This window comes from Falco peregrinus, chromosome 4 (genome assembly GCF_023634155.1).
Source record: "Falco peregrinus isolate bFalPer1 chromosome 4, bFalPer1.pri, whole genome shotgun sequence".
Taxonomy (NCBI): Eukaryota; Metazoa; Chordata; class Aves; order Falconiformes; family Falconidae; genus Falco; species Falco peregrinus.
In genome coordinates, this window is record NC_073724.1 from 81360870 (window position 1) to 81937585 (window position 576716).

At 36.8% G+C, this 576716-nt stretch overlaps 1 protein-coding gene across 2 annotated transcripts; it reads left to right on the forward strand.

The window, feature by feature from the left end:
• Positions 1–8985: 8985 nt before the first annotated feature.
• Positions 8986–479083, forward strand: LOC129784325 (protocadherin-9-like). Of its 2 annotated transcripts, none has more exons than XR_008746911.1 (3): positions 8986–9181; positions 226005–226080; positions 472683–479083. XR_008746911.1 is itself a non-coding variant. In XM_055802524.1 (3 exons), exons 1-3 carry the CDS (start codon positions 82166–82168, stop codon positions 473054–473056), a joined length of 498 nt encoding a protein of 165 aa, XP_055658499.1. In that variant the 5' UTR covers positions 82152–82165; the 3' UTR covers positions 473057–479083. The 2 variants fall into 2 exon arrangements, 1 of the variants encoding a protein (XP_055658499.1); XM_055802524.1 differs by lacking the exon at positions 8986–9181 and adding an exon at positions 82152–82213.
• The last annotated feature ends 97633 nt before the right edge of the window (positions 479084–576716 follow it).

Here is a 576716-nt window from a genome sequence, read left to right on the forward strand (position 1 = left end):
ATTGAGGAAAGAAAAATGGTTGTCTGATAAAGTCTTTTAGAAGAGGAAATTCTAAGATGAATTCCTGTGGGACATAAAGAAAATGCTTAAACCTGCTTTAGTCTCCATTTACTGCTACAACACTAGAATTACGTTTTTAGAATCACTTGTAAGCATGTACATGATGTTCCTAAAGAGGACTTTTATGATTACCTTATATAGCTGATGATATGAATAGCTAGTGCCACACTTAGGGCTAATAATTAATGTGGTTTAAAAAGAAGTATCTGCTGGGAAGGCACCTACTGGTGGGGTAATTATGCATTAGTAGGTTATCAATTCACACGCAGCTGAATAAAAGCATGTCTGAAAGATGAGCCTGACCTTTTCGCTGAAAAGGATTGGAGATTTCAGCTGGTGTCTTTGATGAAAACATGGTCTGATTGGCCCCTGTATCATATAAATGGCACCATCTCATAAAAGGTACTAGGAAAAATTTCTTCACTGAACGGGCGGTCAAGCATTGATACAGGCTGCTCAGGGAGGTGGTGGAATGAGCATCCCTGGAAGTGTTTAAAAAATGTGTAGATGTGGTGCTTAGTGACATGGTTTAGTGATAGAATTTGCAGTTCTGGGTAAACAGTTGGTCTTGATGATCTCAAAGGTCTTTTCCAACCTAAATGATTCTGTGATTCTATGGTAAGAAGTGCTGCTGCTATGCTTACTGGTATTTGTATTTTCTATGGAATTTAGTTACCCTAAGAATTCCTTGAGTGGCAACCGTATTTCACAAGTGCGTGACTCACGTCAGCATTTGAAGAAGGGAAGAAGTACATAGTAGTTGGCCAAAGAAAGCAATTAAAGGCAACATTTTGTTTTAATGCAGTGTTTTGAAAACAGGGGATGACCTTTGAAAGTTGTAGTGTCTTTTTGTTAGCTTATGACAGAATCTATACAAGCCTGATTTGTCACAGTGCAGCATCATCTGTTGAGGAGAATTGTGGAACTGCTTGATGTTGCTTATCTTGCTCGTTTTCATCTTCCTTATTTCTTTCTGCATTTGTGTTAACCCTTTTGTTCAAAGTGAAGACACCTTAAACTTTACTCACTGGGAAGAAGAGCTGCAAAGCCACATCTATATGACCATCAGCGTGTCAGAAAAACAGACATTTGTATCAGAGGAGGATTAATGTCTCTTTCCTAGGGCCTGGGGAAAAGGAAAAGGAATCATGGAGCAACTGCAATACATAGAAAATGAAATGAGGGACTTTACTGAAAATGCTATTGCAAAGTGCGGGTGTGGCTTAAGGGTTAGGGCAGGGGATTGCAAATTACGTATCCTGGAGACATAGGAGTTTCTTCTATTCACTTGTCCTTTGGTAACTTTTTTGTGGCTTCATTTGCTTGACTGTATAATAATAGGAGGTTTGTTTTTTTTTGTTGGGTGCAGATATGTAGGGAATTGATTGCAAAATACCTTTGAAATTCTCAGATGGAGCCAAGTGGCACTGGAGGTGGTTGGCAACATTTTAATACTTGATTTCTGCTGAAAGTGGCAAAGGACAGGTAAAAAGTTATGCCTTTCAAACCTGAATTTCACCACCTTGCAATGTGTGTAATCATTTACTGTGGTGCAAAGTGGGTGTAAAAAATGCTACTGCACTGGAAGAAAACAGCATTTTATTCTCATTTTATCCAGGTACAGTGATAAAGGTGGTAGCAAATGAGGCTTTCTTGGTAAATACAGGATATCCATATTGGACAGGGTATGCTGCTGTGCCTGCAAATTCCTGAGAAGCCCTCTTTCTCCTTGAAAAAGACATTTCTTGTGTGTGGGTAGTTTCTAAGCAATCAGACAACTTTCCTCTTTCTGTACAGTCTGCCTCAGTGATGGCTTAAGACCTCATCCTGAAGGTGGAGCAGAAGAATATGGCATACTTTCTGAGCTAATGTGCCTGTATTAGCATTGGTTGTGAATGTAATTTATTGCCTCTTCCTAGGTGTTTGCTGCACCTGGTAGAGATAAGAGCTAGATTAGGGTTTATGTGGTGTCTTGCATTGAACAGTAAACTCGTGCTTTACATTGCTTGCAGAACTCAAGACCTTCATTTCTAGGTGAAATGTCTCTAAAAATGTGCCCTGACAGAATAGGCAGTGTTTTCATGGATGCCCTTCATGCATACCGCATTGCACAATGATGTGGGAGTAAACTGATTGCATTCTTTTATCAGCTAGAATCCTTAAGTCAGGTGGGACTCCATGTAGCATGGCTAGAAACAGGTCCAGAGAAGTAGAAGGCTACAGAGTTAGCAGAGTCTAGAAAATAAACTAGTTTTCTCAGCTATTAGTCCCACATTTTATTATTTTTTTTGGGGGGATGGGTTGCTTGGTTGTTTTCTGAGGTTGTTTTTTTTTGGTTTTGTTTGGTTTGTTTTGTGGGCTTTTCCCCCCCCCGATTATAACAAGTTGTCTATATGTAGTGACCTTTTTCAATAAGTGGTGGAGATGGTCCAGATATGTGCAAAATAACCTATGACATGAAGTTTTAACTCTTTAGTAACATTATCAATAGCATCTGTGATTTTAAAAATGAATATGGGCTACTTGCCATGAAGCTCCTACAGTATAAAAGGTTGTTAAAGATAAACTATGTGTGTTTTTTTTTTTTAACAACCTGAAGCCATACTGCATTCTTTAGGGAATGCTAATTTCAAAAGCTTGCCAGGTGTATTTCAACCCGATAGTCAATATGTAGAGCAGATGCCTGTTCTATTATTGATTGTGTATTTTTGTTTAATGACAAATCGTAGAACTGTGTTGAGAGAAAGACAGATGATAGACAATGTTGATCAAAGCACTTACATTTACATATTTTTTTTTCTGTAAAGGACCCTTTGAAGTTAGTCTGGTTGCTTATTCATTCACCCCTTTCCTTAGAAGGCAGCTTTGAGAATGGCAGTGCTTAATTTGTGAGTGAACAATATTTTGTTTGATTATGGCTGGGTCTCAAACATGATAGGATTCCAGTCCTGGAGGTCAGATTTCTTTGGCCAGTAACTGGCTCTGGTTGACTGCTTTCTGCTGTGATTCTGTGAACCGTATCAATATTGATCAAAATAAAACTGGATTCATGTCTGTGATCTCTGACTCCACTGCAGAATAACTTCCATTTTAGCCAAATTTTGCTTGGGTGGTCTGCCGAAAAAGCTTTTATTTTTTTTTTTGTTTCTGTTTTTTTTTAATCTTGATTTTGTATATCTGGCGATATAGCCTATCAGGTATTTGCAGAAATGGGCAGACTTAGTTTTATCATACTCACTTAGGTAGCATAGTAAGACGTTCACCTTTTTCACAAGAGTAATTTCATTGGTTCTGGCTGAGATGGAGTTAATTTTCCCCATAGCAGCCCTCATAGTGCTGTGCATCAGGGCTGTCTCTCCAGCCTTCCCCCCACATACACCAGCAGGCTGGGGCTGGGCAAGATCTAGGGAGGGGACACAGCCAGGACAGCTGACTGAAACTGACTAAAGGAATATTCCATACCATATGATGTCTGCTCAGCAATAAAAGCTAAGAGAAAGGAGGAGGGGGGGGACACATTCCTTATTACGACCTTTGTCTTTCAGAGCAAGTGCTATGTGTACTGAGGGCCATCTTCCTGGGAAGTGGCTGGAAGTCACCTGCTGATGGGAAGAAGAGAATAAATCTTTTGTTTTCCTTTGCTTCTGCAAGTGGCCTTTGTTTTTGCTTTATTAAACTGCCTTTATCTTGACCCACAAGGTTTTTTCCATCTTATTTTCTTCCCCCTGTCCTCTTGAGGACAGGAGTAACTGGATGGCTCGGTGGGCATCGGGTGTCCAGTCAAGGTCAAACCACTAGAGTCGTCAGTGCCCAATTATCCGTAATCTGTAAGGGTATTTTGGAGAAGTCTGTTGAAAGAAAAAGTTTCCACTTGCAGGCATGTTTTTCTGTGTCTTTGGAAAGCTACATGTGCCAAATGACCTGTTGTGAATGTTGGCATGGAAAGAAGGGAAGAAACCGGTTTGTTAGGGAGCACAAATCCCTTCAGTGCAATCCTTACAGGGGTACAATGCAATATTTAAGGAGATGTTTCATGGATCACCTTACTCTCCAGGATAGCAGGTTAGCCAGTGAAAGTCAGATTCATATTTAGGGGTGATCAGTGAAGCTTTCTACCTGCGTATGAGAGGAGCGTGTGGCTTCATATTCTCACTTACCTGGGGCCCCGGTATTACACCCTGGTTTGGAATTGCACCGTTTTTTAATGGCAGACAGTGAGATAGCAAATTTAAAAATTGAGAGGGCAGATTATGAAAATGTGCTCTTGAGGAAATTGAAAATTTGGATAGCGAGAAGCCCTCAGATAGAAAATGGTTGTCAGTAGCTACCAAGGATGTTTTAGAAAACACCCATGCCATGTTTAATGAATCTCTCTTGAGCTCTCTGGCTGGGCAAATCAGACCTAAAAGAAAAGAACAACTCAAAATACAAAGCAGAAGAGACAGAGTTATTCAGATAAAGCTTTGTTACTAATTTATTTTATTTCTTCAACAGCTATAAAGGAACAGTTTGGGAATCCACTAGATCCATTAAGATGCATGTGTGTACACATTCAATCTGTATTTTGATGGTGTATGCTTAGCTGTGTTATATTGATATATGAGCAAATTATTTTTCTTTAATTTTTTAAGAAAGTCTAACATATGAATTAATGAATTTTACTTGTTTATTTAAAAAAATAATTTGAAAATATATGTATTTAAAAGAAGCAGCATGTCTATATAAAAATACAACCAACTTAAAAGAAATGGGGTCAGTTAAAGGTGAGACAATCTATAAACAGATATGGGACTTGCTATTAAAATAGCAAAGCTAAACAAAATACTGTCCTTACTCAAACATCAGCAATCTCTAAACAAATCATCAGTTTCTCTTGATTCCCTATCAAAATATGTAGTTCTGTTGTAAGCAGTGTGTTACGTGGTTTACAGTTCACAGGTAATAGCAGTATCCTTCTTACTGTAGAGCAGGTCTTTCTTACAGCCCTAAGTAAAGCAAATGGCAACTATAGGAATCAGTAGCAGGCAAGGGTGGTCATTTTTTCCAACAAGAATGACTTTTAAACTTTATACTGATAAAAAAATACACTTTCATATAATACTAATGCTGGAAGGTTTTTTTGGCCAGTAGATGGAAGAGGTTTATAAGTAAATATCAGTGAAACTATTACAGGCCATTATTAACATCTCCATTACAAAGTATGTATTAGTGTAACTGTGCTGTATATACATTGTGTTTTTTCTTTGGCTTTGTAGAGGTGTAATGGTCTGTGCATGTTGCTACTGGAGAATCTTATCTATACTATGCAGTTCATTTAACAGGAAGTGAAGAAGTTAGTTATGTATGTGGATACGACATAAGTACATATATTTATATATATATATGGGCTTCTTTAATGACACACAACAAATTTCACAGTTCTTTTCTGCTTTAAAAGTGATTGTGAGGAGGTCTTGCCTCCACATGTTTTTTCACTATTTATTTTATTGTTTTCTTCCACGGGTAGTAAGCTAGGAGATGCATACTGCATATCATGCTGTGTTTTCAGTTGTCATTTTGAGATGATCTCCAGACAGCAAGGTCAGACAAAAAGTGTATGCCAAATAGGCCAGACAGAAAGAAGCTGGTCAAATGAATTAAAAATCAAGTAAATAGATCTCAACCTTCTTTATAACTTTTCTTCTTCTCGCATACAAAGTTTCTTTTGAAGTAGCACGTATACTGCACAGGGTCAGAGCTTCTCATTAAGGATTCAGTTAAGATTAATTTATAAATCTTAAAAATATGAGCATATTCATAACTTTACCATCTTACACATTAAAGGTGATTTTTCATCAGATTTTGTCCATCAAATATATCTGCATTGTTTTGTATTTAATAACTATTCAAAATCTTTTTTTAATTTTAGCAAAAAACAGTATTTCACTTGTGCTTTGCATTTCTTGAATAAAAGATGTGCTCAAAGATTATTTAATTAGTTTATCTGAAAGCCTCACACTTTTTCAGGAATAGGTGTTCCTATCTGAACATTTCAGCTGCCTCATACTATGAAAAATGTGTTGTGCATAAATGAAAAAAAATATTGATTTTTTTTCTTACTCTGCATATCTAGGAAGCATTCATAGAAAGCTGTTTAGATGAAACAAATTTGAAATATGGCTATGCACCTATCTGTCTTTTCCCTTTTTTTTTTTTTTTTTTTTTCCCCTCTGTGGCTACGGTACCAAAGCAGCTTCAACTATTACTGAATTTGCAAAATTACAGAATCTGGTATCTGTCACCAAGGCCTTACTGTGAGTGCCACCTTACTTGTTAGTGTGAGAATTTTCCTGCACAAAGAGCATCCCTGGCCATTCTCTCATCTTGTGTGTTTGAGCATGTTGACAGAACTTCTGCCTGACAACTTGTATTAAGTATCTGGATTCTGAAAGTATACAGTGATCAGCATCCCATCAGAGAACATATCCTAATTATGACATTTTCCCATGGTCTGCATAAATAAAACACCTGCAACAGTGTAACTCCATCTGCAGTAGCTAAGGGTTAAATACATGTCCAGAGGAGAAGGTGGTTCTCCTGGAATATTCTTTTTGCAGGTAGTCTCCTGTCTCTGATCCTCCATAGTCTGCTCCCTCTACTGCAGTGACCCCTTTTGCCGTGATTGATTTTTATTTTAGTAAGCAGGTTTCTGAAGTGCTGGTTGTAAGGAAAATTATGTATTTTTAAGATAAGACATTCATAAACTGGAAAATACTGCATAGTTCAACCAGGTTTTTGTTTTTGTTTTTTCTTTAAATATACATGAACTTGTTTCTCAGAGGATAAATTAAATTATCTACTATGGCAGTACAGAAGAAAACATAAGATATATGTTGTTTACAACCTTTACAAGTGTGGTGCCTCTGTCATGACAAAGAGACACTTTCTTCAAAAAAACCCAGGATACTGTTCCTCCTCCTTTCCTTACTAAATTCTGGTTTGACACGTTTATTCTTCCTTCTGGATCAGAGTTAGATTTTACATAAAATGAAACAGATTTATATTTATAGGTTAAATGAAGATAGCTCTATCTGGAGTTTCAACTTTTAAGACTAGTCAGGATGAATATCCAGCAGCACCTGCTTCTCTTTTATTCTAGCACTGCTACAAAAGAAAGTAACAATTCATTTTGAAACTGGAGCACTAAAGTATCTTTAAAGTTCTCATTTTATTTGATTTGACAAAGGTAGAAGACTGCTTTGCTTGCAAGCTTATGTCAGCTTCTGTTTTCTCTTAGAGTGGAAACCTAAGCGGTTAAACATCACCAGTTGCCACAGTTAGTTTTTATGAACAGTGAGATCTATAGCACTGAACACTGCAATGAAACTCTCTCTCCTGCCTTAAATGTAGGACACTAAGACTCTATGCTGTAAATCTTAGACAAACAGCATTCAAACGTACTGTTATAAGCTGACTCCTATCATCATTAGATGATAAGTCTAGCATAAGATTTATGAAGACACAGAAGTATGGCAAAAGTCCTAAACTGCTCAGTTTCCTTAGGTGAGAGGAGGATGCATTTCAAACAGGCTCCATTTCTCCACCAAATAATCTAAATGGTGGTTTAGATTTCACCAATAGAATAATTCATTCATTTGTCATTATACTGTAGTCAGTTTTAAAGATAGTAATTTTGTCTGAAGGGTTTAGCATTCAGGAAACTTTCCTAATTTATTACATTTTTAGAGGCAGATGTTCCACTATGGAATCAAATGTGAAGAAAATGTAGAGGTGTGTGTTTGCTTGTTTTTACTGGAATACACCACTTCATACAAAATCCGCCCATTGCTCTATCCCACAGTCGTGTAAGCATGAGTGCCCAGCATGTGGTCTGGGCAGTTCCTGGAGTGCAGTAAAAACTATTTTCTCTCTGCTCATGCTTGCCTCAGTTTGACCCTTGATGTTTCAGCAATTTTTTTAAATCTTAGAAACCTATTCTGAGGAAGAAGGAGAACGTAGAGGAGCAAAAATTTGGGTAAGATAGGAGAGAAACCCCAAGAAATAGAACTGATAGAACATTAAATATTTCATAGGTATGTCTTAATTGTCATACACTCACTTTTTACAGGCTTTCCTGCAAACAGTTCTTGATGTATAAAGACCCGGGAGTGTGTTTTTATTAACTTGCCTGTGTTCGTAGTGCCACAGAGATGTGGTTTGTCAAAGACAGAAGCTTGTGATGGCCCCAGTACTTCCCTGCGGTTGCTGGTAGCAGGCTGCAGTGCGGTGGCAAACGGGAGCGGTGGCCATTGCTGCCCGGCGCCCACAAACACACCAGGGTGACGAGGGGCTTCCACTCGTCTTTCCTCTTAACCAATTCACCTCTTCTTTAGAGCGCAATCGCTTTTTAAACTTCTCACTTATTAACTTGATAAATTAACTACTTTAGCTACATTTCAAAACACAGCTTTGAAGACAGAGGAGTTTTACTTGTCCGTGCAAGTCAGAATTCAGAAGTACTGAGTAGCAAATATTTGAATGTCACCTTCTGGCATACTGGAGCTAGAAATCGCACTCGTCTTCCTGATGTGCTCGGGACGGCCCCGCCGGGGGCCGGTGTGACACCCGGAGCGGGGGGAGACGCACACGCGGTCAGACGGCGCCGATCGGGAAGTTTCTGGGAGCGGAGCGTCCGCAAGCGAACAGCGGTAGGAGGGGGCGGGGCGTCGAGCACCAGCCACCACCCTGTACCCGTGTCCCACCCCTCACCGGGCGATCGCGCGGGCTCCGACAGGGCGCGCGGGAGCCGTTTCCCGGACAACGTCACGTGCCGCACGTCCGCGCATGTGCCCCACCTGGGCACGCGGGTCCGCGGGGCGCACGCGGCGGCCGCGTGTCCCTTCGCCGCGGGCGGCGGCGGGACGTGTCCCCCGGGACAGCGGGGCCGCTGCCGGGCCCCGGGCGGCGGTTGGCTCCGCATCGGGTCCGCGGCCGCCGAGTTGGGCTGCACCGTCCCGGGCCGGGCCCCGAGGGTGGCGGGGGAGCGAGCGCTGAGGCGGCTGGCTCGCACGAGAGGTGAGTGATCCGCAATTAGTACCTGAACCGCCAACCAGGTTTTTGTCACCTCCTCCCGTTAAATAAGGTCAGAACTGGTCTGTGAGGGGATATCATTCCTTTAGTGGAAGGTTCCATGTATCAGTAATGTGAACCTTAGAAGTTTAAATGCCACGGTTTAAAACCAGAAATGTATATTAATCTAACAGCCCAGTCTGGTGAGCAGAATGTTTGTGTATGTTGGGGCTGATGCTCTCAGATGAATCGTTAATTTATTGTTTTTTACTTGCAATTACCCATTCAGGATTGTGGCTAAACTTTCTAAAATGCATCTTGCACTGCCCAAGTTCCTTTGTAAGTGACAGTATTTCATTTACCATGATTTAAAAACAAAATTAATAAAATTACACACTCTCTCAGCTTTTTCCCCTGTCTGGAATCCTGTTCCTGAGGTAAGAATCCAAACACAGTAAGAGTGATAGTCAATATTCATGTAAATTGTTTCACAGGAGAAAGACTAGTATGAATACTTGGGAAAAGAGGAGGAGTCTGAGCAACACTGGATAGCAAAGCCATAAATTCTATGAAGGAAAAATGAGGAAAGCTTTTATATTGCTGTGCTACCTCATCTGTTACTCTCCACCTTTCTTAGGGCAGGATGTCAGAACAATTCATTTCTAGAAATACATGGTTAGTAGATAGAGATACTTCAAGATAAAGGCATATTGTTTTTGTAACAGATGTACTTAAATCTTAAACCATAGTCTTGTAATCAAATTCACATAGATGGGAGCTGGACAAAATATGTCTAGAAGAGGGGTGTTTTTGGGTTTTTTTTGGTGGTGGTTTTTTTTTGGTTTTTTTTTTTTTTTCCAGATAGTGGAATGGGGTCACTGTTTATACCAAAAAGGGGGGGGGGGGGGGGGGGGCGGGAAGCCACCCTTAAACAATCAGAACTGTTAACCTGTTCCATAATAAAATTTCATGCTTTGGTTCAGGAGCTGCAAATAGGCACCTCAGTTCTTTGCAGAGGACAATGTTACGTATGTGACTGAGCTGTTGCTGGGGTAGAGTCTTAGCTCCGGCTGCTTCTGGAGATGAACTGCATGTTCTTATGAATTTTTATCTAAAATACCTTCTTTCCACTTTAGCTGTTGGCAGCTTTCTAAGAAATTCATCTGCTTCTTTATCAGACTGAAAGCCTGTTAGGCCTCTTTTGGTGTTAAGCAGTAGTATCTCTTACACAAATAAACAATTCTTTACTGCAGAAAATTCTATGAAAATCAGTATTTTATTTCTGGAAGGGGAAACAGCATCTTCTGTATCATCTCTGTGTGTTAGTTGCAAAGAAGAAACTGTTACACATTAGAAATTCATGACTCCAAGAATTTTCCACTTTTCTTCTGCTGAAGATAATTAGAATTCATGTAACCAGACCTACTGTGAAAACAGCATAAAGTCTGAGTAACACAAATCTGCTTTTACAATAACAACAACATTGTTGCATGTATAAAAACTGAGGTCTTCATTTTAGCATTAAAAATTAGAAAATAACCACAAGGTATTAATGTTCCCAAAGGACTGGCAGTAATGGTTTCTAATAAAGCAAATAAACCCATACTTTCCCTTTGCACATTAGGCAGTGAATGGGAAGTGTTAGCTTGGAAGGATTTATTGCTCAGCAGTTCACATGGTAAACACAGGTAAGGATTTGATTAAACAGCTTAAGACAATGTTTCCTAAAGCCAGTAACTCCCTTAGATCTTCTGCATGGTTTTCTGAAAGGCTGTGCATTATAGTTGCAAAAGGATTGCTTCTGACAGCAATGTTCTTCACATTAGAGCATTGTCAAAACAGGTATATACGTAAGGACAAGAAACAGCTGAAATGTATTGCTTGCTGAACATGTTGCTGGGCATGCTCAATCTGGCTATTTTACTCATAGCAAAGCTCAAGGTAGTTGCATAAACGGTGTAGTGACTTTGATCAGTGAATCTATACTGTTGGAATTATTTTTTTTATTTTTTTTTTTATTTTTTTAACTTCTAGTGAAGCTTGAAATATATTGTCCATATTTTGGGTAAGAAGGAGAAATTAATCTTCTTATTCACATGAATTCACATTCAACTTATTTTAACCAGCATCATTGCTCTGTACATGCTAAATGATGGTGGAAGGTATGTATATGTGTATATATATATATAAAAAAAAGTAGCCTTTTTTACATTCGATTTCTGATTTGCTTTCATAACTTGTCCTTGCAGTCATTGAGTCACATACTTACAGCATGGCTGCCTGAGGAGTTGCATACATTATCATGCTGATTAGACAACAGAGACAGGATTGAGTTTGCATAATTGTCATATACCATCCAGGTATTTATTCTTCCTTACTGAAGTAAGGATAGAAATCTTTTTTTTGTCAGTAACAGAGGAGGACCTTGTTTTAGATCTCTCTCTGAACCACTTCTGAGTGTTCATAGTCAACTGGGAATCTGGACCTTGCATATGTTCATTCTCTTCATCTCACAAAACTTGACCTTGTCACTTGAGTGTGTTGTCTTTAACTTCTACTCCAGGAAAAAAACATCTTAACATTTTTATAGTCAGGTTTAATAGCCATCAGAGATAAAATTTTAAGACTAACTCATCTTGACAGAAACTTCTGAAAATCTGCTAGATGTATTTGGATTAGGAGGCCATTTCTTTTCTTTCTAGGAGGGTAATAATAATTAACAATATATTTAGAGATTTAAGTAGACTTTGACACTGTAGGCTTTTACAGTGTCTCCTCCAATTTAAAATAGGTCTACTTTGGAAATGCTTTATTTTGCACCCGAGAATGCCTAAGAAGTCTGGGTCCTTATCTCAGGCCTCTAGAGGTACATGTGTGAACAGTAGGTGTTTAAATTTCTGAATGCCCCAAACATTCTTCTAATTGTGCATTGATCTGTTTGTGCCTCAGTTTACAGGGCAGTAGTATCAGTAGCGGTAACAACTTTGGGCTGTTTTGAAGCATAGCTAAGCAACATATTCTCTGAGGGAGGCACAGAAAGTAGAGATTACTCATTACTAGACAGGATCTGTGTGCCCTACTTAACATGTAAAGAAACAACCTGTATTATTCCTTGGTTCTGAATAACTTGGGAACTGCAACAGGAGAAGTAGACACCCTGCCTTAAGTGATGCCGTTCCTACCTCTCCAGTGCAGACCCTTCTCTGTTGTAGACCCCCATTTCCATTTCCCTTCCCACCTCCATCTTACCCAGGCAAAAACAGTTGAGCCAGGAATCTGCAGGAATGAGTTTTCATTTCCTGCCAGCATGTGAGCACCCAGTTGGAAGGTGAGTCAGTGGAAGCTGGCTGCTCCTCTGTTAAAAGCAGTGCATGAATTACAAAGTATTACTGCTGTGTGGTGGAGTGGGGGAAGGGGCTGTGTGTCATATAGGTGTAAAAATGTGTGGTTTGCAAGCAGTGCTACTGTAGTTAGCAAAAAGTCACACCAGAGCACAAAGGAGGGATTTGTGTCACTGACTTTCCAGCCTGTGAGTTGCATTGTGCTTTACTGTGTAAGAAAGGAGAGTATGGTACAGCCACCTGTCAGCAGTCTGCTACTCAACACAAGAGTAGCTGGTAGAGTCAGTATTCATCTGTGAAAACAGCTGTGTAATTAAGCTGAATGCTGAAGAGCATGAGAGTTCAGATGATAGGACAAAGCTGCAAATATACCCTTGGATAGAGAGATTTGATTATTACATGGTTTTTCCAGACTTGGTTCTGTAACTCAATAGGCATTGATCAATTGATAGGTGTGTACATCAAATGCATTAAGAACTGTTATACTGAAGTTAGGATAGAAAGAGAAGTAATCTCTTTACAGATACGTTCTTGTAAATACACATAATCCTCACCTTCTGTTCAAATGGAAATTATCTGGCTTTCTACTTCCTGTTCCCAGTTGCAATTTATAAAAAAAAATATATGATCTATGATATAAAATAAGGATTTAGTTAAAATAATCCTATTTCTTCTTACAAATAAAAGCATTCTCAAGTAAAAAAATATATTCTAATTGCATTAATAACTTATAGGTGGTGCATACTTTCATATCAGTATTAGATGAAATATTGGTATGGTGTGCAGAAGATGAGAATACCAATGTGTATGATGTGTGATTGCAATATGTTGGTTTTTATAGAATGTAATTTCATATAAAATGCCTACAGATGTTTTAAAACCAAACATGGTTCTCATAATACATGCTTTCCTGAAGATTAAAAGTGCATACAGCTGCTGGGGCTTGTGTTTTGTTGTTTTGTTTTAATCTCTCCCCCCCCCCCCCCCCCCCCCCTTTAAATCACAGTTTTATTTTTAAGGGATTGTGAAAGTTTTACATTGAGGATGAAATTGAGCTTAATATTAACAGAGAGTTGCTTTCTTTAAGAACCAAAACAAAACCAGATTTTATCTAAAATCATGAATTCTAACTTTCTCTTATAGTGTGTCAGATTCAGCTGGGAAGCTAGTGAATATGAACAGATGTGAGATAAGTTTTGTGCTACTCTGAAGTTTTGTTGGAAACTTTCAATAGGAGCCTATTTAGGGGAAAGGCTACATGATTATTCATTTACTGCCTTTTTTTCTATCATACTGCAAGGATAGTATTCATGTCACAATTATTTCTACTATTTACATTTTAACCTCCGAATATAGTCAATTTTACTATTGAAAAAAGAACTGCATAGTGTTCCAGTAACTCATCGCTAACACAGTTGCTTGCTTTTGATGAATGAACACCATCTAAAGGATTCTCTACTATGATGTGTGATACCTCAAAAAATTGTAAATGTGTCTTTCATCAACACATTGGAAGAAGTCATTTATATTGTCACATATGAATGACTTGCTCTGAGTGTTTTGTTCCCTCTGTCATACTGAGCTGCTCATTTAAAGTGCGCAGGGACAACTTACTGGATAAATGCTGTTGTTCAGTTAAATAATGATATCCCCAAATATTTAAAGCAAATCAATCCAGTGTGACTTTGTGGTTTGTTTCATAGTTTTTTAAATTTATTTTTAGAAATGTCAGTTCTGTTTTTGCTAGCATTCTGAACAGTGTTGAGAACTAAGAATAGTGGCCAGTCTTTTAACATTAAATCAGTATTAAAACTTAGATACCTAGACATGCACAACAGGCAAAACCCCATGGTTTCTAGCTTAAATATCTGAACATCACAAGGAAATGTTTATTAATTAGCAGTGTTGAGAATCAGGGTTTTTTTTATAAAGACTTAACTTGACATAAGAAGTACATTTGCAATGTAAAAATGTTTGTGTCTGTATTTCTGTTGTCAGTGGAAGAAAAGCATAATGTATGCACACAATATTTCTTGTGTAATTATTTAATTTCCTATTTTTTGTGTATGGTAGAAATTCTTAAAAACACACACACGCTCGTCTGATTTATGTCTCATTTTAATATTTGCATAAATATTCTCTAGGCTTTCTGATCTTCTCTTTTACATATTTCATTTTCCTCAGATTCTGAGAAGGCATTGTATTGAGGGAGTCAACTGGCACAATGCCCGCAATTAATGATAAGCCTTTCCTTGTCATTCTTTCTCTGCATCATTGTAGGCATTTACGAGTAAAGTAAAAGAACACAGTGTATCTGTGCTTCTGAATGCAAAATCCGTCACTTCACGTTTTCTTCCAGCGAGAAGACGTGTAGTTGAAGAGACAGACCAGGACAACTGATGTCATTAAGAAATACATAGGAAGCTTACTACTTTCTTTTTCTCGTGTGTGTGCGTGTGTGTGTGTGCGCATGCACGCGCGTGTGTGCGCATGTGTGTGTGCGTGTGTGTGTGTGTGTGTAAATCAGAAAAAACCTTTTTAATATTGTAGTTTTAGTCCACTTATGGAATATTTCTGAATGGGACTCTGTTAATTAGCTAGCCTTCACAGGGTTGTAGATGCTACAAACTGATGTCAATAGGTATTGCAGTAGATTTGGCTTAGTAATGCTAAATGCAGGATCATAATGTTTGGGGAGGCTGTTAAATGTTCTCCTGAAGGTCCTGTACAGCAAAGTGGTATATTTCTTCAATTTCTCCTCATACAAACATGAAGAAAATTCTGGAGGGTTGAGCTGATTGATCTTAGTGTGGTGTGTACCTGTTCTGTGCTTCACAGAAAAGCACTGAATGACTTTGTGCAGAGAAAGGTTTTGAATAGTCCTGTGTTTAGGGCTTTAAGTAATGCCGCTTCCATTGCTTGTGTTGTCTTGTACCAGTCTTCAAGGTACACATTCAAAATCCAGTGAAATCAGTAAAATAGTTTATTCTTGGTTCATGAGATTTTTTTAATTGGTATATTCTGATTTTAATGCTGCTTCTAGGGTTAATATTTAAGCCTCTACATGCAGACTTCAGAAATATCTAGAGAGCCTTTAAGGTGACAAGAGATTTCTTCTATTCTAGCAGCTATCATACCTTACAGTTAATTAGCACTGGCTTTCAGATTTTCAGTGAAGACAAAAAAAGCACAGAATTAATGTTCTGATTCAGGGTAAAGAAAAGAGTACATGAACACAGTCTATGCTAACTCTGATTCTCCTGCTGTAAATTATAGCGATGGCCAGTGGAAGGACCTTTCCCAACTGTAGAGTATGGTTTTGGTACAACATGATTTTATTTAGAATTGAGTCAATAGCATATAGTCCTTTACTAGGGAAGATTTTTCTAACCCTTCAAAGAAGAATGACTATGTCTTAATGATTTTGCAATTGTGTGATGGTGCTAAAAGACCTGTTGCAACAAAAAATAGAACTGTTACTAGGAGTATAGCATGAATTTTCAAAAGATTAATTTTCAGTAATTTTAATAGATTTCTTGACTGAAATCTTGATGGATGCTGTGTCTATCAGATTATTAAAATAACCTAGTTGGTACCTGGGTGTGTTATACAGGCTGTGAGGCAAAAAGAATGCAACAAAACAAATGACTATAAGAAAACAACTACTATATCTGTTCTTTGCTGGAAAAAAAAATACATTGTTTTGCAAAGCACACAATGTGATATACACAGTGGGTAGCTTTTGCAGATAACCATCACATGTTCAATATAAACAGAGGACAAGGTGATAGTAGTTGATGCTTCAGTCTTCTCCACATTGTGACAGTTCAGGATGGTCTTCCAAAATAAAACTCCATGGAGTTACTAGGATGTAACATGTTTAGAAACTAATTATTTAAATATTTTATAAAATCTAGAATATTAGGAACCACATTCAGATTGCCTACTATACACATGTAGATTTTATATTTGTTGAATACATATGTAAGGACAATCATGGATAATAGTTTCAGTGACTTGCTCTGTTGAACAGAGTATCTGCTAGTGGAAATAATACCCGAGTACCATACCTAGCACTTTCAGTGTATTATCTTGCCATATAATCCTGTTAGAAAATTAAGTAGGTAGATTTAAAAAGATGCCCATACACCATGGTTGTTTTGTGCATTTTTAGAAAAAACTTCTGTAGAACTCTGTATTAAATTCTGTTGTATTTTTCCACTGAAGCATTGTTTGCCAGTTGGTTACTACCACAGATTTCATAGAGCTATCAATCAGAAACATTGTAAAGAGGGAAAATAAAAATCAAACAAAACAAAACAGCAGAACTGGCTGTGGACAAAACCTACAGCCTTCTTTGTGCTGTGGAAAGGACACCTATCAGAATGCCCTCATTTGTTTTGATGCAACTGAGCTTCAAAAGGGCAAGACAGGTGTGTTGTTTTCAGGAATCTTAATTTGTTATGTGACACAGTTCATAAACCAGCAGCTAAATGTGAGAACAGAATGCATTTTGGGGCCAACTCAATAGATCTTTACTTGCTCTAGAAATGAAAATATGTCATAATTTTTTCAAACTATTAACCGTCTGCACTTGAGATGCTGTGGTATCACAGCAGAGTGGAAAACCTATGAGAGATGTGCCAGCACACTGACTGCTTGGCTGGGATAGCTCGGCACTTCAAAAATGTGGACAGATGGGGTGCCACCTCATGAGAGGTAGCATTCTGCTGGGCTGCAGAGGAGCTAAGAGTTGAAGATGGGGCACTGTATCAAGTTGACATAGCAGTTATGCTGCTAGCTTGTGTTATGGCAAATGAGAAGATAGATGGTGGCACAAAAGAAAAAAAAAAGGCTAGGGAGCACAAAAAAAAGAAAAAAAAATACCCAGCAGAGCCTGGTTAAAAAAAAATAACACCAGTATGCCTGTTGTGTTCTGTCTCTCAAATCTTTATAGTGACAGGTTTTTAGAGGTAGAAAACAGTCCTTGAATAGACCTTTACTTCTTCCATTGTCCTACTCTCTCTGTCTGGCCCTACACTTTCTGCTTGTAAATGTCCAAACCAGTACAGAAAGGACTTTCTGTATTCTCTGAATATCTGTGAATCTCTTCCATTTTTATGTTTTTATTACTATTCCTATAAAAATCCTAAGGTATTTCCCTGTTTCTGTGGCCTTTATTGAAACATAAGCTGTACTTCCCACACTTGGTTCGTTCTTTCTGTACTGTTCACCAGCATAGCTCTTTTCCCGCTTTTTAGAGCATTTGTATAGAAATAAATCAGCTGCATACAAATGGATCTTCAGTGACATACCTTTTGCTTGCAAACAGCATAAAGCAGCCAAATTTCTACAAAAGATCAAAGAAGTTACGTGGGTGAAGGTGTGCATTGGAGACAGAGCAGCTGCTCCAGAGTCTTTTGAACTTTCATTTACCGGCTCCCCCTTCACAAGCAGGGTATCGTGGCAGCAGTTTTTCACAGCTGTCAGAGGCTTCATTCTTTCCTAAACTGTTACCAGATCTCTGGTTTAAGACCCCTGGCATATGCTTGTGCTGTATAATTGCAGTTGCAGAAGCTGAAGTACTGCATGTTGAGAACTGAGTTTATAGCACTTACCAAGTGAAGTCACAGAAAGTGGGTACTGTTCCATATGAGGAAAGGCTACCGTTTGCCTGCTATACATTTGCTTAGCTGAAAAGCCATCACTTCTTCCATTTGTACCATGGTGTAATAGTTCTAAGTTGTCCAAAGGAAGTGATATTAAAAATTACCACTTTGTATTTTAAAAAAAAAGATAATTAATAATGTTCTTGCCCTGGTTGTAATTTGGAAAAAAAAAAACCCCTGAAAAGCTGTTTGCTTCTCCCTGAGCGACTTGCACTTACAGCACAGTCCAGTGGCCCTATGCTGACATGGGGCTGTGCACACAGCTGATTGTGACTGGAAATGAAGATGACTCTTTGTCTCTTCTGTCATGTTGAATTCTAGGACTGGCATTTAAGAAGCCCTTTTGAATGAGTAGCTTCAAATTGATCCAGTTTGTTGAAAAGCTTGAGGCCCACTGAATTGAAAAATAGCTTTTGGATTGGAAAAAAAAAAAAGATTTCAAGTCACTCTGCAAGCTTTGTGAGACTGGATTTTGCATTTTGGCAGTCAGTTAGAGTGTGTAACTGCTTGTTTCAGCATTCTTTTAATTTAGTGACTTTTCCCCCCACTAAACTTAGAATAGAAAAGGATGTGTCTATGTAAATGTGTGTCCCTGTGTGTGCATGTCCATATTAGTAATGGTGATATGTAAGAAATAATTGAAATATCTCCTAATGTTTAAAAAGGGTTATAAGCTATTTCAATATGTTTTATGAGCATGTTGCAGTTGTAAATACTATGTCTTACGTATGGCTTTATGCAGGTCTGTAGAATTTGCAATATGTGGTTGAAACCCATGGTTACAAACCTAAGTGCTGATTATAAGATTTGTGGGGAATCAGTTACTGTGGATTACAAATTTATTAAGACATTATTAATTTATCAGCTATTAATAAATACATGAATTGTTAATGGTGTCATGTGAACACACAATATGCTAATTTCATTTCTAAGCTTTATTAATTTTCCTGTCAGGAGATCTTATGACTAGAAACTTGGAGATTTTTTTCTAATAGTAACATCATGAATCAACAACTAGTCTTCTGTTTGCAGAAAAATTTCAAGCTGTGTTCTTCAAAATTTGATGTGGAAGTCTTAGTAAGGTTGTACAGTGCATTTAATATCTTTTTTGAAAACAGTCTAGGTATGATGAGGACAGTTAAGGCTTACTGCTTAAATGTTGACTTACAGTGCGTATTTCCACATGTTGTCCATTTCTCTAGAATTTGTTGGTTTTGATTAGAGGTTAATAAAAGGATTGGAAAATTGCATTCTTCAAATGTCACAGCACTGATCACAGTCATACAACTAAACATTTACTGTCCACCTGTCTGTCTGTTCTTCATCCCCCCAGAAGGCTGCCTGCTGGGGGAATAGGCTCGGGCCATACTGGCAGCTTGAACCACGTTAAGGGATTTTAAGAAGTTTTAACAGTCCAAAGAGTAGGCAGTTTGCAGGATAGTAAACAGTTTGACCATGTGGATACATGTGTGCCAGAGTTCAAGGCTGTGACACACTGCTGGTCAGATTGCTAGGATAAATGTAGCCATTGGGATGGGGAATAGCAATTTAATTAGAACACCATGTAAAATTCATATACCATGTCATTTGCTAAAGAGGACCTGTGTCATTATACATCTATTATATCACAGCTAAAGGGAAAGTCAAGTAGTACTTATGTAGACAATATCATTAGAATTGTATAGTTTTTGAGGTGTCACATCATAATCTTCAGGTTTTATAATTTGCATGGCTGCTTATGTTTAATCACAGTAACATGCTCCAGGGTGAAATGCTGTCATGGAAAACAGTAACGATTTGGCACTGTCATGTATTACAGTTTGACATCATAAAAACCAGAGTCCTGCAAAGTTTGTAGACATTTAAGTGAAAAGCAAGGATACCAATCATTGCGATAAGTAATGCTAGCAAGAATAATATTGGGAATAAAATTCCCCATGTCAAGATTTAAACTAATTCCTCACTATTAAAAATTAGGATGAAAGTATGATAGGGATAAGATGACCTCAGAGGTACTTGGTACAGTGTGTTTATTCTGCATGACACTGGTAACTGGTGGAAGCAAGGTGCTGAATTTAAATGCAATACTTGTTTGCCTGAAATTTTATTATCAATTGCTAAATTCCAGAATGGAGCTATATTCTGCTTTTCAAGGTAGGCCAGTAAGCGTTATAGCCTACAGACTGGCATCCTAGGTAACTGTGTTCAATACCAAGGCCATTCAGACTTTCAGCTGCTAGTAGATGGTGAAGCTTTCGTCTGTGCTCAAACAGTACAGTAATACTTGGTCCAGAGTGATGCTTATACAAGAAGGGAGACACGTAGTAGAACCATGGGGAAGAAGACAGAATAGTTGCATCAAAGTCATAGTTTACTATGGCTGCAGAAGCTGTTTTCTTACAAAGACTATAACTACAGTGGCTTAACTTTTTGCATTTGTAGATGCAGTATGCCTGAGAAGCTGATCAAGGCAGTGACTTGCAGTCTTGTGCTTAGTTTATGGGAAAACTCAGAACTGACATTTGGTGACTACATGTAAATAGAATAATTTGCTCCTAAGAAGAAGTGTAATTCTTGAAATCTGATATTTTTCTTTCCAAAATGAAAGAAGCCTTTGGCATAAAATTTATTCAGGGTCACATTTCATCCATAACCTGTTTTTTTTCTCTCTCAAACCTGTACCTAGTTACACTTTAATATTTGCAGTCTCTCTAGATTGTCAACATCATTGTATAATAACCAACTTATTATAGAAAGCAGCAAATGCCATGCTGCCAATCACTTGTCCATCACACTAACAGGTGCACTGCCATTGTCAGTGTCAGGCTGAATACTGGGAATCACTTAGACAGGTGGAGTAATTTACTCATCTTGTAGTGGCAGAAGGGGACACCTTATCAAGTAAAAAAGAGAAGTGGCTTCTCTTGGTGTATTTGGTATGTGGCTATATAACTTGGATTTATAGTGTCTGTGTAGAAACTGATGCACAGACTATATTTTACTATAATGGGGGGAAAAAAAGTTTTTTCAGGTACTACACAATAATATTTGTTTTTTCCTTTCTCTTCACCTTATTCACTGACATTCTCTCCCCCCACCCTGCATACTGAGCCTTTTATTATTGTCAGTTTAACAGACTGCTAGATACTAAACCCTTGAAAGATCTGTCCGTGTGCTGGAGTAAAAAAAAAAAAAAAAAGGCAACTTGCCTTAAATTTTGTTATATAAAGCAAAACTTTCAATGAGACCTAGAAATTCTGTGCGTTAAGATATTTCCCATTGCCACTGTTTTGTGGAAGAGAGGTGGCCAGAGCATACTTTACCATTTCATCTGAAGGATCATAAACGTAGGAGTTACTATAGCAGTGTCAATGCCAGTGTTCACCTGTCCTAATCTCTGTAGCCATGGCAGCTGCTGGGCAGTTTCTGGGGGCAACAGAGAAAGAAGTTGCTTTATTTACCTGTCTGTCTTTGTTATTATCAGTGTGCTGGACAAATTTTCCAGTATCATCTGTGACCTCCTGACTGGAGCTTTAAACAGGAGAGCTAAGCCTGGTGTGTTTGTACTTGTAGCTTCTGACTAAAACCATCTGTGGTCTGGTACAACCAGTAATTGCCTGGGCCAGTAAGTAGAGCTATTACTTATAACAGGGATCTATGAGTCTTCAAAGTCAGAACGGTAGAGGCAGCCTCAGACTAAACAGTGGGAAGGAAGAATTCATGGCAGTGGTTTTGAAACCTCACTTTTATTGCAGCACAGAGAGCAGTGGCTGGGTGGTAGGTAAGATACACTGGAGGTTAATTCTAATTTATTCTCAGAAGCATTGCTAGGAGTGCATGTACCCTCACACTGGAAAATTTGGCATTTAAACAAACTTTAGCTTGATAAAGTGTCAATTTTCTGTAGGATGCTGCTAATAATAGGCTTGACCTGTGAGTTCATGGGGGGATTTGTGGTGCTTTGACTGTCTTGTTTAGCAAATGGCTCCTATATTCTCCAATTCCACCATCTAGATGGGTAGTTCAGCAGTTCTTGTAAACAGCAGAGCTTTCCCTTCTCTCCTCTCTCTACCAAAATGTAATGGGCAGTGCTAAAACTTCAGACGGCCTTGGGCATAGTATCAAATTATACCTAATCTGATGTAATTATGGGCTGCTGCCAACAAGGATGCTCCCAGCCCTTATGGCTTTGTGCTTCCTGTTGCTTATCTTGTATCCCCTAACTGGAAAAAATATACGTTCTTTTCCACTAATCAAGAAAGAACCAACTATCTCCTAGCTGCAGGAGTGCTGGGAGATGAAGAGGACTAGGATTATCTTTTCCAGTGGCAAACAGCAATTAGGTGGAGGGTGAAACTGCACCTGTGAAGTCCTTTCCTGTTCTTCATGTGACCCTTGTGAATAGGCACCTAAACCTTCCCTCTGTTTAATATGCTATTATTCCACATAAAGTGATACAAGCCTTTTATGATCGAGTGTTAGTTTCTGTAATGAGATTTTTTTGATAGCGCTGTCATGTTACCTGTTTAACTGGTATGATGTTTACTGGTGTTAAAAAAGCATTATCCCACCTGAACGTTCTCTTTACCAGAACAGAACACTGTGCGACCTCAAAGCCCGTGATTGTACAAGATTATTTTTTTTCTTTTCCCTTTTTCTTTTTGACATTGTTTGTGAAGTTAAGAGCCATTGACAAATTTGAAGGATATGGTCCTGAGCATTTTCTTTTAGGTCACTATTTTGAACTTTAAGTTATGAAACAGGAAAAACAGGAGAGCATTTTGCATAGATAAAAAATGAAAGAAAAGGCAAACAATGCTGAAAATAGCTCTTTATACTGGATACTTAAAGAAAACATGTTGTTTAATTTAAAGGCATTTTATATTTTAAGTTGACGTTCTTGCACTGTGTTAGAAAACTGGGCTCATAAATGATAGATGAAGGTGAGGTCCTGGAAATGAGCCTGAGGCTTTAGCTACACGAAGCCCCAGGGCTGGACATGCGTATGGTACGGGCTGGTCACATTCTGACTCTGCAACTAACAAAACCTTCATATTCCAGGCTTTATCCCTTTCTAACCCATTGCTTCCTGAAGAAAGGAGTGTGGGTGCACACCCTGACTGGATGTTAATTTGTACGAGAATTTGGTAAGTCAGGCCTCTAATGCATGCTTAAATGCATGCACCCACAAAATTTCCATCAGCACAGGGACTTCTGTCTCTGCATTAAGAAAATGAGAAGCAAGGTGATCTACAGCTCCAGGTGGCTTGCATGACAGGGCTGCCAGTGTGGAACTGAACTTCAGTAAAGCACAAGCCTTAGAAACAGGAGAAACTATTTTTTGTTAAATGCCATTTTGGTAAAATACATGTTTTAGCAAATGCCACTGCCAGTTCTGTTTGAGAAAATATTTGGCTCCTGAGAACTGAAAGACTAAGAACACCCTCTAAAGTTACAGATCAGGAAATACATTTATTGCTATTTATTCATAATAAAATGTTCAACAACAAAATTACCACAGATATTTAAATTAGATAAAAAAAATCCTCTGCAATGACATAGACTGAAGATTTAGATTTGCAGTCCTCTATACATATTTTTCTCTTTCACTTGAATGAAGATTTCAAAGATTAGTTCAGTTATCACAGTTATATTGACTTTCTTTTCATTTTCAGAGGTACTTTTAAAGGTAAATTACGCTATTCACTGACAATAAGCATGGTAGCGTTCTTTGCTTATTGCAGTTCTCTCTATAAATGAAAACTGTCTCTAATGCTGGCAGTCCAGGTCTTTGCATGACAGCTAAATTCCCTTCTTTCTCACAGTTCAGTTTCTCAAAAAACCCACACCACACTGCCTCTCTTTCAGTGCCTTTTAAATATTTCTTCTATTTCTGATATGTAGTACAATCTAAAAGGAACATGGTCTTTTACGAGTTCTGATATTATGGTTTCCCACCCAGTGATACAGTTCTGTCTGAACTATAACCAGTGCTTTCAGATCTGGTGTGTAAAGCTAAATGTCTGCACCCATAGTGGACTGAATAAAAATTATAGTTAAATATACCCCACGTGGATTTAGGAGCTGAGCTGTTAAGTGTCAGGTCTGAAAATGTTGGTTTGTGTGTTCTGTAGCAGTGGAGGGATGAAGGAAAGGATAACATTAAAGAAAAAATAGTGAGGACCTCCCCCCCCCCCCCCCCTTTTTTTTTATCAGAATACATTTATGATTCTGTCATCAAAATGTGCATGTGGAAGCATCTCTTTAGAAAAACTGAATTCTTTAACTACATGCTTCTCCTTCAGTAGCAAAACTGCACTGTAAATTGCTAGGAAGATCTTCCTTCATTGCTGGATTGCTTTTATGTGTTCATAAAAGCTCTAATAATGCCACTTTTTGAGCTCTGTACACATTGTGGGATTCAGGTAGTGCTTACCACAGTTCAGAGGAGCTGTGTGCAGTGTGACATGTTCAGGCACTGGTTTTTCTGTGTTTTTTATTTTCTTCTTTTGATAGAGCAGTGAAGAGAAACACCAAATTTCAAAGGGTTTCTGATTTACAGAGTGAATACCTTTTCCTGCCTGCAAATTTATATTCATAAATCTTGGTGTGATAGGGAAAGTATAAAACTTAAAATATGTAACTGTCCTGATGAAGATATACAGACTTCCTAAAAACTTAATCTGGTGTTTAGAATACAGAAGGCTGGAATTTTGCTTGTATAGCTAAAATTGTTACAAGATTGAAGCCCCAGAGGCCAACTCCAGAGAGGAACTGTGTGCTCAGCTCATATGTGTGTGGTGGTTCATTTTTCAATTTTTTTTTTTTTCAAAAAAATTGCCATTTAAGTGTTGTCACAGGAGGACACAGGGGATTTCTCCTCTTGTGATGTTAACTTGAGGTGCCGTACTGGCAACGGCATGTAGAAAAATATTTTGTTATGTTTTTAAGAGCTCAGTTTCCTGTTCTTAGAGTATATTTTAAAAGAGATGTCTCAGTTGCAGTTTTTTGGGGGAATGCTTGTATTGCTGCCAGCTTACATCTCCCACTGGGAGCCACTATGGAGCAGGGATTACTTCAAATAGGTTTTAGCAGATTAAACAAGCCACCAAAAAAAGCTTGTCTTTATTTTGTCTTCCTCTCTCTACAAATAGCACGGTAGACAGAAGGGGATGAATTACAATTTAGTATGTCAACCATAACCAGCCTGTATCTCGGGAGGTTTTTTTGAACTGTACTAACATATGAGTGAAGTATCATCTGAAAACTCCTAAACACAACAGCAAATATGTATATGATCTCAAACTTGTAGGAACAGTTATCTATTGCTATGGTTCTGCACTGTTGCTACATTGTAATTTCATGTTCCAGTTCTCAGTCAAATGTTCTCTTTTGTTTTGCCTCTGCTTTCTGGGACTGAAAGGCCGGGTAGACTGGCACAAACCAGTTACGCTAAAGATTTTTGGTAAAACAACAAATTTTTTTGCTTGCTTTTTTACACTGAAGAAAAGATGTTTTATTTTTGCTTTGTTGGGAAGAAAAGAGTAAAGCTTATATCTGCACGCATGGGACAAGTTCTGTAGATGCAACTACAATTCTTGATCGTCTCTGAGGGCTGTTGATGTTCTGCGCTTAAGTTGATCATTGAGTTTCAGGACTGAGAAAAATATGCATATGTACTGAGCCCACATTTCACCCGGTGTAAAAAAAATGCAATCCATATATTCTCTCATGGTGTATGGCTGCAGATCACTGCATAGTTTCTGTCCATAAATGTCAGTCTGTGTGAATAAAGCAGAAGTGGCAGAGCATCTTTGAGATTCTACTTAGACAGGAAAAGCAAAATTCTGTTTGAAAGATAGGCCACATGAAAAAGATTTCACCTTGTTAAATTGTTACCTCATGCCCTACCTGTATGAAAGTGGAGGCATTTTGTCCACATCATAATGCTACTTTTTGTCACTTTCCATTCCTTATTTGTTCTCCATGAATATCTCAACACTCTTTCACCTGTTCCCCCTAAAGAAACCAAAGCCTCCAGGTCTAAGCATGACCAGAATTATGGAACTGTGTAATCTTAATGAGCTAGTACTGTTTTCATCGTGTTTGTAGGCTCGTTCTCTCCCTGTCACCTATCTGCTTTTTCATGTAGCGTAATTGGGCCAGTATTTGATATAGTAAAACATAAAGATTTTAAACAAAACTTTCAGTCACACTTTTGCTAAATATTTTGCTTGGCAGAAGCTTCATTACACAATAAATGAGTCTTGGAAACAGCTAACTGCTTCATATAAAACAGGCTCCTGTTCATTTATTGCTTTTGGGGGAGAACAATGAAAATTCACTGTTACTGGCCACATCAAACTGAATGAAAGCCAAATAGGATAATTGAAAATGATTGTCAAGTTCATCATATCTAATACAATAGAGGCAAATTAGAGTTATCTGCAGCAGCAGAAGTAGCAGCAGATTGCATTATAAATCATCATATCATTGACAGTCAATTACATTCAAAACTTCTCAAGCATGAGGCAGCGGCAGTGTTTATCTACTAACAAACTTATCCAAGCCAGAAAACACAGTGTGGGTGTATGAAGAGAATTTCTTGGGGGTCTGAAGGGCTTGCATTAAAAAACAGAATTTCAGCAAAAACATATTCCATGAAGGGTAGAAAGGATGAATCCTGGTTTGTTGCAAAATTATATCTTTAAACCTATTCTGCCTTTCTTTTCTTCCACTGCAGTAAACTCACATTTGTCTGTTGTCTCGGAGAGCCCTCCAGTAATGTCAACTTCACTCCAGTCTTCTCTGCTTCATTACCGCTTCTGCTTTCACAATACTTCTAGCTCCCTTACGAGTTTCCAGCATTTGCCTCTTTCCCTTGTTCATTTGTTTGTTTGTTTGTTTTCAATTTGAGGTATATTTTTAGTTTTTCTCCTTCAGGAATGAAGAGCTTTCTGTAAGTTACTCTAAGTAACATTGCATTTTGGGGAATCAGTGACTCACATAATGGATAATGTAATTTTAATTAAATAAATTATAATCAAATAGATTGTATTAAAAAATAGTATCAGTTGAGACAAAAGTCTTGACAATATTTTACCAGTCAGTTTGTTGTACGGACCCTGAGAATTGGTCTGAACCTTCAGAATTAAATGCAGTTTTTTCTTTTCTGGAAGTTACGATGATTTTACTTTCTGGCTGTTCCCGTGGGCACCAGGAAAAGCTCAGAGTAGAAGCAAGAACTTCAGACTGTGAGAGGAAGGTTTGTGATTTTGCTGTAGTGCAAAAGATGGCAGAGTGCTCTATATGATGATCCATCTACTTTTTTGATAAGCGTAGAAAGCCCTGAAGCAGTAACAGAGCATTATGCAGGGTTAGTATTGATCTTATATCCACATGCTTGAGTAAGGTGGGAAAGGTTGTTGGATTTTGGGGAGAAGGTCTTAAGTTCATTTTTATTTTTTCCTAGTCAAATCTCCAGAGGCTCTCTTTTAGGTTGAGGTCTCTTTGTATTTTCATAACAACTTGAGAAAACTAACATGCAATAGAGCAAAGACTTGCTGTAACATTAAATCAAGTAAAGAGTAGGTTGAGAGCTGTGCTGCTGTTTTGCAGAATAAATACTCTATTTTTAATAAGAATTAAGAGACTTCAGATCTGAGGTCTTCCTCCTGCAAGAGCAGTCTGAATGCCACTTTCTTCATCCCATCCCAGTCAGCTGACTCCAGTTACACTACGTGGAGACATGCCTGTGATTCATTCTCAGTTCCAGTCCTAAACCACCAAGTAATTTTTTTTGTCATTAGCGACCCAGCCCTTGATGTATCTCAGATGAGAGGAGCATGAAGGTGAAAAGCCAGCTTGTCGGAGTTGCCGCACACACCTCTGCTGAATTCTAGTTTTTCTGCACCCGAGAACTGGTCTGTGAGTCCCTATAAAATTAAGTAGCCAGCTGAAGTGCTAAATTTTGCACTTCTCAGACAGTTAAAAGGAAAATAGAGGTAACTGAAGAAGGTGGTTGAGATATTGGGTGGGTTAAATCATGCTGAGAATCTAGAAACAAAAACTGAGTTAATGTGGGTACCATAGTTGCCTGAAGATGGACAGGATGAACCTATTGAGGCTAAAATCAGAGTGAACATGAACAGAAATTGTTACACTGACACTATTTTAAAGGACTAATAAATTAGCTGAACAGGTAGAAAAGAAATGTGTTTGCATAATGGTGAAATCAAAACTTGTGTGTGCAATTTTACATGTCTGCAGACAATAAGAAAGTCTCAGTATCAGGGAAGAAGGGAATAAAACCGTGGGTACTTCGGTTGAAATCAGATGCCTGAACATAGTTGTCCCATGCAGTTTGGAATGCTCTGGAATACGTACTCCTCTAGAACGGTGTAGTTGACCTAATAGTCCTATGTTCTATCTACCCTATGTGACAGCAGGTATGTCATAGTCTGTCATGCCAAGGAGTCCCTGGGGCATTTTAAATAGCATTAGACATCTCTGTCTAAGTAACTGAATCTCATCCAGTCTGTGGACTGTTATTACACTATGAAATGCCAATTACAAAATTGGAAAGAATTATGCAGTTGTTTGCTTTTGTTTTAGTAGATGTTTCATTGAGTCTGGGCAGAAACCTAAATTTCTGTGGTTAGCCAAGCTTTAACACAGTTTGAAAGATTTTCAGTTTTACTAAGTCCTTCATAGAATTCTGACTGTAAATCATACCTTTATTTATCCATCTCCTCTGCCTTTTTTAGCTTTTTATGAAACAATGTTGCACCAACTTTTGAAATACTGAATACTAAATTCACTAACTAGTTTTGTAAAGGATTATATTCCATATCCTTACCATATTAAGAAACTGGCTTTTGGCTTGCTTGTTCACTTTTAACGCTCCTTGACAGCTGGGGTATGACAAAAATGCTTTTCTGTATGCTTGTTCTGAAATGTTTTGGACTTACATTATCCAGTAGCCATAAAAAAAGTGCTGTTGACTAGGTTATTTTACATTTGCTTTCACACATTTAACATACTGAGTTCTGTTGTATGCTTAATTCCAAAGGAATAGGTCAGGGTTAGTAACTCTGTGGGTGATATTCTGAGAATGAGTTAAGCCAGAAGGATTTGATAATGTTAACAAACATATTTTGGTAACCATAATGAATAAAGTTATTTCTAATTATGGTTTTGATTACTTGAAATTGAAAGTTATTACCATTATGTTATAAATACAGAAGAAAACTTGTGATAGCAACATTAGTTAAGATTAAGAGCAGTGATTTGATCTCAATAGTGTAAAAGACTATTCAAATCACGGTTTGGGTTTTTTCCTTTTAAATCCAGTATTCAACTTCATTAGGCTTTTGGGATGTTTTTTCAGTGGTTTTCTTTTTAGCTATGCTCATAAAAAATAACATCTTCATTTTTTCACCTGTATTGAGCTACATTATCGTACTGGTATTGACTGAAATTAGTAGGATACCTATCTTGCTTAATGCTGTGTATGATCTTTCATTTTAAATACTGGATTTAATTTTGGAAACCTAATTTTCTGCTTATTAGCTTTAAATGTTTGGTTTGATTTAATGTTCTGAGCAGACATAGAGAGGGCTTTCACAAAGCAATTCTGATGTATTGTTAAGTAGTATTTAGATTGTAGGAACTCATTTGATACATTGTTCTTGCGCTCTTATTGAAGTGTATGTATTGTAAACTAATATTTGGGATTATATTCAAACTCTTGAACATATCAAACCCTCAAAACCATCCCATTTCATATTAATGCATCCTAAATTTCAGTCTTAAGGTAAAACTTCGTATTATAACAGTAACTTTCCTACAGTTGCTGGCCCATCTTTACTAAATGCAACATGACCCAGTTCCTGTACTTTGAAGGAAAAGTTTAAAAATCCTCTTTGTTCTATAAAATGATGCTGTCTTTGTGGCTTTATTTTGGAGTTCTTGTTGGATTGGGGTCGTAGTGGGGTGGGGACAACTGTCTGTCTTTATTTTTACCTGCTTCCCAGTGGGAAACATCTTATCTGTAAAAAGCCCAATTAGAAGTTGTGGAAATTAGTATGTTCTCAGAATTCTGTAGTGTATAGACAACATGCATAATTTATGTATCACATTTGGGATTTGCACCTTCTTTCAGTGATGTGTAGGAAGGAAAATGATGGCATGTCAAATCATGCTACATGTTTTAATTTTTGATAGAAAGAGTGAGTATGTTTATACAAGGTCACTCAACTCCTCTGAGAAAGGTTACTAATGTGAGAAATTGTTTGCTGAGGTAAAACACCTCTGTTAGACAGCAAAATTCATTACTCCAGTCTTGTTTAGGCATGTACAAAATACACTGTAAGTGTTAAAAATTCAGGGGAATTAGTGTTTTAGCCAAGATATTTCAGGCTATCCTAACAGTAATGCTGGGGATTGATGAGAACTGGTTTTGATGATGTTGACACAAATGGTTTATCTGATGTGATCCAAGGTTCAGCTTGCCAAATGTCAGCTACAGCATGCTGAGAGGGTTGGGGTATGCAGTGACCCCACAGAACATGATTGCCCCCTTCCTGTTTGCAAAGAAGTGACTGGGCTTGCAGGTAGTTGTGAAGTAGCTAACAAGATGTCAATTGTGGCAAAGTGAAACTGTAATTTATCAGACAATTTATATGCCTTCTAATAATGCAAGGTTTCTTTTACACTTAAGTTTTTTTGTTGTTGTTTTCCTTTAAATAAGTTTGCCTTTCATATTGTGGCTGCTTTTTGAAACACTTCGTAGTTTGCCTGGCACCCAAGTCAGTCTTCTGGAGTCCCATTATATGAATATACAGCTTGTTCCATGTATGTGTTCTCTGTAGTTTTAAGGAAGACAGTGTTGATTTTTTCCCCAGTTGCTTGCAAGTATTAAAAACTGTGTTTCCCAGGACTCCTGAATTCAAATTGCAAGTGAGGTTTCTTCAACATGGTGATCACAGAACAGAATGCTAACTGTGTTGAGTTATCAAATGTTTTTATTTTTAGATGCTACAGTACTAGTATTTATGCTAGTCATGTTTTGGAATGGTCAACCATTAGTACTGAAAGGGGAGACTATTCTGAGACACATGAGATTTCCTGAAAAAGTGTAAAAGTTTTTCGAAGAAAAAAAGAGAGTTGTGGGATAAAGTGTGGGGTATCGTTTTGACAATCTGAAGACCTGAGTTTATTAATCTGAGCATGACAGTTGTTTGTGACTCTGTCCAACTGTCGGAGACTCAAATTTTGAACATGTTTGAATAACAAGTTTGAATAAACACTCGGAAGCTACATTTCATTCTCCTTCCTCGCAGAGAGGAAGATGTACAATAGTAGAATGAGGATAATGGACTTTGACAAATTTAGGGAATAGGTAAGTAAGCTCCTTGAGGAAGATCATTGAAGGTATATTGAGAACTGGAGACACAGACTTCGGTAGAAGTACAGCTGCAAACCATTTTGAGAAGTGCATAAAAGACAGGCAACACCATAAAATACCATTACGAGTGCATCAGAAGCTCTTTGATAACTTGAACCAGAAAGTAATCATATAACAATGGAAGGAAGGTATACATAACTAGGCATAAGAAGAGAAAAATAAGCTGAAGAGAAAGATGAAATAAAATAGTGCAAAGTGAAAACTGTATGTTAGTTAGGATGTGGTAGAAAAAAAATCATGAGAAGGCTAGGTTGATCTCATAGACATATAAAAATAAGAAAATAGTATCTTTCCCTTACAAAATGTAAAGAGGAGAGCAAATACGGCATGATGCTGAGAAAGCTGAAGAATTCAGTGCTTTTCTGTGCACCATCATGCAGAATTACTTGATTTGGTTACCCAATGGAAGTATTTTAATGAATATGTAGGGTACATGAGAAACATGAGGACAGAAGGTAGGAAGTATGGCTGTCTAAAACAAAGACTTTAAAAGATAAAATTCATGAATACAGTAAAATGTCACAAATGAGAGTTTTCTCTGAATCTTTTACATTTTGAGAACTGGTGTAGACTGAGGGAGTTGTTGGGGGTTAGAGGAATGTAAATGTATTACTGGGCTTGAAAATAAGGAGGGGAAAAAAAAAAAAAAGACAACCATGTGTCATAGCCAGTCTGACCTGAATCCTTGGTAGTAGACTAGAGCAAGCTATTAATATCTATAAGAGGTGAATTTAACTCTAGAATTCTTTTGACAGGGTTACATCTATAGAAATCTGTAGATGTAACACCTTGAGTTTAGTACACTCTTTCATCCTGTTCCACATGACATTTCTGTAGGCAAACTTCGATTCCGTTTAATCAATATTGTGTGATGTATAAGAATCAATCAGTTAGTCTCTGTTCAAATTATGAAGGCATGCCAACAGAGTCCTGCATTTTTCTGTCCTGGATGGAATATTCTTTTCAATGTTTTCATTGATTTTGATGATAGACTAATGTGTTGTTATAAAACCTGCAGTTAAAAGGTTTTAACAAAGTTCATATGTGTAGGGAGCTTATTGGGGACCTGCATTCAAGATTTTGGATAACACCTTTAAAGTGACAAGTTAATACTCTTTAAAGTTTTGTGGGAAATGTTACACTCAGAAAGGGGAAATTAAATGCACCAAGTTGAAAATATCTAGCTAATCTGGTGATAGTCAGAAAGGAAACATGAATTAACAATGTAACCCTGTAAAATACATTAACATGATTACTGTGTGCAAGATGTGGAAAATAATATTCAAGTCAGTGCTTCTGAGACCATCTTTAGTATGTTGTTTAGTTTTGGTTTTAATGGTTTAAGAAAGTTAAGCAAGCCAGAGAAAGTCCAAAAGAGAAGAGTAAGAATGATGAGGGTTTTTGAAGACATGACCTATAAAGAAACACTGATAGAATTTGTTTTATTTAATCTAGAGTAAAGAAGACTCAGAGAAAATATGAGGTCTCTGTTATGCAAAGATCTGTTGCAAACAGAACAATGATCAATTGCTTTTCTTGGCCACCAAATGAAATAGAAGAATAAATTGGTTAAACTACAGGTCAAGGTTAGGGTAAAAGATGTAAAAGTTTATCAAGCAGTAAACTACTGTTATAAATTCCCCACAGATATTTTATTTTCTGAGGTTTTCCTCACATTTGCCAAATGTCTGACAAAAGAGTCAAGCATAATTGCTTTTCTTCATTTATGTAGTTGAAGTAGACGTTCCGAGAGATCTCATTTCCCATTCATTAATATGAACCCATAAAATTTATGTTTATTGTACTTAGGTTTATTTTGCATTTTCGTGACTCGGTTTCTTCGCCTTAAAACACAGTAATACTTTCCCTACACTTAGTAGTCATGAGTAGGAGAATATTTATGTGAAGTATTGAGATTACTTGGATACAGTGACAATGGAATCCATATACGTTTACACTGTAGAATGATGGACAGCTACACTATGAAGTCATTGTGAAAATGACATCTACTTTGTCTTTAATTCTTGCTTTCTATTTCTGGGAGATCGGAAGATACAGTGGCTTCACAGAGTTGTAAAGGAAGTATCAAACCTCAGTTGTGCCTCTTGGGACCTCTTGGACAATTTTTGGAGAAGTGTTATTTGCATATCTCCAATCAACTCTTTGGCAACTATGGGAAAAGTTCCCAGCTGCCAGTTTTGACAGCCACAGTTCTGGCAGCTGTTAGTCTTGAAGGGGAAAGAGGAAAAAAAGAGAAAGTAATAGCATTGGTATTTTTGTAGAGCTTGGGTGACATTTAATATTACCTGCTGAAAATAATAAAAATAAAAAGGCAGAAATGAGAAGGAGAGAAAAGGTTTCCAACTTGTGGAGCAGATAATAGTAATTTAGTATTTTAAAGCAACTCCTTGACTATTTCATTTCTGAACAGTTCCACTTTCAGGTTGTTAAATTGAAAGTGGAAATAAGAAATTACAGGCTGAAGGAACAGGGTTAAAAATAAAACCTCAAGTGGGCTGGCAAACTGCAGCTACTTGGGGAAGTGTAGTTTAGCTAATGTCATTTTTCTGTTATAAAAGTTCTGGTACTGCTAATGATTGGTTAAAAGGGAGGTTACTTTGATGTAATGGTAAAAATATCTAATAATGATTAGATAGAATAAATAATTTTTTAGGTGTTTGAAGAATTTAGCGACAAAACTTTATGAAGGGGAGAGATGCTGTTCCATATATTTTATTTGTACTTGGAATATTTTGATTGTACTTCTAAAAATTACGACAGACTAACTTCTCAATTAACTGTGGTAATTTTAAGGAGAGGTCATGATGTGGTCTGGCACTGGTTGCTGGCTATTTTAATGGGATTTGTATTTTCATTCACCAGGAGACTACAGTCTTCTGAATGCAAAACTGATGTTATAAGAAATTTTGCTTGAGTAGGAAGAACATAATTTGACCTGGAGGTCACATTAGATTTTTGCTTGTACTGAAGTATCGTGGGTAGTATTAATCTGTTTGTCCTTTGTTTTCTGCTATATGCTACCATGATGCGTTCCTATTATAATAACAAATAGCTTGTCAAAACATTTACTGGACCACAACCCTCTTGGGATAATCACTGAATTTTCATCAAGACTGCAATGATTAGTGTTTCTAATTATGATAATCATACAACTAATTAACTATAATGTTTCAGAAAAGACATAAAATCAAAAATGTTTTCAGAATAAGTTAAGACTGAAGTTTTTAGCTTCTTTCCCCCTTTTCTTTTTCAGACAGCTTAGAGCACGTAGGAAGAAATGGAAGTTGCTGATTTTTATTGAAAAGAAGCTGAATTGTTTCTTACTCTGCCCTGCTTTGTAAATGTCTGTACTTACGTTCCTTCCCTGTATTTTTGAGCAGAGCTGATTAAAAAATGTGCTGAAATTACTACTGGACTGTGTAACATGATAACAAGTTTTGTTTCTGGGGTTTGTATGTTTCTTTTCCCTTTTCTTTATATTTGATGCCTTTTTTTGATGGATTTTCAGAAGTGTTAAAGTCTGATTAGACATTAATGTAGAGGCAGAGAGAGATCTCATCTTCACAGATTGCTTCACAGTGGTGCTGCATTGTGGTGTTGAGATGGTGTTCTCACCTTTACGTGTGTTTTATCTTTTTGTATTTGTACATGATGAAGGCTTGTGGTTGTTACATTCAGGCTTCCTGCCTTCAGAAGTGAATGTCTGACTGGAATTTCTGGTTGTGTGGGTGGTTTGTTTTTTTTTTGTTGGGTTTTTTTTTTTTTATCTTCCCATTTTGTTTTGTTTAATGGTATGACAGAGAAAGAAGGCAATAAAAGGAACACTGGAGTTTGTTAAAGGATTCATTACATGCAGTTCCAGTTCCTTGCTCATTCCCAGAAATATTGTTGGATCCAGATACTTGTAACTGCATTGTTTTCCACACTGTCCTTCATCTGTGCTTATTTTAAATGTCACAGAGAGAGAGGTGGTGACATTATGCTAATTTGTAATGGATTCCAGTGTTACATTGCCCTATTTCTTTGACCTCAGCAAAGAGCACTTGCTGAGAAGAACAGAGGATGATTACCTCCCCTCTGAGCATGAACTAGCTGCTATGGCTACATGACCTTGGATTTAAAGAATAAACTCTAAAATTGCTGTGCAGAGGTTGTACAGGTTTTGTGCCTAAAACAAAGAAAGGATTTCAAAGAGAATTTTTTTTTCCCCCTCTGTGGCAGAGTTTATAGATTCTTCCTCATGCAACGTATCTCTCCTTCAGAAATACCCTTGCCTAAGCTTGTGAGATCAGTTTTCAGTGAATGTGAAAAGAAATGTGGCTCACGTATTTAGGATATGGTCTTTAAGAGATATCAAGCTTTTATAGAAGAATTAGATGAAAGGCTAACTATTGCAGTTTATTATGAATTCGTGTCTGGAGTTAGACTGTACCTGTATCAAGATAAGGATCTTGCCTGAGAGATTGCTGTGGTTTGATCCTCCTGCAGCCTAAATGCAGGAATTACTGAGCTCCTGACTACAAAAAGGTTCTCAAAGCAGCCCCTGAAACTATATAAATTCTGTACTGCTAGAATATAAAAAAAATGGTGGCAGGATCAAAGGCATAGTTCAGCCATTACTGCTCCTTTTAAAAGAGAATTGAACAGGGTCATGTGAGAGGACCCTATAAATGGTGGAACTGAAGGAAGATTTCAATCTCCCTTTGAAAATACACTGGCATTAATATGATTTTGAAGAGCGTGAATAAGAAGCTCTACAGTCAAAGCACTGCTGCAGGAGCAGGTTTTTGGCCTTTTTTTATGTCAGTTACTATTACACTGGAGCTCCAAATAAGAGGTGAGTAAAGCCTGAGGACATGACTCTGCATTCATTCCTCACCCAAAACTCCCCCTCATGCTCGGTGGGAGCGTAAGGGGGAATTGTGTGTTATGTGACACTGCTTCACTTCTTGATTCTGGTTCACAGTGAAAGATAAGTCTGTTGTGCAAGTTACTTATTTCTCCTGAATCAAACGAGTCAAAACCAAAGAGAAAACCCCAGTAAGCAGACTATAAATACTTTTGGGAAAATAATCTGATTTTCTCCAGATGTGTTCTGGTACTTTGATTTTAAAAGATAGGCGCTTTGCACTTGGTGGAAGTCAGAGGCTGTTGAGCTATGTCCAAGGAATAACCGGTATTTTAACACAATAACTTTGATTTTGGGTCTTGACACTAATTATTTTATTTTCTCTTGATGGTTACTAGATTGTTAATATTGCTGAACTGAAATCTCTTAAGACTATCAACAACTTGATGGATTTGATTTTTTTCTGTCAGCAGAATTGGAAAATGTAAAATTGTGTCCTGAACAGATGCGGACTGAATGTCAATTGTAGGTTACTGTAGCATTTTCCCTCCATCTTGAAGACAGATTTTATTTGTTCTTTAGGGAACAGACCTTACCTTTGGTACCCCTTTGGGCTTCATAGATTTCAGAGCAGTCTAGACTGTATTGTGGATTGAAATGAGTTGAGGAAAAAGCGATCTTAGTAAAAATACCCAAGTTTTTCAGTCATACTGAACGTCTTCCTGTTTTCATATTTAGTATCTTTCCCTGTCCCAGCCCCGCCCCCCCCCCCCCCCCCCCCCCCTTGAAGCTTGCTTGTAGTTGTTTGTTCTGCAAAGCTGGCAGAGAGGAAAGCTTAAGACTGTACAGAAAGCTGATTTTGAGTTTATATTGTTATGTTGTATTACAGCCTAGCATATTTGGTTTGTGTGGCAAGGTTTTGATAGTGGTGGGACTACAGGGGTGGTTTCTGTGAGAAGCTGCTAGAAGCTCTCCCCATGTCTGACAGAGCCAGTGCCAGCCGGCTCCAGGATGGACCTGCCGCTGGGCAAGGCTGAGCCCATCAGTGACAGTGGTAGCGCCTCTGGGATAATGCATTTAAGAAGGGAGCGAAAAAAACTGTGCAACAAGTTGCATCCAGAGAGAGGAGTGAGAATATGTGAGAGGCACAGCCCTGCAGGTACCCAGGCCAGTGCAGGAGGGGCAGGAGGAGCTCCAGGCACTGGAGCAGAGATTCCCCTGCAGCCTGTGGTGAAGCCATGGTGAAGCAGGCTGTGCCCTGCAGCCCATGGAGGTCCACAGTGGAGCAAATATCCACCTCCAGCCCTTTGGAGGACCCCATGCCACAGGTGAATGCTCAAAGGAGGCTGTGACCCCATGGGAAGCCTGTGCTGGAGCAAGCTCCTGGAAGGACCTGTGGAGAGAGAGGTCCATGCTGGAGCATGTTTGTGTGATGAACTGACCACAGCCCCCATTCCCTGTCCCCCTGTGCTGCTCAGCAGGGGGAGGAGGTAGAGAAATCAGGAGTAAAGTTAATCCCCGGAAGAAGGGAGGGGCAGGGGGAAGGTGTTTTTAAGATGTAGGGTTTTTTTCTCATTACCCTACTGTGATTTGAATGGTAATAAATTAAACTGATTTCCCCAAGTCGAGTCTGTTTTACCCATGGTGGTAATGACTGGGTGATCTCCCTGTCCTTCATCTTGACCCATGAGCTTTTCCTGCTATTTTCTGTCCCCTGTCCAGTTCAGGAGGGGAGTGATAGAGTGGCTTTGGTGGGCACCTGGCATCCAGCCCACTTCAGTCAGGTTCATGAGTCAACTTGCTTTAAACTGTCATCTGTATCTTGATCTTGTCACATTCACTGTTTGTCCTAAGGTCCAAATAAAGAGTATGTTCTCCATCTGAAATATAAAATGGAACACTTGTGTGGGTGTGCACATGTATTTGTGCAGGTAATAAGGAAGGGTTTTCCTGTGTGCTCAGAATATCCCTAATTTTAAGACTCCAACACATTATTAAAAACTACTAAAATAAATCGTAATTCTGTTAGATTTCTTTTCTGACAAATTTCTAAACATATATGAAGAAAAATTTTAGTTTGAACTGTTTGCTTACATGTCCAATCACATCTATAACAGCTGCTGAAATGGATCTGCTTTTGGGTGGATTGTGACAGGTGCTTAGAAAGGTATCTTCCATTAAAATGGTATTACGGTTTTTGTAACGAGAGGTAAATTTGAGCTCTGAGCTAAAACACAGCTAGTTTCCCTATTTAGACAGGCAATCACTTATTTTAATCAGATACTAGTATTACAGTGTTGTACTTCACTTGTTTCAGAAATAAATTTCTGTTGCAATATACTGCACAGGAGGTTGGGTTTTTTTAGCAGTGCAATAAGGTCATATTTCATATTAAATATTGAAAAGGAGTTAATTCTGCAGGGTAAAGATAAGTTCATGATTTTTTACTATACAAATAGTATGTTCATGATACTTAAAATGCTTCAGTTCTTTAGTAGAGTCAGTCTACTTAGCAGCAGATGCAATGAATTCCTTTAGCTATTAATGAAAATACCTGATATCTTCTTCCTAAGACAGTCTTTGGACCAAAATGGCATTTGTATTCTTCTGTTGTAAAGTTCCAGATGCCTACATTTCTTGTATCTATTTATTTAAAGCATAATTTTGAATTTATTTAAAGCATAATTTTGAGGAAATCACAGTGGCCTGTAATGCAGATATGTAGAGCTAGTCTGGCATGTTATCCTTTTGTAATTTGAAACTTTTTGTTGCATTTTCCTTCTATGAAATAATTTTTCAGAAAGACAGTAACTTTATGTGAGGAAGTTGCAAGATATATCCCACTGTTGTTCAAAGTATATTTTGATGAGAATTTTTTTAAAATGCCTACCCATGGCAACTTGGTCAGAACAGTGCTATAAAATAAAAATATAATGGGTATGAACCCTTTAGTCCTGAGAAACAGGCACAGGACATCTGAAGAGTTTGATCCATAACAAAGCATTTCTACATTCCTTCTTCCTTGGTGAGTAATGACTTGAAATTGTATCTGGTGTGGATATAGTAAGATGGAGAGATGGACAGTAGTTGAATGGAATAATCTTTGCAGTTGGGCTTTGAAATACAAGATAGGCTTTCCTAAGTGCAAGGTTTTGCTTACCATTCTCCAGTCACCTGATTCTCTGCATTTTTTTCCTTGGCACACTTAATGCTTTGCTGGATTTTAGCTGAACTAGTCTGGCTTGTGTATTAGAGATCATTTACAAGGAACCTGCTGAGTTACTTTCAAAAAGGGTGCTGTTCTTCAGTTCTTAATTAAATCACCAACAATTCCATTGTAATTGTACATGTAATATATTATTTGCAAACAATTACTGTACTATTTTCAATGGGTAAGTGAAATAGTGGTTTATTTTATATTTATACAGTATGATGGCTGTTACGTGTGCAACAAATACACCGTTAAACTTGAGCCAGTTCTATTTTAAGCATTATGAAGGAACATTATTTTTTCTCTTTTCTTATACACTTTAAACAAAGACATTTGAAAATAGGTCTGGTTTAAAAGTAATTTTTTTTTATATCTTTAGGTGTGTTTAATTATGAACATATGCCATGAAGCTGAGTGTTCTAAACATATTCTAATTGAAATAAAAAACACAATGGAAAAAATGTTATATTTGATACCTTTATGTCTTAATTCTGTTCTAGTATCACAGTTTCAGAGTTAAAGGAATGTAATTATTCTTATCGTGACATATTTCCCTGACTTGATCCTCATCCATTGCTGATTGTTGCTTTCCACTGTGAATACTGTCCCTCTTCCCAGAGGACTGGAGCATGTTGATGAAGACTCAGGCAAAGAAAGCATCAAGTGCCTCAGCTATACTTGTGCCTGCTGTCACTAAAACACTTGCAGTATTCAGTAACAGTTCCACATTCTTGTCATTCACCCTTTTGCTGTCAGCATCATGGTAAAAATTCATCTTGTTGCCCTTGATGTCCATTGCAAGTCTGTGCTTTAGGTGGTCTTTTGCTCTCCTGACATCAGCCCTTTGTGCCCTCAAAGTGTTTCTAAATTGCCCCTTTTGTAACTTGTCTCTGCTTCCACCTCTTGTAAATTACCTTTTTTAAATTGGAACAATAAAGTATTGTACAACTATATGAAGTTGTGCAATATTTCATTATGTAGGTTTACGATAATAAATTATTTGGGATGGGATTTTGCTAGTAAAATTCCAAGACTGTTTAACATGAACCGAACTTAGGACTGAGGGTGCATCAGGCATAGTGCATGTCTGCATCCTTTTTCAGATAAACATATAATTTGAGAACTTTGTCAGAATTGTTACTGACACAAGATATTGAGTAAGCAAAATGGAAATTACAGTCTTCCATTTTAAGGTTTCAGCCCTACAAAAATTTAAAAATCAGTTGTGCGCTTTTCAGGAGTAACGTGGCTATTAATGGTAGTAAGATCCTTTTCAGATGTAAACCTATATAAATATATGCTTATGGGGGGGGTGTGTGTATGTATATATTTAGATATAAACACATATAAATGGTTGTTTGATTCCCTTCCTCCACCCACAAAAGAAAGACCTATTTGTAGCTCTACTTACTTTTAAGAGATTTCCCACTTTGTTTTATAAGGAACTTGGAGTATAGTCTTTACCTGTTCCCTGTACTCTGTGTTCTTTAAACTCTGCTTCCTTACCAAAGTATGTGGAGAAATAAATTTCCTGCAGGGTTGTTTTTTTTTTTTTTTTTTTTTTTAAAGTTTAGAGTATGGGGTTCTTAATCAGCAAGTAGAAATTGGTGGTACCTGAAGCAAAAAAAAAAAAAAACCCAGACCACAGCGTGATTTAGTGAGTAATAACTGGTGTAGCTGGGAGAGTGCTAACTCAGTCCTGATGTCTGTGGTATTTTAATGGATCCTGCAGAATAAATATAAAACTCTAGTCTCCTTAATTATAGTGAACGCATTCTGTAATGGTTCTATTGATCTTTTTGAACAATGTTGATATTGTAGGAAGGGTAGGTGGAGCAACAAAGTAACAGCATCCACTGCTATTGCTTTCTAGCAGGGTAGTGGCGCTGAAGTGCTGCTTAAACAAAAATATTCAATTATTTGTGTAATTGATGTAGCATATATTTTCAATATTCTAAAAAGTGAATATCGTTCTCAATTTCATTACTTGGACTGTTATCAGCTTCTGTCATTCACAGGAAATTACATCCTAAAATCTCAATAGATAACACGTAGCTGCTGTAAAAGCTAGTGAGATGAGGTAATGCTATGTAGGCAGTACAGATTGTCTCTGATTGAATACAGATTGAATATAGCATTTTGAAGAACTTTTGCCAGTCGCTGAAATAGTCATTACATAATTAAAATGAAAGAAATGCCTTCTTGGACTGAATTACTTTTTTTATAAGGAACCTAATTAGTGAACTTAAAATAACAATGATATTTCAAAGTTGGATAAACCCTTACAGGAAGGTGGTAGCAAGGATCATATAGTACAACCAAAATCAAGCTATTCTGCTTTTCTTTCATTCACCATCAGCACCTTTATTCCCCAGAAGTGCTCAGATCCTTACTGGATAAGGAAATCTCTGAACTTGGTTAGAGAAATTGTTCTTTGTATTAAGCTATTTTTAATTACTGGTTAGATATAATAGGTAATTCTGAGATATAAAACATAGAGCTTTATAATTTTTTCCCAGTTTTGCACTGTTTTTGAATCTAATATTTTCTTGTGTAAGTAGAGTTTGGAAACACAAACTAACTGCTTAAACTGTCAATTATCTCATTCCAAGAGATGGACAAAATCCTTCTGACTACTCACAAGGGATAGGGATAATTTTGCATAATTCAATGAAATTGGAAAGTGATGTTTGATAAAAAGAATAAAGGTCAGAAGCATGGGAGGGAAAAATGTCTTCCTTTTGCAAACAAAAAGCATAAGTACATTATGTGCCAAATATACGTTATTGAATAGGAGAATGAATTGTGTGGGATCTGACAAGTTTCCAGCACTGTCTAATGGTATTTTAAAACCCCATATTTTATCATGCCTTTTCAGAAATACTGTTTGTTACAGTTTAGCAGATTCTTCAGAGAAATTACATGCTCTTTGGGAAAATAAGTATCTCTAACAGGCAAGTGTACTTGGTTGTACGATTGAAGCCTCTGAATTCATTCTGTCTCTCTCACAAGACAGAAGAGCAGCAGCATTTCAAAAGAAGATATTTGGAGTTTTACAATACTGTATAAGTATGCTGTTTGCTGGCATGAAAGTAAAACCTAAGGGTCCTATTCAGGGACCTTTAATGGAAAGCAATACCCTGCTGAAGCTGGTAAATAATTTTCAAGTGTATTTATTGTTACGGAGCTTTCTTAGATTATGTATCCATTGTTAAAGTTCCCCTATCGCAAGAAAAAATGCTGCAAACCCCATAAGGTAGGGTAGACTGGGGATCAAGATACCATTTTAGGAGAAGTTCAGTCTGAGTCTGGCAAGAAACTCATTCGTTCTGAATGAGCAAGGATTTTAATGCTGTCGTTTCTTTTGGTCTCTGAAGTCCTTGTTGCAAGTGTTAGCTGAGACAAGGAATTGTTTATAAATTTGCCACAAACTGATACAGAAGTTCTAAGTCCTAACTGTTCTCTTCAGTGCTGAGTCACACTTCTGTTGATGTGCGCTGAGGTCTGGTTTGCCAATAATTTGGACCATTGTAGGGTCAAAACTGCAGGTCTCATCTTGGCCTCGTCCTGCCTGTTGTGACAGCACGTGACCCAACTACATAGTATCTCTCATCTTTTTGAAATTTGTATTATTTGGGGGTTTAAATACTGCTACCATCTGAATAGGAGTCATTAACTGATACAAATAGGTCATGATACGTTGGTAGCCTTTGGATGGAGAACAAAACTGCCTTTCCAGCAATACAGAAATAGGAAGGAAAACAGTATGTGAGATGCTTGAGTTTATGTATGCGCTTACTCTCTTGGGAATTGTGCAGTCACGTTTTGCATTAGCTTAAGAGTTGTAATATATGGCAGTGTATATGGTAAATAAGAGTAATCTAGTTGTACTGTTTTAAAGGCACATCATGTCCTAGATAGCTGGCAGTGAAAACTCTGTATATAGTCAGTGTATAGTAATGTAGGACTAGGCAGAACTCTTACTGGAGCTGAGTTTTTATGAACAACTCGGGTTTTTCATATAAAATTGTAGGACTTTCTGACTTGCAGCTATTTTAAGTGATTTCCATGCCTTGCTTTGTCTGGAGCAGTTGATAGGTTTTTTACTGCATTGAAGCTTGTTACTGGTAATCACCCTGAGCTGTGAGTAGCTGACTAGTTTTTTCACAATCATTTGGCAGTCAAATTCAGTGCAACTCAGCCTAACAAAGTTGACAGTATTCTTCTCACAACTGTACGTGAAATCCCTGTGTGATAATTTCTCATTTGCAGAAGACTGGAAGAAGACATTATGAGGTATGTTTCTAGGGAGTCTTCATGTTTGTGTCATTGATTTTCTCCTTGATCACTTGGAGGGTTCTCTTTTATGTTGCTGTTTCCTCATTAAGTTTGTTGCCATTTTCAAAAAACAGATGGTTGTAGGGGTTTTGTGTTGGGTTTTTTTTTTTTTAATGATGTCTTCTATACACTATTTATTTATTAATACTGGTTATATAAAACTAAACAAGGGAAAAATATTTTACATTAAGGCCATGAGGTAAAATGGACCTAAAAATAAGCTGCAGAGATACTCCTCTTCAGTCAAGCAGTTCAAAGTACTGATTAAACTTGGCAACCCTTATTAGATTCTGTATTTGAAAGTTTCTTGCAGAGGTAGCTTAGTGCTTTTCTATTTTATTTCTATTTTATTCAGGTTTTGGGTGGGGTTTATTTTGGTTTTTGGTTTTCTGTTTAGCTCAGTTGTCTGATTTGCAGAATTCTCTGACAAATGACCACTGAACATGCCCAGGTCAGCTCCACGTTACATGATCAACAATGCGTGGCAGGCACGTTAGGCTCGTGGTACCTGCCATTGGAGGGTTGGGGTAGTCTTTTTTTACACAACAATCTGAAACATTTGCTTGGAGTGTACAGTTTACTGGCATGTGCAACATAGGTCTTTCCTTAAGACCTACCAACATTAGCAAAATTGCTAGTAGTATTAAACTCGGTCATCTCATAAAATATTGTGATTACCTTTTCTTTGGTGTTCTTATCTCATTTGATTAAAGACTTATCCTTGAATTCTAAGTGCTTCCCAACTCTCAGTCAGAGCTTACTTAACACAAGATGAAGGAATACCTACTTTTTTCATACCAGAGAAACTACTTATGGAATGGGTTATCTGTAAAGGTGGCAAATACAGGCCATTCTTATCTATTATTTCCTCAACTTCAAAATTGTTGAAAAAAATCTCACTAAGTTTCAAATTTAGTATGGCAGTAAGTATCAGTGTAAAACACTACTGTCCAGCTGTGAAGATGATCTGTTTTGGTAGGTGTGGAATTTCAGAAGATAATCTAAATATGGATGAATTTAGCTTCTGATTTTTTTCACTTCCTTTAGTTTGAGTAGTTGAGCCTTAGTTTATCATTAGGCATTTTCAGGTTTTTATGCTCATAACCATGTCTTACCACAAAAGATATTTTGTTTGTTTATTTTATGCCACTCATTTACTCCACAAAAGACATTCAAACATGAAAGGCTGGAAACAGGGAGATGTAAAATACCGGCACAAACCTGAGAGTTGGGATATGTCTTCAGACTGCCCTAGACAAACTTGAGGTGCTCATCATGTCCAGAAATAATTTATCTCTGGGACTAAGATTCTCTAGGAATGCTGAACTGGGCACTTTACAGACCATGCAGATCTTCATGGTGACCTCAGCAATGGCAGCACAGGATTCGGATGAGAAATGCATTGCTTTGGATTGGTCTGAGTGGAGAAGCTCCTAGGGTATACATTAATTTGGGGTTTTGGTTTATCTGTTTTTATTGCAGTTATGGGAGCGTGAGGGGCACAAATTGAAGATAGACTAGCCTTTTTTTTCTCCACCTCCACACCCCCCACACCCCCCCCCATCTGGAGAATGAATAAAAAACCAGTCCAAACACAGTGGTACCTCAGGTTGATCTTATGATGCAGTCCAACTATATGGTGGCAGCATATGTATATGTGCCTGATCAAGTAGATACTAGTTTAGCTGTGGCAATATTGTGTTTGGTGTGCGCTGAAATATTCTCACTCATCTTCTTGGAGCTTAGGTAGGCTGGTCTAACTGCTGGAGTGTCATCAGCTCATTCTGCAGCCATCATTCCCCAAGCTGCTTGGGTTATATTGGGAGTCCAATTGCAGTCGCACCTGGGACTGCGGTTTAGGAATACACTCAGAAACAGTGGGAATACAAACTTAAATTTTTAAGAGAAATGTGTTTACACTTCTGGTAAGTAAAGTATAGATTTCGGTTTCAATGTTGGATTTGATTTAGTTTTTGGTTTTGTTGGTTTTTTGTGTTGTGTGGTTTTTTGTGTTGTTTTTTTTGTTTGTTTGTTTGTTTGTTTGTTTTTTCTCCCTAGAGCAAACAAAGCAGCAAGGATGTCATTAAATATTTTTCTTTGGCTCACACAGTTCTGTTTATAAGAATATGATCTTTATTTCTTCTATCCCTTCAGACCTCTTTGTGTATCTGACGGTATATTTGTCTAAGACAGGAAGGGAGAAATTTAGGAAGTTAAAATAAAATATTGGTAATTGATAAGAAACACAAAAGTGTTTCTTTTTGTGTGTGCTTTGTGTTTGATTAGTATAAGTGACTGTGTTAAATGCTCAGTGGTTTACAGTTTCAAGAAAAATTAAAATCCCTGTTTCTGTACACTCACAAACCTGAAGTGCAGGCTGTGAAATACAGGTTATGAGGCATATGTGCCCATGCAATCAGTTGCTCTGAAAATTTGAGGAAATTCCTCTGCCCCTCAAAAGTTAGTTTTCCCTTGCATTTTCTCACCTTTGTATGGTGAGACATTAACGCATTTCGCTTACCCACCTTTTTTATTACATTATTAAATGTTCTTCTTAGGAAGCCCTGTTTGGAAACAGCTTTTACTGCATGCCTAAATAAAAGCCAGTACAGAACAGCATACAAACACAGTGTAGTATCTTGGAGCGTGAATTAGGAACCTTCAAACAGAGTTTGCTGCCTTGCCATTCATGGAAGTGTACACAGAGATTTTATTTAATTGATGGCAGTGTTTTTTCTTCTCTTACATACTTGTTTTTACAGTGAATAAAGGATGAAAAGGGGATCTGTCCTACCTGTAATAGAATGTAAGGTTTTGTAATAATGAGCGGTAAAAATCTGTATTTCCTTTTTCATTTTCTTTCCAACACAAAGTTATACAGGTCATCTATTTAATATACTTTTTGATTTTTTCTTGACAAATAGAAGTGTTACAGGATATTTGCCTTTTGCTGGTATGTATCAAGGCAATAATAACTACAGATTAAACATTTCATTTTTTTTAATACTGAGTTTCTCATTACTTTGCAGTTGGGTATGTATCATTAAACACCATACCTCAGAATAAGGTGTGAATGGTTATTATTGTTGTTTTTATTGTAAAATAATTACTTCCATGAAGGGTTTTCTTTTTCATTTCTTAAAGAAAGCATTACATTGATCTTCTGTTTTGTAAAAACTTTTAACAAAATGAATTTTGTAATAAACCCAAAGTTTGTTATTTATCTCAACAAGATAAACAAGGAGTCTGCTGATCATGATTAATTATCACCAGTCTGAGTTAAGAATTCTTTTTGAGTTCCACTTCCTTGCATTGCTATTCAGAAATATGACTTAATGGTTTTCTCTGGAAAAAAACCCACAAAACCCAAAATCCCCACAAACAAAAAAATCACCCTTTCAGTACTGCCAGTGAAGTAAACGACTGTGTCTAAATTGATGTATGTGGAATACTTCCAGCTTGGGGTGAACATTTTGCCATATCTCATTTCTCTCAAAAGGACAGGACCTCAGTAGCTGCACATGTAATTTTCCATGAGACCAGCACAAATTTTATTCAGTCTCAACACAGCCAGTGAATGGTTCTGTGAGTGCGGATTTCTTCTGTAGTTGAAGGTGGCTAAATAAATTCCTTACAATTGGAAAGAATAGGATGTGCAATTCAGAGGAAGTGAAACCAGATCATTATAAACAGAGAGGGAGCTCTATGTAAGGTTAAGCACTTATGTAAATGTTTGTCGTAATGGGGCATAATCAGGTGAGTCAAACAAAGCGTGGAGATGATGAAATTGAAAATCCAACATCAAAAGGGTTCAGAATTCATCCTGTGAACCCCAGGAATGCTTTAAATCTTTTTGTCATGTCAGGTGGTCTGCTCTTTATCTAAGAATGTACTTTTAATTAGGGATGACATCACTGTAGAAAATCACAAGTATTCAAAAATAGAAATCCTTGCAGATTTATAGAATAATGTTTATTTTCAGGAAACTTCATGGTATGTGAAAGCAGGTGGAGAATTAGTGTAGTTCACTTTACATCTGGGAACAAATGGAATTTTAGTGCAGTTTAGAACTGGTTGTAAAATGGGAAAAAAAATACTGTTCCATTCTCATCACACATTCAAAGTGGGATTTTTTTTTCTTTAATGGATATTTCTAAAGCTTCACCTTCTTCCCCTGTTCCCTTCAAAAAGAACATTATATATTAATTCTTACTCACTCTTCTTTTTGTCAGAACAATTGCATTTTTTTGTTTTCCAGTGTCTCTTGGTTCAGCCTGTGTCCTCTGGCATTTGCCACAACAATCTGCATTTTCAGATATTTCTATTGCACGGTAGTGGTGCTCATTCCATAGCTGCTACCTCATTCTTATGAATTTAAAAAGGGAACTTTAGAAATACCATAGGTGAATTATTTACTTCCTCCCATCACAACAGGTTGGTTTTTTTTTTTTTTACTGAAAGTATCAATGAATCAATGAAAATCTATGTTAACTAAAATATCTTAATTAATACCATTATCCATCCCTTTTGATTAATCAATTAGCATACATAAGAATGGTCCTACTACACCCTGGCCAGGAGTTGTCCTAGCCTTTTAAGTGGCCTTCAATAGAAAGAAGAAAAACCCCTAGACCAGGCTAAGCATATTGTGTGTCTATCACCTGTTTTTGTTTGTGTGGGATTTTTTTTGTGTTTCTCTGTTTTGTTTTTAACCTTCGTCATCTGTGCTTTAAATGATTGCTGGATCAGGGGCTGTATTTTATCTTTGTGTTCTGTGAATCTTGGTGGACTTCCATTCTGCAGTTATGTATGGAAAAGACTTCTTTTTGTTTGGTTTTTTTTTTTTTTCTGTGCATTTAGACATACAAAATCTTATTTTACATTTCACTGAATTCAGCTGACAGCTGAAGTAAAATAGTTGTTGTTCCTTTGCTATTTCTGTGGTTCTGAATTGTTAATTTTCATCTGGAAGGTAAAATGCATGCACTTGATTTGTTTTCTGAGGTACTTTTATGAAGTCACAGCTGAGCAGTGTATGTAAATGATCATTTAGTAAGGTTTCTGACAAAGCTTTAAATTAAGCTATTTGATAACTGTTTTGAAATAGAAGACAAAATATAATTTTACACTGTCCATTTTAGGCAAACATTTACCTAAAGTACTCCATTTTTCCCAAATGCTGTGATCTTAATTAGAATCCCACTGGAAGTCACATTAGGCTGTTTCAATGCAAGTAGCTGGTTCCTGTCACTGTCTTTGATACTTCAGCTGAAGGAGTTTTACTGAGTCATCCATTGTGCAGTGCATGAGCGTCTGATACAACTTCTTCCGTCTAGGGATGTAATCAAAAAAATCAATGTCAAATGGAAATCAAAGTTCTCAAAGTTTGAAAGATTGATGGAAAGGATTTTAATGAGTGCAGATTTCAAGCTTTACCTTCATAAATTTGGCAGGAAGGCCAAGCATGAAATTCCTGGGTGCAGATGGCTGGGAAAGATGTTTGAAAATAAGGAGGGAAAAAGTTTAAATGAAAATGAGGAGTAATGTTTTGATGGGAAGAGACAAATCTTTTTCTCCATATTTTGCCTGGAAATGTAACTCAGATTTTGAGGAAATTAAGTATATGCCTGTACCTTTATGAAACTGGATGATAACCATATTCCAATTACCTTTCAGTATAAAGAATAAAACTTAATTGCTTCTATTTAAGTAACTGTTCCTTCTAATTGAAAACAAATAAATAATCCCACTGCTCAGAAACAGACTTACTGAAGACACCACGAAGTTGACTGATTAAGGTAGAAGACCCAAACAAGGGAAATTATTTCTGGGAGACAAACCTACTTTTTTCTTTTTTCTTCTTCTTTTTTTTTTTTCTTTTTTCTTTTCTTTTTTCTTGTTTTCTTTTTTCTTTTGTCTTTTTTTTTTTTTCTTTTTTTTAATTTCAGCATGACATGACATAATATGCTGTAAGCTAAGGTTAATTCAGTGATCAGTTATAATCATATGGAAATAAAATTTTAATTTGTAGTACTGTTGCATCCATATTTTTTAATATAAAACCATTTTTTCTAAGAATTCTGATTTTTTCCTGTTCAGCCCAGTCCAGTTTTTATTTGCTTAAAGTTGTGTGCTTGTGCTGTACATTGAATATTGGCACTTAAGGAGCTAATTTTAAACTATGATAGGCAAATAATTCAAGTGGAAATAAAGGTAGTTTCTCTTTCTTCATGTAAGAGTATCAAATGAAAAAGGAGTGATAAAAAAAGGAGAGAAATAAATTGGAAGCTTATTAATCACAACAATGGGATTCCATAGCTACTAATTATAAACCTGCCTCTTTCAAGTATTTACACTGAAATAAAAACACAATTAAAAAAAAAGGGGAGAAAGTTTTTTGTTAAAAAAAGACTGCAATGGGGAAACCTTTTTGGAGCAGGTTGTATGCTCTACTGAATTAGGAGGCTGGTTCTTTTGATATTCTGAATTACTAATTTTTTTGCAATAGAGATTTCATTGAAAATACGTATCTTTATGATATTTTTCAGAAGAGTCTGATGAAGATGGCCCTTTCTTACATGAACTTGGGCAACAGCCATGCCTCTGCTTTGTGACGAACAGACTCACAGGTTGTGAGCGTTTGAAAGAACTCCGCATGCCATAGGCATAGTCTTTTCCCAGGTGTGATTTGAGAGAAGAGCCATTTTGTACACAGCTGCATGAAGCTAAAACTGGCAACGGAGAATCTTCATCCTTGGAGATTCCTAAAACTTGACTAGACAAAGCCCTGGGCAACCTGGTCATGCTCTGAAGTTAGCCTCTTCTTTGAGCCATCAAGACTAGATGAATTCCCAAGTTTGTTTCCAATTTAAATTATTTTACAGTTCTAAACTGCATTATATTTTAAGATTTAACATAATGGCTGTGCTCAGGTTGCATCTTCCTGATGCGACGGCACCGTGCCCACACTAATGGCCATAGCTAAATATTGTGCTTTAGCTCTGACAACTCAGATGTATAAAAGCCATTGAAATCAAAAATGGCAGCTCCTCACAGGCATCCCAGAATCTGTTTCTCTCTATAGTGATGTAATCAGAGATTTAACTTTCCTTTCTTATTCCCGTCTACATTTTTGTATTCATGATTAAATGCTCCTGCAGTCCAAGGGTTGTAATTTTGATTGGAGTTTGGCTTCAGCTGATTACACATACTTGTAGTGCTTGGTGTATACGTAGTAAGCTTTGCTGTAGAAATTTTTAAAAATATCGAAAGAAAATCTATGCTCTTGGTTGTTATCTGTTAGTAAAATGTTGGTTGTTTTTTTTTTGCAGATGAACACTTTTAGAGGATAGTTTCCAAAAACTGTGATCACAAATGCAATGCCAGTTACAGGCGTGTTAACCTCTATTTTTACAAAAAAAATTTAGTCTGTCCTGCTGCTGCGTTTTGTCTGGTTTTGTTGCCATAGTTGTGAGCTGTTAGTAGAGGAGCTAACTAGAAGAGACAAAGTATATGCAAAGAAAGGGCTTTAGTAGGTATGAAACACTTCTTTACTGAACACTGATGGAGTCTGACCCTCCACTTTCTGTCTGCTACCCATACCCCACCATCTTTCCTTAGCCATAAAAAGGAGGCTTTGCCAGTTGCCTAAATGAGGAGCCAAATATGACAGCTCAGCTGATGGTGTTGACATCGGCAGCAGACTTGACGGACGGCACCAAACCTTGCTGTGGCCTGTCTCCTGCTAATTAGCTGTTCGAAGGAACTCTGTGCGCCACAGGCACAGTCTTATCGGAAAAGGACATCTTTGCCGTTCACCCTGACAGCTGTGATGCAGCTGTTCGTGGAGCGAATTGAGCACAGAGTGGGAGGGTGGAAGGCGGCAGCGGATTTAGAACAAGTGACAGCTCTAGTGTCTTGCATTGAAGCCGTCCTGTGCTATAATAAAAAACTGGAATGGAGGAGAGAGAACATGGGAATCAAAATTTATAAAATGGGATCGCGGGTTAGGCAGGAAACAGGAGGAGTAAGAGGAAGGGAACAGGACTGCCTCATGAGGGCTCTGTAAGGCAACTGGAGCTGTGTGCTCTGGTGATTAATGCAGGCATACACACATTCATGATGTTCTGTAGGTCGTGTGCATGTCGGTGGCTATTCATGGGGATGTGTGACAGGAAGTCCCACAACTGAGCAAGATGAGGAGCAGCGTGGGCCTGAATAATTTATCGAGATGCCATACATCTGATGGCTGTGGAGACAAGCTGAGGGAAGGAGCTTAAAAAAAAAAAAAACAAAACAGAACAAAAAACAAAACCAAAAAGTGCTTGCTACTTACCCTGAGTGATTGTGGGTGGGAACGAGAAAGTTTTGAGAAAGTACTCCTGCTGCTTTTCAAAGCAAATACCCTTGCTGATGCAGAAACTGTTAAGTGGCAAAATACAGTTATACCTTTCTTATTCAAGCTTGTAACACGTACTCTATTGACACATTTGAAGACAAATGTCTAACTTAGTTGAATGTTAACTAGATGGTACGGAAGGAAAGATGTCAAGTTGAGGGTGTAGAAAATTCTGTTGAAACAGTGACATTTTAACCAGTGTAGTTCTGTTAGTTCCTATCAGTTTTTATTTTCTAGTGGTTTAGTTTTTAAAGGGGAGAGACCATACTTTGGACATTTTGTGATGATAAACTATCAGTTTTAAACTTACCAGTCATTTTACAGTAAAATCTGAGAGGGGCAATAGAATGCAAAATTCCACAAATAATTTTTAAGATTAAAGTGGGTTTGCATTTTTTCAAAAAGTTGATCTCATTTGGAAGGTAAAAGACCAGTTGAGATTAAATGAGTGAAATAAGGATGACAACCACATTCCCTTCCCCAGATCTCAGGCTAAGCACTTTTTAATGCTGAGTGTTAAAAAAAGCCCAACACGTTATTACAATATTAATTGATTTTCCTCTGTGTTTTCTAGAAGCCGAGAGATTAAGACAAATATTTTACTTGCAATATATCTGTCCTAGGCAGAGGTAAAAAGTGTTAGATTGCCTGGGAAAGCTTGCTTGTAAAAAGCTTCCAGTATAATTTTACAACTGAGTGGATTAGTTTGTGATAGCATTGAGATTTGGGATGTTCCTGCAAACTAATTCTTTTTAAGCTTTTCTCTTTTTATTGCTGATTACCTATGGGTTTTACTACATGCAACTTCTCTTTTCTCTACTGACATACAGACAAAATAACTAACAGTATGCTGCAGTCAGTAGTCAAAAATGTCCCAAAGCAGATGTTTCTATTGTTATAACAAAGAAACCACACATATGCTTAAATGTATCACCAGTGCTTTGTTTTTACATTTACTACCGCACTTGCTATTACCTCTTATCCTGCACTGAAGTCAACTGTTTTGCGCCCCCCCCCCCAAAAAAAAACCCAACCAAACCAGACTTAGAATATATATATGTCAATTTTTTTTCTTATTTATATGTATATAACAAAACTAAAACAAAACACTCAGAAGATACAAACTTACGCTTCAGGGACTTTCTCAATCAAAAAAATACAGATCCTTGCTCTACTTTGTAGTGGGACTGCTCCTATAGTTTTATTTCTGTGTCTATAATGTATCCTGACTTGTGAAGTAATTCCAATTATCATACTGAAAACTTTAGGTGTTCCTCATAAATATTTGACGTGTCCACGTAATCTGAGGTTTATCTTTCAGAGTTTACACAAGTCTTAATGAAAAATGTGGAATAATTTTTCAGTGAAAGTGATTTTGTCCAGTTAAACCAAAAAGTTTTAATTGTTCACTCTAAATGGTTTGACCATTATTTCTGACTTTTTTGGTTTTTTTTCAGTTTTTAAAGAATTCAGCATACCATTTACAATTGAGTTTCAGTTCTCCTGCCAGTATTTTCAAAATTGTACAAGATTAGCAGTTTTTAGCATTTAGGTTTTGACATCTGTTCTGTGTAATCAATCACTCAGCTTAATAATTTTAATAGTAAATCTTATATCAATATCTGTTCATAACAGATTTAAGACTTCATTATGCAACTCAAGATTGGGAAAATGCTTACTTTTATGTATTTTCTGGCTTTACTAATAAGAAAGTTTCAGATGTTTGCACATACTATCATACCATTACTATTCCTGTGTTCTCAGTTGTGTGAGTTTGCTATTGCACAGAAAATAGGTATTTTCATACAGGGTATTTTTTTGAAACTGTATTACTGGTCTAGTTCACTAAAAGTGGAACTACTTTTGCATCTAATTATTTTTGCTATGGCTATGTTTTTGTCAGTGGGAAAATTATTCTATATTCATCTGTTTTTCAATTGGTGATATCATGCAGTTTTGTGTGGCTTGTGCATGGATGGCCACAGCTTAACATTTACACATTATGCCGTATTAACAACAGAAAAACTGCACTTACTGTTCTTAATGGGTGATTCTTGTACAGAAGATAATATCTTTCACTTTTATTTAGGTTATGCAGAAGCCAAAACAATATTAGTAGGTACTTATGAGGTATACCTTCATGGACCTTGTGAACTGCCAACGTTTTTGATATTGGACAACTTTAGAAGCTGAGAATATTAACTAACTTAAAAAAGCCAAAACCACCACCAACAAAATTCCCCAAGCAAGCTAGCCTTAAGGGTTAGGCAGAGTTGTGCCCAGAAGCTGGACAGAACCTGTCAGTCATGAAGAGATAACTTAGAAGGACCTTTAAGGGTTAATGTGCTTAATAGTCTTGCTGCATAACAGTATGAGCTGGGTGGCAGAAAGAGGAGGGTGGGAATTTTTAACTTCATTACACTGTGTAAGTAGCAAATCAGTGAAGTGAAGGAAGAAGGAGAGTGAGTTTCATTCTGTTTCCACCACCAATATCTGTTGTTTCTTTACTGCTGATGTGACTGAAGGGCCGTGGAAGAACACCCCTGTAGATTCTGACTACTATACATACTTATGAAGAACAAATACATAGTAAGAAATCAGATTTTTTTATTTAGCATTTTTATGGTAGCAAGTTCTGTTTTAATCTGGGTTCTTTTTATGGGAGGCATTATGATAATCCACGCGCCATTGATGCCTACTGCAGTCACAGTCTTTCAGATTTATTCTCTTTGAAATTAAAATGGTGCCTCTAGATGCTGCTGATACAATCTGTCTGATGGCATGTCTATGTGTTTATGAGTTGCTAAGAAGTGAACAGGAAGGAGTTGTTCAGAGAAGCACACCTTTTCATCTAATATATCAGATGTAGTCAGTGTCTGTTTCAATATCATAAGTATGTGTTTTCAATGCAGTTAATAGATATATATTAGGAATGTAGTTACCAGAAGCATTAAAATACTTTTTTTTTTCCCTAGATAATGCAAGTAGTAATAAGCCACAGAGGGAAGTTTCTGTCTTTTTTTTCATGAAGAGGGTTTCCATGTTTGGTTTCTCCTCGTTTATTTTTGTCTTGCTCTCACTCTTCCTGGCTCCCTGTTTCCCATGTTCCTTTGTACTATTCCTGTCACACCTCTCGCAGCCAGTGTGGCACTCTGTCTTTCTCACATGCATGTGCTCTCTCTCTCACTTTCTCAAGTGCGCTCTGCCTCTTTCACATGCTCTCTTGCATGTGCTGTCACTCAGTGTCTTGCTTGCTCATTCTTGCACACTCACTGTCTTGCTCCCTTGCTTCCTCTCGCAGTCTCTAGTGCCGTCTCTCTTGCATGCACTCTTTCTCTTACACTTACTCCTTTTCTTATTCATGCTCTTACACTTTCATTCTCTTTACTTACTCCTGTGCACTGTGCCTCTCTCTCTTTTGTTCTATCATTTCTCTCAAACTTACTGTATCATATTTTTTCTAGGGAAAATATGACCTTTTTGTTGCCCAGCAAGTGGTCAGGGATTAGGAATACAAGACAGTTTGGTCACCAGGGATAATACTGCTTTATAAACCTTCCTAACTGGACTCACAGGCAATTTTTTTTTCTTTCCCTGTAAGGTGTCCTCCCCTCTTCCTTCCACCCCCTCCCTCCCTTCAATCACAGCATTGCTTGGAGGCAAGAGAAGTACGGGGAGAGGGGAGAGAAGCTCATTTAGTAGCCCTGGTAGACACAGGCATCACAGTACCAATCAATCAACACACATGCTTTCCCACTGAGACTCCCCTGTGACCTTGAGGATTGTGACAAATGACTTAAAGGACGGAACAGACAGAAGGTTTGTGATAAACCAAAAAAATATGTTCTTCTGGATGATGAGGAAAAATAAAAATGAAGAGTGAGGGAAGATATATATCTGGGTTGAACAAGGCTCAATAAGTTCTGTAACTACCTTTTTCTGTACTGGCTGTGGTTAGACGAGTTTACTGTCATGGTAATTAAGACTTCTTCAGTAAACCTCACTGCACTGTTTACAGTACTTTTTTGTGCAAGTCTGCAGTACTTTATGGCTCTAAGCTCTCAGCTGTGGCTGGAGGTTGTAGCATTTATTGATAATAGATTCTAGAGGCAACATATCTCATCAAATTCATGTTGAGGGAAAATAATCAGCAGAGTGAATCACTTAACCTGGATTGACTTGATTCATTCTGAAATCTGCAGCACATTAACTCAGTTGTGAGAAGTTTATTATTAATCATAAATATTTGATACATTAATAAGTGCAGCAACTTACATTCTGGCTGTAGATACACTTTCAGTAGATGTTTAAAAACTATTTTTACGTACCTTATATATTTTTACTTCTTTTGGCATCAGCCATCCTTGTGTATCTAGTGCACTATGGGAGAAGGTGTGCATTTTCTTGCACCTACCAATGTGTCTCTAATCTTAGCAGAAAGTGACATCTGTTAGGAGAAAGATACCTTTTGCCACATTATTAATTCTTTGTGTCTCCTTCAGAATGCAGATTGGCATTTTCTTTACTGGTTTCTGCCCATTCCATTTTTCTGTGGTTCCTATGACCCTTATCAACATGACTATCTGTATTTGTCCCATGTTAGGCTCCCAGTAACAGCAATCACTATTAAGTATTTCAGCCAGCCAAACCGCTGATACTCCTGGTTCTATACTTAGATTCCTCTTCTTTGCAGCTCAGAAAAATATTAGCGACCTTCTTGCTGAAATAGGGATTGTCAAACATACATCAGAGGTCAGTAATGGTTGCTCTCCTTAATTGCTATTACATTCAAATCCATACAGGCCGTAAAACTGAATTTTAATCATTGCTTGAGTTTAGAAAACTATTTGCATTCCAACTTTTTTGTTCTGGGAAAAAGAGGTCTATTATAAACTAATTTGGAGACTTTTTTTCTAATGACAGACTGCACTTTCCAATGCAGGAAAAGGTATTTTGGTCCATTAAGCTCAGTAGCAGTGCTAGAAAACCGAAGGCTAAATGAAAGGAGGTGCCATGTGTTTGGGGAAGCAGGCAGTAGTGTCATTGTCCTTCTGATGATATTGAAGCTGGTCAGATTTACTGGTAAAATGCCCAGATCTCCCTTGTAGCAGACATAATCCAGTATACGTCTGATGTTTTAGAGATCCAGAGTTGCAAATCAGAAAAAAAAAAAAGGAAAAAAAAAAAAAAAAAAAGCATTACCTTGTAGAGAGTGGAAATAATTTAGAGAAATATAATCCAGATTAAGGAGGAGTGAGTGACCATCACTGAAGGCTCTAGCAAATGACAGGAGAAAGCAGTCTCAACTGTTTCAAGACTTGTGTTACATTTACCAACAAGGGATGTGCTACCAGAGGGCAGCAAATACATACCAGGAAAAAGTTCAGAAAATTTTGTTCCTGGGGCTTTTGACAAGGTCAGTAACCCAGTCCTTTAGAACAATTAATTTCTTTAGCACCTTGCTGAGTGTGATTCTGTTTTGAAAGTATTAGGCTCTTTTCCCTCAAAAGGATTTAGCTGCACTTTTCATTCCGGTAAAGGCAAATTGGTACTGTGTAACTTTGCTGCCCACTCATCCCCTCATTTGCTCTAATGAGGGCCTTCAGCGTGGGTCTGGCAATTGCAAATGGCAGACAGGTGGAATTACAGATTAATCTGAGGTTAAAAAGAAAAAGAAAAAAGTAGAAAACAGTTCAGGCTGTAAGCCATTAAATATGAATTGTGTTTACTAGATGCTGTGCTCTATTAATGTAAGTAACTTCAGAAGTCTAGAAAGCAAGACTCTCTAGCTCTCTGTCCTGTAGATGTTTCAGATTGAAGATATTTTACCTGACAATACCAAAAAGCCATTAAATATTTTTCAAGAGCTTTTGCTTTTCCAAGGAAGCTGGTTTTTTTACATTGGATATCATGTTGAAATGTCCGCTTGGAATTCATTTATTTTAGTTGGATCAAGTCTCTGTCTACCAAAAGTAGTTAAAAAAAAAAAAACAACTTTTAAAAGTGTCTTCAAGGACAAGGAAACATAAGCATCTGGAGCATCTGGGTATTTTTATTAGTTTGGGAACACAAGTCATGTAGCTTTGTGTCTCAAAGAGATAAGGAAAATAGAACAGAGACTTGAACCCAGGTCATTAAAGCCCTAAGATAACACTTTAATCACTGTACCTATCCATCCTTTGGAAGAAGATTATTGATGCAAGTATTTTCATCTTCTACTTTTAAAAGTCAGTTTTCTCATAAAAGAGAAATACAAGTCAGTGGAGAGTTTCTGCAGCTCCTGCCTGGATTTAATACAAGTTAAATAATAGGTTCTTTGTTATCAATGCCAAAAGCTTTCAGACTGACTTCTGTTTTGGTTTATCCTGAAAAAGAAAGTTTAGCACATTTGAGAACAGAATACATATCTCTTTATAAAATTTGTCTTTTATATGGCAGAAATACAGGTACATTTGGCTCATTCAGTTTACTGTTGAAGGCATGAAATAGTAGAGGGCAAATTCTGAGACACCTATGTAGTCCATTTAATGGAAGCACACAGTTTTTTAGGGTGAATACAAGGTCTGAATTTGGCTTTAAAAATAACAGTAACTCTGGGAAGCGTTAAGTATGCTTCTAATGTGAAAGTAAACACAATTTTGTTTGTGGGGGAATAAAATAGAAGTTTTGAGGGGAAGGCACAGTAAAACTGGAGCTTAACAGACTAATCCTGTTCTTAGTGCTGTTGAACAAAACTGTATGCACATCAGTTTACATAGATAAACTTTCCTGTAGCTAGATTTAGTTCATAGGAAGATTATGAATCATAGTGATGCAATGTTTGTTAGAATGTGATATTTTTGGTATAGTCAAATTTTGTGGGTCAGTTACGCTTCTCCATAAATTTGTTACTGTGGAAAACCTGCTATATGTGACAAAATAAAACCAAAGCAAGCAAACATTCTTGTTTTGTGGTTTCAGAAATCAGATTTTGGTTTTTTCTTCCCCCCCCCCCCCCCCGAGAAAATATCAAGTGACAATGGATCCTCGTTGGTGTTTTGTAACCTTTAAATGATTATTAAGGTAGAATCACCATGGCTGGGTAAGGGTAAATGAGTAAATAAGGAGGAACCGAGGAAGAAGCAGCCAATATATTACTCAGTGAATGGTGACATTGATTCTGAATAGAATTTCTTAAAGTAGGTGCTCATAAGTCATGAGACCAAATCTGGGTTTAAGGGAAGGACGTACCGGAGTCATTGCCAGTAAATTTACATTTGAGATATTGGTTATCCTTTAAATAACAGATAAAAAACATAGTGTTTAAAAAAAAAAAAAAAAAAGATATAAAAAAAAGAATCCCATAAAGGTTTATGATCTGTATATTCCTGAGCCCAGCATTTAAGAAAGAAAAGAAAAAGAAAGCCTCTTGAACAGTAATGAAATGAATTTTATTTTGCAGGCACTGGACCCGTGCCATTTCATTTCATTACCAGGATACGCTGAGAGGGCTGGAATCAGCCAGAACTACAGGCAATGCAAGCTGATGATAAGTGTTTCATCATGGCCCTAAACATATTAAATTTTTAGCTATAAATTTTATCAACAGCATCTACATGGCTGGATAACATTCCCCCCCCCCCCCCCCCTTTTTTTTTTCTTCACACCCCACTCCCCCTACCCCCTGTTTTCTTCCGCTCTGCAAGTACTACTTTTACTTGACTGTTCTGAAAACAAGTTTTAAAGAAAATCAGTAACTAAAACTACATCTAGAATTTAGCTACTCCAGTAATAACCATTCAGGCTATCTTCTGTACTGACTGAAAATGGGAAAACAAAGTTACAGCAAGAGCAAAGGTAACAATAGATGAACCTTATTTTGTGACAGTTTTCAGAAGATTTCCTCTTAAAACTAATAGCATATCCCAGGGGAATGTTTTTCAGTTGAAGACCTCATTCCCAGACATTTGGTCTTTGTAGAATACCGATAAGTAAAAGGTGTGAATCAGAAAAGGCTGTAGATTTTATATTTCTAATAATATAGTCAATAAAATTTCAGCCATTTTAGAAGGTTGTAATGGTTAAATGGCCAAACCCAGAAGTATACTGGAGTCTGCAATAATGTTTTTAATTGACTATCCCTGAGGATCAGGAGCAGGAGAGAAGTTAATCCTTTGCGTTACCAGGTGATAGCCCAGTAATCAATGACAGGCAAAAGGGGAACACAGAACTGAAACAGAGGGAGCAGATGGTAATTTTGGTTTAGTCTGGAAAATTGCTGGTCTTTTTGAGCAGTGCTCTGGGTAACTGTATTAGCATCTTTAATGATAAGAGAAAGGAAGGTGCATATTTTGAGAACTCTGAAGGCATAACAACCCTGGGGCTGGTTAGAGGCTAATTAATTTCAGAAGTGAAGACTCTAGAGTAGCTGAGGGAAAATCTAATTGTATTAATAATGAATTCTGTTCTTACATAGTGCTATAGTATGGTTCATTATTGGAAGTGTGGAGTTAAACAATTATGTTCTTTAAATTTTGCCTGATACCTAATGCTAACTGAGTGGTCTGCTGGGGAACAAGACCATGCTCACTCTTGACTGCTAAAGCCAGCAAGTCCAATATCCTGATATGACAGAGGAAAACCTGAAAACTTGATACATTGCTGCTCTGTAAGCTCATTTTGAAACACTGTGCAAGAGTCTAGGGGGCAAGACAGGGACAGTGATGGTAATTACAGAAGCAACTCATTGGTTATGTAGCTGTACAGGGAGTAAGCAGGGAGAATGCTTCAAGAGAGAAAGAGGTTTGTAGCAAGTGTGTACAGCTTCTTTTCTCCTTCTTGTCCTTTACAAGAAAATTATTCCTCGTCCTCTATTTGATATTTCTGGCTCCTATTCTTACTGTTTATAGTAAAATCTGTTTTAAAGGTTTTATTTATTTATTAAAACAAATAAAACCTGTTTGCCCACCTGTGAGGGCGTAAGGACTGATAGGCAGTGATAACTGGAAAATTAGTAGACATACTTGGATTTTGTTTGAAAAAATACCCTGTAGTTTGAGAAAAAACTGTTACATTAAGCCTGGAAATATGGGTAGAACAGGCTTTTCTGATGGTACCTGCACTGTAATCATTGCTTAATCGTGAAGAAGATACATTGTTAAAGGAAAAATTACCAGACAGCATTTATGTGTCAGTAGTTACCTAGAGTGTTAATCTTTTTCTTTAAATGACATTTTTATTATTAATTTTGCTTTGGTTTTTGTTATACACTATAGCTTTTTTGACTAGATTTTATTGGTACAGCTCATACTGTGCATATTGTAAAACCTGGTGTAGGTTACTCTTCTACAGGTTGCTTTTGGGAAGACTTTAGGAAATAGCAGCTGCCATGGCAGTTCTTGGAAGTAGCAAGTTACTTTTGAAAGAAGTAGAGAACCTGTCTAACTTCTAATATGTTTTTCATCGCTGTGGCATCTGAGTGTGTCATACAAGTAAAAACAACACTAAAAGTTTTTCTCCTTCTCCTGCTGGGAAAAATACAACCATGGCTCTGTGGGACATCTGGCACATAAATGATCAGAGCAGTGCCTGTGCGCTGAGTTTATCAGACATGGGATCAGGCCCTGTGTGGCTGTATCACATTTGTCTCCATGCACGAAGTTTACCATGTAAAAGGCTACTGTAAATAGGGAAGGAACAATCTGTTTTCTGTGTTATGTCCATGGTGGATACAACAAGAACTAGCTTAAATTGCAGCATTGAAAACTCAGGTTAAAACTTTCTTCCTATAATAGTATTAAAGCATTATCATGTGAAAATAAATTACCTGGAGAGACAGAAGACTTGTCATCACTGGAGGTTTATTAAGGGCAGAGTCGATAAATATCAGTTTAGAAAAACATTGACAATGTTTGTCGTGTCCTGAAGCAGGAAACAAGAGGATGACATCCTGCAATTCATTCTAGCCTTTTAATTTCAGGACTAAAAGCAAACACTAACTGTGTTTCTTTCCTTAGATATGCAGTTAAATTGTCAGTTACACGTGTGTGAATACTTCTGCATATGGCAATCTCACTGACTTCTAACTCCCTCCCAAGTGTATTGCAAATTCAGAGCTCCCCCCGCCCCCCCCCCCCCCCTTCCTGCTAGCTATTCAATCAATAAACTCAAGAGCAGTAACTGTCAGGTTGCTCCGAAATACTACCTCTCAGTGTCCTAGCTCACTAACAGATTTCAGCTTCATGGTGAAACGACCTCAAAAGAAGAGGCAACAAAATTTAAAAGACTGTTTTTTTCACAGAAATATTTTGCTTTTTCCTTTCACCTATAGCATATTAAATACTTGAGCTGTGTCTTTTTCCTACTCTTTCATGCATCAACAAGGAAAAAGTCCTTTCAGTAGAACCCAAGACAAGAAAACTTTACGAGAAAGTAGGTGAAAGTTTCAGGCAAGTAGAGGATGACTATATTTAGAGAGTGGCAAGAGCAAAACAAAAAATCATGTAATCCTATCTAATAATTCATTTGCTAGTCTTGTTTTAGAGCCAGATATGATCTTTGTTCCCTATGTCCTTTTATGTTACTGGAGTTCTTTTCAATTAAGATACAGACGAAGATTTGTGTGTTCATCATCTTGTGTTGAACTTTTGATATATATAAAGCTGCTATTAGAAATATAGAAAACAACAAATTAAAAAGTACAATTTTTTTTTAAATGAGAAAAATCATAAGAAACTAAAAACAATTATTTGGTTCAAGAATATTTAGAAAACCCAAACTGCATGAGAAAATAGTTTCACATTCTAAGATGTGGAAATGCTGAGTTTGTCTTAGGCTAGCATGGTCTTCATTATTGTTTCAACCTCTTCTTAAACTCTCATGTCCTTATTTCTTTCTTTTTGTTTAATATACTGGCCTAGCATTCATTTCTCCTTTCTGTTATTTCTGTAATTTTCACAAAGGCAAATTAAATCTGTTGCATGACAGCATTATGTGGCAGTTCAGTAGTTTCACAGTTCCTACAAATACTCGAAGTCTATCGCTGTCATAAGTGATGCTCTTCTGAGTGACTTTCAGAGAGCAAAAGCTTTTTATAGGAAGCTGTGCTAGTTGTCCCATTCTCAGTTCTTCAAGTGAGCACAGTGGAAGAATTCTGTTCTGCTATGCCAAAACACCCTGAGAAATCATCTCATGCCCATCACGGATTGTACACCTCCTGATGTTGTGCAATCCAAAGCATCTTTTCAATTTCCACATGCCTCTGCTGTGCCTTTTGTCTCAGAACATGTTTGTTTTTATTTGCACTGAGTGGGCTTCAAACCAAGGCATCTAAATGTATCTGCAATTCAGTTAATTTCTCATTATTATCTTACACTTCCTTCTGGTTTTTTAGCAATCTTTTTGTTCTGCATTACTGATGTTACCATTCTAATAAGTATACATTGTTAATTAAACAGCTAGAATTAGATTTTTCAGGACCATTCAAGATTCCCTGGTTTATATTGCTTTGTAGTGATATAATTTTCCATATGCTGTTTTTAAATATTTAAGCTACCTGGCAAGTATCATTGCTAATTTGTCCTGCTCATTGCTGCTCTCATCAATGTAATTTGATTAGATATAAGGAAGTTTTATTTCATGGAACGATACAGCAATAGATAAATGAAACTGTTTTGCCACTCTAAAAACGCTGTTCTTGCTCACTCCCAATGAAAGCACTTTGAGTTTTAGAAAAGAAATATGAAGTTACGGAAACAAAGTGTAACGGATGGTGGCAAAACAAATCATCATCTTTCAGGCTGTCAGCCATCCATATTTTTTCTGAAAATCTGGAAAATGCTGGCCTCTCTTCCTGTCTGTATCTATGTAAAACTAATTTCTTGATTAAAATAATATTTTTTGTGTCATAAGTCTTAAACCAGTTGTTGTCAGCCTTTATTGATATATTGATAATTCTGCTCCTTTTCTGCACTTTGTTTTTAGTATCTCCCTACCCCAGAAATCCCGTGGGGGTGCAGATATGGTATTTGAATTACAAGCCTCATTTCAGTATGGTTATGTAGCATTTTCAGTTACCATGTATCTATACTTACGGATTCATGTCCCGAAGTTTCTAAAATAGTAGTGCAAAATAATGGTAGTGTTGTTAGGTGTTGAAAGATGCCGTACAGACACAACAAGCATTTTTCTTGGCCTCAGAACATAACTTAAAATATGGTTACCATCTATCTTCATACAGCAGTGACTGAAGATCACTTACTTATTTTTACCCTTTCTGAATTATCACTTTTTTAAAAAGTGTAGTGATAATATGAATATATACATTTAATAATAGTCGTATAGTAATAATAATAAATGAGTGTTGACATTACCTGCTGCAGTCTCCTGATTTTTTTCAACATCCCTGCTTGTGCAACCTCAACAATCTGTGTGAAGGGGGGTAGTAACTCTTAGCTACAGTGCTCTTAATGTATATAGCTTACCTCGTTTGTCATGAGATGCACATTCCATCTGACATCAGACATGAACTTCAGACCCTTTTAACAGGCCTCTTATTCAGCCAACCACTTTCCAGTCTGCATGGGATTATTTTTTAGATTTTTTTTTTTTTAATTGAGTCTCATAAATTTTCTGTTGTTCCAGTCCTCAAGTTTATCTAGGTTCTCCTGGATTGAGTCTCTCCCATTTTTTGTGTCAAGTACTCACCCATCATTACTGATATCTTCAGACTTCGTGAGGGTGTGGTCTGTGTCATAGTCCAGTCTGTAAATTAAGTTATTGAACAGTATGGGACCACATATCAACCACTGGGATAGTCTATTTGTTACCAGCTGTTAGACAGATGTCCAACCTTTGGTTTCATGGCAATGCAACCAACTTTCATCCCACCTAACAATCCTTATTTCTAGCCCATGCCTCTTCAGCTTTCATATGAAGAAAGTGTGGGATGTAATACCCACAGGCTCACTAAAGTCAAGATAGGTTACATCCATTGCTCTTTGCAGCCAGACATTTTATCGGAGGTATCAGGTTGGTCAATCTTGACTTACTGTTGGTAAATCCATGTTGTACATTCCTGATTACTTTATCATCCTCGTGTGCTTGACAAAGCATTCCTGGGAGACATTTCCCATGGTATTTCTATAGTCAGGAACCTAGCTGAGGCTCATATAATTATTCTCTGGGTCATTTTTCTTTCTTTTTTAGGAATGAATGTAATGATTGCATTTTTACAGCCATCAGGGACTTCATCTAATTTCCATGCAAGTTATAGGCAGTGGACTACAGTCACATCAGCCAGCCCTTACAGCACTCGGGAGAATCCTGTCAGGTCTTTTGAATTTGAATACATGCAGCTTGTCAATATTGTCTATAAGCTTTTGTAAGTTTTTCATTTGGTGTGAATAATACATCATTTCTTGCCTGTTAATTGTGTCACAACTTCTCCTTCTTTTGAATTTGATGCAACTGGGTTTTTTTCTTGTATTGAGGTAAATTGATAGAAGCAATTCTTTTTCACAATAGAACTGTTACCTTGATAAACTCAATTTTTATACTCTCCTTTTCTTGTTATTTTCTAAGTCAGTCAAATGACAGGCAGAGTTGGTTAGTCTGAAGTAGTCTACAGTGTACTCTTTCCCCTACCCCATTACAATTAATAATTTGGTAGGACATATGCTACAAATCACATCGTTTGCCTCACAGATAGGCAAACATATGTCAGTACATTTAAAAATACACATTACTTCTGAAAATTTCTCCGAAAAATCTCATTTAAGACACTTTCATATCTGAACTTTGAGCCCTTTCAATGATGTTGCCCAAAGTTCAGATTACCAAGCATTGCATTATCATATGTAAAATTTGATTACCACAATTGATATTTTCTGTTTAGTTGTCTTTTTTCCATGGGTTTGCAGAGTTTGTTATGGTTTGCAATGAGGAATTTTGTAAACACTCTCAAACACTTTTTTCTTTTCTTTTTTTTTTTTTTTTGTCTCATGTTTCTGTTGAAGTACAAACATCTGCATTTATAGTTAGAGGGAAAAAAAAACCCCAAAACCTTTTACCATCAGGACTTTTACTATCTCATCTATGGTAGGTGCTTACTTCTCTTTAACTGACAATATAAACAGACCATGGTTGCAAATGACCCACAATATAGGTATGGCCAGAAACCAGATGAATGCCTTCCATACAAATGTAATTAAATGATCACTGATGTTACCATCTTCTTAAAGCCTCTTATTCAAGTGTTAGAGTTCAGTAACCCAGTGCCCACAGGTCACCCTCAGGGTGCCAGATAACCCTCAGGGTGCTGATTTTGGATTAGGTGTTACTCTGAGTTCCTGTTCTTATTGCTAGCAAAATATAACTGATTGATTTGCAAGGCAAGGCAGTAAGATCTCATGTGTCTGGTGTAAGCAGTTTTCCGAAATGTCTGAAGAGACAGAACATAATATGAAAAGAAACTGAAAACTGGAAACTAGGTTAATTTCAGTGGGACAAGAAGGGAATTGATACACTGGGGGCATGGGAAAGGTTACAAGCAAAATTGAAAAATTTAGTGCATATTGTCATGAACAAAAAATCACCCTGAAAATCTTGTCATTTCTTCTGTTCTTCAACCCACACCTCACCCTCAATATCCTTTACAGGAACCTTGAGGGTTAGAGCAAAACTTTCATTCTGGCCAACATTTTCAGTGTATTTCAGTATTGCTGGCATCTTTCCTAAAAGTGAAAACTGTGACATTTTTATAACAAGACCAAAATAAAAGAGGGGAAAAGTGTCCTATTCACCCATTTCTCTGTGTGAAGGTTTCACATTCGTGGTTTTAACGCAATTAATCAAAGACCAAATGCATTTGTATTCTCTGAACAGTTTGGGAATACTTTCATATTTTCTCAGTGTAGCAGTGTGAAATGGTGCAGGATGCCAATGGTAATAGTTCTGGGAAAGATATCTTTCATGCTAGGACAGTTCTTACGGGTTTTGTTTTAGATGATGGATTGCAAGTTCTCCGTCATTTGCAAGTCACGGGCTTTACATGTGCTGTCTACATTATCAAATTTCTCACGCAGTTTGAATACCTCAGCATTTTAATTGAAAGGAATGCTAGACCTTCCTGCCGTATCAATGTGGAAAGGTTGTTAGACTCTGAGAAATAAGCTTCCCATTTCAGAAAAATGAACAAATACCGAACAGATTTTTCTTTACTTTAGTAACCAATGGTGCTGAAAGGTGAGTTGGCACATATTCAAGTGCAAAATATCAAACAGTGAACCTTGTGCTACAAGGAACTCTTTTTAAATTCACTAACTTGGAAGAGATTGAATATCTGAGGGCTTAGTAATGTCTAGCAGTGGTGTCAAGTCTCCCTAGAGCTGCCATAGAAAATACTTTCTCCTTTGAGGCTAGTTTCAGTGTACAACAGAGATTACTGGATCAGTTTCAGTAAGAGAAGGGATCAGAGCAAGGGAATTGGGCATTTATACAGCAGAAGCTCTAAGATTAGATTGGTGCAGCTCATCAAACGGTTGAGTTTAATTTCGCTCGGATCTCACACAGTAAAACAAACCACAGTAAGACGTGGATACTTCAGGACCTTGACACTGTGAAATGTCCTAAGATACCGGATTTAAAAATAAAATAAGGATTCTATTTACATCCATACTGCCTTTTCCAGTGGTTGGAAAGTTACTTCTAGAATGGCAACATACACATAGTTTACACAATGTTAAAGCATAACTGCTGTTGTATGGGTTTTGTAGGTAATGAATTTAATGTTAGTGGCTGCTGCAGATATTCTGGCTCCCCTCTTCTAATGTGTAATCCAACTTCTAATGTTCTGAGGACCTACCTTTGACATGTTATTATGACAGCCACTTCTGGAAAAGCCAAAAGCTTATTTTAGTTGAGAGGGAAGAAGATCTGTGTGGATTTCTGGAAATGCAAACCCATTCTTTAAAGGGGTTGTTTTTCAGATATATTTATTATTGGAGTATACATTAACATTTCTAGAGTATATTCAGTGTTTGTCATGATTGGTGAAGACATCAGTAAGATTATAAACTGACACTGAATTAGGGAGAATGACTAACAATGAGATTGAAATACATCTGGAAAAATATCAAATTTTAGATCTTCACCTAACTAATCCCTAATATTGTACAATCTGAGTATTCAATTAAAAAAGAAAAGAAGATTTAAAAGAAAGGGTGTAAATCAGAAGTTCTGACTGCTGTTTTCAGGTGCAATCTGAAATTTTGTGAGACTTACAGAAATGTACTTGCCCTGAAAGTTCAGTCGTAAGATTGGTTTTTTTGTAAATTGCTCTTTCTGGAAAGAAAAACTACAGTATATCTCCAAGTCCAGGCACTTCCTTGAAGAAGTTGTTACTGATACAGTTCAATAAATATTCAAGGTAAACAGTTTAAATCTTCAGTGTTTCAGTTAAGTAAATGTTCTAGAAGTACACTTCCAATAATTGTCAAGTGTGGACCACTGATAGGAAATATCACTGTCTTTTATTCCTGAAGGTTCTTTGCCATGCTTTGTTTGAATCAGGATTAATGTTGAATGGCTTACCCTTTTATTCATAGAGACAGATTTTAGATTTATATTTTGTGATTTTTCCCCCATGTATGTGAAATTAGAAGTCATCTGGTAGACTTAAAAAGCAAGCAGTTGTAGTTTACTGTGTGCACTTTGTTTTGACTCTTTCCTTCTTTAAATGCAATATAGGTATCTCTTATGGGCTTTACTGCAGTAGATGTCTGATAAACCTTTTTCTCTAATAGCTCCCAAGGGAGCAGCAAAGTGACTACTTTGGCATGTGCTCTTGACCAAATGCTGTGGTTCTGTGGTTACTTCTTCTTTTAAAGAAACTTGTTTTCCTAAGTTTAAAAAGTCAAGATCCTGCTGTTTGTGTGCCCCTTGTGAAATTATAGCCTGGCTTCCAATACCATAAATCATCAGATCATTGTTCCAGATAGTGAAAAAGTACTGGTGTTAGCTGCCTGTATAATAAAGCTAGTTCTAATGGGAATTCATGTTCATCTCATGCTCTTCCAGTTCAGGAGAAGAATACAGAATGAGTTACAGCTCCTGTCATATAATATTTTGGCTTTCTCTTTGATCTCTCAGCATCAGTTTTGACCACACTACTGCCAAAAAGGCAAGTCGTGCTCTTTTCCCTGCCTCCAGCTGTCTGTTCCTGCCACCTCTCTTGTGTCAGCACCAGTGATTGTTCAGCTGTGCTGGGAAAAATAATAATTTGGGGAGGCAGGTCTAGTTTTCAGTCAGTTCAAGGAACTGACATAACTGGTGAGCTACGTGGTTTAAGTACTGACCTAGCAAAGGATGTGCCCAGCAAAAGATAAGAAAGTAAGGGCTGTCTTTCTGGTGGCAGTGCAGTCTGAGATCACATAAACCTCAATGGAAGTTTGCAGAATGAAAAAAAAAAAAAAAAAAGAAATCCTCAAAAAAGCTTTGGCTGGGGTTTGTGAATGTTTGCTAAACTCTGGAGTTCAGCAAACGGCAACTGTATAATTCTTTTGGTGTCTGCCCTTGTAGCCTGCTGTGTTACTTGTGTTTTCAATTTTAGTGGTAGTTGAAGATTTCTATTAGAACAAGTGAATTAGGTAGTCAGGGTTCTTTTTCTTCATATTTATTAGTGTATACTGATGCAGTTCTTGATTCATTTCTATGTAGGAATTTGCAAGAGAACACTTAAGATTTTCCTATTAGTTTGGAATGTGCTGAAGCTCAATTTTTCTGGGTAAGTCAACACAAGGAAGAATGGAAATTCTTTCTACTACTTTTGAAGCCTTCTGGTGGTAAGTTTGTTTTCAGAGGAGCCTGATTGTCATGGAAGACACTGGGAAATTTAGTCTTTGGAGCTAAAGACATTCTGTAGCATCTTTCTGACGAACTCTGTAATAGTTAGGATATTACTGTATGGACAGAATACTAAATTAATGCATTGCTATTAATTGTATCAACTAAGCTTCTTAAACTTGTGGTTTGTTTGGGTTTTTTTCTGTTTCTAGATGCTTAAAGATTAATACTGAAGAGTCCAAAATATTTCAGTTTGAGTCTCTAAATAGTAGCTATTATTAAAGATAGAATTAGAAGTAGATGCATAAATAAAACCACTGTAAAGCCTCACAGCTGCCCATATAGGCAAGGTCACCTTCAGCTGATTTCTTTCTACTCATATGGTCACTTTTATCAGTTATTGAAGAAATGATCCTGAATAGGTATGAAATACTGAGAAAAGTTTTGGGCTTCTAAGTAGCTATCAGACTGATTTTCGAATAATCAGAAGCTGGAGAAGGCTTGAGAGATGCTTGCTTATCTCTTAGTTTTCCTAGAGCCAGCATGAATTGTTTGTTGTAAATTTTGGTTTGATGTCTGTTTTCTGAAATAAAGAACTGCCTGTTCTTTTTTTCTCCAGAAAAATGATGAATCCTGCATAATGTATGCACACAAGAAATTACCCATTTATTTTAGACCTGTGAATGAATAAATCCATTGTAGATCCAGATAGCTTTGTGTTCTTGAGTTTATACTGCAGTCATTTCACAAAAGCTGTCAAGATGGTTGGAGACAGGATACTGAGCCAGGCAGGTCCTTGAACTGAACCTGTATGTCTGTACCTCTAGAGGTCATCTGATCCAACAACTCACCACCTGTCACGTGGCACATTCAATACTTATAGCTGGTTGGGTTTTGATTGGGTGGGTTGGTATGAGGGTTTTTTTGGTTGTTGGTTAGTTTGGTTTTTGTTTGTTTTTCTGTGTTGTTTTTGTTTTCCCTTTTAGTTGGGGTTACTGTCTGTGAGGCAGAAATGTGATGAGGTGGTGGTGTCTTCAACATGGCACCCAGTTATGTTGTACATGCTTGGACCTGGAAGCTAGACAGTTTTAATTTCTGCAATTCTGAAAAAGTCTCACTGTCTGTTGTAATTAGGATCATAGTATTTACTATAAATTATGTAATTTAATGCTGAAGTAGTAAATAAGTGATGTTGGCTTGAAAACCACACTAGAAAATTTTAAAACTAAGAAGGTCTTCCTCTTTAGTACCTAATCTTCACAGAAGATTTTAAAGTCTCAGGCAGCTAAATGTGAATCTTTAGTTCAAATTTTAAAGCCTTTTGCTTTCAACTGTTGATGTTTTCTTCCAATCTCAAATCAAGTGGAGGCCAGGAATTTGATTTCTTCCTTCTGCTTATCCAAATGCAAATAAGTAACAAATACATGTATATAAAAAGGAGAGAACATAGGGTGACCTGGTTTATATAACACTTCAAATAAAAGCTATGTGGCAAAAAAGGATTTATGATACATTTGGTGACGAGAATTTGTTTGGCAGTAAAAACAATTAGTTGAATGATCCATATAATTAATTTGAAGAACTTCATGCAATACCACTGCAGGAAATTCTTTTTATTAAAACATACTAGGCAAAATTTATGCAATTAAAAAACTTAACACATACATTTCCCTTTCCTGTCTTTAACTTCTAACATGTTTTCACAGTTTCTTTCAGACTTCATAGAATTATTTTCTTTTGGCACTAAACTGATCATTTGTGTTTTAAGTTGAGGATTTTTAAAAATTGCTTTATTTTCTTAAATTCAGAGTTTTGAAAATTCTGTGTAATTAAACATAGGAGCTTTATCATAGCACTAACTGCAGTCTACTCTTGCAAAATCTGACAAAAGTAATTATCATGGTAAAATTCATCAGTGTGCTAGTACTTTCTTAAGAGAATATTGACTTTTATAAAAATAAAGAAAAAAGTATGTTGGATTTAAGAATTAATAAAAGCTTCAAATATGTTGCTGTGTTATCAGCTGTTCTATTACATCAGAGGGTTCTCTGTCACATCAGGGAATATTGGATTTGCAATAGGGCACTAAATGTCCATGTAATATAAAACCTTCACAATGGATATCCTTTAAAGTTGCTAATATAATATACTAATCGCGTGAATTATTTTTTTATATTTTGTCAGTAGAGGCTCATCTTGGCTGCTTAAACTGAAACTGATCCACAGAACAGTATTATCCTGATCAATCCTAGTTCTATATGATGGTCTTCAGCAAAGGGAAGGAAGGAAAGAGCCATACCTTCTTTCTCTGTATTTTTCTGCCAGCTGCCATGGAAATGAGAGATGTAACAGATTCCCAAGTTTCACTGTCTAAGCAATCCTTACATGGTGGGGATCTTGAAGGATCTTTTCCTCTTCTCTAAGTGGTTTACCTCACTACAGGAGGGATGACTTCATCATGACCCTGAATTCAAGGATTAAAGATGTGGTGGTGTTTTGTTTGTTTGGTTTTTTTGGTTTGGTTTTTTTTTTTTTTTAATTTTAGCATAGTATTACTGATTTTTTAATGTCAGCCACTTAAGATGTAAAAATGTTAAATGAAATCAAAACAGGGTAAGCAGCAGGAAAAATTCAACTCAGCCCCAGAAGTGGAAATAGAGGATTGATCCATCTGTGTAAGGCCAAGATAGCTTTATTTGAGGGTCAAGAGAAGGATTTTTTTATATGATGATTCACCTGTCTTTTCAAATTTCTTGGTTTCCCAAGCAAGAGGTAAAATTTAAGTTAAAATGATGAGTTTTGTTTCAGTAAAATGATTGTGAAGGTATTGATAAGTAGAACCATAGAAAATATTTCATACAGTCACAACATGAAATTTTGATCAGAGAAACTGTGTGGGTATACCTGTGAATGTAAATTTCCATCACTAACAGCCAGACTTAAGACCTTGTGTGCTTTCAAAGAAAATCCCAGAAACCATTACAACTACTCCCCCTCAAAAGAACCCCAGAAAAAAACTCCACGCTGCCATTATATCTTTGCTTGCAGTAACCAAACTGTAAAAATTTGGACTGAAATATTCTACGAATGATACTGACTATAGAGATTAAAATTTTTGAAGAACACAGAGTTTAAAATGTTTCCACTGTTTCTAAAAAAATAAGGTTAGAGGAAAATCTCTTTTCGATCTTTGTATAAATTAACCCGACAAAAGCCTTTTCTCTAACGTCATATGCATCATATCAGTGTTAAAGATACCTGTTGGCATTCTGAATGTCTTATGAAGCTAACAGTTCTGTACAAAATGGAAAGTAAACTAAATCAGCCAACTCTCCGATAGTATAGAAAATATCTTTGAACGATGATTATAAGATTCCTCATGGTGAACTTTTTGACAGCAAAATGATAGACATTGAAGTTCAAACTCCTGTGCAGGGCTCCATCTGTAGTAAAGGGAGTGGCACTTCCAGAGGGCAGACCAGCATAACACAAGTTGGAAAACTGAGTTCCATACTGTGTTTCTGCCTTTGCCAATAAAGTAGCATTTGACTGTAAGGAGTTTGGCACCCTCAAATTATGGTAAGATAGGCAGCAAAAATACGTGAAATTAATTTTGGGTTTGGTGGTTTTGGGTTGTGTTGGTTTTTTTGTGGTGTTTTTTTGGGGTGGTGAGGTGGGGTGGTGGTTGTTCTTTTTTAACTGTTTCAGGAAAGCTACTAGTTTAGGACACCATTCAAATCTGTTTGGACTTCAGAGGCTTCAGATCAGACCTAAGATGTCTTGCCCTACATATCTGTTAATCTATTCTGTTTTGATTCCAACAGTCTCTGTTGAAATACCATCAAAATGAGGTTTTGTGCCGTTCAAAGGGTTCCCCCTTTGAAAGTGAAATGCATTCACTGCACTGCTAGACATCTTTTAAAGAAAAAATTCTTTTGATGCTGTGGTACCTAAAACCCTATCCCAACCAGCAGTAAATACAAGCTATTGAACATATGCTTTCCTGGCTAGCAGTCAGCCTTCTTTAGAAGAGATTCTTTTATGCATACACTCTGTTCTGAGCTAATGGAATAGTGACAACATGTTTTCTAAAGAAAACCTGTGTATGAGAAAATTGCTTAGACATGCATAATCTTTCTTCAGGAAGCTGTCAAGGATTTGTATTGATGCTTGATGGTATGTTATTAACATGCTTACAGAAATAATTTAAAGGCAGTAGAGCAGGGCTGTTTATACTACTTGTGGTAATATTACCATTACTAATTACATTACAGTGTAATACTCACTGATACAATCAACCGCTGGCAATGTCAGAATTAGTGTGGGATGGTATGAGAAGCCAAGATTTTAGACTTCTGACTTCAATTTGCCATTGTCTTGTTGAAAAATACTTTCTTTTTCTTCCACGAGTGGAATATGTTTGATATCCAAATCACTGCAAAGAAAGCATTTTTAATTGACTTTTTTTTTCACTTTAAGCGTAGTTTTTGAATAATCAGAAAAAATGTAAAGAGATTGAAGACCATATTGTTTATTTAAAAAGTTAAGCAAGTTTATGTAGAGGTACGATAGGCAAGGTGTCTTTTTTTCTTTCTTAGCATGGAGATGGTAATGGATTACAGTGGGATCAATACAGATAAGATACCTTAGGGTATGAATCAACCTTTGACTGATTAAGCAGGCAGTTGTGTTAATTATGTTACTAAGTATGTAATGGGTTAAACTTCAAGACAACCCCTTCCTCCTTCTAGTATTAACATCAGTGTAAGAACTGGGATAAAATTTATGGCATTCAAACAGAAGAGAAAAATAAGATTAGACTTACTAGAAACAAGGTGTATGAATAATTGAATAGGTAAGTCTATAACAATGTAGGTTCTTTATGTAAATCTTGACAAAATATTTTTTCAGTTTGTGAAGGGGAAAGTTACTAACAGTGGGCTCAGTCAATCATATCATAGGCATTGTAGTGAGTAACTTCTGAAGTTTCTTTCAAACATCGCTTAGTTTCTTTGATATCCTCATGGTCTTCATTAGGATTACTTTATTACTATTCTTTATAGTGAGAAAAATAATCTGATCACAATAAACTCCTTATGATTTTCTTCTGACTACTGTCAGAAGTTTACACTTGTTTTCTTTGAACGGCAGCAATAATTAACTGTACTCCTTCTCCTCAACCATAAGGCTGCTGCTCCCTTCATAATTTGTTTGCTTCATAATAGAGAACTGCCATGCTACCTGTGCAAATCATCACCAGACAGTCTCAGTGTATATGTTTATTCTGAGCATAGACTTGAGGTTATGGAATTCACAGGAATGGAGTCAAAGCACTAAAATGGTAAACAAGTTAGTACGTTGAATCATAGTGCAAATTTCAAAGCTGAGCCACATATGCCTTTGGGATTTCAGTAAAATGTAGCTTTGCATAACTAAGAGTCTTCACACCAGAGCAGAATCTTTTTCCGAGGTGTAAAGCGTTGTCATTTGCCACACAATATGCTGCTTCTGAGAGAAAGAGAAAATAAGGTGTTTTATTGCTTTTAAAGAGGCATTCTGTTTAATTTATATCTTTCTTTTATTTCTTTTTTTTTAAATTTTTTTAGGATAGTTTTAGCATTCAGAAATATCTGGAGAGTACAAAACTATGCTCTTTAATTTTTCCTATTGCATATAGTTTGCTAACTTAATGCTGCAGCTGCTGAAACAGTTTGCCCCCTGGATGTTGCTGTGCTTTCATATAATTGAGCCTTCTGTAGTTTCACTTAAAGGGAGTTTCACAGTCATGAGAGGTGACATATAGGCATATATCATCTACTTTTGTCACAGTCCATCCACAGAACAGATGCAGTGTAATGAACAGCAGTGCACAGAGTCAGTCGCTGTTGGGCAGGTAGTGGTTTGTATCTTTGATCTTTTTGACCTTAGAGTTACCAGTAAGTAGTCTATTTGTGTTTTTTTCATACATAGATCACATTTACTTTGAACTAAATTGAAACTATCGATTTATTTCGTGTAGGATTAATCCGCGCAAGGCCAAATATTGGTCATCTGTTTCTCAAGAACTACTCATTATTCTTTGTCTTATATGACTATGTCTTTCTTTTGCCCTTGGGATGAGGATGGAAGACTTCACAGATCACAATTCTAGGCAATGCTGAAGAAGCAAAAAACCACAATAATTTGAGATTTGCAGCATAATAATATAATCTTTTATGGCTGAAACCAGTTATAAACTGTCATAATTAACAGTAAATTGAGATCCATTTTAGCCCTAAAGAATTACACTGTAATAGAAATACCAAGAGATTTTTAGTTAATAATTGTATTATATTGTCCTTATGTATGGATTGCATCTATATGTGCTCAAAATAAGCAAAGTCTTCTGGTGAAATTATATATTCAGTACCTTACATGTGATAAAGTTTTTTATCTGTCAAAGGGTCTCACTTCAGGAGATGAGCGTTAATTAGACATTGCATAGACAATAAATAGAGCAATGGATTCACTGTAGAATATGAAAGGTGAACTTGCTGTTATGTTTGCACTGTCTTTGCAGTATTAGTTCCTCTTTACATCTCATTTTAACAGCTACTAGTCAAGTACCAGCGACTTCCTTAACAAAGGAGTCTGGGACAAAGGCAGGGAATCTGAAGTCTGTGAGGCAACCATGACTAAAAGACTCTTAACAGTAAAATTTTCATAGGGTAGAGTATTGTGGTGCAAGTACAAAGATTGCATGGGGGAGTGCATGTGCTTTGAGAATCAAAATTGATTCATGAAGTCTCTTTTTGCTTTTTTCTGATGGGGTAGAGTTTCTCCATGATCTCCAAGGCATTCCTCTTGCTAGATTTTCCGTGTTCTGTATTCACTGCTAACACCAGTATAGGTGATTCTAGACTAGGTCGTGGTGGGTTTGTTGTGTTCTTTTTTTTTTTTTTTTTTTTTTTTTTTTTCAAAGGAGTGAAAAATGTACTTGGTTTCTTTAATCAACAAAAAGTTTATTTGTCTTTACAAAAACATACTTAACTACTCACACAGGAAAATAATTGCATGTCTTGTGAACCTTTCAGTTTTAACATTGACATTATATTCTTATTTTCATTCTTTTTAATAAATTACAATTTGCCTTTTAGGGTTTTACTTCATCCTTTTGAAAGTGACTGTTTTTGAAAGAGGGTTTTTATTGGTTTTGTTTTTGAAAGCAAGCAAAATTGCTTATCTCTGGGACTGATGCTGCTGATTTTCTGGTGTTTTTTTCCTCTTCCGTGATGAGCAACCATCACCAGTAGGTATTATTTATTAAACATTTTTCTGTGTGTTTTGAAGTCCTGTAAATTAACAGCATTTTAAAATAAAGGCAAGCTATAGGCAAAAGAATGCTGAAGTCAATTTAAAACGTGCCAGCTGGCAAAAAAGAGAGCCATTTAGTTGGCAAGAAAGTCTTTGGTGCTGCTTATTCAACTGAATGTTTACTGTGGAGGTATTGTGTGTGTGTGTATTAATGTGTAAAAGTTTAAATCAGTCTGTCATCCTTAGTCCTCCTTCGTTCCTTCATCTCCTGGATCTTTTATTTCTTAACTGTAATTAAAAGATCAGTAGTTCATTATGTTTGATTTCTCCATAAATGAAGGCAGTGTTACAGAATCTTCACAGATAGTACAGCATCTTCGTGGGAAGGTATAGTCCTATGTAAGAATCAATGCAGAATGGTATAATTCCTAGACTGCATGTTGGTGCGGTACAGCATCTCACTGGCTAAATGAGCAACTAAATGCTGTACCGTCCTGTCAGTTCTCTCATATATACACACACTACTGTACTGTTGAAGTGTAAAAATGAACAAAGGAAATTACCCTTGCGAAGGTCTGTAACAAGGCCATAAAACAGGCCATAAACAAGTCTCGTAGTTTTTCTTAGAACACTGTTGTTAGTACTACCTGATTTGACAGGTTACAGTGTATTTTATTTTTATTTCTGTGTAAAAGCCTCCTATACTATTTCAGTGGGAGAAAATTGAGAATTATGGTGGGGTAATGATGTTACTGTATTACAGCCAAAAAGACGGTAATTTATTTTGAATACAGAAATTTCTTGCTAGGTTTTGTTGTGCTGGTTTTTGTGTGTGTGTGGTGGATTTTTTATTGTTGTTGTTGTTGTTTTTTTTTTAAACTGTGTAGGATTTGTCATTTTCCTGAAATGAGTGACCAGCAGTCTGCAAACTGAAACGATTTATTGAGGCATACAAATAAGGATTTAATTTATTCCTTTTAGGCACTGAAATGTCAGACATATGTTGCAAGTTGTCTGAGGCTAGGTGGAAGAAATGTGCATTGAACTTCAGTCCCTTAACTCCTTGTTTACTGGGAGTGAGAGATGTTTAGAGTCCCGTATGTTTTGGTCTATTAGTTTGAGAGGTTTGCCTGATTAGGAAGTTTGTGTACACGCATTTCAGTGGTGTAATTCAGGCAGCTTAACTTCCACAGGCACTATGCAACAACATCTGTATAAACTGTTTGAAGACGCCAAAATTAAGTTTGTGGTGTCCAGGTAACCAAGGTTCTTCATAATCAGTGTTTCACTTGTGGAATTGAGCTAAACTTTTGAGGATAGCAAAGTACAGCAGGCTTTCTTCCTCAGGCAAGGTTATAGTTTCTGGTGTCTGTATTTTTTAATATATGATCCTAGCAGAAAAGGAGAGGAGAAAAGTAAGAAGTTTGATTAATGGAAGAAGCTTAGAAAGAGCTAAGTTTGAGGACTGATCTCAGAGCTCTTAGGCTGGGAAAAAAAGGTCCCATTAATTTTAGTGGGAGTTTTGACTGCACAAGGACTTTCAAGATCAAGTGCTTTCTTGTTCATTAAAGGATAGAAGGTAATTAGAAATAAAGCACAGAAAAGATTTTATATAGTATTGCTTTTGTCAGCTGAAAAAATCCATATTATTGTAGGAGTTTTAGGCTAATTTCTTTCTCCCTTTCTTGCATAAAATGATGACACAGTAGGTTGTTTTCATTACTCTTAGAGGTCTGTGGTTCTATCTGTTCATTTTATTGGGAAAAAAGCAATTGGCAAGTTTTTTCTGTGTTAGCTTCCTTGCTCTTGGGTTCCAATCTCATCTATGGTGCTGACTTTGTCATTTCCCTCCTCCGTCCAAACTGTTTTGCTCAAGATATTCCCACAACATTTTTGTTTGTAGATGTTGGATGATAAATGAAATAAAAAGCCAGTGTGCATTTTGTTTGAAGGATTTTGCTGATGTCAGCTCATGAAATAGTGGAACTATTGGAAAGAAAATGATAAAACGGTACTAAGTTTTGCAGAAAGAAATCTTGCATGTTTTATAGTACCTTATTTATGTTGACTTTTGAACACCTTTTGGGGAAGAATCTATATGTACTTAAGACCTCTTGAATCCAACTCTGAATTTTGAATGTTTGGCAGTCATGACCCATTTCAGGAATTGTATATTTTTGTCATCAACTGATGGGAGTACTTTCTACACTGACCTCAGTGACAAGGGACTCATCTCCTCTTAGAACTTCAAACCATTCTTTGTAATACTTAAAAATACATTTCATGTTAGTTGTCCCTTACAGGTACTTTCCCCACCCTCTCCTCCCCCCCCCCCCCCCCCCCCCCCCCTATCAAAACCTTTTTTCCCTCAGCCTCTAGCTGTAATTTATTTCGGTGAAGATTGTGGTCCGAGTTTAATTGCAGATGGAATTGCCACTGGTAAGACTGAGAGCAGGAGCCACTTTTTTTACAGCTTTCTATCGTGTGCTGGTGGGCACAGGGAAGCTGTAAAAGGATGTGGAGCCAGAGAAGCTGTTGCAAAGCTGTTGCTTGCCTGGTTCTCTTTGCTGGCCTGGCAATACATAATGATCTTAAGTATTCCAAACAGCAAGGGAAAGTGAGAAAGATTTATTTCACTTCTGACATAGCAGTAGTCTGCCTTCTTATGAAGTAGCTATGTAGAATTTTAGTGATGCCATGCGTCTGTCTTTCCAATCTGCGATTGTTACATGAATAAGATTTTGTTCCTGCTCATTCCTGTTTTATTTTGATGGTCTCCCTATTCTTTGAACTAGCAAAGGGGATGGGGGAAATATTCACTATTTGTGGTTATTGAAATTACTTTTGTGATTCCTTTCCAATTATTTTCAGGAAACAATAATTATTTCTGCAAATGTGACTTATTTCTATAAAGGTGACTTTCTGCCAAGTAAGAAGGTATTTGGTAATATGCAGTCTGCCTTCAAAAACTCATCACTTTATCAAAATGGATAAAACTGTTCAATATAGATTCTCAAAAGAGAACTTGATCCTTAGAGACTCCTTTGCTTTTTTACTACTTTAATTCTGTTGCCTTTGGGTGAATTGCTCTTCATTTGTACTCATGTAAATGAGGAAAACAATCATATGTAAAATATCAGAGGAGATACAGGCAGATTTTAAAATGAGTCATTTTCAGTGGCATTTACCTTTCTGTTAAGCTATACTGTTAATCTCCATGGATTGTGTAAGTGCCTTTTCACTCAGAGTGTAAGACCAAATAATATTTCTGCTTATGTAAAGCGTTTTGGTTTTTTTAAAATGAAATTTTAGATGACAAAGAAGGGACTTCCTGAAGTTAGTTGGAAAAACTTCAGATATCAGAGGAGAATATTTTTGTGAGATAAAAGAGTTAAGATGACTTTCTGCTTTCAAGGGGATTTCTTGAAAAAGCTTTCAGAACTGTGGTACAATTCTCTAAGAACAAACTTGTGTGAGGTATCTGAGGTACCTGTTGGGAGTGCTTTGCAAGAGACATGTGTTTTCCATTGCAAGTAAAAACTACAATTTAATGTAAAGTTTTCTGATGATTTTGCTCACTACGCGGTGGTAAATGAGCAGATAAACTGTTCTGTATAGGATACTAATGTCCTTTCTGAATATGGTGCACAGAGTGCTTGTTGCAATTTGGGCATATTACTCTCTACAGAGAACGGATTTGAAATTGTCCCACTTTCCAGAGGCATTACCCTTGATGTAATGTTCTCTCGCTGAGAAGCCTTATTTTCTCAAATACAATAGAACAGTACAAATGCCTGGTGCTGGGTTGATACCTGAGTTTCTGACTGTCCTTCAAATGCATATGTCGGTCTGGCTTATATTGTTCTGAGTTATTATGGTACTGTGCTGCTGTCAGGTTGGATAACCAGTTTCTCAAGGAATAGGCAGTTTTGAAGATTCTGCAGTCTTAGTAACTTACTGAAGTTTCCCTCCACAGTTCTCTTGTAGTCACATACACACAGGGTCCTTGTGACTTGTGTCCTTGGAGACATGGTATATTGGGGTGTCTGAGTATTATACACAGGAGGGAACCTGAAGTGCATTGTGCTATTTATATTCAGCAGTTAGTAACAGAGCATGAACATCCATTAATGCTCCCACATTAAACACAGCTTTAATTGCAGTTTTAAAGATCTGCTGGTTTTGCTTTTTAGAGTCTCAGGGTTGATTAATAATATCTTAATAAAAAGCTTAATAGTGCATTAAACTTTAAAAAAGTGTCTTATTATGAGACAGCAATTTCACTTGGTAGTTCACTAAACAGAATAAAATCCCATCTTAAAATCTGTTGCCTGGCTGCAGCAAAATGTTACACAATCAGCCTTCAGAAACCACACTGACATTTGATGTAGCATTTTAAATGTTAGCACACACGTTTGGTACCAGTTACCAGGTACCAGCACACACGTACTAGGCTACAGCCTCTGGAGTTTGTTGAACCCTCATAAAAAGTCCTTTATCTATTTTGAGTAGAAATTTGCTAACATTTTACTTTCTATATTACCAATATTGGGCCACTGGGGAGGCGGGTTATCTGAAGATCTGTAGTAAGAATGACACATCTTTTTTATTTAAATATTATTGCTTTTTAGGCACTGAATTTTGGAGATATGCTGAAGTACTTGTGGGAGATTTGGGTGCCTGAAAAACCATGGGTGGTAAGATATCAGATCCACTGAAGTCAATAAAATACACATTTAATTTTAAGATAGGTATTTTGGGCCCTGTTGTCACTGAATTCAATGGGCAAAACTCTTGCAGGGCTCGTAAGAAGTGCATTACTGGAAATTTATGCAAGTGTATTTCCATTCTTTTCAGTATTGTCAGACTGGTGTGAAGTTGAAGTAATGCCTGTGGTGAACTAGAACTGTGTGGTAGCATCTGTCAGGGGGAAGAGCAAATTGATCAGCTGAAGGTTACAAGACATTTTCTCTTATCTTTGCTGAGAAAGTGGCTAGCTATTGCCCATCAGAGCAATTCATGGTTCACAGCTGGGCCTACTGAATAGTACCTTTCTCCAGGCATCCTCTTGTTACACTTGTTTTACACCTGCTCTGGACTCCAACCCAGTAAGCCAAGAAAAATAACCCATCTCCTGTTGAGGACCATGTGGACTTCTCAGAAAAAAAGTCTGGCAGATGCTGTTTGTCTTCCACTTTCAGAGGCAGTAATCAGAGAAGAACCAGGGTTCAGTGCTTTGATCTCTTAAGACTCTGCAGTAAGGAGGAACTGTCGTCTACTTAGACACATAGTTTCTTCTCTGTGCAGAATTGCAGTCTAGTCTGTTGGTTTCTGTGCTGGGTTTTCTGTGTGGAATCAAGGACTGTGGTTTCTGTCCACTATCTGTGCTTTCTAAAGACAGTCTCTCCAAAATAAGTAACAGAAAACTCCATGTAGAAGGTCAGAACTTGCATTTGTGTTAAAGTTTAAAAGTAATAAATGCAATTGCAATTTAGTTACATCTTATGTTAATTTCATTACATTTGTTCAACTAGTTAAACTACAAGATTGCAGTAAAAAGTTGTTTTCTTGATAATGTAGACCTCTTTCCCCAATACTATGCACTCCGTGTCACTCACTTTAAGCTACATTGGAAGAAGAAAATTTCCTGGAAATGGGAGTTTCCAGTATCAGACATTAAATTTTAAACTATGTTTTCTAGCAACCTATTGGATATTTGGTGGTTTATCCTTTATAGTAGACTATTTTAGCCTCAATCTAGGGATTTCAGAGACAGGGGAATTGTATTAAGTTTTTAGTGTAAAATAGTATGAATAAACTTTGTTGAATCTCTTAGTATACTATAAACCTGATAAATTCTCATTAAGGCAATGTAGAATGGTTAGACCACACTGAAGTGGATTCAGGCAGTGGAGTACCACATGAAAGTAAACGTGCACTTAAGCTCTTAGCTCAGTTTTGGGATATCTAGTATCAGTATTAGAGTGTAGTACTTCAGCAGAAGCTGTCACTTCCAGTATTTTATTTCATTAGACAATAATTACAAAATAAGGTGTCTTTATGTACTGTTTTATTTAAAGCTCTAAGAACAACATATACATAATACTTCATAGTCTAGTCAATTTTTTTGTGGGAAAGTATATTATTCTACACATTACATTGTAAAAGCTGGTCTTTTAACAGTTACAGTTGTTAAGAGAAATCTTTGCCATGGTAGTTGGAAGTTAATTGCTAGAATATAAGTTGTAAAGTAACTAAACAGGAAGAAAGGACTAAGCTTTTAAGCTAATTTCTGGAAGATTTTATGGAACTTTCTCATTCTTTCCATAAGAGTTGTTGCTCTTTGTCAGACAAATCTTTTCAGCTAGGTTTGGTGCTTCAAGAGAGTTAAACAGATAGGCTATTATTTCCCATGCCTGTTCTAGGTTTTAAAACATGTGGAGATTTATTCCCTTTTCTCTACCAGTTGATATTGGGCATGGAAAGCTTTGTTGTTGTTGTTTTTTTTTCTAGCTGACAACGGCAGCCTGACTAATCACTTTAATTAAAGCTTCTTTTCCATCCATGTGAGTGATATGCTTTGAAAAAATCCTCCAACCCTTTAATTATGGAAAGCATTTTAAGTATTTGAATGTATTTTTATCATTTTAATATTGATCTTCACAGTCTGAAGAATAACTAAGTAATGTTGATGGTCTGTAGTGTGAATGAGGACTGCTCATTTTGCAATGCATTACTGAGTATGAATAAGGAAATACTGTATTCTTGCTTTTTAAAAAAACATTTGAATTACCTGTGAGTACTTTGCTCATCTAAATAGCAATTACACCATCTCTTTCTAAAAGATTCTTGGTAAAGCAAAGCTCCATTAACATTGCATGTAATAAAATCGAAAAAACCCTCTTAAAACAAGTTTCAGACTTAATGGATTTTCTGTTTCTCTAAGTTAAATTTTAGTCATTGTCTTTAATGGTGGTGGTAGCTAGACCTAAAGATTAGATGCAGAAATTCTTAGATAAGTGTCTGGTGTATCTGATTAAGCAGCAGTTCAGACAGCACAATTTTGTGGGGGAACTTGGGCTGGAGTGGGCTGGATGCAAGAATGGAAACACAAAACTCAGTGATCAGCAATCTAGAATGTATTTAGCATGTAGGTAGTGCCTCGATAGCAATTTGTCTTTTAAGAAACCTATTCTACAGCACACACACATGCATATACACATGCATGCACATGCACGCACATAGGCACACACCAGTCAAAGCTGCATTTCCTCCAGCCCAGTTCAGGCAAGCATGCAGGGGGTACAGCACACTTACTCTATAGCTGGGTCCTGATTGTCAGCCGGACTCCTGTGTGCACGGTTCAGGCTCAGCCTTCTACGTGGTGCTGGATGCCCAGGGATGTGTACACTCTTGAGGAGTCATTGTCTTAACTGTTTATTACTTTATAAATCATGTTGTTGGTATAAGTCATTATAAGCCAAGCTAGTGAGCCATGTGGCCTCACTAGTCATACAGCCTCAGGCCAGTCTCCTTGATATCACCCATATGTAAGGCCAACTAGCAGTTGTCACTGAGGTTTCTATCACTCTGGTCTCCCTACCCAAATGTGTTACAGAAGTGTGAAGTCAGCAAGAAATACATGATGGAGTTCAGCTAGTGCAGCTGTGTTTTTCATGTCATACAAGGTTCATTTTGTTATTTGCAGATGGGCAGATGTAGTCATTGTCCCATTTATCTGAGCAATGCTTTTGGGTAGACTCTATCCGTGACATGATCAAAATGATCCCTTCTAGAAATATAATGGTACTTTGGCATTGATAACATCAATATCTGTTCCTTTGGGGTGGAAACACCCCCTCCCACCCTAACATTTAACAGAACCCTAAAGTAACAGAACCTTTCTTTGAGGGAAGAGAGAGATGCAGAGCTGTAGGAAATGGTCTGAGGTTAAAGGAAGGAATCTGAGACTATTCAAATACCTCATTTGAGTATGTTCCGTATAAATGACTTGGTTTCCAAACAGTAGATTATGCAAGCGTATTTTTTCCCATAAAAAGAAAAAAAAATATAATTTTCTCTGCTGTTCAAGATAGATGGTAATAATCATTTGAGGCAGGATTCTGAGAAGAGGAATTCTCTGTACATTTTTTTTTTTTGAGTTTGCATATAAATATATGGTTATTTACCCTGGCAGAGGTTTTCATAATTTTATTTTGTTCTGATCATAACTTCCTGTGCCTATTAACTGGTAAAAGAAGTTTCTTAACTTGAATTCAGTGATGTTGGACAAACACCTATCTTCTTTGTAATTAGATTTTATTATGACTTTGTTTTCAAAATAAGCTGCTTTTTAGTTTAAAGCTGTCATTAAAATTACTTCTGAAGCAGCTCTTTCAAATGAATCAAAATAGATGGTGGTCAATGAGGTACTACTGTTTTGTCTCAAATGTGGTTAAAGTGAAACGGAGCAACCTCAGGTTTATATAAAAATACATGTTTACATATGTATCTTGACTTCATTTTTCTCCCTAATTAGTAGCACGCTATGTACCATTCTTGACTTTTGATTCACCCCCCTCGGTGCCTGCACCTCCCCTTAGGGATCCCAGCTGTTTTCTCCTCCTGCTGTAATTGAAATCAAACTTGTTCCAGCCTGTAATTGATAGTGAATCTAACCATCTAATGCTTTCTATGAGACAGATGCACAGCAGAAGCACATGAAACAGCATATGGAAAACCAAGTACCCTACTGGGGTGAATATAGATCCATTCTTGTTATGTTATACAATATTCCAATACTTTCATCAACTAGTTCACCTATGTTTTAAATTGAGAGTGTGATATGTATAGAAAATTTTGAGTATGTGCAATGTATTAATTGAAATGGTTAGGTCAGATCTCTCTGTCCTCATGAAGAGCTGCGCCTCCAGACTGCTGTTACGCATTATCTTCTTCACCTGCTCTTTTCTCGTGACATGTCAAGAAAAGGTATTCTAATGTCTGTCTGAGTGTTGTTATGACAGGTCTAACGGCTTATATGGGAATGTAAGTCTAGGTGTTCTCTCTCACCCTTGTTTTGACATCTAGTGCAAATCACAATCTGGTATAAAGAGTGCATCTTTTATTCTCCAGAAGGTGGCATTTGCTAGGAATCTACCATTTGAAGCAGGATGGTGCTGTCAGTACTTTAGTATATTGCTGGTTTTCTTTCTCTCTCAAACCATATAATACTTCCATTAGTAATGATGTAATGAATAAAATAGTAAGATGTTCTTTTATCCTATATCTCTCCATTTCTTTCTATGTATAGTATATAAGAGAAAAGAGCGCCAGTCATGAATTGTTATATATGTCATATTTTAATATTTTCAAGAATGTGGGGTTTTGCTTCTTCGCCGCGTGCGTGCACGCGCACACACACACGCACGCACGCATGCCCCCGGAATCTACTCTAGTTTCCACGCTCGAAGGGTTATATAGTTTTTATAGCTTTCTTCTACCTCTAGCTTCTCCTCATGATACAATATACAGTAATTAAATATAGAACTAAGGAGAAGTCATAGATTAATCGTTGGCTACTGGATTTTTTGAGATATTTTTGAGGTATGTTTTCTTAGCAGAAATAATGTAATAGTCCCCTGTGTGGATTTCCTCATACTTGGTTTTGGAAGGAGCCTCATGTGTTCCTTGCAGTGCTACCAATAACAAGGTGTTATCAGTACATCTGAGTCAGGCAGACCAAGGCTTTGAGCGATTGCATCTGTAACTAAGACTGAAGACCCAGCTTAAGTATAAAAATCAAATTCGTACTGTTCCTGACTCTAGATATGGCTGCCCTGTGTAAAGTTCAGCAGGATTTCTCCTGGGGTAGCGAAGTTCCTTTAGGTATATCTAAATAAATGTTAGCATTCTGGTGAATACTTACAAAGAGATTTGGAGGAAAGCTAGTTATTTTGTAACTCCTCAAATTATACCTGGTTTCTCAGGGACCTAAGAAAAAACAGAGTAGAAATTAACTTCTTCATGCTGTTCACAATCACAGTGGAGATTCTTCCTGTTAAATATTTATCCATCGTGGAAGAAGAAAAGAGTTGAACAATCAAACGGTGTTAATTTAAATGTCATAACCACAATTAGAACAAAACTGTGTCTTTTTTCTAATTTTTCTTTAAAAATATATATTTCTGTGTATTACACAGAAAATATGATTTATTGTTCATTAAAATACTATATAAAAATGAAAAGTAGTAAATGTATTAAGGCTAGGCATGTGATTATTTTTAAGTCTTGCTATATGCACGGATGATGGTTCCATTATTGTGGAGTAATCTAAGTTGGAAGGGACCTTCAGAGGTCATCTGATACAGTGTCCTACCCCAAAAGGGCTAATTTAGATCAGGTTGTTCAGGGCCTTGCTCAGTCAAGTTTCGAGTATCTCCAAGGCTGTCTCCAAGGCTTGCCATGGCCTTGCTGGGCACCCTGTTCCAGTTTTTGATCATCTTTGTGAATTTTTTTCGCTTCATATCAAATTAGAATTTTCCATGTTGCAACTTGTCTCCAGTGCTTCTCATCCTATCAGTCTTCAAAAAGAGTTTGGATCCATATTGTCCAGGGCCTCCCATTAAGCAGCTAAAATTGCAACAACTTTTGCATCTTAAGGGTGAGCACATGTAGCACTCAGGGGCTACCTTTATGCTCTATAGCCTCCTGACCAACTCCTGACCAACCTTCTGACTCTTTGCTGGGCTTACTCCAGTGTTTTCCTGTACCAGAGAGCTCCAAGCTGGGCGCATCATTCCACATGCAGTCTCAGACATGGAATCATGGAATCCTTTAGGTTAGAAAAGACCTTTGAGACCATCAAGTCCAACTGTAAACCTAACTGCCAGGTCAGCAGTGTGCCTAAATGCAACATCTACAAGTCTTTTAAATACCAGCAGGGATGGAAGGACTCAAGCAGTTCCCTGGGCAGCCGGTTCCAGTGCTTGATAACTCTGTTGGTGAAGAAATAGAATGCCAATCTAAACCCCTCCTGCACAACTTGAGGCCAGTTCCTCTCATTTTACCACCTTACTTTGGAAAAGACACTGGCATACTGAATAGAAAGGAAGAATTGCCTCCTAGAGCTTTCTCGCTACATTGTTACTGATGCAGTTTGACCTTTGTTTAAGGACACTCTGCTGATTCATTCTGGAATGGTTGTTTACCAGGACCAACAGATCTTTTTTGCTGGGCTGTTTTCTATCCGGTCGGGCCCCAGCCTGCATTGTTGCACGGGGTTATTCCCTCCTGGGGCAGGACTCCATGCTTGCCGTTGCTGCGCTTTGTGAGGTACCTGTTGCCCATTGTCCCAGCCTGTCAGGCTTCCATGGAATCGAAGCCCGGCCTTGCAGCATGCGGAGCGCTTTCCCCCTCGCATGGAGTCATCTGCGCGCTTGCAGAGGGTGTACTCTGCCTCACGGTCTGGCTTATTAATAAAGACATCAGGTGCTAAATCAGCGTTGGCCCCATTATCCACCCCTACCAGCCATCTGCCCGTTGGACTGAGCACCTGTGATCGCAACCCTTTGAACCTCAGAGTCCGAGCAGTTTTTCCAGGCACTTGATAGTCTGCCTACCCAAACCATGTTTTCATCAAGTTGTTACTATGGATTAAAAAAAAAAAAAAAAGAAAAAAGCCTTGCTGACATCAGGGAACCTCTTCTTCACCAGTGCAGCCATCTCACCACAGAAGCTAATCAGGTTGGTCAAGCACATTTTGCCATCGGTAAATGCATGTAGGCATTCTCTTGGTTTTGCTGATAGTATAACTTCCTTTTTAGGTTTCACAGTCCTCACTAGTATCAACTCCAAGAGAGAAGTGGGTTTCATAATTACAGCTGGGGTCAGTTAGAATTTCCCCATTATGCATGCTGACTTATACGGTGCTTGTTTGACTTGATGGGCATAACACTCAACTTTTCCCATGCTTTGAGGAAGTTGTCATTGATGATCAATCAGTTCTGCTGAGCTCCTTTACCCTCCAGGGCTGTTTCCCATTAGCCCTCACCAACCAGATCCCTGAACAAATTTAAATCTGCTTTTTGAAGTCTAGGTTTGTAATTTTTTTTTTTTTTAATTATTATTATTATTATTATTTTAGTAATAGATCCAACTGAGTGTCTCCTCTGGTACGTTTGTCAGCCACCTGTACACCTGTATCTAAAAAACATTTATTGATGCTTCCTGGAAATCTCTTGAAAATTTGTGATCCACCATTTTGCCCTCTCAGAATCATAGAATCATGGAATCATTTAGGTTGGAAAATACTTTTAAGATCATAAAGTCCATCTGCTAACCCACTGGACTGCCATATCCATCACTAAACCATGTTCCTAAGCGCCACATCTATGCATTTTTTAAACACTTCCAGGGATGCTTGTTCTACCACCTCCCTGGGAAGCCTATTCTAATGGTTGACTACACTTTCAGTGAAGAAGTTTCTCCTAATATTCAATCTAAACCTCACCTGACATAACTTGAGGCTGTTTCGCCTTGTCCTGTGGCTAGTTATCTGGGAGAAGAGACCTATGCCCACCTGCCTATAACTTCCTTTCAGGTAGTTGTGGGGAGCAATAAGGTCTCCCCTGAACCTCTTTTTCTCCAGGCTAAACAACCCCAGTTCCCTCAGCCGCTCCTCATAAGACTTGTGGTCTAGACCCTTCACCAGCTTCACTGCCCTTCTCTGGACATGCTCTGGCACCTCAGCATCCCTGTTGAAGTGAGGGGCCTATATAATGAGAACAGTATTTAAGTTGTGACTTCACCAGTGCAAATTACAGGGGGAAGATCACTTCTGTAGTCCTCCTGGTCACACTGTTTGTGACAGCAGCCAGGAAGCTACTGGCCTTCTTGGCCACCTGGGCACACTGCTGGCTCATGCTCAGCTGGCCATCAGCCAGCACCCCCAGGTCCTGTTCTGCCAGGCAGCTTTCCAGCCACTCTCCCCCAAGTCTGTAGTGTTGTGTGGGGCTGTTGTGATTCAGGTGCAGGACCTGGCACTGCTCCTCATTGAACCTCATACAACTGGCCTTGGCCCACTGGTCCAGGCTGTCCAGATCCCTCTGCAGAGCCTTCCTGCCCTCAAGCAGTTCAACAATCCCACCCAGCTTGGTGTCATCTGCAAACTCAGAGAGGGTGAACTCAGTCCCCTCGTCCAGATTGTCAGTAAGGTTATTAATCAGGACTGGCCCCATTACTGAGCCCTGGGGAATACTACTGGTGACCAGCTGCCAGTTGGATGTAACTTTATTCATTATGACTCTTTGGGCTCAGCTGTCCAGCCAGTTTTTTACCCACCATTAAAGTACACCCATCCAAGCCATGAGCAGCCAGTTCCTCCATGAGGATGCTGTGGTAGATGGTGTCAAAGGCTTTACTAAGGTCCAGGGTAGACAACATCTGCAGCCTTTCCCTCATCCACTAGGTGGGTCATTTTGTGTTAGAAGGAGAGCAGGTTTGTCAAGCAGGACCTGCCTTTCACAAACCCCTGCTGGCTGGGCCTCATCTCCTGGGTGTCCTGTACATGGCACGTGATGGCACTCAGGATGATCTGCTTCATGGCCTTCCCTGACACTGTGGTCAGGCTGACAGGCCTGTAGTTTGCTGGATCTTCCTTCTGGCCCTTCTTGTTGATGGGCATCACACTGGCTAACCCCCAGTCTTCTGGGACCTCTCCAGTTTGCCAGGACTGTTGATGAATGATGGAGAGTGGCTTGGTGAGCTCTTCTGCCATCTTCCCCAGTACCCTCAGGTGAGCGGATGCCATCTGGCCCCATAGACTTGTGTGTGCCTAAGTGGTTTAGCAGGTCACTAACTGTTTCCTCCTGGACTGTGGGGACTTCATTGTGCTCCCTGTCCCAGTCTTCCAGCTCAGAGGGCTGAGTACAAGCTGAGGGAAGCTGGTCTTGCTGTTAAAGACTGTGGCAAAGAAATCACGAAGTACCTCAGCCTTTTCCTCATCCTTTGTGGCAGTGTTCCCTGCTGCATCCAGTTAAAGGATGGAGATTATCCCTCGCCCTCCCTTTGTTTTTAATGTATTTGTAAAAACACATTAAAAAGTCTTTATTGTCTTTTATGTCAGTGGCCAGCCTGAGTTGTAGCTGGGCTTTTGCCTCTCTAATCTGGGCCTTGCATAACCTCGTGACATCCTTATAGTCCTCTGGAGTTGCCTGCCCCTTCTCCCAAAGGTGGCAAACTCTTTTTCCCCTGAGTGCCAGCCAAAGCTCTCTGTTCAGCCCAGGCCAGTCTTCCCTGCTGGCTTGTCTTTCAGCACATGGGACAGCCCGCTCCTTCACCTTTAAAACATCCTTCTTGAGGGATCTCCAGCCTTCCTGGATGCCTTGGCCCTTTAGGACTGTCTCCCAAGTGACTGTGTCAACCAGTCTCCTAAACAGGCCAAAGTCTGCCCTTCTGAAGTCCAAGGTAGCGGTTCTGCTGACCCTTCTCTTTATTTCTCCAAGCACTGAAAACTCTTTAGCACCTCGTGATTGCTATGCCCAGGATGTCCTCTGACCACCACATCACCTACCTGTCCTTCCCTGTTTGCAAACAGCAGGTCTGGTGGGGCATCTCCCCCTGGCTGGTTCACTCACCAGCTGTGTCAGGAAGTTACATTCCACACACTCCTGGAACCTCCTAGACTGTTTCCTCTCTGATGTTTTGTATTTTCAGCAGATAACTGATAAGCTGGATTCCACCACTAGAACAAGGGCTGTGATCATGAGACTTCTCGCATCTGCTTGCAGAATATTTTACCTGCCTCTTTATCTTGGTCGGGCGGTGTATAATAGTCTTTCACCAGGATATCTGCCTTGTTGTCCCTCCCCTATTCTTACCCATAAACATTGTTACCATCATTAAGGTCCAGATGATCAAAGCACTCCCTGACATATAGAGCTACCCCACCGCCTCTCCTTCCTTGCCTATCCCTCCTGAAGGCTTTATAGCCATCCATTGCAGCGCTCCAGTCATGTGAGTTATCCCACCGTGTTTCCATTGTAGTGACTGTGTAATACATTTCCTGCCGCATGATGGTTTCCAGCTCCTCCTGTTTTTTGCCCATGCTTGTGGCATTTGCGTAGATGCACGTCAGTTGTGCTATCAAACTCATCTCCAACACTGGCATGCTGCCTCCAGGCTCATCTCTAGTGAGCCTGGTTTTATTCCCCTCCCCCTTCAAAGGTGTTGGGGTTGTTTGTATACCCCCTGAGAATTACCCTTGTGATTCTGAGGCTTCCCCCAGGTTTTTAAAGGCTTTGCTTCCTTTTCTCTTGATCCATCAATCACTCTGTCATCACTGATCTTGATCCGTCAGCACTGGACTGGTAGGTCGCCTGCTCCTGTGCAAAGCTCCATGAATTCAAACTGCCCTTTTCTACAGAATGCAGCTTCTCCTCCTCACTTGTCCTGAGGAGGCTGGATGGGTTCCCTGCAATTTGTTTTCCACTCTGCACATGGGTATGTACCGGCACTTGAGGTGAATGCCCCCCCCCCCCAGCTGCATTGTGTTTACAGGGGATGTACCTCATGTGCTTACTCCTGAGCACTTGCTTTCTCCTGTCCCTCCTCAGATAGCCTCAGTTCTTTTGTCCACCATCTCCAGATGTTTATAGCCCTTCTGGCTAGATTAACAACCTTCTCTGCAAGTCTGGGTCTAGTTCCAATTCATTAAATATACTATGACATAGAAATGTTTTGATACAGGTGTTCATTGTGTACATACAAAATATCTATGCATAATTTTAGTGTCTACCTGTGTTTAAATAGTGTATGCAAGTTCACGAAGAGAACACTTTGTATATATTGTTATGCATATGTGCACAGCAAGAGAAAAAGGAGTGTAAAAACTTGAAGTACTGAATAATTATCTTTTTGTTTGGGAGTATTTTCTTAAGCTTTTTATTTCCTGCATCTCTACTGGCAGACATCTTTCAGTCTGATTTTTCAAATGGTACAACGGGGTTTTGTTTTTGTTACTTTTTTTTTTTTAACATCACTGAAGTGTGAAGCAGAAAGCAGCCATGCATATGCCTGGCCAGTTTGTTGTTGGTGTTGGTTTATTCTTCTTTGTAAAAAAGGTGTTGAAATGTTTTGGAAAGGCTGATCTTATATAGGGGATCAAAACACAGGAGTTGAAGAGGTACAGCAGTTTTCATGTTCTTTTCTTCCAGTACTATAATCATGCATAAAGTAAATTTAAAACAATAAATAATCAACATATACTATTATAAACACATTTGAACTGCTGCACTGAATTGTACTATCAAAAAAGATATTTGACATTTTTATGTACTTCCACAGTTTTATTTTGTTTAAAACCTGTTTTTCTTGGGGGAGGAGGAAGATAACTTTAGTGTATTCAAATATTTTAAGGAAGATATATCTGTTATTTAATGTTACTAAGATGCCAGTCTTTTATGATAAGGTGTATGCCACAGAGGTTATCCAGGTGGGTTTGCTTGATAGTATATTTGTATGAGAAGTATCTTGGACATTCCTGTTTGTATACCTTTGTTTGCTATTTTGTTTTCTTAAACCAGTAATTATCATTGTAAGTGGGAGAGGCAGGGAAGTATGCATAACAGTTCTTCACAAGTTTTGTTCATCTGTCCTATACCTATTAAAATAAATTAACTTTCCATACTGAAGGAAATTTGGCTTTCAGTTGCATTTTGCCTTGGAGGAGGAGAGAATGAAAAAGAACATTATGTTCCATAATACGAAGATTTTATGATCTAGTGTTAAATTCAAAGGTGGAGTAGGAGTAAAAAGGGTACAAGTGTGATTCACAATAACAGCACTTTCACTCTTCTTTTTTGCGGTGTGCATTTCCTTTGATTGAAGATGATAGTATCACAAAAAAGATTACTTCCTTTTTGTTGTTGTTGGTTACCTGAAATGTTGTTTCTTAGGTCTCCTGTCTTCTATGCTTCTAAATAGGTAGTTGTATTAGGAAGCCTGAAGCATACATAGCTTTATGGTTTCTGAAATGTTTGTAGACCCAGTGTTTAGACAATGGAATGAAGTCCTAGTACTTCACTGCTTGTAACTGGTGCTTGAACACCTGTAATGTGGATCTCTAACTTTGGGTGTCTGAGCCTAGAGTTGAAATGCAGCCTTCACATCATCCTGGGGGTTTGGTTTCGTTTGGTTGGGGTTTTTGTGTGTGTGTGTGTGTTTTTGTTGTTGTTGTATTTTCCAAATCATAGCCAGTGAATTTGATAAAGAAATGGGAAAACTGCTTACAGAGATTGAGGTGGTTTATGGACACCTAACATTTTTGTCCATCTTTTTTGTGCCATATGACATCAGATTATGCCGTCAGCAACACCTGTAAGAATCACAGGTCACATGGTTGTCACTGAGGAATTGATAAGCTTTCTAATGCAGAAATTGAATAAGGACATGAAATGTCAGTATAGGCTAGCAAGAGTGTCTTGTGGGGATAAACAGAAGTGATACATAAAATGTAATTCAGCATCATCTTTGTCAATGACTGAAGAAGCATAGATAAGGATACCTTTATCCTGATTGAAGTCAGTGGACATTTGCCATTGACCTTCATAATGCTCCTGGATATTACCCATTGTATTTGACTGAATTGGATGTTGGCCAAGTATGTGCCAATGATTCCTCTCATCTGTAGAAATCTAGTCTTTTCTGGGCAAAAGCTTTGTCACTATTCCCTTCATCAGGGTGAGATACGTAGACATTACTTAATAGCTTTAAAAAGTTTTCCTCATTTGTGATGATTCACCTGATTTTGGCGGAGTAGGATCCAACATTTGTAGTGAATTTAGTAGTCTCTGAGGATCCAAAATATGAGTAAAAAGAGGTTTCAATTTTTTGCATGCATGATGTATCAGATTAATTGTTTCTTGTTTGGGACTAATGAGGCTTCATGGATAGGGATAGAGTGGATAAGCAGTTAGTGATCTTTGTGGGAAAGGAATGGAAAGTATTTTATTCTGAAATGTTTCAACAGTGCTGTTCCTTTTAAACCCAGAAAATTCATTTAGTATAGTGCTGTTTTGAGCTGTCATATTTCTTATATATTGCAGCACTGTAAACCCTCACAGCCTGGACCTTCCTTTAGAAGACTGGGTGTATTCACTTGGGTACATGAATGTAGCACTCAGGAAATAGCACAAAGCGAAATGGTTGTTACTGCATGTTCTTCAGCGTGACAATGTACTGCAGATCACAGGGATTTATTACAAGGGGTTTTTTTCTTGATTGGTCTTTTGTTTTGGTTTGTTTTTTCCTTCTTCAGGTGATCTTCACTGTGCTTTTTATTTATTTATTTATATTTTTTATTCATTATACCATTCCATTATCAGAAACAGTAAATTTCTTAGTAACTAGCTTTTGTTCACTGACTACTTCCTTAACATAGAGCAAAATACATCATTACATTTTGCTTCATGTTCTGTTTCCTCTCCTCCCCAAAACCAGCCTGACCTCTACCAACTTTTGTTAGGTTCAGAATCAGAGACTTTATAAAGATGAAACTGCCAAGTATATTTGTTAGCAATTCCTTTGTACACTTTTCAGTTTACGGAACCAAACCTCAGTTTTTAATTTGGTGCTTTAGAAGAAATCCTATTTGGGGAGATCCATGAGAGGTTAACTAAAGCCTAGGCAGCTGCAGTGGTAAGAAGTCGACAGCTTTGATTGCATGCCAAACTGACGTCTGGGTTCAGGTTTTCTGTTTTACTTGTCGTCAGTCTCCAGCCTTTTGCCATATCACATGAATTTATCATATCAAGCCTTGAATTTGGGATGGGAGAATTAGTATGTTTAACAGAGCATTGCTTGTTACTTTATACTGTAATTTTACAAAGTCAGAAATATCAAAAGAAAAAAAAATACAGCAACAATAGATATTTAATGTAGAATTTCTGACAAGGTTCCAGCTGCTAAGCTTGTTGCTCTGACACCCTTCACTGCTGCTGATTTAAATCAGGCTGGTGATTAAATCATATCATTGGTGGAAGGTAAAAGGCCAAAGATGAATTTATACAACACAAAATGATACATACAAAAATACATTATTCATACTCACTGCATACAAAATTACTGTGGGCCAGTTCATGTTTTCCAAAACATTTCTTTATCTTTTTTGTGTTAAAAAGTTTAGAATGTTCTTGATGAATTAATACGGCAGTTAAACTGAATGTTAGCGATGAAATTAAGACAGTTAATGTAATGTGATACAACTTTCCCTCTCTGATCTTTCCAACGTATTTAAGTAGGGGGAAAGAAAAAACCTAAAATACAGTTCTCAACTATGTTATCTACATATAGGCATGTGTATAGGTTATTATTTTATGTGTAAAAGGTAGTATGCAGAGATCAGTTAAGAAAGTGAGTAAAGTGTCCCAGGCTGTCACTGACAGGCCTGATAACAGGACCCAGATTTTCTGTGGGCCTTACAGTACCCATATCCATTTTGCCACGTAAATCCAGCCTCCAGATGTCCATGGTGCCAAAAACCAGGCACTGTAAACAATGTGTAATAGAACAGCTTTTGACAGCATTACAGTGGCAGAAAGCAAAAACTTGAAGGAGAAGAATTGGAGACCATGATGCTGGGAGTAGGTGGAACTGATGGGTGGCTGCTTGTAGCAGATCCTTTACTACTTGCATGAAGGGCCCTGACAGATGCACTACACAATATTCGTTGCAGCCATGGGTTATTAAATGTATGTTGTGTCAAAGGCAAAGACCTTTTGATAATCTTGTTCCACTACAGGTATGACTAACATTGAAGGCTCTTTTGAGGAACCTCTTATGTCATGCTTTTATTTGATTCCAGTTGGCTGAATCTTTCCTGCTGGAAGTATTTCTGAAGGAAGAGTAGATGTTTGATCTTCCTCTGATTAAAGTCAATGCAGAACTGGGTTTGAGTTTTAACGGCACAAGTTCAATCGGTAGAGAGAAACCATTTAAGCCTTTCCAGCACATTTAGAGTATTTCCAGTGTGGAACGGGAACTCAGAAAGTGAAAGCTTACTGTTTTTTACCTAAACTTCCTTTTTGCTAGGCATTTGTTTAGCAGCCGGAGATTGCTCTGACATGCTGTTATTCACTCTAAGTTTGGAGTTCAATGGAATGAAAAGCCAAGACTAGTAAATTAGATCATCTTTCTGTATTTCTTACTGTACTGTAAATACTACCTCAGTATTAATCCCAGAACATAAAGCCATCGTGTGGTTTTGAAATGGTGGCCTATAAATTGCTACTGGACTCACTGTTGCAAAAAAAAAAAAAAAAAAAAAAAAAGCAAATGATAGCTAAGACAATCCTAAGAGGCTAAGTTAATTACAAATATTGAAATTGCTCTTCATTGTCTATGATTACAGCTGGCTGTATCTTTTCCATATTGTTGTCAAAGGAAGTAACAACTGAAGTGAAGTACAGCAAGAAGTGTTTCTCTGGTTTTGTACATTGGGGTTTGGGTGGTTTTTTTTCATGAACATAACAAATCTCAAGTTGACCTATGGGATTTCTTCTAAATTTCCTTTGGGGTGTCTTCTTCAGCTAGCTGGTGTAATTTCTGTTTATAAATCATCTAGTAATTTTAAGTTGTCTTCCACTTTTTTTTAAATGGCAACAGTATGTACATTCATGTAAGCAGAGATCTGTTTACTTTTATCGAAGTATATAAATGCTTGGCATGAGAATTTGGCTTTTATCTAGGGTTGGAAGTACAACTGAAAATTAGGCTATAGAAACAGTAAGCGAGTAAATTCCCAGACACAGATTGGTGTTTAAAGAGGTTTGCATCTAAGCTGTACAAGACAATTCAAAGGAAACCCATAATAGATTAATGTATAGCTTTGATGCTGGAGAGTCTGTAAGTACCTAAGGTTTTTCAGGTGAAGTTTTATCTATCTAAAAATCTGCCAACAGGGATAAGCAGAGGCAACACCCAAATTGGCTGAGCTAAATACTTTGTTGTCAAACCTGTAAATTCCAAACAAGCCTAGGCACAAAGTGGTTTCCCCTGTGAGCAATCCCTGTGAGAAGATAGATCATCCAGTAAGTGGATTTTTGGCATGTGTAGCATGTGCTGACCGTGCTGAGTACAGTATGAAGCACTCGCCATTACTAGTTTTGCTTGGAGATGGACAAAGGCAGAACCAACCTGCAACACAAGACTCCAGTACAGTGGTGTGCAGCATTCTGTTGGGACAGAGCAGAACACTGTCCAAGGAGGAGCATGTGTCATGACCTGTAACATAATGGTCATAGTGCACATCCTTTTACTTTGCATGGGCAGAATTAAAGTTTTGAACCTATTGAATATATACTATACATATATTCATTATATATTCTCTCTCTCTCTATATATATATATTAAGTATATCTATTTGGTGAAATTGTATTGGGCAATGAATCTGGCATCACAGACGCATAGTGCATATAGAGGTTGTTAACCTCTAATCCACCTCCCATATAAAAAAAAATGTATTTTTAGTGAACAAATGCGTAGAAATTAGAGAAGAAGGGAAGTGAGTTTTACAGTGTAGTCTCACAGAGATGTTTAACTCCAGATTGCAGTTATGACCAAGTCCAGCAGAGAAAGGTGCATCTATTGGGTATTTCCTATGGATCAGCATCGCTCTTCTCCATGACTAGCGCTATCTGCCTGTCCCAGCACACGATTGTAAATTCCATTCCAAGAAGCTGCATATAGTACAGAAATTAGGTGTGCAGCTTCGGCATGTAGTCTGCCTTGAGAGTAGGTATCTAAGACACCTAATGCCCTTTACAGATCTATGGCATATTTAGAAACAGATTTCTTATTTGTAATTTCTTTTGTAATGCTACTTAGAGATGTTGACATGTGGCATTAGGAAGCTTTTGAATAAAACAAAACAAAATGAAAAGATGAGAGATGAACAGAACACATGTATAGTTTTTTATATTATTAAAAAGCCTAAGATGTCTGCAGTGAACGTACTCCCCTCCAAGCAATCAGTTCTTATGTAAAAATTAATACTGATTTTGAAATAAATCTGACAAGTTGAAATAAAGAACTAATCATTCTAAAGATTGTTTTACACTTCTATTGGAATGACTAGATTGAGACTTAGAACTGACTGAAAATTATGAAGTACACGATCCTGCCTCAAATCTTTAGCCTAATACTGCAGCATTCAGAGTGCTTGAAATCCCTGTCTGCAGATTACATGCAACTTCCATTAGGTCAATGGCAATTTTTCACATCTTGTGTAATGAGACTTGGGGTGCGCAGCTTCATTTCTGCATACATTTTGTAATATTGTGTTATCATGTGATACTTCATGATTCTTTCCCATGGAACCAGCCGCTTCCTTATTCTATTTCTACAGGTCATGCTGTGAAATCCACAAAGATTTTCTTGTCTTTGCTTCCGTGAGGAAAATATGAATTAGTTTATTGTGAGACAAAAATACAGCACAGCACCCCACATAAGATGCATTCTGAATTGCAAGCATTAATGGTGTTAGGTTTACAAACACTGGCAGGGTATGTTGAAAGATGGACTACTACCTGGGCTCTTCGAAATAAATTATTGAACCTCAGAATGCTAGCATGAAATCCATGGAAGCTTTACCATGATTTCTGTAAAATGTCAAATCATGCCTGAAGAAAGATGGACAGCTGTAACTCATAAGCACAGTAGGAACATATTAATTGCAAGGTCAAATTTTGTTCTAGAGTACAGCACTAAGATTAATTTTTATTTCACTTTTAACTCCACCTGAAGATTAAAAAATAATGAAATTAGGTTTTCAGCCTTATGCATGAGCGTCCATAGAGTGGAAGAGCCTTCTTGGAAGTCTGTTGTTTTTCTCATGATTAGTAAGTATAGATCTTTTGTGGTTATGTCAGTGAAGATTTATTTAAGAGAGTAAAACTTCTGGGAGCATTGAACATCTGTAATTTTTGAAGGAAAGGAATTCATGACCAATTTTCATGGAAGTTTTCCTGTGTTTCAGTTGTACAGAATAAATTTACAACAGCTCTATCAACCTCCTCTCTCTTGAAAAACAAAATCTGTAAAAAATATGTGAGCTGCGTAGGGGGTGTCACAGCGAAAAAACACATTATATTTAACCCTTCAATATAAGGGTAGGTAACGAACTAAGTAATCAGCAACTGATACTTCTGGAAGCTTAGATTAAATGAGCTGACATCCATTTTAAGTTGCAGAAAATAAGATACTCTTACTGCCCTTTCGTTTGGTTTTGGCAGCTCTGCCAGGCCAAGTAAATGAGTTCAGGGACTCAACTATTCCTTCATTCTTCAGATACCATTTCAGGAATGATGAATCTAATGATTGATTAGATTAATAATGAATCAAATGTTTGGGGCTTTGCACAGAATCTGGATAAGGAGAAAGATTCAAGGACAGCCTTTCAATTCACTTGATCTATCAGCTGATCTTGAAACAATCAGCAAATGTCTTCCGTATGTCTGGTGTGAATCTACCCATCTGCCCTCCTTTAGTTTAAAACCATTATCTCTTGTCCCATTGCTACAGGCCCTACTGAAAAGTCTCTCCCCATCTCTGTAAGCCCCTGTAAGTAAGTATTAAAAGGCTGGCTACAATAAGGTCTCCCTGGAGTCTTCTCTTCTCCAGGCTGAACAGCCCGAACTCTTTCAGCCTTTCCTTATAGTACAGGAGTTCCAACCCTCTGATCATTTTTTTGGCTCTCCTCTGGGCCCACTCTTAACAGGTTGATGTCTTTCTTGTGCTGAGAACGCAAGAGCTGGATGTAGTACTCCAGGTGGGGTCTCATGGGAGTGGAGCAGAGGGGGAAAACTACCTCCTTTGCCCTGCTGGCCATGCTTCTTTTGATGCAGCCCAGGATTCAATTTGCTTTCTGGGCTGTGAGTGCGCATCGCTGGCTCATGCCTAATTTTTCATCCACCAGTACCCTCAAGGGCTGCTCTCAATCCCCTCATCCCCCAGGCTGTATTGATACCAGGGGTTGCCCTGACCCAGGTGCAGGACCTTGCAGGTGGCCTTGTTGAACCTCCTGAGGGCTCACTTCTCAAGCTTGTCCAGGTCCCTCTGGATGGCGTCCCATCCCTCAGGTGTGTGAACTGCACCACTCAGCTTGGTGTCATATGCAAACTTGCTGAGGGTGCACTCAATCCCACTGTCTGTCATTGATAGTATTAATTAGTACTGGTCCCAGTACGGACTCCTGAGGGACACCACTGTCATTGCTCTCCATCCAGACGTTGAGCCATTGACCACCACTCTCTGGATGTGACCATCCAGTTCCTCATCCACCAAACAATCCATGCATCAAATCCGTCTCTCTCCAGTTTGGAGAGAAGCCTGTTGAAGGAGACCATCTCAGAGGGCTTACAGAAGACCAGATAGCTGACATCTGTAGCTCTTCCCTTGTCCACTGATGTAGTCACTCCATCATAGAAGGCCATTAGGTTGGTCAGGCAAGACTTGCCCTTGGTGAAGCTGGTCTCAAATCGCTTCCCTGTCTTCCATGCGCTCTACCATAGATTCTAGGGGGATCTGTTGTGTGATCTTGCCAGGCACAGAGGTGAGGCTGGCAGGTTGATAGTTCCCAGGGTCCTCCTTTCTACCCTTTTTTAAAAATGAGTGCAGTTTTCCCCTTTTTCCGGTCGCTGGGGACTCCACCTGACTGCCATGGCTTTTCAGGTATCACGGAGAGTGGCTTGCCAACCAGATCAGCCAATTCCTTCAGGACTATGGGATGCATCTCCTCAGGTCCCATAGACTTATTATATGTGTTTAGGTTCCTCAGGTGGTCACAAACCAGACCTTCTCTTACAGTGGGAGGGACTTTGCTCCCCCAGCCCCTGTCCTACAGTCCATCCATTCAAGAGGTGTATGTAGGAAGAGAGGTTTCCAGTGAAGATGGAGGCAATGAAGTAGTTGAGTACCTCAGCCTTCTCCTTGTCCATTGTTACCAGTTTGCCAGTCACATTCATCAGCGGGGTATGCTTTCCTTAAATTTCTTTTTCTGGTAGCTATACCTATAGACACCCTTATTATTATTCTTTCTGCCCCTTGCCAAGTTCTGCTCCAGCTGTGCCTTGGCCTTCCTGACCCATCCCTATACAACTGGGAAACACCCCTATAGTCTTCCCAGGATACACATTCCTGCTTCCACTGCCTGTGCATTTCTTTCTTGCCTTTTAGTTGGACCATCAGGTCTTAACTCAGCCATGTTGGTCTCTTGCCTTCCTTTCTTGATTTGTTACACTTGGTGATCGAGCGCTCATGTGCTTATGACTTCGGGCTTCTAAAATACATTCTTTCATCCATAGGATTTGTGTAGTCTTCTCCCAGTCTAGATTCTTCAATATCAGAAACATATTGACGTATTTGATAAACTGAAGAAAGTGGAAAACAAACGGCCTGGCATTAAACAGAAGTGCAATATAAATAAGTATATGTAGCTTGCACTAGATGGATATGCAAAATATAGCCCCTAAAAAGGCTTTTTTTGACATCTTTGGAAGGTAGAATTATTTCACTTTTTTACAAAGAATTTACTCAGTAATTTATACATAGAAAGGTTTTAAATGCATTTCACTGAAAGTATCAGTGCAATGGGTGTTGATATTTTTAAATTGGCTTATGTAAATCTTGCAGAAAAAACCAATGAAAGTATCCATTCCTCAGGCATCTGAAACTAGATTAGACAAAGTACTCAAGAATGTCTTGTGGGAAATAATTTCCTCTAGAAGAAGAAGAGCTATATGGCTCTATTTATTTGTTTATTATTCTGTGGTGTTTAAAATCCAAAATCTTATAGTTGAATCTCATCTAAGAAGTGAAACTGCTGTGAGAACCAAAAACCTGCATCACTTCATTGCAGGTCAGAATATTAACTGTCTCTTAAATAGCAATTAAGGATCTTTATTCAGTAATTTTTGATTGTTTTTTTAATATGTCGCTTGCCGAAGCATGGTGTATTGCATTCTCTAGACATTAAATATCTGCATTAAAAAAAAAAACAAACACAAAAACCCCAAACCCAAACACAACAGCATTTCTGTAATTCATTGAGTGGCAATTTGTTGACTGTCTCTTGTTCTTTCACATTGGTAAATATCATCATGTATGTCCTTTTCTTTCAGGTCTTTTGTTATGCTAAATGTTGTGTACACTCACATGTCTGTAAGGCAAATCCATGTCTTACATTGTCTCAATATTTTTTTCTCACTGACTGTGATTTTTGGAGTATGTTTGGACTGTAAAGACAGGCTTAGAGAGCTGGGGTTGTTCAGCCTGGAGAGGGGAGAAGGCTCTGAGGAGAACTTAGCGCAGCCTTCCAGTACGTCAAGGGGGCCTGCAAGAAAGCTGGAGAGGGACTTTTTACAAGGGCATATAGTGGTAGGACAATGGGTAATGTTTTTAAGGTGAAAGAGGGTAGACGCAGATTAGATATTGGGAAGAAATTTTCATGATGAGGGTGGTGAGGCACTGGTACAGGTTGCCCAGAGAAGTGTAGATGCCCCATCCCTGGAAGTGTTCAAGGCCAGGTTGGACGGGGCTTGGAGCAACCTGGTCTAGTGGAAGGTGTCCCTGCCCATGGCAGGTGGGTTGGAACTAGATGGTCTTTAGGGTCCCTTCCAATCAAACCAGTCTGTGATTCCAAGATTCTATGATTTTATGGTTCTATGATTCTATAACTTAAGATTCAGACAAGTAGTAGTAGCTATACTTTTGAAACTGTTGTCATGGTGTGAATAAAACAAGCTTTCTGAAGTTCTGAATAGTTACCTCCGTAGAGCCTGTATATATTCTGGCTTTTCCAGCTGTGAATCAGGACCCCATAAACAAGATTTCTTCTATCTCTATTGCTACATCTGACACAGATAAAGAGGTACCTTCCAAGGACGATCTAAGCTATAAAGGCCCTCAAAGATTAGAATCAACAGCTTCAACTACTCTTTGTGCTAGTGTAGAGTTAAGTGTTGTTTAATCCTTGCAACCACCTCCCCTTAACAAGTCACACATTTTGTATCACAGGAGAGCTATGAGAATGCTTAAGTATAGCCTGAGACTGAAGCCATCGTATAAATTTAGTCTGGCTGGACAACAGTGTGCCCAATTTTTTCTTTGAATTAATGCACAACAATTTAGCATGATTTCAAGGGGTGGGGGGTGAGGGTGGGGGAGTGGAGTTTGTTTAGTAAAAATAGAAGTAAGGTATTTGGTTTGGTTTTCTTTTCGTTTAGAAGTATTTTTTAAGCATACTGGCCATGCCTGCAGCATTATTTGAAAGAGTATACCATGGTCAGCTGTTTGGCTCTGACACCGAGTGGTTCATGTCAACAGCACTTACGCCTAAAGCCTTCTGTGGCAGATTTGCTTGTAAGGAGATTGTTGAAAGTGTGTAGAACAGACCCAAAAGGTAATACACCTAGGTGAATGATTGGGGGTTTAGTATTGGAGGCTGGTTTTATTTAGCAAAATGGTGATATACAAATGCATTGTTATGCAACATGACTAAATGGTTATAAATTCTTGAATCATAATTATATTGAACTACAGTTCAATATTAATAAATAGTTGCAAAATTAAACATAGGTTAAGCCTTTGATGATTTGCATTTGGCAATTGTTTTTTGGTGGTGTGGTTTTTTTGGTTTTTTACCTTGTTTTGTCAGGTATGAATATACTACACAGCCCATGTGAATTCATTTAATTTCATTTACAAGTCCAGCCTTCCAGAGGTACTTATGCCTGGCCATTGGCTGAAGAGGAGAGTTAGACAACTAGTGTTCAACCTTAAGTAAGAAAGACTGAATATAGGTGTTAGTACTTTTGTTATATTCTGTTTCTGAGTGTTCTTTCATAATCCAGACCATTCTGTTATACAGGGAGCTGTAACTCACTTCCTTGACAATACAGAGAGAGTGTTTTTTTGCAGAAGTTAGAAGTGGGATGACTCCCATGCAGAAATTAGTTCAGCACCTTATAAGGAAACCTCATTCCAGGCACATTAATTAAAAACTAGATCATGTAAGTATATTTGTCTGATTCCCTCACTATAGCTGAAAACTGTAGCCCCCTATTTAAGCAGTTAGTGTTGGCCTAATATGCAGATGGCATGCTGGTCCTTTTCCAGTACAGTCTGCCAGCTTACATGGCTACCACCCACTCCCTTCCTCTTTACCCCACCTTGCACCTCCTGTATTATTTTAGTACCCTTGCATCTCCCCAGAGCTCTTGGAAGGTGGTATATTTAGAGAAAGGACAATTTCATGTTCCAGGAGATTTAAAAAATGTAGCCAGCTATGGCTTAGCTGGCATGCTGAAGTTTGCTAGAGCATCTGTCTATAAAGTATTCTGACTCTACTTCTTACTAATCTCTGTAGGAGGCTTTGAGGGGAAGCTTGCAGTTCTTGTTCTACAAACTAAAAAAAAAAAAAAGAAAACTCACCAAAAAAACTCCTTTAAAAAAGAAATCTTTAAAGTATTTGAAACTTGGTAGAAAATACAGTTTTCTGGTACTGAAAAAGACAGCTGCAAACCTACTCTTCAGTCTTCTCTCTCCTCGCCATGATTTATCCTAAGAACTTGTGACCTCAACAGAAAATTTGGAATAGACTCCTTTCAGGATGAAGGTGTTGTGAAGAAAGACTGTTCGATATCTGAAGTAAAAGTAACACTGCTAATATTCAAAAGTGAATTATAAAATCTGAAAGTTAAAATAATGAACATCACTTTAAAAAAAAAATCAGCTGTGTTGGTGATTATCTTCTTAATTAGTGCTCTTACATAACACTATGGAAAAGTCTATACCATTTACAAAGAAAATGTGGGCAAATAATGGATGTCAGGAAGTTTTGTTATTCTCAGTTTAAAACCATAAAATGATTTTAAATGTAGTCTTTATTTTTAAGAGTATTTACCAGGTATTAAAAAATCTTTTGGCATCTTTATCAAATGTAATGACACATTTTTTATAGGCAGAATAGGTTTGATGCTTTTACATTGTGGTTTATGGTGCACCTAAACTTCATCCACAATTTGCATGAAAAACGTATCATTACGTGAAGGTAATTAGGTATCTGTCATTGCCAAATGCTGTTCCCCTTTAAAGATGGTGACATTTCAGCATTGAATTATGACTGGATTTGAATAAGCATTACAACAAACCTTCTCTACACTACTGCCCTATCATGAAGCATACTGTACCTAAGTAATTGTAGTTTTCTTCATGCCACTTGCAAGGAGTGCTGCTTAGGGTGGAAAACAGGACTCAGAATTTGTGAGGAAAGCTGGTGCTTTAAAGCTGGCACAAATTAAAGCTGCAGTTATGACTGAAAGTTGGCAGAGATAGACTACAGAGTAGTTTGCTCCAGCATGTCTATTCCTGCAGAACTGGCTTCATTATCAGCCAGCAAGCAAAGGAATGAAAGCAAAGAAGTAGTAATCAGAGCAATAATCTTATCTTTCTTTACTTGGAAGTTTCCAGTGAATAAACCCAAGAAATTATATGAAAAATGCGATGATTGCTGCTTTGGTGAGTTCCTGTATTCAAATGCAGATTGCCTGACCAGGTGGGGTTTTTCCTTTAAGAGCTTCTGACTTTTTTGCACTTCAGTGAAACCCAAGATCTTGTAAGATTGTTGTATTTTCTGTGTCTATGGAAGCAGAGATCAAAGAAATCTTCTTCATCACCTCTATGCTCCATTTGGAAAGTTGATGAGCTATAAAATGTATTTTTGCTTTGGTTGGTCTCCACAGCAGTTCCTTAGCTGGGTATTTGCTTCATATGGCATTAACAATTCCATAGGCAATGTTTTAAATCCCAGAGACTTTGAAATAAGATACCAAAAATGCAGGGATCCTGTTTTTTGTTTTAATATAGTGGGAGTTTTTGCTGTGTTTGGTTGTGGTTTTTTTGTTTTGGTTTGGTTTTTTGTTTGTTTGTTTGTTTGTTTTTTACCATATGTAGAATAAAATGTGGCAAACAGAAAACTAGAATGAGTCAGTAATGCATCTATTGACATAGTATTTCCAGTTTTCATATATTGAAGCCAAAAGACACTTGCTTGGTTCTGCTTATGTCAAATTATTATGATACGTCTCAGTCATTTTTTTATGGTTTCCACTGTTATAAAACTGTTAGCCGTATGTGGGGTTGATATAGTAGTATTTTCAATAATAATTAATTGCTTCGATTTTAGTTGATTTTTGCCTTTCAAGCCTGTTACTTTTTTTGAGTGACTGTGGTGTAGCACTATATTTTCACAGGTGAATAGACAGTAAAGGTAATACTTGAAGCAAAAAGCCCTTTAAACTGTAAGCAGTTGCCTGCACAATGTACCCTCTCATCTTGAGGTCACTGCTACATCTTAGGGTTTCTAGCTACTTTCTAATTGAAGCTTCCTTCCTCAACAGCTCTGTCTCTTCATGATGTAGGTGAAATTCAGGCCGCCATCGTGACTCCAAACTTTTTAGGGCTAGGTGGGAGAGATTTCCTGCTTATCACTGCAGATCTAACAGAATTATAGTACCCCAATAATAGGATTTTTAGGTATTGCTAAAAAGGAAGTTAATACATGTTTTTGGTTTGGTTTTAGTGCTTTATCTAAAACAACTGTAGGAAAGTGTAGTGAGTGCAGTAATACACACTTAGAACACACAGCTTCACCAGATCTGTCACAAGATGTTAAGCAAGTTTATTGTTTGACATATCTTTATTAAAATGCAAATTCTGGCATTTCCCCAAGCTGGCAAATCCTTTTCACTCAACAGTGTGAAGCAATAAAATCCACACAACTGTATTCAGAAAGAATATAACATTGCCAGGGCAATTTGCTAAGAACAGTAAAGATTTCAAACTTGGATAAAGAAAAACTATCAGAAGATTCTAAAAGCGAAGAAATAAAATCATAATCTGGCTTTCAGTATTGTCATTTTCCTTCCTACGTACATTTCTTACTCATCAACCAGTATTTTCTCAGTATTTTTACTGTTCAGTACTGACCTGCATACTTCAGAACATAATTACTCAGTGTCCTAAACATTTTTGACAACAGCTTATCAGTGTAAGTATTCTAGCTCATATATATTTGAGTATGATTTACATAAATTGAAAGAAATTGTACAGTTACACGGTGAATTAACTGAAGACAAAAGGGAAAACTTTTAACTAAAAAGGAACTGTGTTTGACTAATGGAGTGGACACTGAAGTACCCAGCATGCTATATATGGAAGGAAGTAAAGTATAGGGTATTGAATTACATTTACATTGATCAATTAATATCTCTGTTAGCAAAACCTTTTTTTTTTAATCCATCTGACAGAATTGGCTTAATCACATGTAAGAAGCAGTTAATATTCAAGGAAGTTGAGTACCATTACATAACTGCACAAATCAGACTGTGACACTAGTGAAAAGTTATACAAGTTGTAGAATATCTAGCAAGTCTCAAAGAAATGAGATTGAATTTAGCATAAGTAGAGATAGAGGAATAGTTACTGGTCAGAAGTTCTCTATTTTATAAAGGAGTAAAAAAGATCTAGAGGGAAGTTCTTAATGCTTCTTAACTTGTGCGTGTGGGGGTACAGTGTTACAAATGAAAACGAAATTAGTCCTCAGTCCTGGGATTATGTGCTATGATAAGATTTAAAGTAACAGTAATTAATTTTAGGTAAGACAGGGCTAAATTTGTTGGTATGCACTGCTGTGATTTATATAGAGAAGTTAAAATACTAGTATAATGCTAGAATCAACCAAAGCTATTTAGATCCTAATGACTGAACAGAACCATTAGAGCTCTTTTGTAGGATACAATGATTACAAGGCATGCTTGATCATTTGAAAAAGATTATAGATCTGCCCTGGCTTTGTTTCTCATTTATTTTAGAACCAGATAGTTGTGGGATTTACAGTTGCGAACACGGGAACTGTTGGACTGTCAGCAAACCATTCTGAAAACGGAGGCTGAATGGAAGGACTACTTTTTTCTTACTAAGGCCAAAAGGATGAAATGAGTAGAGTCTTGGTGGTGTGTTTTGGCAAAGAGCCAAACTGGGTTCTGAAAGAGTTTGGATCATGCATGATAAAAAAGGAATAATATTTTAACTAAAGGTGTAATACGCAAAAAAAGATAACCCTATAGTTCCAGTGACTACTGTTACATTTTCACAACCAGAGAAGACAGACAGAAAGAGGCTGATGTAAGGATTTAGATCTTTATTGCATCCAGAACAAATGGGACTTTCACTTTAGTGGAAGGTCTGAACTTTCATAGGAAACAGCTTAATATGGAGGATGAAATAAATCGCTGCAATTTTAATAATTGGAAATTGGCAGATCGAAAGAACTGTTTAGGGCTTCACCTACTAAAGAATTCCCTAATCATATCCCCATAGATCCCAAAATATTTAACAGACATTAGAAGTCTCAACTCATTAGATTCTAGTAAATTGGGTTGTATGAGTACTGGAGACTGTATTTCATGCTCATTCCCACCTTCAGGACAACTTAACACATAACCTTGAATAAATGTGCTGTTAAAATCTTAGAAAATTGAATAATTCAGTGTTAGGCTGGTTTGATAAAGCAGTCTGATGGTTTGATAAGGGAATTTAATTTCCATTTTCAAGACAGTGGTCGTCAATATAGTCCACAAATATGTACATTTTAAGTATAAAGTGATCTTTCATGAGGTAGGCTCAGTATTTGAAGATCTCTCAAATACAAATGGAATACAGAGATGTAAGGCATTTGTTCTGTGAGACGAAGCCAAGTGGTATTAGTGGCAGGTTAATCTTCCTTGCCATGGAAGATTACACTTGGCTTATATAAAGACTGGATTTCTATAAACAGAACAGAAAAATACCTGAAAACCCACTTGTGTAAAATGTGAAGTTTAATCATTGCTTTATAAGTCCGCAAAACCAGTGACTAATCAGGTATACAAATTATTTTGTTAGGAAAAGATATAAGCTGTTGCCTAGGGACTGGTTAACAGAACCAAAGGAAAATGAAATCAAGACATTTAATCTCTAATTGTCATTACGGACATCGGATCCTAAAAATTTTTGAAGGTATTTAAAGTAGAAATATAAACCCTCTAACTACAATTCCAAGTCTTTCTTTACCGGAAGGTAAAACTGAGCAGTCATTCTCTCTCGCTTTTATCAAGACTCCAGACTTCTCGTCCCAAGCTGCATGTTCCTAAAATACATGCATCTTTCAAAAGCTGACAGTGCAACAGAATTCATCAAGACTGATATGCCCTTATTTCAGCTAGTTCCTTGTAATTCATGAAAAATATTTCTGTAAAGATTGAAGTAGTCTAGAGAGTGTACTAAAAGGTTCCCATTGATAATGACTGTGTACCTGAAGTCCCAGAGTTTAAATAATTATGTGTATATATGTGCCCAAGTGCATGGACTTTTTGGTTTTTTTCCCTTTTTAAAAAATTCACTCTTTGGAGACATCATCATACAGTAATTTTATTAAATCTATTATAATTTTATTAATCTGTAATAGTTCTTTGAAGTTATTACAAAGTAGTGGTCCTTCGTATTTATTGTTTTATGACATGGAACAAAAACAAACTTCAGTTTTGAGTGCTGTAGGTTTTGGGTTTTTTAAGTCCACAGCCATGTTCCTTACTTTGTACCTTACTCAGTTCCAGTTTTCTTTTTACCAGTCTCTCAGATTTCAATATAAAAAAAAGTTGCTCCTTCATATTATATAGTATATATAATTATATACTATTTATGCTATTTTATATATATATACACACACTATATATATGTATATAAATGTATATATGTATATATTATATATACTAGACATAAACAAAATGAGATGTGTGTTCTTGAAGAACTTTGTCTTTTTCCTAGAATTTAAATATTGGTTAGTTTGTGAAAAGGTATTAATCATGCTTCTTCTTAAGAGCCATATATGCAGTAATCTTGTTTCGTTTATATCTATTTTTCAGGTACAGTATACAGAATGATAGCAGTTAGAGAATTCACTATCAGTTTCTGTCATCATTTATGTTTGGAACTCAGGTTTTTTTTAATTCTCCTCCTCTGTAGTCACCCAAATAGGTACTGCCTGTTGCTATGACTTTTTTTTTCTTTCTTTCTTTTTGTCTTACAGTTTTTCATTCTTAGTTAAATTCTAGTTCTGTTTTACTTTAAAATATTCTTATTATTTTTAATTCCCACTTCCTTTTTTTTTTTTTTTTTTTTGTTCATCACATCATACTAGACTTGTGTCATGAATATATCTTCCACAACAACAGAAAAAGTTTTACAGTTTTCCATTTTGGCTTGCTGCTTTGAATTTTGGCTTGCTGCTTTGAATTTATAAGGATATTTGCAGGTACTTTTTATACCTTCCTTTCTATAACTCAGCAGAAAGTTTGTGGATTGTTATCATAAAGTATATATTTATTTCAAGAAACTGATAAAAGTCAGTAGGAAGTATGGAACATTTTAACATTTTACTTTGGAACATTCTAGCTGTACAGGAAGGCAATGAACATTATTATGAAAGTTAAACAGAAAAAGCCTTAAGAAGAAACATTCCCTTAATCAGTATTTTTTCCAGATAATAAAAAGAAAGCCAAAGAGATGAAATTGACAAATGTAGCATATAATGGTCCTTCTCGGAGCAGTGCTACAGGGGCCTCATTAGTAGACATTTTAGTACAATCAGTTTTACCCCTGTGGCTGTCACTTCAGACTACTCAGAAAAGGTGGCTGTAGGAGCTAATCACAGCAATGCCTTTCTCAAATTTATTTTCCTTGTAAAAAATGAGGCACAAGAGAGCTAGTAAGTTCTAATTGAAATCAGAATTATCATTGCCTTGGATGCATGCTGTGTTTTTAGGGTATGTTTGTGCCAGTGGAAAATTTCCTTTTTCCCCATAATAAGTTTGGGGGCTTTAGACTTAAATGTAAAGTTACGTTGAAGTCAGTAGTAGCACACATTTCAGTCTGCTGTTTTCAATGGTATTTTCATCTTGCTGAACAAGATGAAATGGACATATAATGTTAAATATAAATGGATAACAAGTAGGTTTGCCCATTTATGTTTAACATTACTAAGGGGAGTGGCATACTTCAAGAAGATGTGCCATTTACCTTGCACTTTAAACAGGCTCTCTCTTGCATTTAATTCCTTTTCCTTCAATATTCCTCCATTTCTTTTTTTAAAAAAAATAATTATAAGTACCATTTGGTGCTAGCATTTTAATTGCCACCTTGAGAGGCACTGCAAGATCTCCATCACTCAAAAAGTTGTGTAAGATGACAGCAAAGTATTTTAAAGTGGGGGGAAATCTCAACTTTAAACAGCTTCAGAGAAGTATCCTGTAATGGTCCATCAACAGATATTTAAAGATAAAAGAGAGAGAGATATACTCCTGATACTCCATTCCTCCCATCATTGAGTTTATGTGATAGTGATGGAGTAATAATCACTTGCTGTAGCAAGCATTCAAAAATATCTCTTCAAAAATAGGAATTTGTTAGAAAGCAAAACAGAGAAAGAAAAAATGTTTTAAAAAGGTTTGAGCTCCACTGTAGATGTCTTTTAATCTCTGTTCATGTCCTAGAGACTTATAGTTTTGGAGGACTTTCTAGTTCTGAAGGACTGACACTTCTACATCATAAAATGAATGTAAAAGGAAGATCCCTATATTACTGTATGAGTTAACTGATGAAATTTAAAAAAACAACCCCTTGAATAGTTTCTCTCTGAAAGAGGTATCACAGTATAAAAGAGTTGAGTCTCTGTGAAAAGATAGGTTAGATAAATTGAACCTTGCTTTGGTTTTAATATAGCCTTTTTGATAACTGAGAAACCAGAGGCTAGATCTCAAATACCTTTCCACCCAACATTTGTGTGTGTGCGTGTTTAATCCAGTTTTACCTGACTTCTAATGTCTGAAAATGCGATTTAGCAGTTACAGAGCTTTTATAGCATGTTGTTATTCCTTTTGGAATGAATTTAAATGTTGCTGTAACTAAGCATCTGAAAGTAAACAGAAATCTTGTGGTTGTTCTTTAAGTCTCAGAAGCCAGAAAACCTTTCAGAAGTTAATGGACTGTGGTTTTCTGATATAAGGGTAAAGAACTCGCTGTGGCACAGCAGTTGAGTGTCATTGCTATCAAGCCAAAGGCATGCTTAAAAAATGAGAAAACTTTACAGAAATTCTGATAGTGTGCCATCAGCAAAACGGATATTCACTGCATATGGTTCTTGATAAGGCTGGCAACTGAAGAAGGGTGAAGGGTGTTCATTGATGAAACTTGCTATCAGAATTATAACTAAAAGTAGACCTTTTAGACACTGTCTGTAATGTGGCTACTTTACCCATGATCTCCCCATCTTTGACCTAGGAAACAAAATTGTGTTATAGAGTAATAACTGGGATAGAGCAGGGGTTTTTTGAGTGCTTCTAGTTTTCCAGAGTGCTATTGAGGCAACAATAAGCAGGGAGTTTGAAAATGTAGTGATAATGGAAACCATTTTTCAACTTTAACTGAAGCAGGTGCTATCACATACTTTTTGTGATACTGACTTCTGTGGAGGTGAACATCAGGAGTTATTAACCCAAGAGGTTATACTGGTTGAGGTGAAATTAAGGTCAGTAGAGGTACAATAAATCTTTGTTTCATGAACGTCCAAGTGCAGATATTCTGAATGGTTTTATTTGTGACCAGCAGAACTATCTTTTTTTATTTTATTTTTTTTTAATTATTTTATTTTTTTTTAAATAGTGTTGTGGTAATGATTTCCTAATGTTTTAAAGGTTTTGGGGAGCTGAGAGAAGTAATTTTAAAGCTGATGTCTATAGGGATAAACACAGCATCCAGAACAACTGTTGTAATTGAGATATAATTGTGTGCCTAATCTATCTGGACAAAACAGCTTAGCTAACTGAAAGGAAATCACATACATAACATTTATTTATGAATTTTGGACTTCCTAACCAATCTGTTGGATAATTTTGTAACTACTATATATTTATAAGTAGACTCATACTGTCACAAAAACCCTTACATAAGTGTCTAAAACACCTCTCAAAAACTATAAAAGCAAAACTGATTACTTAAAAAATGGTATAAAGGCCTATGCATGGTGTCATCTGTATATCAACAGCATTTTATTCACAAAGCATTAAGAATGCAAAATTCAGTTTTAAGGCATGAGAACAAGAGGGAGTGCTTTTGCTACTATCAAATGTTGATTATTTTAATCATTTTAAGGAATATTTAAATCAGACATAGAAATATGAAAAGATACTGCAAGCAAGAGATAATATTTCAGGAGTTAGAAATGAGAGACAGAAAGAATTCTTGATTTTCTCACATCAGTATGAGTTAAGTATCAGAAAATGATACAAAAGATGTAGGCATAGTCTACAGGGTGAGGAAGCTTTGGAGGTCATAGAAGGAACTGTAGTGAAGAAATCAACGCAGAAGCCTGCTAATACTGTTTCACTTTTATTGATAGTATGGATGATAAATGTCAGTGCTGAACTGACTTTCTAGCTAGTTGTCTGGGTTTTGTGTCTGAAAAACTAAAAAGCATTCAGACTAATTTGGTTCATTCATCTGATTTATCAAGTGTCTGGTTCGTTCACTCAGTGCAGGGAAAGTAGCTTTTGTATTTTTTTTCATTTGAGATCTAAGCCTTGTGTCATGGAACACATTTACTATCCTTTCATCCTCTCTTGTATGAAGATGGACACAGTGAGAGAGGTATTTGAAGCAGTTCTGTTATGGGTAATAAATTACCTTTCCCACTGCTTCCTTCCTCCAAATCCTGTTGTCCATTTGCTATCCTGAAATTATGAATAATTAAGAAAGCTGTTCTAAGGTACTGGTAAGAAATGATTTCAAAATTATTTTAGCTGAAGAAACTACATCATTTACAGATGTAAATCTTCAAAACCCAAATGTTTTTCTCTTGACATTCTTTTTAGTTTTTGCATTAAATTTTTCCCCTTTACACAATAACAGAAGATCCTGAAATGTCATCAGCACTGTATTTCTGTGTTGAACTTTTTAGGGAAAAAATTCATGTTGCCATAGAAAGTTACATATACATATAACGGTGTCACATTAAAGATGGAGCACAGACACCATGCACATTGCACTGGAGGAGCCACAGATTCTTGCCACATTCTTGTTCCCAAGTTGCATTCAGTTTCTTTTTGTGTGCTTGATTCTTGCATGCTTAAACACTTTTGTAAGTAGGATAGACCTCTAATGATTTTTTTCCTCTCTTGTAGTAATGGAACAATATTCACTGAACAATTTGGGAATATTCTTTATCTAAGTAGGTATTTCCTTCCTTTCTTTTTTTTTAGTTTTAAGGGAAATATTGTTAATAAATTATAGGTATCATACACCCATTGATATCAAGAAGGGCTCTGTAGTTCATAGCAATTCCAATTTGTTTCAGAGACTAAGGAAGTTTCAAAAGTCATTCCCCAAGCTTTGGATAAACAACCATCTATTATAAACCACAGTGTGTAATGTATATTATTAATGGTAGTCTGGTAGGGCTGTGTGTCTCTCTCAAAAAAAAAAGTCTCGATTGTCAGAATCACATTCAGAGTGAAGGAGGGGATGGCAGCAAAGGACAAAGAGCCAGACTCCACACTACAACTCTATATTCCCTTAATGCAGATGTTGTAATTAATCTTTCAATCAGTTACCCTGCTGGTGGCTTATGGGGAGAGCACAGACATTAATATTTCCAATAAACCTGATTGTAGTCAGATGTAATTTCGAACAGTTTTCAAGCGGGAAAAGAAATTAGGTCAGGAGAAATAGCCACTACAAATTAACAAGCCCACTGATAGCCTCACTATTTTCATAAACTATTCCGATGATGCAGAACTAAATATCAGACACTATTTCACTGAATAAGGAGAAAACATAGTTAATTATTTCTGATTTTTCCCCTTAATTTCTTTTAATACACTTTTAATACAGTTTGCTGCTGGACCAAGTTGATTATAGTTTAAAATAATTAAATATGGGAGGGTTGGTGTAGTTCCTTTGTTGTTCTGTGCTTTTCTGTATGCTAAAGCATCTATTCTGTAAAGGATTAATTGCAAGTCTGTCTCATAAAGTGCTACTGTATGGTATCAGAGGTATCCAGAAAGAGGAGACAACACATGGGGTGTGGGGGCAGGCACGGGGAGGAGCTTTAACTGTGTATATATAAATCAATTTATCCTGTGAAACTATCATCTAATAATGATCTCATTTTAGAATGTGAGAGATGGGACAACCATATTCCTTCTCTCAAATCACCCCCGCAGCCCCCTCACCCCCCTACACTGAGAAGTCATCTCAGGCCTAGATAAAGAAAGGAATCCTAATACTGCCGGTGTCTGATGTATATATGTATGTGTGTGTATACACATAAGTAGTATACTCATATAGGTCAGAACAATAGTCACTATTACCTTTGCTTTTCATGTCTTTCCAAGATGATTACTTTACAGTCATCATGTATAGAATGGAGATGAAAACCGCTACAAAACTATGGAATTTCCTAAAGACTACATTACCTTGTAAGAAAGTAAGACAGGTGGAAAAAATGTACATTTCATGTTGTGTCTTGCTCTAGTGTGATGAATCTTGAAGCATTTAGAAAATTTTGTAGAAGTCCTATGAAAATGTAGAATGTAAACATAACACTGCAACTGAATATAGGTAGATCTCTATATACCAGGGAGTTACCAGAACAGTGTGATGGGAGTGTGATGGGAGAAGACTCCAGAACCAGCCAAGCTAGTTCAAGCTTCAGAATGACTCCGCTGGATTGACTGGATTTGTTAATAATGCACATTGCCAGTAGTTAGCTCTTAATCACTATCAATTATCCTTAACAAGCTTATCTTAAATTACTTGCAAGTTTACAATGCCACTGCAGTGATGCCATTTTAGTTTATAGTCATAGATGTAATCCATCAGTCCAGAGAACAGTTTGAGAGGGGAAGCAAGAACACAGTCTGCCACCTTCTTTCTTCCCCGTCCTTCCCCATAAAACACAATTGATGTTCTCTGCTCCTCTGCCTCCCCCCTAAAAGAAAATTGGGTGATCTCAGCTTCTCTTGACATTTATTTTTGGGATGAAGGCTTGTTCTCGTTTTGCACATTCTGCAGGATTATTCTGGTTCCATCAGACACCCTGCCTGCCTGCTCTGCAGGATTATTTTGGTTTTACCAGACATCATTCTTGCCTACTCTGCATCCTCCGTTCTTATAAAGCAGAGTTTAGTACTTGCACATCTTTTATGCACCCTGTTTGTGCCACTGTATCACAACTCCATCTGCTCCCTTGCAATTAAGGCTATTATTAATGTATTAAGCTGAGATGCATTGCAAGGTGTTATTAATGTTTTTTCAATGTTAAAACATGCTTATATACTGTAGCTGGTTATGCTGTTTTAGCGTACTTCTGTCTGTGTTCCAGGCAAGTAAATACTAACTTTCTTGCTTAGTAGTCATCTGAAGTACTGCATCCAGCAGGCCTTCTTTTTGGCTACAGTAAAACCAAATCATAGTTTGAGGGCAAGAATATTATTACATAGGTTGAAACTCAGTCCTAAACATCCATCAAATAAAGGTTAAATTTCTAGTAAAATTCTAATTAAGCTCAATTTTTATTAAAAAGGAGTGTCTCATTAAACTCACTCAAGTTTAAATAGGAGCTAGATTTAGCAGACACAAATGGAACTGCTCCTTGAGATGCTAATGTTCTGAAAACTTAGGAAAGTATGATCAGTATGAGCTTTCTTCACCGTGTTAGAGCATGAAATGTAGATGGCAATCGCTGACTTTAAAAAAGGACCCCCTATCCCTAAGCAGAAATTCAAAATCATGAGGGTCTGCCTTAATCACAATTAGTAGGAATTTTGACAATCACAAAGCTGTTCTGAGTATGGCTATGAAAGCTGTGGTAACTTATTTTTTCTATAATTTTTCTTTATATCTATTACTCTAAAGAATTAAATTTTCATTTTCCATAGAAAATTTACTTGAAAAATTGAGGGAGAGACTTGGAAAAATGTTGTCATTGGAAGAAATGCAGAGACTTGTTAACAGGAAGCACCTTGTGGTATTGAACATGCTGAATATCCTGTAGCGTTTTGGAAAACCTTACAGAAATCTTACAGAAATTGTGTGCATAAGTAAGTTAACTGTGTGTGCCTAGGAGACATCTTCACTTAAAATCACTTGAGGCAGCTAAGCAGCAGATCGCCCTTGGCTGTTGCTGTGTTGGCTGTATTAACATGTCATATCTACACACAGATATTCAAGCTGATTTTTTATTTTTATTTTTTTTACAATTTAGCATGGGGCACATGCAGGCTTTCTTTCTCATTTCCCTTCCCCTTCCCTCCCTCCCTTCCTCTCTCTTTTCCTTTGTTTTTAATATAGCAGATACGTAGAACCTCCCTTTTTCATTTTTTTTTTTTTTTTTTTAATTAGGATAGTGTGGATAACTTGTAGGCAGTCTCAGAGGAGCTCAGGTCAAAGTGATCATCTAACAGTGCTGTACGTCCTGATAGAGAACAGAAAATTAAACTGATGTTTTCAAATTATGCAAACTGAAGTTTGGAAGTCAGCTGCAAATCATGTTAGAAAAGCTAGAGGTGTTGTAGAAAAGTGTTCAAGGTTTCTCTGCATGTTTTTTGTCCAACATGGAGCCGGTCTGATACCCGATGAATGTTTGAATTACCAGCCACCTCCTGATTTGTGATATTCCGCTGTTCACTGTAAGAGAACATCCTTAACTTAATGACATTACTTGTTAGGAGCAGCCCAATTCAAGCTACTCATACCCTTAGAGGTGTTTTTTACACACAACTATGTATGTGACAGAAACTCCTGGAGGATTTTTCTGCTGTTCTTTTTCAGTATTTCAGGTTACAAATACTTTAGCATCTTTGAACCTAACTTGCAGTTATGTAAAATAAAAACTTAGAATGATAAATAATTTCAATGTATCACTAATACAGAAGAGTACTGGAAAATTTTGGAAAATAAGAGGGTCACTAAGGGCTTGGAATCATGTGTTTTTTCATAGTATTCCCAAGGCCAACTGGGAAAGAAAGGGATACTGATCTTCCCAGTGTGCAAAGTAGCATGGGGAACATGGAAGAACTATATGGTTTGTCAGCAAACTACGTGAGACTTACAGCTTCATCGCCAAGTAAACTAAAATTATTTATAATTACTAGTCTTATAGCACATCTATACCGTAGGACAATACAAATATTCTTGTATTATTAAAGGTCAAAAATTTATCAACTTCAGTGGAACCAAGGATTTGTAAAAGATTATCAGCTCCATAAGTGAAATTTCAAGGAAAAAGAAATTCTTGCTATCACCAGATGCTTTCTCCTTTTCTTAAACCAGCATATTGGGATTATACATGCTTTGGGGGCAAACCTCCATGCTCTGCAAGGTATAAAATGAAAAATAGAAAGACACAAGAAGAAATAAAAACAGAATAAGAAAAATTTAACTTGTAGCATTTTTCTAGCTTAGTGACATAGAACTTCAGAAAAGACATTTTTCTCCAGAAGTGATTTCAGTTTTAGGGAGAAAAAAGTTGATTATTTTTACTGTGCCATGAGTCTATCCAGAAAATGTATTTTGTCTTGTTACCTAGGAAGTGTTTTCATGGGTAAAATGTACATAGAGGTGAAGACAATGATGTTTTGAACATTTGTGTTAGGAGATGTTTTCCAGCTTCATTTCACATCGTTACATGTGTGAAGTGTGACTTTTTGTGGTAGGTGTTCCTGGAAAAATAGGGTCACACCGCGTAGGAAGGACAGGTGGAATCACTGGAAAATCTTTCCAGTTCAGATTTAAGAGCTCACTTTTGAAGAATCATACTTTGTAAACTCTTTTACTAAAACAATTTGATACTTGCCTTGAAATGCATTTTCAGTTAGTCTTTGTCTGGAGGCCAGTGGAGTGCTGTTAACTGTTGAATGTCCTTTGGCTAGAACACTGAGCACACACCACAGCCGTTCCTGCTGTGTTGAAGACCAGCTGGGAAAAAGATATGTACTCTGAAGTTAAAATAGTCAGAACAGGTCCCCTGCTTGATAACAGCTGAGTGCTGTAGTCGAATACAGCTATTGCAGCGGGATTCTATTGATTTATACTGGACAAAACTGGTGCTTTTATCAAATAGTTTTGTGGCTGCTCAGCAGTCTGTGTCAAGCCATAGGCAAAGATTTTCAGGAAGTTCCTGACATCCAGTGAGACAGGGAAAACTGGTTATTATACCAGGCAAATCGTTCAAATCACTTAACAGCATGCCTGCCTCAGTCAGATGGAAAGCACATTCACATTATTCGGATTATACTGCAAGCGAGCACAGCAGAAAGATTAGGGCTCACAATTTTCCAGGTAGTGTTTAAAGTCTTTTCCCCAGCTAAAGGATATAGCTGACAGTTCACACTCCAGAGTCAAGTTAATCTGTAACATTATCCGCCCATTTTGCACTGAGCAGTCCCCAAAGCAGTTTGTAATATGCATATGAACTGAACCATTGTTGTGATCAAATTTTAAATACCCTTGTGAATTGGGGAAAAAAGGAAAGATAAAATAAAACCCTGCTGCTCTGGTACTGAAGATTGACAGCAAAAGGAAAAGCATTGCTTCATTAAGTGTAGCTCTGGCTACAGTGGCTGCATTAAGTTGCTGGTGGGACTTACAGTCCCTCCTCTAATGCATGTCTAATAGCTCAGCATTAACTCTGTAGAGTTGGGAGACGAAGCTTTCCTATTCCAGAATATTATGAAGTTGCAGTGGTGTGAAATTAGAGTGATAGTTATCATAAATTTGTTTTGGACAAGGATACTTGGTTCATACAGCTCATGAATGTAGTTTTGTGTGGTAGGTGTTTCACAATAGCTTGCCACAGCAGCAGCAACAGTGCAAAGCGATAGCAATATATATTACAGTTTCTGAATGTCATGACTTTTAAAATTATTTTGTGTGCTGCGGATCACACATCTGTTTGAAAGTGAGAGGAGAAACAGGGCATGAGGAAACAATTGTCATTATGGCAGAAGGTAGAAACACATCCTTGTTCAGTCTTCTGGTGGCATGATGCCCTCTCCTAGAGTGGTTGACACCATAATTAATTACATCCATTTGTTCATAGTAGTGAAATTCACTCCTGACTTTACTGTGTACTCAGAATTGATCCCATTTATAAAACGATATAATTCACTTTAATAACCTCAACACCATCAGTATGCCATGAGATTAGTAAAAACTTCTATACTTTATAACTCTCTTGTTAAGTTAAAGAGCTCTCTGTTAGTGTAGTCTCCACAGTATGGGGTGAATTTAAAAAAATTATGGAATTTGTATTATAGCTGCTAATGTTTAATTCCTTCTCTGACTTCTTTAGCTATTTACTTTTTCTTATCATTGCCTCTGTGGTTTATTCTTAGGGGGGATGGGGGGAGGAAGAAGAAAATTATTTTTCTTTGTTTACTGCACATGGGCTTGGTAAAACACAAGTATTTAATCCAGGTTTCCTCGCAGAGCAACAGAGAAACCTGAGACTTAATTCCCCCCGCCTTTCATAAATGATGTATTGAAGAATTATTATGAAACATTATGTCTCTGTTATTTGACAGACTGTGGTTTAGGAGCATGTTGAAATAATCTTGCCATTCCAAGCAAAGTGAACTGATACTTGAGAGGACTTTTGTAGAACCAATACTATTTTTCAGTATTGAGATGATTTTATAGCAGTGTTGTTTCTCCCAAGGCTGCATTGGTAGTACAAAGACATTCAGCTGTTGGTCCTGCAAGCTACTTCTTGTAAACAATGACAAAAAGCTCATCATTGCAGGAAAAAGGATGCAAGCGATGCGGTAGCTTCCACTTACTATTATAGGAACTTAGGCTTGGTGATAAAAAATGTATGATGAAGTTAACAAAAATATTCAGTATCAGTTTGCTTTTAACTGATAAATTAGAATGATGCATGATGTAACTAATATGAATTGTATTTCATTCCAGACCAAATCCAAATGCAATTTGTAGAGGTAGAATGCTAGGATACTACTGAGCTTTCATAATCATTAGAAATTAGTATGGAAAAATAGCATTACCTAGTTGTGCAAAATCAGCAACAAAACCGTAAGTTTAATAATACCATGGCTTGTGTCTTAATTGATTTACTCACTTTATTGTGGAATTCTTTTTCAATGTTAATATTAATATGTTTTATCTTGAAATAAATGTAATTATAAATTCTGACACAAGTATTATTTGCATAGCAATTGGTCACAAAGAGTAATCCATTAATATTTAATGAAGTGTTAATTTTGTGCAGAGCCTAGAGCGATTGTAAACTTCATTTTGACTTTAGATGGAAATTTGTTGCGGTGGAAATATAACTGTGTGTAATTGTATTAATCAGTCCCAAAGAGTATTTGAGGTTGAAACATATATTGTTCTTTTATTTTTGACCTGCAGTGGCACAATACGAAATGATTATCATGACAGAGAATGGGTTTTCTGATATTCTTAATATCCTGCTCTACAAATACTGTTAGAAGCCACTGGATAATTTTATGAAGACTTTCTTATCTTATATATGTTACCTGAGTTATGAATTTAGAAGGATTTTCCCTTCTGTTTTCTGTTAGAAATCTGAGAAAAGAGAGAGGGAGAAGGACATAAAGACATTACTTTTGAGAGAGATATTTTCAGAGCAACATTTGCTTGCATTGATATTTTGAGTCTTTTTTGGACTGTGAATATAAAACATTTTTTTTTTTTTAACTGATATGGTAAATTTTTTTGTATGCATCTATACAGCTGAAAATTGATGGAGTTGCACATCAGCAGCTGAGGACATCTACTTATATTAGTCTTAAATCAACACGCTTTCCCAGTAGAAGTAGGCAAGGGAATCCCTGAACCTTGTGCTAATACAGCTTTTTTGACTTTTCATAGGTGGGAGTTCAGCGAGAAATATACAATGTGAAGGAACAGTAAGCTAATATAAATCAAATATGATACTCAGAAGAGTTCTTCCAACAAGCTATTAATGACCTGTATTGTCTGTTTATAAAATAGTGCTGAACACGCTGCATATTGAAGGTGCATAGAACTTTGCCACTGCAGCTAGTATTGACCTTTCTCTCAGACCTTATAATACTATAATCATAGAATCATTTAGGTTAGGAAAAAACCCTTTAAGATCATTGAGTCCAATGATAACCTAACACTGCCAAGTCCACCACTTGTGTCCCTAAGTGCCACATGTTTACGTCTTTTAAATACCTCCAGGGATGAGGACGGCACCACTTCCCTGGGCAGCCTGTTCCAATGCTTGCCAACCCATTTGATGAAGAAATTTTTCTTAAAATCCAATCTAACCCTCCCCTGACACAACTTGAGGCCATCTCCTCTTGTGCTATGTTGTTTGTGGATTGCCAGGAGAAAATGGAAAATTAAGAGAGAGCAAAAGGTAGATACACTGCAGAAATGCCTGTATCACCAAAAACAGTTTGGGAGATCAGCAAGTAGGGATACCTGCAGTTCTCAGCAGTTCTTCCTGGAAGATTACTACTTGCTGAGAAGAAGGAAAGCTTTTATCACTGTAGGAAGACATAATGGATGTAGGTCAGATGCCCACAGGTGACTGACCAATATGGATATGTTAATAACATGGATCTTGTTCATACATTTTCTTTGTTTGTTAGGGGCTTGGGGTTTTTTTCTTTTTTGGGGAGGATTATTTTTTTTTTTTGTTAGAAGTGTCTTAGTAGTGGACTCCTTACAGCTTGCCAGCCATCTGTCATTTAGCAGTTTTTGGTAGCAGACTACATGCAGTATGTTGATCCCTGCTTGTGATTTAATCCAAGTGCTCTATCACCTGACCTTTAGTAGTGAAAGCTGCATACAGTATTTTCATATGAAAAATAACCTAAAGAAATCTTGTTTGAAAATGGTATTTCGTGTTAGAGCAGTTAATTGGATTGCCAGACTTGGCAAACTAGGATTGCTGTCTCTGAAGCTGTAAAGAAATGTAATTATAAGTTCAGAATTTATTTTTATTATGTAAAGATATCTTGGGAAGGTAATTTCATTCACTGAAGTGGGAGAAAATGTAGTTCCTCAATAGGTTTGAATACATTTCAGTACTCCAGTTACAATTAAGAGGAATAGCTCGTTTAGGGAGAACTGATCAAGAGAATGTAGGGGGTTTTGATAGAATGAACAATGGAAGCAATGGTGGAGTTTATGTACACTGAGGTGTTTAACAGCCGTGAGCTTTTGGTTTCATGTGGAAAAACAAACCAGCAAAATAATTACAGCACAAATACAGATAAAGATCATGTTTTGAGAGCCAAGGTATACAGATTACATTAAGCTTTCACTGTTACCTGGCTTCAAGCTTTTTGATTCTGTATTCAGGATGGTAGGAATGCAGTTCTGAGCCATTATTTTGAACACTCCACAGTTTATAGTGTTTTTTAAATCTAAAATCTCATGTTAACACATAGAAAAACTTTGATCTTGTCTGATTGTATCTCATCACTGGCTGTTTAGGGGATGTCTTGTATGGATATAGGACCCAAATATCTTTTTCTATCAATAAATGACATTGCATTTAACACCAATTAGGCTATTAGCAGACTCTTTGCCCCACAAGATTTATCAGAGGAACTTCAGTTTTGCAATTTCTTTATCACTCGAGCTAGAGAATCCTCTTTTCTGCCTATTTTAATTGGATTTCACCTACAGAAGACAGCACTGCTTTTTACAGCTGACCTTTCAAATCTCTTCTGTTATGTCCAGTAGGAAAAAAAAAGTAGCTCCAGAAGAATATTTCTTAATTCAAACCTGTCACATGGTGTATAACTCCTCCTACACCCCTGAAAACAAACCAACCAAAAATGTAATAAGATGAAACAAGGACTCCTCTGTGAAGTGACACTCCAAAAGTTGTATCATATTAACAGTGTCATCTGTGTATCATGAAGATCGTCTCCTTAAAATTTTCCAGTGCCATTTGCTTACCTGTACATTAATTGCATAATATTTTCAAACAAACCTATGCCCTTGTCCTGTTTTCCTTTTCACAGCCAAAGAGTGTGGCTGGTGAGCAGTAGGTTTCCCCAGTTTACTTTCCAAATGGGAGACAAGTTTGACTTGGCAATGCTGCCAACAGCTAAAGCAGGCTGGGGGCACAGCTTAACTGACTGTCACTAATTGAAGGGAGAAGACTAATGGCTACATGTAATATTTCCACAGTAATGAGAGCACTGTGCTGACACTGCTGTGTTGCTCTGTGAGACACTAAAATGTTTTACAGGGATGGCAAGGCAGTACCACTCTCAACCCCCTCCACCCACACAGCCTAAATGTCATGATGTAGTGAACAAGCTGATTTGGCTGAGGAATTTCAGGCTGCTTCTTTTCCAATTCAAAATGGGAAGAAAATTGGGCCTAGTGGAAAAACATTGGCCAGCTACAACTCAATGCCAGGGCCACTGCTTAACCAATATCTAATGGCAACCAAAAAAATGTCCCCATGTCCACAGTAATTAGCATCCTAGAGATGCCACATTAACATGATTGCTTAAATTATTTCTGAAAGTATGCTCCATAGGTGACAGAGATACTGTTTCACCAATAAATAACTAATGCAGGAAATCGAGTGTGAAGATGAGGAGAGGAAGAACCTGCCCCAGTGGGTTCCCAGCCAGGGAAAGGCTGGCAAGCATTCACTGTCTCCCCGTCAGAGAAATGAACAGGTTTCATTCAGGAGGTTGAAACAAATCACTGCAAAATAGTGGGAGGAGAGAGCAGAATTATCTTTATACTCTTCAAAAGGTGCTGTTTTAATAGCTTCAGTCTACACCCAGATTTAGTATAAAATGTTTTTTTTCTCAATTGTACAGTATACTCTGGCTTAGAAATTCATTTTGTCAACATGAACATATTTACCGTTGCTTTCAAACTCTCTAACTGGCTTGGCAGACAGGCAGCTCAGTTGTGGAGAAATGTGGGACGACAGCAGCTGCATCTGTCTGCCTCCTTTATAAAAGGAAAGGAGGAGACTTCATCTGAAACTTTATAGCCGCTCAGGGCAGTCTCACTGATCATCGTCCACCCTTACACATGTCCTATTCTAAGTAATGAAAAGGATAATAAGGTGTGAACGGTATGTTATGATGCATGAGTTAGAAAAAAAAAGAGGAGGTTGTGTTATTCCAGGTGATTTGGACAGTGTTGTACATTTAGATATCTATCAGGAAGACAGTCAGGTAGCAGAAAATTTTATCTGTTTCATTGTGTTCCTTTACACCTGAGAACATTAAGCTTTTAACAACTGAAACATTACCGTTAGAAAGTCCTTGCTGGGATTTTAACATAGAAATGTATTGGTAGCATTCATTTGGCCCTGCCTGGTTATAGAACTGGAAAAGTGCTACTTCTAGGCAAGGGATAAGTTATAGGTGATATAAATGCTGAATTAATACCTTAACATCAGAGAAAGTTGAAAACAATGTTTATGTGCCAAAGAATTGTCAAAGTCGTATCATTTCTGGAAGAATACATGTATGGGATCACACAAGGGTACTTGTTTGATATTATCCCTTCCATTTGGTTGTACTGCAAGACTTGAACCAGTCTCATATTTTAGGACTACACAGGTCCCCAGTTGAGGCAAACATTTTAACATGCTTTAAAAGTTTCTGAAGGATTTCTTTTTTCTCTCTGAAAGTCCAGCTTCAAGGCCAATAGCTTATACATTTCCTTGTAGAGGAATGAAGGCAGTGGGTTGCTTAGCATTGATAACATGCAGCTGTGGCCTTGCCTCAAAGGCAGTGGGTTGATTGACATGGATGATGTGCAGCTGTAGCTTGTTTCTGCTAAGTGGGTAAATAGCCCTGAGGAGTGTGGGAGAGGGGGTTGGATGGAGGAGGAGCAGGGTGGTCTGACTGCTGGAGGAAGGAGATACAGCACAGACAGTAGAACGTGGCCAATGGGTAAAGCCTTGTTGCAGCCTATTAGTTTGATTGTGCTGCAACATTTTCTCACAGCAGCCTTGAGATATCGTTCCTGTATCAAAATCTGTGTCTCTTTTGGCTTTGGTTCTGTATATCCATAAAAAATTCTTAGCTGTAGTGGTACATAAAAAGCATGTAATGTGGTCTGTGATATTATTTATTTATATATTTATTGATTTTAATGGGAAGTAAGGATTAATAAATTGTACTTCCTGTGGAAAAAAAACCCAAAAACCTTTTTAAAGTAACCCCCTTTCTGTTCACTAATAGACAAATTAAGCTTGAGTTCTCATACTATATGTATTTATTATTAATAGATTTGCTAAATGATCTGATTAGCAGCTTTATCAATGAAACAGAATTTAGGTGTTCATATGCATGCAGTTTTCTCTGTGTACATCATGCAGACATTTGTTTGCCAATTACTTGCTGTAACATTTTAACAAGTGGTAGGATGCTACTGACAAAAAATTTTGCATGAGGGATAGTTACTGAATTCATGTAGGATGAGGTATTCACAGAGTTAAGGTTAAAGGACATGTAGAATGAGCTGGTGGGAAGTGATAGAATACCCCTAGTTGCTCTTTAGTGTGGATCTCAACCTTAATCCATAAAGATTGTTAAAGCCTCTGGAGGGGCTGGGTGATAGTGGTGACTGTTATCCTAAAAAACAGATGGCAAAGTGAGTGACACCTATAAGTGTGCAGGCTGTGTTACTTCACTGACAAGATGCTAAGCCCTTCTGGCACTGAAGTAAAAAGACAGGTGTTTTTGACACAAAAAAGTAGTATTGAAACTATGCCTCAAGCCATGTGGAGAGTCGGAGCCAATTTTTCAAGTAAAAGTAACTAAAAATCTAAATTGGGGTGTACATGTAAAAGCACGACAGCTTCAGACCTTTCCCATCGATAAATTTTTGACGAGTTGTAGTGCCTGTCTCATGCCTGTAGAGTTATCCGATTGCCTTTCAAATAAAACTTTTATTTTTAAGGCTTGAATAGATGGTAGCTTTGCTGTGGAAATCTTGTGCAGCTCATTTCCAAGTGAATTAAATGGCAAGTAGTATTTTTGGGCTTCTGTGACAACACCATTTCAGTTTGGTGGTAGAATTCTTCAATTACTTTTATGTCTGCCTTAAACATGGTATGAAGTTAATCAAGTGTTCACATACTACGTATTATACTTGTAATTAACAGTGTCAGGTTTAGAGATTCATGTGGCCAACAGGGAAACCACAATGGTGTAAAACTGATGTAATGAGTATACTTACTTTAAAATCCATTATCACTTCAACAGATTACTTTGTTTAAAAGGTATTAAAGTTAATAGCATTTAATCTACTTGTTTGAATGCAGTATTATTTTTCAAAAGCTAATGAAAATAGAGCTTCAATAATCGAGCACTACCATATGGTAAAATTATCAGTGTGGTTTTTTTCTCCGAGAAATTAGGTTTCTATTTTTTTTTTCCTGCTTTCAAATTTAAAACACCTATTTAGGTTTATGGATGAAAGGAATCTGTTAAGCAATAAAAACTGGCTCAGGTATTCAAGAAAATAAAATCCAGTGGATCTCACTTTAAAAAAAAAAAAAAAAGAAAGAAAAAATGCATAAAAATAAAGGGAAATGTTCCTTCTGTTTGTTGCCATGAGGTGAAATTAATTACCTTCACTAGTTAAAAACTTTCTTTGCATTTTTATGACAAGGTTTTTATGTATCCAGTAGTCTGCTTCTCATTTTCAACAAGTACGAAGTCCACTAGAGTATACTAAAATAGTGCCAGAGTATCCTGTTCTACTTCCCTCTTGTCTGTTTCCTTCATTTAGTCAGCGTAGTTGTCGTCTTGGCAAATACTCTCCTTGAACATTTAGATTTGTTTCAGCTGGATAATTTATTTTCACAGTTCTAGTGAAAACCATGTGTGCAGCCACTATGTGTTGCTGACAGGAGGGACACATTATCAATGTATTGTATTATGCAAACAAAATTGTGATTCAAGGGTATAGCTATTTCTGTGGCAGGTGCAGAACTACACATGCCGTGAATGATATGCTGGTGACCAGTTGCACACTAAAATAAATCATAAAACATATTTTTTGTTATTGTTTCTCATGTTCTCATCCAATGTCAATAGGATAGGAAAGTGATATTTAACACAGAAACCATATGTGTCTCCAAAAGAAGACAGCACAAGAGAACACATGGCTCTGTTGTCTTCTGTTGGGATTACTAAGGTAGGAGGGGGAAATCCATTCAAGACCTTTTTTTTTATTTTTTTCTTTTTCCATTTGAATGCCATTAGATGAAATCTGTGGGAGTAGAGACTGAGGCCAGGGACTTCCCTCTTCTCAGTCTGTCCTTGTACTGTTTAGGCTGCCTCATTTGCTTTATTTTCATGACTAAAAATTCAACGTTCTTGTTTTTATAAGAGATTTCTATAGGACGAGTTGAGAATACTTACATTCTAGCCTGGTGATCAGGATATCTTCCAGGGCTTCGCTATAAACTGGAAGGACCAGTTTTCCTGTTTCTTGAATAACTGTCATAACTACATAGTTACTGTGCTAAAGCTAGGCATCACCACTACTTCAATTTTTCGATAGCCTTTAGAAAAAAAAAAAAAAAAAGGAATTTTGCTAGGGATGACTGTAATTTACTGCATCTTATCTCATGAAATTCAAGTGAATGTGTATTCCAAGAAACAGTTTTATTTTCACAGCCAGTTCAGATATGGTGAAACTAATCTGCTTTTACTGCCATTAGTAATACCAGTAAGTCTCTTTCCTAATTGTTTTTTCCATCTTTTCTTTACTGTGTATGCACTTCTTTTACACACAGTAATGTTTCTGTTGTGCATTTGAAGCACTATACATTACCCAAGCTTATCACAGAATAGATCTTTTACTTTGGACTATTTTTTTGTTTTGTTTGCTTCTCTAAGGAGTGCATCATATATTGATATGTTTGATTGATAGATGAGTATCCTTTTTCTAACTCTCAGTTAATTTTATTTCCTAGTAGTTCCCTAGCCAATAAGTGTAAAAAAATGTAATACTGCTCATGAAAAAGTAATTTCCATTTCATGTCTTATAACTTGTGTGAACAACAACATGGAACAAGAGACTTGTTTCTCAGTCATCATCTCATGTGAGACTGAGATGTGCATATGGATGTTTTGTGGATTAATGTCAAATTTGAAGTGTTCTGTGATGCTAGTTCTTTTTCAAGTAGTTGCAGACTTTCATCCATATTATCATTCATGGTATTCTGAGACTAACTAGAGGAAAATTCAGCTTTTAAAAATTTGTGGGTTTAATTTGACCTGAAAGAACACTGGAATGCTTCTTCATCTGTCTTCTGTACTTTATCTAGTTTGCCTTGGTAGACCCATCTCTCAGTGAATGTACTTTGTTATCTGTATATCAAGGCTTCAGTTGAAATCAAGTCCTTCACTGTGTGAAAAGTCACATTGCCTGTAAGACTACAAGTTGCTAAGACTTCAACCAAGTGTGTAAGCTTTAAAGTTCTTTCTGAATTGTATCCTTATTAGATATGGCAGAGATGTGTATAAGTAGCAGTCTTCATAAAGTACTTTAGGTTGGAAGGGAATTGTGGAGGTCCAAAGCCCAGCTCAATACAGAGAGCCCCAAACTTGATACATTATTCCAGATATGGCCTCACAAGTGCTGAAAAGAGGGAAAGAATCACTACCCTCATCAGGCTGATTACATTTTTGCTAATACAACCCAGTATGCAGTTGGCCTTCTGTATTGCAGGGTCACGCTGCTGAGTTATATTCAACATGTTTTCTGTGAGACCCTATCAGTCCTTTTTTTGCTGGGCTGTTTTCTATCCGGTCGGGCCCCAGCCTGCATTGTTGCACGGGGTTATTCCCTCCTGGGGCAGGACTCCATGCTTGCCGTTGCTGCGCTTTGTGAGGTACCTGTTGCCCATTGTCCCAGCCTGTCAGGCTTCCATGGAATCGAAGCCCGGCCTTGCAGCATGCGGAGCGCTTTCCCCTCGCATGGAGTCATCTGCGCGCTTGCAGAGGGTGTACTCTGCCTCACGGTCTGGCTTATTAATAAAGACATCAGGTGCTAAATCAGCGTTGGCCCCATTATCCACCCCTACCAGCCATCTGCCCGTTGGACTGAGCACCTGTGATCGCAACCCTTTGAACCTCAGAGTCCGAGCAGTTTTTCCAGGCACTTGATAGTCTGCCTACCCAAACCATGTTTTCATCAAGTTGTTACTATGGATGATAAAAAAAAAAAAAAAAAAAAAAAAAAAAAAAAAAAAAGCCTTGCTGACTGCTGACATCAGGGAACCTCTTCTTCACCAGTGCAGCCATCTCACCACAGAAGCTAATCAGGTTGGTCAAGCACATTTTGCCATTGGTAAATGCATGTAGGCTGTTCCTGGTCGCCTCCTACTACTACTAGTAAGTGCCTGGATGTGGCTTCCATGAGGATTTGGTGAGTAGTGAGGCCAGGCTGACTGGGCTGCAGTTCCCCCCATGATCCTCCTCCTTCTTGAAGATGGGCGGGAGGTAAACCTTTTTGTAGTCGTGAAGAATTCTGTCATGTGTGGACTGTATAAACCTACAGAGGGTTCTTTTTTGGAAAGGTGTGTGTATTAAAACTGAAAACACAGTTGACTTATGCTTTAAAATGTACATGGTATTTTGTTAACTGACTGGTATTAAAAAGATAAAGAAGAAGAACAAGGAGGTAATTAATATGCAATTCTCTTTGTTTAGAAAAGAAAGGCACGCACTTTTGGTCTAAAATTCAGCCTTGTCTCTTTTTGTGACATTTGAGAACGGAGGCTCGGGTACAGTCATTTAAACTTACTCTGTAGTTACAGTAGTGATGCAAGTGGATCTGAGGATAAATTCTAACAGGTTAGGTGGGGGTTTGCTTCTGGAACTGTGTGTTTTTTTCCCCCCAAGCCTAGCTAAGGAGATTATATAAGTAGTTTACACTAGGTGACTTAAGTTATATAATCTAAAATTATATGAAATAAAGACTATATTTGAAGTTTATTTCATTTCACTGACTTCTGTCCTTTCATATTCTGAAGATATTAAACTGCATTTTCTAATGTTTCTTTAGGAAACAGAAATGCTTTATTAAGGGTGGGAAGTTTCTAGAAATTATTAATATTACTAATTTTTAAAATTAATTCCCAGATGCTATGACAGTGGGCAGTCTATAGAATAATTGATCATGCTGTCAGATAAATGTAAGTTTGGGGATGTCTGAGTTGGGCAAAATTTAATTACTCAAAATGAAGTTTCCAAAGGTCACCAACCAAGTCTAACAGTGATAGTATTTTTATATGGGGAAATATTTTATGAGATTATAAGCAATCCCCAGTGATCTGGATCTTGATTTCCTTTCTTATTTGAGAGATGGCACATTAGCATTACATTCCACTGTCTATCACCGTTCCTTACTAAGCACATCATCACCTTGCAATTTTCTTTTAAACAAGAGTTAGATACTTATGAAACATAACATAACCTGGATTGCTGGTATTTCCATTGACAGTCTTCCATCCTGGTATTTGCTGATCTGCATGGTGTATAATTTAACATCTGATTCCCTATGCAGATAAAATATATTAACCTTAAATGCTGGATTTTGAATCTGTTGCTGGCAAGATTATTAATCTACCATTTGTACTCCTCAATGAGGAAGTAATGCAGTTTTATAAATTTATTTAGTGATTTTGTAATGTTTATGTTGAATACATTTATGCTGAAATCAGCCTCAGAAGCTAAAAACTTTAATTGCATTTCATTAGATTACTCTTACACTGTATGAAACCATTACATGTGGGAACTAAAATCTTAACTTCTATTTATTTAAACAATGGAATGACACCTGTGTGTCAATATTACCTCTTTAGGAATGTAGATCCTGCTATGTGCACAGGCATTATTTAGGCTTTATCTAGTTCAGTGTTTCACCAAATAAATTTACTAACACATCAGTGATATTATTTTATATTCTTTCTTGTTTGTAAAGACAGCAGTAGCCATGTGATAGTCTAACATGCATTTCTCCCTTACAAAGGCTACAGGATTTCCTCTTACTGGTTTTTCTTTAAGAATATCAAATGACAGTGAATCACCCAGTACTTTTGATTTTTTTTAACTAATTAAACTTATTGTTAAATTAATGTAAATTACTTTTATTCTGACTGTGTTGAATTTTAGGTTTTGGTCATTTAATCTTGCTATACTTCAGTGTGCCAGTCTAAAGCATCTCCTATCAGCAAATCAGCAAATTCTGAATACAGTTAAAGGGTATTATTTGGTTTGCTGAGATTCTCACAAGTGCAGTTCTTGTGCCTTCAAACTGTCTTCTCTATAGTTTTTTTAAATCCCACACGCTGTTAGTTTATTTCCTGATGTAAAGATGAACACCATATTCTGGCAATGGTACCCCTGCATGAAATAAAAAAAAAACAACAAACCACAAACCAACACTAATGCATTGGTCATATTTTAATATGAAAATCTTCAATAACTATGTGAGTCTTTTGAATATAACATATGTAAGAACCATGTTAGTCTTCTTGATCGCAGTCTTTCATAGTTTAACCCCAGCAGGCAACTAAGCACGATGCAGCTGCTGTCTCAGGGAAGGAAACTCCAGGAAAGCAGGGCTCCATCACATCTAATGGTTACTTGGGAAGACAAACGTCATCACTCCAAATGTCCGCCCCCTCCTTCTCCTTCCTCCAGCTCTATATGCTGAGTGTGACATCATATGGTATGGGGTACCCTTTTGGTCAGTTGGGGTCAGCTGTCCCAGCTATGTCCCCTCCCAACTCTTTGTGTCCCCCCCATCCTCGCTGGCGTGGTGGGGTGAGAAGCAGCAAAGGCCTTGGCTCTGTGTCAGCCCTGCTCAGCAATAATGAAAACATCCCTGTATTATATCAACACTTTCCAGTACAAATCCTAAACATATCCCCATACCATCTACTATGAAGAAAATTAACTCTATCCCAGCCAAAACCAGCACACTGGTTTGTATTTGGAGCTCAAGTTCAGCTGATTATCCCTGACAGCCCTAAAATCCTCTTGGATGTAATTACTTCCCCATGTGTGTAAACATCATCAGCAAAGTTTTATGTTTGTTCTTTGCCCACCACCATTCCTGTCCCACATTTATGTTTACATCTGATTATGTTAAAATAGATAGTTTACTTGGTCCCAGATTCCAATGTGGTCCAAAAGTCCTCCTAATCAGTCACTTTTTTTATTTATTTGCTTTCCCATAATCCTTATGTCAACTACAGAATCAATCCCTAATTTTTTGTTTCATCCATTCATGAAAATCTTAAATCACAGTGCCAATATTTGGCACCTGAAGGATACCAGTAAAAACAAACCTGCTTAATAACTATTCTATGTTTACCTTTACATTTTTGACACTTACTAATTAGCCTTTTTTTGTATATTTATTTAGTGTGTAAAACTTGTAGTGTCTAGTTTCACTAGTAAAATGATGTGGAGAGACAGATACTTTTTTTATCAAATGGAAAATGATACAGAAATTAATCTTGTCTGAAAGAATTTTACTATTTGGGGTAAATCTGTTTTTCATGAACCTATGTTATCTTATTTCTGTTCTAATCATATCTACCTTCATTTTTGTATCTAAATCCCTACAGATAGGTATTACTTTGCTTAGAACCAGAATGATGTTGAATTCTATAACCTTTTTTAACTTCTTGCTTTTTTCTATGAAAATACTCAATTTATAGAATATTTTTACCTTCATGTCTTCTTTGACTGTTCCACCATGCCAGTCACACCACGATTCTTTTGAATTTAATGTCCAGTTCTTAAAGATGTTTTCCATTCTATTCTAAGCTACATTTTAAAGTGGGTAGTACTGTCTTTCTTGAACATTGTAAAACATTTTTTTCCTTACCTGGATTTTATCCATTTAAAGATACGTACTGTCTATACAGTGTCATGTATGCATGTTTGTGTGCTATGCTCATCACAGAACAGTTTTTAGCATGGAACACAAACTAGTGTTTTGGACAGTAGACACCTCTTATTCATAGTACTGAAAGACCAGAGATCTTTACAAGAGCATATTATGAATAAAATACTCAGTACAAAGTTCCACATAAAATTGCAGTGCAGCTTCCAGTGCATTAGGACAGTCTGTTATTGATTCACCAATACGCAACGGTCCCCAACTCAGTATATATGAAGAGATTGCAAAGACATTTGTGATACCTTATTTCTTCCCTGAATAACCTAAAGCTCATCACATAAAAAATGGAGAAAAGTTAGTGCTCTTAGCATAAATATAGCATTGTCTTTGCAGCCCTCCAGCCCTGCAAACAAGAGCACAGGTATCTATAATGATCACAGTTACTCATGACCTCTTTTATTATTGTGTTATTTCCAAAACACAGGCTAGAACATTTGGCATTATGATGGTAGATTGGCATAGTATTCCATGAGGTGATGAACGCTGTAACCTGCTCAGTCAAGTATGGTAATTCAGGTAACTTTTTTAGGCATAAAATCTGTGAGTTTATAATAAAACTGCTGAAAAGCATGATACCATTAAGTGGGTATAAAGCTATTTTTCTCCACTGGTATCTGCAGGACTTTTTTTAACTGCTCAGCTCAGTATGTCAGCGAGCACCAACTGCTGCTCCGTTTGTTCTGCTTTTGGATAGTGAAAAATATTATATCATGGTTTTGGCTGGTTTCAGTGAGTATTTTATCAGGTATAGCAGCAGAGTTAGATATTTGTAAGATTGCGTGTATTCTTAAGGGATAGAAAACAGTTATCATAGCTAATCTGGTATGTGTTCCCCTCTGCAAACCATCTTTCGCACACCAAGGACAAAATTTAAGTTCTGAACTAATAAGCCCTTAAGAGATAGAGTCCCTGCTAATTATAATTTCCAGTGCTGCTTTTTTTACTCCTTTGTAATCTCAGTAACCATTTTAACACCTTGTCAGGCATTCAGGAACTTCCATCTGTGCAGCCTAGTGCATTTGTGAAATAAACCCATCTGTACAGCTGATTAAAAGTTGGATGTAATCCATGTTTTGTCTTCATCCTGAAAGAAACAGTATTGCTGCAGCAGTTGTTGATATAGGGCCTGAATGCAGAGTGGAATGCACAAGGCTAATGGAACAAAATAGCTTTTAGTGTTTTCACTTGTATTTAATAATTGTTTAAAATAAAATCAGAACAAATTAAGTGTGACAAGCACAACCAATTAGAAAGGCTTCAGAGTTCAAGTTTGCAGTTAAATGCAGGAACCAACTGGATAATTACTGTCATTTCGTGTATGTGTTAAACAGCAAGGTGAATCCAGGTAGACAGCAAATTCAGGTACTTTTCTGACTCTTCTACAGACATATTTATTCTGAGGGTGCATGTGTGTTTTTCGTTGGTGTGCTAGGCAGTTTTCAGTTGCATGTTTTTAGAAAGGTGGAGGAACAGATTCCTTAACTACAAACTAGGTCAGTAGAATAACTGCATCTGGCTACCTGATTTGTATCTGTATTTGGTAGTCAAGATACCATCTCTCACATTTCTATTCATAATCTCACTGCCACTGCTAAAAGTTTTATGGATGCAAAGCTGTACCTTCAAAAGGTTTTAAGGAACATCTCATCTTTAAAAAAAAAAAGCAAAAAGAAACAACAAAAATCCACCCCACCAAGTAGATTTCTAAAAAATTCAGGTGAGAAAATGTGGCTGAGGAGTGAATTATCCTCTCACAATTCACATAGGCATATGGAAAAGAAAAAAAGGAAGAGAAAGAGAAGGGGAGGGAATTTTAAGAGCAGAATGAGAATCTTTGTCTTGTGGTTTTTTATTATCCTCAGGACAATTGTTATCACATATACTTCTCCTCCAGCATAGAAATGCACACCTACTTTTGGATATCAGGAGAGGTATAACAGAAAGAATTAATTCCACACTGAACTAGGATAAAAGTAACATGACAGGTTCTGATATATGAATCTGTGAGGTAATGTTAATGCAAGCAAATAAATCTGCACCAGATGACACATCACCACGCAGATGTACTAGGTCACATTTTACTCATGCAATGCCAAGGTCCTATTTCCTCAGCATTGCATAAATGTGTCTATGTTGCTGATTATTCCAAAGGTATTTCAGATAGTGCTTGCTTAAGGATATCTGTCATGTGTTTGTTTGTGTTGTAAGGGCATGTTCATCAATGCTTTCTAAATGACAGGAGGTATAATGTATTAATAAATTAATATTAATCACTGAATGCCTTATGTACTCCAAGACCCTTTAATCCGGTTACATCAGTAAAGAATATCAGGTGGTCTCATACATGAAACCACATCTAAACTTCCTGAGCTATGAGTTAGGTCTGTTGCCCTTTATTCCAGTGTAAGTATAGGACTCATATCTTTTCTAACTATCTGCAAGGGCTTCCAAACTCTGTAGAGTGAGAGAATTTTTCTGAAGTTACACAAGTGCAACTGAAAATGGAACATGACCTTAGGTTTTTAGGTGAGAAATATGGAGGATTTTAGCTAGCTAAAGATGCCAACAATACTGCATAAAATGCCATAGCTCATAAACTGGAGCAACATGGTCTTTTATACTGCTAAAAAAAGAGGTGAGTAACGTTTTTTTTTTCTTTTCTTCAAGGCATTTACAGTAATCAAAAGAGAAACAAGACCTTTGTTATAATGTAGATGCAGGTGATACTTGGTAGCAGTATCATATAGTCAAAAAGCAAAAACAAAAGAAACCCCAAACCTCAGAACCCAGAGTAATGCTAGAAAGAAAGGAAAATCCAGATGTTCCAGTGAAATTGTATACACGGGATTTAGTCAGAGAATTCTTTAAAAAAGATAAAGAATTGTTTAAATATTAAAACTAATCTCCTTAAGTGTTTCAATGGGTGGAGAAAGGTGTGGTTTGGTTTTTTCTTGTTGTTGAAGTTGAAAAGTGAAAACACATTTAGTCCTGGGATGGGAAATTGCAACTATAATTATACACTGCAGAATTGCAGCCCACTGAGTACTGTTTTGTTAAATATGGTTCACTTTTGGTGACAATAACAATACGTCATTCGGTGAATTGTGAATTCCCTCAAGGAATTTATGATACAACCCTGGAGTTGAACAAATCCCAAATGCTGGTGTCTGACTTAAACTAGATAAATGCAGCTGCTTCCTATATAGGACAAGTGTCACTGAAATATTTTTAAAATACTGTCTTTGGAATTTCAGTTTCAGGTTGTCCAGTTAAATTGGCTTGAATGGACTTTAAATTTTATTTCTTTTTTTTTTATTTTCCCTCAAGAGCACAGTTTAGTACTGTGTAGGTGAAAAGATGATAGAAATGGTTTTCCCCTCCCTTTTCAGACATATTATTTGGTCTACGCAGTGCTGAGCCATCAGTTCAGGTGAATCACCTTTACCTGCTCACAGGTGCAGGGGGTGATTCAATCAGGTATAATCTAATAATTACCAGTATTTGAGTAGGTTTTCCTTAAAAGCGAGGTATATAACTAGTGACTCATATTTTGGTTCCTTTAATAGGCTAATATACAGAAAGCTTTCTCATTCCATGTGGATTGCATGACTAAAGGTGCTCCAGGGAAGTACTGTACTGTACTGAAGACAACAGAAAGAATTAATTTAAGCAATGTCATATGTAAATCCCTGTTGCCTTTTCACACCAGAATGTTAATTCTAGAGATACGTGACCCCACTGGAGTTTGTGTCAGTCTCAGACAGGATAATATAGAGGTATAGCACAACTGAGGGAATAACTTTTAGGTTTGAATAATGCTGACTTCAATATGATACTGACAAATTCACCAGTGGTTTACACTGGTGTAACATAGGATGTCATTTGGGTTATGAAGTGTATAATAAAGAGGAGAACTTGTCCCAGTGTTTTTGCATGAAAGATAAACAAGGCAGTTTAATATACAGTCTAATTTATTCAGTGCAGTTTCAAATCAAGTTGAATGTAGAAAAAGGTTTTGGTCATCATCTTTGCAACCAACTAAACTTAAGGGGCGAAAAATTAACATTTCTGTCCACCTCCCAGTATATTTCCTGGGCAGACATCTTTTTCAGTCAAACTGTTTGAGCAGCTGATCCAAACTCATTAATGTAACAGTATTTCAGCAAAAGTCATGCTGATAGCTATTGGTTCATTAGTGCCTGAATCCAGAAGGCATACAGAAATAGTTAAAATTAACTGACAATTTGGCTTCCAATGTGATGCACTTATAAATAGTTTAACAACATTTTTTGAGATTTTTTTGTCTGTGTTTTGAGAAATCAAGATTATCTGGTGTTTGATATGATTGCCAATAGATCTACTTTATTGTCATATGTTTATTTCTCACACCAAGGTGCAACTTGGACACCACTTATTAACGATGTGTTTATTGTTCTATTACTAAGTCATGGTGTCATACCAAATTTGTCGCACAATTTCATTGACTAAAACTGACATCTGTAGTTATGGCAATTACTATATCACTCCATGATAGAGTTCTAATTAGTTGAAGCTAGAGTCATTTTTGGAGCTAGAAAAAGTCATAACAAGAAAAGTTGCAGTGTACCAGTCCAAAGACCAAACAATGACCATGGTCAGAGGCCAGAATTACCAGAGAATGGGGGGAACCAAGAAATCTGCCAGTCTGTGGGACATGATGATGGGATGCCATTGGTCTGAACAATTTCTTCTACCCCTGCTTCATCTTCATCCTAGATTAATGTTACTAGATGGAGTTTTAAATGCAGAGGAGGGAAGATCCTGAGCTGTAGCAGTAGCAGAAAGGAGGTAGGGTAAAACAGACAAGAACATCCAAGCAGCATCTCAAACAAAGAGCAGTGGGTCGAATTCCTAAGATAGCTGTTAACTGAGGTAACCATATCAGGCTTGTAGGATAGCTCTTAGTCTTCAAGAAACTCATCACACCTAAATGGGTAACTACAGATTAATTATGCAGGTAGAGCCTGACAGCTGGAGCTTGACAGCTTGACAAAGACTGGGAGTAGATGAAGTGACTGTGAAGCAATTACAAGAAGGGAATCTTAGACACAGTTGTGTCGGGTTTTTTTTCCTTCTTATTTTAATCCAATAACGGCTTGAGACTTCCTGAAAATATTTTCGTAAATTGAACAAATAGCCGTTGGCCAAACCATGCATATTCAGAGAAGCACCTTGTAACATGTTTACAACCCACTGAAATACACATCTCAGAAACATTCTTCAGACTTTTCTAGATTGGATTTTTAGGGGTAATTAGATTTAGGTAACTCTAGATTACTATGGACCACGTAACTTGTGTTACGCCAAAATTATATCACAGTAAATCCAATCCCGTGTATATTCTATGGTATTTTAAAACATTTAAATAATTCAACCTTCTCATCTGTTGTACATAATCTCAAAAATAAGATGGTGAATTAGTATTGAAGTAGGTCATTATGCATGCAAATAAAAGAAATTATCTTTATCTTGAATGTTATTGTTTAGGAAAAAGCATATGGTTCTTTTAGAAAAGAGAAAATTTCTTTCTTCTGCAGGTGTTTTCCTGCCCCAAAAGGGGGATTAAAGCAGGAACCCTGACTAGCTTTTGTGTTGTATTGGTAAAGCTTTCCTCCTGTGCTTTCCAAGTTGTTTAATGGACACACAATTCATCAGCTGGATGCCAAATTTTCCATTACAATTGTATTATGGTATTAAATTGTTTCTGTTTCAAATGGTTTAAATAAGATTAGTCTTTGCAGCAATTCTGAGAAGTAGTTGTTCTTTGCAGCAGTTTACCAGGTCTTTAAAGTCTTTTTTTTTTTTTTTTTAATTTTTTATTTTATTTTTAGATTTTTAAATTTAGTTAAGTAATCTCAAGGTAGATTTCTCTTGAAGGACATGGTTTGACTACAGAAATGATCATGGTGTTATGTATGTGTTAAAGTTACAGCTCATTTAAACTGTAATCACAGAGGGTGAAACTGTATTTGAACTACTGATGTACAGAGTAGCTACATGTGGCTTATAGGTCAAAGTGTAATAGTGTGAGCATTTTTTGATTGGTACAAATTGTGACCATGGTTGTCAACTTGGCTCCAAGAATCCCATGCACTTTGGGAAAATAATAATGTGGTTTTTAATGGTGCCAAAGTACTTCAGGATATTGCTTCACCAAATATTAATTCTTCTGTGCAAGTTCCACTTTCCTCTTAGTGCTGCCCCCAATTAAAGCTTTAAGCACTTAACCTGTAGTTGTGAAAAAGCAGTTTATGATGGGTGTAATCTTACTCCCAGAGGTCTAATTATCTCAGTTGGTTCCCAATTAATCCATGAAGTTGTTAGGTCTTCCTTTTAATTAGATCTGTTCTTCTTGAAGAACAGTTTTATTTTTCATATTTCACTTTATTATTTCCTTCACTGGAACCCTGCAGAGTGGGAATTCTACTTTGAAATGTTGTTATTTGTTTGATTGCTGGTTGATGCTTAATGTAGATGATGTCCTTTACCCACAGCTTGCATTAAAGTTCAGTCTGGAGATTGGAAAGCATTTCCTTTAAGCATGGAAATGAAATGTAAATATGTGCCATGTGAGAGAGTGAATACTTCCTTTGTTCTGAAGCTGTTATTGAAAGCCTATTTTCATGTTTAGGCACAATTATCTTTGGTCCAATCTCACAAAATTGAACTAGAGGTAATTCTAAAGACATTCTGAATTAGCATTTTACTGGGTTCTGTGTTTTGGTGTTTGTTGGGTGAGGTTTTCTTAATTTTTCATTAGTGCATTTATTTAAGAGGAAGCATATATGAGGAAGTTAGATAGAAAGTCATATATTCCTTCTCACTTTCACATGTTAAATTTTTTTTATATGACAAGTATCTGCAGGCAGGAATAGAAGCTGCATTAAGTAGTCACAAAAGCATCTAGTAAGTGGAATATTATCTGAAGACTGCTGGAAATTTCACTTACATGCCCCCCCCCCCCCCCCCCCCCCCCTCCAGTGTCAGGTCTTCATGGTAGAAAGCTATATTGGTTTATCTGACAGTGTTCCTTCCTCTGTTGTGTCTCAGTGATATTGCCTTGCTATATTCCATAAAAAACAAAACAAAAAGATCCCCCCCAAAAAACCCAAACCTCACCAAACAGTTTACCCACTGGAACTGTGGCTCACTTCTGGGAAACAGTGATCACCTGTGATCTTCTTAACTGGAATTTAGCCAGCCAATGAAACTCTATTTGATGTATGTGTTACACAGTTTCACTGACCAAAATATTTTCTTTGTGTGATGCAAAAGTTCTGTTTTGAAACCTGCACCACTGGGTAACTGTTAATTTTTGTGTTAGTTTTACAGATAGTGACATAACTGTTCATTCAGCGTTTTCTATACCATTTAAAGGGTTACTTAATAAACAGTTAGTGTTCTTTATGCATAAATAATAACGTTCATGGAAGAAAGGAATGTTCAGTAAGACAGGAATGAAAACAATAACCAAAATTGGAATCATAAATATTATTCATAGATTACACTCATCTCCTCAAACATGTGTTTTAATAAATTGACATAGGCTACATAAATGAGAATAGGAAAAAAAATTTACAGAGAGAAGAGGCTGTGATGTATTTTCTGCAGTTATTAGTGGTAGTGTAGTGAAGTAGTCATCATTTTGTGGTTTTAGGAGGAAAAGTATATAAAAACACTGGGTTATCCTTTGCCTGGCTGTTGAGACATCTCTTTCTGATACCAGAAATTAGAAACTGTGGATATGATTTAGAACTCCTCTAGATTTCATGGTATTCTTTTACACCTCAGAGGTTGAAAAGAGCCTTCATCAGGTGGTATTTAAATGACTAAAGAGTACAGACAGGAAGAGCCAAGAAATGGACATGGTACTTTTCCTCACCTCTGGGTATTGGTTAAAGAGTGAAAGTCTGAAAGATTGTTTCTGCTCTTGAGATTTTGTGTAGGGTTATGACCAAAGTTTTCCATACCAGTACACTTAAACTCTGTTGTTAGAGAACAACCCTGGCAGAAAAAACTTGGAATTCACATTCTAAGAACTTACCTCACTGATTTTTTTTATGTGTTTTGCAAATGTGTGAGAGTTAGTGTGATGGACAGAGAAGAGACACGTGTAGCTAGTCTTCTTAAGGGGCAATGTAGAAAAATGTTATAAAAGATTTCCTGTGAATATTCCTTCCCAAAGATGAAATCATTGGTAATGTGTATGTGGAGATGCTGTGTCTTTGAAGAGACTTGCTTACTTAAAATAATCATACAGGATGTGTTTTTGAATTCTTAAAATTTCAGTTCAGGAGATTTTTCTCTGTTCTCTTACCTTCGTGTTCTTGTAACAGTTTGTAGTGCTCTGACTTCCATAAAGATAGCAGTCATTGTAACAATGTCTAGCTAAGTCTGTAAAGGAGAAAGTGACTTTAGTACTGCTTTGAACAATCTGTGTAAAATACTATTAAAATAAAAGAAACTTAAGTCCAGTGGCTATACTTAGCATAGGTATTTTTCTGCTGATGCAGCGTGACTTCCTGCTCTCTGCAAAAATTGTTTTATTCTTAAAAGCAGTTGTGTTTTAACCCCAGCCAGCAGCTAAGTATCATGCAGCCACTCACTCCTCACCCCCAGAGTGGGATGGAGGAGAAATCGAAAAAGGTAAAACCTGTGGGTTGAGATAAGAACTGTTCAATAATTAAAGTAAAATATAATACAATACTAATTGTAGTGAAAAGGGAAATTAAAGACAAGAGTAAGAAATAAAACCCAAGAAAAAAACAAGCGATGCACAACACAGCTACTCGCCACTCACTGATGCCCAGCTAGTCCCCGAGCAGTGATCCTCTCCTCCCTGGCCAGCTATTCCTGCAGTTTATTTACTGAGCATGGCATCACATGGTATGGAACATCCCTTTGGCCCGTTGGGGTCAGCTGTCCTGGCTGTGTCCCCTCCCAGCTTCTTGTGCCCCTCCAGCCCTCCTGCTGGTAAGGCATGAGAAGCTGAAAAGTCCTTGACTTAGTATAAACGCTACTTGAAGCAACAACTAAAAACATTAATATATTATCAACATTATTCTTATAATAAATCCAAAACACAGCAGTGTACTAGGGAGAAAATTAACTCTATCTTAGCCAAAACCTGCTCTGTGCTAAAATTGCTTTATTCTAAAAACCAACCAACCAAAGAAAAATAAAGACAACAAAACCTCCTAAGCCCTATTGACCTTCCTCTTTTCTTTTTTTTCTTTTTTTTCCCTTTTCCTAGAAGCAAGGAGTTCAAGTTTGCTATTTTACTCTTTCCCCAAGTACGTAGACTACATCTAATATTGTCAAGTAAGGTCACACAACAGACAAACTTAGAATGAAGCAGCTGATGTTGAGGTCTTGACATGTATACCCTATGAATTTTTTGCATTTTGCTAGGTCTGGCTCTTGTCTGGTCCTGTGCTGGATGTCCTGGAATACAGGAGCTCATCTCACTACGCAGCTGAATTTGCCAGAAAGCCAGTTAGTGCAATTCCAGACCTCTCCACATTGTAAACCAAGGCTCAGTGAACACAAGCTGCAGGTTAATTTCTAAAACTGGTTCCCAGTTCAAACCAAAATGCTCATGTCGGTGAACTTCAGATACATGCAGGTTTTAACTGATCTGAGTATAACATGGATTCCTGGTAGTCCAAAAAAATTTAGTATGGCTGAACTATGAGTACCACATTGTTAATTTTATTGAAAGCTGTACGTTACCTGATTTTCCTGCTAATCCCTAGCTAGTTGCACACTTTACAATTAAAGGAACTGTTTAGTTTCTAAGGGGGATTTTTAATAAACATTGAATGAATAAAAAAGACCCAAAAAAAGAAGAAAAAGAAGAAGAAGAGGTTTATGACCAGGTGGAACAGTGGCAGGAAATTGAATGTTGTAGCTACATTTTTAGGAATAAAAAGTGTGATGTCATGCTGTATTGCTGTGTAATTGTATCTAAATGTTTAAGTGGAAATAGTAGTGAACTGTTCCAACATTTTTTCTTGTTGAACTTTATATATTCCGGTGGCTGAACATTTAGAAGTGCAACCATAGTAACTGTCCTAATATCAGATGTGTTGTTTTATTTATAGCTAAAGTGTGCAACATTGGTGTATGAATATTCTGCTAATCTCCCCAGGTGTCAAACCTAATGTAAAATGAGGAGAATGAACAGAGCAGAAAACTGATGTTATAATGGAGATTGCTGATATTGGACCTTGTTCATGTCTAATCCACAGTCTTTTGACATTATGTGGAGGCCTTCCATCCTTTTCTACTCTAATCTTAAACTTTCACTATGTCATCATGATCCTAGGTCTTCAGGCTAGCAGCGATGCAAAAGTATTTTGGCTAGTGCCGTTGACGCACAAAGCAGGTGGCACAGGGGATGAAATGGAACCAGGTGTTACACTTTCTGTCTACATTAAAAGTAACATCTTTACTGATACTGTGTAATCGGAAATATTGGAAAAAAAATATAATTTCGTTTGAAAAAGCATTGGGGTTTTCTAAGAAAAATTATTGGATTCTGCTCCATACAGACGTGGATCTAAGACTTGCCAGTAGATGGCATGACCCTGCCCCTAAGTTATCAGTGCTCCCTAAAGTAAATGGAAAGAGAAATGAAGTTCAGCCCCAGAGCAGTGATCCATGAAAGTTAAGTACACTTCAGGGACAATGTGATAAAGCTGAGGTTGTGGCTGTAAGCAGGTATATTAAAAGGGAATGAAGAAAATAGTAACTTTGTGTAACTAGAAGAATTTATACAAATATTTAAAAAACCCCCAGATTTCTAAAAAATACATTTAATGATGCAGATTATTTCTGTTAAGTGTGTGAAATTTTTAGGTTTATTTTTATTAAAGTGGGGTTCCTAATTGTGAAGTCTAACCTCTGAAATTGCTCTGACAGACCTTTGTTCATTATGCAGTAATTAGAAAGGCACCATTAGCATCTATGCTGTGAACTTTTCAGTGTAGTTCAGGACACATGGTAGTATAGCCAATTAAAACAAAAACATTTAAGTGGGTAAGAAAACTATTAAAGCTAATTCATTAGACCTACGTATTTTGGGGTCAGTGGTACAGAACATGCACATCAAAGCAGAAAAAGCTTGAGTTGCTAATATGCCCCAAAGCACTGAAGTGAGCAGCATTGCAGATTGTGAATTTGAGAGGTAGGGCAGCCTTAGGGTACTGATTACATTGATGAGGATATGGTAATGACTTAAGCAGCTGTCAAGAGTTACAGAGACCAAAATCCACAAGGATGTGTGGCTAAGTAACAGATGCGTTTAAAACTGTTTTGTTACTGTTCAGTAACTTACAGCAAAACTTTAATGAGGTGACCTCCACAGCATTTTGTATGCAGATTAGATTTTTTCCATTTTTCAGAAACCAGGTTTCTTACAGCCGTGGATGAGCTCAGACAAATCTGATTTTAAGAGCTACCAATACATGTGTCAGATCAGAGAGCAGAAACAGAGGAAGAAGGTGATTTGGAAGAATGCTGAAGAGTAAATTGATTCAGTCAATACAGGGCCTTTTCAATACCTGATGCAAATCCAGCTGAGAGCAGACACCAATGATCCTTGAAGGTCTCATTAAGGCCTGTGTTACGCTGGACAAACATGGTCAGGTTGGCCTGATATCCAGTCATATCGCAAATACTTCTGACTAGCAATAGAAATAGATTGGCTAGCGACTTGATAGAATCTAGTGACTGAAATCACAATTTGTTTTCTTTCACAAAACTTCCTATCTACAAGTTAGGTGCTAGGTCAAAACTAGTCACTCCATGTCTGTCTATGGTTGGTGTAGAAAAACAAGCATCCCAAGGGAGTGAATCATGATGTCCGGGACATCTGATTTCAGGTGTTTGAATTATTCTCTGGAGGATCTTTCTCTTTTGTCTATAGAGGTGGACTGGATGAGTAATTTAAATTGAATGCCTAACTTGTGGAGAGCTGAGATAACAGATGGTGGAAGAGGGATTAAATGTGCCTGTGGCAAATTATCCCAGTAGTACGACTATGTAACTATCTGCCCATATTCTAGCCATTTTTTCTATATTCACATATTCCAGGACTTGCAGACCGCTTATTATGTGTATAGAGTCAACTGACTTTTTTCCCCATGCTGTAGTTCGTACAAATGTTCCACCAATAAAACTGAATTATGCTACGGACAGTATTGTCAGTAGTGGGGTGCAAAGTGGTATTGGCCTCAGGGGAGGTGTGGGGAATCACTGACATCTGACCCAGGTTAAGCTTATATAAAGTGCTGAAAAGGTCTCACACTGATTATAATAATTCTTCAGGGATCACCATCCTTCCCTCCTGCAGCTCATCTGCCGCTTTTTTAATGAGCAGCTCAGTGTTCTTGTCCACAGTGAGGATAGAAGTGAAGATAGTTGAGAACCAATCAGCGATGTGATTAATCGCTGTTAACACAAGAGCAGGGTGCTGCTGGCTGTTGGTATGCACTGTGTGATTTGAATGCATTTACTTGGGGAGGTGGGAGTCTCTCTTTATGCTGACTGGAGCAACCCTGCTGCTTCCAGCAGCTGCTGAAATCTGGCATGTTTCGTTGCTATTAATTCAACACAAGAAATCATTATCATTGTGCTGAGGTGCTGGACACCTGTCATTCATTCTTGTCTGAATTCTACAGTCAAATTGATAAGACTCAGAAACTCTCAGTCAATAAACATTTACTAGGTAAGTGGTTTTGTCCTGGTCAGAGTTCAGTGCTGTCATTTTACCTTGCAAACTGATGCAGGAGGGATTCAAACTAGTAAGACTGAAGAGTAAATTAGAAAGTGTGTAGTTCTCCTTTATACCAGGTGTGAATAGCTCTCTGTGCTGATACTCTGTGTGATAAAAGTCAGGGATTTGCGTATCACTCTTGCATCTCAGAATTACACTGTGTTTCCCCTGCAGTTTTTGTCAGAACATTATGAAGATTTTTTTTTCTTACTTTGGCTCCCCATTGAAGATGATGGATGGTTACTTCCTTTTGCTGTCAGCTAGCCAGTGAATAACCAATTGAGAGGAGGAGAATGTAGGAACAAGCCCCTTTCCAATTCACAATTTTTAGACTTTTAACTGAGAAGGCAAGCATTAAATCTACCCTAATCTACTGTAGGCTGCCATCCATCACCCTGGTATATGGGTGCCTTCTAAATTAAATAAATAGCATATCTGAGCATTAGCACTCTCTTTGTTTGAGATAATTAAAACCCCTGCTATGCTCACAAAAGGTTTTTATTGTTTGTGGAATGGTATGCTTTCCCCTCCCGCAGATTATTAAAATACAGATTTTCAGTATTAAGTTCTGTTTGTATAGTGGAAAGTTTTCTTGGAAAATAATTTTGTAGAACTTCCGTTGCAGAATTTTATGAAATAAAGATCTTCAGCTTTTCTATTTCCGAGTTCTTTTGAGAACCTCTTCCATAGCCACCAAATTTCCAAGTGGTATTTTGGATTCACACTCATTGTTATTATCTGAGTGTACCTATCACTGGGAAGGAATTACGATGACATTCTGTGGGTTGTTTTTTTATTTGTTTCTGCTGTCATGAAGCAATGAATTAAAATTATACTTTTAATGATAATTTCTGTAAATATTCTTTAGACGAAAGGATAGTTCTCTTAATTTGCTAACTTTTTATTGCTGTTTTGATGTGATTTTATATGGTTTGTAAGCTTGCACTTTTGTTTCTGAATAATTAGAAGCTATAAGGTGGTTATTGTTAGTTTTATTATTGTCATTGCTTTCCTTCTTTAAAATAGATGCTGTTAATTTATCATAAAGGTGGCATCTGTACTCTCAACTGACTAGAGAGTATTGCTGAGGTCACTGTTTGCATTTTCAGGGGAATATGAATTTCACACTACATGCAAAAAATGCTTTCTATAGTATGTAGGAAATAGGAATATTTGGTGTATGCAGATAATTATGGTTTTTATGTATTATTTCAATTCATGATCTCTTCAGTTCTTGTCTTTAAACTATCCCTGATCTGATCAGTACTGAATCCAGAAAACTTTGACTGTTTCAGGTGGATGGTGTTTGTTTATAGTTATTTGTACGCTGATTTTTATAATTTTTTTTCTCCTTTAATGAAGAGTGACAGTGAATAATCTATACAGAAAAATAGGATATAGAAAACATTATAGAACTTTAAATACAGTTTTTTACATTTTTAAAAGAGAAAGTTACAAAGCCTGGCTATCTTGAATACCCTAAATAGAAAAGTGAATATAAACATTTATCAGCACATACCTGAAATTTTGTGTATGTATTTTACCTCCAATATTTACTTGCAACACTCTTACTAATTTCTAGTATTTCTCGCATATCCCATGTCCATTTTCTACTGTGTCTATAGCCATTTAAGGTGTTTTGTTTGCTGGCCTAGTAGTTTAAAAACAGTAAGTAATATGAGATGTTAATGAAGTACTTAGTAACCATAATAGAATATGTGCTTATACTTTGATTGATAGATCATTATATGAAATAAAAAAAAGTCTCAATCAATAAATTCCCAGCCATTTGTCTGGCATAAGTGAAGACAGACTATTAATACTTCCAATATTTGTTAGAGTAGCAGGCAGATGGAAACTAGTAAGTACTTTGTAAACAAAAATATGACACGTAATGGAATGTTGGCCTGTTGGCATGAAAACTTGAGCATGCTCCATTTATGCAGTGCTTAAATAAACTGGTTCAGAAATAGTAATTATTTTTGGCTTACTGGTATTATCCAGAGCATCAGCAACCAATACCAAGCATGGACCATGAAAGGAATTTTTTTCATATTTTAAGGTCAAGGCTGCCTTCATAAAACCTGTGCTGTAACATGTATATTGTAACTTTGCGTAGAAAAGGCACTTAATTCAGATGGCTAAGTTAAAATGAAGTGTCCAGAATAACATTTTCATTATTAGAACTTTATATTTTGTTTCTAAGGGTAAGTGTGGAGCCTTGGTCTCCTTGTTAATTCTGTCAGTGTGTGATTGAGTTCACAGTGCTGTGCATCTCCCCGTTTCTGATCTTCCTTTAAGGCTCTGCTGACTTGATCATAGTCAAGCTGTGTTACAGAATGGTATGTGGGACTTTGGACAGCTGATGAGTTTTGGGTGAAGTATGGATTGAGTCCTCATCTAAGATTACATTACAAGAATAACTTTGTACATACGGTAAAAATGGGATTCCCAAACTTGAGTGTAGTTTTTAATTAATTTGATTTTACCAGTTTTTAAAAATGTGTTTCTTGTGGCTTAATTTTCAAAATCATGCTCAAATAAGAGCTCTTCAGTATCTTTTAAACCAGGTGTTTCATGTAATCATCTAAATCTGATTTTTAGAGAATACTGAAAAAGCTTGCTACTTGATCTTGAAAATGTTATCCTAGATTTTAAATTAATTTGGCAAACTACTAATGATAATAAGAATAACCTGTTTCTACTTGAGCATATATATTCTGAAAGAATCTTATAAATAGTTACTAGAGAAAGTTTAGTGGTTTGGGTTTTTTTTCTTTTTTTCCTTGCTTGTTGTCAGGGAAGTCTTTTGAAAGCAGTAACCTTAGTTGTGTAAGTTTTCCTAATTTTGAGGGAGTTCTTCTGGATAAATTGTAATAGCTGTATGGTGTCTCCTAAATTACTTGCGTGCTTGAAGTCTACCATTTCTTGTTCTCTGTTATAGTTTCTCAAAGTTACAGTGCATGTTAAAGAGCTTAAACTTGGGATGTTACTAAAGTGCCCTTTCAGAAGCTATTACCACATTTAGCTTTGATTTGACAAATATTACCTTTGACATCTTGAAGTTTGTCAATAACTCTTTGCATGCTGGAATGTACAACATGCTTAAGAACTGCAGCTATTTAATGATGCATCATTAATTTCAGTGAAATGCTGGGAGACATTTTCAAAATGACATACTGATATCACTGTTCTGGGAATACATCATGTTTTGCAACAATTATAACATCCATTGGGCAATACATCAGCTAACTATATTCCTCTAGGCCCAGAAAATGAGCTAAATTGCTGTTTCAGAAACAACTTTTCCCAAGCTCATTTAAAATGAGTAGGTTTGGAAAGGAAACATTAGTACAGGAATAAATTGAAAGGCCAAGTCAGGTATATATAGGTACAGTAGAAGGGCATCGTGGGGGCTGTGAGCAGGATTCTTTCTGTTACAGTATACAGCTAGAGATAATGACAAAAAAGTGCTGTAAATAACCTACAGCTGAACTGAAATAAGAAAATAAAATAGGTACTTATGTTCTCTGCTTTTTAATCAAGATGATGGCTCTGCAGTTTTCTTCCAGCTGTGGGGGTAGGTAAAAAAAAAAGAACAAAATCCCCTAGTCAGTTTTAACTCTTGATGTCCCACTGTCCATAATGATATTCTAAGTTTGCATCCATTTAAAGGTTTTGATCTCTGTGACATAAGGAATATCAAGAATTATTACTTGTTTTTTCATTCACACACACACACACATATGTATATATTTATTATGTATATATGTGTTTGTGTCTATATAATTCTGTAGGGTTTTTTAATATTTTCCCCCAAACTTCACTTTAAGTCTGCTTAAAGCGACACAGCAGAATTGTCAGCTAGTCAAAAAAACCCACCAAGAACAACCCAATGAAATAGGAAACATTGTTACCTTATAACAACAACCTTGAGTGTGAGGTATGCTATAATGTATCATAGTACTGTGCTGCCTGTGAATTTTAGGGCTTCTATTTATTATGGGGGGTGTGTGTGTGCGTATGTATATCTATATATGTATATGCAGATCTATTAATGTGAATATATATACACACATATCTATCTATCTATCTAACTATCTATATCTTGCTTAAGTTCATGAAGGGTGCCGTCTTCTTTGGAAAATCATGCTTGAAATACATTTGTGCACCCACACACAAATACAGAAAATTCCTAACTTTTTATTAAACTAGTGGTAGGGAGACTCATTAAGTAGTGTAGTATCTCACAGGCAAGAGAATTATATATAATATGAAGGAAATATGTCTGAGGCCTTTTGCCTTTTATTGTTACATAAGCAAGGAGCTTGGAAATTAAACTTTTGTAGCAGTAAAAATGAGATATATGTAGAATTGTGCACTATATTGGAGACAGAGAAAAATACTGGAGCACAAACAATTGCAAATTATATAAATAAAGTGCATATTCCCAGTCCAGTGGGCTGATTGCAGAGATTGGGAAATATATCTGTAAAAATATTGACCATTTGCTGCGGTTCTGGACACTGAGTAAACTGCAAAGATTTCTTATAGGGCAGAAACAAATTTGGGATGAGCAACAACGTCAGCATTTTATTGTTTAATTGTACTGAAGGAAACTATGAACATGATGGGATCTCCAAAGTACTCGTGCTTCCTTATTTACTGTATTTACTGATACAGTGAGAAATCCATTGTACCTGTATTTAGCTAACTTAACTCTTGGGAGCAGGGGAGGAGTGATTAATATATTTCAATGAGTCCTTTTCATATGTGAAGCTGCACCTTCCATAGCTGATAACTAGTCCCTAGAGTTATTCAGCCCTTTATGAGTATGTCTGAACTGCAGTCGAAGGGATGACTCCTGCTGACATACTCAACTGAACTTTGAATTCATTCATTCATTAGGGGGTGTGGTAAGACCTATGTAATCTTGCAAAATCCTTGTTTATGCTAGATTCCCTGTTAGCACAGTATGTGAGTCTGCTAGATACAATTAACAAAGTACAGCTGTGTGAGCTGCAATCCCACGCATAAAACACATGCAAATGGCAGTGACACCTTTGGTTGAAGAAGACACATACATGTCTCCCCAAAATGGCATGTATGTAATACATGTATACATGTATAGATCAAAACAATGCCATAAAGCATTACAGGGTTTTTTTCCCCTCTTTTTTATATATTCTGCCCTTTTCTTCATGTGAAATTGATTAATAATCTTAAATTAGCCTACCTGACAAACATTATTAAAATTAAATACATATAAATGTACCTGCATTTCAGGATTCACTGTCAGTTAATTTCAAAGAACATTAAATACACTTTTTTTGTGATAAAATGCATATACTGGAGCCTTTTACTGATTGGTGCACTTGAGTAATTCAAAACGTTGCTGCCATACCATACTTAACACGATCCTTGTAGGTTCTCCTTTGTGTCAATCTGCCATAACAAGCCCAGACTGTGGTGCATGTAGAAGTGCATTTTCTTTTTCAAATATAATCTTTGAGGGGAAATGCTGGCCATTACAGGTTTTCTGTACAAAGTTTGGGTTGACAGAGCATACATTTGATTTCTGATATTAGATAATTGAAAGGATGAGGCTCAATTGGTGACAATCCAGAGTAGAAAGATGTGGACTGGTTGAAAAGAGTTCACTACAGGTGAGCTATAAGAATGATCAGTTCTCTAAAGAAGATATAATCCATGAGGGAAGTTCTAAAGAACGGCAGTTGTTCAATCTAGACAATACCAGACTTGTGTGGGCACAACAAATAAAGACTAAAATCAGCAAGGGAGATTTAGATTAGACATTGGGAAATATCTTGTAACAGTAAGGATGCCTAAACACTGGGTTAGAGATTTGAGGAAGGTTTTGAAAACTTCACTGATGAGAGCTTTCTAAATTAGACTGACATTGGCTAGGATAGAAACAAGCATAGTTGTTTCTGCAGAGGGGAAAAGGGATAGAAGATGTCATTTTTTGAACTTGGTAATACCCTTTTTCTTCCATTATTATATACCTTGCGTCTCAGGATTGCTTTCAGTTCTCTGAATAAAATAAAATACATAGGAATGTCTTTGTTAGAGGGAGATTAATTTTTTCTTCTTCTTTTTTTTTTTTTTACAAATAAATAGATTTTCTATATGTATGTCTCTTGTCACCTCATGCCATTTGTATGTCTCTTGTCACCTCATGTCATTTGCAAATGGGAGACTGGTCAAAATTATTACTCTTAATTATTTTGGGGAAGTGTGTAAACAAAGTTGTTGTTTTCTGTCGTAAATAAATCTACATTTTTAAAAAATTCCCATAAGCATGTAGCTGTACTTTGCCTTCTGTTATACTTTCCTTGCTGCTTTTTTTGATAGTTAGGAGAGACATGTTTTGATCTGGTTTCTTGTATTTTTATTTTTTCCACTGGGTACATGATAATGAAGTGTACACAAAAATAAATGTTTGGGCATCTGAAGTGATTAGGTATGAAAACAACCTGAAGATGTGACTGAAATTTTATTGGTACTTTGAAAAACAAAACATAATAATCATGTTTCACAGCAGAATTCCCTAGAAGTACCTCGCAGACAGAGCTGACTTAACAGTGTGGACAGGTCAGTTGGGTCTGAACTATTGCACAATATGGTACATCTAGGACGAGAAAGATGAACCAGCAGCAGGATAGCTGCTTTTCTCCTTCCCATCCTTAAAATGATTCCTAGCCAAAATGCTGCGGAAAGAAATATGGTTTATATGTAGTGAGTATTAGAACCAGCCTATGGCTGAAAGAATTAATTTAAACAGGGAGGCTAGGAGGGAGTTCTTAGCACCTGTGTTGGATACTGGGAGGTTAAAGGGCTAGAAATGGAAGGAAAGACTGTAAATATTGGTTTGACAATTGATTGACAGTGGTCTGCAGGTTACAAATTTTGGAACTAATAACTTACTGATTTTTTATCAGGATTTTATGTTATGCAGACATCCTTTTACTGATGGTTGCATTTTTCCTAGTCAAGTAATACTCTGCATTAATGTGGCATGTCTGCTTTAATTTGGTTTTAAGGGAGCTATTCTAGGGATTTGCATCAAGCAGTGGAATTGCTCCTGTGCTGTATACCAGTTTGTAAGTGATTAGGAAATAATATAAATACCTATTTCATTCAGTTAATTGACAGAGGTATACAGTTTTACAATTGCAAAGACAGAAAAAAACCCTCAAGCAATCAAAATGTAGCAGATAATTCCAGAGAGGTTGATTATATCTGAACAGCAAGAAAGTAGATAGAGGATACTTGTCAAGACAAAGAGAGAAAACTGTCCGAAGTGACTGAGTGATCACAGAAAATAAACTCTACAAAAATAATGAGATTGTGTGAAAGAATGGAGATGCATTTCAGTTGGTGGAAAGATGACAGATAATCAGAAATCGTAGTTGGACCAGGTCATAGAGTTTTTATTTGTTGATTGGTTTTAAGGAATTGTGTTTTAACTTAAGCCTTTCTTCCTTACAAATAATTAACCCTGATTCCTCTAATGCCTTTGTAGTGTGCAAAGTTTTAAACTCTGAATTAAATAAGTTTGCAGTTTATTTAAGTTAAACTGTATTTCTCCATCTTACAGAAGAGATAGGGCTATTAATAGTGCCCTTTTCAACATATGGTATTATATTCTGTCAGTACATAAACAGGGCATGGTTCTTTTTTTATCCTGAATCCCACTTGTACTTCTAAACTGATGATGCAGAGTTATCAGCATCAATTTTGTTACAGAAGTCTTGCCAGATCTTTCTCATTGCCTAATGATTATGTGTGCTGTAGCTTGTATTCTATCAGTTTCCCAGAATTCAGTGTTCTTTTAACCTTATTGAGTGATTTATTTTTGCACTCAGCAGGCTCTGAATATTCATTTCTTATATCACAAAACTGGATTTTTACATGCATCCATTTTTAAAGTAATAGAAAGATGTTCAGCCTCTTTTAGATGGTTTATGGTCTTCTTGAAGAAATCCTCCACATCCTCTCTGATGTTATCATAGGAAGGATGGAAATTGTCTCTAAACAGCTTACAATCCTTGATTTTTAGATTTACCTGGCTTCTATTAAATAAGAATATAAATATAAAAATAAGACTATAAAATAAAAATGAATCTTCCTTCTCTCTTGAGCTGATGACATCTGTACAACATTAAGGAAATGATGCTTCCTCAGAAACATTCATCCTATTTCTGCATCATCCCCACCTTGCTAGTATTGACAGTCAGGCTACTAAACCATTAGGTTAAAGGTCTACGGGCCTATGGGTAATTGTTGTATAATTCTGTTGAATGTTTATAGGAAATGTTTAAGCATGGTGATGGAAAGAAATCATATAGCCTACATAAGCAAATGCTGGCAAATTAATATTGAGCTAATTAAGGCATATATGGCAATGTCTGTTCAATATGTGATGGATAAAGACTGAATACAAATTAATTCATTTACTATTACAAGGGGAAGTAGAAGAGCCTAGATACAATTATTCTTTGCCTTTTTTTTTTTTTCCTTTCTTTATTTTTATTTTTTTTTCCTGTAAATTGGGTCCAAAAACTTCTCTGCAGATAGTCAGGAACTAAGGCAGAGGACTTCTTAAAATATTTGAGATAATAGGGAAAAAAAATCTTAGGATCTTCCATTATTTTTGAAGAAACAAATTGATGAGCCCAAATAAAAGTTCGGTATTGAAAGAATGTGAATACTTGGTAGTTGAATATTAAGGGTTTTGCTGGGAAAAGGAAAGCCCTAAAAGAAGCCTGACATTGTAACAGATGATACGTTAACGCCATTTCTTATAATTCAGTTTGCCAGATACATATTTCTTTGTGTTTTTTGATCAAGGGAGATGCTGTCCAGAGCAGGAACAGTAACTGAAGTAAACTTTTAACATTCTGATTATTTTACAGACATTTAATGGAATTTAACTGGAGTTGCAAATAGCTAAAACTATTCAATGTAGTGTGCCTAGTAGAACCTGAGGGGATCAAACCAAAAGTCTTGCCTTTGATACAGTACTGTTATGACAAGTTCACCAATACAAGGTTAGCAGTAGCTTTACTGCACTGCAGTGTTCACCTTTCTACTGACCAGTCTTTATACAAGATTATAAGCACTATGGTTTCTGATACATGTGAGACTCGGAAGTGTAAGTAATGTAGGTTTTCTGGAGATGAGTAAGACAGTCTTGACCTATGGTTTTGGAAAATAAAAAGTAACAGGAAAACTCAAAGGTGTGATTCTTGCAATTTAAACAGAAACTGTCCCTGTGATTAAAATCTCTGTGGAACTTGCTCTAGTTTCTTCCTGAAGATGAAAAGTAATTGTACTCCATCAAAATACTTCAACATATTACTCACAGTGGAGGTAGGGTATGAATTCATCATTACAGAAATCAACAGTAATTTGTAATAAATGTATCATTAGTATTTGGCACTTCCAGATATTAAAAAACCCTCCAAAACTCTTAATCCCAAACCAGCTGAAGGCAAATGAAGGACTACAGTGGTTTTAATGAGCTTCTTTTATACCCCTAATACACAACATTACAAATGGAAACCTGTTCTGTTCTGTTGCATTTTAAAGCAGTTTGGTATCTTTGCTATGGCATGTTGGAAAATATTTTTGTTCCTTAGAAGCTAAAGATACTTACTAATTCCTTTTTGTCCTTTAGAGCAGTGCATTTAAAATTGTGTATTTTCTTGTCTGTATCAAAAATATTAGAGATATTTTTTTCTTGCATGCCCGCTGGGATCTATGGACACATACGACCAGTGTTACAAGAGTCTTCTAAAGAACATAGACAAGCACAAAGCAAAAAGGGAAAATAGTAATACATACGAACATTAAAATCTTTGGTGATCCAGGCTGCAAAGAAATCTTGAAATAAAATCAACTTTTACTTCTTTAAGACTCCAGTACATCTAATGTAATTGCAGTATCTTGCTCTTTCAGTGGTTGAGATGAGAAAATTAAAATTTTGGTGATGTGAGGGAAGAATTGATTCGTATTTATCAACAAGGTACTTTGATCAAGGGCGCTCTGTGTTAGGAATGATGTATTTTTGTACTGAAAACAAGCAGAGTTTTTAAACTTCCACACAGCAGGCATTTTTCCTAACTTTACCTTTGCTCTGCTTTCACTGTTTCTCTAATTTTACAGCTTTAGGAACATTGCAGATAATTTTACCATAACTCTGGTGGCATAAGGAAAACACAGTAACAGAGAGATTTTATCAGTTTTCTCACTCAAGGTTTTGAATGTTAATCTCATTTGGGTTTTTTATGATGAACCCACATACAGTATTTGTCCCTCTCAGCCTCCAACTGTCAGTACAACTATGAGATTTGAGGCTTATCCACTCTAGAGTATACCTTAAAATAACTTGACTATTTGAGATAGATCATAACAAAATTTGTAAAAAAAAATGAGTCCTGGAAATGCGTGGAAGTTGGCATGAATCTATCAAATGCTGACAGATCTGGATTATGTGGCTGACTTTTAATAAGGATTTGTTCTTCTCATCACACCAATTTCCAGTTTTTAGGTTATATTCCTAGTGGATTTCATTTCTGAGTTGTTCTGATGATTCAGAAGCATGGAAAATAAAATCTCGGCTACATAGTTCATACACTATATTGTTGTCTTTTACCAGTTTGTAATTCAGAAAACTTTCTGTTTATGCAAAAGAGCTATCTACCTCTATTTCATTTTATTTTATTGCCTGGTTGTTTTTTTGGTTTGACTGGGTATTTAGGTGAATGTTGTCTGTTGGCTTTGGTTCCTCTGTGAAATCTAAAAACCTCAAAATGGTCTTTAGAACTGTTGTGCAAAGCAATTGTAGAATTACAAACAGACACAAATAATTATCTTAAGCCTGGGGAAAAATAGAAAGCTTTCATTTCTTGTATTTGATATAAGTGAATTGTGTAAGCCTCTTACATTATATGTAATTTAAATAGATACTGAGAGTTAAACATGCTGATTTCCTTTGGTGAACTAGAGAGCTTCCACATCCTTTTAGGATCAAAGATGTGTGGAAAAGAGAAATACATAATTTTAAAAGTTGAAAGGAAATACATTATTGAGGATATAGAAAGAAATGTAAATTAACTTACTCCAGAGATAAAGAAAAAACTACTGGATAATGTGGAGGCCTCTACATCTAGATATTTGAGAGGGTCTTTCGCAACAATTTTAGGAGAATACACTACCTTGGACTGAAAATATCTTAAGAGACAGTAGGTGGTTTGAGATAGAGTGAGAAATAATATTTTAAGGACAGTGATTTTTAAAAAAAAATAAACAATTCTTAGAATTCCCTGATTAAGAGGTGCATAAAGGCTTCTCTTCTGTTGTGTTTTCCCCCTTGTATCTTCATCCTAATGACATTTAAAGCCTCATTATGTTTTTAAAGTGAAAATCTTTGTCCTAAGATGTATAAGCATGACAGAATTATGTTGTACAATTTACCTTTGAAGTTCTAAAAAAATTCTTCTCATCACATTGTGTGACAATTTCTTAATGAGAAGATGTTGGTGGAGTGGAAGCTCAATGATTTTCTGTGTGAGTGGCAAGAGTTTCCTCTGAGTTAAAAAGACTGAAAGCAAACTGTAATATTCATATTGATCTAGACACTATCTATAGCTATCTTTATTATGTTTGCTTATGTTGCCATCATTTATTTATGACTGAATTACTTGGTGGAGTCTCAGGAAGACCAAAAAGGGGTTTTCTGGTTATTAAATAAAACCACAAGACCCAACCCAAACCCTTATTTTGATTGTTAAAAGCTTTAGTAGTATAAGAGAAATCTCCAAGGGGTAAAAAGAGCAGATATGACAAATACAATATGTAAAAAACCTGCCTTAGCATAATACAGTTAACAATCAGTTTACTTAGGAACAGATTATAAAATTGCATGTTGTTCAAATGAAGTCTTACCACCACTAAATTATTCATACTTCAGCTCAAAAAGTAAATAAATGCTAAGGGCTGCTTCATACTTTTTTTCTTCTGAAAATACAAATATAATCTCTTGCTTTCAAAAGCTCTGTATCATTTATGAACTAGTTTTCAGCCTGATTTGCTTTAAATTGCTCAGTATATTTTATACACAATCTTGTGACTCATGAAGGAAAATAAGTAATCGGTTATTCATTGTTTTGTTGGAAAAATGAAGTTTTATTATTAAGAAATATTTAAAAATAATTTGGGACTAAACTCTTTTCATTCACCTTTGTGGTAACTCTAGATAGTATAAAGCTGTAGTTCCTGAAGATAGAGCGTATCATGTTTATACTAGCAGGTGTTGATACTAGCACTTGACACAGTATTGGACCCTTCATGAACAAATACCAATTTCCTCTTCTGCAAAACCACCCTAAAGTCAAACATGTCGAAGTGCTTTGTCTGAGCTGCCGTTCCATGAGGTTCTGGCAGTTGCCAATTTCAGTCTGTTTGGCTACCATTGTACTCTTCGCTCTGCAAAGTTAGGTGCACTTGTGCAAAGTCCCTAAAGTAGTCTCAGAAGCAGATCTTCTGCTCACTCAGATAGTCACAGTGCTATTGACTTCACAGGAGCTATAGTAACAGTCGCAGCCTGATTTGACTGCTGTCTTATTTGAGAAGATAATTTGATTTAGCAGGGATTCACATTGTCTTTGCAGGACTGTAAATGACTGCTCAAGATAAAACACCACAGAGGATCAAGTCTCACTTCTTGAGAAGGCTACATTGAAGAGAGAGACTTGTTTGATACACATGGTGGAATATCATAATCCATAAACAACTGTCTTTTCAGTGTACATGCTTTTTAATTAGGGTTTTTCAGAGTTACTCTTTCAATTCTTTTCATGGGCAGACATGATAAAAATGTGCAACAAACAAGAAGAAAATTTTCATAGTGCAGCATCTTTTTCAGAATATATAGTTTTCCCCTTATTGCATTAGGCTTCAATTTGTATTAATTAAAGATACTCCCTGGGTGGTCAAAGAATCAAGGTGAAAATTTCATTGGGGCATTTTACACTATAGCTAAACACCCTGGTGTTTTATTGCTAATTTTCACATTTTCACTGCAGTTCCTCATTGCTTTGGTGGGCTGTGAAATTATTCTTTACTCCTATGAAATGAGGTAATACACTGTAGTCTGTTAAATGAGAGATCTTTTTTCCGAGTTCTGATTTCCAAGTTCAGTGTTCATGCTGTTTACATTTAAAAATAGTCTTATTTCTACTCTGCAACAAAATAAATGAATAGATTTCATCATTTCACCAGTTACACTGCTCTGGTTGAAGTGCATTCCCTCTGGTGTTAACCTGGTTGAAGTGATGAATGAGTCTAACTTGCAGTCCAGAATGCATCCATTAAACAGAAGATCCCCTCTAAAAGTCCAAATCAAACAAAGAAACAAAGGAAAAAAAGAAGTCCAATAAGGTAAACTACAGAGTAGCTTGTTTTAGAGTTTGCACCACTGCCTGCAGGCTAAAAATTTTCCACAGAGATTGGCTTTTAAAATTGCGGTAAACGTTCCAAACTCTGTGTTGGTGCTTAGTCTATGTGGTTTTGTTTTGGTTTTGGTTTTGTTTTTCCTTTGGAGGGCTGTGGAACTGGTTTTGTGATGTGGTTTAAATCAAAAGTTACTAAAGTTAAAGGGAACATTGTAAAAGGAAAACAAAGAAAACAAAAACAAAAAAAAAGAAACCTGTCCAGCCCTATGCATTACAGAGTTGACCTTGCGTTAATTTCCCTCCAGCAAAGAGGAAAATTATTTCTCTAGAAATTGGTTGCCTCGGATTAGCCTGGGTAGGAATTGTCTCACCCACCCCAGCTGTCCAAGAATTGTCAAAAAGTAAACTGGGTATCTAGCTCCTCCTATGGTCAGTGGGAAGAAATTGACACCAAGTGATTAATACCCTTTAAAAACAGGTGTCTGGGAGTGGTGGGAATTGTCTTTGCACTGGATAAAAAGGGAACCTGTATGTGAACACTTGGATGACTAGTTTTAGATGGGTAAGGCTGAAATGCTTTGTTGGCAATTAGCCTTAGTATGTCCCTTGCTACATGTGCAGTACCTCATACTTAAGATATTTATCAAGTACTTGGTATTGGAACTCAGTACCATTTAACAGCTGGGTTACAGGACTAATTCACAAAAATATTTAACAATACATAATTGAGAGGATATCAGCTATTTTTCCTTTATTCCCTGGAGAATTTCTAAGGAGTTTGCCACGTTATCTCATGTACAGAATTTCAAAGGAAATTTTACTTTCTCTTTCCTTATCAATGTGTGTGGGGGTTATGATTAAGGCTTTTTTGTGTTGTTGTTTGTTTGGGGTTGTTGTTGTTGGTTTTGGGGATTGGGTGTTGTTTTTTTATTTTTTAGTTTGTTTTACTTGTACCTACTATTCTTGGATTGGGAATATCTGTTTTCTGATTCGTTTGGTCACAGAAGCACAGTTTTAACTATTAGAAAGTATAAGTAATAGATTTGAGTGTCTTTGCCATAAATAGATCTTTGAATACTGCCATGATAAAAATACTACTGTAGAAAATAGCAGTAATTTTTCTATGGAAAAATTGAAAAAACACTGGTGTGAAGGTGAAGGAAAGCTTGAGACACAAACTTCATAGAGGTAATATGCTGTTACATACTAATTGATAATCAAGAGCAATACAGGGTTATGTTGCATTTTGTTTATGGTATTAGGCTACCTGTTACGGTTGTAAAAAGGAACAGCTTTCAGATGCACAGGCATCTTCTTGATCCTATTATGTGCAGTGCCAATGCAGCTATTTGTGAAAGCAATTAACTCAAAGTACAATGCTTAAACATTCTGGAATTAATTTTGTGTTTAATTACCTGCACTCATACAGCTTTACGTGTGTTTTACTGTTAAAAATGAAGCAAACAAACAAATTTTACAGACTTGATTCATTCTGCAAAAGCGGGACTTAGAACAAAATTGAAGACATTGCCAAGGGGGTAGGCTGTGTCTTGTTTTAGAAGAATTGCTTTAATGTCATATGAGTGATACACGTATGTCTAATTTCATTGCTGTGGTGAGTTAGCCTTGGCTACAGGACAGACTCCCACCCACAGCACAGGAGGATGGGCAGTGGGGGATTGTGGCCTGTCCCCAGCAGCTCCTCACACTTTTCCTCTCCTCCAGCATGGGTCTTTCTCATGGGCAGTTCCTTTAGGATAAGCATGCTCCAGCGTGGGCTTCTTGGCTCGCTGCAGGGCAGTGTCTGCTCCACTGCCTGGAGCATCTCCTCATCCTCCTTCTTCTCTCACCTTGGTATTCATAGGACCGTTTTTGGCACTTCCCTCTGCTCCCCACCCCCCACCCCCCCACCCCAGGCTCTTGTCCATTGTCCAGTGTTTTGCGGTTTATTAAATATGTTTTCCCGAAGGCACCACCAGCTTGGCTGATGGGCTCAGCTCTGTCCTGTGGTGGGTCACAGAACCACAGAATGGTTGGGGTTAGAAGAGTCCTGTGGAGATGGTTTACTCCAACCCCTGCTAAAGCAGGCCTTCCTAGAGTGCGTTGTGCAGGATCATACCCAGGTAGGTTTTGAATGTCTCCAGAGGAGGATACTCCACAGCCTCTCTGGGCAGCCTGTTCCAGAGCTCTGTCACCCTCAAAGTAAAGAAGTTTTTCCTCATATTCAGATGGAACTGCCTGTGTTTCGGTTTGTGCCCGTTGCCCCTTGTCCTGTCGCTGGGTACCACTGAAAAGAACCTGGTCCCATCCTCTTGACACTTGCCCTTAAGATATGTGTATGCATTGTTAAGGTCCCCTCTCAGTCTTCTCCAGGGTAAAGAGGCCCAGCTCTCTCAGCCTTCCCTCATAAGGGAGATGCTCCAGTCCCCTCATCATCTTTGGGTCCATTTGGAGGCATCTAGAACTGGCTGTGACTGGCAAACCTATTACCAAACCGTCACCGTTGATGCTCAGTACAGCTGTCTGTAGAAAATAATAATTCCATGCATAACTTAAGCATTGAAGAAAGTTCTGAGTGAACATTTCCGTGAGATTTCCGTGGAGAAGCAAATGGTCCTTTCCTGGCATGAAAAAAGATTTGAGAGTGAGGCTGGAACAAAGGCAGTTTACATTTCCCTGTGCATTTGCAGTATGAATGTAGAATTTGGTCCTGTTGAATTCTTGGGCTAACAGATTACTGTTTCATCAAAAAGATGTGAATTTAGGAGGGAGAGAAAGCTGTAAAGTATTTTCAGGTTTTGCAATCATTTGTTGGGATCTTTTTTTCCTGTTTTAGATAGTTATTTCTGTGTATGCAAAGAGTGAAAGTCTGATCCATCTAAGTAAGTTTTCACTCTATTGCTGGAAGAAATTTTGATGTAATTGCAGTTTCAGTAATTGTCAATGAGTATTTCTAATTGCAAGTTCTGTGACTACTACATAGAACCATGTATTAACCAATATGTAGAACAACATCCACATTTTTCTGATCATAATTTTAAATAAAGTAAGGAGTCCATCAGTATCATTTAAAGACTCTGTAAAAATAGCCGTTATAAAAGATCACCACCACCACCACCACCCAACCCCCCAAAAAAAAACCCCAGTAGTGCTATGACTGTATAAATGGGGGAAATGCCAAAATTTACACTCGTTAACCTGACTGAGGTTTGACAATTAATTGTAGCCCACTTAACTGTTATCTTTTACAGAAAGAAATTTTCAGTTACTGTACTGTATTGCAAGGTAATATTTTTTCCTTTTTCTTACTCTTCATATTATAAAAGGACTGTGAATCTAACAGTCAAAGAAGAAGCCATTCTCTGTTATTCACCTGAAAGACAAATGAAATGTCTTTGCCTGTCCCTCTGAAAGCAAGGCTAGTCTAATCATGTATATTTAAGGTGGGTGGCTCCTCTGAAGTTGATATTTATAATGGTATATCTAAAAAGCACAGGTCTTTTCCAAACTGCCTTGGTCAAGATTATACTGAAAGTAGTAACACAATTGGACCTGTTATTAGCATCATTAGTGGTAACATCTTAGAAATGGTTTCATTGTTGATGGTATAGGAAACCTTTGTTTAAATCCTAAAAGTCTCCATTTTATAAGACTATGTAATTAAGGCAGTGACCAAACATAGTCCATGTAAAGTATAAATTGTATTTAAATGCAGATTATTCTCTGAGTTTTGTGGAGGTGGTTTTTTCTTCATGGTTTGTGCAAGGTATTTCAGAGAGACAGCTAGATGAATTGAAAAAACGATAGAGAGAGACATGGAAAACAAGGTATTTTTCCCTTTCCTAGCTAACCTTTTTAAAATCATGCTTGATCTTCAAAAACAAAATGAAAAGTGTTCTCTTCCATTGATATTGAGAAAATATTTCCCTTGGTATACAAGAAGTCGCAATAGATTTAAATAACATTGTGCACAGAAGAATTCACTGTGGGAAGCTTTTATTTCTTCTTGCAAGTAGCTAGCATGTTATCTCCTGAATAGGTGTAATGGCTAAGTAATACATACACATCCACAGTGCTTTGAGAAGGTGTGAGCCAGCCTACTTGCAGAACACAAAGAGGACATTGCGGGCCCAGATTCATGTCACTTAATACAAGGAATTTAACTGAGACAGCCAGCACAAGTGCTCCAAGTTTCAGGGTCAGAGTGTGACCGAGATCTGAACTGACCGACCCAGATACCTGCCTGTCACTGCTGACTGTCCAGGCACCCTAGGAGGACAAGCCCGAGTATTTTTAAATGCTCCGCTTAGACGTTTTTTATTCCAGTGGTTGTTGGCTTTTATGAACAATGATAGGAATAGAATGAAATAGGATTTTTCTTTTCCCTTAACCATCTGATATTGTTGACATAACAAGAGAAGTAACAATAACTGTGTTTGAGTTATGTGAGGGAAAGGAGCCTGAGAGCTGTGTCTCTAAAACCACTTTAGTTAAAGGTTAATGTTCATTAGTGTGGAGTCAACAGCACTCTGATAAACCTCTTAGTTTAAACTAAATGACAGAATAAGAGCTAGTAGTACACTAGTGAGCATTATAATACATGATGATGCATTGCATTTATAAAAATAAAAACAGACTTTAGAAAAGTGGATAATGCTTGCATCTGATATATTATAAATAGAGTTTTATTCACATTTTTTCTTGCAGTCTCATATGAAACATTTCCATTGCTTAAATTGTATAATAAATGAGTGCTGGATTTCCTTGTTTAAGATCAAAATATGAGACTTGGGAGAAGTATGGGTTAGCTCACAATAGCCTGAGAAAGGGTGGAAGTTTTGAAGAGGGCAAAGAGAAAGCACGTGGTACATTTTCTGGGTTCTGTAGGAATGCATGACTGACTTGGCAAGTGCAGGCTATTTGGCAGATCTGCTCCAGCAGTGATTTAAAGCAAGACAGGAACTAACCTCAGGAAGAACAAAGCAAATGTTCTCTACACTGAAAAAAGTATTAATTTAAACTAAGGGTGAGCAGAGGCCAGCTTCTCTAATCTGCATGCCAGACTTTCTTCTAGACAGTTATTGGGACCTGAACCCCAGATGAAAGAAAAACTTTCAGACTGAAACCAGACAGCTTTTACTCTAGCTAATCGGCATGATAACATTTTCTTGAATTAAACATTTTCTTGAATTACTTTACTAATAATCTAAAAGCACCGCAATCACTTTTGGAGGGTGAACATGGAATAGGAATGAAAAATAAGTAAGACTCTCAGAAGTAAGAAAGACCAGACCAGCCTGGAGTTAAAATTAGTTCTGCGTTTCCATTTAGGACAGCTCAATATCTATTCCTGATGTAATATTTCAGAATAATAATTGGTTAAACAATAAAATTCCAATTAATAAGTGAGGTTTTTTTTTTATCATGGGTCCTGTTCTGTAACTCCTGAAGGAGATTATAATGAAAAAAATATTTGCTTCATGAGTTGGAAAAGGATTATGAAAAGAGGGATCTAAGAAACAGGTATAAAGATAAAGTAAAGATGTCGCTTTGTTAGTTTGGATCAAATTTCACACACATCTGGCTGTTCACAAGTAGAGGTTAAGTGCCTATTCCAACTCCTGAAATAATCAATAACAACAAATATTGTAGTCAGCTTTCTGTAATAACTTCAGACATTTCAAACCAGAACAAGAACTCTGAAGATTTTTAAACACGTTGCAAGTAAAATAGGAGTATGTTAATGAAAAATGTATTATGGTTTTGATTATTTGTATGTCCAGGTTTCCATAATTGCTGACAGTAGAAGGGACTTGTATGCTGTATTTGAACAGTACATTTATTTGAAATAGAAGTTTTAAATATCATGGTGTTATGTTTGGCTTAATAGTCAAGGTCTCTGGATGCCTTTTCTCTTGAAAACCCCAAAAAGTTGAGCATTTCCCCATGAATCCCCTTTAGCTTTTAGGGAACTCCCACATACCATTCCCGTGTTTTTGTGGTTGATCTCATTTGAATCAGTTGTGCCGTACTGAGGACTTTAAATTCCTTTCTCATTTTAGATAATTAATCTCACATTTATACTCCTTGTTTAAACAAATTATTAGAGCTGAAAGCATGTGAAGGCTTACCTCCTCTCGAGAAGATAACAGGGTACCAAATATTGTCTGGCTTACCTATTTGAATGTATAGTAACTCAAACCAATACACAACAGAACTTTAATTCAAGACTGAGTGTAATATATATTTTTTTTCCCCCTTAAGAACTGTATAGAATAATGTGAGATTTAAGGACAGAGGAGGTCTGGTGACTCAGCCTGAGGAGTGAGGAACATTAAAGTGTCAGTGTATGACAAGTATTTTGGTGCTTAGTTCCTTCAAAGAGAATTAGCTGTGCTTTCCATTGGCTTTCATTTCCGTGTTGTTGTAGTGGAACTGTAATTGGTTTCTGTGGGCCCAGAACTTCATTCTCTCTTACGCAGCAGCGTTGCGTTGCACACATAAAGGTGAGACGCCTATTAATATAAAAAAAACCCCACAACCATAAACACATCCAAAAGTCTTCTTAGTAAGTACTTCCAATAAGTAGAGCCAAATGTTATATGTAATTTTTTCTCTGTATATATTTATATATTTTATAAATACAATAGAAGTAATTCTTTGTATACCTCTCTGTATCTCACAGCAACAGCAACTGGCAATCAACAGTTATATTTGTACAGTAAAACTGTCCTTAAAACTCAAGCTGTTCTTATAAATGGATGGTGTAAGTGACCACTCCAGTGACTAAAATATGTTAATTTTAATTGGATTACCTGAAGTCAGTGACTCACTGTAGCATTTTGTGAATTTGGAGATTTTTCTGTTTACATTTTTTATGATGTTCTTTCCTCTGAAAATGACATTCAAAACACATTTCCTTCTGATATTGAGACATTCCACTTTTATAGGTATAGGAAAGTGTACGTGTGTCCATGTGTACGTTCTTATTTTTAGACATTTGTATTTATAGTTTTATGTATCAACTGATTTTTAAGTCAGTCAGTGGAAAAACCCAGAGATTCCGTAAACATCGACTGTAGAACGTTCAAACCTAATTTGGTAGCTTTTCTTAAAAATGAAACTCATTTGGTTAACTGGTTAATTTGGGCGCTCTGGCCGTACCCCTGTTTATCCAGTATGGGCTTTTTTAAAAGGTGTGTGCGTTTACTTTGGGGGTGTGTGTGTGTGTGTTTACTACTGGGTAGTGCATCTCTGGTCAGAGTAATCAGACATTCGCAAATGAAAAAAAAACCTAAGTGTATTGCTCACACAACCAACCTCTTTATGCCGCTTATTCTGTATGTTCTGATGCTTTGGTAAAAGCAGTTAAGTTCTTACACTAATTTTGCAATATTGTTCCAGAAACAAATTAATGCCAGTGATTAATTTCTTGGTATTATTTTTCTTCAACAGTATTTACTGATTATTTCTATTTTCTACAGCATGTTGCATTTCCAAACAAATTTCTCTACTCCTTTTGCTTTAATGGTTTTAAATTGTATGTAGATTATATACACCTCTCCTACTGGCATGTCTGTTGCTGTTTTCTGAACTTTCTTCCAGGAAAATGGTGATGAACATATAACAGAGCCACAGTTGCAGTAAGCTAAAACAGAAAAGAGAACATTTTCTTTGTATTCCATGGTGGTTTTGTTCCAGGAGCCTAAGCTTGCGTTGGAAAACACATAGCCAATTTGCCTCTGTTGGAAAGTATTTTTAACAGCAGTGCTGATAAAGTTTTTGGCTTCCATTAAATTTCAAGGTTTAGAATTATTTTACTCCAGTTGTAATTATCAAAAGGAAGTTGTTGTTTTCCATAGTTTCAACTTTCTTTATAATAATTCCATCTTCTCTTACGAAAAGGTCACCTGTGATTTTTGTTACCTATTTACAAGGGTAGTACAAAATGCTGTAAGTCCCCACTATTCAGAACAGAGGATATATCAAGCTGTTACTACTCAAAGTTATCCTTTCCTTGGACTGTACTTTTGTCGTTAGCTCACATGACACCAAAACATACTTATCTTCCAAATTTAATTGTTTGCATATGTTTTCTCACAGGACTTTTGCCGTCCCACCTTCTGGTTTCCTCTCTCTGGTTAAACATTCCAGCAGCTCTCACATCCTAAGAGGTATTAAGGGCCAGCTGCCACTGTGACTCATTTAAAACGTCTCTGCACAGTGTAAGATGAGAGTTAATAAATATGTGCAGGCCATGAGGGGATCAGAAAGGAGCCGTGAGACAGTATGGGCCAGCGTGATGGGCAGTGGTCTCAGCATGAGAGCAACCTAACCTTATGCTCCATTATTCCTCTGTGTAAATGCTCAGCAAATGTCACAATCCTGCCGTACACTATAAGCAGTTTGTGGCAGGTACCACATGCTGCTATAGGTCTGCACATAACTACCGCAGTGTTAGCTTTTAACAAATAATTTTTGATACCTCCCAAAACATTTCTGACTAGTTGTCAAAGTCTTTTCTACCAAAAAAACCCCACAGCACTTCTTTTGTGTCTTTTCAATAAAAAGTTAGACTTACTTACATTCTTGGAGGAGTGTGGATATGCTTCTTCCTCCTCTAACTATAAGCATCCATAGCCAAACTACTTACACTGTTATTCCTTCTGTATGTTCAGCATTTCTTCTGGAAAGGTTTTCCCATTTCCTTAGTAACATTTCCTCTTTGATAATAGTTCATGTTACCCCTTAAATATAGAAGTTTTGTTTGCTTTAATCTAGCATGTAGTTGAAGAGGATACAAGCAGTGGATATAGCTTTGTAAAACCTTTATGTAGTGAAGGACAGGACAAAGGCACTTGTCTTTGCAGATGGAGAACATGTGTCAGTTTCACACCAAGAGCGTAATTTTGTATATGGCAAAGTATGCATTCTTGTCATTGTCATGCTGTCTCATGCTTATTTTTTCTTTTCAAATTCTTTTGTTTAAGTTGAAACAAGTTCAGACATTGTTCAGAGAGACAAGCTAATGCAGTGAATGTGATTTTGGTATGTACCCAATAATAATAATAATTTAAAAAAATAAAACCAGAACCATTGTTTAACAATAATGAATTTAAAAAAGCCAACAAACCAACAAACCCAAAGAACACTATAATTGGAAAACACTACTGAGAAAAACTGAATGCTGCTGTACAAGAAAAGAGAACGTATTCTTTTAATAAAATACACTAAATAATATGGAATATTTTTCAGAAGTCTTAAATTTGACTTTTCTAGCTGATTTGCTGGGGGTCTGATGGCCGCCCTCTATTTATTGCAGTTTTTTTCTTCTGAAGTATTGAAAAGATCCTTTCCAAATGCTCTTGGCCTTAGAAACAAATTTGGAGAATAAAAATCTGAAATAAAACAACATAATACCTTAATCAACCCTGAATTTACAAAATGAAGGCCACACGGCAAAGTTGCTGCCATTGAAAGGAGTTCTGAAGTTCAAAACACTACCTACTTCTCCATATGAACCTCAGGAGAACAAGGATTCAGAAAAGGCTTTGAATTCAGTTTCAGTTGCACCGTGGAATAACATGAATCATCATTTTTTTTTCTGCAATGTGAACATTACATTCCTGCAGAAATTCTGCCAATTTTGCTTAGATGAAACACTGAGTTGGCAATAACTGCAAATTAAGTACTGTGGTATGATAGAGGGGGTGAAGGCTTGTCTGGAAGAGCAAAAGAGACATACTAGTAAGACTGCTTATATAGTAGATAAAACTCTTCTCCCCAGTTGAGTGCTAGGAATGTTATTAGTCTTAGAAGCAAAGCAGATGCTGGTTTTATTCCGCTTCTCTCAGGCAATCATTTTCCACTTTCTATACTTCTTTCTTCAGGATGTCAGTCATCATTTGGAAATGATCAGAAATGTCCCTTGCCACCAACCCAACCCGGCCTAACACTTTTAGAACTTTCCTCTCTGCCTCTGGAGAGCTAGCAGATCATTTAGGTTATTCAAGTACACTAATTCAAGGACTGAGTGCAGCTGTTCATTCATTTGGCCCATTTCTTACTGATAAATGAAAAGATGTTTTTTACTCGTTGTGAAAAATGTCTCTGTCAACTGGATGTGTAAGACATTTCAAGTTACATGTTATTTAACATCTTAGGTGGTTTTGTTTCCATCCCATGGTAAAAGGGGCATGTTGTGGTATTTTCCTACTTCATTAAATATTGGTTAGGAAAGGAAAGGAAGATAGTGGGGATTTTGTTTATTTGCAGCTTAAGCTTGTCAGGGAAGTACAGTGTACATGACATGTAGTGTGGGTCTCATGTAGCAGAAAAAGGTGGAAGAAAAAGATCCTAAAGGTATTTCTTATGCTAAGTTAAGTGCTTGTGACTGAGATGCAGTTAAAGAGCAATTGTATCATTTGCAACCGGAACTTCTTAGAAGGTTTTTGTCACCAATCCATTGCTTCAGAATAAGCCTTCTATTCCTGAAGTGGTATATAAGTTGTCAAGTGCTATAATCAACCAGCTCATTCAGTCTTACGGCAAAATTAAAAAAACTTGGGGATTTTCTTCTGGCTAAAATACTCTGTCTCACTTTTGATCACATCCCAGAATGTACTGTGACCTCCTAAGCTGTGACAAGACTGCGTTGACTTTGTCATTTTGTGGAATTAAAATTGACTTCTCAACTCAACCACCATAAATTTAGTTGGGGGGCAAGTTTCTGTCTGTGTGCAAGGTTAGTTTCGCTGAAGGATGTGGAGCCCTGCATGGTCTCAAGAGAGCAGGCAGATGCTAAAGTTTTAGCTCTAAGGCAGAGTTTTCTGCATTTAGGAGTTTGCATCCTTCCCACTTAGATGTGGTGCCCAGAGCATAATTCTAGAATTAGTGTGTTATCTCTAGGATATTTGTATTGTTAACACACATTTTTGCATACCGTCCTGTGCATGTGTATATTCTTTGTTACATACAATGTGTGTGTATATTAAGTTCATGTGCATGTGTCTCCCCACATATATGAACAGGCACATAGGAAGCAGTTTTCTCTTCCTCATCTTTTGAAGTTTCATTGCCAATAGAAGTGACTTAAAAACATCATGTTCTCAAAAATGATCAAATAAAGTTGAAAACAGATTAAATATTTGTCCATTAAAGGAAGTACTTCCACTGTATTTGCTTTCTGTGAGCATTAATCTCTTTGATTTCCTGTACTTACACTGTTTGACTTTCTTGCTGTGCCAAATAAACATTCTCAAAAAAGGCAAGAACTCAATTTGAAAATGGCAAGGCGCAAAGGCTGAGCAAAGCCACTGTCAAAATACTAACACCTGCTCTTGTGACACATCCAGTATGATGAGACTATATTTTTCTTTTGGGCTTAATATTAGCATAATCCTCAAAGATGTCCAGTATAGAGTCTTTACAGAAGTCTGCCTCAGGCTTGTCCTGGCAAGGTATTTATATGTGGGTGAAGAATAATGCCTCCCCACAAATGAGCACAGAGAGTAATTGAAACTGTCTATAGATAGCAAGTTCTGTTCCTCTGCCAGCTCTTGATGGTTGCTCATCCCTTTGTAATTATTTGTAGTGTTTCATGAAGAGCTGGTTAATCCCTATAGGTTGTATAAAGTGATTCCCTGTGGATTATCTAATTGAAGGCATTAAGGTGGGTTTATTATTGCTGTTTGGTAACTGGACCCATAGTTTCTCTGTTGTATTCTCAGACTGAAACAAGTGCTGGCTAAGAGGAGTGATGGGTATTCCTTCTTTACAAGTGTGGAAAGTGGTGTCAAAGCTAAGCTGATAATCAGATGGGTGATTCAGGGGTTAATTTGCAATTAGAAGGTTTTCAAATTTATTAGCTGCTCCTTTCTTGATTTAATTTCTCTTGAAGGTCAGGTTTTGCCTTGATGGTCTCCTGATTTTATCTACTAAAAACAACGGCTCTGATAAAAGGTTTTACTGAAACCTAGAACAGAGCACAGGGAAAACTTAAGGGAGCATATTTGCATGTAAAAATGAGGGATTAATCTCTGAGGTGATGAATTTCGTGAAGTCCTGTAGCTTCAACAAAAGTCAGTGGTAACTGGGCCCATGCTAGTTAGGCAAGTACTGCATCGGGGCTGTAGTGCAGCAGTACTGCCCATGCCTGCCACCTCAGAGGGACTGCTGATGTAAAATTCAGGACACTACTTGCTCCTTTAAGCTCTTCCATTACTGTGTTGTTATGTTGACTATGAGGTATATTGAGTGGATATCTGAAGGCCTGCTTTTTATCTAGTAAAATCCTTCCTGTGATAACACGCTGTTCTTAATATATTTAGTCTTTCCCTCTTACCAGATGAGCTCTGAGCTATAAAATGTATATGCAGGTAGCAGACCCTTTCTGTTGGTTCCTCAAAGTTTACCAGCCTTTAGCTAACACAGTCTTAGCAGGTTACAGTCTTTCTCAGATTGCTACACCCTTTTAGGTTGGTTCTCCACAAAAATTGCAAATGAGATATTAATAACATATCAGTAAGAGTCAGTAGGAATAAAAGCGTCTAACATACCTTTCCTGGTCCTTTTGTCAACATCAGGAGCTTAGGCTGTTGCACAAAATTTTTGGGAGGATTGTATCTAATACCTGCATATAATACTTAGTTAAATCCAGTCTTCAGACTAATAGATCCTGAATGTTTTAGGTTGTTGGACCATTATGAAGGCCTTGCAGTTTTTTGGTGGACTCCAATGCACTCTGACACTCTTTTTAATGCTCTTGAAAACAGTCTATTTATAGTTTGTTGAACTAACTGCAGAGCCACTTGGCTCATGAATAACCAAGAACTACTGTGCATAGCGTGACCCCACAATAAAACACATCTGTATTCAGGGTCATGTTTTCCAGGGTCCTTATTTCTTCAGGGATGTGATTTCAATTGGAAAACTAAAAACAAGGAGTACAGAAGCTTTTGCTATGTAGAACAACTTACGGTTTTTAATTTGGACTTTGCCTTAAAGAGTTTGGGATGGGACAGCTTAACTGGAAGAAATTGTCAACATCTTACTTGCAGTTAATTACATAAAAATAAATCATGAGTGGCTTGGCTTCTGTCAGAAAAGTTATTCTATATTAGCAGTTTGCAGTCAAGAGACAGAATTTGGCCTGTAACTGGATTTTTTTGCACTTTCAAAGACCTTCAAGCTACAGGGGAAATTGCTAGTCTGAAATGATTAAGAAGGACACATCTCATTAATGTTTTTAGTCAAGTTTTGTAGCATCAGTCCACTTTTGATTTATCTGGGAAAAAACCAAAGATACTGAATCAGGATTGTCAGAAAGATCTGTAACTTGCTCTTCTAAGCTGTGAGAATACACTCAGTTGATTTCTTAAATCTATGTCTGAACCTCCTTGAAATTGCAGTTTGGGACAGAATCAGTGTTAAATAACCCCTTTTACTACAGACCACTTCTGCTCCTGTTGCTCTCAGAAACTGCAAGTATGAAAGGAGGGGAACAGCAAAATGCCCATAGCTGTACTATTTTTGGAAATTAAAGACTTCGGAAACTAGCCTGGTTGTAGCTGCTCCCAAAAGAGGTCTGGTGTGCACATCCAAGGGTGTGTGCGCTGGATGTCAGGCTTCACCTACCAGCAGTTTTCACTACCCTTGCTCTTTGTGGTGGCAGCAAGCCAGAGCTGTTTTCCTTCTGGCTCTCTTACAGGTTTGCCCCTGCCTCTGTTGCAGGATAAGCAAAATGATTGTCTGTCATAGTAAGTGCTGTAAAAATTAAATTTCATCTGCTATCCCCTGAGAAGTGTTGAGAGTGCTCTGGTTAGATGGCAGTGTTAAGCCAGTGTGGTGCTGGGTCTCTGTAAACTCATGGTAGTAGTTGGGGATATTCTCTTGTGTTTTGCATATGTTGCATAAACTACTCTCGGGCAGTACACAAAGGAGAACAAAAAGTGCAATAAAGATCTCCACTGCAGATAACAGCTTTGCAGCAGCACTTGAGGAAGAGATCTTAACCTTAATTATATTTTTTTTTAATTCTAAATGTATTTTTACTCCTCTTGACATGGTAGATTGTTATCTTCCAGCCACCCAGAAAGGAGAGGCAGGTGCTCCATAGTTGCTGTTTTCTTTGTAGTCTTTTTTATGTCCGTGTAGTTTTCATTGAAATTATTTTAATTCCCTTCTTTAAGAAATAAATAAACTATTTTTTTTTCCTGAAAATTCAGCTAAGGGTTCTTTCAGAAGGCAAAACATTGTTTATGGTGATCACTTTGCACTTACTTTTTTCCGGATTATCTAACAAAAACACAAGAAAGCACAACTTGCAAACTTGCATGCTTTTGAAGTGTTCAATAAAACATGAATGTTCTATGTGTATGTATATATACACTTATGTACAAATTTGTATCTAGAAGCTTACAGGAAAACAGCACTAGGAAAGGTCTGGTTTTTATTATTATTGTGTTTGTCACATAAAATTTGAGACTTGGGTTCCGTCTTATTGAAATACAGCTGTATGCTATAGTGAAGGTTATAGCCACCTAGGAAAATTAAGGCAGTTATTTGATATATTATTTTCATGCAAAAATCAGCAACATGTTTATACATCAATCTGTCAATAAGAAGGCTATTTTTTTAGTTTAATTCATCTGAAAAAAAAAACCAAACCCAAACTTTCTTCTCAATATGAAAGCCATGAATGGATTATTAACAATTGAAAAATATATACTAAATATTTTAAAATATATTTTCAAATCCTGTGTATTATTATATGATAGAGACTGTCTGCTAAAAATGTAGAATGTCCATTGCAGAACTCAGTTTTTTAGAAAAAAGGTAACTTTCCCTTCCATCCAGATACCTCCTACATTTTCTCCATTTAAGTAATTTCTCCCAGTAAAGAAACAGTAAAATAACTAGCATAGACTGTCAAATCTGTTGTTACTTAATGTAATTAAACCAGTGCATTCTGATAAGTGTTATAAATAATATAAAAGTAACTTTGTATGTGTTGCTCTTATAGATAAAACGATGCTGTACATTCATAATGGTGTTGGAATAGAGAAACTTTGTTGTCTTTTCTGTGAAGTATAGTTCTAGAAACTTGATCTGGCATAGCCAAATCTGTTGTTTTACAGCACTGAATCTGTGTTGTTCTAGCCAAACACTGATATCCTGGTTTCAGACTGAAGTCAGTTTTCAATTCCATTTTTCCTGTCATATTGAATGACTGTATACAGCGTCTGTGTGCTGTTAATAGCCTTCATGTGCTGTGCAGCCGTTTCAACAGTAGCTGGTTTCCTCTGTGTTGGGTGTTTACAGCTTGCAAGGCAGAGTTTCTGAATAAAAAATAAAATAAAGTAAAAAAAAAAAACACCCACCCACCCCAACACAACAGAACTGTGTAGAATGTGAAGGTATAATATTGTAAAAGAAACAGAAATGAGATAAGAGATCATTTTGAAGGTCTTCATTGAGCAATGGGATTCAGACACTGCAGGTAGTCTGTGTGAGATTTTGATTGGGAGGTTTAAGTTTTATGCAAATAAACTTCCAAAAGAAACGCCTGCAGTCTGACACTCTTGTACTGTTCCTTTCTTACTTTCTTATTAACTTTCCTTACCTGCATTTAGACATCCAAATGTGAGCCAATTAACCAAACCCATGTAAAGAAGTAGGTGCCTGCCAACCATAATTCATTTCATTTTAAGATCAGTAAGATAGATCACAGGAATCATGGTCTGGACATGCCTGCAAAAAGAAGACAAGCTGGCTAACTTGCATTGAAACAAAACTTCTAAATACTTAAAGTGAGATGAATTGTATCAAATTATTGAGAGAATGGAGGTACATATGAAATATGTATGAAATTATCATTTTAAACATTTAGTAACTGTTGAGTGGTCTTTACTGGTCTTTGTTGGTCACATAGAGTATCCTGATTTTTAAGGATTTTGAAAGAACCAGTATGATGTACAGCTGAAAGAATAAAAACCACTGGAACACACATAATTTAATTGAATATACCTTAGAAGTTATACTTAGAAGTCCTCTGCCGCATCCCCACTTCTCAATGCCATTGCTGCCATACCAGGCCAGTAATTCTCTACATCACCATGCAGAGTCACAAATACCTCATTCCTTGTACAGTAATTGCTTGTTACTGCTATCTGTGTAAAAATACGGGTCTGCCATACAAAGACACAGAAAAGTAATACAGATTAGCCATAGCCACCTGGCCAATTAGAGAAATCGCTGTCACAACTCAACCAAGTAAATCAAAGCTGCAGGTTCAGAGCACACCTGACAAGTCACAGTCCAGAGGCCTTGCAGATTTAGTACAAAGTGTACACCTGTTACTATCAATGACAGTTCTCTATTACTGGGCTACACAGTTACAAAGTATAAATGGGAGCGCCTAAATGAAATTAAGGTAAATAAGGAGAAATAATGACGACTGTGACAGAGGATTCATCCCATTCATTTTGTTGTTTTACACAAATACCTACTTACTCCATTTCACCACTTGCAGCATAGATTATTTTCATTTTTGTATTCTCTTATATATCTTCATGTGAGTTTTTTACATAAGTATGTACAGCATCCACAAGAGACTGTAAAAAAGGCTCCTAAGCTATTGATATTACAAAGCATCAACTATAGTGCAACTGTCTTACAAAGGAAAATGGAATTGCTCATTTTTGGCTATTAAATCATATACGCTCTTGCAATTTGAAAGGCTGTACGAGAAAAAATTGGCTGTTTAAAAAATTTACCATTAATGTTGCTATTCTGTTACTGGTTTCCTTTTTAAAAATCAGTGATCACATTGGGCATGATTCTTTTCCACACAACTGCAGTAATAATATTGATTTCAGTGGAATTATTCTTCATTTGCCCAGTGTGAGCAGAGAATCAGATTAATTCACCAAAATTATTTTCTTGCCATGTTACAGGAACTTACTACTTTTCTCTGTCAAACATTATCATAATAATTTTAGTAGGGAATAGGTTAAAATAATCTTCATCCAGTTGGGCAAATAGAGTCAGCCTGCTGCTGTGTTATATAGCCCGTCTGTTCTGCCAACTTATTTTTGATGAGCTGCTTAGAAATAGCTGCTTTTATGCCAGTGACTTAGGGTAGGATTGTCTGTAATTATGCTCTTAGTAACATTGCAAGTATAAAGAAAGAAGGGGAAAAAAAAGTCATAGATCTTTTATGGGACCTCTTGTAGGCTTCTGTCTCATTATGTTAACAATCTGCCTAGAGAATGGTGTCAGATTTAGAGAGCAGAAGAGATTGATTTACTTTTCAGGCCCTTCTACCCAGCCTAATTATTGCGTTACAAATGGCGATTCTTTCACCCCTCTGAAGGAGCACTTTGATTAGTGTCTGCAATGCAGGTGCCAGGGCTTAATACGATAAGTGCATGTCAACTAGTTTCTTTCATCACATAGTCAAACTGTATAAAACAACCATTGCACAGTAGGAGCTTTTACGTGGTTTTACCATAGCTTATATGAGTTTAAAATTGATAGGGTTAGAATGGCTACAAAATTTTCCATCTTTTTTTTGTTTAACAGTTTCTTTTGTTATTCTAGTAAACACAAGAACGATGGATAGATGTGAAATAGAAATAATAGCATTGTGAATAGTTAGTTTACCATCGCAGAATTTTATTTAAAATTCAGATCAGATTTCTGCCTTCTCCCTGCCTCCAAGACAGGATTGAATGGTTCTTCTCACAAATTAAGCTATAATTTCCACATTATAGTCTCTCTTCTTTGCTCATGTACTTGGTGACTTGACTTATTGAAATGGTTTTATTATTAAGCGATAGTAGAGTCATGTTCTTTTTAAGAACCAACATTAAGAATCAACAGTCATGCCAAACTCAACAGGATTCATGTCAGACACTAGACTTCCCATCCACTTCCTATTGCAGGTTTTTCACTTGTGTAGTATGTTACCTTATTTGCTAGAATGACTTACAATTTTTCTTTTTCACTTTCCGCATACTCAAGGAGAAAAATGTAGGTAGCCAATGTAAGATCCTTTCCTAAATAATTTCTCGTAAGCTAGTACTGAAAAAAAAGTTGATGGGGACACACAATGGGGAAATTGAAGGAATGCTGCTATTCTGAGTCGCACACAAAGGTGAGGCTCTTGAGATCACTGAAGATAGATAGCATGATGTTTTGGAAACACCTGTGCATTTAAGTTGTTGGCTCAGAGAACGCCAGCTTCCTCCTCAGCTACCTCATTCCCCTTGGATCCTTACTATGAGCTGTATCAGTTCTCACCCCACATTTAACCAGCATTGCATGTTATATAGGTATCATTTAATGAATTTTCCGGGTCTATTTTGATACATGTTTATGTTGAATTATTTCTGAATATATTCTGAATTATGCAGAAATAGTTAGGTCTGCCTTTTTAGCTATTTGGTGTGCAATATATTTAGTATAATCAGGAAACTGTATCAGTAATCATTGCAATATTCCTTGCTGATACAACAAATATATTCAATGGCCATTTATAATGCTTGATAGTAATCTCTGTCTTCCCTTACATTCTTAGATGTCTTTGAGTTTTATTTTCTAATTATGGATTATTTTATGGAATGTACCTGGCAAAGCTAGTAATTGTATTATGTTAATGCAGTTCTTCTAATTTTACTGAAATAAATGGAAAACACAGGGACAAATACCAAAAGTTAAATTAAAAATATACAACCTGTTTCCTTAGTAAAATGCTCAACGGGGCTAAGATCTCACACAATATGCCTGTATATTGCTGGCAGTCCAGTAATGGATTTTAATATACAGAAATAAAAATGTTGTGTTTTCCCAATTAAAATAAAACAGCAAGATTATATTTTCACATCTGAACTCACTGTAGTCACCTGTATTAAACACAGTACAGTCTTAATGTAAACATATAGACTTGTTGAAACCAGACATCAATGATGAGTAGGAATACATGAACTTGGAAATGAGAGCAACCATTTATAGAAACGTATTTCTGTCCACCCATGTTGTAAAATTAGGCTACCCTCGTCATATCTTATTTGACTACACTAATACTGACTTCAAACTTTTTACTCAAATTTCATGTCAATCTATTGAAAATTTATTTGCATTTTGTCCAATACCTATGTTTCATCAAACTGCATTTTTAAAAATTGTGGTATAGCTATTCATCCTTCTGTAAGACTTCATCTTTAGCTTGTGAAGTTATTTACAGTACTGTTGATGATTAATGTTGTAGTTTTCTTCTGGGTTTTGTGGTTGGTTTTTTTGGTTTTGTCTTTTTTTCCTGTCGTTCTTGTTGTTTGTTTGTTTGGTGGTTTTTTTTGTATGTGTGTGTACATTATTACTGTGCAGAAGTTTTTATAAGCCGTGAAATCCTGACTTTATGCTCTTCAACTTTTCTTTTTTTTTTTTTTTTCCTTCTGCATCAAGATCATTACCAAATCATGAAGCAACTTTCTTACATAACTTTTTTCTTAAGAGTTCTTCCCCTTTGTCCATACATTTGAAACATTCTACTAGTTAACTTTGACATCATTTCCTAATCCGCTTTTACTCACCATGCTCTACTGGGCTGTGACATTCCACTTCACCAGATGTGTAGCACAACCTGTCCAATTAAATGGACAGTGGTGAACCTTAATCTTCAGTCACTGCAAGTCAGACTACACTGAATTGTATAGTTGGGATCATCTGTAAGAACTTTGCATGTTGTTGTAAGACTTAACATTAATTTTATTATCACTGTAGTTATTTTTGCTGTTTATACAGTATTTTATTGGTTTAACTCCCCCCACAATTAGATAATGTTATGTCTTTAACTCAGCCTGTGCACTATATAAATATGGTCTTAAGAATTTCAGGAGTGACAGGTGAATCTTTAGACTCTATATTGCTAAATAAAAGAGAGCTAGAGACTTATGATGGCCCAGAGGTTGAGCCAACATTTGAATTGTGTAAGGGTAACCCCACCTCTCCAACAGATTTCTCTTGGAGATCCAGTGAGTTTGGATTTTTCAAAAATAAGATTCTGAATGGTGCCTGTTTTGAATGTTTCTTATAAAATCGTGCAAGACAAGTGCAAGGTACTTTGCAGATTTTGAGGGTTCTTTTAAAGTTAGTTTTGTTATGTTCCAGAACTACTCATAACTTGCTCTTTTTTGTCCTGGATAAAATTTATGGAATACAACATAGTATTTTAAAAATCTCCCTTTATGTTATATGCCTTTCATAAAGCAATTCAAAACTTTTATAAGCATGAGGGAATTAAATCTTGCACAAACATATTAGAGGCTTTTAATGTACTTTGGCAAGCTGGAAAATGAACCAGATTAATGTAGGCTGAACACCAAATAGTTAAATGGCTATTTAAATGCTAACAGTATATGGAGGTCAAAATTTTTCATCCAGTTTAAACAAAAGACAACAAACAAGCAAATAAGCAGAAACAAGCATATAATTTAGGGTATACAGGGTAAATGCAAAAAAGCCAGGAATAAAAGATTACTATGTGTACTATTGGACATTAACTCTCCTAAATTTCTCTAGTAAAATGCTATCTGTAACCTTATTCTTTTGCCTTTATTTTTATATATATACTGACTCACTAAGTCATATGCAGCCTGTGATGTAGATAATTTTTACTTTTGGGAATGATGTTTATGCTCAGAGTGTTTGCAGAATGTGTATGATATACTTGAGTATAATTTAAAAAACAATAAAGGGGCAGTGCCACTTTGACATACGCATTTTGCAGCAGAATGAGTTTGAAATTTGGTTTCATAAGCTTTTAATGTAGTAGTCTGGAATTTTAATAGACCACACTTGCTCACATGTATTGAATAAACCTTACAGTAACTGGGAGTAGAATCTGACTGTATATTTTCAGCATTTTAACTAACTAAATAAGAAAATCCAGCTAGATCTCTAAACTTGTGGATTTTAATTCAAAACTTTGATTCAGATTAGGCAATTACTTATTTTTTGCACTTACCTGCTCAAATTAAAGCATGAGTTTCAAAGCTGTAGCAACACATTATCATGGTTGCAACACTAATTAGAACAGTTTTTTTCAACAGCATGAGAACATGAAAATCATCTGTATCATTCTTTCTTGATGTGTAATTATGACCTAGTGCTTTCATGTGAATTGTCCAAAGAAGGTTGAATTAACATCCTTGCTGGTAAATATAACAGCTGGGATTCCGTTAGTTCCCTGCAGAGATCTCCAGGCAATGTTTATCAGAAATTTCAAGTGCAAAATAAACTGTTGTGCTACAGCAGTCAGTCTGCACAGTGATATGTGTACAGCTATATTAAGGGCAATATAAACAGTGTAAATGTGATCCTGTCACACCTCTCCCTTCAATAATGCTTGCACATCTCAGGTGTTCTGATGCACAAACATTTACTTGATAAGCACAATTTTTATGGGAGTGTGTAGCACATAATTTTTTTCTTAGTTCTTTTCAAAAAGGAGTTAATGCTGGTAACAGAAACATCAATGCTTTTGTATCTCTCTCTCTTCATTGCATAATTTCTGATGTGAATTTTTATTCACCTGCCCAGATTTGTTAATATGCTTTTATGTTCCTACGTTAAGGATATCTTGAAGGTTGGCCAGGGAGTCCTAGTCTGGCTTTCTAAGGTTAGGAGGTTTGAAATCATATTCTTTCAGTTGTGCAGACACTTAAAAGTAGTAACAACTGCAATAACTACAATGAATTATTATCGTTAATGTCACTGCTGTTGTCTCTATGGTTGTTTATGTTGTTATTATTATTCTTACAGCAGCACACCTGTAAAAGCGAGCTGCTGTGGCTCTGTAGCGCTGGGTGCCAGCCCAGCTCATCTCCGGTGAGTTGAACTGTTTTGTCAACAGCTCCATCTGCAGCCCATGGGCAGCCGAGTGCTGCCTGCTGCCATCCGGGGATGTGTTCGCTGAACACAGTTGTCTGCTAAAATTAAATTTGAAAGGCAACACCTTAAAACACCTTTTTGCGGTTGAAATTTTGGCGCTGTCAGGTTTTATATGATTTCTGAGAGTATAGCCGTAGGCTCTGTCAACGGAAACTCACTGGGAAAGAAGCAGGGAGGGAGCAAAAGGAGGAACCAGCTATCGCTGTTGAAGACCGGCAATCAGGCATCATAAACTCCCCAGTCAGTTGTTTAAATATCTACACAGCAAATTAACCCGGATCTTTGATACTGTTGTTTTCCTCCTTTCCTTTCTGTGAATATGCTTTATTTGCAAAGGCCACTTCTGAGCATTTGGCCACTCGGTACCCTCTCCCTTGTGATGTGAGAGTGAGAGCAGCGTAACTCACTCTGCCAGAGCTGTGATTTTCGTTGTTTGAATAACGGGTATGCCCAGCAGTGGCAAAGTCAGCAGGGCTTCCTTCATGTGGGGCAGAAGTTAGCATTGCTTTGGTCTATTTTTAGCCAGGGTCTGTACTATGGCAACACTAGAGGGCTGTAGAAGTCTTTTCTAGTCACCTAGAGGTGACTGGTTTTTTGATTTGGTGGTTTGTGGGTTTTGTTTTGGTTTTTTGGGGTTTTTTTGGGTTTTTTTTTTGAGGGGGAGAAAGTGGTGGTGCTAATGGAAGTACTTGTGCAGGGGAGGAGGTATGAATGCACATCCTAAACAATTTTCAAACCAGCATTAGTTTTAAATGTCTTTGAAGTATCAGAATGCAAGGAGTTTAGCTATGAGTGCAATTGTAACTATACCTTTATATTTACTGACATTTAATGATGTAGTAATTGTAATTAGTTTATAGAATCATCCAGCATAATGTCTGTCTCTTCTGTACTTCATACTTTAAATAATGGCAAGTGAGTGTGGGCTTGTGGGTTGTGTTTGGTTTGGGTTGGGGGGGGTGGTGTGTGCGGTTAGGTTAACTTTTATGCACAGAGCTATTTCTAATCCTCCCTTCTCTGTACATATAGTCTTAAAACGTTGTATGTTGTCTTCAGAACACCTTCAGATATCTTTTTTGACCTATTGGTGCTCTTGAAAAATTAAAATGCCATTCACGATGGACAGGAACATTAGTCAGTAGGCAACAGTCATTCCCTGGCCACAGAAAAAAGTGCACAGAAAGCTTCCCTTCCCCTTTTCGCTTTTCATGACAGCAATCTTACCTACATGTCTGTATAGATGGATGGGGTTTTGGTATATTCCAAAGATTAACAAATTTAGATCACTTCAGATAGGTGTGGAAGTGAATTCTGCAGTGAAAGAGCACTCATATACCTTGTCATTAGTTCTCTATCTTTCACTCAAAGGTGCTTCAGTGCTGTCAGTAATCTTAACACATGGGGAGTGAGTCAGTCTCTCAAAAAAGCAAGCTTCAAGTCATTTTGGGCTTTATAGGTCAAAAACAGCACTTCAGACTCCACTTGAAAAACAACAGGCAGCCAGATCAGATTTGGAGAGCAGATGTCAAATGCTCATAAAGGGATACAAAGCATATCAAGCAGAATGGCACCTTCCTATACCAGATTGTTTCCAGGTTGATTTAAGGTGCAACCCAATGTAGAGCTCATATCAGTAGCCAGATCAGCTACTCACTAAAGACATGTTTGCAAATGCTAGATTATGGTAGCATATTATAACACAGAAATATAATTATGCGTTAAAAGAAGAGTTTGTCCTCATAATTTTGTGTTCAAGGATTGTAATATACTTCCCTGGAGATCTTGAATAAAATTGGAGGAAGTCAGAAGCAGAAAAAAATCATTCCTATGTATTCTTCTGATCTTACAGACTGTTGCAAGTCTTTGCAGGGTTCTAAGTTTATGTGTAATGTAAGTAGAACATTTTTTTTCTGGGAGCAATTGCCCTTACTTTCAAAGATACAGATCTTAAAAATAACGATTCAGTTTCAAACGTTAGATTTTAAGATCTCTTAATAACATGCTATATGAACAGTATTAATTAGTATATTCAGATTCTGCTTTCTAGATCAGCCCTTCATTTTACATGCAAATTCATTTTTTTCCCTCTGTATCACTTTATTGTTGTAATAGATTTCATTTCATTCTGTATATCCATGGCATTTTTGGAAACTGGAGCCATATACTTGATTTGGTTAGATGGCTCGGGATGTACAATCCATGGACAATTTTCACAGCACCTTTCGTAAGAGGCCTTAGTATGTTTTATAAACTCAGTTAACCCATGCTTGTATTATTTGTGAGGCCGTTATACACTGTGATGAAAGTCAGATATCTGTTGAGTAGACAGTGGCAGCTCTTACCAATGTGTATTGATATTACGAGATGATTTAAAATGGAAAGTGGAGAATGTAGCATCCAGTCTAGAATATTTCTGATATGTCTTACTATGGTCAGCTTGTTAATATTTTTTTTTCTATTGTGTATTATAATCAAATGGATTTTGTTTCAAACCAGCACAGAATAGCAAAGCTTTTGCTACAGTTTTCAACTGCAACTGTCAAAATACAGTACTAGTAGGGTTTGATATCAGCTATTGCTGCCAGGTATTCATTACAAGAGAGGGAAACAATAGGTACTCAGTCTGGGCAAAGGCGGCCGTGGGGGGAGGCGGATCTTACAAAGCTGGAAACAAAACAGCACTATCCGCTATCCCAAAAATTCTTTGTATTTTCTTCCCGTTAGGAAAATACTGTGAAAGTGAACAAGCAAAGTGGTATGGGCTTTTAGTTTAAAATGTAGAACAGATTCCTGCTGTCACTGGAGCTAGAAGGAAATCTGGGGACAATATAGTTCATGTTTGCAAACTGTTACATATTTTATTCTGATTTGATGGTGCATACAGCATCAGTAATATTTATAGGGAACTTGAAAACCTATTAGTCATCTGATTAAGGAGCATCAGGGCTTATTTAATTGTATTTTTGCTTAGCATCAAGCAGGGCTTAATACCTTGTGAAGGGACCATTCTGGATGGCCTCTGGATTCAGCTCTTTGTAATATGAGTGCATTACTGGGATGTCTTTGAAGAACTGAAGGCAAGAAGAAATTTTGTGATGCCAGCTATTTAATTTCTTTTATTGATTTATTTGCTACATAGCAGGTTTCGTAGCATCAGGTGTGAATAGCATGACCAAGAGGCTTCATATTTGATTATACAAATAAAGAGAGAGCTGAACTTCTGAATGTGAAGAAAATGAACCAAGGGAGCATTTGTGCTCCGTGGGGGAAATTGGTTCTTGTTTCGCTGTTACTTTGTATTTTGAGGAATTAAATCATAAGCTCAGTACCGATAGTGTTTTCTGGTGCCACGCAAGTTGGCAAGTAGTTGGTAATAAAGGCATAAATGGCTAAATCTCATCAAACTTGGTAAATTGTTATGAATTCCACTGTGAGCACTGTAAAATCCTGGGAAGATGGATCGTATTTACAGATGGCAAACTACTGCTTCAGGAAAGCAGTCTCTTTCATAAAGTGAAAACTTTGCAGGGAGAAATACTGTATAAACAAGGGAATGTTCACTCACAAAAGTGAAAGGTTTTTAAAGATGTGGTTATGCAAATATTGAGTAAGGCTTTTGGCACTAGTATGACCATTTCATGAATATTGTCTCCTATTCTGGTGCCATCAGTTAGGAAAACAAAACACTAAATGTCAAAGCAGCACAAAGAAATGATTGAAAGGACTGAAACATGTGCTTTGCAATAAAAAGCTGAACTTAGTCTAAAAAAAAAAGGGAAAAGCAGACTTAGTAGATACTTGATTAGAAGCTATAAATACTTACATGGAGGAGAAAAATTTGTTCATGCTGGTCTATTAAGTCTGTAGGCAGGAAAATGTCGAAGTGTAATGGCTAAAAGCAGAACAGAGACCAAATCAAACTAAAAATAAACTGGATGTTTTAACTAATCCTGGAAACTACTTTCTGGTGCAATTGATAGATTTTCTGTCACTGGAAATAAAAATGTGACCTTTATTCATTTTCTTCTGTTAAAGATATAGTCTAAATCAAGCTTAAATATTGAATTTGAAGCAGAAATAATTAAAGTGTAGTATCTATATTATACAGGATGTCAAATAACCAGAATAGTATTTCCTGTCCTTAGAAGTGCATTAACCTAAAATAGAAGGCATGCATACTTTCTGTTTCTTTTAATTTCCTTTCTATATACTAACTGTTAAACTATGTGCCAATTTGTTGTCTGCTCCTGAAAATACTGTGTGTAGAGAGCTTCCATTTATGTCAATAAGATTAGGGGATATTAGGGTCATACCCTTAATAAAAAATGTAATTTATTTGGATATGGCTGTCTTCCAGTTGATACCATAACAAATTCTACTTACCTGAAAGCATACGGATATTTTTTTTTCTTCCACTCAAGAATGTATAGCATTGCACAATTGACCAAGTGTATTATGGGAGAAGTTCATCTTTCTATAGAGGATTAAGTAGTACCCTTCCCCAGAGGCAGAATGCCAGATTGATTTGATGGACCAGTTTACCATAGCAAATTGCATATTCCAGAAGCACTTTTGACCAAGAGTTACTGTCTGTAGTGTACCATCTGTTAAAACTCTGATATCTCTAAATTTAGATGATCGGTGCAGTCAATTTGGATGGTAAATTATTCATTTAAACATTGCAGTGGACACTTCACCACATGAAAGCCTGCTTCTGCTTCTTCTGAAATTTTAGTTAAGTAGGATAGAAAACTGGTGGATAAAAGCAAATACTTTTTCACTACTTTGAACCTATACAATTACTAAGATCCATAGAAAGCCATGTATCAGTAGAATTGCAATTATAATGTGGATACACTAATTTGACACTCAGCACGGTAACTGAAGTAATGAAGAATGAACTCAGGCATTGCACAGTAACGGCACTGTGATTACATTACTTTGGGATGGCAGTTTATAGGATGTAACATCACACCATTTATATCTTTAAACTGTTCTGTCCTGAGAATGGGGGAAAAAACACAGAATGTGCAGCTGCAGATTTTTTTAGATTTCTTTCCTATTACCTGCTTGTCCTTGTCTCTGATGGGGTGTTGTGTAGCTGCTTTGAGAACAATGACTGGCGACAAGCCTGACTTGCTGGTTAAGCTGTGTAAATTGACAGTGCGTTTGGCCTAGACTGGTGCTAGGCCAATAGATTGTGACTGCCCATTGGGCCAAAAAATACAAATTGGAAGTGTCTCATAGCCTTGCCATCAAAACTGAAGTTTTCTTGATTGTGGGATTTGCAGACAGCCCACTCTTGTACTGCAACATGTCCTAAACCCAAATTTGAATGGCAGCTGCAGACAGCTAACACGTTAGCAGTTTGCACAGGTATTACAGGTTTTGCTGGTAACATCTTTCTATCATTTGGTTTCTAAATAGCCTATGCACTGACAAATTGGAGAATACCAGGAATAGTGACCTCGTTGCTTGGTTTTGATTTGTTTCCTTTACACTTCCTCTTGACAGTCCCCAAGACAGGATGGACTGCACCCCTCACGTTCTGTGCTTCTGTCTCAGAATTTCAGGGTTTGCCTTCCCCACCTCTCTGAAACAGCCTGTGCTGGTACTGTGGACCCATACATGATGCCTATCAGCAGCTTCAAAGCCTTAGTAAGCCTCATGTCTAAGTAAAGATGGCATTTCTAAGTAACTTTGAAAGGTAGAATTTAAACACATGTAGTACGTTAGGAAATTTCAGTGCTGTTTCAGATACAATTTATGCTGGAGAATGAAGGAAGTAGCTCAGAGCCGACGCTGTTTTCCAGGATTATCCACAGGACCCAGTGGTTGGTTTGTTGCTCAGGCATACGTGTGAAAGCAGGATAGGCAGTACTCTTAATGTGATAGCAGCTGAGTATCACATCATGTATAGCATTCAGCGGCCTGACTGCTTGTTTAACAGAGTCTTACATTAAAATTTGTTAATTTTTTAATTCTTGCAGTTAATGACCACTTTACCTATATGGTAGAATAACGTAGTGTTAGTATGGTGTGCTGGCACTGAGCTCTTTCTTGCTGGGAATAGATTTTTTCTGAGAGAATTTTCAAATTAGGAATGGTGATAGCTTTAAACTAAAACAGTTAGAGGTTTTGTTTGGAGTGATGTGGGGAACACACTGAAATACCCGTTGCTGATTTGGGTATGAGTGTCACTGATAGTTAGTGCAATTTTTCCAAAGATCTTAAATAAAAATTTGAAGGTAATGTACACAGAACTCAAGTAATCATAAGACCAAAAGTTAGGATTCTGTAATGTTTAATTTATGTGGGTGCTATCCTTTTGTTTTTCCTTCCAGATTAGCAATGATAAATATTGTTCCAATAAGAACTTTTCTTATTTAGAATAGAAATTAAAATAACTATAATGTGTGGCTTGTTGGGGATGAGATGTTGCCTTCTTTTAAAAAAGTAACTACAGACTACATGTACATAATTATGAAACACTAATTATTTAAAGGTCACAGAAAGAGTTTCCAGGTTTTTTTAATATCCCATGGTTTCCTTTTTATAAAGCATAGTAATTAAATTCCCTATGAACCAATTTCACATGGTGTCATTTGACTACATTATTCTAAATGGAACTATGTAGAATTTATGATAGTATAGGACTTCTTATTCTGCTGTTTGCTTTTCTTGCTGATTGACACATGTCTGGAAGACACCTTAAGAAACAATATAATTGGCCTATTTGCATTGCCTGGAATTAGGTGACCTTTGGTTTTGGCAGTAATTAGACTATCCCTGCTGTACACTATTACTTGCTGGTAGTCACTAACCAGGCAGAAAAGGAGTCCAAGCAGCTCATTTAGTGAGCTACAAAAGCTTTCCAAATGGCATTAAAATGAACAGGAAATTATAATTAATAGTGTGGTATCATTTTACAGATGTGTCCCACAGATAAAACGTGACTAGAAGCAGTTATTTACCTAGCCAGAAAAAACCCTTAAAATAAACCAATATTTTATTTGGCACAAATTCTGTAGTCTCTAATTCTAAAATTCTTGAGTGCTGCAGCACCTGAGAACATGTGCACGTTCTGAGTGTTTTCTTCTTAGGATATGTGTATGTAGGCATAAATACTCAGCCTAATTTTTACTAAAGATGTATATAACTGGTTCTTTAAGGCTACTGAAAAAATTACATAGCTTTGTATATTATTTATATAATCCAAAGCCGCATCTCTTCTATAATGCTTCCGTGTCGTCAGTTACTTTTTCATAGAAAATATTAAAAGGCAATGTGGTAAATTTTGGAATAGTGTATTTTTGCACTATTCACAGACTTAAAAAAATCACCGAGAACCAAATTTCCAGGTATTTTCGTGCTTGATCATATATGGATGATAACTTCCTGCATGATTCCAGCCCTGCAATAAGATAAATCTTGATTGCCATTATAAGAAATTGAAGGTTCATGCTTTCGTTTCTAGCAGTTAATTGAGGCACCCAAGTTGATACACTAGATTAACTAAACTCCTAGTTTAGGTCTTGCTTCTGTGCTTCAAGCTGCATGGTAGAATGAATCAAAATTGTAAGGTATCCATAGTAAATGACTCACCAGAACTGAGTTTTGCACAGACTATCAGGACTGTGTTGAAGATTTACCGGTAAGTAATGACTGCATTGCATCACCTGGTTAAAATAATTTGTCTATGCATTTTTTTGATTACCTTGTAGCACTGTAGCATTAAAAGACAAATGAGGCATATTCACAGGACAGTATTAAAAATCAGAAATTGCCATAGTCAACTAATTTCCATGATATGCTCCCCTGTCATTGATCATAATGGATGTGAGTTAAAAGTCCTATAAATTCAGGAAAGCTGAATACCAACAAAGAGGTGGTTTTTTTCAGAGAACAGTTGGAACCTTTTCCTGAGTGGTTTGCAAACATTAATCCTCAAATATTTTTGTGAGATAAGTATGGATTATCTATTTTTATATACACATCAGAAGAATTACCTCTTAGCTGAGCGCACTGTATGTATGTGTAGCTTTGCTTGCAATTTTATGCCTCTGTTTTCATAAAAAGCACCAGATGTTGAGAATGTAATTTAAATTCAAATTAATGTTAACATACTATAGAATTATATACACTTACATTAAGTGATATTTTAATCTAAAGCAGCAGATACGTTTTTTACTGCTGGCACCATTGCTTCAAATCCTCAACCAACAAGGGGTTTGGAAAGGTGAGCAAGGTGATTTTTCTTTGGAAAAAGATTTGTTCTGCATTGCTTTAAACATCGAAGTCCCACACCTTGGAAGAGTCATGTTTCTGTGGTCAGAGGAGATGTAATAGACGTGCTGTTCTGTAGAAATGCCTATTTCTCTCTCTTAACTACTTTGGCCTCTGAATAAGAACTTAAGTTTAAATTATCCAGGATGTCTAATTTCATCTTAAACGTCTGATACGTAGATTTCACGACTGAGATACAATGATCACACCATTCTCTACGCTTTGGCAGCTGTGTCTGAGTATCTTCAAAGAGCTCAGCTGAAAGAAAAGTTAACTTCAGTCCTTTACATCGCAGTTCTGTGGTCAAACCCCCCACTGAGTTCACTGAAAGAAGGCTAGAGACCTGTGTTACCATGCTACCCTTGTCTTTTGTTTGTTTGGGTTCGGGTTTTTTTGTTCCCTGCTCCGTCTTTTAATCAAGAAGCCAGTTTATTAGAAGAGGTATGAGTATAGGTGTTCCTCATTAACTTGTCTAAAAGAGTTAAAACTTCACAGTCACAGCTAAGATTTCTGAGCACTTAGAGAACCTGAATCAGTTCTGACAGTAACAGTACACAGGTGGTTGCAAAAATTAATACATTAATTTAGAAAATCCAGGATTTACTATTAAAAACAGAATACTGATAGCTTGCAAACTTTTTTTTTTTCCTCAGGCTTGAAAGAAATCTTATTCTTGACATTTCACAGTCTTTTGAAACACCGGTTCAGTGAGATTTCAAACTTGTAAATGTAACTTTCAATAAAAAATGATAATTTTCACTTTTTATTCTGTATTAGTAAATTTGATTTTTTGAAAGTACCCATCCCAGAAACAATCCAGTTATCAATAACATTACATTGCGTGGATGCACACCTAGAACACTGTTGGCAGGGGCTAGCCTTTAATAGATTCAGCTGTCAGAGAAATTACACCTTACAATTGCCTGATGAAGTAGAAGGGTATCGGCACCTGCATAAGCTGCCTAATCTCACCCAGTTTAGATGCATTTGTATCTAAATATAAAATAAATAAACTTTTTTATCATTAAGTTTTTTACAGTGTAAATCAGTTAATTGAACTAGCTTTAGCAAGTAGCTGAGATTGGATCCTTAATTTTAATAACTATTTTTAGCTGACATGCATGCTGCTCCAGAGGTTTCACATTGTTTAGCTGCCATTGTTAAAATGTGGGAAATGTTGTCTCTCATTCAAAGTATAAGAATGGTAAGCAGCCTTACAATGTGATTCATCCTAGAGACAGTGACATTTGGTTAAACACCACAAAATATTAACCGATCTCTATACTGAAACAAGAAATTTGAGCATCTTAAAGGATTCTTAACTGAGGACTGCTCGGAATGAGCTCTTCTGACCAGACTTGGACAAACAGCCACTACTTGGCTGAAAAAAACCCCAAGACAAAACACAGATATTTTTTTTTCTTTAGCTTTAGTAACCTGATAATACCTTCCAGTTTATTTTAGGAACTTTTGCTATCTAGTCACACCATTCTAGTTCATAAATTGCCAAACATTATGATGATGATATTTCATTTTTTTAGTGGGAAATAATGTAGTGCAGAAGTGAGGGGCAGGGCGTAAAGCTTTAGACTAGCTGATTGAACACCATGTCATGTTACTTTCCTTGATGAACAGATTTCAAGTTTACCGAATCCCTCATTTTGTGAGCTGCTGGGTAAAGTTAAATTATGTTGATTTGCCTACTTTAAAACAAAGTTATTAGAAAAATATTCAACATGAAATATTTAGCTAGCTGAGGGTTAAACAAATACAGGCTGATGCTTTTTTCTATGTATATTATTTGTTTGGCAGTGTTCCATGGGTCTGGGGAAAAATGAAAAGAAACATACAAGCAAAACCACCCCTTTTACAGGATTCAACACTGTCATTTCAGTACCTTACTTAGATAATGAGACACAAATATAGATCTTAATGGATATTTTCTATAACGTAAAATCTCTTTGCAGATTTCTAGTGTGGTCTATCTATCTTTCTACCCATCCACATGTTTACAAGGATATGCAATTACACAGACCTGCTGTACAGACACAGATACGTTGGCTGTGAAACTGTGAGACATTTTGTCAAGTGTATTTTTAGGCCAGATTTTTATCTGAAGTTGTAAATGAAAGCTATTTACATGTAATTAGAAAATGATTTTTTTAAATGGAGTGAAACCTAAACTTTATTAATTTCTAGTTATTCCATGTATGATTAAGAATGATTTGAACGATACTCTTGGGTTTTGGGGTTTTTTTTTGGTTGGTTGGTTGGTTTTGGGGAGACTATATTATCCATGAACAACTTACCTGAATTATAGCTGATGTTGATGGTACAGTATGCTACAGATGGCATTAATGTAACTGTACCATTAATGCCATACCTGTCAAACCTGTTGAGATAACAGGTGCAGACTGGGGGTTGGTCAAACATGGGAAGTGTTTACATTTCATGTGCATTTACTATTTATTCAAGTTTAAAATTGCCTGGGATGACTTGCATACAATTAATATGCAGTGTTTTTAGATTCATAAAGGGCAAAAGATACTTTTCTCTTGATCACTTTCAGTTTGAACTGTTTCTAATTTATTTTCCTAATCAACATCTTAAAATAAAACTTTCTTATTTACAGAACAGAAGGTTAAATTTCTCTTACTCTAGCCCACAAAAGGTTTCTGAATGCTAAACCTACTAGAAAACTACACAAAGTACTATCCACAGAGAATAGCCTTTGCAATTTCTTTATATTTCAGATTTGTTAAGGAGAAACAGTAATGGGATATGCTTGTACCTCAGAGTCCTACTTGTACAACAAAGATGGTTGTAGAAAATGTTCGCAAAATTGGGATTTTCTGTTCATAAGCATGGGAATGTTTTCCCCCAGAAAAAGGATGGAAAAAAAATATCTGTCTTCAGTGATATTCAGAATGACTGTAAGGTGATTTTGCTTTAATAATTTTTAAAATACAATAACTAAATTTGTTCCAATAGCTTTTTCAAGTTTAGTTTTAAACGTAACTTCTGTCAGTGGGAAGTGTAAAGGGCAGGCTTTGTGTTTCTAGTACTCTAGAAATACCCACGGATACATTTGTAAGAATATCTTTAGCTCAGAAGGATTTGTAAATTATAAACCTGTGAAATTAGGTATTTACAAAACAAACACTTACTGACCCTTTAGCTACAAAGGTATCTAAATCCTATATTAAATTCAGTGCTAGCAGTATAGTCTTTGGAGCTATCGAGAAGAGGATTATGCCTATAGTTTGGCTCAGGATTAGATTTTGAAGTGATTTACTAGCATTATCTCAAAGATGTTGCAACTCCCCCACCCCCTGCAAAACAAAACAAGAAGTCAATATCTAACACTGTATTATCCTCAGATTTTAGTATCTTCATTTCTAATAATAATAATTAGTGGAATTTGCTCTAGATGAAATACGGATGGATACAAGCCATCAGTTTGATTTTTTACATAAATATCATTTTTAACAAAAAAATTTAAGCTGTTGGTTATTCTTTTAACCTGCACGGTTTTAATTATCTAAAAGAGGAACCAGGGATAGAGTATTTAATCTGCAAACATTTTTCCTTTCTGTATTTCTCTTTTCTCTACCATCTAAGAAACAGAATACTTAGAAGTTCTTTGGAAGTTACTAAAACAAAGTGTCATCGACAGCCTAAGACATTAAAATCTGAAGTTGTCACTGACATTTTAACTATGCAAAAAAGATTTCTAATCTCAAGTTGTGGAGGTAAAAATGACAGATAAATGGTAAACAGAAGTACAGTATAAAGGTGTCACTTCTCTTTTGCATCTCCAGCTGCTTTCCTCCTCAGCCTTATTTAAATTTATCGCTGATTTTTTTTCAAGGCCATAAAATCCTGGAGTGTAACACAACCTCACATAATGCTTCCCTCGACTTTTATAGCAGAGGTATGATTTACTATTGCAATAAAACTCTGCTATCAAGTATTTTCTAACTGCTTTTATCTCTTCTGTTGATGAATAAAATGTAAAATGAGATTCCCATCTGAATATATAATTGAAGACAAAGTTACTTATTGCAAACTACTTTGGGAAGCAAAATAGATCTAGGTGTGTTAGTTTAACACTGACACAAAAATGTCTTATGATTTATAATTCTTATCTTTGATACCCAGGAGCCTCAGAATTTAAGCAGACTGGTAAAACCCACAAGCCTTTGACTCTGTAATCACAGGGGCATACAGTCATTTCAGTGTTTGAATTCTGTATCCAACAATTGGATCATTACTGCTTTTTCCATAATAGAGTTCAGATCTGATCCAAAAGTAATATTGCCCAAGCTGTTTCTATATATTCCAGTTATGCTTCACTTTTTTCAATCAAGATTTACATTTCTAAATGCTAGAATTCTGAATTCCTTGCAAAGATAAAAGGCATAAAACATGTTCTTCATATAAAATAATGTCATGCACCAACAAGCAAAATAGATTTTACATGGACTCACTTTTCCCTTCATTCGTTACTCATTAGCTTTTCAATACTTTTCTCAACAGTGTTGCATGAAGATAAAAATTGAAGTTTAAAATGAAGAAAGAAAAAAAGACCCCCCCAAAAAATACTGCACATTTCCTCCAGATGTGAGTGCTTTGAATGCCATGTCTTAGAAGCTTTGGCATCCATTAAACATACTGCCCCCGTGGCTTAAAAGGAGGCTTGGTTTATATTAAATTCAGTGAGGCCTCTATGGTGGAATTGCAGCTTAGCGTAAAAGAACAGCTTGTAGTCGAGAATCTCTGGCATGCAGAAACTGTCAGATGCACAGTGTGGACATAGGGAATGGAGTACGTTCTAATTTCCGTGTGTAGGGATTTCTGCATGGAACTAACCTCGGCATGAATGGAGACGGTAGTATACCCTGCTGAGTTGACTTTTGTGCTTTTATTGCAGTGCTCATACCAGACTTACATACTGTTTCTCTGCTGGTTTCTCTTCTCAGATGAACAGTAGGAACTGCACTTACTATTTGCTACCAATTCTTTCTCCTGTTTGCTGCCCTGTCAGATTAACTTGAAAGAATTTTTGAAGCAGTGGAAAAAATGTCCTAAGAAGGCTGCCATTTTTAAGAAGCATTTTTATTAGACCTTTTTGAAGGCCCTTTTTTTTATTTTTTTCATGAATGCTCTCAGGTTTTTGACGTGTCTTCCTTCTGAATTGCAACTAAATCCGAAAATTCATTTGAAGGGATTTTTAAAAAAATAATTCTAGATTAATCACTTTTATTTAAATTCTGTTTTGTACTGTAATACACAGAATTATATAAATAGAAAAGAGAACAGGATGGCATTTCATGGCTGCCTGTGACAGCAGGGTTTTGGATTTGCTAACCTAGTAGATCTCTTTCAATTCTATGAATAGTAATTTCAGAATAAAGGATTAAAGACAGTCAACATCGTCAGCTTTTTGCTTCTTTGAAACAAAATTTCAGCAAAATTACAGCACTCTGAGCTGTTTCACTGTTCTGGTGGAAGATGCTTCCAATATTTTCTTTTGCTCTAAACAGTCTAGGTGTTTAATAAACGTTTTAAAAAGTTACTTGTAGAAGTAATTAGACTGCCATTTTTTGTGTAAGGTGTATGCAGAACGGCACTTTCAGCTTGTGCCGGCTTTTTTCTTTAGCATTAATTACTAGGAGGTGAAATTGTGCTGCTAACCTTGAGTTGCTCTTATCATAACTCAGTAATCCTGTAACAATCCTCTACACGCATTTTTCTTCCTCCTCCTACGGGGTTTTAGTTTAGACAACGAATGGGCCATCCTTTTTTTGGTGATTTTTGGATATTAGTGCACTGCTGCACTAGCTAACAGAAAAGGCAGGATGCAGAACAAGAAGACTGTGTACTTACTGCCTCATGGCCCTGAGAAAGCTAGCAGGTAATTTTAAGAAAAGAGAATAGCAAACAGCAGTGCTGTACTAAAGGAGTCTGCTACTCAGACTTTTCCTAACTAAGCATTACTTAAGACAAGAGGTTTGTATAAGTACTTAGTAAGTCTGTTTCATGACCAGTGTAACAATAAGCTTTCAGAAAGGAAATTTTAATTACAACCATTTCATAAATTAGAACCTGGGGCAAACAAAGGGGAAGAGGCTTGTCTGAAGTCAGCAACCAGAGCAGGGTATAAAATTCATGTTTCCCAACTTTTAGCCAATACAGCAAATGCCTTCTTCACACGAGAGAATGTGTATAAATCACTTCTCTCACTTAATCAATTGTCTGCCATTGCAGAGGAGTTTGGATTGGTAGCATCTGTTTTTCTCATTTTCTGTCTCCCTTTGGCAAAAAGCTTAGTCTTCTGAGGAGCACTAACTAAAGTCTTTGGGCTTAATTTAAGAGCTTGTGGGTGAAGCTTAATGGTTTATGATATATGGGAGGTCAGAGCAGATGATCTAATAGTCCCCTCTCACCTTAAACCATATGAAACTATGTAGACTTCTGAAATACGATAAAGCTAGTGCCAGTGTCACAGATCATGGTGATAAATGCTGAACTGAACCTTCTGCTTGGCTGCAGCCTGAGAACAAGACTGACTATGAGCATCCCAGTGCTATGAAGAGACTCAGCCTGCTGCTGTATGCCAGAGATGAGCAGCAGCAAAGGAAACTGAAATAGCTGCACCTCATGTTATAGCCAGCATGTTTTGTGGGGGGAACCCCCGCCTCCCCCCCCAAACCAACCAAAAACCTGTTGGAAAATAAACTCGTACTTCAAAGAACTATGCTAAACAGTACATTTGAGAGTGTGGCTTGCTTAAATGAAAACCTCGCAGTTTTTGTTCTCAGGAATGATAACTGTTACATACAGAGGACATTAATTCTTTTTCAGAGTCTTTTGGGTTTTGTTTAGCTACATACACTGAAAATGTTCTCTTGAGAAAGGTTGTTACTGAGTCTTAAGTAAGGGACCGAGTCCTTTATGACTAGTGAATTGAGGCATTTCTGGAAACCATGAGATAAGTGGGTTTCCAAAAAGGGTCTGAACCTATTTCCATGTTATCCTGCATCCTACATGTACCAGCGAAAAACACTGCTGCAGAAAAGGGTTGCATGTCCTTGATGACAGGTTAAATGGTATGTTTCAGTCACAGCAGGCTGGAAGTGGAGGCTTTGCTGAAGTTTGCTGAAAAACTACTGTGGAATAAAAGCTGATTAGAAAATGCCTCAAAGATGGGATAATATTGCTTGTGTGGAAATATGCCTGCTTTCTGTATACATATTCCAGACAGGAGAACAACTGCCACTCTCAGATCTGTAGAGGCAAAATAATGATAACGGAAGAGCAGACCTAGCTCCTGAAATATGTACAGAGGCATCAGCATTGCATTTCACTTCAGCTGTCGTCATCCTTTTCCCTATGCCCTCTCCTTCACTGAGCAGCATGACTGCTTTTGCTATTGCTTTGAAGATTTACTCAGCATGTAGATCTTGTGATGTGGGACACTGCACTGCTAGCTCTGCTGCCCTTGTGCAGTGAGAAGAGCCTAATACCTTATGAAGATCAACAGGCATGCGTTCAGGGCAGACGAATTTTGTGGAGAAGCTTTGTTCTTTTCTTCTCTTTTTAACTAAAGTTCTTAGGTATTGTCATTAAAACATAGGTAGGGATAATGCAGTTAGATGATCTGCAGGACTGCATTTTATAAAGTGTGAGGAAGAGATTTTGCTGTAATCAAGGTACAAGATAAAAAGATGGATAGGCATGTTAGTTGTGCAGACATACCTGAGAAATGTCTTTTAAAATCTGTCAGATAGGATGAGTCTTAAAATTTAGGCAGTATCTGTATGTAAAGACCTAGAGAAGGGAATCTAAAGAGAAACATTACTTAAAATGTTATTAAGTGACACAATAAAAATAAGGAAAGCAATCAGAAAATTGCAAGATGACAGGCAACTAGCAAATTCATTTCCCCATAGGTCAGTTCCTACATGCAAACACAAATTCTGAATGCAAAGAATTCTTCCGATAGAGATTATAACTTTCTTAAGAACTAGAGATTAAAAAAGAATGTTGTCCTAGCCAAAATAAGTTGTCTCAGTGCAAAAAGATCCAATATATATTTATGTTATCAAACACAGGTAAATATCTTTCAGAAACATAAAACTTGACTGACAGACTGCAAATCTCTTACTCTTAAAAAATATAAAAGCAGCTTCATGGAAGAAATTTTCAGCTGGCAAAACTGGGATCTTGATGAGGTTTCAGCAACATATTCTTGGCTGACATAAATTTATTCTATAAAATGTTGTTCTTCATCTTACTCTGAATTTGTGCCCAACCAGATCTTTGGAGTGTTTTTGTCCAGCTTCCTCCTTTCCAGTCGCAGTGCAGATGAGGACCTGTGTCATCAGTGGTATCATTGTGACTCCACAGGCCTGCTGACATTTGGTTGGAGGTGGTAGTGCACCTACTGGCTATATTAGAAATGGATAATTGAAATAGTGAAAGGAAATGAGCTTGGAAGTTACAAAACTGTTCTCCTGATAATCATATGGGTCTGTTAAAAACACTTTATTAAAAGAGTGACATTGTTGTAAAGGGGGGGGGGGGGTGTGGGGTGGGGTGGTTAGGGGTCTTGGGGTTGGTGTGTTGGTGGTTTTTTTTTTTGGGGGGGGGTTGTTTGTTTCTTTTCTGGTTTTGTTGGTTTTGTTGGGTTTTTGTTTGGTGTCGTCCCCCCCCCCCCCCCCCCCCCCCCCCGGTAAATAATCATTATTCATATTTGTCACTATCCAAAAAGGAAGAAAAAAATCTACATAAAATTGCACATACATATTGAGGAAGACTAAACCACATTTTTACCTACACATTAAAACTAAATGTTGACTTCTATTTATATAAGTGCAGCAGACTGCAGATAGACAAATCTTATGCTTTATATAGAGAGAAATCTTATCCAGCTAAAGAGAATGAATATCATTGAAGGGCACATTAAAGCTTCTCTTGCTTTTTAGCTTTGCTAAATATTAATCAGGGGTTTTAAGTGTTTCCCTAGCAATGTCACACTAACTAAGGGAACCACATCCCGCCCTAATCAAACACCATTAATACAGTAAGTAAGTCTTGCCATGATTTTGCAGAAGTTACTCAGCCTGGCACATTACCTCTTAGATTCCAGGAAAAGTGATTTCCCTGTCATCTTTTCTGGTGATGAGAGGTTTTTCTCACTCTTCGTATTTAGCAGGCATCAGGCTACAAAATTACTTCTCAGCTATGTAGTTGGGATTCATTTCTTATGCCAGCATTATTTTACTTAAGTGTGTCTTCACTGAAGAGGTTTTGGGGCATATGTAACTTTTATATTCAATCCCACCTTATATTTGTAAGCATTAAACCTCATTGAGGGATCCTGTAAGTGTAAATCAGTTGTGACATAAATCTCAAATTTCTCTGAAGAATTTTCTCTGGCTTCCCCATAAATATGAATTTGCTTTTACTAATAGCCCTTTGCCATGTTCTGCTCAGACAGCATATTAAATTTCCTTCTTATGATTGCTGACTGCAAGGAAATAGTTAACCCAATATGAAGATACTGATTTCCAGCTACAGAGGTAGAGTCTGAATCATGGAGTATAGCTTCTTTATACATGGAAACATGTATTTTGTGTAAACATGCATATACTGGCAATCACAGGTTATGCAAGTAACATAATTAGGTTTTGGCTGAAATAACATATGCTGGTAACAGCATTTTGAGGTGATGGTGGGCTTGAGCACATAAAATTTAGTCTTCACTCAGAAGAACACAATAAAAAAACTTTATTAGATTTCTTTCTGGGTATGACACAGAGGCTAATGACCTTGTGTTGATAGCAAAAGACAACCCACTTTTTATATAGACTGTGTTGTATTTGTTCAGTGCCTCCTATATTATTAATCAAGAGGTGGAGATGGAGTCTGACAGGGGACAGATTAAGCTGTTCTGGAGTTGTCCTGTTTCTTCCTTACTGGGATGAGATACCGAGTAGCAGAGAACAATTGCTCACCATCCATGAAGGTACTCTTGCACACGGATTGACTTAATTGACTTTCCTGCTTAATACTTGAGGCGATGAAGTGAGTTGATAGAACAGGTGGTATCTCTTAACAGATGGATACTGCATGCTATCTGTCTTTAAAGAATGGAAGTGATGATTTTGATTTGCTTGTCTAGTATCTTGCTGTAACTGGGTTTTGAATGAGGTCATCCTAATTATGAGTCATTTCACAGCTGAGTGACTTTATTCTACTATTAGTAAGAGTGATACTAGTCCTTTTTAGTCACATGAGTATCTGTTACTGCCAGCAAGTGTCCTTTCTTTCTTTTACCCCAATAGTTAAGGTCTTTTTTTCTGGTTGTTACTTGTTTCATCCACATGCAACATACTCTTCTCAATGCTGGATGTTGGGAATTCAATGCCAATTGGCTGATACCTTCATTTCCCTAGTCTAAAGAGGGCACAGCATAGGACGCATGACAAATAATTCTACTGTCTGGCATAAGATGAGGAGTTTGTGAAAAGTGGGTATGCTTTTACAGGTTACCATAAAATTAAATTGCACTTACTGGTGAGTAAAAATGTTGTGAACTAATTTCACCAGTTCATTTCAGACCTTTTCATATAAACTGACAGAGGCAAATTACAGTGCTATAGCTCATTCATCCATGATTTCACGCTCCTGCACCCTAGGAAAGAAGAGGCAAATCTCAACTGGTTACTCCATGGTAAAACATTTCTAATTCTGAAGCTGCACATTCAAAATAAATCCTCACTACGCAAGCCATATTGTCACTTCCAATGACAGCATTTTCAGATTTCTCAATGACTGTGTGCATAGGTTCACTTTTCACAGCAGCTTTCTCTGAAAAGAGAGGAGAGAGTCAGTCCTGAGCACTGTTGTTGTTTCTTGCCAGTTAGACTAGCATACAAATTGAGCCAAGTATGCCTTTGTGGAAGCATTTCAGTCTGCAATCCATGAGATTTATAAATAGAAACTAAACTCTGAGTGAGGGAATGTCAAACAAATATGCACTTTGTTTAATGGAAGTATGGTCAAAAATAGTGTTTCCTGGTGATGGCTTTAGCAGGCAGAGTGAAAACTGTAATGTCAGTTTGTTTTTACTTCATAAAGAAGAGAAACAATTAAAACTCCTGTGCTAGGATAAAGAGTATATATATATAACAAACAGGAAAAAACTGAACCATATTTCCGAAAGACTTAAAAAGACTTGGCAAAGATAATTGGGGGGGGGGGGGGGGGGGGGGGCGGAGAAAAGGTTGTACAGAAAATACAGATTTTGTTTCCAGTTACTTTGATCTTCTTCCCCCTAGCAGGACTATCTCTCATACTTGTATGCATGTCTTGGCAAGATGTCCTCTCTCCCTACCTCTTCGCAAGTTGCCGTGGTATATCCACTAAGAACAAAGTATATTTAATCATCATTTTACTGTTCTAGAATCTAGCACCTAGAAGCCAGTATCAATGTTGCTACTGGAAACTCACTTCAGTCCCCCTGTGTGTAGGAATTACAATACAGTCTTTAATTACCTAATTATATATCAATCATTGTTTCCAGAGAATCTTGGCCCTATTCAGTGCACAAAATATTCAGCCCAAGTTAATGAGCTAACCTCGATATTTGCCTTCCTCCTTGTTGTTCACTACATGTTGGCGTTATTTGTTGCAGTGTTCATATCCTGTTTTGAAGACAGAGCTATTAGTTTTCTCATGGAATTTGCTATGACATTTATCACTACAGTATCTGAATACTTTGCAAATATTAACACGCTTATTCTTTGGTGCAGAATCAAAAGGATATTAGTAGCCTTTGCAGCTTTGAAGGAGTGGAGCACAAGCCACTGTTGCATGCATGATCTCAACTCTCAGACCCTAAATTAACTATTCAGGCAGTAAAGAACAGAAACTGACTTCAGTAGCATTTCATCTTACTTGGAGAAGGTCACGTAGACATTGCTTTTAGTCAATGGGAAGTAAGTGGCACTGACAGGAAGTGATTCATCCTGTCTTAAGGATGATGTCAAACATGGCATCCCCGGCAAATGCCCATTTCTCTCCACTGACTTGAAAAGCAACCTATGCTTTTCACCCATATTGGTCATTTGTAGAAATTGTAACAAATCCCCTAGTACACTATACACTTCTTGTGTGGTGAAAGCAAGGACAAAATCTAATTCAGAGTGGGATTTATATATATAGCTTTTCCAGGGAACATTTTTTTAACCCTTCAACCTATATATTTTAATACTTAGATTTGAAATATTTCTGATCACTATGATACTATTCAGTACTAAATATTGGTTCATTCCAGAGAGTTTTGTCCTATTGCACTCAAATCATGGAGTGTTTTCTCTTAGACAATTTCTCTTCTCAATGGTTTTCTCCTTCTCTCTTCCATGCATTTCCTAGTCCTAACTGTGTAGGCCAGCTGGAGGCTTTTTCTCCCAAGTCCTTGTAATATCTGCTTCCTTTCACCACCTTCCACTTCTCCCACTGGTAAATACAAATTGATACCTATTCTTATTTTGGCCTTGGCTTGCCATACAGCCTTGGTGTTATCCACTATCTTTGTGCTGCCTTTTATTTCATTCTTCTTTCCTACCTAGAAGTTTCAGGCTGCTTCCCTAATTCTAGTTCTTCTCTTTGTGTCCAGTTTCAGTCATCCCTCCTGTTATATGTTTCCAGACTCAGGTTCCTTGCCACTTCCCTGGTCACAGTGTACATGCCTTGCATCCTCTGCAGAGATGTAGTTCATGTCCCCATGGTAGGGCTAACTATTCCTTATTAGATCTTGCTCCAAAGGACAGAATAAAATGTTTCTCCATGATTTACTGTTCTGGAACAATATGATGCATTTAAAATGACATTCAGGCTTGTTTTCCTGGATTTTTGCACTTAAAAGGAGAAAAATCAAGAAATTTAACTCCCCCCCCCATCACATTTAAAGACATTATGAAGTCTGGTTGAAACAATAGCTGCCTTGCTAACTCATCTCCCCCAAATCACATGTGCTGCAATTTATAGGAATGACACAGTCCTATACTGTTTGCTTTCTTCAGTCTTCCATAGTCTAAACTGCTGCAGAGCGAAATTAACCTCCTTCTTGTCAGTCTCCTACTGCTCAGAGAGTTTTGAATAGCAGCAGGAAAATATGACAAAAGGCTCTTGTCAGTTTTAACTCTGCTGTAGTCTGTCAAATCTTTGGGTTACAGCAGTGGCATTCCAGCTGTCTGTCTGCTGATTTAGAAAGCAAGAACTGCCTTGCATTCATTCAGTTTATAGTTTTGAGACCTTCTTTTCAGATTTTTTTAAAAAAATGTAGATTCTGCAGAAGCTGATAAGGGCCTGGAAGAAGTGAATATATCCACTAATAACTCAGAGCAAATTTCCAGGTTGACATTAATTTGATTCACCCATATAAGTGGACTGCAATTTAAGTACTGCATTGCATTTTGATATCCTGATATTTCTTGATGATTAATATCTCACAGAGTGTAATGAAATTAACCAAAGTACTAGAAACATCACAAGAAAGTGATCCTGTTGAGTGTTCAACTGAATGAACACAGATAAGCAAATGGGCTCTTTTAATGTTTGAGTGTGTCTCAGGGGAATTATGTAGGTGAGTATTGGCATGTAAGAAGCTAAAGCATTAGCCACTTTAAAAATACGTTTCTTCTAAGATTTTTTAAATATTTTTTCTGCTTAGATGCAGTTATAGTTTGTATTGTTGACATCACTTAGACAATTGCATACAATGATGCTTCATGTGAGTATCAGATAGAAACCTCATCTTGAACTCCTCTGTTGCCTGTAGCTTTCTTATCACTTCAAAACAAAATGGCAAGTGAAGGAAGATCTTTACCCTGTCAGGCTTCACTAATGTATTGCAGCTCCTGTAGCGTTCTCCTGAAGTGTCAGAATGCTGTGCTGAATGTAGGCACGATTAAAAAATACCAGCTAGTTCACTACTCCCCCACACCTATCCTTTGAAGCATTTTAGAAATAAGCTGTTGTGTTGGAATAGCTTTGTCCAAGTCCTTTGAAGACAACAATTGCAAAGAAATCAAACTGCTTGCTCTCTCCTTGGCCTGGAAAGACCTGAATATTCTAGCTGTCTCTGCAGCCAACTCCACTGGAATTTGAAGAATTACTTCAAAGTTTGATTGTTGGTATCCCAGCCCCTGTTAAACTCTGGACAATGCTTGGGGAATTAGTTTCAGAGCAATATTTAGGGTCTAAAGGACCATGTCTGTTTAATCTGGCAAAAGCCATCTCAGCAGTATTATTAAGCCACTGAGGGAATTTTCAAATGCTGGTATCTTTGTTCTTCTTCCTTCTGGCAAGTATCCTGAATTGCTCCCAGATCAGAGAGATGTGAAAGTCCCTTATGATTAAGGGTATCTTTGTGAGAGTGTGTGAGTGGCCCTGTGCCAGACCACTGCCTTTCATTTCTGTAAAACCCTTCACCTGCAGATGACAGACAGTAGAGTGACTGAGCAATAGCTGTTAGAAGGAAGGTGAAAGAAAGTTGTCATTGGGGTGTTGGCAGGTTCACAAATACGTTACTGTTCTTCCATACTTATCCCAAGGCAAGGTAGTGGCCATTGAATTGTGTATTGCTTTGCAAAATTGCTGCTACTTAGGCACTGGAAGAGAGAAAAACTTTCGGGTATGTTTGGTCATCAGCCTTAGAAGCTGTCCTTGCTGTTTGGCTCTGCTGCTGCCCAAGCTGCTTTTTTCTTGCTGTTTTCAAGTGTTGGTAAACAATTTGAGAGTAGATGATGCTATTGATTGAAGCAAATAGGGCAATGATTAAAGCTTCTGATATCCTACCACTTCTGTACTCAGCCAGCTCTAAAAGAATTCGAAGTGACGCTGTTGGATTCATGTGTTTTGATGCAGGCATCTGTATACTGTGACTCTCTGAGTTAGTTAATGTCTTGTACTTGGTAGGATTCACTCATCTGGAAAGTAAAAGAAAAGAACTGCAAGGGTTTAGAACAATATTTAGATGCCCTTACTTTTAACATAACTGGTTCTAAGTCATCATTGCCTGCTTTGCCTTAGAAATAGCAAAGCATGGAAGCTGACATTAGTAATTTCTTCACAAAAGTGTGCCTAAAAGATAGGAAACACATTTTTGGAGTTTTCAGAGAAATAGTTCCTAGGCAGAAGGATTAGGATTTTGCAGAATATTTTTGTTTTAGAAATACCTGGGTTTCAGCTGAATCCTGTATCTTGTCACTCTTTTTTAAAAAAGTATTATTTGTACAAGGTTTTCAGAGATAGCTGTGAAATAAACTGTCCAAACCTCTTGCATTAACTATTCTGTAGGTGGGGTGGTTTTTTCCCCAAGATGAATAGTGCTTACTAGTTTGTAAGTGAGAATCTTTCCTGATTTGCATTAACAAGGGTCAGAACCTTATTGTCAATATGGTTTTCTATTTGTAATCTAGAAGTCTTGGGGAGTTTGGTCAAGTTTCTGCTGCAGAACTGCTATAGGAGGTTATGTAAATAATGAGTTTTGTATACAAGTATACAAGTAGTTGAAATTAGGTACATAGATGGCTTAAAGTGAATGATTAAAAAAAACCCAAAACAACCAAAAGCAAAAAAAAACAACCCGCAAACCTCAAAGATGGTATGCAAACATATGGACCTAATCAAATTTTACTTGAGGGCAATCCTGAAAGGAGTTTATTATTGTTGTACTGTCTATGAATCAAAGAGTATTTTCACTTGAAAAGTGGTGTAAGCACACAATTTTCTTTTAGATTATATACCTACAAGTGGATACACTTGCTTTTTTGACATAATTGTCATTCTATAGACGTGTGTGTGTGTGTAGCCATAGTCTTCATCAGCACATATAATTTATAAATGCACCCAGTGCTGTGCTGTGTAAGCACTTCTGAATTCAGGACTGTCTTAATCATGGAGACTAGATTTATTAGAGAAAGGAAAAAAAAAATAATGAATAGAAATAAAAACGGATCTGCTCTTCTCTCCAAAACAAAGCATAAATGCTGAGAATAGTAAGGGTTCTAATTGTAATTCCATAAACCTCTCATAGTGTTTCTTATTTATTTATGTAGCAAAATGCATGTGAAAATTTCAACTCCCTGATCTAATTAATTCTGTTCACTAAGATTCTGACTGGCAAGTCTTCTCTAGGTTGAGCTTTTGTGGTTTTGCTGTTCATATTTCTTAATTATTTTGGTCAAAAAAGCTCTCTGTGCTCATTTGCCTCAATTAATTTCACTCAGTTATGACAATCCCAAGCAAAAGTCTTTTAAGAAGAATTTTGCATTAGTTTTTGCTTCTTTTACCCTCTAGACTCTTTCATTGGTTTTGCCAGCATGTCTGCTTTTTTGGCACACCTGCTTTTGCTGCCTAGATTGTGTTAGTTCTTCTCTCAGAATCAATCTTGAGCAGCTTGCAACCGAATGCCTGATTAAAAAGCTAGCAGACCTTGAGTGCAATTACTTCAGCTCTGTGGCGTTCACGCATTAAACCCAGTGTTAATTGTTTCCCATTTTTGTAACGAACCTTATAATAGGATAAAAACAGAAGAGATCATTTCTTGAAGTTAAAACAGCAGAAAATAAAGACATTTACTCTGATTAATCATCTCAGTATGAAATGAAACACAATCACAAGTAAACATAGAGGGTCTTTGTGCTGGATACCAGTGAAAATTGTCATTGGTACTGTTTGAAGTATTTATTCTGGAGGCTGGCACAACACACTCATTTGTCATATTTGAGTTTAGACAGAAAGCAGGATTGAGTAAAGCAGTTTTTGAATTGCTGGTTTGGAGGAGTTTCACACCATTATTACTTATATAAGCAATATTTGGATATTAACATAGAAAAATGTCCTATATCTATATCCATATATAGATATACAATTTTCTATTCCATAGAAAAAAAGTATATCCTGTAGGTGTACAATTATTCATAGTTTTCCAGAAATTAGTAGTTCTACGGTTTCGCTTGGACTACCTATGTATGGTATCATATCACTTTAGTAATGATTTTTGTATGCTTGAAAAAATCTTAGTTAAAAATATCTTTAAAGTGGCGATAAAGAATAGCCTGAAAACATAGTGAGCTGAGTGGTATCACAGACTAATGACCTCTTCTAAGATTAAAACAACTCTTGTAATTATTGGAAAACTTACATTTAGGTATTTTCACAACCATTTAGTGGAAGTGTTTATGCAGCATATCCTGTTCTCACCATTACTTGGTAATGGGTCTTCCTGTGTTTATTTTCCAAGAGGTGCCTTGGCCGTTTGCGGGTGGATAGCTACTGAATTCTGCAAGGGAATGTCTGAACGGAGGGAGGAATGTGTGTAATTCTATTTGTTACTGTTTTAAAAATCAAAGCATGGAAAGGAATATGTTAAGTAAAATTCATCATCATAAAAGTGAAATTAGGAAATTAAAGAAGAGATAAATTAGTTATGAGAAGAAACAAAGGAAGATCTGCTTCTGCTTTTTTTTTTTTTTTTTTTTCCTTTTTTTCCTTTCTTTTTTTAAGGAAAGTATATGCCCAGAAACAACCAGAAACCATAATGTTATAATGATTTCGATCCATCAAGCAGGACACATCGCTTAACTGTAGTAATCATATGGAACTCTTACTGCTATCTTTGTTATTTCCCTATAGCTCTCTTGTTGTCTTTACTTCATCCAGTCTTCAATCAGTTTGTAAATTTTGTGAAAGAACAGCCTTCTTTCCTGTGTTATATGAGTATTACCTCTCACAGTGCTGCTCTTCTGTTTTCTCTTCTGTCCTTCCCCTGCTCAGTGTTAAGACTTTTATAATCAAGTAAATGGAAATTATAAACCTATTTCTTCTACCTCAAATTATGAAATAATTAAATATTTATTCTTTGGATAGCGTTTGCCATCTGAGCATCTTAAATTCACTTGCAAATAACATGTTAGCTTTCAGAAGCATTGTGCCTAGCTGAAAAAAGGCAGTGATCTTTCCCACCTATCAATAAGGAGAAATGTTGAGTGTTTCACATCACTGGCAGCTGACAGCAGCTGGCCACCATTGGGGGTTCTCAGTACCTGGAAGATAGACCCCAGATACCTGATTCTGAGTCTAATTGGAAACTTTCTGTTTATTACAGTGACTTACATTTTATTACACATGAAATCTGTCACAGAGTCCATATTCTAGCTCCATGTCCTGTACTTTAATCACATGATCACCCTCCCTCCCCTGGGTGAGAATGACTACTTATATCCTCTCACATGTTAACATCTCTGTCATTTTCAGTCTAGCTTAGAAACTCAGTATCATGAATTATTTAAGATGCTACTTGTCTGACCTGGCACCTGATTTTAATTGTTAAGATTCAGGCTAGCATTCCAGATGGTGCCCTCTACCAGGGTTGCACAAACTGGACCTGGTCAGTGTTTTGCCATTTCTAAGGAAAGTTCCAGCTGTTAGTCATTTTGCTTGTTACCGAGTGTCATTTGAGATGATACTAGTAGGCAAAGTCCTGAAGGATATTTGGCATTACTGCTCTGGTGGATATCTGTAGCCACTGTTATTGAGTAAGCAGTTTCATTTATGCCTGATAGTCATCTTAGGGGGGGGGGCGGGGGGAAGGATGAAATAAAAAAAAAATAATCAAGAAATTAGAGCACATCTGTCTTTCTTTTCCTTCCATCTGTCAATCCAGGGCATGTGCCGTATCAATTTTTTCCTAGTGGAAAACATTTGGCTTCTTCATTACAAAGTTATTTACTTACAGTTTGTTGTTTGATAATTTTTGCTACTTCTACTGTTTTTATTAGGACTGCTATTCAAAATACATTATCCAGAGGGTTTCTAGTTTCACTTCGAGAGATTTTGGACTATGCATTTTCCTAAGGAATGATACATAACCTTGCCTCTATGGAGCAAAACCCATACCCTTTGATCTTTTTCAAAGTGCACATAAGGCATTTCTCTAATCTGTTATATATACATGGTTTAGGCTCTTGTATGCATTAGGTGGAGAATGAATTAGTCATTTTGATTGTATTACTTTCAATAAAACTAGTTACAATAAGTATTATCTATGACTATTCCATGGAAAAAGATAATTTTGTGATAAGCACTTATCCAAATGTAGTCTTACCTGCTTTTTTCCCTAGTTCCAGGAAATCTTCCAGAGAAATGCCTGATACAAAAAAAAAAAAAAAAAAAAAAGACTGATCTAATTAGCCTACCTGCTGTTTTTCTTCAGTACATTGTTTCAGCTGTTGTCACTGCCTCAGTGCAATCTGTGTGCTGTTTTAAGGAGTAAAGGGAATACATCTGTACTGAGTGGGACTTCTATGGCTATTCTATAGCCTGCATATATGTGAGGACCGGTCTGGCCAAATGTGATGCATGCTTAAACACTTGAGTAGTTTGGCCACTCTGTCTTTGCATAATGGAGGTATTAATGGAATAATTGCCTGTTAGTGAAATCAGCAATCCGTACTGCTGCGCAAGGCCTCTGTTACCTTCTGAAGTATAACTTCAGGATTTGGCCTTTAATGAAATGTGCCTGTCATTTCATACTGAAATGTCGATCTCGCTTTGAGTGCCGCATAAATTTTGACTACTTTTTTTGGCCATTGTGTTATTCAGAACTTGAGGGTATGCTTCATATATAGTTCATTAATTACACATAAGAATTTGATCTCCATTTAGAAACTAGAGAGAGAAGCTATTAAAAGGATATATACTTAATTGATTCTGGGAAGTTCAGGCACGAGGAGTCTGCACACACAGAGAAAACACTGACACACAAAACACAATGTCAAACCTAAGTGATAATTTAATATGCTCAAAGCTTGTTTAAGAAGCCATAATCAGATTTATATTTTTATATCCAAAGAACACTTATTAGTACACACTGGAAAAGAAAATCCAACACTAAAAGGCAAAAAAGTAGATTATGTGTGATGAGTGTCTTCACTACAAAAGATAGTATCTGTGAGTAATGTAATTTAGATTAGAAAGGTTGGTAAAGTCAGAAACATTCAGAACAATGACTGTTAGATGACAAGAAAAACTTGGGATTTTATTAGCTTTAGTGCTAGTGAAAATGCTGATAAAGAAGTTATAATCCTATTGATATCAGTGGGAAACCTTCCAGTTACTTTACTAGGTTCTAGGTTAGGCCCATGTTTATTCCTTCTACAAATGAAATTCAAAATTGTGTGAACAAGAATTAAAGTCTCCATTTTGGAGAATTTTCTCAGCCTTGAAGCTGTTTTGCCTGCTCTTTTTGCTGCTTTATTTGTATTACTAGCAACTGTAATGTAATGACATCTTCCTCTGCTCATTTGCTCTAAAAAAATAATAACTTTCCATTTTCAGATTGTTGCTGATGTAGGTGTGGTTATCTGCCATTTTTGACTAGTTATCACCCTACTTGCAGTTCCTGTGGAAATATCTCAAGCTTCCATATCTGTGATCTGTCAACAATAGAGATCAAACCAGGGGGTTTGGATGCGTTCTTTACGTGCCTTGTCAACCTGTGAAGACTGAGATAAGATGGCTTCCACAGGCACTGAGCTCTGTGATGTATTGTACAGTTTGATAACACCTGAAATATCAGAGTACCACCATGCATCTTCTTCCATCTGTCATAGTAGTACATATCAGAAAGGATCCTCATCTACTACTATGTGAGAAATTGATATTAAAACAATAATGCAACTCGGTTCAATTTGCCCATAAATAGATATCATTTCATGGCCTAATGCTGAATTATCACTCAGAAATGTGTCCTGTCTGTTCTGTAAATAGCTAGTAATGTAACATAGAACATGTCATGACATAATAGCAATATTCGTAAACCATTGCTTCAGGTTTAGGTACAACCTCTTTGTACTTCTTTTTTTAATAGTCTCTGGAAAACAAAGACACACAGGACATGTCCGTATACCTTTACAATATTTTTGTGAAGTGTAATTTCATCCCTTTGTGGCTCTTTGTTTTTCATGCTTTCATTGAAATCAGTATTGTTGCATAAAATAAAATGTGAAACATGTTTGTGCTTGTCAGTTTGCCTAATGAAAAGCCAGCATTTGCAAATTTGTATAAATTACCCTTGAAATGTTAGTAAACATTGGGCTCAAAAGTCAGCAGTCTTTGGCTATCTGTATTACTAGATGTGGTCATGTGCTCTAGGTGGAAAGTGCACAAATAAGTCCATCAGTTTCAAACATTGGGATCAAAGGTGATGGCATCCAACAAATTCTGTGAAATAAGAAACTTGCTAGTATCTACATTTGAAAAAAAAAACAAAACCAAAAGCCAATCAATAAATGGTTTATGTTCAAAGTAAATTTCCAATGACCTGCTTTCTCTGGTTTTGTAGACAGATAATGTAGATGTCACAGGCCAAGATCGTATGAAGGTCGGTAGTTTTGAATATGTGACTTAGTGGATCTGTTTCTAATAGAAGTTGAGTAGCAATAGATGGATATTAGCATCAGTTGATGTAACTTCATACACTTCTGTGATGTTACTCTTTTAGACCACTAAAAGAAAGAAAGAAATTCACCAGTGTGAGTTCATTTTACTAACATTAAACTCAGCTAGCACAAATTAGGTTATATCATCAACACTAGAACATGAACACAGACTATCAAACTTATATTTTTGGCTTATTCCAAGGGGACTCATGGCATTGGCATTATTACTTAAAACTATCCAGATGATAGTCAGAGTTCTTGTTTTCCCTGTAACTTCTAACGTGTCAAGAGCATGTCATATGTAATTTGTGGAAAATACTGAAAATTGGATGAAGTATAATAATAATAGTGATTTTTGTCAGTTCTCATTTGACTTCTACTTGAGGCCAACAGAAAATATATTTCTAATTACCCTCACAATGATACCTATGACAGTATCTGCTGTTTCGATAGTACATTAGTACCACTGTCTTCTCTGTGTAGCTGATTTCCATGCAAAAAGGCCTTATTTTTCATGTTTCTTTTTTCATCTAGTGTGTTAATAAATGATGCTTTAGCTTCCTCAATGGCCAAGCTGCTGAAGCATATTTTATATTTTTTTCTAGAAGTCTCTGTGAACACCTTAATATGCTTACTCTTCATTTTGCATCTTATTTGGGACTATAATTTCATGTAGTAGAGGTTTTCCCCAATAGTCAACGTGGCACAGGAATGAAAGACCCATTATCACAATAAAAATAGCCCATTCAACCAGTGAAAATCCTAACATTCTCTGTGGTTTTAATTTTCCAATCTTTGATTTGACATCATAAGATATTGCCAGGCAGATGTACATATGTGGTGTACATGGTGGAAGAAGAATTGATAGTACTTATAATATGTATTGTTCTCTGAAGTGAAAAGCTGGGGATTGATTTGTTTTTTCATTTTATGTAGCACGTGTTTGCGTATGCAAAATGAAAACTCCAAAACTTTGGAAGTTCAAAAGAAGTTAAAAATAAACCCAAACACCACAAAATAAATTTAGAAATCTGCTCTTAGGAAAGCAGTTCTTAAGGACATCCTGTCCCAGGTAATAAAACATAGGGGGTTTATGGTGCAAGTACATTGTTGCCTGGTTCTTTTTCTAGCAGAGATGTAGATATGTTTTAAAAGGGGCGTTTTAATTAACTTACACTTTGTGGAATCGATTGAGATAATAATATTAGTTTCAAAATTAAAATATTATAGAAATTGCATGTTTCCCAGAGTGCACCAGCTTAACTGCATTACCCTTGACAATCATGTCCACTTTCAGCTTTTCCAGTGTGGATCCATTTATCTAATGTGACAGCTATAGTGTCCATTGTGTTAATAGATGTACAGCTCCTTTTTAGAATCACAGCATGTAAAAGGTCTTATCCTCAAAGGGCAATGCTGCTGCTGTTGCTGTTTCTGCTTTCCATGCTTGTAGGAGAAGACATGACTGCTGACTTAGAATTAGTTGTAACCCAGTGAGCTGTCAGTGGCAGATACCCGTTACACACACCAGTACTGGTTCAGGAGGCTAGTACTAGTTCAGTTCTAATGTATTTTTCTCCCTACAGCATCCCTAAATTGAGAGGCACCTCCCTTACCTTCCTCTTGCCCCCATGCTGATACAGGATATCCTTGGAATCTTTATGAGAATTAACTTTTTTTTTCATATATTAATCCTTGCTTTATTGAGAAGCAATATGATCATCTTAATTGCATTTCCTCAGACTCACAAATAAAAATGAAGACCGACATCATGATATCACTATGACTACCTTTACATCCCTGTGATACAAAACTTCCTAGTGGACAGCTGGTCATTTGCTGCTAAATCTATGGATTTTGAAGTGTGTTTTTCTTCCTGTTATATACACAATTAAAAATGAGGTATTCAAATCCTGGGTTTACCTTCAATATAGAGGACTTCATCTCCCCGGATCAAAGATTGCTACCTTTACACAACATCTGTGGCCCGCTTGATTTCCAAGGTTATATGCCATACTAAAGAGTACTAATGGAACAGATTACTAAAGGAGTTTTTATCACATCTTTTTCCTGAAAATCACTAGAAAGTTTCCTGCTTCCTCGTACTGTGCAGCTCTGCGTATCTCTTCTAGTGACTGACAGTGCTGAAAGAATAAGTACACAGGACCTCTGTAATACAGTAAATATCATCCTTAACACTAAGATGCAGTATCAAGAATTATTGTTGGCATGGTAACACATGTATCAACATAATTAATAATGCTTAGTTAATAGAATACTTCCTTAACTCATTAAATACTATAAGCATGCTTTATGTCACCATCATAAATATAACTGCAAAGTATAGCAGCCAATATTTTCATATGTGACAACAATAAGGCTATTTTTATAAGCAGCCTCCAGATCATGTACATTCCTCAGATGGGAAATATTCACAATAATTTATTCTCACATTTTAAAATGCAATTTATAGTTAAAAGAAAGTCTCAGAAACTTCATTACTTCATTCACATTACTGAAGCCAGATGCGTTTTAGAGAATGTAAATCAGGGCAAATTTATTATTATAATTAAACTTGTAAAATTTCAGCAACAGCTGTTTTCTACATTTTAGTAGTTCATATACATTATTGATCAACACATGCTTTTACTAATTTAAAAGTTCTCAGAGTGTAGAGAAGTTATGCTGGTATTGTTATAATTGGTACAGTGCTTCTGCAATGCTTCAATTGAGTGCACTTATAATGTGCATTATCTGTCTTGCTAGAAGCTCATCACCAAAATCAAACTAAACAAATAAATTGAAGATCACTGAAGTCTTTAAATTACTAAAGATCACATGAAGTATAACTCTGTTACAACTGAATTGTTTATATGTGAGTTCTTTGCACAAATTTCTTCATATAAAATGTGCCAGAGCAACAGATAAGTCAATGTAATATCTTTTTGTCAGTGAGGTCTGTTTATTTAGGTTCTTGTATCCTAAATACTTAATGACAGTTAAAATTTCAGGTATTGAATGTCTAAAGTCAGATGCCTAAATAGTTACGAATGTTGTTCAAGATCTACCTCTTCTTACTGGTAGGTTAGCTTTGAGCATTTACATTTGAAAACTTTGAATTTCATGTTGCTGTACTATCAAGGAGTATAATAATAGAGTTATCAAAGGAACTAATTTGTCTTAATTCTTCTAATATGTGTCCTACGTTTAACTAGTCATCTGTAGTCCAAGCCTGAGAACGGACAGCTCAAACAGGCATTTTACTGTTATTTTACAATCTCTTATTTTTTAGGATGGCATGAATGTTCGTTCACTAGAGCTGCCTCTCTTTCTCCATTAACTTACAAATGTGTTTAGAAAACTGTCCTAGATACAACACTATTTTTTAATAGATATCTACAAAGTTATTATAGTTATTTGCCACAGAATTTCTGGTAAGAAATATGTAACAAATATAGCAAAGTGTGGTTTACTAACATGTAGCCATTTGGGTGAATAATGTTTCTGAACAGTAGCTTGGTCTACTGGTAGCACACCTGGTTATTTTGGTTTTTATTGTGTACAGCAGTTTCCATTTCTCCCTCCCCACTTGCCTTGCCATGCATCTGAGAGATTAGTTTGCATAATTGTAGGCTTAGAACTGATTTCCTGGGTCTCATACAAACAATTTTGGAGGATGGAGGCTAAAACGTAAAATGTTGAAAATGTATTAGTATTTTACCAGACTCCCAAGTTGAGCAAGGTGATTTAGACCAGGTTAAATTGTAACATTCAGCTTTCCTGTTAGGTAAAATTTACCTTGCAGTAAAGATGATTGTAGATGGATACAGTGCTTATTAGGAAAAGGGGTATTTGCCTTCTAAGTGGAAATTGGGAAGGTAAAACTATATTCCTGTGTTTGGTGTCTTCAGTTAAAGGTTTGACAGACTTCAGTGTTCTGATTTAATAAATAAATAAATAAATAAATAAAATGCAACAAAACTCAGGAAGAATTTGTGGCACGAAGACTGTAGTTTCATGGAAAAAAAATGAAAGAACATCACTACATAAACAAAGGAAGAAAGTGGTAATACCTCAAAAGATGACTGAAACCATAGGGTTTGACAACAGGTCTGTCTTCATTCACTCTCTCTGCAGAACTAAAACAACTCCCCAGCCAGAGTGGCTGTTCATTCCCCACGTTTAAATGTGCTCAGGACCATGAAGCAGACATTTCCTCCCCAGTCAGTGTTCAGACTGTAATTGCTAGTATTTTTCACCCTGAAGAAAAGGCTGGTTCTCTGCAGCCTAAGCAGCAAGAGATATAATATGTAATTATATTTATGCTTTCTTTTAATATTCCAGTGCATTTTACTGATTTCTATGAAATTTTAGTACTGCAAAATTGAGCAGAAGAAATCAAATGATTGACTGGTATAACTACAATTTACATTCTGAAATCAATACCAACATTGTTACCTTAGGGGGAAAAAACAAGTAAATACCTTACCACTTCAGCAATTTATATGGGTAGCATGGTATGAAGATGCAGTATGAATTCCTTTTTCTTTTTTCGTTCTTAGTTTAGCCTGAAAGATTGGTGGAGACCTTATCTGTCTCCATTACTTGGTTCTGTGGGTAAGATACCAAGATGGGCATGGAGAATGGATTACCCTGTGATGCCAGTAGCATTCCTGAATAAAGATGGCCACAGGGACTGCACAGGGGAGTTTAGTTTAGATGCAGCTGAAAAAATTAATCCTATTTCTCTTAGCAAATTGCAGGGACCTACTGCACAATTTTTACATAACACAGAGTTCAGCCAAGAATATCTGGGAGAAGTAAGAATGGCTTTCGCTAAGAAAGTAGAATGATTTTATCTCAGATTCATATTCTTTTCTAAGCTTAAGTGAAAATGAAAGAAGGCGTTTGTAAGTGATCACTGAGCCAAATTATATGACGCACTATTTGAGGCACTTTGTGGCCTTCCTGCGAGATACACTACAACTACACTCTTTCGGAGGTTAAAGTCCAAAAATAGATTTTCATTCATTTTTCTGATTTGGAAAAGAGAATGTAGATTATAGGTTATAGGGAGCTTTCATTAATTGAATCAGAAGAGAAAAAATATATAATAAACCTTTATTTATAAAACAGTCTAATACAGCAACCATATATTAATTCAAAGACCTTGACAGTTCTTTCTGTGGAGCAAATACAAGTGCAGATATTTTTTGTTTAAGTTTCCTGTTGTATTTTAGTTTAAAAAGAATCTCCTTATCCCACATCATGCTCGTGCCACATTAGAACAAGTACTGTTTGTGCTTCCAGCATAGGAATTTAAGAGAAAAATATGATTTATCTTAGAGAAAACAAGGGTTTAAACTACAGTTTGTCAAAATTTTATTTTAAAGCTTGGTGGTGCCCAACACATCTTTTATCTTCCCCTCTGAAGCTGTTATTAGTCTGGTTTTCCTAAATAACAGCTTCTATTTATGGTTTTGATCTCATAAAAAATAATATATCCATGTTCTAGTACATGAACCGGGATTTTTTATTTTTATCCTGGGAGGAGCAAACTTTATCAGACAGACATCTTCAACAAAGGACCTCCAATGAAGCACATTTTTTTATTGTGTCCTTACATTTTCTTGAATTTGTGCACAAAAAATATCTTCATTGTCATTATAATTTCATAGTCTTTTTAGAGTATTTGTCTATTGTTTACACTTGATTTTATATTCATATATTTACTCTCTGACTTTTCTGTTCATAAGCAGGGTTTAAGTTTCAGTAAAGTGTGTCATGTATAGATTCTTCTGTTTGTCTTCCTTAAAGTTAAATTGTTCTTTCAGGTTTTTCTTTTAAGCCTCCATATCAGCAATCTTTCCATAAGCAAAATATTCCAAGAATGTTTTCTTTGTCTTTGGTTTTCCTTCATAATATTCCTTTGTCATCTTAATACAAAGTATGGCATAATAGTTCAGAAAGGGAAGGGAAAGAATTTTTTTGATGCAAAATCTCCGTATATGAAATCAAAGAGCTGAAAGACAATTGAATATGTCTCATGCTTGAATATATATTATGATATGCAAACATATGGCCCATTCTGTAATTCTTAATTTGACGTGCTGTGAGTTGGATGTTTTGGTGACTTCTGCCTGTCTGGAAAATGAAGGACAGAAATCAAGGCTCTTAAATTGCACCAACTATATTGAGTGGAGAACAGGGCATTTTGTTTAAAGTACCTAATTTGTAAAGTCAGAAGACAGCTCAGTTGGTTAAAATTCAGCAGATTCAATTTGCAACAACCCAACGTAGAAATGTGGGGTTTTTAATTATAGCTTGTTTTGTAACAATGGATAGGATCCGTAGCCAAATCTATCCCTGTATTCTGCAGTGGAACAATAGTATAATTACTTCTTGGATTCCTGATTAGTAAAAACATTACAATAGTTGTACAAAGCTTGAAAATCTGTTTTTTTCAGAATAGAACAATCTCACCATGCAGAAGATCCTCTTAATGCTGATTTCTGTAACTTAATATTTGATTCAAGCACATAGTTGGAAGTAAAATGCATTTTAGAAGCTAGTATACAATGGAAAGCACCAAACAGTTTTGAAAACAAGTGTTTATGCATCCTACGTTAAATATATGTTTCCAACGCAGCTTGTAACTCATCTGCCATAGAACATTCCATACACTCAGTATCACATGGCATGATCTTTCCTCTACTTCAGACTTTGAACACTCAGGTAAACAAAATAACTTACACTATTTAAAGCCCACTTTCTGCCAGTATGAGGGGGTTTGGGAAAATAAGGCAGCAGCAAAAGGCTTAGTCTCATAAGCAGTGCCCAAACCTCACTGGCTTTGACCTGCCTTTTCTACAAATCCGTGCTGAGTTACAATTCCTACCAATTCTTTTGCTTAAATAAGGATTTCAGGATTGTATCTTTAATGCTGTATGCCACTTTCCAAAGCAATAGATTTGTATGGAATGAAATTACAAATTCTGGTATCAGAATACATTTTATACAGCTAGGATTGTCAGAAATAAAGTACTTCAGTAGAAAATCACGTTTTCAGCACTGGAATATTAATAAACGGCTCCAGATATTTCTCAGTTTTATTTTCAGTTATAATTCACAGATTCACAAAAGGGTTGGGGTTGGAAGGGGCCTCTGGAAGCCCTCTAGCCTGACCCCTATAATCAAACAGGGACACTTAGAGCCGGTTGTCCAGGACCATGTTTGGATGGTTTCTGGATATCTCCAAGGAGGGAGACTCCACTCTTGACTACTTGTGCCAGTGCTGAGTCACCCTCCCAGTAAAAAAGTGTTTCCTGATGTTCAGAACCTCCTGTGTTTCAGTTTATGCCTATTAATACCTGTGCTGTCCTGTCACTGGGCACCACTGAATCCCTCATATCAAGACAACAGAAGTGAGGAAAGCAGGACAGAAGAATATGAGGAAGGGAAAATGATAAGCTGTGACTGAAATGTACTTGTAAAATGTTTTCAGTATCTCCAGATGAAATATTGTAATGAAGAAAAATGCAATATGCTATGTCAAGCACAGTTTCTACTTTTCTGTGTTTGATCAATAAGATCAGAAATACCCCCCATCCTCTACCATCCATTCCTCCCCTCCACCCAAGAGATCTTGTTCATATTTTAATTGACATTTTCAAGTACCACAGCTATTACTTATATTCAGTAATTCCCCAAATTACAATTGTTAGAAAGTACTAGGAACGTATTTAGTTTTGTTACAGCAGGAAGGAAGCAGCTAGAACAGTTACATGTGTGGATGATTTGATATAATTGTGGTTGTTACAATGACTTAAAAAAATATTTGCCAACCGACCACCTGGTCTGAAAACTGAAGAAAAAATGTGTTCCTATTACGCTCAAACTGTTCTTTTATCAGCACCAGAGTTTGCTATCCTTTTTGACCACCTAAGATACAGAATTAATTCTTCTCTGTTTTTTTTGTGGGTGTGAAGTCATGCTTTACCTGGATATGTTTTATAGAATCAGCTGCAATAGGTGATTGAAAGAAAAATGATTCCATGTAACTGAAACCAATTTTCCTGATTTTTAAACTCAGCCCAGGTTCAAAAACTTATTGAGACAAATCGTTCTGAATTATTTATTGAAATTACTTTTACACAGGTGAAAATGATACAGGTTTGACTGAATTTCCTTTTGGTTTCATGTTTCACATAATAGTGATGTGATATTTCCTGTTTAAAAATAAAGACTGGATGTTTTTCATCACCTGAAGAAAACCCGTATTTTGCCCGCCTCCCCTAGTGATGGCTTATGATTGAATATGTCACAGACTTTAGATTTGAATTTTGTCCAGGTGTTGTGAACCTGAACCATCACCTTACCTCATGCTGTATATAATCCTGCATATGTTGTAGCCTAATTAAAATTGTAATTACTTGTTACCATTAGTCCCAGTGTTGTATCCACTATAAAATTCATTTCTCAGAGAAGCTTGACTCTGTCTTCAGGTAAAAGAATTCAAAGCAGCATTTGGTTGCACAAGGGGGCAGATAAATACAGACATGGTCTAAGCGTGTTGTAGCGTGTTCTTCTGAAAGAAGAGTCCCTGATACAACTGTAGAGAGAAGAAAATCAGTGTAGGAGTGAGGGGCTCAGCACTGGATCAGGACCATGGGTCACAGTCTGTGTGCCGAATGCCGTCTTCTGGGAGCGAGTGTCTGTGCCTTCCCCAAACCGGGTGCCCACGGGGTGTGCGTGTGGGTTCGCTGGCACTCCAGGCTGGACCAGATGGAGTAGGAGGCCCTGGGTCTAGATAGGGCCATCAGGTAGCCAGAGGGCCTGTGCAGGTATTTGAGGAGACCCAGGAGCGCGGGGTGTGTGTGGGGTGAGTGTGTGAGTGCTGCATGTGTGCAGTGAGAACCCCCTGGGCCAGCTGGTGATTTGGGGACCTGTGGGGTGGGTAAGGGGGTGCAGGGGTGCCTGGCAGGCAGAGGGGCTGTGCTGGTTCTCAGGGGATCCATGAATGTGCATGTGCTTGTGAACCCGGAGAGTGTGGTGTGTGCGCTGCACCGGTGACCTTCTGCCTCTGCCAGCCCCAGAGGAGGAGGGGACGTGGCTGCCTGTGTCTGTGTCTGGTGTGAGACCTGAACGTGGGGGCTGCTGGGGGCAGCGCCTTGTCTGCTGCTATTTGTGTGACCGGCTGTGTCCATGTCCATGTCCCGTATGTGTCTGTTGTGTCTGTGCCTGTCTGTGGGATACACACAGCCTCGGTACTGCAGCAGCTTTGCCAGTGCGAAGGGGAAGTGGCAGACATGTCTCTCAGGCGGGGCAGAGACCCCAGGTCCCCGGGCCCTGGATAGGCACCAGCAGCCAGGCAGGAGGGTTGTGGACCACGCAGTTGGAGGAGGTGACACATACCACATTACTTAATACTGTCATAAGCTCTCAGTAGGTTGAGTGACAGCCTTCCCTAGCAATGAACATGACGTGCCTAAGCTTAAACATTTGTGTTGAGTGTCTCTTTGCAGAAGGGTTTTCCCCCTCATTGTTTTGATGGTACAGCTTACTAAAGTTTCGAGATGGACTGCATGCTGCCTGTTCATCGTCTCTGGAACTGGATCACTGTTTATGTGACCTTCAGATTTTTTTATAATCACTTATGATTTGTGGGGTCCTCAATGGGAGGCTCAGAAAGCCAAACTGATATATTTTTTTCTTTATCATTTAAGGCATGGATTTAAAAAATTATAGCACTATGAGCTGAAAAGTTGCCAGTGTTAGTGTTAGGCCTGTGCCATTTCACTGTCTGACTGGTTCCTGTCAGTATAGTCAGAGCAGATTTAGTCTAGTATAAGGAGCTTTTGTTACCCAAGACCAGTGTTTTCACTATGTAACTCATTAAACTGGCCATTTTGGTAATGATGTATTTTTCTGTTTATTTAGGTGGTTAATTAATTACAGGGGTTTGATTATTTTGCAGAATCTTAAACTTTCATCTCCTGCCTTACTTTAAGGATTTATTTTCTCAGTCATTCATATTTTCTAATGGAGTCATATTTTAGTTTAAAAAAATGAAAGTAATCTCCTTTTCCTGTGCCTCTTACTGATCTTGCTAAGTGACATAAATTCCTACTTCGAAAAAACAGACTTCTAAATTTGGGTTACTGAAAATAAATGCAGAAAGAGAAGATTTTAAACTGTCTGGTTAGCTATATATATATATATATTCATATTGAAGGGAAAGATCCTGCTAGCAATTAAAAAAAAACAAAAAAAACCAAAAACCAAACCAACAAAAAACCAGTTGTTCAGGGTGGCAATTCCAGAATGAAAAAGTTGTAAGAGAGAGTAACAAAGTGTGACATGAATGTTTGCTTAATAAGGGTATATAGAGTTAAGTCCTCTGCTGATGTAAACGAACACAACCCAAGGACTCAGAGGATCTATTTGGTTTTGCTACAGCTGGATTCTAATCCTAAAGCTAGAAAAGGAACTTAAAAGTAAAATGCTAATTACAAAATCACAGCCAAGAGCAAATAGTATTACATTTATTTCTATACTGAATTAACAGTAATCCAAAATTGACTTAATCAACTATCTATGTCCACCCAAGGGAGATGAATAAAAAGTAACCTGGTAGGGGATATTGATCATCATATAAAATGGTAGCAATTAACATTAACAAATAGTTTTTAATAAGCAAACGTACAGTTAGTACTGTTAACTTGAGGTTTTCCTCAATTAAAAAAAAAAAAAAAAAGTGTGAAAAAGGAGAGTCAGAGCTAAAAGAGAGTCAGGGCCTGATGCTTTCTCCATTAACTTCAGGAAAACTTGGATTTGGGATGGATACCAGACACCTGATTTTAACTAGTTAAAAATAAGTAACTAGTGCAAGATAACCTGTTGTGGTAGCTTCCTGATATTCCTTTATCTACTGACTCTGTAGGAATCTTGAATACTTAACTTTCAGATGGCTAATACTGGTAAGAAAGTAACCACTAAACAGTTATTAAGCTTAATGCAAACTTTGTGAATGTCTTCTTTATTCTAAACCAATCTAGCTAACCAGATCACTCAGGCTCCCTGCTGCTGAAACTCATTTTTGTGGGAAGATGTGCTTAATTTAAACACTCTCTTGAGATACTCTTGAACTAGTTGTTTCTAGTGCTTCAAAAATGCAGTATTTTGATCCATGAAGACCTGTAATACCCCTTTCATGAATCCCATAGTCACGGTTGCAAAACAATTTGCAGCAGTGCTCTGGAGCTCATGGGGAATCACTGTATCATTCTGTGGTAACAATCCACAAAGCTGAGTTATTTCTCCAGATGAGAGATTAAAAATCAATAATGGTTAATTAATCCAATTGTACACTGCAGATTATTTTTTTTTCTTTTCATATAACTGTGGGTTAGGTTTTTTTTAAGAAGTTCAGGAAAATTTGTGTTTCTGGCTCTCATTCACTGTGTTGTTTTGAACAAATATGTGCTGTTTAATTTTATTTCTTTTACCAGAATTATAATGGCTTATTCCCTCATTGCATTCTGTGATTCTTTCTTGACCACTGTGATTTCACAGATATATTATCAATCTTAAATATCCTTATTAGTTAGATAATTGATATCAATTAAATATCCTAATAGATATGTATTTATATATCCTTCTATTCCTGGAAAATGACAACCATTTTTATTGGTTTGTTTAAGTTGGTGGAGGTTTTTTTTTTTTCGGTATGAACTATATAATAGTACAGGTTTTAACCTCAGAAATATATACTTACTACATTTTCTGATGTCATTTGCTTTCCATAACGTAGTTTGCAACAGCTTCTGCTTGTCAGAGAGAGTTTTTATAGTTTACACTGTCAAAATTATGAGGAATATACCTAACTGTCTACTGATCACTTTCTTATAAGAAACTTCACAGATGAGCATGTGCTTTGAAATTTGGTTCTCCTGCCTGCCATCGTCCCTGGGTTGCTCTAAAAGCAAGCCACAAGAAAAAAAAACCAAAACAAACAAACCCAAGCAAACACAATAACGATTGCATCGTAAGCATTGCCAGGAATCTATTTGTATGTCAAAAGTTAAAAAAAAAAAAAATAATCAGGAGAACAGAAAAGAAGAGCACTAATCAGTGTGTCCTGTGCTCTTCTTTGTAGTCCCAGCGCCGTGTTACATTTCACCTCCCCGATGGCTCCCAGGAAAGCTGCAGTGACAGTGGTCTGGGAGACCACGAGCCGGTGGGTGGTGGAACCCTGATCTCACACCCTCTCCCTCTGGTTCAGCCGCAGGACGAATTCTACGACCAGGCTTCACCAGACAAGAGGACTGAAGCTGATGGCAACTCGGACCCCAACTCGGGTGAGTCACTGTCAGTGGTCTGCTTATCTGAGTTGCTTTGGTAACTTGGTTACTTTCCTTTTCATCCCTTTGAGCTTTGCAGTGGTTGAGATGTTTTTAAGCATGTGCAGGAATATTTGGTCATGTTATCTTGTAATGTTTTGTAGGAAATAATGTAGTTTGCCTGAAGTACCTCATGTTTTAATTTGACTATAGAAAAAAACCAGCTCCACACTAATTGCACAGTAAGTGAGACCAGCTGGGGAGAAGGAACTCCTACAAAGTAGCATGCTTTTCTTGATGCTTGCAGTGCTGTTGCTATTTAACGTTGGATTTTGTTTTAGGAAAGTCATTCTGAACACATTTAAAGAGCAAGGGTATGGAAGTTGCACTATCTGTTAGAATAACACAGAAACCAGTAAATCAGTGAAACACTGAAAAATTTAAAGAATCCAAATTTACGTAACACCTACAATTCCCCTTTCTAATAGCAAGAAACAGTGTTTCTTTGTTAGGTCGGAATGGTGTGATGGTCTGTATTTTGGAACTGTCAGATACGTATTTTCATACAAATAATAAGTATGGGCAGTTGGTCTGAGTTGGGAATTTATGCCTTTCTTCTTCTTTCCTTCTCCATAATACATTTACATTATTGTTCTGTGATAGTCAGTACTAAAAAATGAAGTGAGATGTTAGCCAGTACTCTTGGCTAGTACTTTGGCAGTGGAAACTGGGGACTTGAACGTACTGAAAACAGGCAGGGGGCAGTAACACTGCCCTTAAGCCTTTTGTTTTCTGTCCAGAATGTGGAGACAAAGGTTAAAAGTCTTATCTGTGCTTTTGGAAGGTAATTGAACTTGAGTTCTCTTGCATCTCATGAGTAAAAAAATAAAAATTAGTTTCTCCCTTTGGCATTTCTCCCTTTTGTGTAGATGATTAAATTGTCACTGGGCCTGTACAAACCAGGAGACAAGGTGGCCTTGTGATCTGATGAACAATATTAATGTCCATGTTCTCATTTGGGCAGAGCTAGATCTGATTTATGACATTTAAATTATGGCAGATGAGAATGAGAACTGTGGGATATTGACCTTAGAAACATTTTTCTTGTGATTTTTATGGGAAAACCGAGAGGGTGTGTTGGGTGAAACTCTATGAAGAAACAATTTGAAATGCTTTAATGTCTCAGAGTTATATTCTGGTTTCCTATTCCCTTTTCATCTTTTTTTTTTTTTTCTTTTCCTGTATATGACACCTGCATTTTATTTTCTTACCAAAACAGAAATGTTGTTGAAACTATGATCTTAAACCCTAAATCTGTAGAAATACAAAGAACTATAAAAGAAAGTAACTATGAATGAATTGACTCTGGAGCTAGAATGTGTGTCTGCTTAAGTGAGCGAGGAGCTTAAGTGGAATTATCCTGTTAATTCTCTGACCACATATGAGACCTGTGAAAGATTTAACAAGATCAGAGAGGAGTTTTAAGGCAGCATTGTGTGTTGGCACTGTCACATTGGCTTCACTGACTCTGAATTCCACATCTCTTCAAAATGTGACATAAAAGTCCCCCAGGAGACTTAGGGAAAATGAGTTTGGTAAACTTTATACCAAGTTATTAAAAATATGTTTTTAGAGATTTTGTTAAGCACATTGTAAAAACATAGTATATTTATTACGATTGATCATCCCTAATCCAGAGAATAATAGAAGTCAGAGAGAATAACAGTTCTTGGAAGCTATAGGTAAAGTTTTACTATGTCTGTGGTTACACCTGGTTTAGGTTTGGGGATGCTAGATTCATGGCAAATTTATGAAAATCGATGATGATTAGTGAAGTACTGAAGTATAGGTGTTTCATCTTTTATCAGACTGAATTAGGACAGACATTGAAGTACTGCATTCCGTACCTCACTGAATGTTACAAACTAAGAAGGGAATGATATAGTCATTACTGTGACAGAAGTCATCCTAGGAAAACCCAAGCCAGTAAGGGACTGATGCTGCCCATTCCATGGATTTGACTTTTATATCTGTTTCAGTGTTGAGCTATTGCCTAGGCATGGTGTCAAAAGTTATTTTGCTATTGGAAGCACAAGTTTTTGGACATGATGTGAAAAGGATTTTAAAGCAATTTATGGTTATTGAAGATCCTGCAGCAATTTTCGGAAGAGAAAAATGTTAGCTGGTGATTGGACAAAATTACTTTGTTGGTATTTACATATGTTCATGGTTAAAATAACTGATGTAGTATAATTTCAACATTGTGTTTTTTGACACTTCTAAACTGAATTTCTAGTATATTGCAGCAACATGTTAAATAGCTGTATCTAAGAGTGGTGGTAGTTTTATTTCAGTGGCTGTTTAAGGGATTGCTGTTCATGAAAAAACTTGGTGGATGCTGAGGTAAAAGATGAAGCTATAAAGTAAGGAAGAAGTCTTAGTGGAGAGTAGTAATATTAGCATGTACCTGTACTGCTGCCAGTTTTGGATGATAAATGTTTCAGAACAGTATTTTGTTTTTATTTTAAATGCTCCAGCTGAAGAGGAGAAGTGCTTATGGGAATATTTCCTAATGATCTCCAGAAATAAAACCCACACAATAAATACAGATTGGTCCCACTGTATTTTTATTGAAGTTCATTCTAAGTAAAAGTTTGCTTCAGCTCATGGGAATATGACGTTAAGCTTGGTAGTAAAGTCCTTGCCTCATAGTGAGAGCAATTTTGGTTAATAGCTTTAATGCTCAGCGAGTTGTGTGGTTTATTACTGTACACTGTGAAGTTATGTGAATAAAAATAAATTTATCAATATTAGTATGTTGCTATTTTAATTGTATTTGAAGAGTGACTAAGTCCCAGGTCTTCAAAACCTGAAATAGGGGAGGGTGGGGGGAAAAAAAAGTGCTAAAACTCTTGATAACTTATTACACAAAGGTATTGCCGTATTTTCTTGCAATCATTAGCTACTACAGAGACAGAAGAGCTACAATTACATAATTTAATGAAAGAAACATACACAGGGAGAATACATTCATCTAGCTAATCTTGAAACAGCAATCTCTCTCACTGGGGGAAACTGAAGAGAGGTACCAAACACTGGTGTTGTCAGCCACACATTGTCACTGTGGTTATGAGAGAAAGACAACAAGACAGAAATATGAAGTAAAAAATAAAATTTATAAGAACTTTTATAATGATGTGCATAGTCCATATTTGGTTTGTATCGCTCAAGCCTGTCTTTGTAGTCTTTTAACTTGAGCATTTCATTCAGTTCACTAAGATACTTTTTCCATTTCACCATTGTTGATTGATCAGTATTAACTGATTGTCAGAGGACCACGATGTCAACCAGTTGTTAACTTTGTTAACCAGTTAGCCAGTTGTAACTTGGTTATATTTCACCTTTGTCTTATTTGCACCCTGATACGCTTTATAGGAATTCTTCAATCAGTGAGCAACAATTCACTGTGTTTAAAAACAACATAACATTACAGAGTGACACCAGCACTGTGGTTTTGTTATGCATTATTAAATGATGATAACAACAACTAATTAAAGTTTACTACAGGAAGTCTCATTATTCAAGAGCCATGGTTGTGATGATCTAATTTTGCACACAATATTGATTTGTAAGGCCAGTCTTGTGTACGTTACAGCATTTTATTGGATTTAAATGCAGTGATTAACAACCTTTAGCTTTGCCTTGCTGACCACAACTTTTCCAAAAGCATGGGTCAAGAGGAAGGGTTAGCAGCTGGACATTACATGGTTACATTGTTTGTTCACCATGATGACAAACAAAAGAGAAAGATTGTAAATATTATCCTGTTGAGAGTCTGTAAAAAAACCAAAACCAAACAACCAACAAACCAAAACAAGGCAGGTGCCAAAAAGGAGGTTCTATAATTTCTTGGAAACTGATGGTTTTGAATAATCTGAACTGTGCTTTGCTGTTTGGAACACTGACTTCACATATTCTTCAAATGAAAATTAGCTTTTGCATTTGGAGGGTGTATATTACACTTCCTATAAAAATTAAAGGAAGATATTCCAAAGATCAGTCAGCTGATTAAAGTTCTTTACCTTTTAGTATGTCATATAAGAATTTAAAAAACATAAAGTTTCTTTAGGATCTAGAAAAAAACCAAACCACTGTAGAATTGTATTTGCTGGTATGACTTTATAGACTCTCCAATTACCAAAAATCCTGCTTTTTAATGGTTTTAAATGTGCATATCAGGAAGTGCACTTTTAAAAGAAACATAATCTTTATCATCAGTTACATTGAAAGTGTGCAGCTGTCGAATGCATTTTAATGTGAATTATTTCTTCACTGAAAAGAAAACTGTTATTGTTTGCCAGCAGCCAGGTTCAGTTTGTTATTTTTCATTACTGTAAGTGTGTTTTTCCTTGGCGTAAAAAAAACCCAACAAACCAACAAAACAAAACTAACCCCACCTTATTAGTGAAGAATTCTTTTTTCACTGTGGTTTAGTAAAGGTTGTCAAGGACTTTAATTTAGATTAGAATTGTTAATATTTCTAAGGGTTTCATGCGGCCGAGCTGTGCAACAGAACTGTATGAAGGAAAAACATGCCTCCTAGTGTAAAAAAGGGGGAAAATGCACTCTCATGAAAATGCTTGATAAATCACATTTTGATAGCTGCAAGCTGTGGTTGTGATTCATTTTTCTTCAAAGAGATAAAGAGGAATAGCATATATTTAGTGGAGTGTTAGAACTGCTTAAGGGAGAAAGCCTACTATAAACTATGGATGAATCTGTGCAATAATTCCAACAGTTTAAAACCAGACAGAAATATAATATTTATGTCTTCTGATACATGTTTATGAAGCTAAAGTAAATGCTTGCCTAATTTCTACACCTGATTAATAAGTAGTATCAATATATGATACATAACACAAAGTAATAGCTTTATAACAGGGAGCTGTGGAAAAAGTTGTAAGAAAAACACTGTTTTGAAGGTCATCTTTTTTACTTAGTTAAAAAGGACGACATTCAAATTAAGTAGAATATTATGTCTTAAGTTATTAATTACAAATTCCAAAGCAATTCCATATTTTTGGAAGTGCTGTTATAATGCTGTCAATCAATAATAATGTTTGTGGATAGCTTTTTTATTTCCAGTACATTAAAAGTTTTATGGGTGAATGTGGCTGATAAATACATGAGTTCCCACATTTTAATAAACCTAATACTATGGTGGTTTAGTCAAGTGATGTCAAGGGTATTAAATCTTACTGTAATTCCAGTAATAAGCAGGAATATCTCCGTGGCAGTGGTTTAATTATGATTAAAATTCAGAGTAATGGCACGACTGTCTTGTATTGCACTTGGTCGTATGATAGAGTCCCATGTGGAGAAGCTAAGCCTTTCATGCAAAGAGCTTTGGTTTTACAGTGTCACTATCATTACACCCAGTGGGTGATGATGGTTTAACCTTGCAGGCATACCCTCTACTTAATTCTGCTTTTCATTTTGCTGCCTCAAAAGTTTCTTGTCTTACTTGGCAATATTACAGTCCATGGCTGAACATCCTGTGGTGTAAGAAGAAATGTTGCTCTGTTAATGCTTAGCTCTAGATAAATCACTGTCCATAGTTATTCCTGTGTTTTCATAATATGAGGCTCTATGTGAACTAAAATAGGAACATTTGCCTTTGAGTCATTTCCTCCATTTCATTAAACACAAGTTCATACCTCACACAGAATCTAACACTGTCACATTTAGCTACCGGCAAGTAGGAGTAAGAAAAACTGGAGTCAAGTTGGTGAATTAACCTACCAAAAAGCTATAAAATAGTCTGAAGTCTGAATTCAGTCTTAGCCCATGCGCTTATTTCTTTAAAAAGATAAATAAAATCTGAGAGGCATAAGAGGTATTGCTATCTCTTTGTGTCTTTTTGCTGCCTCATTACAGTGAGGATTTCAAAATTGTCTTGGTTTAGAAAAGCCACTGTTACATCTGTTCCTCTTTACTCTCTTTCCCCCCATGCACCAAAGCTAATTGGAGTGTAAATCAGGATGGCATAGACATTGAATGGGTAGTGAGAGGGGAACTTCTTCTATTGCTTCTCTAAGATGAACACCTAATGTGTCTGAACTTTCTAGCTGCTGCTGCCATCCAAGATGAGAAATTGCAGGTCCCTAGCAGTGAGTTGAAAAGGCTGGATGGGTCATGGGGACTATTCAGACTTGTAAGAAAAATTTAGAAGGTTTAGAGGATTAAAGGAGGGGGAAGGTTGCACATCAGGCAGAACCTGGTGCTTGTGACTGCCATTGCTGATGATACCTAGGAGTGTTTAAAACCACAGGTGCTTTTGTCAGTGGTGCAAGCTAAAACAAAAGACTTATTTAAGGGATTGATAAAGAGTTATTTTCTCCTATCAGTAAGAGTTATCTTCTCAGAAGACTTTTCTTCTTATCACAGTAAGCCCAAATCTACTGCAGAGTTTCATAGGTTTTTTTAAGTTTTAAAGCATTATCATTATCTAGTCAAACCTCTGCCATAGCACAGTGCATAGAATTTTACACAGGTTTTCTTAAATCAAGCTTCCCCAGTGATTTATTTCACTTGGTGTTTGCACTGGGTTTACATGGCAAGGCTGGAGGGGAAGGGGTAGCAGGGGTGCTTCTGTGGGAAGAGACCAGAGGCTGGCCTTACGTTAGACAGAGGCAGTTCCTGCTGCCTCCAAAACAGACCCACTGCTGCCCAGAGCTGCACAGCATCTGGGAGAGAGGAGTAAGAAAAATGTGAGAGAAACAACCCTGCAGACACCGAGGTCATTGAAGAAGAAGGTGTGGACAAGGTGTTCCAGGCACCAGAGGAGATTCCTCTGCAGCCTGTGGAGAGGACCATGGTGTCCCCTGCAGCCCATGAAGAACCCCACGCTGGAGCAGATAGGTGTGCCCTGGGGGAAGCTGGCAGCCTGTGAAGAGCCCGCACAGGAGCAGGTTTGCTCCCAGGACTTGTGACCCCATGGGGGACCCACAGTGGGGCAGGCTCTTCCTGAAGGCCTGCACCCTGTGGAAGGGACCAATGCTGGAACAGCCAGTAAAGGACTGTATTCTTTGGAAGGGTCCCACGCTGTAGCGGGGGAACAGTGTGATGAGGAAGCAGCAGCAGAGACAAAATGTTACCAACTGTCTGGAGCTCCCATTCTCCGTCTACCTGCACCACTCGGCAAGATGGGGTCGGGTAGGGGAACGGGGGTCAGAAGAGTAGGGGGTGAGGGAGTGAAATTGGGGCTGGGAAGAGTAGGGGGTGAAGGAGTGAAATTGGGGCTGCGAAGGACGAGGTGGTGGGAGGTTGTTTTTAGGTTTGTTTTTCAAGTTCCTCACAATCCTACTCTATTTTTAATTTGCAATAAATTACATTAATCTTCCTCAGGTTGAATCAGTTCTGCCAGTGGTAGTAACTGGCGAGTGATCTCCCTGTCCTTATCTCAGCCCACGAGCTTTTTTATCTTCTCCAGTCTTGCTGAGGAGGGGAAGTGATAGAGCGGCTTGGTGGGTGCCTCGCAGTAGCCAGGGTTAACCCACCAGGGTGTTAAAGTGGCTGTTGTATTCCCAGGCCTGTGCCGAGCTCCTGGCTGTGAGACTGTACCAGCCTTTGTCAACAGGAAGTCTTTGATTTCCACGAGTGCACAGGTGTTTGCGGCCCAAGGGGCTGTTGACTACTACAGCCTCTTGCGTAACACAGGTCAGAAATTTTACCTGTATCTTATAACAAAGTGTGTATCTTCTGCTGGTATCTACAACATATGTTTCAGAATGATTCCTTGATTTAATAATCTTCAGTGGGAGAGGAAACACTATTCTGATGATTACTGACTTTGAGTCAACTTTTCATCTTTCATTTGATAAACTGATAAACTGGATGTTTGGTGTCCGTAGTTTAGATACAGTGCTCAGATCACCTCAGATCTGTAATAAATTCATTAGTTCTTTGTAGTATTTTGAATGTTGCAGTATCTTACAGATAAATGACATAGTAGTGTCAAGTTAAATATTCACGACAAGAAAAACATAAATCCTTTAAATCACAATTTTTTAAAAAATCAGTTTATCTCTTTGTCATTCATTGTTTTGACCAGAGTGGGTACTTTCCATGCCTCATAAGCATGCTATTTAACAGTACTTTTTACCAGCAGAACAACAGATTTTTCTGTTCTTTAGAGACTTTCTATGGGAAATAAAAGTAAAAAGCACAATGGAATACATATATCTTTAATCACATTAGAAGGGCTTTATTAGCATTCTAGGTGCTCTGTCAGGTAACTGTATTCCAGACAATGCGCCTTTTAAAGCTGTGATAATGTGATTATGGCAGCAATGTTTATTTGTTTGAGATTTTTGAGGTTGCTTTTTCTGAAATGTACTTAAAGTTATTATTGCCAACTATGTCTTTTTGTTATACTAAGATTCATTTTCTGATGTTTCACATTCTGTTTCTAATGGAGACTTAGCAGTGCAACCTTTATTCACAATGACAAACATTTAGTTTAAAAGAAAGATTATAGTTGTGAGAATATAACTAGTTTAGCATGAAGTTGTTAATTTCAGCATTCAAGTGGTTACAAATTGTAAGTAGAACGGATGATGGCTCCAAAGAGAGGAGTAATTCCATGCAGGAGGAATAATCCCATTGCACCAGCACAGGCTTAGGCCTGACTAGAAAGCAGCTTTGCCATAAAAGAACTGGGAGTCCTAGTGGACAACAAACTGGCCATAAGTGACCAATACAGCCTTGAAGAAAACAACCTCCTATACTGCATTAGAAAGGTGTTGCCAGCAGGTTGATGGAGATCCTTCCCCTCTGCTTAGCACTGGTGAGACACATTTGAAGTGTTGAGTCCAGTACTGGGCTCCCCAGTGCAGAAGGGAAACGGAAATACAGTGAGCCCAGCAAAGTGCCACAAAGGTGATTAAGGTATTTGAGCATCTATCACATGAGGAGATGCTGAGAGAACTGGGACTGGTCATCCTGGAGAAGAGAAGGCTTAGGGAGGATATTATTAACGTGTGCAAATACTTGATGGTGTGAGGGGAGGGAGAGCAGAGCAGAGCCAGACTCTTAGTAATATCCCAAATAAAAGAAGAAGGAGCAATGGGCACAAACTGAAATACAAAGAAATTCTCTTTAAATGTAAGGGGGATAAAACCACTCACGCTTTCATACTGTCAGAGTGGTAGAACTCTGCACCAGGTTTGCCAGAGAGGCTGCGGAGTCTCCATGCTTGAATGTTTTGAAAATTGAACTCGACATGGCTCTAGTTGACCCTGATTTGAGCAGGGAGGTTGGACTAAACAGTCTCCAGAGGTCCTTCTATCCTCAATCGTTCTGTCATCCAGCAATCCTATGAAGTAATAAAATTTGTCTTGTGTAGACTGCGCAATGCAGATATGAAAAAAGAAGGAAAGAAAAATCTGTATTTGCTAAGGTAAATTAATTATAAACTTGTAAATTTATGGTAGCATATCTTGTGTACTACTGTGCACAGTACAGTAACCCAATAAACAGAAATATGTACACTCAGGCTGCTGGTTTCTAATCTATTTGCCTAAACAGGACAATGTAGTGCCATTTGTGATGCCATAGGGTATGCGATACTGCCACATCCAGCATATGTGGCACAGGAACTATTTTCTATAGGAAACCAGACAGGGTAATGAAAAGCTCAAATTACACCAAACCCAACTATAATGCAACTATATTGAGACTCAATATCCACACTAGTTTGCCTAAACACTGTTTATATAGAAATGTATAGACCATGGTAGGCTTCATAAGAACACAGTAAAGGAGTAAGACCAATGGTCTGTCTAGCTCCATACTTTGTGCGGGCAGTTGAAGAAGCTATATATGGAAAGTGCTTTAGCCCCTAAGGTAGATAACTGAGACTGGTGAAGTAAATTTCATAGAGAAGTGCCTATATCCCATCACAGGTTATGAATGAAGGCTGTAGTAGGTTTACAGGAGTTCCAGGTGTTAGCTGAAGACATTAATAATAGAACTCAACTCCATATTATGGACTCCTGAATTTGGATGCTTGCATGTAAATATCTAAAACTTTAACCTAAGTGTCTAATCTCACTTTTTAATTTCTTGAGCACTACAGCTTTCATTTAATCTTAAAACAGGTGTCTAAACAGATTGGCTGAATTTCACTCTAGTTCCATTTACCATATTTCTATTGAGTGTAATAGGAGATTAAAAACCAAACTTACATATAGACAGTCGGGATGGAGTTTAGCTCCAGAATGTGGAAGTATAGGGTTCAACTCATTTGTTATACATAGGCATCTGGTGCTGCTTGAAATACCTTGAAGCTACCTACCCGCTGTTAACTGCAGTCCCTTCTTTCACATTTCACATCCACATGCAAAAGTCTGAGGTACCCCAGGATGTTTCTAAATTGGCATTGCATGCTCATGGTTAAGTATGAGAAGTGAGGTTTAGGTTGAGATTCATTCAAAAAGAAGTTAGCACATTTAGGTGACTATCGCTATGAATGCAGATGTTATATATGTAACCTCTCTATGTATCTGTAACTCATTCAGATGTGAGTTAGGTAGTCTGAGCTCCAATTGTAGTCAGTGGAGACCTAGGCAGTATCCTAATCGAGTCTAGACACCCACTCAGCTACCTAACATACGTGTCTACGGTGAGAGGCATAGTTTTCCAGACTATATTGACTAAATTGCCATTGTGTGTAAGGGGAAGCTTAGACACCTAAATTTAGTTGATTCCAACAAATGCAACCTTTTGTGTGAGATGAATCCCAGCTGTTCTTGTTGTTAAGGGAATACTCTTTATCTTGTGGGAGATTTAACAGTCTTTCATACCTACCTGCACATAACATTTTTCAAAGTAAAAGTAATGGTTTTTAAAATCCCTGCCTCATTTTTACAATATTATTTGAATACAAATACCAATGTGCATATCTTCCTATTTTTTGCTATATCTGAAGTTAAAAAACCCTATCTTTTAAAGCATAAAGAAAGATTTCTGATAATTTTTTTTTTGTTCTCTAGTTAGTTTTCCTTCTTTCAACCAACCACCAAATATTGGCTGGTAAGTAATATAAGTCTTATGCTGTTTCGAAAAATAGCATGTGTTGAAGTGAAGATTTTGCATTTTGTCTGTCTCTTTAAGAATGTCCATATGGAACATTCATGGAATCCAGTCACAGAATATTGAGTTCCTTCCTTAAAGGAAGTATCTTGGCAAGCTTTTGCTTTCCAAGAAGGAAATCTAGTCCTCTGATAGAAAAAGTGTGTAATGTTAAGGAATACCCTTATATATCAGCGTCTTCAGACTTGACCTAGTCTTGTCCAGGGACTAGGTGTTCATTTTGTTTATTATATTTACTTTATGGCTTTGTCTTTTTGTTTTTCTCAGACTTTATTTTTGCTTCTTTGTTGTAAATCTAAAGAGAAATCCATGCATATGTCGGGTGGTTCTGTGAGTAAGGTCTGAAAGTTATCTAAGTAGCAGATATTATCTTTTGTTTCAAATATTTGCCTTTCCAAAGAATGCTTTATGTTTCTGCGCATAAACTAAACTCTGTCTTAAACAAGAGAAGGGGCAGGAGAGATTAATTAAGTACATTAAAACAAATAAGGAATTGTATTTACAGTCTAAAACATACATAAGTAAAGCTTCTAGAAATAGGAATAACAGTTGACTCTTTCCTTATTCTAAAGCTTTATCCCTTTCCATACTGATTCAGGTAAATGCATGTTAAAAGAAGATAAGTAGGGAGAATGAAAATAATAATAGAATACTTACTTTGTTCACTGTGCACAGCATGTTACGTTTGTTTATTCTTTGGTTGCAAGGTGAAGGTATGCCTTCCAGACAGAAGCCATCCAAATGTCGTAATATCATAAGCAACAAAACTTAGGACATATTTACCTTTGGCAAGGAAAGCAAAGTATGTACAAAATCTTTACCAAAGCCTTGAAATGTGGTTTTTTTCCCATTTGCAATCAATGAAATAAAGCATGAATAATACTTAGACTTTTCAGGAAGGTTAGAAAATTTTGCAGCTTTAGCAAAAAGATTTTCAATGCAAAACCCATGCTACATCGCCACAAATTTTTTTTTAAAAGAAGTTGATCTTAATTTAGTAACATCTGATCATCTTTGAAAGTAGAAAAAAAAATTCTTGCATATACCTATCATTTTTATACATTAATCCGTGTCGTTATAGCTACATTAAAAAGTTATATACACCGCAGGAAGAACAGGTCTGAGTGAGAAGCAGATGGTGCTAGGGGCACAACATTTACTATGTACACTTCTGTGGCTTTTACTCTGGACTTGAGTGGGCCCATGACTGAATGTCCCATTAGACTGATTTTATTTTGTCCAAAAGGAATCCCATCCTTGTGCTCCAAAAGGGTTTCACAATAGAAAGTCAAGTGTGTCAAGTGGAGATGACTAGGAAATTAATCTCAGAAGTGCACCCCAGAAAGCTGATACAGAGGTATTGTTTAGTAACATGTATTTCTTTCCTCATGGACCAACTCGCCTATCTTTAAAAAAAAATAATTTACATTACTGAACTACCATCCAAATACTGCATGCTTAAATATTCCCAGCACATTTATTATGATTTTAAGGTTCTTCACCCTGAAAAACCCAAAAAAATTCATTTTCAAGGTAAAACTTGTGATTAAATTCTGTGCCTGCTGTATTAGGAGAAGGATTCTTTTAGCTCTCTTGGTAATGCCCAGTTACTCTTTTACATCAAATCTGTGCTGTCTTCAAAATCTAAAGAAAGTGTTTAAGTTCATTGAGAAAGATTAAATAACTTCTTTCTTTTACTTTATCCTTACTAAACAGTACAGCGGCATTTATAGAAAAATGTCATGGAGATAGCTATTGAAGACATACTTTCATATCAAGTAAAAGTATCAGTTATAAATGACTCATCTATCTAAAATAACTCAAAAATGAAAACCTTCTCAACTTTTTAATAATTGCATATTTTTTAATCCAATAAACTCATAATGTGCATATTTATCACTTTACATGTCCTTCATTTTTGCTTGTGTAAAATATATGTGTGACTGACATTATGGTATGATGGAATCATTGACCAGTTTTGTTGTTAGCTTTTACGGAATATTAACAAATTATTTTCTGATGAAGAGCAGTAGTCAATTACTGAATTTAAGGGAAAGCAATTTTTTATTCAAAAGATGTAAATTACTGCAATTTAAGATGTACTTAAAATACGCAAGCACATATTTTAGTAGTACCAAAGACTTATGCTGTAACAGAGCAAAGGCATACAAAATAGTTTTTATTTTCAGTAGAGACACCAATACAATTTGGGTGTTTAGGGGTTTTCTTTTTTGTTGTTTTGGTTAATTGGTTTTGGGTGTTGGGTTTTTTCGTATATTGTTTTTGCAAAAATATAACAAAAGAGGCTGGTTTTAATTTGTAGTGTAATTGCAAGGCTCTTGAAACCCTGCCACTTACTGGTTGTTGTGAGTGTGAATGTGATCTGGCAAGCACAACATAGTCATTAACTAATGGATTGTAGCTACAGTCTTTCAGTAAAAATGTGTAGGTGGTTAGTAGTACTGTAGTGTTATCAGCAATTTGAAAGTCATTTGTAGGTTAGCTTGTGAAATTAAAAGTGTAATCAAAAATTTCCCTGCACTGTTGCCTTTTTCAGCTGATTTAACTGCAGATTCCTTGGATCATTCAGAAGATGAACCAAATGACTCAAAAATAATCATCCATGCTGCAGTGGATTAGTTGTCTGAATGATAGTTTCACAGTTTATATGTTTTTTTTTTTCATATGAAATGAAGGGGATAGAATGAGGTCATTACTTTTTGCTGTTACTTTAGGTCTAAGATGGTTGTTTTTTTTCTTTTTTGATAGTATACATATATGTTCTTTACTATTGTTTCATTATGAATGGAAATCATTTATTTTCTGTTCTAAATAGACAGTTAATATTACAAGTCTCTTTGCATGAGCAGCTACACTGTTTGGAGATATATTAATTATACTTTTTGCAGAAGAATGAAAATACCTAACATAGATGAATTTAGGTCAGTGTGCCAGCTGTAAAAGACACATATATGCATATCTATGCATACTGACATACATAGATATACCATGTTCACCTAGGGTGCAGAGATGTTCAGATAATCTGCATGTTTATTAATGATACTGACCTTTGGCTACCCAACTTCCCTTCAGCATTTAAAGAGATAGCATGACTGATCTTGAAGGTGGACATAGTTAACAATAACATGATGCATCAGTGTTTATGTTCTGTTGATATTTTGTGCAGTCTTATCAGACTCTTATGGTCATCAAGAAATTCTAGCTAGGAGCCTATGCTCACAAGCCCTGTTTCTGAATATACGGACTGCTGTGTTAGGCGTAGGATGCCTGTCAAGTTAATCTCTGAGAAACCTAACAAAAATAGACTCTTTAACCCTAAATACACATTATGCATACTTAAGTCTTTAGCCTATAATATGAGTCATGCCTCCCAATTGATCCAGAATAATTTGAAATTTTTAAAAAATATGAATACTGACTTTCTGTCCTGAAAGTCAGACAGCATTTTTGAGCTACTGTCTGTGTAAATGGAGGAAGGTTGTGTCAAAAGAGAGGAACAGGATGAAAAAGACAACTTTAGAGACACGCGTGAATTTTTCCATGTTATTTTGCAAACAATGGCAACATTATTATGGAGAAGTTATACTGGTTAAGCAAAAAAATAATGAAGAATCCTGGAATGACCAAATAATAAGTTACTTTGCATGCTTTATTCACTTTTAGGCCTAAGAGAGATCAACTGGTTGCACGAGAACTCACATGAATAAATAAATACATAAAAAATCTTTATAAAAGCTAAAGAAACATTGAAGAAATAACAGTTTGATCCTTCGGGTGATACCATAGTACAAAAGAAACTCATGGGCCACATCTTTCATTTTTGAGGAACATTTTCTGTGACCTTTTATAAGTCTGTGTCTCTCTTGCTTGCTTGTTTGACTAAAATATATTCCACTCATCTGTCTTAATTTAGTTCAACTGCAACTGCTTGGATCTTCACACACTAAAAGAATAAATCCTAGCACCATATGCTAATGTATGTCTAGATCTCATGTCTTTTGTTTAGAAATCATTATGTTTGAGTTGGTGATGAGATAGGGTGTATTTTTTCAATGGGACGGGTCCAGAAGTGACTTGGTATTGCTTACTCTGTTGGATAACTGCAGGGAAAGAAAAGGAGAGAGATTAGGCTGGTGTTACTGGAGAGGCAGAGGAAAGAATGGCTTGGAAGGTGTCAGGTAAACTGCCAGCTGGACAGATAGATTATACACAAAAGCATGGGCATGGCATATTAAAAGCGGAGTGCCAGGGAACTGACATTGGTCTAGGTAATTCTTCTATGTACATTGAAACATTGTAGAACAGTTCTGTGCTACTCAGAAGTCAGAAGGCTGTTTTATTTATGGCTCAAAAATGTCCATGAATCATTCTGTCAACTGAACTTGAAGGGAAGAGTACTTGTCCTTAGAAGACTGCAAAATTCCAAAGCAAACTGTAAGACAATCCAAACTGAGAAACAGAGCACTTAGCTGGGGAAAAGATGAGTGCCATATTGCTTAATTGATACTCCTTTTTTTTTGGTCTTGTCAAATGTTTGCCTATCACAAGATGCCAGCCTACTCAATGTTGTGTTCCTGCTACAGGGTATATGGCATCTCATAAGTCTGGGAGTTCGCTGGCAACAATGTTCTACTTTTCTACCCTGGTTGCCCAGTAAAAAATGTATAATTAGGTTGTGACTATTAGATCTGAAGAGCATGTCTGCACTAACCAATGGTGTTAAACTGTCACGGTGCCAGATGTAATGCTTAAGAGCAGGTAGCTCTGACCTCTGAATTGTGTTGAAGAAATATTTGCATATCGCACATCTCTGCTAACACTAACAGTAGTATAAGAACAGGTTTTGGAGTTGGCGGGGTGTTTTCTTTCCTTTTTTATATCGTATGTGGGGTTACTTTCTCAAATGTCTATAGTTTCTATACCTTCTTTTCAGTGCATCTGAAATTAAAGTGTAAGTCATATGCAAATTTCAACATGGCAGGCATATAGAATGGTATATTCAGTCTTAGGAAGATATGGTAAAGATGGCAAAATGCTGGGTCTTTTTTCAGATAAATTTGGCATATATTACTTCTTAGTCCAGATTAAGTAATTGGATCACTTAAATTATTTTACTGGCTGAAAAAAAAATCAGATCTGGTTTCCTTTGGAACAGATAACTGACTGTAAACTTGGATTTAGCATCTACCTAAGTCATTAACAGTGTTTTTGTTTTGATGGAGTTTATTTCTGCAGCTTTGATCATTTGAATAAGCCAGTCACAATCCAAAAGGGTGGATTGGTGTAACTAATTCTATGTCTCAGGATGATACTTTAGTACAGTTCCAGCTTAAAATAGCTGAGAGATGACCAGTTTTTTTAAAAAAAATTAAAATAATAATTGAAAAGAATCTTGAGGTTCTTTCTGTAGTTGAGGATCAGCTTTGCTGATAATCTGCCTTCTGAAAGGTTTGTCAGACTAGGCCATTGATCTGTGTATTAAAGGGACAAACTGAAACTTGAAAACAGTGCTTTCTGCTCTAATAGCTGGTTGTGCCCCAAAACAGAAACCAGATATTTTTAAAGGAGAGAAAAGCTGTGATTTTCATTGTTGGAGTTTTGTTGGTCTGTTTGTTTGCTTTTTGAATGTGTTGCCTTTTCAGGCAAGGCACTTGAGGGAAGTTGTCCTTAGTTATCATTGTAAGTGCATTTGTTTAATGATCAGGAATAAAAAGTTAATTAGCACAGAGATGTTAACTTCCAGCCACGTGTGCACAGACATACATGGATTTTCCTTCTTATCCAACAAATGTGGTTTTAGGAAACATCAGAATGATCAGCTAATTATGAAGCACTTTGGTTATTTCTAGATCTCTTTTGCATACTAGGTTCTTTGATACACTGTACTAATCAAATAATTTCTATTCAGCCACATTAGGTGTAATTAAAAAAAGAATACCTTATCTATTGCCATCTCCTATTTGCTCAGATCTTTTCATGTGTCTCTTACAAAACCTTACCACTTAATGCCCTTTCAACTCTTCCCAGATAAAACTTTTAATTCATAAGGGTAAAGAAGACTTACTAGTTTTATCTTCATTAGCATGTTATGCGGTAAACAAATTCAGCATGCAAGAATTTTTCTGTGTTAAGATAAATTCAATCATTAGACTAACATTTGCTGCACTACAAATACCCATTTCAACCTATTGAATTTATTACCTAATATCTGTGGGCACTGATTAGCAGTTTTGCTCATTATCACTTTGAACCTCCTACGTAAATCATGGCCTTAAATTTTTTGTGTGATTGTTCCCTGAACTTTTTTTAACCTTTCTGGCTCAAGTGTTTCAAATAGATTTTGAAAAGATAAATATTTCATTTTTCACATTTAATCTTGGCCATAAATCAGAACAATGTATGAAAAATTCTCTGCAACTGCACAGAAAAAGTGTCTGTCTTATTACTCAACCTGGCTCTATGCCATGAAACAAGTGTGTACATTTTTATTTTGCTAAATGCTCATCTTTTTCAACCTAATCCACTTAATATATTTACATCTATTTTTTTTTACTATTTTTCAAAAATATATTGGATGCATTTATAGGGTTTTGTTGTGGTTTAATCCCAACCAGCAACCAAGCCCCACAGAGCTGCTCACTCACTCCCCCTCTGTTGGGATGGAAGAGAGAATTAGAAGAGTGAAAGTGAGAAAACTCAGGGGTTGAGATAAAGACAGTTTTACAGGCAAAGCAAAAGCCACGCATGCAAACAAAGCAAATCAAGGAACTCATTCACCACAGCCCATCGGCAGGCAGGTGTTCGGCCATCCCCAGGAAAGCTGGGCTCCATCATGGTTACTTGGGAAGACAAATGCCATCACTACAAACGTTCTTCTTCCCCCAGCTTTATGTGCTGAGCATGACAACATATGGTATGGATTATCCCTTTGGTCAGTTGAGGTCAACTGTCCCAGCTGTGTCCCCTTCCAGCTTCTTGTGCCCCCGCAGCCTCCCTGCTGGTGGGGTGGGGTGAGGAGCAGAACAGGCCTTGGCTCTGTGTCAGCCCTGCTCAGTAGTAACCCAAACATCCCTGTGTTATCAACACTTTTTTGCTCACAAATCCAAAACATAGCCCCATACCAGCTGCTAGGAAGAAAATTAATTCTGTCCTAACCAAAACCAGTACAGGATTATACAGAGATGTATTTGTGGTTGTAGATTCCCAGAGCACCAGCAGCAGGGCCTGCAGGGCCTCTGTGGGGTGGCCAGGGTGCCCCAGGCCAGGCACAGCCGGTTCCAGCCGGCTCTGGCCCACCCACCGCAGGGCACTGCCAGGTCCTTGGCCAGCGGGTTGTTGCCTCAGGGAAAGAGAGGGTAAAAAGTTTTCTGGCAGTGAGAAATGAGGAAACATGTGAGAAATGGCCCCGCAGACACCGCAGTGAGAGAAAGAAGGAAGGGAAGGGGTGCCCCAGGCACCAGAGCAGAGACCCCTGCGGGCCCTGCGGCAGGCCACACCAGAGCAGGTTCATCCACACATCAGCAACTAAGGCGTGAAGCTGAGCCAGGAAAAAAAGGGTTAGTGAGGGGAGGGTGTTCCTTTTTGTCTGTTTTTTTGGTATTTGGTATATTTTTGTCTGTATTTTGGCTTTATTTCTCACCACCCAGCTGTTTTAGCAGGCAATAAATTAAATCAGTTTTCCCTAGTCAGGCCTGTATTGCCCATGGCGGTAACCATTAAACAGTCTTCTCATCTTTATTTCAATCCATGAGCATTTCCATTTTATTTTCTCTCCTGTCAAGGAGGAGCAGTGAGAGAGTGGTGGGGTGGGCATCTGGCAGCCTGTCAAGGTCAACCCACCATGCGTGTTAGTTTAACCTAGTTGCCTAGGAAAATAGCCTCAGAGTTTAGAGAAAAGTATTATTCAATAAATACTAATATTTACCAGAGAAGAGCCCAGTTAAAATGTTATGGGCATTTTTTAATCTGTCCTATATTCTTTTATTTCTATCTTTCCACTATCTCGCTTTCTATTTTATGTTCCTGAGGATGTTGTAGTCTGTCTAGTCCATACTTGCATGTAAGAGAAGTTTATCAGATACTCTGTGTCATTGCCATACAGTTGTATGTGAGGAATTTTGGCAGAAGATGTCATAACTCTTCTTAAATATACATAAGGAAGTTTTGAGGAACTAATATTTTGAATGTATATATATTTGCATTTCAGTGAAGGATCTTGCCATGTCACTGAAGCAATTCTGATAAATATAAAATTGCAGAACATGACCTATGCTGAAAGTACATTTCTTCCCTCGCCTACACCCAAGATTTTGTTCCAGCCTTTGCTTCCTCAACAAAATCTCTCCATGCGGAACCACAAGCTTTCTCCTAAAAGAGCTGTATTATTCTGTCAGCATTTCCAATCTAGGAAGGCAAGCTTCCTTAGTGACATATTGGCAATATTATCGGAATCAGAAAGCCAAAGATAATAAGCTGTGTCTCACCTATATTGGGGTTAGTGGGGAGAGACAGCAAGAAGCTAGAACCTATTAAAGCACAGATCGTCTTCCTGTTTTCTTATGTGAAGAAACTGTAAGTCAGGCTGCCATTTCAGCTCCTTACAAAGGCTGTAATCATAAAAAACTTCCATAGTATAAGGTTTTGCTTTCCCTATAAGTAAAACAGAGCCTGGGAAGAAAAACCTTAACATTTGCCAATTCACTTCCTGCAACAGGAGGTCTTACAGGTTCCAAATGACCTGTGCTGTGCTATCACTCACCTCATTTACACTGCTTCCCAGAGATTTTGAAGACTGGTTTACACTGATAGAGTATAACAACAATGCTTTGCAATACTCGTTGTTTTTTTAAAGAATACTTTTCCCTTTCATTTCTTATGAAACAACAGGTATAAATAAAAACAGAAGTCCTGCATTATTTCAGAAAACAAAATTAAGATACGGATGCTAAAAGATATCTGTAATGTGTAGAAATGGTACTTTTTGGATTGGTATCTAGTTTTATCTTAAACACATTACTGTAAGAATCTCACTGCCTTGCTTCATCAGAACAAAAAATACTTGTAGGTTATTTTTTTTTCTGGAAACAGAGCCGGAGACATTGCAGATGCTTTGTACTATATTCTAGTTCCCTCCTTCCTCTCTCAATTGTAATAGATTGCCATTCTGAATGGCTTATCCAGAAACTATGAAAATTAATTCTGAATATTAAATAAAGTATCTAAACCTGAAAAAATGCATTTTAGAAAACTCAAGGTTTAGAGTCTTTCAATTCACATTGTACAAAGCTTTTTTTGACCCATTAATACCATTATCATTGATTGCCAGATAAATATGTTTTTATTGCATGCCTGTATCTGGAAAAGCATTCAGGGTTTTTTTGATATTTTTTTTCCTAAAATCACTGCCCTGACATACAACTGTGAACAGCTTAAAAGGAAAAACTGTAAACAGCTGTCACAGAATACGTTGACTTTTCACAACGCTTTGCTTGCAATAATTTTTTCAAAGAATTGTAAAAGACTCTGCTTATGTTTCCATTATAGAGAGCCTCATTCTCTGCTAAATAGTGTGTGCATCTTTTGTCCCTAGTGCTTTATTATTTCATCCTTTGGATCTATTTTTCGCTTGGTTGAGTAGTCAACTATTTAACATGAGTTCAGATGACCTTTGAAAATGGCTTTTCCTGATGTTTGCTATGCAAGACCTGTTCTCCAAGTGCAAACAACAGCACTCTTGAGAGGGTTTTTGGTTGGCTTTTTTGTTTTGTTTTCTTTGATTTTTTTCCCCTCTTTCTTTTTCCGAATCTGACTACAAGGCATATTTAGGAGTGTAAGCCTACAAATGTTTACATCACTTCCACTGTCTGTCTGTGCAACTGGAAATTCAGATGCAGAATACAGTGAGCAGAATGAAGACATGGGGGGGGTGGGGGGGGTGGGGTGTGGGGAAGAGGCAGAGAATGAAAGATAAATAGAGCAGTCTGGTCAGGGTGCCAGATTTGTGGCGTTAAGAGAGAGCCCTGACTCATTTTACAGTACATCCTGTAGTTCAGTGTCTGTTTTCATGCGGATTCTCTTGGGACCTAGTCGCCCATTGATCAGGAGTATCCTTTAAGCATATATGTAGATCATATTCAACTCCATGTCACCATTTTTATTAATATCATAGTTCAGCTGACCTGGAAGAGGTATTCTGTCTCTCCAGGAAAATCTTCAGAGGTAAATTCCTAATCACCGTGTTTGCAGAAAGATTTTGCTCAGTAGTTTGAACTTTCTAGGTAGCTTACGGACTCTCAAGATACCTCCCTTCCCATCAACTGAATCTATTACTGTTGTTAAATGATTTCTTACAATATAATGATGTAACTAAAGGTAGTACTACAGCTGTCATAAATGCAGCTGAAATTCTAATTTGCTTGTGCCAACAGGATTTAGCAAACTTGTTGACTGGTCAGTATGGCAATACCTATTTTACGAGGGATGTTTGTGTAGCCAAGGAGAGTTCTGTCATGACAGGCTAACTTCTGATAGAAGATTGATTTTATCTTTTGCTCTTCAAGGTATTCTTCAAATGGGATGAATTCTGAGCCATGCAGCAAGAGTAGCATCTGAATCCCTGCAAGCAGTTAAAATTGGATTATAGTTTATCTAGACCTGATACATGACCATGACCACATAATTCCCTAATTAGAACTGCTTAGTGTGTTGGGCTTTACATGAAGTCAATATTCATTTCAGTAAACACGCTATTAAAACAAACAGAGTGCAGATATCAGTAATTTGAAAATAATGATTCTTGAAACTAAGCTTTCTAAACCATTCAGTTTATTGTTTCATTTGTTTGAAATTTAGCTACAAAGGAGAGCAATGGATTTTTAGTTATTTCAGACCAAAAAAAAAAATCATGTTCTACTCCCTCTACAGAATTTTGTGAAATACAGTGTTGTCTTCATTGAGACCAAAAACATGCTAACCACTGAAGATGAATGACAGTGTCAGTCGAATTGTAGTGCATGAAAAGGAAAGGGCTGCTTTAACCACTTACAAGCATTATATAGAAATACAGCTCTTGATATTAAGAAATAGCATGTTTGTCTTTGTGGTAAGTATGGATAAAATGAGTCCTGAAGATGAGAAAGCTAGTAGATCTCTGACTACGTTATGTGAGATTTCTGTATTTAGGATAAGTTGAGGAGAACGTGGCATATGTTTTATTAGGTTCTGATTTTAAATTTGTCCTCCTCCCCACCCCCCCAACATTGTGTGTGCGTGTATATATGTATTCCTGAGGTTCTGTCCTTTGAGTGTAAAATAAAATAAAAAGTAATAACACTGAAAAGCCGATGGGCAAAAATTGATTCATAAATGAGAAGGTGGCATTCATCTCAGCACTCTTATTGGAAACCTAAATCTCAGTAAATTTGTAGCCTAAGGATACAATGGGCTTAAAGGATTTCTGTCTCTGAAGAAAAATTAGAATGCCTTTGAGGTAAGGTAAATGGAAAAGGTTGTTTGGGCAAACGTGGAGCTCTAGCACTATTAAATGTTAAGCACCATCAGGGGGTATCTCAGTCATTAACAAGAGTGGCATGTTGAAGATTGTTTCAAGCAGGAGAAGAGTTATGGATGGCTATGTGAGGTGGCACAATGCCACAGGGAAATTATGTCAAGCAAAAAGAAGATTTTTTTTAAACTTATTGTGGGGAAAAAGTAAGTGCTGAAATGGTGTCCTTTCTTTAGCTACCTTAGAATCTATTGCCCAAAATAACCCTGTGTTGTCTTTTAAATGAACCAAATCTGGGCCATTAACTTTGAAGTCCATTGTACAGCCTTGTGCATACTAGTCGCCCTTGATCTTTGGCATATTTTGTATTCACTTGCAATGTAAATATAAATGATGAATTAATCCAAACATAAGCATGCTCACTTCAAATCCAAGTAGTTAGCAGTCTTGACTGACTTGGAAGTGTTTTATGGACCTTGTGTGTTAGTTCTGTATATAATTAAATGGGATCTCAGGGGTTCTGTAGGCAGCCAGTAAGTTAAGCTATCTGGTGTGAGAATAATGTGTTGCTATCTAGGGAAAGAAAGATTTAGGAGCCAAGCTAGGATCCCTGTTTCAAGCCAACAGAGCTTGAGAAGTGAGCAGACATGGAGTGTTACATCTCTAGGCAGTAGTTACCAGCTTTCTCATTATGTTAGCACATCCTCCTGGCTGCTCCACAAAATGGCCCTGAGATTAGAAGCTCTGCAGGAAGCTATCTGTGTTCTCACAGTTGGAAATGCATTGTTAGGATGACAGCAGTTACATGGAAAATGGGTATTAAGATAGTCTTCAGCATCAAGAATATTCTGCTTTCCCAGTTTGCCGTAAGGTATTGCTTAGAGAGAATAGCAGGTAGTGTGGCCTGTGTTGTAATCCTATTTGAGAGTAAATAGTGAGAAATGCCATTTTAAGTTTATCTTCTAATGTATAGTGTGTAATAAATTGTGCTGTGGGAGGACCTTAACATTTTCCTCATACAGTGATCTTTAGTTTAATACTCTTCCATATCTTCACCACCTCCTATATAATTTGTTATTACATAATATCCTTGCAGGTACTTGTATTTGGTTTATGTGAAAAGGTTTGCATGGGGTGGGGGTGGGGTGAGGGGGGTAGGGGGTGCCAGCGTGGCTTCTGTGAGAAGATGCCAGGGGCTGCCCCCATATCAGGCAAAGCCAGTTCCAGCTGTTTTCAGGAGGGATCTACCACTGGCTACATCTGAGCCAAGCAGTGACATTGGTAGTGCCTCTGTCATAATATTTAAGAAAGGGTAAAAAGTGTTGCGCAACAGTACCTGAGGAAAGGAGTGTGAATATGTGAGAAAACAACTCTGCAGACACAAAGGTCAATAGACAAGGAGGAGGGAGGAGGTGCTCCAGGTGCTGGAGCAGAGATTCCCCCTGCAGCCCATGGAGGACCATGGTGAAGCAGATATCCACCTGCAACTTGCGGAGGACCCCATGCCACAGCAGGTGGATGTGTCCTGAAGGAAGCTGCAGCCTGTGGAAACACCGTGCTGGAGCAGGTTCCTGGCAGGACCTGTGATCCAGTGAGGGACCCTTCATGTCTGTTCCTGAAGGACTGCACCCTGTAGAAAGGACCTATGCTGGAGCAGTTCATGAAGGACTGTGTCCCATGGGAGTGACCTCACACTGGAGCAGGGGAAGAATATGAGAAGGAAGGAGTGGCAGAGACAAAGTATGATGAACTGACTGCAATATCCATTCCCCATCTCCCTGCATTACTTGGAGGGAGGATTTAGAGAAGTCCAGAGTGAAGGTGAGCCTGGGAAGAAGAGAGGGGTGGAGGGAAGGTGGGTTTAGATTTGTTCTTTTTTCTTATTCTCCTACTCTGTTTTATTTGGCAGTAAATTAAATTAATTTCCCTGAGTCAAGACTGTTTTGCCTGTGATGGCAATCAGTAAGTAATCTCCTTGTCCTTATCTTGACCTGTGATCTCTATGTTGTATTTTTCCCCCTGTCCTGTTGAGGAGAGGGAGTGATACAGTGGCTTGGTTGGCACCTAGTGGCCAGCCAAGGTCAACCCACCACACTACTAAAGTCAAAGCTTAAATATTTATAGGAGAATTGACATGTGACCTTTCACTTTCCTTTGAACTGTCATTAACAGCTCTGCAGCCGGCAGATTACAAGGTGTTATTTATCTTGCTGTTACTGTATACTGGGATTTTATCTGTTTTTTCATCATGCTTACTTTGGACCCTATTAAAATTGTAGTCATGGTCCCTTTTACAGTGTTCTGGGGTATATTTGACCCCTTTAAAATGATCCATGGGATAGAACATTTTATCAGTTCACTTAGGTTTTGTCTACCTTTCTCCATCACTTTTGATCTAAAGCAGAATAGAAAGCTTTTCCTATCTTTTTTTGTCTTTGGTCCACTTGTACAAATGGCTGTTACTTTAGAACAGATTATGCATACAATTTTAAGTACAGATTCTGAGATTGCCATTTACTTCGTGAATACTTTTGTAAGTATATATAGATGCAGGATTGTGTCTCGTTACTTTTTTTACAATGCTAACAGCATTTGACAAAGAGAGATATTAATAGAAACAAAATCACACTGATATGCCAACTGAAGTATGAGCTATCATAAAGCACTGATGCAGTAGTTCAGGTCTGCCAGGCACTTACCAGTGTCAATAGTAGAAGCACCAGTCCTGAAAGAGGTTATGGGTAAAGGGGGAAAAGTACTGGACTGTGACCCAGATCATCACAGTTTTTTAAGATGAGATGCAACTATATCTTGATACCTTCTTTACTAAGTAAACATCTCATTATTGATAGTTGTTATTTAGAGATGTAATTCATGCTGTAGACCTGAATGTAAATTCATTTTGAAAAATGTGAATAAACGAATGTAAAGAAGTGACCATTATGTTGAATCTACATTGATAGCTCAATTTTATCATAGTCTAAGGAGGGAAAGAATCCACTTGTTTGGGGTACAAGTAGGAAAGAAACTCCTATTAACAACATTATTAAATGTTCCACATGTTCAGAATATGTAAACACCTTTGCAGAGTAGTACATGTAGGGTTAGTATGGCTGGCAGTGTAGTGGCAAGATGCTGGGTGGGTAAATGAGACTTCAGTCACTCATTTTTCATCTCACATTGTTCAAAGAAATTCAATTTCAAGGAATGAATACATTCTCAGAAATTGATAATATATCAAATATATATAATCATGCATATAGAAAACTAATGTGGTACTTTACTGGATTTTCTAAGCTCTTTTTTGGTGGCAAAGTCACTGTACAATTCTTAACCAGCTTGTTCAGGGTATTTAATGTCTTTAAAAATTAAAACTCATTATTCCTATTTCATATTTAATACAAGGCTTAGAGTTCAGAGACTAAAAGCTGTGGAAGAACAAGATCAGTTTCAGACTAAGATGTTCCTCCACTAATCTTACAGAAGCAGATCCAGGTGATGTGAACTTTTATACAGTTTGCACTTAAACATCCACTTGGCAAGAGGAATTAAAGATAAAGAAATGCGTGTAAAGCCCTGAAGTGTTGGATTAATTCCTTAACTAGAAGTTTTAGGCCACAGATTTAATGCATAGCTTCTGAAAATGTTAAATATCATACATATTAAGGCTACTTAATTCAGATTTAACAGTGGGAGTTTTGGAGGCCTGCCATGTAAAAAGTAAAGTGAGTAAGCACTCCCCTGATGGTGAGAAGAGCTGTCACTCAAAATAATTTCTGCCTAATTTATAACCATAGATTAGCACAGTGAAATCCTATGGAAGATATGTGCTTCAGTCAGAAGTTTACATAAAACCCAGAATAATTTGTGATTACAGTATCTATGTATCAGCACAAGAGATTTTTGCTTTGTGTTTTAAGAGTTTGAATAAAAATGCCTGTTAAAACTGATGGAGGCCATTGCCCCTTATGGGATTTTTTTAAACTGTGGTTATTGCATGTAAAGAATAGCAATATCAAGATGTTATTAATAATAACATAATATCTGTTTCTTCCAAGAAAGTCTGATATTGATTGACAATGAATAGCTGTAGAACAAACTTTAAATTACAGTATTTATTATGAATGTGACTTAGAATTAATTAAGGGATACATTTTGTCCTCATTTACAGTATTGAAGTTCTCTGGAGTTGGACATGTACATTAATGGCAAAATGAAACTAAATTTAAAAGTTTCACATGATTCATGTTTTGAATAAAGAAGTTATTATTGTGAATAGAGTTTAAAACGTAGATCATGTGTATAGGGATCAGACACCACATCTTTTTGAACAGTTACACTGAGATCAATTTTCATGGATTTGATTTAGGGATAAACAAAAATAAAGGAGAGTTTAGGCACCTATGTTTGATGGGAGGGGACATGATTATGCCATGTGTTCCACAGTTTTATTACTCTTTCCAATCTTGTATATATTAATTTCCTTTATGTGGCTGACCATTAGTTAACACAATTGATGCCCTGCTGAGGAGTCAGGAAACAGCTGAGGCATATACCTGATCCTAGGAAGTTGAAAATTTAGAAGATTAGTTTCCACAATCTCGATGTAGTTTATACTACCAAAGGACAGTATTCAAGAAGTCAGTATGCTGAGGAAAAGTATGTCTAAGGTCAGGAATTAGAAGTGCTCAGGACAAAGATTTTGTATGTCACTAGACTTAAGTGTCTGTTTGTGATTCCAATTAAATTTCTACAGTGAGGCTGTGATTCACAATTAAAGATCCAGTTCTAAGATTAAATGTAAATAGCTTCTGTGGACCTGCATAAGTAGCCGAGGCATTAATGATGCTGGGGAAAGAAAACTAGAAATGTTTGCTTTTACATAACAGCCTATTAAACAGAACACCACCCAAGAGAGTGGGAGATTGCACTGAGGATTGCTTTGGAGAAGGAATGCAAAATTCATTGGATCAGGGAAATGAATATTGAAAAATTCCTGTGAAAGAAGTGGGGTACTGGAATCTTGTCCTACCACATGTAACTGCCTCTGCCTTCCATGTTCTTAAGGAGACCGCTGGATACATTATAACCATAAAGATACAATGTATAAAGAAAAGCTGTATGAGAATTACCAGCCTATGCTTTTCCTGCTCCTACAGTATTTTCCTGGGTTAGTTTTTTTCACTAGGGTTGAAAACCTGTAAAGCAAAGTAAAGACAAAGAATAATGGAAGGAACTGGTCATGTGTAGTAGAGAATAAATGTGCTCAACCAAGTAATAAGTAGGGAGAACCAGTGCAATCTTCCCTGAGTGCAGATAAGATGCAGCAATTGTAGAAAAAGGTTTTTTTTTATAGTGTACCTTCTTGGAACATAGATTGGACAACCCACTGACAGCAGTTCCACTGTTTATGACATATGAATGATAAAACCTAGTTGTTAGTCTTGGTCTGAATTCAGCCTGTAGGTAAGTTTGGTGCACTAGGGAGAGTTATAAAGAAATAATGATAGGAAGCAGTCAGTAGAAAGAAGAAGCCAAAAGCGAAGTTAATGATTAGGCTAGGCCACTGAATCCACAGGTATATCATGAATACATGCACAAAAATCTGAAGAGGTACAGCAAGACCTCAGTGCAATGCCAAATAATTTCAAAGTTCAACTGATTAGGATACACTGGACTAACAGGTAGGCTTCAGAACCTATGGGAACTAGGTAGGAAAAGGAATTAAGCATAAAATATCATGATTCAAGAATGCAAACTGAAGAGACAGGGTTCAGAATCAAGAATGAGAACCAAGAACTCAGTAGGCAGAAAACTACAAGGCAATCTGTGGCTTTCAAGTTATACTCATGTAGGTCTCACTTGGAGGCATCCAGCTGGTCATAAGGCATAGCAGGCACGAGTGAACCAGGATTTGTGTCCTATGTACATAGCATCCAGGTACTGCCCTGGGGAATGACTGTCCCCTCTCACCTTCGGTCTGCAGACAGGCAATAATTTGTTAGGTGGTCACACATTAAACAGTTTGGATAAACAGAACTGAAATGTTTTCTTGGCTGCTTCAGTTCTAACCACACTAAACTCCTCTATGGGCTTCACTACACTGAAAAGGAACAGTGAGGATGAAAGAAACTGTGGATGTTCACTATTCCCTTTGTAAATATATCATCTAGGATAAAAGAAAGCTTTTCAGTCTGTAGAAACCTGCCAAGGAGGTCAGAAATAGAATTTAGTCATCCAACACCCTGGTTTTGCTATTTATAGTTGGGGAGAGGAGGAAAGGTTTTAGTCATCAAACTACAATCTCATTAAGGAACAATTTGATAAAAACTCCATGTGGGAAGCCTTAAGGTTTTCATTCATCTACTTGATTTTGCATACTTCCCCTTGGGAAAGGTCAGAATTATTATGCCATCATATTATAATTGTGTCATTTTGCTTCTCTGGTTTGTTTTTTTGTTTTGTTTTTATGTTCTTCTTCTCTGGTTTAGATTTATGCTCACTCTCCCTCTTTTAATTAGTTTAATCCCTAAAATTTATTAATTTAATATTAATTTATATCATCTTCTTTTGATTTCCCCCTGAAACTGATACCTTACTGGGCATCAGCAAAGGTTGCTGAATGTCATACATCTAAGTTTGTAAAAAGTCAAAAACTTCTACTCTGTAAACATTTTTCATTCTTGCTTTTTTTAAAAAAAAAAAAAAAAAAAAGAAAAAAAGAAACCAGTAAGTCATCCACTACTGTACAACTCAAGTGGAACGCCCAATCTTAGTAAAATATGAAAGCAATCTCCTGTTGCTAGAAGAGGCTCCTTCTATTTCGGTTGCTATGGAGCTTTACAAGCAATCAAAATGCAGACATGAGCTATGACACACCACACCTCATGTGTTCCATTGGTAGAGGCTAGGGACCCCAAGTCAGTGAAGCATGTATACAGGGATGTTATATTCCCATATAGGCCAAACCCTAACCTTTAAGCAAGAATTAAAGTTAACCTTAAAAAAGTAGTTGCACTGAATTTTCATACTATGGGCAATATACTTTTATGCTTGTAAAGTAAATTTAATACGAGTTCAGTAAAACCAATCCCAACAGTACTTACAGTGTTTTTTTCTTAATGAGATTTTGTTGCAGAAGATCAAATATTGCAGAAAAACAAATGATGCAAGCATACATAATGGTGCACTTTTATGTTATTCATACAAGTAGATGCAAATTTCTGAAGTTATTTCAGTGCTTCCTCATGTTCTTCATGTAACAGCAAATTTCTATTGGGTTTTGTATTTTTCTCAGAAAGTTAAAGGTTGTTTTTGCAGTTTTTGAGTACTTAGGTTAGGTGTATATTTTTTTGTTTTCTTTTGTTGAATCTGTTGTATTTGATAATTTTCTTTGAAATTTTTGCTTAGAAAGTTAAGCCAAAAGACTGGTAGCACTTTTATTATTTTTTTAAGCATGTAAATGCTATGTATAGCATGGTCAATATTTGTTATTTATGTATAGAGCTGTTCTTAAAAATAAACCAAATAATATGGGTAAAAACTAAATGCAGTATGACCATAGGGAGGATATGCATCATTTTAAATCTAAAAACTGCCTCCTAAGGAGTGATTTTACAGTATGTCAAGACAAAAGCATTCAGTTATTCCTAAACAAATGCAGTATATTTTAAAATGTAAACCACATTTCAATTTTGCCACCTTATATAAGCATATTTAAAAAACTCCCCCCAACCCCCCAAAAAATTTAAACTGAAAAAGGGTAGATTTAAATTAGATGTAAGGAAGAAATTCTTCACTTTGAGAGTGGTGAGGCACTGGCACAGGTTGCCCAGGAAAGCTGTGGATGCCCCATCCCTGGAAGTGTTATGGCCAGGCTGGATGGGGCTTTGAACAACCTGGTCTAGTGGAAGGTGTCCCTGCCCATGGCAAGGGAGTTGGACTAGATGATCTTTAAGGTGCCTTCCAACCCAAACCATTCTGTGATTCCTTTCTTCACTATATGTTATTCACAAACTACTTTTTATCAACTAATGAATGATTTGAAAACACTCTGACTAGTAATTTAGCAGTAGTAATTGTTCAGTAAATTAGATCATTCTCTTAAGTTTTTTGGTAAGGATTTAAAAACATAATCAAAACTATTTAAGATGGGAAAAATCTAACCAAAGAAAAATAAGCAAGAGGAAATATTTTTTTAGTCTTAAAAATGCCTTTTGTTGAACATTTTACTAATAAAGCATGTCTATTTTTATTTTAATTATATGTAGCAACTCTTTCTGACATCCTTGTTACATTTGCCTTGCATTTTTATTTCTGTAGTTCCTTTTCTCCAAGTATTTAATACCACTCAAAAAGGAAAATTGAAAAGGAGTTAGGCTGTGGCAAAATAATTGATGTCCCTTTAGGTTTGTCCCATGAGGATGCTCACATAATAGCCCAAATCCCCTTGATTTAGGTCTCACAGTTTTAACTTGTCAATATGTAATTATGGTTCCAAAACAAAACAGATTACTTCTCAGTTTTAGTGTGGTTTCAACCATGAAGAATGGAGTAGAAACACCCAAGGCTGGCAAAAGGGATTGTCCCATTAGTATTTTTTTTTTATCTAATGACATATTGGGACTGGGACTATACTTGTGTATATGAATTCAACAATCTGAAACAAGAAACTTTTTTCAGATCCCCTAATTAATCTAAAATAACTGAAACTTTACATTTTTATTACCACTAAGAAATTTATAAAGCAATGGCATATTTTTCACATACTTTTGTTCATCATTCTTTAACAGTTGTTGGAAATACCTTCCCAGGCAGACTGGCTAAATAACTCTCTACAGATGACTTTTTTTGTCACATCAAAGCAGTTTCTGTTACAGATTGTAATTTATTTTTTAAAAAACATTTTTATGATAGCTTAACATTAGTATGGATTATCAGTAGCACTGCAATTTCACATAGTAAAGGGGATCAGTTAAGATAACACCTTTTCTATCAATACATTTTTAGTGGCTCCACAAAAAATATGGAAAATTTTCATGCTTTCTCAATTCTTATTAAATTCATCCTCGTGTTCATCCTCACCTCCATTTTGGCAACTGGAGCTCTTTAATCCCAGTAAAGAGAAGTTACTTGTGAAAATGGTTATACTAAGGAAGTTGTTAAGGGTTCCTGTTTACTGTACTTTGAGAAGATCACATGTGTCTGTGGGCCTTCTGTTAAACCAGTCTATTGTAAAAAAACAATAACCACAGCGGTGAAGGACAACTACACATACATTTTTTTCTATGCAATATCTGTCACTGTAATTACTATAGGTTCATTTTAGTCCTGCTGGGGAGCGTGGTGGCTCAGCTGTGATCATCAGTGGGACTGTATTCCCTCCTCCAGTCTCTTCCAATTGAACCACAGCTTTTAATGCTGAGGAATCTCAAGAGCTTATGATAGGAGGACTATTCCCACTGTTAGACACTGCTGAATTTGAATACCAATGACAAGCATCAGTCATACACTTAAAAAATCAAGAGTGTATGTAATTAAAATTACAGTTGTGTCATTGGCATCTCTGAGACTGACTCATGGGTGGTTGTCTTCAGGCAGCTTGACAAGCAACCAGCTTTAGCTAGGAAACAGCTAGTTAGCAGAATGTGCCCAGGAAAGTCTGTCAGAGAGGGTTAGGCTGTAAAGGGAATTGCAGGCATATCCAACTATCTTTTGACCAGCCTTCATTAAAAACAAGCAAACCATCACCTTCTAGCTCCATAAATGCACATGAATAACTGCTTAAGTGTTTGTGGTTTTCATTTCCACATTTTATTTTACTTGAAAGTTTCACAGTTTTCAGTGCTTTACAAACACTGTGATACACAAATGAGTGGAGGACAATTTCAGGCCTGCTGCCTGAAATTAAACGGTACTAACAATTAAAAAAAGTAATTAAACAGTATTAACATAAAAATCAAGTGAAAATGCTTTAAATAACAGGTATTAAAAGTATCTGTGATACTTTTTAATGGAATAATTCTTTATGAAGGGCAAAAAATCATATGGCGAATACTGCCTTTTAAATAATTGCTTTTATTTATGGACTAGATTGGGTTTATATATAAGTGAAGATACTAGAGCCAGGACCAAAGAATTTTCTAGTGTTTTTTCTACTAATTATGATAATTATGCAAGCAATTCAGTTTTACTGGATATTACTGTGGTTTTTGCTTGAATGGAAAAGCTTTCTATTTATTGATATTCCATAAGCACATATTTTTTTTAATCCACTGTTTAAATTGTTGCATTTTCCCCTGTGCACACAACTCACTAGTTTTCATTTATACAAATATACATATGAAATGAAGCTGGAATGATTTGGACAGTCAAAGAAACAGGAAGGAAAATATCCTTTTTAAAATACAGTTTTCATAGTAGGTTGGTAAATGTGAATTTTTTTAAGCAAATGCTTAAGTTTAATAGACAAAGTAAAGTAAACACCATATTGTGGTTGCTTGCCTTGATAATAACTTTATTCCTGTAGCATATCAAAATATGTTTTTCAGGTGCTTGGTAGCTGTGAAACTTGCTAGGAAGTGCATGGTAGTAAATCTTCAGATATAAATCATTAAGTTCACTTTAATAAAATGTCCTCCAACTCCTTCCCGAGTTCTTTAAAAATATTGCATGTATGCTTATCCCTCATATGTTTAAATTCCTGACCTCCACTTTTCTTGCTTTATGAACGAGACAACATACTATAATATATATTTTGTTTATTTATTTTTCTTTGAGTAGGAAGAAAAAGCTACATTGAAGAGTATCTGGAGAAAAAAAGGGATTGGAATTAGGGTTTATTTCCTCAGCTGTCATCAGTTCTGCGGTTTGGTTGTTGTTACAGTCTTTAAGCAAACTGACTGCATCTTGGCAATGAACTCAAATACAGTGTTAATACTAATGCATGTTGAAATCTGATACTACATTGAATAGAACCGTATTTCATGGAAATTCGTATTATTTTCAGGAGATTATACAGGGGAAATTTTCAGAATCTGGAAGAAAATTTACTTAAGCAGAGTTTTCAGCTCTACTTCTCAATGTTTTCAAAGAGGAAATATGTATCGCTATTCAAATAACAGTGTGATCAAATATGAATATTTACTTTTAAAATTTTATAAGCTTCTTTTAAGAAATAAACTCATAAGAAATATGTATGTCAGTGGAATTCTGGTTTTAAATATGGTTTCAGGAAATACTGTTGAAGGTATATGTTCTGTTTCTTTGGATTGGATTCCTTCAAAATTCTTAATTTTTGACCAGAAAGTTATCAGACTTTTCTTGTGTGACTGGTGTTCTGTAAACAACTGGAAGCATCATCCTCTGAGCGCTTTTCTTCTCAGGATTTTTACGTTGCCTTGCTAGGGATCTCCAACAGTTTTACCTCTCCCAAAATGATCACTCGTTGAAGTTTGTATCACACTTTGTGTTTTCAGATCATTCCTCCTACTGTTTTCTCTCTAAAATAATGTAATTGGTAAAGTAATTACAAGACAAATGCAGTTTGATTAAGTCACTGAGTTTTAAGTGTTTCCACAATTAATGTCAGCGTACTCAAATAGTAGTTTAGATCTTTGTGCTCTTGAAGTATGGCAAAAAATGCAAAGGTTGTATGCCTAATTGGTAAAGTAAATCCTAATAAGCGCTGATTTAATTCCATCTTTTACTTTCTGTACAGTTCCTGTCTTGGGGTGCCAATAGATATTAAATGCCTACTTTGTTTAAGAAATCTGGTAATGTGCACTGCAGTTAATTTATTTGGGAACAATTGCTAACGGGGACTTACAAGAGAACATTAGTACTCCTCTCCTCTTGCTGGGGGCACACAGAGGGAATGTGAGTGACAGCATGCTTAGTGGTGGTGAGAGGTTTCAGTCTGTGCTCAGAAGTGCCCCCCCCCTCAAAACCCGGAGCTTGCCAAATAGGCACAGAGAAACTTAACTGCCAAGTAACTGGCCTTGTTAGCGTGTATGTAAGGGAAATGTCTATGAGAACCGCTTCAGTGAAGGTGATTTCAGAGTAATACGTGAAGTATTATGAAGTTATATTAATTCAAAGTGCTTTTGTTGGTACTGTTTTATGGTTGTTTTTTTTTAGGAAGGACTCGCACTTTTGCAATTAGATGTCTGATCTTATGTAGCTGTTCTATATACCTGGAATAGTCTTTTGTTTTCTGTAAGACATGTACAGGTCAGGTGTTTGAACCAGCCAGAGATTTGATGCCTCTGAGATTGTGGAAATCTAGATAGTCTGTCTGAACCACATGAAAGTTTATTTTGCTTTCAATATTATAATTTATATGGGAACTTATACATTAGATAGTAAGAGTTGCTTTTCTACTGCCTTCAGGTGTTTTCTCTACCATTGTTTTATTGACCGATTTCTCTGTAATCTCTCATACAAAATTAAAATCGACCTGTAAACTCAAACAAGTGTTAAGTGCCCAATTCACCCCTCACTAACAGCATTTTTTTCTCCCCCTCCTTTGTAAAAATACAAATATTCCTTTAGACTGTATAAGATAAATTAGTTTATAATTTGAGATCTCCATAGCTAATCCCTACCCTAATGTTTAACTCAAGGGGGAGGAGAGAGAGAGATAGATACCTGTTGATTTGCAGCATTGAAATAGGCTTCTGCTTCTATAGGAGCTGTGATATGTCAAGTTCATAAATGTTAACGGTATCATCTCTGCTCATTCCATAATTTCTATTAAGTAGAGCCTGAATTTTCTTAGGTATCTTCTCCCCACATGAATACTGTAGCCTGTGATCAAAGTGCCATGTAGTTTTCTCACAGAGTATTTAGACTGTCTTAAATCTCACATTTTAGTAGCAGCTTGAAACTGTTGCTTTAAACTGCTCCTTTAAAATTGCGACTCTCCCCCTCACCCCCACTCCCACCCCCAACTTTTTTCCATTTTATCAGCACTATTTTGGAAGCAAGATTTCCAGAGCTAGGCACAGTTTTCCACTAAGGTTGTCACTGCTTATACCTGTGCTGTCTGTATTTAAGTGCTAGGTCCTCTGTGCTCCATTATTAACCTCTGTATATCCATATTGGTACTGTGTAAAAAAAGCAAAAATAATAGAAACATCCAAGAATAAAAGAAAGATAATTCAATACTGGACACTGCTGTGCAGGTTCTGAAAAGTGAAGAGACAGGCCTAGACTGCAGAAGGATTCACAAAGATGAAATTCCAACAGTTATTTCTGCTTTGCAAAGGCATAGTCTCTCAAAAGAATACAACAGTTTGTGGCATCCAAGTTTAATGGATTTGAAGGTCGTTAAGCAATTTAATCCTAGCTAGCTTGGCACATGGAAGCAGTGATCTAACGTAAAGTCCAAACACAGAAGTACTGATTTTTATTTTTTTCTTTCTCTAAGAAAATTGATGTAATAGGATAATACTTTGACTAAAAATGGAAGATGCAGTTCCTTACCATAATTTTCCTTTTAGTCACAATTCAAACAAGTGTACAAATAAAAAAAAAATATCTGTCTGCTGCCTTTTTGATCAGACTGGAACTTTGATTTTGAAGTTCTAATAAATATTCTCAAAATTTACTGATTATTATAATTTTATATATTTTTAAAACATATTTTGCATAAATAATTAAAAGGAATAGGGTTTTCTTTCAATACATAGCACATGTTTGTCGGTGGGATGGCTAATACTATTTGTAAGTAAAAGTATATACAAAATTATGGTCACTTACATTTTAGTGAATATTAGCTTTAAGATCAATGATTGACTCAAACTGAATGAAATTGCTGACAGATCTAAGGCAGAACACCATTACTGAATAGCTTGTTGTTGTTGTTCAGATAATTAATTTGTGAAATATTAGCCCATGCAGCAATAGAATAAATTCTTGAGTAAAGCCACACTTCTTATATAATGTCTCAAAATTATTATATATTAATACGTCTAATGACTTTAATGATAGAGAATGATAGAATAAATTATAAGAAAATGACTGCTTAATGAAATCCAGATGGAAGCTTTTTGTCTCAATGAGGTTTTTTCCCATTGCCTCTGCTATGCCACCAAGCCATTCTAGCAATGTCAGTTTTCAAGATGTTGAGTGTTGGGTGTTCAGATGTTGATATCATGAGTTTAATGCACTAAAGCACCTAAAAAGACCTAATTTATTCCAAAGGAAAGAGTCTTTCAGTCTTTCGTGTTTTGTTTGATTGGTCTTCAGAAAAAAAAGTTGAGCTTTTAAATGCAATGTAAAATATTTTTTAAAGTTATCTGTAGATTCTGAATGCTCATTTTCCTAGTGTAAAATCCTACCAGATTTTTATGTTTTGGTGTGACTTTTGTTCTCTCTCAGTCTCTCAATTTCTGATACAGATAGAAGCATAATGATATGCTGAACAGAGTATGTATTAGATCTGGCAAAGGCTTTTACTGAGTTGCCTGTATATTTGTATCCAATTATAGCTCAGCCTCAAGTATTAGATTAAGAATTTTTCCATGGAGAAATAATCCTTGGTTTCTCTCTCCCCTCTCTACTCAGCACTTCTCAGTACTCTTTTAAATTTAAAATAAATAAATAAATACAAAAATAACGCAGGCAGGTACAAAATCCTATTGTAAAGATCCACCAGCATTTTATATAAGTGGTTAAAATGGCAGTATTGATACTTTAGTTAGGGGACAGTAGCGTCAACCTAATAATTTAACTGCATACCATGGTGGAAGCAGTTGCAATGGTTAGTCACTGTATCATCTTAAACACGGGAAGACTTTTGGTAGAGAAAGAAAACCTCAGGTGGTGGCACCTCTTACTATTAGAGACAAAAGGTTTTAAAGACAAACTGGTCATATTTGTGGCCAGCTGTAAGTACTTTTGTATTTTCAAGTACAGGTATGCATTACAGTTTTAAATATATAGCATCATTTTTTTTATGTGGTATAAGAATTCTGTATTTTAGTAAAGCAATGGACAGCTATATGGAAGAAAGGAAAGAAATGCTTTCGTGGATTCAATGGTGTTGTGCAATTTGTTTGGGCCATTTTTACTTTATCCTTTTAAGACACTGTTGTATGTTACTGTGTCTGATGGGAGTGGATTGAGGAAGTAATAAAAGGAAGTTACATCCTCTGCTTGCTAGCATTATTATTTTTTGTCATTTAAAAAAACTGTTAAGATTCCAAGTCCTTTGTTCTGTCTTCCTTCTAGTACTACCTAGAAAAAGCAGTGGAGAAATTAAAACATTAAGAAAAAAACACCAAAAAACTTAGAAAGTTGTAATAAAATCTTCTAGCAAAATTCACCTCCACTTGTCATCAGTCCCTGATTTTCTTCTTTGGCAAAGCATTCTTGTCAACCCAGTACAGATGATGTTCTTTCTGCCATAAAAAATTCATGGGCCTTAGGAAAACTTTTCTAGAACACCTGAAACAAAGTTTCACATGGCTTTGAAATATACTTCATTACACCAGCTCAGAGCCCTCAAAGAGTCAGAGGATGTGGCAAACAATAGTAATAATGTGGGCCAGTTTATTGTGAAAGCCAGAAAAGATTACTGATGAAAACAGTGTTTCAAGGTTATGCTGAGATCAGTGGCAGCTTCAGAGGGCAATGGCATGTTGGAACCTCTGCTCCTCTGGAGTGGGTTAAATGGGATCGAGAAAATGTTTCAGATAGTTCTGTATGGTGTACTGAGAGTCAAGGAATATTGCACTGTCTTCTGAGTAATTACATAATCCTCTATGATTATAGACAGATTCATTTTCTAAACTGACCACTGCAATGGTATATTAGCTTAGGTAGCTTAAACAAAGCAACATAAACCGAATTACTTATATGTATTGATAAATCCATTGCAGAAGAGTATTCAACATTATTGGTTATTTTTTCTCTATCTCTCAGTCCTATTAGAATTGTCATCTTTGTGAAGTGTGTTATAGGATAAGCTTCTCCACTTTAGTCTTAAAGACTCATTACTTTTTTCTTCTATCAAATTAAACTATTTTGTGTTCTAATTTATTCCCGCTTGATGGTATATTGTACTGAATGAATATATACAAAGCTCTGCTGATCTATAAGAATTAAACATTTCATGCATACTTACAGATAGATAGGTAGAAATAGATAGTTGGACAGACAGACATTAAACTTTAATGGAATCTTGGCAGGGATTTGCACTTACTTCAGGAGAATCTAGATTTCCATTAGAACAAAGATGGTGAGAATATGTAGAGACAGTAAGTATATCTGTATAAGGTTATAGAGATGGACTGTTTTCTTCATCCATGTAAAAATTATATCCTCTGTTTATTTCAGGATAAGGCACTCAAGAGGTTAACTAAACCTCGTTTCTATGGTGAGAAAAATAATTGGTATTGATTAGCAGTCGGTGCAACATTGCTGGAAGGGTTATTAAAGTCCTAAAGTACAGTACAAAATGATACTGGAAGCATCATGTACTCCCTAGACTGTCCTATACTAACCATTCCCCTGTTTGAGATGTCCTCCTGACTTTGCTTATGATTCTCAGGAGCTTTGTTATACTTAGTGATTTCAAATTCTAAAGAACATTTAATTAGTTAAATGGGGGCTAGGGTGAAGGGGAATTACCAGCTTGTAGAGGCTGCTGTCTTTCTCCTCAAGCAAAACTTGAGAGCTATTTCATTAAGAAAGAAATCATTAAAGAATTGGATCTTATAGCCATCTCTTTTCTGCAGCTTCACTGTATGAGATAACAAAGTGACAGCAAGGAACTGGAAGGTATATGTTTCTTTCTTGTGCAGCTGTTTTATACTCTTAGTCAACGTATCCTCACAGTGATCCAAGAATACACGTAAGTGATATCCCAGATAATCTACTCATATTTGTCACTTACATTTTAAGAAAATTGCTTGTCAAAAAATTATTTTTTAAATTATGCTAAATGAAGTAGCTCAAGGAAAATTTGTGTTAAAATTAGAACAGAAATTGCATATCATGAGCTTAAATCTCTTTTCACTTAGATTGATGGTAATCCATTTTTTCTATATATCAAACTATATACTCACCATGACAGTTTCAACAGAAATAAATGTAGTTCAGTAAAAATGTCATACAGTTACCTGCTTTAGGGCCTTATTTAGACACTAGGCAGTGACTTATAACAGGGTGGTTGGACTCTTGTGCCTGGGTCTGATTCGAGAGATGCTTCCCCTGTGCTGCCAGGAGGTGGACTGAGAAGCAGTGGAGGTGAAAACTGGGGCAAGTCTGAGAGTGACATTGCATGGTCCACAGAGAGGTCCCAAAGGAAGGTTCCAGTCCCTGTGGCTTCTACAGTTGGATTACCTTTGTTTAGAAAAATTGCAATGGCTAAAAAATAAACTGCAATTTCATTGAAAGGTTCAGCGGTATTTTTTTTAAGTCAAGTTCTCTAGTTAGTAAACCACTGTAATCTCCTAGCAATATAATTGTTTGAACCTGAGTACATCGTTTCCAGGATTTAGCACAACCAACTAGTAAAATGGAATCTTCTAGCAGAAGTTGAGCAAGCAAAGAAATGCTGTGGCAAAGTTCCACATTCTTCTGCTGCTGCTTCTCCTTTACTTTCAGTGTACTATGTCACCCAGTCTGCATGAAGTGGTTGGGATTGGAAAAATCTGTTCCAACACCTAGATTTTTACAAGTACATATAAACATATTGATAGAATGCGTACCCGTGCTATTTATATCCATATATATACATTGGTTTTATTAGTAAAAATAGGATCTTTTTCTCAGTAGTATAAAACTGTGTATCTATTGTATAGTATTAGTGTTAATAAAAAACTCTTAAATGTTAATTTTGTTATAAGGAAATAAGGTGGATCTACCATTTTTGCATAACCTAAATTAATTCTCATTCAGACTAAAACTTGTTAATATACAATTTAGGAGATACAAGGTAGAACACTAACTTTTCTAGACAAAATGGGAGTTACTACATAATGCAGTACATCAGAGAAGAGCTAAGTAATTTGATTCCTTCTTGTCAGATACATTGGAAGGCACTTAACTGTCTATGGTAACACACTATCAGACTACCTAGAATAACCAATCCACCTGCCCAAAAATGTTCATGGAGTAAAAATTTGAAATTGCCAATCTACATTAAAACTGTATAATATTGAATTAAATCCTGCCAATTTCGCCTTCCATAAGAGAGAGGAAAAACAACATGAACTGTCCATCACTGTTGTGGTTTAATCACAGCCAGCAACTAAGCCCCACACAGCCACTCGCTCACCCCCTGTGTCAGGAGTAGGGAGAGAATCGGAAGAGTAAAAATGAGATAACACATGGGTTGAGATAAAGACAGTTTTACAGGCAAAGCAAAAACTGCATGCACAAGCAAAGGAAGCCAAGGAATTCCTTCACCACTTCCGTCGGCAGGCAGGTGTTCAGCCTTCCCCAGGAAATCAGGGCTCCATCGCGTGTAATAGTTACTTGGACAGACAAACACCATCACTCTGAACATCGCCCCCTTCCTTCTTCTTCCCCCAGCTTTATATGGTGAGCATGACATCATATGGTGTGGGACATCCCTTTGGTCAGCTTGGGTCAGCCATACTGGCTCTTGCTCCCTCCCAGTTTCCTGTGCCCCTCCAGCCCTCTCACTGGCAGGGCCTAAGAAACTAAAAAGTCCTTGAATTAAGATAGACATGACCTCAACAACTGAAAACATCAGTATATTATCAACATTATTCTCATATATCCAAAGCACAGCATTGCACCAGCTACTAAGAAGAAAACTAACAATATCTCGGCCAAAGCAAAAACAATCATGAAACAGACAGCTTCACAAACACAGAAAGCCAAGTGTGTTGGTCGTTTTGCAAGGCCACACTTGAGTTTTAAGTTACTATATAAAGGTAATACTTCTTTGCAAAAACTTACCCCAGAATAATGCTGTGGGTTCTGATTTTATACGTGAGGCTTATCCTGTCCTTTTGAAGCTATTACTATTGACTGTTTGTTTGTTTTTGCAAGCACACTTTTACCTGGCAACACACTGTGATATTTTCATTATCATTATGATATTATTCTTCAATGTTAAGGTACAACATGACACAACATGTGCTATGATCACTGGATATTCACCCTCCATTGGGACTGAAGTATGAATAATGCACATAGGGATCATTTGAAAATACTGGTTTACTTCTGTTTTCTCCTGACTCCTCTCTTCAACTCTACTACCTAATACTCATTTATTGCAACTCAGTTTTCTAGGTATTCCCAGAATTACCTCTATTTTAAAAGTAGACCCAAATATTGTGCTTTACAGGTGATCTAAACTTACGTTCAGTGTTGAAAGAAACTGCTGTAAAACACTGAAAGAACTTAGCAGTAACTTGAACAACAGTTGCCCACTCCACATTATCTGGTGACAAATTGCACTGAGTACTGAGGCAAAGCCCTTTGAAAACATCTGTTCAGCAAAGACACAGGTAATGATAAACTAATCAAATGCTTTTGTGGATGACTGTTACCCAGCTGTAATGAAGAGCAGACAAGCTGTCAAATCAAGCTAGTCATTGTTAGGAGTTACTCAAGAAAGACTCAGAAAAGCAGTTCATTTGAATGTGTTTCACATAAAATAATACCTTTTCTGCCGATTATTTGCTCAGAAAGTACATAAATAGAAATCTATTAATCCTGGATTTGCCTAGTTCGTTGCCATGAAAATAGTCTTGTTAAATTTCTTGCGAAAACTGCAGTCATCAGTCCCAATGTTGGGCAGTTCACACAGAATCTTTGCTGTTATTTCTGGCAAAAGAAGAATCTATCATATCAGTGTATTTATAAAACTTCTCATTTGTGTCCATTCCTTAGTGAATGATAGTTTCCATGCTTGTAGTTCTTGTGGTCTGTTTGGAGTAATGTGAAGAACAGTAGTTAATTTTGCATTACAGTAGAGAATTTAACAGAGTGTGCAAATATATGCAAATAGATATGCCTGTTCTTTCAATATGATTATTAGGATGTTATACTGCCTAAAACTTAACTGATAGCAAGGGATACATGGTCTCCTTACAAAAGGATGTAAGTCAGTGTGTATCCCCTATGGTGAATGTCTTTGATCATTCAGATGTGAGAGGGTTAGGTGCACAACATAAAAGCTGGAGGAAACACTGAAAATAAGCTACTGCACCTTATTGATTTGCATGAAATAAAGGGATTACATTTTCCTTTGGAGCTTCTTTATACTTTTCCTTCTTATAAAGTGAGCTGCCCAAATCCAGCTTCTTAACAATAGTAAAAATACCATATTGAAATGGAATCCCAATGAACTGTATTTATTACAGCTGATCAGAGAATTTTGCAAGACTTAATAACCAGGAGCCTTTTCTGACTTCATGGCTGCCCAGCACCTAGAATCTTAATGCTACAATAATAAGAATTATAAACAAAGAAGACACAAATTCATTGCAAATAAGTTTCTCTTACAGTCTTAAGTTTGTGTTGGAAGAGAGAAGATTATATCTGGTGAAACTCTACTGTTGCTCAGGAATGAGTTGGATTATTGTGTGCTCTAGCTTGACTGCTCAAATGACTAAGTCCACAACTGTAATGGGGATATTCTTTATACACATTAAATCTTCCGATGGTGAATTCTTTTTTTCTTTGTAACTTATGACTTCTGAAAGATGTGAAATGATTTAATCAAATAGATAGAAAGATAGGGGGGGGAAAGTGATAAGCATGAAATCCAATGTAAGATGTAATGTTCCACCAATTTGGTGTCTGCCTTCAAAAGATATTGTTGGGTAAAGGTTGGGGTTGAAAATAATTAGTTTTGTTGTTTGTGGGGTGAATTGGGATAGAATTTGAACAAATGGTGATTCTTGTAAAACTGTTTTAAAGGAGTTTCTAGGAGAAAATTGTGGAAAAACAATTAATTTTACTATTGTGCACAGGTCTTTGAGTTTACAGTTGAAAATATTAATGATTTTTGCTTTAGTCTTAACTCAAGGATGTGAAAGACTTTTTGACTGAGAAACAAAATGATAAGTTATGCCTTCTGAAACCATATACTAATGAGGTTTCTGTAATTTTAGTTGATTTTTATTATTTTCCCCTCTAAGATCTGTAAGCCAGCTCTTAATCATTGCAAGATGTTTGTGGAAAAACTGTAAGTCATTACCGCTTCTTTTTATTGTTTCTTTTTAAGGAGAAACTGATGTTGTGTAGTTTCTGGCTAGTGTCAAAGTGAACATAGTAAAATAAATAAGAACACAGTGATACTACCAGGACAGGGAAGGTGGAATTGATATCCTTTAAGTAATGCAAACAAAGCAATGACAAGACCTGATTTTCTAAAACAGGGAAAGCATATTCTGTGATTTTTTGTAACTTCAGAAGCATATGCAGGACTTTTGTTACCCTTGTCCTTATTTTTCTATTTGAAAAGCCACAGTTTCATGTTAAAGAGATGAGTCTTAAAATAAAGACAGCCTCCAAATATTGCTGGTCTGCCTCCTGCTGCTGCCCAAGAAAGGTAGATGTGAGGCACCACATGTGGTAGAGAAAATTCTGCATTATGGCTGGATTGGAGAAGCAGCAGTGACAGGGACAGCACCAGGACACTGAGTATTACTATTGCTATTTTACTGTTTTATGTTTGTCTCCTCTGATGTTTGTCTAGTGCTGAAAGAAGATAGGGACAATTGAAGTGACGTGACCTATCACCTCATATGTGCTGTGGTGGTTCTCTCTGTGTGCTATGGACCAAATCACTCCCTGGGTAGCATAACACATGATTTCCATTGATTTTGGTGGGAGCTGAACAGAGGCAAGTAAGGGCAAAATTTGCTCTTTTGGCTGCCGTGATTCTGTGCTTGAAGATTGCAAAGGCAAATAAAGGTCTGTGTGATTCCATTCCTTCTGAGTAAACTACTGTGTGAAAAAGACTAAAAAACCAGAAACTTGCTGCAATGTTATTATCGGCTTGAAGCCCCAGCTTGTGTCACTGTAAAAGAAGGGGAACATAAGCCAAATTTTTGAAAATGTCAAGAATTATCTCTGCTTTTCAGATTTGAGAGTGGCATCATGGGGCTTAATTAGACATCATGTAATAGAAAATGCAGGGGTGTTAGTAGTGAGTGTCTTTCACAGAGATATAAACATTCATGCTGCTGCATTATTCGACATCTTTCCAGTGAGTTTGTGAATGACCTAAAATATAAAGGAAGATTATTCTGCTGTGAAATGTCAGTCTCATGCTCAGGTATAAATTCTTCCCGATTTGTTTCTAAGAGGTTTCTCTAAAAAGAAATCAACTACAATGATTGAGATTTTTAAATATAAAACCTTGGAATTCTTTAACTGGTCTTTTGTTATGGGAAAACTTAAAAAATCCACTGGGTAATTCTGACAATGTTACTTTCCTTTTTTTTGTTTTGTTTTTTCCTTTGAGAGGCTTTTAATTTGTAGGAGGTTGAAAGTATTGTATTCACAGAGTTCAGCTTTGCTTTCCTGAAAGTATATGTGCCTTCATAAAAAGCCCTGATACAATTAGATACAAAAGTTTTGCAGTCCCTTGAGTTTTGGCCATATCTTTGAAGAAACTTAGCTTTAGGGACATACTGTCTCTGAAAATTATAAGAAATAATAAAAGTCAGTACATCCAAGATAAGCCCTGGTACCAGGGTCTTTTTTTCCATCTTTTCAGTTTTGTGGTTTGTTGCTTTGTTCGTTTTCTTTTTTTTTTTTTTTTCCTGTCCAACTTATTAGAGCTGTAGATAATACCAGAAGACTGAATTTTAAATAATTCCGGAGGGGACATGTGGAGCTGATTGTATTGGATTATTTGGCTGTTAATGGAAGGTAACAATGGATGAACCTTTACAAAATGCCACCAAAGATTCATGGTTGTAATAATACACTTTCTCTACTGTGATGCTTGAATGGATACTGAACTGTGATAGAATTTTAGGACAGATTACGATATGATGCATAATAAGTGGGCTGTTTATCTTTTTTGCAATAATCATAGAAATAATAATTAATAAGAGGTTCCCCCAAGTGGTGGGATTGCAATGAGGTAAAACTACAATGTGAAAGAAGCCTCTTTCACACTACTTGAAAATCTATATCCCTTTCAGTTGTGTTGATTTACAGAATGGTTCTTTCTTCTGTATATCACCAGTTGCTGTTTTCCTTCCGAAATTTCAAGTATTCTTTGTTCAGTTTTTGACATGCTATTTTTGAGATTATGCTGCTCAGACCCAAGATTACACTTCCATTTAACAGTTTGCTGTAATAAAAACATCTTGTATCCTCACTGATATCAAGCAACTAGAGCAGTTTTTATATAGTGTAGTGTTCTGATGATTGATCAGGGAAGGAGAAAATCTCTTGCTCTGGGTCTGTGTATTTGCATACTGCTTCACTTCACTTGATGTATGGAAACATAAATGATAGAAATATAAAAACTTATAATGATGGACACCACTGCAGCTCTATGGAGAAATGCATGACAGTATCTGTTACTTTTGGGTTAAAAAAACCAAAATAAATCCTTCTGATAATCTGGAAAACTACAGTTCATACCCGTTTTTATTAAATTTGACCTATCTAACAATTAATGCAGTCATGTTAGTCATGCAAATATTTTTACTCATATACCACCGTGGCATATTTTGCCATCACTGAAATGGAAAAATAGATATTCCGTATATATATGTGTGTGTGTGTATGTATATGCATGTATGTATACACACATATAGATACATATATTTATGTGTACATTATAGATATATATTATCCCATTTGGGGATCAACTTATGCAGATGGGATTTTCCAAAAGGGAATGAAGTCATGGTCTTTTGACCGTTCAGTAATTAGGTCTCCCATATTAGGTCTCCTATCAATATGTATATTAAGGTACAGTGTCCATACTGTGTCTGTTGTGCTGAAAGATAATTGATACATCTATTGATATTTGCATTGTCATAAGTTCAGTGTTGCTGTCAATCTCACGAGACATTATATTGTGGAAGCCTTTCTAAATTTTTAAGGGGAAAAATTAATATAGGAACAATCTACCAAAGTATGTACAATTATATTTTATTAACATATAATAATAACACATAATACATACTCTTACCTATTTTTGTCCTGATTCTTGTAGTACACATGCTATTACAATGTCACAATACCTTGCTATAGTTGAAGATCATCATATGACTCTAATTAAATAGTTCTTGCTATTGGAATAATTTTTAAATACTTCTGATCTATCCAAGTCTTTCCATTGCTCCCCATTCAGTCTGTGAAATTTCTAAGGCGGAATCAGATTTTAGAGACTTCATTTCTGTGGCTGATTGAAAATCTGAGTATACAGACCTCACCATGATGCAAAAGACGTTTATCTTTTTCTTTTTTCAGTGTCTCATCTGAAATCCAAACCTAACATAATAAGTCAAATGGCAATAAATAAATGATACAAACACCACCCCCACCCCAAATACTTACGTTTTCTAATGTCCATGCAGAATCAACCCCTGTGCAATGTATTTGGAAACTTTATCTTCTGTTACTGGAGATGGTATTTAGCTCAGTAAAAACTGGAGGAGTCCTTCAAGGGGGGGGTGGGGGGTGGGTGGGGGGAAAGGAACACAAAGCCAAACAAGGTCAAAGGCAAGAGCTGTAGTTGTATCCATTTAAAGTAGTTGGATGTAGGTTTTGTTGGATTTTATTTCCTACTTTATCATTACAGATAAATGCTGTAGTCTAGCTGGAGTTTCTCTATAAGGACAAGGGAGAAAGCACTCTCTCTGCAACATGCACAAGTTTTCCTTTTGCTGGATCATTAGAGGGAATGTCTGCTTAGTGATCCTGTCTCTAATTGTTTACACCTTTTAAACTTCTGCTGCATGTGGAGAAATCCCTAGGTCTTACATTAGAGATGAATTATGTGTTTTAAAATAAAACCTACCAGCTTAAGGTTTTCTTCTGCATGGGTTAAAAAACCAACAACAAACCATAACCAACAACAACAACAACAAAAAAAACCCAAAAAAAACAAACCAGAGACAAAACAAAAAATGAACAAACCCACCAAATCAAAACCATAAACAAAAAAAGGACCAACCAGAAAATGCTGAGACATCTTTAACAGCAAATTTCATAACAACTACCTTTTTCCCAATTTTCCAAATAATGTGCTACATTGTAACCTGTCACATTAGATTATATCCATCATGTAGCACTATAGCACCTGATTTGACATAATGGGATGTGGAGGCAAGTATTAGATATGAAGAGAAGAGTTTTGTAAATGTTGAGGATACATCTGTGTGTTTGTGTATCTTCACTTATCCTACTATTAACAACTAAAAGCCACATTTTGCTCACATTAAGGGTTTCACTTCAACCCACTATACTGAAGACATTTTGAGTGCAGAATAAAGCTGTGTCCTTAGCTCATCCTGCCACACCACACCACATTACTGACATTACTGTCTCCGTTATGTAACATCAGTCATTCTTCCAAAGACTTGTCTGTTGACATTTGGGTGATTTAAAATTATTTTATTTCTGGGGGAGGGGAAAAAAAAAAGGCTTTTTCTACCAATTTTTTTCATCTAGGCTTCTCTTTCTCTTGTGTGTGTACTTACGAACAGGATTTTTTCAGCCCTAAGCAAAGCTGAGTCTTAGAAGTACTTTTCAATTTATTTTCCTTCTTCATAATTTATTGTAAGTAATAATAGGCTAACAGAATAATTTGTGTTCAGAGGAATCTCTGGATGTCATCTATCCTAGCTTCTTCAAAAGGCTGACTTCAGAGTTAGATCTGGTTACATGACATTTTACTTTTTAATGTGTAAGCATTGTATTACTATAGTTGGTGGCTATTATATAGATCGTAATATACATACATACAGATGTAGTACTATCCAAATTTTTCATTCTATAATGGATCCTTTTTTTTTTCCTAACCAAGGGCTTATATTTGTGTTTTGTGCAACTTAAACGAGATTTTATGCCTAAACAAATAATAATAATGTGGAGTAATAAAAAAATGTTAAGAAAATCACACATGAAAATAATGCACTGTGTTGTTAAAAAGCAGCACTTTGTTATTATGTGTAATAACTAAAAATGGCCATTTTTGTCTTAATGATGACATTGAGTCAAATCACGATTGGGCTGATCTGGTTTTCTTCTTTAGATTTTGTTGTTTAGGTCCTCTTGAGAACTATTTCCAGTATCAGGTAAGGCTGAAGGAAAGTGCTTCAGAAAGCTAGCCGAATGCTAGCTTCCCTTAGACTCCTAGATAAACTACTCTTCCCTTAATAAGGAAGACATACAACTTTTATTTTAGCAGTGCAGGACATAGTGTCCCTGCTTTACTTAAAACTCAGTCTATATGGTCATGTAGCTTCAGCATCTTGCTATTTTGGTATTTACTCCTACTGTTCTCTTAAGAAATATTACTCATATTTCCACCTGCAGGAGGATATGTATCTGCATCACAAATATGGGTTGGAAGAGACCTTGGGAAGCTGTTTAATTCAGCCTCCTCAATGAGTTCAAGAAGCAGCTCTTTGAATAGTGACTGTAATCAGGTTACCCATGGTTTCTCTAGTTCAGTGTTGAAAATGTCCGAAGGTGGAGATTTCACAACTTCTCTGTATAACCTGATCCAGTGCTGTACCAAAGTTTTTCCTAGTGCCACATGTAAACCTCCCAAGTCACAGCTAATAATGATTGCTCCTTATTTTACAATTTGCCATTGCCAGGAGTTTGACAGTTATGGTCGTAGATATTCTTCAAGTATTTGTAGGTTTATTCTTCTCTTCAACAAACTAAATAAACCCAGCTCACTCAATTTCCTCTGGCAGGCAGGTACCTCACTACCTTGGTTGTCTTCCATTGAGTACTTCCCAGTTTTCCAGAATGTCTGTTGAACTGAGACACAAAACACAAGACTGGACATATACTCCAAGTCCAGCCTCACTGGGATTGAGTTGAAGACAGTAATTTAGCTCTGTCTGCTGACCACAGTTTGTCTTACATAGCCCTGTATGTGGTTTGCCTCACTCACAATGAGCATGCAAAGTTCAATCCTATTCAACCTCCTCTTCACTGGCAAGACCCTGGTCATATTCAGATGGTCTGGTATTCAGCCAGCTGCTTCCCAGTCTATATCAGTGCACTGGTGTATTCTGCTAGATACATAGTTCTGCACTTCCCTGAACTTCATGACATTTCTGTTAGCCAAATCCTCAGCCTTGCAGTCAGTCATATCAGCAAGATCTTTTAATATCCTCAGGTGAATCCCAGCCAGTCCCATGTATTTGTTCTACATTTGTGAGCTCTGGGATATATATATATATGTATATATATGTGTGTGTATATATATATATATGTATATATATAATCTTAACACGAATGTAAACACAAAGTACACGTCATACTGTGAGGGATATGGCTGCTTTTCTCATCAATAGGCAATAGCTTTTCACTATATCCTTGCCCTCACATCTTCCTCCTGTGAGCTACCATCTCTAATTTCATGCTTTCATCCTCATCTAGAACTCATGAATAAAACAGTTCCAGGCAATACTAGTTTCATATATGAACCACAAGGAAAGTTTCATTCCTCATGGATAATGTAAATCCAAAAACTGACTAAAGCATGTAACTATTTTTTGTGCGTTTGGGGTTGTGAGGGTTTTTGTTGGTTGGTTGGTTGGTTTTGGTGTTTTTTGGTTGGTTGGTTTTTTCCTTTCTGATCATACTTTCCCCATTTAAAATCCAAAGACAAAACTTTATCATTTAAATGTTTTTGACTAGAAAAGAGTTCCAAAGCACAGAAAGAGCAGAAACAGACCACTCTGGAAATGCTATCAGATTTATTTATCTTTTAATCATAGTATAAAAATTGAATATCTAAAAATACTACTGCTTCAGAAGATGAAAGTAAGTAAGCATAGTTTTAGATGAACAGGGGGGAGATTGCTGAAATCCTCTCTGATCTGTATTTATGGTGCATATAGCAATGATAATCAATAACAAATTCTAAATTAGATGGTGTATTTTCAGTGTATAACAGGAAAAGTCAGAGCCTTAAATGGAGAATAAAGTATTATGAATTATTAGTTAAAAGTCTATGAATAAATAAATAAATGGTAAGTTGGGTGTTTATAACCACTTTCTGTTGATACCAGTCATGGCATCAGTATCCATAGACAATATACAATTGAACCTTACAGGTAGCAGTACAGTGAATTCAGCTTATTCATTACTAAATAAACAAGTCTGCATTTTTGCTGTGTCACAGATTATGCAGTTATGTGGAGATACATTTTATTCCAAGGAACCAATTCCTTGTTCAGTAATTATCAGTCCATTACTTTTTGTATTTGATATCATCTTTTTTTCTATCTGTAATGTTGACTCCATCTTTTGTGGGACTTTGTTTCCTTAACTAACCTCAAATAATCACCAGGAAATTCAGGGGGGGAAAAAATAATGACAGCAGTAAGCAGATTTTTCTCCTCAGTGAAACTAGGTTTTTACTTATGTTGCACTATTCTTATCCCTCTAGGAATTTGGCTTGGTGATGTTCTGTTAGCAAGACAGATACAAAATTTTAGTGTCAGATATGATTAGAATTGTTGTGGGTTAATGAATTGTCATATAAAGTTTTGACAAATTCTGATGGATAAATTATGTACACTTTTCACTTACTGCCTGATTACTTCAGTGATCTATAGGAATGTGTCAGTGTTTCTACAATTTGGTGTACAATTGATTTCCCCATTCTCTCATGCCATTCCCTTAGGAAAAGCATTATGCAAAATGAGAAAACAGAAAGGAGGAAACTTTTTTCCCCTGAAAACTCAGTCATATAAATTGTTTATAGCACTTCATAAATACAAAAGGCTTACTGTAAACTTTATCGTACTCTTTTCCTTTCTTGGAAAATTGACTCTTTCTATTGTTTATGTTCAAGAATGTATTCACGATAAGCTACAATTACAACACACAGGGAACTGAGTGTTGAATAAATAACTAAACGCACCACCTAACAACCACTGACTTTAATAGAGACCATTTCTGTTACTACACTGTTGTGGCATTATCCTTGGTTTATGCATTTTTGCTAATGAAAGTAGTAATGGACATTTCTGAATTGTTCTGGTATTACTTCTATAGGGTTTTGTATGTTTCTCACATGGTGAAATGTTTTGAGAAAAACAGAGCATTAGCAATTATTTGGAAAACATTCAGTACTGAATTTCTTTGACAATATGGGATTGTAACTGAAGGAATATTCTGATGATCCAGCAATAGTCCATTATCAATGAATTGGGTTATATAAATTAAAAAATGAATTTTCTAATATTTCTAATACTCTTGTAACACAGCAATTCTTATTGCTCTGACAGGTTATTAAAAGAAGTAAGTAACTATACATAATGAAGTGATATATTGTCACAGTTCAAACATTGGATAAAACAGGATGCAAAGAAAGAAGTATGTGCTATTTTTTTTCTCATGGAAAAACTTCAGCAATGAGGCTGAGTTCAGATTTTGTATTTGGTCTTTCACTTCTTTACCTTTGTTTTAAATATCCATATCAATCGACTGAAAATACAGACAGAGAGTAATGAGGTAGTTATATTTAAAGATAACATATTTAACATCAAAGAGCTGTTTGTTCGCGATCAGAGAAATCATGGGGGTTTCTAGATATGCAAGGGAGCTGAAACAAATGGTAAGTGAAATTTAATAGAATAGATTCAAATTGTAGGAAAACAATTAAAAAAATAAAATGTTGTGCAATCCAGAATTGCTTATACATTTACTATTTTTTTTTCATGCACACGTAAACGGATTATAGAGCTTATATAAAACAGAACTCCATTTAGGTCAAATACTGAGGAAGTTTTTTAAAAAAGAAGTCGTGGCATTGGCAACACATTTCTTTTCTTGTAACAAATTGTAAACCATTGTTTTGAAATTAATATTTTAATCTTAAGGTTAATGTAGTCTCTGTCTTTTAGATTGAATAACCCTAGCTCTGACTGTTGAAGGTTTCTTACACCTTCCTGTCAGAGACAGGATGTCGAACTAAATAGATCTTGGATCCATTCCAAAGTATCAGTTCTCTGTGCTCAGTGCACCATGTGTTTATAGTAAAGCTCCATTAATACCAACTAAATGAAGATTCCCTGTAGGGAAGCACAGTCTTTATTTCTGAAATTCAGAAGGGAAAAAGAGATGGGAATGAAGCCACGGAAGTTTTCAATGGAAGGAAATGGGTGATAGAGGAAATTATGTAGATGGTAGGTATTTATCAGTCTAAGTTCAGACAGAGGAACAGTATAGGAGATTCAACTTTGATTTAATTTGATCTGTTTTTGAATTAATACATAATAATTAAAGTAAGACACTTCAAGCTTTGGATCATACTTGCTTTCTTCTGCATGGAGAAGAGAGGGTACTCAGTCAGAGGCTCAGTTTGTGGCAGCTTTAGGTACATATCTAATTCCTAGCCCCAAATTCACTTAGTTATACGTCACAAGTATTTGCTATTGCATAAAAAATTAGCTTGTTTGAACTCTTTTCCTAGTCTAAGTAGTTTTGCCCAAGTCAGTCCCCAAGGTTGCGTTGTTCAGCTGGTAGAATTTGTTATCCCTAAATACTTCATCTATCTGGCATATCAGATAGACCTGTGCAATTGCCATGTTTTCAGAAGATACTGTCTTGGCAGCTTACTAGCTCATATTGTTCCAGGCCTTTTTTTTTTTTTTTTTTTTTTTTTTCAGTCTGGCACAAACTCAGAGTCTGCAAAACTTTCATAAACACTTCTAATCAACCACTCTAATTGCACTGCTAATAGCTGCCATTGAATTTGGTGTCCTCTGAATTTTAATTCTGTTGTAAGCCTTCACATCACTATCAAGGTAAGCAATTAGGAGCTAATCTGCCTGTTGCACAGCCATCAGTGAGTGCTGAAGAGACACTAGCTTCATAACAAGAGAATGACTTCATCCTTCATGCACGGTTAAGAACTTGCAGCTGACTTGGCTGCTGTTGGGGCTCAATGGATAAGAGTCCATTAAATCATTAACTGTTAAGACTCCATTAAATCATTAACTTTCTTTCTGGATATAAGTTTTTTAATAACATGATTGCAGGGATCAATGGCCAAGAACATCTGTCTTATTGTTGCTGTATCAATACTGAAAAAAATCTATGCCAAAAGTTGCTGGATAGAGTTTTCAGTTCTCTTAGCAGGCCTGATACCAGGAAATGCATTACTTTCTTTTTTCTAGGACCTTCTGTTCTTTTGACCCATCTCCAAATATTTCAATATAAAGAAAGTTTTCTTTCAATAGGCAAAATATTTGTCCCTTCTAAAGTGCTCATACAAGCAAACTTACTATCTCTGACAAAATCTTTCTAGGTCTGAAAGCAACAAGAAAAGTTACTGAACTATAATTTGTTCCATTCTTCCAAAAAATTTGAGTTACATGACCATAGGGCTATCACCTTCTCCCTGGTCTGCATATCCCTCAGCCTTATCCTTCAGCAAATCCTGAATATAACTGTTGGATGAACTGGGATTCCTAGTGTCCTTAAAGATTCTAAAACAGTATGTGCCAGGCTACCTAGAAGCTTGCCAGTATATCTGGTTAATTTGTGCACCAGGTATGCTGCAAATTTATTCTAATGTTAATTTTTTTAATTTCATGAAGTCTTATTTAAGCCTTAGCTGTCTTCGTTTTATTCTAGGCCACAATGGCCTTAGTTCTCTTCCCTAGTATTTGCTGTGCTTTAGAAGCACTCTTAATTCAGAGGCAAATTTCTATCCTGGTTTCACTAGTTTTTGCCTTGAGAAAGTCTGTCCATTTTGGGGGCACTGAGAAAGGGAATGCGCCTTCACTCATGTTTTTTTCTGAAGTTTAGGTTATTTTTTAAAGTCTTTCAAGGACAGGGTAATTTCCTTTTCATTCTTGTTTGGAAGACAGGACCTGAGAAGGAGGAGAATCTCCTGTTCCCCTAGCTATGCTTGCATCGCAAGCCTTTTCCCACCAGTCCTTTATTTCTTACAGGTGCTCTGTTTAATTATTATTTGTTTGATTAATTATCCCTTTAACTGAAACAGGAGGGAAAACTGCATTGTATTGAGATTCAGTCATACTTGTGGTTTATTTGACTGTTAAGCAAAGTTTGGAAATAGGTAGGAGAATTAAATCAACTTAGGTTTTACAGTTTTAAAGGGGAAAAAAGTAGGCCTTTAAAGCAGAATGCAAATACTAAATTAAACAAAATGCATAAGAAACTGTTTTCTGTTTGAAAAGTATGTGAAGGTCTTGGTCATATCTTTATTATTTAAATATGCAGTTTATATTTAAAATGTGGTTTAAATTAGTTTCAACATAATTAGTAATTTTATGTTCTGACGGAATATATTGTGTCAAAAAACTGAACGGAACACAAAGACTTGAAATACCCTGACATGGCCAGTACAATATACAGTGGCTACTGAGAGCTGAGTGTTGACTTACAGAGAATTTTACCAGTGTAACAAATACATATAATATACACAGAATCCACTCTGGTTTTATCCAGAATCTTGTTGCTGGGATTGTAGAAATTATCTGCTAAGAAAAATTCAAATAGCTGAGTGTCTTACTTAAATAAATGGTGCACAATAATCCAGTGTGCCAGACATCTATAACCAAAGACTCATTAAGCCAAGCTAATTAAATAAAAACAGTAAGCCAAATAATTAAGATGAAAGTCATGACCTGTAATGACCCCAGGTCCTGTCTATGACACAGAATTAATCTTTAATCATGCCTAATGGCTGCTTGCATATTTAATGCTTTCTACAGTTACTATCATCCCCAAAGGGAATCCTCAGTTTCCTTCCTTCTTTCAGTAGTTCCTTTAGGATTATGTGTTAATTGCTCTTACAGAGAAACAAAAGTAGTAAAAGTTTTCAGACCTTTTCCTTTTCTCTCTCTTCTTTTTTTTTTCTTTTCCCCTTCATGACTGTCAGCAGTGTAAGTGTACATAAAGTTTTAGTTGTGTCCTCAGTGGCATCACATTTATGACTCACATCAAGAGTTCCTCAGAGATCTTTCAACTTCAAATGTAGTGTAAGAAATATCTAATAACTAATTTGCTGATTGCATTATTCAGGCAGCATAAGTTGCATTTTAATTTGAATGAATGGAAGTGGCAGTTTGGTACATGGTTCAGGTCAAATTTAATTCCTTGCTGAAATGGCTAAATCGGCAAAACTGGCACAGCCACATCAAATATACTATGCTAATCTACCAGATGTTTTTCAGTAACATTAGAGAATTTAGAAATTTTATTTCCAGTCTTGTTGTTTTCTCCTGCTCTGAGCAGGAGGAGATTGATCATCAGTTTTTATATTTTTTCTTACACTTACTCCATTCTTAGATTCTGTTTAGTTTTAGGAGGGAAGAAGGCGTTTCTCTTAGAGTTGTAGATCCTTGTGAGGGAGATACACCCTGTTAGATTTTCACATGCTTTCACAATCAATGACATTTCTACACTCACAGAACACAGTAGTCCTTTCCTGCAATTGGTCCCACCTTTTAAAGGGCTGCTCTTTCCATGAAAAAAAGTACCAGGGAGCTAGCAAAAAGAGGTTATCTTCTTGTAAAAGACAAAACTGTTTAAAAGTGGGATCTTCTATTCTACTTTCACTTACCAGGGGGAAAAAAAAAAGAAAAAAAAGACAGACTTCTGAGTGGCCATTGCTAAGCACGTATTCAGCTGTGGCAACATAATAATCTGTTAGACTTATTAAATCCATGACTGCCAAAGAGAAAGAGACTGACAATGGGAACAGGAGTAAACTGTATCACACAGCTCAAAAAACTTCAGCAAAATATAAGGATAGTACCTTAAACACCCCAAAAGTTTTGTATTATATATATCCACATGGATGTTAAGGAGTTTTTTTTTTCCTCCCAGTGTATTATGATCTCTCTGATGATGAGAAAGCTATATATTGTTTCTGCAGCCATTACACTTGTTATGCATCCTCCTGCTTATGTGATTTGCCATACAGCTGTTTCTCTTCAGCTCAGCCTCTGAAGGAGCTATGAGGTTGCCTTTGTGTGCATGTCTAAAATCAGGTAAGCATTCTTCTTTTGTTAGATTTTATTTTTTCCTTCCAAGTCTGATGGAGAGAAGGCACTTTACCAATAAGTAGATTTCATTATCCTCCTAATTCAGTAGATAATTTAGAGCATGTGTTTAGTCTTCCATTTCTTGTGGACTTCATGTATCAGATATTCAGCTAGTATAAATTAGCATAATTTCACTCACAACTGAAACCATTCTGATTTACACCAGCTTTAGAATTGGCTTTGCCTTTGTATCAAAAGCTGCAGGTGGTCACTGAAGAGACTTAAATTTATTACTTATTATAAAATGTCAGAGGCCAATACTCTCTGATCAAGTTCTTTTAGATATTCCACATTGGAGAGTGTAATGTTTAATATAAAATTTACTTATTTTAAGACAGGTAGTGTTACATGGGATTTCTGATTTAGTGAAGTGATACAAAATATACTGAAAACACAATACAAATATAAGTTACGCTTAGCAAAATATAGTAATTACAATATACAGTTCAATCACAATACCAATGTGATTCCCATTACCAGTCTCTATAATAGTCTCAGTGAAGTGAGGTGAACTTTATGTGTGAGCACATTTTTCATCTTTCCCTGTATTTTCAGATCTTCCTATATCTTCAGATATAGGAACGTTTAGCATTTGTACCATTTGAACCTGTGAATCCAGCAACTTTTTTCTCTATTTACTTATTCTCTGAATTCATCATGTTAATGGCCATAGATGATTTAAATCCAGAAAGGAAGGGAAAGTCAAATTTAGACAGAGACATGGGGCTATGTCTCAGCCCATTACAGAAGTACTGAATAAGCGTAACACCAGCACAGAATTAAACACAACTAAGCATTATGAAGCTGAACTAGAACAGATCAAAAGATCTGCACAACTTCTGCACATCTATGTCTATACTGGGGGGAGGGGAGAAGAGTACGGTCAAAGCACCCCGTATCACTGTTTATAAAGTGCTTATTGTTGTATCACTTTCAGCCTCCCTCCTTTTGGGCAGTGTGCATAAATTGCCGATTGCATGAGCAAGCAGCTGACGTGCGTGAGGCAAGTCAGAGCATTCAGGAGTCCAGTGATTATGCTGTTAACTTTGGGTGAATTCCTGAATTCATGCTATATAAATATTTTCCTACATCCAGACTGGAAGATGCCCTTCCAAAAGACAAGTAATCTTTAAATGGTAATGGTGATTTATGCTTACAACACATGTGGGACCTGGTGCATGTCCTTACCGTAATCCAGTCCTCCAGTGATTACTCACCCACACAGCTGGAAAAATAAAGTCAAGACTATTTCCAGCTTGAGTTTTCCTAAATTCAGGTGCAATCTATTTGATACTGGTTTTCAGTCTGTAAGACTGAAACTTGCCTTTGTCAGACCTCTCTCTCTGGATGTGCAAGTGCTTGCAAACAGTGACCAAGTTGCACACTCACTTTTCTCATAGATGACCTCTGAGCTGGCTTCTGTGGTTTTTTCATATTTTCTGAAGTCTGCATGCCTGGCTGAGATTTTATTATCTCAACCAGCATCAAGTCTGCAAGTTTTAAAATATTTCCTCTGCTTGTAGCACTGAGAGCAATTATTTATGTTGATTCCCAAACACTTGTTTAGGCAGCAAGTGGTCCAGGGGCTCCCTAGAGCCAGGAGTGATGGGGGGTCCCTAAAAGGTCCCTCAGGGCAGGGCCAGGCACCCCGGGCCAGTCCCACCCTCAGCCAGGGGCAGGGCAGCTGGGGGTTGCTGGGGCAGCCCCAGCCCCCAGCACTGGGCAGCTCCCTGGGGACAGGCTGAGGCTGGACAAAGCCATGGGCTCAAGGGTGGGCCTGGCTCAGTGGAGCCCATGTCTGGGCAGGGCAGGGCTGGGCAGCTGGAGACCGGCCCTGCTGCCGTGTCGCTGGGGCAGGGGCTGACGGCTCTGGGGGGCTGACACGGGGTCCTGGGCCCTGGGCAGGGCACAGAGAGGCCCTGGGGACGCCTGGGCAAGGACAGTGAGTCCTGTGAGTGCCCTCAGAGCTTTGGCAATCCTTTTCTAGGCCACTACTTTTAAAGCTCCTGATTTTCAAGTACAGCTTGAATTGTTAATTCTCAGGTGCATTAGCTTTTATTTGCTCTATTAAAATGCATTTTGTTCAATGGGGCCTTTGAACTCAGTGATCTGCATCATTCTGTAAAAGTACGGTGTCCTTAGTATTTATTACTCCATCAATCTTTGTGTCATCTGTAAACTTTACTAGTAAAAGTCCTAATGTATTCAGTAAAACACTGGTAAAATGTACAGGAATTGTGTTGGATTTACAAACCCTCTCTGCAGGACCACAGCAGGACTTGAGTCAGTAGGCCAGCTCTGGCAACAAGGGAAGCAAGGGAAGAAAAGAAAACCGTTCTCCTTCCTTTTGTGTAAAGTAAAATACTGTGTTGTGTTCACAGCCAGAGGAGTCATTTGACTGCATTTTTCTCTTGTCACTCTTCTCACGTTTTGGGGCATTTAATGACATAGGGCCCATTGTGTCAACTGGAGGCAGAAAGCGACGTGTTTGGTGTAGTGTGGAGTGGTGACAATGCATGGCTGTGTTTTGAAGCAGTGCATCAATACCAGTGAGCTTGTGGGAGTGAGAAAGTGATGATGATGATGATGAAGCAGTGTCAAGGAGGTCTCTGTGAATTTACAGTTCTAGATGACTCTGCCTGCAAGGTCAAAGTGTGGTATGCTTTCACCATTCTGTATAATGATCTAGGAGAATGTGTTTTTTTCATTATTAGTTAGAAAGTTTTATTATATTTTGTGAACTTCTCTGTCAGATACCTGGCACCTGTTCACTGCAAGTCACTCTGTTTCCAGCACTTTGTAAAACCTATAGAGGTTTGATAAGTTTTCTTATTTTACTTTTTTAAAGCTATTAAAGCTTCTTTAAATTACTGGCCTTATTTGATAAGAAGTCCTGCTGTCACATGTTTCTGCTTTTTCTAAATCAAATAGAACACACAGAGATGAGCTGTACTTGGGGAATGAAAGAACAAACAGTTTATCTTGTGATCTGAAATGTCTGCTATGAAAATATCAGCATCTTCAAGACAAAATAAAGTGCTAGCAGTGGTGGAACATTAAAATGTATGTGAGTTTATATAACTGTTTGCCTCTGTCTTTTCCTGTTCTCTCTCTTTGAAGGTAAACAGGAAAGTGAGCGCACAAAAGTGAGCTAAATTAATGAAAAGCTTGAGTAGAACATTTGCATTGTCTAGTCATGTGTCATTAGGATGGAAAGCTTGCTTTAAGTGCACCTTTGTCTTTTACCTAGACAAGTAGGATAAGCTTAATGAGTGTGAGCAGCCATTGCTTGTATCCATATAAACTCGAGTGTGAGCAGCCATTGCTTGTATCCATATAAACTCTGTCTGTGCCTTTTGTCAGGCAGGAAAAATAACGATAAAAAAGGAAAGAAGATTAGCCTTTGACAGTGACAGTTTTCTATAAAAGACTCAACAGTCATTGATGGTGGTTAATGTGTAACTGTACTGGATAACATTTACCTTTATGATGAAACTGCATGAAGAAACAAAAGCATTGGCTTAGCAGGATTTAGCTATAGTTGGACACATTATATACTACAGAAATCCCAGCAGAGGCTGCTGTTCGAAGACTTCATTGTTATTCTGCTTGTTAACATGACAATGATCAAAGATATCCAGGCCAAAGCACTAATTTATTCTAATTAAAGTAACTGTTCTGATCTGTTATAGGTTTTATCCTTATAGTGTGTATATCTAGCAAAAGAGTAACTGGTAACCTTAAAATGTTGCAGAGAAAGGCATAGTGCATTCTGTCTCCAGGGGCACTGTGATTTGATGCAGAAGGACCAGAGCTTTTAAGAGCAGTCCATTTTTGTTTCATCTCACTTGTAAAAAAAGCATTGGTCATTTACTGAGAGGTGTGCTCCTGTGCTCCTGGGAGTTGACCAGGTAGCTTGACACTTTATTTTGTGTTGCAGTTGAAAATTTGACAATAAGAAATGGCACTAAGCAGACTGATTTATACCTACTTTAATCTTTCTTCTGTTTCACAAAAGCATGCAAAGACAGGCTTTATGTGATAGTCCAATTGATTTATTTGAATCAGAAACAGCTCTATGGTATATTGATTCTAGGTGCATTTTATTTGTTGTGTATCATCATTTGTATTTGCTGTATTATCATTTGTATTTAATTTAAATTACCTGACCTTTTAGAATTGCAAAATAATTAAGTGTATTCCTTACAGTGAGAGATGGGCTGGCACTGAACTGATCAGCTTGCTCAGCAATTTGAACATCATCAAAATATTCAAGCAATTGCTTAAAAACAAAGGACTGATGAGTGTGCATATTCTTTTCCATTTTATACCAACTCTTACACCACTCTAATCTCAGAACCAAACTCAGGAGCTGTAATTAAGTTTGAGAATAATAAGTGATAGAGTCTGCCATCTTTAGGAACCTAATTTAAGTTGTGATTAAAGATATATGCTGTTAAGTGTCCTGGTCTTAGATCTTTACCTTCGGTTAGGCAAGACTACTGATTTATCTGCTGTGTCCAAGTGACAGATATTGGACAGAACAAAGGACAAATTAGGATGGGAAAGTAGCAACTGAAACTACTACTACCATTGGGAAAGTTTTCCTGTTTTCTCACTTTCACTCAGTAGGAAGCAGCAGACTAAGTGTTCTTGGAGCATCAGTGCGATTCTTTCCATCTTAGAGAGAAAGCATCACTACTAGAGTATTCATGATCAATTAACAGTGCTGATTCACACCTGAGACCTGCATCCCACCTAGGTGGGTGCATGCATTACTTAGGAAGAGCAGCCATCAGGCTCAACTGGGAATAATAGGATCATGGAATCATTTAGGTTGGAAAACACCTTTAAGATCACCAAGTCCAACTGTTAACCCAGGACTGCCAAGTCCATCACTACACCATGTCCCTAAGCATGACATCTAAGCGTTTTTTAAACACTTCCCGGGATGGTGATTTTACCACCTCCCTAAGCAGCCTATGCCAATGCTTCACCACCCTTTCCATGAGGAAATTTTTTCTAATATCCAGCGTAAACCTCCCCTGGGGCAACTTGAGGCGGTTTCCTCTTCTCCTGACGCTAGTTATCTGGGAGAAAAGACCCACCCCCATCTACCTACAAGCTCCTTTCAGGTAGTTGCAGAGAACAATGAAGCCCCCTCGAGCTTTGTCCTCTCCAAGCTAAACAACCCCAGTTCCCTCAGTCACTCCTCATAAGGCTTTTTCTCTAGACCCTTCCCCAGCTTTGTTGCCCTTCTCTGGACATGCTCCAGCACATTTATGTCCCTCTGGAAGCGAGGGGCCCAAAACTGAACACAGTATTCAAGGTGCAGCCTCACCAGTGCCCAGTGTAGAGGGACAATCACTTCCCTGGTCCTGCTGCCCACACTGTTTCACATACAAGCCGGGATGCTGTTGGCTGCCTTGGCCACCTGGGCACACTGCTGGCTCATGCTCAGCTGGCCATCAGCCAGCACCCCCAGGTCCTGTTCTGCCAGGCAGCTTCCCAGCCACTCTTCCCCAAGCCTGTAGTGTTGTGTGGGGTTGTTGTGAGCCAAATGCAGGACCTGGCACTTCTTGTTGAACTTTATACATGTGTGTATATATATATATATATATATATAAGTAAACTATACTTCTAACTGCCACCTTCAGTGTATGAAGTGAAGCAGGAATACTCATATACTATATACGCAGGCTCTAGAGTCAGCTGTGGAGCAACAATTACAAGCAAAGATAGCTACAAATAGATTTCCAGCTGTTGCTGCCTGTAACCTGCCATTCTGTCTACTTGATGTATTGGAACTCAGGAGGCTTTCCTTTAAGCCTGGGAAACCCACTGAGTATCAAAAGATGAAATCTATAGTCAGGAATTAAAGCTTTAAAAGTATGTTCAGCTGGTGAATTAGGAAGCAGGCTTGAGACAAATGCTAAGCCATAGCCTATTTCCTGTCTTTGGCTGCATCCGAGAAGCAGCTCCATGAATAATAGTCAAAATTGCTATAGCTGTCTAAAATGCAAGTGTCACAGTGACGGAATTTGAAGTCTGGATTGTTTCATTGTACCTTGTTAATGCATTATTATTTTGTTGTTGTTTTTGTTGGCAAAGAATAAGTTTTCCTCCTTTCTTCAGGAAGAAAATGCTGGTTGACATATTACTATTCTGCTGAGATTATGTGTCTTTCCTTACAATGGATGTCTAAATACTAAACCAGATTTTCACATTTTTAAAATCAAGGTCAATGCAGCTATTTGCTGTATTTGTAGCAATGAGGTTTGTAGGGAAATGATGTGTCTAACAATCTTAACAGTGTACAATTCCCCTTTATTTCTGAATTTATAATTACTGTTTTTATATACCCATTCCCTGTACCCCTAACCCCACATGGTTTTATAGTCATCTTAAGTGAATATTGTTTTTTTCTTGAGAAAAAAGTATAAATAATATTTTTATGACATATGAAGTGCCACTGAGGACAACTGGATCACAGCCCAACTATATAGAACTCAGATTTACTTCAGTGGAGTCTTATGGCAGAGATAAGCTGAGTTACTTGGTTTTGGTTAGTTCTGTGAAACAAGGAATATTGTCTTTGTGACAGAGAGACTCATTCCTCAAACTTTATCCCTCTGTCCATATTCCTGCATAGAACACATAGCTGTGAAACAGTATTTTTATTCAATTTTGTCCTGCAGTGGCTTAATTCTGTCTTGTAGTTTTGTCACAACAGGTGGTGGGAAAAAAACCCAAAACCCCACAATACAAATGCAAGAAAACCTCAAGATCTGAAAATAAACCAGAATAAAAATATAGAAATGTTATTTATTTTTACAGTATACTGTGATGTAATAAACAGGCTAGGATTGAATGATGGGGATAGGAACTATATATTAAGTAAGGACAGCGACACATTAAAAGCAGTGCTTCTTTCTGTCAGAAGCAAATCACGCTTACTTTTTCCTGGCTTTTTCATCTTGTTTCACTTTCTTGTCTCCTTCCCTCATCACTTAGGCTTTCCATGCCATCAGGTTAGGCCAACAGCTGAATCAGCTGTTGATGGAGATAAACATCAACTGAGAGAATGAATCCTAGCAGTGAGCAGGAGCTCAGTGGCTGGGCATAGAGAGCTAAGTAGATAGAAATAGAGTAGAAGTCTCTTAAAGTGATGAAAGATAGTGTTTATAAGTAATGAAATCATAATGGGGAGATGCTTATGGTTTTACAGCTCCCACTGACAATTTGGTGTTCAGCTCTCTACTTGGAACATTATTATCTTGGAATTGTACAGCCTGAGGTCCTTCCTTAGCAGTTTTTCTACATTATTTTGTTGTATTATTCTTAAAACATAAAATTAGCCACCCAGCTGCCAAAGAGAAAGGAATAAATTAGTCACAGAAGTGTATTAACACTGTCTCCTTTATGTCACTGACTTGTCAGTTCTGAATAACCACTCTGGAGATGCCTCCTATCTCTATTAAGCCTATGGGGATCTCAGAATCCTATTTTTATTTTCTAACTAATAAGTAGTGTGGACCAATACAAACAAATTGGCAAAGGGTACAGTGTTCATATTGTGTGCATTTCAGAGTTTTTTTTCTGGACTGGTTTTATTTTCTTCTATTTCTTTCTCATTTAGATATAATGCCTGTTAGTGGTTAGGGTGCATTACCAATATGCCTACAGTGATAAGTGCAGTGGCCCAATAGGAGCAGATGTGTGTAATGAAAGAGGTGGTGTTTGGGACTCTGTGTCTTCACTGAATGTGTTTTGTGGGGTGTATGTGTACTCCTGAGAGTAGCTCAAAGTGAATCCTTTGGACTAAGTACCCATTACTGTTAGTGGTGGCAACTAGAGTGTCTATTGTGTCTCAGTTTCATCCAAGAAAAGATCTGTTTGTGTGCTCCAATAATTCTTTATGCTGTGAGCTGAAGAGCAGTAAATGGGCAGTTCAAGAGATGCCTTTCAAAAATGCACTCCTGATCGAAACTGAAATGCTAGTGTAGATGCTCCCTACTTAAAATACCTAATTGGACTATGTGAATAGATACTTAATAGTTAAATCTTGAGTCATGTTGAAAACCACTTAACTTAATAAATAGTCCTATTAAAATCAATAATGAGACTGGTTCAGAGTGAAGTGCTACCCAATATGAGTAAGAACATTAAAATCTATCTTAAAGTAGTATTAACAGTGTTCAGGATCCATAATTGATGGACTAATTTGCAGACCAGAATTAATACATGAGCTTTTGTCATACTGAAAAAGAGACATTTAAGCTGTTTCAGTGTGTGCTTTATGACTTTTATTCATAGATCTTCTGGACTGTAATTGTTTACTTACCCACGGTTAATACAAACTTTAGTGAAAATCAGTCATTCCAATATTAAACATTCATGGAAGTGGCTGGTTAATGACAGCAGTTAATATAGTAGTGATTAAAGAGCACTTTGAAGGTACGTTCTCCAAAGCAGAATATTTAGGGCATATAAGCTTAAAGGAAATGGCCAATGGCAAATAAAAGATTTGTCTTATAACAAGATTTCTAAAGTCACTAGTCAGTGCCAAGCAAGGTTGACAGGAATAATAATATGTAATCCCTTTTTTAAAAAGTAACCCCAAAACTCAGGTGTTTAATTATTGATCCAAGTAATATTTTTCTTTCAAACTCATCCGGGGGCTAAGAGCCATTAGTTAAAGCATCTGACAGAAACTCTTCCTAAAGGATTAATGTAATGAACTCTTCAGCAGTTTGCAAAAAAGGATTTTTACACTGGTAGATTAAAGAAAACAGACATGTAAAGCATACCGATTCACTTAGAAAGAATAATAATTACACTAAGGTTTTTTCCATTCCTCCTTTCCCTGTACACCACTTCTGAGTGATAAGTGGTGCATTAGTCTAATCCAAATGGTAATTAATGTTGCATGTGAAAACAAAATCATTTTCAGGCCAAGTCTGCTACCCTTATTCATACTTTATTACTTTACCACCCAGTATGTCTGTTTATACAAATAAGATTGGATAATAAGATATTAAGGAACAATATCATAATTTCAGACCTGATTATCACTCACTGTCTTTCTCTTCTTGTGACTGCTTAGATGTTTGTGAATTGTGTGTGTATAAATATTTCAGTGTTTGATATCTTTGTGTTTATGAGGCATGTATAAGGTATGCACGTTCTGTTATGCCCATCTTAGAAATCTGTACCTTTTCCCACATTCTGTGAAGTCAGCATAGAATTTAAAAAGAGTTAGATGCCTTAAATGCCTTTTGAAAACCTAATCTGGTGCCTATCTGTATTTCTTGAAGCCTAACACCTTTAAAAATTGAGTCCAAAGTGACTTTGCCAAGACATTACTGGAAGAGAAAGGACTTCAGCACAGAGCCTAGGTTTATGCTCCAGCCCCTGTATCACTTCTGATCAGTCAGTCTTTCTGCAGTCACAATTCTTACAAATGTCAATAGGAGCAAAATTACTAATACTGGAGTTATTAGCCAAGAAGGGGAAAAAGCCTACTTAGATAAATTTTATTTTGCACTCTTGCAAACCGTTTTTCAATAATCCACTTTATGGCACTCTACACCCTGTTGAATTGTGGGATAAAAAAGTACAGCTGACATAATTCACCACCGAGAACCTAAAGGCAGGCTCTCATTTTGTGAGTGGTGAAGCAGGAAGACAAAATTAAATTGGTTTATTTTAAGCCTCAGGAGCTGTAATGCTGGCCTGTGCCATTTTACCTAAGCAGGTATTTTCAGTGTTTTGTGTAGAATCAAAAAGCACACTTCGGAATTCCTATCTATTGTAAAATTAAATAGACACTTTCACTTGGGTGTATATCAGAAGTGAAATTATGGCCCCATTCAATCTGATGGAACTTTTTGCAATGGACTTCAGTGGGACTAGGACTTCACCCCAGGAGTGTACTTTCAGGCTAGCTAACATCTTTTTTAATGTACCCCCTACATAGCCTATTAAATAATCTTGTCATTACAGAATACAGAAGAGCCCATTTTCCAATTTGTCATGCTCTGACGAGCACTGTTTCATAGAGCTCCCCTCAACCCCTGTTGTTTCCTACTTACTAGTTAGAGCATGAAAAAGCCAGTGGGTCAGAGGTTGCTTTCTTAGTCATCACATATACCTTATAGCAGCTAACGGGTTATGAAGGCTTCCTAATGGGCAACCTGAATTTAGTTAGAGGCTTTTGACATACCTGGTCCATCTTTTATTTGAAGATTTTTATTATAGGCATGGTTTCTTAAAAAAAACATGATTTGAAACAGCTGGCCTATGGAAGTCATAGGGAGAGAGGGCACTGTGTGTGTTGGGGGGGGGGGGGAGGGGGGACAAAAAAATCTGAGCATCCCTTATGCAGCTACAAAAGAAAGAAAAATTATGCTGGGTGTTAATGACTATGTCTTTTTTCACTCCTTACAAAAAAGCCATTTTTAAATTTGTTGTGCATTTCAGTAACTCTGAAAACAGATTACCTTGGTACATCTGTAGAAGCACCCTAGAGTCTGTGAGTACCGATGTGTGCTGCCATCTCTGCGACAGTGCTGTGGTTATTGCTGTTCCACAACGCTGCCTACAGCTAAACGGAGTGCAGAGGCGAAGGAAAGACACATAAAACCAGTTATTTTCCCCCAACGATGTTTCCTAAGGGGTGCAGGAGGGCTGGTCTTCATCAGAATTAAATATGAAAGGGTAAAATATGACAACTGAAATAACACTGAAATGGATGGCAGGTTTTCCTTGTGAAGGATCTAAACTGCCAAGAGCTCAAAGCAATTTACTTTGGATTTGGTGGGAAAACTTAGGAGCTTCACCTGATGTAGTTACCTTAATGAGCATTTATCTTCTACTCAGTATTTATATTTAAGGAATGTTTCAATTTCTTTGTGTAAATAGAATGAAAATGAAAATCTTAACAATAAATTTGGGGTTGGGAAAAACCTGAATTAACTATCTATTTACATAATTGTAACTGAGAAAATAGTCAGTCCTCTGTTCTTATAATGTTCTTGTCATACAACGTACAAGAAGAACCATATAAATTAACAAAAATGGTAATGGATACAGTCTCATGAGGACATTGTTATTTGCTTCATTTTTATGGACACATTCAGAAACCCAATCCTATGTGATTAAATCAGGAGTATTTTAATGATCAGCACAGATTGTAAGCTGTTAAAAAATGTGTAGTTTGAAGAAAGATAAATAGAATTGTGGGTTTAGATCTCAGAACTTCTACTGTCTTTTAAATTGTATGTTAGAAGAATTTTTTTTCTTTTCAGAACCCTAAATTAACCATATACTTTCACCATAGTGTTTTCCTCATAATCATTCACAATATAGTGCTCCAAATTTTCTCTGATGCACGTATGTGCAGGTCTGCGCTCTATTTTACTGCTTGTGTAGATAAAAAGCTCTGCTTAGGATTTATCTTCAAAGCGTTCTACAAACAAAGCATTCTCCTAACTATATTCAAGTGTGCAATCATTTTTAGAGCCTGAAGTGGTTTTTGCTTAATTTCAGAAGGTTTAGGGGCTTTTGTATGTCTAATAGAGATCGTTAATATAAAGCACTAGTATGGGTCTGATCCTACAACAGGATAAAAACCCTCTATGCCCTGCATATCTAATGCACTTGACCGTTTTGAAGACGATTTACTAAACATATTGTATTTTTGCTATCGTTACTCTACATTATGCTGCCTTACACATGGCCAGTATATACATAAAGACCATTACATCCTTACATCAGAGGATTTCATACAGTTTATCTTTCAGGATGTTCTAATTCACCGCTTGAAAACTTATTAGTGTATATGTCCTGTATACATGAAGAAAATGGAAGAAAGCCTTTCTTTCCTTTATTTATACTCAAGAAACACCAGAAACCTCATATGTTATTGCAACCCCCATTGTGTGGGGGGCTATAAAAATATATATAGGAATTCTTTCTTTTTTTTTTTTTAAACAGTTGAAAAAAAAAAACATACTGAGAAGTGTTTCTGTCCTACCTTTACAGCCAGAAGTAAGGTTGGAGGAATGGGTCATCTTATTCCTGTTCACTTTTTTTCCCAAATACAGCTACCAGGAAAGTGGACTAGTAAACTGGGTGTGTGATTGAGTGTATGTTTGTTTGGGATATTTAAAATTTAATTTAATCCTAAAGTCCTATCCAGTAGACTCTCTTTTTACACTTAATTTTATAATACATATCAACCATCTATCTGTTTATGGTTTGCCTTTAAAAATCAAAATAAAACCAAAACATTTCAGGATTTCTGGGAACAAGTTCTTAGTAAGGTTCAGTCTGAGCACTTTTCAAGACATTTTAGCAACTTCAATCCATTTTGTTTTCATTATTTATCACATTTTAGATAAATGCTAATGGAGAGATAAATTAAGGATAACACCACTGTCATTCTCCATCCAAAGGGCAGTAGCTGGATAATTGAGCTGAAATACTTCGTTGGCAATGATAGCCAGGTCAGTCTTTGCTCATGTTGGTCTCTTTAATGTCTATGTAGTTAATACCTGGTTTTACCATAACTTAAAAGAAACAAGACTAATTCTATTGCTGCTGTTAAAGTGAAAGAGAGCTGGCCATGTGGATATATGGATGGGTGACTATTTCACAGTGCTGAAAGCCAGGTGGGACCAGAAAGGCACAGGGCAATACTGTAAGCAATGCAAAGCTATACTTTTGCACTGAGAGCCAGTCATCCATCACTTTTTATATAGACTATTTTTTTACATATCCACATTCACAAGAGTTAATGTGAGTGTACAGAACTGAATAGGAAAGAGAATGTAACTAGGCTGTTCTTTGTATATTCAAATTGTACATAGTCATATATTTAAAAGGACTGAGTCATTCAGGAAGACTTCCACTTTTCAGTGCTACAGAAACAGTGCAGTCAGAGCTTAGACAGGTCTTAGCTGCACTGCCTTCTGTAGTAGTTATCATTGGTTTAAATCGAATAAATTATTTTCTTTTCAATCTACAGAGCTAGTTTTATGCATTCTTAGTTTTACCAGCACATTTACTCTCAGATTTTCAATATGGCTAACTGACTGGCAGAAGCATTAGTTAATGGGATAAAAGCAGTAAAGGAATCAGTTTAAAAATCAGCAATCTCACAGGGGTTTGGATATCAGCCTACTTTAAAACATCTTTAATGTGTATTCTTGAGAGATTTCTACTGGTGGTTTAAACTGCAGCCAATCAATTTCTCATTCTCACAGCATTTCTTGTACACCTTGAATGCACAAAAGGGAAGAGCAAGTATTTTCCATCCACCCCAGCTCTTTTCAAAGATAGTTTAAAACCTCTCAAATCATTGCAATGAAGAAATGGCAATTCAAAGATAGTTTAAAACCTCTCAAATCATTGCAATGAAGAAATGGCAATGTGAACCATGAAGAGTAGGATACTGAGCCTTTCCAGGGAAAACTCCAACTCCCAGTCTGAGAAATCAGAATATGCTTGGAGGCCTAGAAAATTTTTAGTATGTTGTGGAACAGTAACTGCAAAAGAATAATAGAATATTCTTATATAGACTGTAGTCACTTTCTGTTTAATCAGAATGGTTCATCTACCTTATTTCCTATATAGCATTGCTATCTATCTCTCTAATATGAGCATTCAAAGAATGCAAAGGGAACAGAATGACTAGATCTTGGTTCATGCCAAATGAGGAGGGGGCAGTTCCCATCTTTATGGGAAAAGAGTTGTTACTTGTCATTGTCTTGTTTTCCCAGGGGTAAAATGACTGTTAACAAAGCACTAGGGATTTATGGATGAAAAGGTAAGTAAGAATCACTGTTATTAAAAAATGTACATTTTTGTAATATCTTTGTTGCAAATTGAAATGTAAAGATATCACTGTTTTAAGGATAGGGTGATAGCCTCATACATGTAGCATTTAAAATGTGTTTATAATTTTGATACTTTTCATTATGTTCCTGGAAAATATTTAATGGACTGCATTGTGTGGGTTAAATATTAAACTGAAGCTGACATTATGATTACAATGTGCAAGTCTGTACCCTAAATTCTAGCACAGTTTCTCCTTCCGAAAGTAGGATTCAAGAGAGAAATAGTTTAACAAGTATTTCTACTTTTTGCCCGTATCCAGGTGTACAGGAATATGTTAAGGAAGAGTGACCAATGTTTGCTGTTCTAACTTCAGCATTAGGAATTAGTTTCAATTGTATAAATACATTGTATGACCTAATCCACCCCAAATATAATTTTTTTACTGTGGATATGTCATTAAAACCTCTTTCTAGTTCTGAACGTTAGAATTTAATTTTCATCAGCCTCCCATCGTAACTCCCCTAAGGTTAATTGTCATCAACCCCTCTAAGGTCAGATACCTTTATACCTCTAAATGACTATGCCAGTATCTCTGACTATATCTATGTTACAAGGTGAAGAGAGGGCTTCACTTCGCCAACGCAGGCATCCATTATTTCTGACCACATTGTTTTCTATACCACAACTGTGGCAAAGTCTCAAAGCAGCCCGGTAATACTTGGGAATTAGCGTATACTCTGGGCTATTTTGTGCTTGGCTGTGGTTGTGCTTGGTCAACATAATTACAGAAGCATGCTAACATGCTGAGAATATTCAGGAGCTCAGGCTATGTGCATATCTGAACATACCCTTGAGGGTTTCTAATATAAGTAGGGGTTAAGTCTAGCCTTGAAAGTTGGCTATATATATGCTCTTAAACTATTGGCAGGTACCATATGTCTTGGTTCCCCTTCCACAATGCTGTATGTTAAATAAAGGAAAGTAATTCAATACTTAGAGTTGCAACAGAAATCATAGATAGGCCCTTCATATTACTTTCACCTAAAACTGTGGGTAAAAAACTTTCTGGTTTATTTGCTTTGTCTGAAAAGTTATGTGGTTCAGACAAAGCGTCTGCACTAGACAAGGACAAGCAGTGAGGAGAAGCAGAAGTGATAACCAAGGACATTCTGTCTATTATGATATTATACTGAACTGTCAGGAAAAATTAAATCAGAAGGTTGTCTAATCTCAGGAGCATCATACAGAACTTTAGCTAACATATATGCTATTCCGCCTTATTTTTACTTTTAATCAACTCCCTCTTTTTTCCTGTCCTCTCAATTTTCAGTGTTATCTAGGACTGACAAATGGGTAAACATGACACAGATATCATTTCAAAGGATGCAAGGCAGGCTAAAATCTGTTCAGAAGGGGATATTTGGGCATCATAGTTCACTCAGCATTGGTTTTACTACCACATTAGATGGGGTGGGGCGGTGGGGTGGGTGGGGAGCAGAATATATATGTACACATTTTAAGGAAGAGGGCCATCCAGAGGGACCTTGGCAGGCTTGAGAGGTGGGCCCATGAGAACTTCATGAAGTTCAACAAGGCCGAATGCAAGATCCTGCACATGGGTCTGGGCAATCCCAAGCACAAATACAGAATGGCAGGAGAATGGATTGAGAGCAGCCCTGAGGAGAAGGACTTGAGGGTTTTGCTTGATGAGAAGCTTAACACAGCCCAGCAATGTGCACTTGCAGCCCAGAAAGCCAACCATATCCTGGGCTGCATCCAAAGAAGCATGACCAGCAAGTCAAGGGAGGTAATTCTCCTTCTCTACTCCACTGTCATGAGACCTCACCTGGAGTTCTGCGTTCAGCTCTGGTGCCCCCAACATAAGGACATGGACCTGTTAGAACAAGTCCAGAGGAGGGCCACAAAGATAACTGCAGTGGTGGAGCACCTCTCCTATGAAGATGGCCTGAGAGTTGGAGTTGTTCAGTGTGGAGAAGGCTCTGGGGAGGCCTTATAGCAGCCTTCCAGTAGCTCAAGGGGGCTTACAAGGAAGCTGGAGAGGGATTTTTTACAAGGGCATGTAGTGATAGGACAAGGGGGAATGGCTTTAAACTGAAAGAGGACAGATTTAGATTAGGTATTGGGAAGAAACTCTTCGCTATGAGGGTGGCCAGTCTCTGGAACAGGCTGCCCAGAACAGCTGTGGATGCCCCGTCCCTGGTAGTGTTCAAGGCCAGGTTGGATGGGGCTTTGAGCAACCAGATCTAGCAGAAAGTGTCCCTGCCCATGGCGGGGAGGTTAGAACTAGATGATCTTTAAGGTCCCTTCCATCCGAAACTATTCTATGATTCTGGGATGATGCTATGATACCATAATTGAACTATTTGTCACAGTACAAATGTTAGTGAGGGAATGTTCCAGTACAAAATGCTAGTGTGACTTTTTAAAAGCTGCATTAAACCAGTAAATACAAAATGTACTTTGGAAAATGTTGGGCATACTGATGATATTACAATAAAATATACCTAATAGACATAAATGAGTGCTATCAATCATTGTTTTAGAACTTCAGAAAGTCAAAACTTGAGAAAGATTGAATGTATACCTAGAAAGTGATTTACAGTGAAGTTTCTGTAGTTTGAGTAGTGTCAGCAAATGTGCCCTCTTCAACATCAGGAAATTTTAGATGGCTGTCTCCAGATGGAAGAGGTGCCATTTGAAAATGTGCATAGCTACCGTCTGAGTTTTGTGTGACCCTTCTGTGTTTTAAATAACATTGCTATATCTTCCCACTGGCATCATCCTCATTCTGTATTCTCAGTAATGTTGCAGTATTATTATGTACTTTGCTGATGTCCGATTGCAAACAACCACTGCTAATCGGCTTACTCCAGCTTCCATATATAACTTTTAAACAGCTTATGAAGGTAACCCATTGATATTAAGGAGGGATAAGGCACGTTGTTTTCAGGTGCCTGACAGGGAGATGGAAATTAACCCATCTTCCCATACAGTGCAGCAAAAGTAGGACAGCTTTCTATCAGTAATTCTCATTTATCTTTATTGTGTCAGATTCAGCGCTTTATCGTCAAACTCACTGCCTTATCACTGCCGAGTCTTGTATCGGGAATACACCAAGAATTGAGTTGCAGGAGGTTCAGAGGTTGAATATTTGGTTCAATATGTAGCAGTACGTTTTTTTTCTGTAGTGATTTAAGGTTGTCCTTTATGAGATTTAAAGAACACTGTTGGCATAGTAATAGGTATTTAAAAAAAAAATATGAAGTTAAAGAGAAAAATCAGTGTTCACTTTAGAGACAGTGTGGAAATACTGAAGGTGGGTGAGGAGAAAACAAAAACCTTTTCCAGCAATCAGAGTTTCGACACTGATTATACAAATACTTCAAAAGAAAAAGTGATTAGTAGAGCATTTCAGAAAGCATGTTTAATACTATCCACTCAATGTAAAATCTTGGATTACGGTGTAAGAAAACAGCACTGATACCATACCATTTCACTGCATAAAACATGCAACATATTTTTGAGGGTTATTACTGAGCAATAGCGAAAAACATATGTCAAATTAAAAATAAAAGGTTATATAAAAAAATATTATACTGAAATGACACTTGGTATAGTTTAGGACACATACACATTTCTGAAAACAGACAAAATTCATAATTCCTTTATCTTATTCCCAACTGTGTATTCTCTCTGCAAAGGGATAGTATTTAAGAAGCTAGTATGTTTACTGAACTCATTTGCATTTCCTTGGTGACAAAATATTTTGCCAGAAAAATGTTTTAAATATGTATAATATAAAAATATGTTCAGGATTTAATATGACATTGCTGGGCTTTGATCATATAAATATATGTAGTTGTATAGATGTCCATCTTCCATATATTTAAGAGGAAATACTGGTTCTTAAATTCTAAATGGGTTGTAGATAAAAAAGGGCTGTTTAATACAGCATTGAAATTTTCATTTTCCTGAACATCTTCAGATTTTCAGCAGAAATTAGAAATAAAAACATCCACCCCTACCCCACGCCACCCCCAGCAATAGTCTTTTAAGTGAGAGTAATGTGCTGCCACTGACTCCCTACATTGTTTCTGTGTTTCAGGGTTGTATATACATAATCAGACTAACTGAAGTGCTAGCCATGTCAGCACAAAGCACAGAGTGAACTCGTCTACCTTCTTCGTTTGAGTGTACTTTGTCTGTCTAACCAATCAACAGCAAACATTTTTTTCCTCCAACCCAAGAGGTATATGAATGCATCAAAGTAGGTTACTCCTGTTATTTCTGTCCTCTCAAGTTTGAGGTGCAGACAGTGACATTCAGGTATTCTGAAATTATGATAGAAATTTGGTTTTAGAAAGCCCAACCAACTAAAATCAGAGGTGTTTGTTTTGAAAAAGTAGTTAAAAAAGAGCTAAGATAATTTAAAGATTCTCCTTTCTAGCATACACACACACACACATATATATATAGTGTAATGTCCACTGAATATGCCCATCTCTCTGTTCACCTTGTAGTGCTGATTGATGCAAGCTTTCTAAGTTTAACATCTTTGCTGCAACAACTGTAATACTACCTGTATCATCTCTCATGTCTGTGACGTGTCACTGTTTTTTTGTTATATCAAAAAGAAAAGAAACTGTTTGCATTACATAAGCAAGTACATTAAATTAACACAGTTAAACTTTTTGAAGTTAAAGAAACATAGTAGGAATGAAGTTTTAATTTCTGAGTATCTCCAAATCATCCTTGGATGTTGATAAAGCCTAAGGAGACAATAAAACATGGCTGCATAAAAATAATGTTTTGATGTCTGATTGTCCCTAAGATATCATGAAAGGAAGAGTATTTTTCCTCTGTGGATTTTTTTTTTTTTGTTATGTAAATAATTGCCTTCCTCTTTATCTGATCAAATCCAATTACCTCTGATCCTCCAATGCCCAAGAGCTTTTTGCTTTTTTGTTGTTGAATATTTCTCTGTATTAAAACATTCTGACTCTTTGGCAATGTCTCCTGTCTTCTACTTTTAAAAAGTCTTGAAGTTCACTGCTGAACTCAGATCTTTAAGCTGAACCTTTTGAGTCTAAATAAGCTTTATTTCAGATAGCTAAAGAAACTGTAGGTCACATATTTCAGTTCTCCTTTTTCTTTCTCATAGTCTTATCTCCCCTGATTTAACTAGGCTTTTAGCCCCCGCTGAGAAGTCTAACCAGTAAAGTGAAGCACAAGCATCCAAATTTAATTTCCAGAAGTCACTGCAATATTTTTTTTTATGTCATGTTTTTAAAGAACTGAACAGTTTCTTATTTTGAGCTTTTTCCCCCCCCTTCACTAAAAAAACCTCATCACCTGATCTGCTGTATCCTGCTGATGGTATCTCCAATTGCAGTCAAGAGCTCAGCACTGCCCTGTAGCTATGTGAGATGAAGGTAACTGCTATGGGAGACACCTGGGAAGTAACTGAAAATGTATACCCCAGACTAAACAGATGAGGCTCGGCAGGTTTTATAACTCTTCAGGTTAAAATTTTCCATGCTGGCTAGTCATCTTGGGAGGAGGACTTGAAAAAAATCTGCCAAAATGGTTCAGCTGTTTCCAGCAGCTAGGCTGGAGAAAAATGTGTTATTTTTCAAAGCTAAATTGTAAGTGACCTTGAAATTTGGCAGAGGAGTGGCATTTGTGTCATGCATGTTTCTTTTGCTATCCTGTGACAATCCAAGCAAATTTAGCCAAGTTGAAAAGGCACATATGTTCGGTGGATACTTACCAGGACTTCAGTAATATTACCTCTAAAAAAGTTACTGAGCGTGTTTGGTCTCTTACAGTTCATAATACTATACAGATGATGAGATGCTATGCTCAAATATAACAAAAAAATACTTCATTCAGGTCAGAGCTGTAAGGATGAAACTAATCACACCTGATGTGATCTTTGAGCAAAGGAATTTTTCTGTCTTTCACCTGCTTTCTCCCTGTCCCAGTACTTTTTCTCCTCTCCCTCCATAACACTGCTGAGAAAGCTGGCTAGCTCAAGTATGCAGCGTTTAAACAGCCAGAGAAATAGATACATTGGTAATAGAAGTTTGGGGAGGGTTTGGCTAGATAAGGAGCAATCAAGAGGGAAGCTGGGGAAAGAAGCAACAAGTAAACTGAATTAAGTTGAATGAGGAATTATGGGACTCAGAAGTACATGGTTGCAGAGCAGTGGAAAGCAAGCAGGGTATAAAAAAAGAGGTTACTTTAAATAATGTGTAATAATGATATCTGACATAAGAAGCTACAGTTCCCTGACATTTTTCTCCACAAACTGATTACTTTTGGTACGGTGTTTCGTCAAAATCACTCCTGTTGTTACTGTAAAGCTAAACTATATAGCTAGAATTTTCCGTTTCCCTTAAGCAAGGTATTGGTTTCTTTGAAGAAATGGTGCATTTCAATCCCTCTCAGTCTGTCAGTATTTGAGGAGTTATTAACTTAGTCTTCTTTTTCTCTGCCTTTTGAAATCTGACATGGATTTGTCCCACATTTCCCAGAGGCTTCTGTGTGCAATTAGCCATTGGATTCACTGAGTAATTACCTCATTTTTCATGTAAAATGTGCTTGATTTATTGTATACTTGGGAGGGGATGGCAGGGATAGGTCAACAACAGGTAGAGGAGATTAGCAGGGAGATGCTTTGCTGCCCTGGTAGCAATCGCTCCCCAGGGAAGCAAACTGCGCGGGAGCAGTGCCACTCAAGCCTTGGCAGCGGTGTACCATTTGACTTTGCCACTCCTCTGTGGAGTTTGTATTAGTGACTGCCAGCCAGATTTTAATCCCTGCCTAGCTATAGGAGCCAGCAGATTGTGAAAATGATGGAGGTGTTATAAGAATGTGCTTGGAAAAAAGCAGATACTTTTTTCTCAATGGGAGTTGCGAGCTGTTTTAGAAGCTATCTGCCAGGCAGAGTAGTTACAGTGTACTGGGGGGGAAATGTAGGCTGACATATCTTTTCAGACAGGTATTATTTGCCCTCACTGTCCTGGATTAATGGATTTTTAAATAGCGGTTTCAAAATATTGTACTAGAAAAATGATATGGAATAATGAGGGTTGGTTTTTTGTGAGTATTTTTTCCATGAAAAGCAAAAAGCATGGGTGGGGGGACTTAGCAAGAAGTATGAGCTGTTGAAGATATATGTGTGGTAGATTAAATTCTGGTAAATCATATAATGAAATCTGTGATGAACTATCAAATAATTTCAGTTGTAGTGGAACAGCCTGTATTTATTCTGCTTTTATATCAAACAAAGTTGGTAATGAGTATTCCTTTGTTATTGTCATTAGTTATTTTATTTTGAAATCCTTCTAAGATCCAAAATTTTAAAATTGAATTTTGGAGATTGAAGGAGAATTATAAGAAGAACTAAATTTCAGTTTTGAAGATGAAGGTATTTAATCATAGGCACAATTTACCAACAAGCATAACATGTTTAAACATCCTTAATATCTATGAAAGGTGGTTGGATTTTTTTTTAATAAAAAAACCTAAGTACTTTTACATGCAGAAGTATGCAGTCTCTACTGCTGTATGTGAGATCAAATAAGTGACCAAAATAGTAATATTTCACTTTTAAAATGATGGTTTTGGATGGTCCTTATCTGCTAAGCTTGTGCTGTGAAGTTGGCCTCTCAATATTCCTTTTATGAGAGACTAGTCAAAAATATTAGATTATAATGGTGGATGCTTATGAGCTTTCTGAAGATAATGAAGATGATTTGTTACATGATTTTATTTTGTCCTACTTTGGAACATTCTTAATTTTTTACTTTCATTCTATCAGTTTTCTAATTCTAATCAATGTCAGTGTATAAAGAGGTCATTGCACTGAGAAAGATTTTTGCTATCACGTATTTCTCATACACAAAAATCTCAGTGTATACATATAAACTCAGTATTCCACAAAATCTCTATGTAAGCGTTTAGATACAAGAAATTCATATGTACCAATTATAAAGATGCAGTAAGATGATATGATGCTAAAGCAGAGAACAGTTCGACACACTACCAGTACTTAATTAGCTTATACTCCAAAAACAAAGGGCAACTTACTGTCCCGTGGACCACCCCCCCCCACCCCTCTGTGAGAAATGAGCAGTAATTACGGTGGTTTTCTTCCATTTGTGTAAGTAAAGAGGGAGACCAACTGAATCTCTCACTGACACTGATTTACAGTACTTTGGGAGTGATTAGAACTTGTACAGGATTCATAGATTTACACAACAGAAGTTTTAAGTAATCATATATTTCCTGAAAGTTTCCCAATACTGTGGAGCAATTTTGTCAGAAAAGCTTTGTTGAGGATTAGGGGATGTCTGTGCTGGCATGCAGAGGTGAAGCAGTCGTGTCTAACACTGAGTAAATCCAATGAATATCTACAGTCAGATAGATGTAACTGGCATTTTCAGTGCATAGTTTTATTTTCTAGATCCTTTTTGTTGTTGTTACTGTTTTTCTTTAGTAATATTTTACAATATTTATTCATTGGAGGGTTTTGGTTTTACACTTGTCTGGGTTTACGTGTTTTTCTTTCCAACAGATCATAAAGTTCAGACTCCTTTTTAACTCTTCCCTTTATTCTAACTCCAAACTTAAAAAAGAAAGAAGAAAAAAAGACCCCCAAAACAAGATTCCATAATTTTCCATGACATAAAGTACCTAACATGTAAGATTGCAGAATGATGTCAGTAAGACTCCATGAGTATAATTTCTGATATGCTGATGGGGTTTCAGTGCCTGATTTATGTGCAGCAAGTCCAGACAAGTGATTAAAGTGCAAATGTACCCTTTTCTTCTAATTTTGGAACTTTTAAATTTTTCCTGTGCATAGAACAGGACGATGAAAACTGAATTCCTGTATTAACAGTGAAAAACAGAAAAATGTATTCAAACTGTGAATTGTGAATCGTGTTTAACAGTTTGCTTGGTATTGCCATTGTAAGGTTTGAAAAATTTCCCTCAGGAAAAAAAATACTATCTCTTAAAATAATTTCAAAAATCAACATTGATCAATAATTGTGGCTATATGGGATCAAAGTTATGGTTACCATGTTTTTCCCATGTGATTATGGTGGGTGCAATCTGTGGTGTCACTCTAGCAATGTTTAGTATATCTTATTTTTTTGCATGCTTTTACTTTCATTCAGGAAACATAAGGTATGTGCTTGACTGATATGGGGGGAAAAGAGAAAGGAAAAAAATTCCAAAATTCAAATTATAGTGATTATTGTAAGCCTAAACTTAAAGGGGGCTTTTAAGAAAGATGGGGACAGACTTTTTAGCAGGGCCTGTAGCAGTAGGACAGGAGGCAATGTTTTTTAACTAAAAGAGTGTAGACTTAGATTGGATACTGAGAAGAAATTCTTTACTGTGAGGGTGGTGAGACACTGGGAGAGATTGCCCAGAGACTTGTGGATGCCCCATCCCTGGAAGTGTTCAAGGCCAGGTTGGATGGGGCTTTGAGCAACCTGGTCTAGTGGAAGGTGTCCCTGCTTATGGCAGGGGGGATAGAACTAAATGATCTTTAAGGTCCCTTCCATTCGAAACCATTCTGATTCTGTGATAATCTATTTGTTGGCTTTAAGTCAGCTTTGTTGGAGGTGCTCTGTCTTCAAATCCACCCTTAACCTTAGCCAGGATGTCTTAAAATTGACATAATTTTTTGGCTGGTCTTCCAAGCTTGCCCAGTTTGATCTGAAAATACAGAAATCGTCTAGATGCCCACATTCTCTCTTTTATAACAAAAGACTGAATAGTGTTCTGGCAGCTGATATAAAATACTGATAGTAAATGTGTGTATAAGAATCAGTACTGGACATTTGTAACTAATATACAGGTTTTCTATTAGGCCAGTTTGAACTATGTCTTTCTAAGATTCCCTAAGCAATTCAGTAACTGCTAAGATAAACTTAGCTTTAGCTACTTAGTGTTTTCATGTAACATTTTTCAGAAATAAGCAGCCAATCAAAAGAATCCCATCCCTAGGAAAAACAAATATTTTCTTATCCATAAGGGAATGAAGAAACAAACAACAAACCACCAAACAAAAAGCCCTCTCATTACTTTAGAGGTTAGTTATCTTCCATATTCAATAGTTCCTAAATTATGTCATTTGTCTTTATTTTCCCTTTACTGTCACTGCAGTTAAGTGCAGTTTAGGAGGAAAGTGAGGTACAGAGTACGTTTGCTTTCTGTCCTTTATGATCCTTGGCTGGCTTTGTGATGGGTGACTGGCTATCCAGTATTCTTAGTGCACATTTGAGAGGCATCAAAGAACACCCAATGATACTGATTGTGTGGCTGTAGTCATGTCATAGTCCTGATCTTAATGGAACTGTATTCCTTCACGAGGAACCTAGTGGAGCTACATTATTGCTAGTATACCTGAAAAAGGGGTAAACAGCCAAATGTATTCTAATTCACCTTTATTCCACCACCAATACAATATTTGCTGTAGGATAACTGAAAAGCTGAATCTAAGACTTTCCTTTCCTTTCCTTTGTATTTTGTCAGTATCTTCTCTGTACCTTTTCCAAAGCTAAATGACATTTTCTCAATAAGTATTATGTTCAATACTTGTGTTTCCATTATCATGGAACTATTTGCAAATTTCAGGCAGCATTTAATGGTTATCTTGAGCTGAAAAGGATGCTGTGACTTTCCTTTTATACAAAGTTTCAGGGGCTAAACTTTTCAACAAGAAACAGCAAAATCCATTCTGTGTCTGAGGACCTGTAAATTACTATTTTTCATTTTTCATTACAGGTCCTTAAATATTAGAGTCTAAGTATTTTAGATTTGGATTTTATTCAGTACATCCTGCTCCAGACTTTCTGCTCAATATAGGTTATTAAAATACTTAGAGGACCCAAGGGTGAAAATGTTGATATTGCCTGATGATTAGTGCATCCATCCAGGAGACAAACATGCAGCTTTCTGTTTCTCTTCCCATTAATTTTTAATTATTTATATGGAGTAGATTGACAGGACCTCCCAGAAATGTTTCTGGCATATCCTTTTGTGAAGAAAGAAAAAAAAATGTCACATCCCTTCAGGCAAACAAATAAGTCAAACCTGTGTTCTTGTATGACTAGGCTTTTTCTAAAACTTTTTCCTTTCCTCTTTTGTCACTTTTGAAAATGCTGTGATTTCCCCTTAATTTACTCTGGTTTTCTTAAAAGTTTCCCATATAAATATTTAATTTCAATTTATTTTAAGATTGTATATCAAAGAATATGAAATATATTGCATGTTTCAGTAACTTGGGCAGGTATTGCTTTAGCCTGGTTTGTGTTTGTTTCTTTTGTTGTCAGCATATTCTATTCTTAATTTTATCATCCTGTGTAAAATACCTACAATTACCAGAGTATCTAATGTCTTGATTTACACTTTTTCAAGGTAGGAATTTTGCCAGATATTTTCAGGGTTGATTGCTCATTTTCAGCATCTATTTAGATTAATGTGTGTAATAGTTTTTGCATAGATAACTTTTGATTACCTAAATATAGCTTTTTTTGCGCTTTTTCCTCAATTGATGTCAAATTGATTAGACACTAACGCCCTAGTATGTCGCTAGACTGTTTTCATCTGGTAAACAGAGGTAGGATAGTCACTTTACAGCCCTCAGAGATTTCCAGCTGAAATGAGTTAACATGAAAAAGCTACTAAAGTTTCCCTACTTTCTCTCCACTCAGTCGTAAGAACTACTAACCTTTGAATAACTTTTCTGTTAACTATATATTTTCAAATTCCTTATAAGCTCCCATAAGAGTTGAAGTCTAAATTATGTTCACAAGGTATTTAAATTCCAGGTATATAACCTGATTTTCAATAATCAGATCATAAACTTTAGAAAAAAAACTAAATTCTTGGGCCATGCTAACAAATAGACATTCAGGAGAGCTCTGTGTAGAATATAACTAATTAAACCCACGGATGTGAAGTGCATTTATTAAAATACGTTTCAGCACTGGCTGAATGGTCTTAGCTTTCAAAGGAAAGTGAATGTAGGCTCTGAGCAAGCTTCTCAGCAGTGTAGTCAAAGAGAACTTTGCCTCCTCTGGGTAAAGTGACATGTGCTTTATTTGGTCCCTACTGCAGGTGACATTGGAGTTACATTTTGAAGGTGGCATCCTAGTCTGTTGGGATTAAGTGTACTCCAACCAATGCATTTAACCAGTTCATTTGCATTTCTACACAAATTCCCTCTTCAGTGTTTTAGACTTTGGACCAAACCCTTCCTTTTTATGCTCACCACTTATTTTATCCTTCCCTTTTTTGACACGTTTCTCTTACTTTTAATCTTGGGCTATTCTGATACATTTTGAAAGGCTTCACTTGTCTTATTCACCTCTCTTCTCTTTTTTTCTTCTCCCTTTTCTTTTTTTGGCCTCTCTAGCTGTTCCATAAAAATGCCTGATATTATGCCTCATGTCTTCAAATTAATCTTTTCTGACACATTCTTTTCCTAATCTCTTCTTAGTTCACTTGTTTGCTCAGTCTTTCTGTCTCCTTTCCTTTAGAAGTGTCCCTGGTCTTTTGGGTTAGTTTTTTTCCTTGTAAGTCTCCTCTGGGGACTTGTGGCTGATCTGTCCTTCAGAGGAATGGGACAGAGGGGTAGTAAAGAAGCACTGAGTAAAGAAGTACAGCACTTACTGTTCTTGTGGGACCTACAATGGGACAGCTAGGTAGTTAGATAATTTTAAATAAATGTGTCGTGCTTTCAATCGCAATATATGAGAGAAACAGACTACATTTCTGAAAACTCTCTGTAATGTTGGGACCAATCTTGTAAAATGGTATATTCTGACACACTTGGATACACAATCACCCAAAGTAAATAAATATCAAGTAATGAAAAAAAAATAAAAACTATAAACTGTTACATGTGAGAAAAGGCATATTTAGTTCTAAAGGAAATTAATAACCATTGTACAGTACCATTACTTATTAAACCCTGAAGCTTTATCACAGACAATTCCACCCTTTTTTCATTTGCCATTATTTTCCATTTATTTGAATATAACACAATAATTTCTCTAACATGATGGTGATAAAATAATGTGAACATGAGCTTTTCAAAAACAAGAACTCATTATGGTTGTCTCCCTATCTATGACTCATGTCTTGTTTAAATAACTAGTGATGGATAAATAAATTGCTATACATTAGCTTACGATGGGAAAACTTAAGCTACCAGTAATAAACATTTCATGTGGTGAGCTATATGAAAATAGCCCAAATTACTCACTTTCAGGAAGATTTGTGGTAGTCTTCCAGCATGTAGTGTTTTCTGAGAAAGCTCTCAAAAATTGTCTAATACAGAGACTTTTTCCTCCTCATGCAACCTTTATGTACTGAAACTAGACATGTATGGAAAACTGTAAATGAAACTAGAAGTGAAAAGGATGCAGGCACATACGAAATCAAGGTATCAAGATATCCTGCCTTATCTTAGGTGATGGCTGCAGACAAGTCCTATCTCACCTTTTTTTGGCAATCATATTTCTAGAAATAGGTAAATTTGGTACAGAAACTCCTAGACTGGCATAACTTGGGTCTAGAACAACCAAAATTTGCATGGCCCTGTGCCTAACTGATATCTCCTGACAGGAAAATGAACACAAACATGAAGCCTCTGTATCCCAACTCTGCTGACAGGATAAACACAAACATAATATTCCAGCTCAGGGATCCATTACCCAATGTGGGTAAGCAATTTATGTCTCAGGTTCAAGTGATTGTATCAGGATTATAAAAAATTTCTGGTAATGATGGATATTCTAGTGAAGTTATTTAGCTAGCAACACCTGCAAAAATCTCAGCTATTTTATTAATTTCACTGAGATTTCATCTCTTCAGCTTGACTTTAAGAATAATTGCATTTTTAATTGAAATATATGTATAGAATAACTGTATGTATGCTTTTAAAAATGTCAGCGTCAGTAGATTTTGCATGAGTACATGGGAAATACCAGGAGAAATTAATTTCATAATAATGATTTTCCTGAATTGGAAAAAGGCAGTGTGTTGAAGTCTACTTTATTTTGTTTACTATTAAGCCCATTGTCAATACTAAATATATTAAACGAGTTCATGTATTTTGCACCAACTCAGAGATGCTTCCTCTTCTCTGTTTCACAAAGTTCATGAGTGTGCTTTCAGATAACAGCTGAACTCCACAATAGATATCATATTTTTATCTAACCACCATCACCCGGTTGACCTGTAATAGCTGTATTGTAATACAGTCGTAGTATAATGTAATTTTCACAGGTGGTTTTTTTCATTGAATAGGATGCCTTTTGTTAGAAGTTTCTTTAGATATACAACCTGAAAAAAACAACCCACCCCAGCCAACCAAACTTCCACATTTCACTGTCAACTTTTAATACAAAATAAGGTACAAAACCATTAAGTTATATAATGCTGCTTTTATTTTTCTTTCATTTAATTATTTTTAAAAAAATCTGTAAACTAAGTATGCTTCTTTTGTTTGAGATATATTGGAAAGTGAGAAGGAAAAAAACAGTTCTCTATGTCAATGCCACATGATGTGACTGCTATTCAGGATCAAAATGGCCGGTATCACTGTGATAAATTTTTTTCTGATTTAACAAACCACATTACTTTCTTAATCCTGTTTACTCTGTAATTCGTTGTATGTGAATTAATATCAATGTTTTAAGAACTTTAGCAGATTTAAACTCAGCAAAATTATCTTCTGTGGTTTTGCTCTTTACACAATAGAAAGAATGTGTAAAAAACACTATTTGGTGGTACATAACATTGATTCCTTATTGTAGATACATACACACACGATAACCTATGCATGGACAAAATGAGGCATGTTCATACTCCAAAGGAGGAAATTACACAGCAAATTAATATGTTCTGAAAGTTTCCTCATAGGGTCACTTTTGCATTTCTGACCTCTGGCAGTCTCCGAGGTGCTTTTTAACTCCTGCTTCATGTTTTTTAGGATGGAATTGAAGGAGGAGGAAGGGAAAGAGAGGGCAGTTAGGAAATTAGAACATAAATATATACAAAATGGATTTTTTTAGTTCTGCCATCTATCCTAAACCAGTCATGTTTAGAATGGTGCTGTTATTCTACAGCAACTTTACTTACTCTAATCTAAAAGTGACTTTTGTGCTTACAGTACGTAACTACTGTTGCAGACTTGTACACGTGCGCCTAACTTTATTGTTGCATATTGATAACAATATTATTGTACCAGTACTGTACGTAGAAACTGAACTGATACAGAGGAAGAGGTGCAGCATTACAGAGGCTGTGTAGACACAAATAACTTGTCATTTACTAAGCTGCTGAAAAGCCCTCAAATAACACTTCTTATTGTTCACTATAGTATTTGTTTCATACTACCTGAATGCTTTGTCAATAGTTGAAAACTGAGCTCAGTATGAAAACGGTGTGTCAGAACAGCTGGGAGTTTCACAGATCTAATACTTTTGTTCCAGTTTCAAAATGGGATTGTATAGCTTCTAGAAGTGACTGACAGGAAACTTCTGTTTATAGCCTGGTGCAGAAGCTGAAAACCTCATCATGGTCCATTTCCTTTCAAATTGCTCAGGAAAATAAAAGCTGAAAAATGTGAAGGAAATGCTAAAGAAGCCATTTTTCACTCTGCTAATAATGTTCTACAACACAGAAAGCCAAATACTGCATTTTATCTCTGTGAGTGTAACTCAGATTCAGGCTTGTAAAGGGTGTGAGGAAAATGGATTTAAACATAGGTCTTAGTTTAATTTAGAACTGATTGCTCATTAATCTTTGGAATAGTTACCCAAGCTGTCTTCCAACTGCAGGGTAGGCAATTGGCTGCTATCATCAAACCCTGCTGTGCAGTATTCAGTTCTTCTTTGGCACAATATTTAGCCTTTTGTTCAATGTTTACATACAAAAAATTAGTGAGAAAATATTGTTTAATGAGGTAGTATAGTTAGATCAAAAGAGTTAAACATTCAGTGTCTCTAAGTGGGTAGCGGGTGTGAACCCACTTGAGTTGTTAGATGTAAAGCATAATTATTTCACACTTTTGATTTGGTGAGGCAGAAACCTCTGACTCCATGGAAACTGAGGAATACCTTGAGCTGCTAATTCAAAATGAGGAATAAGATCTGCAAAGGCTAGATTTAATTGTTATTTATTACTTGGTACATAATTTGATTTTTATTTTCTATGGAATAAAGAAGCAACACCTGGTAGCTGTGACCTGAAAGATTCTGTGGGATGGTTAGCCCTATTTTAGCTTTTGGATTTCCTGGAGGTTATATCAGCTGGCGATGTGGAAATGGTGAACTTTGGTGTGTCCTTTCCACTAAACAGGAAAAGAATTGGCAAAAGTGGTTTCCAACCGGGACAGACATTGTATGTTTGCTTGAGCAGGTGGGAGCCATTCTTTTGGCTGATTCCCTTGTTGACTGAAATTCTTCCTTAGTTTGAGTGACAAAGACTGAATCCTTTGAAGGTCACATAAAGTGTTCAGTGTTGGTGACATTAAAAACCAGACCATGGACTATCTGTCTGAGAGCAGAGCTGCTAGCTGACTAATTCCAATGGTCACCTTGGTTCAATATCACTTTTTTTTTGCTTAGAAGTATCAGGGAACAGCCCAAGTTCATCAGCCTTTACCTTCTGACTTGGTAGAGAAATAAAATACAACAGAAAAATAATAGTATAACTTGTGCTGAATGACAAAAACTTTGAGTTTAGACGAGTATATGAGATGAAAGAATAGTTCTGTGCACATGCAGAAATGTCAATATAAAACTGTTGTTAGTGAAATATCAGTCAGAATGGCATTTATATTTGAGAAATAAATGCATTGAAATGTTAGTATTAACATTATTAGAAAACAGCATACTAGTAAAGGCTAAATAAAGAATACATATGAATTTCAGGACTGCTGGCCTCCAAGTAATTTCAAGGAGCCTGAGGACAAGGACTTTTCATGTTATGTTCCTTCTTATATCTCTATTCTGGCACCAAAGGACAAATTGACTAATAGGAAACTCATGCCAGTCAAAACCATTTTATTTAGTGTAATCCCTTGTCAGGCTAATGCAAAAGCATGTATCTTATTTTAATGGGACTGCCACTGATCTGTCAAATAAAAAAAGTTGTGCAGTTTAAACTTGTTAGTATTTTTGTCTTGAAAAGGCACCCAGATAGGAGCTATGGCTGCTGTCTATAGCCATATCACCAAAACATCTGACAGTGGTCAGAGAAATTAAGCCAGATGATCTGCTACACAGTCAAGTCAGAATTAAGATGGTTTTACCTATTGTGAGCCCTATTATTGTAGAACAAAAAAATTTAAAGGAAGGAATATTCCATAAAGGTATAAAACAGAATAATCATAACAGGTACCTTCAACTTCTGTATGGAATATTAGTTACTATTACATAAACATAGATCTGTGAATTCTGTAGAGAGATATTATGTTGCATTAGTTGTCTGCCTGTCTTGTTTGATATATAAGGCATACTGTTTTGAGAAATAAGTAACATATTTGAGTTTCACTGGTGTAATATTTAATAAAATTTTTCTGTCAATTCTGCAAGTTTCAAAATTTTCCCTTTGAAAATAATCAAAGGTCATTCTTTTTTCCTTGTTGATAATGAGTGATAGCCAAATTGTACATATGTATGTAACATAGATTTGGCACTGCAGTGATGTATATATTTCTTATATATTTAGATATATTTATAGTGATAGCATATAGTATAGTACATATAGTCTCATATGGTATGAAATACATCTGTTTTCCACAGAAAAGTTGAAATTTCTGTAATGGTTATTCCAGTGCAAGCCAAAAGCTCCTGTATGGAAACTTGTTCCCATCGTAACTGAAATTTTCTGTAGGAAATACCCCTGTTTGATCTGGTGTGGGGGTTGCATGTTGCAGTCTCTTCCCTCAGGGTGTTGGCTCTGAAGGAAGGTGAGAAGCTGATGGGTAAGAGGCAGATCTGACTGCGTAGGCCGATTTGTTCAGACAGGGTGGCTAGTAACCTGGCTGTTGAGCAAGTTATAGATGGTAGAAACATTATCTCTTATCTGCCTCATTCCAAATAGTCTCCTATTATCTTCAGATCTTACTATGCTCCTACCGTGTTTAACTTCTTATTTAATTCTTCTAGTCTGAATGGCTAGCACCAATTCAGAAAAGAAAATACTGATATATCCGGTTTTCTTTCTAAATCTTGCCAGCAGACCAGCCAGACCTTTTTCTATTCAACTCTAAACTTTTCACAAAGCATTGTTATTGTATGCTTTTACCCATGGCTGTCAGAGCAAATGCATGAAGCCTTGTTTACCAGGTATTATAAATACTTACCAAAACATGCTAAGCCTTTATTTGAAAGTACTGTAACTTTACTACCCCGGAGAAGTAATGAGAATAATGGGGTAGCTTTTAAATATCACGTATTTGGGTGCTTCTCCTGTCTTGTGAACATTGAGAAGTGAGATGACACCCTCACCCAGGGAATTATTTCAGTCTGCAGTAGTGTGGGATTTTTTAAAAATAAATAAATAAATAAATAAATAAATAAATAAATAAATAAATCCTTGATGTTTTACTCACCAGCCATGAGAAAGGGCATCCCAGACAGGGAAGAAACAAAGGACAACTGTCAAAAGTCTTTTTGAAGATAAAATTAGAACAACTAACATGGAAAAGACAGCATAAAGTCTTCCTCTGCTTAGGGAGACAAAGTAATAACTTTAACCTATTAAATATTTAGGCACACTTTTAAAAATTTTACTGGATTGTTGCTGATCGGAAGTGAATTTTTGAATCTGATATTCTTGTCTGTCTCATGTCCTGAGCAGCCACTCTGTAGAGTTACTGTCATGACTGTTTCTCACCATCAGACACCAGAGCTTGACACACTTATTTCATTCTTCATTTTTACAATCACTGCTTCAACTCTCATCACTTGGCTTCTAACCGTGCTTCTTAATGTGACTGACTGAGCCAGTGATCTCTGCTTTTCCGATGTGCTGCTGCTTAGGTGGAATATTTCATTGTTCATCCCACTTGAAAGGATTACTCTGTGTTGACTGGAGATCAGGGTCAAGTCTCATTTCAGTGTAATGACTGCAAGGAAAACTGTTCTACCCCTCTCTATGGACAGCATTACTGTACTCAATATTTCAATATTTCTACAAATAATCAATATATCATTTATGTAAGTAAAATTTTAATCTAAACTACAAACTTTATTATAACTTGGATTAATAACCAAATATTGGTGAGTAGAAACAGGTGAAACTGCAGAACCAGTCACAATAACAATATTCTTCAGGTATCACAATAGACCTGGCATACTTGTAAAGCTATTATACTCTCTTAGTAGATGGGTTACTCCAAGGACCATTTCATAAAACTTGGAATGAACAACAGTAATGTAGACTAATGACAAAATGGCAAATGGAATATGGTCTTTGGTGTAACTAAATTGGACAGGCAGTGTTTCTGTTTCTTCATTAATATCTTAAGTAATAAAATGTGGAACAGCAGCTGAACCTACCACTTTTGGAATTATCAGTAGTTTTAATCATAACAGTTAAAGAAGTCCCTCAGCTTTGCCTCAGGGTCCATTTACTTTCCCAAGCAGCACAAAGCTGCTGGTATAAATGCCTCTGTCTCAGGTCTTCCTGCTTAATTGTAACCACTACATATCATATGTATTCTACTGTCTGCAGTTAGGTGTTATTAATACAGAAGCTCCATGTGTATTATCCATTAAATTATACTACTTCAGGGAAATATAAATTAATTTGAATTATTACATACTTCCTTAGGTTAGTAATAAATGATAAAGACAAAAAAAAAAGTAATCTTTTTTGATACACTAATTCCTTTTAAAACAAGGGGATTCAAATCGCATTAGGATGACATGTGAAGAATTCTCATAATATTAAAAAGATATTTTCTTAGCCTTAGCAAGGATCAGTTAATTTCTTTTAATACCATCCTGTTTTGCCATATATTATATTCAGCTTAGCAATACTAGCCCCACAGAATACAGGAAGAAAAATTTATAAATTAGATAATCCACTAGATACCCCTGATTAAGCACAAAATATATTTTTTTTAAATGGAGTGCAAAAGGGAACATTATGTGTCTGTTTCTCTAAGCACAGTATTCTGGGTTAGGATTGGTGCTGGTGTATTGGCACACAAAAACCTTTCACAACAAAAATTGTCTTGTCAGGTTAGATGTCTGTCTTTTCAGTTAGTATTGGAAAGTGATGGACCGTATCTTTGCCTGGAACTTACATTTTAAATATCTGTATTTCATTTTAAGAATGTCAGGTGTATTGGATCCTAACTACAAGTTTTTTAGCATGAAGTGCTGAAGTAGTTATTGCCTGTCTATGTTATACACTGGTTAATTTGCAAGAACTTTGGAGGACTTGCTTAGAGTAGGATTGTGCTTTGTATTGTGAATTTTGAGGAGTATGTGCTCATACTAATGGTTGTGCTTTAACCCTGGCTGGCAACAAAGCACCACACAGCTCCTCACTCACTCCCCTCTAGTGGGATGGGGGAGAGGATTAGAAAAGTAGAAGTGAGAAAACTCATGGGTTGAGATAAAGGCAATTTATTAGGTAGAGCAAAAGCCACACACACAAGGAATTCATTCACCACTGCCCGTCAGTGGGTAGGTGCTCAGCCATCTCCAGGAAAGCAGGGCTCCATCACACTGAACAGTTACTTGGGAAGATAAACGCTGTAATGCCAAATGTCTCCCGCTCCTTCTTCTTCCCCCAGCTTGTATATACTCAGCATGACATCATATGGTATGGAGTATCTCTTTGGCTAGTTCAGGTCACCTGTCCTGGCTGTGTCCCCTCCCAATTTCCCGTGCCCCTCCAGCCCTCTCGTTGGCAGGGCCCGAGAAAATGAAAAGTCCTTGACTGAGTATAAACATGACCCAGCAACAACCAAACCCATCAGTGTGCTGTCAGTATTGTTCTCACACCAAATCCAAAACACAGCAGTGCACCAGCTACTGAGAAGAAAATTCTTTCCCAGCTGAAACCAGGAAAATAATCCAAAGGATGACTTCTACAATTCATAAGATTATGACTTGCATAGAAGCAGCCATTCAAATGTAGTGGTGGCTCGATGCTCAATAAGCCTGTAGTGCCTATGTTTTTGAAGGTCTTTCCTTTAAAACCTTTACTCAAAATTCATCAATACAGCTCTGTATGTGTCCTGCAATAATGAAAACATGCAAATGAGTATACATATACACAATATGGTTTGTACATATTGCATATACATTCTATGTACATATGCATACAAAGTCATATTTTATTTAACAGGTAGGTAGGTAGGTAGGTAGGTAGGTAGGTAGGTAGGTAGATAGATAGATAGATAGATAGATAGATAGACAGATAGATAGATAGATAGATAGATAGATAGATAGATAGATAGATAGATAGATAGATAGATAGATAGATAAAAATACATTATTATTCTTGTGGTTTAGCCCTAGTAGGCAGAAGTGGGCCCATGTGAAACTTATGTCATGAGGTTCAGCAAGGCCTCCTGCAAGGTCCTTCACCTGGGTTGGGGCAACCCTGGGTATTAATAAAGACTAGGGGATGAAGGGATTGAGACCAGCCTTGTGGAGAAGGACTTGGAGATACTGGTGAATGAAAAAATAAGTATAAGCGTGCAATGTGCCACAGAAAGCCAATTGTAATCTTGGCTGCATAGAAAAGAAGCGTGACTAGCAGGTTGAGGGAGGTGATTCTCCCCACTCTACTCCACCCTCATGACACCCTGCCTGGAATACTGCATCCAGCTCTAAGGCCCCTAGTACAAAAAAGGCATGGACATGTTAGAGCAGGTCCAGAGGAGGGGCATGAAAATGCCTATCAGTGGGCTGGAAAATCTACAAAGAAAAGCTGAGGAAGTTGGGGTTTTTTCAGCCCAGAGCTGTAAAACTCCGTGTCATGACCTCACAATTGCTCTTCTTTATATACCTGGCACCATTTTCCATCCTTCATTAAAAGGTTTCAGGCATTTGTGTCATTTCAAGAGTAACTAAAGTGAGATTATTTCAGTTGTTTTATATGAATTACTGAGTTCATGAATATGCTCCACAATTTTTGCTTCATATGGTTCTTAGGAGATAGTCCAAGACCTCTGCAGGAGGAACTGGCTGGTCACTGTCATCACCACCTCTTCATAGTCAAAGCTTGCCCTTCTAAAGAGACTTTTGAGCTTATTTCTGTCACTTGCAGTTTATTAAAGAACTTACAAATCTATTTGTTCCCTTGTTTTTAAGAAGTATTTTCTACTGCTTGATACTCATGATAGATGGTTAATCAAGAAACTGGTGAAATAAACTTATTTCAAATATTTCAGATCTTAACAGTTAACTTTGATAGTTCAGAATACATCATGGTTCATAAATGGCAGAGTGGGGACAAGACCCCAAAGAAAGTTCAGTGCAGATGAAACTTCACATGAGTTCAGGGCAGTTTAATACAGATATGCTCCAAAATTCTGACAAAGAAAGGAGAAGAGAAATTTGTGATAAAGGGTAGCTTCCTACCAAACCACTTTTCCCTCAAGCTTTCCACTTACTAAGTGACAGGCCACTAATGCTCTGCTTGTATCTGAACTATTCACTTTGCAGTGAAGTATCTCAAACTCCTTTATAAGTTTAATAGCAACATCTACCTGAGGCAACACACTCAGACACTGCTACAGACTTTAGAAGGGGGATTACCACCAAATACCATGTCATGGAATCATAGAATCATTTAGATTGGAAAACACTATTAAGATCATCAAGTCCAACCATTAACCCAGGACTGCCAAGTCCATCACTACACCATGTCCCTAAGCACTGCATCTATGCGTTTTTCTAACACCTCCAGGGATGGCGATTCCACCACCTCCTTGGGCAGCCTGTTCTAATGCTTCACCACTCTTTCCATGAGGAAATTTTTCCTAATATCCAGTCTCAACCTCACCTGGCATACCTTCAGGCCTCTTCTCCTGACACTAGTTAACTGGGAGAAAAGACCTACCCCCACCTGACTACAACCTCATTTCAGGTAGTTGCAGAGAGCAATAAGATGCCCCCCCGCCCCCGAACCTCCTTTTCTCCAGACTAAACAACCCCAGTTCCCTCAGTCACTCCTCATAAGGCTTTTTCTCTAGACCCTTCCCCAGTTTTGTTGCCCTTCTCTGGACATGCTCCAGCACATTTATGTCCCTCTGGAAGCGAGGGGCCCAAAACTGAACACAGTAATCAAGGTGCAGCCTCACCAGTGCCCAGTGTAGAGGGACAACCACTTCCCTGGTCCTGCTGCCCACACTGTTTCACATACAAGCCAGGATGCTGTTGGCTGCCTTGGCCACCTGGGCACACTGCTGGCTCATGCTCAGCTGGCCATCAGCCAGCACCCCCAGGTCCTGTTCTGCCAGGCAGCTTTCCAGCCACTCTTCCCCAAGCCTGTAGTGTTGTGTGGGGTTGTTCTGAGCCAAATGCAGGACCTGGCACTTCTCCTTGTTGAAACTCAATACAGTTGGCTTTGGCCCATTGGTCCAGGCTGTCCAGATCCCTCTGCAGAGCCCTCCTGCCCTCAAGCAGCTCAACAATCCCATGCAGCTCAGTGTCATCTCCAAACTTACTGAGTGCACTCAGTGCCCTCATTGAGATCACTGATAAAGTTATTAATCAGGACTGGCCCTAATACTGAGCCCTGGGGAACACCACTTGTAATCGATCACCAGCTGGGTGTAGCTCCATTCACTACCACTCCTTGGACTTGGCTGTCCAGCCAGCCTTTAACCCAGCATAGAGTACACCTGTCCAAGCCATGAGCAGCCAATTTGTCCAGGAGGATGCTGTGGTAGATGGTGTCAAAGGCTTTACTAAGGTCCAGGGTAGACAACATCTGCAGCCTTTCCCTCATCCACTAGGTGGGTCATCTTGTCATAGAAGGAGAGCAGGTTTGTCAAGCAGGACCTGCCTTTCACAAACCCCTGCTGGCTGGGCCTCATCTCCTGGGTGTCCTGTACATGGCACGTGATGGCACTCAGGATGATCTGCTTCATGGCCTTCCCTGACACTGTGGTCAGGCTGACAGGCCTGTAGTTTGCTGGATCTTCTTTCTGGCCCTTCTTGTTGATGGGCATCACACTGGCTAACCCCCAGTCTTCTGGGACCTCTCCAGTTTGCCAGGATTGTTGATAAATGAGCTTGGTGAGCTCTTCTGCCATCTTCCCCAGTACCCTCAGGTGAGCGGATGCCATCTGGCCCCATAGACTTGTGTGTGCCTAAGTGGTTTAGCAGGTCACTAACTGTTTCCTCCTGGACTGTGGGGACTTCATTGTGCTCCCTGTCCCAGTCTTCCAGCTCAGAGGGCTGAGTACAAGCTGAGGGAAGCTGGTCTTGCTGTTAAAGACTGTGGCAAAGAAATCACGAAGTACCTCAGCCTTTTCCTCATCCTTTGTGGCAGTGTTCCCTGCTGCATCCAGTTAAAGGATGGAGATTATCCCTCGCCCTCCCTTTGTTTCTAATGTATTTGTAAAATAATTTCTTACATTCTTTTATGTCAGTGGCCAGCCTGAGTTGTAGCTGGGCTTTTGCCTCTCTAATCTGGGCCTTGCATAACCTCGTGACATCCTTATAGTCCTCTGGAGTTGCCTGCCCCTTCTCCCAAAGGTGGCAAACTCTCTTTTTTTCCCCAAGTGCCAGCCAAAGCTCTCTGTTCAGCCAGGCCAGTCTTCTTCCCCACCAGCTCATCTTTCAGCACATGGGAACAGGCTGCTCCTGCACCTTTAGGACTAACTTCCTGAAGACTGTCCAGCCTTCCTGGATACCTTGGCACTTTAGAACTGCCTCCCAATTGACTCTGTCGACCAGTGTCCTAAACAGGCCAAAGCTGGCCCTCTGGAAGGGTAAGATAGCAGTTCTGCTGATCCTCTTCTTCTCCAAGAACAAAAAACTCGTATTATCTCATGTTTGCTGTGCCCAAGACAACCTCTGACTACCACATCACCCACCAGTCCTTCCAGCAGGGCATCTCCCCTGTTTGGCTCACTGACCAGCTGTGTGAGGAAGTTATCTTCCTGATATCGAACCTGATCAGTTCGTATTGTGGATTTTACATGTGCTGGCAACAAAGCTGTGCTGGATGACCTAAATCCTTATATGCAGGAGCAAGGTGCTACAGAGTTGACATCAGGTCAGGGTGAAGTCTGGCATAACTCAGATTTGCGTATGTTTGTCAGGACCTTTCAGGAGACATTTTCCCTTCTTGCCTGTCAACCATTCCTGGAATTGTCCCTCTCTTTGTCTTAGTAATTTTTGTGCTAATTGTATTGCTTCAGTCAATGGTAAGAAGAAGATTCTAATTTGTCGTATCACAGAAAGGCTCTTGCTCCTTTCAAGATAGCATCCATAAATTGGTATTCAGCATTGCAATCAATGACTATCTGTTCTTTCATAAAGAGTGGTATATAGTTCAGCCAATGGCATCTTAGTTCACGTACACATTATTTCAGAAAGTGTACTTTGATCAAATTGGATCTGTTCTTGCAGTTTAGTGTCTTTAAAGGTGCGTCTCAGCCAGCAGTGCAGATGTATCCATAGGGAATGTATCCTTCTCTAAGAGTGAAACGAAACAAATTACCATGATCCATCCCATATTAACACATACATTTTTCTATTTTAGTAAATCAATAGCAAGACATGACCCAGATTTTGTTTACAGAACAGTACAGGTGCAATTAACTGGGATAGATACTACTGCTGTCTTGCAATGCTTCTTTAAAACTGCCTTACTTGAGGAATTTATTTTTTTTCTTCCCATAGGTCTTTCTACCTCTGATTTTTCTTAAGTTTTCTCTACTGGGAGAAAATTAATTGTTACATGAGGGAGTAGATTACATCCTTTTGAAAACTTAAAAATGGAATTTTGCAAGTTGTTGTTATGTCAGGCTGTGTGAGTGCAAAAGTACAGAAAGGACATCAGGTCCAGAAGGTGAAGGCTGAGAAATCTGCGTTTTGTTAGCGGGGATTGGATGCCATACTCATCTTCTTTCATTTTTTAGGCTTGAAAGACAGGACAATTAATTCATTTTTTTAGTAGTGTTTTCCAAACTACAGTAATGTCTAAATCTAAAGTGAAGCATTGAAACTTGTTGATGGAAATAAAAATACATAGTTTCATTAAAGGAGGGCTCCTGATTTGCTTAAGGATATGCAGTAACAAAGACCACTTAGGCAATTACAAACTTATATACAGGGTACAGGCAGTAGAGAAAGTCTCCTATAACAGCAAGTTCTTTAAATTAAATCTACAGTTTATTAAATTAAGTCCACATATGATTAGATACTTTGATTTCATTATAGAGCTGTGAAACTTCTTTGAACTTCATGGGAGGGGAGGTAGAAATCCTGACTTCCACAATTTCAAGGACAAAGCAAAGCATAATCTTTTCATTTTCAGGATTTTTTTAAGCCTAAGAGGGTCACATCATTTGTATGCTGACATCCTTCTTATTGTTTTCATTAAAGAAAGAAGAATGAGAGTCTGAGAAATCTTGAGCTGCACCTGATAAGAAATTTTTTAAAGATGACCCCTACCTGTGGAAGATGATTTATGAAATCATGGTTTTCATTATTAGACTTAGTGCTGACTCTGTTGGTTTTGATTGATATGCCTTGATCTTATAGGCTTCATTTTTTTGTCTGAAACAAAGAGCAAGGACATTGGAATTTTACTGGAGAACAATGTTATGTTAAAGACATCCAGGTACCAGAACAGGTATCACTGAAGACAGGAGAGCTACTAAGAAAAATTATTCATGTTTTTTAATTACTATGTAAAATATGTGAACTTTAAATTTTAAACAAAGCTTAAGGGATAACAATACTGAAAAAAAGAGCAATTTACTTTTCACACACAATCACTGAAAGCAGGATATTCCAGATAATTTGATTCCCATCTGCATATCCGTCACTACAAGCAAAAAGATAGTAAAAAATCCCTTAAAATCCCAGAAAAAAAATCCTAAATGCAGAAACTGCAAGGAAAAAAAAAAGGTATAATAGTCATATTTACTCACATTGGCATATGTGTTGTGCCTAAACTGTGACAATATTGTGCATATCTCTTCCATTGGGGTTACAAAATGATTTGACTGCTCTTCAAGATACTGAAGATGTCTAAACTCAGTTGACAGCAAAATATGTCCTACATTAAAAAGTAGTTTAAATTTCATATACACTTCACCCATCCGGTTATCAATGTCCAGGTAAGTGACAGTGTAATTTGTCTCACATTTTTAAAAGTCTAAATTGTCAGAGTAGTATTTCTCGGGGCAGAGAAAAAAAAAAAAAGTACCGTAGTTTTAACTTGTGCCAAATTCAAACGAGACAGGGAGAAGGTTACTTTGTTTGGAGAGCTAAAGGAACAAAATTATTAATGCATTTTTACGAAATGAAATTATTGCTTGAGAGTAAAATGTATTTATGGAAAACAAGATAGGAACGTGTACTACAGTAATATTTACTATAGTTACTATTATATTCCTTTTTGCTGATAGTTCTTGTGCAAGTTAAATTATGGAGGAACATAACACTCTGGAAGATGATACTATAACTCACCTATCAGGGTCCAAAATATATTATTAATATTTTGTTACCTTGTGACACTTAGGTTTGCAAGTGCTGATATATGTGGCACCTATTGTTACGCATCATAGCAGCCAAGGCAAAGAACCGTACCTTGGTGTTTTCATCCTCATCTACTTGCAGTAAAAATATCTACTTTACTGCTGAACCCATCGGAAATGAACAAGAACATTTAAGCTAGATGCAGAATGAGCTCCTACTAAAGCCAGAACACGTTATCATGCATCCGTTGCACTCAGCAACTGACAATAGTCTATAAACGTCTGGATTTACCTGCATTTGCCATGGGCTAAGAACATGCAGGTGGTTAATTCATACACATATGGGTTGACTCACGGGTGTTTGTAGAAAACTCATGTTCTTGATTCTATGTCTTAGCCCTAAGTAAGTTCTGTTGCACCAGTAAGAGTTAAGGTGCATGTGCTCACCTGAAAAAGAAAAAAGAGGATGAGGGAGATGGGGAAAGACACAGAATGGAAAAGAGTTTTTTTCTGATTAGAGGGTTCTAATTCTGTTCTGTACTTATACCCTTTTGTGCATATGTCTGAATATCATGTATATTGCAGCTTTTTAGACACCAAACCAGTAAATAATTCTGTAATTAACATGTGTCATGCAATAATAACTTTGTGCTGAAAGTCAAAATCTAAAAAACCACGATCTGAGCTACTGATTTTTGGGAAAATATTGTAGACACTAGTTGCACTCTATGCTTCACATGCGCATACAATGTTGTGTTATAGTAAATTTCAATATGAACAGAAGAATCATAGTGTATTTTTAGTATGTGCAAGCTCTTACACTTTTGAAAGATTCAGTTTTGTCAAATCACTGTGAGGAAATGGCTGCTCAGAAATGTCACTGATAATAATTAGCCTAGTGCATAAATTGCTTTGTCCAACTGTTTCTTTTTAGCATAGATTCTAAATAGTGCCCATAATTGCACTGCTAAGCAGGGTAGAAAATAAGCCTTAAACAGTAGTTGTATGACTGAGGGGTTGATGAACTTCAGGAAACTGAAGATACGTTCTTGACACCTCAATTGAACATCAGGAATCTTTTAGATCATTAGAATAATGAAATGCATCATTCTTCTAGTGCCTTTTTTTTTTTTAATTGGTTCAGTTGTTTGCAAAAATTTCTTAAAAATAAACAGACATATATTCAGCTTTGTATTTTTGTTCTGTTCTGTTCTGTTCTGTTTTTACACATAAATTTTCTTTCCGCAGACTACATGCCCAGTCCAGGAAACTTATTTCAATAAGTTTTTGGATTTTTTCATGGCCTTTTTTTTTTTTTTTTTTTTATAAATTGAAGCAAGCTATAGAGAATTATTCAATATTGGGTAGTACAAGTTTCAACTTTATTGTAATCTACAGTCTGGTAGATGAATAAAAGTTTTGGGGACCATAATAGGGTAGCTTGCTTGATTGTTGCTAATATAAAACTCCCTGAACTGGAAAATCTACTCCATTCCTTTTAAAGTAATTGAGTAAGCAATTTTGCTAATTTTTAAACAAAATCTCTCAAACAATGTTCCTTCTAATACCAAAGCCATAACCCACAGATTGGTAATTTCATCACAGTTTGTATGCAGAAATTTAGACAGATCCACGTATAAGATATCTTCTTCTGCTACAGAACAATTTGGTTAGACAAAAGATGTTTTATTAGCAGGGTTTAGGGAATTTAGCTGGTTCATTAATTCCCATCTATTGCTTTTTTGCATGAAGGTGACTTTTGCTTATGTTTTCATTAGGCATGATCATTCCACCACATTCCAAGAAAGGGAAAGCCTCTTCTTTCTAATTCAAATCACAACTCTGCGTAGTCCTAGTAGAAAAATGTGTTTTCAAAGATATGTCAGGCACTTTTTTTAATTATAATTTTTATGTGAATTCATACATTATTTATTTTAATACTAAAAGAATTATAAAAATAATACATAAAACCAAGCAGACCTTGTTTAGGACAGTAAATACAACTCTGAACTAAAAAATTAGTATGTGGCTTCTGTCAATTCCCATGTAACTCTCGTCTGTGTAGATGAGTCCATACTATTTCATACATACTTTGTTTTGCCCTTTCTTAAAAGCCATAATACTAACTGCAATAGTTTAACTAATTTCAGTGGTGTTTTTTTTTTTTTTTAAGGTAAAACAGTGACATTTTTGTACAAGCAAAGGAGATTGCACTACTTTTTCATTAGTTTTCTTTTCAGCATTTCAGAAAATTACATACCTGACTCAGCTGGAAATCTATACATTTTTGTCACATAACATTTGAAAAAAATAATGTTGCATTAGGAAGAATGTTTTATACACCCTGGGATAGTCTGATCTGCATTAATGTAGACTTCTTAAATTTAGCTGTCATCCACAGAACAAGACAGACTCAAACCGTATTTATACTAAATGAAAGGACATAGGCACCGTGAGAGTATGAACCTTCTGATCTGTTACTTGACTGTTTAAGACACCTCTGTACTCTTCTCTGATGCTCCACATTGATTGTAAAGGACACTAGCATGAGTACTGCACTCTTAAACATGTAACTTTTAAGAGTTCTAAAGTTCAGTGAGATGATTCTCTGTTTATGTCCTAAATTATCACTTTAAACTAATAAAAATGCTGTAACTCATCTGAGAAAGCAGAGAATCCATAAGTTCATGGATTTAATTTTCAATTTACAGATATGTAAAATGGCAGCACATCTATTAATGTTCCCTCATAGAAAAAAGTATTTCTCAGTTTATTCTGAGCATGAAATATACAAAGAGATAAAATAGAACCATCCAAAAGGATATAATAACGCTTTTATCATGGTGATAGTTTTTTTTTTTTACATGACCCAGTTTAATTTAAATGTAAAAAAAAAAAAGACCTTGATATAAACCACAAAGAAAAACGATCCCTTCTTTTTCCTATTTTTTGCAAAGGAACTTGTTTGGACCTTCAAATTTAGTTTTGTGATGTTGTAAATATGAGAAAGATATGCTCATTATGTGAAATACTGATAAATTGTGTCTTCATAATACTTAGGCACCCAGCTTTCTTCACTCCACTGGGTTTGAATGTAGTATCTTTTCTGGGGCTTCTGAAGGATTAGAGATAGAAGTTGATTCTGTAGATCGAGCAAAGTGTGTCCATTATAAAACTATTTATGAAATTCAGAAATGCTGAATCACTTTATGTTTTATGAAATGGCAATACTTTTATAACCCACCCCCCACCTTGTTGCATGGTAAAGTACGGTTCTGTGCTGAATCTCTCTGAATCAGTTGGAGGGATGTGTAAGTAGTGACATGACAAACAACTAATCTTTCTTCCAAGTACCTGTCTTCAGATACTTCAGGCTTAGCCCCAGATTGAGAGAATTAATTTGTCTGGCATATGAAATGGGCCTTTAATAGCTACATGTTGTGGCTTTTAGTATTTCACCTTGGAGATGAAAAATCAGTTGGGTTTTCAGGTACGTGACCAGTCTAGGAGGATGTAGTAACGACTTAGGGAGAAGGCCTCAGCCAGTACTCAAGGACAACTCATGATGCCAGGGGGTAAAAGATTCAGTCACATACTGATACCTGTATTCTTCTCAACTAGTTTCCCTTTCTCTTAAGCAGGAATTGTGATCCATGAGGAACACAATTACTCTGTTTTTCATATGAATATAATTAATAGGGAAAAAAATATCTCTAATGACAGATAAGTTTTAGTATTGCATTCTCTGCATTGACAGCATTGATTAAAATTTCTTTCCCAGAATTCATTCCTGGAAGATTATAGTTTTTGTATATACTTCTGGTAAACAAAATTAAACAATAATTAGATATTTCTAGCTGTGCTGTTCATCAAAAAGAAGCAGAGATAAAACATGTGTTTTCTGCAATTAGTAATTTGAGTTAGTCCTTTCATAATTTGGTTCTGACACCTGCTTAGGCAGAAGACAAGTTTAATCTACAAGTAATTTTCCTATGCAGTACTTTGCACTGGGAGAAAAAGCATGAGACCAAGACCCACTTTCATACAGATGAGAAGCCTAGGGAGAGAAATACTGTTACATCATACAAAGAAGGTCAGCATGAATGTCACAGATTCAAACACAAGTCTATCTGGTGCTCTAAAATCTTACAAAAGCAGAACTCATATGTATCATATGTATCAAAGACAAAGCAGATCATTAATTTAATACAAGTTGAAAATTCATATATAAATGGGAATATAATCTAGAATAAAAATCTTGCTGGTTATGCTTTTACTGGGTTGAAATTCTACCTGAAAACTGAATGCCAAATAATCATACGAGTCCTTCATAAAAAGAGGAAGTAAAATCCCTCCTGACAAACCGACCCAAAGATGACAAGAGATTTCAGTACTTTTAGTCTTCTTGACCAAACAGAAACCGGAAATCCACACTTCAATATTAGTAGAAATTGCTCATTGCCTATGTCAGAAGTTCCAAACCAATGTTTAGAATTTGTTTGGATCATGCTATTGGCTGACTGTTCTTGACATTTTTTATTTTTGTTTTAATTGAACATTGTGATTTTACTCTAGCGATAAAGGGGCCAGTACTCACTAAAGGCAACAACTGTTTATTATGGCCAGTGGTTCTCATTTAAATCCAGCACCAGCCTGAGCCTTGAATATGTGTAGTATATTTTGCTGAGTTTCCAAATATATATTGCCACTTTTATTGTCTTCCTACTGGCAATTATTTTATATCCTGCCTCAACCTTTACACCTCATCTATGGTAAAGCAAGGAGGAACCCCATAAAATATGTCCAGAAATACCTTTAGCATACAGCGCAAAGTTATCTTACACAGAAAGAAATGCAGTGCTAATGAGTTTTAAAGGAAAAAACCCTTCTACATAGGAAGTTGGATATCTGAGATGGTTGTAATTTTTAGAAAAACACATGAATGTATAAACATTTGCACTTTTGTTTTTGTGTCATATACTTTTTTATTATTCTGATTTCACAATTCTATAAAACTCGTATTTGCTTATTAGTATTTCTCAGTTTCATTTGAGAGTGGTTGAGGGGGGACAGCCATGAGCTAAGTGCTTTCCCAAATCCTTCTGCCTCCCCTCTGTTCTGCTGCATGGATATGGTTAGTCTGAGGGTGCCTGGAATGATGGCTTTCTCAGTGTTGGTATCTGCCATACCTGGCTCAGTCTTTTGCTGCGTGAGTATATATGGCTTTAGGACACTCCCAAAATATAATGTATCTCTTAGTAGAATTCAGTAAAACAGCATTAAAAATTACCAAATCCTATGCTAAATTCCCAGTGTTACAGCAAGAATAGTGGGAATAAAACATAGAAATTCTAAATAAAATTGTATTTCCCTCACTGAGCTTTGTAAATGAACCAAATTTCAAGTCTGTGAGCTATTTTCCATTAATTTGGCTGCAACTGCCCCAAAAAAAATTCCCTTGTGAAGAATCCTTTGCTTCTACATTCTGGATCAGTGAATTTTCCCACCTTTTGTATTCAGAGGAAATCTTGTCTAGGGGGTATTTAAAACTTTGTCTTTATTTACTTAGACCTTTTTGATTCCAGAGTGGGTAAAACCTGAAGTGAATCTGTAATTTGGAGGTTGAGTTAGGTCTCAGGACATTACATCCATCTGAAGATTTAACTGCACTTTAGTCATTACTGTAACCACTTACTCACAAAAGTCGTTTGCCTTAATTTCAAAGGCTGCTGCCTGCGGAAATGCTCACCACTGTAAGGACATTCAGATGGTCCAGACTTAAAGTCTTCCACAATTTAATGTCATTTTATCTGAACAGCTACATGTTGAGGGGAGCAGTCTGGATGTTTGGTGTGCTAAAAGTAATCTGTGTTCGAGATGGAGTTTACCTAGCCAAAATAATCAAAAGTAGGAAAAATAATATCTGCATACAAAGGTTCCAGATAAATGATTATTTGACATGATAAATAGACATCTTAAATTTTTAAAACCGAAAAAAATCTTCTATGACTTAAGTACATTTTGCCTTGAGGAGCTTCAGTCAGTTTGAACCTGAAATGCAGTCCAGGGATGAATATTTAATTTCAGTTTCCTTATAAGTGAAGTTGAATCACTTCTACAAGTCTGTGGGTGACAGTTTCAAATTTCAGCTCAGGCAGGCAATCATCAGAGAATAACATTACAGCAGGGCAAAAAGTTAGTGACTCAGTAATGACATTTTAATTTTACAGAGCAATAGTAAAGAGATCTGCAGTCCCTTGTGAAAGCTTCTGTTGACTTACTAATCAATATCATCATAACAAGCAGCATATGTAAAATCATACTAAGAGCCAGTGCCTGAGGATAATGGAGAAATGCATTCCTCACATTTTCCTGGTTTTGCAGTTTATGGTTTTTTCCCTATAAATGATTCAGAGCAGTACTGTTTCAACCTATAGCCCAGATACAAGCACTGAAGGCCCTGTGATCTGCTCTTGCAACTTTCTCACTTGTGGTCAGAATTACTCACATTTATTTCTACCCCAAATTAGTTTTCTCTGGGGTATCTCCTTACCTATTCTAGGGTTAGGGTCAGATCAGAACATTGTGGACCAGAATATTGTTGCAATTAGTATAGTGGAACCTGCCAGCCAATCACTGGTCTTCACTACTATCTTCATAGGCTGAACCTTCATTAACCATGTCTGTGTCCAAGATCTAGAAAACAGTTTGGTGCAAAGGAAATGGACCTGTCACTCTGGGTGAAAAAAATGAGGAATTACAATATATTAAATGGAGTTGAAGCAGAGTGAGAACAAAACCGTAGAATCATAAAACAGTTTGGGTTGGAAGGGGCCTTTAAAGGTCATCTAGTCCAATCCGCCTGCAACGAACAGCGACATCTTCAACAGGATCGGGTTGCTCAGAGCCCTGTCCGACTTGACCTTGAATGTTTCCAGGGTTGGAGCATCTATAGCCTCTCTGGGCAACCTGTTTGTATTTTGCCATCACTGTAAAAAAATTGCTTCCTTACATCTAGTCTGAATCTGCCTTTTTTTAGTTTAAAACCGTTATCCCTTGTTCTGTCACAACAGGCCCTCTACAAAGTCTGTCCCTACCTTTCTTACAAGCCTCCTTTAAGTATTGGAAGGCTGTAATAAGGTCTCTCCAGAGCCGCCTTTTCTCCAGGCTAAACAACCCCAGCGCTCTCAGCCTTTCCTCATAGGAGAGGTGTTCTATCCCTCTGATCATTTCTGTGGCACTCCTCTGGACTTGCTCCAACAGGCCCACATCATCTCCAAGAGCAGAGTAGAGGGAGGGAGTCACCTCCCTAGACCTGTTGGCCATGCTTCTTTTGGTGCAGCCCAGGGTATGATTGGCTTCCTGGGCTGTGAGCGTACACAGCTGGCTCATGTCCAGCTTTTCATCCACCAGTATCCCCAAGCCCTTCTCGGCAGGGCTGCTTTCAATCCCTTCATCCCCCAGCCTGTTGTCCAGGTCCCTTTGGATGGCATTCCTTCCCTTACACATTAGCTGTACCACTCGGCTTGGCGTTGTCTGCAAAGCTGATGAGGGTGCACTCAATCCCACTGCCTGTGTCATTGGTGAAGATACTGAACAGTACTGGTCCCAGTGCAGACCCCTGAGGGGCACCACTTGTCACTGTATTCTTAAAACCTTGCATGGGTTTGCAAGGTTTCATTGTGATACAACATAAATTAGAGACAAAACTGAGTCCTGATGGTACAATATCATGGCATAAATCTGACACTGACAAGTTGTTATGGCAAAATAATTACATTATCTCTTAGTTATTCAGCTGCAATGTTGCAGCGTGTCTTGAGCATCACAAAAGTGTATAAATAATTGTTATTTGTGTTTAATTAAATAACAGTGAGCTGCAAGTTGTTAAAAATAATATTTCTATCTAAAACAATGAAAACTCAATAAATTACATCTTTAAAATTGATTTAGAAATGCATCTTTGAATAGGTTCAGATTGGAATCTCACTTACTGCCTGTATAGCTCCATTTGGTTTCATAAATGGTATCTTGTCTGCATACAAATATTTGCATGTATATATTTATGTGTGTGTTGGGGGGTAGGCTCATATGCAGTTTTCTTTAATATTTTCCAGAGGATGGTTTGCCCATTTTTCCTGTAAGGTTTTTAATAAGATGAATAGCTTTACCATTTGTATTTCAGAAATTAGTAGGAGGAATGAAATATAGGAGTAAAGACCAGAATGTAAAAAAGCACAAACTAGTATTTGAAATAGTAAGCCTCATACTAATTCATAATTGTTCATATTGGTTTGCTTCCTAGCACATGGGATAGAAAGGAACACCACAGTAATAATTAGGCATATATACATGGCAGAGGGAGCATCGTCTTTGAAGGGCAGTAAAATGTGCTAATTTTTTTTCAAATTTATTCTAATAGATTAATTCCTGTAGCTTACTGAGATCAGTGGATCTCCTCATATATTCCAAACCTAAATATTAAGTTCTTAGCTAGATATGGTCCTAATCACTTAGCAGAGTCTCTGTAGTCATAAAAACAGAACTTTGATTGAAATCAGCAGTCAGGTCTGAGTGAAGGAAAAAAAAACCCAAAGAAAAGCAAAGCAAGTGCCCTCCCCCCACCCATCCCCCACCCAGTAATTGCCCTTTTGATTTTAAAACAATTTTTTCATAAGTTTTGGGTTTAACCTAGATCTGTGAAATAGCCATTTAAAGACTTATAATGTGTGGAGTAAAAGAATGTTTAATGGTTCACCCAGTGATAAGGTGGCTTCCTAATTAACATACCAAATGTAGATTACTGTCAATAAAATAGATCTTGCATGCCTCACAATAAGGGAAAACACATGTAACACAAAGGGAAATGGAGCAGAAATGAAATGCTAGTGTTAATTTTAATACATTTTAACTTAGGAGACAGTAGTCTTCCATGTACAACATCCTCTACATTTTAGAAGTTTCAACATGGCATTAGTTTTAACTCTAGCATAAAGGTGAATACATAAGTAAATCAAGGCAGACTTTTAAATATTATCATTGATTGATTTAGAATTCCTTTTGATATTTCTTACCAAATCCCATTGGTCAATTTTGTACTTCAGAAGTCAAGTTTCCTCTTCATAAATGTATTGAGATCATGCTCCGTGTTACCTTTTTGAAGGGTAAGTGCCTAAATAAAACAAAATGGAATATTATTTTTGCCAGAGGGATGAAGGAAGGCAGAGGTCTCTTGATGTGGTAATAATTAAACAGTCACCAAAGGGTGAACACTGTTTGCACTGAAGTGAACGTATTAAAATATTGGTAATATATCCTTGAAATATGTACTGCAGGGATATTGGTAAAGTATAATTTTAGAATTAATTAATAAAGAAGATAATTCTTTAGACTTTTGATCTTCAGTATGTTTCCACACATTTTATTCTACTGAGGCATAACTAAGAGGAGCTTCAAACAATATTTTGTACCTTCAAAAACCTTTTTGCTATCAGGAAATTTGTATTAATATTGGCATTCATTGGAACAATGCTATTGCAACTCGAAATTCATGATTCAGATCTCCTTTGCATTCAGATTAAAAAGTATATGCTATTAGGCTTTTTATTTTAAATTTCTTTCTTGATTTACTTTTTTTCTTTATTGTTTTACTTCTTTTTATTTTCTAATCAGTTATCTTACTTTTCCACATGCTATGTAATGTACTCAACAACATACAAATCAGTTGCTATCTCCTCATTATGTCTTGTTGGATTGCTTCAAAATGGCTTTTTGAGCTTCTGCCGTGAAGTATTTGGGAATCAAATCCAAGTTGCATGTGTGTCAGATAAACCTCCACTATTTCAGAGGCTGTGGGTTTGTAGGTGACAGGTGAACTGCTGCATGCAAGTTTTTTAGCTTAACATTTATGATAGTCTTGTCCTCTTAAGATTTTTACCTTTTACTGTTAGAATGTTGTTGTGCCCCAATGAATACAGTACATTTATGTTGGATTAGGAAATGCAATATCTGAGCATATTTCAAAAACAAATTAATAGTGCAAGTATCCAGGTATTGATCCTCGTCTCATCTCATTAAAACTGTTGATGTAATTCTGACTGATTTCAATTGGAAAAACTGAAAACAATCCTTGTTTTGATCCATACTTTTGCACAAGAAAGGATGGACTGATTTGAAGCAGGCAAATCTTTTGCATTAACAAAAAAAAAAAAAAACGTAGAAAGAATAAGCTTATATAAATGGGAGTATTGCCGGGAGTATTGCCAGCAAGCAGTGTTTTATTCCTAGCTAGTCTCTTCAGTAGAATTTTATTTTTCCACCGAAGAGAAGTAAATGGGATAGCTACACATTGCATGTGTGCATTACATTAATATACATATATATATGTATATATCAGCTATAACTAATTGATTTGTGTTTCCACCAAATCCCCAAGTACACCCATGATCACCCTGAATATTTTCTCTAATCTTGAAGGTACTGCTATGAAGTAGCGTTTTGAAAAAAGACCTCAGTGTAAAAATTATGTTACCCTGTGTTCCTCATAGTGCAGAAGTCAATAGCATGGAACATGATTATCGGTACACAGGATATGTCATAAAACATACTCAATTTTATTTTTCTTTTTTTTTAAAGCAAGGAGTATACATTTCCACACTAAAACTGGAAGCAAGAAAAATCAGTACCACGTTATGCTAAATAGTTAATGTTCTTAATTTTGCGTGAATCTGTTATGAAACTGAGTTGGATTAAAATTTACAGGAAACAAATAATGATCTAAAAGGTTACATAATGATTCAAAGCTGTGGATTACATCTGTAAGACAGCTATAAACAAATTCAAAACAGCTTCTATCCCAGTTTTGGTTGATTTAAAGGCAGTTCTGAAGTGCAAAGTAACCGGTCAGGTCCTGTAGTCATCTTGAGGTTTTGCATTTCTGTGACTGCCCGGACTTACTAAGAGCCCCACAGCGAGTATTGCTGTGTCTGTAGTAACTATGTTTTGCTTTGTGGCTGGTCAGTCATGTTGGGAAAAGCAAGGGAAATTAAAATCTATTGTGCACCATGGGAGGTGGACAACTCGTTTCCGTAATCTCTTGACCTCCCTATCTGATCTTGTGTTTTCAGACTTTTCAGAGCAATTTCTATTTTTCAAGGCATTTGCATGGCTGGCCTCCTGCAGAGCCACTACCCCAGTTTCTGATCTGGATGTGTTCTGCTAGTTTGAGCACTAAACATTTTAAGATTTACTAATGCTGACAAGGAAGTGGTGACATTATGATGGAAAGTATATTTTTAAAGCTATTAAGTACTTACTGCGTATATATCCTTATCATTTGACAGAAGAGTAATTGCAAAATGAACATTTAGATGGGATTGAGGACACCATAAGCTAGAAAAACTGTGGGTGGGAAGAAAGACAGGCTTGGTGGTACATGCTTTGCAGTATATCAAAATAAATAAAAGTCTGCCATGCCAACAGAAGGCACAAGGCAGCAGTGGTAACTTCTTGTTAAATCTTCTTGCCTGACCTTTTATAGCACTTGCTATATGACAGGTTAATTCCTGAGACTTGGGTGAGTGGAATCACCTTTTCAAGTATCAATTGGTATACATGTTATTCACTGACTATTGAGTAGACTGCGTAGTAGTTCTATCCCACCCTACACCCTTTAATTAAATTTCTAAAATTGTTGTTATTTAGATGACTTGTTTAAGCACAAACTTAAGTATTTTGCTAGATCAGCATCACAATCATGTGTATATTATATCATATCATATCATATATCATATTACATTACATTACATTATATTACATTACATTACATTACATTGCATTATATTATATTATATTGTATTGTATTATATTATATTATGCTATGTTATAGAAATTTCACAAATATTTATTAATAGTATTTGCTGCAAGCCTTAATTTAATAGCAGTTTGTGAATAAATAAGTTTGTTATTTGGCCAGGTTTATTTTCAGAAAACTTGTTCAGGAATGTTGTTGGGGCTATATGAAAGAAAAAAAATTGTGAACAGTCCTTTAAGTTGGCCAGAAGAGAAGACTGAGAAACCTCTATAAGCAGTCCATCCCAAGCTTATTTTTAGCATAAATAATAGGTATTGCACAAAATATTTTTCAATTCAAATGCTTTGAAATTACTGTATCCCAAAAGATTGTGTATGCCTTCTGTATTTCTTACTTAGATGTAAATTTTCTTGTTTTGCCAGTTTTAGTGTCAAATGTAAGCTCAAAAAAATACTGTTGGTTTTTTTTTTCAATTTTGGGTCTGAATAGTTCAGTTCCTTCTAATGAGGTGGGCTATTTGCCTCGTTAATGTAATTGCATTGCTATTCTGCATTATTATCTTAAGCACTAGGCTGTTTTCCAGCAACAGTTGTTATACAAGTCATACTAATTTGTACATTTTCACTGCCCTAATATTCCACTGAGATACTACTTTAATTAAAATGTGACCTTATTATTCATAACTAAATGTGAAGCATAACCTTTTCTCCTCAAGGAGTGTCATCAAAGGTTGCATCTTCGTTCTGCATCAGATCAATGACTGTCATGCAGGATGAAAATCCTATCATCTGTGAATGGCACCTGATGGTAATTTATAACATTACCTGCCAACTCATCTTTCTTGAGAGACACGCTGCCTTAGATGCTCTCATTCAGCACTGCGTAACCATTACTCCCCAGTGATAGTCAGGAAACAATTCATAAAATCAGAGTGAATTACCATGTTTATATATGTCTGAGTGTGAAAGGCAGTAAGCAAGTCTCCAGAGGCTGAAATAAGTTTTTATATGCTGTACCATCAATTTATTTTGTTATTGTACCTGGAGGGGAACCACTTGTGTTTTAAAAGGTGAGCAGTTCTGCTTCAGAGTTAGGGGACTGTGAAGCAAGACTGAATAGTTGGATCTATCAGAGGAAGAGTGAATAGAGCACCCTGCAATAAAAATAGCTGGCCCCAGGTCAGCATAAAATCCATTACCATGGCAATTGAATGTACTGTAAGAAAAATAACTAATGAAATAACCAAATGAAGTGCATACTGTCATATATGAATGTTAAGTAATTATTTTTTTCCCTAACAAAAATGACTTTTCTAAGAGTTAACGCTATTGACTGGGAACCTCTATCTTGTCCATAAAAGATGCCACTGTATGCATCACTGTACATGGTCCATTCAACAGCTAGTTCCATCCAGGAAAGCATCCTTATGCAAAGTGTCCTGACGCACTGACCTGCGTGCTTTGGACTCCTGTTCTGCCCTCAGCCTTGTCACTTGATGGGCCCTGTTGGAGTTGAAGGGATAAGGATGATAAAAGAGGTGGGGCTACACGGGGAAATGCTTAAGCTGTTTTAGGAGTGTTGATGGATTTAGATAACCAATGTGATTTTGTCCTTATTGCAACTGGACATATTTAGAGGTTATAATTTTGTTTTACTTTGCTGTTACAGCCAAGCTAAACCCCAAAAATACCCTTCTCAAACTAATACCGTTCAAAAAGGTCATGTAATGAAATCATTTTGTTTGCTTGTTTTGCTCATTGTTTAGTACCAATTGATTACTCTCATAACATTTAATAGGACTAGGTCTAATCAAAAGGTCAACTGACAGTTACTGTTACTATCTGGTACTGTTTAACTCAGATGGCAGAACACACACAGCTAATGGAGCCAAGCATTTCAGTAACTTTTTGTGGCTGTGAAGGTATTCTTGATTTTTTTCCAGTACTCACCATTTCTGTGAGAACCATCTAGAATAAGATAGAATAAGAATAAGATATAGAATAAGAAAAAAAATTTTGTAGCACAATGGATTAATTTTATGGAAAATTTAGATTTATAGATTCGCAAGGGAAAAAAAAATTAAATACTGGAGAAGTATGGTTAGAAGGCTCAGTAAATTACATGTGTAGAATAATATCCAAGCCATCTTTAAAGTGACTGAAACTACAGAAAGAACGCAAGAACATGTACCTATAAAAAAAATCTGGTTTTCCTTTGCAAATTAAATTGATTTACATAAAATCAATTAATTCTAAAATCAAGTTTCAAAAATCACAGTGAATGAAACATTACATTCCAAATAATTAAAAATAAAAGTTGCTATTTCTGTCTATCTCAGAAAAAGGAAAGTATTCTAAATCAAAGTAATTCACGTAACATGCATTATACCAGCCATGCAAGAAAATATTTCCAGATCTTCCAAAATGTTCCTTTTTTTCCCTTCTGCCTCTAATTTTTTTGAAGATCAGTCGTTGACATTTCATTTTTTACACAGCATTGTACTTCTGTAAAGCATGCAATGGTATTACTATAGCATCACTCTATAAGAAAAATAAAATAAAACAAAACCAAAAACAAAATCAGAAAAGCCCCACATAGGTAGACATTGATAAAAAAGAGAAATGGTCTATTGCAATAATTAGTATTTTCATTGTACATCTTAGTAATCCTTCGTTGAATTTTGTACACAGGAGTTAAAACAAAAAGTTTAATTCTGCTGTGAGAATGACCTATGAATTAGTGTTATTCATTTTAACACTCAACATTGTCTTTGCCTTTGATTAGTTCTGTTATAATCTTCAAAATATAACTCTCCTGTATTGTTTCACATTCCTTTTATTGACTTTGTTCCATACCAGTTTGCCAATTAAGAAGGAAATTATTTTTTGTTCTTTCAAGGGACAGGGTTTTCTACATCGTAGTAGTGTGTCATTTTGACAATGTACTTAAGAACGGAAAAGAAAAATAGTAATAAAGCATGTTCATGTTCTAAGAACTGGCTTTGTGCTATGCTAACTTCCATGAATGTTTTTTAATGAACTCATGATTTTTACTTAATTTCTCGGTGAAAAAATATGTATATATTTCCTGGCTTTATAGCATTGAATGATCAGATTGAGCTTTAATTTTGGTGGCAAAAATGCCATATTCTAACATTAATCTAGGGTTCTGTTCCTGACTGGGAGTCTTTGAGAATGCTACGGTAAAATGTTCAGGAAAATGAATAAGTATCTGCTAAAGGAAGCTTAGCCTTCAGTCCATCAGGATTTACAGGTCCTAGTCAGCAGAGCTGCTGCCAAGCCTGTCCATCTGTACCAGCACAGGGGGTTCTGCCTTTGCAGATGCAGGCCTATGACTGTCCTTTTTTAATTCCCAGATGTTCCTGGAAGCCCATTCTTCCAGCCTGTAGAAATCCTTCTGCATGAAAGTTATGTCTGCCAACATATTGATTACTACCCCCAGTTTGGGTGTCATCCAAACTTGATGAGAATGCATATCTTGTTTGGACTTACTGTTGTTTACCTGTGACAGAAGTAATTAAGTCATAGAAACATAGAATCATAGAACAGTTTAGGTTGGAAGGGACCTGAAAGAACATCTAGTTCCAACCCCCCTGCCAGGGGCAGGGACACCTTCCAGTGTACCAGGTTGCTCAAAGCCCCATCCAACCTGGCCTTGAGCACTGCCAGGGATGGGGCATCCACAACTCTGGGCAACTTGTCCCTGTGCCTCACCACCCACACAGTAAAGAATTTCTTCCTAATATCTACTCTAGATCTACCCTCTCAGTTTAAAGCTATTCCCCTCTTGTCCTATCACTACAAGCTCTCGTTAAAAGTCCCTCTTCAGCTTTCTTGTAGGCCCCCTTGAGGTACTGGAAAGGAGCTAGAAGGTCTCAAAAAAAAAAAAACTTTAGCAGGGGTGGTGGTGGTGTGGATGTTGTTATGTGGTTTTAGAATTCCTTGGTTGCTGAGGTAACTGTAACAAACGTAGAACATCTGAGATGTAACATTTATTTTATTACAATTTTTTTTCTTGATAATTTTTAGAAATAGTAAGGATCATGAGACTTCCAACATATGCCACTCATGTTGAAGTCACACATTGTAATGCAGTTTTTCCACCTACGCAGCAGAAATCAGTGCTTTACAGGTTAGCCGTTCTTTTTGCCTAGACTAAATTGTTGGTCTATTACAGACACCAACCAGTACCTTATCTAAGCTTTTTGTTTGTGTGTTTGTTAGAACATGAATCTATGAACATGCAAAATGGTTTTCTTCTAAGTTACCAGAGAACTCAGGAGCAGGTAGTACCCCTTTTTTGATTAGCCATTCTTTTTGCCTAGACTAAATTGTTGGTCTATTACAGACACCAACCAGTACCTTATCTAAGCTTTTTGTTTGTGTGTTTGTTAGAACATGAATCTATGAACATGCAAAATGGTTTTCTTCTAAGTTACCAGAGAACTCAGGAGCAGGTAGTACCCCTTTTTTGATTTAAAGTACCTTTGCTCTTTTTTGCTCACTAGATCCTGCCTAAATACAGTATATCAGTGATTTTAACGTTCTACTCATGCAAATCTTCCCACCAGGTCTCAGCAATACCACTAGATCATAAAAGAGCAATTCCAGTTCCAATTCCTCTTTCTTATTACCCAGACTTTTACCATTCATATATAGGCAACTAAAGCATTTCTGCTGAAGCTTCTTGGTGTCTTGATTAATTTTATTCTTGACATCTTGATTTTGTGCTAAATGAATGTTCATTTGTTTCTCCTTTACACCCTCCTTGGTAGTTGTTAGTTTAATGTCCTTTAACTAGCTGAGTCAGCTGATTCCCCACAAGTTCTATGAATTCAGATGGATAAATGGCACTTGTACTAAAATGGACCATCACCAATAAATTCTTGTGCAGTGACTAGTGATACATAAATAATTTTGTATTTATGCTGTGGATAATATTTATTGTAATGACATAAGTAAATCAGGCTTGTGGTCTAAGCTGCTCTATAGGCTTTCTCTATAGTCAGTGGGGGAAGGTATCTCCATTCTTCAAATTTAGGACACTCTTAAAAAGAAATGAGTAATCATCTGGAATCTCTCTGCTGGTGGAAGAAACAGCTTGGATAAAGTCTCATTAACTGGAATACTCTCTCTCATGTTCAGGGGTAGGACATTTATTGATTAGCTGAGTCATCAAGAAATAGCTATTTCTTTTCACTCGCTACACATTACAGCACATTCCTAAGTGAAGACAGTTGAATCCCACCCAAAGGAACAAACAAACAAACAAACAAAGCATCCTATTATCTGTCTGTTAATGCAGAACACTGTTTATCCTCTGTAATAAGTCCTTGAAAAAAATAGGTTTTCCCCCTTTTTTCCTACTCATTAAGTTCTTTATGTTTGTGAGCAGCCATGGTTATCCTGCAAGACTAGCCAGGCCACTGTGTTCAGCAATTTTCTGTTCCTTCATGCAAAGTAGGATTTATTTCTTATAGGATGACCTTCTCCAGATGTTGAATTTTCCCTGGACCTCTTAACCCGTGTTTCACTTGTTTTGGTCATTCTCATCTCCCTCCTGTCATCTAGAATGTTTCCATATCTTTTAACCTGTAAGTATAAGTTGGAACTCTTCCTCTGGTTTCCATTCTTTGTTCAGTATCAAGTGGGTATAATTCTTAAATCAGGTTATCAAAGTCTCCTTTCTGGTGCTCTTTCTTATTAGAAGATATGTACTAACCCTAATCGCTGCAAACTACCCATCTTTATTTTGCACCTGTTTGTGCAAAGAAAGGTCCTTTTGATTTCAGAAAAGAACTAAACAGAGCATCAAAACCTGTTGTAGGTCACATCCTCTGTTTCAGTGCTGACCAGTACAGTATGAAGCAAATAGCCATACCTAGAAATCTCCCTCTTTCAGATATTTTATTTGCCTGTTCTTAATAGAAAAGTGTTCTGCATCTCAAATGTTTGTTGTGTGTCATTTCTGTAACCTCTTACCAGCTTCAAATCTTAAATAATATTGCAAGCCAATGCTATTGTGCACCAGGATTATTCTGATTTAACATTTAAATCACAAAACTTTTTTTCCTGCTACGTACTGCTTTGTAACATTTCTTTCAGGCTTTGGAGGGCAGGGAAAGGGGGGCATGTACTATGATTAAATTAAAGCTTGTGATTAAAGAAGTGGTTACTACAGTCTAGTATCAAAGTAAGGAAAAATACCTGGGACTCCATTTCAGTGGCTGTACTGGTTGACTTCATTGTGTCTAGGTTAAAAATTGTTTGTGGGAAAAAAGTTAATGTTTAAATGCCCTGGAACAAGACATTTAAAATAGATTCTCCTGTTCTGTACCAGTTAGTCAGCTGACAGCATACTGAGAAGAAACCCCACTGAGTCAGCACCCGCTACAGGCCTTTGTAACATTTTTGTTTCAATTAAACAGTTGGAGTCCTCTGGAATAAAGATTTTATGAAGGAAGAAAAGCTAATAACCTGTTTTGCAAACATGGAAATCCAATCTTTAAGCTTCTTCAGTGCCTCAGTTTCTCCATCCATAAACCAAAGATAATTATCGCTCCGTTTAAAAGTTGTTGAATTGATAAGAGAATGCTATAGGAGAGGCAAGCATTATTATCATTCCTATTGCTATTACATTTATAGACTGCTATCTGCATACTGAGTCATGATACAAAAGCAGTTGATTTGCATAGGGTCCTAGGGCTAAAAGTACAATATGGTATTAACAGCAAACATACAATTACAGATTCTCAACGCAGCAGAAAAAAAAAGGGGAGGTGGGGGGCAGGGTGGAGACAACCCACTAAATCCTAGAAAAGCCCTTTGTTTGCAGATAATATACAACTCAAAGTTTGCTTTTCCCCTGATAGCTCAATGCTGGAGCTTTACCAGTCTCCTGGGGAAATCAAGATCTGCATTTAAATAAAGATATTAATAACTAGTTTTTATTTTGCAAGGATGGTAAGTGTTGTAACGTACTTTGTATAAGAAAGCACGTGCAATGAATACTAACTGACATTCCAAAGATTCTGAAGAGTTCATCTGTTGTCGTTTGTGACATCTTGTACAGTAAATTGTGGGTTATGTTGTTGGAAATTTAATAAATGCATTGTTCAGAAGTTACTGGTGGGATTCTGCTAAAGCAATTCAAGTTTAACTTTAGTGTTAAACTAAAGTGTTTTGCTAGGACTGCTCATACACAAAGAGGCAGCATATGTTCATTAAGGCTTGTCACCATTACACAAGAGAGAAACTAAAAAAAATCCCCAAACTAAAAAACCCTGAAGAAAATAAAAAAACACCCAGCAAAACAATTGTATTGGTGGAAAAAAGCAGCTGTGTAATTTAGTCTTGGAGTAAATGTTTAATGTGAAATGAGACTAACAGTCTTCTGAAGATTATGTAAAGGTTAGGTTAAGGAGACTTTTGAGTATTATGCAAACAAAAATCTGATTCCAGAATTTATTGTGAGGGACAAAAAGCAAGAGGGGTTTCAGTGATACAGGGCTGTGGTGTGGTGAGCAGTGGTCAGATCCTTGAACTGTATGTCCATGATTATCTTTTTAAGTGGGAAATCCTCAAGAAGCATGACGTCTTTCTGAGTGCTAAAGGGATGTACTAAATTATAGTTTCCAACTTTCCATCTAATCTCTTTACGTAATAGCACAGGACGTTGTGCTGCACTTTGGCCTTGATGCAAGTTACAAAGTAAAGAACCAAAGTCCTCATTGCAGTTAACTGAATCTGGTCCATACTTCATTGCTGACAGTTTTGAAATTCCTATACTTTTTTACCCTTCTGGATCTGTAAGTCTCTCTCTTTTTTTTTTTTTTTAATAGTACTTTGAAAACATTATTTTTAAGGTGTTCATGAAAGAAGTCATTCCTCCTTTCAGACTGCATAACTCTGATCTGTCCAACAAAAAGTACTGCTAGGGATTTAATTCTCAAGAAGACACAGTCAGCATATTTCCTCCTAACTTTGCTTACAAATACTATTTCCATCTGTGTGGACTGGGAAACTGAGAACTGGGAATGATCCAAACCCAAATTGTTTATATTCTGTCAACCTACTATGCTTTTTGATTTCACATTGTTTAAACTATACAAATCTTTCCAAAGCTTTGCTGTTAAAGTTTGGTTTCTCAAGACAGTGTCCAGCCGTGCAAGTACAGTGATGTGATCATGCTTCATGCTGTGTTTAATCCGCTTTAGGACATACCCAAAAAACAGTGAAATAACTGACTCAGCTGCTCACTAAATTCCCCTGGCTCTGGCTGGCCTGGCTTGGAGGTCAGCAACAGTGCTTTTTTTAATGGGTTGAGATACCCTACTGGTGTGTTTCACCCTCCAATAGTGGTTGCTGCTGACCAGGTGAAAGACTAAGCAAATGATCGTCTTTGCCCGTAAGTTTCCTCTCTCAGCTGCAGAGGCCGGTGCAGGGGCAGATGGCTCCCTGCCTTCCCAGCACCACTCCTTGTTTCAGCTCCATGAGTTGGGCAAGAAGACGACAACGGTGCAAATTTGCCTGTATTTTGGTTTCAAATCTAATGCACAGTACCAGAAACATCTGGGAAATACTGGGAAAAAATACTGTAATACTGAACACAGGAAGTTAGATAACTACATAGGAAATACATTATATGAGAAACCTAGTTTTTAAACAGAGTAATAAAAATTCTGAGGATCCCACCCATCAGGACCTTGCTTAATTGGTGTTTTTTCCACAGAAGCAGAAAAGGAGATACCTGTAAACTAAAGACAGATACTAGTACAGTTTAGTAGATAGTGAATCTGGTTTCATCTGACTTTATCATATAGACCATTCATGTTTCTCAGACAAATACTGCTCCACCACATATTAATTGCAGTCATGATGAATTCCTGGGCTTGCCTAACACATCCATGTACGCAGAATCAGGCCTTGTCTCTGGCCTGGACTTGTCCTGGTAGCGTTAGCCCAAGTGGAAGCTAACTGCAGATAACAATTTTATTTTTTTTTAATTCTCTAACATTTTGCCACTATTAAAGTTGTGACAAAAATAAAGAATATTGTCACTTTAGTGGTTAAAGCAATAGCTCATTCACACATGAGGGTGAGGAATGGCTGAATGTATTTGAAGCTTTCTCTTTTTTAAGTTATGATCCTTCTGTTCTCTAGTGGACCTGTAAATAAAAAAGTACCATGCCCCAGGAACCTCTGATGTGTAATATTCATAAATAAAATGACACTAGAAAAAAGATATTAATCATCTTTTCAATTTTTATTATTATGATCTCAGTAGTTGTTTCTGCAGCACTTTTATTGTGAGACAACATAATTTGCTTTTGTGAAAGCACAATGTTTCTTTGTGCTGAAAACAGGTATATTGCTGTCCTCATTAAAACAAATTGTCAACGATGACTGTGTATCTAATTATTTAATTTGCTGACTTTTTCTAAGGAGATATATTGAATGGAAATAATTTATAAATCTGAATGAAATGCTGCTTTCCAGGCCTTCGGTATTCAGTATATACTGATATATGTCCAAGTAAAGACATATTTTCTTGGCTTTGTTCTTTCTGTTACAGAAGGACTCTTGGGGTCAGACCCTTTGCCTCGCATAAATGAACAGAGCCCAGCTTGCTCTAAGGCACCATCTTAATTTCATTAGGAGTTTCTCCAATAAATGCTGCTGGTTGAAATATGTTTATAAAAACAATTGAAAATATTTGAGTATTTTCTTAAAAGAGTAAAAGTAGCCTAACTTCTTCCATTGAAAGACCAAACCTCTTTTTTTTTTTTTTTTTTTTTCTTTTTTCTCTTATTATATAGCTGAAAATGCTGAACAACTAGTAATAAGAAAGCAAAGTTAAGGAAGTGGTAGGGGGTAAGAAACAACAAAAATTGAAAATTATGGGGAATTTTTTTCATGGAAGAAAATATTCAGAAACACAAACGCTGAGTAACTTGTGAGCCAAGAGGAAATAAAGATGTACCATTTCTGTAATGATAAGCTACGCTGGGGCAATAGTTGATCAACTGAGATCTGGCACAGTGTGGTCCGCTGTCAAGCCTGATGTTTTGTTTTCTAGTATACAGCTGGAACTGTAAGAAATGATTTTTCAAGAGAGAGGTCTTTTTTTTGTTAGAAAACACAAATTCAGCAAAATCATAGTTTGTTCGGAAACATGCCAGTGCCAGTAAAGACTCTCCCATGAAATATTTCCCACATCCATTGATCATTTGCAAAAAAAGAGAGGGGAAATACCTGCTCTGTAACACTGGCATTCACTAGGATGTAGAGAAAAGTTCACACTCCCGCTTTGCTTCAGTGGTGTAAGCGCCTCCTTGGAGATGCATGGCTCCAGTCCCCACTGGCCTCTTCTTGCGTATTGTTTCTCATTCTGGGGTGGACTAGCTACCTCCCTGCTCTTGAGAGGCTTTTCTTTGTTCAACTGTGGTGTGAGAAATTTTATGAAAACTTACAAAGTAAATATTGATAGGAAAAATTTCCAGGCAGCATTATTTGTGGTCAGATCTGGTTTACTCCCACTGTTAATGGTATATCCCAATCTCAGATCAGAGCTTGCTCCTCGTAAGTGATCAATAAGCCTTGGATTCTTCAGAGAAGAAGTTTAGAGTTTTGGATACAATATTAAAAAAAAATATTTCTCTCTTTTGTTACTTTGTACAATTTTGCGATGTTTTCCTAAATGCAGATTGCTCCTCATTACATTTTTGGTGGCTTGTTTTCTGCTGTTCATCCACATGTTTATTTATAAACATACTGCTATGTACGATAGCAATTACAGTGTCAGTAAGAAGAATAATCCAGCAAAGCAAAGCCAATAATCATTGTGAAGTATATAGGAAAGGCTAAATTAATGCCAGAAAAGTGTAGTCACACTACAGTGAAAAAATACCCACTTTGGATACTGTGCTTATGATGAAGTCTCTAAAGCATTAATTACTACATACTCACAACAAAAATATGTGATAGTTGAAGGAAAGGAGTACTAAATACCTATTATTACAGCAATGCGTATTATTAATGAACATAATAAAACATGTGTATTAATAATGCAAAGGAGAGTAGAATATGAGGAAAACTTAATGCCAATAGTCTTGCAGGGGAGAAAGTAGAAGCTCCTTTACTTGAGTTATTTAAAATGAGAGAAAATGCAGCATTTTAAAGAAATAGGTATTTGCATCAGACAATTGTTCTTGCAAAATCAGACAAATGGATAGTGAATTTAGCCAGTGACAGTGTGATGACAGTGTGAGTGAGGTGCTGACTGCATAGTATCACATAACTAAGCTGCAAATAACCTCAATGAGTCCCAAAGGGACTGCGATCCAGAAGATCTTTTCTATTTTATTTCATCAGTGCTAATGACCAGACAGTGAAGAAGGACAAGCTTTCCCAGTGACTGTACCCATTTCCATTCTGAAATGCCCTTAAGGTGATTCTTTTGCTCCAATGACTGTACAGAGAAGGCAGAGCAACCTAAATGCATTTCTTGAAAATTATCTGAGTGCTTTATGTGTCCAGCATAATTTGGAATTTGGAAGTAATTTTGGGCCCTTATAAATCTTGGTTGTTTGACAAAGGTTGAGAGGGGCAGTACCTATGGAGGCATATGTACTATGCTTCTGTTGCTATGTGGGAATAACAGAAGAAAGAAAATAGGTCATCAGCTTGTGTGGGTTTACAACACACATTTTCTCCTTTTGTGTGATAATATATTTGTTACTATTTCCTAGGGAAAAGTGGTATAGAATATTAATTTTGCACAGGTTCTCAGCAAGTATAATGAATAGCATTAGATGGGGCTTGCATACTCAAATATATGCTTACTTTGTAATATAGTCAATTTGTATTAAATTACTAGTTTTCAAAACAATTTTGTTTCAGCTTGAATTGACATTTTCAAAGTCAAGGCAATTTAAATTTACCAACTTGACTGCACTTCTTAATTCAAGTGCAAGTTTGAAAAGATTGGAAAAGCTGTTAGAACAGCTTAACTCTAGCTCAACACTTTGAGAGCCAAGAGTAACGGAGATTTGAAGTCATTGTTTTCTCAACACAGGCTTCTAAAATAATCTGAGGATTAAACCTAGCATTTTGGAGGTACAGCAAAAAAAAAAAAAAATAGAACTGATACTTTTGCTGATTATCCAATTCGTCAGTGATACTACTGGATTTCCAGGCTCTTCCAGTAAAACATAAGTAAGCTCTTAATGCATCAACAGGAAAACTGGGCAGGTTTGGTTTGTTTAGTTGTTGAGGGTTTTTTTTAGTTTAATCAGAAGGAAGACTGAAAAACAGGAGGAAAAAACCCTCAAACGTTTCTCTTAACCTCCATACTTTTCTGGACTATCCTGATCACATACAAATGGGATTTTTGTGAAGGAAGCTGAGAAAAGAAAAAATATATTTGAAATTGCTGTATCTCTGTGTTGTAACTTCATTAGACATCTACAGATTTCTAGATGTAAAAAAATGTCTAGAAATTGGTTTTATCAAATACTAGACTCGGGGAAAGTATCTTAAAGTCAGTACTTCTTGCATTCTCTGATCTGTTAGGCAGTGTTCTCAATCTATGGTACACAGGGAAAATGTCTGTACTATAGCTCACACTCACTGAATATTGATAAAATAAATTGGGAAGCTAGAGAAAGAACATAATATGGTGTTGCAGATTCTTGTTACAAAATGTAAGAATCCATGTAAGCTCATGGATCTACCAAGGCAGGAGACTATAGTTTTAGGACTGATGTTAATCCATTCTCATTATCTTTCTCTTCACTTGCACACATTGTAAAGCCTCCATTTCTGTCTGGGTTTTTTTCTGTTTTAAAAATATAAAATGCTATTGTTGTTTTTCCAAAGTTACTGCTTGATGATTTTAAAAATTTGCTTCAACACAAATAAAGTTGAGGTATACTGATGAAGGAGCTGTGAGTGACTTCATAGTGAATTATTCCTTGATATACGTGAAGTAAGACGTCCTTACTACTTTTCAGAGTTCTGACTCTTGCATCAAGATCAAAGCAAAAATATTTGGAATGATTCTAACAATGCTATAAAATATAGAAAATTGAGAGATGAAGAGTCCAGTCCAGGTTACAACAGAAAGAAATCTTGTCAAATACGTGCTTTCACAGCTACCTAAACATCAAATAGAGGAAGCTCTACAGAATATTTTGTCAACCTGTTTATGAAAAATTCAGTGTGTCTGTGAGGAATTCAGGAAATCTATTTACATTCCTGCTAACCTTAATACTTGAAAGATCTGCAATATATAAACATATTTAGTAGTGGTTCACTGTTTTTTACCCTACAATTAGGTATTTTCTATCCATCACAAAAAAAACCCCAAACAAACCCAAAACACAAAAAAAACAAAAAACCAAAAAACTGGAGAATTAATTTGGAGTTATTCTGGCCTGAAATATTTAGTTTTCTGGACTTCTGTCCTCCTGCTTGAGAATCTCAGAAGTATTAATGAATTTATTTACCAAATCTTCAGGAACCAGTGTTCCTGATTTTTCAGCAGATATCACCTGTAGCATGGAAAGATTTGAGTCCATTATTTCTCTTTGGTGTAAATTGCAAGAAAGCCTATGAAATCTACCCAATTTCTAGACTTACAAGAACATGGACCCAGATATTTCAACTCTCTCACTAAGGAGAGATATCTCTCTCTTTATTTTAAAGCTAAGATGCAATGCAAATATGAATCCCATTTCATGGGTTAGGCTGCATTCTCCAGTGATGTCATGACTTTTTTCTGGGAAGAATTCTGAGCTACTTGCTCCTACTCCTTGATGAGTAGACCTGGATTTCTAGGTTATAAGAAATTGTGGTGTTCTCCTACGTGTTCCCTGAGAGGAATGACTGGGAAACCAGATAGATAGAAGACCGGTGTTTAAGAGCACCTGTCATGTAGAATATAACATCTGTGTATCCTTCTTAATTTCTGTGATTAAAGTTTTTTCTTGTTAATCGAATATAAGCTGAGGAACATACCATTGTCAAACTTGCTCTCTCTAAGAAAAGACTGAAGTGTTTCATGGTGTCTTTTGCTTTGATTTTGTCACTGATTTAAGGTTAACAGCATTTGTGTGCCATCTGGAAATAAAAACCTTTCTACAAATCTATCACAAGGCAGCAGTTCCTTTGGGAAGTAAGTTAGGGTTAGAGCAAAATTAGTGAGTCAGAGACTATGCTCTTTCAAGTCTCTGGACACTAAATCTTTCCTGAGATGCACATCAGAAGACAGAATTTGACCCTTGGCAACAAATCTGAATAAATATAGAGGATGTGACTTTTCAGTTATCTTGTTCTCATACTATGTCTGGGTTTGCTGAAATTAAAAACATGGAGAATAAAAATCCATTCCTAAATATTTAGGGGCTTTGTGAGGACTTCTCACTTTAAAAACTAAATTATCGCCTCTTTTGTGCAAAGGACATTGAGTCTGACCTATTACAGCGGTCCCAGTTAACATGTATGCTGCTGGGTCACAGCACTCTGTGCCTTTCTCATGTCACTTACTTCCACTGTAATACAGAACAGTCAGTGTTTCCTTGGTGTTTTGAAAGAACAGAAATCCTATTCTGTTCATACAGTAAAAAAGCAGTGAAAACTTGCAAAGAGAAAAATGTCTTTCAGTTACAAATTCATTTGTTCACTAAAAAACTGATACTTATAAAATATTTCTAGTATTTACTTCCCTAAAATACTTTCCTATATGATTCAATCCTATGTCTCCTCCTTCTCTGTAGTTTAGATCATCCTTGGTCCTAATGTGCGGCCTGAACATATTTTTTGCCTCTTGCCTTATTCCTGTGCACCTCTAACAGAAGCCTTAGCATATTTCTAGTGTAAATTCATGCCAGGATTTATCCATCTGATTTAAGATAGCTGCCGGTAGCGCTGAATATTAGGGTCACAATTTCCTAGGTTTTCTCTGTAAAGAAGCAGGTATTTCCAAAAGAGGATTCATTCATCCTCTAGAAGGACTCTGTGTCTTTTCATAGAGGTCTATAGGAACTGTCCTGATTTTCGCTGGGACAGAGTTAATGTTATTCTCAGTAGCTGGTGCAGTGCTGTGTTTTGGCTCTGGTGTGAGAACAATGCTGACAGCACACTGATGGGTTTGGCTGTTGCTGGGTCATGTTTATACTCAGCCAAGGACTTTTCAGTTTCTCAGGCCCTGACAGCGAGAGGGCTGGAGGGGCACGGGAAATTGGGAGGGGACACAGCCAGGACAGGTGACCTGAACTAGCCAAAGAGGTATTCCATACCATGGGGTGTCATGTTTGGTATAAACTGGGAGGGGTTGGCTTGGGGCTGCAGATCATTTCTTGGGGACTGGCTGGGCATTGGTCAGCAAGGAGTGAGCAGATGTGTTGTGTATCACTTGTTTTCTTTCCTCCCTTCCCTTTAGATTTCATTCCTCTTCCCTTCTCCCTCCTCTTCATTATAACTGTTATTACTATTATTAGTATTAGTATTGTTGTTGTTGTTGTTAGCTTTATTTTATTTCAATTATTAAATTGTTCTTATCTCAACCCTGGGGTTTTACATTCCTTTCCAACTCTCCTCCCCACCCCTCTGGGTAAGGAGGGAGTGAGCAAGAACAAGTAGCTGCGTGGTACTTAGTTACTGGCTGGACTTAAACTACAACAGAAACCTGCTGTGTTTTCAGTAATTACCTGAATTTAGGCTGGTTAAACTGAGCCTTCATCCCTATTTCAAGTGACCGTGGATGGGCGGATTCAGAGATCTAGTTTGAAAAGGGAAATAGCAATGTATGTTTCCCTGCAGTACCTAGCCAGCCTGCAACAATCCTGGGGCCATGGCTATGCAAGAGGCCATGGCTATGCATGGCTAAGCACTGAATGCTTGCTCATTCGGTACTTGACACTACTGCTCCGACTGCCAAGAAATGTCACAATTCTTCTGGATGTTTTGTAAGAAGGACAGGCTTAGCCACAGGGAAGTTAACTAAGACAACTGCATTTCAAGATGAGAGATAAAGGAAGCATTAAAGAATTAATTTCAGTCCAATGAATACTGGACTATTGCTAAGCCAATAAAAAGGCCAACTTCTGCACTAGAACTGTTTAATTTAGCTGTGTGTATTCAGTACATTTAGTGTTACTTTGTGTTTTGTACAGTGCCTGAGAAAAGGTTATGAAAAATGGGTTGATGAAAAACGAGTGTGGGAAGTTATGACCAAACAGTGGTTTGGGAATCAGCACTGAGATTTTAAGTTCAAGGGGAAAAAAAAAAGTTTTTATTTAATTTGTCTATTCATAACAAAACTTCTAGGAGTTTACTGAACTGACTTGATCTTTAAGAAGAGTAGCCAAGGTTTACATACTTTTTAGGAAAAAATGTTGAATATTAATTTTGATTGAAAAGTTCAATAATTAAATATTCAGTACAATTATCGACAAAAGTCTGGTTTTAGTTAATACCCTCACTGTTTGAAAAACTGTAATTAAAATATCATGCCTTATTTCTAATTCTCATTTGTCTTTATTGTTGATTCTAACTTCAAGGAGTCCTTCTGCCCAAGAGCAAAGAACAAATAATGTGTTTTGATAATAAAGGCTAAAAAGAAAAAAAAAAAAAGAAAAAAATATCCTTCAGAATGGATTGGAAACATGAAAGAGAGTGCCTGGAGCACCATCAACATCAACACAGAGAGTCAATAAATTTGTACTTTTTATCAGATTCAGAAGTATAGATATCAAGGTGTTTATTCACATCTCATTAATAGGCAGAGCTGGAACAGTGTCCCTCTTCCAATTTCATGGAATTTAGATATCAGCGCAATGAACCCTCGAGAAAGGTTATGTTAACCTTGTAATCAGTCTTCCACATCTTTGTATATAGTTAATTTTATTTCAAAATCACTCAATTTTACAAACATTAGAAAATCACCCAGGAAAGCCTCGGCGTAATCGCCTCTTAATTGTCTTAAGGGATACATTCTGCATTTTCTGTTGAACAGAACCCTTCCCAAAACAATATCCTTGCAACTTCTCAGCAGCACAGTGTTCTGATATATACTAGTTTAAATCGATAAGCTAATATGTATCAAGACTGAAGAATGGCTGTTCATATTTGTGATCACAAAATATGTCTTAATGAGTTCAAAAATCATGCAGAATTTGGTGTGTGCTTCAACATTTTCGCTATCTGTACTGATATGTAGCAAATGGCTGAAGCAGGCATGTTAAAACTTTAGCTTGGGCTACTACAGTTAACTGAGTAGATCACATCCTGCCTAATTATTACCAAGACTAATTCCACAGAACCAAGACTTTTTTGAGATCTTCTAGTGGTCTATTTGAATAAACAGTTGTAGTGTTTTTTTCTTTTTGCTTAACATATTTTACATTAAACCTTTTTTGTCCATGTTTACCCGTGTTGGTACGTAACATGGAAAACATGGAAGATTCATCTTATCACATATGATTTCTTCACATTCTTTTTTCTAGGTATATATAGTAGGAAAATGTGTTGAAGTAATATAACCTATTTTACTAATGAACATGTGCAAATCAAAACTGAGTACTACAGAAGGTAATTTTTTTTTTTTTCATCAAAACATGATGTAAGGCTATTCCTCCTTAGAAAACCTGGAAGGCTGACCTCAGTCTTTCAAATCTGTGGTATTCGGTGTATGACTTTTAAGAACATCACTCTTAAATGAAATTGCATGGATTTCACTCATTGCAGTAAACCACAAAACCGTTGATGTGGACAATTAAGTGTAAGTAATGGTAACATCTGATTTCTTTTATGAATGTCAGCTCTGTAACTGGCCGACTTAAAGTACATCCTATCACTGTGCAGCGGTAAAGTGACTGTAGTAAATTCTATCTCCCAGCTATATATTAGTGGTTTTCATTTACAGAATGATTTCAATCTACATTACTAAGATAGCAGGAAGATAAAATGAGTGTAACTTTTTTTAAAAAAAAATTTGCTTATTTCTTGGTTCTGCTCAAAATAAATAATTCTTACCAATGGGGAGTGGGAATTATCTTTTTTCTCCTTCTCCATTTTCTAGGCTTGATAGCCTTTCTAGTTTATCAGAGAAAGGTGAGTGCCTTCATTATATTATGAATGTGCAGCTAGTACTTCCTTGGTTTTTTGTTTAGTAACTTTTACCAATTTTAGTACGCATCTTAAGTATACAGAGATACATGCACATTCCAGCACCTGAGACATGGAAATATACTGTGGGAAACAGTAATAGTTATAAGACTATCTCTATAGAAAGACAATTGTTCTTTTAAAGAATCCGTATTCCCCAAGTATCTAGAAATTTTCGGTAATTTTGGTGCATTACCTACGCCCCAGAAGGAAGAAGAAGTATTTTTTAAAGAGTGTGATTCACAATAAATGTAAATATACTTTTTGTTCACTTATTTATTAGTTCATTATCCACTTAGTGTTTTCTACTGAGTATCTCGAGTGCACAGATTTACTTGAGGAAAGAGGAGAGAGGAGCAACAACTTCAGTGAATTTACAGACTCCTATTTGGGGTTGCCTTGAGCACTGAGAGGAGTGTCCTTTAAGACTCACCTTTGCCAGAGTATCATCCCTCTCACTAGATTCACAGGTGAACATGTCCTGAAAACAGGGATTCAAGCTAATCTCTTCACACAAAATGCAGAATAACAAGGTCCTGCACATTTTTTTCCAACAGTTAATTGATTAAAGAACCACTCAACCATTTTCTTTAGATCCTTTTAGTGCTTGATGAAACTTGAATGTATGTTTCCTACAAGCTTGCATCAAGTACTGGGCTATAGATATATTCAGAATAAATATTTTCTCAATCTCTTTTTCTTCTTTCTCTGATGTAGTTGTATGATCTGTTTAAATATTTGTTGGAATGGGGAAAAAAAGATGAGGTATGATCTCATTTAATAAACTAAAAAGGCCGAAAACTGATCCAAAACCATGTGATACATGGTTTACAATCTTTTTCTTATAAAAATGGATCACTGCGGGGATAGAAATTCTGAAGACCTAGAAAGGTGGCAAAAACTGAAAAACGTGATTCCAGTCCCAGCTCCCAGGACTATGTTTCTGAAGTCAATGATTTTTGTATAAAGCACATAAACACCCTGGATGCTGGGACAAGAATTTTAAAATAAACATCCTGGACAGATTGTGTCAAGCCATTTATCTTGTCTGTGATGACAGCCATTTGAAACCAGTATTTCATCTTCCCTGGCAGGACCAGGCCTCAGCCGTTTTTTTATGTCTTTCCTCTGCAATTCACAAAAAAGTGTAGTTAACATTATTCATGGAAATGGTTTTAAATGTTTTTTGTGCCTTAAGAGAAGCTATGCAAGAGCCATGAATACAATATGATCTTTGATCTGCTTTTAGATTTGAAGAAGCAACTTTTTCTATGGTGGTGAATTAATGGGCACAATGGCCAGGCTCCTGCATGTCTTGTGGAACGCTGGCTGGCAGCTCCTGGAGTTTGTTTGCAGTTTAGTGTTGTGACAGGTTTGGCCTCAGCAGTGGCATTGGGACACCCTACACAATTCCTGTTGGCATTGCTGGCATTCTTAGACAGGCTTTGAGCATGGACTTCAAAGTGGATTTGATTGTGGGTTGAAAGTGGATTGAAATCAAAGCATGATTTCAAAGTGGAAGGGAGGCCTGAATCAACAGGAGTTGTTCCCTGGCAGGGCCTCCTACTCCTGCACCCATCTGAAGCTACAGGCAGTTGCAGGGTCTGAAGTGGAGGTGCTGGGGTAAGGTGGGTGCTTCCAGACTTGGCAGCAGAAGACATTTTCAAAATCCTGTCTTCATCACCAATGTAGATGAGCATCTCTTCCCTGAGACTTACTTTGGATCTCGCTTATTATTCTTTTATAGCTGATGGAACTACTCTCATTTAAAACAGCTCAAGATCTGCATTAAGTATGCACTTAGTTTGGACCACTGCATGCTTTCACAATAAATGTTCTAAACACAGCGCATATGTAGCACACTATGGCTCATGAAAAAAAATATGGGCCTGGCATTACTTACTTACTTTTACACGATTGTAATAATTATCTTCTAACTTGGAGGCTGGTTGAGTGAAAGTGACTGCTGTACCTCTCTGGCTACTGTGTTATTTTGGGTTAAACTTGATTAGTAAAGCAGAACAGTGCATTTACAGGTTGTTCCTACATGCCTTGAGGGCTACCACTCAAGCAAACAGAATATTGAGGTTTGTAACACTGACAATAGAACAAGTTTTAAATGGGATGAAAATGCAGACATGAAAATAGGATCTTCCAAGAGGAGTATGTTGTGGTTGGAATGCAGAGAAAAACAGGGTTGAAGAAGCAAGTGATGCTGGCTCTCCTTTCTAAGTAAGCAGCACTTCAGATTACAAATGTACTCCGAGAATGCCTCATTCTGAATCTCAGCTTAACTATCAACATTGAAATTCTCTCTTTCCTGAACTTGTTTTCCTAGCTCTGCCCATCATCATCTCTTATACTCAATAATTTAGAAGGATACTCTGGCCAGTCAATCTGTATTGGGAAAGTATGAATTAGTCTTCAGTACAGATTCCTTAGGTTAGAATCACTTCAGACAGGTAAAGTCTTTCAGGTGTTCCTAGCAGTCAGAAAAAAACCTGCAGCTTTAAAACTGGCTTCTATGATTAATTTTATAACTATGTGGTAATTCACCTTTCTCTGCTTCTTTCTCTGTATTGCATTCAGTTCCCTTATATAGGCCTGTAGACAACCTAGATTTTTCTTGCTCGTTATTTGATCCATTTTTGGATTTTAAATTTTTTTTGAGATATGGATCTCCATTATAAATACTTTAAAAATAAACTTTGACATTTTTTGTGATGTCTACAGTATGTATTGCACTAAGTCTCAAAAACTTAGAATGTTATGCATAGGAAAACAAAACAACAGAAGTTACTTATATTTAAGAATGCTAGAATATCTAATTTAATAGCAAAATTATTCTTCAGACTTACTGACGTGTTTCAAAACATGTACATCATTGGAGCCAAGAGACTTTCAGGACAATTTAAAGTCAAATTCAGGGTGCAGCTGCATTACATGACAGAAAAAACTACATCAGAAGATACACGTATCTTCTTTACCCCTTTTTTTATCTTCCCTGTGTTTATGCAAATTTTTAATATTTGTAGATATCACAATTTGGCACTGAATTTAAATTGAAATGCAACAGGAAGATATTTACTGGTTGGTGCAATGCTATAAATACCTGAATATCTGAAAGAAGTTTATGCTAGATGATAATGTTATGATGAAAAAGAGAGGCATGAACTTGTACTGAAACTGCTGCATAGTGACATAGTAAGTCAATCTGAAATGTTTAGATACACATCTATGCCTCTATGTACTAATTCTATTACTGGAAATGGTAGTCTGTTCTGTAGTTTCATTGAACTAATTCCTGACTTTCATACTGAGAAAAGCAGCTGTCAGAATTACAATAATGGCTGAACTGACACCCTATATTTTTCTTACCATTTTAAAAATACAGTTTTTGATCATGTCCGAGTCTATCCGTAAGAACAGCTATGGAGGTATCACCAAAGAGCCATGTAGTTTGCCTTCAAGTCATACAGAATACCATTAATTATTTTATTTGCCTTTTCATCCGTTCCTCTCTGCTCTTACGTACTTGCTGACAGCCATACTTGGTGACATAACCTTCCCTGGAGCAGAACCCTTTGAGCATGTGCATTATTGTGTTGCTTAGCTGGATGGAATCGATTGCTCTAGGTCAGCCCATCCATGTAGGCAGCCACTTAAAGGAGACTGATTCAATTCTACCCAGGATGTAGCAGGACCCTAAATTTGAGCTGGCAGCATTGTCAATACAAAGCAGAGAAAACTATCCAGAGAAAAAGTGTGAAGATCAGGATGCTTTCATGCTCTTCCTTACTTATTATTAGCTACTGTAATTGAAGAATATTACTTTATTTTCACATTCTGTTAGTGCATTAGTCTAAATAAGATGTCAGGGTTTTGACAGTAGATGTTACAAGTCATCATCCAAAACAGAGACTATTCATATATTGCTGGTAGTTTGGAGATTTCTTTTGGCAATGAATATATTCAACTGAGCATGATTTACATAAAATGCTGTATACTAGGTGGGTCCATGGTTAAGTTGGTCTAGGAAATGCAGTCGTAGTACATATAAACTCTGTCACTGTTACAGGGAGGACACGCTGGGTGTTCATCTCCTGTACAAAGTGGAGTCATACTTCTGGCAAGTCACAGTTTACTCAGTGCAGACGGTGTTCATGTAATGTTGCAGAGTGAATCAGTTTTGCCATACTTTCCTATTGATCCATTTTTATAGTGTTCAGCTGGCTTTTCAATTCAAACTTGTCTTTTACCTCCTGTTCAGCAAGAGAGTGGAAAGAAACAAAGTGAAATGGTAGCCAAACCACAGAAATCAAGAGTATGTTTTCTATTGCAATTTATAAACAAAGAGTCTACCTAAAAGGAGTAATTTTATTTTTATGCTTATATTTCTCCTTCAGAGGCATGAAAGGATAAAAGTAATGATGCTCTCTTTCTGTGATATTACAGCTTAATTTTGTGTTGCTGCTAAATAATGTCATGAATAATATTATGAATGAGTCAGCATTAAATCTGTTTTGGTTTCCATGTGGGAATCTATAGGAAGATAGCTAGTAATGTTGCAAGAACAAGTTAAAACCTGATTCCACGCCTGCAACGTCAGGTTTTTTATAAAGTGAAACAGAACAAGGTCTTTAAAGAAAAGATTAGTCAGGATGAGTTTGGTACAATGCTCTGGGTGATGCTCTGTGTTGAGAAAGGAATGTATTCTGAATAATTAGAAAATATAAGGTGGGCACCTGAAGGAGATAAGGAGACCATCAAGTCAGGAAATAGTTGAGCAAAGAAAATTGAAAGGTCTATTCCACCTAGATCCCACCTATTATGAATGGAATGATTGGGTGTCAAAATCAAACGACTATGTATGTAAAGGTGTTGTAACCTCTCACGAAAACTATATAAAATACCTAATTTTTCACTGAAAACTTCAGAGCTAGTTTGTCCGGTGCAAATCAGCTAGCTCCCCAGCATTGCACGAAATAAACACCTTTGCTGCTTAAAGACAAAATTGGTCTCTGAGCAGTTACTCTGTGCCGTTTTGGCATCAAAGTCTCTTTGGAATGGTAGGAAGACGTCAGATCTGAAGTACTCATTCTGTACTGTATGCTTATTGCCAGGAATGGGGAGAAAAAGACCCTCCTTGGTCTTAGAACTTCTTAAAAAACATACTTCCATTGGGAATTGTGAATATTCTGGAATTCCTGCACCTTCCTCCATGCCATAAAGAAAGGTGGCATAATCGTTTTAAGAAGTGAAACATCACAAAACTCGTTGGGAATTTGTTAGAAAATATATGTCCTAATAATTGTACTAAATTAAGAGAAAATAGAAAAGCTGCAAGACATTTATGCTGAGTACTCTGTTGCCTTCCAACAAAACTGTATTTTAAAATGGGTAAATGCCATAAAAGTGTATTTCCAGCTTCCTGTGTCTCTGGCAGATGAGCACAAATTAACTTTTGCTATAAGCCTGCAAGCTTCTGAATCCTTCACTGAATTTCACCAAAGGCAAATAACTGCTATCAAGTATTTTCATGCTTCCACAGCTGTGCAACTAAACAGAACTCTTTACAATATTAGCCAATGCAAATCAAAATTGTCAATATTCTGTAAGTAGAAGGAAAAATATTATTGGTCTCCATGTTTGAGTAAATCCATGTGTGAGGAGGTGTTGCAAAAGCATTTTATTTACTGACTCAAGTTTCTGTTTTCTTTCAGTAAATCAATTGCTTCACCAATCTATACGATAATCAGAAAATTGAGAATGATCAATTTCTTTTCATATGCCTGGCTATTTAATTCAGGTTTACAGCTTCTTTATCAACAGCAGAATGGAGTTTGCAAACACTTTTAATTTTCCTTAACAGTCATTGCTTCCTCTTGATTCTGCAGCCCTTACAGAAGCAAAACACCTATTCTCACTAAAATAAGGGCTGCAAAGCCCCCTGTCCTTGCTGTTTTATCCAGTTAAAAGGTCTGGTTGCACAACGTAAAGCCTCTAAACTACCGCTAAGAAATCTTGAATTCTCTTAATAAATCTACCACTGACTATTATAGAACTTAGAACAATTCATTTAACCTCGGTTTCCATCTATCTTTCCATTCTTTGACTGTTTTGTGTATGTAGGTCATATTGGCCAATGGCTTGTCTCCTCACAAGTTTGCAAAAAAATGTTGGATACTTGGCCTCAGTCAAGAACTCTGGAGAGACATTATCGTACAAAGAAATAATAAATCAAATCTGCAGGAGACTTGATAATTGACAATGATTTATTTTTATCGGTGTCAAATAAATAAGACTTGTAGTCCACTTGGAGAAATCTGCGTCAAAACAAGAGACTTTTGCCTCTCAGATACTTATCTGTAATCTGTGCTCAATCTTTTTTTACATTTATTTTTCTGCTTAAGAAATACAGGATTTTAGCCACTCACTTCCACCTGCAGTTGCACAGAAACTGAGGAAAAGTTGCTTAATGCTGCACTTAACTATCCTTCCAGCAGCTCCTGTTCTTTAAGACCTGTGTTTACTGACAACACAGTAAGCAAATGCTGTGAAGGTTAAGCAGAGAAGTTAAACAAAAAGTAGTTCTCCTACATGTTCTTCTAAGGGCACCACCAGCTGATTACCAGGACTGGAGGATGGAAATCTGACATTAAGTGAATAAGTGTTCTTTGGTTCAGTCAAACTGAAAGATAGACAGAAAATGTATTTTTTTTTCCCCTTCTCTTCGCAAGTATGCCCATGCTCTTTGTTGGAATCTTGAGTATGGTAGTTACTTCTCTCTAACAAACTACACTTAGGATTTGTGGTCTCTATGGAGAACAACAATTATCTATTGATCAAGGTATGTATTAAGGCATAGTATATTTCTTTCTGATGATAATCAGAGGGGGGGAAATGGCACTCTTTTACATAAATTCATGATCCTGAAATACAGATTCATAGGATGAATAAACCAGATGACCCATGCAGTATTCATTCTCCAAATTCTTCAGCAGAATAAAGCATTATTTCGTAGAAAAATCATGGTAGGAAGAAAAATCAGTTACAGGACCTATCAATCTAGTACAATAGGACAAAGTATATTTTGAGGAAAACGAACACCTTGTGTTTGTAGTTTGGCCTTAACTTGTTAAAATACTTAGGTCTAAATTACTTCCATCAAAATAAAGGACTCTGTGTAAAAGGCAGATGAAGAATTATAATGGAAGAAATGTATGTTGTTGTTATCCATTTCATTACTAGTGTTTGTGGTGAATATTTGAATCAAGGTACCTGATACCTTGAGAACAAAAAGTGACTGTGTAAAAAAGACTTATTAGCATACTTAGTCCTTACTAGTATACTTAGTTTTGCTGAGGACTGCGCTGCAAAACAATAGGAACTTCAGCTAAACTTATTCATAATAGCTAACAATCACAGACACAATACTTTGTCTGTTTCTAGGAAATTAATAAACAGGCTGTTGTTAACCAAGGAAGAGGAAATAATTTCAACAAGGGAAATTGTAACACTCTCACACTGAATCCCAAAGGAATAAATCCAGATGTGTTGGTAAAAGTTCTTCATTTTTAAGTCAGTTGTTGCGACATATGAGAACTCATTAACAGAGAGGAAGGAAAAAGGGGACTGAGTACCTTATATTTATTTATTTTCTAAATACTTTTTTCTTACAAATTATTATTTACAAAGACTTGCATTGATGTATCTTGAACCTCTTTTTCTAGCAGTAATTACTTGCATCTTTAATTGCTAACCAAGTCAGCCCAGTGCTTACATATGAGTTTTAGAAAAGTGTAACTTTCAAATGTTTGCATTTGTTTTAAAATATTAAACTTTTTTTTTTTAATAAAACAGTCTTAGTATTAACTTTGTGATGAATCTCTGTATAAGTGCTAATTAAGATACCATGTAAGAGGTAAGAAAGTGTGTTCATTTTCACATCTGTCTGTTAGAATGAATTTCCTCTGACTATCTCTAATGTCACTGATTTTCATTTTGGAGCAGATATTTATCTTTTTTTTTAGCAAAGCCCACACAAGTGAACTGTGAGAGAGGAAGATACAGAAAATAAATTAATCTTTCTTTTTTTTTTTAAAGTAAAATTATCTTGCCCTTGATTCAAACAATTACCATAGCATTATTTAATAAACCTTTCCTCACTGGCACTACTATTACATTTAACAGGGTTTTCAGCTAGGCAACACGTTTTTCTGTAATACTATTTCGTATCATCACCATATCATCTCATGCAAGAGTGGGTAATAGAAATTAATTTTGTAGCGATACCCAGTGACACTAATTGGACTAGCTTACTTCACTATTATTGAGGAAAGAGGATTGTCTAAAATTTGTTTGGAGGAATTGCAGGAGAAACAAATACAATGCATCATGTATGCATTTGTCTGCGCTACCAATAACTTACTTAGGTTTGCAGCATATTATTAAAATACCTAAGTATATGGTGCATAAAATTACGTTTTGTATAGAAATCAAGAGAAACAAACCAAAAAAAAAAAAAAAAAACTAAAGCAGTAATGAGAGGCTTAAAAGCACAGGTGTAGGAAGATGAGTGGATGATCACCACATAAGGAAAAACCACATCAGCTGGAGTGACACACACTTAAAAGTAGCTTTCCTCATTGTAATTGCTGTCTTGAAAATTCTTGCCAATTTGCAGGAGATTTACTAGTTATATTTAAAATTGTCTTTTCCATTTATCATAGTCAGGAGCTAAAGGGATCACCTAGTAAGATACTAGATAGACCATTTTATTCACTATTGATTTTATCATCAGCTAAATCATGCCTGCAGATAATCTAGCTGAATTATAGTTTATGTGAAGGAAACATGTCTCTAGCCAGTCATATCTATATGGTCATTTCGATGGGCTTCTGGGGCTTGAAATGATGCTTAAAGTAATATACTTTTTTAAAAACATATATGTAGGTACTGTGTGTTCGAGTTTCATTTCAAGCTGTTAATAGGATCTTTTGGTTCATGGTCTTTGCAGAAAAAAAAGCACTATTATGCATTTGTTACAAGACAGGTGCTGAGAATACTTGTATGTGTAATGGCATATAATATTACTTTTTCGTAAGGTGTGAATGAAATAGCTCCAGGCTTTTTTACCCAGAGGCCTTTTCTCAAGGTACAGGAGCTATTTCATTCCTCCCTGAGATTATAGTAACGTTAATGGGGAGTGAGATATCCCCCATCTCCCATTCTCCCAAACCCAAAGGTTTTTGAATTTGGTTCCTTTCAGCAAATACTTGGAAGAAAGACTGTAGGCTGGTTCTCAGAATCCGAGGCTCACAGGGGCCAAATTATATCTATTTCCAGGTCACACAAGTTTTGGTTTTGTTTTTTTGGTTGCGTCCCACCCTGTGCTAGATTTTGTTTACTCTTAATGACTTTGTGGCTCTGTGATCATTTTCCTGTAGTAACTGAGCTTTGTAAAAACTAGGCTTTTATTTTGGTCAGAGTTTATGCTTGAACTAAAGAGGATGAGAGATTGTGCATGTATCCACTCCAGTGCACAGCCCCTAGGAAACTTGCATAAATGTAAAGATACTGGAACTTGGAGTAAATAAAAAATCAGAAAACCAGATTAACCTCCTGTGACTGCTAAGCCTCAGGGAACAAGGTCACAAAGAGGCAGAGCTATTATAATTGAAGTAATGGTGTTACACAGTGTAAACATAGATGGTAGAAATGGCTGTCCATTGCGAACATTCCCTGTACTGCAATTGTGGTTAGATGTACACTTTCCTTTTGATATGATTGTGTGAATATATATACATCATGATTGGAGTTGATCATATTTAGCAAAAAAGATGATTCATAGTTCATAGTTTGTGAATTATGGAGTTTTTATGTGTGAAACAGAAAGCTGCTGCTTTCTAAATACTAAGCATACAAGCAAATGCCAAGTGCACTGTTACTGTATGTGTTTCTGGTAGTAGCTGGACACATCTGCTTTGTGTGTTGGAGTAAGTGCCACAAGTCAGTCTTGCACTGTCAGTGCTTAGACTCTCACACTCTATAGAGCTAAAAGACCATGTCGTGGCAGGAAGGATGATAGACACCAAAAAATCACATGTGCATTATCTTTTGAACTTACTGATTTCCTGTCAATGAACTCACACCTCATGGATTTGGAACTGCTTTTAGAATGAGTTCACATGCTTATCAGCGTTGACAAAGTGACGGGGGAATGAAAAATAATCCCCTGCTGTTTCCTTGATTTGCTTTCCTATCCCTTGCATTAAGATTTCATGGGATCAACATGGAAATAAGGCTTTCTCTGAGACTTCAAACAAATCAACAGACCATTGGAAGAATGAAAACTAATGCTTTCATAAAAATATTTTATTTCTTTTAAAGAAATAATTAACTGCCTAATTTACTTTTAGTATCAGTTAGTTTTAACATTATTTATGCTCAGTAATTCTGCAGAAAATGTACTCCTGACCTGCTAAACTCTCAAGCATATTTTATGGAATGATTGACTATTGCTGCAAATATGCTTGAGTGTTACATGAATATTGCAAGTTCACCATATCAGCATGTCCTCAGCTTCTGGAGTGGGGCAGATTCACTTCTAATTATTTCTCAGATCTTTTCCCTTCTGGGCCAATTTTTTGTAATTCACTATAACCATTTCTTAACTTAGCTTAATTGCTGGAATCTTCTAGATGCTATTGACAAAGCCTTAGAAGAGCACATTGAAGAATAGCATGATGTTATCTGTATTTAGGGAGAAAGTATTTTGATGTCTTCTGAAAGTACTGGTCCTAAGAATGGCTTTCTGATGATTGTATAACTTTACTTGAGTGTGGCTATTTTTACCCTGTAAATAAAGTAAAAGCAGAATGCACTGTACTGTTCTCATTTTGTAAGACTTCAGGTGAGTAGTGAATCAAGCTCTTCTTACAACACAAAAAATATCTTCTCGTGAGATTAGTGTTAAGATAAAGTCATATGATCTGTTTTGGACAGCTACCTCAAAGAATTGTCCTCTGGAAATACCCCACTTGATATCAAGTGAGACTGAGTCACTATTATAGTAGATACACAGCTTTTAGGTGAATAAAGCTAAGGGAGATACATGTCACTTTTGGTTGTATCACACAAAAAGTCACATCAAATGTGATATGAACAAAAAAACCTTGCCTCTTCATGATATGCTAATAGTTCACAAACATCGTTAGACATGCTCAGCTCACAAGTAATTCAAGCCAAGATTATTTAGTTCCATCTTGATTTTTCTCTTCTCTTTCTTTCCCTTTGCTTCGCTCCCTTCTTGAAAAAAGGTCACTGTGCTTCTCACCCTTGCCTGGTATTTTCCCTATGTAAAAAAAATCCCAACAACATAAAACATTAGCCAGAAGCTGCCTCTACAGTGAACTCAGTGGTGTCCATATATCAGATATCCCTATCAGATAAGATCCCTTAGGGATCTCAGGAGCAGGTCCATTTCTGACTTTCAAATGAGCTTCAAGTGTGAAAGTTACTGAAATCCTCAGATTAAGTAAAGCAGCCTCTGGGGTAGCCCCTGGGTCTAAGCAATAGCAGAGTCTGAGACAGCTATAAGAGTTCCTGGCAAAACCTGTCAGTACCTGGATACTAATCAGTTTTTTTGCTCTTCCTGCTTAAGGTACATTCTGTTTTCACTGGACGTCTTGTTTGGTCTCCCTTTCCTTGAATTTTCCATCTTTGAAATACAATTTTTAATATTTTTTTACTGTAAAAGGCATTGCAAGGCTAGAATTATTTAAAAGTCTAAAGCATTCTGGGTCTGTGGTGACAGAGGTCAGCTATTTACTAGCTTGTAATATATGGTTAAAAGAGAACATTTATGTTTTACTCTGATGTATCTGTCTTAGATACATCAAAGGAATAGAAAAATCTGTGTGTGACCCCTCAGGTACTTTCTCTGAGTGACATAACTGAAGGATACTGATATAAGGACTAGAGTTTTATTTATTTATTTATTTTACAAATAAAACATTTTATTTGATTCAACACCTTTTTAATAAGAAAACGTTATTTGTTGAATTTTGGAGGAGTGAAGGCCAGTTCTTCATGAACTAACTTGCAATTTATGCTGTTATTTCACAAAAGCATTGTGATCCCTTGTTCATAATCTAGTGATTTTGGGAAAGACTGGAGTGGTAAACTATGCATAAATACTTTTGCACTGATCTTGTCTGCTGAGCATAGGAATGTATGCTCCTATGAGCTTATATTTAAAACATAAAGAGCCAGCCTTCAGGAGGTCTGAAAAAGAGAAATTATATCCAGTATTAGTATGCAGAAGTGAAGTATAATTATATATATAACACTATACTACTAAGAACAAAATGAGTACAAATCACAGGCATGCTGTTTACGCTGTTCTTGAAAAAAAGGGGGAAAAAGAGAGAGAAGAGAAGGGGTAAGGAAAGAAGGTGTACCTGGCTAGGACAGAGTTAATTTTTTTCTTAGCAGTTCATACGGGGCTGTGTTTTAGATTTGTGACCAAAACAATGCTGGTAACATAATGTTCTAGCTTTGCTAGCCTCAAGGGCTCCTCTGTTTCTCACCGTGACCCCCTAGTGTAAAGACTGGAGATTGCACAGTAGTCTGGGAGCTGGGAAAACCCTGCAGATGACATGAACTAACCAGAGATACTCCATAGCATATAATGTCATGCTTAACAATAAAAAGGAAAGGAGGAGGTTTTAGGAAAGTTGATCATCTTTTACTCAGGAAGTTGCTGGGCATCTGTTTACCCTTGAGAGGTGGTGAATGATCACCTTTGCATCACTTCTTTTGTTCTGTTTTCATCTCTTTCATCTCTCTTCTTCCACTTACCCTTCAGTTATGACACTTTTTTTTTTTTTTTTTTTTTTTAAATCTAGACATTCAGGGTTTTTTGTTTTTATTCTTCCTTTCCTCCTCTTCCCTCATCCTACTGTGGGGTAGGGGGGGAGTGAGCAGTCATCTGAGTGGTACTTAGCTGCCCACTGGGGTTTACCAATAGAAGGGAATGGCAAAGGGAAAGGAAAACTTTCATACTGATTTCTGATGTTCATTATGCTAGGGTATATGTATTTTCCATTTGTAGCATATTAATTAAATTGTGAGTAAAAAAAAATAATAAAATGGCAGTGAATTACACTGTTTGCTAGCAGTTACTTCAAGATTACAATTTTAAGAAGAAAAATCTGGTTTTGAGAAAGCATAGCTTTGTACTGATTATACAGAACTGTATTAATCTTGAAACTGTAACTGTTCCATTGTGTAAAGGATTGAATTATGAAACTGCTTTTACAATCCTTACTATTTTCAGGTTCTTTTTACTTTTAATAGCACCACAAAACAGTTACCATTTTTTAAATTTTTAAGCTTGTGGCATTCCGTGTAGCTGTTCCTAGAAGAGCAGATTATATGCCTATTCAAATGCCTACTGTCCCTTTTTATACATAAACTAAACTTGGGAGGTTTCACTGAGAGGAACAGGTACTCTTGCAGTTTATCCCTAATATACAAACACAGATTTCTTTCTGAAGTGCATTAAAGACATTGTTTCACAGTTTAATTTCTTTATATTAGGCTCCTGTCCTCTGACAGGAAGCTGGATAGATGATATAAACTGAAAATAGGCTTGTACAATAGACTAAAAAGCAAGTGTGACCTTCACTTGGCAGCCTGCAAGACAAAATTTTTGTTTTTCTTTAAACAGTGTTACCCCACTGTTCTTCTAGATGAAATCTGTTAACTTATTTGCAATGAACTATTTGAAACCAAAATCACATAGGAATGAATCCTTTTTAATACATTGCTCCCTCCACAAATAACCCTTGCTATGTATCTATCTACTACTTCCTTAAAGAACTCTATCTTTTTTTCATGGCCCTATTTCCAAACATTGATTTCCCTTTTGCTGCCATACTCCACTGGTTTCTTAAGTCTTGGTCAAGTTTATTTTTCAGTTCCATTTATGCCTCTTTAACAGATTTCTTTGAAGTGCCCTTATCTGAACTAAATATGAATTTGTCTACAATGCTGAGAGCCAGCATAGATAAGTTTTCTTTTTTTTTTTTTTTAATTTATTTCACTTTAAGGTTTTTAAACTGTCTCCATAACTCTTTCCCCTTAACCCAGGGACAGACCTGACTAGAATTTTTTCTTGCAGTATTACTGCTGCTAGATGTGGTAAATGGTAAAAACCGTCATGGCTTTCTCTGCCTTCAGAAGCAAGAGAGTACTTCATCACAGCAAGCTATACTCACAACAAGTCAGAACCTTACTAGCTGGAAAGAACCACTGGAGGTCCTCTGACACCTGCTCAAGGGAGGTCCAGTTAGAGAGAGTCACTCAGGGACAAGTCCAGTTGCATTTTGAATGTCTTGATGTCCCTGTGGAGACCCCACAGTTTCTCTGGATAATGTCTCCCACTGTTTGCCCACTCTCATGGTAAAAAAGAGAATACATCCTCACTGGAGAATTTCCCACTCTCCAACTTGTGTCCATTGCCTCCAGACCAATCACCATGTACTTCCAGGAAGACTGGCTCCATCTTCTGTGTTCCCTGCCACAAGGCATGTGAAAACAGCAATGAGGTCTCCCCTGAGCCCTCTCCTCCTAAGGCTGGAAAGACCTCACAGCCTCGCATAGCCGCTCCTTGCACACCGTGTGCTCTATCCCTCTCACCAGCTTGATTACCTTTGCTGGACCCACTCAGTATACGAGTGTCTGTCTTGTGCTGGGGAGCCCAAAGCTGGACACAGCACTTGAGATGCACCAGCTGCCAAACAGAAAAGGACTGTTTTCCTGGATGTGCTGACTACACTTCTGCTAATGCATCCCAGCTTGCAGTTGTCAGTTTTTGCTGCAAGGGTGGGCTGCTGATTTATGTTGTTTGTCCATCAGAACTTTCAGATACTTTTCTGTCAAGCCACTTTTGATCCAGCCAACCCCCAGACTATGGTATTGCATGGGATTATTCCCTCCCAGATGCAGGATTTTACACTTTGTTGAATTTCATGATGTTGCTGTCAGCCCATTCCTCATACCTGTCCAGGTCCCTCTGAAGAGGAGCCCTGCCCTCAAGCGTATCATCTGTTCCTCCCAATTTTGTGTCATCTGCAAATATGCTGAGAGTGCCCTCTCTCCCATCCTCCAGGTTGTGAATAAAGTCAGTGAACAATATTTGCCCCCGTAATACTGCCAGCTGGCTTTTTTACTGCTGATTACCACACTTCAATACTAACAGTTCAGCCAGTTTTTCTCCCACTTTATTTTACACTTATCCAGTCCATAGCTCATGAATTTGGCTATAAGAATACAATCAGAGACTGTGACAGATGCCTTGCTGAAGTCAAAGTATGCCACATCCACCATTCACACACATGGCCAGTTCTGTCATCATAACAAGGCTCAGACTGGTCAGGTACAATTTGCCTGTGAAGGGAACTCAGTGATTAGCATGTTTTCTGTCATGATGCAAGTGGCTGGTCTGAGGCTGGCTTCATTGTAGGCTAAATTGTGGAAAGGAGTGTTCTGCACAAGGACCAGAGAGGTGAAAGCGGCCTTTGGTTCATGGTATTTTCTGCGTGAACATAATGACGCAGAATGATCACTTCGGAAGTCTCAATCCATGTTACATATGACACAATTCATGACAGAGGCTAACATTAACTTGAGTCTCCTGTCCCCACTCAAGGACCTTCAGTAGTGATTAGCCAACCCTATGAGAGATTGGTGCCCCTACCCTGCACCAGGTGATGTACTCTGCCCTCCCCCGCCCCCATTTACACATCTTGTAAGATTCAACTCACCTAACTTTACCTTGATACCTCGATTACCTCTTTAGTTACTGAAAAGAAGCAGGCTTTTCTAGGTTATCATTCAACTAACTTATTACAAACAGCTAGCTGATAGTGAAATGAGATCATACTCTAAAAGTACTCATTCTTTCTACTGAGTATAAGGAACTCTGTATTAGTTGTAGATTTAGTCAAATAAATCTCACATAGAAACATTTCTTTTGAATTTCCCCAGGGTATTTCTATTAAAAACCAGTTGTTACTAAGTGGATAGGAGAAAGTATAAATCTAGATTTTCCTCACTTCTAAAACATTCCAATCCAGAGGTCCTTGAAGATTTTGTATATCTTACGGTACATTGTGTCTCACACTAGTAAATACATGATTGAATTTCCTTCTGATGCTATTAGCTGTGTTCTGTTTGCAACATCTGGACAACCTGTTTCCTTTTGCTGCTGCTGGCCATTGTTTAGGTATCCTGGAAACATGTCAGTTTTTTAAGAGATCCAGTCTTGCCTGAGTAAAAAAAGAATAGAGTTTTGCTATTGCCTTCAATAAATGCAGAATCAGGTCTCCAGTCTTCTTACTCTAATGTGATTCTAATTATGTTATGCTTTTCTCCTTCTTCTGCACTTTTTCTTGCAATATTAAACTTAATTTGTTAATTAACCAACCTTTGCAAAGTATGAGGCAAACCTGGAACTCATTTTATCTCCTTTGTTGCTTGCTCTGTGTCCTTCTTAAACAAATGGAGTGATAAGCATATGACTATATTTTGCTAAACTAAGACTGGTCATGATGAAGGTTAGGGTTGACTGTAATTACAATTTGGCAGTAGGGGCTGCTTTCAGAATAATCTATTACAAGGATAAAAGCATTTATGAAATACTCTAAATACTGGAATAGACATTTACCTAATGCAAAAATGGCACATCTAAAAAAAATAAATTTTGAATAACGGAAGTGATTTAAATGCAGAATTCCATTCTTTACATGTATTTCTTGAAATGTTGCTGAGCACCACATATCTTCTGAGGAAGGGAACGCTGTCAATCTGAGATTAGCTACAAAGAATATCTTTTGAAAGATTATTCAAAGTCCTGTGTTAAAAAAGGCAACCAAACCAACAGCTTTCTGCAAGAAATCAGAATCTCTTTACAGGTTCTCTCCACCTCTGCTTTATTCATGGCATTCCTCTTGATACTGTCAACAAGATTGTCAGTTGTAATGCAGATATCTGTCCAAGAGGAAGTGAACTGAGACCATAGGATCAATTTTCATAAGCAATTGAATAGCCATCAGTCAGTAATGATGTTTCATTTGGACATGTTAATGAACTGGATCACATACAAACTAATTGTCTGTCAGAAGTTGAAAGGTCAGGGTCCTTTTACCAGTACTCTGAAATGTTTTGTTTCATTTTCCTTCTGTTTTTTTCTCTCATTTTTTATATATAATATACCTTTTTAACTGTCGTCTTCTAAGCCTTGTCCTAAAGCTGTAGTTTTCATATGATATTTTTTATGCCATGTTTATATTGTATCAGGCACATTTAGGTCCTCAAATTTGAGTGGAACTCTTGGGCATTAAACTAATAACACTAATAGTAAATAATGACTTCATCTCTGGGCTAAATTAGACCTGAAAAATAAAAGTAACAATGCTTGCTTCTCCACAGTCATTAGAATGATTCTTTAACTGCTCATAACCTCTGGATGCACCATCCTGGAGGTTCAGATATCAGATCACATTTTGAAGATTTCCAGGTTTAGAGTCTTGTCTGTGAAGCTGGAGTTCCCTGATGCTCCCAAGAATCCTTACTGTAAGGCCAATGCTGAAGAGCATGACTTAAGCCAAGGATTTCGGACTCCTTCTTCCAAGAACAGAGAGCAGTGAGGATCTGGCAGCTCTGCAGCTGCAGATCTGGGAATTGAAGAATCTTGCTGCAGGGCCTTCCACCTGCCAGCATCTGCCTGCAGCCCTGTAGCTCAGACTTGTTCACATCACCTGACTGCAGAGCATGTTCATGGTGTGCACTCAGTGATCATTTATGCACCATGAACTAGACTCATGTTTACATTACCTGTTGTATTTGTAGGAAACTGACTTCTGACTCTATTCTGGCCTGCTCTATTACCCCTGGCATGAATTTTAGTAGTCTTAAACTTAATATAATATCAAACTTGCAAAATTACAGATTAGCAATAGTCCAGTGTCTTTCTTCTGTCCTTTCTTGGCAACTTCTACAGTCATTACTAGAAGGAAAAGTTACATTATAGTTCCCTTTTGTCATTTCCTGTTAGTGACTACATGCCTTACTGTAGGGGTCATAGTTTCAAAGATGAGTCTCTGATTTTGGGTATGTACAGTTACAGCTCTTTGTGTAATAAAAATGTTTGCAGTCGGATGTGTACGCAAGGCTTATAGGATGAAAATTCAAGTTTGAGCCAAAGACGCCAAATTTGTCATCCTAGAATCTCCTCAAATATGCGTCCTTTCTCTCTATTCAGCCTTAACTATGTATTGCTCACCTGCAAAATAAACTCCATATAATGAGCTCTTGGTTACTCCCTTCTACTTCCCCTTTCTCTCACTCCAAAGCATATCTAGAGCTTCCAGGAACACTTACTGTAAAGGTACTGCCATCTTTTGAATAAAGCTGTGCTGTGGTAAATGTAGACATATATAGTAATTTTCAACTACCTTCTTTTCAAGTGTAAATCATATTCTAAATATGTATCAACCAACTCTTGAGTTTGCCACTGAACTAAGGATTAAGTATTCATTTGGCATGCTTATCATACACTGGCTACTGCTATGCCAGGGGAACCAGCTGGACTGTGGAATAGAAGTCTCATACTGGATTTTCCCAAGGACATTTTATTTAAAGAAACAAACAGAAATAAGCAGGGAAAAAAAAAAGAAAAAAACAAAAAAACCAAAACAATAAAAATGTTTACAGCATGAGGTAGAAAATGTGTTTGCCCTTGCTGCTGGAATCACCTACCCTCACATTTAAACCTACTGTTTTTGAAGATACATGATTTATTCTGACACAAAATTCCTAAGACCTGCAGCAGTTTGAGTTGCTCCCATTAGCACATGAAACACTAAAAGTCTCAATGTTATACAGCAGGTGATTCTTAACTGTAGTTCATTGCATTTCATTCCTTTTATAAAGATCTAAGTCACAAAATCACTTGAAAAAAAAACAACCAATCAACTGGAAAAAAAAAGCCACCCTAAAACACCCCCAAAAGCCCCAGCTGTTAGAAGAGGGTACTGCAATTTATTTCCTTGTAAAAGCTTTCCAGTAGTTAAAACTGTCTTTTTTTTAATGCCTCTGAGCTACAGTATGTAAAAGTCAGTCCTACTAAGATATAATGAGAAGTGTAGGATAATTCTAATGCTGTTTTACAACTGATGAAATCTGCTTCAGATCTGTCTACCACCTGATTACCATGGAAACCATTGCTGGCCAACAGAGTAATTCTGATCAAAAGGAATTATTATTAACCTTCCCAATCAAGTCTGCATGGAGATTTGGACAGCTTATGTTAAAGTTTCTGGTGCAGGCTGAAAGTCTCAGTAAGGGTAAATATTAATTCTTAGGGTGTTAGAGAGCAAGAATGTTTTGTTATGAGACAAGTACAACTGACTGTCCAAAAATCAGATACTTGCAGATTGCAATATCAACTGTGCAGCTTTCAGGAACTGAACATAAATAAAGGTAGTTTTCTAGATGGTAAACAGCTACAAGAAAAGCTGACATGAGAAAATTAACTTTTATGTTTCAGGGATAGTCAAATGCTAGTTTAAAACCTAGTGCTGTAAGTAAAAAGTAGTAAGAATGTTGTACATATGTGAGTGTTTAGACAGGTAAATAGCTATTTACCAAAATATACTCAGAAAAAATGATTTTTTAAATTCTTTTTAAAAAAAAAAACATGTTTGATATACAGATTCAATAGCCACGTCTTGTAATAAACATAGAAATCTAAATATTTTAGAGAGGTTTGAGAAGAGGTCATAGAAACCTATATCAAACTTCTGCTAATCAAACATTTCTTGGCAAAAAGAGGCCACCATTTTCCCTGTGAATTCTTTATGAAGAGGAATTCCTTATCTCTTGAAACAGGTGAAAATTGAAAAGTTTTTCAGTTTGCAAACTGATTTTTATACCAGACACCAATGCTACCAAAACCATGATACTTACACATTAAAACTGTACTATTCCAATTTTCCCATGGTTCATATTTCAGGAAGGCTAAAAAGAAAGGATACAAAAAGCCAGCAAAATTGGGGTAAGGAAACAACACATGAGGAATCTATATGGAAATTAATTGTAATAATTTTGTTCTTCTTTATGTAGAAAAAAAGTATTTTTACCATTTTATCAGTATATAACTGTTACTTGACCTCTTTCCTCTCTGCTTTAATGAAGTACAGACAATTAGACACTTAGTTTCTGGTGAACTTAGTTACAATGAAATGCACAGATATTTAGCGATTGTTTTTCTCAGTCAAGTTATTCTTCCAGGCTTTTTCTGTAGACAATGGAGGTAGGTACCTTCAGACAATGGTTTAGCTTCATCTTAAAATGGTGTTATTCACCTAAATTTCAAGTGACTTTTTATTTCCTTGAACTGTGTTAACCAGTTGAACTGGTATGTTCAACTTGCTTTTAGAAGACTAACCTAGGTGAATGAAACTTGCACTTGAGGATCTTCACAAATGACCAAGTGACTTGGTGGTTAACTGCTTGTTGTCTTTGTCCATCATTGCCCTGGTGGCATTTAAAGAAGCATAGGCCACACTGGCTGAAATATTCAACTGCTTATCGTTTTCTCTGTAGGACAGATTAGAAGATTAATATCAGGCTGAGAAAGCAAGCTGTTGGGAATGGCAGAGAATGGATCACTGTTAACATAGCCTCTTGCTAAATCCAGGCTAACAGGAGGGTTGTTTTGGGGTTTTGCTTTTTGCTTTTGTGTGTGTATTTGTGTGTGTGTGTGTGTGACCAGATGAATATTGACTCTAAGGACATAGTTATTTTCCTGGATTTTTTATAAACAAAACATGAAGAAGGAAACATTTTGCCTAGTCTAATGATTTGGAAGATGAGAGGAAGTACTGATACATTGGAAGCCAAAAACATGGAGGGACTCTGGAACTCGTAATTGTACTTTATAATATCAGACTCTCAGTCTCCCAATGGGAAATAAAACAGGACTTCTTTCTTATTGTCTTCACCCTTGGTGGCCAATTAAGAGCCTTTTTGGTTCCAGCTGAAGAACTGGCTCATCTACTGTTTTGGCCACAATGTGGTGAGGAATGTAATGAAAGTTAAATTTAAATTAGAGTTCAGCACCTGTGGCTGACTTGGCTCTGTGTTCACATTTGACACTAAGCCAAGGCAGAGCCAGAGTGAAAATATTCTCATGTTGTTTCTTGGCAGTCAAAGTCATCTTAAATATCAGTTAAAATATTTATCATTTCTCATTTATATAGTTAAATCTAGTGCTTTGACTTCTATCTTGCTCAAAAGGGCAAACTAGGACCTTGGCGTGTTTCTGTTATTGCAGTTTTGGCTGAAGGAGTTCTGCAGTTTGAAGGTAAATGTACTTTCTAAATAGCAAAGATGAATCCATACTAGTTATGGAGCTCTTATTTTGAGCCTCACTGTTGGATCTCCCATTTGAATGGCTGTTGTGGTTTAAGCCCAGCCAGCAACTAAGCATCACATGGCTACCCACTCAGTCACCCCTAGTAGAACGGGGGAGAGAATCAGAAAAATGAGAAAACTCATGGGTTGAGATAAATGCAGTTTAAAAAGTAACCAAAAGCTTACCTACACAAGCAAAGCAAGACAAGGAATTCATTCACCACTGCCCATGGGCAGGCAGGTGTTCAGCCATGCTCAGGAAAACAGGGCTCCATCACGCCTAACAGTTACTTGGGAAGACAAATGCCATCACTCTGAACATCCCCCCTTCCTTCTTCTTCCCCCAACTTTATAGGCAGAGCATGACACCATATGGTATGGAATAACCCTTTGGTCAGTTGGGGTCAGCTATCCCTGCTGTGTCCCCTCCCAACTTCTTGTGCCCCCGCCCCCCCCCCCCCCCCCCCCCCAGCAATAACCAAACCATCCCTCTATTAGTAACACTGTTTCCAGCACAAATCCAAAATGTAGCCCCATACCAGCTGCTAGGAGGAAAATTAACTCTATCCCAGTCAAAAGCAGCACAATGGGAAGTTATTTTTCTAGTCTGTGAAGTCTTTCAAGATTTTTAGAATTTTGTGGTCTGCATTTAATAAAACTAAGACTTTTGAATCTCTTCAAGAAGAAAGCGAGACCTATTGACCTCTAGACTAGCCGTTTCTCTGAGGACTACTACACTTTTGGAGAACAAGTAATACTTGTTTATCAAAATTGTCATGAATGAAGCCAAGCAGACACTAGGAGCTGGCTCCCTAGAGGAAGTAAAACAAATCTTGGTTCTTTTGGGTTGGTTTCTCTCAATCTCATCGTGGTTGTCCCTCTGAAGTTTTTATTAAATAGGCAGTGGAACAGGATCTTTATTTTTATCAGCAGTGAGTACTCTAAATTGTTCATTTTATGCAAGTCAATATGCCAAAACCATGAAGTGGGTACACTTAGAGAGCAAAAAAGGGATGGTATTTATCTTACAGGCAACATCTATGTCTAAGCTACCTATCTAGACTGATTACAGACTACAGAAGAAAAAGGTAATTTTAGGCATAATTTATCTTATCCTAAAGCAGTTATCTAAGAGGTCAAATAAATTTCATGCTAACAGCATCTGTTTCTCTCCATTGATTATAAAGGAAACTAGGCTGATTAGCTCTGTTGCCTACAGTTTAGTTTTGTTTCAAGTAGATAAGATTAATTGCACCCCTGTTGTCTCTGTGGTCTACAGACCATGGTCTTTGACTGTTCATCTGGAAACAGATGGGGAGACTCAACCCCCTTGGAAAGATGTAACAGGACCACATGATGATACTGACACTTTACAGAGAGATTAGATTAGCAGTAGAAAATGTCTGGGATAGCCTGAGCAAGGTGTGGTACTGAAGGCACATGTTCAGATTACACACTCAGGAAAACAGAGTAGCTATCATTTTATTTTAGTGAAATACATGTCATTATTGAAAAAGTTTCTGAAGCTAAAGGTATGCCATTTAATTAGTTACTTCTAAGCTCATATTTTCTTAACAAATTTGTGTATATACAAGGCCTATTAAAAATAGAGGGGTTTTTTATTGTTTCCAGACCTCTTACTGCTTTCAGTTTTAAAGATGATTACATTACAGAAATGGTATGCGAGCAGTAATAGACTTATACACTACTGTCCTTTGATAGTACCAAAGTAAACCACTGATAGTAATAGAATACAAGCATATAACTATTTATGAATGTATCTGTTCAGCCACATAATATGTACGTAAATGCATACTTACGCAGGTATAGGTGTATATTTGCATGTCTGTTATCTTTCCTTCTTAGAGATGGGAGCTATAGTACTAGTCACGACAAATGTTCTCAGATGATAGTAGAAAGATTACAGGTTACATGCTGATTTTTCATGATCATATTTTAATCTTCATCTCAATCTCTTTCTAAATGTGTCTCTACCAATATGTATTGGGAAGTTGCTTATTTCTCTTTGGGTTTTGGGGGTCGTTTTTTGGTTGTTTATTGGAGGCTTTGGTGGGTGATTTTGTATTGTTTTTTAATCCATTGATTTCCAGGTTACAGCTAAGGAATAATGTATAGTATCTGTTGCATCCCGTGCTTCAAGGCATTTTTCTTAGGAAAATAAATGTTAAACCCAAAATTAACAAACCCCATCTAACTGGAGGAAACAAAGGCACCATAAGCTTATTTAAATACCAAATTTGGGGCACTATAATGTAAGTCATGCCTAAAATAAGTGTTGAGGCACAGTTCTGCTTTCATTCATATGCAAATATTATGTATTTGAAACAGAGGGAATCATAGATGGCTTATTACCCATTTAAGATTTATCCTTCTTATTATAGCTACAGTCCAGAGGGTGGAATGTTGTAAAGCTCTGTTAACACAGCTGACTAAAAAAAGAAGTAGATTTAGAACTAGAACTTCAGATAACGGGTCACTGCCACAGTTTTCAAAACTGTAGTTCAATCTGCAACACTATACCTCTGTTACAGCTTCTGCTGAAGAAATAACTGCAGTGAAATTTTGCCTCTAGAAAAAGGAAGTGCAATTCTTGCTATTCAGGAGTAGAAAGCTGAGACCACACTGTGCTTTAGAAAATCATAGCTGTCATTGTTTTCTACCCTTGCTCCTAAAGGAAAGTAAATGATGCCAGTTGTGGATATCTGACTCATTGCTTCTTTTTGCACCAACTCCACTGTGCTAGCCGTTCCAGGGTGACAGCTGAGTAAAAGCCCTGACTGTGCCTCCATCCATTCATTGCCTCCTGTTCCAAATTTTCAGGAAAATGTTGCAAACAGTAAAGATAGCTCTTATAAATGCCTTTGTGTTCATTTTACACTTTTCTGGTCTGCATGCTAACGCAGATCAGTCTTGTCTGCAGGTTCAAAAGATGATACAGATGAATACAGGCATAGGTAGAGGGGTACTTGTGCTAAGCTTATGCTTGGCTACATAAATTTGATATACACACTAAGTGTGATAGACTAGTCTATAGATAGTTTTTCTGTGGACACATGATTGTTAAATACCTAAGGTATGAAATGTTAAGAAGGAAAAGAGAAAAGAAAAAAAAAAAAAAGGGGAATTGTAGAGGAATGAAGCTGGGATAATTAGCATTGATAATATACAGCTGTGGCTGGTTCTGTTAAGTGGTTAAATAGCCAATGAATAGAAAACAGGAATGAAGGGAGACCTGGATGAGGAGATACAAGGAGAAGGCAGCAGAGATGAAAAGCAGAGGGACTGGCTGGAAAAGTATGAAGAAATGGTATGAACAGTAGATGGACCTTTGAGACCTTGTGGGGGATTGGTGGCCATGCTAGGGCAAGGCGTGCTAACCACTTACTGAAGTTAACTTGGTATGTGATGGTGAAAGACCTTGTTGCAGCTTGATAGTTTTGAGAGTGCTGCAACAGGTGTGCTGTCCTCTCTGAAATTTCTGTTGGCTAAGGGAACACATTTTATGAAGCACCAGGAATGTACTGATTGTTTAATCAGTATTTGAACTGTCTAGTCAAAATAAAGCCAGTTATTAGTCAAATTATGGTGCTGCTAACACCTATACACAGATTTATTAGTATACTGCTAATTCCCAGGAACAAAACAGCAAGCTCTGATGCATACAGACTTTCTCATATACATCTGTTTTTGCTAATGTTATGATCACCCTCTCAGTGCTCTGCTGGATCCCGAGGTAAATGGCACCACATTCCCTCAAGGAGAGTGGGAATCCATTTGCATTACAGAATGACATAATACATCCTGCATATTCAGTTATGAGAAGTCCTTCTTTGGCAATTTCCCCTCAACTTTCTTAATGAGTAGAGATGTATTCGTGTGAGGAAATTTTGCAGCTTCTATCTTTTAAAAAAATGTTATTTCAGTTTAAATTTGTGTTAATTCAGTTTGGAATATTTTTCTTATCCAAATGAATAAACCACAGCCGTAAAGCCATTGTCTATATCCTTTGTTAGCGATTGCATCTGGTCAAACATATTCCTTATTTAAGATACCACGCTAGTATAATATGGTAGTCGGTTATCAGAGAGCAACCAGCTGGAAATACAGGAAAAGTACTGAGGACATCATCACCCCTTGATGCAGTAGTCATACATCAATGGATGTATTCCAGGAACTCGAGTTATTACAGTGGCTGCACTGTGTTGAGAGAATGCTAAGACTGCCTTTCCTTTGACTGTTAAAAATGTAATGATCTATCATCATATTGATGATATGAGGGAAGTATTGCCAGTAGAAATGCTTTCTGTGATCTAGTGTAATAAAATATTAGCCTGTATACTTAGGAAGTTACTTAAACAGTGAGACTTTTATGTTGTATCTTTGGCCTGCCTTTTGTCTTAATGGTTTCATTTAAATTAATATGATATGAAAGGTACTTGACAGTATATGATCTGAGGGCTTTACTGTACTAGTGAAACAGGAAGAAACTAATCTCATGAAAGTTGTTAATAAGTCTTAAAGTATTATCAGCGTTTTAACATGTTATTCACTTTTGTATGCTATTAAAGAGAGGGGAGTTGGGTAATGTGATAAGAAACCAATTAATACAATACAGAAGCAAGTATATGATAAGACCTTTGTTCAGAATATTGCTGGCTTTGATAAAATCTCCCACACAGTCATTCAATAGCTTCTTCATTGCAACTGTGATAGTTTTTTTTTAATGTCCACTATAGAAGAACGTAGGGATTTGTTGCTCTTTTTTGCAACTTCTAGCATTATCAGCGATAAAGTAACAATTTGGAAAATATTAGATTACCTCTTTCTCTTACAACATTTCAATCACCAGCCCATACCTAAAACTCATGGGTAACTGACACTTTTTAATTGTATCTGAAAAATTCAGCTCCAGTGTTATTTCCCCCATTATTTTTTGTGTGACTGGTTAGAACGTTACAGTTACCGTGCCCTTAAGACAGAAATATTTTGTAATTTAACCTGGAGTGAAAAAGTGTCTGATCATATGCTTCTCTTATGAACCTCATGACAGTCTTGTTTCTGAGAGATGTGGAGATCAAGTGGTTTAAATAATATGCATATTTATAAGCACTGACTATGCTTCAGTAAACATATGAACTTGAATGCATACTTTAAATGTAAGTCCTAAAAAATCTTATGTACTGCTAGATGTTTTTAAGTTCATGCTCAGCAGCCTATACTTTGCCAAATACTTAATCCATAAATTTGATCAAAGATAATCAAATATGTTTATTTTTATTAGTGCTGTTATCCTGTGCAATATGCTGTTTCAGTGATTTTCAAATACATCTTTAATACACCTATTAGAGTTTAATAGTGTTGAAATTTAAGAGATTAGGTCAATAGGCTTTATTTATTTTTCAGGCTCTTTCATGTGCTGCTACTTAACATTTTATTATACATAACAGTTAATTTCTCCTTCTGGTACTGTTTTCTTCATATATTGTTAAGTCATATTGGAGTCCTGTATCTTCAAAACATGCAATAAATTCTACTTTGAAGAAATGCTGAAACTATTTTGACAGATATTTGTCATTTTGGATTCTGATTTGCCTGGGATCTCCAGAAGTTTGTCAAATTCTGTCACTGTAAAACTATAATATGTTAGACGATGTATATTTACATTTCTGATTTTTTTCCTGTCTCATAACACAGATAGGCATGCCATTAAAAAGAAATTGAGAGTGGAAAGTCTAAAGCTAATGAAAGAAAGTGAAAATTACTCTTTCCATACACAAAGTGCGTTTCCTTTAATTTTTTCCTGATTATAAGTTTGGCACCCTGTGCTGGAAGACAGTAGGACTAACAGATGCTGCCTTCTAAAACATGTTCAAATATGTTCTCAGCTTGAATTCAGAAGACACAGCTGACTATTTTAAATCTGGGGGGAAAAGATGAATGCAAGAGTGGGTGACAGCAGTTGAAGGAAGCTAATCATAATTTTATTTAACAATTTTTTAAATGGGTTTCTAAAAGGAAGTTGTTAAACACTCATTTGTTTTTGAGAGTAAAGAATTAACGCCTCCACCAATGTATTTCTTCTCTTACTTCCCCTTTCCCCATAAATGAGATGAAGTTGCCCTTTTTCAAATAGATGTTGAACTCAAGGAGCCTTGAGATTAAAGCATTGCTATCTGTATTTTAATTCTATTTTAATTACACTACCTTAAATATTTTCTTTTAAATTGTTCTTTTGTGATTTGCATTTTCAGTTCACTAGGTTCTCTTCTAAACATGACTGAGCTTGTAATTGTTTGAGGCACAAATAATAAAAGCTAATTTGTTGACATTCCCTGAAACACCAAGGAATCCAGCCGAGACTTAATGGATTTCTCTATCTCTTCCTTAAGAGGCAGTTTCTAGTTTAATTCCTTCTCTGGCAAAGTATGTTTCACTGATGCGTAAATTCAGGGATCTAAAGGTTATGAATATAGCTCTTTACTGTCCTATTTATTAATCTAGGGTCATAAAAGCTCAGCCTGAGATACTGATCTCTTTTTAATGTTTAAGACAAAAATAGAGAATACAGTGAACAGAATTAATTTATTTCTCTGTGTAAATTGCAAACACATTCAGTAGTGTTATTTAGTACTTCTAAAAATTTAATAGATACTACAAGTGGGGCCCCTCAAGTAGTCAAAATACCTAACTGTTGTCATATTAAATCTGCAAAATGTGAAAAGCTAATCTAAATTAAATTATTCCTCTGGATCTTCTGAATAACTATCTTTCTGAGCTTGTTGTCCTCTATATTCTTTTTAGAGAAATGTTTCCTTGGTAAATGCATACATTATTTAAATTACAGGCTGCTTAATAGTATTATTCAACAACATAATTGCTAGCTCTGATTGCTATAATGATATTTCTCCTGGATTGGCTCAAAGACATTCTTTATTTCAGTTGCTTCATAATGCTCTAAATTCCTAAGCATGAAGTGGATTATAAAAAAAATAATAATTAAGGTAACTAGTTCGGACTGATAAAACTGCAAGAGAAAATGATGTCTTAGTGACTGATAGTTGAATACTTTCAGTCACTGACACTGTAACTATCACTTGATTTTGTGATTCCTAGGAAATGTATAGGTTTATATTTAAAAATACAGGTTTATATTAAAAATAGTTTTATATAAAATTTTGTAATTATTACTTTTACCCATTAATGCTCCTCTGTCATATCTTCATGTAAAAAGTAATAGTCAAGAATGTTCTGGATAGAAACCAGGAATTTGATATTTCTAAAGGAAGAAGCTTAGGTTTATCTATCTTAAACCTACAAAGGGCAGGAGTGCTGAAATCAAGTAAGGAATGGGGATGTTTCATACAATTTTCTGTCCCATGTTGCTGCTCCAGCTGAACTCAGGAAAAAATTTTGAGGGGCAAAGCCAAGGACGACCATTTCTAGGAAATGGAAACACCTGAAGGTACATGCATACAGGAATAACACTAAGTACTTTCAGTTTAGTACCCACATCTGAGACAGATGTCAAAGTTCCCATTATAGTCAGTGGAGATCTCACCACAGTAAGTAAGCACCTAAGGCTTGATTTAGCCGCTCACACAAATGTGCGTATCACATATGACAGAAATCTGTGTCAGTCAGTCATGTAAGACAGCTCTGCCAGCTTTGATGGAAACTTTCTTGATGAATTCCACTAAAATAAAATTTTAAAAATCATATTTTGTGACTTTATTAATTGCTTAATGTTCTTCTGCTTGGCAATAGTAAATTTCCACGCTGGCATAAAGACTTTGGCTTTTATGTCCATAATTTATCCTCTTGGTTCCCATGTAAGTGCCCTACAAAGCTAAAAGTTCATTTAATCCTTCTTTAATTGCATGTTAATTTCATGTAACTTTTACATGAACGTAATTGAAAAGCAAGATAATCTGACCTATTTTTTTATAAATAAAGAACTACAGATGCAAATAAACCCAATCTAATGCTGAAATTCTCCTTGTATTAATGAATTAAGCTTCTAATCTATGATTATAGATTTAGCTTGCCATTTAAAACTATGGTAATTATAGGTTAGCTTTTTTATTTAGTTCATAATCTAATTTTCATTTAATAAAAGTATTATTTAGAATATATAGTGCTTTGTCTTTATTCCTGTGTGACAGCTATCAATGTAAGTTTATAATTTATGTAGTACAACCAGAGAACACTCACAATAAGTATATAATTCTGTATATAGTTTAGAGCCATCATAGCAGGCATGATTGCTAAGATTAAAATATTAGACTGTAGTTCTTTCAGTAATTAATTAATCTGTAAAAATTTAACCCAAAATTTTATTCTTGCTACAGTTGGCCTGTGTCTACAGGGGTTTCCTTTGCCTCCCCACCTCCAAGGACCCAGCAAAAAGAACTGAGGTTGAGTTTGAATTCAGCTGTTTTAAAATCTGAATGTTGAGGAAAAATTTGTAAAATACAGTTTTGAAACCCCTGTTTAAAATGGAAGCTATGTTGATGTTAAAGTGAAATATCCAATAATGTGTTCTGCTTTAAATTATATTGCCTGTTATTAAGTTTTAATGGTATGTATGTGTACTGGACCTGGCTAGGATAGAGTTAATTTTCTTTGTAGTGGTTCATATGGTGCTGTGTTTTGGATTTCTGACCAAAGCAATACAGATAAGAGACTAATACTCTAGCTTTTGCTTAGTAGTGTTTACACAGCATCAAAGCCACGTCTGCTTCTCTCTCTGCTCCCCTAGTGAATACATGGCAGGGGTGCATGATAGGTTGGTAGTTGACACAACTGTGCACAGAACCTGAACTAACCAAAGAGATACTCCATACCATGTAACGTCATGCTCAGCAATAAAAGGGACGAGAGGACGTTTTAGGAGTGTTAGCTGTCTCTTGCTTGGGAATTGGCTGGGTGTCTGTCGACCCTTGAGGGGTGGTAAGTGATTTCCTTTGCATTTACTTGTTTTTGGTTTGGTTTTTTGGTTTTTCTTGTTCTCTCTTCCTCCACTTCTTAAAGAATTCCTTCTGAAATCTTTTCACATATTAATATTTTGTCTTATCTTGACCCCAAGCTTTCTTGCTTTTGTTCTTCCTTTCCTCTTCCCCCGTTCCACTGAGAGTGGGACAGGAGGAGGTGAGCGAGCAGGTGTGTGGTGCTTAGTTGCCCACCAGGGTTAATCCACAATAGTAAGACACTTTTTTTTTTTCTTGTTCCAAGACAAAAAAGTTCATGGGTATGTATTGCTGTCTAGTCAGATCACCATAATTAAAAGAAGGGAATAAATACAATATTTATTAATTCCTTTATGACTTTTACAGTGAATGGAAAAAACCCCAAAACTGTCCAACTCATCTTGTGATCAGTTTTCTAAAGAACATTTGAAACACTACTTTGATTAAATCATGGAAAACATAAACTACACTGAATTATGCATATTTGCTCTAATCATTATAAGCACTTCTGAAACCAAACATGTGAGATGTGTGTGAGGGACAAGTCACACTAGCTCTGTGATTGACTTTTAAGTGGAATTATGGGGAATGGTAACTGTAAAATACTTGGAGTGGGTTCCTTACCAATCTGGCAAAAGAAACCACACATAAGCGATATTCCAAAGTCTAGACAGTTCCACGATGCCATGAACTTTTGTCGTCTTGTTCCTGGTTATCATTTTGCCCTGTATCTGTTTCATTATTCTTCCTCTCCTTCCCCTTCTAAGCCTCTTTATGCTTCCTTTCTACCCAAACTGTTTATTTAATTTTGCAGCCGTACCTTACCATTTTCTCATCACTGCAACAAATTGTTTGTTGCAATGAATGAAAAGACCTTTTTGAGATTTGAACCTTTCATATGTTTAATACAGTGGAGATGCAGTAACCACATGTCCCTTGAACTATTAAGTTGATATGAAAACTGATGGACAAGATACTCTTTCAGCTGGTGTCCTTGTGCACTGTAATCTCTTTGGTGTACATCTGTCCACATTGCTGAACACTGTGAATAACATTTTCAGTACTGCTTTTCTCCAGTGGTAGTAGGGGCTGTACGCATATTGGAGCAAATACCAGGCAACACAAAGCAGAGAAGAGATGATAGAAGTCAGTTTGATCTCCTTATATTGAAAGCAAAAAACATGCTTTAGAATATCTACTATATGCAGTAGCAATTTTCCTCTGGGAGCTGTTAAAAAAACCCACATGCTAAATTACTGAGTCTAGTCACCAATCCTAACTCACTTTCTAAGTACACATTCATTGTAAGGTAAGCCCCCATGAAATGGAAATAAGAACACTTAGTAAACTTACTTTTAAATAGCATTTTTAATTTCACATAATTATCAGTCTAAATTCACAAGTTTACTATATCCAGCATACATTACTTATTTTCAGTATCTAGGTGCCATATGGTTTTGTTAGCACTTATTTTATTAACATTTCTAAAATATATTTAGGAAAACAGATTGTGACAAATGCTTGATATGACACATGGGTTAATGCTTTATGCCTGTAATGAAGGATCATATAAAGACACAAACACTGAAAATGCATGTAAGATTAAAGAGTAGGACAATTGTTTGCATCCTCAACAGAAAGGGTGTAAAGACTATGAATTTTGCTTTAGTAAGCAGTATTTTATATAATGACTACTAGAGCATAAGGTTTGGGGACAGTTATTTCCCAAGTCTTCCCAAATTACCTTGTTGTTGAGAAGTGATCATACTTTAATATTAGAGAGGAGTAAAAATAGGTTCTTGCTATATTCTGGACCATGCACAGTAAGAAAAGTGGTAAAGAAAATGTTGCTTTGAAGGTAGTGTATATACCACATCTAGCAGAAAGAAAGCAAACCTCACCTATCCTCTTTGCAAAAAATCCCCAAACATGGTAGTCTTCAATGATCCTAGCTGTATTGTGCTGTTAGTTATTAGCTGCTGCTATCAGACTTGGTCTCTCTGGAGCCTGTAAACAAGCTTTGCTCTCATACCAACACCACACATTTACAGTGCAGGCAGTTGCGTTACCCTTGCTGTTATGTGATAATGGCTTGGCATATGGACACATTCATTTGATCTGTATTCGATGTCTTTTTCTACCACTATAACCAAGAAAATGCATTTGAAATTACACTTTCTTTCTGCAAAAAGGCACAGTACTTAAATGCTGGTTAGATTTGTTTAATAGCTTATCAGACATAATAGACTTACTTGTTACTAGGAGCATAAATTCATAATGTTACACAATCTGTTTTTTGTTTAAACCTATCATTTTAATCTCTGTACTTGTGGGAACTGATGTCCGTGAAATTTAATGATCTTGCTAGTGTCAAACGAATTTTACAATTTGCTTCTTTTAAATAAGGAATTCACACAAGATATTCAGGACTTCAGTGGATTCAGATTTCCCTTCTCTTTGTTTAATTTAAAAGATTATTGCTTAAATAATGGTGGTTCTTCAAATTTTTATTCGTGAATGCAGAAAATGGCTTTCTTCTTATTGGTGGCTCCTTAATAGTTTCTGCTTCTATGGCCATTCTTGGCCACATCTCTCAAAAGCATTTGAAAAAATGAAATTTTACCAAAGACAGTAACTTCATAAGAAAAAGTCATGCTCAAAAAAGTTACTTTTGAGCCATGAAATTTGTGGTTAACATCAATCTAGCTGTTGATGACGACAAATATTTCAACTCTTATGCATGAAAAGTCGGTGTAAAATTAATCTCAGTGGTATTTAAACAAGATGCTAAAAATATAACAGTTAATTCTTGAGACGTTCAAAACATAAACAGATGAACATTGAAATTAATAGTGTCTCCCATCATTGGTATTTTTTAGACCTGCATTACAATGAAAATATGAAACCTAGGGGCATATGAGCTGTATGTGTGGTGTTACTTGTGCAATAATAATACTAAGAACCATCAGACTGGGCAGATACTGATAAAGGCAGATACATCATTACAACTAATGATTTATCTAGCCTTTTCTGTAGCATCTGCAATGGCGCTGCCTTGACCAAATGCCCTTAAGGAGCTTATTTCTGCATTCAATTGATCTTAAAGTTAAGGCCTTTTTCTTGTTTACTGCCACCACTTTCCTGTTCTTTGCTTTTGGTCAATGCCCCCTGTCCTTGCCATTTTCTAGACTAAATAAACCCCTTTTTTCTTTTATGTATTATTACCCTGAAGGTATTTGAAGAGACTGATCATCTCCCTAGAGTTTCCAGTTTGATAGATGTCTCTAGATCATTTAGTGTACCTTTGTATGGTTTATTTTCTGGTTGTGTTTCATTTTGGCTATCCATCCTTGTATTCCTTTAGTTTGTTCTGTGCGACTCCTTATCTGTGAGAAACAGTGCTGCAGATACTGAGCAACAGGCACATGATCAGGTGCATCCTCCCTGCCTAGAGCAAAGCAGTAAAAGTTCTGTCAATGTTGAATGTGGTGGCTGTCCTGGGGGTGCTGGTATCAGATACGAATCCATGGGGTATGCCACATAGTGCAGTCCACAGTAAAGGGAGAGGCACAAACCCAAGTAACACTTAAGGCTTCATTTGACTTTGGGAATTTTTTTGTGAGCTTTGCCATGTTCAACACCAATGGATGAAAGCTATCCCATAGGTGGCACAGAGTTACTGAGGAACAGCAAGGGAAAGAGTCACTTAAGATGCTCATACTACAAAAGGCCAGTCAGTTTTTATTTGCGGAATCAGACTGGTTTCAGACATTTTAAACTCTGTAAGCTTTCATCTTTTTTAATTCTGTCATGGTACTTTTCCATTACAGCTAACCACATGTCTAATTGTACACATACACTTAGGAAAAGTCAGGGTAATAATTTTTACCTGAACTGCTTCTGAGGGTATAAATTTGGGTCTCTTTGCAGCATGTCACGTTTGAGTATTCCTTCAGTGATGAGTCTTTTGCTGCTCCTAAAGCTAGTGGGCCTGGAGAAACTAGGCCTGATATACTTTATGCCCCCTTCAGCTGATAGCTTTATAGGTGCCTTGAGGATGAGCTAGGTAAGTTTACACTGTCATTCTGTTATATGTATGTGCTTATAGATGTACTCTCCTCATGTACCATTGGAATATAGACAGTGGTGAAATTACCTCCAACGTCTTACAAATCTTAGCTGCAGTGCAATAAAGTAGACCTTGTTTTATATGTGCTTTTTTCGTTTCATTTTGTTTTCTTTCTCTAAGTGCATGCAGCTGAGATATTGACTACAATGATGTTGAGTACAAGCATGAATATTTACATCTAAACAGAAAATAATCTCCAGAATTTCAAGGGAGAGTTAAGACTTTCATGGTAGTGTTACAAAGAGAGCAGGTAGCAGTAATCTGGTTCAGCTGCCACACTTTCTAGTGCTGCTTTCACCATCGATTCATTTTTAGCAGTTGTCTGCACCTGCACCCACCCCAAGGGGCTGATCTCATGCCAAGCAGCGCAGGATGGCTTATGTGCAGAGCATCACTCAGGGCTGCCCCCTCTCAGACCAGACTCACTCCATCAGCGCTACATAGCGCACAGCCCTGGCTCTGTGTAATGGCTCTATCACCCTAAGACAAAGCAATCATTTCTTGTGTGCTTTCTCAGTGTAGGGTGTCTGAAATACTACAAAGGCTGTGCTGCAGTCTCAGCATGAGAATTTTAAAGCATGAAAGAGGATGTAAGGGTGGCCTTTCCTTTGATGTGGCCTGAGGACCGACAGGAATGCTTGCAGGTGCACAACCTGTTTTAAGTGTGTTAGAGGACTGCGTATCTGATGAAGCTGTGTTTGTACAAATGATCCCTGATCCCTGGAGCAAGCTGTCCTCAGAACTGTACACAGGTTTTCTTTTGGAAACAACTCTTTTACTCTAGTAAGTTATGAATGAACTGAGATTTGTGTAGCAATGGAAATTAGGGAATGAGTACGTGGGAATAAACTGGGCAACAAAGATATTCAGCTTACATAAAGGTATTTCATGAGTATGGTTTAAGTTATTTCTTCACTCCTTTTCTCTCATAAAATTGTATTCCATAGTTTTCTCATTTGGAGATTAGTTGCAGAATATGATTTCACATGTGTCAAACTGTTTTACCTTGCAGATAAGGCAACAATGCATTTTGCTTTGGCTGTCTCTGAGCAGTGGTATTTAATGATCAGACAGTCTTGTTCAAATTAAGTATCAATTACTTTAACAGTAGCTACAAAAATCCAGAGAAGAATATATTTTAAACAAAAAAATCATCTATGTGTGGGTGTGCCTCATTCAACATTTATTACCCCTTATGGCAGCTCAGGCAATTTAAGGTATGTTTCTTCCTACCCAGAGTGTCAGCCTAGTTCTTCTAAAGAATGTCCATTCTCTACAGAAAAAACATGCATCATTAATCCCACCGCAGTTCTTGCATTTGTATATATTTTTGTATACCATTCCTGTGCAAATTTAAGATCAGTTTGGGAGGTTGGTATTAAGAATTTAGTTGATGATTTCAGCATTGTTCCGTAGCAAATCTTTAGATGTTTATATACTGAATCATTTGTTTCCTTCCTTCTTGTAATCTAATTAACACAGCAGAACTCTAGTGTGTCAGTTTGAATGTTATAATGATCTGTATATATTGTTTATTAATTGTGTTTTATTACCTGCCAAAAGGAATATATGCTGCGATTTCTGGGTTCTTGTTTAGATTGGCTGCTGAGAAATGTCTCAATTATGTTTTCTGTTTCACTATAAGAACGATACCAAGACTGAAGTGAACCTTTATATTCTTAGAATACTTCTAACTGTGTTTAATTGCACAGTAAATGCTCATCTCTCCTGCCCATTTGTCTAAAGAAACTCTGTAACAAAAATTGTCGGGCATGCTAAAAATGGTGAAAATAACAAAAGCGAAAGATGACGACAGTCATTCCTATGGGAACCAATTTTCCAAGCTCTGTGGGTTCTTCTGGTTCATGAAACATTCACCTGAGGTAAAGGGGCAAGGTCCTGCATCATCAGTTGCTCTGTCCAGTATCACTACAGTGGTGTATCTTGGAAGAAAACTTCATGGACAAACGGAGTGTAAGACTAACTTCCAATTTGAGACTAGCAGAACAGCACTGCACCTTCTTATATGGCTGTATTTTGAAATAGATGCTGAAAATCTGATCTAATGGTCTGTTCATTTTTTTTGTCTTCAAAGGCTTTGCACCTAGCCATTATGAATTTCATTCTTTACTTCATTGCCCAGTAGTACACAAAGCCATTTTAAAAACCCGTCAGTGTCAGTTCAGTCATAATCTGTTAATTAGGTATAAATTATAGGATGATGTAGAGATACATTCCTCAGAGAAAGGAGCAGTCAGTGATATCGGACGAAGGCTTGCTTATACAGCAGAGAAAGAATACATCCTGGGACTTAATACATTATCTATTTTATTTTTAATATATTTAATGAATATGCTTATTCATGGAAAATTACTAAAAAATCAAAATATTTTGAGTTGTACAGATGTCTGGGAAAATATTGAAAAGGTTGGAAAGGAAAATATTTTTAGGCTCAACATAGCCCAGTTAAAAATGTGCTGTCCTGAGAACTAAATTACAGTTACATTTTTCTTCTACACTCTTCCATTATTTTTCTTCTGAGTGCCATCTTTTCTTCTTCCTCATAGCAATTTCTTGCTTTTCCTTCCTGCTAGCTACAAAAGTCAAAAGTAATGCCCACTTTGAAGTTTTATATATTGGTTTCAAGATCAACAGATCCAATAAATTAATGAGTAGTATGGATCTACTCTCTTTGACTTATTTCTTAAAGCCATCTTAAGACACAAAAAGAAAGGGTTTGCTTCCTAAATGGAGAGAGTCTGTAAGAACCAAAGAGTTTAAAGATGGTAAGTAATTCTGAACTTTTAAAGTAAACAGCAAAACCTGACATCAGCGAGGGCCAGGTTAGCCCTTCCTTCTTTGTGATGTTTGAACAAAGCATGAAGATAACAAGCCACAGCAAAGCAGGTCTCCCTCCTTGGCTGTATTTGTTACCCATGTACTCCCACACCACAGTTGGGAAATTGCGACTGTAACTGCTACACTTCCTTAGCCATCAAAAATCTGTAGTGGAAATACTGATTCAGCAGCACTTTAACACCTCTGAGTGTGTCTGTCTCTCCCACTGACATGGAATTTTTATAGGTTCTTGTGACTTGGAGTTTGAGCAGATGTGTGGAAAGACAAGAACATTATTACTGAATTCTGAGGGATTTTTCACATCAGTGCATTCTAAACTGCTTAACCAGATGGCTTTTTTTTTCTTGGGGGGGTGGGGGGGGAACCACAAACAAACAAGAAAAGAAGAAGAGCATGAAGTGTAAGCAGCGGAAGTCTGTCATATCTAACTTGATACATCTATACTTTCAGCCTATAAAACCAGAGTTTTATATGTACTTCCAAAGAAATTGTAGAGGTTCTACACCCAAGAGGTAAGACAGTACTGTAAGATAAAACAGGGTGGAAGTCATCTCTGGACTAAGTACTTCATGAACTCAGGAGAGTTACATCTGTCCTTATCACAAAGTTTAAACACCAAAGGATATTATAATTACAGAACTGTAAATATATATAGTACTTTAGTTACAAAGAGTAAGTCAAGGTTACCTTCTCCAGTCAAATTTTACTAATTAAGAGACCTAATAATTAAAGTGCCTGTTTCTCTTTCAGCTAACTAAAGGCAGCACAAAAATATCCAGTTCCACTGTTCATTCCCTGTCCTAACCTCCTTCACAATCAACTCAGCTTATTGGAAGGAGGAACTCTTTAAAAGGTTTCAAACATTTACAAGATAAAGGGAGATGCACTACATTTGTATATTTAGAATTATCTCGGTTTCTACATGCTTTAATTTGCTTAATTGCAAAATAAATTAAATTCCTAATCCTATCCTGGTATGGCCCTCGATTATTATCCATTATTGACTTTCCAGGTAGGCAGTGGTTAAGTTGCAACAAGAAGTCTGAGGGCAATAGAGAGAGACTTCAGGGCCTTGGGATGACTGGTGAAAGGGTGAGGAGCACAAGCAGTGTTCTCTATCCTTCCAGTTGCAGGGAATGATGAGGAAAGAAACGGGAAGAGCCAGAAGATCAATACCTGGCTGCAGGCCTGGTGCCACCAGCAGAATTTGTATTTTTTTCATTGTGGATTGGTCTACGTGATACCAGGCCTGCTGGCAACAGATGGGGTACACCTGTCTCAAAGGGGGGAAAGAATCTTTGCACAGGAGTTAGCAGGGCTCATTGAAAGAGCTTTAAACTAGATTTGAAGGGGGAAAGGGATAAAACCAGGCTCGCTAGAGGTAAGCCTGGGGGCAGCATGCCAACATTTGAGGGACTGTGTGCTAGTAAGGTCCTTTGGTCTGCTTTCTCGGTGGAGGCAGGTAACGAAGATAGATGCAGCAGCAAAGACACAAGGTTAGAAACCATGGAAGTGCCTGAGAATGGTCATGTAGGAATTAGGGCGGCTTCCCCCAAAATGTTGGTGGGATCAATAGCCCAGCTGAAGTGCGTCTACACCAGTGCACACAGCATGGGCAACAAATGGGAGGAGTTAGAGGCCATTGTGCAGCAGCAAGACTATGACATAGTCGCCATCACAGAAACATGTTGGGATGACTCACATAGCTGGAGTGCTGCCATGGATGGCTATGAACTCTTCAGAAGTGATAGGCAAGGGAGGAAGGGTGGTGGCGTAGCCCTGTATGTTAGGGAGTGTTTTACTTGTCTAGAGCTTGATAATGGCAGTAGAGTGGAGTGTTTATGGGTAAGAATAGAGGGGAAGGCCAACAAGGCAGACAGCATGGCGGGAGACTCTTATAGACCACCCAAACAGGATGAAAAGGCAGCAGAAATATTCTACAAGCAGGTGGGAGAAGTCTCAAGGTCACTAGACCTTGTTCTCGTGGGGGGCTTCAACTTAGCAGATGTCTGCTGGAAATACAGTACAGCAGAGAAGAAACAGTCTAAGAGGTTCCTGGAGTCTGTGGAAGATAAGTTCATGACACAGCTGGTGAGTGAACCAACTAGGGAAGGCGCCTTGCTGGACCTGTTGTTCGTGAACAGGGAAGGACTTGTGCATGAAATGATGATCGGAGGCTGTCTTGGGCACAGCAATCACAGAATGACAAACTTTTCAATTCTCAGAGAAGTAAGAAGAGGAGTCAGATGAACTGTCACCTTGGACTTCCAGAGGGCCGACTTTGGCTTGTTTAGGAGCCTTGCTGACAGAAGTTCCTTGGGAGATAATTCTGAAGGGCCAAGGAGGCCAGGAAGTCAAAGGAGCCAAGAAGCAAATCTTTCAGGTGCAGGAGCAAGCCGTTCTCATGTGCTGAAAGACCAGACATCAGGGAAGAAGACTAGCCTGGCTGAACAGAGCTTTGGCTGGAGCTCAGGTCAAAAAAGGAGAGTTCGCCACCTTTGGAAAAAGGGGCAGGCAACTCTGGAGGACTATAAGGATGCCACCAGGTTATGCAGGCAGAAAATTAGAAGGGCCAAAGCCCAGCTAGAACTTGGTCTGGCTACTGCTGCAAAAGGCAACTCTAAATACGTTAGCAATAAAAGGAGGGCTAAGGAGAATCTCCACCTTTTAATGGATGCAGGGGGAACCATGGTGACAAAGGATGAGGAAAAGGCTGAGGTACTTCGTTCCTGAGCTGGAGGACAGGGACAGGGAGCAGAATGAAGCCCCCATAATCCAAGGGGAAATGATTAGTGACCTGTTACTTAGGCACTTAGGCACACACAAGTCTATGGGGCTGGATGGGATGGGATCCACTCACCTGAGGGCACTGAGGAAGCTGGCAGAAGTGCTCACCGAGCCACTTCCCATTATTTATCAGCTGTCCTGGTTAACTGGGGAGGTCCCATTTGACTGGAAATTAGCAAATGTGACACCATCTACAAGAAGGGCCAGAAAGAGGATCTGTGGAACTACAGGACCGTCTGTCTGACCGCGATGCCAGGGAAGGTGATGGAGCCGATGATCCGGAGTGCAGTCACGTGGCACATGCAGGACATCCAATGATCAGGCCAAGTCAGCATGGGTTTGTGAAAGGCAGGTCTTGCTTAGCAAACTTGATCTCTTCCTATGGCAAAGTGAGCCACCTAGTGGATGAGGGAAAGGCTACCTAGGCTTCAGTAAAGCCTTTGACACCATTTCCCGTATTCTCCTGGAAAGCCTGGCTGCTTGTTCCTTGGATGAGTGTAGTGTTCACTGGGTAAAACAGTGGCTGTATGGCTGGGCCCAAAGAGTGATGGTGAACAGTGTTAAATCCAGGTGGCCAGTCACAAGTGGTGTTCCCCAGGGCTCAGTATTAGGGCCAGTTCTTTTTAATATCTTTATCAATGATCTGGCAAGGGGATTGAGTGCACCTTCAGTAAGTCTGGAGATGACACCAAGCTGGGTGGGAGTGTTGATCTGTTTGAGGGCAGGAAGGCTCTACAGAGGGATCTGGGCAGCCTCAGGTGTTGGGCCAAAGCCAGCTGTATGAGATTTGCTAAGTGTCGGTTCCTGCATTTGTCTCATAACCCTGTGCAACGCTACAGGCTTGGGGGAGAGTGGCTGGAAAGCTGCCTGGCAGAACAGGACCTGGGGGTGCTGGCTGATGGCCAGCTGAGCATGAGCCAGCAGTGTGCCCAGGTGGCCAAGGCAGCCAACAGCATCCTGGCTTGTAACCAAAATAGCATGGCCAGCAGGACTAGGGACATGATTGTCTCAGTGGACTCAGCACTGGTGAGGCTGCACCTTGAACACTGTGTTTAGTGTTGGCCCTCTCACTACAAAACAGACATTGAGTTGAGTGTCTAAAGAAGTGCAGCCGAAGAGGGTCCCCCGTGGAGAGTCAGCCAAGTCACGACAATCACACCAACATGGCTACATGCTGTGCTAACTTTATTAAACAAACAGGTCATATTTATAACTTAAACCAACCGCTCACCCGACTTTACACACAAGTGATTGGATAAAAGTTTCTGGTCACGCGGGCGTCTGTGTTGCTGATGGGTGAGCATGCTACAGGCGCCTGATCAGAGTGTGCTGATGTGAGTGTGTTGATTTCACGGTTCCCAGGACTTGCTCTGCACCTGGCTTCTTGTTTGTGCATAGCTTGTTTTCTTTCTCACACTGCTTGTTTCAAGGACAATTTAAAGTTGCTCTGCAGTTTCATCTAACAGGCCTGGGTTGTCCAACCCGGACAATGGTAACATATGTCCTCGGTCTGTTAAAAATTCCTCTACACGCAGCAAAACTGGGGAAGGGTCTAGAGAACAAGTCTTATAAGGAGTATCTGAGGGAACTGGCGTTGTTTAGCCTGGAGGAGACTCAGGGAAGACCTTATTCCTCTCTACAGCTACCTGAATGGAGGTTGTAGCAAGGTGGGTGTTGATCTTCCAAGGAACAAGTGGTAGGATTAGAGGAGACAGCCACAAGTTGGAAGGGAAGGTTTAGACTGGATAATAAGAAAAATTTCTTCACTGGAAGGGTTGTCAAGCATTGGAACATGCTGCCCAGGGAAGTGGTGGAGTCACCATCTCTGGAGATATTAAAGACATATAGATGTGGCACTTATGGAGATGGTTTAGTGCTAGACTTGGCAGTACTAGGTTAACAGTTGGACTAAAAGCTCCTAAAGGTCTTTTCCAACCTAATTGATTCTATGGCTCTATGATTCTATGAAAACAGTATGTAGTATCATATTGGGTACTAACGTGGGATAGTATTGTTTTGCTTTGCATAGTTGTTTCTTAATGTTGATTAATTTTTACTAGAAATTGAGATATTTACTGTCATGTCATATATTAATTATTTTGCCACATAGAATTTGAACTGAATAATTCAGAAATTATGTGATACTAATGATAAGCAAACTGTTCTAAATGAAGTAAGACTGAACTAAGACCTTTACTAACATTGGCAAATGGAATTGGCTGTTTTGCAATTTAAATAATGGACTTTTTTTGGTGGTGGTGTTTTGGGTTTTTTTTAAACTTATTATTCATGTTGATCTACTTCTTCACTTCAGATTAACACATGTGAGGGGAATCGGATTTACCAAAATCATGTACTGTATACTTCCAAGCATCTGCTTTCATTAGATTTCTGATTATTTTATGGAAAGCTTATTTTACTATGCCTTGTGATTGATGGGATTTTAATTTAGGAATGTTAGGATGTTAACTTTCAGAGCAAACCTTGCTGTCTCTATTTGAGAAGTGCAACAATAATAGCAATTGAATTGGGACTGAATGGTGCCTGGAAAAAACTATAGATTTCTTATAGTGAGGCTATAAAAATAGACTGTAAAATCTATTTTCTTATATCCAATAAAGCCATGAAGTTAAAAGTGATATAGACTAAAATGCAAAAACAGGATGCCAACTTATAAAATATGTTCAGTGGTGTGCCAATTTATAAACATGTTTGCAGAGATTTTCAGTGATTAACAGTGGCCTATTCACTAATCCCACCTTGGCTATTTTAGGTGTATATTCTGTGTATGTAGCTATCTAAAAGCTTATACCACTGTTTTAATCTGTCTGCAAATTTAGTGTTGAGGGCCCAAATCTTCCATTAGATACACCTGAGCAACTCCCTTGAAGTCAATAAGAGTTAAGTGTGAAAGCATTTGAGGGCTGACCAAGCCTAAGGGCCGTTCGTTGAAATTCTCAAAGAAATTTAAGGTTGGTTGTTCATTTCAATGAGGCTTCAATAGTGTATGAAAATGATAATGTAATGCTAGGCTTAGCAATTATTTTTACTCCATCAGAAACCCTATAGTGAGTATCTGATATTGTTTATAAAGCTGAAACAGAATTTTAAGTAGTTTGTTCTCACCCCTCATACTGCAAGTGTTAACCTGCTGTAAGTTTAAATCATGGCTTTCTGGGAGTTGCCTCTTCTAGCAGTAATAGGATAAACATGAAAATCTGATCCCATGTGTCCTGAAAGACGTCTTTGTGCATACAGTGACTATTGCAGGAGAGAAGTTACTGTATTTTTTTTGTGTATCATATCACTATGGAACAAAGGATGGGAAGGAATACAGCTATTTTTACTCCTACTGTGCAACAAAAGTACTTACTGCAGTTGTCCTTCACTTACACCCTCGCATCACACCCACAGCACACACTCATTGTATAATGCTTTATTGTTTAATCATTCATTTAACAAAGGTTTTAAAGCATGAAGTTTAATTTATCAATTGTGTAGGATTCTCCTCCTCCTCCTCCTTTCTTCTTCTCTAAAATAGGATTTGGTACTTCTTGTGCAGTCATGTGAAGGTAAAGACTGAAGTGTTGTTTTATGTATTTCCTTAGGCTTTCCTCTTGCATCAAGATTTTATTACTATTTTTTTCTAAAGAAGGAGAAACACGATCCTTTAAAATGCTCTACAGTGGAATACTGTTATCTCTTTTCCTGTGTAAGGAAGCCAAATTGTGGTGCATAATGATTAATTTCAGTTTCATTGCTCTAAGAGGTATCTAAATGACTGTATTTAGATTAAAACGAAATAAAATGTGAAGTAGGTAAAAAATAGAAGGATAACAATCCAAACATTATCTGAAAAAGTAAAGATATGTATATGCTCTGAATTTCTTCAGGCTCTTGCTTGCTGAGTTTTTGGGGTTTTTAGGTTGCAAGGAAAAGACATCATGTGGCAATATATAGGACTGAGGATAAAAACTGCTGGCCTTGAAGTTTCTCATAGGTTTCTAGCAGAAGAGCAGGTTTGTTAGATAAGCATATAGAACAAAAACTGTGTAAAACATCCTACAGCATGAACTTTGTTCTGGTGCTCTTGCTTTCATTTTATCATCTAAACATGTATTTTTTCTCACAGTCACCTACTGAGAAAAAAGATCACAGTAGGTCACTTAACAGGTTTGTAAGGTGTTTTTTTTCTTTCCACAAACTATCAACACCTCACTGTATCGTTCAGCATTTCAAACATAAATTTTGTCTTCTGCTGCTATTCTGTTACATTTCTTCTCACACATCCACACTCTCTTGCTCTCTCAAGCTCTCAGTTCTCCAGGATTCAGAAGCATCTTACCTAACTTTAGGCATTTATGCAGACCTTAATTTGGCTGAGGAAATACATGACTGTGCCAGGCCCTCTCCACTGCTTAGGAAGGGTAACTGAAGGCCTACTAATTTATTTGTCTGAAGTAAGGACCTAAAATTAAGTAGTGATCCAGGTTCAATTGCCCCAAATTTTGTGTTTCTATTTTCTACCCCCCCTTTTTTTATTTACGTTTTATTTTACTGCTGAGTTATATAGTAAATGTATTGTCATAAATAGAGTAGTACTTTTACTAACACTTGTGAACAGCTGGATTCTCTATCACATGTCCACATACAAACAAATACTTTATTTACATACAAGAAGTCCTGCAGCATTGTTCATACCCACATTACTTGGGACTGTGTCCCTCTGGAGCAGACTGGCTCTGTCTGTTCCACACAGCACTGAGCTGTGGGTTTCCTTACAGCTCCAGCTGGCACTCCTGTATGAGGCATTAGTACCAGTTTTGAGTATTTTTAACTGATGCAAAGGCTGTATTCAAACCATCAAAGCAATGTTTTTACAGCATGAAACAGAGGATGCACGTTGTGATTCAGGTGTGGATGTATTAGGTTGTAAAGAACACCAAGAATTTTTTAGCCTACCAGTGTTAACCTGCCAGGACAGTGCTGATAGAGAGCAGCACAGGGCGAATGGTTCCAGAACTGCTGTGGTTATGAACATGCTGAATTTTAGGAAGGGTCTCAGACACAAACAGCCCCGTGAACTGTGCTGGGATGGAGTCCTGGAGAGAGCTGATTAAAATGCTGCAAACACTTCTACAGTTGCAATGGCTAATGCTCCTGTTTGCTCCCTAGTCTCATTTATTTAACAGTACAGATACACTCGGTGTTTATTTCTTATCTATGTATTCCTATAGCACTACTGCCAGTTGCATCACTGTTGTTAAGGTTGATCCAATCTTTCATTTAACTGACTTTTTTCTACATTCTCTACAAAGATACATCTATAAATATACACACATATAAACCCAGATAAAACTGTGTTTTCAGTGTTTTCAGATATCTTTCAGTGACCTGAAAAAATAGCCTCATATTTAGCATTTAGAACTATATCAACATTTCTTTGCTATAGTTATTTTCTTTTTTCCTTTCATTTAACATTTCTCCCACCAGCTCCGGAAACTTTTGAAGTATTTGCCTGACCCTGGAATATCTTTTTGTACTGTCTCCTGACTTAATTCATCAGGTTTTATAAACCATAAACCAGTTACTTTATAAACCATAAAACAAATGACGGTAATAGGTTTATCTTGGCAAAAAGAGCCTTAATGCTTTAACAATTTTCCCTTTATAAGCAATGTCCCTAGTGCACTGCAGGTGCCAAAAGCATTGCATGCTTCTTTTTCTTAATCTCTTTAGTAGGCCCTAAATTTTAGTTGTGATTTATAGCTTCTCAGTAACTAGTTTCTAGTTTCATACTCAGCAGTATCACGGTCCTCAAGTTGCTGACCTGCTCAGCAAGCAAGTTTAGGTGAAAATTGTGGCACCTGGCTGGTTTCCAAGTGTGTCCAAATCTCCATTATTCTGGAACTCCAGGGTTCAGTCATTTCAAACCAAAGCAACTTATGCAGAAAACTGACATAATAATTAAAAAGAAAAAGAAAGAAAAGCATGGCAAGTAAATTTGAAAAAAAAAATCACCAAAACCCTAATGAACTCTTCAGTACATTGACCAGTATTTGGGGTGCTGTCTCACAGGTCATCAGTGTGGTACTTATGCCTTCTGTCCTTGTATTGTGTCATTCATGTCAAAGCTGACTCAAAGACAAATGAAATATGAGGCTCCATTTTTTTGAAAAGCTGACTGTACCATTCAAGATTTTGACCTTTTTTCTTTTAGTATTAATGTAATTTTGAAATAAAGCTATGGTTTTCAAATAGTACCTTACAATTCCATTACAGGCAGAACAAAAACTAAAGAAAAATGCCTTCTTTTTTTTTTTTTTTTTATTGCATTACTGCTTCTTTATGTCCTTTACCTGATTAGGGGCTAAAGTTGAAATCTAAAACTGATTGCTCTGATGTGCTGAATTTAGACTCCTTTCTCTTGAAAGAGAGGGTATGTGTAAAAGTGCCTGTTCTTTACTGATTATCTACTTTATTACTTCATTTTTGAACTTCTCTACCTAGCTGGCTTTAAGAAACCACCTGTGCAAGGTATTAACGCTGCTCATGATTTTGAAAAAGATGTTAGTACTGAGATGTCTGGGACACATGACAGCTTTGTCCAAAGTATTGAGGAAACTCAAACAGACTCCTTTTTAATGCCATAAAAGTGTTAGGTGGGTTCAGTGTTCAGTGCTGACTTCTTTTGTGATAGATCTTCACTGCCGCAAAAGATCTGGAATGAGTTTCTTCTGAACTGTAGGTGTCTACCTCCAGTCACTCTCTATTGTCAGTGGAGATAAACAGGCACTTTTAAGGAACAATTCATGTGACTTGTTTTAGATATCCCCTTCAGTACAAGATGAATCACATCCAGGAATTTTATGTTTCTTTGAAATGACTATAAAAGTGCCTAACTTGTCTTCAAATACAGATACCTCTGTAGCATAGATATGTGAAGTTATTTGACAGAAATCCTACCCCTTCAGTCTGCTAAAGCCTCAAATTTATCAATGAAAACAATGTTTAATCTCAGCAGCAACACTGGTATGGATTTAGAATTCAAATGGCATTAAAAATCTTAGCAGAGTAAGTGAAAGTGCCAAAAAATAATCCAGTTTTAATCTTATTTTAGATTTGTCCATGTACTTTACTTATTTGATAATAATCAATCCATGAGTAATATTTACTGCCAACAGTTGCAGTAATCTCAGCAATCTCAGAGAAACTATTTTTTTACTATCAAATCTAGAAATCTTAGTCACCTCATGCCAGGAAACATTAAACAGTTTTTGCTTTGTGAGTCTTTACCTCCCAAATGCGACAGTAGCAGACATTGCCTGCCTTTTGTGCTCTAGTTACTCTTTACTGCAATACACCATCTTTCCCACAGGTGAGCAAACTGGACCAGTCTTGCCATGAAGGAAGCTTCTGCTTTCTTTTTTTTATTATTATTATTTTGTATACCACACACTTTTAATCAATTAGTTTCTCTCCTTCACACAAAGGAAAAGCAAATAATTTCAAAGACTAGTCATGCCAAGCCATGTGCATAATTTAAGGGTCTTCTGTGAACTTCCACCCCAGGAATCAGAGGCCACCAGAGCTGAAAGGATTTGTAAGACTCAAAAGCTGGTGCACAAACCACCCTTTTGTATGGAAAAACTGCTGCTTAGGAATCCATTCCTTGAACTTTAACTCTCTATTTGCTAGCTGCCACTATACTTGAAAGCATTTTTTAATAGGGTAGGGATGGAGGGGGTGGTGGTGGTGGGGTGTTTGTTTGTTTCTTTGGAGGCTTTGTTGTGCTTTTTCTCCAGAGCATAGAGAAACATTGCTTACTCTCCTACAAAATAATAATTGAAAATGTTAGCATGTAAACTGCAGTAGATGGTCAACAGGTTCAGATGAGTTAATTTCTACTATGATATCTGATAAATGCAAACAATTTAAGCTTCTATTTTACTTCTAAATATCAGTGTGAATCTTGTTAGAGATTTGACCAAAACCGTTGCAATGAGTCAAGCTAAATCTTTCATATAAAAGATCAGCTATGACTGTAGGGAGTGTATTTGATTACTTTGGAATGAGGCACAATGAAAATGAACATTTTTTTCTATGAAATCAGTAAGTTATAATCAAATGGTTAAGGCTGTGATGTGTGGCAAAGTCCTGAATTATGTTTTCCCTAGACTGGGATCACATGTGAGGCAGCAGCAGATTTCTCTGTAGCTGTGTGCATTAGATGAATGCTGCTTAAGGGCATGGCAGTGGAATTGGCTTCCATCTCTTACACAGTTATATAATGTACTTGGAATGGAAGAAGGATGCTTTGCCATTAGAGAATCCAAAAAGCTGTGTCCCATACTGAACCCAGTGTTTAATATGCAGGAGAGCCCACTGAGAGGGGGAAGGCAAGGGGGCGAGTGAGCTGTAACATAGTGCTTTTACATAGCTTCATAGCAGTTCGGGTGTTTGTTGTTTTGTTGCAGTTTTTTTCTTTCCCTATGCTGTGCCTGAGCATACTAATTGCTTCTTTTCCTCCTCCTTATTAGTTCTGTAAGTGCTTCTAACACTTTACTGTGCATAATGCCTTACACTGGAGGTGAAAGTGTGAAGGTCAGCTGGTAGTTTGACATTGCTTTATGGAAAGGTTTTACCCTCTAGTATTCTTTACACATGGTCCTTTCAGTTATAGCAGTACTCTGTGTTTCATTTTTTCCTTGAATGGATGGTCTGTTTCTGAGCGATATTGTTTCTTTTCTTCCCCTTTGTTGGGCAGTCTTTTTTTCTTACTGGTGTGTAGGTCATGTGAATTGTGGCCAGAAGTTTTCCTTGGAAGCCTTGGCTTGAATTTATTTGAATGAGGGACCCAGGCACTGTTCTGTGAGAATAGCTTTATGAAAGGCCCATTGTTGAAATTTTGGAACAGTGGAGAATATATTAGTGCAGTCCTGAGATACAAAATGACTGTAAAAATGATAGTATGGCACTATGTATTTATGTTTCCTTTACTCTTACTCACTTTTCTACAGAAAAAAAAAATAGTGTGGGAAATAGAAACAGTAGCCATTAATAAGATCCAGGTTTACCCTTGTCATTGATTTGACCTTCCATCCGCTTAGAGTCGATGTTCCTGGTGTGCCTTGTAAAAAGACCTGTAATTCACGACACACACATAAAACCTGATCTGATGACTGTTAGGTATTGAAGAAGATCAAGCATTTGCACTTATTATTCTGATCTATTAGCTGTCAATGATATACAGGTGTCTTAAATAGATACAGGTACATTTTATAATAGTAGTTATAAAGAATACCTATAAATGGTCTGCCTATAAATCACCTCCTGTACCACGGCTGCATCAAAACAGCCTATCTTGAGGATGCAAAATCATGAAGGTTTTGAAAGTAAATATGAATAATAAACTTCACAAAGCTGGTTTGTACTTGGTTTCTGATAACTTTTATTGATAGGATATTAATATCAGCAAGTCTAAGGCATATTGTTTTTTTAAGTTTTGGTGTTCTAATGCTTTAAGTGCATTTTGTATGATTAAATATAAACATGTTGTTGATTTAAAGTGCTAGGAATAAAGCATTTTAGCGTGGGTGAGTGTAATACATTTTTCACAGCATGTCAGCATTAATAGGGACTCTAGTTTATAACAACATGAATAGTGACATCTGTGCACTATCCATTAAGCAGATTTAATGAATCAAAAGTCCAGATCAATCAACAACAATATTGCAAATAATTATAACTTTCAAATACTTAGGTTCGGAGAATAAATATTAATGGTTAAATCAATTTTCACTGGCATATATGGTTTATCAGTACAAAGCACAACAGAAAATTCTGTATTCATTTATAAAGATTCAAAATACTGATTTTTTCTTAACCTCAAAAGAAAGTTTTGGTACACAGTATGAAATGGCTGGACTGCTGAGTAACTATTATAAATCTATTTTCCCTGAATTTTCAGTTCATAGTTTTGATCTTCAGAACTAAAATTGTTTCTCAGATGGTACTTTTCCTATATATAGTAAGCAAGAATGCAATTAATTTATTGTATATGCTGCTAAACACCTACTAATAAGGTACTAGAAATAGGCTGTCACAGACAACATTCTTTATTTAGTTTCTGGTTTTGCAGTATGTTTGTTACCTATTTTTATTTTCACCCATCCATCCACGTATTTACCTTTTTCTTTTTCCCTTTGTTTGCAACATTTGGACTTACAAAGTGGCTTGTTTTGGAAATAGCTGGCCTATGTAACAAAATACTATGAACAGGTGTGTAATCATAAATATTTGCACTTTCCTTTATGAAGAAATACTTGTGTGTAAAATTACAAAAAGGCTATTTACTGATTTTATATCAGTGTAAAAATAATTAAATGTTTCATAAAACATATGCCCATTTCTTAACACTGTAGTTTTATACCAAAATATATCCCTCTGTACATCTATCTGGCATTAATTATTAATAGGTAAGTTACTATAGTTTTAGCAGAAAATAAATAAATGTGTCAGTTACGGACTGCGCAGTATTACTGTATCCACTTACCTTTCACCACAGATTTCTCACATAGGGCTATACTAGTTGTAAGAAATACTGATACTCAGTTTAGTTCAGATAGATCTAATGTTTGTTTTGATTTATATATATATATGTATATTAAAAATATAAAACCTTAGACACACATATGTATGATTTGGCCAAAGATCATTCTTAGTAGCTATATATTTATACACACACACACATATATATATGTGGATATAGATACATACCACCTACACACAGATATGTGCAAATACAGTAACTCTAAGGATAACCCTCATATCATCCTAGAAACAGATTTTTTTGTTCTGAAAAGTATCTATTGTTAAAAAAAACCACAAAAACACCGATGTACCAACAGTATATGAAAGGGGTATGTTAAACAAGCAAAGGAGTGAGAGCTGGAACAGAGGGAGATGAAACGAGTTGCCAGGGATTACAGAGGAAGTCTTTGGCAATAGGAAAACTGGACTTGGATCTCTGCAGTTTCAGTAAGCACCTTAATCACACATTTTCAGTGTTCATTTCCTGCCCGTATAAAACAGTTCACCAAGATTAATTAAGTTCAGTATGTTGTAAATGGGAAATAAATAGATGGTTTTTCCTCTTAATTGAATAAGATTAAATCATGATATATGAGCTTTTTTTCTGGAAGTTTATTAATTTACTCTTCAGCAGAAAAACAAAACAAAACAAAAATACACAACATAGTTTTCAGACAAAAACTGTATTCAAATGTGTAAATCTCCCTTGTCCTGGAACAGAAAACATGTCAGTAACACAGAGACTGGCACTGATGGGTAAGAGTGAGTCAGGAGATGATTTGGTTTTAAGCAGAGATGCAGATCCAAGACAATGACCGTACTGCAAGAGGAAAGTGATGATTTGTCTAAATCAGGCTTTTATTTAGCCAGCCAGTGACAGCTGGCACTGGCTGCAGTGGGATAGATGGATTGGATCATCCGACAGCTCTGCCTCAGGTCACAAGGGAACATAAACCCACCTGAACAGTCAGAAGATAAAAAGCTACAGCAAGCAGGAGCAGAGAAGGATCTTGAAATAAAACTACATCTCAGGCCACCTACTCTATAGTAATAGGTTGGATTTGCATGTCAGAAAATAGAAACAAAACTGCTTCTTTCTAATATGACTCTGCTTTTCTGTGAGGCTCTTAACCATCTGATTATTGTTGAAGGTATTGTAAATAAGATATACAGTACTTTGTGGTTGAGACCAACTGATGGCAAATTATTATTCTAAAGAGCATTTATTTTTGCCCCAATAGCTTTAACTCTTAAGTACATGCACCTATTTCTCATCTGGCAGAACAGAAAGTTCTGCAAATATGCAAAAAAACATTTCCTTCTTTCATTTACAGATTTGTCTTTACTGTTGTGTTTTGTTATCAGTTCAGTTTCCGTATTGAGTGGGTAGTTTCAGAGTGAAAAGGATCTGTAAAATTTCAAGATCTAGTATGGGGTGTGTGTGTGGGGTGTGTGTGTACAAGGTGAGTAGAACTTTTTGCTAATAAGGAACTTAGTTGACCAGTTGGCAAGTGGCTAGTCAATTGAAAAATATTTATAGTCATATAGAAACAGAATGAAGAATCCATGTGGTTGGTAGAAATGAAATGTGCAAAATGCTTTGTTCACACTGTAGAGTGGATATGCTTGACACCATTTATGAAATGTTGATAATAAATATACATTTATACAAATGGATTCTCACATCATGGAACCCCAAAAGACAATGCACATGACTTTTCACATGTGTAATGATTAAAAGAAAGAAACCTACAAAATGTGAAAAATAAAAAGACATTTCACTCAAATATTAAGACCTGGCTTCAGTTTTTCCAAGCAACCTGCATTTGATTGCTCTGTGTGGCTGAGGTAACTTTTGAAAGCAATGTTAAGTACCTGTGGAGAAAAAATTCAGGTGCTGTGTTTTGAGAGGAAACATGCATGGCATCCAAAACAAAAAGAAGTCTCACATTTGTGTCTGCACCTGGTTGGGTTTTTTTTTTCCTTCTCTTTAATTTTAATTTGCGTTTTTATGTTAATGAAAGAATCAATGTCTCATCTGGTGTCAGATGTCTTTAAATCCTCCTAGACATTTATCTGTATCTAGAATGCGATTTGCATAGATGGATTCAAGCCTTGGTTAGGCAGGAAAGCCTTTCATGTAACTCAAGATTGATATAAAAATTATTTTTAAATTCCTCCAGTCTTTAGTTGTAATTTTCCAAGTTGTTTCAGCCAGTGTGTTTTTTTTTTATATAATCTTTAAAGATCCATTTGAGTTATACCCTTATTTTGGAAATATACTACCATTTTGTCTCGACGTTGTTTCTTCAAAAGCATATATAATTATTTATTTTTTTTAGGATTGAATTTTGCATAACCATTTGGTTTTTTCTGGGATGTTTTTTTGGGGTGTTTTGAGTGGAGGTTTTTGTGGGTTTTTTCCCCAAATAATACAGTATGACACCCTTTAAAGTAAATAACACTAACACAATATAATGTGTCGTGATACCTTGCAAAAGGGTTATTTAAAGCTTATTTACAAACAGTTCTTTGAATACATATCATGTACTCAGTCCATTAATAGATTTGTCATTTTTACCTCTGCAATAAATTACAACTATGCTATTATTTTGTCTCTATACATGTTTCTATTGTGTCCTTTAAACTGAATGGGCTTTGTCTAGTGTCTAGCATCAGCGCTGAAAGAACTTACCATTTTTTGTTAGTGTTGATTTCATTAACATTTTAATTAATTTTTTTATCAACATTATTATGAATCAATGATTCTTACTACTTTCTCTAAAACAGAACAATAAAAATATGAAACAACTCAATCAATTCACATGTTTAAAAGATCAGGCAAGTAGAAAAAGTGTTCTATGCAGACATACAGATTTAATTATTTAAATACTTAAATAAATATGTATGTATGGTTACTTAATAATAAATCCTTTTAAAATATTCAATAAGCAATATATTACTATTAGTCCTTCATTCTAGATACATGCTTAGTCTTCATCACCACGTTATCTAATCCATTAATGTAGCTGTAACTTATATCCCACATATGGTTTCACCAGGGTAAAGCAAATTTATTTTATTTATTTGATGTTAGCATTTATAGTTTGAATTCCCTCCTGCTGAGCCAGTATTTTTATATATATATATATATATATATATATATATATAAATATTATAATAGTGAATTACTGGTTTTCTGGGCTGTGGTTTTACCTGCTTCTGAGAGCAATTGTATAATATTTCTAGTTGTATTATTTTTATTAGTAGTATCTTTTTAAATGTTTGTCTGAATCTACTGATAAGGTTATCCATTTTCCTGTCATTCCTATTCCTATTTGTCCAGATGTCACATTGGCATTAGCTTTAGGGCATCTGTAAGCAACCCATTTTATATGAATTCTCTGTATTTTTATTTTAGTAGAATATCTGTCCAAGTGGCTACCACAGGCTGTCCTTACAGAATTTTAGCACTCATACATAATCCTGGTCAGTAAGCTTCTGGCAAAAAATGGAAATCCCATGAACCTAATGGAAATAGAGGCACCAGAGCACACTTCTGCAGTTTTATGTCCTCACATGCACAACCAGTGTTCTTTGCTTCCCTGGGTGCCCCAAGTCAAATAACCCAGTACAGTAAGGAAGGGGATGAAGAGATATGAATGCTATGAAATAAAGTAAAATACTGTGATTAAAAGAGGATCTGCTGAATATAAATTATTTGTATCTAGAAAGTTTAAGAGGCTCTCTAGTTCCTAGCTAATATAACAAATATGTTTTCTGAATGTCCAGACTAGCTGTGTGCTCTCACAAACAATTATGCAAATATCATGGGACTTGAAGCAAGATTATTTGTATGCATGCTGTTATCTTGTTGGCAAGGCTGGACTCTTAAAATGCATATCTACACAGTGTATGCTGAATTATTCTGCAGATTAATTCTGTTGTTTATAGGTTGCTGTAGGCCACTCATGAAGTCATGAGCATGGTTGTTCAAATACAGAACACTTATAAATTCTGGCATCAAAGAATGCGCATAAACTTCTCGCCATGCAACACTAACTTGAAACACTCAACCTGGATATTAATGTCTGTACCAAGTGTTGTGAAATAAGTTATTTTTTTCTTATGAAAGCAATGAAACATGTGACTGTAACTGACAATTCTTATTGACACTGATGTGCTTGAAACATTTACTTTGTTCACATAACAAAAGAGAGATGACAGCAATTCCTAGATCCAGGAAAATTATTAAAATAAACTGCAGTGGTAGTTTAAAGAAATCATACATGTGGTGAAAATTGTAGGCTCTTGTGGAAGATGATGGATTTTTGAACTGATCATATCTCATTGCTTTACTGCACTTAGATCTTACACATTCTTGAAGATCTTTTTTCTTTTTATTTTATATGCTATAAACATATGCTCATCTCTTCTAAAACACTAAGTGCTATGTTTAGCCCAGAGTGATGCTTTATGAGTAATAACACTCTGACAAGAATGGAAGTGCTGGCAAACCCTTTATTAAAATGTGGTGAAGATCATGGTTGTTATACATGGCTTTACTTAAAGTATGAGCCCCCCTGCATCTGACTGATGCTGCTGAAAGCAGTGAGATGCCGGGGTGCCTGGGCAGGAGAGGGGTCTGTGAACTTAAAAAGGGCATGCTCCTTGTAAGTGCAGTAAGTCAAGATACAATTTGAAGCATATTTATTAAAGTCTCTATTAGTAGGCTTGGATTAAGGCTTGATTTGTACATTAATTGTGAAAGTAATATTATAGGGATAAAATGTTTTATTGTCTGCTGTGGAGTGCAGTTGCAATTTCAGATCTAGCTTTAATAAACCTTTTCATCTCATTCTTGAGTAGTCACATATTTTCTATAGAGCAAGGAATACTTGCACAGTAAGAACAGAGATAGGAGCAAACAAAAAGGCCATCCAGAAAGTACCTGTGCTACTTTCCCAGCAGGGTCTCAATAATGTTATTTGAATTCAGTGACTGAAGCAGTGAGATCTCCTAGCAAAGAACTCATATGCATTTAGTGACTCCCTTTCAAAAATCCATTTGTAATAAATTATTTCATGGCGTCCTTTTAATTATTCATGATACCAAATGGCCATTCAACATTCTTACTCATGGCTTGATCCACTTAGATAAGCACAGCTACGCACTACATGGCTTTCAAATGTGCTAGGTATTTTTACTTTACTCAAGTCTGGTTTAAAATGCCATACACACTCTAAGCAGAGGCCAAATCTGATTACATGATTAAATATCTAAGACATAACTTAAGACTGTGGTATTGAAAGTATGCCTATATTATAAATATATGTGTGTGTGTATGTATGTAAAAGCAGCTATACTACTCAGAATGTTTGTTTTAAATAAATATTTGTTATAGTCTTTTAAGCTTTTTTTTCTTTACTCATTTTCCTTAAACATACATACTTGTTTAAAATTCTGTACCATCATTAAAACATAAGATAATATATTAATGATAAACTCAATACTGGTAGCATAACCAGTGAGGTTGCATTTCATGTAAGTTATTTCCCTCTTGGGAATTAAGTTGTGGAGAGCTGCCACGACACTCTTCTGCAGCAGTTAAGAAACCCTCCAGTAAGTTGTGGTCTCGTTTGAAGAAATTGGGCATTCAGAATGGAAATGGACCTACTTGCAAAATTGGAGTTTATCCTGGAAGCAGCTTTGAGGTGAAGAAACCCTATTTTTTTTGTTATGTAGAGAACTAGCTAGCATCATTAGAGTCTTCAAATATGACAATTGAGATGAGCATCTGGTAGCATTTGATAATGGTCTACTACTGGAAATAAGGTAATTTATTTCTCCATTATTGTTCACTGCCAACAGTGTTCATTTATGAGTGAAACAAGATGACCATTTGTTTTCCCAGTTGGGCAGTTTTGTGTTCTGTTCCTTTTGGTGAACACCTTAAATGAGTATTAAAGATATATCATTGTAAACTAAGTGGATTGCTTTCGAATACTCTGTGCAACAGTTCCTTGTTGTAATTAAGTTTTAATGTCAAACACCTTGCAGATATCTTCATGAAAAAATGTATCTGAAAGTACAGACTCCAGCTTTTTCCTCCTGACTACAAATACATGCTTTCTGCATTCAAAGGGTAAAACCATAAATTTTCTGTTGCGTGCAGGAGGAAAGCTGTGAATTGTGCTCTTTTAACAATGTAAAAATCAGCTTAAGCTGATTCATATGCAATTAAAACAGAGCCTTTGTTTCTGCCACTTCTGAATCCAGACCCATCTAGGGCCTGGATTCACCATCAAATTTATCTGAGGGAATGTTGCTGAAGTATGCACATTTAGGAACTACTCTTAATTACAAATCAAATGTTGCTTTTTATTTCATTTTCAACAGTGGTGGTGTGTTTCTGGGTGTAGTAGAAATTAACAACTGTTCGGGTGAACTTCTAATGTCAGTCTAGGTCAGGATCTTGTGCCTTGACTTCTTGTGTCACTACTGGAGAAAGCAGGCACACTTTTACATTGTGGGAGCAGCTGTGTTAGCTCTCAGTCTCGTTGTGTTGTCATAAGATTATGACAGCTTTGTTAGAAGCTTTCACCTCATTTCATTTCTAGTGTGTCGAGAGGAGAAGCTAGGTAATTGTAGTGCTCTGTAAAAACACCTGTGTTAAAGTGCCAGCTAGGACCAAGACAGTGTGTCAAGAAAGACTAGCAAGTAGCATCCATTTGTCCTTGCAGTAGTATGGATTTGATGATTTAGAAGATCACTTCTGCTGTGCCCTTCCTAGATAAGATACTGTGCAGAAGTCTGAGGACTTTATGTGATCACTGAGAGAGTAACATACTTTGCTGAACAAATAAGTATTGTATGCTACCTCTGCTTTTTTTCAGTTAAAAAGATCTTTTTCTTTTTTTTTTAAGGGGGGGGGGGGGGGCGGGGAGGGTGAAGGGTGAAGGACAGTAAACTTGTTCATGATAAATGAGTAGCTGCAGCAAAAGGCATTGTATTGCTTACTATGTCTACTTGTTTTTAAGGAGAAATACAGTTGTAACAGCTTTTCAGTTTCTGCATTACATGCATTTAAGTGCCTGTCCACTAAGGACGCCTGCTTCTACTGATTCGAGACAGGAAGGCTGGCATATTATTCCCCAGTGCTCTAAACTCGATGTTGGCTTCTATTAAATGCTGCCAGACAGCCAGAACAATATTTGAAACAAGACTGTTTGAACGAAAATGTAATTGGACTCATTTAAAGTCTTATTACAATGAAATCTGACTTCCTCCTTGTAATGTGACTTGTAGAAGCCTATCAAAAAACATTACCTTTTGCCACAGGCTGTAAATTTAAATTCTGCACTAGGTAAGCATAATGACAAAATAAAGTTCTGACATGTCTGGAGATCATACCAGTTCTGCTTGATTAATTATTTCCACACGATCAATCAGCACCTTATTTAGATAACTGGAGGCACTTGCTAGTTAATTTGTGAGAGTAGAACAATGAGGGCCAGCATTTATATGGTCAGTCAATACTCCAATTAGTGTTAGAAAGTCAAATGCAGGTTTTAAAATAGCTACTAGAAGAAAAGAGATTGAAATAACACAATAGCTTCTTGGTTCTTACATATATCCCTTTCTCTGATTACACTGCAAGTGACTGCACTCACCCTCCCCAAAAGTATTTACATAGTCTTTCTAGTCATCTACTTCATAAAAAAAAAAAAATAGAAAGTTTCTGGGTACTTTTAAAATTAGTTACTAATGCTGCATTCATATAACAACCCTCAGATTTGCAGCTGTAGATCTACTCAGTTTCTACCTCAATAGGAGTTACTTTCACCTGCAAGACAGACACTTGCACTAGGAGGTAAAATCTAGGAGTAAAAACATTGCACTTTAAAACTGAAAAACAATTGCAAGGTGTAAGTTACAGAAAGGATCAGTTATTGCTCCATGTACTGCCTGGTGTATGGATTAATTTGCCTTAAAAATGTGATGGCCAAATCTACAGACTAACTTCTGCATTCAGAATAAACTTCCTGGTCACAGTATGTCAGATACAGGGGGATAAACTGGCAGAGGCTTAGAACAAACATTGTCCAAAATTGCATTGCTGTTGTTCCCCATAGCATCTAAGCACTGGCAAATGTCTATACATGAGAAAAAGAGAAATAATCATTCTATATAACATCATATTTCTCCACCTTCTGCTTGAGAAAGGAAAGAAGCCAAATTTACAATCTGACATTTCAGCTAAACCATTTTTTTCTACATCAGACTGATTTTTACAGCATTTTCGGGGGGGGGGGGGGGGGGAGGGATTGTTTAGAAAATTAACAAAACTTTATTAAAGACAAATGTTGACATTTTGAAATATTTGAACATGTATAGTATTATTGTGCGTTTTTTGTTTATTTCTCTATATAATCTAGTATCATTTGAACTAACTCATTATGGCATATTTTTTTATGAAGCAACATTACATTTTTATCAGATATTAAGTAAGACAAAGCTTGGAAGGAGAATTCTGTTTTCGAGACTGATGAAAGGAAAAGATCTTTCTGCACACACTTTTCTTAAGTGACAATAGTATCATTACTATTCTTAGATTTTGACAAAATAGAATAGTAACATATTCTTTTACTTTTATATTTGATATCACTTCTTATCTTCAAAATCATAATGTCTCCATAAGATCAAGGAGAGATTAATTTAGATGAAAAGCCATCACAAAAATCACCATCACAGTTGCAATTCATAAGTACTTTTGCATGAATATAAGTACAAGAATCATATAGGGAAGAGAAAAGAGGGGAAAAAAAAAATTGGGTTGCCCCAAAAGCCCGAAGTTAATCAATTCAAAATGAAACTGAGGACCTTCATTGTTAGACCGTTGAATTGGCTTCCACAGAAATGACATTTGCTATCATGTGTGTTCCTGGTATTTCCAGCTTTTGAGGGGGAACAGTGATTCAGTGTAGCATAAATAACATAACTTACCTTAAAGCATACATGTAAACATGTAAACAAAAAATATTTGCATACTTCAGTACTTTGAAAATTGAACTCATTTATTACTTTTTCAGTACTGCTGTTCAGTAGAAGCTCTCTCAGTTTCTTGGCAGACTTTTAATCATTTGCTTAACAAATTTTTCATCAAGCTCCATGTTGAGGATCTGATAGATGATCTGTTTTACAAATCCTTAGTCATGTCTGACCTTATTGGGCAAAAGTTAAGTAGGCAATAGGTGGGAATTAATTAGAGGGGTTTAGCATTTTTATCATTTTTTTATCATTTATTATAGCTGTAATTATTCTAAATTGTAACTGCAACAAAAGTGGCAGGGAAGAACTACTCATCTCACTTGGGTTAAACTAAGTCAAGATAAAATAGTTTATCGATTTTTGAACGATACGTAATTAATGGGCTAATTGGTGAACTATACATTTGGGATCAATATCAATACAGCGGTTAAAGTGTAACACTGGACGCCTACAGAATGTGGGTGTGCCATGACACGTTTCTAACTGCACTCCAGCAATCTCAGGAAGCTCTAACTGCACAGGTACAACCACATGGTTGGTTATGTGCACACCTCTTCTCATCCATGAGTGCAGGTTCCCACCTTGATACACACCTTTCGGGTGGGATTGCAAGTGTGCTGGCTTTATATGTGACCTCTGCCCGTGCTGCTCCCTACAACCCAGTGCTACTGCAAAAGGTCCATTGGGCTCACATGAGTACTCAGAGGTGTGGGTCCCAGCATGTGGCACCCTTGCAGTGCCACCCCTATAGCTGGAGGGCACTGGTAAGGCCGCATCTAGAATACTGTGTTCAGTTTTGGGCTCCTCACTTCCAGAGGGACATGAACATGCTGGAGTACGTCCAGAGAAGGGCAACAAAGCTGGTGAGGGGTCTAGAGAACAAGTCTTACAAGAAGTGTCTGAGAGAACTGGGGTTCTTTAGCCTGGAGAGGAGAAGGCTCACGGGAGATCTTATTGCTCTCTACAGCTATCTGAAAGGAGTTTGTAGGCAGGTGGGGGTAGGTCTTTTCTCCCAGATAACTAGCGTCAGGAGAAGCAGCAGCAAGTTACACCAGATGAGGTTTAGAATGGATATTAGGAAAAATTTCCTCATGGAAAGGGTGGTGAAGCATTGGAACAGGCTGCCCAGGGAGGTGGTGGAATCGCCATCCCTGGAAGTGTTTAAAAAACACATAGATGCCGTGCTTAGGGACATGGTAGTGGTAGACTTGGCAATCCTAGGTTAGCGGTTCGACTTGATGATCCTAAAGGTCTTTTCCAATGTAAATGATTCTGTGGTTGTATTATTCTATGGTTCTGTGTTAATAAGAGGAGGCTTTGTGAATTCCTTGAGAACACCTAATCTTAACAGGAGTTTAGGATAAGGACTTCCAAGAGAAGTGGAGGAATCTAGTGGAATATGTTAATAGCTGCATCTAGACACAAACCCCAATATTGAGTACCTTTGGTCTGTTAGCATGGCTAGACCTTGCTTGAGAATGAATTATCAAAGGTAAACTTTGGTTAAGCTCTGACAAAGGAAAAATTTATTTACAAGAGAAGAAAATATTTGAAGGGGTATGGAGGGCCAGAATAAGAAATATGTTTGTATCTTTTACTTTGTCTCATGTGTACCCTTGCCGACTGATTCTCTTCCAGCAGCTCCTACAGAATCTGTTTAAATGCTCATGAATGCCCTTTACACATGGCTGTATGCCAAGCCATAGGATTTTCTTATAATTCTCCTTTCTTACACCACTTACCATATTGAATTTTTCCTTGGAAAAGATGGCATCATTAGGAGTGAAGATTTAATTATAGCCACTTAGAGACAACTTAAGAACTGTTGTTTAATTTACTGCAATTTTAAAGTGCAAAGTAGATGGTAGTTTGGAACTTCAGCGGTTTTAAACCACTGACACACAAGACAGTCAAAGGTTTGTGTAGCACAAATTCATGCTCAAGGAGAAGTGGCAGGGGTAAGGACTCTCAGACTGTTTTGCTTTGGTTTGTTTTAAGCACCGGTGGATATGTCTAAGAGACCAAATCTTTCCGATGTACTGGATTTTTATAAATGACCTACTGTTTTCTTAACTAGTCATTTTCACTGGGACTCATCTTGCCTAGCTTTACACATTTGCATCAGAGATGGTTAACCTGTTACATTTAAGAGAAAGATGTCCATTTTAGGACATCATTCATTTCTTTAGCTAGAAATAAGTTACGTGCTAGAGAAACTTATTTTTCATTCATTGTAAAAGGTGCCTAGGGTGATTAGGTCAGATGTGGATGTTTAGTTTTGTTATAATGAATTCCTTTACAGTTGTCCTATAAACCATAAAGCATTTGCTTTTTTTTGATATACATGTCTGTGGGGGTTTTGATAGATTCGGGTTTTTATGTCTGACAGTATCTAATTGAATCTTATTACTTCAGTGTCTGTAATTCTGGGCTCTCTTTTCCAGTCTTTATACATGTGAATTTGAAAATATGCATCATCTGTCATACTGCTGAAAAGATGGTAAATTCATGGTGACTTTGTTAGCGTATGCCAATTATATATCCAGATAGAAGTGTGTTATTTCAGAGTAGTTAAAGTTGTTGTTGTTGTCGTCATTGTTGTTGCTTTTCTCTGCATAAGATCCTGCTGGGCAGTCAGACATGCCCAGGGATTTTGAATTCTTGTTCAGTAACTTGAATGAATTACAGGTTCTCCATTTCCCTTTATATACCAAGAACAAGGCATCATAATAGAACACAATGTACTTGTACCTTAATACAAAGATTTCCAGAGTGCTGTTAGATGAGTATGTCTTTTTCCATTTGAAGTAGTGAATAATCACATCCTTAGGAGTTTTAGCCACATTGTCACTGTAACCAGGTATTTTCCAAGTCTCAAATTTTCAGTATAGAGAAAGAAAAAAGTAAAATAAAATGCCCGTGGTTTGGAAATGCGGAGTTGATTTTGAGCTGGCACACGCACCTTCGCTAGGCAAGGTCTGGCTGGTAAATGTGTTTCATGTTGTCTTATTTCATTCTTCTTATTCAGTCATTTATTTCTACATAGAAGAAATAGAAATAGATTTCTACAGCTGACCTTGCATTAGGCTGTTGGTTTCTCTAAGTGAATGGTACTGGCGATTTTGGCATCAATACAAGTTTTGTCTCCAGTTTTCCCTGGTAGTAGGCTAGCACAGAATTTGCCTTCCCAGCCTTCATCAAGGCTAAAAGCTTTTATACGGGCATGTCATAGAGGACAGTAGGTAAGATCAGATCCTGAGGACCGTGAAGGAAATGTTATAATGTGGATTACAGAGGTTTTCCAGTTTGGTTTTTTATTTTTTTGTTTCAGCGTATTTTATATAACAAGACACTTCACTGTCAGATCAGTGGTGAGCCTAGTGCAAATCTGAAGGACAGGAGAGCACATTCCATGGCTTTACACAGCAGTTTACTTTCTCTATGGTTTTCTGCAACTGGCATACTGATGTCTTGAACAACACTACTTGCTGGAGCTGTGGAATGGGTAATGTCAGATGTTCAGAGGAAAGACCATTTTGTGTTTATGAACATGTGCTAACTCGCTGGGGAGATGGGTGTGAACAGGGAACAAAATTTCCTTATTCTTTCTTAGTCTCTTATTGCTGCCCCTGCCCTGCTTAGCATAACGGTGACATATAATGTCACTAGTCAGTATTTTATACAGTTCAATTAAAGTTGCTGGCTCCTTCAAAAAGGTATGTTTTTTCCAGTTTTCAGTGATCTGCTCTTGATATCTGCCTGGTGATAGTGCTTACAGAACTTTTGCAAATGTTCTTTAATGATACCTACAGGAAAATAACAACTTGATACCTAATGTTGTGATGAAAATTAAAATAGTCAGTAACCATACCACTTTCTCCCTTTTAAAACATCTTATTTTAATCTATCAGTCCTCATTTTGGGCCTGTAAGTAACTGACAAACATCTTTCAACGACAACAGTATTAACTATGGAAAAATGTTTTCTTCTGAGGGATACTGAAGAAAAACACTGTTTCCCTTACCACTGAACGTATTTTTTCCCTTGCATATACTTTTCCACAGGTCTCACAATTCTTACTGCTCTCAACTATTTTTATCTTTGACTTAGTATTAACTAGTACATCTTACCAGTTTTAATGCATCTCAATACATCTTTGCTTTCTGAATTTCAGTTCATAACTCATTATGCATATAATTGAAATTCATTCAAATCTCAGCCTTTAGCAGAAATGCTGTTTAATGGGCTTCTACAATCTGCCCAAGTTGGTTTACACAAGAAAAAACTTTTTTCCTATTTGATGCAGAAATGAGCTAAGTAAATTTTACAAGTTTTAAAGAAATTCAGAAAGCTGGGATTTTAAGATCAAGCATTAGACTATTTCTGCTATTTCTTAACAAGATTTCTGAAGCATGCAAACACACAATCCAGTATTTTTGAAATACATTATATTCCTCAGACAGTTAAACCATTTTCTTTTTTTTTGCCAAACTTTGCCATTCCTGCAGAGTCTACATATTTCTTAAAGTTTCTTTTTTCTTTTATTTAAAAAAAAAAAAAAGTAGCTGAATCAAGATGTAATAATTTTATTTCCTGGAAGCAAGACTTGAAGTCAGTTAATTGAGGAGGATTGTGTCTGTACCATTATTTTTAATTTTTCTTCGGCTTTGCCCTGGGGGTGTTTTTAGATAAAAGTCATGTTTATGACCGAATTAATTGTCATTGGTTCTTTGTTGTCAGGTAATCTTTCATGATGGCAGAAACCTGAGCACGTACACAATCAGATTTCTCTAATTTAGAAGCTGTATCATAAAAAGTTTTAGTACATGCTAAAATACTTGAAAGTAGTATTTAGTTGCTGACAAGGTCTCTTTGTCATCTATAAAGAACTTAAAAATTACAACTGAACAACCAGCATCTCTTTACAAGAGTAACTTTTAATAGCTAGAAGATTTGCAAACTTTTTAAAGTGTAAGTTACAAAGAAAACTGGGATCCTACCTCAGCATCCCTGTGTATTCACATCTGACAAAGTGAAATTTCTCCTCCTTTGTTCTTAAACTGATTTGGTAGATGAGAATAAGTTTTTTTATGATTTTCTAGGCATAACCCTAAAAGACGGCATGATGATTTGCATGTAGTCATATTGGCTGTATGATTCTGAGACTTGATAATTACGTAGAAAGAAATTTTCGTTTTTCCATTCACTTATAGACACAATGGCATCTCCTGAAAGTAACAGTGCTCGCAGTTGCAGGTAATGGTACATTGGATCACTGAATGAAGTGTATCGATGCATTTTCAAATACTCCCGATTTTCAACAAGGGATTATTTTTTCATGCCTAAAATCTCAAGACATGAGCACATGGAGCCTGGATAGCTACTTTCCAGCTGCAAATGATGTCACACCACGTGTACAGTTTGCATGACATACAGTTTGTCTGCATGCATACATGTGAGATTAGATTTACTAAACAAATGGTCTAGAATTATCTCTGCATATTTGGCAGTAAGTATGTATGGATAGAAGAAGAAACCTTTTTACCATGAAGACAGCCAAGCACAGGAATAAGTTGCCTGGGGATCTCTGCAGTCTCCATCCCTAGAGGTTCTCCTGAATGGGTAAATCTTTGCTAATCTTACAGCTGATGCTGTTTTGAGCACAAGGGTGGACTAGATACCTCCTGAGATCCCTCCTAGCTTTAACTCTTTGAGTGCTCAATTCTTTTGTGCAGCAGATGTGCGGTGTCCACGACTTGCTTTTTACCATGACTTAAATGTCCAGAGTAGGTCTAGTTAGCAACAGGCAAAACAAATTTTATTTGCTGGTATTAAAATATCTGATCAAAAGGAGGTATTTGCCAGCTCAAGTACTCTGTCAGTGGGGGACACTCAGGAGTGCCACTGTAGCTTTGGAAGTCATTGTGTTCATCCTCCTGACCTCAATTCACTGCTTTCCAGTTAGCAGCTGCAGATTTGAGGGGGAAGCCTCAGGTAATATAAACACTTCGATTGGATTGAACATGTGCTGTCCCATTTATTTTTTGGAAGTTAAAACAGGTCAAACCAGAATTTCTGCATGTCCTATAGCACAGTGTCGTGGTTTAACCCTGGCCAGCAACGAAGCACCATGCAGCCAGTTGCTCACTCCTCCTCACTCAGAGGGATGGAGAGGAGAATCGGAAAAGGAATGTTAAAGTCAGAGATTGAGATAAGAACAATTTAATTGGTAAAGCAAAAGCCACGCACACAAGCAAAGCAAAGCAAGGAATTCATTCACCACTGCCCATGGGCAGGCAGGTGTTCAGCCATCCCCAGGAAAGCCGGGCTCCATCACGTGTAATGGTTACTTGGGAAGACAAACGCCGTAACGCCAAATGTCCTGCCGTTCCTTCTTCTTCCCCCAGTTTATATACTCAGCATGGCATCATATGGTATGGAATATCCCTTTGGCTAGCTTGGGTCAGCTGTCCTGGCTGTGTCCCCTCCCCATTTCACATGCCCCCCCAGCCCTCTCACTGGCAGGGACCAAGAAACTGAAAAGTCCTTGACTGAGTATAAACATCACCCAGCAACAACCAAACCCATCAATGTCAACATTGTTCTCACAGCAGAGCCAAAACACAGCACTGCACCAGCTACTAAGAAGAAAAGCAACTCTATCCCAGCTGAAACCAGGATACACAGCTCCAAGATGACAACTTGGCCAAGGACTTGTTACTTTTCTTTATTCTGTAAACAGCAGGAAAGATTGTTTTCACATTTTTTATATAAAATACACAGATACTGTATTTCTCAAAGGAAGGAATTAAATATTTATGTGGAAGTAGGTTTAGACTGAATTTGAGGTTTTTGATTTGTTTTGTTTCGGGGAAAGTGAAGAAGAGGAATGGGAGTTTCCAGATTGGGACCCATTTGTGTGGAGTTACGAAGGCAAACCAATTTTGTTTTTATTAAATATTCTGCTTGTAATGACATTCCACAAGTAATCAAGTTGAATTTTTCTTTTCTTTTAGTTTTGTGGTTTTATTATCTATATAGGGCCTCCTGATGGTATTTTGCAATGTTGAGTGAGTTACTTTTATCAGATTCTTGTTCTTGAGTTTTCATCAGCTTGGAAGTTTTCTTATAAATAACAAAAGTGTTCATAGTTGGACTAGTAATTCTTTTTATTTGGTGCATAAATTCTCTCATAAATAGAGGTCCAAGAGGGTTTTTTTTTAATCATTTGATAAAATCTATACTCAATATATTGTACTTTGGATATGTCTGACAAGGCTATAGACTAGCCTGTAAAAACAGGCGTGTTGGTGTATTTGCTATGTTAGGTAACGCTGCTGTCATTGTGTCATTTTATACCTTAAAGTAATTGCTTCTGAAGCTAGTGGGTTTTTTAATTTGTTTTTAAAAATGCAGCTTAAGGTACCTTGAATTCAGAAATTTTTGATTTAAATACATATTTCTAAAGTAAAATTGATTATTGTAATGAAATAATATAATAAATAATAAATTTGTTTTTTACTTTTTAAAATATGGTATTTTTTTCATTGTATAATTAAATAAATCTGGAAAGGTTTATTTTGTGCACTTTATATTAGTAGAGGCTTCAAGTGCCTTTTCCTGATTGTATTCTGTAAAAACCTATTGCTCCATAAGAAGTGAAATCTGTTCAATGCTTCCCTAAGAGATCTGTCTTTTATATTAAGGCTTTATACTGTCATTCATAAACATGTCATTGAAACACCTTCCACATAACTGGAGTATCAATAGCAAATCTCTAGTGACAACATAGGCTATATTTATATTAAATAAAACAGCTCCAAGGAATGTTTCTAGTCACTGGAACCCAATTGTCTACATTGTTAAATTGTTAGATTTGTCCCTCACATGGTTTTGGCCCAGGCCAAATGAGACTCTTCCAAGCAACTCCTGGGCACAGTCAGGTAGTCAGAGCAGAGCAGAGACCAGCACCAGCAGATGGTTCAGATGTGCCTTGTCCTCACCTGATTGTTTTGGAGAGTGAGGCAGTTAATCGCAGCAGCACAAGCTTTACCGTGCTGGTAATCTCAGCACCAGGGAACAGTCCCAGGATATTTAAGTCATAGTCTCAGGGGCTTGTTCTGCTGTCTTTTCTGGATCAAAAACGTCCCCGTGAAGATCTTTTGTTCCTTTATTTTTGTTTGTCCGTCATATGATTTACTCATTATTTTGGAGGTCTTTTGGGGTTTTGGTCATTTATTTTCACCCTTTTGAGCTACTTGTACCTAGCAGGATCAGATAGATGGATCTACTGATATGTTATTGACAAAGTATTCTGCAGAAACGTCTTCACCAAAACTGGATTTTTTGCACAGCATATGCTAGTTTTCTGCTTTTTTTCAATCTGTTCTGGATCAAGTCTTTTCTAAATATAAAAACCGGTCAACTTTTCTTCACCATTTTATGTTCTGTCCTGAGCTTTATGGATCGTTTTGATCTAGGAATATTACTGTCTAGGTATTTCACATGAAAAGAATTTGAACCAGTCATCACTACATAAAATTACATCCTTAATCGATGGTAAGAGAAAGACACGAGTGAAATATTGGTGTATAATGGTTGTGTAACGGTGTAGTAAACTATTTTAAGTAAAGCCCATGCACACAGGGAGTTTATGTTTTACTATAATACCATGCTATAAAGTGGGTAAATGCCAGAGAATGTGGTTCATTCAAGTTCTGTTTTCTTTTGCTCACTTATTTATTTGAACACATTTAGATCGATTGCAGTAGAACATGGATACCTGAATTGTAGCAAAGTTACTATGTAATGGAAAAACAGAGGTTGCACACTGATCAGATCTTAAAGCTGGGTATAATTATATTGTTTCTTGGTGCCAAAAATAAAGAGAGCAAAGAACATAGTATACTTACATCTGAACTCTATGAGCTAACGACTGCTATGTGAATAGAGATGCATTATTCTTTTACTGGAGGATCTGAAAAACCTTTATAAAATACTATTATATTGCCAAAGTGTTGAATGACAACAATTCCAATATTTCATGTTTAAATCCGTTTTCATTTAAACACACAGCTTTGTGCTCTACTTTCTCCTTGGGGCTTTTCAGCAAAGTTATTTCCATAATAATTCCTATAAAGAGGAGTCAAAAATGTAGCCCAGAAACATATTTCTATTTCTGTGTAATTCAGCTTTCTTGAGAAGTATATTTTTAATATCTTACCACTTTTGTGTTCCCAGGAAGGTCCATTTTCAGCTTCCCTCCAGCACCAGTTACTCATAGAACTATTAATATTGCTGTGAAGCAACTTCTGAAGCACTTGCAAGTATCTGGAGAAGGAGAGAGTTTCATATGATTTAACTCTTCTGAAAGAATGTGAGGTCCTGTTGCTACCAATTACTCTACTTTTTGATCTAAGTTTGCCATAAATTAGTCCTGTGTGAAACTTGAGGAATATAATATTGGATTAATGAAGACTTTTTCCCAGATACTTTTTTCTTATATTCTGAAAGAAGGAACAGATTCTTTACAAAACCTTATTAATAAAACCCTAATAATCTCCTAATTCTATGCATTGGCTTTAGGACAAACCTAAGTACAGTTTTCACACAGTGGTTTCTAAATTTTGTTCTGAAATGTGATTTATTTGAGGTTTTCTCTGTCATGTCTTTACACCTTACCACTACAAAGTAACCACTACTCTCAGACCTCTGAGGGGTCTACCATTTTTTCACTAAGTGATGCTTTTTTTAGTTGCTCTTTCAGTAACGCATGGTCTGTGATGGTCTGCAATAATTTATTTGCACGCTATATTACACTTTACCTGTTGACATGTGTGGGAAAGTAACATAAGTGAACATACACATATAAATTTCCACATTTAACCTACAGCCCTTCAGAAGCCTAATCATGGTTACTGTTTATTTCCGTCATCTGCAGCCTTATGTATACTCTGGGAGATGTTTTGTGGGTTTTGTTTTGTTTTTTTCCCCATGTGATATGCATGCTGTTGTCTTTTGGTTTTATTTCACTTTTTAAATGTGGTTCAGTAGAAAAATACATACTAAGCAGTGGAGAACACGTGGTTATGTGTTTTATTTTAAAGAACCACTTCCATGAGCATTCAGAAAACATCACTGGAAATAGTGCTCAGAGGTCATGTTATAATGAGCATTCAGACACATATGGTTTTTGCCCAAAAGTGCTGTTTAATCTAAGACCAGATAAAATGATTGAATCTGATGAACAGGAACATGATGAGGAAGGATCATCATGCCAATGCAAACAACACATGATGGTTGTTATTTACAGTGACTAGGACTTCACTAGAAGTGCTTATATGACAGAGAAAAGCAAAATATAAGAATGTACTCAGAATAGTCGGCAGCAATAACTGATTCGGAAAGAAGTTAGGAGAGCAATTCAAAGGGGAATTCATCAGAATATCTGCTACTAAATCCAATGCTACGCTCTCACTGATCCTATACAGCAATAGATGTTACAATTTATCTGGCATTGTGGGTGGTTGTATATTACATGAACTTGCCAGTAATATTTTGCAGATAGATATTTACCTCTTTTTTAAAAAACATTGAGGAAAAAGGTTGACAAGTTTTGGAGAGGTTTTATTACTATTTTTTTGAATTTTAAGTTCTTGTGAATCAGCAAGTGTTGAGCAGTGATTTTACAAATACTCAAAACCCTAAGCAGTGCAATCCGGTGTATCCAAACTTTTGTAAAAAAATGCCTGCTTGACTCAAACATAGGGATTATTTCTAGCTAAGTGTTGAAATGTAAATGCTTTGTACAACTTCAGTGACATTTTCCATCAAGAGAAAATGGAAGTTCTTTTCCATTCTTTTCAAAGTGTGTTTTAATCACCAAAGATAAGATCTGTACCTTCAAGTGAAATTTCAGCACTAAAGCAGATTAACTACTACTGGAGGACAGCTCTTTCACTAGGTCTCATATTTTTAGTGTTCTGTGTAAAATGCTACTCATTGCCAGAGGAGATCTGAGGAGGAAAAATGTGAAAGAGAGCAGAAGAGTGAAAATAATTAGGAGACACAGATTAGAAAGCAGTACAGCTAGGAATATATGTGATGATGAATGCATTGTGGTATTTTACATGGATTAGTATCACTTGTACCTTTTTTGGAGGAGACCTTTGGAACACAGTGCAATGTTTGGTACTTCTTTAGGAATTTTTAGCAGTTCAGGTATTTGGTGATGGAAAAAAAATTTCTGTCCTCTGTTAGTTTTGCTAGATTTTACTAATTTAAGATGGATTCCTTCTCCAAGCCATGGTTCAGTTTGTCCATAAACTTTTCAATTTTTGTGCTTCATTTACTTTTGTGTTTGAGCATACATGTGGGTGTGAGTAGGCAGGTTAGTAGCCGAGGTTCTCCTTTCTACCAGAAAGCTGAGCACATAGCGTATTTCAGACCAGACCTTTGCCAGTCAGGATTCACCAATAATATGTTGCAAAGAGATATTTACCTCATTTGATAGCTAAGAATTTTTTATTTAAACAGCTTATTAGGCTGAAAGCTAATAATTAACTAATTTCAAACCTAACCTAATTAAGACTAATTTAATATATGTGATGCTTTAGGCCATGTCTCTATTGTGTGTAGGACAAATTTTAAAAAGCCTGTAAAATCTTGCTTTTCATTATGAAAGTTTTATTTTCCGTGGAAGACAACCAATGGGTGTTGATGATCCTTTTATTATAGGGAAAAGATGATGTGAATAGTAGTAAAACACAATGGAGGTAATTCATGAATGCTGACAATAAATTACACTCATTCCAAATTACGTCTTTGGGCAAATTGGAAATATCACAAGCCTTTCTTAAAAATTGATGTTAATCTCGCTTGTATTTAGTAATAAGGATTTTTCTATGTTTGAAGTTAGGAAGAGCTATTTTTTGATTATATACTCCAGGTGAGCTCTTCTGGATTTGCTGGTTTTCTTACCCTGTTTCTGCTTTACAAAATTCTTCTGCTAGAATAGGAAAATGTCTAATCTGAAGCCTTTCCACATTAATTCATCCACAGAATCATAGCAAATGGGTATGAACCCGATGATTTAGTTCAGTGTTCTACCCTAATTCAGTAAAGTTGTTCTGTTTCTGATTTTCACAGTAGATTATTTCAGATTTTACTTGATTTGCAGATAAGACTTGAGGTGAGAAAATATTTGTAACTATAACATTTAGAATCTGGGTAACATAACAGGAAATATGTGAGTTTTAAACCAATCAGTTTCTAAGGGCACTATGAGCCTTTCATGAGATTCTAATGAAAAATTGCACATTCCCTGCAGAAGGGTTTATAGAAAGTAAGAATTGATGTAGCAATTCTTGCAAGACAATACCAAGAAAGTGCATTCTCATTTAATCAGGGAATGAGGTGCCAAAGAACTAACATTTTTAGAGAAGGAAAATTAAGTTTGTGCTTAGTCTATTTTCAGCGAAGCTTCTTAGTGGATTAGGGGTTGTCTACACATACGATTGTCTATATAATTAGGCTTAGATTCATCCTGTTACTTGATACCTTGTCAGATGCCTCACTGGAAGTTTATTAACTGCTAGCTTGCTCTTTTATAACAGAAAGTTGTACCTGCAGAGAGTGATTCAGATTTAAGATATGCGGAACTAGCTAAAAATGTGCTCACTTTTGACTGTGCTTGCCCTTAGAGCAGTGACTTGCTTGAAGTGATGGAGTTATGTGTCTGGTCACCAGATTCTGGACATGGGAACAATATAAATTTCCACAGTAACGATATCTGTTTCTGCAAGTAAATTAGATTTCTAAGTTATTTTGATGCTGAAAAGCATTTCTAGGCAGACCAGGTTTTACTGAGATGTTTTAATCTCCCTTGATACAAAAATATGTTATATTACTTGTTGAGCCCTAGTTCTAATTTAGTTATGATCTGGCCTTAAATAGTCAACTAAATAACTGTCTACAATGGAAAATTTTCCAAAACACGTTTTTTAAGATCCTTAAACTACAACAATGTGAGATTCGTATCGTCTTGCTCTGGCCAAGTAAATATTCGTCACTTTTTCAACCTAGTCAGGACCCTTTTATCATCAAAAGAAAGGAACAGGCATCTTCAGGGGGAATTGATGTAGCTTGTCTTTGAAAAACAGTTGCTCTGCAGTGATGATCCACTGCCTGATGTCACTGTTACACACATGAGGTTAGGAGAGATGAATCCCATTGATACCTAAAATTTTGAATTACTGTATTCCTCTGCTTTTAGTCATACCCTCTTGTATATAATCCACACAGAGCAGCTCGTGACAAGGATGTGCATTTCTGGCTGTCCAAACATCAATTGTCTACATTAATTTTTACTTTGGGGTTGTAAATATGTTTTGTAACATTCAGCCTGATCATCTTTTCCATATATTTCCAAAATGCTTTCTAGAAAGTGTGTGCACAATTTAACTTCTGAATTCTTCATTTCAGTCAGCGAAGCCATTACTATGTAAAAGTCTAATTTTTAGTCATTTATTTTTATTTCTCTTTTTACTTTTACAGTTACAATTAATGTCTCTAGTTCTTTGTGTGTTTTATTATTTTTTCCTCTTTGTCTTTGCTTTTGGTTTCAAATACCTGCATGTGCGTATAGACTTAATGATTTAATTTATTTTAGTCATTTAGAAAAACTTTGATGTCTGTTGTTTCGCTAGTTTAAAAAGAAATATTTTTATCTTTGTCTCATTTTTATAAATCAATTTTTTTCCTAAGAAAAATAATTCAGTCTTTGCAGCTAACCTGGGATTCTGTTGGTGTAAGTTCAATTTCCTTCTTCGCATAGATTTCCAATGCCACTTTGGGCAAATAATTTGTGTCTTGGCATTTCATTTCCTTCTACTGTGCAGAGGATAAATCCATTAACCTTCTGCAGGTCTCATACACAACTCCAGTATCAGCCAGGGATAGTTTCAGGGTTTTTTGCTGTTCTCAGTATCAGCCCCAAAACAAAAATTACTGGTCATGACTGGCTAGTCATGTCTTACTAAAGTTTCTTTCCTACCTTTACTGTTCTCAAAGCCCCTGGGCATTCTTTTCATACTCTTCACCACCTTTGTGTTGTTTCAAGCTGGCAACTTTTTTTTGATCCCTGAGAGATGGGAGGCTGCAAAACATGACATGTTTTTTTCAAGAAGGTAGACAATAGTTTTACCAAGTTTGTTCTTTCCTGAAAGCCATTAGGAAACCACAGTGTAGTCAGGGTCTTCAGCATGGCAAGAGAAGTGGGAGAATAATTTTATTCCTCTTATACTAACTGATGAATAAATCAGACAGGAATCTGGAACCAGGAAAACTGTTAGGAATCTGTGGAACTTGCACACAAGCATAGGGGAAGTGTCTTCCTAACCATGACTATTTGAGAAACATGATTATTTAAGGCAAATTTTTTTACACTTGATTATGCCATAAATACTGTTGAAGTAAATGCTGTTTTCTATTCTGCTTTTTAGGCAGCGAGCTGCCAATGCCATTTCAATTTTATCTAATTTCTAGAGGTCTCTCAATTCAATGACTTGCAGGTACATGGCAAAGGACCCCTTTCAGGAAAGCACCTCTATTCAGTATAGAGCTTTAATTACATGGTTACATTTTTAAGCCTGTATTTAAGTTTCACAGAACCAGTGGCTCTTAAAGGGCTTGCTTGAAGATGGGCATGTGCTAAAGTGCTTCTTTAAATGGAAATAGATTTAAACACATGCTTAAGTGCTTTCCTGACTCAGGGACCAAATGATATCCAGGGTTAAACTCGGGTAGCTCTAGTGAGATTAATTTAGCATACACAATTTTTATTTTTAATTCATTCTTTATATTTTAGCCACTGTTTTCCTCTAGTGTTTCCCATTTTATACTTTGATATTGTTCGTGCTCTTTTAAAATTAAGACTGTACAATTTTGTAATTCTTTTTTTTGAAATTAATCACATTTTGATGAAATTATGTATTTCAGCATGTCATCTCACTCTGATTTCTGAACACTGACACATAAAGCTGTCTTGCATTCCTACCTCACACAGTGTAGGCAAGACGTTGTAATAGAAACCACTCTGAAGCTTCATACCTTATTACAAAATAAATCAGTCAGGTAACTATTGTCTACATCCCTTGAAGTGTGTTTTGAGACAGAAACAGGTGGAGAGAGGAATGGAGATGGTGAAAAAAAAGAGCGTTCTATGGTAGTATGCATTAGTTGAAACTTGTGTTGGACGTTTTAAAGAAAAGAAAAACAGGAAAGAAGGTTTGAGAGTCTAGATGTGAATAAATTCTCATTTATTCTAGATGAAATATGGACTAACTTCACTGGTATCCAGGGAATTTAACATGTGCACAGCCAAGGCTAGCATTATTAGAGTCAAAGCATTTCAGAATGCTATATGAATTACACTTATTAAAAGTAACTAATTACATTGCCTCCTTCTGTCTGAATCCAGTATGCTTAACTGTGCTCCGACCATTATTCACAGAACAGACACTCTGCTAATGGTATCTTTTTAAAAACCTGGTTGCTGACCAGCATTGTATAATTTTCTGCCAGGAATGACTTGTATATATTCCCAGTCTATAGAACTTATTGTCTATATCAGTCAAAATCATTTTGCAAAAAAGGTTTGGGGGTTTTGTTTACTTTTGTGCTGAAAGTGAAGCTACTCATCTATTTGGAAAGCATCTTTGAAAACTCAAAGCTTAGCACCTCACATGAGACTTTTCACTCATATTCAGTGCCTCTGGCTTACAAGCAAGTGTCATATGGTTGCAATTAAAAGGATGTCACAAAAACTTCATTGTAAGTAGGGTAACATATGCTCTTAAGGGGTTTGTTTCAGTTTCCAGTGCTTTGAGTCTTGCTGTGGTTGAGAGTCACATCTTTCACAGCTAGTCAGCCTTCCTGCTCCAGATATGTCAGCTGACAGGGTGCCAGTTAAAACATCTTCTGGAAATGTTGACAAGTATCTGAAGGGAGGAAGCCAACTGCTCCAAATAAATGGAGATGACTGAGGAATAGGAGTGGCAAGTTTTGTTCCAGAGGTGGTACATCTATCAGTCAAGCAAAGGTGGCATTTGAGATACGTTGCTTGTCGAGGGATAGGGGTGGGAAGGGTTTTTAGTAATGCCACTTTCTGCTGTGGAAATGGTCACAGGCTTGCCAAACATGAGCCAGAAACAGGGACAATGAGTAATTAAAAAAAAACAAAACGAAACAAAAAAACAACCTATCAAACAGCACTGAAAGCATAGAGATGAAAGAAATGTAAGATACGTGACATTCCTGTGTATCACAGAAGGATAAAGCTGCAAAAAAATGGTCATGTTACAAGAACAAACTGAATTGGTGAGGCAGACTCATCCTGCATACTTACAGTCTCAAAATGCATAGTTGCAAAATTAGTTGGATGTGTTTACAAAGAAATGCCTTGCAGAGCTATTTTCTCATTATGAATTTGTTAGAACAGGGGCAGGCATTTGACTCAAGTTCTCAATTCACTTTGGCACATGTACAATCAAATTTTCCTAGATTTCAGCATAATCTTTACATCTACTATGCAAAGAGAGCAGGGAAATCAATCTGCAAATTGCACATTCCAAGGCTATAACAACATATTGCCACTTGGTCTTCCTTCATGAAGATTTTTTTCCCTGACAAGAGACTTTTTTCCCCCCTTTCTTTTTATTCCTTTTTTTGGCAATTGTGCTTTTCTTCCCATACGGCTCATGTCTCAGTGTACACTAGTAATTCAGCTCCAGCTGTCAAAAAAATTAGCAATTTAATGTGCTGGGCAGAAAATATCTATTCTTAATTATTTTCCCATATAACCCGAATACATTCTTTCAGTTATGAACATGGGGGGGGGGGGGGGGGAGGAATACTATTTCAGTCTGTTGTATGACTGAACTCATCATTACTTCCATAAAAGCCTTAAACATACTCCATTTACCATCTGTGTTAAAGTTCTTACAAGGAGGTAAGTGCTAAGATTCCAGCTGATGTTTGTATCAACTAATACTTTAGCTTTGCTGCAAAAACTTTACTTGGTTACTCGGTACTGATGGAGATCAATTAATAGATTAGGTTTATGACAATAGTATCTCCACAACTTGTCGTAAAATAAAATACAAGTAAATTAAAAATCCTTAGCCATTTATAGCAGTGGGAAGAAAATATTTTTTTTCCTGAAACTAATATCTTTTCCCTAGTGAATTCTGATTCTATCCAGGGAAATCTGTTTAGAATGGCAAAGTTTAGTAACGCATCTGCTTTACTGTCTGTCTTAAAGGTGATGAGGTCATAATGTTGAAGGTTTGAAATATGCAAGTAAAGTTTTAAATATGCAAGTAGTACCAAGGGTATTTACAATTTCTGTGTGGTGTGCTTTTTTTTTTTCCTTTTGAATCTAGCTGAAAATTTTCTGAATCCATTTTCTCCTTTTAATTGTTGTCAGTTGTTTGATTGCACTCTGCCTAAACCATACCCATTCTTTATGACTTTAAACTAACCTTACAATATCATATCCTGCTACAGTTGTGCTAAAATGATTTTTAAAAGCAAACAAACAAAAAAAACCCCACCAGAAAATCAAAAAAACCTATCCCCCACCCCCCCCTCCCAACACCACACTTCCACCCTCGTTGAGATTAGGAGAACAAAAATGCCTGAGGAAGAGTTAGACTGGGAAAGTTCAGAAACCGACCATATGAACATGTTTTTTAGAAACAACATTGATATTCATTAACAAAATTTTTTTTTTCTTAATGAGGTGATTTTAGAAAGGGTAAGAGCGGAGTAACTTTGAATAGAGCAAGAGCAGTGTCAACATTCAGGCTGTGATGGCCTTAGTCAGAAGACGGATCCCTCTTCTCCACTTAATGGCTTACAGTGCTTTGTGGGGGTATGACCACATCATATATTTGAGGCCGGAGAGGAGATCTGGGCCCACTCTGTGTGAAGTATGACACCATGGGACAAGGACCTTCTCTAAAAGCCTATAATAATCTACTTTCTCTCTCACCAACATCTAGCACTGCATTGCTGAATTTGTATACCTTCAAATGCCTTGAGCAAAAGAGGAGTGAAAGTAATCTATCTAAAGTATATTTTGTGTTTACAATTTAGTCTCACAGAATTATGTGTTAGTTTGTGTTTTCCAAGAGTTGCTCACCTCAAAATAAACTTTGTTTCTGAAGTCTTGGAGTGCTTTTTTTACTTTCCCAACAGCAGTATCAATGGTCATAGCTGACAGAGGTCTGTATTTTTAAGTAATGTGTCACATTGAGAGTATTGCTAAATATGGAGGGTGGGCAATGGCATATTGCTTTTACCCCAGCTACATAGAATTTTATTATTTCTCTTCTGATTAATCGTGTTGGACTGAACATTTGTTCAGAATTAGTGTAAAATTTTTAATGCTAACACACAGGACCTTCAGCTTAGAAGTGGGTCACAGTTACTGCTCTGTCAAAATCATTATCAATTTTATCTTTCTGCATAGATGAAGAAAACAGTTAACAGTTATTCTTCAGTGGATATATCTGCATTAGTGTTTTGGTTTGAATCAGTTGTACTGTTTTAAAGCAAATCCTCTAGTTTCCCCTGGTTTTTTGTTTCATTGTTTTGATCTCTGCAGAGCAGTTTTGGTGCACTATTTCTGTTTTAAGGAAGACTTCTTTCAGAGAGCTAAGCTCTGCCAGGTATGCACCAAATGCTTTCTTACCCCTAATGGGATAAGGCATCTGAACCAAACAGTGGACCTTTGGAGGGCTTCAAGTAATACACATGGTAGAGATGTTCAGTTCAGGGGGCCAGGTAGAATGTTAATCAAAACAACCATCCTACCCCACCCAGAAGCTTTTGTAAGGGCATTTGTACTACCTGGTGTGATTTACTAAACCATTCCTGTTGCTCTAAATGACTTGCTGTTGTGGGGGTAGCCAGTGGTAACAGGCTAGACTCTGGAAACTGAAAGGGTCCATTATGACACCCCATCCATTATGACACAATAAGCCTAGCTGTGAAAAAATTGAAACTTACAGTTTACTTCAGTGAAAATTCAGCGTAAGTCATCAAAACATCCAGTCCAAAATTACAACTGTCTTCAAGAATATGTTTCCTGAGGGAGGAGACAGACCTATCATTATCAATTCCAATGTTTTGAATCCTATCTCAGCACTGAGGCACATTTAATAACACAGTCACAATGTGTGTATAAGTACTAATTTGAACTTTGAATTGACATCTTCTCAAATCTGGGATTGTGAAGTGGTATTTTTAATAACTAAAATGGAAAGCCCATGTTCTGTTGGGCAAAAATGATCTGAACAATTCTTACTCATCTATTAAATTCAAACCGTTTTATTCCTGTGCAGTGTATTTCAATCTATATGGAAGAAAGACTGGTTTGAATTATATGCCTTTACTGTTAAGATGCAAAACTTGGAACAAATGGAGGACTCTAGGAGTGAAATTATGAGATTAGCACACAACTCTTCATGTCAGTTAAGAAAATCATTGTGAGAGTGCAGGTTCTGTCTGCTTAATACGTGCTGGTGGTGCTTTTGTGCAGACTGAGAGTTGTATTGATACAGTAGAAACACACAGTGGGGGCATGTTATTATGCAGATTATCTCATCAGTTAGCCAATACAGGAATATAGAAGATCTTTATATGAGTATTTGAGAAAGCTGTGTCATACCCTATTCGAATTAATTGCCTTCAGCTTGCTCTCAAAGAATGTCTGATCAGAGATTTTAGCAAAGCATTGGCTTACCTTTCAGGTGTGTTAGCAGTAGAGATTTTTCAGTTGCAAGAAAAAAAACACCTTTAATTTTGATAGAGCTGGGATAATTGTTTCCTGAGAATGCAAATAAAACATATATGTCTGTATGTTAATAATTGGAGAGAATGATTATTAGATACTGCACACTATGTATCAGATAATACAGATATTAATCACTTTTGCCTTGGACTCTTCCTATGCAAATTCAAGTACTATTCAAGTACACGAGCTAAGGCTGTTTTCAGTGTATTTTCAAATCACCAAAGATGGTTAGTTTGAAGTATTTGTTTCAAATTTTGCAAGATTGGATTTTTCCTCATCCTTTTGTGATACAGATTTGTGAGTTGTCTGTGTGGACACTGCTACTTTAAAAAATAATGTCAAAAGCATCCTCTGTCAAGTACAATGATAATGCATCTGTTTTTGTGATCAACATTTGCTCAACATGAAGAGATTTGTGAGATCTACTGTATGGCAGTCATGAAGGTGATAACCCCTTATAAACACCACATCTTGAGATTAATAAACACTCTCCTGGTTTCAGCACCTGGAGCGCGAGTTCCATTTTGCATAGGATGACCTTGCTTGAAGCTCTGAAACACAAGCGTGTGTTACTGAATTTATAACTGGCCATTAATACCAGCTAAAAGGAAATAACATGCCTTGCTGTTTTCTGATTTCTTACTTTATCAATACTATTTTATAGCTTTATTCATCCAGGAGATGAATAGGAAAATATAGGAAATAGGAAAAGAAAAGAGCATCTTTATCTCTGTTGTTCTCAATGCTGTTTCTTTTAAGATAATAAAAGAAAAACAGATGTCCTCATACAATTTGTTTTGTTCTAAGGCCAAATTCAATAGCCGCTGATGTCAGCTGAAAGATTCATATTGAATTCATTGAGTGCCTAACCTTTATTAACCTTTATCCAATATGAAATAGATAGTCACCACAGGTAACCTATTGCAATAGACAGCCAGCAAAAGGTAGTGTGCTAGTAACTTCTCATCATGCATGTTGGGTTTCTGAGTTCGTATATTTCCATGCTGGGTCTTCCGGATATTTCTTTTTGAACACAATTCATCTTCATCAATTCTGTACTGAAGAGCAGAACCTACTCACCACTTTTATAGCCAGCAGTATTTTTACTGTTGTTCAAAAAAGACTCCTAAAGGTTTAGCAATTTTATTTTTTTAAGGAAATACTGTCTGTTTTCACTATTATGAATGATGACTTTTCTATACAAGTGGAAAAATTGTAACTGCCATATGTTTTATGGATTGTCCAAGTATTTTGATTTATCATAGTAGTGCCTTTCAAACTGTCCTGGAGAAGGACAGGGGTGATATCCATTCTATGTGTACAGTGTTTCTTAGCTAGTTCAGTGGTTGCAATGTCCTATTCCGTTCCCCTGTTGGTATCTTCTGGGTAGCGTGGTGGGCCTGTAGGCATCCCTGCTGGCTTCGGTTCTGCCCATGCCACAATAAAATCTTTATTAGAGTAAATATAACAGACCCATGGTCCTCCATGACTTCCTGACCTACTGACAGCAACATTAAGGAAACAATAAGCTGTAAGCAGTAACATATTTTCTTCTACTTTTGGATTTCAGTTTACTTTTTAATTTTTCTGAGGCAATGAACAGTGTTAGAAATCCTATGAGGCAATGTGTTGCCTAAGCCAAAGTGTGTGTGGGGAACTTAAGAATTTGCATACTGATGATACAACAATAATATTCTGAAGAGCCAAAATGATGGACCCTGCTTCAGATATAACAATAATAACAACAACAACAACAACAATAATAATAATTCTCAATGAAGTAATGATAAGGAAATAGAACAGTATGAGATGCATAGATGTTTTGATATACAGGGCCTGATTGTTTCTCAGTGAAGTTTATCTTCAAATAGTTTGTATCCAGTGAGTGCCTTCTGATTCATAATATGAGTTCCCATCTGTTGAATTGTAGTATTCCACATGTAAGTTTAATAAAATAGCTGAGTAGCACACTTCAGAACCTAGTCACATAATAAAGCCACATAGCTGTGGATTTTAAGACCATCTGTATTGTGAATATAGCAACAAGTCATTCACATCATTTACCATACAATAACAGTCAGGGAGCTATTTTAGGAGCAATGGTCCTTACAGTACAGACATCTAGCAAGAAACTACAAAATACAATTTATTTACTCCAGTGCTCCACAAAGATTAACTTTATCCTTGGGAGGCTAATAACCCTAGGCTCCCTTAATAGTGCATAGAAAGATATAAGCTCTTTCAGTTGATTCTGAGCAGAACCCTAACTTGAAGGATGGGGACCATTTAGAAAGAGTACAGAAGAGATCAAGAAGAGATTTCAAAACAATTATCTGCTTGCAAAGATTGTAGAAATTGGAGTTGTCATGAAGGGGAGATGATGGGGGGATATGAGCATTTTAAAATACCTAACAGACTGATGCAAAGTCTGTTCTCCATGTACACAGTGAGTGAGACAAAGCAATAACACAACAAGGAAGATTTATAATAAAATAGGAAAAATCCTCCAGCAGTACAGATAGGGAAGCAAGCTGAAAGAATTTATCCGAGTAGATTACAAAGTCTCTGTCATCGGTAGGCTGTAAGAGGAGGCGAGACAGACATCTGTCATGAATGCTATAAATAACTGATTCTACCTGCAGAAAGGAGTAGACTAGATGATGCCTGTAGGTTTCTTAAAGTCCTATGATTTTATGGCTTTCTCAAGAAGAGACCTATTTTATGGGATGGGTTAGGGAGACTTGCCTCTTTAAATTAACTTTTGTAACAATTCCTTGTTTAGTGTGCAAGAATATCCACTGAAAGGTTGTCAGGCTGCTGTGTTCCTGCCCATAGGAGATGATCAGCCCTGGATTCCATGTTTGAAATCTTGCCTATGAGTAGCACTTCATACATAATGCACTCAACACTATATCATCTTCTTACAATACACATACATATTAAAGCATTTGATGTTATTACCTTCAGTATTGTGTTAGCGCTCTTCTCTTGAGAGATTTGATTCCACAGTGATTCTATTTTTGATATGATAATTCAGTTTACTAATAAAGTGTTCTGAACTGTGTGTCAAGTTCTATACCCAGTTTTCCTTCTATTACTTAAAGCTTTTTCAGTCATCTCTTCATTCACTACTCCTACTGAAAACATACAGGCTTCAGTGATACCTTTTCAATTCAATGAATTTATTGTCGTCATTGCTATATATATATATGTAGTAGACAACATACGGGATTTATTTCTCTTTTCATTTTTTACCAATGAAGTAGAAAAGAATTCTTATGAACTGCGATCACTTATTGCAGGTCTGTAATTCAGTAGTATTTGTCTCCGTGTGTTTGCTTATAAACAATTTTGTGGGTTTGATTCTACTAGATATGTTATTACATGCACCCTTTAGGTTTGAGCAATAATAAATATAAAGAAAAGTGAGAGACTAATGTTTCAAATGGAAAGGTATGTGGCTATTTTCACATTTTAAATTGATATATAAACAGCATTATTTTTTTTAAATCAGCAACCTTGAAATTAAAGTTCTTTAGTATTTACCCCAGCTTGAAATTGTGAAGTGTTTAGAATTCAGATCTTATGTTGTCATTTCCTAATGTTCAAATTAAACTATAATTTTGGCAAGCAATTTAATTATGATGTATACATAAGATTGAATTTTTGGTTTAATTAGACTTTTAATCTTACACCACCACCAAGTGTATTGCTAATTAACACCTTTTCCATAGGTAAAACCCCAATGAATTTCTGTCCAACACCACCTTTTATCCTTTTGTTATGACACTTACTAAACTCTTGCAGGCATTTTAATTATTCTACCAAAGTTTATCTGGTTTAAAAAAAAAAAGACAAGAAAAGGCACTATAAGCATTGCCAAGTGTATTGTACTAGAGAAGTATTAAATAGAGAAATATTAAAATGGTCACATACTTGCCCTTTGTTTGTGGATCTGACCCTACAATCACATATTCAAGTTATTAATATTGCATTTAAAAGAAAGCTTAATAGTTCAGTAAAAGTATACAAACGTGAATGTGACTGTAGGCATTTAAAATTATGTTAGCTTCCTACAATAGTGGTTTAAGATCATCCTAATCTTGTTTCATTTTACTTTAAATCATACTTGCAAAACTGTATTTTAGTGCTAAGCAGCATGACTTCCTATTTCTTTTTATTTTATTCATTTTCTTTCTATAAATGATGACGAGTGGTTTATGCCCACCCCCCACTCCCACCCCATATAATAGTACAATAGGTACAATTTATAGAGCCTCCACATCCCCCACCTTAGCTGAGGTATTATTCTGCTATTGGAAGTGCACGGCGCTTACACATCATACAGCAGCTGAATGAAAAGAAACATGGCTTGGATAATTACATGGTAAAGCCATTTACTAGAAAATCTACTATGTTTTCTTAATAGTAGTAGGGGGCCCAGCAAATAAGAATGATAAATTATTGTCATGCAAAACATTAGCAAGTTGCATAATGTCCAGTAGCAGAGAGGATATAAATCGGCAATTGTATGGGCAAGAGAATATAAAATTCCGTGGCATTGTGTGAAGAAACTGCCAGCCACCTTCATTGTCATTCTGCTCAGCATTTTTCTTTGTTTTGCTTTCTGGGCATACTTTGCTAAGACATGTTAGATGTTCTGAATTCAGGCTACAGTATGTAAATAAGTCGAATGTTGCAGAGATTATTTAAAAAAAAAAAATCTTTAGTCTGTTGAAAATTTTCCTGTAAACACAATATTTCTAGGCATTTTCTACGGAAAAGCAGTGCCAGTTCTGTGGGGTTACAAGTTTACATGATTAGAAACATTTTTTTCTTAAAATTCCGGAATGATGGAAATACACAAGAGCATATAATCCTCTATTACAAAAATAAGTAAATGCCTAATATTTGTGACCTGAGGAAGAAACCTGGAAATGAAAAGTTATCTTAAGAACTAAAAGAAAGCAAAAGGCATATCTAACCAACCAAATACGATTTTTTTAATGATTTTTTTATTGTTTTGTAAGCAAGCACGAATTTTGATCTGGGACTCAGGATTTAAAATGTTTGAGATTGGCAGTGCTTCATGTGTGTAGTCTTCTTGGGAGAAATTTTCTTTCAGCTAGTACATGAACCATGAAATTGCTGAAATCAAATGGAGCTTCAGGATTGTACATAGAGCACAGGCAGTTTTTCTTTGTTTACAGCAGTGGATAAAACAATGTGCCTGATGAGCTAAGCCAAGGAGAAGCATTTCTGTAAAGATATGTTGTGGGCTTTTTTTCTTTTGGATTGAATCAGTGAACCAAATTCTCTGTTGCTATAAATTGTTGCAGATTACAGTTTTGTTAAAATAGTGTGCAGTCTGTGCATCTTCCATTTACTTTCCTGTGCTTACTGTCCTATAATTCTAGCCAGAGTTCTCTCAGAATTAAGTTTACCGCTGATATATCTGATTCCCTTGACAATACCAGTTTTGGGTCACTGAAGAATTCAGAATCACCATTGGACTACACAGTGTAGCAAAGGAAGAAAATTTCTTTTGCATGCATTTCTCCAAAGGAAATAATTAAAGGGGGGGGGGGGAGGAATGTGGTGGAATGTGGTGGAATGTGGTGGAATTGCTTTGGGGTAGAATTAAGTATCTGATAGGAAAGCTAAGTCGTTGTCTTTGGCAGAAAGATATGGACAGTCTTTCTAAAGAATTAACTGGTATTATGTCTCTAGCAGAAGTAATTACATCTTGTAAATTATGATCTTTCTAATCCCCATAAACAATAACAATCCACAGTAGGTTCTATAATACTAATGATAATTATGTAAAAAGTGTATTGAAATTGTAATATGTTTGGTTTTTTTTCCTTAAGATGCTTTATCTGTTGTGGAAATTCAATTTAATTAAATCTTTGCAGGTCAAAAGGGTTTTTTTTAAACAACTTCATTAAATGGCTGTGGTAGTTCAAACAATAATAACTATTAAGGTCATACTTTTCCCCTTCTTCTGTCTATCATATCCTACAGAATGAGTCAGTTTCTTAAAGCCTCTAATCATTTAAAGGCAAGGCAGTAGGCAATATACTTAGAACACACGAAAAGGGTATTTTTCTTAAGGGGAATTTGCAGAAGAAATTTGACACTTTTTTTCCTTTTTTTCTCCCTTCCCCCCCTCCCCCCCCCGATTATTTTTTTTTTAAAACATATGAACTCACTGGAATTTGCATGCCAATAAGGAAATGATTTGATGAGTATAGGGAGAATATGCATATAGTCCTCCGAAAAAGTAAAAGTCCATTAGATTTGAGAAACTAATATCATGGATTCAGAAGACCCAAAAGGAAGTAGTCCCATAAACTAGAGTACCTTCACTTACACATTCATTAACATTATAAATAATTATCAAGGATTTGCACATGTGCTATTTTATACATAGCAGGTAGCTTCACTGAGTTCAAAAAATGTGTTTAATTCCATGTGCAGGTCTTTTCAGAGCAGTCTTCTAACTGCAAGTGCTACAGTATAAACTTGGGAATGAACGTAATGTGGTGAAGAAAAAGAACAAGATTTTTGTGGTTGGCTTTCCTTTAAAGAAAAAAAAAAATAAAAGCAGGTGTTTGACAGGTAGTCAGAGATTTGGAACATTCACAGTGGTCCTAGTAGAACAGAATACATGGACCAAGAACAGGTGAGATGTTACATGGTAAATGCAATCTGATTTTACGTCTGTGGAGTTTATTGCATGTGTCTCATCATACCAGATTTAGCTGGAGTACCTATTCATTTGACTTTTTACTTGATAACCTGTTTCTTCCAAATCATCTTTCATTGTCATCTTTAAGGTTGCCAAAATGGACAATCCCACTGCCATTGTCTTGGGCTTAAAACAAGCATGCTGAGAGGATAACAGAGAGAGCAGGACTCCAGCAGAATTCTTGATGTATGATGCTGTTCAGTGTCACTTGCCTTAAAACTACTGTAAAATCTCTAACATAAGACTATAGTTCTTGTGGCATGCAGTTCGTTGATCCTGGTTTCATTTTCCTCCTTTATATTCTTTCCTGTTTAAGACAAGCAGGAGAAAAGTGGTAAATAATGCCACTGGAGCTTTACACTCAGTTCAAACTATACCTCAGAATCATGTGAAAAGAGGTGTTTGGAAGAATAAATCTAATCTTTATTTTGGGCAAAAATTCCAAACCAAGTATTGTCTAGCCAAGGATCAAGTATTTTTATTCAGGAATATGTGCTGGTACCTCAAAAGATCTGCAGTGCAGATTTCTTATGCTCTGTAGTTTCACCTTCCTAAGTGGATTTTCAGCTGCAGTAACCTTTCCTCTGTTTTAGAAATGGCAAACAGTTACATCATGAAAAGTTCTATTTTCCGTTGGGAAAACCCCCCACATCTTTATGGAAAATTTTCAATTGGACGTAGCACATCTGTTATAAAATTTATGCCTTGTTCATGCTAGCTTAGGTAATTGCTTTCCCACTTCTCTTTCTGTTTGACCTATAGAAAAGTCTGGCAAAAATACATAGGCAGGTAGGTTATGTATGCCATTGGAACGGATGACATTAAAGTACACCACTGTATTTGAGAAGTGATAATAGTTTCCATTTTATATTGAGCTTAAAGCAAATTTTAGAAGTGTTATATAAGGGGATTATCTGTGGTGGTTTATGTAGTCCCATAAAAGGCACCAATGCCTTGTTTAATAAAAATAGGATGTAACTTTTCTTTTCTTCATTTGCTATGGGTTTTTGGGAAAAAACAAACAGACAAACAAAAAAGTAAAACATCATCAGTCAAATTATAACAGATTACATTAGTGAGACAGGCAAAACTAGGGAGAAAATGTTAAAGACCATCAAAGCTATTAACTAAGACAAATCCATTGTTTCACTTTTAAATGTGAAAGTCAGATGCACTGCTGGATTCAAAGAAGTGGATTTTCTATTTAGCCAGTGGTTTCTCTTCACAATATTCAGCCATCTAGTAACTGATTTGTGCCAGGTGGCATTTCTCCAAATACGTGATATTTCCTTGTCTCTGTTTACAGCTTTCTGGAGACCGACAGATAAAAATACACCAGCATATCATTCTACCTGTGGATACACGAGAATGCCTATGAGACTGAGACTAATTTAATAGCCACCTACAAACTAGAAAGCAAAAGTTTATTAATAATGTTAGGGTAAATGGAATTGGTATTAGAAAGTTAGAGAAAATATAAGACCACATGTTAAATATGTTAGAAAAAAGAGAATGTGCAAACCAGAAGGATGGCTCTGTACCAAATACAATAAATAACTGTATTGTAAAAGCATAAAATAAATAATACTGCTAACCTCCCTCATTATCAGTGTTCATAGCAGATTATAGTGAACTTTAAATAGCTATTATATTACAGTCAGCTACTTGAAGTAAAAAAAGACACTAGATGACTGTTAGATTGACAGAACTGTCTTGGCTATTTTGTATAGGACAGCCCGGAAGTTTGCTGTAGTATACATTTAGTCCCTACCAGGCTGGAGCTTCAGAGGTAGGTCTCCCATATAGAACTGCAGAAAGGCAAAGCAATCAAGGCTTCCCATTTCCTTCTCTGTGCTGAAGACTCCCATTCGAGAACTTGATGTAGTTTTGTGCTCAGAGAGAAAAAGTCCCGCAAGAAAAAAGCTTGGAGATGATCTCCTCACCAACTGGGAAGGAATGTTTTCATTCCCTTTTTTTAGTGGGTCTAAAATAGGAGCCACATGGTGGTGGTATTACAAGGTTTCTGGAAGAGAAGACAAAAGACCTCAACTACTTTGCAGACAAGATGTCCCAGAAGAGTGTGTAAGAAAAATTATTCATAAAAAATGGCCTTTTATATGCATTTGGCCAAGAATAAAAAGATTAGAAAAATTATGAACAGTAAATGCAGCTTTTATTGAAAAGTTTTGCATCTGGGTAATTTTTGTAATGCTTAATATTTCTGCTTTCCAAACTGTGAAAGCTACTTCTCACTGAGGATTTTATAGCAGCAAAAGAACAAAAGAGCAATGGATAGCATACTTAACCTGTATCTGATATCTTGGACTTTTGTGCATATTAGAATAGGACTAGACTGTAGCAGAGAATCATTAGCATGTTCAAGACACAGAAAGGTACTCATTAAGAGCACCTTACTCTTGCTTCTTATCTTGTTTTAGACTCAGTCTCTGCTGTCTGGGGAAGAAGCCTAAAATGAGCTTTTGTTAGTATTCCCCAATTACCAAAATACTGTTGTCTGTTATTTTTTAGAAAAGTTCATGGGATTGTCAAACCCTGCTGTTTAAAAGCTGTAGAAGTTATACCATTAGTGGATTTTGAAAAATATGTTTTCCACTTTATTTTCTGTCTCCAAGGTTTTGTAGCAGTATTGATCTTCAAGTCAATGCATCATTATGTTGTTCTGTGAGACCACTCATATCTTACTGCTATGTAAGTGCAGCCACTGAAAAAAAGAAAAAAAAAAGTGGATTTTTAAGGAAATAATACTTAGATTACAAGCAGAATCAAAAGAAGGAAAAGAAACAAGAGGATTTTCACTTCAATGTACAATCAATAATATTTGACCTTACCCAATATTTAATTGGTTGGTTCTTCAAGTCTTTAAAATGGTGGATTACTTACCCTGGTTAGTGGAACTGTTTTACAGCAACTGTGTACCTTTGTATTGATCTCACAATACAATCTGTGTGCTTGGTCATGATTACACTGTAATGGGCAGCTCATTTGGAAGAATTTACTTGAGCACTGTTACCTTTTAATAAGTCACCACATGTTCACAGAGTGGTGCAAATCTTCAATTCTGTTCCAGAACTGAAAGATGCTAAAGCAGTAATAGTATGAGACAATTTATAAGGCAGTGTTATCAAACTGGAAAGTTTACAGTTGAAGTAGAAAGGACTTGCAAGCTGTGAAGTTCGATGAAGTTCAACAAAGAGCTGTCAATTTTTTTTGCTTAGTTTTGGTTTTCGCTTTCAATTTATTTCACTGCTGCTGTATGGGAGTATACTTGTGTAGAAAGACATGCTTATCTATACACATGTGTGCCTACACAAGTTTGAAGGTGCACTGAAAATAGAATTATGATCAAGCAATTATATATATACATATCCGTGTGCTTTATGTGTTCTTCAGTAAAGAAGGAATATTTTTTCCTTTCTTCTTCTAATTTTGAGTTCTAATTTTTATTCTAGTTTTAATTTTATCCTTGCTAAAATTTAGGACTTCAGTTAAAGGTGCATGATTACCAGCTACTGACAGCAGACATTTAGCGGTTAGAGATTATTTCCCCAAAACAACTAAGATGCTTATTCCCTATAATTTTCTTCATTTTCTTTACTGCATTAAATTTAAGTATATTCCTTCATCTTCTGTATACTGTAATAATTTAAACTAACAACTCTTTGGACTTCTTTTCTTCAGTCAGTAATACCTTCAGAGTTTGTAATTTTGTCATTAACAGGAATTCCTCTACTTACTAAACCTTCAGCTTCATGAGGATTCCAATAACATCACAGTATAGAAATTGTAAAAAGTACTCATTATCAAAAATGTGTGTCCTTTTATTATTACACAAACCATTCAGCAAAACATTTCTGTTATCATTAAACAGGCAGTTGGCTCCTATATGCTAGTATGCAACCATGATGACTTCAGCTGAGGAAATATTTAGTGTTGCAGCACATAAAATAAACACCGAACTGTTGACTTGACATATTTAGGACAAAAGAAATATACATACCATATTTAAAACAAAAAATTGCACGCTGAATATTTCTGAGTTTGAGACTATAAAATTTGTTCGTATAAATCCTTTGCGGAGTATCTTTTTCAGTTTTGAATTCAGAGCATACCCTACAGCATCTTCTCATTCCAGAGCGACTAATTGAGGGAATTCTTTCTATTATTTATAGATTTTACATTAGCTTAAAATGCCTCATAGTTCACAGTTTCTTTGGGATGGAGGAGCAGAACGTTGATCTTGATTCTCCAGTTAGGTTCAGTTAAATTCATGCAACCTTACTGCTTCTCAGCCTATATAAAAGCACTGGTTTTACCTGAAGAAAATGCTCTTCTGAGCTGAGAGAGCATGCTACGTCTTTTAATGGAATTTTTTTCCACTGGAAATTTGGCAGGAAACCAATTACAGCAAAGAATGTGTATAATGGAGTATGGATCACAAAGCATACGAGACAAGAGTCGAGGAAGCTTTAAAGGTAGCTGGTTACTCAAGACTGTTTTGTAGGCTGTAGATTCATGCCATAATCAGTGTTCACAGTGCAATTGAGTACATCTATCCAGAAAAAAATCTGTTGTCTTAAGTAAAAAGTTATTTACAACAAACAGCCTGATTGTCTGTGTATGTGCATATAAAGGAAGGAGAGACAATATTTATATGTGGCTTTTTTTTCCACCAGAAAGACAGTGCATTTTAAAACAGTGAAATCTGCACATTCGAACAATGAAAAACTTATTTTCTTAATGTAAGTAACAACTATAGCATATTTTTTTTTGTCCTACAAGTGTCATTTTCTTTAGCAGACATACCTTTTTGGGTTGGAGGACATTTTTCTTCTTGGTAACCTTTCAAACAATCACCTGTAAGCAGACAAGTGTAATGAATCATATTCTGTTTCAGTTCCACTAGGTATTTGTGACAGCATAGTTCATTACAGTCTTTTCTTCTGGAAGTTGCCTCAAACTTTTTTCCTAACAAAAAGCATTTTTTCCCTCCTTTAAATAAAATTAAAATCAAGCATTTCTGGAAAAGTCTTGATGGAACAGTGAGATGTAAGCAGTAATTCCAAGGACTGGATAAAATGTGACACAGTCCAGGATAATATTTGTGGCAGCATTATTTAATGTAGAAAACACATTTACAGTTATGTAAGTTTTCAAATGCAGACCAGAATCTCTGGGGAGAAAAAAAAGAAAGTTTTGCCCTTAGTCCAAGCTTATTTTTATTAACTGAACATTTTTAATGGTTTGCTTACATATATGACCCCAGACAACCAAAGTTACATTTCTTTTTATATTAGTGGAAAATTACACAAATTACAACAAAGTCTTTGATGTATTTTATTGGTTTTGCTACAGAGACTCCCTATACAATAAATATGCCTGGGACTGTGTCAAGGCACTAAGACCAACTGGATAGCCTGCATCTACGTGAGCCAGCACGGTTGGTCTCTGGAGCAGTGTGGCTGCATGCGGCTTGCCTGCTGGGAACAATCGCTGCCCCATGCTCTCCCTGCCACTGTGCCTGGAAGAGGTTGTTCCAGGAGAAAACCATCCCAGGTGCAATCTCACTCAAGCACTGTTTTTTGATTTTATTTGGGTTTTTTTTTTTAATTTACTCATTGTGAGCCACTAAAATAGCTGAGAGGTTACCTTTAGTTGGTTAGCCTTCTAGGCTATTTGACTGTATCACCTAAAATAAAAGTGAAAAAATTAAGCCCAGATTTAAAATATTCTTTGTTAGAGACATATATATGGCTAGACATGAAATTACACCTCTTTTTAATCATACCCATTTCTCTCATATAAAGAATATAATCAAGTGATTATAAAGGCTAATTATTCAAAGGTTTTGCCTAACAAAGTGCATATGTCAGTGATATAGAAAGCAAACTACTGCTTGAAATTGTTCATCCACCAATCAACATTGTGAATAAATTAAAAAAAAACACAACAAAGCTATACTTTCTTCTTTGATTAGCTTATAATTTAGATTTTTTTTTAATAAGCCTAATTTAAGTGAACCCCAAATGATACAGAATTTCATCTGCATTATTCGAGGTCATCCTCTGAAATGTAATGAAGTTATATTAGAGTCATAGTCTCTTTCCAGTCAGTTTATTTAGAAACTATTTATTAGGTGTTGCTCTGCAAAATTTTTATAATTTCTGTTATATGTTTTAATTTCCTTTCCTGTGCTTAGCATGTTCAATAAAGAGGGGGAGAAATACTTTACTTTGTGTCCATTTTGTCTCAAAATTTACAATTTTATTTTAATAGACCAACAAAAATCTGTTTCTTTGATTTTACATTTTAAACCTGTAAATATTGTTTCATGGTTGATATTTCAGTATCGCTTTATGTGGTGAGTTTTAGCAGCATTTGCAAGACTACCTATGCTTACCACATAATTTAAAGTCTGCATCAGGATTTTGAATATTTTTATATTTTAAGAAACTACTTTTAAACAGCATTTCTTCTTATTTAATTTTTATCATCTGATTTCTTTTTCTGAATACCATGTATGCTAAGAGGTGAAGGTATAGCAGAGGAAATTATATATGCAAATTTCAGCATGAAAATATCTGAAAAACTGAATATACTCCATGGTTAGTTTAAAATTTGTTCTGAAATATCTTGACTAGCAAACATTTCATTTGCTGTATTTATTACTGGACTTCGCAGTCAAAAATACCATGGCGTTAAGCAGGAAAAATATTGGTTAAAGATGTTAATTGGCAACTAAACAGGGATTCTGATATTATTTACACCACTATACTTGAAAAAATGTTAGTGGAGCTCTTACCAGTTTGAGTTCAATATCAGATTTTGGCTGGGAATAGGCAGTAACTCAGATAAGTATCTGAGAACATTTTTCTTTAAAACACTTTTTTATGGATGCTTCAAGGGGGATGAACAAAGAAGGGGGCCAGCTGCAGCTTTCTTTAGATGGCAGAGCGTGGTGCCATTCTCATTCTTTATTCATTATTTAACTCTTACTATTTCTTCATTGCCTTTTCAAAAGATCTGTATCATCAGTTACTTTGAAAAATATGAGTATTTCAAACCTTTTGATTATAGGTTGCCAGGAATGTAGCCTTCCATTTCTCTATTTTACATATCTGATTTGGCCTTAGATAATCTGAGGGAGCACCTCACAGGTCTTTTTGATTAATATTTATAGTAAGTGAAAGTGTTGCATTTTTTCTCTTCTCCTTTGAACAACAAAAGTTCATCTGGATAGAAGAGGACTTCTGTAAACTTACTTAGGGACAGCAGAAATTCTCCAAGGAAATCCTGTGATTCAACTGTCCATACATGAGATATATAAACCTAACCCTCATGACTACACTACCAATAATTCAAATCAAATAATGTATAAACTGGCACTGCGTCATAGCAAAAGATACAGATGTTATTGCTGTGCACTGATGGATGAACTAATATAATAATGTCAAAACCTGATACTGATTAATGACGGTTCTGTTACTTTCAAAATACGGAACCTTCACTTTGCCTTCAAAATATGGCGGGGAAGGGACTGTTTCCCTTTCTTGGTCTAGGTAGGTATTTCAAAAGCTCATTCCCTGATACCTGTATTCACAAACTATTTGTACTAGCTGTTTGGATTTACAGCAGAGGGGATTCAGTCTACATAAGAAATCATTGTCTGGAATCAACAGTACAGTAGTGGTATGCACAGCATAGAAGATAACCTGAGTTGAGCAGAGGCCACAAGGGTGTGATGCGAGTTAAGCTACGTATGCTTTACTTATAACTATATTGCATCCCTTTGTGATGTGTAGGTGACATGATGCATGCTGTGAATCCTAAATATTTGCATTTCTCTTCCAGTTTTGAGGAGGGAGAAATACTGTGTTCTGTATTAATTGCATATCTTTGGCTCAAGCTTTTAAGTGTGACAAATGGAGATGTGCCAAACTGCCTGAAAGTAATTTGGGCTGTCAGTGAACCACAGTGGCTGCCAGTTTGCAGACAATTTCTAGTTTTCTTGGGTCTGTCACATCTCTTTCACACTGCCTATTTACCATCTGAATAGAAAGCCAGCACTCTGCGACATAAAGAAATATATTTGTCTTTAACATGAGAGTGTTTCTGTGAGGGACTTGTGTTACATTGAGCCACACATCATAAACCAACCTGAACTTCTGCAATGACACAAATTGCAGCCAGGTCTCCTCAAGCAAGCAACAATTAATGTGCCACCGTAAGCCAAAGAACATAATTAAGAAGCAGGCAACTTAGAGGTTGCCATGTAATTTTCTCATGTTGGAATGATGTTTGTGTTAGATTAGCTCATTCTCTCCAGGACACCTGAAAGTATATTTGCAATAGAACAAACAACCTACCCCTGCGGATGCAACACCAGAAGGCTTTGTTGCTTTATGAGTCTGGTCCAAAGCTGCCTTATGCTCCTCGGTTTACAGGAAATGCAGGATAAACTTTTATTTACAAGTAGGGAACACTTGCCAGAACAGAATAAAAAAGCAGCTGATTAATCAGCATGCAGCTTTCATCTTGAAGGCCTAGCTGCCTGGACCTTTTTAACATTCGGAAGATTAGCCTTGGTGAGAGAAATGTTGTGTGGAAATGCCTTTGATAGCTCTGTGATTAAGTCTTATCATGCTTCGAAAGGGGATAGCACCAGGTCTGAACAAGTGTGCATGATAGAACAGAGAATGTTCATGTCTGGGGGAAGAAAATACCTCATTATAGTTCCGTACTGCTGTCTTTGAAGGAAGATGAGAGGAAAGCTTGCTCTGGTACTTCAGCAGATAAAATCTACTTTCTGGAAAATGACCAAGACTAAACATATATTGTCTACCAGGAATAAGACAGACAAAGGATTATATTTCTAAATAGGCTTGGAACATCTTGGCAACTGCTAAGAAAACACAAATAAGGAACAGTGCCCTGCTAGTCTGACCCTTAAATTAAGCAGCTGTTCATTACCAGAATGATATATCTCATGCTGCCCTTTGGAAAGAAGGCATGGTGCACAGAGCTGGAACAATTACTGAATTATAGTACAATAAGAAAGATCTCCTAAAGTGTCACATGCATGTAGAGGAAGATAAGAAAGGCCAGCTTCTTAAGTTCTTGGCATTTTAAAGAAGGCAATCAAGAAAGCCTTTGAATTCTTTGGCTTTCTTTCCCTGCAGTACATCTACATTTTTATGCAAGTCTGACAAAGCATCCCATTCATGTGTCAGCACTCTCCGTCTCTGGATGCATTAGTGTTTATTACAGGCTGAACTTGCAGATGCTACCATTTGAAAACAGTAATAGAGCCAGTTGTGTGGCCTTAATATTTATATAATTACCAATGATTTCATGCTTCCCTCCCCAGTGCTTCTGAAATAAAAACGGCTACATTAGCATGGTCAAGCATAACAGTGCTCCTTACAATCCTGTAAGCCTAAATTGTTTTGCTGTAACAGGCTTTGCATTTCACTCTGAAATAAAACATTTTGTGTTAATCAGCTTACCATTAATGAACGATTTGAGTGACACATTTGGCACATTTTTGCATATTTAACTATGATCTGATTTTTTATATATATATTAATGACACATAAAATGTATACTCCGAAGAGTGTGCTGGAGTGTCTTCAGTCTTTTGTATTTCTGATTTGAAAATAATAAGTTGTATTTTTCATCTCCCAAAAGCTTATCCTTTTTGTCCAAAAAAGGACTATGGTTTGGAAGTTAGCCTAATAAAACAATTCTTGTATTCCTTATAGTTACATTTTCAGACACTGTTCCTCTTCATGCATTTCAATTGTACTGAAAATACTCATAATCATACCCATTCTTTTGATGAAGCAAAAGTCATACAATGTTTCTAGTTAAGATATTACTTACCCAGAAATAAAGCCTGTTGATAAAAAGTAAGAATTGCATTCTCCTGGCCTATTTAGTACAATAGTGTTCAATATGGCTGTGTGTTAAATGCTTCCTCATATAGACAAGACTAAAATACATCAGGTTCCCTGTTTTATTTCATATGTTGAGAACAGGAGATATCTGTTATTCCTATGTTTTGAAATTAAAAAAGAAAAAAATAATTAATAGATGTTGGTAGACTAGAAGAGCATTTAAAGATGTGTTCAGTTGTTCATCTGTTGTCTTTTATTCTGTTATTTTGTCCTGAGTTTTGAAGGTGATGAGTTCAGTAAATTCTGTGTAATTCAGGATCGAATCCTAAGTAAAAATTCTGTAAAAATATACAGAGGAATAATTAAGGAAGATTAATGTTTCAGAATTGGTCCCTCTGTTGTGTAAATATTACATGACTTAAGCAAAACTAAAAGCAAAGCAAAACCTTTTCATTGTAAAGATGAAAAAAGGAATGACTTGTGCCTTAGAGGATCTTGCCAACAGGGTCTCTATATATGTCTAGAGTTTGGGAACAATGTGTGAACACAGAGAGAGCTCTGATAGACTTGCAGTGTGGCGGTGCCTAAGAAACAGCACCCCCATTATCAGAGCTGAAAGGCGCTTTTGTTTCTTTTATCTCACATGTTCTGTAACTATGTTCACAGAGTAGCTTTACCAAAACTTCTAAGGACTGTGCGTGAGAGTTCTTGTGTCTTTTGTCTTATATTCCATTTACTTTGCTTTGCTGTAAGCTAGTCATTAAAAGCTTGTATTGCTGCTAATTTCATTAAAATCTCTGTTGTGTAGACTGGGCAGAAGTCACTTTTCCCTTTGCTGCTTTCTCAGTGACCCAAGAACAGGATGGTTGAGAGGGGAAGTAATTAACACTGTCATTAAAGCTTGTCACTGGCTACTTGAACAAGGACCTAATCACTGCTCAAGCAGTAAAGTGTTTGCATTACAAGGGACATTGTGACTGTCTTCTGCAATGACAGCTCAAAAGTCTTTCAAAGGTAAAAGATGTTTTCAAGACATCTGTCCATCCTCCGCTCAGTTTCCAAAATTTAAGTAGACTTCTACCAGAAGCAAGCAAACCCATCAAGAGAGTAACTGTAGTTCTCTCTTTGTCAAAACCATGCTGTGGTGGAGGATGCCCTGCAGGCAGCTGTGTGCAGGATGCTGGTCCCCAGCCCACACGGTCAGGGTGCGAGTTACATAGGGACATCGCTGTGCCTGCACAGCTCCCGCACCAACTGGTATTGGGCTGTGAATGGAACTGCTGGGGTTTATTCACTTGCGTTATTTCATTGTGGTCAATAGATGAGGTCAACAGAGGAGGAATTTCAGGACAAGCAAAAAGGTTTTGAAAATTTTGTGAGTGAGAGAGTTCCTGAGAGGAAGAAAGAGATGTGGGCTTATGGGCTGAGTGGAGGAGAACAGAGGCTCCCTTAGTCCCCTGATAAATCTGCAAATAGCATAGGCATTATTTTAAAAGAAGAAACTGTATGTTACTAAGATCTTGCCAATACAGATTTGAATCATCTTTGCAGTTGTAAATGAAGGCCATTACTAGGACAGTCTCTTAGCTTGGTTGTTGAAAATTAAACTGGAAAAACTTGCCATTGCACTGACAGTTTTAAAAGTTTCTCTGATGAAAGCTTGGTTGTTTTTTGTTTGTTTGTTTTTTAATATTTATATTTATCCATATTTCTAGCCCTGTATTTCAGCAGGTTTAGGAATATGTTTGCTTTTGTGGAAATTTTGGGTTTAGATAAGAGAATTGCCAAACTGCAGTAAGGTAGTTTTGGGTGCCCTTCAGTTTGGTAATGTTACTGGCTCTCAAGGTTCAGAGCTCTGGTTTTGATCTTTCAGTATATGGTTTGAATCATGTGATTTAACATGTCCAGATATTTGAACTTGGTCTCCCAAATTTCTCTGTCTCTTTAATCCATAAGATTTCTCTAGTTTCTGTATTTTATTTAGGGTCATGATTTATTATAACAAGTAAAATGCTATGTAAATGCTTTGAGGGAAACACAATTTTTCTATTGAAAAACAATACCTCATTAAGTCTTCAGGTTTTGTTTCTTGTCGTAGCACTTTCTTGTCCTGGGGATCTGGTTTAACACTTCTGTGAGCTGTTCTGCCTTGAGAAGAAGAAGAAGAAGAAGAAGAAGAAGAAGGAAAAAAAAAAAATTTACATTTTGTGATTCTTTGTTCCTATGGAAATTGAAGAGACCCTTTTTCTGTGAGATGAATTTCAACTTTCCATATCTTCTTGATAATGATTTTCAGGCACTATGGGAGAACAAAAGAGCTTTTCTAAGTAGGAAGAGTGCTTTCAGCCCAGACACAGAAAACATGACACCCCCCACCAGGTTTGGCTTGCTAGAGGGGTTACTAGTCTGTCATCTTTACCACAGTTATCTCAGCACTTCTTTTGAGTGACATAAGAAGACTCAAATTCAGGCCTGTGAGCTGCAGATAACTTTTCCTGAGATCAAACAGAGAAAAAAATGTATATTTTGGCTTTAAACATCGGATTGTAAATATAGTGCTGTTGTTCTTACTATTGACAAGTACTTCTTTGTACCTATTTCTCTGCACTCTCCAAATTCTATCATCAGCCATTAGCTCTAGACAACCTAACAGGAGATTTTTTTTTTTTTATTTGCAGCAACTTCGAATGCCTGCCTTCTCTTTATGGCTGCTGCTGCTGCTGTTAAAATATTTATATCCTTGATTTTAAATAAATAAGGCCTCTATGTTTCTCTAAATCAATGCGGTTAAAAAACCCTTTCTCCCAGGGAATTCTGGATTAATGCCAATTTAGGCTTACAATAAAAAGTCACTTTCCTGCCGGAGATTTGTAAGCTCTGGCTGAAATGTGAGGATGATTTTGACAGCAATTCTAAGGTAAATGAGGAGTAGTTTAGCTGAAGTCAGTTGGTGTTGGTGTAAATGAGAACAAAATCAGCCTTTGCATATATGAAACAAACATCTATCTTCTCAGAAAAGTCAAAGTATAACCCTAGAAATGTGTTGCAATGAATTTTTCACTAAGGATTTGAATGCTAGCAAACATCTCCCTGATTGCTGTCTTAAAAGAGGACAAAGAAAATTCAGAAGGATGTAACATTTATCAGTGGTCAGTAAACAAAAGGAATCTTTTGTTGATACAGCAATTTTTTATTTGAATCATGAGACAAATGGGACAACTGGTGAGAAAAAAGAAATACATATCCTGTGTGAATTCTCTTGTTCAGGAGGGAGGGATACCCCCTCTTTCAAAAACATCACTGTTACTGTTATGATTATTCATAGAGGGCTGTACACAAACCCCATCCTTCAATGGCACTTCGTTTCAGGGAAATATCAAATGGGCCTCTGAATATAAAACAGTTTGCAAGTTTTACTGTCTGTTCTTCTTGGTTTCTTCACTGAACAGTCCAGAAGAGGCTTAAGTACTTACAGGGCTTCCACTGACATGATATTAGAGTGCCATGTAATCCACAACCTACTGCTTTGCCCTGTATGGTAAAGGAAATTCTATTATCCTCATTTTATAGATGAGCAGTAAAGACACAGAGGAACTAAATGACATAGTTAAGGTCACACACATTGTCTTTGATTTAATAGATATTTTCAAAGATCTGTCTTCTGTTGCTTCAGCTGTAGAAGCTAAGGATCCCACGTATACATCTGATCTAGGCACTCTGGGTAATTTAGTACTCAGCAGGGAGAAGTAGACACTTTCAGGGCACAATTCATCTCATTGTAAAGTAAAACCTAAAGGAGTTCAGATGAATCACATTGTAAAAGAGCCTGTTTAAAGAATCTAGATGATTAGCTGAAAGGTATTCTTCAATTACAAATGCCAGTATTTCATTAGATAATTCCTTCTTCTAGTACTTTCTTTTACTAGGTGCAATTTTTTGAAAGTATGCGAATGCTGGACAGCATACATGCTGAAAAATCCCACTTTCTTGCTAAGAAGTCTTATCCTTAATGCTGCATATTCTCTGTAAGGAATTGTAAATCCTTTTATCTATCTTGTGTTAGAAAGAGTACGTTGTGACTATAGTGTCTTAATACTTTATTACAATGCAAACTTTTATTGTACATCAGTTGCCATTTTTGGAGTCAGAAATTAAGAAAAGAAATGTAAGAGTATAAACTTCCATTAATATGCACAATAAAAATAAGTCTACTGTGGTTTTTTGTGGAATTTTTGCTAATATAAGAATCTAAATTTTGGGAAGGGGTCTAGTAGTCTGTTGTCATAGACATGATGTTATCAGATTTATTCTTAGGACAACACTATCTTTTAATTTACAAAGTCATTTTACGTCTCTTATTTTTTTATTCCTGCTCTTCACCTTTTTTTCTCTCTGGTTTCATTCTCCTAAAAGAAACAAAACTAAAATCTCCTGGCCTTCCCTAAAACAAAAGAAAACTCCTGTCTTTTTCTTTCTTTAGTTCTTTTGATGAGATAACTTGGCCTTTACTGATGGTACTTCCCAGTTCTGTGTCAGGAGCAGATTGTATCAGCCATTTACATATATTTATATCAAGGTTATTTAAATATTATTCAGGATTAGTTTTTGAATGCATGGAACCTCTCTCCAGCACCATACTTCCCCTTTCAGCACTATCTATTCATTCTTGAATCAGCCTACAGGTTCCATTAGCATATATTCTATCTAAACTAAAATAATTTCTTATATGGCACTTCATCACATGCTTTACTGGAGTCCAGAGAGATGAGATTTACTCAATTTCCTTTGCTTCTAAAAATGAAGTAATTAAACATAGTAATCTCACATAATCTACCATTCTTAAAATATGTGTGGCAGATCTTCTCATTTATCAGTTGTCACGGTGCTATACTTTCCTTTTTAATGCTGTTTAATTCCTTCAGATCAATTCTTACAGATTTATAGTGACTTGTGCTCACTTTTCTCCCCTCTAAGATTGCGTGTACATTTATGACATCCCAGTCAGGTAGCATTCATCATATTTATAAAACTGGTTGGTGCTGAATTTGGATTTTTCCTCTGATTAATTGTGCCTGCCCCATAAGGGAACCTTAGGTGATATGCAACAGAGTTATCATGAAGTTGAAGCAAGTATTTCTGGTTGTTGCTGTGGCTGCTGCAGGCCATGCTGAGGTGGGCATTTGTGCGGACAAGTGTTGCGGTCCTTACTTAATCAGCCTTGCCAACAAGGAGATTTTACTGCCTCCATCTTTTAGCCATAACATAGTAGGACCCTGAAGGTTTACTTAGTAAACTAATACAGACCTAGAGAAACACTGTCGATGCACAAACATCAGGACAAAGAATGTTGTTAATGTTACTGCCTTCTGGAAAAAGAGCACTGTGGAACGAATGTGCAAGCCGGCAGTGAATGAATTCCCAAGGTGTTTATGACATTCCCATGTTCTTTGACAACACAGGTAGAGAAACTGACAGAGTGTAAAGTTCCTTTGAAAGTCAGACTGCTGAGAAGTTGCAAAGTGATTACCTGAGACTGTGAAATAGATTAATTAGCAAAGAAAAAAAATGCAGTGCTTAATAAAAAAATTCATATTCAAGGTGTCTGCCAGGTGTTTTCTGCTTTTCAGTGCTGTTATTCTCCCCACAGCAGGCAGGGAACAACATTTTCCATTTTAATCAGGAATACTGCTAGAACTTAATGCCTGAATGGGGCAACAAATGCAATTTACGATGTAATCCATCTTTTCAAACTTTTTTGAAGGGCTTTTCACCTCACCTTGCAGTCAACAAAGCCATTAGCATTAGAGGGTTTTTCAGTTGTTTCTTTATCAGTTTTGTTGGCCTGGCACACTACAACTTTGGTCCCTTAATACTGCAGAAATCCATACTGCAGTGGTGATAGAGATCTGCAGTACTGTGAAAGTGAATGCTATCCCTGGTATTTCTATGACATTCCATTCTATTTTGGGGTCACAATACAGAAAAAAATGAAAATTTTCTCTAGAGAAAATGTCCTGAAACTCTTCAGCATGTGCTTGGAGACCATCTGAAAGCCTTGCTAGAGTAGGAGCTCTGTTCTGTCCAAATGAGATCCACTCACAAGTAACAGGGATCAGGAAAAATTAATTATTTCAATGGACTTAATTTTGTAAGTAAAAAATTCAGCGGTTTGATATAGCAATTAGATTTAAAGAAATAATTAACTGTGTAAGGAAAGTTTTCCTATTCTTCCTAGAATTCCTATATTCTGTGCATGCCCTTTAAGAGATGGAAGTGATGAAGTGTTATGGCAAAGCCAAGGGTACGATATAGCTCCAGATTCAAGTGCTAAATTTAGCGATGTACAATATAGTATGTACATAACAGGTGCCTTAACTTCTTCTTATGGCTAATGGCGATCCAGTCAGAACAGTTTGTATAATACAGAGCTGTTCAGATAAATTTCTGTACATTTGGTTTCGTGAATTACTGTATAGTATTGACTAGACCAATAGGACAGACAGGGTTTTTGTTAATTAAAATGAAAGATTAGGGAATACTTGTATCTATGTATATATCCTGTGTAGATATATACACCATGGACATCTAAATTTTGAATCTGAATCTCAGTTCTATACTTGCTTTCTCTATGGCATTTCATCACCTTGCAAATATACAAGACAAAACCACATTGCATGATCAGTTCAGATGACTGTCTCCAAAGCTGAACCATAGGGTGGAATGGATCCTACCTTACTAATGACTGTATTTAAGCAACCTTGAGTTTTATACCTAAATGAAGTACAGAAAGAAGATCCTCACTCATTTTAAGTGAAATCTGGTAGCTAAATTCAGTGATATAAACATGTAGGAGGACTTGTCATCCAGTCAGCTGGGAAGATGGTAGGAGGAAATATTTTTTTGGAGAAAAAAACAGGGATTCTGATGAGATCTGAGTTGAAAGTGTGTCAAAATGAGAGTAAGCAGAACTATATATAGACAATGTGGAAAAAGCAGCTTTGAGCTGAAGAACCTGTAAAGGAAGAATTGGTGTGGTGTATAGGGATACTAAATGCTAAAGGGATGACTTGTAGTTCACAAGGGAATTGGTTTGTTTCTTTCAGTGCCTGCCTTCTAAATCAGGCTTGCTGGTGAAATTAATTTGGTGTTTTATAGAGACAAAAGACCTAGTTTTGCACCCAATGAAGGCAGTAGCAAAACTCCAACCTATTTCAAAGGAGAAGAGGTACGTGTCCGATGGATGTGTGGAGAAACAGCTGCCTGTGTCTGTTTTCCCACTGAATACATTGACCTGGAATACTTCCGTTTGTCTAGCAATAAAGCATTCTGGCATCTCAGATAAGTCATTGTGCTTTTAAGTGTTTGGCATTGTTTCTAAATTACTTGCTGCCTCTGAAGTTGCCATTTAATAAATTAACTCACTGGATACAAAGGTAATAATCTTCTTAAATGTGACTGTTAATTCCCTCGTAACTGCAATTTTATAATAGTTCCTCTTCTAAAGTTAAATTGTTGGCACAAAGCCATGCATTACTAGCTAGGGTTTGCAGAGGAATGCTGGGTGTCCTAACCAGGTTTCAGTTATCCTTTTCAGCATTCTTCAGCTTGAATCAGTCATGAACCCAAGTGCATGACAAAGTCATTAACGGAACAATAATTCTTAGGTGTTTTGACAAGGCATTCTATAAATGGTAATTAACATCTGCACCGCAGTTCCTGTCAGGGAGGTGAAACAGTGGAAATGTTAAGTAAACTAAATCTAGCAACTGGAATTCTTCATGTACTTTTCATATTTTGGTAAATCAGCTTTTATATATGTGTGTGTGTATATATATATGTATACATATATGCAAGTAAAAAGATACACGATTACCTTCACGTTGTTATTTTGAGTTGCTTCATAGTTTTACAATTCTACGAGTTCAGTAAATACAAAGCTGTTCATAGTGCCCATTATTTTCAGAAGCTTCAATGTGATAAGCCTATAACATACCTCAATAATTATGTGCCCAAAATTATATTATGCATTGATTTTTTTTTGGTTTTGTTTTATTAGTATTATTATTATTATAAGATGGGAAAAAACCCCATTAAATTCAAATATGACATTAGTGTTTACATCTCAAACTGGAACAAAAAAAAATGTCCAGTGAACTGCCAAGTATTCACAACTCCATTATAGGTATTTTTAGTTTCTTATATGACGTGCAAGGAATTTAAGTTTCTAGCCACATTTTATAACAATGAAATGAATTCTGAGGAGATAAGCAGGTCTTAAATCTTGGGGTTTGTATTATTAAAAAAAAATGTTTTAAGGAAAGAAAAATAACAGTTGTACTTGGTGTGTTCCTGCCCCAAAATTGCTTTACACATGAACCAAATTTCCCAAACTTCCAATGATTTTTTTGATTGCTTGAGAGACCAAACTGTGTAAAATCATAAAGGAGAGTCTAAAGAGCGTATTATATGTCTTAAGTGTTCATGGTCTGTGCTCATAGTGACAATTTTTCCTTCAGCATCTCCCTGAATCCATTTTAATCCATTTAAAATTCAGTAATATTTGTTACTATTTGTTTGCTTTAAAAAGTTTGGGCACCAGGAGAAGCCATCAAGGATACTCCTCTAAATGTGTTAGTGAAGACCTACCATATGTGCATTTTGTGCACTAATTTCAGCCAACCTTTTTACTGTGTACTTAGATTTGGATACAACTTAGAGCGATCTACTTTCTAGCTTCTCTTGCATGAATAAATGTAATGCAGTAAAGACAAGTGCAAGAGGTTTGGAAGGCTTGGTTTGCTGAGATTTTTCATTAAATTGAAGACAGAAGAAACTTGTCAGCCTCCATTAAATGTAGATTCACTATTCATTGAAATATGGTTCGATTTGCTCTTCATAATCACAAAGATTTTTTTCTCTAGTCTTCCACATAAGATTTGAAAGCCTAAAAGTATACTTCTTGCCAAGGATTTAAATAGGACTGTGTGACTAAACAAAATTATTTGGAAAGTAGTGTATACAGACATTGCTTCTATATTTATTTTCAGTATACTGAATATAATGACTAAATGCAGCACAGGTTAATTTTCCAACAGAGTTTAATAAAATGTGTTTTGACTCAGGAACATTTGTTTAATGGGAGTTTTACTGTAAACTATATAAGCTCATAAAAAGACTTATGGATATCTCTTCTGAAGAAATGGTTCAAATGAACATAGCTTTTAAAGAAAATGGAGGGACCGTAGCATGGGTGTAGCTCAGACATAATGGACAAAAGCACTTTCTAGTATATTCTGTGGAACATGCCTTTAGTTCTGACAGCTCAACTGGCACCAAACTGAATTTTACAAAATTAACTAAATGAGATGCCATTATAGGAGCAGAATTAGGAAACGGTTCTTTCGTCTCTGGCTTACTTTAATGGCATCTCTGACATCTGTGTCCTGTGAAATTTATCAAGCATACATTTTGTGTAGGGTGGAAGACAAAATCAACAATGTAATCAAGATTACCAGGCAACTAATTTAAGCACTCTCCTTTGTTATGTACTTCAGTTTTTCAGATTCATGTAGTTTAAGTTTAGAGAACAAGTTCCCAGATTTAAGTCCTAATTCTGCAAAGAGAAATGCACTTCAAAACGTCTTTTCAAGTCAGTTAAATTACTTATTTACATAATAGCACTTACACATAAGGCATCTGTCATGAATTTGCAACATCTTCAGTTTAACCTAGATTTGATTTTGGTCTGAATTGTACTGAAGGAAAACAGGAAAACACAAAAGTGACAAGAAACATGTATTAGCAATAGGGCTTCACAAAAAAGATGCATTTCAGCTGAAATTTAATGTTTCTTTAGACAGCTGTAATTAACCTAATTACAAAATAATTTTCATATTTCTGTGCAAAAATAGTCTTAATTATATTTTGTAATTAACATTGTTTTTTTAAACACCATAGTATATGTATGCAGTTTCATTTTGCTCTTAGAAGAATCACTGTCTGGAGTACAGAATTTGTAGCTTTTTAGTAGTTTGGTGGGTTTTTTTAGTTTTCTTTCCCATTTTTCATTTATTCCTTAAAGCAAGCAATTGATTTTTCCCCTTTCTTATTCAAAAATTATGGGGAAAATGTTTACTTTGGCACTTGCCACTGTACAAAGGTTACTCTGGTGCTAAGAAAATAATACTTAGGAAATAAAATTGAATGATTCAAAATACAACTGAGTGATAGAATTTGATATGAAGCTACACTGATTGTTTCTGGTGGCAGCTTTATGTTATAAATTTGCTGAAGATATCAAAGTTAATAACTTCGAACTATTTTTCCCAAGATTAAAACCAAGATTTCTTACTTTTGGAGAGAAACAAACTGACAACTCCAGTTAAGAGCACCTCTGATTTGAGAAAAAGTAAAATTTACAAGAATGCAGAAATATACTGAAATCTGGTACCAAATTCCTGGAAGTCTGGAAGGGTTGTAGGATAGTGAAATAAGTTGTATGCCTACGTTAAAAAAAAAAACAAAACAACCACACACACACAAAACCCCAAAAAACAAAACAACACAAAACAAAAAAAACCCAACCCTTTTCCATAAAGGACAGTTTTATTGATGAATGCTACTATTTGTGATTAAATAAGAAGATAACTCCTGATGTGGTCCGTATCCTGGTTTCCTCTTTACACATTTCTGTGGTGGATAAGAAGAGCAGTAAGGTTATTTTTTGGAGGCTATAGTTCTCCATTCTTTTTCATCAATTTCTGTTGGATGCTCAGCCTGCTGCTATTTCTAGAATTTGCTTGAAAGACCAGTGCAACTTTAAAACATGTGGTGTCCATTTAAAGAAAAAGTTACTTTTTATTTGAATACAATACTTTCATTAAAAATATTCTTGCAATAGAATAAAGAAATCCTTGTTCTTAAGCTCTCAAGTAGATATTAAACTAATTGCAGAATATTATTATTAGTGATACTTCAAGATTACAGGAAAATTGGCAATATTTGGGGCTTAGGAGAAAACTGGAGATATTTTTGAGAATAACTGAATGACTTATCAAAGAAGATTTACATAAGATAACAAACCCACTAAAATGTAGTATATGGTTTGGGTTTCTTTAACTCTGTGTATGGGTTGAGAATATCCTGGAGATAAGTACAGTAAATAAAACCCTATGCATTTCTGAATACAAACTTTTTGCCTAATTTAGAACTCAAATAGATTTCTGGTGCAGTAAATAACTTACAAAGATACCTTTCTAAATCTGGCTTATAAATTCAACAATTTCCACTTTTTCACAGTTTTATGTTTTCCGGGCTTTTAATTGTATCGCCAGTCTTACTTTCGAGGATTTGGAAACCTCAACAATCACAGTCTTCTCACTCTTACAAATAGCAGCATTTCAGGGGCTTCCACCTATTTCAACCTGTGGAGGGCTAAAGTTGATTGGAAGTATTAATTTTCTGTGTATATATATATATATATATATATATATATACACAGGACAGATAGATAGATAGATAGATAGATAGATAGATAGATAGATAGATAGATAGATAGATAGATAGATAGATAGATAGATAGATAGATAGATAGATAGATATCAGGATCCCTCCAGTAAGTGTCTTCCAGACTTCACAGAATCTTACTTCCTGAGTATGGTTGAGATGCACTGCCTTTTCAGTATCTTGTGTAGTCTAAATTATCTGCTGGTTTATTCACTGGCTGCTGGAACCGCTTTGCTCATAATGAAAAAGCTTTATTCGAGTGCATTTTCAAGAGATCAGAGGGAGTTACTGGAATGGCGAAAAAAGAGCTAGACTCATTACATCCATTTAAAATACTTAAGGCGAAATGTAGTCACCATCCATGTGTTCCTTGTTCATCAATGGACAGAAACTCACCTCCAGAAAGTGAGTCAGGTCTTCAGAAAGCTGAATCAATTTTCGAAAATGCTTTTCTGTTGTTTGATAGTAGGAGGCTAGGACGACTGCATACCCAACTTGAGCACAGCAATTAAATTGTTCCTTTTGTGTGAATGATTACTTTAACTTCAATGGGTATCACTCTATTAATTCCATTCTGTTTTAAATGAAGGTTAAGGACTTAGATGGATAGACAGTATATGTGTGTGAGTGTGTGTGTATTTATATATATATATATATGTAAAATATGTGTAAAAGTATAGAAAATATATGAGATGTATAGAAATAAATCACATTATATATATTTTTTTACAGAGCACAGTTCATATATATATGTATATGATGATGAATTGTGCTTTTATTGAGTTGTGGATTAGTAAAGCCTATATCCTTACTTTGATAAAATCACAAGGTATCATGCCTGCCCTCATTGCATGATCTGTATTTATCATAAGTCAAAAGATCAAGCTTTTACTGTAGGTTAGAGAGTTATCAAGAAAAACTATGCTTTGATATAGACTTCTTTTAAAAATCATAAAAATAAAATTAAATTCAAGGTAACTGGTTTTATTTTTTTTTCTGCTGTATGTGTGTTAATGGACACGCATATAACAACTCCATAAAAAGTTTACAAAATGTACAGTGTTGAAATAAGTGTTCTTCAGCTCTGTTTCACAGCATTCTGTCAGTTTTTCTGATTTAGAATATTTCTTTTTCACATTGAATCCTACCTTTTTACACACCCAATTGTAGAAATTAATCACCAAAATCTGATTTTATGATGAACAGTTGACAGAATAATCCAAATTGAGACATAAGTTGTTTTTGACTAACAGGAGGTTCATGTTTGGAGCATATCAGTAGATCAGAAAAAGTGACCGTGTCAAAAGTGGTGCTGTCTCAACAGGTTGCTTGTAAATCAATTCACAAAATATTTTGATCAAGTACCATAAATATTTAGGGATGAGAGAAAAAAGATAGTAAGTGATTGTGACCATGGGATGCTTTATAAATACTTTATTATCACCATCCATCATCACCTTTTGGGAATAAAGACATTTTTAGGCAGCAAAATGAAGAGCTACATAACAAAAAAAGATGAAGGCTGAAAATCAGTTATTCCAAATAGTTGAACACTGACTGTGTTTTTTTTCTCATTAATTGATCCAAACAAATTTAGAAGGTTCATTTGAATCCTCTGTGGCATTTTGATTTGTTAGATTTTCCTGCTAAAATTACATGTGTGGAAGGTAAAAATGCTAATTTTGAGGAAATAAAATCAGATGAGTTAGCATTCTTCATAGGTGTAGCTTCAGCAGACAAGAAGATGGATGAGTTCCATGCCATGCTGAAGATGGGTACAAACTTTAAAAGATATGCTGTCTGCTATTTGTGTGCCACAAAGTCTGTCTAACAATATCCTCTCAGGGAGATAATCTGTTGTTCTGGGTGCCCATGTATTATTGTATTTGGACTATCTCCATTTGCAAATGTTGACTTTTCATCTGTGACCAAAGAATGAAATCTGTATGAGAGATGTGTAAAACATTTAATCTTTATTTATTTGTTAACAAAATATTATTTTTGCCAAATCCTGTTTGCATTTCTTTTCTCCTGCTCTCCCTGGAAGGTGACTGCATCCACAATGTGACACTTAAGCTGAGAATAGAAATTGCAGTAGTTTGTGGGGGTTGGTTTGTTTGTTTAATGACAGAATGCATTTAAACCAGAATAACAATCCCAGATATCATTTTGTATCTTCTGTATTTCTAAAGAGGATACTACAATTGGTTAGATTTGTTCATGAAAGTTTATACAGAATACAGTTGTTGTTAATATTTGCTGATACATAGATTTTTAAGACCAGAAAGAACCACTACAGTATCTAGTGAAACTACTTTTTTTACTACAAGGTATAAAGTTTCACCCAGTTAAATTCAGAAATAAAGAAAGGGTGGCATAGAGATCTGAACACAAGGCAGTGTGCAATCCATGATAAGTAACAAAGCTGGATTTTGATGACAAGTGAAGAGCACTGAATCCTACAGGTTTGAAGTGTTTAGTGGGAGCTCAGCACCACTCCAGACCGTGACAGCTTTGGAACACCTCCTGTGGCATATTTCTATGCTGGTTATTGCATGGACCATGCCCTTGTGATTTCAGAGTGTTGTGACGTGCCTGCAGAATGGTCGCAAGTCTGTCAGTCAATTCACCTATCTATTGATAAAGACTAGACAGCACTAAGCAAACTGGACTGCTACTGTCTCACAAGCATAGCAGTGTATTCAGTAGACTTTAGGAAATGGGCTGTTTGCTATCTTCTATGGATAACTGAGGCCTAAAATTTGGATAAATTTCTGACTTTACAAGCAACCAAAAGGAACTGCCACTAGGCTATAAAAACTTACTTCTTACTGTAAGGTGTTGGTAAGAGTTAAGTCCCAAGTAAATTCAGTATTAAATAATTTATGTTATTTAAAAAAAAAAGAATAGAATTAAACCAGAAATGTAACAACATACAGCTGAATTAATTTCAAGGGTATGTTTAGATGGCAGGAGCAGAGAGATGTAAATGTGGCCTGCTTATAGACTGAACTTTCCATTTCCAGACAAGCTGGTTTGGAAGACTTCATGGGATTATTAACAACTTTAAACTACTAAACTCTTCTGAAATTCCTTATATGCTTTCTTGAAGTGTATTTGTTTAGGCACAGCAACATGCAAATTTAGTCTTGTGGCACCAGCTCTGCCTCTAGCTGGACAGTAAATAAAGTAGCCTATTTGTTCCCATCTGCAGAAACAGGCCACAAAATACCTTCCAAGGAATGTGTAGTAAGCAGGTCTAGGAAACCAAAGGCTTTATTCTCAAAAGCATTGTAAAATGAATTCCATTTCTTGGAAGGTGTCAACTTTTGGAAGGTGTCTAGTATTGGAGAATGCAAGGTTTTGTTTAGGCTACCAGTGCTTTCAAAGGGTGGACTGTATGGTACATGACTAATTCCTGAACATGCACACATGAAACACAGAAGTTTATGTATCAATATATAAGCAATTGGAAATAGGCACAGAAAGTTAGGCTGGATAAAAACATGTTGACAGCAGAGCCATTACTGGTGGAGGTGTAACTTGTAAATTGTAATGTTATTACATTTCTAGGAAGGTTACCAGAAAAAAAGAAGTAAAATACAACCACCTAAATAACAATCCCTTTCATTTTAGCTTTTGTAGCGGAGCAGCTATAGGTGAAAGGAACTCGAGACAAGAAATACAGAACACTTTCTGTAAGTGATCATGGTGTTAACATCTACCTTCTGTACAGTAGAGTAGTAGTTTCAGCATTCCTCAGGTGTGTGAGAAGTCCCCTTCTCTGCAGGGTTACAGAGCTGTCTCTCATTTCTCAGAATAGTTCCTGTTACCCAGATCGAGGTTGATCCTTATACATCTATAGGAGAGAGGGACCAGAATCTGTCAGGAAGAAAAGGAAACCAGAGTTGAGCTTTCCAGAAGTGTTCTAACCACAAGTGGCCTCTGCACAACGTTTGAAACAAAAGACAGGTGCCCTTTCTGTTATCAGCCTATGGGTATAAACTGGAGGGGGAAAAACCCAGACTACTGTGCTGCTACATTGTTCAAAGCTACGACCTGTTAGCATATGTTAGTTGTACTCTTAAAATGATAAACACATTGAGATATTCAATATATGAAGAGAAGGGAACACTTATTTTCTTAACTCTGGACAGATTTAGACACGAAAAATTCATCTCAGTCATCAGAAAATGAGGCAATTCTGGGTAGAAACAGAATTTCAAGTACTTGAATAACGTTGCATTTCGAAATTTAGCTGCCAATGGTGTCAAAGAAGTCATGCATGATATTTGAAATTATGGGTTGGATCTTAGACGGCCAATATTTCTGTGGAAGCCATCTGGATCGCTTAAGTGCTTCACAGAATTGTGTACAAAATCTTACTCTACTAGTTTTTTTCCTGTTTGTTCAGAAAATACTTCCGTTGCTGCATTTCTGTATTCTGGGCAGTAGCTCCTATGCACCCTTACCCCGCTGCCTACTGTCCCTCCTGTTACTGCGCTAATTAAGGATGCTGGCAGCTTATCTCTGCTAAGTAATACAGATATAAGCTAACTTCACAGCATTATTTAGTTCAGTAGTGATGAAAAAGAAGCTTGGGCCATGACAGGGAACAGAAACTGGCAGGGGTTTCTTGATCTATACCTGAGCATGGAGGTTGCAGCTCCAGGAAGAGGAGAGAGAATCGGCAGGTTACAAGGTGGTGGTGGTGAAGTCTACCAAAAACTGGCAGCAGCAATGGTAGGAACCCAGGGACATTGGAACAAAGTGACTTGGGAACAGAATGTGATCTTACCAGCACTGACTGTGCCAGGTGGAATGACCATGGAATAAGCCACTAAAAATACATTTTTAGTAGTCACTGAATCTTGCTGTTAATTAATAATACCGAGAAGATACATCCAGCACAGCGTGCATGTGGCTTTGTAGCCTTGGATTATTTTTTTAACAGACTAGAAATAAAGAACAGTCTTTATCGTTTATTTGGCTGGTATTTAAAAGCAAAAACAGTCAAAAGAATCTTTTTCATTATGAACTATTTTCCAGTGTTTACATTTAATATATACAGTAGCTGCAAAACCTCTATGAAATGTAATAATGTCATTTCAGTTCCAATATATATGGGGAAGGCTGTGAAAACACGTGGTCTCAAAAAAGGTCATTTAGTAAAGTAGCCCATGAAAGCTTAAAAATCTTTCTGTATTCGAGGTTAAATAGAGCTGAAAATGTTGTTGCTGTTGTTTTCTTTTTTCTTTTTAAGATGCAATATGGAAAGTTAAATATATATGATTGAAACACAGCTGTAGCCATGTTCAAATCCACTATACTTAATGTTAGTGCCCTCAGCAAATAGTACCCATTCATTTTTTTGAGACCAAAAAGCCTCACCAGATAGAACTTACCTTGTGGTCTTGATTCTCTGAATTGAAGAATGAATTTTCTGGCTTTAAGCAAGAGTTTTAAAGAAGCAGGTTGAAAAGCAGCTGGTCAACACACCAGAAGCTAGCTGCTAATTGCAGCAGTAAGTTAATCAATGAAATAGCAGTTTAGCTTCTGGGTATAATCAAAAGAGATAAAAGACCACACAGAAATTCCAGTATTAGGCTATGACCAGCTCTTGAGTGGCATACATTATCTTCCTTCTTACACCTGTCTGATTTTGAGTAGGCAAGTCATGCATCTGCTTGACAGCTATTAACAGAATAAACTAACAGCAAAAAAGCATTTTTGGGTAAGATCTGATATAAATATTTACAAAGACAATTTAAGGGAGTGTTTGTTATGCACTTTTGTGTTTGCTTTCAAAACATTTAACTCCAGGGACAGATGGCTTGTACAGTTTTATCAGCACTTGTGTCATTATATATTCAAGCAGCCAAGACTGATAACCAGCCTCATGGATTATGGATTGTTCAGAGAACAAATACTTTGGAAAAAAATACCTCACATATCAATAAAGTACTGCAGTGTGGAAAAACTTGATACAGAAATTTCAGAGACATTTTTATGAAGCAAAAGGAATCAAATTAATACAATTATAAAATTAAAGCAGCAGGAACAGGTTTTTAAGTGCTGTCATTGTATGTGGTAATGAAACAACACTGGAAAATTGGGTGAAAGTGGTGGAGGAGAAAGATAATTACCGTTAAGGCAACGTTATTCTTTCTCAGTACAAAGAAGCCAACTCTGCAGTGCAAGCTACCCCCAGAAGATCTCTCTCCCATCATCTTGCTCATGATCATTTCACTTTACACTACTGAATAGGAACCTGAATAATAAGGAGTCCTAGAAAAGAATAAACTGTCTATACTTGAGAACATAATTACACAAAACAGAAGCTGAAAAAAACCCATATTGTTGAAAGACTGTCTTTGATTTTTCCATTTTGTGGGTGAGATCCTTTTTTCCCAAGTCTGTTTTTTGTCTTTTCCCTGTTTCTCACAGTAGAACATTTATAGAGTGCCCTAAATCATGGTCAACATCATCATTATTAACAATAATATTTACAAAAACATTATACTTGTATCTAAGGGCCTTAACTGGAGATCAGGTGTGACAGACACAACACACATAAATGAAACTGCATTTTTCTTGAATCAGTAAGCATGATCATGCCTTGTAGTAGTTCAACGGTAAAATATATTATTTTAAAGATTCACATTTCAAAAAAAAAACCACAAAAAAACCCTTTGTGGATTTCTTTTTCTCTTGTGATGGCTTAAACTAAAAGTGCTTAAAATAATGGTTGATAATTTTATATTAGTTTATGTTTTTTAAAGTCTTATGAGGCATTTTGTAAACTTGAACCTCACAATATTTTAATAAAGCAAGTAAATATTCCCTGTATTTTACAGATTGGAAAGCATGAGTCAGAGTACTGCAAAATAAGCATACTCACTTGAGTAGGAGTCCGAACCTGTTCTCAGTTCTGGACATGCAGTTTAGTCATAGATTTTTACATACACGTAAAAGTATGTAGAGTTGTGTAAGTATACAGTAAGTCTGTATACAGACTTATGCCATCCCTCACAGCTATTTGAACAGTTACACAGCTAAAAGAAGTGTCTTACAGGTGTTCCACTGGGATTTCCAGTCCTGTCCTAAAAAGATGGGGCCTCACTGTCTACAACTGTCACTTGGTGTGACCTACATCCATACAAAAATTGTAACTGGCCCACTACAGAGAGTGCCGTAGTCTTGCCTTTGCTTGAAACCTCTGCATAGGTAAGGTTGACTAGAGGAGAACTTGCACACAATAATTAATTTTTGAAGTCTAAGTTGAACAGTGGTATTTTCTTACACAAAAAAAAACCTCAAGGAGCTCCTCTTCCTGGACAGGTGATCATCTTGGCATTGCTACCCCATTCCTGTCTGCTCCTTACAGTAACAGATACCTAAATATTCCAGTGTGCTACAGAAAGTTCATAAACTTAGAGATGCCTAAAGAAAAGGATGTTTAAAATCTATTCTGAATTTAAGAGCATTAACTGCCTTGAACTCTTATTAAAGAAAGAAAACCACATGAAGTAAATCTTCCAAAGAGTTTGACATGTAGTTTAACATAGGGCCACATGCATATTTAGTACGAAGTAAAACGAGCTTATTACTCATTTAAATTTTAAATGGAAATGAATGTCTTTTCTTTTGAAATTTATTTAACTAAACAGAATAAGTAACTTATCCCCTTCAGAACTGTAGTACTGAAGGCTCTCCTATTAACCTTTTATTCCACTGTAGATTGGAAGCACAGAGTGCATGCACTGTATTTCTTGAAATGTGTCATTCTGTGGTGAATGGTTTTCTTTGTGTTTTGAAAGTTTTAATCCTGCAAAACCTCTCCGCCTTGGTCAGCAAGATAGTATTGTACTGTGAAAGCAGGCAGGTTGAAAATAGTTCTGACATTTCTCACTCTTTTCCTCAAAAAATGGGAAAAAACCCAATTACAATTAGATTTCTGTTGTCAGGGGCAAAAATCAACTTATTCATAGATTAACCTGTGGAAATGTTAATTTACAGTGAGTACTTCCTTTACTTATTATTTTTTTGGTTTTGGTTTTGGGTTTTTTGGGTTTTTTTACTAAGTACCTGCCTCAGTTTGATTGTAACTTCATAGTAGAGGATTCAAATAAGAGCTTTATAGAAAAAAGAATTTCTCTCTTCCAGGGAATTATCATAGTTCTCATTTTAGAATCAAAGATCTTGGTTCTCACTGAAATCTTTTCTAAGCTGCTACTTTACAGTTGCTTTTTCTTTTTTTCCTAATGGTTCTGGCTTAATTATTTCATCTTCTATTGATCTAAATGGAAAGTAGCGTTGATTCTATACATTTTTCATGTTCTAGATATCAGCAGTAGAACACATTCTTATATGGGAAATGCAGAAACAACTTTTATTATGTTTTATTATATTCTGTTACATCATCAGCACACTGTATATTCTCCAGATACTATCTCCAGAGGGGAGTTACTTAGAGATAAGATTAACTCCGTACATTGTAACATGTAGAAACATACCTGGCTGCATTTTCTACATGTGTAAAAGCAGTGGGTTGATAATCTTTGGAACTTGCTACCATAACTTGTTATGTGCCAGTAAAAAAAAAAAAAAAAAAATACAACTGGGAAAGAATAGCAATTTCCATACAATTAATTGGGATATTTCAGTATTCAGAAAAAGATCTGTTTCTAAAGGTAATTTGTTATACATTCATGGAGTACAAGAAAATGAAAGATTCAATTATATTGTTTTGAAGATACAATTTTGTTGCTGATACACCACTGACCTTTTTCTTTTGATTAGTACTACTTTTTAAGATGGCTCATATTCATGCCTACTTGCTAATGCTCTTTCTCAAAAATCAATCTACAATTTCCTTCCTGTCACTGAGCTGTTTAATCGAGGAAGAATTGTCTCCTTAACTCTTTGAATGTCTACAGCAGTAGCCAGTTGATTTACTCTGAAGTCGAGACAAGGCATCTCAAAATTCTTGGTCAAAATTACAATACAATTAGCAAAGAATTATGACAAAGCATGTCTCAGATATTGAGAATTATCTAACGAAGACACACAAAGTGATTTCTCTGCCTTTTTCCTGGCTTGCCCTTCCTCATACATCCAGTCTGATCAGATGAGTAAATTAAGCCATTTAGAAATGCAGTGAGACTGAGAGGAATTCAGTGCCGCTGAAGACACGGGTGACCTGTCTGCTTGATTACAAGATGCCTGCAGCTGGCCAGCTGTGTCCTCAGCAGTGTGTGAAGAATTATGTGGATATTTAATATGCATAGTACTTCAGCAGACTTCATTTCTGTCTCCTGTGGTCTCATATTCCTGACTTAGAAAGAATTACGAGAACAATTCTTTCCTAAACTCAAGATTTACATAAGCCACCTTTTTTTATTTACCCCTTGATTTTTATGGGTGCATAGAAGTTATCTGAGATGTGTTTAATGGTCAGAAGAATTACAGATTTTATTCTCTTTCATGTTGTAATGTTTTGAAGTGTTTCATGGTTTCATATTAAATATGGCAAAGTTTAAGTACTTTCTTACTAGTTGGGAGTGCACATCATAGTTTTATACACAGGGTAAATGTCTAGAACTATGCACCAAACTAAGTTTGTAAAATAATGGACATGAGAATGATCCTGCGTACAAAGTGTTCCTTTGGGCAAGCCCATTTTTGGACGGTGCCGTTGTTTCTCAGTTTGCGGTAGCTGTCAGCTCCCCGAGGCTCTGCAGAAGTGGAGTGATTTGAGAGCAGAAGAGCACACATCCAAATCACAGGCCTTTACAAGCAACGTTAATTCTCACTCAGAATCTGCAAGGGTGTATTTACTTCCTCTGACATTTTCACCTACGTAACTATTTTCTTAGTGTGACAGAAAAAGGGCGTTAAGTTTATTCATAGTAGGATCTGGGACTGATAACATAGGACTAATTGAAATGTATTTCCACTTTGGGGAGCTTTATAGGGAGAATATACAGAGAGTATATAGCCTACAAAGGAACTTCTCTCTAATAGAATGAAAATGTGTGTAGGATTAACCACTACAATATATTGTTGAAGAATAATTGTTAATTTTCTCATGAGGTATATGTATAAAGGTAATGCTAGATATCACAATCTAATACTATGTCTTTTTTTTTTCTTCCTCCCTCTTTCTTTTTTCTCTTTGTTTTTATTCAACAGATGGGCCTCTTGGTCCACGAGGATTAGCTGAAGCTACAGAGATGTGTACTCAAGAATGCCTGGTTTTGGGTCACTCAGACAACTGTTGGATGCCTCCCAGCCTGGGCCCATACCAACAGCCAAAGTCTCCTCTCTCCACCTTTGCACCTCAGAAAGAATGGGTTAAGAAGGACAAACTAGTTAATGGACACACATTGACCAGGACCTGGAAAGAAGATAGCAACAGAAACCAGTTCAGTGACCGAAAGCAGTATGGTTCCAGTGAGGGCCATTTCAACACTGGCAACCACATGACTGACATTCCTCTGGCCAACTTGAAGTCTTATAAACAGGCCTCAGGAGCTGTTGAGAGTCCAAAGGAGCACCAGCTATAAGAAATGGTTACTCTGGACCAATGACTTTAGCCTACTTAGACTTGCTAATACTATGTGTGTGTCAGAGCTTTATGTACTGGGTAGGCCTCTAGAACTATGCTTCACCTAGCAGAGATATGCATATCTTTATGTTAGCGTCGTGGAAGGTATGATGTCCTGCAAGATGGAAGAGTGTTTCTACTAGTTGTGTGGTTTTGTTAAATAGACATGATTAAAATCTGCAGAAATCTCTCCAGTTTGCAAATAGCCTTTTTGTTTGTTTGTTTGATTTTTGACCCTGGACTGCTGCTATGAACAACAGAAGATGCATTTGGAGAGTGAGAGTGCGAGAAAGTTCAGTGGATTGCAATGATTGAAAAGCATATCCAGTTAGAAAATTGTGCTTTTGTTCTCATTGATCTATGCTGGGACCGTTATACTTGAGATAATATTGCAAACAAAGCAAATGAAACTGTAAACATTAAACCTGTTGTGCTATTAACAATGTTAGGGGACACTTATAAGTCCATCAGTGTTCAAATAGTTGTAAATAGAAAGTTATTACTTACAATTTTTGTGTACTTATAACGTTCACTTGAAAAGATATACTGTAGCATATTTCTGTGTTTCACAGTTGCTTTTTACTTTCTTTCATTTGCTTCCTGTTGTTTTGCTTTTATTTTCAGTGATGGTGTTTCTGTGTTAGTAGTCTGTCTGACACACAATGTTCCAAGGAACTCTAAACACTTGTGTTAAACCTGAAAAAAAGGAGTGATGGGGTGGGAGGGAAGGTTGGTTGTAGAAAGGGAAAAAAAAAAAGATTTTTCTTTCTATGTAGGAGCAAATGGTGCCAGCATTCAGGTAGAATTTCTTCTTCTTCCTTTCTTCTTTTTCTTTTTCTTTTTTTTTTTTTCCCCCCATTTATTAATTTTAGTATTAAGAAATGAAAGGACTTGTGTAAGGGCTTGCTTAAAAATTTAACATTTTTTTTAAACTTCCATAGCGTTTCATAAAACAGGGAAACTGCAAAACAAAAGGATAATATTTAAATTTGTGGTGGTGGGTGAGAGAGGGAAAGCTGTTAGTTTGGAATCCTTGATCATACTAGCTGCAGTCTGTCATTTAATGAGTGATAGCTGACATTGATCTCAGCTCTAATATATGGAGGAAATTCTACAGGAGCAAAATACAGTAATCATATTTTTCCAATTGGACAGGTGTGTGTCTATACCTAAGACAGTTTGTATTGCTGAACCAGCAGCATTTGTGTTAATCTTCATCTGCGTTAACGTTGTAGTAACACAAGTGTTTTTAGACCATAGCCACAGAATATTTAATGTGTTGTGCCTTCATGATGTAACAGAGCATTCTCCTGGTAGGCTAGTTGGGGGAAGTAAAGGGTTAAATCTCTAATTATTGCTGTTTAACTGTTTGTTATCATAGTTGGTCATTGCCTGGCAGGTACCAATATCATGTCACCTCAGTCAAACCAGCAGAGTGACTCCTAATGTTATTAAGATCTGAGTTGCACGCAAAGCAAATCCAAATCCAGCATTTTTAGATGGTTTTTGTTAAGGCATGACAGATGATTTACACAAATAAATAGCATGCAAAAAACAAAAAAAGGTAAAAAAAAAAAGTCCTTACAGAAAAAAGCAAAAGTTACTTATGCCACATTGACACATCAGTCTTAAAGTAATAAAGTTAGCTAATCTGAAGATTATTTTATTCTTACCAAAAATAGAACGTGGTTTTTTTTATTATTCTTTTGTATATAGCAGTTCATTAATTTTTTTTTACGTTTCTATCCCTCCACAGTATAAAAGGCATAAAAATGGGTTAGGGGTGCATTGCTTATTGCAGTACTTATGTCAGTTTGTGAGGGGTGTTTGATGACTTTGACAGAATAAATATCTAACCAATTATCCTTGTTACTGCTTTGCCAGTTCAACGTTATTTAGTTATTCAGCTCTTGCAATAAATGTTCTGAATTCCTGATTGTGTTGTGTTAGTTCTTGGGCAGAAGCCTAAGGGACTTTATTCTTGTTAATTTCTCTTTTCTTTCTGTTGTTGTTGGTTTTTTGTCTCTTTGTTTCATTCTGGATTTCCAGTTATTTTTCTATGCATATCATGGTCCATTTGGTTCATTTAGATATGTATAAAAATGGAATATACAACAAATGATAAATCCTGAGGGCCATATTCTGTCATTCCTATGGTAAGTAGGAACTTATTCAAAATGAGTTATTTGAAATAAGTGTTACATACCCAGCACAAAGGTGACAGAATCTAGCTCAGATTTGTTAGGCATACTTAAGCACATGTGATAAGCATCCTTGCATGAGTCTTTGTTACAGTGCTGTGGTAGCATATAGGAAAGTCAGCACTTACCACACCTCAGTCTTTCTTTTGAGCGTAGAATAGTCATATCAAAATACAGTAAATACTTCCTTACAAGCAAAAAATTGTGTGGTTATATAATCACTTTTCTTGCAGCACAGTAAAAAAAAAAGAAGAAAAAAAAAGGCAAACAACCTTGAAAAAGATGAATCAATAAAAGTAACCTATTTTTGAACGTGCTGAGTTTTAAAGCAGAGATCCCCTGATTTCTGTATTAAAACCAGAAATGCAATAATTATTTGAAAACCCCAATAGCACCAACGATTTTAAATTATAAGTGCCTTTCTAAACAGAATATGCTTGAAATAATTTCTATCATGGATAAAAAGTAAATAATGTGACTATTGCTACAGAGGGAGAACTATATTCTATTCCAACCTTCAGTATTTTGTGCTGCCACCAACCTGTGCAGGAGAAACACAAACAAATATGATCTAAATTTCTAGCAAGTGAAACTTCTCTCATAAAATTTTCTTAAATTCTGTGTAATTTTAGATTCTTAAGGCCTCACCCTACTTTTAATTATTTATCAAAAAAAGGCAGAAAGAAAAGAATTCAACAAGAAAATAAAAGAAAATAAAAGAAAATAGGATAAATAAGAAAGAGAAAGAAAAGAAAAAATAGGAGAAAGAAAATAAAAGAAAGAGAGCGGGAAGGAAGGAAGGAAGAAAATAAACATTTGCAGTACTGAGACCAGTATCTTAAACCCATTTAAGCCAAAGGAATGTAATGTTTTCCAGAGGTTTCTATGGAAACTGGATTTGGACCTAAATATGTATACAGTATGTTTCCATTCATTCATAACCATTTGATTTGCTTCATCACTAATACTACTGCTGTTGCCTAAACTGCACAAGTTAAGAAAAGAAAAAGAAAACAAAGGGGGAAAAAAGAAAAAAAGTTAAATCCTGACAGGAATTCAGATGAGGAGCTTAAAAAAAAAAAAATACTTACAAATCTCACTGCACAGAATGAGAAGACAACTGAATATTGGTGACAATATTTAAGTTTACTAGCTGTCAGGCTAGAAGTTACTTAAAATTATTGGTAACCTGGCATGACATGGATGCCTCTTAGATGGCAGTTCTAGCTTTTTTCTTCAGCTAGGAAGATTGGATATTCTTTGTGTACTTAATTCGTAATGCACACAGTTGAAAGACTGCTAAAAAGATGCATCAATGATTTTTTCAGTAGTCTTTTTTGTTTTCTGTCGCTGACCAAACCCCTTCGCCCAAATAGAAAATGGAAAGCATGCATATATATATATATCGGTATTTAGTCTCATTTAATCCTATGCAGTACCAACTCTTTCTAAAGATAGATGAGTCAGGACCTCTTTCTCAAGGAACTCTCTGGAGGCAGTCTAAGAAATACATGGAGCAGAATTAAGGAGGATGCAGAAATACACATCAATTTTAACAGAGATGAAAACTATATTAACAATACTTGTTTAATATGGTTATTACCTTTTAGCAAGTTATTAATAGGAATCAGGATCAGAAATCATCTTAAGCATGGAGTACACTAAACTTTAATGGAGAAACTCAGGAAACTTTGGATACATGTATGGCATAAGAGCAGGAGATGTATTTCTATGTGAGAGGAAAGAACAGGAGTGATAAAGGCTGATGTAGCTGACATGGTAAAACAAAGAAATAGGGAAAAGACGATCACAACATTGATGAGAAGTTTAATCTTGGGATGTGAAAAAAGAGAGGCACTAGTACCTTTAACAAAAGAGGACGCTGTGAAAATCATGGGACGTGGCAGTAGGTGATGTCAGGGATCCATGAGCCTCATGACATGACAAAAAGCATAGGGGTAGGATCTAATAGCCTTGGGCAGTAGTGTCTGATACCTCAAAATAAGTTACAAAACTATCGCTGCTTGCAGGAGAGCACAGCAGTGGTGTCATATCCAGCTCAGACAGAAGAACAAGTGCTGTGATGACTGATTTCTTGTGCTCCACAGCACATGTGCCAATTCAGACAGCGAAAGCAACTAAGTACTCACGACGTTACCTCTGAATGCTCAGTTCTTTCCTTTTTAGTACACTTCTTCAGCAGAATTGTGTTCCAAAGTCTCAACTTTATTTAATTTATATGCTTGCAGGCCTTGCTGCTGTGATGAAAAACTTCACAATGGAAACCAATTCTAGAGCAGAGCAAGGCATTTTACTGTACAGAAAACATGATACAATATCACCCAGAGGTGTGAATCAGCTCAGTATATCATGGACAGTAAAGCTCTAACTCAATTAATATTCGTTTTATTAACTTTCACTGCTGATCACTTTAGTGGACACATCCATCAAACCCATAATCCAAAACCACCCTTGACTTTTCCTCTTGTTCCAGAAAAGCTCTCAATGGTAGATGCTTCCTTGTAAAATTATAAGATATCCTTTTTCACACATTACTTGAGTGGAGTGACTTTTTCCAGTTTGGCTTCTCCAAAATACACCTTATATAATACAGCTGATTTGTATTATAAACTGTTTTTCTCGTGAAAGCCCATTCTATACTTTGTTTTCAACCAGTTAGGCATAGTAAGATTGTAACACAGAGGGACATACTCTAATCCTTCAGGCTTTGTTGAACTTCTTAGGAGGCAAAATATCAGGACCTTTCCCATAATTAGTAATAGGAATAGCAAGTGCTTTATTATGCAGTGGACTAGCAAATGATTGAGAAGTAACAAATTTATCATTTCCAGGTTTTTACAATACAATGTAGTTTATAAACTGAAATTAATGCTAACAAATGCATTTTTTTAATTGACGTAGACACATCACTTCACTGGACAGTAATAGAACTTACGTGCTGATATGTATCCTCATCCTGACAAAATACTGTGCAGCTCTTTTGAAACAGAGTACATCTAATTTCTTTAGAACACAGCAGTAAGCATCCTCTTCTAGAAGCAGCTTAGCATTTCACAGGACTGGGTCCACAATGAGAAGAATATCAGAGACATGCATGTCATATGCTATGTTTTGAAGCCAGAATGCTTCCTCTAACTGAAGCATCTCATGGCTCTAACTACAGCTTTAAGCTTATACTGCTACTTAATTGTACAATAATAAAAGTATGTCTTTAACTACCAGAAAGGATCTAAAATTTCACTGTAAATTATGAAAAGAAAGAACTGAAATAATGTCCCTCATTTTCAAAAATAAGTTGTTTTTATTTTTACCACAGCCATTCTTAAATCCACCTGTTGTGCCTAGGTATTGCAACACATTCTAATATTGCATGGCATGTAAATAGATACCTTAATTACTCATAATGATATGATTATATACACATATATATAGAGAGATTATATATATATATATATATATATACTCACTTAAATATTACCAATCACATACTTACTCAGTATTATTTAATGGAATTTTGGGACTATGGATTTTGTTGTTTGATGTACTTTAAATTGTATGACGCAGCATATTCTTAAGACTACCCTCACCAATGCTTTTGATTATTTATTCATTAAATAAAGTGCTTTCTTCTGCTTGTTATACTGTTTGTACAACCATGTGATAATGTTAAAATGGGTAAGTACTGTATGGGAATTATAACTGTTTCTTTTCTTGTCTAAATATATACCTATAACAATATTTATTAGTGATCTGAGTTTTAAGAATGTGTCTTTTTATGTGTTTACTATCTCCTTACATATGGTCGAAATTTAAGGTAAAGCTGGGACAACATTTCTTCATGTAACTCTGAATACCCCAATGGCTTTTAAATTTCCTTTTGCCTTTATTCACAAGTGAAATTAGGATGAGACCTGTACTTCAAATCAGCCATAAAATAAATGCATAATGCAGTAGTTAGGGTTTGGTTACTGTAGCTAGCGTAAGTAAACCTACATTCTTCATTTCTCAGGTAAAGATATATTAAGCTTCAAGTGGGTGAAGGAGAAGCTCTTCACTTGGAGGATAATATTTAGAACAGCTGATTTAAGAGAAGATGAGTCAGAAATCTTGTACACTAAAGAGTGGGTTTTTTTTTCATTTTTCACAGTCAGTTTCCATCTTTGTTTTGTAGAAAGCATCAATTAGAATGTGTGCTTCTTTGAGGAGCTCAGAACGTTTATTGCTGATAAAACTGTGAACTGGATTTGGTAACCCTTAGTTATATCAAAGTCAATGGGAGTTTTCTTGATCCTTTAAAAAATCAGTGTTTCACCAGCATTTAGATGTGCATTTGTGAGGAGGAAACTCATCCTCTGCTTTCTTTGCATTGACTGCAATATTCCATAGAAAGATTGCTCCCTTCCCTTCTTTCCCACCTTATTGTCTTGGATGCTTCCTGGACAGGGCTGCAGTGTCATGAAATGGTAGACTGAACTTGAAACAGATGAGGGTTCCTAGTACCCAAATTGGACAGCTCTTTTAAGTTCCTTGGTTCCTTTTTAGGAAATGCCAGATAGGCACTGTTTCCACCAGGCATTACCTAAGACTCTCTCCTACAATTTGCTTTTTCTCACATCACTTGAGAACCTACCTGTACTCCTCAAAGATTTCAACATTAAGCTGAATCTGTTCCTATGTTATGTTTACCTGTACCACGTCCTTCCTAGGGTATACAGAGGTATTTTTTTCCTATTTTTTTTCAGGTAGGGAACTGAAAGTGGGATCTGTGTGGTCCTGCAGCTATGTGGACATTTTTGAGAACTTATCATATGGGTACTAATAAAAAAGAAGGCTGTTGACCTAATTGGTTACAATGGAGCACATGAGAGAGAGTGTAGCAGAAAGATGGATAAGGGAGGGGATAGCAGAAGGCTGTATGTGGTAGGGAAGCAGTAAACTATGGCAGCAGTGAAAAGAGTAAGTTTGAATTTGATGAGGAAAAATATTATGAAGGCCTTTAAAGACACGTTCTAAGTCTTCGTATCTCTGTAACACCATAAAAGTATACCCTCCTGTCTGTATAAGCTTGTCTACACACAGAATATTTAACACTATTTTCTTGTGAAAAAGGGGTATCGAGAATTATGGCAAGGCTGTATCATTCTTCTGATTAATTTCTGCCATTTAGTATTCACATTCCTTCTAAGAAATGCTAACTTTTTGAGACATTGCTCCTCTGCCTGCCACATGAATATAGAGACCAGAAACAATATCATGCAACTTCAGTAACTGAACACTGAGTTTGACTAGTGAATTCTTAATATTAAATGCTTATAAACCTGTTAGCTACAGATAGCTTGCAAATAATCCATAGGTCTGAATGAATAAGAAATTATCTGTTACCAATTAGAAAAGAGAAGGAAAAAAAAGAAAAGATAATACATAAAAATTAAACTCCTGATAAACAATGCAGACACTTCTACCCCCCAACCTCCCACAAAAGAGCACATCTGATAAAGATGAAGTCTTAATGCCATAAAGTGATTGGTGCATTTTTTTTTCCATCTGCAACATTCTGCAGAATTCAGAACGGGTTGTGAAGATGTTTGTGTTCTAATCTGATATTTAAATCAATTCAATGTGAGATTAAAGAACTTCAGGTACATAAAAACAAAAATCTGATATCACAATAATATAATTTTTTTTTTCTACTGCGAGTCACTATTTAATCATTATGCAACAAGTGCTATATCCTTCTTGCTGCTGGGTAAGGAGATTCTTTAAAGACAGTGCACTTCAAGTTTATAAATATTACTTTCTATTTTTTATAATGCAAGTTTATAGTTTGTTTTCTTTTGGAAAAAGAAAGTTTGGATTCTGTTTACAGTGTTTGTACTTTTGATTTTTTTAGTATTTCTTTTTAAGATTTTTTTTCAAGAATTTTTTTCAGTATTATTTACCATAGGGAATGGTATAAGCCTGTGCTCTTACTGCGTGATCTTGTACTCCTAGGACACTTGAGCTATCTTCAATAGGAAATTCTTCTACATTATTGATAAAGATCATGCATAATTACCGTCCACCATGTGGTGTTAAGCCCCCAAGAGACAAAAGAAAAAGAAAGGGAGGCAGCCACATAAAGACAATTTTTTTATTCACACAAAATACTGTACTGTGTTATGAAAGCAAAATTTACAATGGCCTATTCATTCAAGTCAGAACTACCTACTTACTGATGCTGACTGATTCAGCAACACACCCTTTGTTTCCTTTTTTAGGAACACCACCAAATGAAATTGTGAACAGTTATGCCTCATGATGGGTCAAAAACCTCATTCTGAAAATGATCTGAAACATGACGAGTCTCTGGATATATGGACTTCGAGGGAATGCAATCTTAGGCAGGTCTATGGCTCCTTAGTTTTAGGTCCACAGCAGAGCAACTTTTTAAACAAGTTCCCTAACATGTAAAGAGCTATGTTTGAAGATCTTCAGAAAGAAACCTTTTATTCCCGAGTTTAGACACACTAGCTCTCTGCTTTGTGGAGAATCAGAGTGCAGAACCTATTCCAAACTTTGCAGCTGACAGCTGCAAAGTCTCTGGATACTTTACCATATCAAATTACCCATCACTAATATTGAAACCCTGGAAACCTATAAGCAGAACAACAGTGAAAGAGAAATTGAAGTTAATACGTGAACCGTCTGGTTAAAAAAGAAGGCAAAGAAACTTTGTGAAAGGATGAGGGAAAGATAGGTACAAGATTTTTTGATGATTTTTTTCTTTGTAAAACATGTAGCTGCAGGGAAGTATATTGCTAATACTGTGGGGTTTTCTGGATGTCCTACTATGCATGGTTTGATTACCATGCTAAAGGCTAAACTCAATAAACTTACAAGCAACAATTCTACACAAATATGCATTCAGTTAATATATGTTTTTCCTATAGGAAGTACAAAGAAATTGAGTTTATCTGCATTTCTAGACTATCAACTGCATGATTACTATTTATAATAAGCTTGCAGTCACAGACTCTGTAATTCTTAAGTCCTGAACAATTGCATAATTACTAATTCAACTACATTAGCATTGGGAGTAGACATGGATGATTTCAAAAGGGATACTACTGATTTAATGAGGTCTCAGTCTGTACATTTTCAAAATTACAGAAATTCTGTTTAACACCCATTGATGCTTTGGGGTATTTGAACTGCCAACCAAAAAAAAAAGCATTAAAAAATGAAAACAAACAGAAATGAGAATGAGATTGCATTTTTCATGATATGCAGCTACCAAAATATTATTTCCTGACTATTTTCCAACAGTCTGGCTGGCTTCACTACAGACTGGTTGCTGCTGAATCTATTGAATACCTTAAGCTGCCATTTGTGACAGTGCTTTTGTATTTTGAATGTTTATGGCATTCTGATTGTGCTAGAATAAACATGACAATAGGCCACGGGCACAGAGGAGCTATTCTGAATTCATTGCCCTTCTCTTGTATTTGCCACCTCATTTTTTTGTGATAGGCAGGAGCTGATCACATCCTCAAGTTGTGGAGCTGGCATTTTGCTGAAAGTAAATAGTTGGATGGTCTGTCTAGAGAGGAATTTGTAAAATTTTGTGAAAGTTGCTTTTTTTGTCTTGAAGATCTCATTATTCTGCAAAGGTCCCTATATTAAAAACTCCCTTTGATTTCTGTAGGAGATGAATTAGCTCAAGCAGTAGTTTTCATGTCAGTGGCCATTACACCAAATAAGGATGAAAGCATATGTCATTCAGAGACACCGTAAAATCCTTAAACTCACATGCCCCAAGTAATCATGCTGTGTAACCGACAATTATGTAGGTAGAGGAGTAAAGGGGAAAAACAGTCTTAATGCAGAAAGATTCAGACTGCCTAAATTATAGCATGTAGTTGCAGATCTACCACACAGCACCCAGCTGTGCCTCAGCACTACCTCTTCCCATCAACACTAAAATTAACATTGACCTCCATCAGTTTCAATATTTTTTTGGTGCTACAGTGTAGGCTCTGCACATGTTCATGAATTCCTTACACATCTCTATCCAACAAGCTGCTCGTGGACTTAGGCAAATACTGGCTTCATCAACATGTTAACTGGATAAAATCAATTAGATTCTTATCCTCAAAACAGGACACCTGAGCCTAAATTGCAAGTGTATGGGGAAATCTTAATATTTCCTAAGAAGTGAAAAATGGTGAGAGCTAAATCACAGTGTTTGCATTCCAGCCAACTTCTGAAGATCAGGCTGAGCAATATGAACCAAGTAAGGGTGTCCTCAGCTTGCTTTTTAGCCCTGTCTAGAAACAAGCATAGGTAATATGGGAGACAAGGACTACCTACAACTTTCTTTAGCATTACATAGAGATGTTATGCTATATTAGTCCCCAAATAGTAAGCATACAGTAAAAGTAAGCTCTTTGTTACATGAGCTCCTATGGCAGAGTTGTAGTGTAGGTGGCAATGTGTCACACGTGGGAGGACCTCCCCTGACTTCGTCTGGCCCATCCTTAAGCGTCAACACAGCTGTGCAAAAAGGACCTCTCTATACTTCCACCACTGAAGGACCTCTCAGCACCTCCTGTTACTGAGGACAACTGACTTCTTTAGACATCCTGGGAGAGCCCTACCATCACTATGAGAAAGCTAGGATGAGCATTGGAGTGTAGACTAATGTGTCCTCTTCAAGCCAGAGCACTCTACTTACATAAGGAGTGCATATACTGCCACTGGAGAAGGAAAAAGAAATAGTAAAAGGTTCACCTGGGAGACCTCCTCAGATGTGACATGTATTTCTTTTCCACCTTTAACTTCTGCTAGTGTGTGAAATAGGCGCAATTATCTTTTGATATCATCTGCCTGGTTGTTCCCAGTCTTATTCTAGTAGCATTTCAGCCTTCTGGCTGTAAGAAATGGATGTCAATGTTCTCATGCAGTCTCTCAGTCACTCTTCCTACCTGTCTTTGCTCTACTGCAAAATCTCCTAAGATATCCAGGGTGAGTGACGTATTTTAGAAAATCCTAAGTCTCCTAACCCTGCAAGACCTGCTTCTCTCTGAATCTTCGTAACATTGGTGGAAAGGCCACTCCTTTTCATCCTTTACAGCCTCATGCAATGCACATTGGCCGTGAATTCAAAGTTTTGCACAACAAAGCATGTCCCAGAGATGATGTTGAATTGCTTCAAGACTTGCTGTAGATCACCTATATATGAGCGCAGGCAGTACCTCCATATTTTGAGGGGAAAATCCAAATTTTCAAGGCTGTCACAGGGTGTACACTTGTAGATAATTATACACAGCAGCTGCTTTCACTGTGAGGGTTTTTGAAAGGAGCAAGAAACCAGGATAGGATGGGATGAGTTTGACTGTCTGTAAAGAAATGGAAAAAGAGGAAGAGAAAAGAAAGATGTTATATTTAATGTTTGTGCTTGCTGTACCCAAGATCAGATCTGATGTCTTCTCAGGGAATGTTTCTCTGTGATGTCTGAGACTATTATGCTTGACACAGGAATTGTACTGCTAGACCATGTAAATGTTGATGCAGACATTATTACTCTTCCCCCTCCAAAAGTAGGGAAAAACATGGAAAAAACTCAAAAGAAGAAGGAATATGTAGTCCAGTTTTGAGCTGTCAGACTCATGGAGCAGGTGGACTGCTGTGTATATGCTGTAAGTGAAGATCTTCCCCAGAACTCTGGGAGATTGCTTGGTGACCCAGAAATGCAGGCTTGCTGGTAGGAGTTAGAATTATTATGGCAGTGCTAATTCAAGCTTAGAAGAGAGGTTTTAATACTCTGGGAGGCTTTCACTTATAGAAATATTTCTTGACTTCAACACTGGCCTTAAAAGTCATGAGTTCTGCTGGAGTTTGAGGCAGCCAGGATGTCTCAAATTCAATAATGCTCCAACACAACAACCACCAACCAGGGTGCTGGACATCCTGATGTACTTAGATCACTACTTTTCTAACCTCTCTGAACTGTAACTTGCCTCTTCTCCCTTGTCCACACACAGCACCTCCTCATTTTCTTGTCCAGATTTTGCTCTGTCTGACAGTACATCCCCACACAAGTTCCTGTCCAATCACATTAGCCACGTGTTGCCAGACTCAACCCTGAATTTTCTTTAAAGCCTGCCATTATCTGTAAGTAATCTTCAACTAAGCTGTGGGTCTTCTGTGTCAGTCAACTCCACTTGCACCAAAACCCATGTGCCATTTGTTAAGGTCCTTAAAATGTCATTATAATTCAGGTATCAGGATAGTCATGCATGGCTGCAGACTGAGTAACAACAGAACCTGGGTGTCTCCCCAGAGGTTTTATTTTGGATGGTGTTAATTGGTACTCACAGTCCAGGCAAAACTGAAGTAATGAGTGAGAGCATATTATGAATACATCTAGAAGTGGGATGTTAATTTTAATGTATGTATGTATATGTATGTATATACATATATGGACATCTACAACCCTCAAGGACATCCACTTCTAGTCAAATGAGCCATTTGTGGTTTAATTATCACAACCTATTGTAATAATTATTTTGAAAGAAAAATAAGATGGAGTTTTTATTTTCATTTTTTTTTATTTAGTCATGAGACTAATGATTTCCCTATATGTTTACCAACATCTGATAATTAATTTCAAATAAGAATTTCAAAGGCAAAGTGTATAAATAAATAAATAAATAACAAATAGTAAAAAGACTATATAATCATTCCTGTACTGGCTAATTTGAGTTGAATAATGTTAAAATGCCATAGAAACTTTTTATTTTAGTTGTTACATTGAAGAGTTTCATTGTAAATCTGGAATGAAATTGAAGGCATACATAGGTCCAGGAATTCAGACACTGAAAGCCTAATCTCAAATCTATTGAAGTTAATTAATCCTCTTCTATCATCGTTTAGATATCAAAATAATTTCATGAATAAATCATTAGCTTGACTATCTAAAGAAAAAATGTGACTTTAGTTTTATTAATTAAAGTGAGGCTTTGGAATTAGTACCTTAACATCAACTTAAGTGTAAGACTATGTCTACTAGGTGGTTTTCACAAAAGAATCCCTTCTCTGACATTTACCAAATTCTTTTTGGCACCTTGTCCTTCAGGAGTGAAGAGAATACTTCTCATTGTATTGTCCTGAAATATTGTAAGGGGTGGAAAAGAAAAACAAACAAACAAACAAACAAATAAACAAAAACCAAACCCAAACACAGTGCATTACTGGAATGCCTTTTTCCAAATGGCTTAATGTGTAGTAGTAAGGGTTGCTGCTGAGATTTTCTTTTTTCTTGAATGTCTACTTTGTTTGCTATTGGTGCAATACTTCTGCTTAGATATGCAGGATCACAAGCATCAGAAATGCCTCTGAGTTGCCAAATTCAGATTTGCATTCTGCCTCCATAGGGAAGCCAGATCCAGCCATATTAGCCTCCTCTGCTTGCACTCTGTAAGGAAACCAAACACAAAGGTTAGCAGTGAACACTAATGGCCTCTTAAATGGAGACATCTCTCCTTGAAAATGTGTTAGCAAGACCATGCATGCTTCTGCTAGTAAGTTCAGGTTCAACCGAGTCTCTTCAACTTGAACTGCGGTGTACCAATCTTACCCATCTATTGTCCTAGCAATTTTTATTACTTGAGGTTGTGTTTCAGTGTATCCTTGAAGTGGTTCATCTGTCTGTCCTGGTTACATGCTGCTTCTTCAAGTCCACAGCACATCAGCTGCTGCAGGATGCTGGTGTCTTCTATCCTAGATGTGTGACCAGCCCAGTGCAGCTGTTCTATGATGATCATGGCTACAGTCCCTGGAACATGGCTCTGCTCTGAAACTTTCTTATTGAAAATTTTATCCTGCCATCTGATGCACAATATGGTCCACAGATGGTGCAGATGACAGTTGTCTAGGAGTCATATATGTCGTCACTAGTCCATGTCTTCAGATCATTTAGCAAATTGGACAACAGTGAAGCTTTATAGACTCTTAATGTGATCTGTCATTTAACATTGAGCTGCTATTTGACTCGGAGTAGCCTGCATCCTGAACCTCATGGTTCAGCACAGAAAGTTGTGGTTTTTCTTGGACTTTTTAGAAGAAAAAGAAAATAGTAGAAGAACGAGGGGAAGGGCATATTATTGTATTCTTCTAAAGGTTTGTTTGGGATTTTTTTTAGTATGGTTTCCATTGTTTAAAACAGGAAGTATTCCACTTCACATTTCTGTTGAGAATCAATGCTTAACAGGTACAGTGCACTTGTGTTTCTTATTTATTGCTATAACTCATAGGTCCTTCATGTAAGGGCCAGACTTTGATCACAGCAGGCAGCAGGGAGTTAAATGTCTTATAAATTTGAGTTTGTAGATAAACAAGTAGGCTGACACTGACAGAAGACATCTGCTTATATGTAACAAATGCTATATATAACTAATTTTACAGAGCTTATCTGTCATATTCATAATGTTCAGGACAATTTTTTTTAAAAAAAGGAAAATTTTAAAACAATAACAAAAGCCCACCACATCTGCTAACTTATCAGATTTCCCCTCTTTGCTTTGTCTATAACATAAGGGGAATGTTTCATCTCAAAGACTGCCTGCCTTCCATTCCCTTGCCTCTGAGGAAAGGACAACTAGTAAAATCTCAAGATCATATGGGGCTAGGCTTCAAAACCTTTATTTTATTGTCACTGTCAGGCTTTAAGATTGCAGGTGTGGTAAGCCCTCTGCCAGTCAGATGGATGAAAAGCAGTTACTTCTGCAGTGAACCTCAGTTCTACAGTGAGTGTTTTTGTGGACCCATCATCCTGAAAAGAAAGGGAGAGAAAAAAATGTCTGGACATTCTGTCCCTGCCTTTCTATAGCCTGTTTTAAGGTTATAGAATTAAAGGTTAAATTTTATGTATGGATGATGGAATTTCTCCTTTATCTGTTTTTATGGAAGAGAGTAAATGAAATCTCTCAACTTCAAATTACACTATCCTATTTCATTACTGGTATAGAGGATATCTTTTTCTTTCAGGTCTATTACAAACTATTACAGACTGTTGGGGTTTTGGGTTTTTTCTTCCCCCTGGTTATAATCTACATGACTGTGGATGACCAGAGCTGACTGATGATTTAGGTGATGGCACTGTTAAATCACATACTACTTCCATAGTACTTTTTCTTTCGCAAAATTTTCTATTTTAAGATTCTTTTCTTTAAAAAAAAATAATCTAAATTACAGGCTGAACATATGTTTCCGTGAGCTTCCCAGGTGTTTAGCCTCAGTGACTACAGTTAATTTAGAACCCAGAAACATATATGAGTAATTCAACTCAAATTATTCCTTATGATGTGTTTTGCCTGTAACATACCTTATCTTTTATTCAATGAATCTCCTCCTCATTTGTCTAAATTTATTAGCTCCCATTGGAGTTCTTGCCTTTTGTATTCTTCTCTGAGGAACTAAGCATATAACCCAATGTATTTTATAAAATTGACTTAACAAGTATATGGGGTCAATTAGGTTTCTACTGGTTTGCATACTTGGCTAGTTCCTTTGAAGACTAGATCCTTTCCAGTTCTTTGCTTGAATATGACTGTACCATAGTCTGCATTCATTCCTCAGATGTGGGCATCAGACTGTTTGCCATCTTGTCCAGACTAGTAGGTAATACTAGTGCTAATAATGCCCAGTGTAAGCCTATTTCTAGTCTGACAATGGATCTTTTTTGTCCTGCTCTGAGGTTTTGTGTCCTGAACGGCACATCATCCATAATAGCCTTTAATCCTCCTCCTAATCACATCTCTTTAAAGGCTCATAGAAAGTCCCCAAAATGGTGTTTTGAAACCCTGAATATATGTACTAGTTTGTCTTTGTTATTTTATTGGCATGGCTAGAAATCTTTGACTCACTGTGTACTTGCTGCAAAATTTAAAGTCGGTCGACAGAAGAAAAGAAGAAACAAAGTGCTTCCTAAAAAAATAATATAAATCATTAACTGCATACTCCAGCAGACTCTGTTGACTTTCAGGTTTTTTCTCCTTTTGTGGCTACACAAACAAATTAAGTTCTATCCTCTGTATTCTGCTCTCCATTAAATATTGCTATTATGCAGTGGTAAGACTTTTTCTCATAAGGAATGAATAACATTTCCCTTCCTTTCCCATCCATCCTCTTAGGACCAAAACCAGCAGTGAGTGAAAGGACTCCCAAATATAAATATTTCAAAGGAATTGAAACCCTTCCTTTAAGTATGCAACAAGTCTGTTTTTCTCTTTCAGGACTTATTAATCGTATATACTTGTCTGTTTCTGATTTTAAAATATCCTCAAAGGACGGGCCAGAAATTTACAGCTCAAATACAATGTGCGACAGAGGAACTGCAGAATATCACAGGCCATCTACATAGGTTTCACAAATACATTTCTGATGCTTGATCTGTGTCAAGAAAAACCCGGAATTTAATCACTTAATGGCATGTCTGTGTAGATGTAAGCAAAGGTCTAGCTGATACTGATTTGGGGTATTAGGACTGACTCTTCTCTTCAAAATTCTTTAAGTACTGTTTTCTAAGCTTATGTTTTAGGGCAAGGATTGAGTTTTTAGAGTTGAAATACAGCACAGGTGTTCAAAAGTCACAGTCACTGTAGTACTACTAATTCAGCTATGTCACAAATTCCTATTACTATGTTTCTAGTATCTTGTTAAAATTACAGTAAACTTAATATAGATGGATTATGCATATTTTTCAACTCATACAAACTTCAGATATCAAGTTCAATAGTTTGTTTTTGCTCCAGAAACCAAGGAAAAATACATCCTTGGAAAATGAATCAATTGTTTCATGAGGAAGGGAGATACTGAGGCCTAATCCTCCACAGAGCTGCATCTGTTTTTCCACAAGCCTTCTTCCTATATCCCCTGGTACAGACCTACAGAGCAAAAAGAGCACATCTGGAACTAAACTTGTGGTGATTGACTATGCAATGCACTTGATGGATCAACCAGTTTTACAGTAAGGAAAAAGAGGTTCCTTACCTCGGAGAGGAAAGGAGCACCTCCAGTTTAAATGAGCTGAAATTATGTGTATTTACAGTTAAATATTTAATATATTTTATATATCTCAACAGACTTTTTGAGTGGATTGAAGGCAGGCTTTTTTCCCCTCAATCATAACATTTTGACATTAAGATTTTCAGAGAAGGCAGACACTCTATACATTTAAACAACCTTCAAGGCTCAGGCAATTCAAATGATAAGAATTTCAAATGTCTCATTGAGTCACTTTGCCAGTTCTTCCATTGCCTGAAGATGATAAAAATCCTGACTCAATTGAGTTTCATTTTTAAGGCAATTCTTAAAAGTATGATGATAGATCACTTCATTGCATGGTGTTTCTAGGGGTTTAGTGATGTGATTTGTGTCTTTTTGGGTAAGTGTGCTGCATGTTTATGTTTATTGACAATTTGGATAATCTTATAATGTTGGGGGGTTGATGGTGTCTCTCATTTGCTGAAGATTTCCCAGTAACTGAAGGGTTTTCTAGAGTTTTTGCTGTAGTAGTTTGCTAATCTGCATCCTATTGGGAGAGCATTTCCACATTACATCTTGGGTTTCTTTGCCATGGTAGGTTTGTTAGTGAGTGGTTGAGGATTTTTCTTGGGGATTTTTTCTTTTCTTTTCTTTTCTTTTCTTTTCTTTTCTTTTCTTTTCTTTTCTTTTCTTTTCTTTTCTTTTCTTTTCTTTTCTTTTCTTTTCTTTTCTTTTCTTTTCTTTTCTTTTCTTTTCTTTTCTTTTCTTTTCTTTTCTTTAGTTTTCTTTTCTTTTCTTTTCTTCTCTTTTCTTCTCTTTTCTTTTCTTTTCTTTTCTTTTCTTTTCTTTTCTTTTCTTTTCTTTTCTTTTCTTTTCTTTTCTTTTCCTTTCTTTTCTTTTTTCTCTTCTCTTTTCTTTTCTTTTCTTTTCTTTTCTTTTCTTTTCTTTTCTTCTCTTCTCTTTTCTTTTCTTTTCTTTTCTTTAGTTTTCTTTTCTTTTCTTTTCTTTTCTTTTCTTTTCTTTTCTTTTCTTTTCTTTTCTTTTTTCTTTTTTCTTTTCTCTTTTCTTTTCTTTTCTTTTCTTTTCTTTTCTTTTCTTTTCTTTTCTTTTCTTTTCTTTTCTTTTCTTTTCTTTTCTTTTCTTTTCTTTTCTTTTCTTTTCTTTTCTTTTCTTTTCTTTTCTTTTTTCTTTTCTTTCTCTTCAGTAGTGGATTTTTTTTTTTTAATACTTTCACCTCTGAAAAGCCTTTTGCTTTGATTTTAACCTTATGCTCTTTTGGAGAGATGCAGATTCATAGAACAAAAAATGGTATAACCGAAAAAAACCCAAGCAGTTTATTTTTGCTATGATGTAAATCTATGCTTTTTTATGATTTCTGTTAGAAAAATCACAGGGAAGTTCCATTATTTATAGAAATAAGAGAGAAGTTTTTTTTAGGGTAACAATTACTCTGACTGATAGGAAAAGCATAGTTTCTATAGATTTTTAATGTAAAAACAAGGCAATTTAGGGATGCTGTTATGCAATAAATCCATTCACAGATTCAAGAAAGGTCTGAAACATTTTATTTCCTGTAGTTCATGTTGTTACAGTGTAGGGAAATGTTGATCCTTACCCTTACTACTACTGATTATTTCAACAAGAACTAAAGGAATTTTCCTGGGCTGGTTCTGCCACCTGGTACATCTCCGAAACAACTCCTCCCCCTCTCCACCACCCCCCCAGCATCCCAGACAATCCAACCACCCCTGAATTACGAAGGTGTATAAAGAAGGGTTCTCTATAAGGAAAATGATTCACCCTCCGTTTTTGTATCTTCCCCTTCAGCTTAGAATTAGAGAACCATAGAATCATTTAGGTTAGAAAAGTTGTTTAAGATCATCAATTCCAACAGTTAATCCAGGACTGTCAAGTCCACCATTAAACCATGTCCTTACGCGACACATCTACAAGTTTTTAAAATTAAATTTAAATTTTAAAATGGTGATTTTATCACCTCCCTAAGTAGCCTGTTCCAATGTTTCACCATGCTTTCAGTGAAGAAATTTTCCATAAGATTCCTAAGATTCCTAAAACACAGTCTAAACCTCCCCTGGGGCAACTTGAGGCTGTTTCCACTAGGTGTCGGGGAGAAGAGACCTACGCCCACCTGCCTACAACCTCCTTTCAGGTAGTTGTAGAGAGCAATTGGGTCCCCCCGAAACTCATCATCTCAAGGCTAAGCAACTCCGTTCCCTAAGCTGCTTCTGCTAAGACTTGGCTCTAGACCCTTCCCCAGCTTTTTTGCCCTTCTCTGGACATGCTCCAGCACATTTATGTCCCTCTGGAAGCGAGGGGCCCAAAACTGAACACAGTAATCAAGGTGCAGCCTCACCAGTGCCCAGTGTAGAGGGACAATCACTTCCCTGGTCCTGCTGCCCACACTGTTTCACATACAAGCCGGGATGCTGTTGGCTGCCTTGGCCACCTGGGCACACTGCTGGCTCATGCTCAGCTGGCCATCAGCCAGCACCCCCAGGTCCTGTTCTGCCAGGCAGCTTTCCAGCCACTCTTCCCCAAGCCTGTAGTGTTGTGTGGGGTTGTTCTGACCCAAGTGCAAGACCCGGCACTGAGCCTTGTTGAACCTCATACAACTGGCCTTGGCCCACTGGTCCAGGCTGTCCAGATCCCTCTGCAGAGCCTTCCTGCCCTCAAGCAGGCTCAACAACCACCCAGCTTGGTGTCATCTCCAGACCTACTGAGGGTGAACTTAATCCCCTTGTCAAGATCACTGATGAAGACATTAAACCGGACTGGCCCTAGTACTGAGCCCTGGGGAACACCACTTGTGATCAATCACCAGCTGCGCGTAACTCCATTCACTACCACTCCTTGGACTTGGCTGTCCAGCCAGCCTTTAACCCAGCATAGAGTACACCCGTCCAAGCCATGAGCAGCCAGTTCCTCCATGAGGATGCTGTGGTAGATGGTGTCAAAGGCTTTACTAAGGCCCAGGTAGACAACATCTGCAGCCTTTCCCTCATCTACTAGGTGGGTCATCTTGTGGTAGAAGGAGAGCAGGTTTGCCTAGCAGGGCTGCATTTCACAAACCCCTGCTGGCTGGGCCTCATCTCCTGGTTGTTCTGCACGTGCCACATGATGGCACTCAGGATGACCTGCTCCATGGCCTTCCCTGGCACTGAGGTCAGGCTTATATTTCCCCGGATCTTCCTTCCAGCCCTTCTTGTTGATGGGTGTCACACTGGCTAACACCCAGTCTTCTGGGACCTCTCCAGTTTGCCAGGACTGTTGATGAATGATGGAGAGTGGCTTGGTGAACTCTTCTGCCAGCTTCCTCTGTACCCTCAGGTGAGCGGATGCCACCTGGCCCCATAGACTTTTGTACAACTAAGTACTTTAGCAGGTCACTAACTGTTTCCTCCTGGACTGTGGGACTTCACTCTGCACCTTGTCCCCGTCTTCCACCGCATGGGGCTGAGTACCCAGAGGGAAGCTGGTCTTGCTGTTAAAGACTGTGGCAAAGAAATCATGAAGTACCTCAGCCTTTTCCTCATCCTTTGTGGCAGTGTTCCCTGCTGCATCCAATAAAGTCTGCAGATTCTCTCTAACCCTCCTTTTGTTGCTAATGCATTTGTAAAATAATTTCTTACATTCTTTTATGTCAGTGGCCAGCCTGAGTTGTAGCTGGGCTTTTGCCTCCCTAATTTGGGCCTTGCATAACCTCGTGACATCTTTATAGTGCTCTGGAGTTGCCTGCTCCTTCTTCCAACGGTGGCAAACTCTCCTTTTTTGCCTGAGCTCCAGCCAAAGCTCTCTGTTCAGCCAGGCCAGTCTTACACAATGCTGGCTCATCTTTTGGCACATGGGCATAGTCTACTCCTGCACCTTTATGATCTCCTTCCTGAAGAATGTCCAGCCTTCCTGGATACCTTGGCCCTTCAGAATTATTTCCCAAGGGACTCTTTCAACCAGGCTCCTAAACAGGCCAAAGTTGACTCTCTGGAAGGGTAAGATAGTGGTTTTGCTGACCCGCTTCCTTCCTTCTCCAAGAATTGAAAACACTATCATCTTGTGATCACTATGCCTATGTCTTACATTACTGAAAGAAGTGGAGCCCAGGAGAGTGCCTTGTATAACAAACTGGTGCTTTTCTCTTTTTTCTGTTCATTTTGTCTATGCATATAGACCAATATGAGATGCCCAAGCATGAAATCATCCACAAATCTATAATCTAATGTACTTTCTTGGGTGGGACTGAGACCTGGTTTCCAGATGCAGAAACATTGTATTCATTTTACATTGTACGGTTACATTATAAAATGTGGGAACAGTCCTATGAGCCAGGATCTCAGCTATACGTTTCAGTGTGCACATGTAGTATATAGGTATTATGTTTGATTCTTTTCTGAGTATAACAGGGATTAAGATTTGATCAATTCAAACATGTCCCCCTGATCTTTGTAACAGGCAAAAAAAACCCAAAATCACAAGAAAAAAAGTCTTAAGAATGGTAATTTCTGTTCTGCTATGAACTCCTCTACAAACACCAAAGCTCTGGAAGTGTTAGCAGATTACTCCAACTCCCTGCACCATCTTCAGTCAAAACTCCTGTCTAAAAATTCCTCTGCTGAGAAAGAAAAGGAAAGTAGAGCTGTCAGGCAGCATAGTCAAAATGCTCACCCATTTATAAGGAGGCCTCTGCTGAGGCCTCAACATGATCTGCTCCCTGTTTGTCTACAGCCATCATCTTCTACAGAAGTTATTTTAAGCGCTGAAGAGCAAAAAAATTGTGAGCTGCAGATTTTTGTCTCCTTCACTGGGATATAAAGCCAGCTCTCCATTATGCTTTTGCTCCACTTCTCACACAGGGAAGCATTCATTCCTGTTTCAGCTAGAGACAGCAGAACTGCCTATGCACGGTTTTATATGTATCTATATCTGATGAAGTTTGTCTGTTGGCATGCCTTGATCTTTAAACTTTCTTCAGTATCTTTATTTTATGTAGCCCCTAAAATATGAAATAGCTCAGCTGCCTTAAGTTTTGTGGATTTTTTTTTTCCTGATGATCTATTTTCTGAGAACAGAAAATATTTTTCCTAGGGCTGATTTGAAAATATTGTTGGTAAACAGCGTTTGTGACCTAAACTAACACTCCTGGCAGGAAATCATTCAAATAGAATGTCTCAAAGGGATACATGGTCTGGGGGGCAAACAGCAGTGCTGTATCACACTGAAGTAACTTAATGAGACTGTAGAGACAATCAGGAAATCTGATAATTTTTCCCCCTTCTTGGATTTTTTGTAAGAATTTTATAACAGAAAGTTGTGACCTATTAGGGTGGAATTGGAAGTTTAGAAGAGCTCTTTTTAAAAAGGGAAGTACTTTAATTTCACATGCAGAAGCACTATGGTTTTCATTGTTAAGGCCAAAAGCAGCATCAACATTTCTACGTGACACTAACCCTTACCATAACTTTGCTGGGAAAAGAAACTGTAAGACTGCTTGCAATGGCAATCATGCAGAGAGACTCTGCAGGCAAACTTCTGGACTTACTCCAGTCATTACACGTTTGGAAAGAGCTTCACACAAAGGTATTCTGTGCATGAGTAGTCCAGAGGAATAGATTTCTGGACCAACTGGTGTGTAGCTAATTTTAAAAAGTCAGTTTACCATAACAATTATTTTATGGGCTGTAGAGCAGATCTCATTAAAGTGGGGAGAGAATCATAAATTAGAGGAGAACCAAACACATTAATATGTCTAATACTGCCTCTTCTTAACAGGAACATTACAAATGGTAATGAGGACACCGTTTGTCTTTGTGGGGGATGGTGGTAAACATGGTAAAAAGAGACAAGCGTTATATTCTCAAGCACAATTTTCTGATATTATTTCTTCTGTACCTTTTTTTCTATGGTACTACATAGCAGATTTTTTGTAGTCAGAGACCCCTGCATTGGCACCCTAATTATTTTGTTAGGTTACTTACTTATTAGCATATTACTTCCTCCTTTTTAGAAATGCCTATGTATAAGTTAACCATATTTTGCCTCTGCTGGAGCTTGGAGCATTCAATTCTCATTACTATCCATTCTCTCACCTGTTGCATTTTTGTTGCTTTTTCATTTTTGTGCAAGTCTTAAAACATCTAAGCTCATCTAGTTGTGTGGAACATGTACAAGTGCATGTATGTTGATATATTCACAAACTATTTAAGGTGATAGGATAAAAAGGCAATAAAACCCCCAAAATGAAAGATATGCTTTTTTTCCCCTATGAATCTGAAAGCATACTTCTCTCCAGGAAGCTCGTAAAGTAGATCCAGTGTCCAGAAACACTACAATGATATGTAAAAATTTGGGGTTCACTCTAACAACACAGTAAATCACCGTATGGAAGACTAAAGATCACCTGCATCTGCTTCAATGTAGTCAATAACTGAATCACTAAGCTTTAGTTTTACATCCTTGTTTCCAAATGTAATGTATTTCTACAGATTCATCTGTATTTACAGTGATAATTATTTAAAATATTAAAAATATACTTTTTCCTTTGTTTTCAAGTGCTATATTTATACATTTAACTTTAACTTCAAAAATATGTGTGTTTTTGTGTACCAATCTCATATAAAAATGAAAGATCTTTTCATGGTGCTTTACTATTCAACTTTTGTTCTTCCAACTTCAGCAGTAAGTATTAAAGAACAGCAATAGTAGTCAGCAGGAGTTTTCCCATTGACTTCAATGAAATCATACTTAGATCTGAGCTGAGTACGTTTAAAAGCTTACCCACTATTAAGCAATTCTGAAAAACACCACAGGGGTGCCTACAAATCATCATTTGCCATCCAAAAGGGAGAAAACTCTTCTCACCCTTTTTTAATAATGTAATAATAGCTACTTCTTTCATACTGCTTTTATCAGTTGGTCTTGGATCTCTGTGCGGGCAAGGTTGATTTCATACTTCCCACTTTATGGACAGAGAGATGGAGACACAATCAGGGAAATGATTTATTCTTCTCAGCGTTTGTGCAGATTTTCAGTACTGATCTAAGGCCCAAGATGATTTTACAGAGAATAGTGCTTAAACAAAAAAATACTGTTTGGGAAAATGATCATATGAATCATGAAACATACCTGAGGTAAAATGATGTCTTTGGTGTAAGTGAAGTGGGTACTGTAATCATGGTAAAACTACTTAGAGTGCCATGCGCCTGAGCTCAGACTGGACCCTCAGTGATGCGTGGCTCCTCCACCCTGCCCTGGCTGCTGTAGGGTCTTGCAGTAGTGACTGAGTTGAGTAGTTCTGACTCTTCAGAGTATGATAAATAGGACAAAATTGCTAAAGCGGACTTGGTCTTTCTCTAGCTTTCTCTCAGGTGTATATGTCTTTGGAGCACTCTGGGTCTGCTCATGCCTAAGAAGTAGAAAAATTCAAAATGAAAAAAAAAAAGAGATGCTGCTTTAATTCATATGAAACAGCACAATAGTTTTCATTGTTAGATTGAGAGAAGTGTTGGCTTTGTGACTTTGTAGTGACTGCACATAACTTTGTCGAGAAAGCAAACTGTAAACCTACTTTTCTGATGCCTTTCCCCTCCCTCCCCCAGCACACACACCACCCCCACCCCCCCGCCCCGATCGTTCTCATTTTCAGTGTATTTCTGTCTCCACCTGTAGGTGTTTGTGTGTTACCCTGGGTGTGTAAAAGTGTTACTGTATCTGGTAAAAACTCCAGCAATGAAAACAAGCATGAAATGAAGACTGAGCCTCAGCTCCAAACACCTATTTTAGATTTCTGCTTGTCTGTCGTATGCAGATGTACATGTCAAAGCTTTCATATTGCTAGTGGAGCCTAGAAAGAAATTCAGCTTGCAGCTTGATTCAATTATCTATACATAGATGCTTAGCACTAATTTGAGACTTCTAAAGATAATCAACAAGGCTGCATGGGTCTGCATATATGACACAAGTCCTATAGGACACAAATCCAGAAACATTGGCTAGATGCTAGCCAAAGTATTCTTACAGCTCAAATTGCAATAGATATAAACATGTGGGCGGCTGAACTGAGCTGATTATTGACCATAATGTGAAATCATAATTTTAATACATAGACATACAGATACCCTTATTAAGGTTTCATCATTAAAAATGGAATTTTGTCTCCTATAGCACATATGAGTTTGTGGAAACCAGATTGATGGAAAAGATCAAGTAGTATTCCATATTTATTTTTTGTATTTAACAGACAAAAATTAAGAGTCAATCCAGCGCTTCTAACCAGTTTACCTGAAAATGACACAGACAAGAATTCACATAGCCATACAGTCAATGAGCTAACAGACTTCAGTTCAGTTCAAAAGAGTAGCAACTAATGTCATGGTAGTTGGCCTGTGCAGCCTACTTTGATTTCCAATGCCTTACCCAGAGAGCATGATACTCCTGCAGGTGTTACACTGTATTTTTTATCCCTGTGTGGATATCTCAGGTAACCTAGAGTATTTAAAAAAACAGTAGTTGTTTTCTGTGTTTAGGCAACTGAATTAAGCCGTTAATGTCCTAGCTACAAGGGAAAATAAATAGTATTGATGTCTGAGTTTCTTGCAAAATGATGCTAAAAGTAGTAGAGAAGAAAAGGCAGTATGTAACAATAGGCATAAACTTATCCATACTTGTGCTAGGAAGTATCATAAAAACAATTTGTAACAAATAATGTGCAGAGGATGAGGAGAAATGTGCCTCACCAAAGGACAAAGTCCAGACTTCAACAAGTTGACTAGTTGATAATTAGTAAGTGAAATCCCATTTACGCCTTATAACATACATGATGGAACATTTTTAAGAAAATAAAGAGAAGAACATCCATAAATGAACAATTGAAAGACAAGAATACTTTGATGTAGAATTAATTTAATCTCTTTGTATTTCTATAGCTTAAACACCCAAATCTCACCTAACAACTTTGATCATAATTTATTGCCAATGGAGAGAAATAGACACTTTCACAGAGCCAATAACCCAGTCTTCCTTAGACAGCTGTGTTAAGGTGAGATGAATCTTGCTTTAGAGCTGTTTCTCTCTGCTAAGTAAACTGACAACTTTCCTCTTCTTTCTTTCATGATGAAAAGCAGGTCTCAGGCAATGCTGTCATTTCACTTCATCCCCTAGAGCTTTCATTTGTATGATCCTGTAAAATCTGTTTTCTCTATTTCATATGTAGGAAAGAATCATTGAAAAATTTATGGCACTGTAAGTTTAATTGACATGACCATCCTGAACATTCCTGGACGTGTATCTTTATCTTCTTCAATGTGGCTGCATCAATTTGACAATATATGTAATAATCTGAATGAGTGTCAATTGAATAAACATCAAACTGAATAAGGCATAAATAGTAACAACAAAAAGAATAGGATGTTCATTATGGCTTCTAGTAAGGAAAAATGCTGGCTGGTGGGCAAGGAAGGGAGAAGTGAGGTCTGCTTCATATACTTGCAAATTTTCTCTATTATCATCTTGGACTAGTTTAAAAACAATAATTATCATTACTTAACAAAAAGAGAGACAAAATATATCTCAAACGAAACATCTATGTGACATTGTTTAGAACGGCAGGTACCAGCAAAAATATTACTTGTATATTCATTGGGGCATCTGGACACTACAGGGATAAAATAGTAAAGACTTTAGCTGATCGATAGTAGGAAGAAAGGTAAAACTGTGCTTTAGTGTTAGCTCACAGAGGTCAAAAAGGAAAGGACTGAATTCTGTTCCAGACTCCCTCATTGCCTAGGTATGTTATTAGCAGACTGTGGTTTGATCAACGTAAATAGACTTATAGAATTTCACCCTTAGTCTCATTATCCTTAAAAATCTAGTCTGAGACTGATCTAACATTTAAATACTCTGATATGCTAACAAGAAAAGTATTTTTACAATTATAAATATGGTTTGTTTTTGTTTGGTTGGGGGTTTTGTTTGGTTTTTGGTTTGTGTGTGTGGTTTTTTAATTATTAGAAAGCTGATGGTCAAAGGAGGAAGCCATAAAAAAGAAAAGACTACACGAGTTGAAAACTAAATGAAAAGACATAACAGTTTCCAATGACAGCAAAAAAATCAATAACACAATACTAGCTGTCTTCACATTGGCTTGTGTATTTGGACAAGATTTCTGGAAAAGAAGATTAATTTGAACTGAAGCTAGACAAATCACATGTAACTTAAAAAACAGAGAAAAAAAGAAAATAAAATATGTAACAATGCTGAGTCAGTCTCTGCTTTCTCTTGATCACTTTTGAAAAAATCATCATTTAGTAATACTGTTTATTTGGCAAATTTACCTGTCTTGTTCTGCTGAAGGAAGAATTTATTGGGTTATAAAGGGCAAAATTATAAGCTTAGTTACACAGATAAAGCCAAAAATTTAAATTTGCCGAATAAAAATACATAGTCACAGCATTTCTTGTTGTAGTGCTGGATACACAGAGTACAATTGCCATTTCAAAATTACAGGTTTTTTTCCTTCAGTATTATTCCTTGAGATAAATTACTCTGAAAAATTGTTATCACATGTTCAATGTCAAAAAATGTCCAAATATTATTATATATTTTTTCCTGTAAAGAAGAGAAAAGTTCATAAACCATATGGCAAAGGGTGAACTGGTTACAGATCTTACTGTAGCCTGCCTCTTGAGCATTCATTTATTTAAACTGCAAGAAGTAAATGAAACTTACTTCCTCAATGTTGAATGTGTTTGCTGACCTCTGCTAGGGCCAGAAGTACTGCTGTGTGATGCTGTCACTTCCTTCACAGTTGTAACTTGGCACTGTGGCTATTTTCCCTTCGGCAGGGATCCCTTGATTTGGTCAAAGATCAGAAAGCATCGCTTGTGCCTGGTATATTTATAAACTGACGTATGTTGTGAATCTGAACCTTGACTGTCCAGGGCAATAGAATGAAAAATAACAGAGTTTATGCATGCTTACTGTCCTCTTTTTTGCTGGGATAGAGTTAATTTTCTTCTTGGTAGCTGGTACAATGCTGTGTTTTCGATTTAGTATGAAAATAATACTGATAACATACTGATGTTTTAGTTGTTGCTACATAGTGCTTACTCTAAATCAAGTACTTTTAAAGTTTCCCATGCTCTGTCAGTGGAAAGGAGTACAAGAAACCGGGAGGGACACAGCCAGGACATCTGACCCAACTAACCAAAGGGATATTCCTTATCACAGAATGTCATGCTGATTATATAAACCAGGGGAAATTGGCCAGGGCTGGCCAATCACTCCTTGGGAACTGCGTGGCATCGGTCAGCAGGTGGTGAGCAATTGTACTGTGCATCACTTGTGTTTGTTGTTTTGGTTTTTTTTTCCCTGTGTTTTATTCCTCTCTCTCTCTCTCTCTGCTTTCCATTATAATTATAATTATTACTATTATTGTTGTTGTTATTATTATATATTGTGTCTTTTATTAAATTGTTCTTATTTCAACCCATGAGTTTCACCTTTTTTCTGATTTCCTCCCTATCCCGCTGGGGCAGGGATGGGGGACTGAGCAAGCTAACTGCATGGTACTTAGTTGGTGGCTGGGGTTAAACTGTGACACCTACATATACACTTTTTTTTTTTCTTTCTTTCCCCCCCCCCCCCCCCCAAGTGGCCTACTATTTTAAGTCTGTCCCTTGATTCATTCATATCCCTTTGTTCCAAATCTTGTTCAGACATTTTAAATACTGCATTTAAATATTTTAATGTGGCATGAATTAAGTATTTTTTTCCTGTCTTAACCACTTCCTACACAATGAAATTGTCAATTCCTATATAACAGTGATGTTTTTATTCATTACAGTTTGCTTACCGTATTTTCAAGCAGCATTTTGCTTTTGTTGCAAGATAAACTAAAATTAATGATCCAGGTATAATTCTGCTGTTGGTCAGGTTGCTTGAAATGTATCTGCATTCTAGTTACAGGTACCTGTTTGTAACTAGTGATTATTAAGATAAAACATTTATTTGCTTTTAGTCTTTTTACTAGCACTTGTCACTAGCATATTTTTTTTTTATTTAGTAGCAATCTAAAAGCATGATTCAAAACAAGAATTGAAGTGTTTGCACTGTGAAATGTTTGTATAACTTCACAAGCATTTTATCTGTTCTCAGTGCTATGAATACTCCTCAGGAAGAGTAACACTTAAAACTTTAGATTATTCTCAACCAAATAGGTTCCTATGTAAAGAAGTACAATTGAGCTTCATACAGTATGCCTCAGCAAGGTAATGTCTTTAGAATACATGAAACATCCACGTTGAGGTTATCAGAGGGAAAAAAGTAGGCATGGTGGACATAAGACAACTCGAGAGAAAGGAAGGCCTGATCTGAGTGCCCCAAACCCAAAGGTATTCATTTGATATCCTACAGTTCTAAAAATGTTAAATGGAAGAATTTTTTTGCCACTACAGAAACATTGAAATCTTCTATTAGCTAAGTCCGGAGAATGGCCACAGAGTATTGACAGTCAACAGCCTCAAAATGCATTAGAAATTTTTATGTGGAGCTGAAAATTGCTCTCATACTTCAAGAAATTATCATTGCTTTCTGTGGGTTCAGTTATAATTTTAGGTTTTGATCAGAGGAGTTTGCACTTCAAGAGGACAGATTGTTGCCAGAAACTCCAGAGGAAAAAACAAACAAAGAGGAAAAAAAGCCCCCTGAAACCAAAACAAAACACACTGTGGTATTATATGTTATCAGAGTTTAAATCCACAGCAGAAAAAAACGGTACTGACTTGATACCCAACAAACTTTCAGGGATTTGCTGAACTCGTGAAATTGACTTAATTGAAGCTTAGTCTTATTTCAAACTAATGCAGACCCAGACTTCCTCTCATTCATGAAGACAATCCTTGACTTCATATCTGTACTTGGTGATCAGCATCTGGCTAACTTCATTGGTTTGTAATTGAATCTAGGCTATTATTAAACTGACAAAGCTCAAGATACTTGCGAACTTTCATGTCTAACTTAGGCACTGTGGGCTATACCAAAACCACCCCTATGCTTGGTTTTTCTTTGTTCCTATTTCAGTAATTCATATATTCATATATATAACATAAACATACATACATATATGTATATATATAATTAATATATTAATTCCAGTATTCATATATTGCTCGGAATACATACCACACAAGCTGAACAAAGCATAAATGGCACAGGAAAAAATCCAACTACCACAATTAAAGACAAACATGGCATGGTAAATCAGCCAATAGATTTGCTACTACTGTACATGATGCTCAACTTCATTTAAATTATATTTCTTGTCACAGTGTTGGTCTGGTTTGCAGTAACTTTCTTATGAAATAAATCTGTTGTTTATAGTGATTCTAGATGCTAAAAATGCTGTAAATCAAAACCAAATTAGACTGTTAAAATATTTACTGCAATTTTTTTGTTACTTTAGTATAGTTCCCTCCTTTGAAGTCTGCTAAGACATGAAATACGTAGGGAAGGACAATGTACTTCACTTTTATTTATCTATCACACTTCAGAATATAATGTTAAAATAGTACAAACAAATTAATCAGTATGCTAGAATTCTGAACTAGCATTTAGTAAGAGCATAGTCTTCACAATTGTCTTTCAGTTTCCTTTTGTTGCATCCATTACATGTTTTCCCAATGAATTTAAAATATAACTCTTGCTACTACCATTGTATATCATAATATAAAATATCTTCTGCAACACTCTAGGCAGGATAGGCATTATTTTATTTAGTAATGGATGTTTGTACCTATAAAAGTCTGTACAGGGGGAAATTGCAAGATCAAAATTTTCAGTTGTTTTTTTCGTTTTGTGTCATAAATTGCAAGAAATTGCAATTCCTTGTTAGATGTAATTTCATGATGACAGTGTGATAGTAGGGAAAAGTATATCACTGTACTGTTGTCTTATTAGCACTCTCCTTACCAAAATTTTACTAATGAGTCCATAAAAATTGATCAATAAATATGTATGAGTTTATATACTTTCAACTTTATATCAAATCACGTTGGCTGAAATATTACAGTAGCCAATAAGGTAACCACCTACCCATTTTCACTTTCAGTTTTGCTATTATACTTTAAATTGTAGCATTGCTTTTACTGCAGCATTATTGTTTCTGAATCCAAACTGCCAAAGATCAGCTCTGTCTATAAGCCTCTTTTCAGCTGTCTCACTTTTTTTTCCCCATTTTGTTTTGTTTCTCATTTATAAATAGAAAAGGGTGTGGAAAAATGTATTTCTATTCAAGTGAATCCGCTTCTACATAATAAAACAAATGCTGCAATGTGATCCCTTTCAGGCAAATAGCTCAGGAAAGCAACTGCAAGCTTTTTCTTACCTCACTGCTATGCTTTATTGCTGAAGTAAAGCACTTCAGGGAGGTATTAAATATGCATGCTATTCTTTTTTCTAATTTTAGTGTGAGAATTACCCTCAGAACTGTGTTTATACAGTATGCAGAATATAGCAGATCTGTGGCAGAGTTAAGAAACCCGTGAGGAGGTATCAAAGTTTATGCATCTTACTTCAAATTAAATCTCTGCATCAGCAGGGTGTTTTCCTCTTATCTTTTATAGAGGCAAGGAGATGGGTTGAGAAATGTCTTAGGTGCCTTGTGCTTCTTTGTCTTTTTTTCCCTTTACTTTCTGAAGCTAAAGAGACCTGTTAAAACTGTTCATGATAAGCTTTAAAATGTTATTTGCTATCATCTGTTTTTACAGTTCTGTGAGATATTTTGCTTTTTCAAAGAGTCCTGGCTTGGAATAATTCTAAGTATCTGCATCAACAACAACAACAACAAGCTTTACATAACTGCCTTTTGTGAGGTTTTAAGCTTTCGTTTTGGAACTAAAGTGTTCAATCTGAAGTCAAATTTTGCAAAAACTTCATGTTTCAGTAGGGCTTAATATGTTTTTGTGGGGTTAATTTATAACAAACAGTGCCCAAATTCCTTTTCCAAATAATACACTGACTAATTACTTCTTTATTTGAAATTGGAAAAATAATATAATCTTTAAAAAAATCAAAAAATGGTGCTTAATTAATGACTTAATTCAGGGAAGCATATAAGTACCTGCTTCACACTGATTACTTAATTTGAGCACCATCAAAGTCAGTGGGAGTTAAGCACCTCCTTAAAGTTAAACAAGTATTCATATGCCTAGAAACAATGTCGACAAATACGTACTTGGGGCAATATATTAATTTGCTCATTTGATGACACTGCAGTACAGAGGAATATATTCATTTGCTCATTTGATGACACCAAATGGGAGCCAGTGAACTCCTTGCAACACAGACCCAATAGCTTATTAAAGACACTTAACTTTTTGTAGGATACTAATGATCAAACTTTTGTTTCTAGGCATAGATAATCTCCAGAAAACAGATATTTCGTTACTTAGTTAAATGCTGTGATTTGTTAAGTTTTTTTGTGATCATGCAACAAGAGATAATTGCATGAATTGCAAAGTGAATGTGAGTGCCTCATTTGGACTGAAGGTCCTGCTAACATGTGTGTACATAAAAACTAAGTGATGAAAAACCTAATGGTCATTTCTCTTGAAGGCCTCATCCCGATTCTATTAAAACCTTTGGAAAAATTCCCACTGACTTCAGTCACCATAGGAGTCTGCTTTTACAGGCTTTCACTCAGACAATGCTCCCAGGGGACTCTCTACGTGGCGGAGAGAGACCTAGATAGAAAGTGACTTTGGCAACAGACTTATTAGAGTAATTGAATGTATTTTCTATTCGTTACATTAACATATAGCCTTTCACAAGGTGAGGTCACATATAAATGACTTTCATCCAAACTGACAGCAAATCCATTTGAAAAAAACAATTCTCTTCCATTAGGTCTCTTCATGGTGTTGTGTACAACCACATGAAGTTGCATTGTATGAGATAGACTCAGTATGAAACAGCTTAATCAAATATGGCAGCATCATACAACTGCATTAGTAATACAAATACAACATATTTTTAGCATATCTGCCATTATCAATCCACTGCTGGACACAGGACTTCCCGCGCCTTACATCTTCTGCAGTACCTGGCTAGTCTGTACCCCTGCTGTTCTGGCTTATCTACCAGGTTCTGTCTCTCTGCGATTCTGTTTAGTCTCTTTTGCTGGGATTCCCATGCTTTGGCAACCATTCCAGAACTGTCTGTATCAATTTGTCACCTTTCCTTTTGGTGACACTCTTGTACATTGCCATTGCTGTTCTGGGTCTTCTCATATGTTACTTCACATTACTGTCTAACCCACTGCTTTTGCTCCCTAAATATTAACATAATTATTATTAATAATTTATTTCATTATTTGTGGAGCAACATATTTTTGATAATTTTTTTTCACACTTGTGGAAATAACACAAACCTACCTATGAATGTTATGGTATAATCCTCTCATTTTTTAGGCAAATGTAAACTTTTCAGGAGCTAATGTAACCTCCTTAATATGTCAACTTGACAACTCATTGTGAAATCTCTGTTCACTGATTCAAAACCTATCTCACACAACTACTTGAAATATATAGTGATAAGATTCAAGTCTGCATTCACATCTGGCCACCTTTTTACCAGAAATACATTGATGAATTGAAAAGAATGAAGCAACTAAAGCAGTCAGGGAATTAAACTGATTTGACTTAAGATACACAGAGAAAAGGATGGTTAGTATTCACAGATTTGCTAAGGGACAGCAACAAAGCTTCATGGTAAGTCCCTGGCTATTGCTCAAAGATGTACATACCAAAGACAGAAATGGAAAGGATCACAGAAATCCTGTTCATGTAACAGGAAAACAATACAATGAAATTAAAGCAAAGCTGTGAAGATCAGAGATTTCCAAGCCTGAGATCTGGTATATTAGACTATCATTGCGGTGGGGAAAAAAAAAAAAAAAAAAAAAACAACCCCAAAAACCAAAAAGCAACTATGTTAGTGGGATTATTTAAGTCAAACTGTAAAAAGTATAAATACATGGGGATAACAGTGCAGACATGAAAGGCAGGAGAAGATTACTATTTAAAAAGGAAGTACTTCTAATATCTTGATTTCATGTCATACATACTAGAGACGGAGGAAGAATGAAGTGAAAAACAAGTATATGCTAAGGCTGAATCAAGTAAGAAATATAGGATGCTTAGATTGTCTTGCTATTGCAAAGAGGGCAAGATTGGTCATGGCCTGGATTTCAATCAACAGAAATCCCTATTAATTAAAATTTAGTCCCCTATAGCCTCTTTAGTGCCACACAGCATCTCAGTCTGCCTACTGTCCAGGACTGCTTTACCCTGAAATTCATTACTTAATCTTCTGAGCCTGAATGCTCACTTGCCAATGACAGTTAATTTGTCATGCCTGCTCAGAAGTGCCTGTTTTGAGGGAACACGTACTTTTCTTCAGGTTGGAACTTGGATGTGACTCATATGCATGTTCCAAGTCCACCAGGAAACCCCAAAACATAAATGTGATTTGCCACTGTCAAGTTTGTGTATGAACATCATGTCTCATTTGATAGCTGTGATGTAGCGTAAGCTTGAAGTAGAAATTTATAAGCTTGTTTTTTTGACCCTGTCAGACGGAAAGGCTTTGAACTTGTATCTCCTAGGACAATGCTGTGACAACCAATCTGTGGAGTATCCTCAGTAGGAGATCTTACATATTTTGAGGCTAGATCACTGTGCAGTCATGGATGAGAATGTAATGAATTTAGGAGGAATGCAAACTAAACTTACACAACAGTTAGGGCTCACATGTAGGGATGGGATGAAGTGTAGAGACACTATGAAAACCATGGTAGGCTCAGATACTATTTTCAACTTCTGTTTTGTTTTGTTTTTGTTTTTGTTTTTTTTATTAAAAAGAAAAATCCCTACTTGATTAAGTTTTATCCTCTGAAGGTGATGAGAAAAACTGATTCAGGTAGGTGTGTATGCCTAGCATTTCTCACTAGTTCTTATGCATAAATTAGAATGTGAATCTTCACTGCATCTGTAGGGAATTTGATTACTCCTCTTCTTGAAGGCATCTAAATTTTTACCACAATACTGTTTATATTGTGTACCTGAATTAGAAGATCTGTGTTCTACCTACAGTGTTATTTCATTAACTGAAAGAACTGAGGTAAACAAACATGCACAGATATTGACTAGTAACCATTTGTCTGAGCTGAAAGTGTATTAATACATGACACGTATATTGACATATATTGGCATGTATCGATACTGTCAATGACGAAAATTGGGAAAATGACCACATCTGGCTCATATTACAGCATGATAGAACATTACATATGAAATATGGTTATTATATTAAGTCAAAAAGCAAATAAATTTGCCTCTAGCTGAATAGGGAAGAAGAGTTTTACCTTTTCTGGAAAAAGAAATGTACCCTACAAATGAACAGAGATGAGTAAAAACTGGAATAACAGATCTAGTAGAGAAACAGAATAGGGAAATGTAAAATGAGAGCTCTTATATGTCTTTAATCTTTTTTATGAGTTTAGACAAAGCTCTAAGTTTTTGGATTTTTTTAAATTAATTATTCTTTCTTGAAATCTGTGAAAATAAAGATTTTATACTTTTTCTTGATCCTTTTGTTAAATTTTCAACTATTTGTAATCTCATTCTTGTTCCTCTTAACCAGTAAAGATTATGATAGCATATTGGCTTAGTTATGATAACATATTAGCTTCAATAGGTAAGGAACGTACTCTTATATTGAATGTGTTTAAAGAGAAGACACATTCTATTAAGCACACATTTGAAAATGGGCATATGTATACACAGAAGAGTCTAGTCTTTTGGGAAAAGAGGAATTAATATTTCTTATGTCTGGGACATAACAAAAAGTTATTTGGTCTATTTAAGAACTGATTTGGGCAGATAATTAGCTCATTCTATTTAACATCTGATCTCTTTTATGTCTTCTCCTGAAGTTCAAGGACTGAGGGCTGTAATCTGTAGGACCACTTGGTTACGAGTTGAATGCCAACACTTTCCTACCATTGTTATTATTCCTGAAGTCTTTTGGATGCATTGGTGTTGTCATTTACCCCCAGCCAGCAACAAAGTACCACACAGCAGCTCACTCACCCCCTGCACCCCAGCAGGATGGGGAAGAGAATCAGGAAAAAGGTAAAAATCATGGGTTAAAATAAAAGCAATTTAATAATTGAAATAAAATAAAATCTAATAACAACAATAAATGGTAATGAGAAGGGGAGAGAGTGAGAGAGGAATAAAATCAAAAAGGAGAAAACCCCAAACCAGCAAGTGATGCACAATACAGTTGCTCACCACCTGCTGACTGACACAACCAGTCCCTGAGCAGTGATCAGCTGCCCTGGCCAACCTCACCCAGTTCATATACTCAGCATGACATCCCATGGTATGGAATATCCCTTTGGCTAGTTCAGGTCGCCTGTCCTGGCTGTGTCCCCTCCCAATTTCCTGTGCCCCTCCAGCCCTCTCGCTGTCAGGGCCTGAGAAACTGAAAAGTCCTTGGCTGAGTATAAACATGACCCAGCAACAGCCAAACCCATCAGTGTGCTGTCAGCATTGTTCTCACACCAGAGCCAAAACACAGCACTGCACCAGCTACTGAGAAGGAAATTAACTCTATCCCAGCTGAAACCAGGACAACTTGATACTGTCTTCTGGGATTTTCTGTAACTTCTTGTAGCAAACAGCTTCCTTACCAGCACTACTTTTATATCCTGTTTTGTGATGAAGAGGTTTAAACTAAATAAGGAAATAACTTAACGGAAAGCTGATTTGATTCTGGTGAATCTAGCCATGTGAGAAAAGTTCCTCTGTAGCTTAGTGCTGTGTACCAGTATGACCATTCCTTCAGCCTGCCTTAACGGTGTCTGCCTGGGCTATTGCAAATTCCTTGAGCTTTAGTCACCTCTAACACCAGCAGTGGCCTGGCTCCTAAATTCATCTGCTCACCCCAATCTGTAGGTTTTTTAGCTCTCTGTATTGGGTTTGTGTGGCAAGGTTTTTGTAGCAGGGGGGTGGGCTACAATGGTGGTTTCTGTGAGAAGACACCAGAAGATGCTCCCCTGTTGGAAAGACACAGTTCCAGCTGGCTCCAAGACAGACCTGCTGCTGGCCAAAGCTGAGCCAACCAGTGATGTTGGTAGCACCTCCATGAGAACATAATTAAGAAATGGTTAAAGGAGTTTAAAAGGATTAAAGAGCTAAAAAAACTCTGTGTAGCAGCAGCTGGGAGAATGAAGTGAGAACATGTGAGACAAACAGCTCTGTAGACACCATGATCAGTGAAGAAGGAAGGTGAGGAGGTGCTCCAGGTGCCAGAGCAGAGACTCCCCTGCAGCCCATGGTGAAGGCCATGGTGTAAGTAGGTTGTACCCCTGCAGCCCATGGAGGATCATGGTAAAGCAGATATCTATATCTATACTGCAGTCCAAGGAGAATCCCATACCTGTGCAGTTGGATGTGCCCTGTAGAAAGCTGCAGCCCATGGACAGCCCACACTGGAGCAGGCTCCTGGCAGGAACTGTGTCCCATGGAGAGGATCCCATGCTGGAGTAAGTCTTCTAGCAGAACCTGTGTGTGACCCCTTAGGGGACCCATGCTGGAGCAGTCTGTTCCTGAAGGGTGTACCCTGTGGAAAGGACTTGTGCTGGAACAGTTCATGAACTGCAGCCTGTGGAAGGGACCCATGCTGGAGAAGTTCATGAAGGACTGTCTCCCATGGGGGGGAACCCACAATGGGGTAGAGAAAGAATATGAGAAGGGAGGAGCAGCAGAGCTCAAGTGTCATGAACTAACTGCAACCGCCATTCCCCATCCCCCCGGTGTTGCTCAGGGGGAGGAGGTAGAAGAATTGAAAGTGAAGTTGAGCCTGGAAGGAGGGAGAGGTGTGGAAATCTTTTCTCATTTCTCATTATCCTATTCTGTTTAATTGGCAATAAATTAAATTAATTTTCCTGAGTCTGTTTTTCCTATTATGGTAATTGGTAAGTAATCTCCCTGTCCTTATCTCAACCCATGAGCTTTTTCTCATATTTTCTCCCTCTATCCTGTTGATGGAGGGGGAGCAATAGGGCAGCTTAGTGGGCATCTGGCAACCAGCCAAGGTCAACCCACAACACTGTCTCATAAAGTGCCAGTCAGGAAAAGGGTCAGTAACAACTTACCTAGGATCAAACATGTCCATCATATGTCCACCTTGGTTAAACACATCCACAGACATATTCTAGTCAAAACACAACAATGTCTCAACTTCATAGAATCTGATCCCAAACTATAATTTATAAAGAAGATGTGTAGGCTTAGAGATTAAATCTTAGCTACAGGTATAAATGGTTTTGTTGCTTTTTTTGTTTCCCCCTTCCAGTTCTATTATTAGTTGTCTCTGTGCAGCCTACAAGAAAAGAAGACAGAGGACAGAGTCAAAGACTTATATGTAAATGGGTGTATAAAGGCCAGGACTGAAAAGCAGCAGTGAAAATTCTTCTTGTATGGCTTTTCTGCATGGTGAAACTTGGTTGCAACAGTACTTGTATCAGCTATTTGCCAATATCAGATGACTTGGAAGTTAAGTCCTTACCCAGTGCTAACTCTGAAACATGAACTCCTGAAGACCACTCTGACCAGAAGTCCTTTCCCTTGAAGAAAGAACTGACTAAAGAAAGAACAGTTTCTGACTAAATAGGTATCAAACATAGTGATAATCATAAATACTCCAGGTAGAAATGATGGCAGCAAAAAAAATCACACAAACATAGCTTTCTGTTTATACTTTTCTCTTTAAGATATACAGTAGCCGTCACACTGTAGTTTGCAGAACATCACTCCTCTGAACTGCAGTGCATCTTGTCCCTGAACTCTTTTTTTCATACATCTGTCATATTAGATAAAGTATCAGAAGCTTCTCAAAGGGACAAATAATTTATGAAGATACCTAACCTGTTTTGGAAAACAGATGTGTTTTTTTGAAGTGAGAATGACAGAAAAGAATGGAATTATGTAGTATTGATGATGAATATTAATACATTACTTGAGAAAAGTTGAACAATACTTTTGAAAAGGATTGCCTCATTTCAGCTTTCTACATCTATATTTAGACTCTTTTAATGTAACACTCAGCATCTGATTGCTACTACTACTACTTCATAAAGGCTTGTACAAAATCTGGAAGGTCATGCCAGTGACACAGTTTTGACTGGCCCCAAGCTGCTGATTATTTTATAAGCTCTGTTCAATTCTCTCTTGTTTTCAAGAAAGCCGTGTGTGCCTGCAAACAATGTGTAATGTTTGTTATTTTTGGATGAATGCACTTAATTATCTCTAAAAATCATTTAATCAACAGATGTCTCCTCCTCCTTCCTTTGTGCTAATCATTCTCCACATTTGCAGAACTTTTTTTCTGAGTCTTTGTGTTCCCTTTTTTCTTATCTCTGAAGGAATTCTCCTCCAGGGCAAAGCTCTCTCTCAAAACCAAAACTATGTAGCTGTCTAAAGCACACCATAAAAGCTTTGCAAACATTCCTTGGTGTATGTTTAAATACATCCATGAGATCTGTCCAGACAATTTAACAGAAAGAAAAAAAAAAAAAAAGACAAAAAAGGGGAAAAAAAAAGAAAAGAAAGAACAAACCTAAATAAAAGCACATACTTTTACTAATTACTGCAGTGTGTCGTTAACGACTAATGCTTCAAAATACTCTACAGTACTATTAATACTACACTATGGGTAAGAGATCAAGAATGTTAAGGGCTCAGAAATCAGGAGCTGTAAAAAGAGAAAGTTACCTGCATAAGGTTAACATCATAATTAACAGTGGTTACATTTACTGGTAAATCCTAATGACTATATGGGTAAAAAATTTAGAATCATATTTCAAAGTAGAAAGAGACAATATTGTAAAATCAACTTAATTTTTTTTACACAATCATAAATTTTAAGTGTGAATCATGCAATACTTTAATCCATTGCTATCATACTACCTGTGAAATAAATAGAAGAAATACTAATAATGAAAAATCATAGAATCATTTAGGATGGAAAAGAATTTAGTATCATCAACTCACAGTCAAACAAGGACTGTCAAGTCCATCACTAAACCATGTCCCAAAGGACCGCATCTACATGCTTTTTAAATACCTCCACGGATGGTGATTTTAACACCTCCTGGGCAGGGTGTTCCAATGTTTCACCACCCTTTCAGTGAAAAACATTTACCTAAAATCCAGTCTAAACCTCTGCTGGCATCATATATATATATGATTTAAGGTCATTTCCTCTTATCTTATTGCTTATTATCTGGGAGAAGAGACCTACGCCCACCTGCCTACAACCTCCTTTCAGGTAGTTGTAGAGAGCAATTGGGTCCCCCCGAAATTCATCATCTCAAGGCTAAGCAACTCCGTTCCCTAAGCTGCTTCTGCTAAGACTTGGCTCTAGACCCTTCCCCAGCTTTGTTGCCCTTCTCTAGACATGCTCCAGCACATTTATGTCCCTCTGGAAGCGAGGGGCCCAAAACTGAACACAGTAGTCAAGGTGCAGCCTCACCAGTGCCCAGTGTAGAGGGACAATCACTTCCCTGGTCCTGCTGCCCACACTGTTTCACATACAAGCCAGGATGCTGTTGGCTGCCTTGGCCACCTGGGCACACTGCTGGCTCATGCTCAGCTGGCCATCAGCCAGCACCCCCAGGTCCTTTTCTGCCAGGCAGCTTTCCAGCCACTCTTCCCCAAGCCTGTAGTGTTGTGTGGGGTTGTTCTGACCCAAGTGCAAGACCCGGCACTGAGCCTTGTTGAACCTCATACAACTGGCCTTGGCCCACTGGTCCAGGCTGTCCAGATCCCTCTGCAGAGCCTTCCTGCCCTCAAGCAGGCTCAACAACCACCCAGCTTGGTGTCATCTCCAGACCTACTGAGGGTGAACTTAATCCCCTTGTCAAGATCACTGATGAAGACATTAAACGGGACTGGCCCTAATACTGAGCCCTGGGGAACACCACTTGTGATCAATCACCAGCTGCGCGTAACTCCATTCACTACCACTCCTTGGACTTGGCTGTCCAGCCAGCCTTTAACCCAGCATAGAGTACACCCGTCCAAGCCATGAGCAGCCAGTTCCTCCATGAGGATGCTGTGGTAGATGGTGTCAAAGGCTTTACTAAGGCCCAGGTAGACAACATCTGCAGCCTTTCCCTCATCCACTAGGTGGGTCATCTTGTGGTAGAAGGAGAGCAGGTTTGTCAAGCAGGGCTGCATTTCACAAACCCCTGCTGGCTGGGCCTCATCTCCTGGTTGTTCTGCACGTGCCACATGATGGCACTCAGGATGACCTGCTCCATGGCCTTCCCTGGCACTGAGGTCAGGCTTATATTTCCCCGGATCTTCCTTCCAGCCCTTCTTGTTGATGGGTGTCACACTGGCTAACACCCAGTCTTCTGGGACCTCTCCAGTTTGCCAGGACTGTTGATGAATGATGGAGAGTGGCTTGGTGAACTCTTCTGCCAGCTTCCTCTGTACCCTCAGGTGAGCGGATGCCACCTGGCCCCATAGACTTTTGTACAACTAAGTACTTTAGCAGGTCACTAACTGTTTCCTCCTGGACTGTGGGACTTCACTCTGCACCTTGTCCCCGTCTTCCACCGCATGGGGCTGAGTACCCAGAGGGAAGCTGGTCTTGCTGTTAAAGACTGTGGCAAAGAAATCATGAAGTACCTCAGCCTTTTCCTCATCCTTTGTGGCAGTGTTCCCTGCTGCATCCAATAAAGTCTGCAGATTCTCTCTAACCCTCCTTTTGTTGCTAATGCATTTGTAAAATAATTTCTTACATTCTTTTATGTCAGTGGCCAGCCTGAGTTGTAGCTGGGCTTTTGCCTCCCTAATTTGGGCCTTGCATAACCTCGTGACATCTTTATAGTGCTCTGGAGTTGCCTGCTCCTTCTTCCAACGGTGGCAAACTCTCCTTTTTTGCCTGAGCTCCAGCCAAAGCTCTCTGTTCAGCCAGGCCAGTCTTACACAATGCTGGCTCATCTTTTGGCACATGGGCGTAGTCTACTCCTGCACCTTTATGATCTCCTTCCTGAAGAATGTCCAGCCTTCCTGGATACCTTGGCCCTTCAGAATTATTTCCCAAGGGACTCTGTAAACCATAGTTGGCCCTCTGGAAGTCTTAAGGTTCTGCTAACCCCACTCCTTACTTCTCCGAGATTTGAAAACTTTATAATCTCATGATCGCTGTGCCCAAGACAGCTTCTGACCACCACATCACTCTCTTCTGTTTGAAACAGCAGGTCCAGTGTGGCGTCTCCTCTGGTTGGCTCACTCACCAGCTGTGTCAGGAAGTTTTCCTCCACACATTCCAGGAACCTCTTAGAATGTTTCCTCCCTGATGTGTTGTACTTTCAGCAGACATCCGGTAGTTTGAAGTCCCCCATGAGAACCAGGGCTAGCTATCTTGAGACTTCTCCCACCTGCTTGTAGAATGTTTCATCTGTCTCTTCATCCTGGTAGGGTGGTCTGTAACAGCCTTCCACCAGGATACCCACCTTCTTGGCCTTCCCGCTGATTCTCACCCATAAACACTCCACTCTACTGTGACCATCATTCAGCTCTAGGCAGTTGAAATACTCCCTGACATGCAGGGCTACCCTACCGCCTGTCCTTCCTTGCTATCCCTTCTGAAGCATTTATAGTCATCCATTGCAGCACTCCAGTCATGTGAGTTATTCTACCATATTTCCATCATGGCGGTTATGTTATGATGGGTTTCAGCTCCTCCTGTTTGTGGCCTGTGCCTCAGGCATTGGCATAGATGCACTTAGGCTGTGCTGCCTCCCACCCTGGCTTGCTGCTCCCAGGCTCATCTCTAACAAGCTTGGTTTTATGCCTGTCACCCTTAGAATCTAGTTTAAAGCTCTCTCAATGAGCCCTGCTAACTCCTGACCTAGGATCCTGTGTATTTTGTTTACATAGTGTGAAACAAAACATTGTCAGCTAAAAAATTTCTGCTCTTGTGCTTCAGAGAAGCATGGGGCTCTGACACAACCACTTAGGTTATAAGAAATCCAAGAAAATACTTACCTAGGATAGCTTAAAAGGATATAATTCTCCAATTTGAGGGAAACGTTTTCATGCTTTTAGCCAAATATAAAGCCATAAAGATGATAAAGTCTGAAAGACAAAAAATGCCATAGTTTTCAAAACTACATTTCTTTTTAGAATGTGCTCACAGAAATGCCCCATAGGCTTGTTGACATAGAATACAGTCTCTTAAAGAAGTATGGAAATATAGTTAAAAGAAAGAGCAGCCTTTGACAGAAAATCCTAACAAGTGTTTCCCAACTGCATGACCAGGAAAATCACTCTACAATTATTTTTTCTAAAGTATGTAATTTATCCATTTCTATAAAGTCATTTAACAAGCATAACTACTCATCTCAATGAGAATTTCAGACAGCTTGTTATCAGAATTTATGCAGGCTTATTTTTCCCAGATCCTGCATCCCAGTATATATTAGAGAACAGAATACTTTTCCATACCTATTCATTTTAGTATTAGTACTACTTGTTACTGTATTATTACTACCCATAATGCCTAAAAACATTTACCATGGATCAAGACTTTACTGGTTTTCACATTGTGCAAACACATATAGAGACAATTGTCCTTTCTCTACAGAGCTGACATTGCAAATAAAAAATAGGTGGTTATAATGTTTGTTACAAGGTATGTACTTCGTATGATAAAATACAAGCATTTCTACTCCAGTGTAAATGAATCTGTGGAGTTAGTCTCCCATCAGAGTCAATGAAGAAAAATAGGTAGTCTTAAACTGCAGACCTAATTTAGAAATCTAAAATAAATAAATAAACCAAATAAAAGACCCTGCAGCATATGCACGGGTATTTCCCTTCATTAAGCACGAAAGGATGGCAATGATACCAGCTCAGACAGAGACTTCTGCAGTGTAGATAACGTAAGTTACATGAAATAAATCCAAGTCATACAAAGAATTATGCTGAATAGCTTCAAGGATGTAGATGTTTCTACAACCAAAAGACCTAATGAGGGAAAGATAGCATCATTTAGCATTACATGGCTTAAATATTTTAATATTTTATATCATGTGTTTGGTAGAAAATATCTGTACCATAATCTAAATAGTAAATTCAGACTATACTGCTAGTGCAGGCATTTTGGAGCAAAATGTCTGAGCTGTTAAAACCAGGTGTTTTGTTGGTTTAACTAGTATTACATAGAGAAATTGAGCAAATTTTGTAACAGAAAGTCCTTTTTGGCATACAGTATCTGTACGCATGGGTTCTGCTCATAGAGCTATGACTGTATTGCTATTTGGCAATAGACAGCCTGTAAAATATTCAAGCCTCTCAGGGAAACAATTGCAGAAATAATTAAGGAAATCTAATTTGCACAGGCCCAAAGTTCCCTAAAAATGGTCCCCCTGTTAATAGTCAGTTTGAAAGATATTCTAGTGCTAGTCAATCTCAAATATAAATGTTATGAATAGAGGCTACTATCAAAGAACAGCTGCAACATATTTATTATGTATTGAAGTATCAGTGTGACATGGTGATCTTAAAGACAAAACAATTATTTCAATGATTAACTCTTTGTCTGGTAACACACTTGGGAATAAAAATGCTACCTGAGACAGAGTTTAAGTGATTTTGTAGTAACAGGACTACTGTACATGACTACTGAGACATTGGACAGATGACATGTGATTATACAAGTGTTTTAGCCTTATTTATAGAACCTAGGGAGCTATCAGATGTAGGAAACTACTTACTGAATTGCAAAGCAGTTATCTTTAACTACTAGAGACTGAGAACATTGGGATTAGTTCTTGTCATCACCCGTCAGATTTTCAATATTTCAATATTATGCGTGCAGCAGTCTCATCTAATTTTTTTCCACAGTAAACAGAGAAATAATGGCATTTTTACAGAGTGTAGACAATCAGGATGTGGAACCAAAGGTATCTATACAGAGGAGAAGAGTGCAGACCATCAGGATGTGGAAATAAAGATATCTATACAGAGGAGAAAACCATCATCTTCTTGTAACTAGTGTCCTAAGTATAACTTTTTGTAGTGATCTTAGCAGTTTCTCACAATGTGGGAAAGGTTTGGGGCCCTCCTTAACAGCTTTACCTTGAAACTCATTGCAGGTCTTGCTTCTCAGGTATTTGTCCTGAACATAAGCTCATTTCTCTGTCTGTTCTGTTGAGGTTTAAGCACTGGCTAGAAAAAATCAGGCAGAAAACTGAGCAAAGAAGAGTCTAATTCTTTGGTTTGCTCATGAAAACATGGTTATGGGAGGAAGAGAACCTGCAATCAGATCATCAGTCACAAATAATTTAAATGTGACTCTGGTCACTGGAAAACTGGAATATTTTTTGACTTAAGAATGGTTTTTTGGGGCTCTAATATTTGTATCTCTAAACTTGGCCTCCTGAGAGAAAGAACAAACTGTGTTTTAATTTAAAAGAGGGGTTTCGGCCAGTATTTATTTACTTGGTCATAGTGTCCTTAAGGAAAGAAGTACTAGTGCCAGAACCTAGTCAGATCTGAAGGACATTTAGAGAAGTTAGGAGCTGCCCCTGGCCAGGACCCTCCTGACTGGCTGCTGAAGCCCAGGCTGGTGCCCAGAGACCCAGGGTCTCTGCCCAGGCTGAGGGACATGTCTGCTGCTTTCCCCTTTGCACTAGTGAAGCTGTTGAAGTACCAAGACTGAGTGTGTATCCCAGACACACACAAACACAAACAGAGGACATGGACATGGCTGTAGCTGTGGCTTCACAGATGGCCTCAGACAAGGCAGTGCCCCCAGCAGCCCCCACGTTCAGGTCTCACACCAGACACAGGCACAGGCAGCCACGTCCCCTCCTCCTCTTGGGCTGGCAGAGGCAGAAGGTCACCAGTGCAGTGCACACACCACACTCTCCAGGTTCATAAATACATACACATTTGTGGGTCCTCTGAGCACCGGCACAGTCCTTCTGCCTGCTCGGCATCCTTGCCTGGATCCCAGCTCCCCTTAATACCCCATGGATCTCTCTCAGTGGCTGGCCCAGTTTGGAGTTTGCCAACAAATCCACATGCACATCCCACACACACCTGGTTTGGGGAACATACAGACACTCAACCCGAGCAGCTGTCACCAGGCATATGGACTGTGACCCATGGTCCCCATCCAGTGCTGAGCCCCTCACTCACCCCAGTCCCCCCAGTAGCTGTTTTTTGGGGGGACATACATGCCGCCACCCCAGTGGCTCAAAGTTAAAAGACTTCACTGGCTCCACTGACACCACAGGCCAGGGGTGCTTGCAGCCTTAATCTGACCCCAGCAGCTGGTACCCAGTCCCCTCACATTGGTACCTCCAGTAGCTGGCACTGAATCCTTGCAACACTGCCACACATGGGATAGAGAGTGAGATTGTGCAGAGAGGTCGTTAAGAAAAGATTTAATAAAACAGGGCAGACAGAGATGATCAGGTACAGGGCTCAACCAGACAAGTATATGATGGGCCTTGTTTTGCCCCAGATTGCCCCTTTTATATCTTTCTCTGCCTGTTCCTGCTTTGTTCCTTATCCTCCTCCCCTGCACCAGCTAGCACAGTCTCATTGATCCACGTACCCCCACCCCCAATATCCCAGACCTTCAGGTTTGCATCCTTACCAGCTGCAGTCTTGGTTTGCCTACAGTTTTGTGACAACCCATCATCAGTTTTTGTGACTGGGCAGGTTTGTTTCTTGTCTTTGTCTCCATTAAGTTTGTCTGCAAGGTTTGCATCTCTGTTAATTTTGTTTATGGCTTCCTCATTTTCCCTAGTAAACCATTTGGTAATGCTCTTGTGCAGACAGTCTTAATGAAATAAACATTTTCACAATCCCACGTATCCTTATCAATTAGTGTGACTGACCAGGTTTCGTTCTTCTATGACCCCCCTTTTCACTTGTCAGTGAGGCTTGTTCTCTTACGTTCTTGTTTATGGCTTCCTACTTTACTTATCCCTTTTTGCATTTAAAAGCTTGTTGCCTAGACACCCCTAAAATAGCAGACACCTCTTCCATATACATTTACCAACAAAAGTATTTTTCAGAGGAATGTAACAAGTGCTTGGAATACGGGTATTTGTGTGAGGCTGTCTTATGTTATAAGAAGCTGATACCCAGAAGCTGAGGGGATGCTTAGTTAGAGACAGAATCCAAAAAAAAAACACAGGGGCTTACAGGAAAGCTACTGAGAGAATTTTTACCAAGGCCTATAGTTACAGGACAGAGGGCAATGAAAGAAGGTAGGTTTAGATTGGATATAAGGATAACATTTTTTACAATGAGGGTGGTGAGACATTGGAACAGGTTGCCAGAGAAGTTGTGGATGCACCATCACTGGCAGTATTCAAGGTCAGCTTGGATGGGGCTCTGAGCAACCTGGTATAGTTAAAATTTTCCCTGTTTATGGCAGGGGTGTTGCACTAGAACATCTCAAAAGGACCCTTCCAATCCAAACCATTCTGTGATTCTATGAGTCTAGCATTCCAACTGGAACAATAACATGTAAAGAATTAGCAAATACATGAATAGACTTTAGACTAGAAATTTTAGGCCAGACTTTTCAACAATTTGTTTAACTATATACGAAGAGGTATGAACTGCACAAAATTAGTTCTGAAGGTAACAACATCTCGTTTAAACTCTACTTTGTAAAACCTATCTATACTGTTAGCAGTTGTGGGTTTACAGTGCTAGGACCCCCCTGGTTTTTGTTCATCCTAGTTTCCAACATCCAAAAATTTTCCCATGTAATTATTACACCATCCTGTTTTTATGGAATTGAAGTAATCTTTGAACATTAGCTTTAGCCTTTCTTCACTATGGCTTTGCCGCTTTGATCCTCCTAGCACTGTGGTCTGTTCACACTAAGGACAGTAATTGTGAAAATGTGTTTTTTATCTTAGTTCATATTCACCTTGTACTTACTTCACAAAGGCACAGATATTTACACTTGCTGAAAACTGATGGAGAATCAAGCCCAACTAATTTCATTTGCACCTATGTAATACAAGTGAATATACCACACAGAGTGCAAAGCAATGGAATAGAACAGAAAATGCTGGTACAGCTTTTATAGGATGCATAAAAAGTACTTTGTTCTCTATTTTCCTGCATTCCCTAGCTGTACATATAAAGAGGAATGGAAGAAGGAATTTTAGCCTGGGTTTTCTGTATTAATAAAGGGGTGGGGCGGGGGGTGGGGAGAAAAATATTACCTCCTATGTCAGGCATATGAGATAACAATGAAAGTAAAGTAGTTCTAATTCTGATTCAGATTGTGTACTGTCTTGAAAGAACTTTGGTCCTCATCCTGAATCTTTTGTGTTCTTTTTGGGAACTGAGAGCATTATCCCCAGCTGTGCAATAGAAACAATTTGTTCTAGGGTCCTTAGCCAGCAGTGTTCCAGAAACAAGACAAACTACAAAGCAATTCCCCCAACACTTTTGTCAGAACAATGTGATACATGCCCAAATGCAATAGTAGCAACAAAGCACTGATGATATTTCTAAAGCACGACTTAATTAAGTTGTTGTTCATGCAGTAAATACAACATCAGACTCCCAGGCTTGTCCTACTGTGTTGAGGGACATTAGAGTTACATAGCAGACATCGGAAACGAGGACATGCTTGAGGCATAATGAAGAAACCTTGGGGGAAAAAAAAAAATCCAAGCAAATGAGGAAACAAAAGGAACCCATGACAGATAATGCGGTAAAAGGTACGAGGTCAAAAGCTATTTTTTTTTCTTTTTACGTAAATGAAAATTCTAAGGAAATTTTCTGTAATAAAAATGAATGGACTGAGGATTCTCTACAAAGAAGAAGACAGTAGAAATAGTAAATAAATAAGAATATGAATGATACTAAACTAAAACTTTGATTTCCTATACAGAAAAATTGGTCTGTAGTTACAAACAACTGGTGTAATTAGGAAGGACTGAACAGCTTTACTTTCTTGGCTATTACCAAACTAGATTATTTCTCTGTTGTGACAGATGTACTCAAAGGGAAAAGGTATTTCAGATGTTGTATTTACTGCCCTTTTAAACCCCTGAATCATAAATCCAGACATATGAGAGAGATGGTGAAAAGTTAATTTGTGTACAATATTAGCACTTAATTATTTGTAGTGTGAATTGTGGTGCAAAATAGCACTTAACAGGAATACTAATGAGAATTTTACTGAAGTCATTTTTTTTTTAAGGAGTAATAATGGTCTACTGGAAGAAAAAGTCCATTGTACTTGCAAACATATTTCTCAGTTTCCAGGCTTATCTGAGTATAAAAAACGTAGAAGCTCTTTTTCCAACATTTTCAACAGGTACAGGTATGTCTCACTGTTCCACGACAGTGATGCTATGGACTGACACATTCCTGCTCTTGTTGTTTAGGTAGAAAATGCAGCATAGGTATGCCTATCTATGCCTGCCTCTGCTTGATTTCATCAGTAAAGAGGCTATGGAAGTTGGCCTTCTTCCTCTCTATTCCATTAAAGGAAATGAGGATCAGAGCAACTGGATTTAGAAATCAGATTTTTTTGTTTGTATGTGTTCCTGAGAGTTTAAAGCATTTGATTGCATAGAAACATATAACTTAATTCTGTGATTTGTGTCCATCCTACATGGTGATGGAAGTAGCTTGTGATCAATGAAAAGCATAAATTTGTCGCCTATCAAGTAATATTTTAGTAATTCTACATTCCAGTTGGCAATTAATGTTTTTAACAACAGCTTTATTTAATTTAAAAAAAAAACAACCTGGGTATAGTTTTAGCCATAAGCGTAGCTTATCTTTCCTTGTCCTCTACTTGAAATCACATCAGTCTATTTGCTCCAATGACAGAATTAAATTGTGAATTAAAACTTTTTTTTCAGAAAATGTGATTGGTTATGCAGCACTCCGAAAGGCCTGAAGAGTCACTGGGTGTAGGACACTAGTATCCCATTTACTTAACAGTGATTGTTCTTGCTTGCTTTCAGTTGCTGCTACAAGTTGTAGACCTTTATTGTGGATTGTCCATGGATGAAGATGCTTTGGGGAAGTAGGGGTGGGAAAAGGGAAGGAGGAGAGAAAAGAAAGTTGTACCAATATGGATAGAAACAAACAAAAATAAAAATCAGACTGAGGACCTGCAGACCTCCCCTGGAAGTGCAGCCCATTTACTGGTTGCTAATAAGGATTGATAGTGGAACTGGAGTGCTGTAGAAATGGGGGGGGGGGGGTGGGGAAGATGTAGTTGAAAAAGGTGGGAAATGAGGGGGGAGAAAAGCAAACAATCTATAAAAACACAGTGTGGCTTGCTTCTTTTTTTTGGCCTCTGTTTTTGCTTTTCCCAGGGAGTACAACAGGCCAACCAATGCAAACAGAGTTAAATATGTACATGGCATTTTCTTGTTATTTTTAATCTATAGAGATATTTTTATTCCACACCTCCCACCCCCACCCCCCTGAAATGCTGAATTTTTACAAATTTATTTTTGAGATATCTCTATTCTTATGTATGGGAAAAATTGTTATGTAGAGTGTCTCACAAAATGAGTATACTGTATTGATAAAGCACTGAATGGAATGTTGTATTTTAAAATTGTTTTATTTTGTAGCATTGCTTTGGCAAGACCCATGAGTCCTGTAACTAACAAAAACATGTGCCCTATGCACCTGGAGAACTAATCAAAGCATTTCCCCAGACTGATATATTTATAATGTTACATTCAAGGTCTTTTGGGTTCAGAGCTCATTTAAGAGGGACACACAGACAGACAGTTGGACAAATAAGCACATCTCTACACAAATTAAAAAAACTGCATTATGGTTTGGTAAGTCTCAGTATCCTAGAGTTTCATCTAAAGAAAAAAAAAGAATCTTAGATACAGCAGTCATCAATAAATACTAAGAAAACTGCTATTAAACTTCATGGAAAAGTTACATTTGGAAGTTTGAATTTTAAAAGCTTAACATTACATTGAAGTGTCTATTAAGAGATATAAGTGTTCTTCATTATTGGGGGGAGGGAGTGGGTGGATTATATGCACTACATCTTGCCATAAAGGCTTACTGTGGAAATGCCTTATCTTGGAAATACTGTCATTCTAAATCTACTAGTCTTTGTAATACCTTTAACAACACGGATATGTGAAACCATGATTAGCATTTCTAAGGTCAACACCCTCTTTTATAACCACATTGTTTCACATGCTACTTTGCAGCTATTTTCATTCATTATTAGTACATTTACCAGTTTTATACTTTCTATGACTAATTTAATCTCTCAACATTGAATTCTTAGGCCACTGCTATCTGAGGAACCACAGTGACTTGTCATCTGATATTTCATATAGTAAATCCAGATAAAAGGGTAATGCTGCACTTAGACTTCTTTATCACTCCTGTCTCCTGTGGAAAGTCTGGAACTGCTTCATGGAGATCTTGGCAGCATGATTTCAGTTTTCCCTTTGAGGAATCTTAAAGATGTTTTCCTTCAAACAGGAAATTTCTATATTTCTGTGACACATTCACCATGAGAGCAATGTGCCACAGTCACATGTGATGGGACGCTATAATATGCATACACATGAGACTACATTGCTGCTATTGAAGTTAATCCTTTGGCATTTTTGGACAGCACTTAAAATATGTGACTGAAGAGCTTGTTCATGTTTCTTTTTACCTAGTGCTTCCAAAAAAATCTTCAAGTTCTGCATTAATATGAAATAGACCTTAAATAACTTTTTAGATATAGAAAGCGAAAATTTTCCCCCATTTGTGCCAGATCTTTGTTCAGTAATTCAATTTATAACTACTTTTCTCCAAATATCTAGAACTACAAAATGGGTAAAATATTACCAGACTAGACAAACCCTCAAGATCAAGTTTTCATGTGCCATGTATCAAATTAAACCCACTTTCTTTAGCAAGCTTTTGAAACTTCTAATTGATCAAATCACTGGCAGTTTCCAGTATATTTACAAATGAAATTGCATCCTGGTAAATAATATATTTCCATTTCTAATAAAAGGTAATAGTGTTTGTACTGACTTGATGGTCCTTAGGATGATCAGAGCTCTTCTGACCTAGTCTTGGCTGAGCTAGTTGTATCTTGTAATAATTCCCTATATATATGCAATATAGAGATGTATATATACATAGTGTAACAGACAGGCTACTGAAGGCAAGAGCTGAGACAAATCTGTCTGACATGCAGGGAAGATGATAGTATCTGAACCTCATGGTATGCTACAGATGGTGAGGGGAGCAAAGCAAGACTGCGCAGCTCAGAATTGAAGAGGGGACATTCTTACTTGTTAGATAAGATTTGTAAGAGTGGCTTAAAGGGTCACGGGGTGAAATCAGACTGGAATAAAGACAGAAGCAATATAAAAATGCATATTCCTTCCACAAGAAGAAAGTTCAATTAAGGCATGAAATAGGATCCCAGGATTGATAGACTTATACATTTACTTATAACAGTCAATATTAACCCAGTAGAATGATAAACCTCATATAAAAGGATTGCTTCATTTAAGGATACCGTTTGGTTTTTGTTAACTGTACAGAACGATGAAACAGGATAGTGAAGTGATATTGTGGCTTAACCCCAGCCAGCACCCAAGCACCACACAGCAGCTTGCTCACTCCCTCCCACCCAGAAGGGTGGGGAGAAGGATTGGAAAGAAGTGTAAAACTCAAGGGTTGAGATAAGAACAATTTAATAAGTAAAGCAAAAGCTGCACACACAAGCAAAGCAAGAAATTCATTCACCACTTCCCATAGGCAGGCAGGTGTTCGGCCATCCTCGGGGAAGCTGGGTTCCATCACATAGCAGCTACTTGGGAAGACAAACACCATAATGCCAAATGTCCCCCCCTTCCTTCTTCCCCCAGGTTATATACTCAGCATAACATCATATGGTATGGAATATCCCTTTGGCTAGTTGGGGTCAGCTGTCCTGGCTGTGTCCACTCCCAGTTTCCTGTGCCCCTCCAGCCCTTTTGCTGGCAGGGCCCAAAGAACTTGACTCACTGTAAATATCACCCAGTAACAACTAAAAACATCAGTGTCCTATCAACATTGTTGTCACATCATAGCCAAAACACAGCACTGTACTAGCTACTAAGAAGAAAATTAACTCTATCCCAGCTGAAAGCAGGACAAGTGTTATGTGGTGGATTTGCTCATGTACTGTCACAGCACTATCAAAACTAGTCAGCTGCAACAAGGCTTTTACCATCCCATACCAGGTTAACTTCAATAAGTAGTTCCCACATCTTTCTCTGGCACAGCCACCAATCTCCCTCAGTTTCAAAAGTTGATCTACTGTCTGTGGTGTCTCTTTATCCCCTTCAGGCCAGTCCACCCTGCTTCTTGCTTCTGCTGCATCCGGATTTTTCCTCCTCTGGGCTCCGCTCCCAGGCAGCCTCTCCCCATCCAGGCCCTCTTCTTCCAGAGCCTCTCCTACATCCAGGGCACACTCTCTCTCCTCCCTCTGCTTCTTCCAGATCTCTTCATTCAGAGCTCTTCTTCTGTACCCCTTAGAGCTATTTAACTACTTAGCAGGAACCAGCCACAGCTGTACATTATCCACGTCAGCCAATCCACCGCCCCTGAAGCCAGCCCACAGCTGTATATTATCAATGTTAATTAATCTGCCTTCATTCCTCTACAATTCTTCTACAATATACAACTTCAGTGATAATGGTATGAAACTTGATCTAGTCAAGCTTGGAAATAGGTGTATATAGCTCTAATATGTAGACCACGCTTTCCTGAAAATTTCTCAGCTTCCTGGAGATTGGTACTATTCAAACAACTCCAAACCAACCAGTCCTAGGACATATACAGCATCTGCTAACCACTAGTTCAACACTTTCTTTATTAGAAGAATATAGAAAGAACGATGGAGTTGACAGAGGATGAAATGGAAACTGAGACTTGTATATGTTTTAACAAAAGCCTACTTTAGCATTAAAAATGTTTACATTTACAGAGAACTTAATTAATCAAGTTAGCACATTTGATTTTTGATGTATTGTGTTCAATGCTGCTTTAAAAATTGTAATATATGATGCTGTATACATCAGCAGACCAAACTGGTATAACAGACCAATATATAGACTGGAGCAATTACAGGTTTATATTTCTCAGGATAACAGTAATGGCACTTTTATTGCTTACTGCATGGGGTAACTACAGGGGTAGATACTAAGAGAAAACAGATGGAATGGAAAAACTCTTTTATAACTTCACAGTTTAAAAATGAACCCTCCAGTGTAAGCTAGTTATCCAGATTCCTGCTATATTCTGTGTGAGAACTGTATCCTTAAAACAAACCATTTGGCAATAGAGTTATCATCCTACTGGCTCAGTACTTCTGGATCTAAACCCAAAAAACAACACACACACACACAAAAACCCACATCAAAAAGCCAATCAAAGAAACAAACAAAACACCAAAAAACCTAACCCCATATGAATCACCGTCTGGGGGTGTTTATTTCTGTCCACTGAGCACAGAGGGAATATAAATGACAGCTTTTGACCACAGAATTAACATTGATGCAGAGAAGATTTTTAGATTAATTCTACCTATGCTTGTACACTGAAAAGATTATATAATTTTGAGTAATCACATATTCTAAGAAGAGAATTGTTCTAAACAGAACAAGATGAATACTGGTAGAGGAGCGGATGAGTCATCCATGTCAACAGATACACTAAATATTGATTTCACCAGTGATTTATCAGCATACAATGGAGTGTCACCTGTTAAAGATTCATTCACCAGATCAGATCTTTCAATGAAGCTGATGTTGAGAAGAACACATCAGTTGGCAAGCTTTTTTTTGGTGTGGTACATATAGATACTTCAGTCACACCAAACACAAGGAAATAATAGTAGTATGTCTTAGCCTAGCTTGGAGAAAAGAATGACAGACTCATGAGAGTTATCTGCTGCCAACTTATTCCAGATTTGATCACAATGTAAACCTAAACAAGAAAAAAAAGAGATTTTGTGCCAGATCTGGGTGGGATGGAGTTAATTTTCTTCATTGCAGCCTGTACAGTGCTGTGTTTTGGATTTGTGACTAGAATGGTGTTGATAACACACAAGTGTATTGGCTGGTGCTGAACAATGCTTGCACAGCATCAAGGTTTTTTCCTTTTTCCACTCTGCCCCACAAGTGAATAGGTTGCCAGCCAGTGGGGTGCAGTGGATGAACTACCTCTTTGCTATGCTTGCATACTTAGCTTTTGCTTCACCTATTAAACTGTCTCTGTCTCAATCCATGAGGTTTCTCACCTTCCACTTTCTCTCCATTCTGCAGGAGAGAGGAATGAACAAGGAACTGTGTGAGTGCTTAGCTGCTGGCCAGGGTCAACCCACCACAGATGTATATATGAAAAAGGAAACAATAAAAAAGATTGAGTATTTATTTGATGTGAGGCTTCTTCACTTCCATGGTTGTTTTCATAAGCGTATGCTTTTTTTATTCTTGGTGGTGCTGTAGGCATGCCAGTGTTCAGTATGTTTGCTAAATGAGAACCTGTCTTTAGTTCAAACTGTGTTAGGCACTGACTGGACAGGGAGAAGATAGCAATGTAAAATGCAAGGGAGAGGATAGCTGAGAAGTATGTGCAGTACAAGGTAGCAAACAAGCACAAACACTCTGTAATGTAAACTCTTCTATGCCAAACAAGGTAGATCAGTCCCTGCTGTCAATAAATCCTAAGGAAGTAAGAGATGTTATATGAAAAAACCTGCTGAAAACCTCAGAGGAAAACAGGACACCAATTTTCCTCTACAACACTTTAAAACAGAGGTTTTAAGCAGAGGTTTAGAGTGAATGAAGGAATGACGTTTTAGTAGTTACTTCCTAATACACTTTTTAGGCATACTAGTTTGTGTCAATCGCTTTCATGAACACATTATGACAAATAAGTCAAGTTTCATCCTAGTACTTTGTCACTGGTTTACCATTATCAATCACAAAATGCACCTTCTTACGTATTTTACCTCCTTTTCCTTTAAGCAATACTAATATTAATTTTAATGTTCTTTTGAAGTACCATTAACCATACAATTAAAGCCAACTGTGAAAAAATGTACATGTGTGCAGTCACTGGGCCAGGACAACAGTGTTGTGTAGATGCTTGTGCAGATTTTCCTTCATTTTACTTACAATTTGCAGCTCCATCTGGTTAAGTTAGTTTTCAGATGTTAAATGACTGAGGAAGTTCTCACTGGAAAAGTTACCTTTTTTTGCAGTCTATGCACATTTGAAATATCAATCACAGATACTTTTTCCTAAACTTACTTCCTGTAAATCTACCAGTGTGCATATATGGAATGTAATTGTATTAATTTCACCCACACATCCTCTCTTTGCAACAAAAAGACATAGAAGATACCCACAGATTTTTTACCATCTACTGCAGTCTCTGCCAACATTCTTTCCATTATCTAGAAAAGCACGTCTGTGGTGCAATGGGGGAATGCCAGTTTTATAGCTGGGACACAGCAATTTTTACGAGCCTTATTTTTTTCTTTGCATAAGATCTTATTTTTCCCTTTGACTTAGAAAATGAATACAGGTCCCTGAAAATATAAACTCTAATCTAACTCACTTCTACGCATTAATCATTTTTAAGATTAAACTTTAAAAGACACCATGATCTGAGAACACAAAGCTTATCTATTGTTTCAGCTCTATTCAACTAAATACATGAATCTTATAAAATGCAGTACAGTGAAAAACTTGGTGTTCTTTAAGTATTTATTATAACTAAGACCTTAATTTTCATTCAAAGGTCATTTTGTTACTTAAAAATACTATTGATTACTTACTTTAGATAAGAACTAGCAAAACAGAGTTAAAAGACTCTTCATATATCAAATCTTCAGAGAATTATATGTCATCTAAGGTACATGGAGGTCATTCTTCACCATGTTTCCTGAATTCTTTTTCTATATCTCAGTGTCTGTTTCAGAGTGTCATGGAAATCTTCATTTTACAGTTTTAAACAGCTTACCTATTTTCTAGATATAATTTGGAAAAAAAAAAATCCCTGTTGTCCAAGAAATACAGAAGAATCCATTTTGAACTAGGTTGTCAATTATCAGAGTGCTGACAGCAGCATGCAAAATAGCATGGTGAAAAACTCCTACATTTTCACCTGTTCCCTCTTGAGATGATCAGCAAGAACTCATTAATGGAACTTTCCACATTATGCTTTAAAACTGTAGCTCCGATAGACTATGTTGAGGTTTTAATAGGATTTTCATCTAAGAAGAAGAAAAAAAGACACGAAAGACTGCTACTACAAGCTCCTGGTTTTTTCAATGTAACCATGCTATATTGCAAAGTTTATGTGACATACAGAGTTGCAAACTGTGTGTGCTTTAATAATTGTAGAGCAGATTAGACTAGGTATTCTATTGAGCCTTTCTGGCCTGATAATCAATGAACAAGTGAACCTTCTCTGAGGCTTGAATCTCACTCCCCATTACAAACCTACCCTCTGGAAAAGCATTGGAAAAGCATTGGTAGCAGAAAGTAGTATGTATCATCTTAATTTTTAAGAAAACCTTTAAAATAATTTTTTTGCTACTTGGCAGTTAAGAATGTTCCTATCTTTCTAGCTAAATTATTCTAGGTTTTTTATATATTTTAAAGGAAATTACTCATATTTGTTAACCCAAGATAATTTTATATCCATTCTCAAAACCAGCAGGTTTTGCCAAGTGCATTAGAGTCTAAGCTCTTTAATGGTGGTGATATTTGTTGTGTGGTCTCTGAAAGAGGAAAATTAACAGTACAATACAACGAATTTTGCATAGTAATTATGTTGTGTGTATTGACAAATTGAAGTGAAGAGACTGGGGTTCAACTTGGATAATAACAGAAGATAGTTATACAATTAGGACATTAGTTACTGAGATCCCATAATTCAATTTGAAAATGTCAGTAATATGTGGGAATTATACATGGGAGCTAGAAAGTTTGATTGTGTTTGTTATAAATGTCTGTGGTTCTGATGCATTTGGTGGGCATTTCAGATTTCTAGTGTATTGTGATCTCTGATATTTACATTTTCTTATACCCAAGTTGTCAGCCATATGAGAATAGCAGAACAATCTGCCTGTAAAAATGCAATATGTAGACAACTCTGCTATGTACCTACTTAAATGTAATGGCTATTGATTTTCTATATAAGAATCTCTGGGGTTTTTATAATATATGAATGTGGCATGTCAGTTCTGTAGTTACTTAAAGCCCTGTGCCAAAACTACAGACCATCCTGAAAAGATTGTTGGCTCAATACCTTGTCAAAACTGTACTTTGAGCACAAAATTTTAACTGATTGGGGCCTTATTCATACAACTCCAGGAGTCCAAGTCAAGCAGAAAGTAATTCTTAAAGGTAAGTATTCTCTCTTAACATATTCATCAAAACCAATAAACCAACTCTTCAGTGACTACAAATAAAAAACCACAAATGCTCTTAGGGTTATATTCCTTCCCTCCCCGCCCCGCCCCCCCCCCCCCCCCCCCCCCCCCCGCCTTTTATTTTCTTTCTATTGTTAGTAATAAAAAAAGTTGAGCTACAAGGAGAAATTTCTCATCTTTCTGAAACACTTGTTATCTCATTAAATAAGATAACATTGTGAGTGGAAAGACTGGAGCAATCTTAATGGAAAAAAGAGCTTTTAGACTGAGTCCAAATGGCAAAGAATCTCAAATTATTGCATGATATAGTGAGCTAATAATACTGTTTATAAACATATTTGTCTACAATTTAGACAGCTGACACTGTAAAACCAAATGCATCTGAGCTTCTTAACACAATTCATATATCACACTACAAGCCACTGGACTTCTAAGAGTGAGTCACAGACCTACTTTTTTGCTTTCTTTCTCCTAGGAAACTAGTTTATTGCAGTCTGGAAGCAAGTATGCTTTATTTTCAAGATTTTTGTTATTACATTTAGCTGTTGATGCAATGGAGATGTGAAAACTAACATAGGGATTCTGTAGATGGCTTTAAAGCTGGTGATTACTTCTCTGTGGGGAAAAGAAAAGGTCTTTAGCCACTTTCAACAATCCTTTTATTCTCCAAATTGGGTATTATGATAACTACTTAAATCAGTGATGCCATCTGTTTCATCATTCTGAATTTTTATGACCTTCAATGTAAAAATAGTTTATTAGGGAAATATTTTTAAAATCTAATATATTTTTTTACAAAGCTAAATATTTGTGATTGGCTATTTGGATTTATAAAGCTTTAATCTTGTACTCCTTCCAACTAACTGAAAATCCATTTCTGAAGCATATTATTTGTGGTCGGCTACAGGCATACAGACATAAGGCAAACCTCTGTACAGGTCTGATTTCAAAGAAGTGGTGTAGGTTTCAAGTCATACTAAAAGAGTTGGTCACTGCAGAACTCCATGCTGAGGATTTTTGAGATGTGGTCTTGCCATCTAATCTATAGTCATCAGGCTAGATTTCTTTCTATCACCAGAATTTCCAGTCATAATACTAAAAGAGATCATAATTCATAATCCTTACTTTAGCTTACCTGGAGGCACTGGCAATGTGGAGAATGTATCAGTCACTACTTTTTGACAGTGTTTCCTATGGAACTGCCTGGCATGGAAGTATACCTGGAAGACAGAAGTCTCTATTCTTTCCACCTGATGACAATTTCTAGTGAAGATTCCTAAATTAAGGGCCACACCTACTGTGTTCCAGACAGTCTATAAATTCCCACACATCAAGGCAATTCCAATCTGGAGATTTATAAGACTTAACTAATAAACTTATTCCAATGCAAAAAAAATGAAAAGAAAAACACATAGCATATGGAAGATAGATAGAAAAAATATATATCAGAAAGCTTAGTGTTAAGTGTTACTGAGTATTTTGTACATAGCACATAGATTTAAGTGCCAGAACATGTTTTATGGTATGTAGCTTCATCTCTGGTTACAGAGCACCAATTCCCTTCCCAAAACTCTTTTGCTGTTTTGCACATCAGCTGTATTCTTATAATTGAAACTCAATCTAGGCAGTTTATGCTGTATTTCCAACAGCATCCTGTACATGCACTCACAGTACCCAGCTTAGCCTTCTGCACTGCTAGAGTAAATATCTCAAGCGCATAAAATGTGAATGCATTTTAAGATAAATATTGCAGATTTGGATGACTTTGGTCCATTAAATGTAATAGGCATTGACATAATCCACATTAACAGTTCCTTTGGAGCAGTTTTTTTGTAAAATGTCAATGCAGATTATGAATAATATGTTTTGTACATGGAACCTACTGAAGTCAGTGCTACATGGCCACAATAGTGCATGCTTAATACAATTAATTATGAAAAAGCCATGTAAATTTACAACAGCTATGTTATTAATATTAAAAATATTCTGCACACATTTTCATCGGAATATGCAACACATTCTAAGGTTAAGCCACAAAGCTTTTTAGATGCCTGTGTTCACTCTGGTTGATATTGGCATCCTTAATGCCACCACTGAGCTGCTGTATGGACTGGTCAGTATCTAAAACCTTCATTACCAAGTTGCTATCTACCATACCCATATTTGTGACTGTCACGTCAGGCATGCTCCCTGGATTTAATGGAATCATTGCCATCAGACATTGGAGTAATTAAAAATTCAAATCATACCAGCTCCTAAACCATATATCTTGAATTGAGAAATATCCTCCACCATTTGGATACTCTCTTAAAAAAATTATTGAAAATCTAGTTGATGAATGCATAGTACAAACTGATTCCAACTATAAGTTACCACATCCAAAATTTTGGAATGCTGGAGCATTGCTCTGCTTTAAGGTTAAAATCATCCTTACTTCAAGACATGTTAAAAGGAATGAAAATACTTATTACAAAATCCAAAACATATGTTGTACAGCTAAGTGTCAGATATGATAGAAATAAATTCTAAAATATACATACTTTTCTTAAAATAAGATCCAATTCCAAAACTTCTCCTTCAAAACCAGTTCCTTCTCCGTGAGGAACTGATGAATTGTGGATGTTTACCCAAATCCATTATGCAAATTTGCCTGGGCTGCAATTACAGTCTTTTGGTAATTCAGGCTTCCTTGTGTACTTCATCCCTTTCTTGAGCATCTATTTGCATCTTTCTCTTTTAAAAAATTGTCTTTTACTTATCTAGTACCTTTGATATCTCCTCAGGTTGTGTACTGTCCTAATCACTTCAGAAATTCTAAGGCCCCTTTGGCAGACTTTCATATCTTAAACTTGATTCAACTTTCAGGAAATCAATGAACTACTCTCATTGTAAAGCCTCTCTGTATACAGAATTTGTGGGACCATGTGAATTGAAAAACATACTGGAATTAAATGTGGAAATAGGGTTAATATGTGCCACTGATGCTAACTCCTGACCAAGTCCAGTGAAAAAGGCTGTGTCTCAAAACAAAGAGAGTCAGGGACCAATCCCTGTCTCAGAACTCAAGTGGAAATGGCTGGCTTCCATCAACAATGCTTAGAGCATATTGCCACTGAGCTAAGACAAACTGGATGCTTTAGCACTTATTCACTTCAGTGCGGGCCTCCTTTGGATCCCAGCTGAAGCCACACATCTGTAAGACACTATTTTGTGCATGTCTTTTTCATATAAAATGTTTATAACAATGAAGTGGCATTTTCATGGTATGAAGCTGAAATTATATGCTGTATGCAAAGTCTGCTGAGACAGTTTTAGAAGAATGTGTTGCACTAAGGGATTCAAACCCTGTTCCAATCATATTTCCCTTGAAAATGGTCCCTTTCTTTTGATATTCTGTGATCAGAGCTTTGGTTATGTTTCTGGGAGCTCTTGTTGAAAGGAGCAAAATTGTACTCAGCAATTAATCTAACATTGGCTGAGTACTGTGGATTATCAGTGTTTGAAGTTCCACCACAACTTTCTCAAAAGTATAGATGTAGCCAATAACATTTAGAATGTGTTTACAGAGATCAAGCGTAGAGGGATATCAAATAGTGATGACTTTTAAATAATAATGATGCCTCACCTATTTTAGCAGATGAACATGACTCCTTACACAATGGCATTTTCAGAACAGATTTATGTCAGGCTTAGTTTCCATGCAATGAAATACAGCTGGACAAGTACTTTTTCAGTATTTGACTATCTTTAGTAATATGTGAGTTTTTGAATATTTCACTCTCCCAGAGTAATTTGCTGGGAAAAGTATTCATCCTCAGTTGAGTGTGTTAGCTATTAAGCACTCCACTGAGTGTTCTGTAGTAAATGTCTCTCATTGACTTGTGTTTGAAATATGGCACATTAAAAAAAATAATGAAATGTCAACTGAGTAGATCATCTGTTTTCAGGGTTGCTTTTTTCCCATTTTAAGTTAGTGTCATAGACACTGAACTATAAAACAAAGTGGGAATCATTCCATGTAATCCCATCTGCATTGGAACATATGTGTCTAGATCTGTCTAGCCTTGTCAACATCTGAAGGACATCTAACCTACATCAAGAAAGATTAGATTGAATCATCATTCTGTGGTGGACAAGCCTTAATATATGTATAATGAAAAGAGGTAAGGAGCTGGCTAAGGTATCCTGGATTTCACTTTGAAGGTCTACAAAATTCATATAAATCTAGATTAGCTTAACTGAAAATTTAGGAAGTTAGTTTAGGTGGCCTGGATTGTCTTGCTGCCAAATCAGGTGCACTAGTTTTCTCTCTTGCTGTCTTGACTCTAATGCTGCATTCTGTCTGGAATCAAAATCTAAAAACGGTCTTGCTTGCTTTCTGTGAAATGACCATGAACTGACTCTTAGTACTGAATTTTAAATGTGCTAACCTTATTCACAATCATCTTTAAATAACAAAATGGTACAAAAAAGCAATTATCATAAATTAAAGCATAAATTTTAAGCAGCCAGCTCTTAAAAAAAAGTCTAATCAGACACTTACTGATTCAAGATCTAATCCTGCTGCCATTGAAGTCAGGTCATATATTATTTTAATTTCTTCTAGCTATCTTGCTAGTTTCTTGTTCTTGTAATAGCATCTAAGTGTCACTGAGGAAGTAGTAACTGCTCTAACTACTGGCGATGATCCAATCTTTCTTTCTGCCACTCTTAAGGCAGTTAGAGCTAAGAATATATTTTTATTTATTGTGTTTTAAACCACATCTTTTTTTCTTTTTCTTGTCTTGTGTTTTAACTCCTCTTAGATTCTTCAGCGCCACCTTTAGTGATGTTTGGAGAATTTTATATTTTAATTGAAATAGTGTTAAATTTGGGTTTGTTTTAGTTTGATCAGATAAAGTTTGGTCCTGTTGTTGAGAAAGTGCTGTACCACCATTTTTTTTTTTTATTTCCCCACTATTGTCGCACTGCCAGATCCTATGGAACGGTTGTAAGTGCAAGTTACCATTATAAGGATGGACATATTCTATGAGATAGCCCAGGCATTAGAGATTAACAGATTAATTTTGAAGGTGGCTGATATAGGATGACTGTTTCAGGAGTCATCACATTAAGCAGTGTTCTGGTAGAAAAGGGCGTGGATTTTTTTTGTTTTTGTTTTATAAATAAGGAGATGCCTTCGTTCTGAATTTGCTTAATATTTTCTTGTTATGGTGCTAATAACAAAAAGCCAAATATTAACAAGATTCCAGAAGAATGGAAGATGTGATGATCTATCACTACTGTGATGGGATGGAAGAGTATCTTTTATTAACCACTACTGAAAGTGATTATTAATTCTCAATAAAGATTCATCTGGCAGTCCTATCTGAAATAAAATGAAAGAAAACAGGTAGCTTGCTTGAAATGCACAGCTTTAAGCATTTTATTAACAAATTCAATAGGAAGTAACTGGTGGAAGATACCACCAGAGACATAGCAAATAAGCTGCAAAGGATAAGAGAAAGATACAAAGAAAAAAACCTTTCAGGTTAGTGTAGGGATACCAAAACAGGCTGCTTAACCATGACAAATACATAAATTCTGAATGTACTAATTAAGACCAGTGACATTGTGAGTCTCCTGTTTATGTACATTGCTCTATCCACAGCACAATTTCAAGTCTCACAGCTGTTCCCAAAAGTCAGCCTTAGTCCATTACTTTAATTAATCTATGCTCATTATCAGGATGGCAGACTTTCTGTGAACAGAAAGTCGAAGGAGAATATGTATCATTAGTGAAGTTTTTAGAGTAATTTACAGGAAACTGAGACATTAAATGTTTTCTACCCCCAGTGAAGTTCTTTGATCTGTAACAACAACAGCAACACCTCTAAATGCAACCTTGAAATAAATACTTCAGGGCTTGCAAATCTGGTGCATAACAGAAGATGTCATTCATACTAACCAGCTGCTTTCTCATTTCTCAATAAATTAAGGGGTGTTACCTAGAACATATGGCTTTATCATGATCTAAATATTCGTCCAAGATCATGAAAAAGTACCTCTTGTTAGAATAGAAATATGTAATCACAGCAACTTATTAAAAAAAAAATAGTGGGAAAGAATGCAGCTATACAGGTATGGTTTGAAAATAGTGCACTCTGTTGAAGAAAACCTGCAGAACCTACCTGATATAGGGCGAAGAGTTGTCTCTATCTCCCTTTCTCTCCCTATGTATATTGTACAGCTATATAACGTACATAGCATGAAAATATATGCTGTGTTTAACTCTGTTTACTTACTGTGAAAATATTCTTTACTGGTATATTATCAAAAAGATAAGTACCTAACTGAAAACTACACTAAATCTGAATTAGAAGTAAAAATGTAGGATATAACTAAGGGAATTTTGCAACAGGAATATTTAGAAATCATAATCACATATATTACAACTCCAGAAAATTATTTTTAGATGATGTACCTAAAAAAAATTACCAAATACCAAAACAAACAACAAAAATCTGTAAAGCTGCAGATATACCCCAGTGAAGTACCAAATGAAGATTATGTCTCTCCAATAACAAAATAGTTCTAAAAAATGCACACCAAAATATTTACATTACCTGAAGGTTAATAAAAGAAAATTAAAAGCAAACAAAATAGGACACAAAGAACTGCAAAATTCCAAGAAGACAGGGGTGTAACAGGTATATTTTACCTTTTTTTTTTTTTTTTTTTTTTGTTAAATAGGCAAGGAAATAAAGCCCTCTTAGGCTCATTTATTTTCTATCAACAGAACAATGAATACAAGCTTTCAGAAGTACTAATTTTATTCCCAAATATATCAACAGTATGTATCTGCCACCCCTATATCTAAAGTATTTCTAATTCTTTCTCACAGTGATCAAATGAACAGTTTAAAATTGGACTAAAATATGATTAGAATCTGGTCTAAAGTCTCAAATTGTTATGGAAGAAGAACTCAATGTTGCTCTCTATAGGACCCATTCATGGGTTGGATTAAGCGATTTCACAGAATCATAGAATAGTTGGAAAAGACCTTGAAGATCATTGAGTCCAACCATTAATCTACCACTGCCAAGTCCACCACTAAACCACGTCATGAACTGCCATATCCACATATCTTTTAAATATCTCCAGGGATGGGGACTAAATCACTTCCCTGGACAGCGTGTTCCAATACTTTGCCACCTTTTCAGTGAAGAGATTCTTCCCAGTATCAAGTCTAAACCTCCCCTGGTGCAACTTGAGGTTGTTTCCTCTTCTCCTGTTGCTTGTTGCTTGGGAGAAGAGACCAACACCCACCTCGCTACAACCTCCATTCAGGTAGCTGTAGAGAGCAATAAGGTCTCCCCTCAGCCTCTTTTTCTCCAGGCTACAAACCCTGTTCTCTCAGATGCTCCTCATAAGACTTGTTCTCTAGACCCTTCATCAGTTTCATTGCCCTTTGGACACATTCCAGCACCTCAGTGTCTCTCTTGTAGTAAGGGGCCCAACACTGAACACAGTGTTCAATGTGCAGCCTCACCAGTGCCAAGTATAGAGGGAAAATCACTTCTCTACTCCCGCTGGCTGCACTGTTTCACATACAAGCCAGGATGCTGTTGGCCTTCTTGGCCACCTGGGCACACTGCTGGCTCATGCTCAGCTGGCCATCAGCCAGCACCCCCAGGTCCTGTTCTGCCAGGCAGCTTTCCAGCCACTCTCCCCCAAGCCTGTAGCATTGCACAGGGTTACGAGACAAATGCAGGAACCGACACTTAGCAAATCTCATACAGCTGGCTTTGGCCCAACACCTGAGGCTGCCCAGATCCCTCTGCAGAGCCCTCCTGCCCTCAAGCAGGCTCAACACTCCCACCCAGCTTGGTGTCATCTCCAGACTTACTGAAGGTGCACTCAATCCCCTTGCCAGATCATTGATAAAGATATTAAAAAGAACTGGCCCCAATACTGAGCCCTGGGGAACACCACTTGTGACTGGCCACCTGGATTTAACACTGTTCACCATCACTCTTTGGGCCCAGCCATACAGCCACTGTTTTACCCAGTGAACACTACACTCATCCAAGGAACAAGCAGCCAGGCTTTCCAGGAGAGTACGGGAAATGGTGTCAAAGGCTTTACTGAAGCCTAGGTAGCCTTTCCCTCATCCACTAGGTGGCTCACTTTGCCATAGGAAGAGATCAAGTTTGCTAAGCAAGACCTGCCTTTCACAAACCCATGCTGACTTGGCCTGATCATTGGATGTCCTGCATGTGCCACGTGACTGCACTCCGGATCATCGGCTCCATCACCTTCCCTGGCATCGCGGTCAGACAGACGGTCCTGTAGTTCCACAGATCCTCTTTCTGGCCCTTCTTGTAGATGGTGTCACATTTGCTAATTTCCAGTCAAATGGGACCTCCCCAGTTAACCAGGACAGCTGATAAATAATGGGAAGTGGCTCGGTGAGCACTTCTGCCAGCTTCCTCAGTGCCCTCAGGTGAGTGGATCCCATCCCATCCAGCCCCATAGACTTGTGTGTGCCTAAGTGCCTAAGTAACAGGTCACTAACCATTTCCCCTTGGATTATGGGGGCTTCATTCTGCTCCCTGTCCCTGTCCTCCAGCTCAGGAACGAAGTACCTCAGCCTTTTCCTCATCCTTTGTCACCATGGTTCCCCCTGCATCCATTAAAAGGTGGAGATTCTCCTTAGCCCTCCTTTTATTGCTAACGTATTTAGAGTTGCCTTTTGCAGCAGTAGCCAGACCAAGTTCTAGCTGGGCTTTGGCCCTTCTAATTTTCTGCCTGCATAACCTGGTGGCATCCTTATAGTCCTCCAGAGTTGCCTGCCCCTTTTTCCAAAGGTGGCGAACTCTCCTTTTTTGACCTGAGCTCCAGCCAAAGCTCTGTTCAGCCAGGCTAGTCTTCTTCCCTGATGTCTGGTCTTTCAGCACATGAGAACGGCTTGCTCCTGCACCTGAAAGATTTGCTTCTTGGCTCCTTTGACTTCCTGGCCTCCTTGGCCCTTAAGAATTATCTCCCAAGGAACTTCTGTCAGCAAGGCTCCTAAACAAGCCAAAGTCGGCCCTCTGGAAGTCCAAGGTGACAGTTCATCTGACTCCTCTTCTTACTTCTCTGAGAATTGAAAAGTTTGTCATTCTGTGATTGCTGTGCCCAAGACAGCCTCCGATCATCATTTCATGCACAAGTCCTTCCCTGTTCACAAACAACAGGTCCAGCAAGGCGCCCTTCCCTAGTTGGTTCACTCACCAGCTGTGTCATGAACTTATCTTCCACAGACTCCAGGAACCTCTTAGACTGTTTCGTCTCTGCTGTACTGTATTTCCAGCAGACATCTGCTAAGTTGAAGCCCCCCATGAGAACAAGGTCTAGTGACCTTGAGACTTCTCCCACCTGCTTGTAGAATATTTCTGCTGCCTTTTCATCCTGTTTGGCTGGTCTATAAGAGTCTCCCGCCATGCTGTCTGCCTTGTTGGCCTTCCCCTCTATTCTTACCCATAAACACTCCACTCTACTGCCATTATCAAGCTCTAGACAAGTAAAACACTCCCTAACATACAGGGCTACGCCACCACCCCTCCTCCCTTGCCTATCACTTCTGAAGAGTTCATAGCCATCCATGGCAGCACTCCAGCTATGTGAGTCATCCCAACGTGTTTCTGTGATGGCGACTATGTCATAGTCTTGCTGCTGCACAATGGCCTCTAACTCCTCCCATTTGTTGCCCATGCTGTGTGCACTGGTGTAGACGCACTTCAGCTGGGCTATTGATCCCACCAGCATTTTGGGGGAAGCTGCCCTAATTCCTACATGACCATTCTCAGGCACTTCCATGGTTTCTAACCTTGTGTCTTTGCTGCTGCATCTGTCTCCATCACCTGCCTCCACCGAGACAGCAGACCAAAGGACCTTACTAGCACACAGTCCCTCAAATGTTGGCACGCTGCCCCCAGGCTTACCTCTAGCGAGCCTGGTTTTATCCCTTTCCCCCTTCAAATCTAGTTTAAAGCTCTTTCAATGAGCCCTGCTAACTCCTGTGCAAAGATTCTTTTCCCCCTTTGAGAAAGGCTGTCACATTTCTTTTTACTGGTCATCCTCCACTGACTGATGCCCAGCCAGTCCCTGAGCAATGATCAGCAGCCCCAGACACTACCCAGCAACAACCAAAAAATGTCAGTGTGTCATCAACATTGTTTTTACACCAAATCCGAAACACAGCACTGCACTAGCTGCCAAGAAGAAAATTAACTCTATTCCAGCCAAAACCAGGACACAGGTGTACCCCATCTGCTGCCAGCAGGCCTGGTATCATGTAGACCAACCCATGAAGAAAAAAATATTCAAAATTCTGCTGGTGGTGCCAGGCTTGGAGCAAGGTATTGATCTGCTGGCTCTTCCTGTTTCTTTCCTCATCATTCCCTACAACTGGAAGCATAGAAAATAACAGTACTTGTGTTCCTGATCCCTTAACCAGTATTCAATATGTTGAACATCTTGGTACATTTAATACATCTTTTGATCTAGAAAGACAGGTATATAAATTGGAAGAAAACCAGTCAATAATGATCTTCAAAGGGAGCCAGCAATGTATGTTACTGAGTAATACTGTGAAAACAAAGCTAATGTGGCTACCTAACAAGTAATCGATATTTTTAAGAATGGGAACTAATGATGTATATCTGTCTTCTGTCCTAATAATAGCTATATTAGGCATAATTTTGAATTCTGTATAAACCCTCAGGTTAGAGAAGGTCCAAAGAAATATTAATTAAAGAAACAATTCTGTTATTATGAATTATCCTGTAAAGGTTTCATCTTCAGCATGTCACATACATGGGGGGAGGCGGGGGTGGGGAGGGGAAGGAAAATTATCGAGTTAGGAAAGGTTTCCTTAAAAGATAAAATTTTACAAATTGCAGCAGAGGGTATCAGCATTGAATTCTGAATTCTGACATTTGAAGTCTCCAGCATTCAACGCGTTTGCAAAGCAACTTGGATTCATGTGGCGTATGATGAATGGACTCCGGGAGCAGATCGAAGGCATGAAGACACCCGAAGACACCTTGAAGACACTTTATTAAAATCAAGCAAGTCTTTTATACCTTTACAGGGGGCTGACGTGTCAGCCTGTAGCTATGCTACACTAATTTTCCACTCTTAGCTCTTTTTTCTATTACAGACACAGCAACTTAGCAACTCCCTTTATCTACAAGGCCACAAGCTCCACAGACTACTCCGTATCTTAAAGTTTCTCTTCTTGCTCGCATGGCCTCCTTCCAACGAGCACAACTGTGTCTCTCTCCCAAGGTCGGTTCTCGCTCACTGACACCGTTGTGCTAGCTCGAGACATACCCACAGATTAATAGTATGTAGTTTAAAGAGTAATGCATAATTCAAATGCTCCTTTTGACTTGGTCACTGCGCAGATCACAGATTTAGTGCTTTTTTTTAGTTGAGGACATAAATAGTGGTGCATCCCCGTAAATATAATTTTGCCATTAGCAGTAGAGTACCATAGACTTTGAACCGACCTGACTCTGCAGGGTCTCAACAGTTGTCTGAGCTTGTCCTGTCCTGGCTGGTTTTAGCTCATCAGTAAAGCCAGTGGACTTCAGAGAGCATTAATCTCACCCTAAAGTGGACATTTACATTTGACCAGCCAATTCTTGGTTGCTTTAATTATATTATTACAAATTTCCCCCATGTACTGTAGATGTGTCTCACTGCTTCCTTTCTGATTTGGCACCTGCCTGTACCAGTTGTCTTTGTGACAGCATAACATAGCTGGCATTGGGAGAGAGAAACCACCTAAATCCTTCTTAGACAGACCTTGATATTTCCTGATAAAGGAATAGAGGGAAATTGTAGGTATCATCAACTTAGTCTGAGCTCAAGCTATCTAAAACGATAATACAGCTAAACAAATCCAGGTTTAGCAAATCTTCTGAATGCCTAGGCTTTTAGGATTTTCCAATTCAGGTAAGTGCAGATTAGGAACACTTGCCTGAGGACAGAGTTTCAACATATCTTTAAAAATATCTTTGAGATATGCTATATTTTTTCTATTTAACATGTATCTTTCCACACAGTTTTGTGCTCTACAAATGCTTATGTTCTGAAAAATATAAACCAATAATTTGTAATATTTCATGTCTATACGTTCATCATACAAAAAGGGAGAAAAAAGATAAAAGCAAGAACATCTACATTAACTTAAAAAATATAAAATATAAGAAGCAATATAAATTATTTAGTATATATATATCAAAAGTTATAAATAGATCTTACATGTACAAGTAACAGTGCTGGATATACCACTAACAGTACCATGTATTCAGATATTTACTCGTTATGCTGGTCAGCGTTGCCTATTTTATAAAGTATAAACCTGAGCTCACCAAAAATTAAGAACTGGACAGTAACACAAATCTCAGTTATGCACATGTACCTTATTATTCATAAAGTTAATTAACTTAACTACAAATAGTTAAGAAATACCCCTATGGAATAAATCCATGAAACATTTACAAAGGCATAGTTTTAGCGAATAAGTTTCCAGACTCATAAATCTATGGGTCAGATCCTGTAACAGGTCATAGCTCTGCTGAAGTCAGTGGAATAATATTTTTCACCAAATAAAAATGTATTTCTAAATATTTTTATTCTCTGTTATCATATTCGTTGTTTGTTGTCTCAGTCATCTCTGATTTTCTATTTAACTTCCAATTATATAGAATTATTTTGCATGTGGTTTGAATTTTAACTATTTGCCATACAATACATTTCAACAACAGCTGTACTTTTAAATCTATGCAACGAGTTTTAGCTATGTGATTCCCATTAAAGTCAATGGGAAATGCGCACTACAAGCCTTATTTGCCACTTTGAAAATTTATGAGCAAGAAACGGAATAAAAAACTTCAGTGGCTACAAAAAGAGTCTTTGTTCGTTGTTAAACTCGCTCAATATTCAGTGGCTCAGCTTGCTGAGCTGCAAAAACCATCATCCACCTATTCATGGGTCCCAGGATACTATGGAATGGTCCTCAATGTGCACAGTTGTTTTAAAATTAGGAAGGAAAATACCAAGAAGGATACATCATTAAAAACACCTTAAAAAAAAAAAAAAAGGGCAAAAAAGAAGCTCCGTTCATGCTCTAGTTCTGGGCATTGCTTTTCATTTCCAGTCAGAAAGAAGTCTGAGGCTACTTTGCAGCATACAATGTACTTTTGTTTACTTGTCTGGAATCCAAGAAATGAGAAATATAGAATAATTAAAAATTAAAAAAAAATATTCCCAAATATACAATATTTCTTTTTTTTTTCTTGAAAGATATAATCACCAAAAGAGATTGCATGCTTGTACTGAGCACCATTTGGAAGCGTTGCTTGGCATAAAAAGTACTCAGCAGAGGATGTTCTCCATTTTATAAGACAAAAGAATGCAAAGCCTGGAGCCATTACAAGAGTCAAGTTAGAAGCATTAGACTACAAAACACTCATATATTATTAAGTATCTCAGCTGTGGCATCTGAGTACTTCTTAATTCTCCTCTCCACTGAAATAAAAATTTTATTTGTTAATCATTAAATGGGACAATAATGTTAAAAAAACCACACCAAAACAAAACAGAAAACAGAACAAAATCCAAACAATTGTGAATAGAGGAACTTTTGACAAAATAAAATCTCAGATATCCACCAAATACTTCGCTATTTTGAGGTAATCTCAAGGGTATGATAGTACTTGAGGGGTCTAGCTTGTGTATACCACATGCTCCACATGCTTAGGGTCCTAATTTTGGTATACTATTTTAAAAGATGCTTTTGGGGGTTGGTAATGTAAGGAGGAAGTGTGGAAGGGCGAAACAGGCATGTGTGGCAACCCGCACATTTACAGCATGAGGGAGAGAGATTGGAGTGAGTCTTAGACAATGCAATTTCTTTACTTTGAGACATTGCCATATATATATTATCCTCATGATTTACATTCATCTTGTGGATTGTAGTAAATAACTTTTTTGGGCCACCTGTCTATTTGGCACCTATGAGCAATGACAACACTTCTATTTGGGGTGCAAAAGAAGGACTGCGCCAGCTGAGTTTGTTTTTCTCCATCATCACTTGGCCCGCCACCAAGTGTCTTGCTGTTTTGTCGACACAACCCGTATTCTGCTAGTTCGCATTTTTAGTTAGGTAATTTTGTCGAGACATTAGTGTTGATTTACTTAACAATGTTAGCTGAATGTCGAAACCTTATTCATTCTGGCTGGCAAGACAGCCCATGGTCCACAATAGTGTCAGGGCCCTGAGGACACTCACAGGCCCCACTGCCCCTGCCCAGCCCCGCTCCCACCCCCCACCCCCCAGGGCCTCTCTGTGCCCTGCCCAGGGCCCAGGACCCCTGTCAGCCCCCCAGAGCCATCAGCCCCCGCCCCAGCAACACGGCAGCAGGGCCGGTCTCCAGCTGCCCAGCCCTGCCCTGCCTGGCCCGGCCATGGCCCCACCGAGCCAGATTCGCTTGCGGGCCCACAGCCTGGCTTGGCCTTGGCCTGGCCTCATGGCCACAGAGGTGCCCAATGCCCAGGGCTAGGGCTGCCCCAGGTGCTCACTGGCTGCCCTGCTTCTGTCAACACAGCCCACAGGGAACAGCTGGCCAGTGCAGCATCCTGGCAATAGTCATGTTGAAATTGCCCAGGTTCATGTATGGATTATCCTGGGATACTATCCAGCAATGTACCACCTACAGTTTTGGCATATTTCATTTAATTTAAAAACTTACCCCTGCATGAATCATCCTCTGGGTGCACCTATGCTTCTGTAGAATAGCGAGGCTTTCAGTCAAAGTGGGTCAGTTATTAAGATATAGTCAGAAAATTATTTTTCTCATTTTCTTTGAAACCCTTATGGATGTGGAAACTGCTAAATATACCTAGGACCTATATTATTAGATGGGATCTCAGTATCTGTATATCGCACACAAACTCCCTTACAGAACACCTATAGCTCCTCAGGTGCTGAAGTGCATCAAAATGAACAAAAATTGTAAAGGAATGAGGTGAAAGTCAAGAGGAGTTTCCAATGGCACATATTTCCAGCAATAAATCTCTCTCTGGCTGGCTTCCCCCTGAGTCTTCAAGCTTGCAAACAGTTCCAAGTAAAAGTCATGTGCCACATGGTGACAAGAACTCAACAGAGTGAAATCCTAATAATTGTTGTTGGCTTGGCTTAATTTGCTGCTTACTTAGTGGTACCAACCTCTGTGGAAACTTCTTTGAACATAAATATATTCCTGTTTGCTAGTGCTGAAGAAAATGAGAGACACTATTCCACCTTTTCTGTTCTGTGTGTAAAATGTGCAGTGATTCAGTAGGTGCTGTGCAGTGTAGATACCACGCAGCACGTGGCAAAGGCACCTATTTCTGTACTTTAAATATCTCACATACAACAGACAATAAAAGACCCTCATCTGTATCTATGAGATAATGTGAATAAACTCAATAGGAAGCACTTAGTAAAAATATATCGTTGGTAATATAATGCAATATCCTAAGGTAATTGTGTAAATGTGAGTTAAGATACAACTATGACTTTATAACATGCCATTTCAGAGGCAAAAAATCTCCATGCATGATTAAAAAACAAACTTTGTCTGAGCATACTGAAGATTTTTAAAATTGCATCATTCCTTTTATTTCAGTTTCTTCTTCAGATATAAGATCAGCTTTATATCTTCAGGTTTTAATTTTCTAAGTAGTGTTAACATTTTCTCTCAAGGAAGAAATGAAACAGAACGAGATGACTAATGCATAAAAATCTCTTTCCTCCTTCTTCAAAGACAAGGGACAGTGCACTTTTAGGTTTAGTGATGTAGCTTTTACTGACATAATTCCTCATTATTCATGACATTTTGTCCATTATACCATGAGGTTCCTTGGAAGATAGAAATAATCTTCCAGAAGTACAGCCCAGCTAATTATCTATTGTCTGAGGAACTGAGTTGGTGTAGTGGATGAAACATCAGTTACAGCAACTGGTGGTGTCTACTGACAGAAGAAACGCATCTTTGAAATTACTGTACTAGAATTCTCGCTCTTCCTTACCTGCCTTCTCTAGATGGGAAGAAAAGCTCATTTGCAGCAGATAATTAAATACACGTATATACATTTTTTTAAAAATGCCTTAAAAGTAATTATGGATCATTATGTAAACACTACTTTTGTAGAATGCACAAGCTATTGCCTTATTTCTATTGTTTTCATAAAGCTATTAGTGATTCTGTAAAAGCTTAGGAGGTACTATATTAAAGAACTTATTGGGTGTAGGAATGTATGTTTTTACCAGATTCACCTGAAGTCCATTTTTTAAACATATGCTATTAAAAAATTGTGCTTTGTTTCTTGTCTTAAATACACAAAACACTTCAATTGCATATTAGAGTTAACAAAAGGGCAACATTATATAAATAGTTTAGCATCTAAGCATGACTGCTTAGCAACTTTTACCGTCGTAGGGCAACTTTACAAACATTGTTAATTAAGGTTAACAAGTAACTAGCAGGGAAATTTAGACATTTGGGATTCCACAGGAAGGAGCTTTGACAATTGTACTGGGGACACCTAGGACAGCTAGAAACAAAAAAAGACAGACAAACAAAAGTCTAGAAAGTGAAGGAACAGATGAAAAGAAACCATGTATGCGGAAGTTAGAAATGGACAATGAAAATAACAGAATTAGATAGGGGCAAAGTAACAAAGACAGGGTATTCATGTGAAAAGATAGAATGCAAGATAAGACATTTTTTAAAGACTAATTTCTATTAACTTTGAGAAATAAGACCTGAGGAGAAAGGGAGATGTCCTACATTAACTGTGAATAGAATCTACTGTAAGAAATTTGGGCCTGAGTTCTGCCTTCAGATAAACTACAGTGTGAAATATGTATAGTACAGAGTCAGGATTAGGCCCTTTTTCTTTACCATTTTAAGGTGGTTGATAATAAAGAGAGATCAGAATAAAACAAGATAGCTGGAGGATTATAGGCATATTCTCTTTTCTCCATGGTCTGTTCTTACTTTCTTTAATCCATTTTGAGCTGTGTTTCATTTGCTGTATCTGGAAAGGATAGGAGCTGGCATTCTTATGGAAGACTGAACTCTTTTCAGAGCTGGTGAGGAAATGGAGATGAGTGTTTAGGTACTAAACAAGGCACAGAAATGGCTGTAGTTTTCTGATGGAATGATGCCAAATAGTATTTTATCTGAATCAGCTTTTTGTGTGCCTGTCTGGTGTTGTATCATGGTGGAGGTCAAAACTGGGTACCAATTTTTATCAAAATGCAATTTAACTAAAACCTTTTGTAACACTGGCTTTTCTGTTTGTAAGTAGTATTACCCACACAGGGAAAAAATACCAACAAACCAACTAATCTGCAAAATACAAGTATTACATATGAAAGCCTTTTTTTGTCTTGAAAGTGTTCAAGGGAGTTGTAATTGTGAGGTTCTGTAGGTTTAGACCTCTGCTCAGTTCACAAGTTGGAGAGTACTCTTATGAGAAAATGTATCCTTTTCCCTAAAACAAAAGGCATGATTAACAGTAAGACATACATTCTGAACAGTGAGTGATAGCATGAAGATTCAGCACAAGGGACCAAATATCAGTGTCTAGAAAAAATAAAAATATGTATTTAAATCTAATATAAAAGCTAAAAAATTCCCAGAAAATTTAGAACAACATGATTTTTTAGATCCATTCTAGAGGCAATACTGTTTACAGAAAACCATCTATATCTCATATAATCACCTAATACTCTTTTGAGTGTTCTCCTATGGCAGAAATTTTCCCAAGAAAGATTGGTTTTGTTCAGGTTTTATTGTACTCTTACAAGTTAGGAAAAATGAATCACATGAATAAATGAATTGACATCTTCAGGAAATAAGCTCACAAATACATAGGAGTATTAAAGTGATAATAAGACAGGTACACTATACAATGAACCTCCAAAGACAGGAAAAAGAAATGGAAATGAAAACTTGTATGAAGAGATAAGGAGGGCAAGTTAGGTTAACAAGACTGTGCTAATGGATGATTTGATTTAAACCTGTTTCAGCCTCCCTGGTATTAATTCGGAAATCTCTGAAGCATGCTGTAGAATGGAGACAAAGTAGGAAGATTTAGGATTTAGTAAATGATCGCTTTCCTAAACCACTGCATTAACAACCCAACATGGAATAGTTTTTGCCTAATCTAGATTGAATTTTAGCTAATGACTGAGGTAACAGAAATAAATTATTGAAATAATAGAAGACAATAAAATGAAATGCCCACGCTCCACAGTACGCTTATTTTGCTGCATTTTAAAAATAGCATTATTGTATACAGAAAGAGCAGGTACACAAAGAAATTGTAAAAATGGAATAAGAGGACAACAGTAAAGAATAGCATAAATTGTGAAGTGAGATGCAGTAGGTGCTATGACCAAAGACACTGTAAATTGTAATACCATATGGGTTGCTTTTTAATATTTTGAAACAAATAAAATATTGTGACAGTGTCATCTACCTATAAGCCTTTGATTTAAAAAGGCTGTTACATGTATATAATTCTAAAATGCATTTGATGTATGTGAAGTCTTACATGGTGTAGATGATGTCATCCCTAGTTTCACTTTTCAGTCTATGTTGCACAATAGTACAAGGAGGCATGTATGGATATGAAGGGAAGTGAGAGTGGACCACTGTTACCTACAAAAAATGATTTGACCTGTGTTCCTTACACAGGACTATAGCAGTATACAAATCCTACTCTTGCAATATAAATAACATGGCCCAGGCACCTAATTTGATAACGTTAACTGCCACATAGTATTGCAAAAAAAAAAAAAAAAAAAAGTCCTTATTCTGAAGCTTTAGAACTGGTTTATGATCTTGCTGAAAAGTAGCAAGATAAAAGACTACAGAATCTTTAAAATCTTTACTAAGTCATGTTGATTGAAGAAAGTATAAGTGCAAATTAATGAGCATTAACATAAAGAAAGAGAATTGTCTCTTAGGAAACAAGTGCCTACTGATTTTCTCATTGTATTTCTTTCAAGTCGTACAAAAGTTTTGTTATTCAAGAGACATAGCTCCTTGCTGAAACCCAAATTAATGACTTGTTTGGGATACAATTCTATACATGAAGATTTTTTATTTTGTAGTATGGCATTCAGAATTATGAGATCTCTGGAGCCCTTTTCCTGATTGTTCATTCTGTAGGTCTTTAAAAAGCTGAGCTAAAAAATTTGTAAGGTTGAAAAAAGAATAGCTTTGAACAATGTGTAATATTTGCAGAGAGATTTTAGTACAGCAACTGAACCTTGCAATTGATATTGGATAATATCAATACATTTCATGAAGGTATGAGATGATTGAGAAAAAAAAAAAGTATTTTCATTATAGCTACAAATGGGCTGAAAAAATGAATCTATAATTCTGGCATACACAAATATATTTCCAAAAGAAGGATGGTCATACAAAGTGCTTTAAGATCCTTGGATTCAGTTTGTGGCAGATACTGCTTAAATAATTTAATAGGTCTACTTTATTTCTCTAACTACAAAATTAGATAATATTGTTCTCTATACTTTACCTACCTTGTCTTTGTAAAAGTTAAGTTCTTCTGATTAAAATATTTTTCATCTTATAATCATATCTATAGTTTCAACAAGGTGATAGCCTGAATTTAGTAAGCACCTCTGACTGTTACTGACTGTTATCTAAAAATAACACGGATCATGTATTTTAGGAAGTCAAGTATCTAGAACATTATCCCAAACACTTACTTTGATAAGTTAAATAATATGATACACTGAAATAGTCATTAGAACAGGGTCTAGAACTTCAAGTCAAACAGCAACAAGAGATGGAGGGCTGCTCTGCAAAGACAAACCAGGAGGTGAGGCTAACCTCAGTGTAGGAAGAAGTAGTGACCTCACTGATGAGCGTGTAGTCCCAAAGTAACTGAAGGGTTATCACTAAATATGAGGTTACAAGTGTCCTGATTTAACCCTGGCTGGCAATCAAGCACCACACAGCAGCTCGCTCACTCCCCCTCACCCAGAGGGATGGGGAGAATTGGAAAGGAATGTAAAACTCAAGGGTTGAGACAAGAACAATTTAATAGGTAAAACAAAAGCCGCGCACGCAAGCAAAGCAAAGCAAGGAATTAATTCGCCACTTCCCATTGGCAGGCAGGTGTTCAGCCATCCCCAGGAAAGCAGGGCTCCATCACGCGTAACAGTTACTTGGGAAGACAAACACCATAATGCCGGATGCCCCCACCTTCCTTCTTCATCTCCCAATTCATATACTCAGCGTGATGTCATATGTCATGGAATATCCCTTTGGCTAGTTCGGGTCGCCTGTCCTGGCTGTGTCCCCTCCCAGTTTCCTGTGCCCCTCCAGCCCTCTCTCTGGCAGGGACCAAGAAACTGAGAAGTCCTTGATTTAGTATAAACATGACCCAGCAACAAATAAGAACATCAGTGTGTTATCAATATTGTTCTCACACCAAATCCAAAACATAGCACTGTACCAGCTACTAAGAAGAAAATTAACTCTATCGTAGCTGAAACCAGAACAAGTTTCCTGAAACTTAGGGCTACCACATAGAATAGTGTGTTGAATTTCATGATTTAGAAACAAGTTTAAGTGAGTAAAGAAACTGGATTTGTCAAGAAGACAGATTAAAACAAAATAGGGTCATCATTTTGGCACTCATGCTCATACAGGGCCATTGATTACCTGAAGCTCCAGTAGCCTCCTTGCAGAATTTATAGCACCAAATTATTTTTTATGTCTCACTGGTCTATCAATCTTAATGCTGGAGCATCTGAATAGTGAAGATATTCAAGAGTATTTTAATGTGCATTTCAATAAGAAAAAAGTAGTTAATTATGCATTTTTTAACCCCATGTCTTTTTCATTGAAAAAATCTTCTGGGAACTGTAATACATACAAGATGGAATACCTTCTCAAAACTGGAGTTAGAGGAACCAAGTTCATTCAAGAAACATCCCCCTCCCATCATCATCATCACCACCACCACAATAACAATAATAATGATGATAATAACAACAGCTGCCTGAGACACTTTCACTGTCAAAGACATTTTGTTCTAGATAGACCAATAGAAGGCACCTAGATTTAGGTACAGTGAGGTCTTTCATCTGTCTCCCATGCCAAGGGAAAATTATATCCAAAAATGTGTAAGGCAACCTTCCAAAGTATCTAGACTTTTAAGGAAGTAAAAGCTTACTGTTCTTGTAAATCTTACTAATAGCTTTGCAGTTCTGGTCTGTTCTTACTCTGGTGAATACAGATTATTCAGTCTTAAAAGAACTGTCAAAATAAGACTGAATCTACCCAGTCTCTAACTGATTGGGAATGTATTTGTGCTGACAATGCCTTTTAAATGTATGAAAAAGAATTCACCTTTTAAATAGCATGTAAGACCTGCTATTACTAAGTATTAAATTTAAAAAAGCATTGACCATTGATGTAGAAAGCCTTTTTGGTATTACTGTCTTGTGTTACTAGGTAGACATTTGCTTAATGAGAAAACTCTACGCTTAAAAAAAACACCAAAACCCGATCCCCTGTACCAGTTATCAAATGCTTTATAGGTTACCTTTTACTATAAAAAAATACAGACAGAAATGTTGATGATGCAGTCTGACATGATTTGCTTCAAAAGATTGTTTTCAAATACATTTATTTCTTCATTTCTACTAACTGGAACAAAGTAGGATATACAATCAGGTAGTAGAAGGCTTTTTTTCCTAGTAACACAAGTATTACGCTGACATTTTTTATTCTTGTAACTTCAAGAAATTTTACTTTACATCTTTTTCCTTATGCACCTGAATATTTACATTTTATTAAATTATGCAAAATTTTAACTTCGTCATATATTTTATTAACTTATTTTAATAAGAAAACTGTGACATTCAATGATTTTGTCTTTATAAGACGTTTGTTTTCCCTGTATACATGTGATTTTTTTCAAAATCTTAAGAAGAGAGAAATCAACCTGATGATTCACAATACATTTTTTTGCCAGATTGAATAAGTGTTAAAACATGAGAGAAAAAAAACATTTCTAAATCACTGCTTCTCTTACATTGTGGCAGCTAACATTTCTGATGTAGAAACAAATGGTTAAGTCTGTGTTAAAGGTAATGAAATTATCTGTTGTTACGATTCATTAATGTTCTAACCATTTTCGCCTAAGAAATATTTACTAATCTGAGAAGGAGCATATGTTTGTGCAAATTATATTCTCCCTTAAGATTTTGTAATAAGATCATGATAATAAGCAATTACATGGTATTTCTTTAGCTTAAACTTTTAGATTAAACACAGAAAGGTTTTGTGCATAACCTTACTGTCAAGAATATGCTTTAATGTGACAGATTTATCTTCAATTAGGTCTTGCTAAAGAGTCTTCTTTTTAATATTGTGCATGTTTCGGTTTAGGACAAGGATAGTGTATTATCTTTAGAGTTATATTAATCTAAAAGATATTCTGTTGATCATACTGCTTTTAGGGAATAATTTGAAAAAACTTTTTTCTAATTGGTTTCTTTTGTATGCACAGATTAGCTTTTGATGATCAAGATGACAAGATAATGCAATATCATCATGCAAATACTGTAACCAACAGGTAAGTCCTATGCTGCACAAGAAATCTATCTTTTGTAGTTTTATCTTATTGTTTGTAGGTGTCAGCTAAACCCTATTTAAAGTATTTTATCACAAACAATTTGCATGTTTGAATGGTTCAATGCCTTTGGGTTTAGAGAGAAAGTCTAACTACAAATTCCAGTCTTCTGTACTTTTATCTGACATTATCAAAATGTACCACAGAGGAAATATGTCATGTTATGCCATATTAATGACAAGTTCTGTATAAACACATGAATAGCAGATCTTTTATCTGGTATTAGTGAAATAAGTAGCAAAGGTATAAGTGTCTTCATTTATAAAGGGACTAGATACTATAAAGACGAGTGAAACCTTTTAAACAGAATCTTTTAAATGACTGTATGCTCATAAAATAACATGGGAGAATTGGAATGGGAACATTCTTTGCAATAAAATAGATGGCATCACTACTTCACTGTTGCTTTTTCAATGATAATTCTAGGTTCTTTCATGTTGACTGAACATTCCCACTTGACTAGATAGCACAACACAAAGGGGATTTCTGGTGTGTCTGGAGTACAGAGGAGAGCTTTCCAGTGGCAGGGTGTATGCACTTTATCAGCTAATAGATCACTATGAGAATATACTTGCCACTGCAACTTGATCACCAGTGAATTCTCACGAGAAGACTAATGGTTTTGAATAAGCTTGCCCAGCTGTCTTCTGAAGACAGATGTGCTCTGCAGCAATTGAGGCAATGTAGAGAAAGAAATGAAGCATTACAGTACAGAAAGCAGTGGGATATGACCTGTAGACTCATAGATGTTGGAGTAAGAATAACAAGGATTGTAGTAACATAGGTGTCACTTAGAAATTAAGGTATTCCCCAGGATAAGACAGTACAAGAACTCAGATAAAGGTGATCTTTATCCATATGAATATACAAAGAAAACATACCCTGTCTGAACTCAGTTTTATATGGATTATTTTAATATAAAGTAGGTAAATAAAACAAAGAAATAGTAATTATGAAGAAGATACTTTAACTGTTAATTTTGTATATGTGTGGTTATAGTATGATGCTCTTGGTAATAAAAGCAATTAGGGTGCTATTAGTTGCTTCCAGATATGTCTCTCAGATGTCTAAGGCTTACCTCATTCTTTTAACTGCTGCTATAAACAATGCAGAGATACCATAGCTCTCAGACCATAAGTTACCTCAGATACTTATCTTAAGGTACAATGATATATTGTTTTATGGATGTTTCTTTTTTTTTACCACTGATTATTAAAAGAACTTAACTCAGGCCAGATAATTTCTCCCCTATGACACTTCTCTGATGACAGCATGAATCACCCTTCTAAGCTCTTGTTTTCCTTCGTCAACTAAAGGAAGGAAGTTAGGTAATTATTTTATGTGAATTAAGGGGGAAAGATATAGTCCTTGGTTTTCAACTGTTGCTGAGTTCTGCTACTAATCTTTTAGATTATATAGTGATTATCTTTTTTGGTTTTTGTCTATTTTTCTTTCTGTGAACAGATTAAAAAATGCTGAGAAAAGAAACTACTGTTTCTCCTCTAAGAAGCCACCCAACTTGATTTCTAGTATTTCAGATTTATACTGAGGTTTTACCCAACAACTTCAGTCACAAACTAGTAAAGAACAAATATATCCATAAAATTAACCTTACCTCCCATAGTGATTTTATCTGGGATGGTATTAATTTTTTTCATAGTACCTATTAGGGTGCTATATTTTGGATCTGGAATGAAAACAGAGTTGATAAACACAGGAATGTTATAGCTATTGCTGAGCAATGCTTGCTCAACATCAAGGCCTTTTCTATTTCTCACACTGCCCTACTAGCAAGTAGGCTAGGGATGGGCAAAATGTCAGGAGAAGCACGACTGTGACAGCTTACCCCAGGTGATATAACATTTGATGTCATACTCAGCAATAAGAACTGGGGAAAGAAGGAAAGGAGAACGTTCAGATTTATGATGTTTCATCTTCCCAAGTAACTGTTATATGTGATGGAGCCCTGCTTTCCTGGAGGCAGTGGAACACCTGCCTGCAGATGGGAGGTAGGAATTAATTCCTTTATTTCCTTTGCTTGCATGCATGGCTTTGCTTCACTTTTTAAAACTTCTTTACCTTGACTCATGAGGATTTTTGGTTTTGCTCTTCCAATTCTCTTTCACATCCCACTGCAGAGAACTGAGTAAGTGTCTGTGTGGGGCTTAGCAGCCTGCAAGGGGTAAGCCACAACCACCCCTAAATATCTTATGCATAACCTATTTTTGAACGATTTGCTGTTGGGGATCCTTTTAAAGGCTGGCTTGCCTGTTATAAATGTATTTGCACCTAGAAAATAATTTAGTATTATTTTGTTATTACCTGCATTCACTGTAGGGATAAAATGACCTAAGTATTCTATGAGAATATTCAGCCCTTTTTATAGAATTACTAGGCTAGCAATTAGTCTGAACTTCTTGTCAGGAAAAAAAAAAAAAAAAGTCTGATTAAACTCCATCTCTAACCTTGTGTTCCTCCTTAGAAAGCTACATATTCATTACAGGCATTTATTCCAGCCCTTTAGACGTGCACAGAAGCACGTGTGCACGTGTACACACACACACATGCAGTCGTACACAGACACAAATCACAGCTCTATAAAATGAAGTTTTGAGACAAGTTGGAAGTTTTACTGGAACAGCTGAGCCATTAGCTTAGCAAAGACATTTTCCACAGATGTTACAGATCTGGTGCTGTGGTATCAATTCCATTAACAACATAGAGCACTCACTGAAGGAAAAATGTTATTCACCTGAAATTCTGTACAAATGAATGACCGTTGTGATCAGATATGTCCAAAGGTCAATGTGAGTTCTGCAACAATATTCTAAGACTTTGACACAGCTTGGTCAATCTCATCTAAAACCCTACATCTGGGCCTCACTTTAGGAGCTTTCTTGGCTTCTTTTCATCAGTGGTTTTGCTTACAGGGGCTTTTGAAAAAATCTGAAAAATTTATTCAAATAATTATTATTTATTTAGGTTCGGTTTTGTTGGTTTTGTTGGGTTTTTTCCACAGAACCTCAGATATTCAACACATTAACTAAAGAGACAACTGTATGAATTATATGAGCTTTCTCTATGAGGACAGTTTGCCATATGAGCTTTCCAGTGGTGTGTGTCTGAAAGAAAAAAGTTTGAGTAAGATTTACAGAGTTTATTGCAGTGTGGTAGCACTATTTACTAAATGAAAATTTTACACTAAAAGACAGTAAAAAGAAAACTTGGATGACAAATACCATATGTTGACAACTTTTCCACCTATAAAGCTTATCAAAAGCTACCCACAGAAAGAAGGAAGTGTCTGCAAGTCTTTTTAAAGTTATGAAAAAATAGAAAATCAAGGAAAAATATTGAACTGTTATTCCTGACCTGAACAGAAACTAGAAGAACTTAAAATCTCTATGAAAACACTTTCATAAGATTAATTCTGTAAATTGAACAGACAAATCTCTATCTTTTAAAAAAATCTTTTAACAATTATAACAATAGTTCAAGATTTTTTTTGCATATTAAATGCTGGCTCTCTGATTTTCTTAAGAAGTTCCTGATTATAAATACTAATATTAAATTTGTTTTCTGACAGTGTTTATTTGCTGTTATGTTGTTGTCAGAAGACACTGATATGGTCTTTTAGACTGGAATTGATATCAAGTGATGTTCCCAATTTGGCAGTGAACAAAGGTTACATAGTGTAGCAGTAAAACTAATTTCTTATTGTACTTTGAGGACCTAAACTATAACGTAAAAGAGTTAGGGTCAAGTTTTCTCCCCATGCTTTGCTGATACACTCATATTTCTCACTTGTACATGCTCAGTATATAACTACTTCCTTTCTAAGAAACCATTCTATTTCCCTGATATCTATTCAGGTTTAATACCACCTGCTAACAGCAGAAGGAAGGTTTATGGCAAAAATGCCAAACTGTTAAAATATTTTATATCTCAAACTACAGTTAGCTTTAAATAAATTATCCTCTGCTCTATATTTGAAGTTTTCATATGAAATTAAGTTGGATGCTGCTTGCATATGATGCATTCAAAGGTAATTTTAAAAAGTTAAAATCTTTAAAATTCCCTTACATTGAGGGAGACTGGAGTTAAAAGCCCGTGTCTGAAAACTAGCAACTGAAGTTAATAACTCTTCAGAATATAATCAACATTTTGGATCATATCATGAAACCAGGATAAAACCACGCCTGAAACCAGGATGAAATTGTTTCTTTTTTTAGAAGCCTCTATCAGAAATGAAGTGCATTGTACCCTAGGGATCAAGTCATTTGCCTGTAGCACTAGCAGAAGCATTCAAGTTGTACTGAAGGTGGATAACCAAGAATCCCATTATCATCATTGGTAGTGGAGGATCACACCCTTGTGTATTATGGATAAAGACTGAAATAACACACAAAATTAGGATCTGGATTAATATAAATTAAAAAACCTATATGGCATTCAGTAAATTTTTAAAGGTAATTTCTAAACGTGCTTAATAGATTATACTTTTTTTTTAATGTGTTCCACTTTAGCTGCCTCTTTCTGATGGTCTAGATGACTTTCACATAAGTTTACAGAATTGTCAGAATAAAGTAAAAATCCTCTTGTAGCAGAAAAGTAAGAGATCTTACAGCTGGACTGATTTGGTCTTCAAATTACCTATCATCCATACTAGAAAGATATTGGCATTACTAGGTGCTTAAACAACAACATATTTATTTCATTCAGTGTTTTACTTATAGACAATGCTATTCTGTGTGATCGTCAGCAGTAAGCATTTTTAGCACGTTCTACATATACTTATAACAGTGAATAGTTCTCTTCTGAATGTCTCTTCCCCCTGCTGCCTGGTCCTCTAGAATGCAAATCAAAAGAGCAGATGTGTAATTTGTGAATGTCACTAGCAGCACTAAACTTCAGTATCTTTTGTTTTGGCACAGTTTATATAGAAACTCACAGTTTTCCTGGCTTCTGCTTCTCATTTACCAATTATAGGGTTTCCCCTTGTGCAAACAGACATTTTATCATGTGCATGCTGTTTAAAAATGAGCCAAATGGCAGATTCTGGGGAAAAAAAAATGTATAGAAAGCAAAATTTCCTAAGTGAATATATTATTAATGTAACCTGCAAAGAGGGCATAGAGAAACAAAGCCAGCCCCTGTAAACTGCCTTCTCTGCTTGACACTCAAGGCAAAAAGAGCTAATAAAAACTGCTGCAGGAAGCAGGGCTACTGCTTTCATCTTCTGCTGTTGACTTTTACCAAAGAAGGAGAAAAAGTTTGCAGCAAAAGGACCTTTTAAAAAAATAATCATTAATTTCTGTGAGTAATGAGAATGTTTCTCTGCCCCAAATGTCCCAGATTTTGGGAAGGGGAGGAGCCTGGATTACAGCACTCCAGGATTGTAAGCAATAGAGAACAGAGGTGAAAGTTTAAGGCAGATAAGGTTTATGAGAGAGATACAAAGAACAGATAAATGTGTAGAACTTACAGGAAGGCTGGATATCAGAAAACAAAGATTTATTGAATTTGCTATTTGTGTAGAAATTGCTAGATAAAGAACTGAGATTCTTAGGGAAAAGTTGGTGTGAAGGTAGAACTTCAACATTTTTTGATGTCTTTTCAAGCACTGCAGATAAATATTATTTCCTTAGTATAGATGCAGACTAAATTTGCCTTAAATATGCTACTAACTGTGTGTGTGTGTTACTAGCACCTTTCCAGACTTATCTTCTGGGTAATACTGACACCAATTCCACTTTGAAAACCTACAAGTACTTGTCCCTAAAACCTGCAACAATTAATTTAGAAGGTTTGAAATAGAAGAGTGAGGTAGTAATTTAAGGGAACAGAAGGGGGCAGGGGAGGGAGAGATTAAGATAACATTGAGATAAATTGAAAACAATCATGTACAATCTTCTTTACAATTTATGCAAACTATTTAAGCTCATGTTATCAATTTGTTAATTCTATCCTAAAAGCTAAAACATATACCAACACTCATTCTCATTGTTAACAGTTTCATTGAATGTACATTCTGTAGATTCTTTGCCAAGTAGCTTTTGTACAGACAGTCTTAAAATAAGAAAGTATGAGTTGCAAATCCTCAAAGATCTTCTGTGTCTAGTAAATGCATAAGACATGAATTCTGTTTACCAAACCTTAGAAAACTTTGTGATTAATTTGCTGGTAAGTGTAAATAATTTCTACCTTCACCCCTTTAAGAGTGCATATAGAAAGCAAGTGAAGAAGCAGTCAGAATTCTGAGGTGGAGATAGGAATGATGGCCAGAAATGTGGAAATGTTCAAAGGTAGTGTAGTGGGATAAAAGTATCAGGTAGACCTCAGTGCTTAGGGTAGGTAAGTGAGTGCAAAGAAGATCCAAAAGACAAGGGAGAAAAAGGAGAGACAAGGCTAGGACAACAGAGGCAGAGCTTACCTGAGAACTCTACAAAACCTGAGACTTAATGAAAGGAAAAGAAGGAACTAATAAGGAGAGGCGTTTCAATTGCCATGACTGGCTAAGGTGGAAACACCATCGCTTGTTGCAGATGATTGTTGAATGGTAGAGCTCCAGTGTTTAGAATATTTGGAAACCTATGACTATCACTTCCTTTATCATCTACTACTATCAAGGCATCAGACAGATAGGGTACAAATTAACTGGAATCCTCATTACATGCTCAGCTTCTTGTTTGTATCATCAGCCATTTAGCCACTGAGCTTCTTTTCTTAGTGTCATTTTTCTTCCCCTACTAATGGTATTTACTTGCAAAATGACATTTACTTATAAAGTGACACTCTTTTTCACCCTCAAGTGACATTTCTATGGCACACTGTGCAAATATTTGGCAAAGATTTGCTGGATTGATTAGAAGAAACAAAGGAAAAACACACAACAGATGTTGATTTTCTTGTTGCTCTGACTATTGTTTTGAAAGAATGATACAGAATTTTCAGGTTTTTCTGTATTCTTGGCAGCAATATTAAAAAGCTTGCCCAGCTGCAACACATGTACTTTCACCTTCATTAAACTGGCTCTGCAGACTCCTGATGAGGGAGGCTGCATGTCATCTTTCACAAGATGAGCTGTTCTGAAAACAGCAAAGCCATTACAGGACAGTCACGCAACAACCATGAATTGGATGTACTAGCTTGCATGTATAAAACTGATCATACAAGTCTTTTGTCTAACATCATAGTGGTCAAAAAGCCATTTCCCCAATCATTACCTTTATTTAATTATTGCATTCATTTTTGAGAACAATTAGATTTTGAGGGAAATCCTGGGCCTGGTGGAATACTTTTATTTTAAAGTATCAGGTTTTCATTCCTTTGCTAATGCAAATTTTCTGAAGAAGAGGATACATTAATGAAAACATGTTTATTACTTCAGGTGACCTTCAGGAACTGTTTGACACATTCTTTTAGATTTGTGCATTTTCTGACTCATTGCAGAAACAAGAAAGAATCTGTTTTCAGCAAAAACTCAGTCATTAAAGACCCCATGGTTTCAGATAGCTGAATGTTTAGTTCACTAAATATGCCACTACTAGATCATAATCTCTAAGGTCAATTTTAAAGAAAACAGAGTTGAAAAGTAATGTTTCCATGTTGGTTTAACCATTTTTAATAAAATTTAAAAGCCACAGGAATAAAAGGTAGCTGGATGTTTATGTTAAACAAAGAAAACACTCATCCAAAAAGAAAGCTTCCATTTAACTGCCTAACTGTAATCATATAGAGTCATTTTACATGCCTGAAAATGTCTGGGATGCCTACACGAGATTTGCAATACACAGTGCAGACCTTTGTGCAATACCCAAAAGCTTCTAGAGGAGCAACCGGATGCCAAAGGGAATACTCTTAAGGTATGTCAAATGGCACTTAAACACTTTAAGTCCAAGAGGCTTGATTTTCTTCTTGCTTGAGATTTTTTTTTTGGGGGGGGAAATGAAATTCATTGCCTAGTGTTCTGTTTCATACAAAATATGGGATTGGTTTTCACACTTGCATCGAGGTTTTTTTCCTGTTTCCCCAGTTTCTTCTTTGTAATAAAGAGTTTCTAATCAGATCCTTTAAGTGTTCAAAAATGACTACTTCATAAAAAAAATGCTCCTTAGAAACGATAAGCCAACTAGATGCTAAACTGCATGGGCAGACTTAAATTAGTCAGGTCCCAGACTCATCCCACCTAATTATATTTGTTTAATGCCTTACTTCAGAGGCTAAGTGATCTACAGTTTTGAGTCTAGTCCTAATTTAGTTTGGGACTCTAGTGTCTCATGTGACATAGAACTGAGTATCATGGTAGTGCTCAGCCTAAAGACATCCAGCTAAAAATGTTCAAAGAGTAAAAATGACTAAGATCTGCCTTGTCTCTTGAAAGGAGATCAGTCTTCACTTACTTTAAAAGGAGCTTTCAGTAAGTATAATTCTTAGTTCACTGCTTAAATAGATGGAATGAATCTAGCTTTTACTGTAGTTCTCAGAGCACTGCTCTCATATGTCATTAAGCAGAGGTTCCATTCAACAAGTAAGCTGTTGCACGTGGCTTGCTTCATTTTCCTAAATATGGTCAGATATGGCCCTTCTATCAGACACACCAATAATTTAATTGGAGAAAATACAGTCTCTCCAACATGAGACCAAGAAGAGCTGACTGTTACTGAAGTGTGGCCATCCACTAGCAGCTGGGAGTCTGGAGTAAACTTTAAATGAGAGCACCAGTGACAAGAACAGAAGTATTAACTCATTTAAAGGCACTGATACTGTTTTCCCCAGCTCACCATTATGATGTCAGTTTGGTCTGAGCTGAGTTTTGGACAGATTTCTCTCATTCATGGACTATTCTTGATTAAATGACATTTCAGATACTGAATAATGTTATAAAATAACCTTTTATTCTGTTATTCCTATTACCAGGTCTTTAGGAAAAATATGCCTCCTTATGCAACTTTATGTAATGTATACATTATAGTAAATTTTTAGTAAACCAATTCTTTTTGTATTGTTTAGTTAATTTTCCTGAATTTCTTAAATTGTCGTTATGAGTATTTGATTTTTTTTTTTTCCTTCACATGCTGAGATGATGTCTTCATTTTGGATATCATGAAGTGTGGTCCTTGTCATAACATCAGGAAGGCTCTGAAGGTGTGCTTTTTAGTGATTGAAAAATAAATAAAAGGATGAATTTACAACTAAGACCAATGCTGTAAATTGCTACAGTCCTGTGAGTATGATTCCATCTAAATTATTATTTATGCTGGGTATGAATTCATGCAATATAAAGCAGAAGTGAGAGAACAATTTGCATTATGAAAATGTTAGATTTTTAAATTAAACACAGCAGGCTGGACAATGCTGAATAGATTTTAAAAAGAATTGCTGCCCACACACTAACACACATTCACATTTCTATCAGCATCAAACAAATTACAGTTTATATAATTTTTATGCTGTGCTATATATATATATCTATTTAAAACATTTTTGTAATGTATGAATACACAGGCTTCCAATGCTCATTCATCTTAAATTAATGCTATGACTATTTTTAATGTGTTAAGGCCACATGTAGACTATACCTATCACATAGTTTTCGTCTGAGGACCTGTGTGCATTATTATGATATTATTTTATTTAATTAGTTCTACCTTTAAGAAATATTCTGTGTTTCATCTTTCACCACCACTGAGTTCCCCAAATGTATTCTATGTATTTGTACAAGTAGTGATAATCTCTATATTCTTTCAGGAAATCAGTTTAGATAAAATTAAATTGCATTGCATTTAAAATCTATTTGTGGGGATAAAAATATCTAATATTAAAGGTTATGTTAAATATTAAAAGGTGGCAGTTACAAGTAGTAATTAAATATAGAAATAGTACACCATAAGTTCTGATAAAGTAGGAAATAAGAGAGTAATCTAAAGCAAATAAAAAAAAAATGCCCAGAAATGGAAGCTCTCACTTTCACAGCCTTTAGCTTACCCAAATCATAAGACAAAAACAGTGAACAGAAGCTTCAATTAGTTTGAGAATTAGATTCCCTAAGCTGGTATGGAAAAATAAACCATTTATTAAAACATCATCACAATAAGAATTACAAAGAGTAATGACTGTCCTTGGGGTGGGGGGGTGTGGGGGGGGTGAGGTGTGAGGTGTGGCAGAGAAAAAAATCCTTGAGTAATTAAAATTTTAAAATATACTGGAGGAAGAAAACTAATGAAAATAGTGAAAATGCTTTTGCCATAAACAACCTATCCAAGGTGTAAAGTACAAACTCCTGTTAAAATAAGACAAGAAGTGTTAGTGAATCTTGTAATTGTGTAGGCAGATGGTAATGATAAAATAGCTGCTAATGCAGTGAATCTTATTTCATTTTAGGTTTTGCACTAAGGTCTGATACAGTGATAAACCTACTCATATTTAATATCTTTACATGGTGGCATATTCGATGACAAGAAGTTTCAGATATATATAATACAGAACTCTAAGGGTGCAATGAATCAAGTAAGTTGCGCTATGAGGGTTCCAGTTGATTCTACTCTCCCCCCCCTCCCCCCCCCCCCCCCCCTTTTTTTTTTAATCAGTTTCATCTCAAATGTCTGAGAACTGTTTAGGGCTGCTATCAGTGAATGTTAAAGTACTAGTGTTAACTGCAGTCTGTTAACAGGTGTTTATTTAGTTATGCCTTGGAGTGAAATATTTCTCCTGAGACTAGAATTTGAAGGAGCTCATTTGCTAGATAATTTCCTACAAGGGTGTATATTTTATTTTATTTCTTTTTATTAATCTAATAGAAACTAGATCTAGCTTCTAATGACCTTGAGTTAGATAACACACAGATTGAGATAACAATACTACTTATAGAAGACACTGTTAGCCATAGACAAACCATGGCCAAACAATTTCTGGTCAGTGCTTAGAGTCACATAATTAAATTCTGGATTTTTCTTTTAGACAGAGATTGATTTAGCAGTCAAACAGTGTACAGTGAACTTATTTTTTCTAATTTAACTCCAGGCTAACCCTTTGCTTCTGTGAGCTGGAAGGGACAGACTTGCTTCATCTTAATCCTTTCAAACTGATACCTGAGAACCTGTCAGACACTCAGGCAGGCACTCGGATAATTGTGGGGATATAGGGTGAATTCATAATAAACAAATGTCTTTGAAGGTCTTGAAGGAAGACAAAAGGAAAGAGGAATAAAAGTCAGATGAGACGTCATCTCTGTGAAAAATTTTTATGTATATGAATCATTGGAAAGTAACATCAAAATTGCTTTTCCATGCCAGATAATGAATAACCAGTTAGCATTCAAGATTTCCTTGGAATTCCCTTTGCAGATTTCTGTGCCTCCCCCATCAGTATATATTATTCAGTTTATCGCAGTTTGGTTCTGGATCCCAACACACTCCATGTAAGCCAAATGACCCAGAATCTTGAAGTAGATACAAGCAGGGTAGGAAGAAAGACTTGACACAAGTATTACAACAGTTAAAGTTAAGGTGCATGTTTGTAGAAGAGAGCTAAGTGAAAGGCTATTTTAGAAAATCTGGACACCATCACTTCTTATTTTGGCAGCATTTTTGAAAGGAACAAACTCTGATTGTTGTACTTCTCATGGCTCCCTGTTCTGTGTGCATGATAACATAATTACAGGATCCAATTTCTTAATTCCAAATTAGCTACTGTTTAGGGCACATGCCTCTGGGCATTCATAGCAGCTCTGTACTCTAAAACCAAAGTTTCTCAAGGAGGAGTTGTAATGTGCTTAAATTGGTACATGCTAGGACTTATATTAATGCATACCACTAGGACAGCATTTCAGGATAATTTACAGAGCCTGAAATGTTACTTATACGTCTAAATTCAGGACTTCAATCTATAAATGCCACCTAGACTTCACAGGCACCTGATATGCCCTAGGTGACTAAGAATTCCGTCAAAACCTTCCCTGTGGGCTGGAATTTGAACCACTGTGCATTCTTAGAGTAGTCTTCAACTTTACTGTGTTAATTTCTTCAACCAAAGACTGTTCAATTAAAAAAAGTACATAGCATTGCAAAACTCTCTTTATTCAGACAGCTGAGATGAATCTTACTTTATTGACATTCAGTCTCTTCCTGTGTAACTGGTGATCTTTGCACAGCTGTTTAGTGGCTAGGTCACTCTTTTCAGAAAGGAGCCCAGCCTTTTAGGCAGCCTTATCCTTTAAGAAGTTTGGATGTCCAAACTTTCAGCAACTTTGATTGCTTAAAGCCCCACCCAATACAACCTTGAACATTTCCCGGGATGGGGAATCCACAACTTCTCTGGGCAACCTGTTCCAGCATCTCACCACCCTTATCATAAAGAATCTCTTCCTTATGGCCAGTCTAAATATACCCTCTCAGTTTAAAGCCATTGCCCCTTGTACTATTACTACAGATCTTGTTAAAATGATGATAGAAAATGTGACTCTGGAGCCTTCACCCTTCCATTCAGCTGCAAGGAGGAAAAAAAAAAAAAATCATCCTATCTCCTTAAGTTATTTTTCCTAAGTTTTGCCTTTTTTATACAATGCTTCTCCAGTATATAACAAAGAAAGCAGGTGATGACAAAAGTCAACAGAACTAAAATACCAGGTTCTATCCTGCAGGACTGTCTTCATTCAGAACAGTCTGAAGTCATGGGAGTTGCCTCTGTTTAATGAAGCAAGTTTGATTTAGATAACAGATCAATAGCAAATACTTTGATTCAAACCACAGTTCAATCAGCAAAATTGTAGTGTAACTTCTGATGATTATGTGTTTCAGATATTACTGTAACATGTATTGTACTTTGAATATAGTACTATATTTTTTCTCCTATATAAGCAGACAAATCACATTGCTTATACCAGTACATTGTCCTTTCTTCCTAATTTCCTTATAAATTTTGCTATTATTATCTTGAATAATATTATAATTACTTATTATAATTATCTTTTATGTTATTAATCATAATAATTTGTTCTAGTATTACCATAAAGCCTAGAAATCTGTTCTATGGTAAGAATCCAGTTGTATCAGCGTTAAATAACACGGGGGGTGGGGGGGGTGGGGGGGGAGCAACAAACCACCAAATCTTTATAACACAAAAGACTTCCAAATTAGTGCAAAAGCAGTGATTCAGGTGCCAATTTAAATGCTTTCAGGTATCTAAAACCTCAGCACAGAACTGGAAATAGGGCATGAACCTATGAAAAGCCCTAATCATTCTGGATCAGCAGCTGAGGACAAGCTCAGCCCTATGACACTGAAAATGGACATTAGACACATATTACTGGATCAGTGCCAATGTGAAAGAAAAAGCTGTATTCATCCTATATAGTATCTCTGTATTTAAGTATTAAAATATAAAAAGGATCAATGAGAGTTTCTCCTGATTAGGGATGGTGTTATTCAGACTATGTTAAGAGCCAATGAGGAACAATTTAGCTAATCGGCTTCCACTTTAATGATGTATCTTTGATACAGGTAGAAAATTTTAAACTCTCAAGACAAGGCCTCTTCGGAATGAAGTGGAATGACAAACACCACCCAGACCCTACAGTGATACAATAGCAATAACATTTTATTTCCAAGAACTGTGAGGTGCAAAATGTCTCTTATCTGAGAGTGGATGGAAAGTGTATTTATGTCTACCCTACGCCTTGCCTACTCTGTAATGCTGGTTTTGACCTATGTCTCTTTTTCTTTTCCTCAGGTGTGTGATACTGCATTCATACTGGTCAGGCCAGAAAATTAACGGACATTTTTAACTGCAATTTCAAAAAGCAACTTTAAAAGGAAGCCACAAAGTATGCAAGATCTAAATAAGGTCTAGAGACAGACCTTGCAGAATTACTGGAGTTTGCCATGGGTCATTGTACAGAAAGAATAATTATTGAATTGATTTACTTTTTAAAAACTATTCAGAATTTCTTTTCATGTTTGCTGTGAATTTAAGATTAAAATTTCTCTCACACATATTACAGATGTTCACAGAAACTAGGCAGTTTATATTATGCACAAAGGCAATAAGCAAATAAATTTGTAAAATTAGGAACCCTTGGTAAACAAGTTATAAACAGAAGTAAGAGTTAAATTTGCAAGTATTAGTTTGACAGTGCTGATCTAGACAATTTTTATTTTATTTAGCTGGGTTAAAAACCACTGATAAGTCTGGATGAGCCATTCCAGGTCTTAAAAATGCCCAAGCTAATATTTCTGCAGGATAATAACCTTCTTCAAAATAAATTTAATTTAAGATGAGTTTTTTAAAAGCAATCCTCATCTCTAGGTCTGCCTGTCATACGCTTGGCACCTTAAATGGAATATTTGCACGTGAGACTGATTTTCAGATTGTAATGCACTTGTTCATGATTTTTGCAAACTATATTTAATCTATATTACGGGTAGAAAAAAACCCAAACCAACAACCCAAAACCAGACTCACAGCATGCATTACAACAAAACCCATGCATACCCAGAATGACACTGGAGTGAACCACTGATCATCTTGTCGTCATTTCCACCAAAAGCAGTCTTGGCTTTGGTGTTACACATGCTACACGCTAGTTGCCGGTCTCCCCTACTCAACACCAGCAGATTGAAGGGACACTCACTATCTGCTAAAGGGACTAGCTGACCAAGAAACACCCAGTGGGCTCACTAGTCAGGGCTTGTAAGGAACTGAAGAAGGCCACGGTGACACTGAGGGTGAATAGCAACTGCGGCTTATCATAAGGCTCTCAAGCAGATGCAGAATAACATACCATACCTCTGGTCTACTAATATAAGACTACATTAACCATACTTTTCATCTGTTACAAAAAAGCAGAGATTATTTCTGATTGCCTTGTTTCTTTGTTAGTTCGAGTCCTTTCTTCTGTTTTCTTCTCCATTCTCCTCTCTTCAATCTTTTGTCCTTAATAGGCTGCTAGTTATTACGCAAAACCAATTTCATATGTCCAGTCAGGGGTCTTGTCATGCCTGGCTCAGTATTGATCCTTATTTCTCTTCTCTTATGGCTTTGACATTTGTCACGTCACCTGCTCTTCCTATTTTTTTGTGATCTTTGAACTGACTTACTTTGGTCTATATTAACACTTAGTTAAACTGAATGCAAATCACTCTGAATTATTCCAGGGACAGCTGTTCTTCCCAGACCTTTCTCTGGCTTCTCTCCAACAGTTTATTTTGGGGTCTACACAAAGGCAAAACAGAAGCTGCAGTGGGAACCAGTCTATCTCCTGATGTGGAGAACAGTGAGAATGAGATTGTAGGAGTTGTAAGCAAGTGTCTGCATGACATTCTAAGACATTCTAAGAAATGAGTGATTGCATTGCTGGGCAGGAAAGTGGCTCATTGAAAAATCCTTCTGTTGTGAAGTGGTCAGTGAAACTGAAAGAGGTGAAATATTGAAATAAAGTATGCATTTCAACAATTTCCCACCTAGATTGGGAGACCGCTTCAGATTCACAAATACAGGCATCTACAGTGCAGAGGCCCTTATGCATGGTATGTGTCTAAGATCTCATTATAGTCAGCCAACACAGCTAACAAAGCTGAAAGAAGAATTTAATCTGAATGTAGACACCAGAGGTTCCATTCAGTTGCTTTAATTTAATTGTCTAGCATCTTTTGAGAAGTCCTAGGTTATTTTTATTATCTTCACTTCCTGGTTTAGAAAGGTGGACCTATCTTGCATGTCCTGTGTCAAATATAATAGCCCTATATGGCTATTTGGCTACCCTAGTATGTCTCAAAAGGCACTCCTTTCCCATATTTAGGCACCTGAATCAAACTATATGTCTAAATATTTCACATAGTTTAAACGTAATGTTAAATGACAAAAGCACAAGACAAGATCCCATGCAACTGTCATCACTTGAGTAAAATTGGTAGATATTTACTAGTCTGACCAGGTTTCCTTTTGGTTAGCTAAGATAAGCTAAATTCAAAAGGGGTTTATCATCTAGATTACTTAGTTGACTACATAGAAGTAAAAATACTCCAACAGACGGAAGTACTTGATAAAGCACAAGGGCCCATAGTCAACATGATTACATACACACCTAGCATACACTTAAGCATTTTACTGTTTGAAGGGCAAACAGAACCTTACAAGAGAACTAATTGGTTTCAAGTAAGTTGCCTCCCATCTAACAGTGAGGATTAGCACGTGGCTGGCACAGCTGTGACCATATGTTTATACCAAAACAACCATATATATAGAAACAGAAAAGGACAGGTCAGATAAGAGCTATTTGGAAGAAAATAATATTGTTATCAAATTTCTGCTTGAAGATTGTTTTCTTTTGTTTCATCTTTGTTTTCAGTTTTATGAGAATGTTACAATAGGGGATGCCCCTGTCATGAAAAGGGGACATTTGTTTTAAATTTTACACAAAATTTTTCACTAAATGCATTATAAAGAGTAGAATAGGCTAAGCTTTTTCATCTTTGAAAAGCATTTTAGATGTCTATAGTCAACTGTAGGCTTCTTCTGCAAAGGCAGCTACAACCAGTTAACAGATGATAAACTGCCTCTCACTGATAAGTGTTGCTGAGACATATCATCCTTTATCATTTACTCCTGCAATTTGAATAGGATTCTGGGTATAGTTAAGGGTTAAGGCTAAACTCAGAGTCATAAGTGATGTATATTATGAGATGCCATGCATTTTTTGTTTCTGTTTTGCTTTATGTCTCTCTCCTTTGCCACAGCTCAAATTTGACCACAGGGTTTTATAAGATTTCTCTACACCACCCCGCCCACCCCCCCACACCCAGCCCCCTTCATTTCTAAATAATGTAAAGATCCTGGCATGTACCATCTTTGACAAGTCAGAATGATTATTTCTAGAGTACTGTCAGGTTAGATAAGCTTTTCATCCTGTGTTAAAGCCTGTGTTGGAGTGTTTAATTCTAGCACAACCTTCCAGAGTTTGACAGCATGACACTAGGAATCTACTGCTACATGGAGGAAGTACATCTGGAAACCAAATGATTCATTGAACTTTTGAAATATGCATTCCTCTGTAAGTTTCAAAATTTATTAACACAATGCAAGTTAAATGATAGTATAAGACTTCATAGTGTTAAAACTTTTTCAGGTACATGAGATATATAAAAATATATTTTTAGAGATATATATGTGTGTATGTGTGTGCGTGTGTGTATACATATATAAGTGTGTAAGCAGAGACGTCGCACTGTGTAAGCATTAAAGTTATGTGCATACTTTACAGTAAAATCATTTATTCAAACAGGCTGCAGAAAGTGTTTTTATGATAAGTTTGTTTTGGTTTTAAATTATTGTTTCATTAATGGTTTTCTGTTTCTGTTGATACTGGCATGGAAATACAAGTGACATATCCCTAGAAAGACAATGTAACCACAACCTTACGGAAATTTATGACAAAGTTAGTGATTTACTTAACTCTACAGTTAAAAGTTAAAAGGCAAGCTAATTATATTCCATTAGTTCTTAACATGAAAAAAATATTTCTAAAAGATACACATTTCTTAATGTAATAAGGAGAAGTTTTCTAAGATCCAGTAATAATAAGTAAATCAAGATAAATTTGAAATAGAACTAAAAGGCAATTGTTTAAAAGTTATAATTTTATTTATTAGAACTATGTACCCTTGGATGTCCAGGATTCTCTCCCACTTGAAGTCTTTAACCCAAGAAAGTCATTTTTTCACTGAAAATTCTGTGTTCTATTGTGAAGCTATGAACTTGACAGACAAATTTTTTGGTGGAATTCTAGTGGGCTTGGTTGTACAAGAAGTCAGAATGGATTAAGACAATGATCCCTTCTAGTCAGAAAATCTATAAATAAGTACAGACTTCTATAATCTATCAGTTTTCCATTTGTGGCACTTTTGTCCCCCCCCTTTTTTTTTTGTTTTCTTTTTTTTTCCCCCCCTGAATCTCTCCTTGGGAAAGGGAATTGGCATTAACTTTCTGCTTTGCTGATGCCTCAGCATGTACTCTCTGGCATGTCATAGCCAGGGAGCAAATCATGTGAAAAGAAAACTTGGGAGAAAAGAAAGTGGAGACAAAAAGCAAAACTAGCTAGAACTTTCTAGATTTTTTAGAGCGCAGTGAAAGGTGAAACAGAAATTTTATTTTGTGCTTGATTGTAAATTTCTGTGAAACAAACCAACAAACTAAAATGTATTTAGGGAAAAAAAAATCCAGTTGATTTCATCTATGTCTCTTGCCACAAAATAGATTGGGATTTTTTTATAGCTTGATACAATGAGGAATGAATATAATAACCTTGAAAGAAAAAAAACAAAACAAAACAAAACAAAACAACAATATTGCCTATGCCTATTGCAATTCCTTATGTTTAAACAATTTTAAAAAACCATCTTCCATACTCACCAATCTATTTTACCTGTCAGCCTATACAGATTTCTAATGCCTTGATGGGCACTTAGATATTCCTTGGCAAATTTTCATCTAGTGGTGTGCAATGGAGAATTCTGTAGGGCTCTGGTTTGTAACTTTAATCAGTTGTTGTATCAGACAGATGTTTCAATTAATGCGATTACATTTAAATAGGTAGAGGTGCCCTGTCTAGGAATATAGGACAGAACTTCTGACATTGAATGATATCAAAATTCCAGAAGGTATGTTTTAGGTCTCAAAGTAAACTGAATTTCTTGCAGTCTATAATTTCTTGAAGTTTAGGGCTGCTTTATGAATGTTGCTGGTAAAATGCAAGGCTATATCTAGCAGTTATTTTGCACGTGCAACATTTCTGCTGGTGAATATCCAGATACAAAAGCAGTGAAGCACACATGCATTTAAAATATTTTAATTATTTTCTTCCTATGTCATCCAATTTGTCCTGATATTTTTAATTTTCAGACCAGTATAGGATATGCTATTGTATTTTACATGCTACAAGCCTTCTACTAAACTGGAGAATAAAACTTACGTGTAATTTCAAAGTCCATGTATTTTCTTTTCCCCTGTCATAGAATATTAATGGTGGTTATTTAAGATTTTTGAAAGAAATTCAGCGTGACTGATATTGCAAACTACAGCATTTATTATATGGAAATTGTCCTAGTGCTTAGATAGGTATTTTTCATTAAAATTTCTATCTATCATTTATACTACTGACTAATAAGTAGAACTAATGAGTGTCTTCTAGTAAATGACAATGGCTTTATCTAATAAAGGATGTGAGGATTCTGAAAACTGGTTTCTGAAGCATCTACCTTTATTCTGTAGACACACATCTCTGGTTTAGGTGCCTAAACACCTATGCATAATACCAGGACAACCAGGTACCTCGAAATGGGATCTGGAAAACAACATTCAGGAAAGAAAAGATAGAAGCAGAGGTGCATCTCTTCCTAAGTTGCTGCCAACAGAACTGCCACTTGGAATTGACTATCTGGAATTGGTTTGATGAAAGCAAACCAAAAGGCAATTCTCTCACTCTCTTGAGAGAGAATATAACCTGTATTAAATTCTGCTCCCTGGGAAAATGTCCTAACTTTTTGCTATAACAAGCACTGAAATAATCTCCTTTTGGTCCAGTCTTGCTGTGTTGGTTCTGAATGACATTAGGCTTCAATCAATTCAGACTCCTAAGTCTGAGATGTATACAGAGGTGCAACCTTAATAGTGAGGTGAGCATTCATGATAAAAGGAAAGTACTACTCAGGTTAAGTGACTTTGAGTTGAGGGGACAGATGCTCAGGAACTGACAGGTTTAGCTTGTGATGTCTAAATTCTGCTGAATTCCCACTCCAAGGACTGTGCTTGCTTTTTGCCTTTAACGTATATTACGCTTTCACCCACTGCAGATATCATTGTTGCTTTTTTTCTGGGAACTGGAGATTAGTTTTCTTCAGCTTGTAAGTTATTTATATATATATATATATATAAAAGTTAAAATTATATATGTAAGGTAGAGACAATAATAATATATTTTAAAGTACCACATAAATTAGAAATTAATGGCATCTCTTTAGGATATCACTGATCACAGTTAATTACTATTGCAGAATATAGATTGCCATTTTGCTGTCTGTGTAATTAAAGTTTAGGCTCTGTCTCGAATTCCTTTTGTTCTCTGTAACCGTGATTTGGTATTTATAATGTTTTAAGGTAACATACTTCTTTCATGGTGTTTAAATGCTTAAGGTGAAAACTCCTTAGGCCTCAGGATTGTAATTTTGAGGCTGTAGTTTCTAATGAGAGTTCTTCAGTTTGACCCTTTTAGGCATTTCTGGTTCATTATCTTGTCTGTGACCTTCAAACATTCTGGAAGGAGATACTGAGATGATACCATTTCTACTTCTAGCATGTCTGTTTTATGTACCTCTAAATGGAGGTAAGAAGGGCAGGAAGGGATTAGTGTCAGTAGAGTATTTGCTGCTATTATTAAATACCCTGCCCACCCCACTGCTCCCTGCTCCCTCCACAATAGCCCTTTCTAAAGGACTATTTATCTAATCTCTCTCTGTGTCTCATATCCTGCATCTGGGTATGATTTCATGAGGATCTTGTCAGAGAAGGAGATTATAAATGGTGGACAAACTGAAATGATGGGCAACAATGACCTTTCCATAGTGATTGAGTTGGATTTAACCAGACATTGACAAGGCTGGGCTGCAGGAAGGTCTGCAGGTTATTTCAGCTCATGTTCACCAACGACTATTAGCTGTGAACACTAATTATGTTAAGCAAATACTAGAAAGAGTACAAGAAAAACATGACTAGAATGATTGTGGATAATGTCCCATAAAAAAACACAGCTAAACACTTTTAAAGCAAGCAAATGCTAATCCTTAGCTAGGAAACCAGAGATCAGGAAACAGAAGAGCAGTTATTCCAGAAATATAATGGTATCCCCCCTCCCCTTTCTTTTTGTCTAGTGAAGGTGTGAGCATGAACACATATACATTGTACCATGCCAGTATAGTATACAGTCTTCACCACTGACCTTAGTGAGACAAGATGCCTATCTAGCTGATATTTAGTAAATTCACTCACATCAAAGATATAATGTAGTCGATATGTTGAAAAAAACCCCATTGAGTTCATTGTGACATTTGAACAGCAAGACTTGTGTTCCTTCACCCACACTGGTCCAGAGCCTAAGAGTATCAACTGTCTTATCCATGGGAATATAAATACCCTTTTTCAGACAAAGATCTATACATGCAACAAAGATCAGTAGAGTACCCTGCTGCTGTTATCTTTATAATTTATTAAACAAAAATGGCATGAACTATGTATTCAAAGTGAGAAATAAACATTCTGATAAGAGATGACTTTTACTGGTTTGGTCAGAAAGTAAAATGTATGCCTTAAAAAAAATTAGACTTTTGATACTGGATATGTATTTACTGCCTCCAATATCACAAATATCAGTAAGCAAGCTTTGACAATGCAGGTATGAATTGCTAATTCCAGCAGTTCTTATATACGATTTGACCTCAAATATTGAGGAAATAAGAGTAATCAATTCCTCAACCCCAGAGTTTTGAAAGTTAAGAAATACAATGACTGGTGGCAGTAACACCTCTTCTAGATCTAAGTGCTGTCTTCCTCCCAGAAAGACAGCTCAAGAAAACAATGGCTGGATCTTCATTATTTTCAGCAATGCAAGAAGAATTCATTACATTTATTGACTGAAAGTTTTTCAAAAGCTTCAATTATTTATGGAATTTGGGATGAGTCAGAAGGGTATCAGTTCTGTTATTTAACAAATTAAATGATTAAAGATTCATTGTACCCTTGATCAGACAGAAGCAGTAGTGCTGAAAGTCTGAAGATCCATTCTGTTAGATAGTAGGCAGTTCCTACAAGATGTTTGAGAAATATCTTTATCTTTCAAATTTGAAAAGCTTCCATCTGGAGCTGTATTCACCCTTCTTGCTGAGTAGCACTCTTTTGGCTGAGAAGCAAAGTCATGGTTTTTTTGGGAAAGCTTATTTATTTACTCTTGAGCTTCCCTTCATGAAGTAATTTTCATTGCTA

Excerpts from the sequence above, each read along its gene's own strand:
- LOC129784325 (XM_055802524.1), top strand. The coding sequence starts at position 82,166 with ATGCTGAAGTACTTGTGGGAGATTTGGGTGCCTGAAAAACCATGGGTG. Across the intron at positions 82,214-226,004 it reads TGCCTGAAAAACCATGGGTG|CCGCAGGACGAATTCTACGA; the intron begins GTAAGATATCAG and ends CCTCTGGTTCAG. Across the intron at positions 226,081-472,682 it reads CAACTCGGACCCCAACTCGG|ATGGGCCTCTTGGTCCACGA; the intron begins GTGAGTCACTGT and ends TTTATTCAACAG.